Source organism: Manis javanica, chromosome 11, assembly GCF_040802235.1.
Source record: "Manis javanica isolate MJ-LG chromosome 11, MJ_LKY, whole genome shotgun sequence".
Classification (NCBI taxonomy): Eukaryota; Metazoa; Chordata; class Mammalia; order Pholidota; family Manidae; genus Manis; species Manis javanica.
The window spans coordinates 85,015,247-85,502,833 of record NC_133166.1 but is presented as its reverse complement, the minus strand read 5'-3'; the positions used below and the strand labels follow the sequence as shown (position 1 = coordinate 85,502,833).

At 40.8% G+C, this 487,587-nt stretch overlaps 1 protein-coding gene, 1 long non-coding RNA gene and 2 pseudogenes across 4 annotated transcripts; 3 read left to right on the top strand and 1 right to left on the bottom strand.

Moving 5' to 3' along the window:
• Nucleotides 1–2,368: 2,368 nt before the first annotated feature.
• Nucleotides 2,369–283,780, bottom strand: PAPPA2 (pappalysin 2). 2 transcript variants are annotated; one of them, XM_037022528.2, is made up of 23 exons: nt 283,559–283,780; nt 280,070–281,956; nt 252,441–253,512; nt 184,726–184,871; nt 168,022–168,315; nt 166,108–166,300; nt 162,519–162,640; nt 159,049–159,538; nt 155,955–156,083; nt 152,479–152,570; nt 147,371–147,564; nt 145,352–145,498; nt 106,246–106,381; nt 105,821–106,037; nt 86,559–86,730; nt 83,116–83,293; nt 81,731–81,944; nt 58,842–59,010; nt 57,266–57,401; nt 55,469–55,578; nt 40,185–40,256; nt 7,708–7,806; nt 2,369–5,552 (listed from the first exon to the last, which is right to left on the bottom strand). In XM_037022528.2, exons 2-23 carry the CDS (start codon nt 280,977–280,979, stop codon nt 5,478–5,480), a joined length of 5,367 nt encoding a protein of 1,788 aa, XP_036878423.2. In that variant the 5' UTR covers nt 280,980–281,956; nt 283,559–283,780; the 3' UTR covers nt 2,369–5,477. The 2 variants fall into 2 exon arrangements, with proteins under 2 accessions (XP_036878423.2, XP_073072898.1); XM_073216797.1 differs by lacking the exons at nt 2,369–5,552; nt 7,708–7,806; nt 40,185–40,256; ... (1 more) ...; nt 57,266–57,401; nt 58,842–59,010 and having other exon boundaries at nt 81,739–81,944; nt 83,088–83,293.
• On the top strand, nt 231,425–273,295 carry LOC140844458 (uncharacterized). 2 transcript variants are annotated; one of them, XR_012122799.1, is made up of 3 exons: nt 231,425–236,200; nt 269,208–269,454; nt 270,499–273,295. It is a non-coding gene; the product is annotated as an uncharacterized lncRNA (long non-coding RNA). The 2 variants fall into 2 exon arrangements; XR_012122800.1 differs by having other exon boundaries at nt 269,208–269,469.
• Nucleotides 283,781–307,918: 24,138 nt separating the features above from the next.
• Nucleotides 307,919–330,708, top strand: LOC118973164 (small nuclear ribonucleoprotein Sm D2 pseudogene; annotated as a pseudogene).
• Nucleotides 330,709–466,989: 136,281 nt separating this feature from the next.
• LOC108408805 (small ribosomal subunit protein eS4-like) lies at nt 466,990–467,755 on the top strand (annotated as a pseudogene).
• Nucleotides 467,756–487,587: the final 19,832 nt, after the last annotated feature.

The following is a 487,587-nucleotide window of genomic DNA, read 5'->3' as shown; positions in this document are numbered from 1 at the left end:
TTATCCTTAGAAGAAAATTTGATTCAAAAAGCATTAGCCGTTTGTAGTTACTTTGGACTTTCAGTGCTTAGAAATGTTTTTGTTATACTGATTTGGAATGTTAACTAGATTTGACTTGCAGATTCTTTTAAGAATGTATTCTGTCATTGTCACACCAATTTTTACTAACACTTAGCAGTGTAACCTGAAGATCTAGTGGCAAGATCAAGGAAGAATAAGGGGAGGGGCTTCTCAGCTAGGAGCTGAATGTAAGCAGCAGTTCACACACACTTCATAGTGCATTGACCACCAGTCTGGATTCTGATTGGAAAACTGGAAAATAAACATTCAAGCCCACGTAGGCTCAGACTATGGCAGACTTAAAAATAACTATTCTCTAAAATAGTCTTATATTGTTCCAGAGTCCAACACTCAGGGTACATGCAGTAGGTTTGATGGGTGTGAACCATTATGAAATATATGATTCTCACCACAACCCTCTTTGGAGCAAACCAAAGGGCAACCTGGAATGTTAGGGGTCCAGCATCAGGAGTCTTCCTGTGGTGACATAAAAGGATATGACCCAAAGCCAGCTCCAGAGATGCCCTGGAGTTATTTATAAATGGTGAACCTTTCTCTCCATCCTGAGCCCCTCATCTAGTTGGCCTGAATCTAAGTAGTGAGTCTCCCAGCTGATGTGTGACTCATGTCATTTCCATTTGTCAGTCAATGGAAACCAGAACCCCAATGTCTCTCTCTCCAGGACTCTCCCTGGGGAAGCTATTAGGGAGAAGGCAGCTTTGCCAGCTATGTCAGAGCAGCTGGTCTAACTGGCATGAGCCGGGGTATCTGCTTATACTCAGGGCTTGTCATGAAGAGAGGGCCCTGGAAAGGTGCTCAAGGTTTGCTCGTGTTCCTACAATTGGCTACTAAGAAAGCTGCAAGTAAACCAATGAACATGTTCAAACACAAACAGGTGAAAAGACATGGAACTTCCCCATTTTAATTGGGTCTGGGTTCACCCCCAGCCCATTGGGCTCAACATCATGTAGGGGAAAGCTCATCACATTTAGGGGCAGAAAAGTTGGAATCCTATCTCAACCTGATCTGAATTACATAAACTTCAAATTTTCAATACTGTCTCTGACACTATATTTCTTCATCTGTAAAATGGAAACCAACCCATGGGTTCTTGCTCTGCCTAACCCATGGGCAACAGAGGGTACTTTGTAGACAACAAAGAAAACATCAGGTAATATTCTTTTTACTCTCAAATGTTTGTTTCTAGTCACGGACCTCTTTCCCAAGTTCCAAGCTCACATGTCCAATTGTCAAGTCCATAGGTTTTACCAAATGGCTCACAGGTGTAGTGTGATAACCACTCAGCCCTCTGGGCAGCCAGGTGGTGCCTGGCATGGCCAGAGATATTGGCTAGCTGCACCCAGCAGCAGAAGCCGCCTACAGTGTGCTAAACACTACTTTATATGAAAGTTTCAACTAATTATCTACCTGGCCCTCAAACTGATTTTATCAAAGAGTACTAGATGCTCTTTCTTCAAAAGCTGGTTCCTCCGGGCATCCCTTTTCTGTCAGTGATGATATGGGTATGTAGGCTTAATGCACAGGCACCATCTTACACATTTCTCTCCACCTCTCCCCTTCCCCATTAAACATCCTCTTAACCACCATTTTTCTTTTCCTTTTTGCATCTTGACATCTCATAGAACCAGACTTCAACCTAAGACCACTTATGGGACCTTAAATAACTTTCTTCACTAGCTTGATGCTTGGTGTCCTATGAAATGAGAATATGGAAGTGGTAGGTCAGTTGTGAGGATTAACTAAGATGGTGTTTGCCAAATGCATGGCACACGCTGAGTTCTACCTTCCAGCTAAGCTGGATGCCTCAGTGATGTCTAATACTTCCTAGCCTTTTCCCAATCCTACATTCACATTTTCAACTCCTTTCTCCCCTTTGACTGACTCTCCTCTCCCTCCTTCCCCTACCTGCCTGTCTAGCTCATATGCCTCCTTCACGGACCATCCTTCACGTTCTACTTGGCTTTGGCATTCAGGAGTTAGGACTACTTTCTTTGAACTGTAAATGATGCTTGCACTTTATTTTTACAACCCATGAGGCTTTTCTTTGCAACTACTTTTTATTGCAACTACTGTGCACAATTTTTTCTGCTTATTTCTTCTCATATACTTCCATGTTTATCTTCCTTACACATACCATTTAATTAATAAATAGTTTTTAATTTACTGAAAGAAGTGACCCATCAATCAATTAATCAGTGACCGTGCCTGGATCTGTCAGAAGCCGATGCAAAGTGATTTGGAAGTGATGGAACAATTTAAACAGATGAGACACCAAAGACACTTCACATTTTGTGTGCTGATTTTTTAATGAACATCTTATAACCTTACAAAATAACTGGCTGTAGCTGTTTTAAGTTACAATACAGTAGATCAACTCCTTTCACTGTGTTCCAAAGCAAGCCATCCCCTTGGGGCGCTGACTGACGCACTCAATAGTGATCTCACATGATAGAGGGGGTGAGTGCCAAGCCTATGCCTCCTAACGGGTGGAAGGGAAGGAGAGAATCAAGAACAGCTCTCTACTTTCACGTACAAGTTCGCCTACTGTCCATGTTCCTCACTGTTCTCGTACCTCTTTGGTTGGGGGCTGTCACACTAATCATATTCAGCTAGCCCCGGGCAATCTGAGCACCAGCGCCCCTAGTTACTAGGAAAACAGGAAACAGAGAAGTTATTTCGAACAGACAGACAGAGGGGCCTTTCGGAGAGGCCCTCTGCAACCCCATGTGTAGGTAAGAGCAGCAAAATGCACGTAGAATGAGGGTGAGTTGGTTCCACTGGGGATCCGTGACCATGGTGTCTCAGGCCTTCAGCTTTAATAGTGATCTAGAAGCTTAAGACATTAGGCTCCAGGGGCAAGGGCTGGAAGAACCTGCCATCTGGGAATGCTCGGAGCTGACTGCTGCTTGGTAGCCTTCAGCCTGAGGGGTTTCCCACCTGCCACAGGAACTAGTCCCCTTGCCTTCCCCGGGCAGTGGTGGATTACACATGTTGCCACTGGAGAATACAATATTTTTAAATGAAGTTTGAAAAGAGAAATGTTCTGTTACTCCTGTGGAGGAGGTCCCACTGGCCTGAACCATAGGCTGCACATGCTTAACGTGGGGAGCTGTGGTCTTCCTGAGCTGGGCAATGCCCAGGATAACTATTCGGTTGCCTCAGCCTCAGAAAAAGCAGGAATGCCCTACACAGAACTGAACTACTTCCAAGAATTTGGACACTCTCCCCACAAAATAATTTACAATTTTCTTCAAAAAAATGGACAATCTGAATGTTTTCACTATCCCTTCCATATTGAGACCTATCAGAATCCCAGGTAGAAATACTCATTCATTTCTTGGGGCCACTCCATGTGAATTCAGGCAATGAACAGCATGGCTAGGAATAGAGAGGACAAGTGTTTTGTGGATGAGCAAATTCTGCTCTTCCCTTTCCCCAATGACTTTGCCACCCTCATTTCATATCTCCACAGATTAGCATGTCTATATCCCCTTCTTTTCATTCTATTCCAGAATATTGTTCTTTCCTACATGAAGTCTGTCTCATGATAATGGTGGGTAGTACTTCCTCTTCCTATTTGCAGAGCCATTGTTTCTGTGTTGATGGAAAGAGTAGAAAACTTGTGGTCAGGGCCAAAGAACAGATGGCCCAGAGAGACCAAGGCTGCACTCTAACGCCTGCCTGTTTTTTGTTTCCAATGGAGAAGAAGCTTTGAGGTAGGCCAGCCTCCCAGTCCTTCCCGAGATGATCAACCAGGGTGTTCTCTCTTTCCTCAAGGCCCAATTTTTTAACCAACAAACAGCTGTCATAGACCACGTGCAAAAAGAGCGAGCCTGGGACGTAACGACAGGCAGGTTAATGTGGTCATTTCACACACAGTCCATCTATTGAACAAGAAAGGAAGACAACAAAATGGACTGTAAATTGTTGAAATTCTTCTCTCTCCCCACAGAGTGTCACCCTTGCTCCACGTGTTTCCATAGCTTGCACAAATGGAAATCTCTGGGTCACAGATTTTATACATGACACTCAAGTAGAATTTGCTATAGATTCTGCATTGATCCGAAGATGATCCCCTCTGGCCGGCCTGAAACAAGGCTGAGACTCCTTGACTCCCTTCATCCTCATCCTTTTTCCCTGGGCTCTGATTGAGCCTTGACCTCTCCCATCTCTACGCTCTCCCTTGGTCCCTCCATCCCTGCCTGTCCTTCCATCTCCTCCCACCTTTCCCCTATGCCATTTTCCTTAACATTTTTCCCCCAGAAATTCAACAGTTGGTCACACGTGTGTGAATGATGGCTAAGCTATAGAACTCAGAATGAGTGAGACCACACAGGCCAAGTATGAGGCATGTGTGAGTTCCTACAATCCTGATGATCCGAGAATGGGCCCTCATACAAACTTGTTGACGGGCTGGTGAAAGCCACACTTGGAAAGGCATATATGGAGGTATGGAAAATCCTGGGTCTCACCAACTCAGCTAAGAGTTCTGACAATTGAAAATGAGTTAATGTATTTTATATATTTTTTTGGATGGATACTCAAGAGCCATAGTCTAGAACTCCTGGGCCCATCACCAATGGTTCCTTCCACCCAACTTCCCATGCTCCTCATCTCCTTTGCCTGGGTCCAGCTCCCGGCTCATAAAAACACGATTAGCTGACATGTTAGCATCAAGAACTCCATCTCATCTCTCTCTCCTCCGCTTCCCTCCCAACCTGCCGATCCCCATCATTAGAAAGATGGCAGAGTCTATATTTCTGTCCTCAAACTCTCAGCATTCATTTTGGATGTGAACTTCACAGCAGCATGTGTGGAACAATGTATAATTTTTAGCTTAGTAGACAGCAAAAAATATAATATATATAATATATTTATATAATTATGTTTAAATACTTATAAAGAATTAATAACTAACCTCATTATTATGAAGGGAGACTACACAAAAGAGAGGGAGAGAGCCAGTTTGGAGCAGGCGAGCCCTGAAAAATGGCAATCCATTAAAAATGGGTATTAACAAAGTGTCCCTGGCAACTTCTGCTCTAATATTTTGGTATTGGTTTACGAGTCAGGTGGGGCTGAACGACTGGCAGGTTGAAGAGTGGGGAGGCAAGAGTTGAGAATGGGGTTGGACAGGATATAAATGGGGTGAGGGTCCTGGTACAGCTGTCAAATTTCTCCTTCCACTTTTGGTCAACTGCCTCTGAAGAAACTTTTGCCTATGATTCTTTCCTATTTGGGCTACTTGATGCAATAGTTGGCACCTACAAGATTCTTCGTATTCTTCTTCCTTCCTTCATTATAGGACCTTCCTTCTTCATTCAACTTTTGCTTTTGTGGAGGCTTTTCTTTCTTACTGCCTCCATGGCAGTGGAAGGAGGGGCTTGAACCCACAGTTACTGATTTTCTTCAGCTTTGGGGTCTAGACAGGTGCATTCATCCAGATCACAGTCAGCAGCAAATGGAATGACCTAGGGCAGAAATAAAAAAGAAGTTGAAATAAACCATTTTTGTGCCAAGGTTCCTATTTTTCAACCAGCTTTTGCTTTTCTCATTTGGTCCCAGAGGAAGTGGGGGATTAAATGTTAATATGGCAGAATTGAAATTAACACTCAGTTCTTTTACTTACACACCATGTATCCTTAGACATGGTAATCCTTTCTTGCTTCACTTTCTTTTTATATCAAGTGGGGGGACCACAGTAACCACCACAGAGGGTGTTCTGTGGTTTAAATAAGAGAATGGATATAAAACACATTTCCTGGCACCTATAACACCTGTACTACTGCTTCTGATAGTATCACTAATTTCTAAATCTACTGCTAGTAATGTTTCTGTTGCTATTATCATCTTCACAAAATCCCTGTTAAGTAGGTAAGATGAATGTTAGCATTTTCTTCTTACAGGGAAGGCCAGGAGAGATTGGGTGACTTAACTCATGGTCATGACACTATCTGGGAAACCAAGGATCTAAACCTACCTCTATCATTCCTACTTCTTGGTGTTGGAGCCATAGGAGTATCTTGCCATTTTCATAAGCAGGAGGATTTTGGCTTTCTTGAACCCAGGATATACTTTGGTGAAACAGTGTATCCCTCTACTCATTGTCTGTGGCTAGATTGCCTTCCTACTATGTAATTACCCCTCCTCCATGTCACAATCGTCCAGCAAAAGTTGTTCTTTTCCTGCTCACACTGCTAGCTATGGATAAACATACTTTTTGAGTTCATAATCAGCTTCAGAGAGAACTGGACATTTGGGAGACATGATGTAAAAGTGGCAAAGATTGTACCCTTTGGGTACAGACAATCAAGTGAGATAAACATACAGAGGTAGATCATTTGATTGTCCAGGTACACTGAAGGGATGGGCTTGGTGGTTGAGCAAGTGATCTGTAGAATGGGTAGTGTTATTTGGCAAAATTTCCCAGCATATTTTTACACATAAAGTAAAATGCAATTTGAGGGTCAACAGGCAAAAAGGTGCCTTTTCAATCCTGATTCTTGTGCATGCTGGCCATGGGCTCTGAACTCCATGAAGGACAAACCCTAGATTTCTTAAGTGTGAGATGGAGATGGGAGAGAATTGCTTGTTTCCTTCTGAAGTGGTTATACCTTCCTGTATACAGATAGGATCCTTGATCAGTTACTTTCTGCAGGTGAGAACAGGAAGTAATTGGCATGGTTTCTGATCTATAATCCCAGCTCTTGATCCATTTCTCTTGGATTGGAATTCATTAGTTTTTAGAATGAGAGAGGGCCAAATTGAACAGTGATCCAAGGAGCCCCTGAGCACTCTGCATTACAAGCGTTAATTCACGTAAGTGGTAAGAACAGTGCCTGGAACGTAGTAAGTGATCAGTAAATATTAGTCGTTAGGAGATGTATTTGTATCTGTGTAGAGATGATCACATAAGTGTGACTTTGTTGTACAGACACACACAAGGAAAGAAATACTATCTCTTGCATATTTCTGATCATCAGTTTGGCCCACTAGCACCAAATACCTTTGGTGCACTTGGTTTTTTATCCGTATTATTGCAAAATTTCAGCTTATTCAATTTTACAGGCTGAGTTTCAGCATATCTGAACATATTTAATAGAGCCTAGAGCAATAGGGATAAAGACACTGAGCAAAGGACTACCGCTTAGGGTATATGGTCCAGGGGTGATTCAGGTAACTTGTGGTGGCCACTGAATGTACACCTGCAATATGCTTCAATACACTGTACAGGATTATTAATTTGACTATGAAGATTAGTAATCACTGGATATCACCTTATTGTTCATCTTGCCTCCCCAAGGAGTGGAGGCCAGAATTTCCTGCCTATAGAAATGTTTCCTGGTCAGCGACAAGCAGGTATGAGTTTCTGAGTAGCAAAAGCCATGGCTTCTCTGAAAGAGTTCCAGGTCTGACTATTAGAGAGCTAGTGTTTTCCTAAGAATTCATCCTAAAATTACTACCCTTAATCTTGGCACTGCAGAAGCATGTTTGTGCATTATAATTCCCTCTTCTTGACTGTAGAATAAAAGCCAGTTATGATACACATGAAGGAGAGCCAGGCAAAGCACCTGCCTTGGTTCCTGGAGCCGCTCCCTGCCTGCTGCTCCTGGGTGCCCCACTTACCTTCTTGGAGGACAGTGTGGAAGAGCAGCAGTCACCCCCATCGTAATGGCAGTAGGCCCGGTTGTTGATAGTATCACACCAACCATCTGCTTGGAAAGGCTGGTAAAGAGTAGGGGGTCAGTGTCCATGTACAGGTTCCCTAGGCTTCCGCCTGCTCACCCCCACCCCCAGCATAACACATGGAACTCAGCAGATATTATGGGGAGTTCCCAGGGACTGGACACAAAACTGACCTAACTCAAGTTAAATGTGTCAAGATAAGACCATCAGACCTAAGAAATAATCAGATTTCACCTGTAACACCTACTTGTGGCCTTCTCTAGGCTCCAGAATGGTTCCTTTAAACTCCTTAATCAACTATTTTGCTTTCTTATAATAGTAGGTCTTTATGTCATATAGGTTACAAAATATTTTCACACATTTACCTCTGATGATCATCAGAAAAAGCCTGTGCATCAGGCAAGAATGGCTTTAAAAGTCCTGTTTTACCAGTGGGGCAATGGAGATGCATGGAGATGACAAAAATTGCCCTGGGTCACACAGCAAAGGTCAAGCAGAACTCGGGATTAGAAGTCATATATCTTGACATTCTGTTGTTTCTCAGATATTAAGGATCGTGAGCTCCACCCCTTCTCCTCATACTTAGAGACGCTTGTAGTCCTGAGGCGCTATGAAGACTGACATAATGTCTGTCTAGAGTGCAGTGGTCCTAGGGTTTGAGACACCAGTGCTGAAGCAGAAATAGGCCCACACATATGGCTACTTCATGCCCAGCAGCTAGACACAGGGCTAGAGCAGAGAAAGCCAAACTGTTTCCATTCACTCCTGTTACTTTGCAAGTAATAAGAACCAAAATGGGAAAGGGGCCCAGGCCAAACCAGAGTTAATGGAATGTTTCACCCCATAAGAGAATGTATGATAAGAACAGCAACAGGCGGTTTAAAAACAGCTCAGCCCAATGAACTGTTTCTTTAGAACTGCTCTGGGAAGGAAACAGTGCTCCACAGCATCCTGGAGGGCACGCCAGCCAGCCCGCCTACTCAGTCGCACTGGCTGCTCCCGGTCCTATAACTGCGAAGCCTCAGGAACTGTCTTGTGGCCACAAGACAGTAGACTCCTGAGTTTGGAGGCCACCTTCCAGTTTACATGTTCGAATCTCTTTCTCTCTCCACCCACCCTCTTTAAATGTCAAATAGAAGGACTGTTCCCTATTTCATGGCGCTTTGATGAGATAGATCCCTAAACTAAAAAATGGCCATTAAGTCATTTTTAGTAATTAAGTTACATCAGAACGAGCTCATCCAAGTTATTACTTCAATGTTTTGATTTATTCTATGGGGTCCTGAGGTCATTTGAACATCATTGCAGATGTATACCAGTTTGCCAATCACTGAAAAGCTACTGCTTGTGGGGTGGAACTCAACAGCTGTCGCACAGCTGCACAGCGATGTCAGTTGAGAGCAGGAAGTGAAAATGAATTCTGTTTTCAACACGGCCTCACTAGGGTAAAAGACAAAGATTCCGAGATGAGCATTTGTCTTTAACACTGGAGCCAGTTACTCTGGCTCTGGAAAACTTGGAATAAGTATATAATCAGGACTTGGGTCCACCATTGCAGCCCAGCAATAGGAATCAAACTATAACTTGCTGTATCCTAACACCTGTAAATGCTCTTGGGTTCTTCTGGGAGGACTGATACATCTACTGAGATTCCCCAGGAATTTTGTTTCCTATTTGAGTGTTTGAAGTATATTTTCATCATCTAACACTACATCTGCTACTTTTCCTCCAACCCTGACTGACTCATTGGCAAAACTTAATGTGTTCCTTCTTTCTTTTTGATACAACTATCTGTAAAAATTCAAAGAGCACCCAAAATACTTTCCCTACATTTAAAAGTATGGTCTTCAGTATGGAGGATTAAAGGGAGATCTAAATAACTTCCTGTTCATAAGAACAACTTATCCATTTGAGTGGATTAATAAGGGATCCTGGGGAACCTTTCTTTTAAAAGTCTTCCCCAGGGATGTCCTCTCATCTCAAGAACATTAGGGAAGAAATGTTGAAAAGAACAGAAATGGCCTAGGTGACCTTCTCTAGGATAGGTCCCATTGGGCTTCTATGACAATAACCCAGACATGATTACTAGAAGCTGCTTCTTTTCTGCTCTTAAAAGGTCATCTAGGAAGAAAAGAGAACTTATAAAAAAGAAGCAGAAATACAGAGAAAAGGTTGGTTGGAAAGACCCAAGTATTTAATTTACTATATACCTATTAGAATTAATTGCTCCTCCCCCAACCTGCCAAAAACAACTGCTCCACCCTAAACAAACAGAGTCTCCTATGGCAACATGTGCCTGGGAAGCTTGACAGCTTGAGTCCAAAGCTACAATGGAAAAAAAGGAAGGGAAAAATGACTAATTGTCCAAAATTTTTAAAGCATCTGAAGACTGGATGTAGAGTAGAAAATCTAAATCTCAAACATGGAAAGGTGTCAGACTTGGGACATCGCTCCTGCCTGCCAGAAACTCCCCCAAGGGCGGGCGCAAGACTGGTTTCTCTGCAATGCATGTCCGTGGGTGAGCTTTCCACTACCGCTCCATACACTTCATTTATCCTGTAACATCAGAAAACAAAGTGTTCCATGTAAATGGATTTTTCAAATACTTCAAGCTTATCTCCTTAAGGACCATTTTCTTCATTTTCATTTTAACCATTTTGACAAAAGAAAAAACTTTTACAAAATTCTTGTTTCTTTGCCACTTAATAACTTTCCTGGAATACAAACTCATCAACGTGAACACTTTTCATTTTTACCTGCAGGGAAGCTCTCTGCATTGGCCTGTTTACCCCTTTGCTAAATGAGCCTCACACACACACACACATGTGTGCGCACACACACACACATACACACATGAGCCAGACTTCTTAGAAATATACCTAAAGTGATTAGGTGAGAGAGAAAGAGTCTGAGTTGTTCTTTTGATGATGTATGACCTTGACAACACCTGCTTTAGTTACTATAGGAAGGCTTTTGTTGCTAGCCAGCTGTATTCTAGGCAGATGAGGTGCCCAAATAAATGGCTGGGTGTAAGTGATGAAATACGAAGAGGAAGGGCCATCAGCCTATCCTACATATAAGACTTGGGGAACTTCTCAAAAGATAGTTTTGAAGATAAATTCTTCAAGATAATTGTAGATAATTTCTTCTTTACATTATATTATGTAGTAATTTCTTCTATACACCATATTTTCTGTTTAAGGTTGTTCTGGGGAGTTAAGCATGAGGATGGTGGCTCTGTGTGTTGTCTATTCATTCAACCACCCAACACTCTTCATTCCACATCTGTACCACCAGGTACGGCTATAGGGATGCAGAGATAAATAAAACATGTGAATCCACCATGAGCAATTGTATGATGAGGACTAGCGCAGAGAGGCAGAAGATCTGCATAGCTTTCAGGACTGGCTCTGCTACATCTACCCCTGTGGAAGAACTGAGGACTGGATGATGCAGAAGGAGAGAAAAGCCTGAGAAAAGTGTGTAAGGGGAAGAAGAGGGTGAAAATAGAGAGGAGGGCTGCCCCAAACTGCCTATCGCAGGGCCCACCCTTAGGGCGAATTCCATAAACTTTGATAGCCTCCTAACACCTCTCTTACTGGAATTAGATGAAGAACAGTTTTCTTCTACAGCTGGCAGCAGAACTGAGGACCACACTTGATGTTTTTGAAAGGTTAGCTTTGGACTTCAGACCTTCTTCTCTGCTAATCTACAGGTTGGGGTCTCAGCCAAAAGTGACTATATCCCTATTGGTGAGGCATGTGGCAAAATCCTGATTTATGATCTTGAAGAGTGTTTTAAACCAGGAAAAGATACTAATCCCATTTCTGTCTAATGCCTAAATCTGTTTTCTTTCTCCCATCCTATTTCTCATCAAAACCTTCTAGTTATGTGAATGACAAATCAGACCCACATCTGTTTCTGCATATCTTTTAGGCTGTATCAGGCCTCAGGGCAGCTGCCACACCATGCCCAGTGGTGTCCTTGCGGCACATGGAAGCTTTGTGTTAATGGATACACATATGTACATTAATTTTTTCTGGCTCTCCAATGAATGGTGATCTCTAGTCTGTTTCTCATTCTCCTTTCACCCCATGGGCTTCACTGCAAGTGTCTCAGAATCTCAGGGGCAAAGCTGGGGAGGTCTTTGAGGCCTCTTAGGGACCCTAGATGATCAGAATGCTACTTGTCTTAAAAAAAAAGGATCATAAACACATGAAATTCTAAGGCTGGATGGAGACTCGATGACAATTTAGTATAAAACTCTCATTTTACGAATGATGAAATGGAGCTTTTACACCGGTGAAATGTTTGGTCCACAGGCTAGTTAGTGGCAGTCCTGTTAACAGAGCCCACATCTCTTTATTTGAGATCTGATGTTCTTTCTATTACAGCATGCTACCACCACTTAATGATTCAATTAATTATTTAATTTACTGGGCAGGCAGACTAGCTTCAGTTCCCTTGACACTTCAGTAAAAAGGTGCAGGGACATTAAGAATGCAGTGAATCCAGTGGTCCTATACAGAAAGAGTAAAAGGGTTGTATATACAATCTCAATTCCCCTGAACCCTGACAACATTACTTTGGTTTTTCTCAGTTGCGGGTGAATGTTTAGCCCAAATTAACTGCTGGCTCTATAGAGCCTTCTGGTCTTGGGGTTTGGTTGGCCCACGTTTTTCTAGAAGGCTGATCTCCCAAGAGGAAGCAGCACTATGCTTTCAACCCATTGGCAGATGCCTGCAACCCAGAAATACTGATTTCTGGGTCCCTGAATGCTCACTGCAGTCATCCAGGAAAAGTAGGAACTGGAGCTGTTCTGCAGCTCCAGTGTTCACCCCTCGAGGTGGGAGGGTGCTAACAATCTCACATTTGTGGGTTGGTGATAATCTTGGAAATGTAAAATTAAAATAGACAGATACCTTGAGAAGGACCTTGCAGGAAGAGTTTCTTAGATACAACGTCCTCTGGAAAGTCTCATCTGGCTTTCTGGCTCAGGATTCTCCCTGGATCTGAGTAACTATGGCATATTTTATCATATATGCATTCTAGGACTTAATGCCCTGAAGGAACCTTCAAGAGCTCAGAGTCTAATCATCTTTGTAGTCCCGGTCAAGTTCAGTGCGTGATGCACAGTAGGTTCTCAACAAATAAATAAATAGATATGATGGTGGCTAACTATTTCCTTAGCACCCTTGGGGACCACCTCTTTCCTTTTCATTATCCCTCTCCCATTAGGTTCAGACCACTGGTATACATTCAATGCTGAGTGGGAAGAGATAATAGAATTCTCCTTCTTTAAACAATCTAAACATGCTGGATAACATTTAACGATATACTCTCAATTTCACAGCTGGGAGAATAAGACAAGAAGGGAAATTGCCAGGGGCCAGAAACAAAAAGAAGCTGAAAGTGAGAGCTGAAGGGCAGTGAAATCATGGCTGTCCTAGGAATGTTTACAAACATGTGTAATCAAGTGGCTGAGTTTTAACAGCTGATCAGGAATAAGGGCTTCGGTCAGAGCTTTGCAAGGTGGGGAACTTTGAAGTGACCTTTTGTATTTTAGTAGGACTATGTGGTGGGGACTGATACAGAATGACATAGTCTGGAGATGCTGCTCAGTAGCCTGGCTCACTTGAAACTACGAGATTTGTTTCTGTCTACCAGCCCTGAAGTCTACATAATTCAAATCTAGGCCTTGGCAAAGTCACTAACCACTAAGATATTAAGGGCCTACTGCATTACCAGCTAATAACTGGAACTGGGAAGAGGATTTCCTTGAAGGCCAAGGGTCTACCCTGCAAGCAATAAGCCAGATGTGATTGGAAGAAAGCAATGGATACACATCCTGTTGGAAGGGCAGAGGGAAGCAGCTCCATTTAGCAGCCTTGAGCGAGGGATCAGGACATGGGGTCTAGTCTTGTAGTCTGTTGGGTTTCACTGCTCCGTGTCAGGCCATATAGCTTCTGGTTAGGGCTTCAAACCTCTGTCTTGCAATATACCAGATCCTCAAAACAGGCAAAGCAAATGTATATGTTTCCAGGGTCTGAAAGGGAAGCCTCATTGTAACCAGCTCACCTATATCTGACTCTGAAACCAAACCACAGTCTTAGACTAGAAAGAATCAGTGCAAAAACCCAGTCTCTTCTGAGAGAAAGAGTTGGGATGAATTGGCATGGAAAAAGAAAAGCAAATGAAACAAGGTTGAATGAATTCGTTCACCTGTAATATATTTTTCTCTGCTTCTAGGTCCCCAGGGCTCGATAGCTCCTGCCCAGGAAAATGCTCAAGGCTGTGCAGTAGGGTGATTAGGAGTGTGGACGTGGGGTTTCATAAAGCTAAGCCCAGGTCCCGGCTCTGTCCCCTACCAACTATTAGAATCTATTGAAGTTACTGGACTCTTTAAGTTGTAGTATCCTCATTTGAGAACAAGAGCAATGCCCACCTCAAAGGGTGATTGGGTGATTGTCAGGAATAAATGAGCAAATGGCGGTAAAATATTGGCACAGTACCTAGCACATAGCTATGAATCTTAGTTTTACGAAGGCAGCAGGCACACTACTGTACCTTTTCCCACTGAGGGCTGCTGTCTGAGTTCCCTCCACAGAGACTGGTCAGGAAAACTTCATGATTCTGCCATTCAGAGTTTAGAGCCAAAGCCATAGGTGCTGCCATCCCCGAGAGCCTCCTGCCCTTTCACTTCCACCACAAGTGCACCGTCTGAGTCACAGAGTCAGTGACAAGGAAAAGGGTGTAGAACTTAGGAAAACAGAGTATCTGACTTCTGGAAACTAGGATCTCCTCAGAACCAAAGTGGTGACTGGGGAGTCTTAGCCTCAGAAAATCTCCAAACCGTCACAGACGTGCATCACAGGAAAACAGGAAGGTGAGAAGACTCTGTGACTTCCTCTGCAGCCAAAAATAACCTCCTCGCAAACCCTGTTCGTTTAGCGGCAAATACAGAGCTGGCGCTGCAGGCTCTCCACCGCCTCACAGATATACACAGGTGGCTTCCCCACTGGCCCCTCCTCTGGGCCCAACGTGGTGGGGTGCTTCTCACCCCCCCAAGGCAGGGATGGGGGCAGCTGGAGCCCTGAGTGGTGAAGGCAGGGCAGGGGCATGTTCGAGTGGAATCTGCATTTAGAGCCGGAAAACCATGGATGGAGACAGGAGAGAATGTCCCTCTATAGGACCTCGTCAGCTATCTTAGGCAGCTTAACCATAAAACCCGGCCCCCCACAAGTTCAAGGTCTGCCTCTCTGTTGAGAAATGCCTATGCAGTAAGTCACTGCCACTGACAGGATGTCACACCCCTCCTGTGACTCACCTGTGCCCTTGGTTCTCACCTCCCTCCATCTTTCGCCAAACTGCAGGAGACCGTGGTCCACCAGCGCTCCACTCCTGGCCACTTCCTCACACCTGCAGTCACTCCCAAAGTCGCTGCCTGGCCCCCGGCAGTGACCGCTGACTCCACGTCCTAAACAAACCCGCCAGCCTTTTTTCTCCTCCCTGGTGAGCCCCATCCTGTCCTCCATGCCTTTCCTTTCTTCTGGAAATCCTGATCCTGCACCGTCGGCTCCTCCAGATTTTCTGCCAGCGATTCCCAGTCCTCTGCTGTCAAACTATGATTTCCTGGCACTAGCAGCCCCCCTCCTTCATATGCCATACAGCCCCGCTTCCCCAGATGCTGTCTGGTGACCACAGCAGCAGCCCTCCCGGTGGCCTGATGGGTGGGCTGGAGTACTGATATTTATGATGTACAAAGTCTGTGTTTGGTTCCCGGCAGGAACTAATCAGGACGCCCCATCAGGCCTCATTCGCCTCTGCACTGTGAGGCTGGGGGGCCTATTAATTCTCAGGATTTTGGTTTCTTGTTTGCAGGCTGGGAGCGGCAGAGTTGGCCTGCAGCTCTCCTGACAGTCGTGCTGCATGGCATTCGGCTTCTTTTGAAAGAGGAATGAATTAACAAGTGTTTGTTCAGGGAATTTCCTGCCTCCTCTGCTGCTAATTGGAGCCAGCCTACTTACTGTGTTGCAAGGTCAGAGATAGAAACACAAGAGGTTTGAACCCTGCAAGGGCCATGGGGGCAGGGACACATCCGTTTTGTTCCCTATTTCCATTTGTTTCCTTCCATCAGCAATAAGGCTCCCCCATGCCACAGTAGGTACATAAAGAGTGTTTGCGAGTGAGACTCATGGATCCCCTCCACAACTGACTTTATAAATAACAAGGTGGAATATGTTTTGCCTTCCACTCCTCTTGCCTGTCCTCCAAGATAAGGTACCTTTTTCTCTGTCTTGTTCCCTAGCCTCTGTAAGATACCTGTTCTCACTATCAATTACTCACTCCAGAACATCACCTGGAAATCACTTAGCATGACCTTCCGGCTATAGGTTCATGAACAGGAGACACTTACAGAACCAGACTTAAGATTCAGAAAAATGACACTGAGAGCAGAATTTTAGGCCACTGCCAGTGCCTTTCTAAGCAGGTGGGACCTTCTACCTGGTCCCCAGTCACCTCTGCAGGCGGCCACTCACTTGTCTCCTCTTCTCTGGGCCCTCTGCCCACTGTTGAGCCAGGACCACACCCCACTTGATTGGCACAGTAAGCCTGCATGCTCTGGTCGAGAGCGCACATAGCTCGGGAAGGCGAAGGAGGTGGAAGGATGAGGAAGTGGGTGGAAGTCAGAGGCAGGTAACCTGCAGCTGGGAGAAAGGGACGGAAAAGCGCATGAATCCTAGAAGGCCCCGGGCAGGTTGTTGGAGCCTTGCTCTGATTCTGAGCCTTTCTCCCTCTGTCCCTGTGTCCTGGATCCTTGGCCATCCTACAGTTCATGGGAGGTTGAAGAAGGCCTGTGTGGGCAATGGGAATGTTCCCCCCCATCCCCTACAATGTGTGCTCTCCCCTGGTGCCCTCACCACATGCACAATCATGCCAGGAGGCTCAGCATTTCTTGGCCCCCAAGCCTGCTCATGGAAGATGACTGGGAATGCAGACTGTGGGAGGAAATGACAATATTCATTGTTTGGATTAAATATTTTTCTTGGCCCTCCTGCTATTTGGTGACTGTCTTATTATTTCCTCCTTTCCCATTCTCTCTCATTCCTTACCCCCTCTTTGCATCTCTCCTTCCCCCTCTCTTTCTCACCCTTCCTCAGCAATCAAGCACACAGAGAAATTCTGAAGAGAAAGAGACTCCTAGAATGGGAAGCGCTGTTCAAGGAAATTAAAGTAGTTGATGAAGCCTTTTGCCATTCTGATACCATACCCAGATCTTCACAAAGATGCTTCCCTTTGGGGTAGGTCTAAATCTACATTGCCTTGAATTTTCATAAGTGTTCCTGGGATATAACTCAAGCACTTGCTTCTCTCTCACTCTCTTTCTTTCATATATAGTAATGTGTGTGTACATAGATATGTATGTAATACATACATGTTATATACATATATACACAAATATGGTACCTAAGTGATACACATATATACTTTTTATATATAAGATATATGTATATAATAATCGATGATATATTATAATATTTATACTATAAATATATAACATTAAAACATGTTTTTATTTCACACACACATGTACCTATATAATTTCTCTGGAGCTCCAGGCAGAGGAATGACCCTAACGGTAAAAATAATTTTACAAAACGTAAACCATCATATAGAGGCAAGATACTATTTTTTTAATATATGTCATTTGCTGTGTGTAAGGCACTGTGCTACATGATCTGATTGAACCTTCACAATAACCCACGAGTTACGTACTTATTATTATAATTAAATAGCCTGTTTTATAGATGAAAAAAAATAAGGATTAAAGCAGATAAGGAACCTGTCTAAGAAAAGACATAGCATCACGGCCAGAAGCCCAGGCCTGTGCTATAACCAGCTTGACATGCTCATGCTGCCTCCAGCATTATTTCATATCATACAGATATGCCCCACTCAGTACTGAATACTTGGTCCACCATCTCACCAATATGGGCATGAAGTGGCCGCTGTTTGTTTGAGGAAAAGTCAGTGCCACAGGAATCCATGAGAAATTTAGCAGCTAGACTATTTAACTTCAGAATACATCCCATGAGCCAGGCATTAGGATGATTGCCAGAGTCCTGGGACAGTGAATCAGTATGTAGCATCTCTACGATGCATATATCACCACAGCAGGTCCTATGAATGATACAGTCTTTCCCTTAAAGACACTTTGGTGGCTTCAGCACAGAACAGGGCAGAATCAGAACAGCATCTGAGACAATGGGACAAAATCACAGACCGATGGAGTATTAATTCCCAAACTAATTAATGGCACTGATAAGAGCTCCACAAGTTCAGAATAAGAAGGGACCGGCATGCGTCAGAAAGGCTTTATGAAGTATATAGGACTAGGCTTAATCTTCGAGGATATATAGGATTTGGGCAGAGAAATGGGGAGAAAGAGCCAACAGGAGGACAAATATAAGCCAAGATTTCAGATGGAAAAAGAAAAGACATATCTGTGGTTTTCTGTCTCAAGTATTCATGACTCAATATGGAACTAGGTCAAAATATCCATCCAGAGGAATCTTGTTCTTATCCTGAAGACAATGGGAGCAATAGAATGGTATGTGTGTGTGTGTGTGTGTGTGTGTGTGTGCGTGCGCGTGCGCATGCACATGTGTACAGAAGAACACAAAAACTACTTCAAATGTTGGATCTGGGGACAGTGTGGGAAATATTCAAGAGCAAGAAGGGCTGCAGAGCAGGCAGAAGCTGATCTCAAGCGGAAGTGAACTGTGAAGGGCAGAACTGGCTGGTCATAATATGAAACAGCAAAAGCAACAGGAGGGTGTTGTGAAAGAGACTCATCAGGACTTTGGCAAACGGACCCGTTTAGGTAGAAGTCAAATGGAGATGCAGGTTTGTATATGACATTTTGACAATTCAGATCATGCAAAACTTTTCTCGAAATACTTTCTCATGAAAAAAATAGCCAGAAAGAATTCTTACTAAATCTAAGAACTCAGGATATAGAACTGGATCAGTCAGCAACCCCACTATGCTACCTCACAGTGAGAAGCTCTACTTATTTTCTTTGTCCATGTAAACACCGGCCTAGAGGGTTCCCAGCACATTTTCTCTCCTGCCAGGCTTTTCCCACAATGTAGATATGGCTATTATCATCCCCACTAATATCCAGGTCCAGCTGACTTGAGGAATGGCAGGAGGGAGGTATCATGTTTATTCTAGAGTATTTTCTTGCCAAGCCTTGTTTCTTTTAGCCCCAGTCTACTTTTTAGTTCCTGGGTCTATGAGCAGCTCAATTTGTGTGGCTGATTATTGTGGTTCTCATCCTCAACCTGTCACGCCATCCTGGGTTGTCAGCCCGGCTGTTCTGTTCTCCGCTAATTGGTCGATCCATTCAGTCTCACTTTCCCCCATATGGAACCTATTCTCTGTGCAAGTGTCTTGTTTACATTCCCTTTATCTACGGGATGCTTGTCTGTGTATCTTACTCACTCATCCACTGATCGGCTGCATCTGTTTCACAACATGTTCCCCGGTCTCATTTCGTTGGTCTCTGATCCTTGCTAAGCAGGGTTCATTGGCACACCTCTTCTTCATCCTCTTCCTCTGGCTTAAAGCTTGAAAAGCTCAGGGAGGTGTCCTAACAGGTGGCCAGCACCCCGTGTTCATTTCTTAGTTGGATTTTCTAAAAGCCCTGCATTCCTACTTTATGTGTTGTTTATCTGTTCATTTGTTTTTAATCTTCCTACCAGTCTAAGAACAGGGGCTCTGGAATCAGACTGCCTCGGTTCATCTGCTCATCCCACAATGGCAAGCTCTGGGACTTTGGAAAGGTAATTGAATTCTCAGGCCCTCAGTTTCTTCCTCAGTAAAACAGGGATGATAATAATGGTAATAATTCTGCAGAGTATGCACCTGGTATTCAAAAACAATAATGTTCTTAAGTATACATGCAACCAGCTGTTTGTCTGTTTGTCTCCTGAGTGTGGTGGGCCCGGCTCCCCTGACTGGCTGGATCCCTGTCTGTGAAGCTGGAGAGTAGCCATTCAGGGGTGGCTACTGGATGACCTGGGTCATTCTTCCTGAATTCACTATGCCCACTATTCCAGGGAATGTTACCATTTTCCTTGCCCAACTGTAGGGACAGAATGATTATGCATAACAGGCCCTTAAAGAAGGCAAATACATAAGCAAAGTTATCTGAAATACTAATCATCTCCCTTCCATTGTATTGTTGATCGTTGACATATAGCAGCCATGTTGCATCCAAGTTTGTGGTTAGTCCCCTTGTCTCCTTTTTATTCCGATCATCCCCACCTGCATGCTGGACTCTGCACCCTCTGACAGCTCACATAACTATTGTTTCCATACCATGGTGCCTGCATATTCTCCACCCTTCAGGAAAGCAGCTGGCATACTAAAGGGTCAATGGTGAATATGTATCTGCAACTAAATGAAAGATAAAACATTAAGGCAAAAAATGACTTTGTGGAAAGTTTGGGACTTTCCCAAGACAAGCATCTGGGAGAGAAACAGGAGCATGCATAACACCCCCCAAATTGTATAGCAGAGGTAGCCGCTCATTAAGCAAAATTGGGAAACCCAGTGGTATGTGTCAGGATAATTTCCTGCCTAGGTGAGGTGAGCATTATCAAACACTCACTGGTATGGGTCCCCCCAAATGCACATGTTGGAGCCCCAACTCCCAATGTGATGCTATTTAGAGGTGGGACCTGTGGGATGTGATTAAGTTTAGCTGATCTCTCATGAGGGTGGGGCCTTCATGGTGGGATTAGTGCCCTTATAAGAAGATCACTCTTTCCCTGCAATGTGAAGACACAGCAAGGAAGCCATCTTCACACCACGAAGAGTCCTCACCAGGCACTGAATCAGCCAGCACCTTGATCTGGGACATCCCAGCCTCCAGAACTGTGAGAAATAAATGTCACCCAGTCTGTAGTATTTTGTCACAGCAGCCCGAGCACACTACCACACATGCCTTATTGAGTGAATTTATTAAGTCAGTTATTTTTATCCATTTTTCAAATAAAGAATTCCCAGAAATCCTATGTAGAAAGAGGGAGCATGAAAAAAGAGGTAAGAGAAGGATAGGCAGGAAGCAGCTCTTAGAGCCCAAAAGAGTAAGAAGCAATTAGTAGGCGATTCTGGAAGGGACTGGCCTCAGGCTGGGCTTGCAGGGCCTGAAACCACACCAGGTGAGTGTGGCCACCAAGCTGGGCAGGCTGTAGGCACAACCAACTCAGCTACAGTGCCATTGGGTCAGAGTGGCCCCAAGGCCAGAGACCACGCCCACAAACCCCACAGTGCTGCAGATGCACATCATCAGGTTTAGATTTTCTCATATTAAAAAGACTTCAGTTGAATTTAATCTCATTTTTAATTAGTCTTCACATTGCCTGGTGATGCCATATCCCACTGATGGGGAAAATGAGACAAAGGGCCATGCCCCAAGGTCGCTTGGGAATGAGCAGTGGAGGGGAAAATTAAACTTAAGCATTTTAAACTTCCAAACCAGCACACAAGGGAGCAGACACCGAGGAGTAGATTTTGTCACCATTTGTTCAGAGTCTTTCACATCTAGATAATTCATATTCAATTTACTACTTGGTTTCTCCAATTAAAAAATAAGTTAAGTACTAACTGCAGTTCTGAACCCCAATATTCCATATTCAAGGCATAGAGAATTTGGCAAATAATACATGCCAAGAGTAGCCAAAGAGAATAACATGTGCATCATTAAGTCAAAAGTGAATATTTATTGATTATGGAATATTTAATATTAAACTACACACAAACACAGAATTAAACATGCTCCCCTCCCCCACCCTCTAGAAGCCAGTCTAACTGGACATTCAAAATAAATACACTACCAAATACCCTTACGAATAGCACACACCTCCAACCACATAGGCAGGAACCAGGTCTTGCCTTCTTTCCCCACAGTGTATGTTAAAGCATTATGTGTTGATAACTTGTTGGCTGAACTTATCTCAGAGCAAATTGAGAAAATACTGAGAGGGGCATCATCATTCACCCTCACTTCCCACCCAGTTAACTTGATCTTCAATTCCTGTCTTGTCCTTACACCCAACATCCTAGTGTTCACAGGTGTACTGGAAAAACAGTTTTCTTTTCAGCCTCTCTTCTCTCCTCTTTTTCCACTTCCTCTGTTCAGTGAGGTGGCTGTTACATTAGTTCAGGTAAGAGAAGACAAGTTTCTGACTTCCATGGTCCAAATCTGGCACCATGATTTTCTTCCTAAAATATACATCCCACCATCGTTTCTCTGTGACAGAGATATTTAATATGCACTTGACATCTGTCTGTTGCCCTGTGTTTCTCTGACCCACTTGCAGTGGGTGTGAGGCCATGTGACCACGTTGTGGTAAACAGATATGCAAGCAGAAAGGATGCATTCCTTCTGGTCCAAGGGACTCAAGAGTTACCGGTCTTTGTTTCTATTTCTTCTCTTCCTCTTTAGAGGCAACCATGGAGACCACATTTTGAGAGGACAGAGAAATAGATGGATTCTATGCGTGGGTATTTCAGAGTTATAACAGACTTTATGTGAATAAGAAATAAATCCTTTGTCGGCGTTAAATTGTGAGATTTCAGGCTTAGCTTCTGGCCACAGCCTTTCCTGATTAATTCATATTCTATTTGCAAGCCTCCAATGGATCAACTGTGGCTACAGAATAAAGTCTAAACTCTTTAGCTTGGCATACAGGAGTCTGATGTATGCCTTAGCTCAGCTCTTTAACTTCAAATCATGCTACATTTCACCACATTCTCCAAATCAGCTCCACTGAGCAAACTAATATTTTCTGTGATACGGCCCTGGCATGTTGAGCTTGCTTGTGGTACTATTTGAATAATACACAGATTGATACAAGGATGGGGATGTTGCCATACCAAAATTGTAAAATGCATGTCATTGGTTCTAGAATGGTTCATCAGGAAGCAAAGGGACTATTTTAGGAAGCTGGAGAAATGAATTACTTCCATTTATTGTGGCAAGATAACTGATTAAATGTTTCTTATAGTTGTGAGGGTTATAACTTACAGGTGAGAACATTTCCTTAACAGACTATTGGCTTTGAGTGAAGAGGACTTAGAGAAGAACATTACTAGGGTTAGTTAGTAGTTCCTCTCTTCATCTGATAAGGTACTGCAAGAAGAGATGGGCTTAGAAGAGGTGGCTGCTTTGCCTGCAGAATTGATAGGAATATAGAGCACTAGAGATTCCAGGACTTTTACTGAAAAACAAGGCTGTTTCTCACCTCCAACCATCAAAAGATAAAAATGAGTAATACTTTGTGATATAAAGGCAGGGGCTATAGAACTGAAGTTAAGACTTAATCTCAGGCAGAGATCAAATCAAGGGGTGGACCATTACATAGTCTGTTAAACCTTTTAATTGTATTAAAGTGGCACCTAGGAGATCCTTGAAGCTCAACAAAATGACTCGTAGAGCTAAGAACTTTGTCCCAGAGAAGTGCCATAAGCTTAGAATACCTATAATGAACTTTATAGAGAGAGGCACTTCCTGAAAAGATTTGTGAGGATAGTTCTTGGAATACAGATTTGACTGAAATAAAATATATACAAAACCAATAGTTTGTGAGAGTTCAATTGCCAAAAGGACCATCAGCTTGAATTAAGAGATTTATGGTCAAGAGAACATAAAGAGATTTTTGGGTCCCCTATATTCTTCCAGAAAAAATGAGGCTGAGAAAGCTACTTAGCTTCCCATAGGGGGATGGATGTTCTCCAAAGCTTGCTTTCTGTGACCCAAGAGAATAATGAAAGAAAGCAGAGTCAAGATCCACAAAGAACACTGGACTTTGGACCTGTACCCAGGGAGTAATCAAAGCCTCTGAAATAGAAGCACTCCCTATTCTTAGAGGAGGGGTTGCTGCAACTTTTCTCAGAGGGATTTCAGAATTGTTGTGGACCAGTGACTATTATGTGCCTCTCATTATCTTCCTTGAAGGGGGATATTTACCACAGTTGTCTTGTTTCTGCTTCACTTTGTCCATTGGGTGTGTGGAAGCTGGAGAACCTATGATTTTAGAACACCAGATTCCAGATTAAGAGAAGCTACTTTGTAACATGAGACGTAAACTATGCTATTCTAGATTTCAAGCCTGATACTGCGACTGGATAAGATTTGTGAAGTGTCTTAGGGTATATGGAGTAAATTTGAATATAATAAATGTTTGTGACTAAAAAGGCTGACTGGCAGGTATTATTATATATCCACAGCTCCTTTACTTATCTTCCTTTGCCACAACCTCACTTTTGGTAAAATCTTATTCCCCCTTTCTATTCATTTGGGACCTACCCACGTGGTTTGCCTTGACCAGTGGAACGTGAGTGTGTATAATAGACACTGCATTTGACCAGAGGATTTGGATGTACTGACATGCCCCTGTCGGCCCTTCCATATCCCTGCCATTCACCACAAGAACACAGCCGACACAGCTGCTGATCCTGGATCCCTGAAGCCTGGGTCTTTGAGTGAGCAATGTGGGGAGTATACCTGAGCCCAACCAACAACCTAAAGCACAACCACTCTAGTCACCCTGCAGTTAGTTACACGAGTAAGAAAGCAATTGCTATTGAAAGATATAGAAGTTTGGGGATTATGCAGCATTAGGACAGAAAACCTGATGGCTGCATCACGCCTTGTCCTTTTCCATCTTTGCCTTTCGATATGCTCCAATTTATCCTTCAAATTCCACTTCGGATGGTTACCCCTCTGTAAGATCTCTGTGTGACTGGGGAAAGTTATTTCCTTTATTCTCAGCTCCTGTGTGACTTGGTTCATATCTTTGTTTTGCTACTCATTGGGTAGCACTTTGATCTTTTACCTCAAATTTTTCCCAACATTGCATATGCTGTCTTGGAAATGCTTAATTTTTTGTAATCATTTTTGTCATTTTGACACCTAGTAGGCACTCAGAAAATATTATTTTAAGTGAAGAAATAAATAAATGGGCCTGCAGCAGCAGTTATGGGGGTAGTTGGGAAAGGAGGCTGTGGCTCTTCTGTAAATTCTAGCCATTGTGGGGAGCAGCAAGCTTTTAGATTGAGAAATGGTATGAGGCACATACAAAACACCTGGGTAAATTTTGTTTTTTCATGTGTTGGAATTTGGAGCCCTAGATTCTGTAGCTAACCTTGGAGAGGTGGGAAGATGCTTTCCATGCATGAAGAATTGTACATTCCTGGGTTAGAACATGTTTTCTTTGGGGGTTGCTGTAATTACTTTCTTTTTCTCTTTTCTTTTCTTTTTTTCTTCCAGCTTTGGAAGCATCTAACATTTGCAATAACAATAACAGCAACAAAAATATGAGGCTGGCCCAGTATGAATCAGGAGAGAATTTGTACATGCAGTGGGTGGAAGGGATGAGAAGAGAGGGTGGGAGACAGAGGGAGGGAGAAGAAAGGACAGAGTTGCTAGGAGCTTAACAGAAGAAAATGCCATGCATGACATGTGGCTGGCATAGTGGGCAGTAACATCTGTTCTGGGGTGAAGAGCTCTGGTGTGCTGTGTGTGTGCACGTGTGTGTACACGTGCGTGTGTAAGGAAACACCCAGGCTCTGTGCTTCAGGAAGCCTTCTTGTGGCTCCAGCCTCACTACTCTGAAATGCTGCCCTCAGTGGCGGCCTCTTACCATGGGTTAGATCTGCAGCCAACTTATTCTTACGAAGTATGTTGCAGGCTAGAATGGGCTGTGGGAAACAAGCCCAAGAAAAGCCACAAGGGCCTCCTGACCCATTTGAATCTTTCTCCTGCCAAGTTCTCATTACTGATCTTAAATAGGAAGGAAAACAATGTATAAGGCTGAGGAGGCTATGGAGAATTTGCTGGGACAGAGGAAGGCTTATTTAGGATTACTGGACTAGGGATTTTGAGACAAGGAAGAGATAATGAGTCTGTTTTCAAATAAATGTGTGGTCTTTTTTTTTTTTTTTTTTGTTAAGTATTGAAAGGCCCATTTTCTTTCTTTTTCTTGTTGCTCTGCTCAGTGAAATAGAGGAAAAGTAAGGTGGAGGGTTTGTGTCCTCTAAGGACACTCTTAAAGGGGATCTTCTCCGGTACGTTGTCCTAAGCAGTCTGGCTGGAGCTGCGATACTGCTGGCAAGCCTCCAGTCTGAGTTGTTAGCCCCTGAAGCAAGGCTCCGATGCCCGCTTTGGGTGCCTACACTTGGACAGGAGGATCCGAGAGTCCCACAGACTAGCTCTGAACTGCAGGCCCCAGAGGAATCAGACTGGGTTGAAAGGAGATAAACAGGCTACTTATGCTCTTTATGCTCACACCTCCCCGTCTGGGACCCCCAGAGGGCCACACGAAGGACGTGTCATAAAGGAAGTGCCTCAGCCTGGCCATGCTCCAGAAGCCTTCTCGCACAGGGATGATGATAATGACGCTATAATCCTGCAAACATGTGCAGCATTTTAGTGTCGACAAACTGCTTTCACAAACATTATCTTACTTGAGAGCCAGAAGAACTTTATAAGTCAACCAAGGAAGATATTATTTTCCCATAGGAGTTGAATGCCTTCGATTGAGGTCACACAACCAAAGAGAAGAAAGGCAAGATGTGGAACCACGCTTTCCATCTCCAGCACACAAATAGCCTTCAAAGAGCTGAAGGGCCCTGGGAATCCAAATTCCCTCTATCCCTAAAGTTCCAGGACAGGACCTTGCTAATGGCAGACAAACGAGGAAAAAAAAACTATGCAGGAGAAAAGACTCCTCAAGGAGTCATAAAACTCAGGGTCTCCTGGCAATCTCTTTACTCTTCACAAATTAGTAAAATTTTCCTTTTCCCCAAAGAAATCAGACTGCTTCTAAAGATCATTACCCTGCTGCCAATCCTCTCTCAAATCTGTGGGAGATTAGCTTCCTTAACTTCCTACCTCATTCTTCACTCGAAAAAATATTTATTGAGCATGTACCAGGTGCCAGTCGCTGCACCACCATACTAAGAAGGAACAGTGAATAAAATAAATAAAGACCTACCCTGGGGAGCTTGTATCCCAGTGGGGAAAACGATACTAAATATAACAAATATGTAATTACTTAGTGAATTAGGAAGGAATAGTCCTATAAAAATATAGAGCAGAGTAAGGGAATCAGGAGTGCTATGTGTCAGGGATAGGAAGAAAATGAGGGAGTAAGAATAGCTGTAAATTTCAATCAAATGGTCAGACAAGGAATGTTTGGAGGACTGTGTAAGCCCCTGGAAGACTCTGGCTTTTCCTCTGATTGAAATGAGGAATCATTGTAGGGCCTTTGCAGAGCAGTGCTTGGTTTCATTCACATTTTACCAGGACCCTTTGGCTGCTCGGGGGAGGCGGAGCAGCAGTGAGGCCAGGCAGGAGGCCACTGGAGCAATCAGGGTGGCTGCCGTTGAGATGCGGAAAAGTGGCTGGATTGTGGGCGTATTTTAAGGGTAGCGCTGGAGGATGACCTGATGAATTGTACATGGAGGGTGAGAGAAAGAGAGGAGTTAAGACGATACCAAGGATCTAGTCCTGAACAACTGGAAGGATGAAGCTGCCATCAAGCGAGATGGGAGAGTCGGCACAGTGAAATGGGAAATCACTGCCTGTGATATCCTTGAATTCTCGAATTCCACCTGCTGCTCTACCAGTTTTGTCTTTAGTCATTGTTCCTTCCTTCCCACCTGACTCAGAACTACGGTGTGAAGTTGTCCTCTCCTTACCTTGGGTCTCCAGTCTCCCGACCCGATCATTACCCACAGCCCATCAATATATCCAAGTCTCATCCATATCAAGTCTTTCCATGGATCCTGTGTTCCACTTGTGTATTGCCCATCCATCTCCTTCAACTGGACAACTTTTGAAAATTATATTTTTTGTGTGCTGTATCCACTTTCTCATCTTTCTCCACCTATTTATTGCCTTCCTTTCCATTCCCTTGTTACCACCACACCAGGGATTTAAGGGTTTAAATCATAAACCTAACTGTCCTTGTCAATACTCAACCTGTCTCCCCAGTAGCATTTGACACTGCTCCCCATCTGCTTCCCCACATGCCTCTTTCAGTTTCTCTAAGACCACCCTCTCCTTTATTTCCTTCTACCTTTCTCATCACTCTTTCTCTATCGCCTTGACTAGCTTCACTTCCTCCTGGCCTCCCTCGTGTGACCACCCACCTCCCAGGTCTTCTCCCCTCTCCTCTGCCCATCTGCCTCCCCTGCATGATCTCTCCCGCTGGCCTCCTGTCAATTCTCATTTGTATGCTCCCCGTCTCACAGCCTAAGTCGCCAACTGAGACTGCGTTCCTGAACTCCAGAACTTTCATTTCCGATTCCACAATGACATTCACTATGCATCCAAGCACCAGGGAGTTGGGTTCAGAGCCTCACCTTCCCCACTGGATGAGATTCTATAATGAATTTTATACCTTAAAAGAAAAGCCCCCAAAAGCTACCTCTTCCTGCCCCTTCATGCTGGGGCCAAGGCCGGGCTCCTCCCCCCTCTCTCTAACCATTCTACCTATCGCTTGTCTCTCCTCCATGGGTGTCTCCTCTAACAATGATTCACATCTGATCTTGTTGCTTCTGGTAAAAAAAAAAACATGGGTGAGGCTCATCAGTGCCTCCAGAATAAAGTTTATTTCCCAAGCACAGCAACATTTAAGCTTCTTCCTAAGCTAGCAGGAGCCTCTCTAGTCTCACTGTAGCCTCCACATGCCCATACTCTGTGGTTCTCCAAATATCTTGTATGTTTTCAAACCCCTGTGCCTGGTGCTCATACTATCCTTCCTGCCCGTAGGCCTTCCACTTCATCTTCAATGAGTGTTCTTATAGCCTTCAAGGCTCCACATGAGTGCCACTTTGCTATGAAATCTTCCCCCAATTTGTTGTCCCCTACCTGTCTCCTACACGGCTCCATAAGCAAACCAACAATCACTTTCTTTTCTCTGCCCCACAGTACTTTGAACATGCCTCTCTCCCAAGCCACAGTAGGCATTCCCAGGAGACTGGAGTCTTGTCTTGCTTCCCTTCACATCCTTACACTCTCATACTATGCATGAACAATGCATATATATCCTGTGAATGAGTGCTTCTTTATCTGAAACTTACACTTTCTGGAGTCAACCACCGTGAAGCGATGTCTGCTTGGCTCTAGGCTGAAATAAGTGCAAAGAGACAATAGAGGGAAAAAGAGCCCAAACGGGGAACATGGTCTCTGTGGAATGACTCTTTTTTCCCATGTAGGTATAAGCTCTACGGAAGGAAGTAGTACTACACTGTACAGATTACTGAGCAGCTACTATATCCCAGGCTCAGTGCTGGTAAAACAGGAACTGAATTGATTGTCATGTCTTCTGCCTCTAGAAGCCCCACTAAAATGATAGGAAAGGAGTACAAAAGGTGTGAAATCATGAGAAAAGAAAATTGGACAGACAATGATAGTCAATAGAGAATTCAACATTTAGGAAAATAGAAAATGGATAGATGAATAGTAGCTGACACAGCAGATTCTAGAAAACAGAAACTTAATTTCTGGAAATGCCACAGAACACCAGAGAATCTCAGGAATTTAAAATGCTGGTACCTCTAAAGGCAGCAGTACAGGTGCATGTGTGTGAGGGTGTGAGTGCTGATGTCAGAGGCTAAAACCCCATCTTCTGTATTAGCAAGCCAGCAAATACTGTCTTAACAAAAAAATCAAGATTAGCAATAGAAGCATTATTAATTAGATATGTGTGGATACAGATATGCACAGATGTAACGTCCAGAAGAAATAAAAGAAGTGAAATAGCAGGAGCAAAAAAAGAACTTCAATGGGTTACCACTGCCCAGAGAGGCTGAGGTCAGATAAAGAGGGGCAGGCACTTCTGGTTTGGGGAATAAACCTAGGGTTGCTAACTGGCTTTTAGAACTAGGAACATGTACTACTTCCATAAAATTAAAATTAAGCTTAAAAAATATTACACAAAAATATAGTTAATAAGGGGGGAGCTGAGAATTAGACCCATTAGTCAGGGGTTACAATGTGCATCCTTTGTCTTGCACATGCTATTTGCTGCAGTTTCCATATAAATGTAGTGGCTTTGGGAATGTCATTCTTTTCTTTGTCCTCACTTCACTGTTGGGTCAATCTGAGGAAGATACACAAACATGCACACCCACGTATACATGTGTATACAGTTACACATATATACTTCGTAGACTAAAAACAAATAAGGTGCAAAAGACTTAATAGAATGCTAGCACCCAGTCACTCTAATAAACAAGTATTTAATGAAATAATTCCACTACAAGGTGTATCTGTTTTAGTAGAATGAATTAGAAATGACTCAACTGACAAGAGAACTTTCTGGAAGAGCTTGTCTGTATAATAATTTTTAAAAGGCATTATGCATTACCCTGACGGTGAATTAACCAATGCTTTATAGAATTCATGAAGTGTCTCAGTGAATGTATTTAACTTGTGCTTAAAGTGTATTTAAAATACGTTTTAGAAGTACAGTTAGGCGAAGTTCCCATGAGAAGGTGAAACAGGTAGAGTTATTTACAAATATAACTCATTGGATTTGCTTCCTGCTAATTCTTATAACCTCAATATAAGAATTGGGAAGCGTCCTGAAGGTCGGACAGGTTGAAGAAAAGAAGGTAGAATTTCTGTGATGCCAATTGTGCAGGCGAGTAATATTTAAACTGTCTGCAAGCCTGGGCTAGAAATGAAAAAGAAAAATGAACAGAAAAACAAGGAAAAGCAAAGAGGAAACAGAGAAAGGATGCAGTGGGAGAGCAAAAAGGACAACCCTTGCCCTACAGGGAATTAACAGAGTGAGAAAGGGGCCACCCGGAAGGCTGAGGCAAGCAAAATGCAGTAAGTTAGGAAGCCCACCGGGGGGGTCATAGCATGGCTCCATGAGTTTCAGACCAGCTCACATTCTTAGGAATGTTGGTAATCCAGATGAGGTTTTACAATTTGCATGGTTGTGCTTTTAACATTTCACTTTTTTAAAAAAGCAGGGGAAAAGAAAACAATGGTTTTAGCTTTCAAAATGAAAACTTAGTCCTAATTAGCATTTCAAGTCTGATTTTCAGAGATTCCAGCTGGAGGATCTAAAGTAGAGCCCTGAACTGAATGGGCCTCTGGACAAGCCAAAGACATGCCCGGATTTTCAGCCTGGTGCAGAGACTGCGCAAAACTGGCAGCGAAATTCACAAACAAATCTCCAGGGTATTGGAATTTGGCAGCCAGAGGATCTGGAAGACAGCTCCAACTTAAGCTAATTTTCCATTTTTCTCTGGATTTTAACACGTCTAACACATATTCAGATTTAGATTTGCAAGGACCTGAACTATCCCTACTAGACGTAGGGCAACTGTCTCCATTGTCAGCTTCTAGACCATTATTATGCCCTCCAAAATTAGCATTTTCATAATGCCTTTCCACTCCTAGATCCTAAAGCACTTGGCAAGAACATAAAAGAGAACTAAGCCCCTCAGATCTGTCTTCTCAGAAGCAGGGAAGGAATGATGATATCTGATTTGCAAACGGCTAAAATGTGGCAAAGTGAAGTTAAATTGTTGTCTATTATTTAAATGAGAAAATATAAGTAAAAAGGAAATGAGATGTTCACTTCACAATCACCTGTGCCCAAGAGATAAAGTTGAACAGACCATAGAAAAGAGAACATTTTTTTCTCTTTTTAATAAGGAATTTATGAAGATATACTCAGGTGAGAGTGTTTTTTGAAAAGGTAGTAGCAGTTCCATCTGGCCTAGACCTTGGGCATTTATTGAAAGTAATTTGTGATGATCTATGATGGAAAAGCTACCATGGAAGCATGGTGAGAGCAATAAACCTCACAGACAGACATGCAAAGGAATGGCTGCTCAGGTTTCACTATGAAGCAGAGGGAAGAGAAAGGAGAAGCTTGGAATCAGAGGAGGAATCTTCACTCTGGTGTCTTCTTCATTCACTCACAGTTGTCACTACTCTGCTATTTTCCTCCAACTCTAGACCAATAGGCCTCCCACCTGACAGAACACCAGAAACCTCTGGATGGCCTGGTACAATTGAAGCCAGGTCCCAGCCCCAGAGCTTGAGACTCCGAGAGTGGGACATGAGATTCTGCATTTGTAGCAAGGGTCACCCAGGTGCATTCCTTCTGGTGCTTGGCTGGCCCAGGTTTCTCTGTTCTCTCTTGACTTGTGAGTCTCAGAGAGCTCTCAGGGTGAAATACAAAACTGTCTGACTCACTTAGGTCTTGAGATATTCCACCTTGGGGGAAAATGCTCCTTCCTGCTTTCCCAAAGGAGGTCGTGCATCCAGTTTAGCTGCCACTGGGAATGTGGGATTTGTGCACTGGAGTCTCCCAGGCAAACACATTTCATTTCAGATTTTAGAAAAAGAGCCCTCAACTTGATTATCAGGCTGATGATAGCTTTTGCCATGCTACAGTGGAGCTTCACATGGTCGGTATGAAGAACTCCAACACAGTTACTTAGTTATTATGTATAAAATTTGCCAGCCCTACCCACACCCTCATTCAGATCTGTATGCAGGCATTCTGCACCCCAGAATAAAGCACACTCATTAGAATGGGAATTTTTAGTCTGATTCTAGCTTCTCTAGACCTTTTCTTGGCTCAAACTCTGAGCAAAAAAAAATAAAAAGTATAATAAAACTCTGTTTTCATGCCATCATTTCCACCTCATGAATTACATATGAGCCCCTACATCCCATAGAGGTATGCCAGTAAACCCAGGCAGTGCCCATGAGTGATCAAGAAGCCTGTCCCAGACCCAGCTAACCAGGCTACCATCTGGAATATAAATAATAGAAGGGAGGAGAGAGAGGTCCAAGACAACATAGAAGAAAGAATCTGAGGAATAGTGCAGCAGATGGAGTGAATTCGTGATGGAAGATTGTTGGTATCAACTACGTAATGTGCAAAAACGATACAACTGCTCACCTACATTTAAGTTGCTTTAAGAGAACACAAATATATTTACATTTAAATTCATGGAATGTTAGATTTACAGGGGAAGAGAATGCCAATGCTCTGTGTTTGAGATGGCAGAAAATGTTTAACCATTTCAAGCAGGATAATCTATACCCCTTTAAAAGGCTCCAAAGAGCAACATACCTCCTAAACCCTTCTCTTTATAACCTGTATAAAATCTAACACTTTCAGGTATTTTCCCACAGATTTACTTTAAGTAGTTCATTCAGTCTTTTAAGCCCATTATTTCCTGTTCTGTTCTTATTGGGGGATGATGACTGTTAACTCTTCTCTATGTAAAATATTTACTACACTTACCATTGTCCTTCTCTTAGGCTTAAAAACCCCAGTTCCTTTGATTCTTCCCCAAAGGTATTATTATCAAGCTTTTGATACTATTCTTGTCACCTTCAACATGTTCTGTATTTTCAAGTGGCTATGGAAGCTAGACCTAAAGTAAAAATAGGATCAGATCAATGGTGAGAATAATAACATAATGGAATACTCAAATTTTCTGTTGGTGCCACATATACTTATTGGCATTAGCTTGTTTTAAGAACACAGTTATGTTGCCAGGTTGCTGTTTACCCACGATGAGCCATAATTATTTTTAAAATTTAACTATAATTTTAAAACAATCCAGTCTTTTCTGACTTAGAAGAATTTCAGTTTTACCACGGTATGCTAGATGTTTCTATCTATCTTTGACCTATTTTAACTTTCTTCTATTTCAGGTGATTTCTTCATTTATTCAAGAACTATTGGAAGATGGTTCCTTCCCTCCCAATGCATGAGCGGGATGCTGCTGTATACAATTATGTGTGAGTGTATTAATTCATCCCCGTGAAGTGTTTTTCAAAGTTCAGTTGAGGGCCACCTGCATTAGAAGCACCTGGGGTATTTTTAAAAAAATCATATTCTTGGACTTCACACCAGACTTGATATGTAAGAACTGGGAGGGCAGGTCAGAACCTAGGAATCTGCGTATTTAAAATAAACACCCCAGGTCATTCCTAAGCACAGAAAGCTACCAGTCGAGTGCTTTGCCTGCATGAAATGAACAAAGATGAGGGGTAGTCAGAACAGGCCGTGAGCGGGCCACTGAACGGGCCACCTCCGTTCAACACAATCTACAGTGAGCTCCATCACATGGTCAACACCTTAGCCGCCTTCTTAAGTCAGAAGTATATCATTTGGACCAGAATGACAGCTGCTTAATTTAAGAAGTGATTTCTCCTTTATCTTTTTGACCAGCCAATCTGTCACAAAACACGGCAAAGGAAAGCATGTTCCCTATAAATATAGGACTTGAACTTAGAGAAATTTATCCTAGAACTCTTTCTAGTAGAAAAACCAAACTTGCAGGTACGTAACCTTTATTGTTCAAACCCCCTTTCTTTTAAAATGGTATACACTCCATGGTTTTCTTCCCGTCTTCTGATGGCTCCTCATTCTTTGAAGAACATCAGTATGATTAGATTGGGGCTCCAAAGAGTCTTAGCAAGCAACCCTTTGCCCAATCTTCCTCCAGATAAGCTTGACCTCTCTGTCAACATATACACACTTACATATGCATTGCCTGTCATCGTCTTATGAGCATAAATAGTGGGAAAAAGCATTACTTTTGCTTTGAGTAACAGAAATCACTCAGATTTACTGATAAATGAAAATCAGTTAATGTTTATCACACGGTCAGGGAGCATTCATACAAGAGGCACTTGTACATGCTTTACATGTTCTGACTCTTGTATCTAGCCCCTTGTAGTCTGAGTTTTCTCTTGCCAGCTCATAACAGGACGGCAGTAGCAAAACCAAAAGCAGGACTGGCCCTGGACTGATGCCAAGAAAGGACAGTGACAACAGATTTCCAAAATGCACCCCATCCAGGTAATAAGAAATCAAAGCTAACCAGGAAGGCCACAAATCTCGACAATGGGCCCCTGAAGAGAAGGACCCATGAGTAGCGTCAAGATCTGGATCTATGTAAAAGGCAAAAGTCCCCAGAAACAAGGGAGGTTGGCAGTTATTCTAGAAAAATGAGCATGATCCACCCTTCATTGGGGTGTGGCCTCTCCAAAGCTCTCAAACGACAGCCCCAGATGTGTGTCTCCATACTTTTCGAACCTGGTATCTGACCAACAAGTTTAAGAGAGAAATTTTATCCATCTCATTTTAAAGCCAAGGAAACTTAAATTCAGAGGAAATGTGTAACAGGGAGGGGACTGAGGTGAGGTTGCCTCCAGACCCCAGACAGCCTCCTCTGCCACTCCACGCTGCCCCCACTGTGTCTGTTGCAAGACCTTCTGATTCTACGTATCACAGGGTTTTTATTCTCCACTAATCCATCTGGTCCTTCAACTTACATCTGCTGCGCTGCTTCTCAGAAGACTGATCCATTCTTTCCAATTTAAGACTCCCTTCGTGAAAGTTCTGTCTTCAACTCTCTATCCCTTCCTGCTTTTGGGAGTAGATGCAGGTATAACTAAAGAATTAGACCTGAGCTTTTTTAAAGGGATACAAAGTGGATGAAATGCACATCCTACCACTCTGGAGCTTACAGACTGTTGGAAGCATGAACCTATCAGATGATCTTGAAATACCTTTGTAAGTGGAACAGTAAGCATTTACTAGGGTATGTGTAAGACTTGACGGGAGAAATGGCCACTAATGCCCAGAAAGACTTACTTGAAATTCCAAAAAAATCTTAAAGACCTTTTTAAGTTTATTAGAAGCCTCAAGACCACAGCTACCTGCAGCGTATAATACTTACAAGGAAAAAATCTGGTGTACATGGATTGCTTTTTTGTTCTTAATATATTATTCAATAAGACCAGTCCCCACATAGTAATGTGTATCACTTCTTAGGCAATATCACTACTAATATTTATGTATTTGACAATTTATACGCCTTAACATCAGTTGTTTCACTTGATCATAAGAACTCGAGAGAAAGCCAGGCAGATACCACACATAGCTAACCAGTGTAGAGTCAGAATTAGAACCTAGGTCTTCATCCTGCCTCTGTCCTCCTTTGCAGCTGCCTCTTTTGAAAAAGATAGGGCACAACTCTGCAAGAACCAGCAAAGGGTTGAAGTGGGAATAAATATCAGAAGAAATCTGGGAAGCAAATGATGAACTTCCAAGACATATATGCTTGCAGAAAATCAGAGGCAAAACAGAGGTCAGTGAGCACTCCATTTTAATCATCCTGAAGGAAGGAAATTAATCATTTTTATCTAAAAGGACGCAGTAAGTGTAGTCTTTTTTTCCCAGCTGCATACCCCAGTGAACGAGATGTTCTTAGTCTGAGTTGAACCTAAGACGGTGGACTTTGGCAGAATTGGTGAATATGCCTTTATGGAAGAGGAAGGAAGGAAGGAAGGAAGGAAGGAAGGAAGGAAGGAAGGAAGGAAGGAAGGAAGGAAGGAAGGAAGGAAGGAAGGAAGGAAGGAAGGAAGGAAGGAAGGAAGGAAGAAAAGAGAAGAAAATACTCATATGATCTGAGAGTATCATAGTGCTCATAGATGGAGTGAACACTTAATTTCATTTATTACCCCATAAAATGAGGAAAACACACACCCCTTCCCTCTCTCCCTTTCTCTCTCCATGCTGGGAAAAGAGTATACTTTATTGGACAAGCATTTGGCAGAATAACTATTTGTTTTCTACACAGTTATCATAGACTATCTGCATGCTTGTCTGTAATTTTAATGAGCACAGGTCTGAGTAGGCAGGGCAATTAGAAAACCAGTGCAACAGCCCAGGTGAGAAATGCAGCCCCAAGTGGGGGCGCCACAGTAGGAAGGAGTAGAGCTCATGTGATGGTCTGGTGATGGACTGACCCGGTGGCCAAGTACATACAGCAGCTGTCTCCAAGTGATCTGTGAATTATGGATCTCAGTGGGTCTCCACGGGAACAGCCTGTTCTCCTTTCTTCTCTTGCTCTTTCCCTTTTCCCATCCTCAAAGTTCACACCTAATCATGCTGAGGCCGCACCAGCAGCTCCGTCCCCTCATTCTGCTTCTTACATTCAGAAAGCATTCACAGAGTGGCTACTGGTTCACAACAGATGCTGTCACTTCATAAGCATCTGTTAGGGCTCTCTGGCCTGGCCTGAGGCTTAAGCACATTATGTACATGATCACATTAGTCCCTCATCACAACTCATTAAAGAGCTTTGTTGCCCCCACTTCCCAATACAGATTAAGTCACTAAGGTTCACGACACTCAGCTCATCCAGGGTATGAATCTACACTTGTTTGACTCTAACACCTTCCCACCAACCACGTAGCCATTCCTTGCCCATTTGCAACTTACAAAAAAAAAAAAAATGGAAAATATAAGGAGTGCTCAGGTCAAGAAGACCAAATGCAAGACACAACTAGCAAAATAGAATGTAAGGTGTGAACAAGTGTCGACTGCAGCTATGCAGCATGTGTGTGTTCTTGCTGAGACAAGGGAACATAAATAACAATGAGAAGATGGTACCATTTACACAAGATTTTTCAGAGAAAACATTATAATTGCCTCTTAACATGAGAGGCATAGAAGAGTGCAGAATTGAGGGCTAGATCTCTGTGGCAATGGGGATATGGCACAAACAGAGGTGCAGAAGGGACATGAATGAACCATGGGCTAGAATCATGAGCTGATGGACTCACTGCCTTGGGTTGAGCAGCAGAAATTGAGAATGAGAACTCCCCTCTGCCAAGGCTGAATGCCTGAAGGAGACATCTTAGAATTATATTCACTGTGGGAAAGCAAAAAGAGAAAACCCTTTTTAGATACTGGGGAACTAAGTGATAGATTTGAAAGTGGTGGTAAATTTGAAGTCAGATTTCTGTGCTGCAGTTTTAAAAAATTTCCCTCACCCACCTAAGCATTCTTTGGTTTATCTTGCCTTCTTGGTCTTTTCCTGCTGTCTGCCTCAGACACCCTTCAGTTCACCCTAATGCATCCAACTGACTCCAGCAGAGAATTGACTGCCACACTGCCCCTAGAACACGCGGGTTCAGCCTCTCCTGCCCTCTTTCTCGTCCTCACCCTGCCTGTCTGCATTTCTTATTCTTCATCTCTTTGGAACTCCTCCTCCTCCATCTCCATCCAATTCCCTGTCCTTTCCTATGGGCATTGATTCTTCATTTTTCTTTGTCTCTTCCTTCCACTCCCTCCCCTAAGTGGTAGTTTTTCTGCTCCTAGCCTCTGTAAGCAGAGCAGAAGCAAAATCTCATCCTTTCAAATACTGTCCTACCCAGAGAGTCTCAGGAAGTAGAGCGATCAGCATGGAAATAATGCTGGCTAGAATTATTCCTGGACAAAGAAATCTTCAAATTAGGGTTCCACAGGCTAGGAACCTTCTTGTCTGCTCCCATAGTGGCCAGGGCAGGGGATCTCAGACTTCAGGGGTCTTCAGAATCCCCCAGAGGCCTTGTTAAAGCACAGATTGTTGGACTCCACACCCAGAGTCTGTGATTCGCAAGATCTGGGATGGGGCCTGAGTATGTGTATTTCTAATAGGGTCCCAGGTGATGCCAATTTTACTGGTCCAGGGGCCACACTTTGAGAACCACTGAAGTGGGGGTACCCACAGCCACCAGGTGGTCAAGGCTAAGCTGTGCATGGCAGAAGGTGGGCAGTGGAGTCATGAGAGAGAATAAGGTTTTGCTCTTTGTCACATCCCCAAGGGGATTGATGAAGTCCGGGAAGCTCTGGATAAGGGATCCAGAGGCTGTGCTGGGAACAGTGAGGAGGATAGGACGCTGGAGAAAGCTCTGCTGCAAGCTTCTGGGAAACACCAGAGCCAGCTCCAAGCCCCGCCATCCACCCTCCCTCGGGTGATCATGCATAGAGGCAGCAGAAGGGAATTCTCAGGGTCCCTTTGATCTCTTCCCAGTTCCCCAGTCTTCTGTCTGTTTATCTCCCTCCTCCCCTGGCCTCCTCTTCCCCTTTCTTTGCCCCCTGACCGGTGGATGAGTCACTCCCCCCACCCCCACCACTGCCATCTGTTTTTCTAATGATGGCAGAGGGTGAGCTGTTTAGTTGGCCCATGCGTAACAAAGCACACTCCATGCTAGCATTTCCCCGATGCACTCTCAGAAAGCTATTTTATGGTATTGTTTCCCCACCCAATTTTCCCTGTGTCTCACACCCCACCCATTCCCCCTCTTTGGCCTCACGTGGATCCCAGTTTCCCAGAATTAGATCAAGAGAAACAGAGACAGAGAGAATCGAGGGACTAACATGCACGTGGGCTGGGTGTGGGGCGTAGGCGGGCTGTTGGGGGAGGGGACGGCGCTCTGTCTCCAGCACACTCCAGCAAGTACTGCTGCTGAGTGGCCTAATTACTTCTAGTGAGAGAATTGGACGACAAACGCTACAGTGACTGAAACTAGAATATTTGCATTTGTCACCGGCTATTCCCAGGGTGAGAGGACTTAAATGGTGTGAGAGTGTGTGTGTGAAGCATCTCCCGCCCCCATGTCAGGATTCCTGGGTGATCTTCCCTCACCATGGCTCTGCCTCATTCTTGACTCTTCCTTGCAATAATGCCTGGGAAGCCGGCTAAGAGATTCACAGCACACTGAGTGCCTCTCTGGTGGGGACATCCCCTGCGTGAAGAAGTAGGCAGGATTCCTGGAAGCTAGTGAAGGTCTAGTTTGGATTAATCAACAGTGGAATCTACAGGTCTACCTCAGAAGTGGAAAAAATAGGCTGTTGTGACCCAGGCAGTTAATGGAGATGAGGGAAGCGTGCTCAGTAAGAAGGCACAGGAGATGCAGGACCAAGATGCCCTTCGGGGGGTGTAGCTGCTACTCAGATCCAGCTCATTGTTACAGCGGGTGCCAGAGAGTTCTGTTTTTCAAAAGCAAATCCCTTGCACAAAATGTTTTATATTTAGTTTCATTTGGAGTATGTGTGCCTGCGGGTGTAATGTTATATATATACCTAAGGACTTTATGTGAAAATCCCAATTTTTGAATATTGGCAACCCAAACGAAATTGTTTTTAGATGCTGTGCTGGCCAGATAAATCTGTCTGGCCACCAGTCTGCAAACCCTGATCTAACTAAGGTCACATAAGGCCCAGTCAGAGAATCCCAAAACCATAAATAATTCTGGTTTGCTTTTCATTTATTTTTCATTATGTCACTTAAAACGGAACCCTGGAGATTTTGCTAACAACAACAAAAAAAGCCAAAATCAGAAATCCTGATATCTGTAATTTTGGGATTGTGAAGCTGTACTGAAGCAATGAAGCATAAGGCGTAGGAGTGGGAAAGGGGCAGATCCTGAATTAGAAGGACGCAGGTCCCTGAGAGTGGAGCGGACCAGAGAGCTCCAGTCTAGGCTGGGGGAAGGAGAGGCAGTTTACCTCGCACGACTGGATGCAGTGGACCAGGAAGGGTTCGGGGTTCCAATGACGCCGCCCAGTGCACACGATGCTCTAAAGGGAAGAGGAAAGAACAGAAACAAAAGCAAAGACGCCTGTCAGTGAGAGATGGAGTGAACCGTGAGCCTACCCGGCCAGCCCAAGCCCATTCCCTGGGAGTGAGCCCCCGACTCTGCCCCTGGGAAGGCCCCGGCCGGCTGGTCTTTCCTGGGAAGCCAATCCTGCTGGATGGTGTCAAGGTAGAAATTCCCAGTGGAGGAGCTTTTACCTCCTCTTTGTCCTCTTTCATCCTCCTCAAGGTGTCAGATTTTCTAAAATGGTGTAGGTATAGGTGTAGGTGTCAAAAAGTATCATCAATACTATAACGCGTTACATTTGGTTCTAAGCATGCTACTGGTCACATTTGTTTTGAAATTTTAAACAACGTTACAAGAAATTGTGAGAGGCTGTGTTGATCAGGAAGCGCTGTGGGTTGCTAAAGGTTGAGAAATATGGCTTTGTAAGAAGAGTTTTAAACTAAAAATAACTTCAGGAATCCTATGTGACCCAGTATGAGTGCCCAAGCAAGGACTGGAGGCTCAATTGCACTCCCTGCAGCTCTTGGTCCCATTTCTCCTTTCCTTGTGGGAAATAAAAGAGGGTCTATGCATTGGACAGACAGGGTGAATGTGAAACCATCAGGACTCAAAATGGCACTAACAATAAGCTGGTGAGGGGGAAGTCACATCGGTGCTAAGACGTGATCATTGTATATTTCTAACGGCAGTTTCCAGCTGCGCATTTAAAGAAATAGTCATCTACTCTCTGTTGAATAACTCATTTTCACTGGGCTTTTTCCTTTTAATTTTTGTAATAGGAGGTTTCAAGGAGAAAATGAGAGTCTCTCCATAGCCTAATACTAACCCACCCATTTGCAGACTTTCATATTCACATTTTAATTCAGGGCAATTGGAGGAAAAATAATACTTTGTGAGATATGAGCTTTATACAAGATAGCTTCCCCAGTAATCAGAAAGTATACATTCTAGAATACTAAAACTGTGCAATAAGATTGGATACATTTGCATGTATTAATATGGAGGTAGGTATATTATATGAACATATACATCATAGTTAACTATGAGAATGGGAATCTGCAATATTTTCCTGGAGTTATACTCTTATAAACTAAAATTCGTCCTTCACAGCTTCCCTAAGGGGAAAATACGTACCATAAATTCTAATACCTTTTGATGTTCAAAATTCCACTTTGTAATAATGTAGAAGGCAACTTAAATTATCATTGCACTAAAAAAATAAGATTATCACATCTATGTAGGGTTAAACAAATATGAAAGGTAAACACAATAGGGGTGTTCAACTCACTGAGAAAGTGAGCATTTTAAAGCCACTTAGCAGATAATTTGCATATGAACAGTGGCTCTGCTACATCAAAATGATTCTTATTTCTTTTAAAGCAATTGCCAGTGGAACTCTATTTAACAATGGTCATGACCTCCATGGAAAATATCAATGAAATATTGTATTTAGTTGCTGCTACCAGGTAATTGTAATGAGAAAACACAATAGCTTGTACCCTTGAAATGGAAATACACCACAGCTTTATTCCTTTTCAGAGCACTGACCCCACCAATGACCTTCAGTCCCCACCCTAATCAGTCAGGCATCAGTTCAGACCAACCTTCTATATACCTCACTCACCATGAGCCAGAGTCCCCAGTGAGCAAGAGGGATCTAAACTTCCTGCCCTCAAAAGGCTCAAGATCTTGAAAGGGAGGTGGTTGGAAGAATGTCAATTCCTCTACATAAAGGGATGCTTAGCTTTGGCACCCGCCTATGGTGGACCTGGCAGAACTCTGCAGGACACCCTGAACTGATAGTATCAGCTTCTCTAATGCCCTCTAAGCCTTCTTTTATTTTTTTTATTTTTTATTTTGGTATCATTAATGTACAATCATAATGATCAACATTATGGTTACTAGACTCCCTCCATTATCAAGTCCCCACAACATACCCCATTACAATCACTATCCATCAGTGTAGTAAGATGCTATAGAATCACTACTTGTCTTCTCTGTGTTGTACTGCCTTCTCCGTGCCTAACCCCGCCCCCCCTACATTATGTGTGCTAAACTTAATGCCTCTTTTTCCCTCTTATCCCTCCTTTCCCACCCATCCTCCCGAGTCCCTTTCCCTTTGGTAACTGTTAGTCCATTCTTGGGTTCTGTGAGTCTGCTGCTGTTGTGCCCTTCAGTTTTTGCTTTGTTCTTAACTCCACAGATGAGTGAAATCATTTGATACTTGTCTTTCTCTGCTGGTTTATTTCACTGAGCATAAAACCCTCTAGCTCCATCCTTGTTGCAAAGGCTAGGATTTGTTTTCTTCTTATGGCTGAATAATATTCCATTGTGTATATGTACCACATCTTCTTTATCCACTCATCTACTGATGGACACTTAGGTTGCTTTCATATCTTGGCTATTGTAAATAGTGCTGTGATAAACATAGGGGTGCATATGTCTTTTTCAACCTGGGCTCCTGCATTCTTAGGGTAAATTCCTAGGAGTGGAATTCCTGGGTCAAACGGTATTTCTATTTTTATTTTTTGAGGAGCCTCCATACTACTTTCCACAATGGTTGAACCTATTTACATTCCCACCAGCAGTGTAGGAGGGTTCCCCTTTCTCCACAACCTCGCCAACATTTGTTGTCTGTCTTTTGGATGGTGGCTATCCTAACTGGTGTGAGGTGATACCTCATTGTGGTTTTAATTTGCATTTCTCTGATGATTAGCAATGTGGAGCATCTTTTCATGTGCCTGTTGGCCATCTGAATTTCTTCTTTGGAGAAGTGTCTGTTCAGATCCTGTGCCCATTTTTTAATTGGATTATTTGCTTTTTGTTTGTTGAGGTGCATGAGCTCTTTATATATTTTGGATATCAACCCTTTATCAGATCTGTCATTTATGAATATATTCTCCCATACTGTAGGATGCCTTTCTGTTCTATTGATGGTGTCCTTTGCTGTACAGAAGCTTTTTAGCTTGGTATAGTACCACTTGTTCATTTTTCCTTTTGTTTTCCTTGCCCAGGGAGATATGTTTGTGAAGAAGTTGCTAATGTTTATGTCCAAGAGATTTTTGCTTATGTTTTTTTCTAAGAGTTTTATGGTTTCATGACTTACATTCAAGTCTTTGATCCATTTTGAATTTACTTTTGTGTATGGGGTTAGACAGTGATTCAGTTTCATTCTCTTACATGTAGCTGTCCAGTTTTGCCAACACCAGCTGTTGAAGAAGCTGTCATTTCTCCATTGTATATCCATGTCTCCTTTATCATATATTAATTGACCATATATGTTTGGGTTAATATCTGGACTCTCTATTTTTGTTCCACTGGTCTGTGGGTCTGTTCTTGTGCCAGTACCAAATTGTCTTGATTACTGTGGCTTTTTAGTAGAGCTTGAAGTTGGTAAGCAAGATTCCCCCTGCTTTATTCTTCCTTCTCAGGATTGCTTTGGCTATTTGGGGTCTTTTGTGGTTCCATATGAATTTTAGAACTATTTTTTCCAGTTCATTGAAGAATGCTGTAGGTATTTTGATAGGGATTGCACTGAATCTGTAGATTGCTTTAGGCAGGATGGCCATTTTGACAGTATTAATTCTTCCTACCCAAGAGTATAGGATGAATTTCCATTTGTTAGTGTCCTCTTTAATTTCTCTTAAGAGTGTCTTGTAGTTTTCAGGGTATAGGTCTTTCACTTCTTTGGTTAGGTTTATTCCTAGGTATTTTATTCTTTTTGATGCAATTGTGAATGAAATTATTTTCCTGATTTCTCTTTCTGCTAGTTCATTGTTAGTGTATAGGAATGCAACAGATTTCTATGTATTAATTTTGTATCCTGCAAATTTGCTGAATTCAGATATTAGTTCTAGTAATTTTGGAGTGGAGTCTGTACGGTTTTTATGTATTATATCATGTCATCTGCAAACAGTGACAGTTTGACTTCTTCCTTACCAATCTGGATGCCTTTTATTTCTTTCCTTCGTCTGATTGCCATGGCTAGGACCTCCAGTACTGTGTTGAATAAAAGTGGGAAGAGTGGGCATCTCTGTCTTGTTCCCAATCTTACGTGAAAAGCTTTCAGCTTCTTGCTGTTAAGTATAATGTTGGCTGTAGGTTTGTCATATATGGCCTTTATTATGTTAAGATACTTGCTTTCTATTACCCATTTTGTTGAGAGACTTTGTCATGAATCGATGTTGAATTTTGTTGAATGCTTTTTTAGCATCTACAGAGATGATCATGTGGTTTTTGTCCCTCTTTTTGTTGCTGTGATGGATGACATTGATGGTTTTTCGAATGTTGTACCATCCTTGCATCCCTGAGAAGAATCCCACTTGATCATGTTGTATGATCTTCTTGACATATTTTTTAATTTGGTTTGCTAATATTTTTGTTGAGTATCTTTGCATCTATGTTCATCAGGGATATTGATATTTAATTTTCTTTTTTTGTGGTGTCTTTGCCTGGTTTTGGTATTAGAGTGATGCTGGCTTCATAGAATGAGTTTGTAAGTATTCCCTCCTCTTCTATTTTTTGGAAAACTTTAAGGAGAATTGGTATTATGTCTTCTCTAAATGTTCGATAAAATTCAGTGGTGAATCCATCTGGACCAGGAATTTTGTTCTTGGGTATTTTTTTGATGACCAATTCAATTTCATTGCTGGTAATTGGTCTATTTAGATTTTCTGTTTCTTCCTTGTTCAGTCTTTGAAGGTTGTGTTTTTCTAGAAACTTGTCCATTTCTTCTAGGTTATCCAGTTTGTTAGCATATATATTTTCATAGTATTCTCTAATAGTTCTTTGTATTTCTGTGGTGTCCACCATGATTTTTCCTTTCTCATTCCTGATTCTGTTTATGTGTATAGATTCTTTTTCTGTCAATAAATCTGGATAGGGGTTTATCTATTTTGTTTATTTTCTCAAAGAACCAGTCTTGTTTCATTGATTTTTTCTATTGTTTTATTCTTCTGCATTTTTATTTATTTCTTCTCTGATCTTTAATATGTCGCTTCTTCTGCTGACTTTGGGCTTCATTTGTTCTTCTTTTACCAGTTTCAATAATTGTGACTTTAGACTATTCATTTTGTATTGTTCTTCCTTCTTTAAATAGGCCTGGATTGCTATATATTTTCCTCTTAGAACTGCCTTTGCTGTGTCCCACAGAAGTTGAGGTGTTGTGCTATTGTTTTCATTTGTCTCCATATATCGCTTGATCTCTGTTTCAATTTGGTCATTGATCCATTGATTATTGAGATACATGTTGTTAAGCCTCCATGTGTTTGTGAGCCTTTTTGTTTTCTTTGTACAATTTATTTCCAGTTTTATACCTTTGTGATCTGAAATTTTGGTTGGTAGAATTTCAATCTTTTTGAATTTACTAAGGCTCTTTTTGTGGCCTAGTATGTGGTCTATTCTGGAAAATGTTCCATGTGCACTTGAGAAGAATGTATATCCTGCTGCTTTTGGGTGTAGGATTCTGTAGATGTCTGTTAGGTCCATCTGTTCTAGTGTATTGTTTAGTGCCTCTGTGTCCTTACTTATTTCCTGTCTGGTTGATCTCTCCTTTGGAGTGAGTGGTGTGATGAAGTCTCCTGAAATGAATGCATTGCATTCTATTTCCTCCTTTAATTCTGTTAGTATTTGTTTCACATATGTTGGTGCTCCTATGTTGGGTGCATAGATATTTATAATGGTTACATCCTCTTGTTGGACTGACCCCTTTATTATTATGTAATGTCCTTCTTTATCTCTTTTACTTTCTTTGTCTGATACAAGTACTGCAACACCTGCTTTTTTCTCCCTATTGTTTGCATGAAATACCTTTTTCCATCCCTTCACTTTTAGTCTCTGTATGTCTTTGGGTTTGAGGTGAGTCTCCTGTAAGCAGCATATAGCTGGATCTTGCTTTTTTATGCATTCCATTACTATGTGTCTTTTGATTGGTGCATTCACTCTATTTACATTTAGCGTGATTATCGATAGATATGTACTTATTACCACTGCAGGCTTTGGATTCGTGTTTACCAAAGGTTCAAGGGTAGCTCCTTCACTATCTAACCATCTAACTTTAACTCACTTATTATGCTATTATAAACACAGTCTGATTCTTTATTTCTTTCCCTTCTTATTCTTCCTCCTCCACTCTCTATATGTGATGTGTTTTATTCTGTAGTCTTTTGTGTTTCCCTTGACTGCTTTTGTGGATAGCTGATTTTATTTATTGCCTTTAATTAGTATTTGTTTGGCCTGCTTTCTTTGCTGTGACTTTATTTTCTCGGGTGACATCTATTTACCCTTAGGAGTACTTCCATCTTGAGCAGTCCCTTTAAAATATCCTGTAGAGGTGGTTTGTGGAAGGTAAATTCCCTCAACTTTTGCTTATCTGGAAATTATTTAATCTGTTCTTCAAATTTAAATGATAATCTTGCTGGATACAGTATTCTTGGTTCAAGGCCCTTCTGTTTCATTGCATGAAATATATCATACAATTCTCTTCTGGGCTGTAAGTTTTCTGTTGAGAAGTCTGATGATAGCCTGATGGGTTTTTCTTTGTAGGTGATCTTTTTTCTCTCTCTGGCTGCCTTTAATACCCTGTCCTTGTCTTTGATCTTTGCCATTTTAATTATTATATGTCTTGGTGTTGTCCTCCTTGGGTCCCTTGTTTTGGGAGATCTGTGGGCATCCATGTTCTGAGAGACCATTTTCTTCCCCAGCTTGAGGAAGTTTTCAGCAATTATTTTTTCAGACACATTCTATCCTTTTTTCTGTCTCTTCTTCTTCTGGTACCCCTATTGTGCAAATACTGTTCCGTTTGGATTAGTCACACAGTTCTCTTAATATTCTTTCATTCCTAGAGATCCTTTCATCTCTCTCTGCCTCAGCTTCTCTGTATTCCTGTTCTCTGATTTCTATTCCATTAACAGTCTCTTGCACCTCATCCAGTCTGCTCTTAAGTCCTTCCATTTTTTTTTTTCATTGCTGTTATCTCCCTCTGTACTTCATCCCTTGGCTCCTGCATATTTCTCTGCAGGACCATCAGCATGGTTATGACTTTTATTTTGAATTCTTTTTCAGAAAGATTGGTTATATTGATCTCACCAGGCTCTCTGGCGTTTGAGTGGTTTTGGACTCGACCAGGTTCTTTCTGCCTTTTCATAGCTATAGAAGTGATTGCCCGTGAGTGGCACGTGTGTCAGCTGGGAGAACAAAGTCCCTTCCTGCTTGCTGGTCTCTTAGCCCTTCTCCACTGCCCATGCCAGTTAACTGCACACAGGTAGAAGTCTTTGGGTTAATCCCCTGAGCTGCTGTGGGTGGGGTGGCCCTCAGGATAGCCTAGGGCACTGGCAGGGGTTGCAGACAAGTGGCATGTGTTCTCCTGTGAAAACAGTGCCCCTTTGTGCCTTCCTGACTTTGCGCTGGCTTCCTGTGCCTGTGCGGGCAGCTTCTCACAGGGCGAAGCCTCTGGGTCTGGCCCAGTTAGCTGTGTGCTGGGAGAAGACTCTGTGTCATTGCTGTGGGTGGGGCTGCTTCCCGGCTGGTCTGCAGCAATGGCAGGTCAGCCTGTTTGTTTGCAGTGCTTGTTGGGGAGAGTGAACAGCAGGTTGCTTATTGCCGTGAAGGGCTTCGGGTCACCTGAAGTTCCTTAAAATTCCCAGCCTACTGGGCTGAGTATGCCAGGATGACTTTGTCCACCTGTTAAACCCTTGTCCCTTTAAGACTTTTAAAAAGCACCCACTTTTCTTTTGTCTGGGGGGTGCTGGTTTTGGGGACCTGTTCACAGTCTCAGTTTTGGATTTTACTTTTCCGTTTCTCTAATAACCAGCACACCATGCAATGTATATCTGTGCTCCTGGTGCAGATTACTAGGGCTGATTATTTAGCAGTCCTGTGCTTCCACTCCCTCCTGGCTCTGACTCCTCTCCTCCCCCTGGTGAGCTGGGGTGGGGGGAGTGCTTGGGTCCCACTGGGTCATAGCTTTGTATCTTACCCTTTACGTGGGATGCTGAGTTCTCACAGATGTAGATGTAGTCTGGCTGTTGTACTGTATCTTCTGGTCCTTTAGGAATAGTTGTATTTGCTGTATTTTCAAAATATATATGGTTTTGGGAGGAGATTTCCACCACCCTACTCACATTGCCATCTTGAGAAATCCCCTTCTAAGCCTTATACCCCACCCACCCTGTTTACAAACGCAGGAGTATTGGTAGGTTAACACATTAGCAATTCTAAAAATATACCACAAGGGGGGAAAAAAGAAAGGGGAAAGGAATCTATCTTCACCAGTTCTTTTTCTCCATTACTCTTCTATTATTTCCAGTTTATGTTTTACATCTGCATATTTTATGTAATTTAATTATCACATTATATCTTCACAGAATAAAATATAAAAGGTATACAAGGGTATACAAACTCCTTCCTACTCCTGTTCTCCCTCTACCCAATTGCCTCCACTCTATTTTTAGGTCTGTTCTGTACCATTTCAGAGATATTCTATGAATAGCCATACACATATGCAAAATATTCTCTATTTCCTCATGTGAATTACAGAATACTATAATTTTGTTTTGTACCTCGAGTACAAAATTGTTGTTTGTTTGCTTGTCTCACTTTATTTCACTTTACAATGTGTCTTGGGGTTCTGTTCACTTTATGGTACCTGGGACATTGCATTCTACTGATTGCATGGTATTTCATTGCATGGATAACCCTAATTTACTTAACCACACACATATTGATGGATATTTAGGTTATTGACAATATTTTGCTCTAACAGACAAAGCTTATGCATTTAAATCATTTCACACATGGGCAGCTCTATCTGTTGAATAAATTCATGATAGTGGAATTGAGAATACCTATCACAATAATTTCTTAATGTTCTGTACTTCAATCTTGAGACTAATTCAAACTTCATACTTCCTTAATCTCTATAGAAATCACAGAAGTTTGTGGCACCTGTGGCATATGATTTCCTAGATTGCGAAATCCTGAGAATAGGGACTGTCTCCCACTCATATATCTTACCTCTGTGACTTAGAGAGACATGATATTTTACAAGTATTTTTCAACCACTAAGTATGTTGTTGGACCTCTAGGATTCTACTTTATCTTCTGGCCTATGAAAGTCACTCATTCCATAAGAAAATACATGAATATGCCATTAATTGAACAGCTATTTATTGGTTAAAATTAGAGGAAAACTTTAAATGTTTTTCAGGTCCTAAATTGTACGGGCTCATGTGTAGTGGGAGGAAAGAGGGAATTGAAATAGGAAGAAGACTAGAGAGGAGGAGGCAGAGAAGGGCTAGCTCCTGCTAAGATGTATTAAACTAAATACACAGGGAAGCCATTAAACCGAGGGGGCTCTAATAGTGAGGCAGTCTATGTAAAAACTCCAAAATCTAAGCCTGTAAATGCCTCCAGGTTATAAAATTGAAAACCAAAGGACAGTCAGAGACAGTCAACCAGTTTTTAAGCTAGAGCCAATCAATAATTTCCTTGTTTGGCTTCTGCTTTTCTCTATAATAAAGACTCTCCCAAGAGCCTTGGGACACTAATTATTTTCCTGTTTGGCGCTACCCAACTGGAATACAGATTTTTGCTCAGATTAACTCTTAAATTTTTTAATATGTCTCAGTCTATCTTTTAAAAGTTCAGTATGATCTTATTTTTGGGGATGCATTTTACAGATTATAATCGAACATTATATCCTGCACCCTACTTAACCAAATCTTCACATTTTGCTGTATCTGCTTCCAGAGTTTAAGATATAGAGATTCAATTACTGTGTGTCTCTTGAACATCATTCTCCTTCCTTCCTCCCAATTAGTAACAACTACTCTACATTTTTAAATGATTATTTCTATATATTTGTATGTGATTACAGCTATTGTCATCACACTGTTAGCAAATCACTTCTCAGATGAAATGACTATGAGCTACTAAATGCCAAATTTGCTCTGAAGTTTTCAAGAGCAAAAATATTAAGGAGAAAATCACTTTAGAGACTTTTCTCTGGGTTGGGCCACTTAAAAATTTTTAAAAAGCAATGGAAAAAAGGGAAGAAAGGAAGAACAAAGGAAGGGTAGAAGGGAGAGATAGGAGAGAGGCGGGGAGGCCAGGGAAGAAAGACCAGTGCAGGGTTATTAGGAGGGTCATAGGCTGTACGAAGGCTTTTGCCTGGTTATATGTCTCATTAAAGGTCACAAGACACATGGTTAGCCAACATTAAGATCTAATATAAAATTACTCAACTGTTATTTTATCAGGAATAATTATTTGACAGACTGGGATGCAAATCACAGCAGATCACAAAGTTTTGCTGCTGCCAGGTTTGTGACAATTTCCTTATTATTATTATATATGCATGCAACCCTAAATAAAATACAGCATGTTTATTTGGACCATAACCCAGGACCCTGCAATTTGCATTTTTTTTCCTCTTCTCCCATCCTCCAAGACCCTCTTATTTACTCTCCTTTCACAGTGAGTGACTTGATGCCTTGAGGCTGATTCACATAGAGAACAAACAATTCCATTCTTAAAACTCATGAAAAAGAAGAGCTTTGCATGACTCACGTCCAAGGGATTTGTTCTCCTGCTGATGCGTGGCGAGTGTCACCGGAGCTGTTAACACAGACTTGCACCCATCAAGAGGACACCCCAGGAGGCAAGGGTGAGAATAGGAGCCAGGGAGATGGACAAGAGGGTGAGACCAGTTGGTTGGAAACTTTGGCTTCTGGAAGGTACTCTCTCCTGTTTTCCTTCCTGCTTCTCTCTCCCTCTTAAGACATTTTGTTTTTATTTAAGGAATTATTAATCCTTAGGGAACCATTTTGGGAAAACAAAGTCAGAAATTAGAAGATTTGTTTTGATTGAGCAATTCTGTTGAAGAGCTGGCTAGTTGAGAAAGGGATCCCATGCAGGGTTGAGAATCTTTGCAAACCTAATGTGTGTGGGCACAAGAAAATCTCATTGATGTGGACCTCACTCATTCCTAATCATGATATACTAAAATAAGAAAAGAAAAGCATTGTTCCATCTTTGAAAAATGAATTTACGAAACAAACTAATAGGGGAAACACTTTAGTACGTCAGAAGGAAACATTTTCAAATACAATTTAGAAACACTCATTTCCATGCAAACAACTGCTACATTATGCATAAAAAAGTCATCTACATGAAGTAAGGTTCCTGAAGGACCACTTCTTCACAACGTAAGTCATGCATTAATTTTCCTATTTTAAATAAGAAATTCATGAGGTATAATAACATATTCTCTCAACACAGTGGTTAAGGACAAGCACAAAATTCGACCTTATGTAGGCTTTTGGGAAAACTTAAAAGGTTTGCCTTGAGAAATGGCTCTGGGGACGTGGGAACCGTTCTCTTCTATGGGATTTTTGGCTTCATACAGTGATCTTGATCTGAGCAGTATGTGCAAGGACTCATGCACTGAGGAGATTTGGGGATGACAAGTAATTCATTATTCCTACTCTCAAGAATCCTACAGTTCAGTGGTAGAGTGACAGAAAAGAAGAAGAAGAAAAAAAAAGAACAAAGGAAGAAAAAGCAAGGATAAGTAGAGCACATAGTGCTTCCAGCAAAGTCTAAGGAGAGGTCCCCCTACACCCTCAGTGCAGGCTCCCTAAATCATCAAGCATCCAGGCACTGTCTGAGCGTGCAGGAGGCAGTCAGCAGAAGGCCCTTGTTTCTGCACAAGTGCAATGGTACTGGCTGGGTATTCGGCTGTCTCCTGCCTGTCCCAACTGCCTCATTGCACTGCTCAGTCACTGGTCACGTTGAATGGCAGGGGTTTATTTGACCCCCAAGAAGACTTTTTGTTTGATGCCCTCTCTTTCTAGAAAGGGAATGGTCCATAGTCCTGTGTGTAGCATGGAGGAAGATACCATTACAGCAACAAAGGCCCAGAAAGTCCATTTGGGAATTTCACATTCTTATAGCCAGCATGATCTTGAAACATTAAGAAATAACAGTATATTTTCATCCTTACTCTCTTCTCAATCTCACAACCAAACTGTTAAAAATGGCTTCTCTGTCAGAGGTGTTCTAGTGGGAAACACTGAATGGCCATAAATTCTCTTCCCAGCCCTATTTGTAAATGGGACAAAGGACTGACACATTTCTGTCTACACACCTACAGACAGACAGACAGACAGACAGACAGACAGACACACACACACACACACACACACACACACACACCAGCAAAGTATAGAAATTTTAGAATGATATTTCTCTTCCTCGTAGGGATAGCTGATGATATCATTTCACAGGTGAAGGGAATTTCCAAAGATAAGATCTGCACTAAGTGAGCTGAGATTCCATCTTGACTTAATTGAGAACTATGTGCTAGAAATGATGAAAGACATTTCAAAAGTGTTATTTTGAATTTTTCTACCAACCCTGCAAGATCTATTGCATTATCCTCACCCTTGCTGCAAAGTAGACAGAGGCTCCAAGGGGTGAGTCCCACACAACTCGAACCCAGGAGAGCCTTACTCTTCTTTTATGCCAGTTGCTACTTTAGTTTTTCATCAAAACTCCAGGCTCCCTAAGCCTTCAGAAATTCTTCCTTTAATGAAAAGTATATTGTTCTCAGAGTCAGGTATCATTTGCAGGAATAAAACCCAGTAGAACCTCCAGAGAAAGGCAAATAAACTTTGGAAAATATACTTGCTTGTTCCTTAAAAATGAACTCTTTCAAAACACGGAAAAGCAGTATTATCAGGGAATATCTCTCAAAATTATTTTTGTTAGACTTCAAGGGGAGCAAGGGAAAGTGGGGGAAGGACGCGATTCTCATGGTTGAGAGGCATGACTTCTTTACTATTTCATAAACAAACCCAACCATATATTAGGAAGAAAAAGAGACTTCAGGAAACAAGGTGATTCAGGAAAAATCACACTGAACTTGGAGGCAGAAAAGTTGTTTGCACTTTTTTCTCCATGTCCTATTAACAGGGCAACCTTGGACAGGCTATCTAAGAGCATCCAATTTATTGGATTAAAAAAAAAGGGTAATAAAATCTTCCTTCTCTTGTTTATTGGTTTGTAATCAGATTCAAATAAACGTATAAATACATAAAATGTGTGTGTGTGTGTGTGTATCATCCAAATGTAAGATATCATTTTTATTACAAAGAATGAAGTCATTGGCAGCAGACTAGAGAAAATGATGCAATTTAACCCATTTGCTCAGTAGTCTTGCCAGATACAAAGGTATTTGAAGTATGGGAGATAGCAGAAATCTGCATGAAAATAGGTCACACATTACTAAACCTGCTTTGGAGCCAGGTTCCAAATAGGTGCGCTTGCACTTAAAATATTTACATGGCCAGCATTTTGTTTTGTGATAACAGTGTTTCTCAACGCATGACAGTGGGATTGTTAAAGATGCACAGCCAAGGCACACCAGCCTGTCTGAAGGGTGGGGCCTGCGTCTGTTCCTCTCATAAGCTGCCCAAGGGATTGTCAAAGACATCAAATTTTAAGATTGAGTGTAATGTGGAAAACCACTCTAAGATAAAACAACATCAACTGTTAAGGATGTTACTTGGTGAAGAGTTTCATTTAATACAACTGCTTTTGTTTATATGGCATCTCTTCTTATTGATGAAGACACTCCCCATTCCCTACTTCTGAATCATATTCGGAGTATTTTTTCTTGATATTCTTGCTTTGACACAAATCCCTGCTGATAATACAACACATTTAGCCTGTTAGGAAAAAGGAGCAAACTGAGAATGATCTTCAAGTGAAACGTGGCACCTACGTAGAGTCCATCTCTTGGTGACTCTATAATAACAGACTACCAAGGATTGTACCTGCTGGACAGTCTAATAAAGCAACCAAGCTCCCAGGCTTTCTGATATCCCCGCTGTCCCCATCCTAAGAGATAACTAGTCACAAGATCATCTCCAAAGAGACACTAAGGTGAAGAAGCAAAATATATAATATGCCTGGTAATGGTAAGTCCTAAGGAGAAAAAATAAAGTGAGGAAGGGACACAGGAAGTTTCAGGGGAGTTGAGGTCTTAGATAGAGTGGTCAACTTGAGCAGTATTGTGAGGGAGCAAAGGAACAAGGCATGTGGACAGCAGGGAGAAGAGCACCGGAGGCACAGCTGACCAGAGGGCAAGGGTGTGGAGGCGGGAGGGCGCTGGCACACGCCAGAATTGGCCAAGAGGCAGCTGTAGCCAGATCTGGGTGAGCAAGGAGGGTGGATGGGAGCTAAAGCCATCAAGGTGAAGGCTGTCTCTGGAGAAGAGGAGGCCAGGGAACTGAGAGCCTGAGTTTGGGAAGGTTCCAGGATGTGGGTGCTGAGACCAGTGGGTCAGACCAGAGGCTTAGCTGAAGAGACTGCGACTGGGAGCTGACGTGTGCAAAGAAGAAGGGGAGGGGGCTCCCGAGTGAGGTCAGAAGATGGCAGCAGCAATGGTGGTTTATTCTGCTGGCATTAGATTCTAATGTGGGGCCTTTAGGGAGGAAGCAGGGAGAAGGGTTGGCAGGGGGACAAGAGGACATCAGGCCCCTCCCAGGCCAGGGTAGGGCGGGGGTGGCAGGAAGCAGAGACCAGGGCACCCTGCAAGGAGACAAAATTCTCAGAGTTTCAAATGAGAATGGAAACAAACTGGAAGCCTAGAGAAGAGGTTGTGGTTGTAGAGGATCTGACATTAAATACCAGAGACCCTGGGTAGAGTTTCAGGGTTCAGAAAGTGGGTGTGTGGGGGGCGTGGAGACAGGATTCTTCCCACTCAGTTCCTCTCATTATTCTCTCCCTGGTGTCAGCTGTACCTTCATCTTTTCTAATTCATCTTTCCCTTCCCATCCTTCTTTCATCTTTATTCATTTATTTGGCTTATCCTACATTTTCCTGTCCTGTATTTCATTTGTAGTAACTCTCTCTTTCAGTTTTCTTCTCGTATCATTGTTCTTTATGCCTCTGAGTCCTCCTCTATGTTGTCTTTTAAACTTCCCTTTGATGTGGGCCACCTCTTTTCTCAAGTTTTCCTCTTTCTTTGTCTTGACTTTTAATCCTTCTCTCTAGGAATGATCCGTGTGGTTGTTTGCTTTAAGGATGCTTTGCAAACCTCTAAAATCACTCCAGGGAATATGCTGTCAGTTATGAATTGCTCTGCAGTCTTACATCTTTGGCCCAGAAAATCATCCCTTTCCTCACCTGGACTTTGATTGGTTCCATCCAGTGCTCCAAAGCGTCAGCAGTGATGTTCTCAGGCAGAATAACAGGATCACTGGGGGGGATTATACACAATGGGGAGCACACTGCACCTGAAGGAACAGAAATTTACAGCAAAAACTTGACCTTTCCAGATCTCAGTCTTTTTCATCCTGGAATCAATGGCCTTTATTTTTTCAGGAGCCATTGCTTTCTACCTTATGGGTCACTGCATTATCATGGTTATAGGGCGGACTGATGTGCATTTACTGTGCCCCTGCAGGGTTGTTTCTACAGGAACTGGGAAAGCCCCAATGTCCCAAGTTAACTAACTCCCCTTATCCAAGCGTCCCCTCCTCTTTCTGGTCCAGTATAGCCCCTTCCCTGGAATCCCTGAATCTCTGCATGACTCAGCAATTAAAAGTGTGTCTCCTGGTCCAACAGACTTTCAGGATTCTACTCCAGGACTCTGGTCAACCAAAGTCTATCCTGATTAGCTGGTGATTTAATCACTCCTCCTTACATGGTCTCCTGGAAGCTTATAATTGTAGCATCTATTACCTAAGAACTTTACTAGCTGGGGAAAAATGCCCAGAAATTATAAAGGCAGATTTATAGTATCTGTTATGCCCTGAAGATCATTACACTGGCAACCAAGAAACTTATCTCATTTAAAGAGGAAGCAACTGGAAATCAGAAGCAAAGATTTTGGTCACGTGTTGGCCTTTTCAAGGACAATCTTGCTCTATTCCCTTGTATGTGGAGTCCAAGCATTTTCTAAAATTCTCTTGAAAGAAGTCACCCTCAGGATTCTCTATTTCCTCAGCTACAGATTTGATGATCTCCAAGTTTCTTTTCTCATTACCTCTATTTCTGTGTTTTTTTGCTAACTTGTATAAAAACTCAAAGAGCTACATGACTCTTAAGGATTCTATACATGTAGTGTGTGATATTTTCACACAGAAATTTGAAGGTGAGTAGATGAAAATTGACTCTGAAATACCACTCAGGAGGCATAGTCTAAACGTGCTGCAATGCATGCCTTACTACAAGAGATCTCAGTGCAAAGAGCAACTGGAAGATGGTAAAGAACCATCTCAGAAACTAACAAGACTTTCTCTCATGAACTCAAATTACACCTGCTGGTATTGGACAAGTTAAAATGACATAAAATTCCTCCTTGTTTGTGCAGTTCAGAACTTGGGGTTCATCTTACAAAGGTTTTCTCACAAGCAGCATCTCTTTTCTATGATGCTTAGATCCAGCCAGGACAAAGTTGAATCAGTATCACTACAAAACAGCTCTGGCCACAGAGACATTAATTGCAATTACTTGATGAAGAAGCTGCCCACAGGCTCTGGAGCCTGGTCCCCTGCAACAAATGGATAAAGAGCAAGGCAAGCAAATGCAGTCTCAAATTGTCCCTTTCTGGAACTCTCTGCTCCAGTAACCACCCCAGAGAGAATGGCAGAGGACCCAGCCCAGGTATGGTGGGTGGCTGCATATTCCCACCTTTCCTCTTAGAATGACAACTCCTGCCACAAAACAACTCACTTACAGCTTTCGGCAAAGTGGGTGCCATGACCAGATGCTATGCAAATGGCCCAGCAGCTGCACCAACATTATACACACGTGGAAGAGTAAAAAGAAGTTTGTCATAAATGCTAATTTTCTTGAAGCAGCTAAAAGTAAGCTTGCATTTCCATCCACTCCTCAAACAATGAATCTGATGCAAGATCCAGCAAGGCTTGATGAAAGGATTGCTTGGGAGCAGAATTCAGCTTCCCTTCCCAAACTTACCAATCCCGTATCCCTGTTCACACTTGTACTCCACAAAATTCAGCTCCGAGGGGGGTGGTGGGCATTCGCCTTGGAGGTTCTCACACAACTTAAACTCCTCAGTCCACAGCCCCTCCTTAGTGCAAAGGATGGGACGCTAGAATATCAAAAGTAAAGAACATTTCCATTTTGTTGACTTGATTAGAATGGGGAAAAACATGGTCTAATTGAATAGTGTTCTCCAATTTTTAGAATGTAGAATAAGAGATACTATTGAAATAAATAATAAATGAATGCTATTACAGACAAAAAAAAGTCAAGACAATTTTTGTTGTTTTGTTGTGAAGGTGTCATGAACAATTCTGTCCCGAGTGAAATGTATTAACAATATGTTTTCCTTTGGATGCAAGGATGCCATGAGCTACCAACTGTAGCCCATGTGTTCTGAGTTATTTTTGGAATTTCTTTTCCACAGATGGTGGTGTTTTGCATTGATTCACCCATCCTTTCACACAAATGCTGCTTGGGGCAAGTGTCAGATTTTTTTTCAAGATGAGTTTGATTCAGTGAAACCAATTTATCATTTTTCTGTGGGTGTTTTTAGCCTCTCTGCTTAAACAGACACATCAGAGTTGCTTTTTTTTTTTGAATGGAATAAAGTGGATGTGGTAACATACTTGCATTTGATCTGGCCAAAGTTTTGTTCCCTTTTTCCACATTTGTGCTGGTTTGTGTAACTCTTGGCTTCCCACCCCCAATAATATCACTTAGTGTACTGTACGGAGAACACAGGGACGAGCACTCTCTCACAAAATCCCAGAAAGAAAGATTTTTAGAATTAGTGATAACTCGCCCTTCACGTGACCAACTCCTTGAGACCTTCACCAGTGCACACAGACATGTTAGTTTTCTCAGGAGTCTCATTTTGTGGCATATTCCTTTCATGTCTGTCGTGTTGTGCTTACCCTGGATCTCTGGACCCTGAGTTAAAGACATGTGCCAGGACAGGCCTTGAGGTCATTGATCTTTGACTAGAAAATCTGCTTAATTTCTTATCTCATGGATGTGTGAGGTACTTGAAAAGATTCTAAAATAAAACTGATTTTAGTCACATAACCACGATAAGCCTGTGGTTTTTATTTCAGACCTCCTATGCCAACATTCTAGGAAGAATAATAGTCAAACAGAACTTTAAGCTTTGCTGTGCTGAGGAATTCGTGTTTCTGTTCTGGACTCTGTTCTATTGAAAAGTACAGGACCAGCATTTCTAGCCAAGTTAGGTCAGTGGCCATAACTTTGGAAATCACATCACCAAATCAGAGACCCAACATTTTTTTTAAAATGTACCCAGGTGTTTTTTAACTCATCAAAGTTTTCTTCTTATTCAAGAGGAAGTTCTGAGCTCAAAAGAGAATATTCCAAATGCATGGCCTCTTCTGACTTCCCTATCAAATAATATCAATACCTCTGGTTAGAATCCCAACTTAGTAAGCCTGCCAATTGGGATTTCTTTAGATCATTTCTACTCAACATTTTGGGATTGGTCATCAAGATTCGAGCACAGCTTGATCCAAAACAAAGTTCAAATCTTCCTTACCCTTTCAGTTTCCTGGTTACATGTGAGCACACACTGGCTGTCAAGCTCAAAGCCATTGGTACATTCATACATGCCTTCAAAGACCGGAGAAGGGGGCTTACACACCACTGGAGCGCAGCTGCCTGGCTCCCAGGCTCCACTTTCCAGGCACTGTATCTTCAGGAACTTACTGAGAAGACATAAAACAAGATAGCCTATCAGAGTCACACTTAAGTGCACTGGGAGATGCCAGGTAGGATGAAGGACAGAAAAGGTTATCCCACACTCAGGTGGCTACACAGAAGTTTTTAGTTCACTGTAGTCCCATTTGCTTATTTGTGCTTCTGTTGTCTTTCCTTTTGGAGTCAGATCCAAAAATTCAATGCCAAGACCAATACCAAGGAGCTTACTGCCTGTGTTTTCTTCTATGCATTTTATGGTTTCGGGTCTTATGTTCAAGTCTTTAATCCACTTTGAATTAATTTTTGTGTATGGCATAAGAAGACGGTCTAGTTTCATTCATTTGTGTGTGGCTGGCCAGTTTTCCCATTAATATTTATTGAAGAGGCTGTCCATTCCCCATTGTACATTCTTGGCACCTTTGTCATAAGTTAATTGACCACTGGACACAATATGTATGGACTTATTGCTGGGCTTTCTATTCTGTTTCACTGATCTTTGTGTCTATTTGGTGGCAATATCATATTTTTTTTATTACTATAGTTTTGTGGTACAGTTAAAAATCTCTAGCTCTTCTTTCTCAGGAGTGCTTTGGCTATTTGGGGTCTTTTGTGGTTCCATATGAATTTTAGAATTTTTTGGTTGGAATTTTGATAGAGATTGCATTGAACCTGTAGATTGTTTTGGGTAGTATGGATATTTTAACAATATTAATTCTTCTAATCCATGATCTTAGAATATCCATTTATTTGTTCCTTTTTTAATATGTTTCATCAATGTCTTATAGTTTTCAGTGTGCAGGTACTAAAATATAGTTTTCAGTGTACAAGTAATGAAATTTCTAGGTATTTTATTCTTTTGGATGTAATTGTAAATGGGATTGTTTTCTTCATTCCTCTTTATGATAGTTCATTATGGATATACAGAAATGTAACAGTTTCTGTATATTGATTTTGTGCTTGCAACCTTACAGAATCCATTTATTATTTCTAAAGTTTTTTATGGATTCTTTAGTTTACTTCTTCCTTTGCAATTTGGATGCCTTTTATTTCTTTTTCTTGCCTAATTGCTGTGGCAAGGACTGTCAGTACTATGTTGAATACAAGTAGTAAGAGTGAAGATCCTTGTGTTATTACCAATTTTAGAGGAAAAGTTTTCAACTTTTCACCATTGAGTATGTTAAAGTTATTAAAAGTCATACCTTTGTTTTCAGAAATACTTTAGGGTATAAATCTGATTTATGTCCAGAATTTTTCAGCATCATTGTTTATGAGGACATATATCTACTATCTGTTAGTAATAAATACTATTTTTGAGCTGTATTTTAGGTGTTTGGTGAGACATCTACATTCATTATTTCATTGAATCCCTCCAACTGCAGTTAAAGTAAATATCAGTATCCACATTTCAGAGAAGGAAACAGAACCTGAGAGAGATGTAAAGATAGCTCAAAGAGCCACAGTAGAGGCTGCAGACAGGACTTGGACCTAGGTTAGCCTTCTGCCAAAGCTTTGGTCCCCCACTCCTATGTTCTACCATCTACGTTGAATATTAATAGCATCTCCATCCTACTGGACATCTGAGACACCCTTTATCCTGATACCACATTTATAATAAGTGGGAAAAAAAAAGAAAATTCGTTTTAAATTTTGTATTGAGTAAAAAAAAATACATACAAAAATCACACAAATCTTAGTTTATAGTTCAGGAATTTTTGCATGTGAACACACCTGAGTAATCATCACTCAGATCAAGATACAGAGCATTTTAAGTCCCCATCAATCTCTCTGGTGTTTGTTCCTAGTTAAACCTCCCCACACACCTGCAAACCAATTTTCCAACTTCTATCAGCATAGATTAGTTTTGCCTGTTCTTGAACTTTATAGAAAAGGAATACATTCCTTTTTAAAAATTTTTTATTAAGGTATTATTGATATACACTCTTATGAAGTTTTCACATGATAAAACAATGTGGTTACTACATTTGCCCATATTACCAAGTCCCCACCCATACCCCAGTGCAGTCAGTGTTCATCAGTATAGAAACATGCAACAGATTCACTGTTTGCCTTCTCTGTGCTATACTTTTTTCCCAGTGACTCCCCACACCATGTGTACTAAACATAATACCCTTCACTACCTTTCTCCCTCCCTCCCACACTCTTCTCCTTTGGTAACCCCTAGTCACTTCTTGGAGCCTGTGAGTCTGTTGCTGTTTTGTTCCTTCAGTTTTGCTTCATTGTTATACTCCACAAATGAGGGAAATGATTTGGTGCTTGTCTTTCTCTGCCTGGCTTATTTCACTGAACATATTATCCTCCAGCTCCATCCATGTTGTTGCAAATGGTAGGATTTGTTTCTTTCTTATGGCTGAATAGTATTCCATTGTGTATATGTACCACCTCTTCTTTATCTGTCCATCTACCGATGGACACTTAGGTTGCTTCCATATCTTCACTACTGTAAAGAGTGCTGCAGTAAACATAGGTGTGCATATGTCTTCTTGAATCTGAGAAGTTGTATTCTTTGGGTAAATTCCAAGGAGTGGGATTCCCAGGTCGAATGGTATTTCTATTTTTAGTTTTTTGAGGAACTTCCATATTGCTTTCCACAATGGTTGGACTAGCTTACATTCCCACCAGTAGTGTAGGAGGGTTCCCCTCTCTCCGCATCCTCACCAGCATGTGTTGTTCTTAGTCTTTTTGATGCTGGTCATCCTTACTGGTGTGAGGTGATATCTCATTGTGGTTTTAATTTGCATTTCCCTGATGATTAGTGATGTGGAGCATCTTTTCATGTGTCTGTTGGCCATGTGAAATTCTTCTTTGGAGAATTGTTTTTTCATATCCTCTGCCCATTTTGTAATTGGGTTATTTGCTTTTTTGGGTGTTGAGGCATATAAATTCTTTATATATTTTAGATGTTAACCCTTGTCGAATATGTCATTTACGAATATATTCTCCCATACTGTAGGATGCCTTTTTGTTCTGTTGATGGTGTCCTTTGCCATACAGAAGCTTTTTAGTTTGACGTAGTCCCATGTGTTCATTTTTGCTTTTGATTCCCTTGCTCGAGAAGACACATTCAGGCAGAAGTTGCTCATGTTTATATTCAGGATATTTTTGCCTATGTTGTCTTCTTAGAGTTTTATGGTTTCAAGACTTACATTAAGGTCTTTGATCCATTTAAAGTTTACTTTGTGTATGGGGTTAAACAATAATCCAGTTTCATTCTTTTGCATATAGCTGTCCAGTTTTGCCAACACCAGTTATTGAAGAGGCTGTGAATTCCCCATTGTATGTCCATGGCTCCTTTATCATATAGTTGATTAATTGACTATATATGGTTGGGTTTATATCAGAGCCCTCTAGTCTGTTCCATTGGTCTATGGATCTGTTCTTGTGCCAGTACCAAATTGTCTTGATTACTGTGGCTTTGTAGTAGAGCTTGAAGTTGGGGAGCATAATTCCCCCAGCTTTATTTTTCCTTCTCAGGATTGCTTTGGCTATTCAGGGTCTTTTGTGTTTCCATATGAATTTTAGAACGATTTGCTCTAGTTCATTGAAGAATGCTGTTGGTATTTTGATGGGAATTGCATTGAATCTGTAGATTGCTTTAGGCAGGATGGCCATTTTGACAATACTAATTCTTCCTATCCATGAGCATGGAATGTGTTTCCATTTATTGGTATATCCTTTAATTTCTCTCACGAGTGTCTTGTAGTTTTCAGGGTATATTATAGGTCTTTCACTTCCTTGGTTAGATTTATTCCAAGGTATTTTATTCTTTCTGAAGTAACTGTGAGTGGAATTGTTTTCCTGATTTCTCTTTCTGCTAGTTCATCATTAGTGTATCAGAATGCACCAGATTTCTGTGTATTAGTTTGGTATCCCACAACTTTGCCGAATTCAGATATCAGATCTAGTAGTTTTGGAGTGGATTCTTTAGGGTTTTTTATGTACAATATCATGTCATCTGCAAACAGGGACAGTTTAACTTCTTCCTTACCAAACTGGATGCCTTTTATTTCTTTGTTTTATCTGATTGCTGTGGCTAAGACCTCCAGTACTATGTTGAATAGAAGTGGGAAGAGTGGGCATCCTTGTTTTCTTTCCGATCATAAAGGAAAAGCTTTCATCTTCTTGCTGTTAAGTATAATGTTGGCTGTGGGTTTGTCATATATGGCCTTTATTATGTTGAGATACTTGCCCTCTGTACCGATTTTGTTGAGAATTTTTATTATGAAAGGATGTTGGGTTTTGTCAAATGCTTTATCAGCATCTATGAGATGATCATGTGGTTTTTGTCCTTTTTGTTGATGTGGTGGATGATGTTGATGAATTTTTGAATGTCATACCATCCCTGCATCCCTGGAATAAATCATACTTGATCATCATGGATGATCTTTTTGATGTATTTTTCAATTCAGTTTGCTAATATTTTGTTGAGTATTTCTGGATCTATGTTCGTCGGGGATATTGGTCTGTAATTTTCTTTTCTTCTGGTGTCTTTGCCTGGTTTTGGTATTAGAGTGATGCTGGCCTCATAGAATGATTTTGGAAGTATTCCCTCTTCTTCTACTCTTTGGAAAACTTTAAGGAGGATGGGTCTTAGGTCTTCACTAAATGTTTGATAAAGTTCAGCGGTGAAGCCATGTGGTCCAGGACTCTTGTTCTTAGGTAGTTTTTTTTACTACCAATTCAATTTCATTGCTAGGTACTGGTCTGTTCAGATTTTCTGTTTCTTTCTGGGTCAGCCTTGGAAAGTTGTATTTTTCTAGAAAGTTGTCCATTTCTTCTAGGTTATCCAGTTTGTTAGCATATAATTTTGCATAATATTCTCTAATAATTCTTTGTATTCCTGTGGTGTCCATAGTGATTTTTCCTTTCTGATTTCTGATTCTGTTTATGTGTGTGGATTCTCTTTTTTTCTTGATAAGTCTGGCTAGGGGTTTATCTATTTTGTTTATTTTCTCAAAGAACTAGCTCTTGCTTTCATTGATTCTTTTTATCATTTTATTTTTCTCGATTTTATTGATTTCTGCTCTAATCTTTATTATGTCCCTCATTCTACTGACTTTGGGCCTCATTTTTTCTTCTTTTGCTAGATTCATTAATTGTGAGTTTAGACTGTTCATATGGGATTGTTCTTCTTTCCTAAGGTAGGCCTGTATTGCAATATACTTTCCTCTTAGTATGGCCTTCACTGCGTCCCACAGATTTTTGTGGTGTTGAATTATTGTTGTCATTTGTCTCCATATATTACTTGATCTCTGTTTTTATTTGGTCATTGATCCATGCTTACTTAGAAGCATGTTGTGAAGCCTCCATGTGTTTGTGGGATTTTTCATTTTCTTTGTGTAATTTATTTCTAGTTTCATACCTTTGTGGTCTGAGAAACTGGTTGGTACAATTTCAATCATTTTTAATTTACAGAGGCTCTTTTTATGGCCTAGTATATGATCTATTCTTGAAAACGTTCCATGTGCTCCTGAGAAGAATGTGTATTCTGCTGCGTTTGGGTGTAGAGTTCTGTAGATGCCTGCTAGGTCCATCTGTTCTAATGTGTTGTTCAGTGCCTCTGTCTCCTTACTTATTTTCTGTCTGGTTGATGTGTTCTTCAGAGTGAGTGGACTGTTGAAGTCTCCTAGTATGAATGCATTGCATGCTATTTCCCATTTTAATTCTGTTAGTATCTGTTTCACATATGTAGGTGCTCCTGTGTTGGGCACATAGATATTTATAATGGTTATATCTTCTTGTTGGATTGATCCCTTAATCATTATATAATGTCCTTCTTTGTCTCTTGTGACTTTCTTTGTTTTGAAGTCTATTTTGTCTGATACAAGAACTGCAACTCCTGCTCTTTTCTCCCTATTAGTTGCATAAATATCTTTTTCCATCCCTTCACTTCTAGTCTGTGTATATCTTTGGGTTAAAGTGAGTCTCTTATAGGCAGCATATAGATGGGTCCAGTTTTTTTTATCCATTCAATGACTCTCTATCTTTTGATTGGTGCATTAAGTCCATTTACATTTAGGGTGATCATTGATAGGTATGTACTTATTGCCATTGCAGGCTTTAGATTTGTGGTTACCAAAGATTCAAGGTTAATTTCCTTACTTTCTAACAGTCTAACTTAACTCACTTAATATGCTATTAAAAACAGAATATAAAGGTTCTTTTTTTCTCATCATTTTTAATCCTCCTCCTTTCTTTATTTATTAGGTATCATATTCTGTACTCTTTGTCTATCCCTTGATTGACTTTGGGGATAGCTGATTTAATTTTACATTTGCTTAATAATTAATGGTTCTACTTGCTTTATTGTGGTTTTATTACCTCTAGTGACAGCTATTAAACCTAAGAACACGTCCATCTATAGCAGTCCCTCCAAAATACACTGTAGAGATGGTTTGTGGGGGAAAAATTCTCTCAGCTTTTGCTTATATGGAAATTGTTTAATCCCTCCTTTAAATTTAAATCATAATGTTGCCAGATAAAGTATTCTTGGCTCAAGGCCCTTCTGCTTCATTGCATTAAATACATCATGCCACTCCCTTCTGGACAGTAAGGTTTCTGCTGAGAAGTCTGATGATAGCCTGATGGGCTTTCCTTTGTATGTGTGATCTTATTTCTCTCTCTGGCTGCTTTTAATAGTCTCTCCTTATCCTTGATCTTTGCCATTTTAATTATTATATGTCTTGGTGTTGTCTTCCTTGGATCCCTTGTGTTGGGAGATCTGTGCACCTCCGTGGCTTCAGAGACTATCTCCTTCCCCATATTGGGGAAGTTTTCAGCAATTACCTTCCTAAGACACTTTCTATCCCTTTTTCTCTCTCTTCTTCTTCTGGTACCCCTTTAGTGCAAATTTTGTTCTGTTTGGATTGGTCACACAATTCAATCAATATTCTTTCATTATTAGAGATCCTTTTTTTCTCTCTTTGCCACAGCTTCTTTGTATTCCTCTTCTCTAATTTCTATTTCATTTATCATCTCCCCCACCATATCTAATATCTAATCTGCTTTTAATACACTCCATTGTGCTCTTCAATGATTGGATCTCTGAACAGAATTCATTCCTGAGTTCTTGAATATCTTCCTGTACCTCCAAGGGCATGTTAATGATTTTTATTTTGAAATCTCTTTCAGGAAGATTCATGAGGTTGATGTCATTTGAATCATTCTCAGGTGTTGTATTCATAATTTTAGTTTGAACCAGGTTTCTTTGGTGTTTCATATTTGTATATGGTGCCCTCTAGTGCCCAGAAGCTGTACTCTTTGGAGCTTCTCAGCCTGTGAAGGAATGTTGGGGGTTGCAGAGAAGTGGGATTGCTGCCTGGGGGGAGGAAAGAGCTGTTTCTTGCTTCCCAGCTGCTATGCCTGCCTCCACTGCCAAACCAGTGGACTAAGCACACAGATATAAGCCTCTATGCTTTGTGTTTGTAGCTGCTGTAGATGGAGCTTCCCTCTGGCTGGCCTAATGGCAGGCAGGGTTTGTGAGCCAGGTGGGGCTGGCTGGGAGAAAGGCACTGTAGGCTGCGTATCATGGAGGGTGTCCTTCAAGCTGTAGAGCCAGCCAGGGACCTCTAGCACCTGAAGATTGAGAAAGTTCTCAACCTGCTGGGTAGCATGCACCCAGACAATTTTGTCTACCTGTCCTTTCTCCTGAGCAGTAAGCTCTGTGCAATCCTTGCCCATTTAGCAGCCCTCTTGCTGTTAGGAAGTCTCAGATGCCTGCCTTTCTTTTCTCCCAGAGCAGCCAGATTTGGATCCCTGCTTTCTACCAGAAGCTGGAATCTCAGTGTCCCCAGATTTTCTGCCTGTCTTAGCTTTCCAATCCCCTTATCATGAGAGTACCATGAAAGCACCATGAAATGTAGGTTTGTGCTCCCAGAGCAGATCTCCAGAGTTAGGTATTCAGCAGTCCCAGTTCTCCACTCCCTCCCCACTCTGTTTCTCTTCTTCCCACTGGTGAGCTGGGTTGGGGGTAGGTCTTGGGTCCCGCTGGGCCATGGCTTTGGTACTTTACCGTGTTCTGTGAGGTTTATTCTTTTCTCTAGGTGTATGCAGTTTGGCGCAGCCCTCTTTCCTGTTGCTCTTTCAGGATTAGTCATATTATTTATATTTTCATATTATATGTGGTTTTAGGAGGAAACTTCTATCTCACCTCTCACACTGCCATCTTTAAGCCAATCACTGGAATACATTCTTTAGTATATATTCTTTAGTATATGGCTTTCTTCCCTAAAATAAGATACCATTTAAAAATGTCTCCCCAAATCTGTTTTCAGTAAAGGATTTGCAGCTCTTTTTACTATAATGAAGCTTGTTTTTATCCCTCTTCTACACTGGATATTTCACTTTTATTTTGCACTACAGAGTTTGTATCCTCCCAGGGACTCTCTTCTTTCTCCCTCCTCACACAGATTAAATCCTTCCCCTACCTCTGCTGAACTGACAGCCTCCAGCTGGAGAGGGCATGCAATACTACTGACACCAGGGATGGAGCAAGGCTGTAAAACCTTGCATGTCAGCATGGTTGTAAAGGAAAACCCTTGCTTGGCCAAGACGATAATATTTTGACTTCATGTGGTATTTTTCTCTGAATTGGTTGGAACTCTTCAACCATGGAAATAGTCCTCTCTTTCCTTGCCCAGCATGAAGAGCCATTCAAGAATGCCGATTTCATAGATTTTCTTGCCAGCTTCATAACCCCAGAAATGAGGGTAGACAGATGAAACTTGCACAGGGAAGAGGAGTTGTGGGTTGTGGGTAGGACTTAGATAACATTACAGGCCCTGCTCTGCAAACCATTAGTAATATCACTAAAATGTCAGGAGGTACAATGCTGGAAGGTAGGAGTGGAAGAAGCTTTCTGGTTCAGAGTGGTACCCCCAGACTTCGCAGGAAGCACTGCAGGCCAAAGTGAGGAGATTTGGGAAAAAATCCCCTAGGAAATCCAGTTTCCTTTCTACAGGAGTTCTTATGCCCCCCTGATCCTCACGGATTCTCCTCCTCATATTTTCTTCTCCCTCAAATGGGATGGTCTCTATATCCACGTCCCTGTATGTGTCTCACAACTTCAGCACATCACTCCACCAAATGACACACTTCAAGTCCCACCCTTAGATTTTTCACAAAGCATTTAATTGGTCAGTTCCCCAAGGCTCAAGAGCAAAGGCTCTCTCACTGGCTCCATGCTGATGCCTGGCCATTGCTGTCTATGGCACTCATCTTGAGATCCCAAGGTACGGAGCTTGGCATGTGAGTGCCATAGGCTGGTTCCATCTATTCTTCTCCAAAAGGGACTGTGATTGTGGCAGGAAACCAGAGTGTCCTGGAGTCCTCCCAGCTCCAGGAAATTTGGTTTCCATGTGGGCCCCTTGAAGGGGACTGAAGTCTATAGCAATGGCAAGACTCTGACCTCCAGTGGTACCATAGCTCCTTCTTCTGCTTTCATGATGCTGAGGAGTGACCTCTGACTCTTTTAAAATCATGCATAAAAAAAATTGTTTATTCACAATGGTCCAACTCATTCATATAAAGTATATGAATGAAGAACCAAGGGACCCTTGGAAGTTCTGGAGTGAATAAGTTTGTGTTTCAAAGAATGATGACCCTGGACACTAGACCAATGCACAATGGCAGGCTAGATTCCATGACTTCTCTGATAGTCCAGTCCAAGTGCCTTTCACATGAAACATTCCACGAACTGACTATCAGCTCCCTATATTTTCTTTATACAGTTGAGTAAGGGAAGCTAAACAATCTCATTTTATAGGCAGGAAACTGCACATTCATAGCCATGGACTTCACAGGAAGTCCAATCCCCCAATGCTTCACAACAAGCAATTCACTGGCCAAAGCAAAAATAGAATTTAGTTTTTAAGTTATAATATAACATCCCAAGCATTAGAGCAATGGTTTCCAAATGACATTTGTAGACTAATCATATAGAAGTCATTTAAAAAACCTAGATTGGCAGGCTTACAAAATCAAATCTTCTGGGACTGGCCTAGTATTTCCTATTTTTTAACTTACCAGTAGGTTTTATGTGCAAACGACTACAATCTATGTCATTTTCCTACACTAGTACACAAAAACCACAGGTGTAGAAATCAGAGAGTAAAATCACCTATCTAATAACCCTGGCCAAAAAGGCTAGATTCTTAACAAAGACCAAACAGGGCAGCGATAGCCAGACAACTTTCCCTGTAAATGGTTTCATGAGTGATTGGGGGTAGGGGAAGATTTGTATTTATTTTCCTTCTAACTACTCCAGACAAATCACCACAATTTCCAAGTTAAAAGATGCTTTTTCCAATTTCCAGAACTTGTGGTATCCACCTAGTGCTGAAAATCCAGCTGTCCTCTTTCTGCTTCTTACATCATTGCCAGAAATAAAGATCTTGTAATCAAAACTTGGCTGAAAGTTTGATTGATGTTGCTTGAGGCACTCATAAGTCTACCCCAGTCTTCTATCACCACTGCAGGGTTTTCAAGAGTTGTATTTATTTTCCACTGGAGCAAATAAAAGCATGATGGTTGAGTCCAAGAGAATTATCATGTCTTTACCGGTCAAGGGCATCTGGTGTCTCCAATGCGTAGTCCCTCATGAATAATAACAATAACAGAAAAACAATAAACTACCGAGCACTAAAGGGTTAGACATTGCACAGAAGAATATATCTACATCATTTAACCTCAAACCCACCCTGTGGGACACAGACTGTTACATCAGTTCTTGATTCCCTTATCTCCACACTCTATTGTCAATCATCCCAGCTCAGTAAATGAGTCCACCTTCCATCGTGCCACTCAAACTTGAAACTTAGGAGACATCCTTGACTCTCTCAATCTTTCCTTTTTCCCCAGTCCCCACCTGATTTTATCCAGTCCAACAGCAAGTCCTCTCAGTTTTACCTTCCAAATATTTCTGGAATTTGTCCCCATGCCTCTTGCATCTCTACTGCCACGGACTCTAGCCCACATCCTCACCTCTCACCTCCTAATTGGGCACCCCACTTCTCTTCTGGATCCCATCTTACCTAATCAGCAAACAACAGTCAGAGGAATATTTTACAAAATACAAATATGTAAATTAGATTATGTCATTTTCCTGCTTAGGATATTTCAACGTCTCCTGTTGCATGGAAAGTAAAATCCAAACTTCTCACTGACAAAGTTCTGCATGATCTGGCCCTACTTTCTCTGATCTCATCCTGAGCTCCATTCACCTTCTTTAACACATTTCATGCACACTGGCTTTAGAATCCCCAGGACAACCAAGCTCTTTCCCACCAAAGGATAGTGCTATTCTCTCTGCTTGTCATGTTCTTCTCTTGACTGGCTCTTCTTGCTATCTAAGAATGCTCACCACCACCCCAGAGCATCCTCATTTTTCACCTCTAAAATAGTTTTGGTTTTTAATCACAGCACCTTTATATCTTTTACAGAATGAATACTCTGTAAATAATTCATGGTTTGGTTTTAGTCATTTATTGCCTGTCTCCCCAATGGAATGGAAGTTTGTTGAGAGCAAAACCTTATTTACTATTGTATCTTCAGTGCTCAGGACAAAGATGCCCATAAACGTTGGTTCCGTGAATGTATAAATAATTATTTTGTAAAGGAGGTAAGTAAGTTTTAGAGAAGCAAAATAACTTGCCTGGGGTTATCTAATTGGTTAGCAGAGCAGAGACTGGTTTAATGAGCAGTCTGATGCCAATGCTTAGGCAATATATGGGAACATTAATATTTCTAGAAATGGAGCTGCAGATAAATTACCTCCCTTGACTTAATGCCTTTGCACTGAGTATCGCAAAGCCCTACTACACAGAATATCTCTAGAAAAGATGTAAGGTGAGGAGTAACTGCATTATTCCCATTATATAGATGAGAACACTGAAGCACTAATTGTTTAAGCATTTTGTGTGACACATGGTCAGTGTTTGAATTGAAATTATAAATATTTTTCCTTGGAATATAGTTCATCCCTGTCACTGCTTAGAGTGTGGTTCCCCTGCGCAGAAGCACTGGAATCACCGGGGATGGGAATCTGTTAGAAATGCAGAATCTCAGACTCCACCCCAGATGGAATGTGCAGGGTCACAAGATCCCCGAGTGATTCCTATACACAGTGAAGCTTGAGAAGTACTGATCTAGACCATTTCAAAGACACAGTCCTCTACTACACCCCAGGCAGGGCCATCAGCACTTCCAAACTCCACACCAGTTTTCCTCTTAACAAATTGCAGACCTCATTTCTCAAGCCAACATCTTAAATGGAGAGCAGGCGGACTTCAGGCTTGGCTAGCCTGATCGAAGTTGTTCTGCACTTTCTACAGCAGGCCTCTTGATGGCCAGCTCCTGTCCACTGTACTGGGCAAGAAAGAGTACCAGCAGGCCCATCCTACCAGACGCACGGCCTTTGGCTTCTCATTCTTCCCTGACAAAAAAAGATGCCCCTCATGAAGCTCTTCTTCTAGGCACAGTAGAGCCTCCCTGTCAGAATGAGCAGCCTATGAACTCCTAAAAGTGTGCGAACAGTTCTGTTTCAAAGCCCCGCCCCTCACTTCTATCTTTGGACTTTCTGCTGCTAAATCATAGGTCTCCAAACTGATAGATGCAATAATGGCCTGTCCCTAGGTATGAATACCTAACTCAACTTTGGGTCTCTTCTCCATCTCTCACTGCCCCTACACACCCCTCAGCCTGTCTCACTTCAAGTTCAACAGTCCCCACTTAATCTCTTTACAGAGTCCCTTGGCCCATCTCAAACATTTTTCATTAAGCTGGCAGGGTTATCTTCCTACTAAATCTGCTCAGGTTATCCACAGGTCTAAAAACATCCTGAGGTTTCTCCAATGTATGCAATTTAAACTCAGACCTACACAATAGCTGGTACCATTCTTTCTTCTACAGAATTCTAATATTAATTCCCTCCAGTGTGGGTTTGAGGACCTCGTGATTACACTGATAGGCAGGGGTAAAGTGGGTCCAAAACATGGAACCATTAAATAGGAATCTCTTGCCTTCACCATCTTTCATTTATTATAGTAAATACATTCAAAGTTTATCACTGTTTATTCACTGAGCACTGAATATGTGCCCATGCATTATATTAGGTCCTGCAGCTACAGAAATGAATACTAATATTATAATAATTCTAGAATGCTAACCTATGGTGCCCAAAGAGGAAGACACAAACACTGCCTGCAGACATGAAAGAGGCGTATCAGGAAAGGAACACACTGAGATGGGTTCTTTAGGTAAAGAAGTAGGGGAAGGACCTGCCAGGCAGAAGGAACTCAGAGGTGTGAAAGGCATATGTGTTTGAAGCCTTGGCCAAAAGCACAAATGGGGGAAAGCATGCATGTACATGAGTAAACTGATTTGCATTTGCCCACCCCAGTTTTGAAGTATGTCCAGCTCTATCTTGCTCTACCTTGTGATGGAGAAGAGATGGGGCAGAAGAGCTGGGGGGAAAGTCAAGTGGGACACAGTCTAGCAGAAAAGGGCCACAAATTGCATGAATTCAGTTTTAGAGGGTGGGTTCTCTCATTTAGGAATCCTTTAGCCATCTTCACAAAGTTTTCAGTTTAATAATTCTTCCAGGTATTGTTATGTTGTTATATTGCTGTTCCTGGTCAGCCCCACTCACAGTCAGAAGTGAGAGAAAGTGTCTACACTATATACACATACTGACACCTTTGCCTAACCAGTCACTGCAGGTCGTTGTCCCTTTTACAGAAAGCAAAGCTCTTTACATGGCTTCTTGTCTTGAAGCCACAGCAATGATAAAACCTGAACCCACTAACAAGTTACCAGAACTTCTGGAAAGTTGTAAATCCCTAAGGACTTTGGAATGTACACAGGGGAATCCTACATTTGCAGTCTCCTTGATAGCTCAATGCCTTGATTAGGCTAAAATGAAAAGGTGATTACCATTCCCCTTGCCAAATGCCCCTGACTGAAGATGAAGAGTCAGAGGTCACAGTGGCCTTCAGGAGGCTTTTAGTGGCTCTGTTGGGTGATTCCCCTCAGGAAGATGGTGCAGCAGAAGGGTAACAAGTAGATGATTTGAAATCAGGAAGCGAATACTCAAACTCCAGCTGTGGCTCTTAATAAATCTCCAACTTTTATGAATTACTTAACCTAGATTCTTCTCTCAGTTTTCCTATCTGAAAAAAGGGGACAATAATAGCTTCCTTACAAAGTCATTATAAGATTATATGTTACTGTATACAAAGCATATAGTACAATGGATGACACATACAATGCTGGACAAGCAGCTGAAATTATTACCTCTTATGACCAAATGATCTGCTCAATCACATTCCATTTTCATTCCCCTCCCCTCTGTGTGTGTGTGTGTGTCATTTGATTGTGGAGTGTTAATATTCTAGTCAGTCTTCCCACCCTACACCTAATTCTTCAGATTTTTGTCTCACCCAGAATCCTTCAGGAGATAGTTCATAAATCAGTTTGGCCTGACTTGACCCCTTCACCAGAGAGCAACAGCAAGGTCACCATCCAAAGGTTCACCTATAAGGCAATGAAGGGGTTAGCAGGAGCCTGAGACAGAAAATGGGGTCGGAAAAAGGAAGCGAAGAAAGGGCATCAAGGAGAGGAGTTAGGGGTTGAAGAAGTCCTACGGGCTTATATATAACAATCCAGAGCTTATTCATGTGAGATTTTTAAAAATTATATTTTCCAGTTTGTAGAGAAATCAGCCATCAATATACTATTAAAGGAGGGACAATTTTACAGTAAGATGCTCCCTAGTTTAGCAGGGAAACGGATGAATTCAACAAATGTTGTGTTTGAAGTGAAGGCTTGCGTGCCGTCTCTGCAGCCCTGAGAAGCCTTCTGCAGTCAGCTGGCCTGCACCCAGGTGTGTGTTTGAGGGGCCAAGCCTTGGAGCAGAAGTTCAGTTGCTTTGATTTCAAAAGAAGCTGTAACAAATTAGCCCAAAGCTCACATTTTCCTACCATGGCAAGAGAATTGAAGATGCCAAGGATAAACTTTGAATGTATCTACTATAAGTACCAAGTATAGAGTCAATGTCTTACTAGAAAAAAAACAAATTTCTATTTCTCACAGATGCATGAATGTATAGAGTACACTGTGTCTCTTAATCAGCAAATTATACACAGTACATGTGTCTCTTTCTCTCTATGTATAGGTTTAGCATTAGTTCATATGTGTGTGTACAATATTAAGACACAGAGCTTGACAGATTATTTTACTGATTTTTAAAAAATTACAAATCTAGGATATTTAAGGAGTTTTAGCATTAGCCTTAAATGCACATTTCCATTTCATTAGTGAAGTATTTCTTTCCTTTCCTATGCTGGGACAAAATCAATTGAACCTTAGAGATTCAAGCTATGGTTCAAAACCATCAAAAGAGCCTAAAAATCTAAGTACTGTCTCCAGGACAGGCCCCGCCCTTCTCCTCCCAGACCAGCCTGACCTTACTGGCTCACCCTGATTTTGAAGTATGTCCAGCTCTTTCTTGCTCTTTCATTCCCATTTCTTTCTCCCCACATCCCTCTTTCTCCTTTTCATGGTCTACTTGAAGCCACTGTAGTGTTTGGACAGCTCACTGAGATGACAGCTGCATGAGATGAAGCATTCAGAGAGAGATCGGATTGGAACGGGGAAGTGCTTTTTTATTTTTTATTTTAATGTACTTTCTATTTTGATGTGTGCATGTGTGGGTGTTATAGGCAGGGGAACATATAGCCCACTGCCTCTGGTAACCAAAGACCTGCACCTTCCACTTGGAATGGCAACTCTGATCTTCCTGATCTCTGTGTTGTTTTTCTGGAGCATAAGAACCAATCAGGGATGGGAGACAATAGTCAATGATAAAGATGTAGCTGAGTGGATGGCTCATTAAAGAAGATTACCTGTTAAACATACCAAAAGCAACAGTCATTTTGCAATGGGAGGTGTATTAACCCGCTGGAAATGATGATGATGAAGATGATCAAAAAAAAAAAAGCAGCTACTGCTGACCTAAAGCTTAATATGATTAAAAGCTGTGCTCAGTTCGTCACATCTATTATCTCATTTAATCCTTGCAAAAACCTGTAACTACTTCTATTTCCATACAGATCAGTAGTTTGCTCAAGGTCATAGAGCTAGTAAATAGCACAGCTAGTAAATTCAGACTTAGATTTCACTAACCTATGTAACAACTATGCCAAGACATAAATCTTGGAATAAGGAAAGCCTTCCTAGCAGTTTGATAAAATTGTCTTCTTTAGAAGTTTTAGGGAAGTGCTTAATCTTTAAGCTCAATTCTAGAAATCTTAAAAATGCACCCAATATTCTGTCTTCAAGAAAGACCTAGATCCAGTCCTCTTGGGTGTGAATGTAGAACAATGCACCAAAACTCAGTGAGAGAAAGAAAATAAAATGCTGGCTGATCATTCAGACCAGAGGTTCTCCAAGAATTGCTCACCAAGATTGGATAGTATTTGCATTTAAAGTATGTTGCAGCTTCTCTTTTTTGTCTGGTGTACTAAGTTGCTATATATCAGTTCTCTCAGTGGTGCAATGTGTTAGCTTTTCTAATTGATTCTGTTGAGAGAGAAAATAAAATATAGACTTGTAGAGCTGGAAGTCACTCGAGATTTTCCTTATTTTACAGATGTGGGAAAAGAGGCCTAGAGAAATGCAGTAATTTGCTCGAGACTGAAAGTCTTGTTAGCCAAGAGCACAGATTTCAGCGTTGGAATGGTTTTAATAGGATGTATTAGCTGAGTGATTATGAGGATTCTAATAATACTCTAGTAATAATACTTCTGAGTCTCAGTTTCCTCATGTGTAGTAGGGAATAATAATGCAATGTGCAATAATAATGAAATGTGTAATTATTATTATTATTATTATTATTATATTGCATCAAGTTGCATATCACTATATCATAATATACTGTTACCACATAAAAACATTTATTGGTGTCATAAGAAATAGTGTAACGCATGTAAAATGCTTAGCACACATAGCCCATAGTGATGAGTCATCATTATCACCATCATTGTCATAAACATTAACCCAAAGGAACGGCCTTATGCGTTTTAACTCCCTGCCGCACCAAATGATCTTTCCATGTGTGTAGAGATGGGTCAGCTACACGTGACCAGCTCCAGGGCCAGCCCAGCCCACCCCCAAGTCACATCAGACAAACTCCATGGAAGAGGTCTACCAACCAAACGTTTGTTAAACAGTAAAGACTCATAATGTGAGACCTGCTTATTGCAGTCTGGACCTACATTTGTGTTTGTAAAACTTAGATTGATGTTTTTTGGAAAAGCTGATACAATGGGTGACCCTCAAAAAGGATGGGTATTTACAATTACTCTTAAGAAGATCTGACTACTAAAGCACCTTTCACATGGCATTTGATGAATAACTCATAGAGGGAGAGGCTGTTTAAGTAAAGTTAGAAAGTTGGAATAATTTAGAAGCTAAATTGATTATGGGCCCTAATGAGGTTGACCTAACCTTCACACATAAAGATAACACCCAATGAGAAAAGTTAACCATGGGAGTTGAAGATAAGGGAGAATATAATATGGTCTTTTTGATAAAATGCAAGTCAAACACATTTATTTTAGCTTCCTAGGAAGTCAGGTTAATAAAACAATGGAGTGATTAATGATAACGTGTATGTAGAAGCAAATTGCATGGGAAAGAAAGAAAACGGCTTAAAGGAGAGAGTGTGTATATTATAAAATGTGAATAAGAAGAACTTCTGAAACTACTTAAACTTTACAGTTTCTTTGGAATAAAAATTGTTTGTATTTTCTCTATTAACTCCAAAAAGAAACATAAGCCTCAAAGAGAATGTAAAACCTGGCATTCAAAAACGTTGTTTTACTAATTTTGAATAAAGAAACATTACTCTGAATATTTTTAGGAAAGGCAAAATCCCATGACTGGTATTGTTCTTATAGGAACAAAGGTTCCACTAGATTTATGCTTCTGGATTTTGGCTGTGAGTTGGGATGACCTGGGGAGCTTTGGAAATAGTAATGCCAGGTACCACTTCCAGAGATTCTGATATAATTGGACTGGGGCGTGAGCTGGACATTCAGGTTTTTTAAATCTTCCTATGTAATGCTAATGTGCAGCCAGGTATGAGAACAATTGTTCTGGTAAGTTTGGTTGAGCGTCTGATCCTTTTTCTGTTACTGTTAACTCGTACAGAGTCATGCTAATCAAGCAAACATCTCTATTGAATAAGAGAAACTAAACTATCTTTGGAGAAGACCATTCCTTCTATGTTGCTGAGACAACTGCTAGAAAAAAAAAAATACATGTATATTTTTAAAGTTTTCCTCCACTCTAAAGCACTTGAAATAGAAATCTCCATCCTCTCCTACGGAAAACCCCTTTTCAGTTTTTTTTAGCACTCAGCTTTATCGTCAAAATCCTATCATGAGTTTTCTAGAAAATTTAATCTTTTCATCCATTTGGATGGTATTTATTGAGTACCTACCAATAAATGTAGTAGCCATTGGGCACATGATGCTAAATATTCATGGTCTATTGGACAATAGAGACAGGTAACCAGACCATTTCTGCTCAGTGAGATAAATGATACTGTCAGAAAGTTCTGTAGGCAGTGGGAACCCATGGAGGGTACAATCTACAGACTTGGGAGATCTGGTGGGCTTCCTAGATAAAATCACACCTATGCTAAAAATAGGAGAGTAAGAGTTAGCCAAGCAAGAGGCTACTGTCAAGAGCTCTGGCCAGAAGCAGTAGCATGCTTGAAGGTCCAGAGGCATACGAGATGTGGTGGATATGAAGTAAAAGAAATCCAGTAGCATTAGACCCTAATGCTAAAGAGGGTGTTGTGTGTAAGTTAGGGGAAATGGTCTCCCAAGGACGATAGTGGGTGATGAGGCTGGAGAAGTAAGCAAGACCTCGAAACTATATTGAGTTTAAGTAGTATTATTTTCCTAAATGAAATGGCAGAAAAGCTGACCATTCAGTTTTATGTGGGAGAATCCTATTATTGGATTTGAGCTTTTTGAAGATCATTTTTTGCTGCAAAGGGGTCAATGATTGAAGGCAGAAAGACTGGAGTCAGAAAGATAGGTTTACAAGTGAATGAGGACAGTGACCTGTTACAGAGAAGTGGATAGAGTAGAAGGGGATCTGGGATCAAGAAAAGGCTGCAATCAAAGGGAAGTAACCAAGTGAGAAAAAGAAAAGGAGATCTTCAGATATAGGAGAGGAAGGTAAATGGACTGAGAGACATTCCCAAGAAGGGAGATGGGATCCAGAAATGGGGTCCAATATATATAAAATGGATGGCATCCAGTATATATTAAAATATACTTTCAATGTGGAAAATAGAGATTATGTCATTGATAACACTTTCCTGCTTTAGCCACTAAACATTGTATTGTGAATGTTTTCCCATGTCCTTAATATTCTTCCAAACATATTTAATGTGGCCAGATATTTCATGATACGGCTGTACCATTGTATGGCTGTACTATACAATGGGCATTTATTTTTGCTCTATTGATTTTTGCCCCCCAACCCCAACATCCATTTACCCTCCTTCTCAATCCCCCCTGAGGAATTCATAGGATTTGGGTGGTGCTGATTCCAGCCTTGACTTTGAGGTCAGATTCCTCGACCCAGCCCCGAATTGTTGCATTTCCCTGTCCTCGGGGACTAGAGAGAGTGAAATCCCAGGATGAAGGGGAAAGGCATCTAGGGCCCAGGAGAAAGTCCCTACCTGTAGTCCATGTCCCCTTTAGTGCTACGTGTCATGGAGAGATAATGCCCGTGAAAAAAAGACATAGAGCCTGGGTGCTCCTGGAAGCCAGAGCCGAGACCTTATTCATGCATGTTTCCTCATTTCTGACTGGAGGCTGGCACAGAGTGTGCCCCTGAGGGGTGTGTCAGCTGCAGCTGTGCCATCATCCCTGTCACCCCCAGGTTGAATGGGACAAAGCTTAAATAGGTTGGATCAAAGAGAAAAGTCAGATCTAGTACTTATCTTTCTCTTCTCTCAAAACAATGTTCAATCAACTTGAGATAAGCAGGAAGGGAATGTACTTGGCTGATATTTTGGTGGTTGTCTCCTTTTTTTAAAAAGAAATGAACAAAAGAAATATCTAGCACATGTATCAAACTTTATAATTTAGAAAATGCTTACAATACAGTACCTACTTTCAGCTTCAAAACAAGACTGTTGGATAGAGGTAACTGCCACCCTTCACATTATGGATGCAAAAATTGAGACACCTGGATACTGAATACATTTTTCAGGTTCATACAAACAACAAATTGTGAATCCGACCATTGAGTGGTTTTTTCCACTACTCACAGAAGTGCATAAAATTAGCATGTGCCCACTCTCTCTTCATTGATCTCACTGCCTGCTTTTCTCAGTTTCTTCTTCTCTGCTGGCACGTCCTAGAAAGAACTTTAGGACCCCATTTGTACACCTCTGGGCTTTTTCCACCAAGCGAGGAACAAGGCTGACATAGTTTGTTGGGTAAACACAGGCAGCAAGGGACCATGATTTACGCCCGACTTGCAAACTTCTGATTACCAATCGGCTGCCTGCTATGTAAACTAAGATTTAAATCAGTTTACACAGTGTGGTAAATAATTTAATCTCTCCTCAGCATGGTGTTTGTGAATGCAAATGCTTAAGCCTAAACTGATGCTGACGTTGTGATGCAAGCTTACAGTTTCTCAACCAGAAAACATGTGCCAACAAACGGCCCTTGTGTGTCCCTGCCCGCGGTGGAGAAGCCAGCAGCATCAGAGATGCAGGGTAAGGCAGAAAGCCCGTAGTTCTGGGGAGAAGCCTCATTCCCTAGACAAAGCTCAGCCACAGCTGAAGGAGCTGGAAATAATCCCTGTCTTTAATTGCTCTGGGTCCTGAGACTTTTCTCTTTCTTTCCGTTATTCGTCAGTGCGCTGCTCTGCAGACATGGGTTGGCTACAGGTGTGTGAAATCGGAGGCAAGCAAATAGAGGGGAATGAGCAAGGAAACAGCAGTCCGCAGGCTAGTTGTAGGACCGTTCTCACTGGAAGATGAGCTGGGCACTCACTACCTGTCTCTGCATGCCTATGCCAATGACCTGGATGCTGAGAAAATCACATGCAAATGTGTTTCCCATTGTCAAAAACCACTGACTATCCCTGCTGGTGTCCACTGAACCAGAGTGATTCAGAAATTCTTAGGAATTTCTCATCAGCATTGTTCATGTTCTAATCAGCCTGGTTCTTGCCTGTGGCTGAGTAAGTGAGAAGGGGGCTCGCTTCTCCTCCTCCCACGTGTGAGCCTGAGCTTCCTCTGGCGTAGAGGACCCTGGGCAAAGCTAGACTGGGACTGCCCCAGATTAAGATGACTAGGTGTGTTGACTAGAGTAGGGTCAATGCAAGCCAGAGAGTAAGTTTCTTGATTTTCTTCTGCCCCCTTCGAGAATGTTACCTGACGAGCAAAGTGTGTGTCTCCTTGCATCATGGGCAAAATCATGGCAGGGATTTTGTGAGTTCAGAAAAAAACAAAGAAAAACAAAAACAAAAATCTTCAAAAGGAAGACCTGCTACGGTCAGACTTAATTAATCAAGTCCTTGTTAAGACATGAATTTGATTTTCTCCTACAATGACACAATTTATGGTAGGGAAAGAGTAGCTACTATTTCCTAAGTATAAGGAGTTTCTTTTTCTGAAAGATTTCTGTTTTGTCTGCTCAGAAAAGATTCCTTTTTCTGAGACCATTTATTGAGTATTTGGAACAACATGAGCACTGGATTAGATATACAGTATCTTCATCCCCAGCTCAACACTCTAATGTGGGCATTGTCCTTCATTTACAAAGGAGACCAAGACCCAGAAAGTTAAGAAACTTGGCAGAGGTTACTCAGCTGATCTGGGATTTGAACCCCAAAATAACTCTTCAAAGCCCTTCTGCTTAAATTGTGCTGCACAGCCTTTGTTCTTGCTGACCGGCCACGCCTTCAGACGAAATAGCACCCCCGGCTTCTGGGTGTAGGATTATGTTCCCAGGAAGTCCAGGAAGGAGAAAGCAGAGAGACTATAATCATATTACTAGCTACTATGTATTGGGTTTTATATTTTAAAAATAAATTTATGAATCTTATGTTTTATACATATTAATTTATTTAGACCCCACATCAGCCTTATCAGGTAGCTATTATTATTATTATTATGCTCATTGTACAGGTGAGAAAGACTGGAGCAGACAAGGAAACCTTCCCAGTGTCACACAGCTATTAAGTGTCGGAACTGGGGACCAGCCCAAGCAGTTTCTCCCAGAGCCATGATCATAAACCCCCGATTATCCCGAGGAGGACGTTCCTATACACAGTTGGATGTGGGTGGTGTGCATAACACTTGGGAGGCTCTTAACACTTCCTTTCAAGGAAAACATTAATCAGGGCAGAGATTCTTTTAAAAAGCACTGAGGTGAAACTGTGGGCTCTCCTATGGGAAAGAGTATCTTGACAGAAAGCACACCTGGTCAACCTACTTGTCGTGACTGGGAATACACCTGTGCAGGTGAAGAGAGATTATATAGAAAAACAAAGACACAACAGGCAATGGACAACCCAGATCTTAGTATTATTTCCAAAACAATGGTCTGGGATTTAAATGAGGGAATAGAAGCAAGGTCTCAGGGTAGAGAGAACTGTGAAGATCCAACTTACTTCCTGACTTTAGTCTCTGCGCTTTCCACGGCGTAGTAGCCAGGTTTGCATTCATATCTGCAGATGGAGCCCACGTCATGGTTGCCCTGGAGGCAGTGAGGCAGGAGCAAGTCGGCATTCGGGATCACAGGGGGAACATCACACTCCAACTTGCAGTAGGCTTCGGGCAGAGACCAGAGCCCATCTTCCAGACAGGTCAGCCACCGGCTCAGTCCTGACTCCAGGAAGGAAGCACAGCATGCTCAGAAGAGACAGTCCAGAAAGAAAATACTAGCAGCAAGAATGAAAACCTGTCAACATTCCTAGAAAGTCACATTATTCTTTGTTGAGTAGCTAGCTCTAAAATCTCAGGTCTTATGTTTATTCCATATCTTTTTACCCACAGAGCATCTACTGTGAACTATTTCTTGACCTGAATGAGGAAGGACTGCCAACCAAATCATTACCTAATTTGCTAACTCCTAATAATAAAAATAGAGTAGTGACAGTATCACGGAAATCATTATAAAAATAACAGACAGCACTTTTATAGTGTGTATTATATACCAGGTACTGTTCTAAGCATTTTATGTGCATTCACATGTGTAAAACCCAAAACTCAAACAATCCTATGAAATCCCCTCTTTTGCAGATGAGGAAATTGGGTTTAGGAACTTGCCCGAGATAGTAAGGAGTAGAGGCAGGGTCTGAATTCTGGCACTTTTGATGCAGAGCTCTGTACTTAAACACCAGCCTCCATGCCTTGGTATAATTCATGCTTTCTCCAGGTGCCATCCATGGACTTCCCACAGTTGCACCACCAATTCACCTCAGACCTACTCAGTCAGAATCTGTCAGTGTGAAGCTCAGGGAGTTGCATTTGTAAAAAGTCTCCTGGGTCATTTTTAGGTGCACCAAAGTCTGAGAAGAGGGGAACAGCAAGGTGTGGGGTCAGTGCAGGTTCCACCCTATCTTCATCTCTTACTCAACCAGGGACAACTCATGTAACTCTGCTATCATCTCTAAAACAGAATTAAAAGCACCTACCTCACAGGATAGCTGTAAATACTAAATTTTAAAAAGGTGCATGATAAAGTATATCTTGACTCTTAATAGTATCAGGAAATTGTTAGTTGGCATGACTCCAGAGGATGTAATATCAAATAAAAACAGAGGAAAGATTAAGTTCCCCAGACCCGGAGCTCGGGCATCCTTCTAAGTCATCAGGGTAAAGAATAGTTGGTGTTACCCTTTGGGGCTTTGCTGGTGTTACTAGAAGAGGCTGATATGGCAGAGCACATGGGTAGGGTATCTGGATGACGGAGAAAGACCCCCAAAGTACCCCCAAAGAGAGAGACTGTGAAGAGAACTTGCACACCTTTGCTGGCTGGCTGGCCAGACAATACCTTGAAGCTTGGCGGGCGCGACACAGGAGATGGAGCAGCGTTTTAGGAAGTCTGTTCCCTCTGAGCAGGAGAAGGTTGCGTAGTTCACCAAAGACCCGTCAGGAATGCCACAGTCAAGGGGCATACAGTTCACAGCCCGTTCCCAGTGCCCCGAGGAACACGTGAGCACAGTTTCCTTCTAGAAACAGAGAATTTTCCTTTGTTAAGATCATGCTTATCAAAATAGCCTCCAGGCTTTGGAAGGGTCCTATTGATTATTTGTGCAAATATTTAGATATATTTATATACATGTGTATACATATATATATAATGAATGTGCCGTTCTCCCTCTTTACGCCTTACTGTCTTACTATGTGGTCTCACAAAACCAGGTGTTTGCTTGGGTTCAGCATCCAAGACGCACTGGCAGGAGACTGGAGAGGGAGAGAAGGAAGGGAGGTGGAGTTAACTCCCTCGCCAATCTCCTGCCAGTGTGGCTGCCGGGGCTTCCCCCTTTGGCAGCCCTCTCCATGCAGCCCCTCTGCTCTCCTCCTGTGGGTTCTGCTAACTGCTCCCTGCAGCCAACTCTTCAGGCTTCGTGGTGGTATTGTCCCTTCACTGCGGGATTCTGTACTGTTTCCCTGAAATTTCCCTATATCCTGTCCCCACCTAATCCCTCTATTAAATTCTCGCAAATTGCCCACTTTTGAGTGCATCATCTGTTTCCTGCTGAGACCTTTTCTGATAATGCTACTGAAAGTAATTACCTGTACCGAGAATACTAGTACATGGTATCTACAGACAGCTGAGAGTGAATGCATATGAGCACTTTCCAAACCTGTGGCTGAATCTGACACATCCCTGCTGCTCCGTGGGCCTGTCGTTTCCGTAGAGTAGTTCCAGAGCCCATGCTCCCTAAAGGGGGAGGTATTTACTCAGCCCCTGGATGGCACAGGTTCCTGCTGGGTCTGGATAAGCAAGACCCTCAAGGAGCTACTAATCTACCAACAGAGAAAAGGATAGGTTGAAACAGCAGCTCAGAAAACATCTGGAGGGGGAAGAATTGGAAGAAGGATAAAGAGAGAGAAGAAAGGAGGAAGGAAGGAAATAAAGAAGGAAAATACAAAAGATATATTTTTATTTGATGTACCCTGGCCCCTTCTACAGTGATTTGGGAGAAAACAGTACAAAGACTATGCAAATGATAAGACAAAAAAAAGGACAACTCGAGGCCCAAAGGAAAGAAGCTACAGCTATGTAAGAAATACGGCAGGATCATATACGTGTGCTCGTGCGGTGGCAGGACACGCTCTGGGGCTCGGAGGAGTGACTGCCCATCCTTGGGCAAGAGGGACAGTGTTTGGGGGGGAGGTTCACAGAGTAGGTGACACAGAACCTGGCCTGTGAAAGACAAGTAGGACTTCCCGCCAGCAGGGGAAGGGGGAGAAGTTGGTGATCAGAGCGAGGGGAACAGAAGGAGCAGAGACTGAATGTCCTGGATGCTCAAGGCTTCTCGGGGAGAAAGCACAGCCTTCCTTCCAGCCAATGGGTGACCAAAGGTCAAAGAGACAGAGGGTGATCCTGTGGCTCAGCTGGCCGTCCACCAGGGGAGCCCAGGGGCACCAAAGCCAAAGGTGAAATGGTTGTGAAAGCACCTGTCCCCGAACACAAGTGCTGGCAAGCCTCTCCTCCTGCTCCCAGTGTTTCCCTGCTGCCTGCCAGAAGGGCCCAGTTCAAAGCAAGACACATTTTTCTGTTTAGTTTCAGTTCTTGTGTAAACAAAAAGCAAATATCCCCACCGTCTTGTGATCATGAGCTGGGACTGTGTGACTTCCTGAGTGGGGCCAGCTTCGGGTGACGGCAGCCGTCAGCTGGAGAGCTGTGTGTTGCTGGCTCCACTGTTTGGCTGGCAAAGGGTGAGCTCCCACCTGCCTCTTCCCAGCCCACACTCTGCCCCTTCCCCTTATCCCAGCCTGGAAGCCTGGCTCACGCCACACTGGTCACTTAAAGGATGTGTCCCAAACTCTGCATAGATTGCCTGATGGCTTTCCCTGGCTTTGTTTTGTCCTTTTGTCTTGAATTTTCTCCTAATTGCAACACATTGCAAACACTGTCTTTTTCTTCTCTCCCTTTCTTTACCTAGCACACAAATACATTCAGTCCCTACATTGTTTTTTCATTCTTTTTCAGTCTTTCAATCTCTTTGCTAGTGTGAGTTAAGCTGGTGTAACAACAGGTGATAAAGGCATTGCCTTCTGACCAAACCATCGTATTCCAAGGAGCTGGTGCTTCAACTTTCTCTCTACACAGAACCTGAGCCATCTGCAACCACAGATTGCGTCTTTAAAATCTGACCATCTGTCAGCAAGTGAAATTCTCCCACAGATGCACAACCTGCTAAGCATTCAAACGGTACAAAATGAAAAAAGTTCCAGTCTTCCAAACCATTGATATCAGTCAACCAATCATTTTTTTTGCTTTTTCCTCATCATACCACACTTTTCTGGTTCCCTTCCATTATCCTTGCCCAGTACATCCTTTCTCTATCTCATGTTATGATCAATGGTTGACTTCAAGTCTAAAATTCCCCTGCAGAGTATTGAAAGCTTTCTAAAGGCAAGAGGGAAAAACAAAATTCTTAGATAAGAATATATTTTCATGCTCATGATAATGCAACTTACCAGGGTGCTGCGTGCCTATCATTTCATTAAACTATTTATCCAATCAGTCATCATGATAACTCAAGAATATAAATAGTTCTGTTTTAATCATTTTACAAATACAGAAACAAACATAAAGGAGTTACTTTCTTTCATTTGTTTTTCCCTAAAATTACACACCTAATAAATAGTAGAGCCAAAATATAATTCTGGGTCTGTCTCCCGAGCCACGCTCTTTTAACTAATATTTTCTGTAAGTTCTAAATCACCTTGAAATCCTGGAAATGGTGTTATAGTAGCTTGTAGAAATTTGGAAAATGCAGTCAAAGATAGAATCACAATATAATCACCACCTCAGTAAAAGAGGGAAAAAAATCACAGTTTCTCTCCCGCCTTCGTAAGGCGGTTCTGGGGAGTAAGATAATGAACCACAGACAAACGGATTGCAACCATCTTGCCTGCAAGATGTGGACGCATCTCAACTGTGGCATTCTCATCTTGAAGGCAAAAGTGGGGACCATAATTTCTGACATGAAAACAAAAACAAGGAAGAAGAATGGAATAAGCATTCCTATCTACTGCTCGCTTGGAGAGAAACTGACACCCTAGTTAATGGGAACTGCATCTACTCTGATACACTTTGCACGTCTATGGAGCCAGGCATTTCCGTGCTTATTAGAGTCCTCATTTTTCCTTTCAAGTCATTGAGAAGCACCTGTCCTTCCCTGATCCAGCCAGGGTGACGAAGATAAGTGCCTCCCCTCCCCAGGAGCTTGGTCCTAATGACCACGGTTTCCAACTCACCTGCAAGGGCCTGAGGTACTGCCCACTGCTGGCCTGCAGGGCAAAGCCCCTTTGGCAGGTGACAGCACACTTCATGTGACCCGAGCCACCAGAGGTACAGTTCACCTTATCTGCATGGTCCAGCAGCAACGGAGCACAGCTGCCCTGCTCCCCACAGGGCGGGTAGACGCAGCTGGGAATGAAACAGAAGCATCTCAGACACACTCGGAACCAACAGGCAGCAGCAAAGACTTCGCAGCTCCCGCTCGGAAGTGCCTCTAAACCAGAGAACAGTTTCTTTCTAAAAACCTATATTAAACACATTGCCTCCTTCTGTATGACCTGGAGATTGAATACGAGATAAACAAGAACAGTATCAGCTAACAAGTAAGGATTAACTGGCTTGCTGATTCTTACAGGAGTCAAAACACTGATGGGACAAGGTGTCCCTGGGGCTCCGGATGGCACCAGAAATGAGTAGATGGGAGGGCAATCCTTGAAATATGTAATATCTCATGCTGCTGGGTCTCAAAGAGTCAGAACAAACCCAAGACTCAGGTCAGAAGTGAATCCTGGGGTTCCCTAATTGTGTCAGACATTAATTGTTCAGTTGTTTGATCACAGATTAGTCCCAGGATCCCTGAATAAGGATTATCTGTGATGGAAGAAAAGGCAACACTTACCGGCTGATTAGTACGGAGACAGTCTTGACAATTGGCATAGCCATGTGCACCCCGCTGAACATCAGCACTGGCTCATCAGAAATCGAGCTCATGACAGGAAGAAGAAACTCACACACACTAAATCCATGCCACCTGCCTGACTTTGTGCTAGGTGCTTCCAGGACATGGGCTCAGCATAGGAGGGCTGCTGCCTGGATCCCTAGGGCCAATCACGGAGCAACAGGAGAGAAAGTTAAGCTCCCCAAGGTTCAGGGAGACTCAGGCCAGACCATAACAGCAGCATGGATGACAAAGTGAAAAAAGCATTACCCTCTTACCAAGGCAGAACTACAGAGATGAAAAATTCAGGTGTTGGCCCCACACTGCCTGAGTCTGAATTTACCACCTGTATGATTTGGTCGAGTTATTCGATACCCAGTGTCTCAGCTCCTTCTCCCCTAGGATGGGGATTTAATGGTACATATTCTACAGGGTTGTTCTTGTTTCGGGGTTAATTCCCTCTACTGCTCCGCTGCAAATGGCCCAAGTCCCACACCTGGGGTCTATTTTCTGCTAGCCACCCATACCTTTTGGTTTTCCCACTTCTGTACCTTTGCTCAATTTGCTGAGATTTCCAAAAGGCATTCCTTTTCTAAGATACTTTCCTGTCTTGACCCTCCCATGGAAATTGAAAAAATAACTCCCTTTTAACACTTCTTTTACTTTATCTTGTGTTATAGTCATGTATGCATTCACTTGTTCTTCAGTTCATCAATTTATTCATCCTTCGAACCACATGTTCATTAGGATCTGAGTGTCTCCTAAACGTTGAACTTCTTGAAGACAAATACTGAGTCTTACCCACTTTTACATTCACCATACACTTTGCTGGAGTAGCTACAGAGAAAGTTTGCTGAATGAAGTTTGTTCATATTATAGACAGCAAAGTAATGGCTATCAGGATGGAAATATGCTTAATTTTATAGTGACTAATAGGGATCTGAAATACAAAAATATCATCATCAAGCCACCTTGCCCTACTCATGCATTCATTAATAGATATTTTCTGAGCACTTACTCTTGGCAAGATATTGGTCTGAGTGCTGAGACATAACAAGCATCATGCCATTAAGGAGCTCATAGTCTAGGGGACATCAACACAATATTGTCTTATGTTTTCTTGCTGATGATGTTGTCAATGGTGCTCAATAGTAGCCAGAATGACTACTGTGAATCTCTTCAATATTAATTTGCCTATTTGCCCTTGAATTGTGTTAGTGATCAATGACTTTATCAAAAAACTGGGCAACAGTGTAAGCAAGTGGAAAATAAAATGTGATTGACTATGTACATACTGCCTTGAGATAATTGAAAACTGATTTAAAAAGCACTAGCTCAAAAGAGATGGAGTTGATCTGATGATGCTAAGGTTGCCACATCTGATCTTGTACCCATGGGATTTAAATCATATGCCAGTGACATTCTCATTTCTTTCACCTCTGCTAATTAGGTATAGGATGGAGGGATTGGAGTGAATGGTACACAGGGAACTATTTTACTTTTTTAAGCTCTGATTATTCCCTGCCATGGTGTATCCCCTCGTATTCACTCCATGGAGCCTGGTAGAGAGGGGAATAGATGAGCTGGGCAGGGAGGGATTGTTACTTGTCAGCACAAATGCCCCAAATTCAAGGCTGATTACTGGGTATGTAGTACAGGAAATAAATCTTTGCCTCTGAGTCTTTATTCAACCTCTCTGGATAAAATATCTGAAACCTGACCATCCCACATGGGAATGAGATAGGAACACCTCATTAGCAATGCTAAAGAACTCCAAGTTCCATTGATGTTACATGCCCTTGATGTCCACAAAATGTAATATTTCTTCTGTGTATTAAGTAGAGGGTTCTGGAAAACAGAGAGTCATTAACAGTTCTGGGTCATGTCAGCCTATTGCCAAGAAGTTAATGTGAAATAGCACAATGATGTTTTCCAGTGACTCCATACAGTTAACCATGTCATCATTGAGGAAAAATACATACTGAGATAAAACACAAAGGAAATGCTCAGAAGGAGCGTCCTTCCATCAAGATGGGGTTCCACTAACCACTGTTGCTATGACAACTGGTGTGAGAAGTTGTGGCAGTAGGTAGAGTGAGACAGGGGAGGGGAGAAGAGGGGAAGAGTGGCATGAAATAAAAGCAAGACCAAAAAAAAAAAAGGCACCAAGCCCAGACCTGTTTATGAAGTGAGAAATGGTTTTAGGACAGCTGCTACAAATTCTTTCACTAGCTTATATTTCCACGTGCTTCCTTTTTAAAGAATTTGTTTTATGAGGACGGTGTTTGTCAGGTCGTTAGCTTCTGATGGCATCTGGTACCAATTGTAGACCTCTCTCCCTTGCACCTCAAACCCCCCACCCCCCTCTGGCGTTTCTCTTCCACTGCAAACACTGCTTTTCTGAGGGAAGTTGTGTTCTCCATGTCCCCACCCTCCTGACGCATTCTCGTGTGTGACCTACGTGTGACCTAAGCTCCCATATCAGAATGATAAGGTAATAGAAAAATAATTAGTCTTAAAACTTCTCAAAAATCTTTCTTCTTATGGTCTTTGGACAAATGTTAATGAAAGAGGCAGGAGTGAAGCCTCCTGGTGCCCCAGAGAGGTGGGAAGTTAGGTATTTATCTTGGTTTGACATACAAGGAAACTAAAGCTGTTTGGAGACTGGCTGGAGGCCACACAGCAAGTCAGAGGAAAATCCTCAGGCTGGAGCGCTCACTTTGGGGGCCAGCCTAGGCCATGAGGCCATCTCCCTGGGGATGAGGTCGCCCTCTTCTTGCTTTCTTCTCGGTTCAGGAGCTGGCAGCCTAGGTCAGGACAAGCCGACAAGCTCACCCAACGAGGTGGTGAAGGGGAAATACAGAATATTTCATCGGCCGTCCTAGTTTTAAGCAGTTTTCTTTTAAATGATCACACATCAAATTGGCAACATTTATCCAGCTGCCACTGTCTGCAAAATGCCCTGCTCAATGTGTTTCCTCCTTTGGCAAGACCTCTTACTCTTCCACCTTTCTCCACATCCCATCGAAATGCGTGCTCATGTGAGCATATGATGAACCCAGGCAGAAGCAATTCACAGGTGCTCCCATTTTAACAGGAGACAACGTTTCAAGCCAAATGAAGGAGTTTTTCATGATGGAATTTTAAGTCAAATAGGCCCTTAGAAATCACACTCTGTGGATGGCCACCTACTCATAATTCCAGCTTTGTCCTTTGTCTCCCCACTTCTTGCATAATCCCCTACTGTCTCTCTTCTGGCCCTCACTCCCCAGAGTCATGATGTCTGAGGGTTTTAAAAATGCTTTCAACTGAGGAATCCCTGTTCAAAGTGTATGTTAACCGAGGCTACCCTTCCCTGGTACCTGGCATGCTCACGGACACCCAGGCACTGTCCTAGCCATGCCCTGCCATAATGACGTGTGGGTTTCCTTTGCTGGGTGGGTCTGTGAGTGATGCCTGTCCTTGGAACCCTCTGTGGACACAGTTCCATGAAAGAGTGGCCCTCGGATTCTATGAAGCAGGCTTTGTCAACCAGAGTTATGCATTGGGCTCACTTAGGCAGCTTTTAAAAACTATAAATACCCAGGATTTGTCCCTTGGGGATTTAGATTCTATAGGCTTAGGGTAGGATTCTAGCATCAGTGATTTTTTTTTTAAGTTTCAACATTTTTGATGACTATGAAGAGTGAAACCCATCTCCATACAGATCTGGCTATGTTGTAACCTGAAAGAAAGGTCAATAAACACCACAGGCCAAAGCTATAAAATAACAAGGCTGACTCCACAGGGAGACACTGGTCCCACTGCTTCATTATTATGCTTTAAAGTATTAAGCACAAATTATTACACAGAAGCCATAAGATAGATCAAAAATATAAAACATGTCCCCTGTTTTGAAGAAGGTTTCAATAGAGCGGAAGAGAGAAAATAATTATGTGTTACTAATGACAAATTCATGGCTGCTTCAGAGAAACCTTTATCACTGGATATGATTGGACCCCAGGGAATGACCCCTAGGAAAGGCAAAAGAGATACACTGACTCTTTTAAAGAGATTTAAGACTAAAAATAGAGCTTCAAGATAATTCAACACAAATCTTCCATTTAGAGGTGAGGAAACTGAGTCCAAAAGAAATGATGGGGTTTTCTGGAACTTCCTGTCACACTGATGACAATATACTAACAAAGAAACATTTAATTAAGCTTTGGTTCAGACTCAAAGTCAGGTTGACATCACCTTGGGGACTTACTTGGTCAACGTCCCACCCTGCCTTAGGCCCCCAGAAAAAGCTGACCACAGCTTGATGTCTGGATTCTAGGTTAGTTTAGGAGAAATTATCTGGCATCTGTACCACACTTTCTGAGAAAGAGCATGCATGGTGTGATGGAGAAAGAAGTACGTCAAGGGCAATGTGACCCGGGTTCAGGTCTTGGCTTGACCCTGCTTACCTCTATGACTTCGGGTAAATCTCTTAACCACTCTGGCCTTCTTTCTGCGAATCTGTAAAATGATGGGGTTGAACTAGATTCTCTCAAAGGTCCCTGCCAGCTGTAACATGGTATTTAATTTCCTAGATGAGGTGATGGTGGTATCGGGTGGGAGTACAAAAAACCCATGAAGGGCAGGATGTGGGAAAGAGCCTAAGAGAGAATTTCTCACAATCTTTCTTGCCCCGTGTAAGTTTTTGCTTAATGCCCCAACTTTTCAGTTGTTTAATTGAACAAAATATTGCAATTCATTTATCCAAGAAGTACCACCATTGACCACATAGCAACCCGAGTGGTTTTTGCAGAAACAGCTCTTCTAAGGTTAAATAGTAAAAGAGGATCAGATTTCTCCCATTCCCCCCCACTGTGTTTTATTGATTCCTATTGAAATAAGAGGGTGTGGGCTGAAAAGGAATGTATGCTCTGGATTTGGCGGCAGATGGAAGTAGGATGCACAGATTGTAGAGTGGACTAGAAGAGATGGCGTTCTCATTAATCTTCCCACCACCAACAGCAAAACCAAATAATAATAATAGCATCCATCCTTAGAGAGCTTGGCTGTTTCTCCAAACCAATATAAAAAAGCCATGGTTCTCCACTGTGGCTCCCAGGTCTTCCTCCTCCTCACTTCTGGCTCCATCTTTGCTTTGCAGGACAGGAACCAGATTAAATGTCAAGTACATTTCCACCAGCCTTCTTAAACAGAACAACGCTGGTACTTGGAGGAGTATTACTGAAGAATCACACCAACTGGGAAGGGAAAATTAATTCAAGTTCTTCTCTGAAGAGTCTCATCTGACAGTAATAAAGGAATCTCATAGTAATTCTGATTCTCCCCTCATGACAGAGAAATGATGAGAAATTCACTAGGCAGACTTCTCTTTCCATTCCTGCATCCTGAGAAAGTGGAGGCTCCCCCTGTACCTCTGTTGAAGACTTTTCTCTGAAGTTGGCCCCTCAAAATATTCCTGTTGGGAAATGTCTGTCTCTTCCTAGAATGTGACCTGTTTGTAAGTTCAGGGCCAGACACTGGTGGACCCAGTAATGGGTGACTCGCTTCACTGATTTCTAGTTCTGGGCACAGATTTCCCACACCTGCCTGTAACACTAGAAGTCCCATCCAAGTGTCCCCTGTCCTTCTGAAGAGAAACAGATTCACATCACACAGCCAAAAGGTCTCCCTTCAACAGCCCTGTCTCACCAAGTTTCAGGATCCATGACTTTAATGTAGATTATAAAATAACAGAACTACCAAAGGAAGAGTCAAAACAATTGATAGCTAACCAGTGAAGATGTGCTTCCTCACACTGTGCTAGTGAAGTAGAGTCACCCGTCAGAAACAGCAACAAGAAGTGTGTGTGTGTGTATTTATGACATATATACTAAATATATATATATATATTACCATATATACTTTTTTTTCCAATTTGCAAAAGCAGTAACTATCTCCACATGGGACATTTCCTCATGAGGAGTGATTACTGGAGCCCCCAAATGACTACACTGCTGACACCCCCACTACCTACTATTCACTCCTAGGCATCAATTAAACTATTAATATGGGAGCAATACTTCCCAGCCACATTTGTAGGCCAAGACTGGGGAAATGTGAAACGTGGAATCAAGTGAGGCAACAGCAGTCCTCTGAATGGAGTTCAGTGGACCTGAGTCCCCATCTGCGTCATTTCCTGTTTCTGCCTCTGCGAGGCAGGAAGCTAGAATGGCTTCTCTGTGGCTATGCAGAAGCTGTGGGTATATTGAGATCTTGAGGATTTGAAAGCCAGAACCTTGAATGAGTACCAAATTCATACCCTGAAGTTAAATTAGTGTTCGGAGACTGATTCCAATGTGTGCGTCTGGGGCACCGGGGAGAGGTTTCCCCCACATACAACCAAGCAATTCTCAGACATCAGGGTGCCCAAGAATTCAACTCGATTAAATGTAATTCTGATACTATTTACTGGGAGATGGGATCAAATTCCACAGGTTACTGGTTTAGTCCTACAAGACTTCCTCTCCCCCACCAACTTCGGATGCCAGTTGCAAGTCCAAGATCAGCCAGCTATAGACTGGTGGTTCTGATGAACCAGCTATAAACTGGAGGGTCCTACAACCTCCTCTTTGGACTTCAGACACCAGTCACAAGTCCAGACTTTTAACTATTATTCTCATCAACTAGCTATAAATCAGAGGTTCCCAGGACCTCTTCCTTTTGACTCATTTGCTAGAGCAGCAATCAGAACTCAGAGAAGCATTTTACTTACTAGATTACCAGTTTATTATAAAAGGATATAATTCAAAAACAGCCAGATGGATGAGATGCACAGGCCAAGATATGGAGAGAGGTGGTGGAGTTTCCATGCTCTCTCCAAGCACACCCCTCACCCCAGTTTCCATGTATTCACCAACCTGGAAGCTCTCTGAACCTCATGCTTTTGATTTTTTATGGAGACTTCATTGCATAGGCATAGGCATGACTGATGGATTCAGCCACCAGACCCCTCCCATCCCCAGAGGTTGGGGGATGGGATCAAAAGTTCCAACACTCTGATCACAGAGTTGACCCCACTGGCAACCAGCCCCATTCTTGAGGTGCTTTCCCAAGGTTACCACACTGACATAACAAGACACCTTTATCACTCTCCACACTTAGGACATTCCAAGGGTTTGGAGAGCAGTGAGGCAGGGACGGTGGGCTAAGATCAAATGTCAAAATACTGCAGAACATAAAACACGTGCTGGGCCTCCTGGGCTTCTCCCTCTGCTTGACTTCCTTTCCCTGTGAGGTTTCTGGATTCCCCAACAGCAGCTTCACATTGTCCCCATGATCCTGTCACCCCAGAATCTGTCAGTCCTCAGTTGACATCCCAAGCCTTGCAGCATCAATGACTCATCTGCTTATGGAGAAATGAAAGCCCAAAAAAGGGAAGAGACTGTCCCAAGATCATCTGGTGAGACGAGATGACTCAGCCAAAAGCAGGAGGCAGGGGTCTGGACATCGGCCTTGCAGCCATTCCAATCACCAGACTTCCTCTGCCTCCACAGTGAGGGCTCCACAGAACCAGACATGGCCTGACAGTCATCCAACCAGAACTTATGAGCAAACCCATCAGCAGTGTCTGTCTACCTGGAAGGCTGGAAAAATGATAGAACCCTGGAAATATTAGGGTTGTTTTTTTTGATACTCTCTCCACCAGTTGCCGTGAAGACAGCCCAGAAAGACAAGGCCAGCACCAAGCAAAACTGGGAAGCAGGTGACATTTTAAACTCATCTCTGTCTTTTTAGCACCATTTATTCTGCTTCTCATACTGACCCAAACTTCCAGATGCTTATACACTAGGTTGCATTTCATCAGGGACCTGGCCTATCTTCGAATTGCCAAGGTCCATAAGAGAACCCTTCCGCTATAAAGAGTTGATAACAACTTAAAACATTTCCACTTCTAATAAATAGGTATTTTCTACTTTAAAGAGACCTCTAGAAATTTTCAAGACTTCCAATCCCAAGTCTTCCTAAACTATTTGTGGTTCTTCCTGGCTTTTGAATGAAAGCTGCCACCCAGCTATTTTCCAGAATGTATCTCACTAAAAAACATCTCAGACAAGGTAATATTTTAATAAAGGCTATTTCTAGAAGAGTCTAGCCATGCTCCAATAAACTCCTAAATGAGACCATGCCATGACCTTTTCATTTTTCCTCTATAACCCCATGAGAGCAAACAGTTAAAAAGACTCAAACAGCTCCCTATGCATCCCAAGGCAGACCTGTTGCCCGCCATGCCATCTACCATCAGCCAGGAGAAACAGAATCTTCTCCCGTGGATTCTCCTCTTTCCCTCTTATTTTAAGGACAAATCATTCTGGGAAAAGGAAGTTGGGCAAGAAAACTAGGCAACAATTAATGAACTGTAATTCTTTCCTTGCTTAAGAAACAAAACCAGATTCAATGTTAATTTGCTGAACTGCTTTGGGGAAGAAGATAATCAAATGAGTAGAATTGCAATATATATTTTATTACTATAGTGCCTTTCCCAGCAGCAAGAAAGAATACTTCCCATCATCTTAGGGCATTAAAAGGAAACCCTCTACTAAAAATAAGGGATGGGGAGACAAAGAATAAACAAATGCTTTGACCCGTAGTCCCCTAGCAAAAGAAAGCAAGGAGCCCTTCACTTTGTGAAGCTAACAAAAATGAGGTGGTCTGAGTGATTTACCTAGAATCGAGCAGGGGAAGGGGAGGCCTGGCAGAATATAGGGACCCAATTAAGGCAGAGGAGGAAGAGGAAGGGTTGGCATTTCAAATCTAACTCCAAGTATCTGGAGCACAATAAGAACTGGTGAAGCAGCAGCAATGAGGGTTCCAGGGAATAATGAGGCATGAAGCCGAGTGACGGATAATAGAGATGGAATGATCTTATTACCGAGCCCGGGCTCACAAACTGATTACAGTGGGGACTGAATACAGCAGGGACTGAATACAGCAGGCACTGAGCTGTACGCTGGCTCCATGTTCCTGGGCTGAGGCTCAGAGGCCTCATAATCGAGCCCCAGCTCTCCCCGTCATCTACAATGTGGCCAAGGAAAAACATTTTCATACCTGAGTCCCAACGTCTCCCAAATGGAAAATACAGCCCCTTCCTCCCAGAAATTCTCTGGGGATTATTAAAGTCATAGAAGCGAAGTTCTGTGGAAAAGGTAGGTGCTTTCCTTTCTACCACATCCCTCCACCCCAGTCAAAGTCCCACGTGCATGGTGAATTCTCCACACACCATGGAGGGTGACCCGGAAATCCTCCATACTTGAGGTAGGCTCTGTCTTCTCATTGAGTGCATCTGCCTTTTCAAGAATAGCCTTCTAAGGCTAAAGATATCATTACTGCCACAGCACAGGGGTGTCCCTGCAAGGGGGATCTGAGGATGTAAGGCAGCTGGGGTAAGTCAGCCTGAGAGTGCCTTAACACTGCATGGCACCACAATTCACAAATTGCAAACAGAAAATTAGGAGTTATCTGGTGCTAGTTAATTGTTGATTTTTCTCCCTGTGTTATTTATTTTTGCAGTTCCTGCTTCAGGAAGCAACCTGAAGAGCAGAAGCTACACAGAGACAACAGTGGTGACAGACTCGGTGAACATGTACATGAGCATGCAGGTCTCTGTGCATCCTGAGGCATTCTGGACCTAACTGATGTACAGCATTCTCTGGTGACTCATTTTTTAACTTATCTGATTGACTTCTTTACACAAGCATGGCTAACAAATGACAGGTATGTTAATTATGTACATGAGCATTTTATGTTACTTACATAAGAGTAGAGGCTGAACTCCCACTGATGCCCACATAACAGCCTAGTCGTAAATATTGTTAATGCCAAAGGTAAATTCTGTTTATGAGTTATTGCCTTGAATAGAGAATCATATAATAGCACAATGCGTGTGTTCATTACTTTTTCTTTACTCAGACTTTATGTGTTCACACTTAGTTTGCTTTAAGTAAACAGGAAAATGCAGATTTATGCAGAAAAAAAGGGAAAGAGAGAAAAGGGGAAAATCTGGGGCTGACATTGCTCTTTATGAAAATATTTGTTTTACTTCAAAAACAAAATCTGTGCCTTTTGAATGGCACAGTCATTTAAAAAATTGAATCATTTAATGCACATTAACCTTTTCCAAAAGGTTGCCTTGCATAAAGTGAAATACATGCATACACATTAAATGTTTATCTACACACACACATATACTAAATGTATCTATAAAATCACATTTTACTAGACCAAAATTGCTAAAACATTAACTCTATTACCCAACTGATTTATACAAAGAATCAGAACAAAGATCTTTAAACAATAACCACGGTTTTTTATTTTTAGATTTTTATGTAATTTCATGATTTTCTAGGAAACAAACTTATATTACTGATTAAATTTCACTTTAATGAATACTATAATAATTCCCGCTGAATCACAGAGAAAGTGGTTCTGAAGGTGGCTCAGGCTTAGGAATAAGGGCAAATGAACTGGAGAATAAAATGTGGATATGCATCATTCAGAAATGGAAGTGCTATATCCAGACAACGGAGAGTTAAAAGGACATTTCTCTGGTAGAAAGCTGCTTAGATAACCCATCTACCAACAACTGGAGAATTACTATGGAAAGACCTCATTCTTGGAATCATTGTTCTCCCCTCATGCTTTTATCTTGCATACAAATTCCTTGTACATCCCTGTGGTCCAAGCTGGCCAGTAAGTTGAAACTACATATATGAGATGTGTGGCTCTGATAAGATAAGAGGCACGTGTGGTTAGATACTTATACATCCAAGGTCTATGCACATTCAACTAATAGAGGCTAATGTATCATGATGGACATGATCTCTGCCTCTTAGAATCCACACCCCTGTGTAATTCTCTCAAGTAGAGTGTGGGTGGAACCAGTGATTCACATCTAACCAACCAAATGTGGCAAACATGACAAAAAAATGTCACCTGCTCATGTACCTAAGATTGAAAATTATTCTCACTAAGAGACTCTTTCTTTGGCTAGCTTTAAAGAAACAAGCTGCCATGTGTGAGCTGCCCAGTGGAGAGGGCTATGTGGCAATGAACTGAGGGAAGCTTCTATGCAGAATCCAGCAGGAAACAGACCCTCAGTCTGGTAGCCTTTTGGAACTATGTGAACCTTGTGAACTTGGAAAAGGATCTTTTCCCCACTCAAGCCTTCAGATGAGAACCCATTCCTGGCTGACACCTCATTATAGCTTTACAGAGGACCCAGTTAATCTTGGCCTAGAATCTTGACCTCAGAAACTGTGAGATTATAGATGTATATTGGTTTAAGTTGCTAAGTATATAGCAATACTGTTACACAGCAACAGAAAACTAAGGCACATAATAAAGTAGGTTTTCAAAATTGTACCTCTTTCTGGTTTACCTGCACTTCTAACTTCCAAGGAAGTGGAATATTTTTTCTCAGATTTTCTTTCTATGAGGAGCAAGATTCTTTTTGTTTGCGCTAGGACCTCATAGAAGCTGAAGCAAAACATCCTTTCCTAATGAACCCAAATACCCTGGATTCTACCCATATAATTTCCCTAATATTGTAATCCATTTCCTGAACTTGGCCAAAGTTCAAAGATTCATTGCAATCCCACCCTTTATCACCTACTCCATCAAATATCACCAGATGACCCACATTACTTGGAACCTACATCTATATTTCTTGGTTTCATGGTTTCCCCAAAATAAATATGCCATTTAAATAAACATATCTAAAATATAGGTGCTTTTTAGTTAGTCTAGGGTCAATTAAACTCTTATTACCACAATCCAAATACAGTTTGAAGAGGGTGGCAGAATTCCTCAGACAGTAGTAGGTATGGGTATTTTTCTGAAACAGTTTTTCATTCATGTGACAGAAACTTTCTTTATTAAAAACAAATTACTTGGATTCCAGCATTAGTTTTGCTAATCTTGAATAATGTGAATTTGTACAGTCTGAGTCTTGGTTTCCCTAATTGAAAAATAATTACTAGCATATTTTTTTAATGATCAATAATCTATCTCTTTGTATACACACACACACATATATATACACACACACACCACAGTTTTACAAATCAATTAACATTGAACATAAATTTATCAAAAACCTTTCTTCTACTTGAAGTAAAAATACAGCAATGTACATACAATGTGTACCCTCACATACATACACACACACATACACACACACTGTATGAGACCTAAATTGTTACATAAATCAACTCTTAATTATCCACAATGACTAAAAGGATCAAATCATTACTATATATAGTTAATGAGAAAGAATGACAGAAAGCAAGATAGAGAAGAAAGACAGCAGGTTTCTACATAGGTATTCATTTAAAAATATTAATATCCCATTCATTTTTAGCTTAACATGCTTTGCTTTATAAACTGTAGTTTAAGGTAAACCTCAGAACTTACTATAATTCTGTATTTCTGAGTATCTATTACTTGTTTTCTATCTCAATCACAATGCATATTAATACTGAATACGATAATGAGGTATTTATAATTTATGCTTGCCTTGGACTTAAAATAAGTTCAAGACATTAAAAAAAGGAACTGCACATTTCCAAATAGGTCAATCTATGTAGCAGTTATAGAGAAAAGTGGTCTATATATCACAGCCAGGAACTTAAAGGAAATCTTATCTGAAACATAAAAGGCAAAGAGACAAGAGGTTTCTTCTTGGTTATTTGACAAGACCTTTTCTGCCAGTTATCAACTTACTGTCTGTCAGTTCTAAATCCGTCCTTCATTGCCCTGCTTTGTGATAGTAGAGATGGACGGTGTAAACATTGCTCTTTTGCCAGTTAGCGTGATGTCATGTTTTCCTAGTAAGTGCAATTAAGAGAGACATCACAGGAGGAAGAGGCATCTCCTTTGAGTCCTACATGCTTTCTTCTCCTTGCTTCTGTGACGCTTCATGCCCCCACCCTCACCAGAGCTTCATCCAGTGGGGCTCACCCTCTAACGAGTTGCAGTGACACCCTGCACATCCCAGCAAGTTCTACCGGCACCCTGGCTGGCTTCCCAGTGCGTCTCATGGGTACCCCTGTGAATGACTTCCCAGAGAGTCTCACTGGCACCTTATGGGTTGCCTCCCATTAAGTTTCATCAGTGCCCAGCAGCCAACCTCCAAAAATTTCCAGCAATACCCCAAATGCAGTGACTCAGCAAGTCTCAAGGGTGCCCCAGGCAGCTTCCTAATGGGATTTGGGGTCAGCACCCTAGGGGCAGTTTCCTGACAGCCAGCTACAGCATGTGAAACCTCAGCAAACTTCTCACTATCCAGGGTGCCACTGCCCCACCCTCTCCGATGACATCTGTGATAGCGTCCAACTTAGGTAAGGGGCGTTTTCTGTATTTCTTCCTTCGATACTCTTCCCTCACTCTTAGAAGTAATGATCACTCCCTTTATCCACTCTCTTTCCAGTAGGTTTCTCTTTAGCCCTTAGTAACCTTCCATTACCAATTACTAGTTATTTACATTAAACTTTCCCTATTCTAATTACTGTATCCTGACTGGACCCCAAATGATAGAGAACGGCACTGGAAATGGTACAAAGAGACAGATTCACAGATAGGATGTAGGGCCCAGTTTGACTGTGCCTTGGGGCTTGGGTGTAGTGCTGATATCCTTGTCAATAGGGAATGGGATGCCAGTAATCCATGACATGCAGAGATCCCAGTTAACAAAGCCTTTGGCTGATGGTGATGAACAGCCATTGGAAACAAGTACTGTGGGAATTCAAGTGGTCTCTGTACCTGAAGGTGTTCTGCACCTTAGTGCTGAGCATGTGGCAGCAGCTGAAGAGATGCCCCTCCTCCTAGCAGTGTCCCTCCAGCGTCCTTTACTGACATAACGTAATATTGTATCAGCCAGCAAGGGATAAATAGCAATAAAATCCTGTCGTGGTATTACAAATCATGGTGATGACAGTGGATTTAGAGCTGAAAAGCAGCAAATTGATTGATCACTGGCATACCTTGTAAAAGAATGGTCAAAAATAAGGACAGGCAATGGGGTGGAAACTTCCTTGGGCTAGGGTCCCACCTGGTGCTAGAATGTGCTACACACTCCACATCTATCATTCTGTTATTTTCACAAGAAGACTATGAGGTAATTTCTCTGTTTTCCACTCAAATACCAACAATACAGAAAAATAAGAAAACTCTTATGAATACCAAAAACTAAGACTGACAGCCTGTGAGGATTTCCTCCTGATTTCAAAATGTATTGGAATTGAACTGAAAAACATCATTGAAAGCCAAAGCATGCATTTTTTTTGTTGTTGTTTAAAAAAAAAAATCAGCAAATAAGGAATGGAGCCATACCAAAAGAAGAGAAGGAAACAGGTCATACTTTATTCCCTGGCCCCTGTAAAAACCAGAAAACTGGGCACTACTTTTCAGGGGTCAAAGATTTATTCTCTGTGAATCAGTGTGTATCAGCACCACCCGTTCTTTACTCATTTCAGGGTCTTGGCGGAGCCGTGGGGGAGTGGGGAGAGGCATTGGCAAAGGCCACTGGCTCCTGGAAGATAAGGGTCCCAAAGGTAAAAAGATATGCTGCAGAGTCCTACAGGATACTAGAGGCTTGAGAACCATGAAATAAAATTTCAGAATAAAAGCTTGGAGGAGTTTTACACAGAGAAATCCTACTGTCTTTGAAAACAATGCAGTGAAGCAATGTGCCCTGGGCTCATTGGCAGTGAAGACAGACAAAGGTTAAAAATTAAAGAGAGGCAAATATTTATCAAACAAATACAAACAAAAAGAAAGCAAGGCCGGAGATTTTAATTCCAGACAAAGTAGAATACAAAGTGAAAGCATTTAAAGGGGCAAAGGATTGGCAAGGGTTATGATCCTAATAAAGATAAAACAGCTACAAACAATTATATACTTAATTATGTAACATTAAATAAAAAAATCCAGAACTGCTGGAAATACAAGGGAAAACTGAAAGAAACACAATTGTTTGGAGGGATATAGTGCATTCTCAAACTTTTGTAGAGCAGGTAAATAGAAAATCAAAAGGAGAGAAAGTGCAAATGCTGAAAAAAAATGAGTACTCCGAAGTTTCAACTATTGCCATCAGTCCATGCCCTGAAAAAGATAATGTTCTTCATCTTCAGAAGACCCAATACTGAGTGACCTGATGGACACACCATCAGGTAAGGTCAGAGAAATTAAAATCAATGTTTCCACTGTGTTCATGTGGAAGGACAAAATTCTGTGAAGGAGAAACCACATGTCCATCGGCAATTCTTGCCTAGTAATAAATTCTTCTAGACATGACTCTGAATTTCCAAAATTGGTAATAAAGGTCCTGTTATCTGCAAGCCAATCTACTTATATAAGCAAATTAACCTACAGGTGCCTGAATTATATCTGGGACACACTCTAAATCCCATTGCATTAATCAAAAAGATGGTTCCCACTTCCCAAACCCATCAACACAATCTTGGGATGACTGGGTTCTGCGTGATACACTAGCTCATGGGATGCTGTTACACAGGACCTTACTCTAAAGTGGCTACGGCTGGAATAGCAAGAGAGTAAGAATTAATTGAGCTTTTATTGAGCACTGGTAGCCAAAACCAGGAACACGGAGCTGGGTTTTCAAAACCAAAGGATTTATTATTAGTAGATAAACTGGGTATCCATCATAGCAGACTGGAAAAAAGGATGAAGAAAGGGCTTAACGCCAAAGGGCCTTAGGTGAGGGTCATGAACATCATTACAGAGCCAGACTTAGGCTTACTGACCTTCAGCTAAGATCCCATGAGCCAGTCAGGCTGATTTAAAGATGCAGTATTGTAGAAGCGGTAGGCCATTGGTCATTAATGGTTAAATACAAAAATGGATAACACATCTTCTATGGCCAGGCATCTGTCAGCTCTCCCTTGTCCATTTTCATATTAATGGAATTTAGGTCATAAGGGGTAAGAAGGAGGTAGCCCAGAATCCCTCTTACTATGCCCGGAATTTGAGGGTTTCATATTATGGTCTATCTACATCTACAACAATGATTGAAACAAAGACGCTAAAAAGACTTCTGTTCTTTGAGAGTACACAGAGATTCAGATTTTAAGTCTGCTCACAAAAAAAGTATATGAGATAAATAGGTTCTGGATATATCAGAATTTACTATATTGCACTGATTTGCTTGCTGAGAAGGAAAAGCCAATTTGCATGGCTCCTGACAGTCACATGTGGTTTGGAAATGCTTCTGCATTCCAGATAACTCGGTGTAAACTGGAGGATCAGATCTTATTTCTACTGCTTTGCATGCATGTATAGAAAACTTGTTTTTCCCACAGTGACAAATGAAAATATGTGAAGAACCAACAGGGGTGATCACAATGAATAAAATTTTTTGTCAGAACGTCACCGCTGTGATGGTGAGAAGAATTCTTGTCCCTCAGGTCTACACAGGCTGTGACTTCTCCTTTTTTGGTTTGGTTATTCAGTTCTATTCCATGGAGCATTTAGAGATATAGTCTGTAACTGTCGTTCAACACAGAATTTCTGACACCTACTGTGTGTCAGGTCTTCTGAGAGAAGCTGAGCAGAATTCCCACTGTAGGGAGCTCACAATTTGGTGGGAAAGAAAAGCAAGTAAATAGTTACTCCCCAATGTGATAGTTGCTTCTGTCAAGAATGGGTTGTATTCAAGTCCTATGGAAACAGGGAAGGAGTTTGCCAAAGCTTCATAGAAGGTGAATCCTGAAGGTGAAATATGAATTGAAGTAAAAAAGGACTGGAAAGCATTCAAGAAAGTAGGAACATAATGTGCAAAGAAGATCATGAAGAACACATGCTTCAGGGACCTGCAAGAAATTCTCTATGGCTTGAGGCCAGAGGTAGAGCCAGTAGAGAAAATAATGTGAAAGTACACAACAGGCAATAATTCCAGTAAACAATGTTACTTTAGTAATCTACATTCTTGAGTTAAAATGTGAAGATGTTTGCTCACTGAGAAGACTTAAAAGTTGCAGATGAACTTGCGAAGGTTACAGTGTCATTATCCAGGTTCTCTGCCTTGCTCTGTCTCCCTTCCTAGCACTTACAATACTGGACACACAGTTAGTACTCAATTAACATAAACTATTACCACATGTGGTAGATGGCCTCTGAGATGGCACCCAGTGATTCATGCCCTGATGCAATCCTATCTCTGTGAGTATGAGTTGGACTTACTCATTTCTAATGAATAGAAAATACCAGAAGTAATGGGTTATCACTTCCAGCATTGTTATAAAAAGACTAGGGCTTCCCCTTTGAGTAGCCTCTCATGTACCCCCCTCTCTGGCTTTCTATCTCTCTTGAACCATTAGCTTCCATGTTAGAAGGATACTCAGGAAGCTTATGGAGAAACCCAAGTGGCAAGGAATCAGCTACACTGTGTGAGCATGCCTGCTGCCAGCACCTATGTGAGTGAGCTTGGATGCAGACCTTCCGAGGCCTGCCTATGGCCACATGAGTGAACCTGGAACTGAACTCTCCTTCAGGTTGCTGTGGCCTTGGCCAATGGCTTGATGGCAACTTCATAAGAGGCTTTAAGCCAGAGGCACCCAGCTGAGTTGGTCCGAGTTCCTCATCCACAGAAACTGTGACAAGCCATTAAATATTGGGCCGATTTGTTACACAGCAAATGATAACTAATACGTTCCACTTGTACTGTCTGCTCCTATTCCCTAATCAAGGCTGGGTTTCTAGTATACCTGGCTGGGCGTGATGATATCAGAGCTCCTCTTTAGTCATGAAGCACTGTCTGGAACCCCAGTTTTGTGACGAGGATCCCAGCTGCCTGATACCTCCTCCTGGAGGGAGTGAACCCTGTTACCTATGGTTCTACTCAGTTGGTTAGACCATTCATAGCACAAGTCCAGCCCCAGGGCAGCACAAATTACTGTGTTTGGCATGCTACCTCCCCACCTGGGGCCAGCCTTGGGCACACAAATGCTGTGAAGCAGTCCTTCTGTAAGCTGCAGCTGAGAGTCTAGGAAACCTCTGTCTGGATGATGACAGTCACAGATGTCTACACAAAGACATGTGTAACTAATATATTCCTGATTTCCATATGCAACTTCAGTTGATTATCTGACGTGCCTTAAAAGCTAATTGTTAAACTTGCTATTACACTGTCCATGTGGGAACAAGTGGAAAACAGTACATTGCTTAGGGAACATTGAGTTTTTGGCTGAGAATTTTTGGCAGTTTATATAACAATGTTGATTTGAAGGCAGTGGTTTTATATGTAAAAAAGATTTTAAGACCTTGTAAAGATGTTAAATATTTACATAAAAAATTATGCTCACCTAAGGGAAGAAGAGCAAAATATAAAACCCAAGTATGCCTTCTACAAATTGCTGGCTTGCTTCTTATGTCTTTTTAGAAGTACTTTGATCCCTTTTCAGTCAGTGACTAAGCACCCACTGTATACACAATGCGCACATATGGACATGATAGCAGGACACGGCAGCCTCAAGGAAAATAAAGAAGAAAGTAAGAAAGGGGATTTCTTACCTCTGTCCCTGATGATTTTGCCCCTTGTGCTCTGGGATGCAGTTACTGGGAGTCGGAGGACTTATGCAGGAAGATGTCCTTAGAGCCACTGCTGAGATGCCCACCAGTGCGGATGAGAAATTCAGCAGCACAGAGGTGGTAGGGCAGGAAAGGACATTCAGGTGATGCGTCACATTGATAACCAGTGGGTTATGCTGGCATGACAGTTCATAGGTCCCTGAAGAGAAATAAGTAGAGATAAACAACTCTTTAAGACAGTCATGCAGCTTCCACAGCATGTTTCCCTATCAGTGCCAATTTTATCCTCTCGGTAGCTGTGCAGTGTAGGTGAGGTACCACACGTTGTAAGACAGAGACCTCAAGAGGCCTTCTGGTCCTGTGGGACTGTTCTCTAGTGGCCCCAGAGGGACAACTGTCAGACTCACCAAGAAAGTGGTTGTTTCCACTGACATCAGTCAGATGCAGGGTCACCGTTGGCCGCTGATGCTCCCCAGGTGCCAGGCCATCAGACATCAAGAAAATGAAAATTGCCACAGCCACTCCTGGTCTATTGAAACATACCTAGACATAAGCACACATATGTATGAGCCATTATTCCCACTGGGCTACTAAGGTATGTTACACCATTTTTATACTTCTCAGATGGCTCCCCATTTATAATGGAAGAGCCCCCTTCTCCTTCACCCATGAGAAAAAGGACAGACAAAGCACAGGAAGCTATCTAAGGCCACACCAAAAGTCAAAATTAAATAGAAAGATAACTTTCTGCTACTGGGCTTTTCAACACTTCCTGGGACTTTTATCTGAATGGTTTCTGTTTTACTTACCCCTGTCTTTCTTTAGATCTCTCATGAAGATCAGCCAAACAGACCTTTGCTGGAAAAAATAAACTACTGCATAACCAGCCAGTCCTTCCTTATCTTCAAAGTGGAAGAAATGAACAAGGTCTCTGCCAAGCTAACATTTTGCTCTGAACTGGCATAGCTGATTCTCCTTGCCCATCTCCCTGTCCTTCCCCTGAAATGTTTATCAGAACCTCAGAGGGGCTACTGCAGAGCCTTTGGCTTCTGAGGTTAGAAGCTGCCAAATGGTTTATTCGTAGGCAGGCCCCCTGGTGCTCCATGCATATGCACCCTGTTTGTGGCTGGAAAATAAGCCAACACTGAGGCACAGGAAAATTCAGTTATTTGTAAGGAATATTCCTAGATGGTTAGGCTGATTAATAAAAAAACAGTCTTTCAAAGTAAATATGAACATTTGGTCCCTGGAAATCCTTTACTATTAAAGAAAGCATCTAAGGGATTGGGGAGTAACCCGGTGAGCTTATTCACCACACTGAAATTAGTTGAAGCAGGAATTCTAGTTTTGTTTTGTTTCCTATGGCTCAACAGTACCCTTTACTTCGGTTGAGAAGAAATCCCAACCTCCCCTGATGTTTCAGGAGTGTTACATTATTAGAGTCTGGTACTAGACCTTATGAAGTTTTGTGTGCATTTCTCTAGCTCTTCATCGGGTTCTGAGATCGAGGAAGGCCCAGGAAAATTGTCCTTAATGTAAAATCAGGGTACAATGTCTAATGGCAGGAACTTCCTCTAAAACTGGGGAGCAGGAGAATTAAACATATTTTGCATTTTCACAGTAATTTTCCTTGTCTGCAGACTGATTTTTCCTCAGTCTTGGTGGTGTGTTTATGGAATGTCCATTTGCACTGCTGACTTAATCAGGGTGATTTTATGATTTGCAGTGGTCAGTGCTGCCCAGCTCCCTTCTGCCTCTACTCCTTTGAGGGAAAAACCAGCCACATACTCTTTTTTCAGTGTCTTTTTTTCAACTTTTCATTTCCACTCTTTGAAGTAATAAATATTCTTTTACAACTTAAAAACCCTCCAGACCATAGGTTATGGCTTGCAATATGGGGTCCTTTGTTCTTGGGGGGATGAGAGCTAGACATGAAACATACCATACGGCCACGGAGAGTCTAGTGCAAAGCCCTCAACTCCAGCAGCAAACAACATCAAAGTCCCCTGGGAACTCCCACAACCTCTTCCTTTTCCTATACCACAAAAGAGACCTGAGTACTGGAAGAAAGTTCTGGGCTGTTCCTGAGCCAGGAACAGACAGAGTCCAAACAAGTATCTGGTGTCTTTATACCAGCAGGCCTCAGAATTGAAGAGTGGGGTGGCTTCAGTGAGGAACAGGAAAGCTCAGTCTTCCCACCTCGTGTTGGGTCCCAAAAAAGACACCGCCCACCCAAAACTCATTCATGGGGGTAGGTCTTAGGGTGTGGATCTCTCTATGGGAAGGACTGGTGCCCACAGCCTGCAACTCGTTTTGCATCTCCCAGCAATGGGCCTTCTTGCTTTCAGGGTCTTTGAATACCAAATCGCTGTGAAGTCTGCTCCTTGCGGCAAGGTCTCAATTTGTGCCTGGGTTCGTGGGAATCAGCTATGCCAGGATTTTCAGGCCACAACTTTAGGAAAACCAAGTCTCTTTAGATGAGACTTACAGAAGAGATGCAGGCAAGGGTATGCTGAGATACACAAAGCAAAGGGAGACAAGGGTTCGCTCAAGGTACAGAATGTGGAGTCTCAGGCACTTCCTTTTACAGTGACAGAACAGAAGTAACTGACACTTCATCTCATCTGAGTACTAAATATGCCCCACAACAGCAACAAGATGCAAGGAAAGTAGAAACTCTCTCGTACAGCCATAGGAGCCTCAAAAGCAGACACTAGTTTAAATCTGTGTATATGTGCAACATCCATCTGAGACTGGGTAAAAGGAACCAAGTGAATTCACTATTCTGGAGAGAGGGTGGGCCAGGCAGAGCCCTGAGTATGAAGTTTAGTTCCATCTTTACTAATTGGGCAAATCTGAATAATCCATCTTTCCTCTCTGAGCCTAGGGTTCTTCCTCTTCCACATCTGAGAAACAGACATGCTCCGTATCTCATGAGGCTACTCTCAGGATTAAATGAAATCATGTGAAAGCCCATCAGGCAGCATCTGTAGTCTAGTAACACTCAATGTTCAATCACCTTTATTTCCAAAAAGAATCTTTTTCATTCTCCTTACATTTCAGGAAGACAAAGGTGAAGAATAAAAATTTCAAATGAAACATACACCTGCATATTTTGGTTTATAGGGAATTGTGCTTTTATGAAATTTATGAACTAAAAGATTTCATATGCGCTATGTTCAATTGGCACTTGTAGAAATGTGAATTGCTACTCCAAGTTCTACTTCCACAGCAACTGGCAGTAATTGAGACTTTTGGAATAGAATGCACCTCCACTTTATAAATGGCATTTATGAAAAATACATTTTATAAGCAGAACTCTTTGAACAGACTTTGCAGAAAATTCAGTTCAATATGTATTTATAAAAATCCCACCTTTGCTATACATTTAGACAGAGAAACTTCCAGTATTGATAGTATAATTGGAATACTAGAGGTGTATTCCTTATTCAAGCAAAGATGTCTTAGAAAGTTGCTCTTTCCACAGTTGAATCACAGTTATTTTAATGTACATAAAATAGTCAAGACAACTTTTACTGTATACAAAATAAATAATGATTTTTATGTTCCTTGATGTGAAAGATAGTGGCTAGAGCAGTCAATTTAGCAATATGAATCTCCACTTATTCTACCCCTAGGCCACCTTTGCCGCTAGGCATGCAACAGGTCTCTCATCACCACCCCAAATGCATGATGTAAACAGCTGCCACTTCAGGACAATGTGTACCTCCTGGGGACTACTCATCTGAAATAAACACCAGGCATTCCCCAAGGGAAGAAAATCTAAGATGCTAAGAGATCAAGGGGATTGTCACCTTTATCTGCAGTGTTTTATTATTTAACAAGGAGATTGTATTCATGTATGACATGGGTAATATAAAAGTAATTTCAACATGGCTTTTATGAAGAAGAAAAAACATAGCTAGATATCAGAGAAGAGGCAAGATATTTTAAAAATGCAAATGACTCTCAGGATTGAGGAATGGTCTCTGGTTGAGGGGTTGCCAGTGAAATTAGCTCAATGAATCCATTGCAAAATATTTTGAAACAGAGAAAACATAGATTGGAGAAATAGATGATGATAGACAGACAGACAGATAGATAGGTGCACTGACTGACATATAGCAGCAGAAGCCAGTCCCACTCACTCAGTTGCATTTCCATCCAAATCCTGCACATTAACTATCAGACAGAACTTCTGGCTACTGGCAAGGGGTAAGAGTAAAAGAATGTTTCTGGAGCGCAGGACTGTTTGGATGTAAGCAAACCCTCTTTAATCGGCCTGCTGGGTACAGACACACTTAATATACTCCCAAGACAAGCATTTCAACTTCCAGGTCATCCTTTGTGGTGGTCACTGGATAGTAGATTCTGAAACTTTACCACAAACTTGACAAGAATCTTCTCTGAGGTTTTAAAATGCTTTTGGTTAGTTACTGGGTTGTTATTTTTTTCTGTGCCTTTCTATTTTCACTCATCTATGGCCCTTCCTGACTCCAGAGAGAAAGGGAAGGCCTTGAAGAGGAGAAACATTCTGTTTCTAGAGCACTTTACAGTTTGCTAAGCATGATATGCACAAGCTTGCTGAAGCCTCTACCAAGCTCACAGGGTTCTTATTACCATTTGAGATTTTTGTACTATAATATCCCCAAAACACAAAGATTATATGACAGAAGTGGAAAGTAAGATTCAGAGAGCTTAAGAGACTTCCTCTAGTTAAGTGCTGGAGAAGTAGGAATTTGGGTTTTCCAACTTTAAGTTCTGCGTTCTTTTGACTGCCCAGTGGTTCTTAATTTGGGGTGAGCAGGAAATCACGATTTCCTTATAAAATTTGTTGATAGCTATGCCCTATTTTCCCCCACCCCCAAAATAAGGCCACATAAACACTTAGACACAAAAGCTTCATATTATTTCAGGGAGTTAAGAAAACCCTTTAAAAATGATTCATAGTCCAATTAGGGGTCAACAGAAATCAGGTAAAGAATGCTTATACTATTGGCTGAGCCATTTGCCTTTTTGGTAGGTTAAAAATGATCAAATATTGAGAATTTCATAGAGTTCACCTTAATAATAGTGCTGTCTGTGTAGACTTCAAAATTTGACAAGGGAGAGATGACCTCTCAGAGTTTTAGGGGATCTTACCTGAAGTTCAAATCTAACAGATGAAGGGAGGGTATGAGACAACTAGCTTCTTGCTATGGAGATGTCTTGGTGGTCTCCATACTTGAGGATCTAACTCAAAATGAGGAAAGAATTTTGAACCTGGCTTGACTTCTTTCCTGTGTCCAAGCCCTGTGTCTTTGATGTTGTTCAAAACCTAGCTGATTTCCTGTGTTATTCTTTCATAATACAAGTAAGGCTATAAACACTATGAGCCTATGTGGATCTTTCTTTGAAAGAGTAAGGTCAACTTGTCATTTTGTAAAAATGAAGAGAGAACCACCATTATAACCCCTACAACCCAAGGGGAGACATTTGAAAACCTATGATTTGAAAAGGCAGTAGAAGGACTTGGATCAGAATTAGCTCCCTAGTTCCTTCTAAGAACATTTCCTCATCTGTGATTTTATACACTAGAGCTAAGTCAACAGAGACTTTACAACAGTAGAGCTTGTGCGATGTAGACAGAGGATCAGAAACAGGCAAAACCAAATCTGTAGTGTGCTACCCAGATTTCCTTGTTCACAACTGAGTACACAGCTCACAGCAAAGACTCTTTCCGAAAATTGGCTTCAGAGGTAGGACACCTCCACAAAGTTATGCCAATTCCTTGAAGTCAGGGAGAAGGGATAAACCATGTCCAATGGCCTTTTGATAAGACTAAATGGGACAACTCTGAAGGTCCATCCCAGCGTCCTGTGGGATGCTGACACTTTCATGGGGCTGCCTCACAGTTCTCTTCCCTCTTCCCACTCCTTGTTCTTTCACTGACAGGTGTGGATCCCAAGGAAAATTCTCCATAAACTTTCTGCATAAAAATTTTCATCTCAGAGTCTGAATCCTGGGGAAACTCCACTAAAGACAGTCTGGGAATGAGAAAATGTACTATGCAATATAGATGGAGAAGATTCTCTTGGGAACAAGAAAGCATAAATGAAGTGATGAAGGAATGCAGTGTAGAACCAGGCAGCTTCCCTCCTGGTTGAAAAAAAAATTGCTGTCCCAGTTACTTATGAAACATAGAGTCTGCTAAGTTGCCATATCTAGTACTTGCAAAAGCTTCCATGTAAAATCAGTACTAAGGGAGAGGATTAAAGACAGCGGCATGAGAGGTGAGACAGAGGCTTCCTCCTAAAACTGCATATAATATGAAAATATAATTAATACAATTAATCCTGAAAGAGCAACAGGAAAGAAGGTTGCACCAGACTGCATACACCTGGAGAAAAGAATAAACTTCATGGAACAGGGTAATGTCCCAAAGCTGTGGTCCAGTGGGACCCAAGCCCTTCCCCCAACACAGTGCACTGGCAGGAGGAAGGGAAACGGAGCCAGGGGGAATGAAAGCCTGGGACTGCTGAACAACCTAGCTCTGGAGATCTGCTCAGGGAGCACAAACCTACATTTCACAGTGCTCTCATGATTAGGACTGTTGGGAAGCTAAGACAGGTGGAATACCTGGAGAGACTGAGATTCCAGCTGCTTGTGGAAAACAGGGATTCACAGGCTGCTTGGGGACAAAAGAAAGGCGGGTAGTCTAAGAGACTTCCAGTGAGAGGGCTGCTAAAGGGGCAAGGATTGCACAGAGCTTACTGCTCAGGAAAAAGAACAGGTAGACAAAATTGTCCAGGTGCACACTGCCCAGCAGGTAGGGAACTTTCATGATCTTCAGGTACTCTAGCCCCCTGGCTGGCTATGCAGCTCCAAGGCCGCCCTCCATAATACGCAGGCTGCTGTGCCTTCTTCCCAGCCAGCCCCACCTGGCTCACAAACTGGCAAAACCTACCCTAGCATTAGGCCAGCCAGATGGAGCCCCGACTAGAGCAGCTACAAACGCAAAGCATAAAGGCTTATACCTCTGTGCTCGGCCCACTGGTTCTGGCAGTAGAGACAGGCATAGCAGCTGGGAAGCATGAAACAGCTCTTTCCTACTCCCAGGCACCAACACTGCTCTCCTGCGACCCCCCAACATTGCTCCAGGGGCTGAGCAGCTCCAGAAAGTAGAGCTTCTGGGAATTAGAGGGTGCCACATAAAATATGAAACCTCAAAGGAACCTAGTTCAAAGCAAAATTATGAATACACAAGAGAAAGATTCAAATGAAATTGACCTAATGAATCTTCCTGAAAGAGATTTCAAAATAAAAATCATTAATATGGTCATGGAGGTACAGAAAAATATTCAAGAACTCAGGAATGAATTCCAGTTGGAGATCCAATCATTACAGAACACAGTATCAGAAATGAAACATACAATGGAAGGTTTTAAAAGCAGATTAGCTACAGTGGACGAAATGAAAAATAAAATAGAAATTAGAGAAGAGGAATACAAAGAAGCTGAGGTACAGAGAGGAAAAGGATCCCTAAGAAGTAAAGAATATTGACAACTGCGTGACCAATCCAAACAGAATAATATTCGCATTACAGGGGTAACAGAAGAAGAAGAAGAGAGAAAAAGGGATAGAAAGTGTCTTTGAGGAGATAATTGCTGAAAACTTCCCCAAGATGGGGAAGGAGATAGTCTCTCAGGCCATGGAGGTACACAGATCTCCCAACACAAGGGACCCAAGTAAGACAACACCAAGACATATAATAATTAAAATGGCAAAGATCAAGGATAAGGACAGACTACTAAAAGCAGCCAGAGAGAGAAATAAGATCACATACAAAGGAAAGCCCATCAGGCTATGATCAGACTTCTCAGTAGAAACCATACAGACCAGAAGGAAGTGGCATGATGTATTTAATGCAATGAAGCAGAAGGGCCTTGAACCAAGAATACTCTACCTGGCAAGATTACCATTTAAATTTGAAGGAGGGATTAAGCAATTTTCATATAAGCAAAAGCTGAGAGAATTTACCTCCCACAAAATGTCTCTACAGTGTATTTTTGAGGGACTGCTATATACAGAAGTGTTCCTAAAGTTTAATAGATATCACCAGATGAAAAAATACCACAGTGAAGAAAGTAGAACAATTAATTACTAAGCAAATGCAAAATTAAATCAACTACCCCAAAGTCAATCAAAGAATAGACAAAGAGTACAGAATATGATACCTAATATATATATAAAGAATGGTGGATGAAGAAAAAGGAAGAGAAAAAAAAACCTTTAGATTGTGTTTCTAATAGTATACTAAGTGAGTTAAATTAGACTATTTGATAGTAAGGAAGTTAACCTGGAACCTTTGGTAACCACGAATCTAAAGCCTGCAATGGCAATAAGTACATACCTATTGATAATAATCCTAAATGTAAATGGTCTGAATGCACCAATCAAAAGATATAGAGGCATTGAATGGATAAAAAAAACAAGACCCATCTATATTCTGCCTACAAGAGACTCACTTTAAACCCAAAGACATAAACTGACTAAAAATGAAGGATGGAAAAAGATATTTCATACAACTAATAGGGTGAAAAAAGCAGGAGTTGCAGTACTTGTATCAGACAAAATAGACTTCAAAACAAAGAAAGTCACAAGAGACAAATAAGGACATTACATAATGATAAAGCAGTCAATCCAACAAGAAGATATAACCATTATAAATATCTTTGCACCCAACACAGGAGCACCTACATATGTGAAACAAATACTAACAGAATTAAAACGGGAAATAGAATGCAATGCATTCATACTAGGAGACTTCAACAGTCCACTCACTCTGAAGAACACATCAACCAGACAGAAAATAAGTAAGGAGACAGAGGCACTGAACAACACATTAGAACAGATGGACCTAGCAGGCATCTACAGAACTCTACACCCAAACGCAGCAGAATACACATTCTTCTCAGGAGCACATGGAACGTTTTCAAGAATAGATCATATACTAGGCCATAAAAAGAGCCTCTGTAAATTAAAAATGATTGAAATTGTACCAACCAGTTTCTCAGACCACAAAGGTATGAAACTAGAAATAAATTACACAAAGAAAATGAAAAATCCCACAAACACATGCTGGCTTCACAACATGCTTCTAAGTAAGCATGGATCAATGACCAAATAAAAACAGAGATCAAGCAATATATGGAGACAAATGGCAACAATAAATCAACACCACAAAATCTGTGGGACCCAGCCAAGGCCATGCTAACAGGAATGTATATTGCAACACAGGCCTACCTCAGGAAATAAGAACAATCCCATATGAACAGTCTAAACTCACAATTAATGAAACAAGAAAAAGAAGAACAAATGAGGCCCAAAGTCAATAGAAGGAGGAACATAATAATGATTAGAGCAGAAATAAATAAAATCGAGAATAAAACAATAGAAAGAATCAATGAAAGCAGGAGCTGTTTCTTCAAGAAAATAAAGAAAATAGATAAACCCCTAGCCAGACTTTTCAAGAAAAAAAGAAAGCCTACACACATAAACAGAATTAGAAATCAGAAAGGAAAAATCACGATGGACACCACAGAAATGCAAAGAATTATTAGAGAGTACTATGAAAAATTATATGCCAACAAACTGGGTAAACTAGAAGAAATGGAAAACTTTCTAGAAAAATACAACCTTCCAAGGCTGACCCAGAAAGAAACAGAAAATCTGAACAGACTAATTACCAACAATGAAATTGAATTGGTAATCAAAAACTACCGAAGAATAGAACCCATGGACCAGATGGTTTCACTCCTGAATTTTTATCAAACATTTAGTGAAGACCTAATACCCATCCTCCTTAAAGTTTTCTAAAAAGTAGAAGAGGAGGGAATACTCCCAAAATCATTCTATGAGGCCAGCATCACTCTAAGACCAAAACTAGCCAAAGACACCACAAAAAAAGAAAATTACAGACCAATATCTCTGATGAACATAGATGCAAAAATACTCAAAAAATATTAGCAAACTGAATTAAAAAATACATCAAAAAGATCATCCATCATGATCATGTAGGATTTATTCCAGGGATGCAAGGATGGTACAACATTAAAAAATCCATCAACATCATCCACCACATCAACATAAAGATGGACAAAAACCACTTGATCATCTCCATAGATGCTGAAAAAGTATTTGACAAAATTCAACCCATTCATAATAAAAACTCTCAACAAAACGGGTATAGAGGGAAAGTACCTCAACATAATAAAGGCCATATATAACAATCCCACAGCCAACATTCTACTAAACATTGAGAAACTGACAGCTTTTCCTTTAAGATCAGGAACAAGACAGGGATGCCCACTCTCCCCACTGTTAGTCAACATAGTTCTGGAGGTCCTAGCCACAGCAATCAGACAACACAAAGAAATAAAAGGCATCCAGATTGGCAAGGAAGAAGTTAAACTCTCCCTGTTTGCAGACGACATGATATTGTGCATAAAAAACAATAAAAAATCCACTCTAAAACTACTAAATTTAATACCTGAATTCAGCAAAGTTGTGGGATACAAAATTAATACACAGAAATCTGTTGCATTCCTATACACTAATGATGAACTAGCAGAAAGAGAAATCAGGAAAAAAATTCAATTCACAATTGCATCAAAAAGAATAAAATATTTAGGAATAAACATAACCAAGAAATGAAAAACCCATACCCTGAAAACTACAAGACTACTCTTAAGAGAAATTAAAGAGGACACTAATTAATGGAAATTCATCCCATGATCTTTGGTAGGAAGAGTTAATATTGTCAAAATGGCCATCTGCCTAGAGCAATCTACAGATTCAATGTAATCTCTATCAAAATACCAACAGCATTCTTCAATGAACTGGATAAATATTTCTAAAATTCATATGGAACCACAAAAGACCCCGAATAGCCAAAGCCATCTTGAAAAGGAGGAATAAGGCAGGGGGGATGTTGCTTCCCAACTTTGAGCTCTACTACAAAGGCACAGTAATCAAGACAATTTGGTACTGGCAAAAGAACAGACCCATAGACCAGTGGAACAGACTAGAGAGCCCTGATATAAACCCAAGCATATATGGGCAATTAATATATGATAAAGGAGCCATGAACATACAATGGGGAAATGAGAGCCTCTTCATCAACTGGTGTTGGCAAAACTGGACAGTTACATGCAAGAGAATGAAACTGGATTATTGTCTAACCACATACACAAAAGTAAACTTTAAATGGGTCAAAGACCTAAATGTAAGTCACGAAACCATAAAACTCTAAGAAGATAACATAGGCAAAAATCTCCTGAATATAACATGAGCAACTTCTTCCTGAATGCATCTCCTCGAGCAAGGGAAACAAATGCAAAAATGAACACATGGGACTATGTCAAACTAAAAAGCCTCTGTATGGCAAAGGAGACCATCAACAGAACAAAAAAGCATCCTACAGTATGGGAGAATATATTTGTGAACAACATATCTGAGAAGAGGTTATCATCTAAAATATGTAAAGAACTCATACACTTCAACACCCAAAAAGCAAATAACCCAATTAAAAAGTGGACAGAGGATATGGAGAGACAATTCTCCAAAGAAGAAATTCAGATGGCCAATGGACAGATGAAAAGATGTTCCACATCACTAATTATCAGGGAAATGCAAATTACAACCACAATGAGACGCCACCTCACCCCAGTAAGGGGGGCCAGCTTCAAAAATACTAAGAACGACAAATGCTGGTGAGTATGCAGAGAAAGGGGAACCCTCCTAAACTGCTGGTGGGAACGTAAGCTAATTCAACTATTGTGGAAAGCAGTATGGAGGTTCCTCAAAAAACTAAACTTAGAAATACCTCTTGACCCAAGAAACTCACTCCTTGGAATTTACCCAAAGAATAAACGTTCTCAGATTCAAAAAGACATATGCACCCCTATGTTTATCACAGCACTTTTTACAGTAGCCAAGATATGGAAGCAACCAAGTGTCCATCAGTAGATGAATGGATAAAGAAGATGAGGTACATATACACAATGGAATACTATTCAGCCATAAGGAAGAAACAAATCCTACCATTTCCAACAACACAGATGGAGCTGGAGGATATTATGTTTACTGAAATACATCAGCAGAGAAAGACAAGTGCCAAATGATTTCCCTCATTTGTGGAGTATAACAACGAAGCAAAACTGAAGGAACAAAACTGAAGGCAGCAGACTCACAGACTCCAAGAAGGGACTAGTGGTTACCAAAGGGGAGGGTTACTAGTGGGCAAGGTGGGTCAGGAGAGAGGGAGAAGGGGATTGAGGGGTATTATGTTTAGCACATATGGTGTGAGGGGTCATTGGGAAAACAGTGTAGCACAAAGAAGGCAAATAGGGACTCTGTGGCATCTTACTATACTGATGATCAGTAACTGCATTTGGGAATGGGTGGGGACTTGATAATATGGGTAAATGTAGTAACCATATAGTTTTTTCATGTGAAACCTTCATAAGAATATATATAAAAAATAAATAAAAAATTTTTAAAAATCAATACTATGTCAGATTAGTAGCAATCAGAAAAGAAAGTGGAAACTGAGTGCTTTACCTTCTGGGATAAATTCTTAGGCCCTGGGAGATAGAGTTCCTCTTTCAGTGCACTGGACTAGTTTTTGATGAAAATGGAAATCATATGTATATAGTCACCCTTCCTTTCCCCAGGGAATTCATTTGCAGGATTCCCAGGGAATGCAGGGATCCATATAGGCTGACTGTCCAAACAGAAGATTTTCCTTTAAAAGGCAAGAACACTTTAGAAATTTACATCATGTATACAGAAATAATTCCTATACAGGAGGTGGAGCAAAGATGGTGGCATGAGTAGAGCAGTGGAAATCTCCCAAAACCACATATATTTTTGAAAATAAAACAAAGACAACACTTCCTAAAAGAGAAACCGGAAGACACAGGACAACAGCCAGACCACATCCACACATGCGAGAACCCAGTGCCTTGCAAAGGGGGCAATATACAAGCTGCAGCCCAGTGGGACCCGAGCACCCCTCACCCCAGCTCCTGGTGGAAGGAGAGGAGTTGGAGCGGGGAGGGAGAGGGAGCCCAGGACTACTAAACAGCCAGCCCTAGCCATTTGCACCAGAGAGCAGACACAGTGCATGTGTGGGGTGCTGGAAACTAGGGAAACAGAACAATAAGACCTGTGAGCGGGTCCCTGCAGCCAAAGAACCGGGACAAAGAAAAGCGAGTGCTTTTTGGAAGCCTTAAATGGACAGGGACCCCACAGTCAGACGGAGGCATCCTGGGACACTTAGTCCAGCAGCAGGGAATCTGGGGAACTCTGGGCACTCTAACCCCCTGGGCACCAGGGAGCACAGAGCCCACTCACAGAGATAAAGAGCCTCTCAGCTGTTCCCCCTCCAACGCAGCTCCACCATATCGGAGCAGCAGCCCGAGGAAGACTACACCCACAGCTACAGCGGAGATAAACTCCATAGCAGCCCGGTAAGAATCAGAAGACCTTTCTGCATGCAGCTGCCCAGCACAAGCCACAAGAGGTCGCTGTTCTCCCAGGAGAGGAAGGCCACAAACCAACAAGAAGGGAAGTTCTTCCAGACTTCACTTGTGCCAGCTCTGCAAACTATCTCTATCACCATGAAAAGGCAAAATTACAGGCAGACCAAGATAACAGAGACAACACCTGAGAAGGAGACAGACCTAACCAGTCTTCCTGAAGAGGAATTCAAAATAAAAATCATAAACATGCTGATGGACATGCAGAGAAATATACAAGAGCTAAGGGATGAAGTCCAGAGGGAGATTACAGACGTCCAGAGGGAGATTACAGATGCCAGGAAAGAGATCACAGAAGACAAACAAACTCTGGAAGGATTTATAAGCAGAATGCATAAGATGTAAGAGGTCATTGATGGAATAGAAACCAGAGAACAGGAACACATAGAAGCTGACACAGAGAGAGATAAAAGGATCTCCAGGAATGAAACAATACTAAAAGCACTGTGTGACCAATCCAAAAGGAACAATATACGTATTACAGGGGTATCAGAGGAGGAAGAGAGAGAAACAGGGATAGAAAGTGTCTTTGAAGAAATAATTGCTGAAAACTTCCCCAAACTGGGGGAAATCGAACAGACCACGGAAATACACAGAACTCCCAACAGAAAGGATCCAAGGAGGACAACACCAAGACACATAATAATTAAAATGGCAAAGATTAAGGACAAGGAAAGAGTTTTAAAGGAAGCTAGAGAGAAAAAGGTCACCTATAAAGGAAAACCAATCAGGCTAACATCAGACTTCTCAACAGAAACCCTACAGGCCAGAAGAGAATGGCATGATATATTTAATGCAATGAAACAGAAGGGCCTTGAACCAAGGATACTGTATCCATCACGATTATCATTTAAATATGAAGGAGGAATTAAACAATTCCCAGACAAGCAAAAATTGAGGGAATTTGCTTCCCACAAACCACCTCTACAGGGTATTTTAGAGGGACTGTTCTAGATGGGAGCACTCCTAAGACTAAACAGATGTTACCAGAGACAATAAAATCACAGCAAAGAAAGCAGACCAACAAAATACTAATTAAAGGCAAAAAAAAACATCAACTACCCACTAAAAGCAGTTAAAGGAAACACGAAACAGCACAGAATAAAACAACCAACATATAAAGAATGGAGGAGGAGAAATAGGAAGGGAGAGAAGAAAAGAATCTCCAGACAGTGTATATAACAGCTCAATAAGTGAGCTAAGTTAGGCAGTAAGATACTAAAGAAGCTAACCTTGAACCTTTGGTAACCACGAATCTAAAGCCTGCAATGGCAATAAGTACATATCTTTCAATAGTCACCCTAAATGTAAATGGAATGAGTGCACCAATCAAAAGACACAGAGTAACAGAATGGATAAAAAAGCAAGACCCATCTATATGCTGCTTACAAGTAACTCACCTCAAACCCAAAGACATGCACAGACTAAAGGTCAAAGGATGGAAAAACATATTTCAGGCAAACAACAGAGAGAAGAAAGCAGGGGTTGCAGTACTATTATCAGACAAAATGGACTTCAAAACAAAGAAAGTAACAAGAAATACAGAAGGATACTACATAATGATAAAGGGCTCAGTCCAACAAGAGGATATAACCATTCTAAATATACATGCACCCAACACAGGAGCACCAGCATATGTGAAACAAATACTAACAGAACTAAAGGGGGAAATAGACTGCAATGCATTCATTTCAGGAGACTTCAACATGCCACTTAACCCAAAGGATAGATCCAGTGGGCAGAAAATAAGTAAGGACACTGAGGCACTGAACAACACACTAGAACAGATGGACCTAATAGACATCTATAGAACTCTACATCCAAAAGAAACAGGACATATATTCTTCTCAAGTGCACATGGAACATTCTCCAGAATAGACCACATACTAGGCCACATAAGGAGCCTTAATAAATTCCAAAATATTGAAATTCTACCAACCAATTTTTCAGACCACAAAGGTATAAAACTAGAAATAAATTCTATGAAGAAAACCAAAAGGCTCACAAACACATGGAGGCTTAACAATATGCTTCTAAATAATCAATGGATCAATGAACAAATCAAAATAGAGATCAAGGAATATATAGAAACAAATGACAGCAACAACACAAAGCCCCAACTTTTGTGGGATGCAGCAAAAGCAGTCTTAAGAGGAAAGTATATAGCCATCCAGGCGCACTTAAAGAAGGAAGAAAAATTCCAAATGAATAGTCTAACATCACAATTATTGAAATGGAAAAAGAAGAACAAATGAGGCCTAAAGTCATCAGAAGGAGGGACATAATAAAGATCAGAGAAGAAATAAAGAAAATTGAGAAGAATAAAACAATAGAAAAAATCAGCGAAATCAAGAGCTAGTTCTTTGAGGAAATAAACAAAATACATAAGCTTCTAGCCAAACTTATTAAGAGAAAAAGAGAATCAACACACATCAACAGAATCAGAAACGAGAACGGAAATACCATGACAGACTCCACAGAAATACAAAGAATTCTTAAAGACTACTATGAAAACCTATATGCTAAGATGCTAGAAAACCTAGAAGAAATGGACAACTTCCTAGAAAAATACAACCTTCCAAGACTGACCAAGGAAGAAACACAAAAGTTAAACAAACCAATTATGAGCAAAGAAATTGAAGCGGTAATCAAAAAACTACCCAAGAACAAAACCCCCGGGCCAGATGGATTTACCTCGGAATTTTATCAGACATACAGAGAAGACATAATACCTATTCTCCTTAAAGTTTTCCAAAAAATAGAAGAGCAGGGAATACTCCCAAACTCATTCTATGAAGCCAACATCACCCTAATATCAAAACCAGACAAAGATCCCACCAAAAAAGAAAATTAAAGACCAATACCCATGATGAATGTAGCTGCAAAAATACTCAATAAAATATTAGCAAACCAAATTCAAAAATATATCAAAAGGATCATACACCACGACCAAGTGGGATTCATCCCAGGGATGCAAGGATGGTACAACATTTGAAAATCCATCAACATCATCCACCACATCAACAAAAAGAAGGACAAAAACCACATGATCATCTCCATAGATGCTGAAAAAACATTTGACAAAATTCAACATCCGATCATGATAAAAACTCTCAGCAAAATGGGTATAGAGGGCAAGTACCTCAACATAATAAAGGCCATATATGATAAACCCACAGCCAACATCATACTGAACAGCGTATGAAAGTCTTTATGTACAACATCATATTGTACATAAAGAACCCTAAGACTCCACTCCAAAAGTACTAGAACTGGTATCAGAATTCAGCAAAGTTGTAGGATACAAAATTAACACACAGAAATCTGTGGCTTTCCTATACACTAACAATGAACCAATAGAAAGAGAAATCAGGAAAACAACTCCATTCACAATTGCATCAAAAAGAATAAAATACCTAGGAATAAACCTAACCAAGGAAGTGAAAGACCTATACCCTGAAAACTACAAGACACTCTTAAGAGAAATTAAAGTGGACACTAACAAATGGAAACTCATCCCATGCTCTTGGCTAGGAAGAATTAATATCATCAAAATGGCCATCCTGTCCAAAGGAATATACAGATTTGATGCAATCCCTATCAATTTACCAGCAACATTCTTCAACGAACTGGAACAAATAGTTCAAAAATTCATATGGAAACACCAAAGACCCCAAATAGCCAAAGCAATCCTGAGTAAGAAGAAAGTGGGGGGCATCTCACTCCCCAACTTCAAGCTCTACTACAAAGCCATAGTAATCAAGATAATTTGGTACTGGCACAAGAACAGAGCCACAGATCAGTGGAACAGATTAGAGACTCCAAACATTAACCGAAACATATATGGTCGATTAATATTTGATAAAGGAGCCATGGACATACAATGGGGAAATGACAGTCTCTTCAACAGATGGTGCTGGCAGAACTGGACAGCTACATGTAAGAGAATGAAACTGGACCACTGTCTAACCCCATAAACAAAAGTAAATTCGAAATGGATCAAAGACCTGAATGTAAGTCATGAAACCATAAAACTCTTAGAAAAAAACATAGGCAAAAATCTCTTAGACATAAACGTAAGTGACCTCTTCTTGAACATATCTCCCCTGGCAAGGAAAACAAAAGCAAAAATGAACAAGTGGGACTATATTAAGCTGAAAGGCTTCTGTACAGCAAAAGACACCATCAATAGAACAAAAAGGTACCCTACAGTATGGGAGAATATATTTGTAAATGACATATCCGATAAAGGCTTGACATCCAAAATATATAAAGAGCTCACCCACCTCAACAAACAGAAAACAAATAATCCAATTAAAAATTGGGCAGAGGAACTGAACAGACAGTTCTCCAAAAAAGAAGTTCAGATGGCCAACAGACAGATGAAAAGGTGCTCCACATCGCTAATTATCAGAGAAATGCAAATCAAAACCACAATGAAATATCACCTCACACCAGTAAAGATGGCTACCATCCAAAAGACAAACAACAACAAATGTTGGTGAGGTTGTGGAGAAAGGGGAACCCTCCTACACTGCTGGTTGGAATGTAAATTAGTTCAACCATTGTTGAAAGCAGTATGGAGGTTCCTCAAAATGTTCAAAATAGATTTACCATTTGACCCAGGAATTCTACTCCTAGGAATTTACCCTAAGAACGCAGCAATCAAGTTTGAGAAAGACAGATGCACCCCTATGTTTATCGCAGCACTATTTACAATAATCAAGAATTGGAAGCAACCTAAGTGTCCATCAGTAGATGAATGGATAAAGAAGATGTGGTACATATACACAATGGAATATTATTCAGCCATAAGAAGAAAACAAATCCCACCATTTGCAACAACATGGATGGAGCTAGAGGGTATTATGCTCAGTGAAATAAGCCAAGTGGAGAAAGAGAAATACCAAATGATTTCACTCATCTGTGGAGTATAAGAACAAAGGAAAAACTGAAGGAACAAAACAGCAGCAGAATCACAGAACCCAAGAATGGACTAACAGTTACCAAAGGGAAAGGGACTGGGGAGGATGGGTAGGTAGGGAGGGATAAGGGGGGTGAGAAGAAATGGGGTATTATGATTAGCATGCATAATGTGGGGGGTGGTAGAAAGGGGAGGTCTGTGCAACACAGAGAAGACAAGTAGTGAGTCTACAACATTTTGCTATGCTGATGGACAGTGACCGTTAATGGGGTTTGTGGGGGGGGGCTTTGTTTTGGGAAGAGCCTAGTAAACATAATATTCTTCATGTAATTGTAGATTAATGATCACAAAAAAAAACAGGAAGAAAAGGGGGATTGCTCCCTGATAGGATAAAACTAACTGCAAATCAATGAGTAATGCATGCTTTACATATCCTTAATTTTGATCTTTTAAAGGGTGTCAGATGATCAGCTAAGGAAGTACATTTTTCTGATAATATTCCTTTCTGTTAAAAAAAAAAAGCAGGTTCCTGTGTGGTGGTCTCCAGTAGGTTCTTCACAATGGTATAAAGGTTATATCAAAGTGTGGGCAAAGGGTTTGTTTGTGTCTATACAGAGGATCAAAGCCTACTTTGGCTACACAGAAAACGAATTAAGATACAATATGAAGAACTTCCAACATCAACATCTTCTGGAAGAGTCATTCCAGAAGATGATCATCAAAAAACTTCAACAAAGATCCTGGCGCTGCTTCAGTTGTAGCGGCATTCATCCCACCGGTTCCTGGACTTGCCATTGGAATGAAGAAGGAGATATCTAAGCTGGCCTGTGCATACAGTAAAACAACAAATTTGACTGGATCTATACTGTCGGAACTCAACCAAGAATTAGGAGAAGTGCAAGTTGGAGAGCTCCAAAATTATGCGACTATAGACTATCTACTGTTAAAAGAACATATGGGATGTGAACAGTTCCCAGGAATGTGTTGTTTTAATTTGTCTGATTTTTCTCAAACTATTCAAATTCAGTTAGACAATATCTATCATATCACTGATAAGTTTTCACAAATGCCTAGGGTACCTAACTGGTTCTCAGTTTCACTGGATATGGCTGGTAATTGTAGGTCTGCTTTGGTTATTTAGCTGTATTCCTATTATGTTAATGTCTGTGTGCAATTTAATTAGTAGTTTAAAACCTATACATGCTTATGTTACTCTACAAGAAATATGTCAAAGAAATAATCTTCCCATGTTTTCTTCTGTCTGCTACATCTATAGCTTTTCTTCTTCCTTCCTAATTACAACCCTTTAGTAGAATTTGTGCCTCATATGGAAAATTACTGAGTATCATAATTCTTCCAAGTGGTAAAGATACCTCAAGACAAATGCTGGGCATAGAATCTGCAGGGCATAAATCTGCAAGGAAGTAAAAAGCTAACCTTTTCAAACAATATTGCTTATCTCTCACTTACGAACTTTACATTTCCCTGTATGGCCCCGTAAGATGACTGTTAGCCAGAGACGGTTAAGATTCCTCAAGGGAGGAACAACCTAAGACAGGCACAGTCTCAGGGGGGCCATCAGGAGAGAAATTGGGGATCAACAGAGGGGAGGCTTAGAACCTCACCCCCTCTGTTTTGAGAGAAATCTTCTGCATCCGTGGATGTTTTGTTGCCCTTGTCTAGCTTGGATTAATACTTAGTCTATAGGCACAGACCTGATCATCTACATTTGCCCTCTTACAGCACTAAATTATGTTTTCTACCTTTATCTTGCATCTACCTACCACTTCAGCATTTTATTAAAAAATAATAATAATAAAATAAGGGAGAAATGTGGGATTCACATATAAATCAAGTATAAAAATCAAACGAATAATCATATCTGACTTGATTGTTTATAGTTCATGATGCGTGATCAAAACCAAAAATTTCTGTGATATGACTGCCCTTGCACTGTTCACCATGTAAGAACTTATTCACCATGTAAGAACTTGTTCGTTATGCTTCAGAAGATTGGAGACTGTTGAGAAATAAGCTTGGGGTTGATTAATGACTGTGCATAGAGTCCCCTATACAGAATTTTATTGTTGTTAACAACCATTTGATCAATAAATATGAGAGATGCCCTCTCAAAAAAAAAAGAAATAATTCCTATATATATTAGATATTTTTCTGCCCTCTTGAACAGAGGACCCAGCACCTAACTTAACTTTTGATAAATTGGAGGCATCATTTTGAATATTAATTATTTTACTGAACGCTGAGATAACAATCCTCTGAAGTAGCGCTACACAACTTTCAATGTACATGAAAATTGCCTGATGATCTTGTAAAATGCAGATTCTGATTTAATAAAGCTGCAGTTTTGCATCTCTACGTAGCTGTCAGGTGACATTAATGTTTTTGGATGCCAACCATATTTTGAGTAATAAGACGCCAAAGGTAACAGTAGATATGATTATCTTTGCCCATAGTATCCGATAGCTCCAGAGACAATTTGACTAGCCACATTTGTTTATCTCATTCTTTTTTAAATTCACCATCAAGCTTCATATAAAATGCAGAGCTGGAAGAAATTATCTAGTCCAAACACCTCACTTTACAGCTAAGAAAACTGATGGTTAAACGATTTAAGCCAAGAAGGTTAAATGATTTATATAAGGCCGTTTGAGTAGTTAATGGTAAAAACAGGGCCTTCAATACTGTTCCTCTGAATATATATTTTCTCCCAGTTTCTGAATCCCCTACTAATTGTTGGTTATTTTCTACAACAGATTGAAAATTTAGATAAATAACGTAGTCAGAATTTTATGCAAAGTAAATAGTCTCTAACAAAGTTCACCTATAAACAAAGTCAAAGTAGTTCTTGGGCTTGGTGCCTTCCACACATGAGCTTGTTCTTTTTCACTGAATTATGAACTCTGACAGTTTTCTGGATAGCTGAAGCCATCTCTGAATAGAGGCCTAAGCATCTGTCTGGTTAAATAAAAAAAAGTAGAAGGGTTGTCAGAGTTAGCAAAAAAAACAAACAGGATGCCCACTTGAATTTGAATATGAGAGAAACAGCAAAATATTTTTTTAGTGTAAGTGTGTCTCAAATATAGCATAAGACTTATACTAAAAAATTATGCACTGTTTATCTAAAATACCTTTTTTTTCCTGCAACCCAAAGTTTGAAAGATATGAGAATGCGCAATAAGAAAAACAAAAAAAATGAAGAACTTAAAGAATGAACAGAGAACACAAATAAAAATAAAAGAAAATAGGAATGGAGGAAAGGATTTTGTAGATGTGTGTGTATATAAATGAAAAGCACGCTAGATACCTTTTGACCAGTTATTGGAGAGTACAAATTTGTAATATGGACTGGTCCTTAATTTCTGAATGAAGAAAGGCTCACTATTTAAGTGTTTGCTAACAAAATATAGGGCCAGAGGAGGAGAGGAAAGAAAAAGAAAGATGTTTAATAAGGACACAATAAAAAGTTGTTATGGGCTGAAAAGCTAGTGTTATTAAAAATTCATGATTTTAAAAAGAAATTATGAATTAGCACAAAATACTTAGGGCTAATTGACAACAAAAGCACTATATGCCAACATTTAAGGGCTACAATTAAAGTAGTACTTAGAGGGAAAAATTATGGAACAGTGAAACAAATTATCCAGACATTCAACACAGGAGTTAAAAAAGAACATCACTGTAAATCCAGAGAAACAGGAAGAGAGGCAGTAATAAAGATAAGGAGAGGAACCAGTGGATTAGAGAACCAACTAGAACAAAAAGAAATGAACAAAACAAGAAGTTGTTCTTTGAAAAAGTCCTGGATGATCAAGAAGAAGAGGAAAATACAGGTTCAAAAACATTCAGAATAAAGTTAGTGATAACTATAACTAAAAAAGAAATGAGACACAATAAAAATACATTATGAACTATCAGCACTAAATTTGAATATGTGGAAGAAATTAATAAATTCTTGGAAATATCCACTAGTCCAAAATTGCAAAAGAAAGATTAAACATATTAATAAATATCAGGAAATTTAAATGACTATCATAAATCTTTCCTCAACAACAAGCCCCAGATCCAACTGGTTTTACAGGTGGGTTCTGCCAAATTCTGAAGGAACAGATAATCCTTATTTTATAGAAGTGGTTTCAGAAAATAAAAAAGCGGGGAAACTGCCCAAACAATTTCATAAGCTGAATATTCAAAAAAGGAATATGAATATTCAAAAAAGGAATATACAAACTAATTCCACATATAAATATAAATTTAGAAGTCCAAACTAATAAATAAACCATTGAAATCCAAGAGTATATTTAAAATGTAATATATAATAAACAGAGATTTATTCCACAAAGGTAAAATGACATGATATCTAAAAAATAAATGTCTATCAATGTGATTCAACATAATGTTGGATCAAAGAGAAAAGCCACATGGTCATGTCAACTGATACAAATCAAATTTTGGTTAAGTTCAGCTGATATACACCAGTATGTTTTTCAAGAGGCAGAAGGAAAAATCTAAGGCTTATCCTAAAACTTGGATGGAAAATAGTATTCATGAACAATGAATAGCTAATTCAGTTTTGAAAAAGATGTGCAAAAAAGTGGAGGGAGGGGACATGCTCTACCAGATATGTTTACACAGTAAAAGTTATGGCAATAAAAAAAGTGAATTGCTGGTGTAAGGAACAGGAACATAGATGAATGGAATACAATAGACTGTTAAAAAAAACAGACTCATGTATATTCCAGAAACTAATATGTAATCAATGTGACACCACAAATCATCAAGGCAAGCATGTACATTTTAATGGCTGGGCTAGAGAAACTGGCTCATCATAAAAAAAAGAAAAGTGGAGCCCTACCTTATTCTATATACAAAAACAAATTCCAAATATGTTAGAGACTAAGCTTTAAAAGGCAAAAGTATAAAACTAATATAAGAAAATGAAAAAATATCTGCATTCTAGAAAATAATATTTTTCCACATTGGGACTAAACAGAAAAATACTAAATGCCTGATCATTATTTTTGTAAAGATATGATCTACCTCACTAATAATCAGAAAAAAAGTGCAAAACGGCGGAGCCAAGATGGTGGCGTGAGTAGAGCAGCAGAAATCACCTCCCAAAACCATATATATTTTTGAAAATACAATAAATACAACTATCCCTAAAAGAGAGACCAGAAGATACAAGACAACAGCCAGGCTACACCTACACCTGTGAGAACCCAGCACCTCCCGAAGGGGGTAAGATACAAGCCCCGGCCGGGCAGGACCCAAGCAACCCTCACCCCAGCTCCTGGCGGGAGGAGAGGAGTCAGAGTGGGAAAGGAGAGGGAGCCCAGGACTGCTAAACACCCAGCCCTAGCCATCTGCACCAGAGCAGAGACACACAGTGTGTGGGGTGCTGGATCCTAAGGGAACAGGACAGTAAGACCTGTGAAAGGGTCCCCGCAGCCAGCGCCCCTGGGACAAAGAAAAGCGAGTGCTTTTTGAAAGTCTTAAAGGGACAGGGACCCCACAGCTCGACGGAAGTGTCCCGGGACACTTAGTGAAATAGCTGAGAATCCCAGGGATTTCTGGGCACCCTAACCCCCTGGGCAGCAGCATAACTTGGAGGCCCCTCACAGAGATAAACAGCCTCCCGGCCATTTCTCCTCCAACACGGCTCCACCATATTGGAACAGTAGCCCGAGGCAGTCCACGCCAACAGCAACCATGGAGTTTAACTCCATAGCCTCCAGGAAAGAATCAGAAGCCTGGTCTGTACACAGCTGCCCAGCACAAGCTGCTAGAGGTCACTCTTCTTCCAGGAGAGGAAGGCCACAAACCAGCAAGAAGGGACGTTCTCCCAGCCATCACACATGCCAGTTCCACGAATTATCTTTATCTCCATGAAAAGGCAAAAGAATTTGAGACAGACCAAGATCACAGAGTCAACCCCTGAGAAGGAGATAGACCTAACTAGTCTTCCTGATAAAGAATTCAAAATAAAGGTCATAAACATGCTGACGGACATGCAGAGAAATATACAAGAGCTAAGGGATGAAGTCTGAGGGAGATTGTAGAAATGAAACAATTCCTGGAAGGATTTATAAGCAGATGGATAAGATGCAAGAGGCCACTGATGGAATAGAAACCAGAGAACAGGAACGCATAGAAGCTGACGCAGAGAGAGAGAGATACAAGGATCTCAGGGAATGAAACAATATTAACAGAGCTGTGTGACCAATCCAAAAGGAACAATATATGTATTACAGGGGTATCAGAAGAGGAAGAGAGAGAAAAAGGGAAGGAAAGTGTCTTTGAAGAAATAATTGCTGAAAACTTCCCCGAACTGGGGGAGGAAATAATCGAACAGACCACGGAAATACACAGAACTCCCAACAGAAAGGATCCAAGGAGGACAACACCAAGACACATAATAATTAAAATGGCAAACATTAAGGACAAGGAAAGAGTTTTAAAGGAAGCTAGAGAGAAAAAGGTCACCTATAAAGAAAAACCAATCAGGCTAACATCAGACTTCTCAACAGAAACCCTACAGGCCAGAAGAGAATGGCATGATATATTTAATGCAATGAAACAGAAGGGCCTTGAACCAAGGATACTGTATCCATCACGATTATCATTTAAATATGAAGGAGGAATTAAACAATTCCCAGACAAGCAAAAATTGAGGGAATTTGCTTCCCACAAACCACCTCTATAGGGTATTTTAGAGGGATTGTTCTAGATGGGAGCACTCCTAAGACTAAACAGATGTTACCAGAGACAATAAAATCACAGCAAAGAAAGCAGACCAACCAAATACTAACTAAAGGCAAAAAAAAAAAAATCAACTACCCACCAAAAGCAGTTAAAGGAAACACGAAACAGCACAGAATAAAACAACCAACATATAAAGAATGGAGGAGGAGAAATAGGAAGGGAGAGAAGAAAAGAATCTCCAGACAGTGTATATAACAGCTCAATAAGTGAGCTAAGTTAGGCAGTAAGATACTAAAGAAGCTAACCTTGAACCTTTGGTAACCACGAATCTAAAGTGTGTAATGGCAATAAGTACATATCTTTCAATAGTCACCCTAAATGTAAATGGACTGAATGCACCAATCAAAAGACACGGAGTAATAGAATGGATAAAAAAGCAAGACCCATCTATATGCTGCTTACAAGAGACTCACTTCAAACCCAAAGACATGCACAGACTAAAAGTCAAGGGATGGAAAAACATATTTCATGCAAACAACAGGGAGAAAAAAGCAGATCTTGCAATACTAGTATCAGACAAAATAGACTTCAAAACAAAGAAAGTAACAAGAGATAAAGAAGGACATTGCATAATGATAAAGGGCTCAGTCCAACAAGAGGATATAACCATTCCAAATATACATGCACCCAACACAGGAGCACCAGCATATGTGAAACAAATACTAACAGAACTAAAGGGGGAAATAGACTGCAATGCATTCATTTTAGGAGACTTCAACATGCCACTTAACCCAAAGGATAGATCCAGTGGGCAGAAAATAAGTAAGGACACTGAGGCACTGAACAACACATAGAACAGATGGACCTAATAGACATCTCTAGAATTCTACATCCAAAAGCAACAGGATAAACATTCTTCTCAAGTGCACATGGAACATTCTCCAGAATAGACCACATACTAGGCCACATAAAGAGCCTCAGTAAATTGCAAAAGATTGAAATTCCAACCAACTTTTCAGACCACAAAGGTATAGAACTAGAAATAAATTGTACAAAGAAAGAAAAAAGGCTCACAAACACATGGAGGCTTAACAACATGCTCCTAAATAATCAATGGATCAATGAACAAATTAAAATAGAGATCAAGGAATATATGGAAACAAATGACAACAACAACACTAAGCCCCAACTTTAGTGGGACGCAGTGAAAGCAGTCTTAAGAGGAAAGTATATAGCAATCCAGGCACACTTGAAGAAGGAAGAACAATCCCAAATGAATAGTCTAACATCACAATTATTGAAATGGAAAAAGAAGAACAAATGAGGCCTAAAGTCAGCAGAAGGAGGGACATAATAAAGATCAGAGAAGAAATAAACAAAATTGAGAAGAATAAAACAATAGAAAAAAATCAATGAAACCAAGAGCTGGTTCTTTGAGGAAATAAACAAAATAGATAAACCTCTAGCCAAACTTATTAAGAGAAAAAAAGAGTAAACACACCTCAACAGAATCAGAAATGAGAAAGGAAACATCACGAGGGACCCAACAGAAATACAAAGAATTATTAGAGACTACTATGAAAACCTATATGCTAAGAAGCTGGAAAACCTAGAAGAAATGGACAACTTCCTAGAAAAATACAACCTTCCAAGACTGACCAAGGAAGAAACACAAAATCTAAACAAATCAATTACCAGCAAAGAAACTGAAGCCGTAATCAAAAAACTACCCAAGAACAAAACCCCTGGGCCAGATGGATTTACCTTGGAATTTTATCAGACATACAGAGAAGATATAATACCCATTCTCCTTAAAGTTTTCCAAAAAATAGAAGAGCAGGGAATACTCCCAAACTCATTCTATGAAGCCAACATCACCCTAATACCAAAACCAGGCAAAGACCCCACAAAAAAAGAAAATTACAGACCAATATCCCTGATGAATGTAGATGCAAAAATACTCAATAAAATATCAGCAAACCGAATTCAAAAATATATCAAAAGGATCATACACCATGACCAAGTGGGATTCATCCCAGGGATGCAAGGATGGTACAACATTTGAAAATCCATCAACGTCATCCACCACATCAACAAAAAGAAGGACAAAAACCACATGATCATCTCCATAGATGCTGAAAAATCATTTGACAAAATTCAACATCCATTCATGATAAAAACTCTCAGCAAAATGGGTATAGAGGGCAAGTACCTCAACATAATAAAGGCCATATATGATAAACCCACAGCCAACATCATACTGAACAGCGAGAAGCTGAAAGCTTTTCCTCTGAGATCGGGAACAAGACAGGGATGCCCACTCTCCCCACTGTTATTTAACATAGTACTGGAGGTCCTAGCTACAGCAATTAGACAAAACAAAGAAATACAAGGAATCCAGATTGGTAAAGAAGAAGTTAAACTGTCACTATTTGCAGATGACATCATATTGTACTTAAAAAAACCCTAAAGACTTCACTCCAAAACTACTAGAACTGATATTGTAATTCAGCAAAGTTGCAGGATACAAAATTAACACACAGAAATCTGTGGCTTTCCTATACACTAACAATGAACCAATAGAAAGAGAAATCAGGAAAACAACTCCATTCACAATTGCATCAAAAAGAATAAAATACCTAGGAATAAACCTAACCAAGGAAGTGAAAGACCTATACCCTGAAAACTACAAGACACTCTTAAGAGAAATTAAAGTGGACACTAACAAATGGAAACTCATCCCATGCTCTTGGCTAGGAAGAATTAATATCATCAAAATGGCCATCCTGCCCAAATCAATATACAGATTTGATGCAATCCCTATCAAATTACCAGCAACATTCTTCAATGAACTGGAACAGATAGTTCAAAAATTCATATGGAAACACCAAAGACCCCGAATAGCCAAAGCAATCCTGAGAAGGAAGAATAAAGTGGGCGGGGGGGAATCTCACTACCTAACTTCAAGTTCTATTACAAAGCCATAGTAATCAAGACAATTTGGTACTGGCACAAGAACAGAGCTACAGACCAGTGGAAAAGATTAGAGACTCCAGACATTAACCCAAACATATATAGCCAATTAATATTCGATAAAGGAGCCATGGACCTACAATGGGGAAATGACAGTCTCTTCAACAGATGGTGCTGGCAAAACTGGACAGCTACCTGTGAGAGAATGAAACTGGATCACTAACCCCATACACAGAAATAAATTCGAAATGGATCAAAGACCTCAGTGTAAGTCATGAAACCATAAAACTCTCTGAAGAAAACATAGGCAAAAATCTCTTGGACATAAACATTAGCAACTTCTTCATGAACATATCTCCCCGGGCAAGGAAAACAAAAGAAAAAATGAACAAGTGGGACTACATCAAACTGAAAAGCTTCTGTACATCAAAGGACACCATTAATACAACAAAAAGGTACCCTACAGTATGGGAGAATATATTCATACATGACAGATCTGATAAAGGCTTGATATCCAAAATATATAAAGAGCTCACGCACCTCAACAAACAAAAAGCAAATAATCCAATTCAAAAATGGGCAGAGGAGCTGAACAGACAGTTCTCCAAAGATGAAATTCAGATGGCCAACAGATACATGAAAGGATGCTTCACATCGCTAGTCATCAGAGAAATGCAAATTAAAACTACAATGAGATATCACCTCACACCAGTAAGGATGGCTGCCATCCAAAAGACAAACAACAACAAATGTTGGCAAGGTTTTGGAGAAAGGGGAACCCTCCTACACTGCTGGTGGGAATGTAAATTAGTTCAACCATTGTAGAAAGCAGTATGGAGGTTCCTCAAAATGCTCAAAATAGACTTACCATTTGACCCAGGAATTCCACTTCTAGGAATTTACCCTAAGAATGCAGCAGCCCAGTTTGAAAAAGACAGATGCACCCCTATGTTTATCGCAGCACTATTTACAATAGCCAAGAAATGGAAGCAACCTAAGTGTCCATCAGTAGATGAATGGATAAAGAAGATGTGGTACATATACACAATGGAATATTATTCAGCCTTAAGAAGAAAACAAATCCTACAATTTGCAACAACATGGATGGAGCTAGAGGGTATTATGCTCAGTGAAATAAGCCAGGCAGAGAAAGACAAGTATCAAATGATTTCACTCATATGTGGAGTATCAGAACAAAGAAAAACTGAAGGAACAAAACAGCAGCAGAATCACAGGACCCAAGAAGGGACTAACAGTTACCAAAGGGAATGGGACTGGGGAGAATTGGAGGGTAGGGAGGGATAAGGGCGGGGAAGAAGAAAGGAGTATAATGATTGGCATGTATAATGTAGGGGGTGGGGGAAAGGGGAGGGCTGTGCAACACATAGAAGACAAGTAGTGATTCTATGACATCTTACTATGCTGATGGACAGTGACTATAATGGGGTATGTGAGGGGGACTTGGTGAAGGGGAGAGCCTACTAAATATAATGTTCTTCATGTAATTGTAGATTAATGATAACAAAAAAAAGTGCAAAATAAAACGAGATATCACTTTGTTCCATCAGACTGATAATATTAGTTCAAGCATGGATATGTGGAAATGCACACACTATCCTTATTGTCTTGAATTTATGAAGTTTAAGTCCTTGCCATATGTCGACATGTATGTCTGTATCTTTGGGGATACTTGGACCAAGTTGTTGCACTGAACCTGCCTGTTGTTTCACCTTCTAGCTTCTTGATATTTTGTCAGATATTAACACAATACAGCGATTTCTTATGATTAGAGTTTACATGGTATACAATTTCCGACTCTTTTATTTCACTCTGTATGTCTATATTTAAAATGTGTCTTTTATAAACAGTATATAATCAGTTCTTTCTATCTTATATAAACTGACAATCTCTGCCTTTTACATGGCATTTTTAGACAATTTGTACTTAATGTGATAAATAATACAAGTGGTTTAAATCTTCCATCTTGGTATCTATTTTTCCTTAATTTTTTGTTTCTTAGTTCCTCTTTTCCTGACTCCTTTTGGATCTGTCAAATTATTTTATTATTTTGTTAATCTTCTCTTTTGACTTTTTACCTATCACTATTTGTGTATACATGTTTTTTTATGATTCGAGATTATAACATGTATATACAACTTATTACAAGCTACATTCAAATAATATTACTACCTCAGGAAATAGTATATTATTATTATTATCATGCCACTTAGCACTTGTTGTTTGTGGTGATGTGTATTATTTCCCCATAGATGGGTCAGCCAAGCATGTCATTGAGGTTGCTGAGCTTCTGTTTTCACCCAATCATGACTTTTCTCCTTTCTTTCTACAGATTTGATCCTAGGCCAGTCCTTAATAAGCATCTACAGACTAAGTTCTGTCTCAGAATCCAGATTCCTAGAGAATCCAACCTGCCACAACCAAAGAAAATGACCAATCCTCCCCTCTCTTTGAAAAACTTCTGATGTGGTTTCCAATCAAACTTCAGTCCATCTTTCAAAAACTTTTGCAAGAAGAGGTGGTTCGCTTCTGTTTCTGGTCTCTGTCACCTCCCCTTTTCAATCTAGCTCAGCCCCAAGTCCTACTTAGTCACCTCTGTTCTGTCATAAGCAGCATTATCAATATGCTCTCAGCTGCCAAGTAAACGGCCTGACATCCCATCATTTATTCACGCCATCACTAAACATTTCAAATTACAATACACAGGCTCTGTGCTCAATGCTTGACATAAAGCCATCACTACATGGGACCTCTGTCTGCGGGTCCTTACAGTTCGTAGGATGGAGAGACAGACAGAAACAAGAACAGTGAAAATACAAAGGCACTGATATAGATGTGTCTATTGAGGAGGCATGTGGGAGGAACTGATCAGTTTACTAGGTGGGGTTTGGGAGAGAAGTGCAGGCAAGGCTGGGCCTTATGAAGAAATAAACCCTGAGTTAAACCTTAGAAGATGAATGTATGTTTCTTGGGGAGACAAAATGGAGAAAGGATTTACAGAGAAGGAAAACTGTGAGTTCCCTACCTGGAAGGTTAGAGAAATAGCTATGAAAACCTTGGAGATTCCCAGAACTGAAAGCAATCAATCTATTACGACTGAAATGACCTTAGCTTACAGAGTGTGTGTGTGTGTGTGTGTGTGTGTGTGTGTGTGTGTGTGTGTGTGTGTGAAGGCTTATATCTAGATAGAAATATGTCTAATCAGTCACCAGGTCTGAAATGACCTTAGCCTACAGAGTGTGTGTGTGTGTGTGTGTGTGTGTGTGTGTGTGTGTGTGTGTGTGTGTGTGAAGGCTTATATCTAGATAGAAATATGTCTAATCAGTCACCAGGTCTTTCTGAGTCTACTTTGCACTGTGCCTGTAGCATATAACTTAAGACATTCTGCCTTCTACAATATTTATGTAAACATGCCAACTGTGGTGTATGTAACTGAAAGGTGAAGGCAGCAATTCATTAATCTTTTAATCCCTCTACAGTACAATAGATTGCTCACTTTAGGTAATGTCTACCAAGTAGAATTAAAAGTGGATGTTGTCATGGTGTGGAAGTATGGCAAATGTCCCTAAATATCTTTAACATTAACTGGAAACATGGTATAGAGCAGAGGTCAGCACACTAGAGCCCTTGAGCCAAATCTGACCCATGGCCTGTTTTATAGTTTGTCAGTGAAGAATGGTTTTTGCATTTTCAAATGTTTGAAAAAAGAAAAAGAAAAATGATGTGAATAATGTGAAAATTATGAGAAATTGAAATTTCAGTGTTAGTAAATATAACTTTATTAAAACATAGCTACACTCCTTTACATATTACCAGTGTCTGCTGTCATTCTACAACAGTGTTGAATAGTTGTGACAGAGACTATATGGCCCACAATCCCTAAAATACTTATTATCTGAATCTTTACGGACATTGTTTCCCAATTCCCGGGTATGGAAGAAAGACCATGGGTTTTGGAATATGCTGGATTTGAATTCGAATCCTACATATTTCTTTGCTAGCTATGTTACCTAAAATGCTTAGTGTATCTGAGTTTTCAGGTAATTATTTTTAGAATGAAAGAAATAATATCTTTGATATTTTCTATGAAAATAGAGAGTTTGTGTGAGAATTAATAATAAGATTTTTGGAACACAGTAAATCTCAATAAATATGGTTCTTTCTCTCCCTGGTGTTACAGACACTTACTTTGAAATCTAATCAATGAAATATGCAATGCATTTGCTGTTGAAGATTCATATGCAGCGTTTGGCGAGTTGAACCCAATCAAAGGAAGGGAGGAAATGATGGTTAACAGGCTTTAGGCTTTATGTAGCAAAGGTTTCCAGGCAGTGGTCTGTAATTTATAACTGATGTGAAGGACCCTGATATTTAAAATACTACGAGCATGTGGTGGTTTGTTAGGATTGCTAACCAGTCCAGCCTGAGTGAGACCGTTCCAAATTGGAGACATTTTAGAACAAGCCATGAAAATAAACATGAACATATGATCTTGCATATGTGCACAGGCTCCCTGCGAAACCAAACAACAAGTTCTTATTGAATGTCTGCTTCTCAAATTGCTTCCTTTGTTGTCTACATTGCTTAGATCCAAAGCACTTTCTGGGAGCCATCATGCCTCTGTTTCTTTCTCTATCCCCCAGTGGCACCTAGAGTTACAATATGCACTTAATAAATACTGTGAACGAGATCCATAGATACATCGCCTTGGAAGAATTTAGAAGAAATCCAATGAAACAAGACAGAAAGCCTTTCCTTCCAATTTCACATATGTTTTAATTTGTTTTCTTGTTCATGTCATGGTCTCGTGTTTATCCCAGTGCTTAGTTCCGGGTTTGGCAGAGCACAGGTGCCTGATGAATACCGATTGAATAAGGCCACATAGTGTGGAGGAATAAACATGGGATTAGAGTTCAGAGGCATGAGTTTGATCTTCAGGTTTACCATTTGATTCCTGAGTGGTGTAGAGAAAGCTCTTTGAGCCTTTGATTCTTATTTTCTTCATCTGTAAAATAGGGAAAACACCTACTTTGCGAAATTCACAGGACTATCAGAGGGATCAGCTTTACAAAATGCAGGAGAATACACTTTGTAAACTATACATCACTTTAAATTGTGCTTATTATCGTAAGTAATAAAAAGTATCTACATTTTATGCTATGTAAGAGAAAATTTCTATGTCTTGGTCTATTGGCTCAAGATTAGGAAAAAACAAGGAGAGACAAGTTTACCTCAGTAAATGTGGACTAAAATGATAGAAATTTTGTTGGGCAAATAGCATTTTACTAAATGAAGGATTTTGGAAAGATATTTTCAAGGCTAATGTTTTCCAGTATAGTTGTTTCTCACTTGTGCAATAAATTAGTCTCTGATCCACTGCATACAAATCATATTTGTGCATCAAATCAAGATTAAAGTGAACTAAAAGGAATAATAAAGAGTCAGAAATCCTGCAGTCCTCAGAAAACTTGGGAAAAAACCCAACCAACTTATTTTTAAAAACCACTTCCTCATTTATTCAGTATTATGTGGATTTATGAAAACTAAATTTTCTTAATAGAGTTTACATGTTAACTTTCAATGGTATTACTGGGTTTTTTTTTCTTTTACAAGGACTACTCCTCCTAGATCATTTGCAGTAAAACAGGATAGAAACCTAAGATACACATGGCAACTAACTAATTAACATACATGAAAAGAATTCCAGTTGGAGATTTCTTATTAGAGCTGTGATGAAATAGCTTACAGTAGAACAAACACTTTTGACAAGAATAATTATAAAATATGAATAAAGCTAAAAACATTTTTTTGAAAGCATTTGAGAGCAAACAAAGCAATCAGGGCAGAAGAGACTCAAAGAGAAAGAAATCGCATTGGAGAGAACATGACATTCTGTGACACATTTGACATTTAAGGGGCTTTTCAGATTCTAAGCTCTGCAGAACAGGAATATCAGAGGCTAGGCAAAAATTGGCAGGCAAGAGGCCAAAAAGCTAAGCACACCTTTGGCAAACATATACCACTGAGGAAATACAAATTGTACTTTAGAGACTATCAAGGAGGAGAGCCCAGTCCACACTTTCAGCTGAAACCCTGAAGGGCAAAGGGGAAAAATTAAATATATCAGAACTCACTGAGATAGAAATACAAGTTTGAGCCTTCTTAATTACTGACTGGATTAAGGTGCTCTTTCCCAAATCTTTTTACATGTTTAAAAACAGTAAATAAATAATCTTGAAAGGAAGATACATTAGCCAGAGCTCTACAATTTATTTAGTACCTGATATTCAGTTAAAATGTTTTTCAGTAAGATAGTAGATAAGCCTAAACGAATGCCTGTAAAGACAAATAGTCAATAGAAACCAGACCTCAGGTCACCAAGATATTAGTATTGTCAGACACAGACTTTAAAATAATTGTGATTTATATATATTTTTAAATAAACTGTAGGAGAGAGAATTTTTTAATGAGAATTTAATTAGACTATAGGATGGAGAATTTAAAAAATAGATATTCTAGAATTAAAAATGCAATAACTGAAATTAATAATTTAATAAACAGTTTAACAGGCAACTATATATAGTAAAAGTTGGGTAGTGAAACAGAAGATAGGTCAGTATGAAATAACCATACTGTGGCATGGAAAAAAATGGGGATAAAAAACAGAAGAGAGAGAAAAGGGACAAAAGATATACAACAAAAAGGTATAATGTATGTGTACTTGGTGTCCAAGACAAAGTATAAATGGGCAAGTAAAGACATTAAGCCACAGAAATATTCTTAGAACTAAAGAGAGACATTTCCTAATGTTAATAGAGATAATCCAACAGGACGATGCACAAATTCCAAAATTATATACTGACAGTCCTCATTTTACATAGTTCCCATACACACAAATATCAATAACGATAATTTAGTTATATAACATGAGTCCCAACAATATGATTCACATTTCAGTTAGCACAATATATTAACTGTAACTGCAGAAAGCACAAACTTCAAGAGTAGTTCTTCAACCCACAAACCACCATGTAAATCACAAAAGCAAATCTTAATCAGTGACCAATTGCATCACTTTTTTCAAAGTATTATCACTGTGTTACTCAGTTCATGCAGAGACCAGAAGGTGTGTAGTTGTACTGCCTCCTCATCTCTCAGCGATAAACCCACGTGACATTTGACAAAAATGGATAATCAAAAGAGGGAATTGGCCAAAAAGGATGAAAGTGCAGCAAAGAAACAAAACTGATAATGCTGGAGAAGTTTGAATTAAAGGCAGAGTTGCAGGAGAAATATCTGCCTGTTGGGAACGGATGGTGCTGCTATTTACAAGACTATAGCTCTGAAGCCAGAGGACTTAGTGAAAGTGGAATTATCAACAAATATGAGAGAAGCGGTTGTGACAGAAAGGATGATGTCTCAGAGGAACTGAGATCAAGGAAAAATTCATATTAAAAGAAATCTCAGAGATAGTTCATAACTTTCAAAGTACAAGGGATGGAATGTTAGAAGCTGACCTAAACGAGAAAGGAATAGGACAATTCACAGAGGCATAGGAAAACTGGCCGCTTTGTAAATGTAGGTCATATGATGAAAATAAAAAAGGCAAGTACTGTTCAAACCACTCTTGGCAACTTTTTTACAATGAAATGAAACACCTTAATTCTCTATGTTTCTAAGGTTTTATATTATAGTAAACTAAATAAATATCAGTTTTATTACTTTAAAAGTTTCCCTTCACATGTATTGCTAAAAATGGGTTTTTAATATTGTGACAAAAACTTTAACAGGTCATGCAACAATTGTAATTTTTCCCATTGGATATTAAGTTTGCTTTGCACAGGTTCAGTCTTCATGAGCATTTTGTGGTTCTACACTATCATACGAAATGAGAATTGACAGTGTATTTAGTAATATAGCTTCAGAATATATAAATAAAAACTGACAAAAACAAAGAAGAAACAGACAAATCCAAGATTATAGGGGGAGAGTCTAACACTTATGCTTGGTAACTGATGGAAATATTACACAAAATACTGAGAAAAAATATGTATATATCCAATGTGTATATATGTTATATGGGAAATTTCAACAATAGGATAGATGAATTTGATCTATCTTAAACATACAGAATGTTCTATCCAACAATTTCAGACTACGTATTCCTTTCAGAGTACATGTAACATTTACCAATATTGACCATATGCTGGTCCCTAACTCAAGGTCAACAAGGATTAAAACCAGACAGAATGTACTCTTTGATCACAGAAGACTCTGGCTATGAATTAAAAAACAAAAGGTAATCCAGAAAATCCACAAATATTTGGAAATTAAACAGGACACTTATATATTACTTAGGGGTCAAAAAAAGAAATCAGATGAAAATTTAAAAATACATTTGAACAAATGATGGTGGAATCAAGACATGTGAAACTTGCAGGATGTTTGCTGAAATCATAGTTACAAGGAAACTTATGGCCTTAGTGCATATATTTTAAGAAAAAAGAGAAGCTAAAAATGGTCTTAGTGTCATCTCAAGTTAATAGAAAAAAAGAACAAATAAAATGCAAAATAAAATGTATGTTCTTATTTTCATTATTTCCTTTCTTTTATGTGTGTGTGTATATAATATTATATACTCCTTATAAATGTGTGCAAATATATATATATGTACACACACACAAATATATGCACATACATTTTTTGGTTGGTTCTACAAAAAGATTAATAAAATTGTTAAGTCTTTAGCAAGTCAGGACAAAAAAAGTAAAAGGAAAATAACAATATCAAGAGTAAAAAAAATCCTAGAGGTCATGGAAATATTACAAAGAAAATAGAACATTATGAAAAACTTTATGCCAATAAATTCAAAATTTTAAGAAAAAAATGTATAAATTGCTTGAAAACGCAAGTTACCAAAATTGATCTAATAAGAAATAGAAAGCCCAAATTCTTCTTTGTTTTAAAATTTTAACTCAAAGAAACATTTTTTCTCAAAGAAAACATCAGCCTCAGATAGCTTCACTGATGAATAACCCCCAAATTAGCACAACCTTACACAAAATAATTCTGGAGAACTGGGGGAAAATAAAGAAACTTATTTTAGGAGTCAAGTTAACCTTCATCATAAAATATGACAAGAGAGTAAAGAAAAGAAAATTAGGAGTCAAGCTTTTATGAACTTAAATGAGAAAACACTTAAAATATTCACAGACAGGACCTAAAACTATTGATGAAGGATTATATATCACCTCCAAGGCATAATTATTTTTTGGGGTATGTAAAGTTGATTTAACATTTAAATGTTTTTTAATGTAAGTTAAGACTGAACAAAGGGGAAAATAATATGATCATCTCAATGGATGCTGAGAAAGCGTTTGATTAAAGTGAACTCCTTTTCTCAGAGAACTATAAAATATTGAGAGAAAAGGAAGCTATAAGTATCTGAAAGAATATATTAAAAGATTTGGTATCTTAAAGAGAAAACTCTCCTAAAATTGTCTTATAGATTCATGGAAATCCCAATCAAAATTGCATCTGGCTGTTTAGTCGTTTGTTTGTATTTTCCATGTGTAGAAATGGAAGTTGATCCTAAATTTGTATAGAAATTCAAAGGGCCAAGAATAGCTAAAACAATCTGGAAAGGGAGAAACAGAGTTTTAGGACTTACACTATCTGATTTTAAGACTCATCAAAAATGTACAGTAATTAAGAGCATAATATCAATTCAAGAATATACAGAGCAGTAGAACAAACTCAATAAACAGACCTCCACATAGCTTTGCCAGTTGCTTTTTGACAAAGGTGACAGTGCAACACAGAAGGGAAAAGAACATTTTAGTTTGAATAGGATGGTTCTAGATCTATTCCGTATCCATAGGAAAACACATTCTTGATTCCTACCTCACAGGATATACAAAAACTTCAAATGGACTGTAGTCCTACCTATGAAAGGCAAACAACAGCATTTCTAGAAGATCACAGAGGAAAGTGTATCTTTGTAAGAGGCAAAGGTTTCTTAATACAGTACATGAAAGGCACTAACCATGAAAGATAAACTGGACTTCAGTAAAATTTAGAGATTCTGTTCATCTAAAGATACTTTAAAGAGCAAAAAAAAAAATGTAAGCCATGTAGCACTGGAAAATATTAAATAATATAGATCTGAAAAAGGATTATATTCAGAAAAATGTGAAAAAATCATATAAATTAAGAAGAAAATGAGAAACAATCCAATATAGAACTGGGCAAAAGACTTGAATATGTCCTTCAGAAAAAAAAAAGAAAAAGCATGTACAAATGGCCAATATACCTATAAAAGACTGCCAATTTCATTAGTCAACATGTAAATGCAAATTGAAACCACAGGGGTGATATCGGTACATAACCAACAGAATAGCTAAAATAAAGACTTAAAAACACTAAGTGGAGGCAAAAATGTGAAGCAACTGGAATATTCATAAGCCTCTGGTGGGAGTACAAATTAGTACAACCACTATGGAAAATATTTTGGGATTGCCTACTAAAGCTGGTTATCTGCCTGCCTATAATCTGGCAATTCCAAATATACCCAACTGTTTACATACATTTGCCAAAAGAAAGGTACAGAAATGTTTATAGCAGAACTATGTGTAATACCATAATAGAGAAAAAACTGGGAATAATCCAAATTCTCATCAATATGAACATTGGATAAATAAATTGGTATATATTCACATACTGGAATGCTACATAGCAATGGAAATGAGCACTGCTCCTAAGTGAAGCGGTGTGGATGAATCTCACAAATAGGATGTTGAGTAAGAACCAGACATGAAAAGTATATGCCCTAAAGTTTTTCACATAAAATTCAAAAACAGGCAAAACTAATCTATGATGATGAAAGTAAAAATAGTAGATACCTCTGTGGCATCTTAACTGAGAATGGGAATGAGAGAGGCCTTTGGGGGCTGATGTCAATGCTCTTTCTTGATCTGTGAGGTAGTTAGAGAGGATGTTCACTTTGTGAAAATTCATTAACCTGTGCATTTCTCAGTTTTGCACTTTTCTGTGTGTCTGTTATACTTTGATAAAATGATTACTTCTAAGAATGTCCAAAATTCAAAAAGAGGTGAAAATAAATGCAAAAATACAAAAACTTTGAGATAACTAAAGGAAGTTTCCTGATAAGCCATTCCAAAGCATCATTTTACACACACACACACACACACACACACACACACACACACACACACACACACACACTTTGTCCATGGCCTTTGAAAAAAAAAAAACAGCATTTGGACCACTTACTTTGAGCCAAATCTCATCCTCTCTCTGCAGGCTACCTTCTGGCTGCTCACTCCCTTCATCCGGAGGTCTCTTTCCACTGGTGACACAGGGAAACCAGCCAGTAAGAGGATGGTGCTCTGGCAAATCCGGATGGTATGATGTGCAAATCTGAAATGGCAATTTCAACCAACAGCTAAATGCGGAGTAAAGACAATGAAACTCCCCAGCTCAAAACCAGGTCTCCTTCTTGCTCAGTGCCTAATGATGGAGTTACTGGCATAAAACTTTCCTCACTGTGGAATGTTTTGGTGCTCTCTGCTAGCCTCAACATAAAACATACATGACGACTCTTTGTCCACTGTCAACCCAGGGATCTTGCCCGGAGAATAGTCCTGACACATTTCAGGCAACTGTTCCCAGGATTAGCCATGGAAGTCTGTCCAGGGTGATAGTGAGATCTTTACCATGCAGGATTCACTGGTCCCAGGGGTGGGACTAGTGAGTGAGGGAACCATGGAACATTCAGCTGGGTAAAGGAGGCAGGGAACAGAAACTCCAGGAAATCTCCAGAAACTTCACTTAGGGAAGACAGACAGGCTAGACCAAAAGCCGTTCAGAGAGTTGCCACTAACTCGAATCACCCAACTTTCCTGGCTTCCTGTCATTGGGCACCAGAACTTTTGCGAAAGATGCCAGACCTAGCTGAAGGAGTGTGGCAGACATAGCTAGTTGCCTATCCATATCCATTTCCTCTTAATTTTTATTAACAAACTCCAATTTTGCTAAAGGTGACAGTGTGCCCAGTTATAAATGCTCATTTCCACAGGATCCCTTGTAACTAATGATGATGAAATTACCTGGATCTGACCAATGAGTTGTTGGTACAAGTCTACAGTGTTGAACTTCCAGAAAAACTGATTTTCCCAGTAAAAAAGATAAGACTCAGCTAGCATCTACCTATTTCCCTTTGACCTTCTCCTTTTCTCCTGCTTCAAATACTGACTTCAGTATAGTTGAAGTCAGAGGGGTAGCGGTTACTTTATGAGCACAAGGAAAACTTCAAGCCAAGGACAGAAAGAGCTGGAATCCAGAAGATATCTAGGTTCTTGAGTTCCCTGAGTTGGAGCACCAACCTTGACTGGTTCCTCCACTTCTTGGGGATGTTTCCTCAAGACTAAAATTTAATTATTTCATCCTGTCCTAAAACACCTAGAAAGCGAAATCACACTTGTTTTGAAAGGATTATATTGCTTAATGTTATGATGAATAGAAGAGTTTATCTGGCAATGGAAGCCTCTGGAATACTACCCAAAAACCAAAGTCCTTAATATTCTTTCTGGTATTCAACTATAATTTGTAGATGTCAGTCCTCAGAGCCTCCGAGGCTCTCCTATTAACTTAGGTAGATATCACAGAATATTGTATACCTGAGGATTTGTTTTTAGTACAAACTCTAGATTTTGTTGAATAATAATTCTTTAAGTCAGATTATACTTGGATCTTTAATGTGCATTTTAAACTTCATTTAAGCCATGTAATAAACCTCTGAGTTAAACACAAAAGGTACTGCTATACCCATTTTACATATGAGAAAATTGGTGTCCCAGAGATGTTAAGTGACTTGTCAAGCGTCACTTAGTCATAATACTAGTAATACTGGTGGAACCAGTAGTGTAATCCAGGCATTCTGACTCCTCACTGCTGTTCCTTCTTCTTTTAAAATAAATTATCCTGAATGTAAAGCCCAAGTATGATTTCTGATATATGTATTTATAAGATTCACTCTGAGATGCTGTTGTACACCTTAAAATTAGCTATTGCATAGTCAAAGGCTCCTAGCCAAAGCTAGCGAGGGTAACTTGGGTGAAAGTAGGGGACCACATTTAGTTTAGGAATTTTTCATTCAACTTTATCTTACGCTGCGTTCAGTAAGGACTAAATTTGATGTCAAAGTCAGGAGAAAAACATAAGCTTCCATTAAGTATCTTGGGGAGTCACTTCAAAATTTTGTTCAGACTTTATTCCGCTGTCTTAACTTACCATGGAATGAGGTTCTCCAATGACCGAGGAAACAGGACACTTCTTCTGGTCTTCATGAGAGGAGTATGCTTGGGTGGCCCACTGATCCATGTACCCTTTGGGAGTGTAGAGGCCACAGTCTATAATGCTGGTTTCCTTCTCAAAAGGCTCACATACCCCATCTCCCTCATAGATGTAGCACAAGCTTGGCTCCCCTGCCAAGAAACATATTGTATGACATTTGAAAAAGTGTTTTTATACATGTCATGCAAAAATAATCACATTTTTTTTCTCCAGCCTGCTGAAGAGAATCCTGTAATTGCCAGCCAGTCTCATGCCTACCCCAAATGTGCAGACCACACACACACACACACCACTAAAGAAGGATTCTTTTTCATGAGGAGAGTGGTAAAATTCATTTATATGATAAAAAGTATAGAAAAGGGTGGGACTGGGGGGAGAAAGAAGAGGGAGAAAATAAGCAGCTGCAGGCTGGATGCATAAAGTTTAAGAAATCATTAAGCAAGATACTTAAGAGAAGCTGGGGATATAAGAGAAGTAGGTAAATAAAATGAATTTAAATAAATTGTATGATGCATTATATACTTGGATCTCCTTCATCATTTTTGAAATATTAAAGTATTTGAGGGATTTGTTTTCAATTACTTTTTGCTGATGAATTGTATTTCTTCAGTTAACTGCTTTAAATGGACAATATGGGCTCCAGATTTATAAGGGTTAGATACGTATTATTCCTTTCAGTTGAACAACAAAAGTGAGGTATGTATTTTTCATTTGTTTCATAAATAGGAAACCTGAGTCTCAGTGATTTTAAGTGACTTGCCAAAGGTCCCTCGATACATAAGCTATAATAGAGCTTGGATTTCAGCCAAGCTTACAGAAAGCAGGTTTGGTGGCTGTCATTCCACAGTGCCTCAGGCTGAGACAGAGGGACTGTCTTTAACAGCAAACAAATGAGAAATGAATGTGAAAGAAAAACCTGTTGAAGTTGTAAAGCAGGTTTCTGTTCTCTGGACCAGTTCCATACTTGCTCATAGGATAACTCCTACTAAATGAATAATACTAACTAGAAATATGTAAACTAGCTTTCTTCAAATGTGGAAAGCTGAGATACAGTTACAAAGACATTTCTAAAGTACTATTGAATGTTCTTCCAAAATGTCAGGAAAATTAATATAAGTAGTACAATTCTAATATCCCAGTTCTACTTAAAATAATAAGACTTGTTTTTACACAATATACAAAAATAAACTCAAAATGGGCTTAAGACCTAAATGTAAGACTGGAAACCATAAAAATCCTAGAAGAGAACATAGGCAGTAAGGTTTTAGACATTGGTGTGAGCAATGAATTTTTGAATCTGTCTCCTCAGGCAAGGGGAAAAATAAAAAACAAAAGCAAAAATAAATGGGACCACATCAAAATAAAAAGCTTTTACATAATGAAGGCAATCATCAACAAAAAGGTAGCCTACTGGGAGAAGGTGTTTGCAAATTATATATCTGGCAAGGAGTTAATATACAAAATATATGAAGGACTCACACAAGTCAATATTAAAAAACAAACAGTCCAATTAAAAAACAGGCAGAGGATCTAAATAGACATTTCTTCAAAGAAAACGTACAAATGGCCAAGAGACACATGAAAAGATGCTCATCACTAATCATCAGGAAAATGCAAATCAAAATAACCATGAGGTATCACCTCACACCAGTCAGAATGGCTATTATCAAAAAGACAAGAAATAACAAGTGTTGGTGACGATGTTGAGAAAAGGAAACTCTCATGCGTTATTGGAGGGAATGCAATAGAGTGCAGCTACTATGGAAAACACTATGGAGGTTCCTCAAAAAATTAAAAGTAGAACTGGATGTGAACCAGCAGTTCTGCTTCTGCTTATTTATCTGAAGAAAACTAAATCACCAATTTGAAGAGCTATACATGCCCCTATGCTTATTGCAGCATTATTTATAATAGCCAAGATATGGAAGCTACCTGTCAACTGATGGATGAACAGATAAGGAAGGTGTGGCATATAATATATATATATATATATATATATATATATATAGAAGTATTATTCACCCATAAAAAAGAATGAAATCTTGCCATTTGTGACAGCAAGAATGGACTTAGAGGATATTATGCTCAGTGAAATAAGTCAGGCAGAGACAAATACTGTATGATTTTATTTATATGTGGAGTCTAAAAAACAAAAACAAAAACAAAACCTAAACAAAGAAATTCATAAATACCAAGAATAATCTGGTAGTTGCCAAAGGGCAGAAGGTAGGGGATTGGGTAAAGTAGGGGAAAGGGATTAAAAAGTATAAGCTTCCTTATAAGGGGATAAGGGGATGCAAAAAACAGCTTAAATAGCATAATATTATAACAACTTCTTATGGTGATAGATAGTGGCTAAATTTATGGTGGTAATCACTTCATAGTATATATGAAGTTGAAATACTGTATTGTACACCTGAAACTAATATAATATTGTACAACTACACATCAATAAAAAATAAAAATAGGGCATGAAAATAAGACCAAGATTTCAAAATAATTTAACACATAGGTATACATTCAGTAACATCATTACTAAAACTTACTGTTGGTATACCATTCTTTTTATTTTTAATTCTTCACAGCAATACCACTAGCTGTTGCAGTAACTTTTCAGCTTCTTATCAACATGTAGTTACTAATTATTTTCCTTAATAATTTCTGCAAGTCTAAGACCCTTTTGTGGTAAATCTATCTGTGCTTGCCAGGAATGAGCCACTGTTCTTAGGACTGGGTTCTAATCCTTTTTTGGGTTTTAAATGTCTGCATTCTATCAAACCCATGGCCTTCCCAAATCAGCTCCCCCAAGCCAATATATGTATATTTTGAATGACTCCCCACGATAATTTCCTCTTTCTGTCTCTCTCTCTAATAAATATGTATATAAATATACATATGTGTTTATGTACATAAATATGTATATTTGTATGTATATTATATATATATATTTTATAACATGTATTTTATAATGTGTATATTGTTTGTAACATATAAATGTTTTGTTTTTCTATTTATAATCCACTGATTGCTTCCTGCTTCATCTCTATTTTTTGTTTTACCACAGACTTAAAATTTTTACCTCTGTTTTTTCAACTCCATCTACAAATAATAAACCACTTTTGAAACACATTTCATAATGGCTCCTTCAAACCCAGTCTTTTGAGAAGTAATGAAATTGAACTATATGCTTAGCATACTATGAATTTATTATTCATTGAAACAGATGTGTAACTGTGGAATAGATCATTTTAACTTTACCCTGTACATTTAAAATAATTTAGATATAGTCTTACTCAGCTGGAGGCTAAGGAAATATAAGCTGAATGTAATGGGATCAAATGGGATAGAAACAAAGCAAGGTTTGCTCTTGTTAAATAAGACTTGAACTCCACTGGAGAAAGCACCATGTTTGGAGAATATTTGTAATTGTGTGTGTGTGTGTGTGTGTGTGTGTGTGTGTGTGTGTGTGTTTTCAATATGAGCTCACTGTGTGCTACTAAAAAGAAATGATGCAAACAGAGGTGGTATTAACAAATACTTGTGTATAGAAGAGGGAAGGTAATTGGTTCAGTGTATTCTGCATGGCCAGACCACAACTAGGGTATTGAATTCCTTTCTGGGCATTGAACACATAAAGCATGCCAGGTTAGGGTAAATAGGAAAGAGTCTGGAAACCTAATCACATGAGGGGATGTTTGGATTGGAAAGGGGAATAATAGGGAGGCATTTCAAATATCTGAATGGTAGTCAAATAAAACAACAGAAAAAAATCACCTGTAGTTTCACAGCAAGGAAAAAGCACTTGATTAAGTATTAAGAAAGCTCAGTTCCAGTGCTGGCTTTGCAAAGACCTCATTGTATGCCCATGGATGAGTCAGTAAAACGTTCTGAGCCTCAGTTTCCAACAGAAAAGGAGAGAAGAATTTTATAACAGATGAAGTCATTTTTAAACAGAATGGTCTGTTTCAAGGTACATTCTTCACTGCTAGAACTGTGTAAGCAGAAGCCAGAGGCCTATCTTTCAAGAACTGGTAGAAGAGATTCCTGTAAGAAAGGAAGTTGGATTCTAAGTCACTGCTAGACTATATACATGAATAATAGGGTCCCTAATAGACTCATGGTATATGGTGGGCACTGCATACATTTATTAGATGGATGGATGAATGGTTGGAAGACTACTAAGATTCTATAATTTTGTGATTCTGCTCTAGAGAGCAGGGGCATTTGTGTGTTCTGTACAGTATACAGCACCTTAATAAATTCTATATAATTATAATCATATTCTATTCTACCTTGAAATTTAGACACAATAAAATAATTTTAAATGTACTGCTTTTTAAAATAACTTTGATGAGTGGTTATGTTCCACAGAATCATTGCAATGTATACAGATGAGAATGTAGAAACAATCTATATCTAAGAAGCCTATTGATAATGCTTTATTCAGAATTGGGAGAAGTGTTCTGGATGGCCTTTTTGTGTGGCAAAAGGTTAGATTCAAAATCACCTAGTAATAATTTTTTACCAGTGATTCTCTCCAGGATTAAGAAATATATGACCTTCTGTCATCCTTCATGATCTTATCTGTTAAATATCTTGCACTCCTTTTTTCTTAGAATGTTTCCTTCCCTAATTTTTTAAGTAGCATCTGTATGATTGTACTACTTAGCTGACAGTTTTATGTTAGACATGAGGACCCAAGAGTAATCTGCGGTAACATTGATCAAGGAGGCAGTATAATCTAGTGGTTTAACAACTAGACGCTGGAGCCTTACTTCCTAGCTAAAATCCTGACATCACCACCTCTAGCTGTGTAAGAGAAAAACAAGTTATTTAAGCCCTCTGTGCTTCAGTTCATTGTAGGGATTAAATGAGATGAAATACAAGAAAGGATTAGTGCCTGGCACATAATAGACACATCAAATGTTACTGCTATTATTATCACTAAGCTGTATGTATACAGGATATCAAAACCTCACAAAAACAAGATGCGGAGACACCTTCAAAAATAGGACATAACCCTAGTTGGTTGCTCCTAAACTCACCTACACAGTTGAAGCCTTCCTCCAGCTCACATGCCCTTGAGCAGCCATCTCCACTCAAAAGGTCTCCATCATCACACTCTTCTCCCAGGCTCCTAGAAGGTAAAAGTACACATACATACATACATACATATATACATACATATGGTTTTTCTTGTTTAGTTACTATCATTTTAAATCCTTAATACTCCTTATTATATATTGAAAAATGCAGGCTGGAGAAAAGTAGAAGCTAAGTGAATGCTTTAACAGAAAAAGTAGTTTATGGCTCAGAAACATCTAGAAGGGCCCTGAGGACCCTAGCATTGTTTCTGGTAATGGTTTTATGCTAGAAAAGGCCTACTCGCTCTTAGAAATAGCTGATTTGGTAAGGAGGAAACTTGCCTGTCTGTGTGTTTTTTTCTATTCATTTTTATCTGATACTGCTTTATATTGTCATTGTTTTGCTCTATGTCAATGCAGTGGTTGTTAAAGTTAGCATTTTGTGGCACTGAAATTGCCTGTTTATATACCAAGAGACTCAGCAGCAGATCGCTGCCTTCTCTCAGGCCCAGGGGCAACCTAAAGCTCAGGCAGGTCTTTGTCCTTACTACCTACTACCACCTGGTGGCAGCTGGCATATATTGCAGGGGAGAAATAAACACTGGGAGAAGAAAAACCCCATTTTTGTTTTGAACCTCAAATGCTGATTGATGACAACTTGGATTGAGGTGAGGGAATTAACTTTAGAGTGAGGAGTACACGAAGCATATGTTATGGGAACAAAACGAATAAACCTGAGTTGAAGCCCCTTTGAAAGAAATACAATTTGGCTATTATAAAATAGATTGGGAGTTATCATTTTTTTCTCCTTGACTTTTTCACTCACGAGGTAGATAAAGGGTTTGGGGAATGCTAAAGTGTTATGAGACCCAGGACGTCACTAACAGCTCTAACCATTGTTTAAAGTATACCCCAATACAGGGATAGAATAAAGATTGAATCATTAGATATAAAAATTGTTTTAAGCAGAATTAAAAGTATGCTATAAATGCAATTATATGATAATTATGTTTTAAATGGTAAGCTGTAATTGGAGAAGGGATAAGAGACAGGGAAAACAACCTAACTGAAGAAATTAAGGAAACCACAAATTCACTTTCATTTTGAAGATAATCTACACAATATAAGCTGATTGTGTGTCATCTCATGCATTGCTACCCAGTAGAAATACAATGAAAGTCATTCATATAATCTTCAATTTTCTAGTAGAGACCACATTTAAAAAGTAAAAAGAAACAGGTGAATTTAGTTTTAATAATATATTTCATCTAACCTAATACATCTAAAATGTTATAATTTCATTAAGTAATCAGTATTAAAGTTACTAGTGAGGTATGCTACATTTTTTCTTTGCATACTCGGGCTTTGAAATCTTATATGTATATGCTCCACTTACACCACATCTCAATTCAAACACTTGATCTGTACTTAGATTTCATAAACTGAAGGGTGAGAAAGTAGATCCACCTACACAAGTTGTTCCAAATATACTGAAATGTTTTCTGAGAACTGAATCATTTCAGCTTTTAAGTTAAATTTAAATTATTTAGATAAAATTCCATTTCTTAGTTGCACATTTCAAAGGCTCAAACCGTCCCATGGGGCTGGTGGTTCCCACACTGAGCAGCAAAGATTGAGATGATCGACTTCTAAATGAATACTGCTCTAACTTCAGGGCCTCCACTGGGCTTGTGCTGGTAGTCGTATTGACAAGTTTTGACCAAAGTGACAACTTCAGCTTTTAATAAAAATGTTAAAACTAGAGTCTGAGGATGACTCCTTGGGGATCTGAGATTCCCTTAGAATGAATCTACACATCACTGAAGTGTTAAACAGTGGGTTAGATCATTTATATTCTTGTTTCATGTGTAACAGAGTGCCTCCTCCTGAGATGAAACAGCATTTCAGAGATATCTTCCCACTGGATGGTAGAACAAAGTATGACTCTTTACAGAGAGAGAATACAGGCAAAAGTTTAAAGGACCATTTTGATAAGAAACCTCATGAGTCCCAGGAACCCAGCAGGTACTGCCTCAGGTGGAGATGCCTCAAGGCAAAACCAAGTTAGGAGGCGGGTCTGTCACCTCTTTCTGCCCCTGACTCCAGGCAGATGTGGCATCCTGCAACCTCAATGGTGGCTATCATTATAGAACTGCTATAGGAGACGCTCTGGCATTTGTTTTGTTCAAGGAGGGCTCTGCCTGGGTAACGGTGGTAACCAAGTTCCTCGAACATCTCATGTGGTGGGCAGCAGACTTCAAAAGAGGCAGCCAGAACAAGAAACACAATGACAGCAGCCATATTTATTCTGTGCACATGTGAGGGATCCCCGCTGGATGGGGGGAATCTAAGCTGGAGCAGGGGAGGCGGCAAGCTGAGAATGAGTTAGGCGGGTGGCAGAAAACTAGCAGAGCTGGGTAAGGTGACCTCAGGCACCTCCGTGGAGGTTTGGAAACATGTGTTTATGCTTCCATGTAAAGGAAGAGGCTAACACTGAAGCTGAAGGATCTGGGAAGGTTGAGAGGATAAGCAATGTTTAGTGACTCCAAAATGGTGGGATGGGATCCCAAGAAAGGCTATAGAATTACTTTCTGTTAGAGCTTCAAGACACAATATATTTTTACCTGCTCTGGGGAATTAAAGATAGGCTGACTTATTAGGATGCAGAATGTAAGACAAATCACAATGCCTGGTCTTTCAGCCCTGTACCTCTGGCAGTTTTATGTATGTCACATGTTAGGTTAGAGGAGCTTTGAGGATAGGTTAATATAGGGTGACTACTGAGACACAGGAGTTTTCAATGCTAAATTTGGGAAGTCCCAGACAAACCAAAATGAATGAGTCCTCTAGGCTGATATCACAAAGGGCAATAGAAAACATGACACAGCATGTTAGGAAACCAAAGGAGACTAATTCCATCTTTACCTAAGTGAAAATTACACTAAAGAATAGCTGAAAATTACACTGTAGTCAAGTCTTCCAGGGGTCAAATGCACAACTAAAGCTCAGAAAGCTACACTGATTTTCCACAGGTCACACAGCTAGTTAGTACAGGACAGGCCACTGATGCAAAAGAAATGCTGACATCCTCTTGTGGCATCATTTGACATTTGACCTTTGCCCCATGAATTCCCTCCCTGAATCACAGTCCAGCAGCTGTTCTCTGAAACCTTAAGGAAGTGCCCCACACTCAGCTCTGATATCTGAGTATTCTGGGGCGAGCTCTAAATAAAAGCAGGCCCCTCCTTAACAAAGCAAAGATGTGAGTGACCTCTCAAGATCACTGTTGGTTGTAGAGTTTGTTTCAGTACAAGAATCACACAGTGCCCTACCCCTTCATTTCCAGAACAAATCAGACTGAAACTGTAGGCCGATGCTCCTGGTCAGAGCAGGGCAAGGTGTCCCTATTTGCACATCCCCAAGCACACGCCACTCACCTTGCCACCTTCCCATCTCCACAATAAGGAGCTCCGTGGATGTGGCTCAGAGGAGGCGAAGCTTCTCCAAGTTCTGCTCCAGCTCCAGCTTGAACTTGGTACCGATATATCTGCCCAGGTGTGACCTCCCTGTGGAAATCAATGGGCTGTGACCACAACATCCAGAAGGTGAGACACACCCTGGGGCCTTTGCAGATGATTTGCGGAGTTGAAAATAAATATGGGGATGTCAATCTTAAATACATGCTACATTATTTGACACCAAGGCATATGGTCTTACCCAGCAGCAGAATGTCTGAAATCGTGTTCATTTCTGTATTTCCAGTACTCTGCATAGGGCATGTGCAATAACTGCTTATTCAATCAACCAACAGTCCTATACACTCTAGCAAGAAGGCATTTTAAGTGTATGTTTACCATATTATAAACAAAACAAAAAAATCCCCAACTATTGGAAAACTAGACTTCTGTATGTCAAAGCAATCAAGGAAAGGAAAGCTTCAGGGTTTGAGCTCAACAACGGTCTATGACTGACAGTTTTCTTGTTTCTCAAGAGAATTCTTTTTCTGAGGAGGCTGAATCCTTGGGAGGAGAGGCAACTCCCTCTTCTCTCCCTTCATCACCATTTTGGAGATACAAGAAATTCCACAATTAGAAGTGCATTAGATTACTCCCCACCTCCAAACCTGTCAAAATGCACATATACCAGGAATGGACTTTATTAGTCGACACCAGAGATGAAAGGAGTTTATCACTCTCTCCAGGGCCCCAGCACACTGATGAGGTAGAGAACATGAGAGACTGAACATTTGGAAGGGCTAAGGGCCTAAGAGCAGAGCTTCTGATTCCAACACAAATTCTGCCCTCGTATTAATTTTGTCCAGCATCTGTCCCAATTGGGAAACTACCGCCAAAGCCAATCTAGGACGGGAATGCCCTAGAGGATGGATCTCATGGGATTGTCAGGAGTGTCCACCATATACCTTCTACCAAGACCCTCTTCAACTCAACCACAAAGCTCTATTCTCTCACTTGATGTTTCATCTAGCAAACAGGAAACATCAGAGTTTCAAAATCAACTTTAAAAACCTCTGAACAGGCTTTTAGTTATTTTTAATGGGAAAGACACCTAAATATTAAAGACTTTAAATTTCCAAATTAGCTCTCTTTAAGGAAGCAATCTTCTCATGAATGTGACAGTTATTTTAAAAGCAAAACAACTTTATATCCTCATCCATTCTGATGGCTTTACAGGGTGGTTTCTGTCAGACTTCTCATCCAGCCATGACTAAGTCTTGCTGTTCTGGGGCTGGGTAAGGATAGGCAGAAAGCATCAAAATATGTTACATTCTGGGGGGGAAAATTCAGCAGCAGGTAGTCCCAACCTTTAATGGGCTGAATTTGTAAAGGCAGTAAGTCACTCCAGGTGACTACAGGAAACTAAAGGTGACTCAGTCAGAAAATTCAATTTTAATCTTGAGTCTACCACCTACTAGCTCTGTTCAACCAAATTAAAGTCAAACCTTAGTTTTCTCATCTAGAAAATGGGTTTTGTGTATAAATGTGTGTGTGTGTGTGCATGCACATGCGCATGTGCGTGTGCACATCTAGAGAACAATGTCATTTTGACTACCTAGAGAAGCTTGAAAGTGATTCTTTTTCTTTCTGAATCTACCCCATGATCTGTCCTACTATTTACATTAGTGTTTTGACCATTTCCCTGACCATTTCCCGGTCTCCAAGTTCTAATTCACAGAGAAAACATGGGAAGAGGAAATGTAGGAAAGCTCAAGGCACACATTTTTCTCCACTTTTTGTAGCTGCTGTAGACCACAAAATGGGCAGAAATCCCTCCCACCCCACTGCACACCCCTTGAGATGCGACTTTGCTATTCTTCTCACCAAAAGAGAGAGAGTCTATTTTGCCACCCCCTAAACCTGGAATTGGCCGTGTGAAGTCACACACTCTGGCCAGTGGAATGTTATCATGAGCAATATGAGCACAGACTTGGAAAGTGGAAATGTCTGGGGGCTTGCCCTCCTGCTACTGAAAACCCACACCATGAGAACAAGCCCAGGTGAAGCCTGCTAGACAATGAGAGCTCATGTGGGAAGAGGATTTCGTCTCGGAGGCCACGCCAGCCATCTTGGCTGGGCCTCCACAGTGTGCAGGGGGTTGTTCCCAGCTGCGGAGCTCACGCCCAGCCAGTCCAGATGAGAACACCCAGCCAACCCACAGGATCATGAGAAACAGTGTTTGTTGTTTTAAAGCACTGTGTTTTATGATGATGTCTAACACAGCAAAAGCTAACCAACATAGCACCTCTGACAAAACATTCTTTTCACCCTGAGTTCTGCCCTCAGGGCAATCTCCAAGGAAAATTATGAGGTAGGGAGAATTTTCCTTTGGAGACACCAACCTTCTACTCTAGACACTGCATATGTTTAAGCCAGTGATTTTATCCTAGTCTGTATCCCCCAGCACTGAGCACACAGTTCCTGGACCACAGCAGAGCTCACTAAATGTAGAAAGAACAGAAGAGAGAGAAAGAGGAGAGTTGAAAGAAAAGCAAAGAAAGAGGGAGCGAGGAGAGAAAGAGACAAAGAGGGAACCATGAAATACACATGAAAATGAGTCACAAAACTAACCACAGTGTCGGCAGGACCCTTGGCTTCTTTGCTTAGCTATGGAAGACTTGATTATAACCTTTAAATGTTATAAGCAGGTTATCCAAAAGTCACAGCAAGGAATCAGAAATTAAATTATGTCACCAGATAGGAGCATCTGACTCTGATCAACTTGTCTGCGACAATTACTTTTGGTCCAACTGAAACACCTTCTATACTAACCCCTTGTATCCATAATCATAATGATGGACCATCAGTCAGAACACCTGCTTGCTCCCTTCTGGGAAATATTTTTCATCAGCTTAGATATGCCATGTTCAAATAAAATCCCCTCTGAGATTTTGGATATCTCTCCAACTAAGGTCATGTCAGAATATAAAAATAAAACGTGGGAGAAAGGAAACAAAACCCACGCCCAAAGCCCCAGAAAGCCCCATGGTGTAGAAAGCCCTACTGCCCAACTCACACGTCAGTGAACTTCCTGTGAGGATGTGTCACCACCACGGGCAAGCCACTGGCAAATGGGGGCTCCCGGAGCACCTGGTACCGCACAGGTCTGCAGCCGGAGCACAGAGAGCTGTGGGGCTGAGACGTCAGGAGAGCCGCATCAATCTCCATCCGCTCATCCAAGGTGTAGACTTTCACCCCCAGGACCTTCCCGTCCACGTGAAGTTTGATAGTGAGCGGAGTGTCACAGAAAGTGTGCAAGGGGCCCAGGTGCACAGACTCCTGGTGTTCCAGCAAGATCTCAGTGTCAAAGAGTGCCTGGGAAGAGTCCATGGAGAGGTAGGTGACCCATAGGGTGAGGGTGTCAGCTTGGACCGGGTGCTGGAAGAACAGCTCCAGGCTGCAGCCTTCCACGGGACAGGGGACTGTCATGTTCATGTGGTACAGATGGAGTTCGGGACTCCAGGCCTGTAAGCTCGGCTCACAGGGCTGATCCACATCTGGAGGCCCTGAGGGAGATGAACAGAAAGAAAGATGCATCAGGAACCAACCATTACAAGTGTGAAAATGAGTAGCCACATGAGCAGCCAGAAAAAAGAATGAAGAAGAACTCTGAATTCTCACAGAAGTGGGTCAGGTCTTAAGTCCTACTGAGGACAAAGGTGTAAGAATTCCAAAGTCTTATGTCTTGCTCCTTATCACCTCTACATGATGCCCTTGAACAAGAGAAGCCCATCAGGACATTGGACTGGAGCAACCTGATCGTAGGTGGAAACATAGGACTCATGCAGAGAGGGTAAGTCATGTCCTTAAAGAATCCTTGAGCGGAGGGGAATTATTTGTACTTAGTTTATTCATAATCGATGATAAATTAATGCATCTGAAGTCCTGTATTATTTATTAATAAGGCCAACGCATGGTTCAGACTGTCACTATATTCTAACTAGGCTCTTCACAAAACTCTTTGATCCCCTAAGATCATACCTCAGCAGTCCTTCCGATTGACGGTCAGCCAAACTTTAAAACGACAAACTGAAATTTCCGTGTCAGTTCAGCTCATGTACCCCATACACATGAGGAGGTATATGTCCTCAGTGCATGGAGGACACTGCCAGCAGGAACTAGAAGCACAGACACTTCAGTTGGAAAAAGAATGGAGATTCGGTAGCCAAGTAAAAATATAATGGAGAAAATAAATAGCACAAATATCTTAAGGCCAGCTCTGTGGAAATACCTGTGTGAGGTGATTTTCTTTTGTCTCACATGAGGGGGATTGAAGGAAAAGTGTTAAATGAGCAATTAGCAGAGCTAGGCTCTAATTGGCATGGGGCTGTTAGCTGTGACAGCAGCAGGTCTTTCCAAGCCTCAAATTCCTCATTTATAAAGTAAGTACCATTTAACCCCCGCCCTACTAGGTTAGTGAAGGAGATCTCTGTGTTCCACAGAAACATCTGGAAAACTACATTTACAAAAATTGGATTATTTAGCCCTTCAGAATTTGGAAAATAAAAAAAAAATCCAAGCCCACACCACAGGAAAGTAGTTTGAATGCGCATGTGTCTTACATCTTATTGTCCTTCCTGTTTTTTGCCTATGTTGCGAATCCATCTATCCATTCATTCATTCAACAAAAACTTGACTATGTACCTCTTTTACACCTCACACTAGTCTAGGTATTGGAGACAGAGTAGCACACACAAGTGATAAGGTTTGGCCCTCATATACCTTACAATAGGGTGATAGGTACAACAGTAAATAGATAATGAGGTAGAAACAAAATTCCAAGTGTTAATGGCATCTTTGAAGAAAAATGAAGGCAGATTAGCGGTTAGAGAAGGATGAGATGGGACAGGGGACTATTTTAGATTACGGAGCCAGGGCAATTCTCTCCAGGAAGATGATATTTAAATAAAGGATATATCTGGTTCAATTTTCCTGTTTCCCAGGGCAGTTGGTGGTCAATAAGTGTTCATGAAGTGTCATTAAATACACTGTGACCAGAACTGTAAGTAAGTGTGTCTGTGCATGCTTTACCGGGGACCCAATGCCTTTCATTGTGTGGATTTGAATTCTGACTTTTCAAAGCATAGTTCACATGCTTTGAAATTTAGTTTCCACCTTTTTAAAGCAAGCAGAATTTTCCAGCAGTCATCCCCAAATACTAACATGGTGAAGGCCCTCAGAAGGCAGCCTAACAGCAGCAATGCCTGTCAGAAAGTTTTAATTATGATCTCATGTTAAAACATGAAGTGGAGACCCTGGCTTGGTTTTGCCTCAAGACACAATATGAGAATTAGAACCCAGAACTTTCAATTTTCAAAAAATCAAAAAGAAAGCAGTGCAGGGTCAGGGAGTCCAATGGGCATTAAAACATGAGTGCAGAACAAAACATTTTGCCACAGAAATGGCCTTTTATGAAATGCCAATTTCTAAATGAGTCCAAAGCAGTGCCAATAGAAATCTTATAGTTACTTCCCATTTTGCCCTGAACACTTTCATTTGCAAAAAGCCCTATAGAATCAAAAGTAAATTGTCTCTCGCCAGATTTCTCCCTGAGGCTCCTGTCATTTCAGTAACTGGGAGACCAAGGGGACATTTAACAGACACTGTAGACTCTTAGACCAATGTTCTCTTTCTTTTCTTGTCAGAGTTAAGGCTGCAAAATAACTCAAATAGAACCATATCCAACAAATCCTACCGAATAGTTTTTGGGATCTTAATAAATGTAAGAGAAAGATGATGATTAAGTAAACATTGAAGATGGTGATGATGGGAGAAGTCAAGCCATTCATCAGAAGGTGCTAAAACTCATGTCAACAGCATTTTCTGGACCCAGATTGGGGTAAATGCTGTAATTTGTCTTAAAGGCACTGATATACATATGTGAGTGAATTGGTAACTAAGACGTAGGGAGAGGGACAAGAAAAAGGACAACGAAAGCATTTACCCCCTCCTAGAGCCTTGCTGAGATCATATCCAAAGCACAACCAGTACCAGTGATTAACAGACTCATAAAATAGCAGGGACGAACAGCATCGGTTTGGAACACCTAGTCCACCCCACCCCCGCAGACAGGCTCAGCCAGAGTGGGAGTGTTCCCTGCTGTGTGTTCTCCACTGCTCGCCCGACGGACGAGGTCAGCTTACACAGTCATGAGGCAAGGCCACGCCGTGGGCCAGTAGCACATGTTCCACAGGCCTGAGCTGTCTAACCCGGACGTGAGCCCCTGAGTGCAGATGATTTCTCCATCCCTCTGACCCCTGTGCTGACATATGCTTCACCACAGCCATTGGGCCTCCACACTAAGCACTCATGGAGCATTTGACACACAGACCCCTGGGAAATCACACACACACACACACACACACACACACACACACACACACACACACACACACACCTTTTTCTCACTGTGTCCGAGTCCACCCTCTACCTCCATGTCCCCATTCTCAGCCACCAAAGTACAAATGAGAAAACATGCTCCTTTACCCACAGCCTCCTCTGGAGTCCAGTAACCTGAGGAGTCACACACACGCCGGGAGGAAGCTGTGTGCACATACTGACGGAACGTTCCATCTTCAGTGCAGGCACCGCATACACTGCCAGGGGCCCTGGGGACATGGGGAGAAGCCATCAGTTGAGCTGGGGCAGCCACTCAGGAGACCTTTGGGGATGTGGGAGTGAAGATGGGTACTGAGGCCCGAGGGGGCAACAGGGGGCACAGCTGTTTCTCCACTCATTTCTTTCTCGTGTAGACCTCATCTTTGCAAGTTCACAGTGACATGAACATCTCAAAGCCATGAAGCAGAAGAATGTAAGTAAGACACAAAGGAGCCCTGCAGAGATGAAAGTGGGCAGCTCCTATCTTAGGACGTTCAACACAAAATAATCATAATCTGAGTTTCAATAATAAACTCCTTCCTACGCTGATTCTCACCAAGTCATCCAAACACCACTTGTATTTCTCCACCTAAAACAGACATGCATCATCAGAGTAAACTGATTAGCTGTGTGTGATCTTACATTTTAAACTCCCTACCTTTAATCATGTACATAAAATGAAAGTCATATGAAATGTAATGCCCCTTGGCTCTCTGTCACCTAAGGGGATACATCTGCACTCCTCCCTCTGGTCCAGGGTCCTTCACCAGGTGGCTCCAGCCTTACCCACCTCTGTTCCTGCACCACATGCATGGTCCCATCACAATAAACCAATCGCCACTCCACAAATGCATCACACCCTCCACTTAGCTTCGTGAACTGTGATGAGTTCTCTTGTCAAACAGCTTTTCCATGCCTCCCTGATTAGCAAACTCCGACTCACCTTTCAAGACCCATTCAAATGTAACCTTAACAGTGGCACTTAGCCTGACTCTTCTGAGTGGCTGGCAAATCTCTCCTCTGTATATCCACTGCACTTTCTGGCTCCTGTCTTAGGGTACTGCTCTGTGGTGTTGGGAATTCCCACTCCCCTTCCTTCTTCTTTGCTTGTGAGCAGGTCCAGACTGAACTCTACTCTTTCTAAGCCCAGCAGTCAGCACGGGGACTGCCCTCAGCCATCCCTCTGTGAGAGTTCATTTTATAAGCATACCTGAGACTATACTATGAAGAGTTCTTCAAGCACTGTATCTGGGGTGATTGGAAAGGGTAGATAACAGTGACTAGATATCATGGGGAAATCACTTGATGAGTCTCATCTCAGATACTTAGAATCTTTTTTGAAGTCCAATTGTGAATGGACACATCTGAAAATCGAGGTCTGTCAACAGTCAGAGGGAGAAAAATAGCATACTAGTAAATACACTAGGAAAATACTAGTATATACTGTGTATATATATATACTAGAAAAATAATATTGTTAAATAAGAGTAATAATTATGCTATCAGCTTCAGGTTTTTTTCAGCTTCCATTTATTCAGCATCTTATACACCTGGCATTGTGCCACTAGGTGCTTTTCATAAATTATTCATAATCCCTGTAAGAATCCTATGTTTACAAATGTGGACACTAAGGCGCAGAAGGACTAAGTACATATCTGAGGTCACAACAAGTTCCTTAATTCCTTTGAGCACGTTCCCAAATACCATCAAGTGTCCAGTACTTTGGCAACAAAAAGAGGTCATTAACTCCAACCTCCGACTCCAGTCAGTGCTCACTTCTGGTGCGGACACAACTCCAAACCACATCTTCCTGATGCACTTGGCCCCCTCCGGGCTGCAGCACAGTGCGCAGCTGGGCTCCTCTCTGACATAAAGATTCCAAAGACCTACTGAGAAGCCGTAAACATAACTCCAAGTGTGACACAAATCGCTGGGTACGTGACGTGAGTCTCCCCGGCACACGTGCTGGGAGGCCTCAACACTGTGGCCCACCTCGCTGAGGAAAGGAAGCACATTGCAGCAAACCAGTACTAATGTGTGCTTTATCATAACGTTTGTACCAGAGAGAGAATCGGAAGATTAAATTGTTTACATGTGTTGCACAAACTGATGTAAAACTCCTATGAGGACTTACTGTTCAGCTGGCCCCACCGAAGCTGTGTAAGGTCACCCTTGCAGGAAGAGGATTCTTACACACAGCACGTGGAGAAGAGTTGTCCCACAAATGGAGCCCATGAGAGCTTGGGTGCTGGCAGCAATCGACACTGCTTGATAGGAGTGGGGGTCCAAGGGATGTCATGCGTTAAGCATACATCACGGTATCGAGGACAGGTACCAGGAGGCTGGGAACAACATTCTGAAAAATGACTCACTGGCTTCCTTCCATCCCTGTCCCTCTCTGTCCTCTCTCCCAGGCCTTCTGTAAAGCTTGGAGTATGTGGAAACAAGCTCCAAGCTCCAGACACAGCCAGCTCCTTAGCTGGGGCTGGATGCCCAGAGGGGAAGGTTGTCGCACAGAAGAGGGGCTATCTACCTACTAGGTGGGAAAACTCTGAATTCAAAGACATAAACTATGTCATGTTCGCCATTTCTGAAATCCCAGTGGATGCCCCCAATTTACCTCTATTTGGTTGCTGGGTCTTGGGCTAGCCATTGTATACTTCCCTATGCCTCGGATTAGTCACTTAGATAGTAGGACTTGGGCTTGATACCAGGACTGAATGAGACAATGCGGGTAAAATATGCAGGACAAAGCTTCACACAGAAGCACCCAACAGACAACAACTACTTTTACTCAGAACAACAGGGCAGGTTTTGGAAGGGGGGAGCCTGCAAGTGCAGATGGAGTTCTGGTCCCCCTCAGTTAAACCACGCCTGCCCCCTCATCCTCCCACCAAGTGTCAGATGTCACCCTTTTCCCACTTTCTCTCCTTACAAAAAAATCCCCTGGTGTTCATTTACATCAGTATGCAAAGGATGAATAAAAATTAACTTTAGGTATAATGATTCTCTTCAATAAATATGTATTAGATGTCAATTGTGGCAGGCCCAGAGCCAAAGATACAAAAGTAGCCCTGTCCTGAAGGAGTTGCCAAGTGAATAGGGCAGATAGGAAAATGAGCGGATAATGGCAGTTCTATTAGGAGTAGCCACAAGTGGGCTGGGCACGAGTCCAACAGGAGGTAGAGGAGATGTTAGAAATGCTCACATGGGCTAGGTAAGCCTCTGATGCACAGCTGGTGTCAGTGGGTAGCCTGCCACCCACCCAGCTCCAGACCTGCCTAGAGGAACACACCTCACCTCCCTTGCTCCCAGCACCACTGGGCAAGCAGCAGGCCTCTGCCCCACCCTTGCACCAAGGACGCGTGGCTGCCCTGAACAGGAGGCAAAGACCATGTGAGTTTTTTCAGTTCATCTTCACCACATTCGTCCACCTCTTCAAGGCTCCTGGAAGCCCACCAGAGGAGATATTCCACAGAAAACACATGATGGGCCCCTTGCTGAGGAGTGAGCATGTATCATAAGACATTGGCTCACCCGGGAGCCCCATGTGCTCTGCTTAGGAGGAGAGAACAGAGCAGGGAGCAGCCCTGAGCAGTGGCATATGGTTACAGTTCCAAACTGGGGCTCCCCTAACTTCACTTCCTCCCCGCTACATGAAAGGTGCCACCAAGGAAACGCACCAGCTCTCTCTCACCTGTCATATACAACTCCACTAATTGGAGGCAGCCAGTGGATAGTGAGGGACTTGTGGGTCTGCCCGATGACCATGGGTGGGATGGGAATGGGGGTGGGCTTTCGGCTTTGACTCCATTGCTGATACACCAGGTCCAAATAGCAATGCATCCGGGCCACCTGGTTAGGGGTGAAGCTGTCAGTGCAGTCATCATCTGTGGAGACGAAAAAGGGACAGGAGAGATGGGAGTCGTAACCTGCAAAGTCCACCCAGGTAGGAATAAGTCTGCCTTGTTCACGCCTGAGTCACCAGCACCTCACACAATGCTTCACCTTTACTAGGCTCCATAAACACTTGTCAAATAAGTAAATGTGTTTTGTTCCAGAATGTGTCTAAGCTGAAGTAGGAACGAGAAGGCAGAGCATAGTCCTTGTTTACTTCTGACACAGGGCTATTACCTTAATATTGGGCTGGGCCAGACCAAGACACCTGCCCTGGGGCACAGGGCTGCTCTGAGCTCACAGTGGATCATTCAGGAGACCACCCGATGGCAGTGTCTCAGCACATGGCCTTTTTATTCGCACACACTTGTGGAGCTGCCGGCGCCTGCTTTACCGGGGACTTTGGCCAGGGTTAGTGAGTATTCGGTGGGCATGCTCAAGGGCAGAGAGAGCCAGGATGTCAAGGAGGCAGCAGGGCTGGGAAGGGCGGTCCCCACTGTACTTTTGGAGCTGGCAAAAATCTCCCTATTACTGACATTTTCCAATGCATGAGAAAGGAAGTTATCTGAGTTGCAGGGCCTTTTTCAACAAAAGCGCACCAGTCAAACATTCCCCACTGTTTCTTGGCTGTTTCCTCTGCCCAAGGCAAAGGTGGTGCCTAAATAACCAGCTCTGCCCTCTGCACCCCACTGTCTGGTCACTCCACCCTGGCAAAGGCTACTGTGTCCTTGCTGGGGGGAAACAGGGATACAGGTCCCTGGGAATTTGATGCACCTGAATTATACACCAAAATGAAACTTGGGTAGGAATATATTGGTAGGTCACGGAGCATACCAGCTCACTCCTTCTTCCCTTTCAAGGCATGACTAGGGTCTTGTGGTTTATTCGTTTTGGATAGTTCTAGAATTTATCACCAAATAAGCCCCTGGACTTTAGAGAAAACTTACCTCCTTCCTTCCTCATTGGAATAAGTCACTGAGTCAAATCAATCCTTCATTTTAGGGATAAATTTCAGGAGACTACGATAGTATTACTTTTTACTAGAAACAAGGAAGGTGTGAGAGGACCAGGGAGAAGCATAATGCGGGACAAGACCAGATACTACAGCTGTTCCCAGGGCCAGGGAAGTACCACGTTTTAAAATGAGATGGTGTTGGGTTTCTTCCTATTGTTGTTTCGCTTTGTTTTATTTTGGTACGCAAGCTAAGCATCAGCTCTTGACTAGTGTTGGAAGTAGAAAACCTGAAACTTAAAAAAATAACATAAAATTGAAAGGAATCCTGAGCTTAAAATTAACAAGGGCCATCCACTTGACCAGCTTCAAAAATAGTACCAAGAGCCACTTGACCCAGAAACCTCTTTCCCCATCACTACTGGACTCTCAGAGTAAATGCCTCAGAAGGTGGGCAGGCACAAGAACTACCAAATTCTAGAGGTCAAGGGATATTGAGAGTGTTTAGCTTTGTCCCCTTTTTTAAGTATCCAAGATAGAAGTATGTTTTTCTTTTCATCAAGACCCCTTAATATCTCAGTATTTCTTTAAGTTCTTTGAAGACATTAAAAAAAGAACATGTCATGGTAAATGTACCTCAACCCTCTGGCATGAATGACTGCTTCATAGTCCTCTCTACCTCCCACACCTCTATCCTCCCAGCCCCCAAAGGCTGCCATATAATCTTAATAGAAAAAAAATGCATCAAGACTATTGTGGTACCTGTATAGCTCATGTAGTTGTTGAATGGAGCCCCTGGGAAGTGGGTGAAGCCACAGGTGTCATTGGTAGGCTCTGGGTCCTGGCACAGCTTACTCTTGGGAGTAGGGGCAGTGTCGGCACAGAGGTCTCCCGTATCCATTGATGGCACCGTCTCCCTGCAGGGGTCATCGCAGGATTCTCTTTCACTGACCCCTTTGAAGACATGGTAGAGTCCCAAGACATGCCCCACCTCATGGATCATGATGTTGGTATGGCCAGGCATGCCATAATAGGCTGGGTTGAGAACAACACCACCTGCAAGGGAAAGTTTGGAAAACATTTCTCAGCAGGTAATGAATAGCAGCCCTCTCTGATTCTTAATTATGTCTTCTGATAAACATTAAATGTTCACTTTTAGCTTCTTAAGGAATAATTTATAATTTCTAGTGGCATTTAGTCCCTACCCTTCCCTCTGGTTACAAATACCCTCAAAACTAATCAGTAAGTATGTCTTTAACCCCTATCACGGCTGAGTGCTTTACTAGATGTCAGGGATAATGATACAGACAAGATGACATGGTGGAGGGCCAGGATTCTCAGCCCTGGCTGCACATTTAAATTACCTAGGGGAGTTGAAAATGCAGATGTCCAAATGCCAAGCCAGATGAAGTTAATCCAAGTATCTGAGGATGGACTACATGCCTCTGTATTTTTTAAAGCTTCCCATGTTGAGAGCCCCGGGTCCAGGTGAAAACACATAGGATCTGGAGCTGACAAAATCCGAGTCTGACTCCTGGCCCCTCCACATGCCAGCTCTGAGGACTTGAACAGCTACCTGACCTTCTGAAATCTAGTTTTTGCTATCCGTAGAGTGGAGATAATAACACCTACTTCTTGGTGGCTTTTTTAAGCATTCAGCACATTAAGAAGGAGTTTAGTAAATGATGTGTGTGCTGCTTCTCATCTCATGACTCCCATTCTCAAGAGGTCTAACAGCCAGTGAGACAAAAGACAAGTTCCACTGAACTCTCATGAAATCCAGCATGCTCCCCAGACATCTCCCTGAGAGCTCCAAGGGAGTAGTTTCAGGGAAAAGCTCCTTGCACCCAATCTGAGCTTCGATAAAAGACCTCGTGGTTTCATGGTAACCTTACAAAGGCAAAGGCTGAAGAGCCCTGAGTATCCAAGTTCTACTGTCTAGCTTCCTCACCCTTCCTCCCCATGGCTGGAACTACTTGACTTTCCTTCTCCAAAAATTGTCAGGATTAGACCCATCATTATCTATGGGACCTGAAACTGGGAATGTCAACAGCTCTGGACCAAACCTCTGGGATCCATAGTCCAGTCCCCTTGGCTGTGTTTGCCCTCTGTCCCAGATCTGATTCCAGGTCCCAGAACTTGTCTCATTCATCCTATCTCAGCCTCCCACCCCCTATATCGATGGTCTATTGACTATAGCAGGCCCTCCAGAAGAATAGCCCTGTCTTTCTTTTTCCAGATCATATTGCAGGGATTACATCTCGTTCCTGAATTCTATGCAGTGCCCTATAGACAACTACAAGCATTGTTTTATGGGCAGGACACAATCACAGGGTGTCTGGTGCCATACCCATCCAGTGGTTTCTGTAATGTGCAGCTCGATCTACCCTTTCAGTGACTATCTAAATGCAAATGACAGTTTCTAAATCTAAGTTGTAGTTGCTCCCAGTCTACTCAAACATGATGACATCAACCAACCTGAGATATATTGTCTACTTTCACATCTAAAACAGACCTCATCTCCCTTGTTTGTCATTTCTATCACTTTCAGTAAAATTTTTTATTCTCCAACGTTAACCTTTTTTCTCTCTATGAAATTATTTTCTATATATTTCATTCATTTGTGTATTTTTGTATCATTATTATGTCAACATAAAGTAATCTGAAAATAGATAAATTTCAGTAACATCCAGAGTGCCCAGTATTTGATTAAACCTGGTGAAATGCAGCATTTGTACTTTTTAATTCACCTTACATATCCAATTACAATAGTAACTACCATCAAAGTTTATACGCCACTACGCCCCTAGATCTCCAACAGCAATATCAACCTTCACAACAATGAAGATACCCTAAGAGCACACTTTCTGTTCTCTTCCAATTGCCTTTTAAATGCTGTCTCTCTCATCAGCCTTCTTCCTCTGCCACAGTCCTTCCCTGTACATATACTCAATCCCTTTCCCTGCTCTTTCTTTTCCTTCACCCCAGATTTAAGTAACCTTGGGATTAAAAAAACATCTGCAGCAAATAGGTCTTTGAAAGCCTACAATTCACCTGTTAAGTATTACACTGAGTGGTTTTCCCAAATTCTTCTAAACACTAGTCCTCAGGGACACTTTGAAAAAAAAAAGGGGGAGGGAGGGTGTCTCAGTGGTTAAATATGCTTTAAAAAATGCAGCATTCTATACTCTCTTTCTGAAGATTCACTTTATACATGAGAACTGTGTACTAAAGGCCCTGAGAAGTCCTACAGCAATTCTCCTAACCCCTTGCCTCCCATACTTATTTGAACTCAGAGCCCGTTTGTGGTGGAATACCTTTTGACATCTGGACAGTTGCATTCCTTGGAGCACACTTCATACAACACTACCAGAGACAAAGAAAACTCCCAAATCAATAGTTCTTTTCTATCCATATGTCTTACCTCTGAGCAGACATCAAATTCCCCTCATTCTATTGCCAGTCCAGCCTAAGTCCTCTTGGGTTCTCCTCCAGTGGTACAAGAAGGGACTTACAACTGATCAGAGATAGGATTCCAGGATGAAGGAATGGCAAAAATAGCCTGTGTCAAAGGAGGGGGGATGACTGGGAGTGTGGCCCTGCAGCCAATCAAGGAGAATATGAGGGTAATCCATCAAAATAGTGAGCATCTTATCAACCTCTATAAGTTTCTGCCCCAACCCAAAATGAGATATTTCAAAATCTAAGAATATTCTTCAACAGATTCATAGTCACCTTTCAATAAGCCAGCTTATTTTTAAGTGAAGGAGGAAGCATAAAAATGCAAGTCCTGGACACTCCCAGCAGGTCTCCCCCTCACCAATGATGCCGGCAGGGTTCTCCTCCATGGTACTCTCAAAGCACATTAAGGAAAATAAATAGGGAAATATAGATTTAACCAGACATCTATTTAAATTAAAAACACAGGTCTTCTAACACACTTAGTGACAGTTAAATTTTTTATTCTGGACAAATAGGACTTCTGCCCCAAATCATCTCTGTGGAACACAAAGTAACAGGCTTAATAAGTATATGTGTGTTAGATTGCATATCATGTGTTCTAATTTAGGGGGAGGTGCTGTGTACACCAGTACATGATAAAGAAAAAGCCCAAGGTCTCAGATCTCTTATTGTCATTCTGCCTGCCAGAGCCTAAGGTTATGGAATCACAATGGACTAGAATTTAAGGAACTTGGAATGTGAACCTGGATCCTAACTAGCTGTATGACCTTGGCTCTGCTCGTTAACCTTTCCCTAGCCCTCGTCATCTGTAAAATGAGGGGGCTAGCCAGGCTTCTCACTAAGATTCCTTCCTATTCTCATCCCATGACTCTATGAGCTAACATGTAGGACTGTGTGAGACAATTGTAAATACCACATGAAGAAATCTGTGTTATCATGGACTGTCACCACTTCAGTGTAAGTCCAGGGAAAGGAAATCCCAGGGCAAAAAAAACCTCTAAAACTGAAATCAGTCAATGGGAGAAATAAAGTTTAAAATCTATTTATTGCTTACAAACTGCAGTCAGGGCCTTCTCTCTTTCCTGCTCCAGCAGAAGCAAAACCAGCCCTCCCCCCCACCTCTCAGTTTCAGATAAGCCCTTGTTTGCTCAGGTAATTACCCACTGATATGGAGATGAACCTTTCTCCACCCCTGAGGAACACCTATTGATATGCTGATGTACTAAAGCCATACTTCTCTCCACCCCTGAGGATGTAGATGCACTAAAGCCAGGCGAGATATTCTGGAACTAGTACAATTTTACCCACACTCAGACTTGTAATTTGTGTTCCAAGCCTCACGTCTCTCATAGCCTGAGGGAAAGGGGAAAAGCTGGAGAAAGAGCAGCCACTGACATTCTACTCTCAGATTGGCTACAGATTGTCATGTGATCCAGGCTCACTGCCTACAAACCCTCACAGCCTGTCCACCACTGTGCACTCTCCTTTCTTTCTCCCATAATAGGGGTTCCATGCTGGCCTCTCAGTCACTATTCCAACTAAAAGCAAACTTGTTAAATTGTTAGGGGCATGAGTTTAATCACTCACAGACACACACATACACAAATGTCCATGTGGGTAAAAGAGGAAAGACATTGATTTATTGCATGGTTTAGTTTATGAAAGTTCTTTCATGTTTTGATAAAAACTATATACCCACCACACACATATACACACACACATACTCATGTCAAAACTTGAGTGAGGCTTAAAGACTTGCTGCCCAAAAGCGAAAAAGAGAAATGCAAGAAGTTGTTTTTGTTAAGAAGGAATGAGATGTGGTAAAAAGTAAATCAAAACCAAATCCCCAAAATGTCAATGCCTTCCTGCCCTCAACACCACTTGGGTCTGACCAGAGAGGGTCTGAGAAGCTGTGAATTCCCACCTTCTTGTGGAAACGTGTAGTCCTTTTCCAGGAATAACTCCATAGGAATAATGAAGAAAGAGTATAGAAGACTACTTCCCAGTACTATTTTACATGAATGTTCAAAGCAAGCAGGGACAGCTTCTGATGGTGATACCTACACCCGCACTTCCCTCCCTTGTGATCACTAGCAGCAGGGGCCAGACTCTGAGTGGCGGCAGGTGGGTCCCTACACCGCTGTCCTGCAGGCTCTTCTGCACAAGGACGGCCTTTAGAGTGAGCAGGCCTCCTTCTTTGGCGGCGGACACTCACTGGAGATAGACTGATCCTTACCTCTGGAAAGACTCTTCAAAAGCTTTCAAGGCTATTTCCTGATCTATTCAGTGGTAATAACACGAGTTTCCCTTTCAAAGAGCTGTTACAAAATTGAAGTAGCAATGTAGATAGATAAGCATGTAGCTTATTTTCTAGAACTAACCCAAAATGTGTGTTAGAGCATTTGTCAATAGTACTGTAATCATACAGTGCAGCCTGGCTGCACACGCTCACCTGCCTTACCCCTTAATGGCTCCCTCCTAACCAGCTTCATTCATCAAGGCGGTAGAAGCTAGGGTCCGACCACAAACAGGGCAGACCTTCCAGAGTGAAACTAGATATTGCCAGGCAAGGGAGACAAATGCCCTCACACGAGGAGCTCTGACTTGCCCCCAAGGTGCTCACACTTTGTTCCCATGTTGTTCTGATCCTAAGACCCATGGGCGCCCGGCAGACAGCCAGGACTGGGACACAGCTGCAGACAGACAAGTGTCCGTTCTCTTCACAGACAAAATACTGGCATTCAAAAATTATTTGCAGTAGCCTAAAATCAGTAATTGTGGGAGAAAAAGACCGTAACTTATGGGATTGGGACTGTTAGCTTAATTCTTCATAGACCCTGCTGGTAGGTCAGTTTTTGGACCGGCACTTTATTTCCTGCAGTGTTAATCATCTTTTTCTTGCTCCTTCTCTAGTTGTAGAGAACGTAAGTATCATTTCTTATCCTCAAAGTCACTGTTCATTTTTGTTCCTCTTCATCTTGGAGGATAAAATTAAAACAGATGAGGAATGAAATATGGTGGTAAAATGAAGAGGAGGGATTCCCATCCCTGCAATTGAATCCATTCCTTTGTGCTCTCTGCTCTCACCTACTTCCCTGAAACAGGAAGTAGAAAGATGTTTTCGACCAGACCCTGGCCCCTCCATCTTTACTCTGAGATGCTATCTGAGTCTCTGTCTTCACTCAGCTGCCTAACACCTGTCCTGAAAGGCCACACAGGGCCTGGTGACAAGCCCAGGACTGTCTTCTGCTCAGGGGAAACTTTGAGGCAATAGTGTAAAATGGAAGGGCAGCATTTTGGAAACAAAAACTCTTTATTTTTACCCCTGTGGGTCCTTGCTTCCTTCCCCATTCCCACCAACTCAGGAAGGCCCAGACTCTCCTGCATTCTTTCATTGCCTCCCTGGGAGGTATACGGTGGAGTGAAGAGCAAGGACAGAAGTCCTTTGCTGACTGTAGGTGTCCAAAACATAGGCCATTTGGGTCTGGAGAGGACCTCATGGTTTAGCTCGCATGGTGACGAATAGAGGATGGTGCTCTCACCTCTTATGAGCAACACAACCACTCCATCGTAGCCTAAAAAAGTTCCATTAAGGAGGAAGAAGTTCCTCCTCTCTTCCGGAGGAAGGAAAAAGAGATAAAGGGGAAATAATGGGAATGTATAGAGAAAAGATGGTGGTAGGTCTAGAAAAGTAGACTGTACTTTTCAAGACCCAGGTCAAAGGATAAGATTCAAAATGGGTGCGTGTGATCTAACAGTAGGGAGATCTTGCCTCATTCCAGTGATGGATTCCTGAGTGAGTGGCCTTGTTCTTGAGAAGAATGGCTGACCAGTGAGGCTGAGAGGAAAGGGTGACAGAGAGCTTCCCAGACACTCCCTGAAAGTGGGACCCGGTGATGGGAACAAGGATCATCACAGGTTACCGGCACCACCTGATGACTGAGGACAAAATGGGTCCTTCCCCTATGGCCTTGGCATTTACAAGCCACTCGCTAGTTAGGAACAGTCCCAGGCAAAAGAAGCTTGACTGACTAAGTAAATTTCTACTACCCAGCAACATAGGGGCTCAAAATAGAAATGAAATTCAATTATAGAAGAATAAATAAAAGTTACATTTCTTGCATACTGGGACTTGAACTCAATACATTCTAGTACCATTAACTTGTACATGGAACATAATAAGAATGGGACTCCCTGGATTTAGCACCTGGTGGCCATGGGTGGCACAGCTGTTGCTCGATGGACTGGCAGTGAGAACACAAATGCCTTCTCAGAAGACGTTTCAGCCTTGATTAAAAGGGACAAGCTAAAGCAATAAGACAGGGCTGTTGTGTGGTCTAGGGCATGGTGCAGGGGAAGAAAAGAAAGAGAAATTACTGATTAAAAGATGAAATCTCAGTGGCAGCAGCCAAACTCCCAAAGTGACACTGTATTCCCAAGTTCCAACTGGCTTTTCCCAGCTTTAGTGCAAGACCGCCAGAGTGGCACGTGGTAAAGAGAATAATTCCCAAAGCCACTTCTCTTGGAGAAAACAAAACAAAACACTAAACTCAGGCATTTTGAGAAAAGGACACAAGCTGAAATGACTTTGAAACAGCTCTGTAAACTTTTAGGGCTGAATGTTATATGCCCATAAAACAAGTAGATTGAGGGCTGGTCTGCAGGTGCCTACATAATTACTTCCAGCTACTAACACACACTCCCCAAAACACACTCTCCACGATGAAGAGGCACAGCGGTTAGAGTGTGCCTGGGCGGTCCAAGCAAGGAGCAGCTGCAGGGCAGGACAAGGGTACAGGTGGCCAAGGTGGACTGACAGATGAGGGGAGAGGAAGAAATGGACAGGTTTTTGCACAAAAAGTCAAAGGAGCTAGAAAGAGAAGCAAATTTTTAACAGAACCAGCCCAGGAACTATTCACCTCCGCATCTCCTATTGGCTTCTCAGTTTTACAGTCTGTGGTCTCATTACGAGGTCCTCGTTCTGGGCAAGACAAGAATGTGTAAAGGGTGAAGATTTTGGCGAAGTCTGATGTCACTTTTTTTTTTGCCTCCTTTTATACCCTTTCAGCCACTCCTCCCTCCAGCTGTCAAGCACTTCAGGCCCTCTCGCCACTCCCACACCATGGGGAGAAAAGTAATCTGATTAATAAAAAATGGAAGATATTATTACTAAGGCATTGAGATTCCCATGTAATCCTCTCCTTGGTTTTGGAATGAGGGCAGTACTTCAAACACACACACACACGCACACACACACTCTCTCTCTCTCATGCCAAAATTTTAGGCATCACAAAGTATGAATGGGAAAGATATTTTCTATAAGGAACTTATGTGCATCTATTCTGTGTCAGGCACTGTTCTTGGCACCAAGGATTCAATGATTAGCAGGGCATATTTTAAAAGAGGACATCTCTCAAGCCACACATATGAAAGTGATTATTTACTCCTCCTACTTAACAATGCATGAACCTCTCTTGGGAGCACTCCAGTTTCAGGACACACAGTTCACATCCTACGGAAATGTGTTCAGAATTTTCAAGAGAAAGGTGCTATGTTCAAAACTCCAAGGCACCCAGAATAAAGCCATTTGCTGAATGCCATCTTCTGACTAATAGTCTACAATAGCAGCCAGGGGGTAATTGGCAGGAACAGTCCCTGTCTTGTTCATGTCATGTAGCCTGTCTCATTAATGATTCTATAACCCTTCATATTCACATGGTGCGCTCTGGTACTTGTTGATTCCCTATCTCAAGGGAGAATCATCTGCTTTGACACAGTAAGAGAACAGTGGATAGGAGACAAATGTGTTTTGCTGTACTCTGACCATCTAGTGGCTATTTACACCAGAGCGCGGCTCTTTCCCTCCTGTAGAGTCTCAGACCTATCCCACTGTGGCGTCCGCTCTGCACCCCACAGGGACTATCTGGCTGAGACTACCAGAGGATTCCCACACTCATCTCATTAAATACAGACTTCCTATTTGGTTTACTAGTCATCAATTAACATTTAAAATATAGTTTTTATCAATTTTGGACAAGTAGTCATTTCAAAAGAGAACATAATTGATAAGAAAGTTTTAAAGCTTTGTAACTTATGATCAGTATCAATGTTAATATCCTATTTATTACTGTATTACCAATTTGCAAAATGTTACCATTGGAGGAAAATGGGCAAAGGGTTTGTGGACTATCTCTGTACTGTTTCTTCCAACAAATATGAATATACAAGAATATACAATTATCTCAAGAGAAAAAATTTAATAAAAAAATTATCAAAGAAGAGTTGTTCTATTCAAAATATGTTTTAGAAAATAGGTTAACAATTAGAGACTGAAAAAAATATATATGTATATGTTACATTAGCATAAAGTTCTATAGAAATGGAATGGAAACACAAATTCAAAGAGAATAAAAGAGCAATGAATTATTTCCTAATGTAAAAAAATGTTCATGGCCATGCATTTGAAAATGAATCATGGTGATAATCAAATTGTGCTACTAAGGATACATTTAGAAATTTCCATTTAAAATTTATTTTCAAATGTTAATAATTTAAAATAGTATGCCAGGAATTTTACTCTTTGCTATTATTTAAATTTATGATTACATTTTTAGATATCACTCTTAGAATGTATGAAAGTGCAAAGTTTTTAAAGTCTTTTAGGAGGCACAAGAGAGCAAAAATAAGTTTGAAGAGCATTGCTCTAGCCATTCCAAGTACATTCCACTTCTAAGTATGTCCAGGTTTTTAACAGTCCGAACCTTGGCATCTACTAGTTCTTTCTGGAATGGCCTCTCACTGCCAAACAAAGTCTTGCTTATCATTCAACTCTCTTCTCAAGCCTCAGCCCCTCTGGGAACTCTTCTCTGATGCTTCCAGAACAATTGGGAAGTTTTTCTTCACGTTTGACCTGACCTCATGCATGTTACCATCACATAGTATTATAAGGATGTATTTGCATGTCTCCCAATTATGCTGTACAAACCTTTAGGGTAAATTCCTTTTGTTATTCCATCTCTGGTATTGCCACAAAACAGATTAAACAGTTTTTCTTTGAATGAATGAATATGAGTATGGTACTAATAGCTTATAAAAGAGTTTATTATTAATTTATCACAATTTAAGGCTTCTGCCTTTGAAGATATATTTTCAGTTGAAGTGCTGTATATTAAAGCTAAAGATCTTCAAACCACTGAACATTAGAATTCAGGGGAACCTCATTCATTCATTTACTTATAAAAAGACTCTTCCTGTGTGATCACAGCATTAAAAGTATGGAATCATGCTCAAAGTCAGAAGTGGTGTTGATGGCAAAGCAGGACCTCAAATTACCTTGGTCTTTTTATAAAAAGCTGACAAAATACCCTGGTCTTTTCACATAGTGACTTAAGCCATTGGGAGTCAGAAATTGGATTCAATTTTCAAACTTTAAAGCTAGTGTACTCATTTGCTAGGTCACTCAGCTGACCCTCAACATGCAGGGATCTTGATTATTGCCACAAACAGATAACTCTGAGTCTCAAAAAGACTGTATTTAGAAAATTCTAAATATCTTCCTTTGTCAGGGAATGCCAGCTGTCTGTACTATGCTACACGTGATTTAGGTCAATACAGTTCCTTTGTTTGATCACAGTTATGATTGAACATGAAGAAAAAATGAGAACATGAACAATTTCATAGAGTTAGATTTTTCGGTTGTGCAGTCTAGTCTTCTGCTTCTGAATAGCACACTAAGGAACATGTTGTAGGAGAACACAGTCATTCCCAAAAGATTTAAGAATAAGATACAAATATCCTTAGCTTCTTTTGCAATTCATTATGACTCAATGACTCATGAGACTATTTAAATGTTTCTTGAAACCATTAAATGCAATACCATCACTCATTCATTCATTGATTCCTACATACAGTGAGCATTCATAGAGAACCTGCTGTATGCGAAGAACACACATACACTGTGTGTGTGTGTCACTCCATGTGATTTTATCACATTTGTGTAACTACCACAATTAAGATACTGAACTGCTCCATCACCACCAAGATCACTCTCCTGTTATTCTTTATGTCACATCCACACTCTGACACCTCTTTCCTCAACCCACACCTAATTCCTAATGCCTCGCAAACATCAGCTTGTTCTTTAGCTCTGTCATTTTCTCATTTTGATAATACTACATAGAATTCTGAGAATACTACACAAATCATACAGCATGTAATTTGCAAAATTGTTGCTCTTTTCTTTTTTTTTTCATTCCATATTATCCTTGAGATCCACCTAAGTTATTTCATGTAATAATACCTTGTTCCTTTTTACTGCTGGGTCGTACCTAATTATGTGGCTACACCACAGTTTTTGTTTAAACAGCACTGAAGGACACTGTTGTCATTTCCAGTTTGGGGCTATTTTTACAAATAAAGCTGCTATGAAGATTGATGTACACATTTTGAGTAGACATCTGTTTTCATTTCTCTGGATAAATGTCCAGGAGTCCAATTGCTGAAATTGTATGGTAAGTACAAGTTTAATTTTATAAGAAACTGACAAAATGTTCTCCAGAGTGGTTGTGCCACTTTAATTTCCCACCAGCAATGTATGAGAGATCCCATGTCTCTGAATCCTCACCAGCTTCTAGTATTGTCACTACATTAAAAAAAACTTAGCTCTTCTAATAAATGTGTAGCAATGCTTTGTTATGGTTTTAATTTGTATTTCCCTAATGGCTAACAATATTGAAAATCTTTACATTGGCTTATTTTCTATTTGTAACTCCTCTTTGGTAAAATATCTGTTCATGTCTTTGCCCATTTTCTAATAGAAATATTTGTTTGTGTTACTGAGTTTTGAAATTTCTTTATATATTCTACTTGCAAATCCTTTGCAAGCTGGGTGGTTTGCAGATATTTCCTCCAGGTCTGCCATTTCCTTGTTCTTTTAACAGTGTATTTCAGAGAAAAAGTTTTTTTTTCTCTGAGTTTATTCAATTTTAATCCAATTTTTGTTTCTATGTACTATGCTTTGGTGTCATATATAAGCACTCCTCACCTCGCCCTGTCTTGAAGATTTTCTCTTGTTTTTTCTTTTAAAAGTTCTACAGTTTTACTTTTAATATTTAAATCTTCATCTATTTTGAGTTAATGTTTGCATAAGGTACGAGATTCATGTCAAGATTCACTTTCTTTTGTCTACAGATATGCAATTGCTACAACACCATTTGCTGAAAATACTTGCATATTAATGGCTGTAGTATACATAAGAATTTACCCCTGTTTTTGCTCATAGTGGTAATATATTCTTTCTCTCTCATTTTTATTTTTTCTTGATTAGTCTTTTGGAGGGTTTATCAATCATTTGCCCCTCCCCAAAAAAACTTTTGGCTCTGTTGTTTTTTTCTAGTGAATGTTATTTTATACTTTATGTATTTCTTCTCTTACTTTTATAACTTCCTTCTGTCTTCACTCTTTTGGTTCAATATGTTGTCCTTTCCTGACTTCTTGAGATGGATATTTAGCTTGGATTTTCTTCTTTTCTAATGTACAAAGCTGTAGGTTTTCCCTTGCTTAAGGCTTCTTGTGTACACCACAAGTTTGTTGATATGCCATAATGCCGTTAATCATTCCATTTAAAATATGTTCCTATGTCCATTGCAATTCCTCCCTTGAGCCAGAATAATTAGAAGTATATTGCTTAATTTCCACATATTTTGGGATTTCCCAGTTTTTTTGTTTTTGTCATTACTGATTTCTAGCTTATTTCCAATGAGATGAAAGAATAAAGTCTCTGTGGTTTCAGTCCTCTGAAGTTTACTTTTGGGTCCAGAACTCTTGGTAAATTTTCCATGTCACATGAGAAGAATGTATACTGCTTGCTCTTTAAGTACACTGTTCTACATTTGTGTAGTCAAGTTTATGAATCATGTTTTTCAAATCTTCTATAGCTCCACTAAATATTTGTCATGTTATTATTTTCTGAGAAAACTGTATTTTTAAAGCACTAACTATGATTGTGGATTGGTCTATTTTAATTTTTGTCAAATTCTGCTTTACTTATAAAATATTCTGATTTATCTCTGGTAATATGTATTACCTTAAAATATACTTTATCTGACATAAGAGCAACTGACTTTGGATTAGTATTTGCAGTATATGTATATATATTCCCCCCATTCTTACACTTTTAATCGTTTTATGTGCTCGTATCTAAGATGTTTCTTACAAGCTCCATATAGTTGGGCTTTGTTTTCAGCCTGGCAATTTTTGGCTTTAAATTGGTATGTTTAACCCACTTGTATTTAATGTAATCACTAATGCATTAGGTCTGAATCAGTATTTTACTTTTTGTTTCTATTTGTTCTGCTACTTATTCCTATTTCCCCTTCCTTTGCTGCCTTCTCTAGATCATTTGCATTTCCTGTTCTATTAGTGTGAGAGTTCATTTGTCTTTTAATGATCACCCTAAAAATTGTGATACCCATTTTTAATTTATTACTATCTAAAATTACTAAAATCAGTACTTTTTCTGGATACAGGTAAAGAAAGAGTCTTAAATTCTTTCATTTCTTTTACTTTCTTCCTGTCTTTTGTACTATTATTGTCATATTTTAACTGTAAATATATTTTAAATGAAAAAGATGCTATTACTTTTAATATTTTTATCCTTTTTTGCATGTCTCTGCTTCCATCTGGAGTTATTTTCTTTTTGCTTGCATAACATTCTTCAGTACTTATTTTATCACTGGTATTCAATGATCTCAGTTTTTATTTGTCTGAAAATATTTTTAATTTGTCTTCATTTAGAAGATATTTTTGCTGAATGTAATATTCCAAGTTGGCAATTCCTTTCTTTTGGCATTTAAAAAATGACATCAATCTGTTGTCTTATGACTTCTACAGTTTCTGTTGAAAAGTCAGCATGAAGTCTTATTGTTGCTCCCTTTAAAGTAATGTAACTTTTTTCTCTGGCTACTTTTGAGGTTTTCCTCTTTGTCTTTGGTTTTCAATATTTTTTCTACAATGGACCTAGTTATTGATTTTCTTTCTATTTATCATTCTTGGGGTTTATAAAACATATTGAATCTGTGGCTCAATATCTTTTATCACTTTGCAAAATTTTCAGGCATTATCTCTGATGTTGTTTCTGCCCTGATATCTTTCTCCTCTTCTTCTAGAACTCCAATTTATATTAGGAAATTTTCATCAGGTCTCAAATGTCTTGTATGTTATTTTCTATACTTTCCTATCATTTTTTTTCCTCTAAACTTCAATATGTATATTTTCTATAATCTTCTAGTTATTTCTCCTGCTCATAAGCCCATCTATTTCCTACTTTGTTATTGGATTTTTTGTTCTAAAATTTCCATTTGTTCATTTTTATAGATTCTAGTTCTCTGAAGACACTCTCTTTTTATCAATTTTGAACACATTATTCATAATTACCTTAAAGCCAATATCTAATAACTCCCATTTCTAGATAATCTGGGGTCTGTATTTGTTCAACTACTTGTTTCTTTGTTAAATTTAGTTTACCATCATTTAGTCTTGTCTCTCAGCATAACTGGTAATTTTTTACTTATTGCTGAAGATAGTGCATGAAAACTTATAGAGGCTCTTGATAATGTTGTCTTCCTCTAGAGCATATTCAATTTTCTTTTGTTAGGCAGTTAAATATAGGCAGATGACCTTCCTCTAAACAGGAATTGAAGAGTGTTTGAGGCTGGATTTTAGGTTTTATATAAACTAGGATATTTCTGTTTGCCTTTATATGCAGGGCATCTCAGAACCCCTCCTCTTCAACAGAGCCCCAACTCCAGTTTTTTCTCCCATCTACTATAAGACTTCTGAAATCACTGTTTAGGTTTTTAATCTCTGTAAGTTATCACTGTTTAGGTTTTTAATCTCTGTAAGTTATTTTATACTTGTTTTCTTGGTCACTGGCCCTGAGAATGCATGGGTTAGTAATTAGCAAACATCTTAAAAGAAAATTGTAGCAGAATACCAGACTCATTCTTTTGCGTGTGATTTCTATTTCTCTGAGAGCTTGGTCCTTCAAGTCTTGGACGCCTTGGAAGGCCTGACCTCTAATTTTTGTCTCCCCAGTGGTAAGACTGAGAAAGATCTAGGCTGCTGCTGTCTGCGCTGCCCCTATTCCTTTCACTGAGAATTTGGCAATTTCCCTGAAACGAAAAAAGACTGAGTTATATATAGAGCTCATTTCAATGCCTTTTTTTTCCACTGGGTTTGGGCCCTTCAAATCCTTGTTGTCTTGGCTGCTGTCTGATATCTTCAAATAGCTACATTTTTTTGTATTTAATCCATTTTTATAACAGTTAAATGAATCCTGTAGATGGCACAGCTCCAATAATGTCAGAAAACATTCAGTGGTCTGCTCCCAGCCCAATGATTCATATCAAGAAGCCAATATTTGTCTTCATAATGACCAGGAAGATTTTTTTTTAAAACCTTTTCTTAAGGTTTTTCAAACAAGTAGGTTGAGTTCCCAATGGTAGACCTTGGACTCATGGAAACCACTGCTGGGTAAATCTTGCTGTCAGGATCCCCTCACACAGACACCAAAATGTTACTGTTGTTAAGTCAGGTGTGCACCCCATCTGGAGGTACCTTCTTACAGTGTTATATGCTCCTCTGTCACTGTTGTTTTGATGAGAATAACTCAAGACACTCAAATGCACTGTTGAGTAGATTATTGGAGGATGACCTTCTAGCCCACCCACTGTACCATGAAGGCTCAAATGACCCACACTAGCTTTTATCTGGAAAGCACCACTAACCTCACAAATTTCTGACTTCTCATGTACTGAGAATTGGAAGTACCAAGTTTAGTGATAAAAGGACTACAGAGCCCTAAAACTGTGTCAGATACTAAGGAGCCAAAGAAACCCAGCCTACTACCAAAGCATTCAGTTTGCATCACCACATGTTTAATTTCTCATTGTCTCCTCCTCTGCTTGAGATAAATACCCCCTCCTGGATATTAACCTGATTCACTCCAATAATTTCCATGGTCTGGTTTCCTCTTGAACAGCAATGATATTTTTTTTTCTTTTACTGCTAACTTACTACTTATCTTCCTCCTCCCCTAATCCAGAATGCTAGGTGTCCTTTGGACATGTGCTCATATTTTCTTTGATTATTAATTGAACATGTTCTGGACTCTACTTCATAATGATCCCATCACATGTGGGTTTGACATATACAGCATCATGTGATCAATTTATTCCTCTCTACTTCATATTTGATTACTAAGAAATTGGTTTTGCATAACTAATTTTAAATCATTTATGAAATGGTTTCTGGTCTCTATAATCATCCAACACTTAAGAGTCCTCCCAGTTATGATTATTCAGTTTTAAAATAAGTTCTGGTTGAATCCTACCAGAAATAGATACAAATTATATTGAATAATTATTCTTTATCCATATAAGTTGACTTAATGACTCCTATTGATTGGTCAGTAAGATTTCCTTTATAATAATGATAAGACATTGTAAAAGGAATTACCTTTCTTAGGTGTGCAGTAGTTCCACTCATTATTAAGGTGTCCCCCTTCTCCTCGGTAAACAGGCAAGCCCCAGATTGCCTGAGGATCCTGAATTTCCCAGGATCACCTCAGGAGCCCAATGCAAGAAACCCAAGAGCCTTCTGGCACAGTGATTATTGCAACTCTGGTTTCACAGTCTAGCCACCTTGTGTAGTTTCCTCCTTGAGGCTCTCCAGGACTAAGCGGATCTCATTCCATGCCAGCAATTGATTCACATATAGAGTACAAATCTGGTCTAAAAACATCCTGAGTATTGGCCACTGTTTGCTCTAATAAGTCATATGTGTCTACCTAACGACATTTTGGAAAAGTCTCCCAAAAGCCAAAAGCAGCTACTTCATCGAATAAATTTATTTTTCTCTTTCTTCCTCTTTTCCCAGATTTATTTTCACAGACTCCCTTTGGACCTCCTTGTTTTTTCTACCACATTTGGCCTTCACCTCACTTACCCAGGTGGCTGGTGGCCTCTTTGTCCCAAGGCCAGGTGGCGGCACCTGCGAGGTCTTCCCGCACGGAGCTGGCAAAGTAGACATTGAGGAAGTGAGTGCTGTTGGGCTGCAGGGCCTCCTTCAGCTCCTTCACGCTCAGGTATGCCCTGGAGAGCACGCAGAGATGTCACACCGAAGGGTGGGCACACAGAACACAGAGAAATCGCCCTACTCAGAGTCTGACGCTCCCAGCCAGCATCATGCTTTGGAGAGGCAGACAGGCAGAGACCAGGCTGTCATGGAGGTAACAGTAAAAGGCACTATACACATTTGGGATGTTCATGCCAAGATAAATAATATTCTACCTTTTTACCACTGTAATATTTATATGAGTACTCAGCATGTGACATCATAGTCAATTCCCCACTTCTCTTCAAAACAAATCCAATGATACTCCTAATTCTTTGCCCTGAGAATTAACCGCAGGCCATGGTGAGGAAGGCTTTCAAACTATCAGGCCCTGCTTCTTTTCATTACACTGCATGATCACTGTTGTGGTAAGAAGGCCAGTTGAACTTCTATGTCAATAATGCTTGCTTCAGGCATTATTTTTACAAAGGAGGGAGGAATAGTTGCTAGGAAACTAAGTAAAACAAGAAAAGAAGAGACACGTTATATGTAGCTACTGCAATGAATGTTAATTGCATATACATATTTCTCTTTCTACTCCCTTAATACACAGAAGCTCTATCCCCACTCCAACTTCTTTATGATACTTACCAAATACCTTTATTGGTGGTCTTCAAAGCACTAGGCAAGATTACTTTTGCACTTATGCACAGAATTAAAGGTCTATTAAAAACACATGCTCCAAACCATGGCCCATAAAAAAGGAAACAAGCATTTGATCTCTTTGCATGTATAGTCAAAGGCCTTCATCTCTCTGGCATCAGGGAAACTTTAAACTTGACCACGAGCAGACAGAGCCTCAGTGGCTCACTGAAGAGCAATTTTAAGAGGGAACAACTAAACCTGAGCACAGTGGCCCCCTGGATTCACTGGATGCTCCCCATAGTGGCCATGGTCTACACTCTAAAGAGGAGAATGTTCCTATCACAGCCCCCTCAACATAAGTTGGAAATTTCCTTTATAGATCATGCTTCACTGTTGTTGTTCTAGCAGACAAGCAGCAGACTGAAATCTCCCAAACCAGAAGCACAAGCCAGGACAGCAGGGCCCCTCCGCTCTTGCTTGCTCAGCCTCCCAGCCACACTGTTGACGCCATCTATTTAATTCACGTGTAGGATCCACTGGCAAGGAGAACTCGGGAAACAGATCCCAAGAAGATTGTTTTTGTGTCCTTTGGTGTGGAACAAAAAGGGGGAATAAAAGTAAAGAAAAAAAAAAAGACTTTGCTTCAGAACCAAAGATTCTTGGGAGAAAGGATTTCAAAAATACTCTTTCTTATTGACTTATAAAATCTTGGAAAAATAGTTCTCAGCCCCAAGAAATCATCCAAATTCCATGAGGTGATGTCAGATGTGAACAGAGGGATATTCCTTCTGCTCCTTTCTTGGAGACACAGTGTTTTTTGGACCGTTGCCTGGTTTTCCCTGGATATTAGTCACATTCCCTTTCCCTTTCTCCTTTATTAAAAGTAATTACAATTTCCTGTATTGAAAAATTGGTGGTTTGGAGCTGTGATGACATCAAGTAACTTTAACATGGAGATATTTCATTAGGCCAGAAGGAAGTAGCAGGAGGGGAGAACGGGAGGAGAGAGAAGAGAGGGAAGGGATGGGCAGGAAAACGGAGTAAGGGCAGAGAGAGCCAGAGACTGAGCCTACACACAGCTCAGGGCACCAAAGAAGAAAAGCGGCACCCTTTCTCGGTCCCCAGTCTAGCACTCCCATTAAGATGAGGAGTCGGTAACTCAACAGTTTTCTCTCTTTTCTCCTCCCTCACTTTGCCCAAATCCCCCTGTTCCTGGGATGGTGTACTTGCGCTATCTGTGTGTTGCCGGCTTCTCCGGCTGCCATTTACCAGTCTGGGCTGCCATCCCTCTGCCCTCCCTCCCTCCACAGGTCTGCTCATTTCCCTTGAGCTCTCCAAGAAGCTTCCTCCCCCACCATCAGCCTCATTAGCTGCTTCTGCTCATCTGGCTTTTCTTCCTTGCCCAACCCTCTCTCCAGCCATAAATCACCTTCCAGATGAGAGTGTTTATGTCACGCTGGTGGCACACTGGGTGTGGTGGCTCTGACTCTTGTGCTCCACAGAGATACAGATAGAAGTCAACAAGTATAAGGAGAGAATCTGTATTAAAAAGCTAGAGACAGCTGGAAACAGTCATTAAGTGAATTGATAGAGAAAAACCTTATTTTGTTGGAGATGAAGGTTTTTGTCCAGATTATTCCCTAAATCAAAAAGGGTAAGAGTGTAGATGTCAGTGGGTCTGCCTTGTATGTCCATTGCCCTGCCTATGGTAACACACGTACACCATTTCAGAAGTTAATCAGAATTAGTGAAGATAAATGTCTCATTAATGTGATGAGAGCCTGGCTCAGACCTAGGGGGAAAAATGGATATGATTCTTAAATTCGAGCTTAATATTGTGCTTTGGAAATGATTTATTAAGAGATAGACTTGCCATCCAAAAGAAGTTAATATTCAAAGAAAAGTAAAATGACATACATAAAAGTTGTAGAAAGTGTAAAGGTCATTAACTGACCAGAACAGGGTATAAAAAGGGAGAGGAACTCCATCAGTCTCCTTTCATTTTTAGCAGGCTCTCCTTTGCTAATACTGGCCACCCTCTATAGTGAGGTACTCAATGCGCGTCTCCCTGAGGACTCGGGTGGACCACAGGGAAGTTGCATCTCGATTTGCATAAACACTGTCTCAGAAACAAGCTCTCCTGGAGGCTGACATAGAATGCTCTTCTGCCCACTGCCTGAGCCTCTTCCTTCCGACAGAACCGCTGGAAGAATGCACACCTCTCGTCATTTTATGACTGTCACCTACTGGTTTGTGGTTAACCATTGCCTGGTGTCCAGCCCACCATGCTTCGTCCCCCAGACTTTGTGCATTCACTTTGATTTCCGCCATGCTCACTGACCGCCGATCCCCAGCCACCCTCCAGTCTCTGAGGTACATGCAGGTCCCAACTCTTGCTCAGTTTCTAAGTAAAAGTGAAAGTGTATTTTTAGAAATGCCTCTTTGTGTTGCGGTTTAATAGTCAGTTGCATAACTCCTTTGCAGACTGATAGAAATAATTCAAGGATGAAACAGAAAGAAGAAAAAGATCCTGAGGTGTCTGAAGGAAGTTGAACTAGTATCAAAAATTAGTATGTGGCAAAATAAGACAAAAGATGCATGCATGACCTGAGACTGACCCACAGCTCTGCTTCCCCCAGTCAGAGCAAGCCCCCTCTAGAGGAAGATCATGACTGCATCCCACAGTGGGGAATTTGCAGGTGGAAAGGCAACCTCCATGAGAATAAAACCAGGTGCCCACAAGGACGTCCGGCCAACTCTCCTCACAGAAACAACTGTGTCAAAATCGGGATTCTTTGACACAGTTAAATCTAAACCTTCCCATCACTACTGTACACCATGGTTCTCTACCCAAAAATAGAGAAGTATTCCCTCTACCACCCCACCACAACCCACTTGGCCAACTCACCTTCCTCCTCCTGGTGAATATCACTTTTGCCCTGCTCCCCGAACCCTTCTGCTGGGCCCACACCATGGGACTTTGTCAGTCCCCAGAGGACCAACTTGTGTCCTTCCAACTGCCCTAGGCAACTCGAGAAACTTAGTTCTTTTCTCCTTCTGTCCATTTTTTCCAGCTCGTAGGCACAGGGCATTCTGTTGCATCCCACATACTTGATGCTTCTTTTTATCCTCCCATCTCCTGGCTACTCCACATGCATCAAGGCTTCAGTGCCTGGCTCCAGTCCTCTCCTTCCCCAGCTCCTATCATCACTTGAGGAAATTCCAGCATTTATGTGAAACTCCCCCTGAAAACAGTCTGATTTTTGACATCCTTACCTCCCATCACCTTCACACCTCACCCCCATTGCCACCCTTACTTAGAGCCATTTTTTATTTCTGATCTCATGTAGATCTTTACTTCTACTGATCTATATTTTTACTTGTTTATCATCCTCTCCTGTCCTGGAATTATTTGAAATCTTCACCATTCTTCTCTTTCCCCTCCTCCCCCACCAACCTTGACCTCTGAATTCCCCGACTCTTGGTAAATGATCATGCCCCCGTCTTTGATGATGAAACCAAGGCCATTCATCATGAGTTTTATCACTCCCTCCTACACCCACACCCACACATTTACTTCCTTACCTATTTTTATTCCCTTTCCTCCAGTTTCACAAGATGAGTTTTCTAAGCAACTGTAGTTAAAATCCTCTTTTTTTTCCTTCTTCCTTTCCAGTTCAGACTTCTTGAAAGAATAATTTCCCCATCTTCTTTATTTTTTCCATGTACCCCTGAATCCCACTCTAACCTAGTTTTCATCAGCACCATTCTATTGAAACTGCTTTTGTTAAAGTTGTCAGTGAAGTCCTCATTTTTTCTCCCCACAAAATGAAAAAAATCCAATCACCTTCTTACTGAAATGCTTTGCTGCAGTTCCACATTGTCTTGTTACTTCCTGCTTCTTCAAGTTCTCTGCTCCCTTTGCTTTTACTGCAGTGCTCTTTGCTGGTTCTAGGCTTCCTTCGGAGGCCCCTGAACTGCAGTCTCCATTGTGAGTTCCTCGCTCCGTGATTCTCCAGGGTCCGTTCTTTAGTCATTCTCTTGGTTCGCCATTGGGAGCTCTTCTACTCTTCAACTCTGAGACACCATCAATATTACGATAATTCTCTATCCCCATGTATAAATATATATATGATATATACATATGTTATATATGTATATTTAGGGATTAGATTCTTGTTTCTCTCTTGCAACCGGACATCTCTACCTAGATCACCCACATACATCATGAAACCAAGATGTCAACGTGATGGGTAGTTCTGCTTGAGTGCTAAAGAAAGCAGACGCAGTGCATTTCAATGCATGTGAAATAGTGGTCCAACGGATGCATCTGTGGATATATTTTCCATAGACAGATTCACAAGAAGGGTTGAGTTCTGGTTAAACAAAAAGGAAGTATGTGCCTGTGTCTGTGGAAAGATAAAAAGGCAAAGGCAACAGAAGGACCACAGGGGCATTTTGTCCCCTACCTAGTTTTGCAGACTGGATTTTTAAGCTCCTCAGGAAGAAACAATATAAACAATTTCCTAAGAAAATTGGTGCAACTCAGGATACACAAGCAATGCTTTAAGGCCTAATAACAAAATGAAGCACCAACTGAGGACAAGGGACACTCTCTCCATTTCTGGAAAGAATTAAGGGATGTCAGCACCATTCTAGCACTTGAGAGTTTTACAGCTTTGAGTTGCATTAGAAGCCAGCTCTCTCAGGAGTCCAGCTGCTCCCCCAGAGGAACAGTGAGGGCAGAGCTTCAGCTGGAAATGCTGAATGTCAGCAGACAAGGTAAATAGCATTGTCAGTGCTCAAAGGCAAACAGCAGAACCACAGAAACTGGTAGGTTTGACTTTTTAAGGCACACCTTTCTCACACACCTCCCAGAAATACTAGAGAAAGGGGATGTTGCATGAAGATAAGATTTCATAGTTATACATTGAGCTAACGTAATGTGATTGTTAGTGGTAGTAAGACCTCATTCATGCCCACAGGCCAGGCATTCAGTTTATCTGACACTGACTCAGTCTTCTTCCCCATGCCTACATCCCTCCAGTGTTCTGCTCTGGATGGGGGCCACCCTATTACTCTCTCCATGACACAAGCAGAAAACCCAGGATTAATCCTCCCTCTCGTTCTCCTCCACATGACTCCCCTCAAAACCATCAACCACCTGCCAATGACCCCAGGAAGGAAAGACGTTGTGGTCAGGATTGTTTCTCTTGCGAATGTCACAAAAGAGGCTAGATATCATCATCATTAGGAAATCATCAACTGAGAACATATTTTCCCTTATATTCAAATATGGAGAACCCGACAAGACTTACTACACCCAAAATATGAACTGACCCTTTTGCTAATTCATATGAGAATGAGTAATACTACTAGAAGTGAAATGGAAGTATTCTCTAGAAAGGATTAAGTGTTGTGAGAATGGAGGCTAAAATAAAAGATGTAAGTGGAGATCGAAAGAAGTTGAAGTCTAATGTCATAATATCTTTTGTGGCAGGCAGAATAATGTTCCCAAAGATGTCCAGGTCCTAATTCCTGGAACCTGGGAATATGTTATTTTAGATGGTAAAAGGGACTTTGGAGATGTGAGTAAGAGTACAGACCTTGAGATGGGGAGATTTTCTGGATTATGTGAGTGGGCCTAATCTAATAACACAATCCTACACAAACAGAGAACATTTCACACCTGTGATCAGAGAAAGAGATGCAGCAATGGAAGCAGAGTCAGGGAGATGCCACAGTGCTGGCTTTGAAGAGGAAGGAGGGGGGCTGCAAGCCAAAGAATCCGGATGCCATTTAGAAGCTAGAAAAGGCAAATAAATGGTTTCTCCTCTAGAGCTTCCAGAAAGATATGCAGCCCTAAGGATGCCTTGATATCAGCCCAGTAAGATCCATGTCAAACTGCTGACCTACAGACTGACTGTAAGATAATGAATCAGTGTTGTTTTTAGCCACTAAGCTTGTGGTAACATCACAGCAGGAATAGAAAATGAATACATCTTCTTTTGCTTAAATATGATGTCTTTGGAAGAGAAGAGAAGAAAGCATACAGGGAGTAAACATCTGGCTTTAAAAGATGGTGTCAAAAGAAAGGATTTGTTTTAAAAGACCTGCCCTATGATAACAGAAATATGGGCTTGGGTGAGGGAAAGAGTGTAACCCCCCACTCAGTTCTCGGCAGTAATCTCCTTACCTTATCAGGGGAGCCACACCCTGAAATTTATTTGGAAGAGGAACATGAAGATACCCAGATAACTTATTAGGTACAGGTAAGAAAGGAGAAAAGAAAGTGGAAGGGGTACCTCTGGTAGAACTTATGAGAAAGTGATCAAAGCAAAAGCCAGTGTTAGCCAGTGTGTCAGTCTTGAGGAGCACAGACTCTCAAGCCAGAATGATTTGCTCTCAAGGCCCACCTTTTCCACTCACTGGCCATGTGGCTTTGCTTCACTACCCCTCAGTTTCCTCATCTGCAAATTGGGACTAATGCAGTATCTCCTGCATACAAATATTGGAAGGAAAAGTGATAAAACATTTATAACAATACCCATGTTATAATATGACATAATATTACAAGACATTATAATAAAAAATAATAGTTTTGATAACAATACCTATGTTAAAATACAACAATGTATTATAATAAAAAAATGACATACCTTTGGTAACAATACCTAGGGCCTCAGATGCCTACCTAGCCAGCAACAAAGTTCAAAAACTATAATACAGGAAAGCAAATGTCGTCTCAGACTTGATGGGGAGCTGATCATGGAATGTGTTTAAGGTGGGGTCCTACCTTGCTTAAAAGAAAAAAAGTAAAATGAAATGGGGATAGTACCATAGTGCAAAAGAAAGCAAGCACAACTTAAATCTGAAACATGCAGTAAACCCACAATGGGAACTTTTTGGTGAAAACAAAATAGCAATGAAACTTTTCTAGGCACAAACTATTGTTAGGCCTTGTTAGGCCTTGTTAGGCAAGGGATAGTTTCAATACCTCCCAAAAACAGGTTCCAAAAATGACACAGAATAAAAATATAGTAATGATCCAGAACTGGAGATGGTGGTATCTCTGCCAGAAGTCTGATTTTGCCAATAGTAATAGCAGCATTTTTGATAAATACTTTTTCTGACTTCTCGATAATATCTCTCAAAAACTTCAGAAAACAAAGAGATACAATTGTTTCGTTTTAATTCTTACTAATAAGGAAAAATGGCTGGTGACAGGGAGCAGATAAATCTCTTTAATGAAAGAAACTTCATTTTAGTTTTTGTAATAGAAGGCTGGTGTTAGCAAAGACTTGAGCTTTAGTAAAACAGATTTCCAAAAAGGAGGAATGATTCCATGGCCTAGTATTCTCAAGGGGAAAATAGTCCTTTGGAGGTGGAAGGATATAAATCTTAAAATCAATTTAATTTTAGATTGCCCCAATAAAGGAGATAAAGTATCAAAAAGAAGTAAGTTCTGTAAGGGAAATATCCACTGGGTTAGAATTTTGAAAGAACGCATGTAGATTTTGGAAAATGCACAGCATAAAACTGTAAAAACTGGGGTCAAAAAAGATACTGCTCATAACCAGTATAAATATGAAAAGAATACAAAGAATGATAAAAGTTGCATTTTTCAGAATAGTAAGCGAAATAGAACGAGTATAATAACACAGAAGGGGAAAGAAGCTAAACTCCTCAAAGTCTGTCTTGCTGCCAAGACAAATGATCACTCAAGTGGAAATCTGTTCAATAAATCATTAACTTGCAATTACTTATTTGCTCCTAATATTAATAATGATCACAATAAAATGAGGCCCAACTGCATGCCAGATACTTCATATGTATTTTCTCATGTAAAGCTCACAACAATCCTATGAATGTAGCATACTTACTTAATTTTATGGATAAGAAATTAAAGTTTACAGAGATAAAGTCACTTGTGTGGCTTGTTTTGGAGGGGAGTTTAAAACCTTACTCTCACTGCAAAGCTATTCTATTCTCACTTTCTTCTATTCCTAAATCGGTTTCCCTAGTATCTGTGAATCATTGCGTTGGGCCTTGGCAATGAAAAATACCTAAGATACGACTCTTGTTTTAAAGAAGCTCAATCTAGTGAGGAAGACAGCCATGGAAACACACAATTATAATGCAAGGTGACAGACACTATAAAGGATTACAGACAGACACAAGGAGGGAGAACAGAGTGGAAAATAAGCAAAGAGAACCAGATGTTAATAAGGCATCACAGAAGTTTTCAGTCGATACTGTGAATTGGTTGGATACAACTATTCTACCCTGCTAAATGTGTCTTCCTGTTCTGGAGGGCAGAAAGGTTAAATTCTACATGTCTCCAACTCCCTTGTACTAGGGTTCTGGAAGTGACTTAGAATTGATCAATCAGTTAGGCTCTAGTCAGAAAGTGACACAAATGAAAACCTCACGCTGACTGCTTGTTCTGTCTCTTCCTGCAAGCATGGTTGGGCGACGCTGCTGTAGGGCTCAGTCACCCACAGCGAGGGCGTGGAGAAGCAGGCAGCAGGACCAAACGCCCTATGCTGGTGCTGATCTAGCAGGCACAGAGTGACTTAGTGAGGACAGCAGTATGTCATGCTGATTTTTGGACAGCAGTTACACAGTGTGTTCTTGAAACCAATAGCTCGGGGTGGGAGTGGAGGTGGGAGATGGGGGTCAGGGAGACCTCGGGAATCCCCACCTTCCTGTCTGCAGCAGGGGCAGCTGCTCCCCTTGCAGGCCAGTTCTTCAATGTTGTTCTAGGACATATTCCTGAGGGCCAACCTAAATCCTACTACAGCCCTTACAAAAACTGCCAGCAACTAAATTCCTGTACTTAGTTCTTTTTTGGTTAAAACATCTACAATGCTTTCTGTTTCTTGCAACTAAATCTTGACTCATTCAGAGATGATATTCCCGCTGTGTTTGGATTTTAGTTCTCTAAGTAGAAAAGTCAAGGAAGATACATTCAAGGAAAAAAACCCACAACAACAAAAGAAACCAGAAGTCCTAGCTGATGCAAGAAGTACTTCAAGGATTGTTTTTGAATGAATTAGATGCCAGAATGATAATTACACCGTAAGATCCATAAAAGACCTGTTTGGGTGCTTACATAACAATTCACAATTAGCTTTGTGGAGAATGAGGAGATGCAAGAAGGTTAAAAACTGAAGGATATTTCAAGTTTCATTAGAGGACCTCGAGGGTATTATGTTCAGTGAAATAAGCCAGGCAGAGGAAGACAAATACCATATGATTTCACTTATATGTGGGATCTAAAAACAAAACAAAATGACAAAACAACAGTAGATTCATAGACACTGAGAACTGACTGGTGGTTACCAATTGGCAGGGGGAGGGGTTGGGGGTGTGGAATACTTGAAGGGGATAAAGAGGCACAAAATCTCAATCATAATATAAATTAGTCACAGGGATGAAAATACACCATAGAGAATAAAGTCAATAGTTTGGTAACATCTTTCTATGTTGACAGATATGTAATTATACTAGTTGGAGTGAGGATTCAATAATGTATTAAATTGAATCACTCTGCTGTAAACTTGAAACCAATGTAATATTGTTTATCAACTATACTTCAATTTTTAAAAAGTTCCATTAGAGGGAAAAATAGAGATTTGGAAGTTATAGATTAGTGAGTACAATATCAATTTCCAGAAATACTTTCAATGCACTATTAAATAGAGAAATTTCTACTACTTAGCTAAGAAAGAAGTGATAACAAGAACTACCAGGGGCTTACTTGGGGGGGGGGAAAATCACACAAAACTATTTACATTCCTTTTGTTCTTGCTTTGGGTGTTTTGTTGGACTTACTGATGTAGGATGATTTGGAGAAAATATATTTTGAGTCAAGAGGATATTTGATAAATCTCTCATGAGGTCTTTGTAGGGAGGGTGGAGAGGTTTGTACAATTAATAGTTTCATAACAATTTGCACCAAAATCCTAGGACTGCCTGAAGGAAGGTTTTTAATATCTTGGCCCAGATCTCTCTGTATTTGCCCCTATTTCATTGAATTGTTTATCAATGTCTTGCAAGAATTCATACAATATAAGTTTTTCAAATTTACAAGTGTTATAAAATGCAGAGAGATAATATGTTGGATGGCAGAATAAATATTCAAATAAGCCTCAGAAAGCTGTAATTATGCGGGTAAACTCAGCAGTTAAAATTCAAAGGTTTCAAGCATAAAATTCAAATTTAAGCCCCAAAAGTAACACAAATGCTAAAATGCAGAAATAAGGACTCTGGGTTTAGTACCAATTAATAAGAAAAAACTGCTTATGGATTTCAGTTGCAAACAGTTTTCTGTGACTCCCCGGGGGAAAATGTCTGGACCCCTAGGACTCCATCCTAGGCACAAAGACATTCACTGCCATGAACAGACCTGTACTTGGGTAGTACACCTGCTCTAGGTTCGCTGAACCTTAGACATGTCCAGAAGAGAAAGACTAAAAGGGAGGGAGGCCTGGCAACAATGCCTTCTGATTTTTCTTCCTCTACTAACATCCACTTTAATCTTACTGATACAACAACAAACCTGGTGTTCCCTGTTCACCCTTGGCTCCCTGTGGCCTGCACAATAGTCCTTTAGTTTTCCTTTAAACTGCCACTCAAAGCCCTTTAATCTGACCCCCAGCCTCCCTCCAGGCTTAGTTTAGCACCAATGTGCCATCAATGGAACTAAACTGATTTACTCACAGATGTCAAACATGCCTCTGATTTGTTTTGTTTTGATTTGTTTTGTTTGTGCCTCCCTGCTTTGTTCATTTCACTGCTTCCAGGAAGCCCACCCTGATCATTACAGCCTGAAATGAGCTCCTAACTATGAATCTACATCATTTAGTCTAATCTATAATATACAATAGCAATTTTAATATGTCAGCCTGCTCTGGCAATATTTGCAAACAGCAGAAATCTTACCTCTAGATATTTAACATAAGAAGGCATTTGTATGAGTTTCACATATGCACCAACAAGAATAGTATAATAGCAAAAATATATGGTATAATAACATATAGCATAATAACATAGTATACTATGCTAATAATAGTACAGTAGTGAAAAAAGTATAAGAGCAAAAAATAGTTAATGTAAATTTCCATTAACATGTACCTGGCAAGCAAGATATATTGAAAGTATATGATAGTCATACCATGAAGCCAGTGATCCAATGATCTAGATCTGTTCTTATTAAAATGAAAATTGCCCCCAACATATTATCAAGTGAAAAAGCAGGCTGTGTAAAGGTTAAGTGTAATATAATTCTATAATATAATACTGATAGTATATATATTTTCTTTATAATATATAATATATATTCATATAATATATAAAATAATATGTAATAGAATAAAATACATATACTAATATAATTCTCTAATATAATACAAAACTATATACATTGGTCAAACCAACATATATGAAGGGATTAAACAGGTTGTGGGATTGGAAGTAATCTCATCTTTTGTATTAGTCTTTATATATATATATATATATATATATATATATATATAAAGAGAATTCCTTATTTCAATATATTATATGCACATATATATATACATAAAAGAAATTGCTATATAATGTGTATATATAGATATTAATATCAGTCTGTATTAGCCTATATATATGTGTGTGTATATATATATATATAAAACATTCTTTCAATATTTCATATACAATATACATAAAAGAAATTTCTGTATGTACAGGGAGAGAGAGAATTCCTTATTTCAATATTCTAGAGATTTCCTTATTTCATTAGCGGCACAAAATTCCCAGAAGTCAAGTACCATGCCTTTCTCAGTATGAGAGCAACCTGATACACATCATCTTGCATGTTATCAAGTGCTCATAACTGACTGTCAGTGGTGGAGATGGGCTGTAATTGGAAGATGAGGCAGGAACACTCCACCCCTCCACCTTCCCAAGGTTGCCAATACCACCCTGCAGCTGAAACCCCTTGCATGACAGGGCTCCGAAAGAGTCAAGCTTCAAGGAGTAGCACTTAGGACCTGCTTTATCTGTTCCTGAGCAAGGGACAAAAACATACCGAAAGACAAAGCCCAAAGCCCAGGGATAAAAACATGCTCTTTGACGACTCTTCACTGGTGACTAAAGACAGAGTGGATTCTTGGCAAAAACACTGGATAACAATCAACTCTCTGGACCTGGGTAGGAATGGCAATGTAATTTCACAGGCATTTCACTGGGTTTAAAAATAGGAGGCTTTTCCCAGGAGGAGTAGTCCTTGTGGGTAACTGGAGCGGACTCAATGTGTTTGAACTAATGGTAAAAACCTGTGAAGTCATCCAGCATTTTAGGCATTCTTTGTGCCTCTTTTCTTGTTTCCTAAAGCTCTTTCTTCCATTGAATTAGAACATTTTAAAAGCTTTTCTTCAAATCCTGTTTTCAAGCAAAGCATTCCTTCTGTAATATGCCACATGCATGCACACGCACACACACAAACACACACACACCACAGAAGTGAAATCTCTTTGACGATGCATACGCACCAAACTGAACTCTCAATTTTCTATTCTGTTGGCATGGGTAAGATAATGATTCCTAGAAGAACACTAGTGGTTAGAAATCCTTTGCACTTTAACTTTAGAAGGCAGGATGACATACTCATTAATTCAAAAAGTATTAACTGAGAACCTACTAAAATAAATTTCAGGTCCGGAGCTGAGTAACAGGGATGTATGCTGAATGAGCCCAGGAAGGACACGTGCTGCGTGGAGTTTGTGGCCTGATAGGTAGATGACAAGGAAATGGGCAGTTGCATTGTGACTCAGGAGCTAGTCTTGTAGAGAAGGTAAAGGGTGCAGTGAGAACCCACAGACAGGAGCATCTGACCAGGATTTGAGGAGCTGGGTAAGTCTTCTCAAAATTGACATCTGTACCAAAATGTGGCAGTTGAAGAGGAGTTACCCCAGAGAGGGGCATGGCATGGCAGAAAGAAGCAGCCATTGGTACAAAGGCCCAGAGGCCTGGGTGGGAAGGAAAACGGTTCATGAGAACTGGCAGGAAGTAGAAATGACAGCGGCCAGATCCTGAAAGTCCTGCAAGCCATGATAAGAGGCTTCGAGTTCTTCAAAACAAGGAAGGATTTGCGTTTTCACAGGACTGGTCCTGAGAAAGTGTGAAGAACGGATGTGCAAAGCTGGAGGCAGAGAAGCTTGGTAGAAGGCAGTGGCTAGATTTGAGAGACATTGAGGAATAGAAACAATATAAATTGGTGATTAGTTGGGTGAAGTGGGGTGAGGAAGAGGAGGAGTCCAAAATGATTGCTAGGATTTTTAATTGAGTGAATGAGTAGCACAATTCACTGAAGAGAACCGGGGAACAGGAAGACGAACAGGTGCAGTGGTATTTCAAGTCATCTGTGATCATCAATTTAGAGATGTTTATGAGACAGGTGTATATGTGGTTCTTTAGATCTGAAGAGTATATAAATTCAGAAAGCATTAGCATATAGATCATAATGACAACTGTGGAATGAATGAGGCTTATTTTCAAATTTATATATTATATATATTATATAAACATATATATTTCAAGTTTGTTTTCAAAAATATATCCAATATTATGCAATCTGAAAATCTAGAGAAAGACAGTATTCAATTTGCTTTATTTAAATATATAAATGTTCATTTTTACATATCATGGGACAGTAAGGGGTGAACTTCTCTGAGGATCTCAGTAACCTCAGTGTGGCCCCAGAAAAGGTGTATGGAGTGAGAGGAGTAGCCCTAGGGTCAGATCCTGAGGAAGAGTAACTTCAAGGAATAGGCAGAGGAAAAGAAATTGGGAAAGAGGTCTGAGAAACAGTGATAAATAAGTAGGGAGAAATCCAAGAGAGCCTGCACCTCTAAAGCCGAGGAAGAAGTTGACTCAAATGTTTCTGGCAATTGAAGAAAGGGAAGAACAGAAAAGTCCCCATCAGATGCAGAAACAAGGAGATTGGTAACTTTGACAAAAGCAATTTCAGTAAAACAGCAGAAGCAGAAAACAGGCTGCAGCAAGTTGGACAGAGTGGGTCTTAAGGAAGGGAAGACAGTGGGCATTAACAAGAATCTCTGCAGTGAAGGAAGAAGGTGAGAATGGAGAGGAATGTGTAAAGTTTCCATAATAGGAGATTTAAGCATTATTAAATTGGTTTAGTAGGAAGATGTCAATAAGGAGCAAGAAAATGAAGAGGAAAGAGAAAGAAAGAATTAAGAGACTTAAATGCAGAAAGCAATGGGAGAGATCCACCTTATCGAGCATGGTGGATACTGTTAGCACCTCACCTAGTCAGGTGCCCCCAACCCTCAGCTGCTGTGAATATTGGCTGTCAACAGCTCACTGCGGGCCACTTCGGAGAGTTTCCCTTAGCCAAGTAAGATCTGCCTCATGGGAGATTCTTCTTGCCTCGTTCCAGGGGCAGCTCCTAGACAATGACTGACAAAGAAGTTGAGAAAGCCGTCCCTTTGCCTCAAGAGGGGGTCAATCCACAGTGCAGTTCACGCTCCAAGAGCCCCCTGGGAGATTGAGCTGAGGTCAGACACCAGCTGAGACCCCATGCTGGCTTAGCTGTTTGCCCTACCTTATCCTGTTTCCTTCACCCCTTTTTGCTGAAAGAAATGCTCAGTTTATCACAAATACCAAAATTCCTGTCTCAGGCACCACTTCTTGGGAATATGCTCAAAGACAAACAGGAACACATACTCGTGCAATAGAAGGGGAGGAGGGTAAGGAAGAAAGAATGCAAATGGTTTTGAGGGTTGATAGTATTACACTGAGAGAATGCTTCTCTAATTTGTGCTGTTTTCCTAATAAAGTGGAAGGTTAGGGGATGCCCCAAGAATGGGAAGTGAAGTGATGGATACAGAAAGTTGAGAAGACTTAGAAGGTATGAAAAACTTCCTGCGGGAGAAAAGGGACAGGAAACCACTTACTGGGGAGATTAGTTCAATAGGGTTCATGAACAAACACTGCCATGCTCACCTTCTGCCAGATCCAGTCAGTTATAACTCCTACTTAGAACTGACTAAGGAGATGGAAAAAAAGAGTAACTTCAGTTGTTACCAATGATTTCAAAGTAGATGATTCTTTCCTAGATGTGGAATCTATAAATATTATAAATAAATGCTGTTAATTATAAATTGGACTTAAAGATGTCCTGCTTTAATACTCAGTGTTCTCTGTAAAACTCTGTAAAATTATCCAGAAGGTCACCAATAATGTCCTGTTGTTCTATCCAGTGGACATCTTTCTGTCCTTACCTTCTTGACCTTCCTGAGGCATTGGACATTTTTGCCCTCTTTCTTCTTGCAATCTCCTCCTCACTTGGCTTCAGGAAGTCAGCACTCTCCTAACTGATGTCCTGTCTGTACGGGCAGTCCTTCACATGCTTCCTCTCTCACGGTCCCCTCTTCCTCTCCCCCTCTCTGATCACTGCTTTCCCTGGGCCCATCCTCTGCTTCCTTACTTACCATTCTCTATACTCTTCTAGGATGAACACATTCATGCCTGCAGCTTGGTCTGCAAAGATGACTCCAAAATGTGTGTCTCTAGCTTAGACTTATTTCCTGGGCTCCAGGGAAATACATCTATGTAATGAATATCAGCCCTTAGATGTCTCTCAGAGACCTCCGACTCAACCATCTAAAACTCAAGTCCTCCTTCTTTTAATTTCTACTTCTTGCATTTCCTTATTATGGAAACAAGCCTCATCATTGCTCTATATCTAACTCAGAACCCTAGAACAGACTTATTTTAAACTCCTCTCTCTTTCTCAATTCTACATCCAATCAATCACCAAGTCTAATACTTAAAGTTCTATATTGAATATTGCAGAAATCTTTCCCTCGCACTGTCTCCTCTGCCATTGCTTTAAGCCAAGATACTTCTCTCATGGTTTATGGAGCAAAATTTTTACTGGCTGGCCTACCTCCAGTTTTCCCTCGTCTTGCATCTTCCTTATAGATTCCCCTTCTTTAAATACTCTGACAATGTCAGTGCATTTGGGACAAAATCCAATGTCTTAACAAATTTTCAAAGCCTTTCATGATCTGGCCCCTTGCTACCTGTTGGCTTCATAACTAGCCATTTCTTCTCTTACAGCACTTTTTTTTTTCCTAAAATCACCCTCATTTTTATTAGAAGTAGCCAGATTAAGAAAATAATTAACAGTTGGCTTGATTATTTGCATAAGTACAGCTAGAAGAGCAATTGATTACATAGGCTCTTTTAAATATGCTTTGCTGGAACTTTTTTTTTTTTTTTTGAGAGGGCATCTCTCATATTTATTGATCACATGGTTGTTAACAACAATAAAATTCTGTATAGGGGGGTCAATGCTCAATGTATAATCATTAATCCATCTCAAGCCTAATTCTCGTCAGTCTCCAATCTTCTGAAGCATAATGGACAAGTTCTTACATGGTGAACGAATTCTTACATAGTGAATAAGTTCTTACATGGTGAACAGTACAAGGGCAGTCATCACAGAAACTTTCGGTTTTGATCACGCATTATGACCTATAAACAATCAGGTCAAATATGAATATTCATTTTATTTTTATACTTAATTTATATGTTGATCCCACATTTCTCCCTTTATTATTATTATTATTTTTATTTTTAATAAAATGCTGAAGTGGTAGGTAGATGCAAGATAAAGGTAGAAAACATAGTTTAGTGCTGTAAGAGGGCAAATGTAGATGATCAGGTGTGTGCCTATGGACTAAGTATTAATCCAGGCTAGACAAGGGCAGCAAAACATCCACGGATGCAGAAGATTTCTCTCAAAGCAGGGGGGATGAGGTTCTGAGCCTCACCTCTGTTGATCCCCAATTTCTCACCTGATGGCCCCCCTGCGACTGTGCCTGTCTTAGGTTGTTCCTCCCTTGAGGAGTCTTACCCGTCTCTGGCTAACCAGTCATCTTCCGGGGCCATACAGGGAAATGTAAAGTTGGTAAGTGAGAGAGAAGCCATATTGTTTGCAAAGGTTAGCTTTTTACTTCTTTGCAGATTTATGCCCTGTGGCTTCTATGCCCAGCACTTGTCTCGAGGTATCTTTACCACCTGGAGGAATTATGATACTCGGTAAATTCGATATGGGGCACGAATTCTATTTAAGGGTTGTAATTAGGAAGGAAGAAGAAAAGCTATAGAGGTAGCATATGGAAAAAAACATGGGAGGATTGATTATTTCTTTGACATATCTTCTTGTAGAGTACCTTAAGCATGTATAGGTTTTAAACTACTAACTAATTTGCACACACATATTAACATAATAGGAATACGGTGACATAAACAAAGCAAATCTATAATTACCATCCATCTCCAGTGAAGCCAAGAAAACCATTTAGGCACCCTAGGCATTTGTGAAAATTTGTCTATGATATGATGGATATTGTCCTACTGTACTTGAACAGTCTGAGAAAAATCAGACAAATTAAAGCAGCCCATTTCTGGGATCTGTTCACATCCCATATGTTCTTTTAACCGTAGATAGTCTATAGTCATAAGATTTTGGAGTGCTACAACTTGCACCCCTCCCAACTCCTGGTTGAGTTCTAACAGTACAGATCTGGTCAAATTCGTTGTCTCACTGTATGCACATGCCAGCCTAGACATCTCCCTCCTCATTCCAATGGCAAGTCCAGGAAACGGTGGGGTGGACGCAGCCACAACCGCAGCATCGTCCGGATCCCTGTGGAGGCTTTTTGATGATCATCCCCCAGCACAAGTCCTCCAGCGAGTGCTGATGCTGGAAGCTCCTCCTCATATCGTATCTTAGTTCATTTTCTGGGTATCCAAGCTGGGCCTTGATCTTTTGCATAGAAACAAACAGACCCTTTGCCTGCAGAACTCATTGGAGGTCAGCACACAGGGACTGCCTTTTTTTTTTTTTTATTAAGAGAAAGGAATATTATCAGAAAAGAGTACCTCCATAGCTGATCATCTGACACCCTTTAAGTGATCAACATTAAGGATATTTAAAGCATGCGTTGATCTTTGATTTACCAATAGTTTTTATCCTATCAAGGAGTAATCCCCCTTTTCTTTCTTTCTTTCTTTCTTTTTTTTTTTTAATCTTTAATCTACACTTACATGAAGAGTACTATGTTTACTATGCTCTACCCTATATCAGGTCCCCCCTAACAACCACATTACGGTTACTGTCCATCAGCTTAGCAAAATGTTGTAGAATCCCTATTTGTCCTCTCTGTGTTGTGCAGCCCACCCTCCCCTTTCTCCCTCCCCCCCCATGCATGCTAATCTTAATACCCCCCTTCTTCTTCCCCCCCTTATCCCTCCCTGCCCACCCATCCTCCCCAGTTCCTTTCCCTTTGGTACCTGTTAGTCCATTTTTGGGTTCTGTAATTCTGCTGCTGTTTTGTTCCTTCAGTTTTTCCTTTGTTCTTATACTCCTCAGATGAGTGAAATCATTTGGTATTTCTCTTTCTCCGCTTGGCTTATTTCACTGAGCATAATACTCTCCAGCTCCATCCATGTTGCTGCAAATGGTTGGATTTGCGCTCTTCTTATGGTTGCATAGTATTCCATTGGGTATATGTACCACACCTTCTTTATCCATTCATCTACCGATGGACATTTAGGTTGCTTCCAATTCTTGGCTATTGTAAATAGTGCTGCGATTAACATAGGGGTGCATCTGCCTTTCTCAAACTTGATTGCTGCATTCTTAGGGTAAATTCCTAGGAGTGGAATTCCTGGGTCAAATGGTAGGTCTGTTTTGAGCATTTTGATGAACCTCCAAACTGCTTTCCACAATGGTTGAACTAATTTACATTCCCACCAGCAGTGTAGGAGGCTTCCCCTTTCTCCACAGCCTCGCCAACCTTTGTTGTTGTTTGTCTTTTGGATGGCAGCTATCCTTACTGGTGTGAGGTGATACCTCATTGTAGTTTTAATTTGCATTTCTCTGATAATTAGCGATGTGGAGCATCTTTTCATGTGTCTGTTGGCCATCTGTATTTCTTTTTTAGAGAACTGTCTGTTCAGTTCCTCTGCCCATTTTTTAATTGGGTTATTTGTTTTTTGTTTGTTGAGGCGTGTGAGCTCTTTATATATTCTGGACGTCAAGCCTTTATCGGATGTGTCATTTTCAAATATATTCTCCCATACTGTAGGGTTCCTTTTTGTTCTATTGATGGTGTCTTTCGCTGTACAGAAGCTTTTCAGCTTAATGTAGTCCCACTTGCTCATTTTTGCTGTTGTTTTCCTTGCCCAGGGAGATATGTTCAAGAAGAGGTCACTCATGTTTATGTCTAAGAGGTTTTTGCCTATGTTTTTTCCCAAGAGTTTAATGGTTTCATGACTTACATTCAGGTCTTTGATCCATTTTGAGTTTACCTTTGTATATGGGGTTAGACAATGGTCCAGTTTCATTCTCCTACATGTAGCTGTCCAGTTTTGCCAACACCATCTGTTGAAGAGACTGTCATTTTGCCATTGTATGTCCATGGCTCCTTCATCAAATATTAATTGACCATATTTGTTTGGGTTAATTTCTGGAGTCTCTAATCTGTTCCACTGGTCTGTGGTTCTTTTCTTGTGCCAGTACCAAATTGTCTTGATTACTATGGCTTTGTAGTAGAGCTTGAAGTTGGGGAGTGAGATCCCCCCTACTTTATTCTTCTTTTTCAGGATTGTTTTGGCTATTCGGGGTCTTTGGTGTTTCCATACGAATTTTTGAATTATTCGTTCCAATTCATTGAAGAATGTTGCTGGTAATTTGAGAGGGATTGCATCAAATCTGTATATTGCTTTGGGCAGGATGGCCATTTTGACGATATTAATTCTTCCTAGCCAAGAGCATGGGATGAGTTTCCATTTATTAGTGTCCCCTTTAATTTCTCTTAAGAGTGACTTGTAGTTTTCAGAGTATAAGTCTTTCACTTCCTTGGTTAGGTTTATTCCTAGGTATTTTATTCTTTTTGATGCAATGGTGAATGGAATTGTTTTCCTGATTTCTCTTTCTATTGATTCATTGTTAGTGTATAGGAAAGCTACAGATTTCTGTGTGTTAATTTTGTATCCTGCAACTTTGCTGTATTCCAATATCAGTTCTAGTAGTTTTGGAGTGGAGTCTTTAGGGTTTTTTATGTACAGTATCATATCATCTGCAAATAGTGACAGTTTAACTTCTTCTTTACCAATCTGGATTCCTTGTATTTCTTTGTTTTGTCTGATTGCCGTGGCTAGGACCTCCAGTACTATGTTAGATAACAGTGGGGAGAGGGGGCATCCCTGTCTGGTTCCCCATCTCAGAGGAAATGCTTTCAGCTTCTCGCTGTTCAGTATAATGCTGGCTGTGGGTTTATCATATATGGCCTTTATTATGTTGAGGTACTTGCCCTCTATTCCCATTTTGCTGAGAGTTTTTATCATGATCGGATGTTGAATTTTGTCAAATGCTTTTTCAGCATCTATGGAGATGATCATGTGGTTTTTGTCCTTCTTTTTGTTGATGTGGTGGATGACGTTGATGGATTTTCGAATGTTGTAGCATCCTTGCATCCCTCGGATGAACCCCACTTGGTCATGGTGTATGATCCTTTTGATATACTGTTGAATTCTGTTTGCTGATATTTTATTGAGTATTTTTGCATCTACATTCATCAGGGATATTGGTCTGTAATTTTCTTTTTTGGTGGGGTCTTTGCCTGGTTTTGGTATTAGGGTGATGTTGGCTTCATAGAATGAGTTTGGGAGTATTCCCTCTTCTTCTATTTTTTGGAACACTTTAAGGAGAATGGGTATTATGTCTCCTCTGTGTGTCTGATAAAATTCCGAGGTAAATCCGTCCAGCCCCAGGGTTTTGTTCTTGGGTAGTTTTTTGATTACCGTTTCAATTCTTTGCTCGTAGTTGGTTTGTTTAACTTTTGTGTTTCTTCCTTGGTCAGTCTTGGGAGGTTGCATTTTTCTAGGAAGTTGTCCATTTCTTCTAGGTTTTCCAGCTTGTTGGCATATAGGTTTTCATAGTAGTCTTTAATAATTCTTTGTATTTCTGTGGAGTCTGTCGTGATTTTTCCATTCTCATTTCTGATTATGATGATTTGTGTTGATTCTCTTTTTCTCTTAATAAGTTTGGCTAGAGGCTTATCTATTTTGTTTATTTTCTCAAAGAACCAGCTCTTTGTTTTGTTGATTTTTGCTATTGTTTTATTCTTCTCAATTTTGTTTATTTCTTCTCTGATCTTTATTATGTCCCTCCTTCTGTTGACTTTAGGCCTCATTTGTTCTTCTTTCTCCAGTTTTGATAATTGTGATGTTAGACTATTCATTTGGGATTGTTCTTCCTTCTTCAAGTGTGCCTGGATTGCTATATACTTTCCTCTTAAGACTGCTTTTGCTGCGTCCTACAAAAGTTGGGGCTTAGTGTTGTTGTTGTCATTTGTTTCTATATATTCCTTGATCTCTATTTTGATTTGTTCATTGATCCATTGATTATTTAGTAACATGTTGTTAAGCCTCCATGTGTTTGTGAGCCTTTTTGTTTTCTTTGTAGAATTTATTTCTACTTTTATACCTTTGTGGTCTGAAAAATTGGTTGGTAGAATTTCAATATTTTGGAATTTACTGAGGCTCTTTTTGTGAGCTAGTACGTTGTCTATTCTGGAGAATGTTCCATGTGCACTTGAGAAGAATGTATATCCTGTTGCTTTTGGATGTAGAGTTCTATAGATGTCTATTAGGTCCATCTGTTCTAGTGTGTTGTTCAGTGCCTCCGTGTCCTTACTTATTTTCTGCCCAGTGGATCTATCCTTTGGGGTAAGTGGCGTGTTGAAGTCTCCTACAATGAATGCATTGCAGTCTATTTCCTTCTTTAGTTCTGTTAGTATTTGCTTCACATATGCTGGTGCTCCTGTATTGGGTGCATATATATTTAGAATGGTTATATCCTCTTGTTGGACTGAGCCCTTTATCATTATGTAGTATCCTTCTTTATCTCTTGTTACTTTCTTTGTTTTGAAGTCTATTTTGTCTGATATTAGTACTGCAACCCCTGCTTTCTTCTCACTGTTGTTTGCCTGAAATATGTTTTTCCATCCCTTGACTGTTAGTCTATGCTTATCTTTGGGTTTAAGGTGAGTTTCTTGTAAGCAGCATATAGATGGGTCTTGCTTTTTTATCCATTCTATTACTCTGTGTCTTTTGATTGGTGCATTAAGTCCATTTACATTTAGGGTGACTATTGAGAGATATGTACTTATTGCCATTTCAGGCTTTAGATTCGTGGTTACCAAAGGTTCAAGGTTAGCTTCTTTAGTATCTTACTGCCTAAGTTAGCTCGCTTATTGAGCTGTTATATACACTGTCTGGAGATTCTTTTCTTCTCTCCCTTCTTATTCCTCCTCCTCCCTTCTTCATAGGTTGTGTGTTTTGTTCTGTGCTCTTTTTAGGAGTGCTCCCATCTAGAGCAGTCCCTGTAGGATGCCCTCTAGAGGTGGTTTGTGGGAAGCAAATTCCCTCAGTTTTTGCTTGTCTGGGAATTGTTTAATCCCTCCATCATATTTAAATGATAGTCGTGCTGGATACAGTATCCTTGGTTCAAGGCCCTTCTGTTTCATTGCATTAAGTATATCATGCCATTCTCTTCTGGCCTGTAGGGTTTCTGTCAAGAAGTCTGATGTTAGCCTGATGGGTTTTCCTTTATAGGTGACCTTTTTCTCTCTAGCTGCCTTTAAAACTCTTTCCTTGTCCTTGATCCTTGCCATTTTAATTACTATGTGTCTTGGTGTTGTCCTCCTTGGATCCTTTCTCTTGGGGGTTCTGTGTAATTCCATGGTCTGTTTGATTATTTCCTCCCCCAGTTTGGGGAAGTTTTCAGCAATTATTTCTTCAAAGAGACTTTCTATCCCTTTTCCTCTTTCTTCTTCTTCTGGTACCCCTATAATACGAATATTATTCCTTTTGGCTTGGTCACATAGTTCTCTTAGTGTTGTTTCATTCCTGGAGATCCTTTTATCTCTCTCTATGTCAGCTTCTATACATTCCTGTTCTCTGGCTTCTATTCCTTCAATGGCCTCTTGCATCTTATCCATTCTGCTTATAAATCCTTCCAGGGATTGTTTCACTTCTGTGATCTCCTTCCTGACATCTGTGATCTCCCTCCGGACTTCATCCCATTGCTCTTGCATTTTTCTCTGCATCTCTGTCAGCATGTTCATGATTTTTATTTTGAATTCTTTTTCAGGAGGACTGGTTAGGTCTGTCTCCTTCTCAGGTGTTGTCTCTGTGATCTTTGTCTACCTGTAGTTTTGCCTTTTCATGGTGATAGAGATAGTTTGCAGAGCTGGTACAAGTGACCGCTGGAAGAGCTTCCCTTCTTGTTGGTTTGTGGCCTTCCTCTCCCCTTTCGCAAGGCGCTGGGTTCTTGCAGGTGTGGATGTGGTCTGGATGTTGTCCTGTGTCCTCTGGTCTCTATTTTAGGAAGATTTTCTTTGTTATATTTTCATAGCTCTATGTGTTTTTGGGAGGAGATTTCCACTGCTCTACTCATGCCGCCATCCTGGCTCCGCCTCCTCTTACAGCACTTTTTTAAATCCCTGAAGTCATCATGGACCTGTACTTATTTCCATTAAAGTGAACAAATATTTCTTCTGCCTAGAATGCTCTTTTTCTGTGCACTTTTCTGCTATTAGCTACCCATTATCAAAAATCTGTGCATTTGGAACAGAATAGAGACCCCTGATATAAACTCAAACATATATAGCCAATTTATATATGATAAAGGAGCCATGGATATACAATGGGGAAATGACAGCCTCTTCAACAACTGGTGTTGGCAAAACTGGACAGCTACATGTAAGAGAATGAAACTGGATTTATGTCTAACTTGATACACAAAAGTAAATGTAAAATGGATCAAAGACCTGAATATAAGTCATGAAACCATGAAACTCTTAGAAGAAAACATAGGTGAAAATCTCTTGAATATAAATATGAGCAATTTTTTCCTCAACACCTCTCCTAGGGCAAGGGAAACAAAAGCAAAAATGAACTAATGGGACTACATCAAGCTAAAATGCTTCTGTATAGCAAAGGGCAGCATCAGTAGAAAAGGCATCCTACACTATCAGAGAATGTATTTGTAAATGACAGATCCAATAAGGGGTTAACATTCAAAATACATAAAGAACTCACATGCCTCAACACCCAAAAAGCAAATAACCTGATTAAAAAAATGGGCAGAGGATCTGAACAGACACTTTTCCAAAGAAGAAATTCAGATGGCGAACAGGCACATGAAAAGATGCTCCATATCACTAATCATCAGGGAAATGCAAATTAAAAGCACAATGAAATATCACCTCACACAAGTTAGGATGGCCAATATCCAAAAGACAGACAACAACAAATGCTGGCGAGGATGCAGAGAAAGGGGTACTCTCCTACACTATTGGTGGGAATGTAAATTAGTCCAACCATTATGGAAAGCAATATGGAGGTTCCTCAAAAAACTAAAAATAGAAATACCATTTGACCCGGGAATTCCACTCCTAGGAATTTACCCAATGATAACAAGATCCCAGTTTCAAAAAACATATGCACCCCTATGCTTATCGCAGCACTATTTACCATAGCCAAGATCTGGAAGCAACCTAAGTGTCCATCAGTAGATGAATGGATAAAGAAGAGGTGGTACAGATACACAATGGAATATAATTCAACCGTAAGAAGAAAACAAATCCTACCATTTGCGACAACATGGATGGAGCTTGAGCGTATTATGCTCAGTGAAATGAGTGAGGAGGAGAAAGACGGGTACCAAATCATTTCCCTCATCTGTGGAGTATAAGAACAAAGCAAAACTGAAAGAACAAAACAGCAGCAGACTCAGAGTCCAAGAAGGGACTAGTGGTTACCAAAGGGAAGTGGGTGGGGATGGTGGGTGGGAGGGAGGGAGAAGGGGATGAAGGGGCCTTATGATTAGCACACATAATGTACGGGGGTCATGGGGAAGGCCGTATAGCACAGAGAAGATAAGTAGTGACTCTGTAGCATCTTACTATGTTGATGGACAGTGACTACAGCGGGATGTGCGGGGGAGTGACTCGATAATATGGGTGAATGTAATGACCACAATGTTGCTCATGTGAAACCCTTTATAAGATTGTATATAAATGATACCTTAATTTAAAAAAGTTAATTAAAACTAATCTGTGCATTTATTGCCTCTTTAGGAATGTTTCCCTGTCATCCATCCCCACATCTCAGTCCGGATTTGCTTCCCAGCTGGTGACTGATGGGAAGCTGAAACTTGAACTGAGACCTTTGTGATTCCAGAGCCCTAGTTTTGCCTCTAAACATAGACTATTTCTTAATATTGTGTCCATGAAGGAAGGAAAATAAATTCCACTGTCGGATACACACATTGTCATGCAGAAAACATTTCTGTACCCACATTTGACTCCTTTTAATGAAACAACTAAGGACAGCTTGGGTAATAAAATAGGCATTGAGAAAACATCCTGTCACTCACAGGTTAAGTCTTATTGGTTGTAAAGAGATACAGGATAGAAGATTCAGACCTTCCAAAGCTTTCTGGGCCAATCTGTTGGTGCTCACAACTTCCCCAGAAATTGCCTGAACCTGCAGCCAAGGCTCACTTGTTCTGTCACCACAAGAGACAGAGGGCTCCTAATTGCACCCAGTAAGTTCTCATATACCCACAGACTCCAGATTGATATTCAGTACCTCTGCCTCCTGATAAAGAGACTTCTGATGTAGAATTTTTCTTTGCTTTTTGCATTATTATTTGTAGACTTTGATTTCAGAAAGTTGGCAGACTATTCCTTTCCACTGGAAGTTGCAAATATTGTGCTGTCTAAGAAAAGAGAATTCCAGGTACATTCATAGAGGTACCTCCTCACCTTCCCTTCTCTACTCCCACCTCCTGACTGGTCCCTCCGTCTCTCTTCCTTGAGATTTGGAGCCCAGAAAGGCATACCTTTCCAGTCACTCTATTGTGCTTCCTTTTTCAGGAAGACTGGCCCAGTGCTATTCTCTTTAGAGAACACATTTCCTCCCCTCACTCTCTTCCTCTCACGCCCCTGATATTAATGCTTTGAAGCCATCTGAAGATCATTTGTTGGCTGAATGATCGCATTCAGACTATGGCCTAGTGATGGCTCATATTCTTGTAGTCTCCGTGTTTACCATGGATATTCTATTCCAGCTGGATTTCCCTTTCCCCAGCAACCATAGAGCTGAGCGATTTCTCTGTTTTTCTCCTTCCACCCAGCATTCTCCAAAGTCCTCTAAAAGGTGTGTGTGTCACTGTTTTTCCATAAGATTGTCTATCAATGATACCTTAATAAAATAAAAAAATAAATTAAATAAAGGTGTGTGTGTATAGTTTAACCTCAAATCTGCAACTAAGGGCTGCAGGCCAAATCCAGTTTGTGCCTAGTTTTTGAATGGCCTGTGAACTAAGGATGGTTTTTACATTTTCAAAGAGAAGAAGAGAAGGAAGAGGGGCAGGGACAAGGGAAGGAGAAGGAGGAGGAGGAGCAAGAAAGAAAGACCATATGTGGCCTGGAAGCTTAAAATGTGCGCTACCTGGTCATTTACAGAAAAGTTGGCAAACTCCTATTCTCTACTACAGTAAGTTTCTAAAGCATGCATCTGAATTCAGACAGACATGGGCCTACAGTCCAGCTGTGACACTACCTAGCTATGTGACCCAGACACATTATTTAACCTCTCTGAGGATCAGTTTTCTTATTATAGCATAAAGTAATAATTAGTACTAATGACTGCTGTGAAAATAAAAGGCATGCTACATGAAGCAGCTACTCATAAGAAGAGCAGAATAAATAACAGCTATTTTTGGTTGCTGTTAGTTTTGGATTCAGTGATATCTAACACACTTTTTATGCTTACATAGGAAAAACTGACATGGAAGGAAAGGCAGCGCATTTCCAGACCGTGAACCAGATCTCTTAATTATCACGTGGTCTCTTCACTCTCAGAAAGAAGGAAGGGTCATAGCCATTGGAGGTGGGTAAGACAGATGCCTCCATGTATGGCTACAGAGGGTCCTAATGGGAGATCTCAGAGCGCATTTTCTCTTCCTCTTCACCCTGCACAGAAATCTGAGAGTCATCCTTTCTCTTCCTTATTCATTTCTACTCCTCACATCCTCAGTCCCTGAGACTAGCCTAACTTAGTTACTAATGAATTTCAACCCCATCCCATTCACTCCAACGTTACAGCCATGGGCCTTCATCATCTCTCACACAAACCACAGCAGCAGTCTGCTGTCTCTGTGCATACAGTACCACTTTCCCATTATGTTATGCACATTGTGGCTGGAGCCATGTGCAAAGCCAGAAATCTGACCAAACCCTGACCTTGCTTAGAGCCACGTCATCTCTTGTCACTATCTGGCCCATGCTTCACATTCCAGCAACATAGAACCCCTTAGAGTTCCCCACCCATGCCCAGCTCTGTGGTTTAGCATCTCTAACCTTTTGCTTGTGTTATTCCTTCTATCTAACCCCTTCTGGTTTAATTTTACATGCATGTTATTGATAATGTAGGGCACAAAAAAGAATTAAAAGAAAATTATATAGTATCCAAATTCTAATTCCTCAGAGATAACTACTATTGATGTGTTGTCATATTTGTTTCTATTGTTTTTCTATGTATACACATGCACAGTACTTTATAGAACTGGGGGCATATTATCTCTTTGAATCTTGAGCTTCTAGTATTTCACCATTATTTTTTTTATCTAAGTTTGTTTTTAGAGACAAGTTACAATTTCGTTACAGTGGCAAGTCTGTGGGAAGTGTGGATATTTGAGCTGACTTTGATGCAAAATTGTATACACCAACTTAGACCTCCTTGACTTACCTCAGCACTTACGCAAACCCTTGCATTAATCTCAGCAACATGCCATCACCAAGAAGCCTTTAAGACCAGTGTGATGATGAGGCTGACTCAGACTAGATTGAGTTTTATGAGAAACAATAATGGCTTCTTAAATACTTTTCACAAAAAGGATTCAGGGTGAAAAAAAAAAGGCAGGGATAGGAATCTATTCCCCTCTGTATTCTGAATGCAGATTATTAAATGTTCTGAGACTTCCTGTACTAAATAAACTAAAATCTGTTTAAATTCCTAGGGAATGGCATAAGTAGTAATAAAGATTGTACCTCTGAATTAAGATGACCCAGATTAATTTGGGCTTTGCCATTTTCTTGTTGTATGACTTAAAGTATTATATAATATCTCTAAGCCTCAGTTACATGATTTGAAAAATTATTGTGATCATCTTAAAAATAAACTTAAAAATAATCTGAAAAGTGAGCTTACCATGAGCACTTACCTCCTAACATTGCTATGCAGGTTAAAAGAAATAACATAGGGAAAGCGCACGGCAAACCGACAAGTATATGGAAGGAAATTGCTATTTAACTCAGCATTCCCAGATGTATTTGGACAAGGCACACTTTTCCTTTTTTTTCAAAATAATGCCTATTTGAAACCCATTGGAACATATTATCACAAACTGATCTAAATTTATCAGGCTTGTTTTCAAAGTTGTGAAAAGATGGGAAGTAGTAAATAGAAAAATGGAACAAAGACAGAGCCTATAACTGTATCTTTACTGTTTGAAAATATGTAAGGAGAATGTGTTATTTTAGAGAAGAAACTCAATTTTTAAGGAATCAAAAGGAAAGGGCAGATTAGACCTTGCTTAGAATAGTCAGCCTATACCATGCAGCCTTTTAAGATTACATAACAAAAGCAGCTTCACCATTAAAAGGCCAGTTTATAGACTAATGCATTCAGCCCTGCAAATGGAGGCAGGTGGGGAAACGCTTCCTGAAGTAAGAACTTTCCCAGGTAGAGTATGGGCTACTCAGTCTCTATTATTCGGACTCTACTCCAGTATTTGAAACCAAAGAGGGGTAACCAATAATAACTAACAGGAAATAGAGACGTGAGAGAGAGGACCAAGTGAGTTCATCCTTATTTTATTCACCTGGCATTTCTCCTAAAGGCACTCTTGCCAAGCCGAAAAGAAGGATGGATGGTTCATCTGTCTCACCTCATCCTTTATTTAAAAAGAAAAAAAAGTCATCCTTTCCAACTCCAGGATCTATTAACAAAGTATTTTCTACGTTCAACATTCAGCATTCACCTCCCCTACACAACGCACGCGCGGGCACATGCACAGACACACATGCGCACGGGCGCGCACACACACATACACAATTTCTTAAAACCCAAGTTTATTTTTAGGCCAGAGAGATTGGATGTTGTTGATCAGGGCCCTCTGCTCCTGAGCAGACATTCTAAAAAGGCTTCATTGCCAGATATAAAAAGGCCGCTGTATAATTTATTAGAGGAACTTTCACAAAGCTCTGATTACTTTTTAACCAAAAAGTGAAAAAATATCCAAGAATCCTGATCAGATCCAGTACTGCACTTGGCACATGAATATCTGTAGGGCCTAGGAATTCTTAGCAATCCCCAGCTCTCAGGTCTGATGGTCCACAGCACGGCATGAAGGAGGGTTCGGGTTAGCTGGCATTCAGTCTTCTCTCTTCCCTGCAAATGTACAATTCTGTTTCCCTAAATAATATGGGTGATTAGGCCAAAGAAAACTCAAAACAATACATTTGTTTAATAGCTCTAATGGCCCTGCTGAGGCCTGCCAATGAAAAGACCAGCTCAATTGTTCCAGAGAGCCTTCTACCCAAGCTAAATGAAATCCGCCAGATCTCTACCCACTACCCTCTCCTTCCTGCCACTCAGTTATTTTTCTTTCTTTTCTTTTCTTTTTTTTTTCATTTTGTCCTGTTCCAAGAGGGGTATGTAAAATACCCAAAGAATGTTCTCTTTTCAATATCTATTATGTTTGGGGTACAGATTCATGTTTACTTTTCAGGGATATGGTGAATATATTTTCAAACCAAAAATCAACATGTGGTTTTAGAGTAAAAGGGTACTTTATAAAACAAGAGAATAGAGTATTTGAAATCAAGATTTCAGATACACTGTCATTTATGTGGCACAGAAAAAACTACGGGGCCATTTTCCATGATTTCAGTAACACCTTGATCACAAGTATTTAGACAGGAATCTGTCCCACTGACTCTGTGATTCAGAAAGCAGGGAAGAAGCATCTGAAAAGTGCTGCCGTGTACATTGTTACAAAGGAGAGACTTAGAGCGAGCAACGGGGAGGTGCCGACCTGAAGCAATGTAGTGAGGCTTGTAACCCATCCATTCACATCAGGGTTGTCTCTCTCCCACTCCTTCCTGCACCTGCTGCAGATTAATCGTCCAAGGAACAGGTACTATTCACGTCAGTCTGGTTCAAAATCAACTGTAGCTCTTCATTGGCTAATAATTACTTTCAAAATCCTTAATTTGGGATTGGAGATCTTTTACTCTCTTGCTCTTTGGCCCTTTCCTTTCCTATCCTTCAGTAACCACCCTGATCTAGTTGAACGGCATTGCTTTCTATTCCCTAATGTATACCTAGAAATTTTCTCCAAATTTCCACTCCTGCTCTCCCCATCATCTGAAATCCCAAATCTCCACCTGCCAAGTTTTATCAATCTATCAATGTTTCAGATGAAGTTTTATCTCCTTTACAAGTAGGACCTAACTCTTAACTCCTCACTTTTGTAATATATCTACAATGAAATCCAATACATTATTTTAACATGCAACCATATTTTACCTTGTTTCATGTTAATACTTGTATTTACTCCCACATCACAAGTTTATAGAATACATGTCTTCTTTTGTCTCCCATGGATAACCTAGATTCTTATGGAACACACACAATTCCATAACATTTTATACATGAATGAACCTAGGTTTTTATGTGCCAACACTGTGTCACTCGTTAGACTGAGAATTTCCAAACTTTCTGAGCAGCACAACACCCTCCAAGACTTATTAAAAAGTATTTTTGACTATAGTCCAGGTATCAGAACTTTTAAAAAGTTGATGTACAACAAAAGTTTTGAAGCCATAATCAACAAAATTTTATTGATGAGAAACATTTTGAGCCAGTGATCCTAAATATTTAAGTTCCACTTAGAAATTGAAATCTGCCCACAGTTCTACCAACCTTCCCATCTGTAAGCCATGTTCAAATCAGTTTGCCCAATGTTCTCCTTCTGACCTTTAGTCCAACTGGTTACTCTAAGTGACTACCAGGTCTGGCCAGCCTTTCGGAGAAAGCATTTGTTCAGAGAGATTTGCTAGGTATTTAAATGTAGAGCATACTCAAGTCTCAATACAGAATTCTATTCCTGGCTGTCTAAGTCACTAGCTGGCAATCTTTCTTTAAGCCACTTCAGCTCCTCAAGCCTCATTCTCCCTGATCAAAATATGGCAACAAAGTAATAGGCAAAGTCAATAATTCTTAGAATTCTATTATTATCTCTGCAGAATGAGGAAGCTCCAAAGTTCTCCATTGATTTATATGACCGTCACTTTACCATTGTGTCCGCTGACAGCGTCCCTTTCACATTCTCAATAGCAGGACACATTTTATCGGGTGTCACAGAGAAAGGGAGGAGCATTGAGGCAAAGCTGTTTCATGTTATTTACTCTGATTTCCTGGTTTCAGAACTGATGACAAACTTCATTTGGCATCCCTGGATCTGTGGGCTCTGGGTCTCCAAGATTCATTCCTGGTAATGTCAGGTTAACTCAGGGCATTTGGCAGCACTGCACGAGGTGCTGTGAGTAACATCAGTTTTGCAACCTCATTTGTCACTTAATTAAATTATTACATAATGAAAACTATGTACCACACAATAAAATGTTCATTCTCCTACTGTGGTACAGTATCCTTAAGCATAAAACAGCCACAAGGGAAGATTGGAAATGACATGGAAAGGTCAGCCTTAAAATTATTTTAATTCATTTAGAAAAAAAAACAATAAAAAGAAGAACTAACCCAGGAAGAATTAATTTCCAAGCCAAAGGGACCAAGGAAAGTTAAGTGGAAAACAGGAAATTAAGGGAGGAGAAAACAAATACTGCAACAAGGGAACAGAAAATGGGCCTTAGAGAAGGGGCTACTGTCACACTTCCTCCTGGTAAATAACAGAAAGCCATCATTGAGTTATTAATATTTGCTATTATTCTAAGATGCCTGGCCAAACTTGAGAAAGGATAGTATCAGCGGGTCAGCAGGGCACCCTGACTGTTTGAGAGTAGCTACAGAGCAATGTGTTCAAATACTGGATTGTGACCCATTATTAAGTTAGGAAATAAATTTAGTGGGTTGCCAACCAACATGTATTTAAAGAAAGAAGAGAAAATGATATGTATCACACTGTTGACAGTAAGTATTGTATTTGGAAACTTTGGGTTTACACATATACCTGCATATATACATATTCACATTCTGGGTTGCTTTGAAAAACATTTTTCTAACTGGGGGGTGAGGGTTAAAAATGTGAAAGCTTCTGCTATAGGAGTTGATTGTTCTGCTCCCTAAATTATATTCTCTCTTTCTAGGGAGCTCCTCTTTTGCCTCCTGTCTTCTGAAATGTGAGGATCCCCCTGAAATTTAGTCCTCAGTCCATTGCTTTGCTCTTTGTGTACATGCTGCTTCTTGGGAACTGTAACTATACCGATCAATGCTGAGAGGATCTAATGAAACTTTTCTCTCTCAAGTGTATCTCTTCCCAGACTACAGATAACTAGTTTCAGTTATCTACCTGATAGTGCCTCACTGTAACTCCCAAAATCAGTGTCTCAAAAAGTAAAAACACCTGGGTCCAAGTCCTATACAATGATCTATGGATTGTATCACTTTGGACAAATTCTATAATCTCTGAAAACTTCAATTTCTTCATCTGTCAAATGTGGGTAATAGAGTTTTCTTATATTTAATAGAATAAATAATGTGTATTATACAATAATGTGTATTAAGTATAGATGTTTTATAACACCTAATATTTCCCTATATCTCAAACCAAATGTCTTATCAGGTTTCCAAACTTTTACAAATGCAACAGCTCCCCAGGACTTGAATTATTGGAATAACTATTGACTCCTTACCCTCCCTTCACCCTGTGTCACTCAGTAAGTCCTGTTGGTCCTATTAGGTCCAACTTGTTCCCAAATTTTTATATCCCTTCTCCTCTCCAGAGCTGGTGCCACTTGCTTCCCAGACTGAGCCCTATGTATAGTTCCCACCCTTGTCCCAAAGCAGGAGAATTTACCAGCAAATCATGCATCTCAGAGATGAGCATGAAGTTACTCTCATGAAGTTCCCTGGCCGCTGCTCCCCACACTAGCAGGTACCTTCAGCAAGCCGTCTACCTCTCCACGTGTCTGTATCTCATAGGTAGAAATAGAGATGACAGGCTTTCTCAATTCATTTAGTGATTGTGAAGATTAGGGAGAAAGCACTACGTCAGAGCCTGGTAAAAAGTACGGGCTCACTGCCCGTTTCTCCTCCTTGACCTTGTCCTTCTTCCAACTCTTTCTCCTCCTCCCCGCTTTTGCCTTGTTCCCATCCTCTTCTTGCGGCTGCTTCTTCTGCTCAGGCTTCACCTTGCTCCTGGTTACTGTTGTTATTGTTAATATTATTATTCTCCTATATCTTGTTTTTACTAATCCACTTCATTAAGTCCTTCACTTCATTAAGTCATGTTCTCAGAGCTGTAGGACCCTGGGAGGCCGCTTGGGAAGAGGGAAGCAGTAGCTGAGAGGTGTGCCTCCAGCGCTCCAACAGACACACTCTGCTTGTTCCCTTTACGGTCTATTTATTAAGTTGACTTCATTAAGCAAAATAGTCCCATTGCTAAAATAAGGTTTGAACCACCCTTTATCAGACCACTGGACTATTATCAGCACCCTCTGACTTCACACTCTTACCCATCACCCACCCATCATGTAAATCATGTAAGTCAGTCATTCATCCTGGCATTTGACTGTGATTTTCTTTACAATGCAGTGTCCTGCAAAATTCCAAAGTTCAGTCAATCCCAGCATTTGTTCTCCTGCCCAGGTTCCTGAAAACTGATACAAATAAACAGACATGCAACTACCCAGACTGGTATCACTACCAATTCTTGGTCTTCGACCTCAGTTGAATGCTCATTGCTGCCTGGCAACCCAATGTCTCTCTGGGTAAACTCACTTAGTAGGCTCCTCCCTCCATTTCCTTTACCAGTGAAACCCTTACTCCTTCCCTAAACCATCTCCTAAGCCAAATCCCACTTAACCTTCAAAGATTTACTTCCCAACTTAATCTCATCGGCAGCACCTCATTTCATCTGCTCCTTTCCCAGCCACAAACATTGCCATCATCACCCATCCTTTCTCCTTTTGCTTGTTCCCCACGCCTGTCCTCAACCTGGGAACTTTTCCACCTATTTAGTGTCCTTTGCTAGTCACCCCTCCTCATCCTGTGTCTCGAGCTGTTCATGTTCTCCTGGTTCTACTCCATTTTTAGAGAAACACTGCTTTAGTCCTAGCATTTAGTGTGCTTTCTCAGCCAAGGTTCTTCAAAGAGTTCATCATTTTCATTTTCTCTTTACTCTTCAACCATTGTCATCTGTATTTCCCTCCCCTATACCCTAAATCTGCTCGGGATCACTCTACATTCTCCATCCAAGTGAGATTTTTCAGTCTTTATTTCACTAGACCTCTATATACTGCACTTGACAATTTTGCTCCAGATTGTTTTTCTTTTAAACAGGTTTATTGAGGTAGAATTCATATAATATACAACTTCACCAATTTAAAGCAACAGTTCAGTGTTTTAGTATATTCACAGATATGTGCAACCATCACCAAAGTCAAATGTATTCTCATCACCATGAAAAGACCCTGTATCCTTTAGCTGTCATCTCCCTGTGCCCCCATCCTCTCCAGTTCTAATCAACCACTAATCTGTTTTCTGTCTCTATAGACTTACCCAAAGCATGTATAGTCCTGAATGGCCCTCATATACCCAATTTCTCTCCACTTTAACTGTCCCTGCCCTCTTTTCATTTGAGATTTGTCATTTCTCCTAAGAATTACCCAAATAACCTCTACAATGTCTCCCTCCAAGCCATCCTCTGTATTTCTACAAACTGTCAATCTTGTCTCATCATCTATTTAAATAAGCTTCAGTGGTTCCCCAAAGCTGAGCACACAAAGTCCTTCATAATCTGCCCCTTGCCTAATTATATGGCATCAAAAACCTTTCCCCCAATACATTCTTTGCTCCAGCTTCACACTCCTTGATTGCCATCTCACATCTGTGTGCTTTTGTACAAACTTCTTATTTTGCCTTGAATATATTTGTTTATAAAATAAATACTTATTTTATATAAATATATAAAATATATTTAGTTAGGTAAAGGTAGAAATGTATTATTACTTAATAACCTTTACTTAAATAACCTTTATCTAAACAACTCTTCCTTATCGCTCAAAGTTTCCCACTTAGGGATGCTTCCTCTAACCTTCCTGGCTGGTCTAGTTAACTCTCATTGGTACTGAGTAAGCACTGATCACATTATACTGCAAGCTTTTAAAGGTAGTACCTACCTCCCATTTAACTTTGCATTCTGTGAATGCTTAGCATATTGTCTGGCATAAACTTGGTCTTTAATAATGTTTTAAGAAACTTACATCTTACATTTTCCAGAAAGTTCTCTCTTTCTCCCCAGCCTTTTCTGGATGATCCAGCCAGGTACTTCTAGAATATAACTCTTTCATAATACTTATCACATTACATGATAATATAATTATTGCATTTGCCTGTATAACCCAATGCCCTCACCAATGACTGGCACATTGTAGATGTTTAATAAACATTTGCTTAATTAAAGAACATGTTAATGAGAAGGAATCTAAGTCTTCATCATAAAATCCAATCTCTGCCATATATCCCAGTCCTAATCATTGAATTTGTACCTGTATCTTTGTCCCCAGGTTCATCTCCTTATTACTTGTGCAGATCCCTAAGCCCACACAGAACTGAACCCCAGCCTAACTCATACACAGACCCCTTTCCGGATCTGAAATTCTAAATTCCATCTTGGTATCTTGAGGCACTGACAGTCTCATTTGATAACAGTTACCTACCTGCCTACCTGCATGTCTGTAGTTCCAAGGACCCATATATATATAGTGAATTTTTTATTGTTCCTGTGATCACCCTCTTAGACACCCATTATTTAATATTTTGATCTATCATTAAATGGTAAATAAGGTTACATTTCCTTTTAACAGGGGACAAATTCTTAGTTGGCTGAAATTATGAAGGTAGTGCTCTGTTTATAGAATTTCAGGCATCATCAGCCAGTGGGAAGAACAGCTTTCAGATGGACTAAGTTCCTCCTAGAGACTAAATTCATACCTCTTGTGTGTCCATCTGTATCCACCTACTCAAAAGGAGGCTGGCTTTGATACTGTGTATAACCTTCTGCTGATATCAGAGGGAGTTATTGATGTAAATGTCTCTCTGTGGTAATATACTATAAGCCACAACAGATAGGGGTCAGGTTGTTCTGTTTACAGCAGTTTTTGGTTGTGTTTCCATTGCTAGTGAAAACCTTAACTTTTATGGGCAGCATAAATTGCAACTACAGCATAGTATTCCATATTCAGCTCTTAACATAAAAGACCTGTCAAATGTAATAGATCTGTGAAGCACAGAACCAAAAAGAAAAACTGGATTTTATCTGTAAGGATGCTCTTTAAAAATAGGAGACTGCAAATCTTTATTTGACACTCGGAGTTTCAATTCCAGATGATAAGCCAAATGAAAAAGCATATACAAGATTATCATTTTTAAAGAAACTTTAAAAACCAACCCATACAGGCTCATTGTAGCTACTCTGCTTGTGTTTATCGACCAGAGATCAATTTGTACTTGTACATGTTCAAGAGATAGCATTCATTCAAAGAAAACGTCCAATTGTAATTATATAATGGCATTATGCAACATACAAACACTCACAAAGGGCTTTTGTTCCCTACTTTATTATATTTTTCACATCATGTTCTATTTATGAATTAGATTATAATGCCCTTTAGGGTGGAAATCATGACACCTCTCTTTATATATCCCCACAGCACCTAGCATAGTGGTGCAAACATATGATTAATAATTATTTCATTAATGGAAAGTCATACATTCAAAAATATGCATTGAGAGTTTACTATGCCCCGGTTCTGAATTTGGCAAATGGGTCTATAGGAGACAAAGATTTCTGAGACACAGACATCATAATTTTTCATTAGATTGCTCTCTTGCATACATTCTCAACTCCTTTGCCTTGACTTTCTCTTACTTCTTTTACTCTCTTGGCAAAACTCCAAACCTAGTTCAATCAACCTTACAGCAGATGCTGTCTGCATCCACATAGCGCAAGATGACAATAGAAAAACACACAAATATGCTTCTAGACTCAGTTTAAATGCATGGCCTTTAACCTTGATGAGGCCCTGGTGCTGTCCAAGTCTTAATACAGTTCTCTGGTCTGTCCTGTTCACCTGATAACTATTTCACAGATCTTTTCTTTTCTCATACCTCCATATCTGCCTCCACACATCTTCACTCTCAGTTAATTAGCTAAATGCCTGTTTCACAAGGAAACAGAACTGAGAAGAACACTCAGCCAGGCTCCCACCATCACATCCAGCCCACCTCCCCTCCGGATCCGGTGCTCTGCTTCTCCTGTTAGGTGAGGGAACGGGGCAGCTCAGACCTCAACCCAGCCCTACTGTGCCCTGAATTCTATCCCTCCCACCTGCTTTGGGATCTCTCTCTCAGCAGTTCTCCCCAACACAGATTCCACTTTAAGATGGCATGCCTCACCTTCCAAGAGTATCTTCCTTATAAGCTTTACTTATAAGGAAGGATAAATTACATTATGAAAATGGGTATTTAAAATAATGTAGGTAACACCTATGTCTAGATTCTTTTTAAAAGAATAACATGAAAATAAAATTCAGTTTACACATGTGAACCAAATTAAATCAAAACCTGACAGAGAGGAACACAGGTCTGCATGTACAGGAAAGAAACAGGAAGAAATAAAGGAAGCTCTTTAGGTACAAGAGGAAAAACAGATGTGATCTGTAGGCTACCCACACATCCAATCTTCTTGCAACAAAGGCAAGTATCCCCTTCTCTGAGCACCTGTCCCAGATTTCTCATCACCCTCTACTGTCTGGATGTGAAGCTTCCAGTGGGCCCCCAAAAATCCTCACTGTAATACACACTCTCTTGTTTTCTCCATTCTTCAAATTTGACCTACGTGTGAAATTAATTCAGGTATAAATTCTCTTGATAGGAATTTCCAAAATATTGTCTAAGTTTTACTTTTTTAATCCAATCACTTTTATTTTTTCACTTATTTTCTTTTCTTAATTGGTATAAAGTTGATACACAATATGATATGGGTTTCAGATGTACAACATAGAGACTCAATAGTTATATACATTACTATATGCTTGCCACTATAAGTATAGTAATCTCATTACCAGACCAAGATATTACATTGTCATTAGTTATATTCTCTATGTTGTACTTCCCTTCCTATAACTAATTTATTTTACAATTTGCAGTATGTACCACTTTATCCCTTTTGCCTATTTCACCCAACCCCAACCACCCTCTATGGTAACCAATAGTCTATTGTCTATAGTTGTGGGTCTATTTCTTTTTTTGTTTGTTTCATTTCTTAGATTCCACATATAAGTGAAATCATGCGATATTTGTCTTTCTCTTCTTGGCTTGTTTCACTTAGCATACTACCCTCTAGCTCCATCTGTGTTGTTGCAAGTGGCAAGATTTCCTTCTTTTTTATGGCTGAGTAATATTCCATTGTGTATATGTATCACATCTTTATCCATTCATCTATCTATAAGCACTTGGGTTGCTTCCATATCTTTGTTATTGTAAATAATGCTGCAATGATCATAGGTGTGCATATACCTTTTTGAATTAGTGGTTTTTTTCTTTTGTGTAAATTCCCAGAAAAGGAATTACAGGGTCTTACATTATTTCTGTTTAGTTTTTTGAGGAACCTGTATATTGTTTTCCACAATGACTGAACCAGTTTATATTCATCCCAACAGTGTAGGAGGGTTCCCTTTTCTCCATCCTCACCAACACTTGTTATTTCTTGTCTTTTGGATAGTGGCCATTCTGACTGGTGTGAGGTAATATCTCATTGTGGTTTTGATTTGCATTTCCTTGATGATTAGTGATACTGAACATCTTTTCATGTGTCCATTGCCCACTTGTATATCTTTGGAAAAATGTCTATTCAGGTCCTCTGCCCATTTTTTAATTGGACTTATTTTAGGTGTTGAGTTGTGTGAGTTCTTTATATATTTTGAATATTTGCCTCTTATCAACTATATCATTTGCAAATACATTCTCTCATACAAAACAAACAAAAAAGGTAGGTTGCCTTTTTGTTTTGTTGATAGTTTCCTTTGCTGTGCATAAGCTTTTTAGTTTGATGTAGTCCCATTTGCTTATTTTTGCTTTTGTTTCCCTTGCCCAGGGAGACAGATCCAGAAAGAAATTTATCATGCTGATGTTCATGAGATTCTTGCCTATGCTTTCTTCCAGGAGGAGAAAATGGTTTATGGTTTCATGTCTTATATTTAGGTCTTTAATTCATTTTGAGTTTATTTTGGCATATGTTGTAAGATATGATCTAGTTTCATTCTTTTACATGTAGCTGTCCAGTTTTCCCAACACAATTTATGAAAAGACTGTCTTTTCCCTATCATGGCTCCTTTGTCATATACTAATTGACCATAAATGCATGGGTTTATTTCTAGGCTCTCTATTCTGTTCTGTTGATCTACAGGTCTGTTCTTGTGCCAGTACCATACTGTTATAATCACTTTGTAGTATAGCTTGAACTCAGGGAGCATGATACCCTGTTTTGTTCTTCTTTTTCAAAATTGCTTTGACTACTTAGGATCTTTTATGGTTCCATATAAATTTTAGGATTCTTTGCTCTGGTTCATTGGTATTTTGATAGGGATTGCATTGCATCTGTAAACTGCTTTGAGCAAGATGTCTATTTTGACAATATTAATTCTTTCTATCCATGACCATGGGGTAGATTTCCATTTATTTATATCTTTTTCAATTTCTTTCATCAATGTCTCTATCTGGAAAACTCTAAAATCCCCATCAAGAAAACATTAGAACTAATAAATGGATTCAGCAGGATACAAAATCAATATACAGAAATCTGTTGCATTCCTATCTATATTAACAACAAACTAGCAGAAAGAGAAATAAAAAAAACAATCCCATACACAATGGCATCAAAAAGAATAAAATACCTATGAATAAACCTAACCAAGGAGATGAAAGACCTGTACTCTGAAAACTATAAGACACTGATGAAAGAAATCCAGTAATATTTTATATGGCCACTATCACAGCAAAGGAAACCATCAACAAAACAATAAGGACCCTACTATATGGAAGAATATATTTGCAAATGAGATATCTGATAAGTGACTAATAATCAAAAATATATAAAGAACTCACACAACTCAACACCAAAAAAACAATCTGATTAAAAATGGGCAAAGGTCCTGAATAGATATTTTTCCAAAGAAGACATACAGATGGCCAACAGGTTAGTGAAAAGATGCTCAACATCATTAATCATCAGGGAAATGCAAATCAAAACCACAAATGAGATATCACCTCACCCAAGTCAGAATGGCCACTATCCAAAAGACAAGAAATAACAAGTGCTGGTGAGGATGTGGAGAGCAAACCATTGTATATTGCCTGTGGGACTGCAAATTGGCACAGCCATTATGGAAAGCAGTATGAAGGTTTCTCAAGAAAATAAAAATAAAAATACCCTGTGACACAGCAATTTCACTTCTGGAATTTACCTGAAAAAACCAAAATCACTAATCATAAAAGATAGATCAACTCCTATATTTATTACAGCATTATTTACAATAGCCAAAATAGGGAAACAACCTAAATGTTCAATGACAGATGAATGGATAAAAAAGATCTAGTATATATATACAATGGAATATTACTCAACCATAAAAATGAACAAAATCTTGCCATTTGCAACAACATCGATGGAACTAGAAGGCATTATGCTAAGTGAAATAGGCCAGACACAGAAAGACAATTACCACATGATTTCACTTACATGTGAAATCTAAAAAACAAAACAAATGAAAAAAAAACTGAAATAGATGCATAAACACAGAAAACAGACTAGGGAGGGCTGTAGGGAGATGGGTAAAGTAGGTAAAGGGTTAAAAATTAGAATGTTTAATATCTTTATCTGGGTGATAGTTGCCTGAGTGTATACACATGTCATAATTCATCAAGTTGTACACTAAGATCTGTGCATTTTATAGTAGGTATCTCAAGATGCATTTTTTAATTAAAAATTAAATTACCACTATGGTAAATCCTTTTGTAAAATAAATAACCACCCTTAGTATTTGTCAGTTTGGTTTTTCCGAAAGTGGGATATGGGTGCACATTATAGCTCATTCAGACATTTCCACCCAGGGTGTAGAAAGCAGGCATATTTTCCAGTCATTTCAGCAACAGAAATGTAAAGAAATTCTCAAAGTAAATTAACATAATATTACAATATAATGTTTAGCAGAAAAAACAAGTGACACACACATACATATACGAAGATTCTACTTAAAGTTCAAAACTAGACAAACTAAATATATCTTTTAGGAATACATGCAGAGATGATAAAACTATAAAGAAAAATGAAATTACTATCAGAAAAATAAGAAATGCAAGAAAGGGCAGAGTGAAATCAGGGATGGAAGGGTGAGCACAGGACTTTTCTAAGGCACTACTGATGATAAATGTTAGATGCTAATTTTGTAATTGTTAAAATCATATATGTATGTTTTATATAGTCACTTTCTCTTTGTATAACATTTTTATAATAAAGGATAAATTAATAAAATTAACAACAAGTGAATATTTTGAAACAAACTTGATTTTTTATACTTTTCAGTTTTGGAAAACAGTGGAATAGCAAGGGAAGGGGACTCCTACTCAAACAATTATGGGTTGTATCATTAATATACTGGTTTAGAATTCATATACAACTGACAGTAGGTCATGCGTATGAGTGTGAATTTTATAAAGGTTGGGGACTTTTCATTTGCCCATCATTTCATTGCCTCAATCAACATTTACTGAAAGCCTATTACATGTAGACACAGTATTAAGCATTAGGGATACAAAGATGAACAAGACGTGGGCTCTCTTCTGGAAGAGTATACCATCTAGTACTAGAAGAAGAGAACCTTTCCAATTTGTCAAAAATGACGGTCCTTCTCTGCCTCCCACGCTCCTCCTAGCTGGAGGTTCCGTGCTCTCCTGATGTTTCCTCACTCTTCTTTCCAAGCCAACTATCTGGACAGGAGATCTATCAGCAGACTTGGAACCCATCACTTAGTGCACTAGGGAATTGACTGAGGTGTCAGACTCAGTGTCCATCAGGGTTGAGCGAGCCCTGGGCTTTCTTTTTAAGAACAAAAGTGAAGGAAGTTGCACAAGAGAATCTCAGCAAACTATTAGTGAATATATTTAAATTGAATCAAATAAAAACCTGATCCTTTAGAAAATATCCCAGAGTTCTGTACACTCAATTCTATTTCTTTGAGTGCCAGGAGAGCTCTCTTTCCTGTCCCTTATAGAAAAGGCAGTTGTTCAAGGAGGGAGGTCTTCAACAGGGACAGTCCCCAGTGAAATGAGGATTGGATGTTTTTCTGGCTGAACCATAATGAAGGTTGGCTCTAAGTCTTCCTAGCATGGCTGCAGTTTACACTGTTCATTTCAATGACCTTCAGGCTGTCAGAACCTCTTTCCTGCCCAGTGATCTACACGGCCAATAGTGAATCATCAGAGACACACATAGTAGACCTGTTCACCTCTCTGAATTAGAGCTGTACTGACTCAACTGGCCAAGACGACTTGGTTCAGAAAATGATGACAAAGGGAAAACATCAGGCCAGAGAGTAGGAATCAAAATGGAAGTTGAGACAGATGTAAAATGGTTATAATGGTAGTAAAGGGAACAAAATATCTCAAGCTATTCATTTGGTCAATGACTTTACTTATCATTTTATTCATTTACTTATCATTTCTCTCAGACTTAGGCAAGCATCACTGGGGTTGATGAGAACAGACGATTTTGGAAGTTCCATTAAATATACAGAGCATATCACCATGTTTTACTAACTCTCTGTAGCTCAACTGTGCTCAGTCCTCAACTTCGGAAGAAACTTTGCACTCTTACGGTTTACCATCACCAAGTTTGTTAATAATAGCACTTACTTTAAGACACCTCAATATCAAACAAAAGAAAAACTGGTTAATAAGTGACCTCTGAAGGTTCTTGGCTTAAGTTTATCATTCTAGGGCCCATTAGATCTTCAGAAGTCACCCTTGGCCTCCTTAGATCACAGTTTGTATATTTATATCGTTAACAAATTTATTTAACACATTTACTGAGCACCTACCATATAGTCTACGCAAGATCATACAAGTCAGCGTGTGAGCAATTCTGGTTGTTCTGTCAAATGAGGATAATGCTCATCTTTCAGAATGCTAATTAAATGATGCAATAAATGTTAAACATCTCAGCACCTGACACAAAATCAGGGCTTAATAGCCATCTTTTAAAAACTATGGCAGCACAAAGATAAATTGGTACACTTCTTTTCCCTCAAAGTACTCATGGTGTAGACTGTGCTTGAAATTAACCCCCAGAGTCCAGGGTGTACTATACACTGCAATGAACTACAGCTACACAACCCTCTGTGGGCTCTGTGAGCAGCCGTGTTGATTCAGGTCTAAGCATCTGGGCGGAGAACACATGGAGCTTTCTCCTGCATGCATTTTAGATCCTAACTCTATCATCCCCTTTAGATGTTAAAAAAAACTGTGAAATAGTTTAAAATTTAAATATAATTGATTAATGACGTCACCATGAAGGTGCTGTCAAGTGACAATGGACATGAGTAATAGCTCCGGCCCAGGAAAGTTTGTAATTTGGAGAAAGTATCCTTAATTACTATTTTCAAACAGAGAACGAGGGAAAAGCAGAAAGAGCGATGTTTTCTGGCATGAGGTGGTGGTGTGTCCACCAACGGCAGTTATTACAACAGACAGGTCCTTGATCCCAGTACTGCATCCTCATGGAGAGAGCAGGGGCCTCCTGGGAGTGGCCTGTGCCGGAGCTAAATTGCTGCCATCAACAGGCCCTTCCTGGAGTTTTGAATAGGATTTTCATCTTTACCCCTAGGAAACTGGTGTTGCCAAAAACAACTGCCAGGGCTTTTCTTTCTCTTTTTTAATTTTTCAGGTTGTTTTTTAACAGAAGACCTGGTGTGGGATATTACTTGGAAAAGTAAAGTGTGATTGAAAAGTATAGATTAAAACGAATTAGGGCATCAGCTATTCCAGACATTAGGTTAGAAGCCAGGGTGCCAAGGTGATGACTATGACAAGAACCACTTGGCCACCAGGCGGCATGCCTCCACTTTGTCCCCTCCTGCACTCAAGAAGACCTCATTTGGGTTTCTAAGTGAACCCACTCTATGCTTCCTAATATTAGGCTTGTCGTCTTCCATTACAATGGATGCCTGTTGAGTTTAAAACCCAAAACAGCTACTCAATCTGGGGACAACTGTGAAGACCCTAATTGTTTCCATTAGTAACTTAACTAGATGTCCTCAACCCCAGAAGAATATGTTGAATTATTATCATATTCCTGAAGCAACTTTTTCCCCTCTTATGAATATATTACGCCTTCTTCTAGGCTTTCAGCAGCTCCTTGTGGCCTGGAGTTTTCTGTTGCTGTGGTCATCCCTCAAATAAAAGCCTTTTTGCCCCCCTACTATTCTCCCTCCTGCTCCCCCTCTATGGAATCTTTCATCTCTTTGTTGGTATCTCTAAACCTGAAAGTAGAGTGTGCCTTTAGCGCAGAGCTTAAGTATATGATTATGCCTTTATTAGGTAAATATGGAAAAGGAGAAATTAAGTAATGTCTATCTTGAGACAATGTACATGAATCTTAAATGCAAATGAAAGTTTATTTTACTTTGTGTATTCAATCATGTGTGAGAGTATTTGCTTATAGAGTAAATTTTTATAAATTGAGTCCCCCTTGCAATGTTTTCCCACTGACTTCCATCATCTAAAGAAATTTAATAGTGTCTGGCAGTAACTTGACATCTTGAGAATTAATTGGGTAAATAGGTTCTCTAGAACCACCTCTTAACCAAAAGAGGTATTAACAGAAATAGGGCAGCAAAAGTCTTCCAGGAATGTATGCTTAGCATGTGCTTTTGCAATACCTGTCAGGAAGTATTTTCATTGAGTCAGTGGGTGCTCGGTATATATCGCTGTATATACAGAGCTCCTTCTTGGAATTACCATGAAGTTGCAAAGTGCCTACAAGTTACTATCTCTCTCTTCTGAGAGAAGCAATGCCACACCACTTTTTTCGTACTTTGCAAAACCATCTGCTTAGCCCCAATTAACTATTTCATTTGCATAACTGACTGGATTGTGGATCAGTGTGTAAATTGAAAGCTACCCAATAAAAATGTTCCATACTGGATTGTGACCCACTGACCCAATTAGCTCTTCTCTGCTTGGGCAAGGTGAATATATGGAGATGAGTACTGGAAAGAATTTCTAGAGGTACGCCTTTTAACAGTAGAGCAACAGTTACATCCTTACACTAAATCCCCATTATTAGAGGTCACCAGGACACCTGATAGAACTCAAATAGACCTTATGATTACTTCATTTTTTCACAAAGTTCTAAAAATTACCCAGTTAGAGTCACAGAGTATGGCAGACATCATCACTGACAGTTTCCAGTTATCCCTGACTCCTGATATTCACGAACTCTGGTGTAAGCCCCTCCCCTTGAGTGTGGACTAGGCTTCTTCATACCTCACTCCTAATGGATAGAATAGAGGCAGAATAGGCTATAGGGCCAAGGCAGGCTATAGAAAGACTGTAGCTTCCCCTTTGGGTTTTCTTCCAGCTCACATGCTCTGAGGAAAGCCAAGTGGTGAAGCAGTCATATGGAGAGGCTCCACAAGATGAGGAACTGACATCCTTGCCAACAACCACATGAGTAAATTTGGAAGTACACTCAGTCAGGCATCAGATGACCACAGCTCAGCCTGGTATCTTGCTTGTAGCCTCCTGAGAGACTCTGAGCAAAAACTACCCACTAAACCACTCCCGGATTCCTGACCTTCAGAAACTGTGAGACAGCAAAGGTTTGTCATTCTAAGCTACTATGCTTTGGAGTAATTTGTTATTCAACAGTAGATAATTATCTTAGAGGTATAGATTTATATAAAGGTTGGCAAACTAGAGCCCACAGGCCAGTGCCTGTTGTTGTAAATGAAGTTTTATTGGACCACAGTCAAACCCATTCATTTACATATTGACTGTGACTGCTTTCACAATTGTGTTAAGTAGTTGAGACAGAGACTGCATGGTCTGCGAAGACTAAACTATTTACTATCTGTCCTTGAAAGAAAAATGTTTGCTAACCCCTGGACTTATAGAATGGATTTTATTTGAAATGACACTAATAATACTGATATGGAAGTGGAATCCTAAATAGTGATCTGAGTTCTTCTTTTTGAAGCCTGCATAACTATGGCTGTAAGATGTAGGTAGCCTTTCTAGCATCATATAACAAATAGCAAAGGTGAACAAGAAATCCAAGTCTCCTAGCTCCTACTCTAGTAGTCTGTTCAATACACGGTACTACCCTCCCTAAGATTAGCCACCAAAATAACATGTTTTATTGTGAGTTTCCTGTGTTACTCTAAGGGAGTCACCATAGGTACATAATTTCCTTTGCCTAATACCCTTGGCATAATTTCCTTTAACAGCACAGTAGGATACATTAATGTGTTTCCAAGTCTTAGCAGATGACCTTGTTATTTGACCCATTTAGGCTGATTCAAAGGTACATGAAAAAGGAAAATGACAAATTATACAAAGAGCCACAGAAAAGGCCACCTAGCATGGAGAGCAGTTATAATTTAATATCATTATTTTTACAGAGGGATTATTTCATTTACATATGTAGGAACTTACATTTTTTAAAGTTATTTATTTTGTTGAAGGATTGCATGGTTGAAAGTGGTAAGCTGAATGATGTATATGCATTTCCAAAAATTACCTGCTGAATTTATGTATAAATCCTTTCATGAGAGAAAGCCAATGAGCAGCACCAATTTGACTTCCTGTGTCCATGTGAGGCACTGCTAACCGAATACTGTCCTGCTGAACCTTGAAGCACTCTCAGAATCCTTCTCAACACCATGCTTCAGAAACCTACTATTGCTCAGTTAAAGCTGCCCCTTGGGGTGAAACTCATGTACCTTCTCTGACATAGACAACCATATAGTCATCTCTATACAGAAAATCTTGATATGTTAGTTTCACACCACTTTTTAAGAGAATTGGCTACTGAAAGAACTTCACTTTCATCTATTCAACTCCAAGACAGCCATAAAGCACACATTTGAAGGAAAGAGCTAATGGGTACAGCAAATTTGAGAGAAGATTTGTGTTTATAGTTTAAATATACATCAGGCCCTAGCTAAAATGCAACTTTCTCTGTGAATCTTTCCCTGATATGTGGCCATGTCCTGGTTTACCTTGGAAGTTCCAGGTTGATCTTCTTAGCTTGCTGTAATTAATAATCATACCCTCTTTCACTCTAAGTGGTGTTATAATCTGTATAAGAATTATACAATTATTCTATTGATGACCCAATTGGAGAAGGCCCTCCTTCCTCTAAAACTCCTGTATTACTTAATAGCTCATATGATAAATTATTTAACTTATATAATAGCTATTTTTTAGTTTTAGTTTATGCCTCCACAGCCCACTTCCTAGCTGGATTGCAAACTCTGTGAGGGTGGCTGTGTTTCATTACACATGATTACTAAAATGGACATGCAATGAATAAAATTCCAATTGTTAATCCTTGGTGCCTCATATGTACTAGATACAAAGAAGATACTTGTGGAATGAATGATTCTTGAGATTGTAAGGCTAAAACTATGCCTTATTCACTTCAGTAAACCTCACAGAGAAAGAGCACTTTGGACATCATATGGCTTTACAAATGTTATTTGAATAAACAAATGAATGAATAAATGCTCATGGTAAAGTTTCTTGACCTCATTATTCAATTTTTCCCATTATGTTCTTTATAACACTATAGAAAGGGATACTGACAAACATTCATTTCTTGAAATATCAATTGATATGTATCAAACAAGCACAGCATATGCAAAAGGGAAGAATTCTTTACTTCCTAAAGTAGTTGAGTATTTGACTAAAATATGGTGAAATCTCCTTGTTTAGGTATTTTGGTACGGTTAATAATAAACATTAGTTCAATAGTAGCCCATCTATAAAGATAAGGCATGGATCGGATGACCTCTGAAGGTCCAGGTAATCTTTCTGGAAAAGCTGTTCTGATAAAATGAGTCTCAGAATATGAACCATGAACAGTTTACCAAAATTAGTCTATAGAGGCCAAGGAGTTCAAGGTTTAGCTTAATATTAAGATATCTCAAGTTCCCAAATGGAGGAACTGAAGCTAAAAGGCTACGTAAATCAGTACTTAATAGAATCAGAAACATCTTGGGGATTGTCTCTCATGACACAACTTAGCTACATTTCTTAAATTCAGCTTATGATCAGGCCACTCCAAACATCATTCTCACTGCTCCAAAACCATTACGTACAGCGCTCAACCTCCTACCCAAAGGAAGAGCTGTGATAGCACTTTTTGTCAGCTCAAATTTTCAGAGGAGCCAGTATGAGCAGTAAGATGTGCTGATTCCAAGAGAAGGAGCACCTCTCTGGTCTCCTGTGGAATTTACTTTGACTTGGGGGCTTCTCCACTTGCCAAAGCTTACTCAGAAGTGGACCTAATCATTGCCCTAAAACCCCAGTTAGACACAATGTGAGGTTCAAGATAACTGAGGAGGTCATTGCATGAAACTTGACATGAAGGAAATGAAAAAGAAATAGAATCTCAAAGGGTTTATTTAGTTTCTAGCCAACCTTCCAAGTTTTCATATGTAATAACAGAGGTTCTTCAACAGACTTCAGGCAAGACTGACCTAACACCAGATCCTGTATCTGGCCCACTTAATAGGGTTTCCAGACCTCTAGGGAAATGGCTAAGGTGGACCCTTCATGTGGCAATGGATGGACTATCAGCTTTCACTTGACTCTCCTTAAAGCATGGCCAATTAATAGGCAACTTCACAACTGAAGAAAAGAAAGTCAGTGTGCCTCTATACTCCAGGTCTTTCCTACCTCCATTCATTTCCTTCTTTTCCTTCCCCACCTAACGTCTTTATCCCCTTTCTACCTGCTTCCCACCTGGGTGGGGTTAATAATTTACTCATTCAGAGCAGAAGAATATAGCCTGCTCTGGAAGAATGAAATGGTTTTCTCAGCCCACTCACCATCAGAATTTTTCTTTATTTCCTAATCTCTCCAGTGGCAACTGCAATGAAGCATGGGCACATGGCTCTTTGTTCTTTTTAAATTGGAACTTGCATGCTGCTTTCCATGCCAACTGCAGAGAGAGCTGCTTGGTCACTGAGCCAGCAGCCTCCCAGGGTGCCCAGATATTGACACCACAGAGTCAGCCCATTGTAACTATTGGGAGTCACATTACCCATAATGATGGGCAGCTATGGGCTTTACTCTCATTCTGAACTTCAATACACATCAGTTTTTTATCATCGTTATTTTTCTCTCTTCAGCATCATCTACTCATCAGTGATTATATTATGTGAAATGGGTAGACCAGATGAGCACATGGCCACACAGGCAAGGGAGTCTACTAAGGAATCTGTGATTTCAAACTTCTTCTGAGCCTCAAAAGATAGTTTTGAGGCTATGGAGTAAAGCAGAGGCATGGAATGAAATGGAGAGACTGAGGCAGAGAAGCAGAGACTTAGACACAGCATCCCCTGACTCCTGCTTAGCAGCCTGGGGAGTAGGTGCAGCTGGAGAAACAACTTGGAGTCAGACAACCTTCCCTTGGCTTATCCAATCAGACAATCAACTAGCTTTGTAACTTGAGACAAACTTCTTCAACAGTAAAATAAAAAAAATGAATAAAATGTTTGAACTAAATGATCATCAAGATCCAGTCATGACATTCCATGACCTGAATCCAAGTAGGTTCATATGTCTTTCAGAATTTTACTGGCTTATACATCCTTAGCAGCAACTGTTTTCAGAATCACTTCGATTCCTTCCCATTTCAGCACAATGAAAACACTGACTGAAAAGAGGCTATTACGAACAATCTCCACTTTCCTCAAGACCCTATACTGTCAGCAGTTTGTTTCCTCTCAAGGAACAACTGCTTCCTACTTCACCAACAAGGTGAAGACTACCAGAGGAACCTTCTCAAAACCCTGCTTGCATCCAACAATCATCTGAACCCAACCTGGATGTCTTCCCTCCAGTCTCAGAGAAGGATGGGTCCTTTCTGCAGTCTACATCTGCCACTACTGCCTGGCTTTTGAATCCCTTCCTGCCCTGCCTCCACAGAACTACTCTCTTGATTATTCTTCTTCTTCAAAATTGTTCCAAGGTAAAATTATTCCAACTATTCTTCAAAAGGTGGAAATTGAGCTCATAAAATGACCTTTTGTTTGTGCTTTGAAGCAAACCCAAGACTCACTCTTCAAGAGAGTATTAGGTTTTTGCGTAAGGGTATCGTTGAGGACGTTGTTCACTGCCGTAGACAGTTTTCTCTGCGTGTTATCCCCAGGAGAAATGCTGCCCGGTATGATTACCTACCTATGCCATTTGTTCTCTTGAGCAGTTGTTTTCATCTTCTAAACAGAGTAAGCCATGTAACTTATCCTGTCTCCCTCTTTTTACTGATTCTGGGAAGTTCAGAACTGTATCTGTGGTCTCACTCCTGAACGCTAATATGTATGTACTCATTCTGCACACTGAATTCACCCCTCACTTAACCTTTTCTTATCTGTCCTCATTTTCTCTTTTTTCATCTTTCTTATTTGTATGTTTCTTAATTCAAATTGTTGTATCATATGAAAGTATAAATTACACCTGAAGTTCTATCTGCAATAAGGCATGGTACAACTAACCCCTAACAAATGAATAAACATTTCTTCCAGGGATCTCTTATTTAGAAATAGGTGTGCAAAATGTACAATGATTTCACTTGCCATAGAAATAAAATCCAAATATACAAGAAAATAAAACTAAGAAAAGCACTGGAATAAACCTTAGAAAAGGATTCCTTATGTTCGAATTTTAGTATTGGCCACAATAAATTCTTGAAAGTAGGTGAGGCACTCCAGTTAATTGCATAAAGATGCTATGACATCTCCTCAAAAACTCTAAAGATGGGACAGACTCTTACTTCCTAGGCCATCTTCACTATTATCCTTTTGAAAATTACCTGTGATGGATTATGCTACTAGGAAAAGAAAAATTGTGATTTTATCTATTTGCTGATCAAGGATCTATGATCATGCAGGAAGGTCATAAAATAACAGAATTAGAGATAATGATTTTTTCCATTATATTAAAATCTGTAGAAAAGGCATAGACCAAACTATTTAACAGAAGAGTTATATATAATTATAAAATGTATTTTCTGAAAGTATTATGCTCTATATGAAATTAGGGTGAAAAATTGTTCTTCTAATACAGGACTGAATGCCCCATAATGCTGCTCTAATTTTTACAGTTAATGGTCAGATCATTGGCTAAATGGACATTATTACTACAGTTATTATCCTAAATCTTCTTATACTCTATGACAGGTGCCAATTCTCTGTTAGCTTTACTCCATCACCTAATATACTCTCCCTGCTGGTCTCTACTACCCATCTTTCAAGAATACCTTCAAAACCCTACCCCTTGTCCAATTGAGTCCTTCCATTAGGATGAGCTTAAACATATATTCTTAGAAAGATGATTATCTCGATAATAGTGTATAGAGTTAATTTTTGGATTAGGGTGATAAAAGACTCGAAGTGGAAAGACAAGTTGGTTAATTACTGTGGAAATTCAGACTTGGGGGATCAAAGATGATGAAAGATGGCCTTCGGCTTTATTGTAATCAGTATTGCAATTATATTCATATGTCTGCCTCTCCCACCTGAACTCTTTGAAGACAAGGATTATTTTCTTGTCTTCTATGTGCCTGCTTACTATATCTAAATCACAGTAGGTATTTGTTACAAACTGAATGAACTAATGAATGAGAGGATGAATGATTAGAACGAAGGAGATACAAAAGACACCACTGTGACTTTTTGAAAAATCCCTTTACACTGGCTGCTCAGTCAAGCAGGGAGAAGTTAAAAATCCATACTTGAAGGGGAACAGGCCATTTTACTGTCTTGCTCATCATCCATCTCCTCCCCAAACTTTGAATGTGCTCCAGGTTGCTGATGGTCCTCATAAAACCTGTTGCCCAGAACTGAGCACAGGCTCCAGACAGACCCTGATCAGAACTGTGCCTAGAGGGAGCCTCTCTTCCAGCATCTGAACACTCTATCCCTTTTTAACAGAGCCCAAAATTGTTGGCATATTTTTAATGGCCACATCACACTTTTGCTTCATAAGAAGCTTATGCTCATGATTATTTTCACATTGATTGCCACAAACATGAGTATCCACCAGCCTGGTTTATACATTTTTTATATCCTGAAATCCAAGTTCATCCTTGTAAATTTTCATGGTGTTGTATTGAGCCCAGCATTCAACCATTTAAATTTCTACTTGAAATAATTTTCAGTCCCTAGGCCCATCAAAGTCCTGGGTGCTATGACTTCCCCACCTCCCAGCAACTTTGCAGCATTCAATGAGCAGACAATTCTAAGTAGCTACTGGGGACTGAATACAGATGGTTGACATAGCCTTCCAGAACAATCAATCTCTTTGAAGGCATTGTAGAGAGGAGATGCTCATTGTACTCGGCTTTGCATTTTTATACTCATGAAAAATGCCTAGGAATGGAGATAGGGCATGGATTCCCTGTGGGTCAGAATGATTAATGTCTCATGCTTTCTTTTTATGTGACTCTTTATTTCTATATAAGTCATGATTTTGCCCCTGTAAACTCCATACTGAGATGAAAAGCTTGTTCACATCTCTTTTTCAACCATCTGCTCAACATCCCCTTGAGGACTTCCACTGTCTCTTCAAACTCACTGCTGACACCAATGCAGAGCACTTTGAAACATATTATCTCACTTGAACTACACAATATCCCTTTCAGGTACACGCTTCTCTATACCTTCTCTGTTAGTATCATTCTCCTGTTTAGTCACTCATCTCTGTTAATATCATTCCACTGCTCAAGCCTTCTGTAGCTTCCCAACTTATCCACAGCAAAAGCTAAAACCACACAATGGCCTGATGGGCTGTGTGATCTGCCCTCACCAACTGCTTCCTCTGCTAGAAATAATCTCACAGATATGCCATGGTGCTCCCTCCTGTACTTGCTTCAGGTATCTGCCCAAATGTCATCTTTTCAGTGAGATAGTCCCTGGACACCCTTTATTCTGCTTCCACAGCAAGCATTCTCTGTCTCCCTTATTCAGCTGAATTCCTTTCTACAGCACTTTTTGCCATCTGGCATATCATGAATCCAATTGTTATATGTTGATTATCTCTTTCCTCACACTCAACTACAAACTCCATGAGGGAAGGCATATTTTTTCTTCACTGCAGTATCGGCAGTACTCAATAAAGATTTGTTGACTATCGATGAAGATAAATACAAACGAACAAATGATTAAATTTTGTGACTCTATGGGAGCTAGGACTAGAATCCAGTTTGGGGATTACTTTTCTAGGTCTTTCTGCTATGCCACAATAATTTCCCTCATCATCTTCAACCTGCTACCCTTTCCTGCCTAGACTACAACAGGAGCTTAGGACATCTTCCTGCCTCCACTCTCCTTGGTTCATAATGTTGATTCTGCAGCCTACTTCCAGATTAGTTTTCTGGAGAATTACTCCCATTTCCGGTGAAAAATCCAGAAGCACTTGTCATCTCTCCACCAAAAAGAACTAAAATCTCTTAATAAAATACAAAACTAAATTTTAAATGAATTACAAAACCAAAAGGAAATGAAAAGGTATCTTCAGAGACCATATACAAAGCAAAATTAGGAATCTAGAAGAGTAAATGTTCTCTGAAGCCACTGACTTCCCTGAGGGCTTTGTCTATTCCTAGCGCCCTTGGACTTCAGTTAGGCAGCCTTGTAAGAATCTTGGATAGGAAACAAAATTTGGGAAATTGTCAGGATGGGAATTTATGGGAGAGCCCCACAAAAAGCCAGGACTCTCAAAGACTAGACCAATGTAATAAATCAATAGAAACAGAAACCAATACCAAATCAATTAAACAGAACCCAAAAATGTTTTAAAGCCCATGTCATCAAGAGGGCAGTGAGGACACTTACATTCCCCAATCTTGACCCAATATGTACGATAAAAATCTCTCCTGGGAAGTAACCATGTCAGCTCTCACAGGTTTGAACCCCCAATTCATAATATCCTATAGTCTGAAAAAACCTCATGTCAATTATATATATTTAAAGTAATCTCATATTAGTAGTGCCCCCAGGCAATTGACAGAAGTAAAAGAGTGTATCTTCAATTCACGCTTGAGAGCAATTTGACATGTAAAGTGTCAAGGAATATGGGCTTACAATTAAAACATAGAACATACATGAGGAAACCAGGCACCATGAACAAGAGCCAGCAGAAATAAATAATAGAGTTAGACTGGCTGATATAAAATATAAAAGAAGTATGCCTAATATGTTTTTATTTTAATTTTTTATTTTGAGATAATTGCAGATTCAGATTCAGTTATAAGAAATATCACAAAGTAATACTGAATATCCTTTACTTAGTTGCTCCCAATGATAACATCTTGCAAAACTATAACACAATAATACAATCAGGATCTGAACAAGATTTACCCAGTTTTACTCATACTGATTTATGTGTGTGCTTCGTCCCATGCAATTTAATCACCTGGGTATAAATTCATGTATCCATAACCTTAATGTGTTTTTTAGCTAAGAAAAGAATATCCAAAGTATGAATAAATAACAGAAATTGATTTTTAAAATGAAAAAGAACTACATAGGACTTCTGGAGATGAAAAGTGTACTAATAAAATTTAAAAATTTATTGGTGGGTTGTAAGAGCAAGTTGGCCAAATCTGAACAGTCATCTGGGCAATAAATCCAAAAATAGTTTCTCAAAATCAACACAAGAGAGGCAAAGATCGAAAAGTCAATGAGATGTTAAGAGACATGGAGTACAGAGTGAGAAAGTATAATATATATTTAATAGGAAATCCAGAAAGAGACAATAAAAAATATCGAAAAGGGTATATTTGAAGAGATACAACTGATCATTTCCCATAACTGATGATGGCATCAGTGCTCAAGTTCTGGAATGACAGTAAATCTCAAGTACAATAATAAAGAAAAATGTACATTGCAGTGAAACTGAAGAACACGGAAGACAGAAGATATTTCAAAAACAGCTGAGGAGAAAAGGCAGAGTAAATACAATGACAGCTGACAATGCATCAGTATTAATGGTAACCAGGAGACTGTGGTATATCTTGATAAGAGAAAGCAAACGACCAGTCTAAAACAGTATACCTAGCGAAGTTATCTTTTAAGAAGTTTTGTAAAAAGGACATTTTCATAGAAATGGAAATTAAGAAAGCATATGAATAGTAGATATTTAGTAAAGGACAGTTTTAAAAAATGTCTTCCAGTGATAAGCAAACCGATCCCAGAAGGAAGATCTAAATTTCAAGAGAAAAGGTAGCTATTAAAACAGTTGTCCATCAATCATTCAGTTGATCAATCAATAGGTAGATATGCTTATATTTATACCCCATGGCCCCCAATTTCTTCCTGCTCAAATCCATTAGTCCAGAATCTAAGGCCTTCCCAAAATAACTTTTTGAGTTTTCTTTTTTTCTTAACTCTTCCCTAGGAAATTTCCCCTCCTTTCAAGTTGTTCTTTTTGCACCTGACTTTGGTTCCTATCTTTGCCCTTACCTAGTAAACTCTTTCTCCTACTCTTCACTATTCATATTTTAAGGACTCCACCTCTTATATAATGTCATTCCTAAGTACTAAGCCCCTTTCCTTTCCTTTTCCTCATCTCTTCAAGTATATATTCTCTGAAACAATCATTATATAATTAAAATAAACAAATATTTATTATACACCCACTATAGCAACATATTTTGCTAAGCAGTCAAGACTTATATGTGACATATAAAGTAGAATGGTGCCTAATAACACAGGCTCTGAAGTCAGAGTTTAATCCCTGTTCCATCACTGAATAACGATAGTTATTTAACTATCTAAATCTCAGTTTTCTTACATATATATATATAAAATAGAGATAATCAAAACACCTGCTTTTTGGAGCTCTTAATAAGCATTAAGTAAGATAGTCCATGCTAAGTGCTTTGTTTCATTGGTAATACAGATGATAGGTAGACAGTCATAGCAAGATATGCTCTCTTACTATGAACTAGGTAGCTTACTTAGATTATCCTGACATATTTGGGTTTTAAATTCTAAATCATGTAATCCTAGGAATAAAACTGGCATTAAGATTCTGTGGAAGTTATATTACTAGGAATACCAAGATCTAAGGTACAAGGGAAAGGACAGTACCAGAAATTATGCCCATCAGGAGTTTCAGCTCCAAGAAGTAAACATGAACACCCAGCTCATTATATCCAGAGTGTTGGCACCAATTGAAAGAAGATTGTTACCTTGGAACTCCAAGAAGCCCTTCCTGCCATTCTTCTCTTTTGGCCCAGTTGCTTGAACTCAAGGCTAGCCAGAATCCTATGACTTCTGGCCTGACATGCAAAGATGAGTTGGGCTAATTCACATTGATTGTCTCCAGAATTTGAACCACGATACTGCAAGACACTAAGGCAATGGGCGATGGGAATTTGAAAAGACTTGGTGAGATAAAGGAGAAACCGCCACCAGCAAGTTTACTTTTAAACTACAACTATAAGGGAATAGGAGCTATGAGTAATCTAGCAAAAATGGTAACCAGATATGAATGGTGGAGATGCGCTAAGATGTTGAGAACCTGTGGTCTTTGGGAGAAATGGAGTACTTGAACCTGCCTCAGCCCCTGGAGCCTTCTAGCTTCCCTTTCAACCCATCTATAATTGTACAGTAAACCCATTTTCTTTAGTTAATTTGGGAGAGTCGTTTTTCCTTACAACCACAAAAGCCTAACTACAATGTTTCACAAGAATCTTGACACCATTTCAAAGAGGCTGTACCTGATTGGTTGGCTCTGTATACTTGTCCCCCGCTTATCCACAAGGGATACATTCTAAGAGCCCCAGTGATGACTGAACCCCTATACATGCTGTTTTTTCTACACATACAAACCTACGATAAAAATTAATTTATAAATTAGACATGGTACAAAATTAACAACAATAATAATAAAATAGAACAGTTGTAACAATATACTGTAACAAAAGTTATGTGAATGTGGTATTTATCTCTCTCTGATATCTTATTGTACTATATTCACCCTTCCTCTGTGATGATGTGGATGATAAAATGACTACAGGATGAGAAGTGAGGTGAATGGCACTGCCATTGCAACATAATGTCGGGCTGCTCTTGGCCTTCTGACAATATGTTAGAAGGTTCATGGGTTTCCAGATCGTGGTTGGCCATAGGTAACTGAAACCCAGGGAAGTGAAACCGCAAATAAGGGTTAAATACTGTATCCCTTTTTAGGGTCTGCTCTTTCTCTCAATCACTGTCTTCCGAACTAACAGGGAGTTCTGGCTATTGTAATTGATCTGGCTCTGATCACCAAAATTTACTCTGTGTTTCATACTTTCAGAGCCATCTGGGAGGTCAGCTACTCAAACAATAAGATAATGAATAAAACAGCTTACAGTCTTTCCTTCCTCAGCTCACACATTCACACTTTCAAGGGTATCTAGTTATTTTTACTTACTTCTGAATATGACAGTTTTACCACAGTAATGAGACCAGTAGAAGGGATTACTAGAGTGTATATTTGGAAACCCTTCTTTCAGCACAGACTAGCACACTCTGCCTTACCCAAACCCTTGCCCAACAGAGTCATATCCCGCGTGATTTATTTTTCATTTACATATATGTTAATTCATTTAAAAATGTCAATTGAGCACTTCCAGTGTTATAAGAACTATGTATGAATAAATAGCCTAAAGTCTTGTGCAAGAAATAGACAAAAATGGGTAATTACAATATAGTCTGATAAATATGTATTTGGGCAGAGGATGGCAAATTTTCCCTGTAAAGGCCCAAGCTGTAACTATCTTAGGTTTTGTGGGCCTCATGATGTCTGTTATAACTACACAACTCCACCACATGAAACACACACATATAAAACAGCATGCAATCAAATGAATGTAGATGCATTCCAATAAAATTTTATTTATAAAAACAGGTGATAGGCTAAGTTTGGTTCACAGGCCATAGTTTGCCAACCACCATACAAAGGTAAGAACATTCCTTTATTCAACAATTATTTATTGAACATTTCTTAGTCTATTCTTTATGTTGTTCTAAGTGCTAGGGTAAAATAGAAACCCAGACATACAAAAACCCTTCTCTAATGGAACTTACATTCTAGTGGAAAAGACGGACATTGATCAAAACTTTAAAAATCTACAGCATACTAGTGAAGAGTCAAAGGACTATGTGAATTTTAGATGAGGTTATCAGGAAAGGCCTCCCCTAGAAGGTGACTTTGAAAAAAGACTGGAAAGAAGTAGGAAAACTAGCCATGTAAAAATCTGAAGAATATTCCAGCAGAGTGAAAAGTTCATGTGGTAAGACTATGTCAAGTCAGGGGACAGTGAGCAGGCCAGGTGGCTGGAATGGAAGAGACAAGGGGGAACGTGGTGGGAGATGAGGCCACAGATGTAACTGGCGCCAGATCACCTTGGGTCACATTAGTCACTGCTATTAGCTTTGACTCTGAATGAAATGGGAAGCTGCTAGAGAATTCTGGCATGTGAATGAGGTGATCATTGGGCCAGAGCAGAGTGGTGGCGATAGGGGGGTGAGAAGTGATAAGAATGATATAGCTAATTCTTATTCAAAGACAAAGGAATGTCCCCAGGAAGGAGGAAATGACATCCTAACTGAGACCTGACAGATAACTAGGAATCATCCAAATTCCAAACTGGGGGCATCTGGGGCATAGTCATAGACAGAGCTCCTGTTGGGAAGTGAGAGACCTGTGGAGGTCCATGTCAAATTATGAGTCAGCAGCTTCCTCTAGGGGGTGACGCTCTGATAAAACAAAATCCTCAGAAATCCCCACATGCCCAGACTAATCACGTGCTCCACCCACTCTGCAGCCTACTTCTCTGGGTTGGGAGTAGACCCAGACTTAACTTTCATTAAGTCACCAAAGTAATATACAGAGAGGGTTTCTAGAGGAAAAAAAAGAAAACATTTGTAAGTATGCAGCTGTCTTTCAGATTCGTAGGTTTAAATTCTAGGAAGGAATCCCTAAGTGAAATCATCTCAGATAGACTGGCATCTAGCCAGGATACCAGGGCCAGCACTCCAACTCCTAGGAAAAGACCCAGACATCTTGAACAACTAAATGTAGTCAGAGACAAGGGTCTCTCTTAAAAATTTTCTAAGAGGAAATATTTGTAACCCAGACATACCATAAATCTATTTGGCTAAGGAATAAAACTACAAAAAGGAGCAAAACAGCCTCTCCCCACCCACCTAGGGGAAATGTTCACTGAGCAGGTGAACAGGAAATTTGTGCACTTCACTTATTTGTAATATGGTACCTATGGGGACTGTGGCGAAATTTCCTGTAGGAAAACAAACTTTTATTTGCACTGCTTGTACATTTCCAAGTGAAGAGGTTGAGAGGTTCTCTGGCTATTCAGTTTTGAAGTTTCTCCATTTCTTTTCTTTCGGCCCTCTTCTACCTCTTACACTTATTTTCCCCGCTCATGGCTTTTTTTTTGGCTGCAGGGAACTCTGAATCCCAACTTCAAAAGAAACCTAAAATGAAGCCTGGCTGATGTTGAACAGACCCACCACTGCAGGGGCCCAGCCCAGCCATTCCTTTGGCTCAAGAGCCGCAGAGGGGGTCGGTGAGCAAAACACAGCTAATCCAAGCATCTAGGTCTGATTTCTCTACCTGCTCCCTTTGCTATCACACGCATCTGCCTTCCTAACTGTGGACACGCACCACTGCAGTCACCAGTCTCTGCCATGCCCCTGCAGGGACCTCCCAGCCCACATTTGGAGGACCTTCTTAGAGGGAAGTGGGCCTCTCCTTTGTATAGCGGTCCTGCTGCTCTCAAACTTCCAGCAGCAAAACTCAGGGAGTGAGGCAGAGAAGAGGCAGTGAGTTACCAACACTAAGAGACCTTAGACCACCACAGGCTTCAGAAAGCACACGCACGCATCCCACTATCTGCGCCACAGCTTGGTCTAACACCAGGTGATTGATGCCTCGCTTAAACCGTGCTCAGATGTTTGTTTTCATTTGGTGATTTTTCTCTGCATGTTAACAATATTATGAGATCTGACACAATGAAACCAAGACAGAGAGGCAGGCACACTGCTCCAGATGTAGTTGGGTATTAAGCTTAACACTGATGTGAGAAGAGAAGGAGCAAGGGATGGAATGTAGGGTCAGCAGCAAAGAACTGTTCATCTTTGAGACATAATTTTAAAGAGAAAAATAATAGAAACGGGGCATGACCAAAAGCTGAAGCCTGCAAAGTTCAGGGAAACTGAGTCTCCCTTAGGACCAAGAGATTCCCTTGGCTTGGCTTCCTATGACCATAGGGAGCAGTCAGTGACCTCCACGATTTTACTGAGATGGAATCTCAACCCCCTTCCTCTCTCAGCTCTTGTAGACCTTCTCTCAGGGCAGCTACTTTGTAGAAAGAGACATCTGGCCTATGTAGCCTTCCTTATCCACAAGCCAAGGTCCTCTATCTTGGTAATTCTGTTCAATTGGCCGGGTAATATATCCATAATTCATATCTCCTCCTGACCAGCCCAAGTCTGATAAATACTCTCCCTTTGATAGGCCCATCTGGGTTACAGATGTTTGATGCTGGATTCTGCATGCACTCCCCTCCTCTCAGAGACTTTGGGAGAAGAATTCTTTGGGCTAGATTTCTGGTTGCTCTCTGAGGAGGGGGAGAGGGGCAATGCTGAGTAGGTTTTGAAAAATACAGAGGATTGCTTATATGTCCAGCATTGTAGTGGCATGTTAGTAATCTATCTACAGGTGTGTCCCCTTTTTCCCACCCAACCACCACTAAACCATGAGCTCCTGAGTACAAGGGCTCTGTGCCTAGCACACTCTGTTTGCTCAAAAAATGTCTGGCAAAACATTTGTTGAAGTTGGATCCCTTCAGAGTCACAGTTTAATGGAATTGTGAGCTTGAGTTCTGTGATTTGATTGTAATAATAGGGACACTATATATGGGTAATTTAGTTCAGAGACAACCACTAACACCACCAAGTCATAGGCTCTCATAGAAATCCAGAGATCTATGTCTCTAGGAATCCAAAGACCTTTCAAACAAGCTAAACTGTGGCACAGTAAAGCAGTTTAAACTCCATGTTCTGCTTTTAGTACCTCAGCTTGGATTTAAACCCAGGGCATTTTGAGAAAATTACTATACCCCTCCACTAAGTTGTTAGCACTTACTCTTTATGCATTCATTGTATTTGTCCATCTTTTTAACTTACTATGTCTGGCACATCCTAAGAACTTGATTATAATTGTTTTTCAAAATATGGTCCTTGCCAATGAAAGTGAGGAAAATGCTAAACATTTTTAATAATAGTATAACGAATACAAGGCCGAGGATGGAGGATGGAAAAAATCCTATATATGAAATAAATAATAGGGAATTGGGAAAGAGAAAACCTCTCCTCTCCACTCTTTCCATTTCAAATATCTTCCTCCAAAAGAAGAAATTCAAATAATTATCCTTCTTTAGATCATGATAAAGATCTAAAATGTGGTTCCCACTGTAAATAGACATGAGGCACTTGAGGAAACCCATTAGCATGAAAGACAGGAATTAAGAAACAAAAAGGAAAAATTAAAGATGACTACAGATGAATCATATAATACACAGGAAAGTAATTCAGAATGAATCTTATTTTTAGCCTCAAAAAGGGTTACATCCTTAAAAATAGATTGACATAGAAAGTCAGAGAATATGTGTCTTAAAAATACAATTACTAACTGTTGGTGGGAATGTGAATTGATTCAACTGTTGTGGAAAGCAATATGAAAATTCCTCAAAAAAACTAAAACTAGAAATACCATTTGACCCAGTAATTCCACTCCCAGGAATTTACCCAAAAAAACCCCAAGATCTCTGATTTGAAAAGACATATGCACCTGTATGTTTATTGCTGCACTATTTACAATAGCCAAGATATGGAAGCAACCTAGGTGCCCATCAATAGATAAATGTATAAAGAAAATGTGGTACATGTATACATTGGAATATTATTCAGCCATAAAAAGAAAAGAAATCCTACGATTTGTAAAAACATGGATGGAGCTAGAGGGCATTATGCTCAGTGAAATAAGCCAGGTGGAGAAAGACAAATGCCAAATGACTTCACTCATTTGTGGAGTATAACAACAAAGCAAAACTGAAGGAACAAAATAGCAGATTCACAGACACCGAGAAAGGACTAGCAGTTACCAGAGGGAAGGGGATGGGGAAGCTGAGTTGGGAGGGAGAAGAGGATTGAAGAGCACTATAATTCATAACCACGATATAGGTAGGTCACAGGGAAGGCAGTACAACATGGAGAAGACAAGGAATGACTCTGTAACATCGTACTTCGCTGACAGACAGGGACCGCAATAGAGGGGGTGAGGCCTTGATAATATTGGTGACTGGTGAAACCACAGTGTTGTTTATGTGAAACCATCATAAGATTGTATATCAATGATACTTTAATAAAAAATAAATAAATAATTTAAAAAATATGATCACTAAAATAAAAGATTCAATAGAAGAGCTGGAAGCTAAACTCGAGGAAATCTAAAAAAAAAAAAAGAACAAAATAGCAAAGAGATAGAAAATGTGAGAGAAAAAATTGAATAAATTCAAGAGATCCATTCTCAGGAGTTCCAGTGTGAAAGAAAAAGAAAAAGAAAAAAAAGAACAGAGAGAACTGAATAAAGAAATATCAAACAAATATTTTAAGAATATATGCCAGGGGAAAGGGAAAGGGAAATAACTATCCAAACTGAAAGGACCACAGAATTCTCCACAAAAGAATAAAAGGCCAACTAAAAAAAAAAGGAAAAACTGTCAAAATCTCTAAGTTAACAAGGCTAAGGATAAGATTCTACATGATTTTAAAGAGGAAAAAAAAATCCACCATAAAAAGATACATAGTTGTCAGAACAGGAGCTACAGGCAATTCATGTATTTCTTCAAAATTTGAGAGAAAGTGTTTTCCAGCCTAAATGCCCCACCAAACAATCAGTTTTCTGTTAAAGGCAAAAATAAAAACATTTTGAGAGATGCTTTTCAGAAAAAAGTTACCTAAAACATCCTTTCTCAGACAAGTTACTTAAGGATGTTTTCCAGTAAAATAAAGTAGTAAATTAAAAGAAAATTGTGAAATTCAGGACCCTGTGGCTCCACTACAAAAAAAGCAGTGAAAAGAAGTTTCAGGATGAGAACTGTGCAGCAGACCCAAAGATTAACTAAGTCAAGATTGAAAGAGGAGAAAAATATAAAATGAACTAGAAGGGAGTGCTCCAGAGGATTGTGTGTATATATCTATAAAAGACACATTTTATAGATTAGCTGATGTGATAAAGCGCTTGAAAACAGTCGAGGATATCCAATGAGAAGGAAGGAAACAAGGAAGGAAGGGAGGAGGGATGGGGTAAGAAACAGAGTCAAGGCAGGGAGGGCATGGGTTGGAGGGGAGTTGGTAGGGATGGAGAAGCTATGCCAGAAAGGAAATATAATACAGAGTAATACTTTGTTCTGCAAAAACAACAAAATATCATAGTCCCAATGTTGTAAATATATATAACTGACTCAACTGAAAAGAGCAAAATAACTATATTGGAAAAATAGAGGGAAGCAGGAGGAGACAGTGTAAGTGTGAAGGTCTCATCTTTATAGTAAGAGCAAGTCAATGCATAATGTTTAAAATTGATGAGTCAAGTAATAGGAATATAATATTTGGAGATATGCAGGTAATTACCAGAAGAGACAGGTTAAGATAACTAAATACGGGAGGAAGGCTAGAGGGTATAGAAGGAGAAGGCAGAGTTAGGCAGGAAACTGCCATTCTTCCTTAAGTCTTTAGTACAGTTTGATATTTTTAACTGTGATCTTTTATTACTTTGACTTAAATATTTTTAACTATCAAAAAAGTATAAATAGCTCCTTTTAGTCCACAAAATGAGTTTTGTGTGTAGGGGTAAGAAGGTTTGACATAGGACATAGGTCTGGTTCTACCCATACAAAGGGATGAGTTGCCATGGTAACTGCAGCTGTCAAGAGAGTAAGTCATAAACACCCACACAGGGTCAGTAGCAGCAGGGATTTAGAGAGATGAGATAAAGGGCCCCTCTAAGGAGAACGATTCCTGAGTACCTTGAAAAATAGCTCTCTCAGCCAGGAGAGTGGGCTGTTGTAATAAGCTAGTAGAAAAATTCAAATAAGCCAGATTTCCCCATTTCTCCAGAGATCCTAAATGTTGGCAACCACTGATGTTAGTGAGGTTTAGCTTGTGCTCAAGGTTATCAAAATCTAAAACCCAAACCCAAACAGAATCTTTCTTATGTGACTATTTCTGGTAATGTGATCAGTTCCCTGTGATTTATTATGTAAACAAAGGCTTCCCATCTGTCAACTTTAATAATGATAATAATAACTAATGTTCATTTAGAGCTATTTTTGTACATTGAAAATTAGATTTACCAGATGCTTTTCCTGTACCTACTTTCATTTGATTCATAAAACAACCCTAGGATATAAGTGATGCAAATTACTACTACAATTACCCCCATTTTACAAATAAGATACCTGAGTTTCAGAAAATGACTTGCACAATTTATATAGCTAGTTAGGCAGAAAGGAATCTAGAATTCAACTGTGTCCTTTGATTTCAAATTTTCCACTCCATCCTTGACATCACATGCTTGAACTACAGGCAAGCCTATTAAATGGTGTTAACACACAGGGATGCCATGAATTACTATACAAATTGTGCCTGACAAACACGTAGGCAGCCATCCACGTATTGTGTGGGAGCTGAGTTCCAGTGTTCCACCTCCCACCAACACTACACCCTAGCTCAGATACAAGCCTTTTTATAATTTTTACAAATGTACCAATTATATAATGCGGAAGCCTTGCTCACACATACAAATTAACATTTACCACCCAACTCTCTCTTCTCTTACCTCCCTCTAACTCTCCCTAACACCTGCATTGACCATCAAATGAAAATCCTTTTACTGACTTCTTTCTTACAAGGGAAGACACATCAGATCCATTCATTCATTAAAATACACATGAGATAAACAGCTATGTGTCAGCACTGGGAATGTAGTGGCTAACAAGGGCCCTGATCTCACAGAGCTGATATTCCAGGCAGGGGAAAGACAAATGAATGTGCAAGAAAAACATTAGAAGTGATAAGCATTATACAGAGAATTAAAAAATTAGTTGATGCAATAGTGATGGAGGAACTGATGTAAACTGGGGAATCAGGAAAGGCCACTCCAGGAAGAGACATTTAAGTAGATATTGGAATGACAAGAGAAAACCCAACAAGGGAAATTAAAGTAGAAGAGGACTCCAAGAACATGAAACAGCTAATGCAAGGCCCTGAGGAAGACACAAGCTTGATCTGCTCAATGGAGCAGAACAGAGTCAGGGAGGCCGCACAGCTGGGGTAGGCACAGTGTATGGTGCGTGGAGGCATGGGGTGTAACTGGAGAGTTAGGCAGGGGCCAGGTTACAAGCAGAGCCTGTGAGCCAGGCAGAGAGTCTGGATTTTATTTAAGGACAGTGGGGGGAAAATGTAAGAAGAGAAGCAACAGGATCACATTTATCATTTACAAAGGATCTTCTGCTGTGTGGAGAATGGAATTTAATGGTGCAAAAGAGGAAGACTGCAATTGCCTAAAGGAGATGTGTGGTTAGATGTGGATGCCTTGTGTGCATGAAGCTGCTAGCCTGCTCAAACTGCACCAGAGACTAAGCACACGTGAGGCCTCTTCATGGATTTGTGTTGATTTGCAGGCAGCCTAAGACTCTAATGGGAATACTCATGTATAATTGGTGCTGATTGGTTTCTATCAATGTATACCTCATTTGCTCTCTGGGAAGATGCCCTAGCTGCCTCTGGTAGAATAATCAGTTCAGCTTTCCCATGCCTCAGGCACCCGGTGCATATGTCTTCAGGTGCACTTCACACCAAGAACACGGTTGTCTGCTCCATAGAGAGTGAGTTCTGTGAGAGTTGTCCCTTGTCTTCATCATTTCTGAGCCCCTATTACCTAACACAATACCTAGTACTTCACACAAGCTCAATAACATCTGGTAGTGTGTGGCTCCATGATGTGTGGTGGGATGGATGCATGTTTCATTTAGGGGCTGCGGTGAGCCCTTGTTTGTATCCAGAATCACAAAAGAAAAAATGCTGTTAGAAATGCACGCTACAAGCAGGAATCCCCAAGCCCCAGTCCCTTACCTCCTGGGTGAGTCAGGGTCGAAGCAGGTCTTGTGCACATCAGCCACCTCTGGGTCACAGCAGTCCCCATCATCAAAGTCATTCAGCATGTTGTTGCACTCCACATGGCAGAGCCCATCCCTGCGGTTCCAGGAGTAGCACCGGCCTTGCAGGCGACAGTCACCCCCATCGTAGCCCGTGAGTGGGTGCTCACACTCAGGGTCACAGTGGTCATTGCCAATCTTGCTGGGCTCACAGTTTACAAGCACAACCCGGTGGCGCAGGGTGGAGTTGTGGACCTCGTGAACACTTAGCTGCCAGCTGATGTTGTAGCGGCTGAAGGCTTTGTTCAGCACCTCGTGCTGCCGATGGATCTGCTCCTCGCTCACGGTGGGGTTCCGGCCCTCATCATCACAGATATTCACCACCTGGTAGCGTATCACCTTCTCTCCCTGAAGGGGCCGGTGCCTGTTGTATTGGGAGATCAGTTCCACATTGTCACAAGCTGTTCGTCCGCAGAGTGGGGGCTGCAGAGGTGACAGAATCTCAGGCTCTTGCTCAAAGCCCTGGAGAACTTCAAGCCGCGGGTACTTCCCATCTCTAAACGGGGTCCACTGTTCTTCTAGGGGCTCAAAACTGGCTGTCAGGAGCAGGCTGGTCAACTCCTCCACTCCGCTCGGATACTGAGCACTATGCTGCAGGTGGGACTGTGAGAGGGCCTTTGACCAGAAGACCAATGTGCCCACGTGTCCACGAAAATAGTGCCCGTTCTCAGAGCTATCCCCGCCCAGGAGCAAAGAGCGACAGGATGCCATGAAGGGGCTATTCAGGGGACCAGACTGGTCTGGACTACTAGCCACCTGAGTGCCATCTATATACAGGGCCATACGCTGTCCATCATACGTGGCTGCCACGTGTGTCCACATGCCTAGTTGGTAGCGACGATGGCCAATCACAGTGGTGGCTTTCTTCAGGCGGTCAGTGCGAAGGGAGAAGAAGAAGCGGGCATCTCGCCTTCCAATGTCCTTCCCTGAGCGGATCCCTAGGGCCCAGCCCTTGTCACTGACAGTGTGGGAGCAGTTATCAAACACACCTGGGAAAGAAGGAGGAATCAGGGGAAAAGTACCAGATACAAAGGAGATGGAGAAAGGGAGAAGAAAACCCATGTAAATAGCAAGAATGTAGGTTCTTAATGGGAAAAAACAAGCGATACAGATTTCCCACCTGAGATACCTGTCCAGTAGTACCCCATATCAAGCCATTCTGGCAGCACCAGTCCCCAAAAGGAATCTGATTTGGGACACTATACCATTTAACTCATTCTGGTGTTTCAAATAACCCAAATGGAAGCCGGAAAGGAGATGTCTAGTGCAAGTGACAGCCATCCTCTAGCAGTCTGTCACAAACGTTCCTCACGCTGACTCTGGGTCTACACCTTCCCTCCCTTTCTGTTTCCTCAGGAGCCTGAGCACAGTTGCCATTTTTACAAAAGCCAGGCATCTCCTATCCCCCTCAAAAGGTCATTTTTCTCCATTGGATATAGAAATGACGATTCTCCTGGAGAAAGCAAGGAAATAATCAACGAGGGAATCCCTCGGAGAAGACCGTAACCTCCCAGACATCATTCCCAGCCTGCCTCTCCCGCTGATGCCTCTCTAAGGGCGAGGACACGCTTAGCGGACAGTTGCTCCCCAGCGTCAGCTGTATGGCATTGCCTCAGGTTCCTAGTCGAGTCAGTTGTAAGAATGATTGTTCTGTAACCCCTGATGCCCACCACAGTTCAGAAGCGGAACTGTGAAACCCCTCACCCAACGCTACCTGACCACCTTGCTTATAACAGGCACAGGACTGTTTACTCTGAGTAAACACAGGAGGGAAGACCTGTAGATAGCTGGATCATTAATAAGTTGGCAGCAGGAAGAGTAGTCAGATGTGACACGACCACAGATAAAAGGAGAATCCTGAAGACAGTATGGAGACCTTGAATTTCCCCACAACCCATCTGCAGCTATGGACCCCACCCCCGATCACCTCCCAGCACCTCTTCTGGTATATAGGTGGAGTCGTAGGAGCATATTTCACTTATAAGTTACACAGCAGAGGCAATGCCTTCACCTGGGAAATGCTTAACAAATACTGCTTTAACTGATGAATGAATGATGAAGTCTGCTCGCCTTTGGATCAGACACCTGAGGGTAACACCAAGAGCTGTTCTCCCCCAGCCTGCTATATAAGAATTTTATTTATTCCCTTGAACTCCTATATAATCTACTAACATTAATTCTTTATGGAGAGTCTGGATTCACAAGCCATGAGGCCTCCCATTCTGATTGCAGGAAAGTATTTTAAAAGTAGCTATGTTTTCATAAATGATAGAATACCTTCTCTTCCATCTTTAGCATAAATCAATAACTTGTAATTAAAAAAATAAAATGTTCTTTTTAACAAAAGCAATTCTTCCTCAACCTAGTTATTCTAACAATCAGATTTTGAAGTGCTGGTGATAATGTACCAGTACTAGGTACAATGCACTGGCAATGTTCCAGTTTTGTTTTTTGGGTCAGGGAGGTATTTGTTTTTATGCTGATGTGTGTCTGGTAAAGGAGCATAAGAACTATTGCTTTTCAAATTCTAGTATTGGGTGGATTGTCAAGAGAGCAGACAAATTTAGTGAGATCAATAGTAAATTCCCCACTTCATAGTCTCTCCTTGGTTCACTTGTTTTGATAAGAACATTTAGCCTTACTGATGTCTGTCTGCTGACCTATGAATAAATGTGCTACAATATTTAACAGCATGACCATGGAGCTGCAACTCTCTCAACTAGTATATATATGCTGGTTTTTAACAATAATTGGGGAAACTCTTACATTTGTTGCATATACATAGGCATGTGTACAGATCTTCCTCAGCTTACAATGGGGTTATGTCCCAATAAACCTTTCATTAACTTGAAAATACCACAAATCAAAGTGCATTTAGTACACCTGACCTACCGAATGAACCTCAAGGTGTAACCTAATCCACCTAAAACATGCTCAGAGCACTTACATTAGCCTACAACTGGGCAAAATCATCTAACCCAAAGCCTATTTTATAATGAAGTGTTGAATATCTCATGTAATTAATTGAATTATGTACTGAAAGTGAAAAATGGTTGTATAGGAACAGAATAATTATCAGTGTATCAGTTGTTCACCCTCCTGGTCTGACTGGGAGCTGCTGCTCGGTTTTTCCCATCACTGCCAAGCATTACGAGAGATGATCAGACTGCATATCACCAGCCCGGGAAAAGATCAAAATTCAAAATTGGAAGTACAATTTCCATCGAATGCTTATCACTTGTGCACCATCATAAAGTTGAAAAGTCTTAAGTCAAACCGTTATAAGACAGGGTCTGTCTATACATGAGTTGATGCATAAATTATTAGGCCTGACACACAAATTATTAAATAACTAACTTGTTACTTGGCAGGCATCTAGTTGCAATTTTGAACACTTGTACTGACTATCCTTAGAACTTCTATCCTATCAATAAAATTATTTATTTATTTATATCCTAGCAAACTATAAAAGTATTGATAGTGTATCTAAAATGATATTTCTAACTTCCTGAGACATTACATAGGACATGGAATCTTCATCTGCTAGTCTAGTCTTGATTCATCTGAATTTAGTAATTATGTTAGAAAGGACTTATTCACCAAGAGAATTAAAATAGTCTATTTCAGTGAGAGTTGCAGCAAGTATTAAAGAAGTATTATTACTTTTTGAATGAACTAGCAAAGTAATGATTCTTCGCTCTCTGATGTAATGAGACATGCAAGCAGCATATGAGAAACCTCAGCAGGTGCTTAGATAACTGCCTTTTATTTGCTGTATCACCATTGTTTATACTTCATCTATAGGAAGAGAAGAAATGGTTTTCGAAGCACTGCTGTGCACTCATTCCAGGAAAAAAAAAATGTGTATTTAGCAAATAGAATTTTCTAATTCAGTGACTGTAGACTGAATGAGTCCCCACCCCTAGATTGATATGTTGAACCACTAATCCCTAATGTTATGGTGTAAAGGTGGAGCCTTTAGGAGATAATCAGGTCATGAGGGTAGAACCTCCGTAATGGGATTAGTGACTTTTTAAAAAGAGAAACAGAGGTAGCCCCCCATCTGCTCTCCACCAGGTGAGCATACAAGAAGTTGGCCGTCTGCAAATCAGAAAGAGGGTTCTTACTACACATAGGATCTGGCAGCACCTCGATCTTGGACTTCCCAGACTCCAGAACTATAAGAAATAAGTTTCTTTTGTTTAAGCCATCCAGTCTATGGTATATCTATTACAGCAGCCCATACTAAGACACCAAAAATCATTGACCATAGCTACAGATCAGAATCACATGTGGAATTTCCACAAACACAGATTCCTGTGAAACCATATTGAGAGGTGCTGACACTCCATATTTACAAAAGAAATCAAGTTTCTCACTGCTGCTCAGAAGATGGAAATGCAGAAGACAGAAGTTGGGAAGTATTTTCAAACCAGGGAAAGAGAATTAGAAAGATTATTATCCATGGTAAGTTAAATCAGACATGAAAATGGAAAGCTCATCTGAAATTCTATTAAGCCATTTGTTTAAAAATCACATTGGATCAGGCATTTTAGGTTTATCTTAGATCTCTGTGCAACATACTTTCTTGTTAATTCAGCAAACTAATGGAATGAGAGGTAGTTAAAAGAAATAAGAGCTGTTATGAATAAGTACACAGGTATGTTGTTGTTAGGGAACATGGCTAAATGATTGTCTAGGATTGATAATTAATTGGGACTTTTTATTATCTGTAATAAAACTCATATTTAAGACTACTGAAATGAAAGTGAATATCCCCTGTTCCCATTGACATATCTATTATTCCAGGGGAGGAACTGACAGTGAAACATGGTTTGGCTTATATCTCCCCGAACACTGCTATCAGCCCCAACCTTTTTCATGAAATCACAAGTGTGTCCTTGTGAGCATTTTCAAAATTTCCAAGGACAGAGTACATAAATATTTATACCCTGCCTCTTCTATATTTTGTACTGATAATGGTCCATTGCTCCAAACTGAGGGATGTGAATGGAAAATTATCTGATTCTCTTCTCCCTTGAAACAAAATAAACCAGTCCTCAGGCTGGAACTGCAACCTGTGCTCAAAAAACACAGATTTATCCACAACATTGAACCTGTAACTGGACACACCACACTTCACCCCTGGCTGGTGGGAAGAAGATCATGCTTGGTCACTTGAAGAGCGGTCACCCTTCTAAACCACAAAAGGTTACTTTTCATTTCACTGTCTTGCTCCTGGAAAAAGGAACTCTACTTAGAATTAGTCATGTCAGTTCATCAGACTTTCTTTACTGAACATCCCATTCATATCAGACCTAGACAGTCTTCAGCTTTGGGAGAAAAGGTAGTCTTTGCCCTTGAGGAGTTACAGTCTGGTGGGCAAGTGAGAAACATAGGAGATAGTTTTAATATAATACCAGAACTAAGATCAAAGAATTGAGTCTAATCTCAATCCAAAATTCAGAGGGGATTTCCTGAAGGGATGAGACCCAAACCTACTCATAAAGAATGTTAACAAGGCAAGAGAATTAGAGATCATTCCACTCAACGGGGACAGCAGGATGGAAAGCACCAGGGGTAGAAACAAGTCAAAATAGGTCTTATAAAACAGAGTAGGGGGCTTGGACTGTGTATGTTAGGGAACAACCTGGAGGTTTTTCACTGCCACCAACTGCCTCTGCTATCCTGAGAGCCACAGAGGATGTCCTGCATGAAATATTTCGTGGTTGGCCCTGTCCTGCACACTAGGTCCAACTGCAACTAAGGAACTTTCCAAAGCTTGCAGATAAACAAGAAACACATGAATACAAGAGTTCTGTGTAGGTAGTTCACCCATGCACTTGTTCAATAGATATTTATGAAGCAATACTAGCTGTCAATCTCAGTATTTGGAGCTGGGGATTGGTAGCATGATCAAATGATTATTTGACATCCTGGAGAGTTCAGTGTAATATGGAAGACAAAGCTTAAATAAATAACTACAGTGAAATATGCTGAAAGTTGGAAGTATAAATAGCTATGCGAACTGCAAAAGGACATTAAAGGATAAAACATGAACATAATATGGCAGAAATTCTCCCTTATGTTACTGTCAATTTTCCAGCACTGGCCCATGTGGTTAATAATTTGGTTTCATCTAAATCTTCTCATGATATTAGGGCTTCCTTGACTACCTGTCAGCCTCTCTGGGAAGGTTAGGGAGACCCAAAGTCAAAGAATTCTAAGAGAAAATTTCAAACATTCCCAGATCAAAAGTCCTTCCAGTTCACCCAGAAACATTCACTCCAAGATTCCTTAGAACCTGCATTTATATCAAATGCCCCCTTCAGCTGAATTTTCCAAAGTGGGATATGATGTTCTTTCTTTGAATGTACTTAGCATGTAATTTTGTCTCCCATTTATATATTACCAGAGCTTTCCAAAGCAACCTTGTATAACTATCATTTAAATTGGAAAGTCTTCTGTGAGCTAGGCAGGATTATTATTACCAGCCTCATTATACAGATGAGTACACTAAGGCTCTGAGAAGTTAAATGCAGAGAAGATATAGAATCAGAATGTCATGATTCTGAGCCCAGTACAGTTTTCCTTGCTTGGTAAGACCATAGTACATGGCTATTACAAGCATAAGTCAGCCAGAAGTTTCAGCCCCCAATCTACTAAAAATGCTTTATAACCTCAGAAAAATTGTATCACCTTGCTGAGCAACAGGGTACTCATTTGCAAATTGTATCTATGAAATAAAATCTATCCATCACTGGTATCCCTTCAGCCACAAGCTGAGATCACAGACCTACCTCATGAGGCTGTTGTAAGAATTAAGTAAAAGAACACATGTGAAAGATCTTAGCACAGTGTCTAACTCAAGGTGATTAATAAACATTAGCTATGATGCTGAGAAGTTTGATGATGAGACAGATAATCCAGCAATAACACTCCTTGATATTTACCCAAAGGAGGTGAAAACTCTGTCCACCCAAAAACCTGCACACAGATGTTTGTAGTAACTTTATTCAAAATCACCAAATCTTAAAATCAGGCAAGATGTCTTTCAGTAGGCAAATGGATGAATAAATTGTGGTATATCTATATACACAATGGAATATTATACAATGCTAAAAAGAAATGAGTACCAGGCCTCATTTTATTCTGCAAATGAAAAGACATGGAGGCAATATAAATGCATATTACTAAAAAGCCAATCTAAAAAGGCTACATACTATATGATTCCAACTGTATGGCATTCTGGAAAGGAACAAAACTATGGAAACAATCAAAAGATCAGCGGTTGTGGATGAGGGGAGAGAGAAGAACAGGTAAAGCAAAAAGGATTTTTGGCCAGTGAAAATAATCTGTGTGATATTATAATACTGCATATAGGTCATTATACTTTTCTCCAAACACACAGAAGTTACACAACCAGGGGTGAATGCTAAGGTAGACTATGGACTTTGAGTGACCCTGATGGTCAATGTACAATCCTCCTTGGCTAAAAAAAAACAAAAAACAGTACCATTCTGGTCAGGGATACTGATAATGGCTAGGAAATCTATATACCTTCCTCTCAATTTTGTTGTAAGACCATAGTGCTTAAAACCTAAAACTGTTCTAAGAAACAAAGTCTTTTTTAAAAGGGGGTGGGTTGCCTCCTTTCTGGGTTTTGAGCCTTAAGATAGCTATCTGAGGACCTAGCACCAGCTGTACCTATGGGATAAAAATCTGCCCATCCCAAATCTGCTCTTCAGCACCCTTCAGCCACAAACTGAGGTCACAGAGCCTCCTCCTCAGCTCATCCACACACTGTCAGGAGGGACACCCCACTCTGCCCTGCTTCCTTAACTTTATCAAGCAGGAGCAAGATGGACTTTGTTTCTAAAGAAAATTACCAAATCCCCACATTTAGGAGACTTTTCTTTCTTTTCAGTCTAGCTGAGCAAAGGCTAACAAACCCAACGCAATTTAAGCCAATGTACTACACGTGCTCAAACTCTGAGCTTGTGCAACGCTGAGGTCTCACGACTTTGGATGTATATGTGATAGAGGCAGACTTGTTATAATTGTTTTTGATTCATCAAAACCACATTCTTGCAAGCAACAGAGGGACCAATCATCAATATGACTTATGAAATCACTCAACACCAGACCGAAACTATGATAGCCCATGGGTTAGAAAAATCAGATTGAATGATCTAACTTGAAAAATGGGGGTAGTATGGAAGCCAAACATTTGGGCCATGTCATCTTAAAACTTTAAGAACAATCCTTTCGGCTCTTGCTTGGAACTGGCTTCCATTATGCATTAATGTTTACTAAATTTAAAATTGTTCCAACAGTTTACCCTGTATTTAAGTTTTGAGAGAAAGCAAAGTAAAATTGAGGGAGTAAATTGTTCATGGTATTCCTGCTTTCAACTCCAAAACTCATGGGTATGTTAACAGAGTGATAAACTCATGTGGGTCTTCAGGAAGAATCATTTGCATGCAGTTATCTACTCTTATTAGTTTCCAACATTTGGAATTAAAAGAGTAAATTACTCTTTTAATAAAGGGAATGTAATAAAAAAGGGCAGTGGATGGTGCAGACAGAAGGTGCTCCCCACTCTCAACCAATCCAGTCAGACGGCTCTGATCACTCACCTTCTCCACTGAAAATCTCCCCTCTCCCTTACCGGTGTCTTCTGTCAGTTGGTTTTAATGGAATGGAGTCCCCTGAGCACAGATCCGGCTAGACAGAGCTGTACTTCAACAGTCCTCCTGGCATCGTAATGAGGAGGAAAGTATCTTCCACCCCAGAAGTAATAAAATTCAATATAAAGTGAGAAAAAAGGAAACTTTTCAGAACTGTCAGGAATCAACCTGTCCTTGGCATTGTTATTTTAAGGTAATGACAAAAGAGGAAAAGGAGCCTCTCATACCCCTTTCTTCCTCAGAGCAGGGAATATCTGTGTTTCAGGAACATTATATGAACTTATTTCAGAGTGTTGAAATAAATGGAAGGGCCAAAAAATGTCCCTGCCTGAAAGGCTCTGTAGGGTCAAGGCTGAGAAAGATGCACTCAGGCATCACTCTCTCATACCTTCCCGTCTAAATCCTGCTCTCCTGTCAACATGCCACGTTGCTAACGCTAACCTTCCAAATGCAGTCTCAGCTCTTTAAATAATGTCATATAGCTCCCTTTGTCTGAAAAGCCTGCTATCAGAAGTCAGCCTAAGTTTCCCCTTGTCCATGAAGCCTTCCTGGACTGCCCTAGTCCAAGCAGTTTTCTGCTTGCTGAGCCTCATGGAACCACTGGCTTTTCCTTTGTTCAACCAAGCAATTTGAGATTTCCTAGACAAAAGCCTGGTTTAGACATCTGTGTATTTCCTACAAGGTCAAGGGAGGAAGTGGATTTAGTTCCTGCATTGCACTGACTCTGCTCCAGAAGTTAAATTGAGTCATGAGAGTCTTGACTCAGAGAAGGAACATTCCCCAGCAGTCTAGGCCAGGACTGGGGAGGGGGATGCTCAATAATCTTGCAGCTGCATCTGACCTAGAGGAATGATGAAAGGGGGACCAGCATCCTCTTCTTGCAACTACATGTGCTTAGACTTTCCTATGATACGCTTTTGCCCAGCCGTCCCATAATAAGCTACTTCCTTCTGGGTCCTGCACTGATGGATTACAGCACGTGTGTTATGAGTGCTTTTGTTGGGCAAAGCCCCATCCTGGAGGGAACACCTATCCCTGACAGTCTCATAGTGATCATTTAACTACAGGCCAAGGTGGCAGAAGACAAAGATAAGGCCATGGCAGAAATACTGCTCTTGGCACAGAGATGGCCATGGACTTTCACTTCCAGGAAAGCCCCCTGGCGGAGTTCTTCTCTGCACTTCTGGGAGGAATAAAGTTGGAGCAAGAGCCCTGTTTCTCTAAGAAGGCCCATCAGCTTCCAGGAAGGTGAAGTTCCACTCAACAAAACAGAGCAGTCATGCACAGTGTCATCAGCTCTGGTAACTAAAAAAACATGCGGTATGGTGCAAGTTTGTTTTTATGAGGAAAATGAGCAAAAAGCAGGGCCAGGTTAGGTCATGACCATAAATCAACCTGATACAAGGCAAGGTCCTTTCTCAGGACATTGTGTTGGTGGCCTCCACATCTATCTGCTGCCTTCTGCAAAACTACTTACTAAAACCCTGCACCCCAGAGAGACCACAAGGGGAACAAAAAGGAATAAGGAGGAGGAGGGGACAGGCCATCCATCAAAGACCATACAACCTGCCAGAGAGCAGGGCTGTGTCAGCAAGAAAAGTGGGAGAAAGTGAAAAAAAGAAGTCAGGGAGGTGTTTTTTAGCTGTTCTAGATAATTTTCCTTCAAGGCAGAATTAGGCTCACCTTTTCATCTATAAGTCTAAGCTTTTACAAAGTAGGGCACAGACTGGGAAAAACCTCCTGGGAATGTTTCACTAGAATCTTCGCAGAAAAATTTTCAACCTTTCCTCACAATCTACTTTCCATTTTAGTAATGCTCTCTTCATGCACAAAAATGATAGCAGCCAGGCTGGGGGCTTAATCCAGCTCTGCCTCGGCCTCCCACGCCTAGGGCCAGAGCCAATGGTGCAGATTTGCAGGAAGAGGGGAGGGCTTGCTTTGTGATTGCCTGAGAGAGCAGGGAAACAGAATGGTGAAGAGGGGAACAAGGATCCCAAGGCGCGTAAAACTTTAGAAGAGGTGGGTAACACATGACAACCACAGAAAGTAGTTAGCGAAGTTCCTGACACAAAGCCTCAATACATGTTAGCTACCTCAGAGTTAGTATTGTTACTGGTTAGGGCGGGGGGATGTGGGGAGCTACATCAAAAGCACCACCAGCTTCTACCTTTAATCAGTAGCACCTCCATGGAGGTCAGGTTGAATGAACAGACCTCCTGAAAGGCCAACTCTAGATCAGAGCTGCTCAGGTTTTACTGTGTGTAGGAATAGCCCAGGGATCGGAATGAATGCAGACTCTGGTGCAGAGGGATTCAGGTGGCACCTGAAATTCTGCATTTCTAACAAGTTTCCAGGTGAAGCCAGTGTTGCTGGCCCTCAAACCACCCTGTGAGTAGCAGGCCTCCCAATCAGAACAGATTAAGATCTGCCTTTGAGGAGGGCCTTTGTCAGCAGTGGGTGAGGGACAGAGGTTCATCTAGTGACTTAAATATATGTGTCCTTCACTCCCACCATCACTCATGTACTATAGACACACACACATGCTCACACATAGACACAAATATTCACCCTAGACATATTTGGCAGTGACCACTTATGTCACTTCTCTCTGCTCACATATATCACCTGCACAATAATATAAAGTGACACCAATAGAAAATAGGGGCATAGGGAATATAAAGGCATAAATGGAGAAACTCAAAAAAGAAGAAATAAGAATTTTAGAAATTCAACCTCAAAGAAATACAATTTAAGACTAAATAAAAATTCTTGTCTCTCAGGTTGACAAAGATAAAGAACAATAATAGTCTCTAGATTTGGTGGCATCGTAGAAAAACAGGCACACTTACGCACTGCTGGGGAGAGAGGAAATTAATAAATGATTCCAGAGAACAATTTGGCAACCTTTTGCCAGAAACATTCACATCCTGCAACCCTGTAATTTCATTTCTGGGAATCATAATAAGGAAACAATCTAAGAGGTATGTTCCCAGGGATGAATAAGGATGTTCACAGCAGCGTTATTTACAACAGAAAAACAGTGCAGCTCATACGAACAATAGAAAACTACTCAGCCTTTAAAAATCACATTTGATTGGGGAATTGGATGAAGGTAGTAAAAAGGTACAAACTTCAAGTTACAAGATAAAATAACTTTTGAGGACATAATGTACAATATGGTGACTATAGTTTACCCTACTGTATGATGTTAGAAAATTGCTAAGAGAGTAGATCCTAAAAGTTCTCATTACAAGGGGAAAAAATGCATTTTTTCCCATTTTCTATCTATATAAAATGATGACTGTTGATCAAACTCATTATGGTAATCAGTTCTCGCTGTACATAAGTCAACTCATATGTATACCTCAAACTTACACAGTTCTGTATGTCAATTATACCTCAACAGAACTGAAAGATGAATGAATGAATAAATAAAATTTTAGAAAATAAAATAACTAGAGTAAAAATTAGGAAAAACTCAACAAAAGTTCAAGATAGTGACATAGGAAGATCCTGAATCACCCCCTCTCATGGACACACATGGAACAATTTTTTCTTTACAAAATCTGGAGGCTGGCTGAGTGATGACTACATGTCTGGCAAATGGGAAGAAACCACATCGAAGTGAGTAGGAGAAGCTGGGACATAATCCTCCCATAACTCTCACCCCCTGGTGCAGCATCCCATAACCAGGAGAAAACACAAAACCAGGAGCTTCTTCCTGGACATGAAGGGCTCCAACTCCAGATGAGGCACCCCACCTTCTAAGACACTTGAAAGATGAACCCTCAAAACATCTAACTGGACACCAACTGGGCTTATATCTGGAGACCCGCAAGCCTCTAGCAATCTGAGAAATTCACCTTAAAAGGCTCATACATTCAGACTCACATATCTCAGGGCCCAGCTCAGAGGCAGCTGATCAAACCCAGACTTAAAGTGAAAGAGGCTCACCTGCGTATAATAAAGCCTCACCTGAGGGGCAGGCACCTCATTTAACACAGTCTAGGAGCCTGCTGAAGACTCTCTGGGGATGGAGACTGGTGGGTGCCATCTTTGTGCTCTCCCTTTGCCATGCTCCAGAGCACCACTGTCTCCTGGAAGGGAGCTTTTACACACATGTTGTGTCCTGGTTTTTATGCTTGGTGCCCTCTTTTTTGTGGCTGCTGCCCAGAGGATGTGCCTCAATACCTGGCTCTGGAGTGGCTAGAGAAGCTTGCATACCCTGGGTCTCATGGGACTGTGGCAACTGGAGAGGTGGTTCCTGGAAGGTTACCACCCTCAAGACACTGTATGAACAGCAGACTGAGGTGCGCTCCCCAGGATTTCTGGGAAAGAGGCTACTTTGCTTGTCCTGAAGCTTTGAACTGGGGGGTAGACTTCAGGCTTGACATACATTTAGTGGCCTATATGGATCTGCTCTCAAGGAACATAGGCTGTGGATGTCATCTGGCATTCTCCCTCTTCCGTGTGCCAGCTCATCAATATCACCCAAAAAAGAGCTTATACACTCATCTGGCATCCTAATTCTATTATTGCCACCCAGTGAACACCTCTGGGCCACCTGGCTCTGGTGGCCAGTGGGCTTATGCTTGTGATCTAATAGGGCTGCATATATTTCCATACTTTTCAAAGCTGATGCCTGAGGGTCAGGTCTAGCTTCCAGTCAGCCAGAATCTAGGTGCTGAAATTCCTTTGAGACATTGACAGGCCTTGGCACATCCTCAATTCCTAGGAGCCATTAAAAAAAATAGGCCACTTAGACAAGTATGGGGGTTTAAGAGACAACCAAGACCTGAGGCAGTTGGAATAAGATTCATCTGCTAAATGAGGCTACTCCTTCAAGACTAAGAGAGGTTGTTTCACCTATTATATAAAAACCAACACAGAGAGTCAAGCAAGATGAATAAACAGAGGACTATGTACCAAATGAAAGAACAAGATAAAACCTGGAAAGAAAACTAAATGAAATAGAGATAAGTAATTTATCTGATGACTTCAAAATAATTATCATAAAGATGCACAGTGAACTGGGGAGAAGAGTGAATAAACATAATGAGAACTTCAACAAAGAAATGCTAAGTATAAGAATGCACCAAACTGAAGTCATGGAGCTGAAGAATACAATAATTGAACTGAAAATATATTACAGGAGCTCAAGAACAAACTAGATGAAGCAGAAGAAAGGATCAGTCAACTCAAAGACAAGTGACTTCCTTAAACTGAAAAGAAAGGGTACTAATTAGTAACAAGAACACATATAAAAGAATAAATCTCACTGGAAAGGTAAATATACAACAAAGGTAGTGATTAATCATTCATAAAGCTAGTATGGAGGTTAAAAACATAGAAATAGTACAAATAACTATGATTACGATAATTAGTTAAGTGATACACAATATATAAAGATATGAAATATGCCACCAAAAAAATAAAACACTGGAGTGGAGAGAGTAATAATGTCAAAGTTTACAATGGGATCCAACTAAAGTTGTTATCAATAACAACAGTCTTAAAATAGACTATTATAATAAAGTTGAATGAAAACATCTTAAAAAAATAGACTGTTAAAGATGTAAGTTTTTATATGGAAGCCTTATGATAACCACAGAGCCAAAACCTCTGGTAAGTACACAAAAGACAAAGAGAAAGGAATATGTACATCAAACCACAAAGGAAGAAAGTAAGAGAATAATAAAGGAACAGAGAGGAACTACAAAAACAGCCAGAAAACAATTACCAAAATGGCAATAAACACATACCTACCAATAATTACATTAAAGGTAAATGGACTAAATTCTCTAATCAGATACAGAGTTGTGGAATGGATGGGGAAAAAAAGACCCATCTGTATGCTGCCCACTAGAGACTCTCCTTAGATGTCAGGACACATACAGACTGAAAATGAAGAGATGGAAAAAGATACTCCAAGCAAATGAAAACCAAAAGAAAGCTGGAGTGGCTAAATTTGTGCCAGAGAAAATCAACATGCATAGGAATACACAAGGAAGGGTGTTACAAAATATTAAAGGGGTCAACCCAACAAGAAGATGGAACATTTGCAAATGTTTATGCATAATGTATTTTGTGATCATTTGAAGATCAACTACATTAATATAGGTAAAGCCTGATTATAATAAACACTAATAAATGTGAGCTGTTATTAATCGCAGCTATTTTTATTTTGTTTGCTGCTACATCTCTAGTGCCTAGAATGGAATCTAGCACATTTTAGACACTCCATAACTATTTGTTGAATAAACTAATTAATTAAGAAATATACTTAATTGATTTGTTTACTAATTACCTAGGACTGCAGGTAGGACATTGGTAAAATGTAAATCAGATATGTTGGTTGTAATAGGTCACAAAGGACATTGAATAAGAGTTAACCAGTTTGGACTTCACACTCTGGATGACAAATCAGGAGCCACTGAAGGGTTTTAAATAGAGAAAGACAGGACAGAGCAGGTGGTGACATACTCAGATTTGTTTGTTAGAAAACTATAATGATGCTAGAAAATTTAAAGAACAATGATAATATAAGGACAAAAATAAATTAGCTAGGAAATACTAAGTTGATGATTTCCATTTCTATGTGGTCTGAGGTCATCTAAAAGAATTGTGCACTGCTTAGGAAAGTTTAAAAAGCAAAGGACTTGGGCCACTGTGAAGCCCAGAACTGTGAAGAAATAGGCCCATCATTGCCACTGACCTGAAATAAATCCGGGGCAGCAGTTCCTTCCTTCCTAAGGAAGCTTCCTTGATCATTGTAGAAAAGAGCAACATGGCTTTAGGCACTTATTACCCACTACCTGGGTTGTTAGCTCTGTTCTTGCTGAAAAAGCAATGTGCAAGGTCCAGAGAAAACTACCTAGAGGGCCAACCTGGAGTTCTAGTGTGCCTTCCAGAGAGTGGCCAATGACTTCAGAGACTCAGGAGGATCTCCAGGACAACCTTGCATCAGTCTCAACTTCTCAGCCTCTCCAAGGCTTACGAGTCTGCACAAATGGCCATGGAGAGCCAGTGCAGCAGCCACCGGAGAATCAAACAGGTAGTTAATACTATTCTAGTTAATAGAGCAGACTGTGGAGTGAGGCACACACATCAGCCAAACTTAACAACTTCACAAACTTGAGCAACATTGAGCAATTCTCTGTATCTCATTTTCCCACACACAAAATGAAGATAATAATAATAATATCTAATATACAGGGTTTGGGGAAGATTAAACTAACAAGTAAAACAATAGAAACAGTGTTTAGCAGGTACTAAGCACTCAATATTGTTATTCATTGCTAATACTATTAGCATCATTTAAACATATTTAGCCTTATCTCTTCAACTAAACACTTTGAGAGCAAGTAATCCTGCCTTACACTTCCCCACACTCTCACTGTAGCAAAGCCAATGTTTTGCCCATAGTAGGAATGGTAATTTTCTAGTGGATTAAATTCACAAGAGCTAGTTAGCAGAACTGCCAAGAGTATTCTCCCAATTGACAATGACCTTCTAAAAACTCCATTCCTCTAACAAACAAAGAAAAACCCCTTATCTAATAAAGAGCAATTCCTTCCTCGCCATGCTACTTCCCACAACAGGAACAGTTACTGCCCACAATGCCCTTATAGAAATGTGCTGGCTTTTCACATCTTCCCACATTATCTACTATAGATCCAGAAGAATCTAGAACAACCATCAGACTCTCCCCCGATTCCCAGGCAATTTCCGCTACTTTGTACCAACATCGTCCATTATCTCAGTATATGCAAGCAACTTTAAATTGTTTTCCCCACATAAGGAAATAAATAACTGAAGTTTAATAAGTACTAAGATGTTCCTTATGTCTAGTCAATTCCACCAAAAAGAAAGAAACAAAAGAAAGAAGGTAATCTAGCAATTTTAAACACGTGGATTTTTTAAAATATCATTTCAACCATTGTTAATAACCTTTCAGAACAAGCAGTATGAAATTTCCTGATCATTCAACCCAGTCTGCAGGTCCTGGGAGTAAGCGTAAGCAGCCCATCAATGTGCAGTGGACAAAGGACCGTGGTTTGCATAACACGCATCTGAAATGTGAGAGGTGTGGGATGGCTGCTTTTCCTCAGCCGAAGTGGAGAGCTGTGTGCCAGCTTCTCTTTCTATCAATCTGATCTCCCACCTTAACAAAAATGGGAAAGCATGTCCTTGGAATTCTAGCAACGCAACAGAAAGGAAATAAACCCCCAAATGCAGAAGGTAGGTTGTGCAAAGGTAAGAGAACCATATGACATTCCACCTCTTAGAAAGCCTGGAGTATTTTGAATGCAAGTACTTTGAATCTTGATAAAGATACCTCAGCAGCCAGCACAGGCTAGTCCTGGGAGAGACAAGCCGGGGGACCCTCAGAAGGATGCCTCCGCCCTTCTCCTGCGACCTCACCCCAGCTCCATCCAAGTCCCTGTGAAAAGTCTTTTATAAATCCAGATAAACAGCACCAAGGGCAATTTCCTGTTTTTCCCTTTCCCCCGCCAAATAAATAATTCTGAGATCCCTCTCAGAAATTTGCTTTGGCATTCCTTTTAGTAAGTGCAGTTTATGGAGTCAATGCTGCCCTAAGAAAGTGTTTAAATTGTGCAAAATATATACTTGATGATTCAGAGGCTTTGCAGGAGGCTTTACTTAGAGGCAGCTTGAAGAAGATCCTCTTGCAATGAAAATAACCTCCCATCTTATCAATCAGCTCAGGGCAGATGTTTGCATTTCAGGTTTTCTTAAAGTGAGACTTCATTGTACTTTCACAGCGTTAGTATTTGTCCGATGTGTCTTATATTCACCCAGTGGACATGTACAGCCCATGTTTACTTAATAATACTGAAACCTTTTTACCTCTGCCATGTGGTCACGAATAATCCCAGGGAGACTGACTGCTTTCTAGGAAGAAGTTATACCCAGGAACCACACAAAACCAAATACTGTGCCAGTCAGAACCTAAAGGCTCAGAGGCCTTTTTCCCACCAATTCGAAAGCCCAAGAAGAAACCAGAGGATACAGGGTGTGTGTTCTCAAACTGAATTCTGGAGATCTTCAGAGCTCAGTGCTCAAAGAGCACACTTAAAGCTGGCCTCTGAGTAAACCACTGCTATGAAACAGCTTTGGCCCCTTGGTCTCTAAGTGAGACAAAGAAAGTAGAAGAAAACAGGAGATCTAATTAACTGACATTTCAGGTTAAATGAGGACTAAAGTCATCTTTACCTTTTCTTATAGAAAAATCTTTCTAACATGTTTTCTTCTGCTTTCCAGTAAAAAGATTTAAATTAACCTAGAGGTAACCTGAAGAGTCAAGATAACACCAAATCAGGAACCAAGAAACATGAAATGTGGTCCCAACATGCTGCTGTGTGATGTCTGGAAAAGGCCTTTCCTTCTCTGGGTCTCGCAGGACCATCAGTGAAGGAGAGGCTGGGCTGCATTGTTGCTAGGCTGGTGCTATTCTATCTGTGCCTAGGATCTCTGGGCTCATTCTGCAGGCTCCAAGGTCTTCATTCGTCTCACCACTTCTCATTGTTTATATATCCTGTGACCGCAGCCACAGAAGGTGGAAAGAATTGACCTGAACTCATATCTCAATGGGCAGATTTTGTTTCTACTAGATTCATCTTTTGAATTCATCTTGTAATCATGTGCCTCTGGCTCCTAAAAAATGGAATAATGAGTACATTATGGTCAGTTGAGGATACTGGTTATTTGGAATCTATAAATAATTCCACACTAAATCGTGTCACAGATTCACATGCATATCTAGGCTAAGAGCTCAGAAAAAAAGGAGAATTTGCATGGACTGCAATGGATGTGGAGACCTTGGGGAAGAGGGGCACAAACCAGCCCTGACCCGCTCAGCTGGCAGTGCCTTTGGGTCTTTCTTGTGCCACCACATCTCCATGGGAGGATGAAAACAGCCACTAGCATTCAATAAGCATGTATCACTCACCAGGCACAGCTCTAAGCACGTGCTCTGTGTTAATTTATTCAACCATTGCAGCAATTCCATGAAACATCAATGATCTTTACTCCAGTTTTACAGATGAGGGGACTTCAACGTGCCAAGTTTGCACAGCTAGTACAGGGCTGAAGCCCAGAATTTGTCAGCTCCAGGTCCTGAATTCCTGAACACTACATTAAAAGAATTTAGATGGTTAAAGAGATTGAAGTAGGACATTTAAGGTGAGGAGACAGCTTACACAGAGGCTGGGAGCTGGTAACAGATGGATCATGGGGAGAGGACAAAAAGACTGCCCTCCCTTGGGAACATGGTCGACTCTGGGCCATGAGGAGACATCAGGTTCTATATGGCAAAAGGGGCCTGATTATTCTCCATCCACTTACTCAACCCAAAGTGCCCCCTCCACTCCAGGGCCCACCCTGAGCACTGGGGTTACACATAGATCATGCAGATCCCACAAAGGCCCCAGAGGCCTGCAGGCAATCAGAAGTCTCCAACTGCTGAGCTGAACAGCATGAACTTGAACAGGAAGTGGGCACCATCAAGTTCTGGACTGGAGGAAAGGAAAGCTTCAGTTGCAAGGCCAGGAGAAAAGAGAGCTACAGAAGCCCCAGGAACTGTTGCCGTCCTCTTTCCTGCCCCTCTTTCTGCAGCCCAACATATGGCACATCTCTCCTAAGGCCCCAGACCTGCACCTCCTACGCTGCCGTGGCTGGTCCTGGCGAAGGTCAGGCCAGTGGCACCCTGTACTCTGTCCGGGGGCCACACCAAGGGAGGAGAGCCTGCCTGAGCTTACCTCCATCTTCAGGATGCATGCCCCAGGCCAGATTATAAGGATATTCTATTGTGCAATTATTTCAAATTATTAATTTACCTTGAAACAAACAGTGTCTAAAATAGACCTCGGCTACGGTTAGTGTTTATTACTGTCCTGCATAAAGTTGCAGTTTATTTCAAAAATAGTTCATATCTACTTTGTGCTCAATAAGAAACTGTTGGATAAATGAATTAGTGAGCACATGGATTAAAAATCAAAGAGGCTAGGTACTGCCTGTGTTTTATGTTAAAGGTGTTCCATTCCCCAAAAAAGAACTTTGTGATAACTGCAGAATTTTGAGAAGACTGGAGAAGGAGTAAAGGCTGGAAAGGCTCGGGACCCAGAGTAGGTTCCCAGGTCCCCTGATGGCCTCTTCGTAGAACCAGTGAGACGAGCTTTCTCTAGGTACACTCTGTCCTCCTCTCCGTTCCACCCACAGGAAAAATGTGAACACATGGCTGCATGTAAGTATTTGTTAAATTAAATGTCTTCAACATTTTCTTGGAACAATTGAGCTTGTATTTGCATATTGTGCCTTTCTGTCCCTTCATCTTCCACTCTTCTCCTTTGATATTTATGCTATCTGCCACTTCAGATGGCCTTGAGACTTGAATCACTCTCCCCTTGAAAGCAAATCTCTCTGAAGCTGCATGTACTTCTGGCGTCCCTCTCTCCCTCAGAGCCGAGGGTCTGCACAGAGCGCACTGCCTCAGCTCGGTCTTCACTCCCACCGCTCGTTCATATCTCCGCTTACTGTCATGTGGCACTCCCTCCCACACCTCTAGCTCTTCCCTCTGAAATCACAAATGGTTTCCTCATTTCAGGATCCAAGGAGCACACTTCAAACCCGCGGGCTTGTTGGGTGCCACTGCAGGACACCCTGTGCTTTTCGCTTGTCCCAGCCCTGCTGCCAGCTCTCCTTCCCTAGCCCGCAGGAGTCCTCACGCTCATGTAGGCAGTGCTGCTCCCTCCCAGTGGCCAGGCTGCAATAACTTAGTTTCAGGCCTGTTCCCACGAGGCTGTGAGCACCTTCCCAGTTCAGCCCCTGTCTGCTCATTTTTTCTTTTCCCAACACTTGGTTAAATGCCTGCTATTTCACCTCATAGCAGCTCAACAATGGATGAGTGAATACATTAATGGACGTATGAACAAACAGAACCAAACCACTTTACTTCTTTCCTAACCTTTCCAGCATGTACAATGATTGGTACAAAAGTTAATAGATACTGAGTCACAGCTTCAAAGATGACTCACTTGCTGATTGATTAATGAGTAAGCTCCAAGACTCCCCCTCTGATTAGTCACTGGACTTCCAATCCAGAAATGAGCTATAATAATTAGTCTTGATAACCCAACAGGTTGCATGGCAACACTTCAACTTCAAAATGTTCTGAGACTTTGGGTTCCAGTGACCATACTGTGTATGTGGTCACTTTTCTTCACCACGCACTTCTGACTCATAAAGAAAATTGAGATGTTTTTGTTTGACCACTGCCCTTTCTTTCCTGGATGTTCTCTTTTTGAAAAATTCCAAAGAGTAGGATTGTTTCAAGGCAGATAATGAACATGAGAATGCTGTTATTTTTTGGACACAAATTGAACATAGAAATATGCTTTCTGGAAGGTGCTAGGGGCATACTGGCAACAGAGGCTGTATGGCCTGCAAAGCCTAAACCGTCTACCATTATCGCTTTACGGAAAAAGTTTGCAGACCCCTGCTCTAGACTCACGCGTCTGGAGTCTTGCTTACTTCAATCCTGGCCCACACGCTAGCTGCAGCACCTCGGAGTCTGTTTAAAATGCAGAATCTCAGGCTGCCCCTGACCTACTGAATCCGAATTTGCATTTGTCTGAGTAGCTATATTAGGGCAAGAAGCAGATGCCAAGATGGGATTAAATATACAAGGATTTTATTAGGGGAGATAGCTATGACGGAAGATAGAAAGGGAGCCCAGAAAGGCTGGGAGAGCCTCCAATCCACGGTGCAAGTCTCACCTCAAGGGAAGCAAAGAGGGAAGGAAGGCTAGCAGGAGCTCCATAGATGACCATGCAGTCTGAGGAGGGTTCTGCAAGGCCTTCAAGGATCCTCAAGCCAGAGTTGGCTAAATCTTTCAGGGACTGGCTCACCTTTATCCCTGTCACACCAAGATATATGTGGCCTCAGTGCAGATGCGGTGAGGAATTCAGAGCTCAGCACCTGGGGTCTTTGGTCCATGAAACAGTCCATAGTTCAAGGTCTCATTGCATCCACTGCTTGTTGTAACCTCATGGTAGCCACGACATTTTAAGAAGAATCCCAGGTTATCTCTGTGTATATTTACGTTTAAGAAGCAGTGCTCTAGAGCATGAACTGGCAAACGTTTTCTACAAAGGGCCCAACCGCAAATATTTCAGGCTTTGCAGGCCATGCAGTCTCTGTTGGCCTCACAGTCTCAACTCTGCCATTCAGCATGGAAGCAGCCATAGAGATCACATGGGTGTGGCAGAATTCCAATAAAATTTTATTTGTGAAAACAGTCCTCAGCTTTGGAATTTGAAAACCACTTGACTGCCATGGTTCCCAGTAAAGAAACTCCATTTACAGAAAGTTCCTCTTGCCATTTTTTCTCATCCCTAGTAGGCACCCAGAAATCCAAATTTCTGCTTTATCTGTACTACAAACATGCCTGAGAGTCGCACACTGCCACACTGCTAGAAATGTACAGATGACAAAAGTGAATCAGAAGTGCACTTGGCCACTGAGAAACTTTCTGTGGGTAGAAATGAGACAGGTACAGAACTCATCAGGCAGGAAGCAATGTGCACCGCCGGGAAACCACAAATGAAGGGCAGTGGAAGCAGGGAAGTAAAGACCACTTTCACACAGGGAATCAGGAAGGCTCCATGGACGAGGAGCAGGGCAGTGAGTGGAGAAAGAAGCGCCAGAGGGGGCAGGTTTTTTACTTCTACAACTACACATTCTTCTGGAGGGTCATATAGTCATATGAGAAAAACTCTCCTACAGACAGAACTGACTTCCAACCATCAAGGCCCATGCCTTGTCCACACAAGCAAACTCGTACATCTCAGCCTCGTCACACTGTGCAAACCCACCCCCAAAGACCTCCAGCAGCCCTTGCTCATATCCATGGTTCCTCCACGCCAAGGGCAAGGTTGCTATGACTTCACTGTACATCTGGGCCCCCATCAGGGAGCAGAGCTATAAAAAGGAGGGAAATGGGCAATTCCTTAGGATCCCTTGAGGGCAAACACTAGCTTTGACCATTGCTGCAATTTAGGAAGAGGTAGCTGAGGAGGACAGTCCTGGAATCCTCCTCTTCTGTCGAGCTCTGGGAAAGGCATGGACATGGCCCTTTAGCTATCACTGAGTCCTACTGGGCAAAGGGCAGAAAGCATGCATGGCCCTCCCTTTAAATTCCCTTTATATCAGCGTCGATACTCCATAGAGGTAAGTATGACTGTCTCCTACGAAGCTCCATATGCCATGTGAATGAAAGTGAATGAAACACACATACATACATGTGAATGAAACTCCTCACCTGACCACGCAGCCCCCTGATTGAGAGAAGGGGATGCCACAGCATCCTGTGAAATCTCATTTATCAGATGTCATTCAGGACAAAAAGCCATCACTGTGCACTAATAGGCTTTGAACTTTAGGTCAGAGATGCTGGCTATGAGGTAATCCAGAAAGTTCCAAAGTTATGTAAACCATATGAACAGGTACATTTTTCTGGGGAGTAAGCATAGCTTTCATCACATTGTCAAAAGAGTTTGTTGACCCAAAAAGGGTTTTAGTGCCATTGCCTAATTCATTTAAAATAGGGCTGCCAAGCTAAAAAGAAAAAATGAATTAAAAAGTAGAGTCCTTTCAGGTCTCTGGTTCTACAGTGTTCTCAAGCATCTCAAAACTATCTTGTGAAAAGTCCTATTTACCCCCATTCCTATTTTTATAGCTTAGCACACTAAGTTCCTAAGAAATTAAAGTTAGTGTTCCACCTAAGAAACAATTAAAGGTTAGTGAGTTAGAACCAAAGATGAGTAGGTCAACACACTTTTCTTAATAATGATTGCCTTCCTGTTAATACCATGTGATAAATAAACACTGCAGGTCAAGCCCTGTGTTGGACACTTTATATACACGACTTATTTAAACAGCACAACAATTCTTCAGGACACTATCTCACTTCTCGATCTGAGGACACCAAGGCTCTGAACAGTTCCACGGATTGCCAAAGATCGCAGAACTGGTAAGTGTCCGGGAAAGGGTCTGATTCCTGGTCTGCGCAGCTCCCGAGTTCTTCACTGGCATGTGCTCTGACACTTGGATCCTCAGAGGAGGAAAACTCATCTTCAAGTCAGGGACAGTTTCTTAGACATCTTTGTATCCCCCACAGTGCCTCGCTTTGCATGGCAAGGCACTCAATAAATATTTGTTGGATGAAGAAATGCAGGCTGAGGCTTCAGTTCTGCCCTGGACTTACTGACTCAGTCCCCTGCAACCTCTGCAGGTGGTTGCTCAGCTGGGCAACTTCAGGGAACATTTGAAATCAATTATGGGTGAGGAGGAACCTCTTAAAAGTTTCTCTTCTGTGTATGTTGGGGTTGAAGGAAAGGAAAGGAAGTCGAAAAGGAGGAAAAGGAACAGGGCGGTTTCAGGCTTGGATGCTAGAGCTTAGAGGTTTCACACCAGGATGGGACAGAATTTGACTGAGGGCCACTGCTGAGTTCCAACAGCCCATCCCAATGCGCTCCTGACCTCAGTTCCTCCTAGGTGACCACACAGTTCTAAGTTGCCAGGCCCCTGAGTACTTGCTTTTATGGAGGCCCCCACACTGGGACACCTGTACACAGTCCTTTCTTGGGCCTCATTTGCCCTGCCTCAGAGCTACAGGAAACAGGCAACTTCAGAAGGCCCAGTGCTGTCACCTCCTCTAGGATCCAGAGAGACACTCAGCACCTCAAGTTTATGAGGTCTACATTGTCCTTGGCCCTAAATAAAAGTAACCTGGCAATCCATTCTGGAGTCCAACATCCTATTTGGAAGAATGTGGGAATCTGGGGAGGGAGGTAACTCTGGTTGATTTTGTTTTCTCTTCTAGTTGCTACAAGTGCGAGTTAGTCATAGCCCAAAAAATGCCACTTTAGCCCTTTCACATGGGCCCTAAAGAAAGACTTGTGTGAAGCGAACCCTAAGTGATGCCTACCAACAGCACTCTGGGAGGGGATGATTAAATGCAGCCTTGAGGCCAGGGCAGGGACAGCCCTCCTGGAAACCAGACACATTCCCCATTACACGGCTTGCAGAGCCTCCTACTGCCCTGTTCACGAGGCAACACTGCCACCTAGTGCCCTGTATGGGAGGCAGTCCCTGAAGCTTCACACCTCAGGGGCTTTTTCTACAGACTGGTGTGGCCAAGTTGCTTGACATCTGCTGAAGAGAAAATGCCCAAGCTTGGTAGACTCAGAAGCGGGGAAATGGGTCTAAGTTAAGTACTGGAAGCTGAGGTTTGGGAGCTGTTGGAGTGCCTTGCATTACCCTCAGCGGAGGAGCAGAACATCAACAGTTGAATTGTTTTTAGCTCCCAGAAAAACAATGCAATTGTTATTCTGCATAGGTGAGGGCCAATCATCCTAGAATAGGCAGTGACCAGCTATAGACCAGTGCCAGAGTTAAGAGAGGAAGATGGGCTGACCCACTGATAAGAATGAGTAAATTAGCGCAAGCTGGGGACCTTCACTCCTGAGGTACTACCTTTGGCCACCTCGTGGTCCTCAGCCATGGGCCCACAGGTGACATGTAAGCAGTTAGCACAGTGAGTAGACAAGGATGCCTACGCTCCTGGGAACCTGGTTGCTAGAATCCTACAGAATGAAGGCCTTGTTCCCAGCCCCATCTTTCCCAGACTTTTACCCTAAATCCTTCCTGAATATTTTCTGATGTGCACAAATCTGAAGAAAGATACATGGTTGAAGGTGGAGCAGAGGCAGACCTGGGTAATCCCTGCCCTCAACCTTCCCGGTGTGGACTAAAAGGGAAATAACATTACACCACGGGGCCACTTTGATTTCAAGAGAAAGAAACCTCAGAAGCTAGACTGTCTGCAAAAGATTTCCTGCCTAATTTTACATGCTTAGGGAGGTTAAGAGAATTCAGATGGGCGTCCTGGAGGAGGATCTGAGGGTGTGAGCTGTGTCGAGATGGGAGGTCCAGGGGGTGGGGTGAACAGGTAGCAAGGGAGGGAGGTATCCTGGGGGCGGCGTGGGGGAGGTGCCTTAACTGGAAGTCAGTAGGGAAGCCGCTCTCCTCTCTGCAGAGAGTGAGGCAGAAAGACACAGAAGGGACAGAACGGGGTCAGGTACCCACTGTTCTGAATCTGTTCCCTCAGGTTTGGGTTTAAAAATTTAAAGCAATCGTCCCTTAGAGCCTCCCTCATATGTTCCTGCTGGATCCCGCTCTCATTCTTCACAGCCAAGGAACTGATTCCACGTCCCTATGTTGCTACTGCAAGGGGAGGGGTGAGCAAAGTCGCGGGTCTCGGTCTAGATTGCAAGCACTTAGTTTCCCTGGCAGATGGGTACTAGGAAGTGAGATTAGGCAGCAAGAAGATGTCATCTGGGAAAACTGTGGATCTGCCAGCTCTGATCAGATAATCGTCTCATTATTTCTTCCATTTGGCTGGCCCCAGAATAAGGATTTCCTTCTACTCTTTCTCTGCCCCCACCTATCTTACAGCCCAGCCTCTCCCTCCTCATCTTACCCCCTCTCCCACCCCAAAATAAAATAAAACAAAACCACAAGACTCTACAGTGCTCAGTGTCTGGGAATCCCAGCTTCCAAAGGAGAAATCACAGCCAAAGAGGGGGAGACAGCGTGTCCGGAAGGGATGTTCCAGCAACACCCCACTGAGAGAGGCTCCCTCCTTCCAGATTTCTTTCTCTGATCTGAAACTTATTTGCAGGCGTCCTGCAACCTGAGGAGTTTTTCATCTGGGGAGCTGTTGAGCACATCAGGGGCTCTGGAGACCCGCGGCAAGCGTGCCTCTGGCATGCACCTCATAGCTTTGGCTTCCCCGTGAATGTAATGGGACTGGCAAACGTCGAAGGGTGTTGTGGGTAATCCAGATCAATAAGATGAGAATCATTCTCCAGCGTGTGCCTAGCCTTGTGTGGGGTTCTGTCACGGGGAATCCAAAAGGGTAACAAGAGAGTAAATGATGAAACAGCACTTCTAATCCCCCACCCCTTGCTTGAAACCCATCCCCCTTGGGTAAGGCAAGGAGTCAGTTACTCCTAACCCCATTTTTTTCTGTGTCCAAGATCAGGGTATAGTGGAAAATGAATGTGGGTAATACTCCCAGACTCTGCCTCTGACTAAAACCACAGATTTATACAAGGTTCATTTTTAGGTCCCTCTTACAACACCCAGGGCTAGAGTCCTGGGTCCTAGCTTCTGAGTGCCCACCTTTTTCAGCACAGTCTCCCATTCCTTGGCTGGACACATGATTGTTAGACCAAGTGAAGGGAACCCCAGGACCTGACCCAGGCAACAGCTTTCTGGCAAGTTCCAGGGCTGCTCAAAGACAAGAGAAGCAGTCAGGACCCAGTGGCCGTGTACCTGGCAGCCTTGCTGCCCACTGCCTGGCCCAGCCCCGGCATGACTCACAGCCCAGGTCCTTGCACTCCCGTGAAGCATCTCCTCCTGGACTATGAGAAATGGAATGAGACACCTCTTCCCCATTGACAAGGAAGCCCTTTAAAGAGGGTTAAGTGAGTGAGCTGAAGGTCTCCTAAGTGCAAGCACAATGTACAGAGCCACATGAGATCAATACTCACAGGGACAAATGCTCCTGTGGTCATAGAGGCATTACTGCAGACGATGACTGGAGTCCTGCTCTGCTGATGAATCAAGCCCCTCTCCCCCTCCCTGCCCAGCCCTTCCTGGCTCTCAAACTCTGGCCCCCTTCCTCTCCTTGCCCCCTATGCTTAACCCAACCAAAAGTGAAGCCACCCGCACCCCGAGGACCACAGAAAGCCCAGGAGTCGGGTATTACCTGCGATGACGGCTGGGTTGTTCTGTCCTCCCTCCGGCTTCACCCAGGCTTCCACTGTGAACGCCTCCCGGGGAATCTCAGCCAGCACTTCTGGACGCAGCATCAGCCGCTCCCGCCTCCCGGAGAAGTACAGGACAGGCAGTCCTCCGTGGGGGCTCAAGGTCTCGGCCTCCCAGTAGGGGTCCTCCCCGTTCGGGGTGCTGTCCTCCAATGGACTGGTTCTGACCCCGTGCACAAGGGGGTGCTTGGGCCAAGGTTGGAAATGCCGGGGAGAGACATCGGGGTCTCCCCGGATGCCCTCTGCCTGCGCCTTCGCCACCTGGCGCCGCCGCCTGGTCTTCATCCAGCCCTTCCTTCGGTTCTCTAGTTTGGGCTCCTTCGGGTATGTGAAGGTGGTAATGGTGGCAGCCGTGGCTGAGTTTTCCTGAGTCCCAGCCTTACCTAGAGACTCCTTGGATCCTCGTTCACCAAGATAAGTGTCACTGTCTCCCAGCAGCTCAGCTTGCCCAGTAGGACCACCCCCGACCCGCCGGGCGGCCGGCCGTTCGGCCTCACTCCTCACTCCCGCACTTGCATCTGGGTCTGGGGGACCGTGGTGCGCAGTCATCGCCTCAGCGTCTGGCTTACTGCGTCCTGCATGGCGGGTTCCCTGATCCCCCACAGGGTAGGGCCTCAGGTAGCTCCCAGGCCTGCTGGGGTAGACCCCAAAGAGGTGATGCTGGGGAGCAGCTCTGGGTCTTTGAAGTTGGGCCCCCAGCCAGCAGCGTTCTCCTCCCGACAGCGCCTGGTTCAGGGGACCGCTCTGAGCCAGTGACTGCTTGCATGACACGCCAAGCTCAGAGCCGGCAGTACTGAGTGTCCCCCCAGCGAGAATCACCAGGCTTAGTGTCAGGATCTTTAAGCACATCATACCTCCCCCCAGAAATTTATGAAGAACCAGAAGTCAACTTCTGGGTACCACACTGGAATGATGGGGAGAAGAGAAAGAGAAGGCTGGCTGTGGACTTGCAGTCGCCGGGGAAACTGTGTTGTTCACGGACCAAACTTTTCCAAGCAGCCCCAGAAGAGTGTCTTTTGTTTTGCAACCTGCTCTGGGGGCCGTGCCAGTGTGGCCTCTGTGTCTCCCCGTGCGTGTGCTTCCTCGTCCTTCCACCCTTCCTCTCTCTCCTAAACTAAGCTCTAGTTTAGTCTTTGCAGAATGAAGTTCCTTTCTCTGGGTTCCCTTGAATTTCCTCCCAGACAGCTCAGGTTTCTCCTTCCTTCCTCCCTCTCTTCCTTCCTTCCTTCCTTTTTCCCTTCCTTCCTTTCTTTCTTGTCCTTTCCTCAATAGCTCCTCCCCCTGCTGATACTAGGAGAGGGACATGGACATGAGCCAAACCCTCCCAAACACACACTCATTCACAGACACAGCCCTCACCACCTTAAGTCATTCAAAAGAAGGTTATCCTCTCATTTGCATTTCTTTCACCTTTCTCCTTCTTTAAGAGTTACTTTTTCTTTGTAGTCCTTACTCTAAAATGCATTTACCTTCCAACAAATCCCAGGAGAACTTGTAAACAGAGACACAGAATTTGATGCTTACCATCTAAAAATGCAAAAAGAATCTGGGGGCACAAGAAATCCAAAGTGGTACTTAACTTTCAGTCTCCAGATATCCTTCTCAGCCAGGTCCCCATCCAGCTCCCAGCCTGACCTGCGCAGGTCAGAAGGTCTCCCTCAGCTCCCTTGGGTGGCAGGTGTTGAAGGTTTTTTGTGTCAGTCCCCTTCCAACTTGTTGGTAGGTTGCAAGTCTCCAAAAAGTTCTCCTTCGGGGTGCCCGTCTGATGTCCTGATAACCTTACGAGTCTGAGAGACCTTGACTTCACCTCCTGGGAGTCTTGCAGGTCCCTGGGAAGATGGGAAATAGAGCGAGAAGAGCATACCCTTCAGAGGACCTGTTCTCTCCAGTCCCTCTTGCTCCCCTTCTCTCCTTTTCTTTCTGCCTGTAATTATCTTCTTGTTTGTTTCATTTAAAGACAATGATGATGTCAAAGCTAGTAAGTTCCGCGCATCACTCCACCTACTCCCTGTCCCCTCCTTCCTCCTGAACACCTCCCCACCTCACTGAGGCGCAGGGGTAGCTGCTACTCTTGGTTCCCCCAGTAAACATCTCAGGCTTTCTCTTTCAGCAGCCGCAGCCTACACAATCAATAGCAATCAATGCTGTTTGGAGCACTCTTTTCTGTATGTATCCTAGCTCTCAGACACACACACACACACACACACACATACACATGCACACGCACACGTGCTATGAACAGACCTGCTTACTGCCTAATCAATCCATACCAGCCTCGTAGGGACTATTTGCATCTCTTTTGTTTGGCCACAAACCTCCTGTATTTTTTCTTATTTCAATCATTTGGGATTTAAAAGAACAATACCCCCCAAATTCACTTTATATTGGACATTTGGGGCAAGGGGAAATCAATTATCCTGCTATAAGAAGCATTTAAGTGGATATGCCATAAATTCGTATACCACATAGATCTTATTTTCTCGGAAGTTTCTCATTCTGAAGTTACTAAAAGTTACCATATGCTGAGTGAGCCAATAAACAAATGAGGTGCTCAAAATAAGTAATTTACAGCAATCAACATCTAGATCCAAGCAACTATCTTTTTTCAATTGATTTGCAATGAATGGATAGCATGGGGAAGCACAAAATGTGATTCTAGTGTCTATAATAATGTTTGCCTAGATGCAGGCTATGTCCAAGAGTCCCACCCCCTAAACACATGTGCATGTACACTCAAACACAGAGCACGGTTCTTAATTCTCAGCACAGAGAAGAATGGTTGTTCACAGGTGGGTACAAAACAGGTAGAGAAATACTTGGGGGTCCTTCATTCAAAAATAAGAAAAATCACTTGTGGTTCTAAAATTACTGCATGTGTTGCCCCCATTTAAAATGTGCAGCCCACATACTCTAGAGTAAGATCACAGTGCCTTTACTCGTGGGTCACCTCATTGTCTTCTAACCCCCTCTCCCCCAGCTAATAGCTGACTTACTTGCTTTAAGAATGTTGTGTTTTAAACACCCCATCCCTGGCATGCCCTGTTTCCCTAGCAGCATCCCCTAGAGCCCCAAACAAGTTCCCAAAGAAGATCTCAATTTGGGCACGTGGCTATAACAACACAGAAATCTCTGATCCTAAACTGTCCTTTTCCCTTTTATCACCTCCCTGTCCCCCTTCACTTTCCCAACTTAGTCCTTTTATTTTCCCCCCAAGGCAGATCAAGAGAGTCTGGGATTTGTAAGGGGGTAGGGGGAGATGTAGAGAAAGACAGAAAAGCAGAGGAGAGAGACAGACAGACACCAGAAAAGAAAGGAGGGTAAGAAGGAGAGGATCCTTAGCTTAAATGAAGAGAAGACACTCAGGTAAGAAAAAGAGAAGACTTCCCCCTCCCTCATGCCACCCCCACGACCCTCAGAAAAAGGTTCCATACCATGCAGTTCAGGAAGGAGGGATAACACAGCAAGGAGGAATTCCACCGTGCTTTTCTCCCCCTGTTACTGTGTGGATGATCTTGCATCCCCTATAGATCTCTCCTGGCTCCCAGCTGCTAGTAATCCATTCATAAGGTTTCAAGAAGCTACACAAAACTCAAGCTTCCAGTTTAGTTTCTCTCTCTCTCCCCTTCATTCCTTTGCTCACCACTCTCCTTCAGCTCTTGGCAGTCCAAAGTTTAAAAAAAAAATGTTGAACCATTTCTGTGTTTTCCTCCTGTTGTAACTTTTGCTGTGACATCATAACCCTGCCCACCAACACCCCACCTCTCTCTCTCCTTTCCATCCCACCCCTCATCATACCCCCCAAAACACCCACCACAGGGAGGCAGGGCTCCTGTAGTTCCAACGTGTGAAAACACAAAGCTACTAGAAGGTGCCCCTCTCCCCTAACCCTCTCCCCTCCCCCCCTCTCCGCCTTACCCACCGCTCAGCCACGGCTCTCTCAAGGCTTTTAACAATGATCCCATCTGTTTGACATGTGCGGAAAGGTGGGCTGGATTCAAATAATCTGTCAAGTGGATGAGATCAAAAACACAGCAGCCCCCTCCTCAGTGCCACCACGCACGCACACACACCATACCCCAGCAAAAGTGTGAGAGAAGTCAGACTTGCACAGCTCCCACCCTGGATGCCAGGGAGAAAGACACCACACATGCCAAAGGAAACGCACATTTATATATACATAAATTTTGTGGCTTATTTGTTTATGACAAACACCGCACCCCTGTCTCCTTCTGCTCTTCCCCAAGCCCTGCCACTCCGCAAGTGCACAGATTTGAAAGCTGGTAGAATCTGTTTTGAAATCTCCAACGCGAGGGTTTTTCCCCCTTTTTCACTCCAAAGCACTATCTGTGGCGATCAGACTCTAGCAGGGCTGCCAGCAAATGCAGGAGGCCCCTTCTAGGGTACAGGCTTTCAAACCAGCGAAGCTAGAGGGAATGGATTTAAGGACACACAGCAGGAGCTGGCTGAATTTATTTTATTTTGACGGGGGTAGTTGGGGGAGGAATATCATTTCTGAAATGCCCAAGGAATGAAGGGAGAGAATATGGATTTCTTAAACAGTTTTTGCAAGAGGAGCGGTGTCTTGTTCTGCAGGTAAATCTATAAGGCAAGAAATTGGAGCTGACAGATAAACAAGGAGCGAGAGGGAGAGGGGGGAAGGGGGAGGGGAGAGGGAGAGGGTTTGGGGACATGGGGAAGTGGAGAGGGGAAAAGAAGGGGAGAGGGACTGAGGGGCCGAGGGGCAAAGAGGGAGGAGGGAGAGGCGAAAGGGGGAGGGGGACGAAGGGAAAAGAGAAGAGTCTGGGAGGAGAAGGACTGAGGAAGAAAAGCAGGGGAGAGAGGAGGGAGGACTGGGACAGAGCAAGAGCCAAGGCGAAAGAGGTGGGGAGACACGGGACATGCGGAGACCAGGAAGGCAGTTAGAGCCATGGTAGTTAGACATAAGGAAACCACAGAGGCAGGTGAAGAGACACTCTAAAATGGGACAGAGGTGAGGTTTTAGACACAGAAAACAAAGGACACACAGTGAGAGGACTAACTCTTAGTGATCGGACACATTTTACAAAATCAGATTGCCGGGGTTCAACATTGTTTCTTTAAGTAAACCGCTATTCTGTCTTCCTTCCCTGCCTACATCTGTTCCTCCAGTGCCCACATCCATCCTCCTTCATTCACCTGTTTGTTCCCTGCGTTATCTTCCTCTGGAGAACTCACTAGTCAAATTCAGGAGCACCTCCTCTCCCCCCCAAAAAAATCCTCCACCGGTAGCAGCCCTTTTCTTTGCTTCTATCCACAAAGGGCCCTGGATCCTTTTATCTAAAGATTGAGCTGTTTGTAACAACCTGCACTTCACTGCAACCCAGATTATATTATGTTTCCTTTAAGCCCAGGAAGTCAGGGCTGTTTTGCTTGTGTCTGCTGCCATAGTGGGGCTGGTCAGTTTCCATTAGCATTGTCATCATTATTATTAAGAATCTTTGAGCAAAGGGAGGAGCCGGTCCACGTTGGCATCCACCTGCAATATAGAGCATTAGTGGGGAGAGAGAGAGGTCGGTGGGGAGAGACCCCTTAATGTGGTCACTGATCCCCTCTGATCTTCTGATTCCAAAATCGGATCCTTTGAGGGAAAAGCTCAGCTGGGAGCTGGCCGGGAGCGTAGTAATAAAAGCCTCCAGAATACAACCAAATGCAGTATCTATATATAGGCGCCGGATCTGTTGTAACTACTTGCAGTCTAAAATGACACCCGGAAACAAACATTTCAGCAATATGTTTACTGGAATCTTATTCTGCGAAGCTGGAAAGAGTGAGCTACTCTGAAAGATTTCACTTGAAGGCTCAGGGTTGGTGCTCGCCCCTCTCCGCACTGCTCCAGTGCTCAGAGCTGAGAGTCAGTTGCTCTGTCATTCATGGGGGTCACTTGAGATTCCTTTGGCGTGACCTCCCACAGCCCCCCTTTTTCTGGGTGAGTTAATGAGGGTGGAGTCACACAGTAAGTGGCAGGGCCAGATACGGCATCCAGGTCTCCCCTGGTATGCACCTGTCTTGCTGTCTGAGATCCACATGCCCATGGGGTGGGAGAAGGGCGTAATCAAACACTGGCCTCTCATGTTCTGCATCCAGGCAAAACTGCCCAGGGAATATATATTGGTGGTATTTGTCCTGTAACTCAGAATCACGCAGCACTCAGAAGGAGATGCAAATCTGGATTTCATGTTCCACCCTGTGCATTTGGAGCCAAGAGAGGCCGTATCTTTTTGTCAAACTGTTTGGTACTCCGTATGTTAGATAATCGTATCTTTTTCCACAACGCTGTTACTATTTAAATTATTTTCAGTGTCAGTGGTAGTGTTTTGCAAAGTGCTCTTCATCCAAGTAGATCAAAGTATTTCATCCACAGGTCAGGCTTCCCAAACTTTCAGACATTGCATAGCAGAGGCAACATGCCAGAGATCTACTTCCCCCCATGACAGCCCTTCTTGGGTATTTCCTGTAACATTTTGAGTCATGGAACCGGCTTGTAGAGGCCTTTGCTGGGGAGGAGTGTAACAGTGGTGCAGGGTCATGCCCTGCTCATCAGAGGAACAAAGGCTCAGCAGGGTTGCTACTTAAATTAGGATTGCATTTACACAGAGAGCCCCTTCAGAAGGCAGCCTCATAACTAGAATAACAGGCAGACTTATCTACTTGCTTTTCCTTTGACCTAATGCACATTTATGCACATTCTTTCTTCCTAACCACAATGACACAGATGCAAGGCAAATTGTGTGCCCGTTTTACAGATAAGGATACTGAGGCTCAAAGCTGAGCAGTTTATACAAGGCCCTGCTGACACTGAGAATACAGCCAGGACAAATCTCAAATGCATTATGCTAAGTGGAAGAAGGCAGACGGAAAGGCCACATGTGTATGATTTCATTTATATGACATTCTGGAAAAGGCAAAACTATACAGAAGGAATAGATCCATGGTTGTCAGAAGCTGAGGGTCAGGGAAAAAGCACAAAGGGATTCTGGGGTTATAGGACTGTTCTCTATTTTGAGTGTGGTGATGATGGATGACTGCCTGCATTTGTCAAAACTCAAAAAAACTGTGGACTAAAAAGGTTATATATGCAAATTGTGCCTCCATAAATTTGGGGTAGGGAATGAGGAGGAAAATGTGCCAGGGTCTTTTGATTCTGTCTACATTTACATATATTACCAAAGACTGAAGGAAAGCGTGGCACTACTTGGTCATGGGTTGGGGCCACTCTGAAGCTAAATTCTCCACTGACCCTCTCACCTAATCCTGAGGAGACCCTGTGGAACCAGACTGAAATGAAGCACAGCTGGTTTCTAGCCCCAGCTTCATCAACCCGGAGGACCCTCACAAATCAAATAACCATTCATGAACATTGGTCAATGAGCAGGCCCTTGCTCTGCCATTCAACATCACCTGACCTTGGGCACGTAATGAAATTCTCTGAACAGTTTTCAAAATGAGATTGGAATAGAAGACCTCTCAGTTGCCTTCCAGGTCACACTTTTGCGATTCCCTAATTTTCCAACCTACCACTTTTCTAAGATTCTGTTTTCTTATTTATACCGTGCCCACTTGCTATAAATATCACAGAGACTCGTGTCACAAGGAATGGAACCCATGACACTTATTTTAGTCCTTAAAGAAAGCCATATATTCAAATGTAACTTCACTGTAACACTGACATACAGAAACAGAGGTAGCATGGGAGGAGATTTCAAGCTCAGTTATACTGAGAAAGATGTCCCATATGTATGTGCCACTGTCATATATGTAGCAAGTCAAATATCAGGACACATGGTATTCATATGAAAATACATGGGAGCAGTTTTTAAATTCAAAACTCTGCTAGAATCTTAAAATCTGGTAATTCTTCCAAGATAGTGATATTAACAATATTAATAATAATAATAATTAACATGTATTACAACATAGCAGGTACTGTTCTGGTCACGTTATATGTATTAATTGGTTAAATCCCCACAATGGTTCTATGAGGTGGATACTTTTATTATATCCATTTTAAAATGAAGAAAAATAGCAGCAGTTAATGTTTATTGAGCACATAGTCTTCCCTGGCTGAGGGGCCAATGACTCCAAGAAATGTGGTGCCAGCTGATGGCAGCAGCTAGGTTCAGACTCCCCTTCCACCAGTGTTCAGCTACCATCTGCATATCCCCGAGGATGCCTGGTCTCACACTCCTTGCCCCGGATCCATCACATTCCCACTGAAGTCTAAGGGACATACAACCAACCAGTTACAAATGGAAAACGAGTCATCTCCTCAACGCAACTCCATCTGGGAGGTATCATGCAAGATGGATGAACGTTGGGTTATTTATTATAACTTATACAAGCTTTTAGTACCACTAACAGCTATTCATTGAAGGTCTATGAACCTTCACAAAATATATACTTCCTGTGTTAAGGTCAGCTATGATACAGAATGTGGGTTTTAGTCCACATTCTAAATACTGATCAGGACTCATGTCATTTAATTGCCGAAATGTGGTCCATATGTAAATATTTCAGAGTGGATATGCCCCCCAGATGTCTTAGGAAAGGGAGCAGGCCTGTGGAAATTTTTTCAAAAAGCAGGAAATTTACCCTTTTTAAACCCTAGCCAGCCCAGCCTTTTCATAGATCACAGCCACAGTGAGAGGCAGGTCTTGCCTCGTGCAGACCAAGGTGGTCTGAGCCCCTAAGCTTGTCAGCTATCCTAACTCATTTGACAGAGACCCTGTCCAGTAGGTACCAGGAAAAGTTCAAGTTCTTTTCTGCAGACTACACTCTACCTAATGTGGTATGGTTAAGAGGGTAGAATCTGGGGATGATAATCATGAAATCCAATCCGGAACCCTCCCCAGTGGTCTGTGTGGTCTGGGGCAGGTTTCAGAGACATCATTGAAGATAAGAGCATGCGAGAGGGGCGAGGCCCTAATGAACATTTCTCAGTAATGTATTGGGACAGAGTAAGTACTTAATAAACATTAGTATGACTGAAGAAGTCAAGTCCTTCAAATTTTCTACCTTACAGTTTTAAACTTCCAGTCACTCCCATGATCCATGTAGATGTCAGTTCTCATTGTACTCACAAGACAAGCCTTTCCTGTGTCCCAATTGCTCTTATTTATCCAAATCTGTCATTCTTAATCCTGTCAGTCCCATGAGTCCCATTTTTATAGCAAACATTTTGTATTGAAAATCCAAACATAGTATGACCTACCTTCCATAATTTCAAACAAGTTAATGCTCTGTAATATTTAAAAAGAAAATCATCTACAATGAAATAAAATGAATTCCAATACATCAATATTTCTGACAACTGCATTAAAAGACAAATGAAGTAATCAAATGCCTGAAACTACTTCTCATGAGTTAAGTTTGGATTTAAGAGAAATAAGAAAATACTCAACAAACATTATACTGACTTCTCTATACTGTTCTTCTTTATACTAACATTCTGAAATCAGGGCTAGTAAGGTACATCAGTATATACTTGCGGAGTCAGCATGACTCAGTTGTTCCCAATGCAGACCGATTGCTGTGCAGGTAGGACAGGGTTTCCCATTCTGGGCAAGTTCACTATGAATTCACTAAGACCAAATAACAACAATGGAACATTGTGTTAAAAGGGGGTCACACCAAACTTTATTCTCCTGGTGATCACCTGGCTGTCAGGCGCTGTCCAATCTCTGCCCCAGGTGCTACTTCCACCTGGGGCTCTGTCCCCACCTCCCTAGCACAGGGCTCCACGGCTTCCCTCTGCCAGCCTCCACTCTGCTCTTTCCTCTTGTCTAGACTCTCTTCTTTCTTCTTAGCATAGGGCTCTCCCAGCTTCTCTCTCCGCTGCTTCCCTCTGCCCTACTCTGTAGGCTCTCTCCCTGGACCAGTACTTCCATGAATATAGGTGGTAAACAATTTACCGCCAAGAGGTATGCAAACATGTGCCTCTGCAGTAAATGATTTACTGCCAACTGGTATGCAAACATGCACCTCCACTGTGGGCTAAGCACTACCTCATCAGCTGTACACAATGGGTATCAGGTGAGGATCCTGGCCATATAATTTCCATTTTCCCTGCACCAATAGAGATGTGTATATGGGTAACTCAAATACTAAAACAGCATTGTCATCAGTTTTCTAAAATGGGAAACAACCCTTGGTAAAATTTACAAACGAATCAAAAGGCAATCTTCCTTCAATAACATGATAGTTGCATTCCTGGGAAAGTATATTTAAAGTGCACAAAAAATACTTTTGGAATTAAACCTTTGAATTTAAAAGAGAGTTAGCTCCTAGATTTGGATCATCTTAAATGGGCTTTTCATCTCTATGAATATCTGGCCAGACATTCAAAAGTCAAGCAGAGTGCAGGAGGATTTATTCTTTGGGACTATCCATGTACTAAAGTCCCTTTTACCCGCCATTAAATGCCAGGAGTAACCTCCAATCACTGTGACACCAAACTACCCTCACTATCTTCTAAAGTGTCTCTAAGCGGCAGCACATCCCCCATTTAGAACCACCTAACTAAACCAAGGCCAAAATACTACATAGACATCCTGACTGAATCTTATATATGTACTTGCTCTTGACACTGCCAAGATCCATACAGGAGAAAGCCATGTGGAGGCTCCTAACTGCATTTTTTATGGTATTTGGTGATAAATCTGAAGTGTATCCTCCTCAATGGAGGTTTAAACTGTGTGTTCCTTATATACATACAAAGATGTATGGAACCCATTCTATCAAATAATCACCTTTCTAAATATCATCCAGTGAGCTTCTCCCTGGTCAAGTAGCAATTTTTTCAATCCCATTAAGCTCTCTCTACTTAAAAATAAATAAATAGTAAACAATTCCCAGGATTATGAATCTGAAAACTAAAATCATGGATTCTGGTCCTTGGCCCCAGATGACATACAATGTGCCTCAAATTGTCATTGAAAAAGGTTAGTTACAGAGGCTATGAACACCCTGACTCTGAGCAGTTCTTGGGCTAAAACAGTAAGATCTCAGAAGCCAAATTAGAGATGCTAGTTGTTTCTGAAGAAGAATTTTCCACCTAAAGGTACACATATATTCTACCAGTGGTGTGTTTTGAGTTCTCATTTTTCTTGGTCTGAATTGAGATATTCAGTGTACCTGGCCATGAGGTTAAGAGCCGCATTTTAACTCAACATGTTGGCCTCATCTTGCCATCTGAACTAGATCTTCAGTGAAGAAGCAGTTAAGTCATAAGGCCTTACCTGATCTCCCAGGAAGCCTTCTGGGAGCACCCATCACACTAGATTCTGGGATACAGTGACTACATAACACAAGCACTGCTTTAGATGGCCTCACTGACTTGTTAGAGAGAAAGGCCCAAGCATGAGTGAATCGTAACACACGCTGTAAGTGCTATCTCAACTCTTCCTGCAGTAATCAAGGGGATTTCACAGCGGGGGGGTTTTTGAACAGTCTTAAAGGAAGACTAGGAGATTTCCAAGGGAAGGGTATTTCTAGAAAGAACGGTATCCTATCGGCACTTTATTCAAGCCTCCAAGACAGCATTTTTTGCTAAATCTTACAGTTTATCCATGTTTTGTCTTTCTTCCCAACAACCGTGTAAGGCAATCTAGGGCGGTGCCTGTGTCTTATAATCTCTGTATCCCTGGGTCTCTGAAAATAAAGGTTCAACTGAGGAACCATGAGAAATTTTGGTTGCTGGAGAGAAGAAATTCCTAGAGAGAAGTAAAGTGTCCCTCCCTTTCTTCATCTGCCTGTTGAAGTGCCTAGAGTGATTCCTGGCAGGCTAAAACCAGAAAGGACATAGAGAGCTTGAAACGGTATCCGCAGCTCTCAAAGATACAATGAAAAAAAAATTCCTATTTGAATAGCAAAAGGTAAACTGTTCTTCATTTCTCCTTCCAGTATCAGGCTTAGCCAAGTTTAGACCTGAAAGAAAAGCATGGCCATATTACAGGAAAGGAAATATTCAACAAAATGAAAAGACAACCTACAGAATGGTAGGAAATATTTGAAAACTTTGTATCTGATTATCTGACAAGGGATTATTATATAAACTATGTAAGGAACACCTACAACTCAATAGTAAAAAAGAAAAAAACTCAAAAAAAGAGCAAAGGACCTGAATAGACATGTGTTTTCCATATACATGATGCTCAACATCACAGATCATCAGGGAAATGCAAATCAAAACCACAATGAGATGCTGTACCTTTCATACCTGTTAGGATCACTATTATCAAAAAAGACGAGAGATAACAAGTGTTGGTAAGGATGTGGAGAAAGGGAACCCTTGTGCACTGTTGGTAGGAGTGTAAATTCTTAAGCATTAAGGAAAACAGTATAGAGTTTTCTCAAGATATTAAAAACAGAACTGTCATGTGATCCAATCATCCCACTTCTAGGTACATACCCCAAAGAAATGAAAACAGGATCTCAAAGAGGTACCTGCACTCCCATGTTCTTCGCAGCATTATTCACAATAGCCAAGATACCAAAACAACCTCAGAGTCCACCAATGGATGGATGGATAAAGACAATATGATGCAATGGAATAATTCAGCCATGACAAAGAATATTATTCGGCTATTTGTAACAACATGTGTGGACCTGGAGGGCATTACGCCAAGTGAAATAAGCCAAACACAGAAAGCCAAATACTATATGTTCTCAACTTACATGTGATAGTTAAAAAAGTTGAACTCATAGAACCATATCATAGAATGGTTGCCAGGAGCTGGAAGTAGAGAAATGGCAGGTGCTGGGTCAAAGGGTACAAACTTCCACATATAAGATGAATAAGTTCTAGGGATCTGATGTACAGTATGGTGACTATAGCTCATAACACTGTATTGTAGACTTGAAATTTACTAAGAGAGTAGATCATGAGTGTGTCTTATCACAGAAAACAAAATGGTACAGATGTGTTACTAAACTTGGTTGTGAATCATTTCACAACATGTGTATGTTGAATCATCACGTACACCCTAAATATATACAATTTTTATTTGTCAATTACACTTCACTAAAGCTGGAAAACAGTTTTTAAAGAATGTGCACAACCAAACGTTTGATGACTACCTGCCCTGCAGGAATGCCTCCATTCCTTAGATCTCCTAGGCATGGAGAAGGACCCAAGTGGAATCACAGCAAAGTGAAGGGCAGAAGATCAGGTAGGCAAAGAAATCTCTCCAGACCCACAGGGAAGAGTACATTATTGTAGTGGCAGTACTCATTTCTAAGTGCACAAATCTCCTGACCACATGCCCAGTGTATCCCGTAGCTTGTTAGGAAAAACCCACACAATACTTAGCTAGAGTCATACCAGCACACTGGACATTCCTCTCTCTTCCTATGTGTCATTTCTCCACCCCAGGCTATGAGCTGCTTAAGCTCTTAGACTTTTCTTATCCAGCCCTGTGTCCCTTACAGCCTAGTACAGAGCCTAAACAACAAATTGGAGCCACAGTAAATGTTTGCAGAACTGAAAAGAAATAGAGGCCACGTGTGAAGGATCTGCTGGATAGCAGCACGTGGTCTCTTGCAAGTCAGGCCACCGTGACCTGAATGTGTGCTTCCCTCCATTTGCCTTCCACCTGCCCCTGGTAACCTCCCCCTCGGCTGAGCCCCATGCAGCTCAGCCCATGTCAGCTCATGCCCCGTGCTCCATACCAACTCAGGCAGCCAGATGAAACTGGTGCAGCTCTTGGGCCTGCTAAGCTCTGCTGTCTGAACATCTCTTGTCTGCCTGGTCAAACCAGCACACAGGCATTTAACGGAAGGGGTTGGTGAGGGGCTTAACCAGCAGAGGGCCTTTCCTTAACACTCACTAAATGCAAAGCCCAGTTCCATTCATTACGATGGGAGCCTTAGGACCTGCCAAGATCTTCGGATGTAGGTGACAGGAAGGAGGTTAGGATATGACTGAAGAATCTGAGGGATAACCCTTAAAGGTTATATAAACAGCCATAACTTTAACCAAAAACTTTCTGAACCTGTGAGGCCCAAGCAAGAACAGACTGGAAGACTTATGGAACCAGAATCCTCTTGTCTGCCTTTCAAAGATCCGTGAGTGAAGAGCTGGCAGCAGGATCTATAGGGGGCTTGAATTTGTGAAGTGTTGTCAAGGCCAAGGGATTGTGAAAAGAGATTGCTTGAGTGTGATTTCTGCTCAGGGAAGGTGGGCCAGTGTGGGCTGGGGAGGGACGGGGAGATGGGAAAGGACTAAAGAAAGTGAGACCCATCCAAAAGGATGTGGGCAGGCGAAGGTTGTACACTTAATTTCTTCCCTCACCTCTAAAAGCAGTCATGAGCACCTGTGCCGAGGAAATCCAGCTTGGTTTGGCTTCAGGAAGGAATCTGGATGAGAACGTAGTGGATCAAGGCGTAGGCTCTGGCGCCCATCAGATGTGGTTTGGAGCCTGGCATTTCATTCACTGTGTGACCTGGGACAAATGACATCCTCACCTCCCTGTCTTGATTTTCATTTCTGTGAAACAGGAAACATAATGGTACTCACCTCACAGGCAGTGTTGTGAAGATGAAATGAAAGGGCGGCTATCGAGTGCCTGGTTCACTCCAGTACGGAGCACGTGCTCCAGACGAGGGAGGACTGAAGGCCTGGGCTTTGCCCTGGCTCTGACAGGGAGCGAGTGGAAAGGAGAAAGGGGAGATTTGGAAAAGGCAGTGCTGTCACTTGGGCACGTACAGGAGTAGAATGAGACGTTAGGATGGGTGGGGAAGAAACAATGAGATCAAAACAAGGTCCACAGCACTTTGAGTCACTACATTGAGATAATGAATAAACTGAGGTAAGCAAGAACATCCCCAAAGCATCAGGGTCCCAAAGACAAGAAAGGGATACAGCAGACCTGGGCTCCATGGTTGGTTCTGGGATGTAAAACTCAATTAGGAAGAAGGATACATGAATCATGAAGTTAAATTATGTAGGTCAGGGGTGGGCAGAGGTGAAAGAATCAGCAGAGATTAACCAAGAGGTTAAAAGGCAGGAAGATCAAAGTCACACTACAGGTCTAGGCAGAAGAGCCAGAATCCCAGAGGTCACAGCATTAACGACTGAAGAAGACTGGTCCTAGGGCAAGGCTGCATATTCTGGGTTTGTGTGGGCCAGGCGCTCGGATGCACAGGGTGAACCGAGCCAAGAGAAAGCCCCTGGTGAAGGCATCCCAGGAGGTTACTTCCACAGAGAAACTGGAGGGTTGTTCCTTTCACACTTGGAGGAGTGCCAGACAAATTAAGTTTATTCATTGGTTTATCTGTGTCAAGGCAAGAATCTGCATGCATCACATGTGCACATGCACACACACACCCCATACCTCTCTGCCTTTAAATGACCATCTTCTCTCTTTTTTCAGCAAAAAACAGAAAGACTTGGCTCCTTAAGCACTGCACAAAAATGGAACATAAGTCAGAGAACACAGAACTTGGCGCATGGACAAGATGCAAGGTGTGTTCCAGTTGTGTACAATATCTGATCCACCAGGCAGACATGTAGGAATTTAAAATAAGTCAGAGAATGGAAATAATTGATCACCTCCTACATTCAGAGACCTACTTAAAGTATATGTGAGATGAAATGGCATGAATATAACTCAAGTCCCAAGAGAATAATGACAAAACAGTGAATACAGAGATATAGGATGGTACAACACAGATTATAATATGCAGATCCCTTCCATTTCTAACACCTGAGCCTTGGAAGAAGGGGGCAGTGGGCACCCACTGAGTCAGCATTTTGGAGCAGAGTTGAATCTGAACCAAGTGCACTCAGAGCAAAGGAACAATCAGAGTACAAAACTATTTCTACAACATGCTTTCCCCTCATTATTAATCAGGTCTAGAAGTTTATTAAGAAGGGTCCCTTGAGAAAAATATCTCCTAGGAAAGTTAATCTGCTCTACTTCTTGGAGCCATGAATGGAAGCAGGGTGGCATAGAAGCTAAATGCCTGAGCCCTGGAGTTAGGAAAATGAGGTTCAAGCCTAGCTCTACTACATACTACAGATATGCCTTTTCTAATTGTACCTCCTCCTAGGGTTGCAGGGAGATTAAATGATAATAATATATGAATAGAGCTTAGCAGGATCAACGCAGACTGTGCATACCAATATCTGTTAGCATCAATACCACTTGTTGTATACTGGTTAATGCCCCCAATTCCTTACTCCTTTTCATATTTGCCTTTGCAAATTCCCTGGAGGGTGAGAAGTATGAAACAGGGATGCGTGGCCCCAGTGGTCCTGGCTGAGGTCATGGTAGATCAGACAACACTGGCCAACCCTCACACAGGTAAGCATCTAACCTAGATCAGCAGAGCATTCAGCCAGCCTGCAGCTAACCTCAGAAGCATGAACTAATCTAGCAGGTCAGTCAAATCACATCAACTAAACCCCACATGCTCATGAGCTTAATAAATTTTAAGTTTCGTTCATTATGAAACTGTTTGTTATATAGCATTATGGTGGTAAGACATAACCAATATGCCATTATTATTAATGTTATTGTCATCATTTTTATAATCATTACTTTTCAGAGCACAAAAAGCTTTCTTCATCTACCTAGCTGTCTCAGACAAAGCATCTTCTCACAACCTGTTAGTCTTTCCAGAGGGAGAGAAGAAAATACTAGACAAAATGAGCAGGTGGCTGCTGCTTCAGAACTTTTTGCCTCGTTTTCCTGACAGGTTGTTGCTAATGATTCTATTATTTTTCCTATGAGCAGAGATACCAGTGACAGTGTAACCTCACAGGCTGCTATGATGAATTGTTAATTAGTTTAATTAGTGAAGAACCCTTCTTCCATCAGCTTAGATTCTAGCCTTACATATTCCTACAGGGACTTGCCAATATGAGGTCCTAAGAAAGCACTTGTCAGGACCTTTAAAATCAAAGGCACTGGATGAAATGTGTCATTGGAGCTCCTTCCGTCACTTCACTTTCTGCCACAGGCAGCTCTGCTCTGTGCCAGGAACTACCCAGACACACTGTGTTCTTACAGAAGCCCCAACACTAGCCCCTGGATCTCTCATGTGCCTTCAGGCCACTGTGCTTCCTTCCTTCAGTTATTTACATGTTATGCCTCTGTTATCAGTAGAATTAGTTTAACTGCAAAACCAAAGAGTACTAGATTAAGCCAGATGGAAGAATTTTAATTGAGCTCTCATGAAAATGAAATCTGGAGGTTAGCAAAATAGAGTAAGTATGGGCTTCTCAGTCATCAAGAATCTGAGTTCCTTCTCTTCTTCCTCTACAAGATCAACATGTACTTCTGCCTCATAGTCCAATGTGGCTACTTGAGCTCCAGCTATCACATCTACCTTCCAGCCAGCAATGTGGAGGAAAGGGAAAGAGGGTATGCTCCTTTCTTCTAAGAACATGTTTTCTCATACTTTATTCTTTCTCCTTTACCTCATTTCCTCATTTTCACTTCCTTCTCCCTATTTTTTCCTGCCCTATGGCAAGCTGGCCCATTCCTCTCCACTCTTCATTTCTTATCACTATCTCTTACAGTGTTGTCTAATTTTGAGAATGAAAATAGGATTTTGCTCCAGGAGGAGGGCATTCCCCACTCTGCACAAGTTCACTATGAATTCATGGAGACTAAATAATGACAATGGAACATTGTGGGTAAAAAGGGGCACATACCAAGCTTTATTCTCAGGGTGGCCACCGATCTGTCAGTCTCTGGCCTGGCTCCAGTCTCTGCCCCAGGCACCGCCTCTGCCTGTGGCACAGTCCCCACCTCCCCAGCACAGGACTCTGAGGCTCCCCTCTGCCAGCCTCTGCCCTCACCTGGTCTCCTCTTGTCTAGACTCTCTTCCTTCTCAGCATGGGGCTCTCCTGGATTTTCTCTCTGTTGCTTCCCTCTGCTCTCTGAAGGCTCTCCCCCTGACCAATGTTTCTGTGAATACCAGCCATAAACAATTCACTGCTAGCAGGTATGCAAACAGGCACCTCCACGGTAGGCTAAACACCACCTCATCGCCTGTACATAATGAGATCAGGTGAGGATCCTGGCCATATAATTTCCATTTTCTCTAACCAAGAGCATGAGTAACATGGTAAACAGCAATTTGGAATCCTTTTGCACCCCAATAAGCAAGACATTTAGCAATTTGCAAAAGATTTCATTGTAGTGTGAGCAGGATTCCAAGAACAAATAATTTCCACTCCAACTGTTTGCTAACCCTCTCTTCTTCTTTCTTCTTTCCAAGTCCCCCCAAAGCCACATCTCTACATGTTTGAAGTAGAATCTCATACAACAGAATTTCAAGAGTCTCAGTTTATCACTTTGAGATGATTACCCATGAGAAATCAGCTCTGAAGCTGGGAGTTGTTGCTACTCCCAGAGATAAGCTACCAGTGCGCAAGTTGACTCTTTTAAGATGGAAGAATCCTAAGTGAAATAATCTCCTTCCAACTGTGAATCTATTGTGTCTGTTGAAGTCTGTTTAAATGTGTTCATTTCATTTTGTATTTTTCTTACGTGAAGGCAGCCTGATACCTACAATGTTCTTCCCCCATTCTAAACAGCCAGAATGGTCCTTCCACTCTGGGCAGGTTTGAGGCACCGTCTCGCAGGGGCTATGGGAAGCTAAGAATCATGAAGATTTGGAGAGAGGTCAGGGCTGGGAGGGAAGTGAATGAGTAGAAATCAGCAGTCAACCCAGACCCTAACACTAGAAGCCAGGCAAAACAGACAGGGAACTAATGGCACTCAAATACCCTGGGACAACAGCGCAGGAATGCAAAGAGGTGCCAGAGCTCAAATCGGCAATTCATCTCTCCTCAGCTGCTTCGCATGGGCTCAGTCCTCTAGACAAATGCTCTCCAATAGAAATGTAATTCAAGCCTTATGTATAATTTAAGGTTTTCTAGGAACCACATTTTTTTTAAAAAAAAGCAAATCAATATTTTTCAAAAAAATGACTCATGAGACTTTTTACATTCTCTTTTACATAGTAAGTCTTCAAAATCTGGTGTGTATTTTATACTGATGGCAGGTGTCTATTCGGAGCAGCCACACTATGAGAGCTTGATAGCCATATATGGCCAATGACCGTTATGACGGCCAATGACTGTTATGAGAGCCAATGCAGGTCTAGACCCTCTCTGCTCCGAATGGGGCCCAGGAACCAGCACCATCAGCGTCCCCTGGGAGCTTGTGAGAACTGCTGATTCTTGGGCAATTCCAGTGTATCAGAACCTGTATCTTAACCAGATCTTTGGGTGAAAGGTACATTCAAGTTTGAGAAATTCTTCCATAGACAAAGGCAGAAGTCCTTTATGTATTTTTATTTTTATCTTAGTCATACAATAATTTCCTTCCTACTTCGTTTCTTTTTACTGAAGTAGAATTGGTATACAATATTATATTGGTTTCAGGTGTGCAACATAGCTATTCAACAATGGTATACATTACAGTGGGACTCCTTTAGAAGAAGTTTTTATGCGACAAATGTTTACTAAGGTATTAGCTTCACTAGAGAAGTGGCAGGGAAGGGGTGCAAATTAAACCCACTGCTCTGGGTGGTGGCTCAGAAAAAAAAAAAAAAGCATTACAGTTGAATAACAAATAGCTCCATGTGGAGTGGTCTAAAGAAACAAAAGACTCATTATCTCTTCAGCAGCTGAAGACCTCTTGTGATCTAGTTCCCTGGACTTGGCTTTAGTAAAATGGCTTAAGGTGACCACAATCTAGAGCTTTCCTAAAGCAGAACCCTTGGACAGAGTCACAGGGAATATTTAAAGCAGAATCACTACCTCCTCTGAAATAACTCCCAGCAGCCTGCTAAGGTGGCTAAAATCTTTACCATTTGACCTAACCTTTGGATTGGCGTGCTCTTTTCCAAAGGCCCTTGGCAACATGCAAAGCTCATGCCTAGAAACGAGTACCCCATGCAGGTTACATATGCCATACTAAGAATTTGTAGCACGCACACAGGAGGGAAGTAGCAGAAAGCCAATGCTTGGACAGGAATGGGAAGTTCAGAGGCAAGAAGCAAGCAAAAAGTGGCCCCGAGGGAGGACAGAGGGCATATAAGGGGACAGCAGTGAGGAATCAAGTGCAAACTTCACAAGCCTGAGTTTGCCCCGTCATGAACCACCCACATGATTGCCATGAACAAATCTGTGTTAATCCCATCAGCACAGAGGACACTGGGGTGAGCAGGGAAGCTTCTAGTCTAGTTGGGGGTGGTCTCAAGGGTGTTTAATACACATGTGTGGAATCAAATGATGATGCCAAGGCTGGGCAGCAGAGGTGGAGGCAGAAACAGAGGCTGAAGTGGATGTAGGGAGTATAGTGCAGGAAGAGTCAGGCAAGGCCACAGAGAAGACATGACAGGGATGTGTGAGTCTCCTGCAGGCACGGCAGCAACCAGAATTACACTCCTGCTGCATCCGGAGTGAGTGGGTAATGCTGTGTTGACCCTCAGCCAGGTGAGCACAGGAGGCCAGGTTGCCCTTCAGGCCCTTGATCATCATTAAAGGTGAGTACGTAGGTAGGGTACGAACGTAAAACTTCCCCTAGTACACAGTCATCACCGGGGCCAGAGGAGAATCAAACAAATACCACCTCAAGTAAATCAGTCACTGTTTGAGCAGGTGCTCTTTTCCGAGTGAAATTGCGTGTGTTATTTTTAATATCTCTTGTCCATCTGCTCTGGTTGTTTCCTCTGGCCCCATCTGGAAGGCTCTGTCGCATTACCTGGACGGAGATTTGACCATGCAGTCACCTTCGTGGAGCTGCTGGGATGTGCTTGGCTTCCCTAATACACAAACCCCAGGAAATATAAATAGAAATGTTGCTTTTATTTGTAGACTTACTGCTTATGGGGAAACTGGCTCAGAGGCATAAAAGCTTACCTCTTCCAATTCACTGAACTTTGGGCCCATAATTCTTGCAGTTCAGAAAATTAAATAGAGGTCAGCAATTTATGCCTAAGGTACCGGAGGTGGAGAGCCAGAGCAGGGCTATTAAACTGGGCAAATCGCTTATGTTATGTTTTCAGTTTACTCACATTGTTTCTGCCGGGGTCTTCCACGACCAAGTTGCTGATGGTTTATGGATTAAAGAACCTCAGAGGGAGAGGCAGCTTTTCTTCAGCACCTCTGCCAAAATGTCAGGGTGTTTTGAGCTCAGGCAGCCCTTTCTCAGGAGCCCAATTCCCAAGATACAGATGTGCAACCATGAACATAACCTCAGCCCAGACATACCAGAGGGCTGGCTCATGTTCAATATGAGTTCCATAAAATACTGAGAACTACTCACTTGATTTTATATTGTAGATTCTTTCTTTGACAGTTGTATTGTCCTAAGTTCCATTGGACAGGAAGTCCTGGGAATTAGTTTAAAGAGAAACATTGACCCCTAGCATCCCTAATCAAAGACAGATATCAGTTGGTTGTTGCATAGTGACCTTAGCACATCCCTTTAAGGAGTTCCTGGAATTGCCAGAAAGGAAAGCTCCTCAGTTATTCTCCTTTATGATGTAGAACAGTGACCAGTGTGCTTGAGAAAATTAATTGAAAATTTAGACTCTGTGGGAGAACTTGAAAAGGGCACATACCACTTCAAGAAACGTCATTAGTGCTATACCCCCAGCACCTAGGATAGGTTCTCAATAAATGTAATAGCAGTTTTGTGGCTGCCTGTATACTGTGCTTATAAACATACCCAGACAGAACCTTTTGCAGATTCCATCCTTGTTCAGAAAGTCCTGCACCTGGCAGCATTGGCCTTTGACACAATACACTGAAAACCAATGATGGTGAACCCTGAACATTCCAAAGAGTCGAGTTGGACCAACTTATATCAACAGTAATCCAGAGCTACTGGAAGCAGGCAGGCTCCAAGTTGGATTGGATCTGCCTGCCTGCTGCTAAGAACCATGTCACTGTGGACACTCATATTTACATCAAAAGAGCTCCGTATTTGCTTGGCAAATAATTCAATCCAAATGAGAACATTCAGTTCCAGGTTAGCCTGGTAGCCTCATGCAGATGCAGCTACAACTTTGGTTGCCTTTTATGAACTACCAAAGTGGCCTAAGGTATTGGGCTTAATAAGACTTTCATGTGGTCATATAATTGACTGTCGTAGTTAGAAGCAAGAAGTAGAAATGTATGAAACTGGGGAGAAAAAGAAAAAGAAAAGAAGTGCACAAAATTCCTTAGCCCTCTAAAATTCTGGATTCCAGTTCTTTGAGCCTGTTCTTCATACCAATCCAACCCCCAAATCTAAGACAACTCCATAAAATATGCACCCCAAATGTAGAATCATGCATTTTCTAACTCTTACAATTTACAAAGAAATCAAGATACAGAGATTTTAAGTGACTTGTCCAAGACCACAGAGCTATTTGGTGGAAGTCTCTGCAGCTGTCTCAGCCTCTTACTATCACAAGATAATTTAGGAGGAAGAGGAGAATTTTTTACAGCTCTTATTAAGATGTTGATGGGTCATAAGCTTCACAGATTTCACAGCTCCTGAACTGAGATAGAATTTGATACCTGAGAAAGAGTGATGTTTTACTTCTCTTAATTGAAGTCTGGCCATCCCAAATCACTGGGGCATCTTTTCTCCAGAACTGTGGGCAGCCTACTGATCTACAGTCTAAAAGCAGGTAGCTCTCTGGCCTTTGAGTAGGACTGAGTTGTGAGCCTCCTCTTATTTTGCAGCCTATGTTACATGCTCACTTGCAAAAACTGAAAGGAAGAAATCTCCAGAATGTGGGCGAAGTAACGTGATTTTTAGCCAGTTCCTGTGCATCAAGCATTGGAATCTCTCCAGTCCATGGGTATTACTTCTCCTGGTGTTAAAGAAAGGATGAGAGAGGGAAAACTCTGAAGAAATATGATAAGGACAGCAAAAATCAGGAAGAAAAGAAAACTTGGCTTTGAGAGAAAGTAAGTAGCACAGGGATACAAACATGCAATAAAAAAAGACAAGTGGCTATCTTTCAGGTTAAAATAAAAAAGTCTGGTGATGGATCACCAGGCCGGCAAATGTTCCACGGTACTGAAAACAGAGCGAGCCACAAAATTATTTTTCCTCCAGGTTTTTCGTTTGGGTTGGAGAATGCAACATCAAGGGCACATTCGGAGAAGATGTGTGTGGCGAAGGAAGGCAGAGCACCAGCTCCTACTGCAGTTCTCGCGGGCCAGTAGCTGCTCTCCTTCCCCCTACTTCTGCCATTACCCTCTCCTCACCCTGGGAGAGAAGAAAACGCTGTCCAACTTATGTAACTGACATCCCCACACTTTGCAGTACAGACCTCCGCGGATTCAGCAGCCAGGAGATCAGATCCAGAGCGTTCTGTTTGTCCCCCTCCCGTGGTTAACTGCAGTGCAGGCTGGAGGAAGGGCCTCAGAGTGGGCTTTCCCGCACAGGAAGCGGTGTTCTGACGCTTGGATGGAGGTCGGCGAGATCAGCCGCTGGCTCTTTCTAAGTCTTTCAGGGACTCTCTAAAAATGAAACAGGCTGCTGGCCTCACTTTCTCCCTCTTCTATTTCTATCATCAGTTTTTTCCCACCTGATTTTCCTCAAACGCACACCATCAAATTAGCTTGTGTCCCAACTCCAATTCATACTCCAGAGAAAATCTGAAGATTTCCCTGCTTCTTTAAGTCTCTGGAGTGCATTTCAACCATTATGTATAGAGGGTCTACTATGTGCAGATTGCTGTGCTAGGTTATCCTGGAGGTTACAAAAATAAATGCATGGCCCATGTCCTGCCCTCAAGGAACTCTCCAGGAAGCAGAATGCATTATTGTAGCACTGAATGAATACAGAGCATACTTAACTGCAGGATCAGAAAGGAAGGATGAAGAAAGGCTTCATGAAGACTTGTAGGGTGGCAGGGTCCCCCTTAACAAGGGACATTGGAGAAAAGATCATTCCAGGGAGAAGACTCAACGGTAGGTGATCAGAGATGGAAAGCACAGAGAAGCCCTGATTGGCTAAAGCATGGGGGATGTGGCAGAAATGGGCAGGAAGCCTAAAAAGATAGATTAGGGCTAAAACCAGGAGACCTGAATGTCAGACTGAGAAACCTGCATAGGAGAGAAAGGATACTGGTGCTGCGAGCTGAATCAAATTAACCAGATGAAAGAAAGAAAGAGACAGTTGTGATCAGAGCATATCTAAAAATCCATTTGAGTGGACAAATTGCTCTTTTCCTCTTTACTCAGTGTTTGGGGTCACTATGGCCCCTAAGGTACTGTAGAATGGAAAAAGAACCAACACTTGAGCCACATTTTTATTCAAGTAGCAGTTCCACCATTATTTAACTCTGGGATTCGGGGCAAGTCTTTGTAGCCGATGTGAATTTGCCCATCTCATTAGGCATAAGCAATATCACACTGCCCTCTTTATCCAAGTCAAATTAAATCTGCCTCTGGATTTAAAGTATTTAATCAAGCAAGAAATGTATCTCTGTGATGACTAGAGGTTCAGGAAGGTCCAGGGCCAAGCTGCTCCTCCATAAGAATGCACATGACTCTTTGAAGACTTGTGCATCTGGAGAATGTGGGGAATGGCCTCTGTCCTTTAGTCCATCTCAGACAACGTGGGTTCTTACTCTCTGAGCCCTCATGTTCCATTCAAAGGTGGAAGTCTCCACTTCCTCCAGTCAAGCTAGGTATGATGATCTTTCACTATAGATCCTCAGACATGGCAGTAGAGAGTGACCAACTCTCCTGGTTTATGGAGGAATGGATGGGTTTCCAGGATGCAAGACTTTCAGTTTTAAAACCAGAACTGTCCAGGGAAAATTAGTATGCATCTGGCATCCTGCCTGGCCCTCAATGTCCAAGCCCATGGTATTCAAATGCCATGCCATCAGAGGCCCTGGTCTACCCAGAGCTCTGTCAGGGAGTGTGACAGGACTTGCTACTACCCTACTATCCATCTTGCAAAGTTCTACTTCTGTAAATCAAAGCAGCAAACTGGGGAGGGCTTACTTCTGAAACCCTGGCATCTTCTTTTTTTTTTTTGGCTTTGAAACACACAGTCATCAAACATCTCTAGAGACAAGGGGATCCAGAAGTCTGAACATACAGGCTTGATCATTTTATCTGTAGGTGGGAGGAAGAAGGTGTGGGGGCAAAACCAAAGGAACAACGTGCTCATTTATTCTTCTGAGAGATTAGTCCATCATTCAGCCAAAAAACACACTGAGCATACAGTCTGTGTCAGGCATTGTGCTAGGTGCTTGGCATGCAGTGGGCAAAGACAGACAGCAGCCCTCTCCTCTTCAGACTTACATTGTGTCCTCATTCTGAAACAGTAGAAAGTAGCAGAAAGAAATGCCTTAAAAAAAATTATCCAGGGGCAAACTTGAGCTTCAATTTCCTCATGTCCAAAGTGGGGAAGCACAGACCTGCATCTCAGAGTCATTGTCAGGTCAAGTGTCATGATGCATTTTAAGTACTCATAAGGGGGCCCCTGTGGCTCTCTGGACTTGCTAGTTGAAGCTACCAACTCTTCCTCTTTGATACTTCCTTCAGTTTTGGCTACATTCTTGCTGCTTTTCTGAAGTCTTTAGATTTATTTATTAAGTACCATTGCCAGATTCTTCCACATATGATATTGCATGTTATTCCCATTTCATAGGGGAAGAAGAATCTCTGGCAGGATAAACAACTGGATTAGGACACACGATTAAGCAAAGAGTTAAGAATTTGAAGCCATTTCTTCCAGCTCCAAACCTGTGCTTTTCCACCATGGCACATCACCCTCCTGGCAACTCCTTGGAAAGACCCCTTCCCTTTGCGCACTCATCTGGAGCTCTCGGGTCAGAGGTGGGCGTGGCAGCCGCAGAAGCTCTGGTCAAAGGCAGGACGTCTGGATGAGTCAGGGGAGGCTCATGTCTATAACAAATCACCTGAAAACCTCAGCGTCTTAACTCAGTCAAAGTTTATTTCTCCCCGCAGGACTGTCTTATGAGGATTCCCACAAGCATTTGGGGCTTTTTCTGAATATTCTAGGGCTTTTTTGTCTGCTGCATTCAACCTGCAGATGCGAAAAGAGAAAAAGCCCATAGGAGTATAGTGGGATTTTGTAATGGGCTAAGCTCAGAAGTGGGATGACAGGTTTTGCCCATATTCTAATAGCCAGAAATCATTTGCATGGTCATACCTAACTGCAAGGGATTCTGGGAAAGGTAGCTGTTCATCCATGAGGAAAAGGCCATGGGTTTCAGTGAACACAGTCTTTGCCACAGTGGGCAATGGCATTGAACAGCAGCAATGGAGATGATCAACTCTTAGAACACTCCATCCACAAAACGGAGGACTGCAGACACTGATTTCTGTGCAGGGTTGTAGCAAGGACTCAGGGATGCATACAGAGCTCCAGGGATGCATACATAGTCACTGAGGAGAGGCAGCAGACTGCGGTCAAACAAATAGGACCTTGAGTTTTCCTCACCAGCTTTAGGTTACTGGGCAGGTTTTATAAGCTCTGCGAGCATGGAATGGATGCTAGTGGCCCATCTCTACTCATGAGAATAACAGGGAAGATTATTTGAAATGAGAACTCAAAATTTATCTCTTAATCCCAAGATAAATGGTACCAAATTGTGTATTGTGACCACACAGTAAATACATGTTGGTGGAAGACCAGGGATGCATGAAGTGGACGCCTTCATTAAGAAGTATAATTTTCAGAGCGGTTATGCCTCCCTCCCAAAAGCTGCCTGGGTGGACTCTCAAAGGGCCTCTGCCATGTGATCTGTTTCTACAACATTTTCTGATAGCTAGGATGTTTGAAAACTTAACTTTATCTTAAAGATTAAGTCAGGAGTTCTCAAGCCTGGTTGTGTATCAGACTAATGTGAGGATATTTTCAAAAGACAGAAGAAAGGACCAGAAATATGAATTGTTTTAAGTTTCCCAGATAATTCTGAGGTAGTCTAACTGGTACTGTTCCACTAGCCTCATTAAAAACCACTATTCAAATACATTAAAAGAAATCCTGAACATCTTTTTGACATACCTGTTTATCTACTTTATAATGTATTAACACCACCCTAATGTATTGTACCTTTCAGAACGACACAAGCAAATGCACCATAATGTGAATAGAGTCACTTTAACCTTGACGAATAAATGCTTCAGTAAAGACATGGGTCTGGTTAGAAACCAGAAGTGTTTTACTAGATTGAGTGATTCATTCATTCACTCATTCAGCCAGTCAGTTGACGAATTATTATTGAGCCATTTGCTAGATACTGTGCTAGGCTCTGAGACTATAAAGATGAATGAGAAATAGTTTCTACATTTCAACACAAAGAAAAAAATCTACAGCCAAGCTTACATCCTGAAGATACCCACCACAAGCTCCTGAAATTTAAGCCTATAACAATTTATTAGGAGCAAATGCAGCTTCATAAGAAGGGATCAGACCTCTACTCTTTTAATCATACTTCATCTACATGGGGGTACCTAGTTTACCTCACAGTGAATAGTCTCCTTATTCATTGCAAAGAAGATAATGCCATTATCAAAGACTACTTCCTTCAGGAAGCCTTTGCTGATCACCAGAGCCAGAATAATAGCTCCCTATAATATGTGTTTTATTTATTTCAGGTCAGTACCCTATCCTTGTGTATTTATTAATTTATTACAACATTATCTCCCCTCTCTTCTAGTGTTGAGGTGTTAAAATGCTGCTTTCTTGGAAATACTTTCAGGGAAAAAATGAGCCATTAAAATGTCTTAGATAGATTTCTTTACCATGACCTACATGCCAGTCAATGACAGCCAGCATGGCAGCCTGATGCCTGTACTCCTGGCCATTGAGTGCGTTTTGGCACCATACTGCTCACGGGTGCTGCCGTGCTCCCTTGAGGTGAGTGTGTACCACAGTGGCTTATCCATCCTGTCCTCTATCTCTGCCATTTGCTTTGTGTCTTAGACCAACAATGTGGACTCAAAATGATGAGAAAATGTCTATAAACTATATAGTACTGGGGAAAAAATGCACAAAGAATAACATGATAGCTGTTAAAAGGTAATCTCTTCAGGGACATTGCCATGGAGAGAAAACAGGATAAAAGTCAGCAGGCAAGTAGACACTAGTAGGAATCCTTTGACATATGGAGCGGCTGCCAGACAATTCTATGTGTGGGGCTGAAGGAAAACTGCACGTCACCCTTCAGAGGATTTGAAGAGAAGAGAAGAACCATTTGTCAATATACAGAGGAAGGAACATAATTCCCCATGGACTGTCCCATACATGACCCTTATAACTCTTATTCAGGTAGAACTTCCATTTCTTCAAGAGAGCACCAGCCTGCCAACTGGATAGGTATGATTATTTTATTTCTTCTACTGAACCATAAGCTCTTTTAACAAGAGAGTTTGTGTCTCATTCATTTTTCAATTCCTTGGGAGTCTACTACAGAGTCCTACCAAAAATTTTAAATGAATGAATCAATTTCCAAATGAAAGATACAATTCACCATCTAAGACAATGTCACTTCAAAAAATTTTTTAAACTCAGAAGTTCTGAGCACAGATTATTTTTTGTCAGAAATGTTCCAGGTGTCAGGGCCTCCCCAAAGGAGACCAGCAAGACAGTTAATGTTGAGCCGGTGGTGAGTCAGGCTCAAGTGGCAGATGGAGGCTCAGGCTTGTTGCTGTCCGCCTTGTCAGGATCAGAGATAATCTGACAGTCTCTTGGTTTCCAGATGGGCCACATATTCAGTTTAGTTAGAATCAGAGAAGAATTAGGAGAAATGGAGGCCTCATCCAAGGGAGTAGTGCTGTCCAGGCCAGAGAACGGACTTCTCCAGAAGTTCTGCAGGGAAAGCGGGGGTGGGACAAGTGGAAGGCATTGATTGGCACCAGTTAAGAAATAGCAGCAGTTATACCTCAGATGTGTTTAGACTTCACAAAATGACACTAGGTCTCACCAGACTGCTCTGAAGCTCCCTAAGAACAAAATTGTTTGTATTCAAATTGAATAAGGTGTCCTGGAGAACCAGCTGGAGATTCAGCCCCCCTGCCCTCAGAGAAGTAAACACACACAGAGACAGGGACCCAAGTCGTGCATCCCAGACATCAGGAGAAACCTTGCCTAATGGATTCAGCACAAGGGCAGGGGGATACTTTGTGTCAAGCCAACAGGTTCCTGTATTTACTCTTTAAGGGCTGCCTTCCCACACCCCCAGTTTGCCAAAGCCTGCAGGGCTGCTCTGCCTGCCTGCCCCCAAGTCCAGGGGACAAGGCTGATGTGGGATGGGAGAGAATCCATACCAAGAAATCCAGAGAGGAGATTCAGAAATGCCGCCCTCCTTACCGAGGTGATGTAGAAGTGTTACACAGAAAGCAACATCTTATGTCCACCTCTAAGGGGAAGAAAGAGGCATGAAAATGGGTGGGATCTGGCCCAGGTTTATTGTGTTTTATTTTCCTCTCATTCAACACTCAGAGAAAGAGGGATGCCAGCACTGTGCACCTTTGCCAAAAACTGTCATGAATGCAGCAGGGCAGAAAACAAGACCGGAATGTTATTACCAGAACAACTGACACCCTAACTGTGTCTTGGGGGACAACCATCTTTGCTGAGTGGATTCTCTGATAAGCATCTGAGGATAGAGAGCAAGACATCGGGTATAATAGATGGACAGTTGTTCTGTATGAGGAGATGAGAAGAATTTGTTTTGCTACTGGAAGAGAAAAGGGAGAGGGGAACCATGACATAGAATTACTGCTGGGGCAGGTCGTGGAGTGACAGTGTTTGTGAAGCCTCTTCAGTGGCAGGGCTCCCAAAGATGCTTCAAGAATGAGGATGGTCTCAGGTTCAAACTGAAGTTTATATTGCTATAATTTAAAATCCTCTTCTTATACTTTCAAAATTCCTTACTAATTCTACAAATCACAAACATTGTTTTTATGAGTAGAAACTGGAAATTAAGAGAAGGTTTTAGTTTTTGTGTTTAGGTTGATATTAAGTGAATTGAATTTTGTGTTTAACTTGGTATTGTATGAAACAGAAACAACACAAAATGAATGGTGAGACACCCCACAAATGGAGAAAGCAAGAGTTTAGAATCAAGTCTAATAAGGAGGAAATAGTTCCCTTAGAAATTCATAGTAATTCTGGGGAAGGATGTGAAATTGGAGGTTTAACCCAGTCTTATCTAGATCTTAAAGAGAAGACCAGTTAATCTCAAGGTCTGCGTAGGTGGGAGTTCTCTGGTTCATGCTCACTCATTATTGTGGAATCTCCAAATCTCACTTTCACTCCCATCAAGTCTCCCCAGTTTTTCAAGGCGATTCTCAGCTGCATTGGCCATGTGTGCCAGAATAAGGACTACCTGTCATCCCTTGGTGGCCATCACTTTTCCTGCTTCCCTGCTGGTCCTGTGGAGTGCCTGATCACTGGCAGCCAGCTAACCTCTCACTCCATGTTGGTTTCCACTGTCTGTCTTCTCCTCCCCTGACCAAAGCTGCTCCCCAATTAAGTCAATATTTCCAGAGTGTGCATATTCCACATGTTTTGGTTATCTTAGACTGTATAAACACCCCAAAACTTAGTGGCTTCACACTACAACTTATCATTTCTCATTATCCTATGGATTGACTGAGCGTTTATTCTGCTTCGTGCGGTGTCAGGTAGAGCACTAGGATGACTGGAAGATCAGAAAAGGCCTTGTTCAAATGGCTGGCAGTTAGTGCTGGCTCTAGGTTAGAAGCTCAGTTAGGGCTACTGGCTGGGGGCTTTGGTTTCCCTCCAATGGGTCGCACCATGTCGCTTCTTGGGCTTCCTCACATCATGGTGGCTAGGATCCAAGGAAGATGGAAGGAAAAGCTGTGGATCTCCCAAGGCCTGGCCTCATAGCACCACCTCTGCCACACTCTTTTTTTTAAAAATTTTTTTATCATTAATCTACAATTACATGAAGAACATTATGTTTACTTACGCCACATTCTTTTGGTAAAATCCAAGAGGAGAGAAAATTTGCTTTACTTTTTTTTGGGAAAAATAGAATGGCAAAAAGAAGGAAAGAAGGAAAAAAGAAAAGGAAGGAAGGGAAGGAGGGAGAAAAGGAGGAAGGAAGGAAGGAGGCAAACAGAGAAAGAAAAGCTGTAGTCATCTCTAATCTACCACACCACCCTACTCTTACTTACACACGTGTGCATGCACACACACACATGCATGCACATGCACACACACTCCAGTTCTGTGCTTTCTTACATTGATCCCAGGCACCCCTCTACTTCCGACCTCTTGCAGAGAATCTATGCAAGAACCACTTGGTCTCTTTCTCTTGGCAGCTCCCTAAGCCTTAGAAACAAGTCCAGATAGTCTGGTAGCAGAACCAGTCTACTGAGTTAATCTTTCCCTGCCAAGCAGTTTCCTTCAGCCCAAACTCCCTTGCTTTTCAGTCACCCTCACTTCCTCCTGTGATCAACCCATTTATCACAGGGTTCTTGTGTCCTTTTGAAGCTTTTATTTCATTGGCTTACTCTAAAGAGCATGAGTTTATCTTAATTAGAAAGATATGCATGTGCCATCTTTGATAAGGAGCTAACTGTGACATATCTCTGCTACTTATCCAGTCCTGGCACAGAGATGACAAGATCTTCAAAGTGTCCAAGATAGCCATATATCACTGAAAGTTCCCCAACCTAACTCAGCACAGCAGTTCTACCTTCTGAAAATGTGGCTCAACAGCCTGAACCTGAACTATTTCAGCAAAATGAGTTCCTAAATTTAACTGAATTGGTGTACTTCCAGAATTTTCTGGTAGTTCTGGGAAGCTAACAGGGTGAAAAGTTCCCCTTGAGACAAACCACCAACATGGTACAGTCTCTGACCAGCTCTGTGTCTAGATCCAAGACCAACAAGAGGCCTAGGGGAACAATAAAGAGAGACAGAATTGGGTGAGGAGGAAGGACGGGAGTGTGACATTTCTAATTCCTACCTTATCCCTGGTCTACAGGAAGTCTGACACTGCTAATCCTATAAAGGGATGACTTTCTTTCTGTCCCCTCCCCAGGCAACTAAGATTCTGACCTGGGCCAACTGCAGAGACCTTGCCCTAATGACAGTTACTGCTTAAACAAATTAAGCCAGAGGTAAGGTCTGTCCCCAGTCACTCTGTCCTCAGTCTGAGCTTCTCCATTCAACCTGCTGTACTCTTCCCTCATCTTGCAGAAGAAATTCAGCCAAGTTAGGAAGAGAACTTGATACAACCAAAAGGACAATGAGTTTCTTCCCATTGTAGCTTCTAGCCAACTACTCCAGACTTTCAGCTTCACTGCCTGGTTATGAATATTAAAAAGAAAAAGGTGCTATCAGCAGTTGCAGGGAGTTTGTGACAATAAATCACTATGCTTTCCCTCTTATTAACTGCAATTCATTATCCAGACAGGGGATGGACATTCACCTTGTTTCCATTATTACATTCCATTCCCAGAGATGACCAGCCAATCTTCCAACCATCCAGGTGGAAAAACCGGGTCAACTCAGGATAGTGGATAGTAGATTGCTAAATGCTCTTTTTTTATGAGTTCTTCTTATCATTATCCCATGGAGAGGGAAATTTCTAATTCTGATGAACCCGGGCCTTCATCTGGAGGCAGGCACTACAAAATAGGTTTCCCTCTAATGAGAAAAATTGTGCAAAGTGGAGGAAGCACACAGTGTTCTATACTGTGCACCTCTGCTACTGCTATTAGGTCTGAGGGTCATTTCCTTTCCACTACCTGCGTCCCGCTCTCCCCCACCATCCTCTTTGCCCATGCAACTCATTCTCAGGCTCCGTCTTCTCCAAGGGCCTCCCCTATCCACAGGGGAGGCCAGGCCAGCACTGTTCTGTGCTGTTTGCTGGGCACTCCCAGTACTGCACTTACCCCAGTATATTAAAATTACTTATTCACAGTCTCTTGAGAAGAGTAAACTGATAAAGTACCATGTCTTACTCTGCTTTGCACCATTAGATCCTAATTCCCTGTCACATAGAAAGTATTGAGTCCACACTGAACTGAGCTGCAAGGACATCTAATACACAGCTGTGTGACTTTCAGCATCCTCTGCCTTCTCCATAGTGTTAACAAACAAATTATGTTAATATGTCTCAGTCATGAAACTAAATTGAATGCATCTCAAAGAAGTTTTGAGCCTTCTGCTCTCATCTCTCCAGAACAATGCATGTGAACATGTACGTCATGGTGACAGAGCAGGCTGTGCTTTCCTATTACTTTCTTGACTTACCCTTTTAGCTGCTTTCCAATCAGAAATATCCCCTAGTAAGTCATCCACATTCTCTCCTGACTTCTTATTGAGTTTAAGGCAGACGTTTGCTAATGCGTCTCCGTTCTGGGAATACTGTCCCACTGGCTAATAGGACCAACTGAGGACTCGCCCTCACCAGGCCTTTATACTCACCCCCCCACACACACACGTGGGCTTGTGTACAGGAGTGTGTCCGTTTAGACAGTTTCTCTCTTAATCCTGGAAAAGCCCACATAAAACTTTTCAAAATCGTCAAGACCCTTGATTGAATTTCAAATGGATAGTCCAATTTCTTTAAATCGCACTCAAAAGAATTATTTTCTACTTACCTTCCTATCAAAGTCACCAATGCCAGACTTCAAGGCCCAAGTGTCTTCTGGTTAGCTGCTTTTTTTTTTTAACCTATCAAGCTTCCCAAATTCCAGGGTAGCTCCATGAAGGCATTGTGGTCTTTCACTGGACAATTTCAGTTCATTGGGGTGGACCTTATAGAGTCTTTGCATTTGGGCTGAATCATTATGGCCATGCAGATGGTTATGCTCAGATTAGTATGTGGCACTCTTAATTTTTTCACATGTGTTATTTAAAGTTAGGAAGCCAGCAATAAGTCTTAGAAAATCCTCCAGACTAGGAGTCAGGAGAACTGAGAGGCTTCAAATATTTTCTAGGAGAGGGCACATGAATAGATAAATAGGCAAGGAGGTAAGTGGGTAGATAGGTAAGTAAATAAACAGGATTTCTTTATTAACTAGCACTCTGAGATTGAGCCACGCATTCCTCCCCTCTGGGCCTCAGTTTTTAGTTCTCTAAAATGAGTGGTTGGCCTAATTGCTCACTAAGCTCTGTTCAAGCCCTTTGAGTCTATGAAGTAGTCTGTAGCCAACTTTCCTTCCCATGCTGCTTTCCCATTCTCACCAGTGGCGGCTCAATATTTCCCACTGTATCTTCTCGAGGTGACTCGAGAGCTACTGAAACCTGCTTTCTTTAATTTCATTTCGTTATTGCCCTGGAATTGTAGCACTTCTCAGTTTATGGCCCCCGTCAATCTTAAAAATGTTTTCTTCATGTTAACACGTACCAAAGAAAGGGCCTGACTTCCTCATTTCTTGGGACAAATGGTTCTGAAGTCACTTGAAAAGTTAATGTTACTTCCTTAAATACCTCCTTCCTTCCCCAACCTACCTAGAAGCTGAGCACCTGTTTTGAATTGCATCCGGCCGGTCCCCATATTAGCCACAGGCTTCGGTTCCACAACCTAGGATGAACCATCCAGGGGGACTGCTTTCCCCATCTTTCCCGAACACCTCCAGCCTGAAAGGAGCTGTCCTGGGTAGCTCCTCACATTGCTAGTTTTTCTTTTAATATTTATCAACAGGAAAGTGTTTTTTTCTCCCCCACTTGAAATGTATGTATTCATTCATTAAGAGGCATTGACATTGCTGAGGTAATGGTCTGTCGACAGATTTACAGCAGGAACTATCTCACTGCCTGCAGGCTTGTGCATTTTAATATAATTAAAAGGCTTCTGTTTGGAATCCTAGCTAATTAATATTCATGCTTTCCTCCTTCCACCTGCCATTCCCAATTTGCTGTCTTTTAGGAGATTGATCATGGCCCAATTAATCCCACCACCAGTCAAAGCAAGGCAGGGAGGGGAAGGAAGGGGGAAATGCCATTGTAGTGTTGGCTTCTTAATGAGGAAATGGCATTTGAACTAAGTGAAATCTTCTGATGTATGAGGAAAGGTGAGGAAGAATCTCTATAAATATGGGAATTTGGTAGGAATGGAACAGTTGGCCAGGGATTGTGGATTAATTGCTCACACTGAAATGAGTTCACTTCATTAATGTTTAAAAGTTTTCACAAGTTTTCATTCATGCCAGTAATCACAGAAAAGAAAAAGAGACAGGTAATAGATTTTTTTTAAAAATTGTTAAGCAAAATAAATGTGAAAATGACAGCAACAGTGTCATTATTCAGTAGCTGAGAAAACTGCACACAGATGAAAGTGATTCACCTACCTGGGACCTTTGCAAGCCAGACCCCAGGGATGGTCACATGTTATTTACTTTGCTCTGCCATCCTTCAACACCAAGGCTTACAAATGGAAATAATTTTGCCTTAATAAAAAACAAAAAAAGACTGAAGGAGAGAAGTGCTGAGGACAAGAGTATTTATAGTTAAGCTTTCCTCAGATATGGGAAAGTCAGCCACAAAGGAGAGAAAGAAGCTTTCTCTATTTGACTTCAAAGAATAGAAATGGGCATCTTGGCAGCATCTGTGATGAGAACTCAATTGCCGTGGACCTGAGCAAAAACGTAAGTGAGAGAAGGAAGAAATGGCTTTAGGACTTTGCCTTCCCCACAAAGCTGCTCTTTCCAATCGTGGGTGTCTCGAGAACATGCTGTCTAGTAAAGACAGCAAAAGCCACAAAAGAAAGTCACCAAATAAAGCACCTTATGCTCAGGCTAGCAAACGCTGGCCAAGTTACTTCACCATTTTGAGTCTCATCCATAAAATGGGAAAACAATACCTTCTCCAGAGGATTGTCATTGATGGCAGGGTTCTTGTTCGAGGAGTTGAAAAATGAACTTCACAAACACTCAAGGTAGGAGAGCAAGTAAGAGGCTTTCATTTAGAGAGAAAATGAGAGGACAGAGCTCCTGGACAAGAGAGCCGGGGTGGTATGTTGTCTAGGAGATTTATAGGCAGTTGAGAGCCAAAGGGCTAGGGATGGACACCTGCTAAATGGTCCCAAAATGTTTATCTTTGAAAAGACATTAAAATGTCTTATTCTTTCTTATTATTCTTCGGAGTTATTTACAAGAAATTTACTGCTCTGATTTCCTTCCAAAATAGCAGCTTCCTGGTCTGGGAGCATATCAAGACTGCCTGATTTGCTCCCAAGGTGGCCTGATTGTCTGTTTGTTAAAGAGTATGTTAAGAAACTTACTTTTTTTAAACTAATTGGGTTTTAAAATACAATCCTATCTTCAAGATGGAATCCTTCCTGTTTTTACTACCTTGTTTTGGGCTTGCTTGATAAATCAATTGCCCAGATGGCAAATCACTTGATTAGGGCTGGAGGAGGAAAAGCGGCACCTGGGTAAAGTGAAAAAAAATTAGCTGGGCCCCCCAGCAGGCCAAAGAAAATCCCAGAATGGATTATCTTGCTTTGATGTTTTTTCCAGGGGCCCTCACCCTACTCTAAGCCCACAGTCCCTGTCTTATCATGAGGACTGAATGACAAAAGCCTTCTAAGTGCCTAGAGTAGCGCTCAGTAAATATTAATTCCAGTTCACCCTCAGCAAGCACACTATGAAACCAAGTACAGAAGGAACAGCTACTCCTTATCAGAGGGAAGAACATTTTTCCAGAAGGAAGAAATAAAGATGGGGTGGAGAGGAACACACTCACTCTCTTGGCCCCAAAGATGCATAACAAGTGAAAAAGGCCAAAATGGGCTTCTCATACTTAAGCCAGTCTCATCCAGCACACTGAGTATTAATAATGGAACAAAGAGGGGCTATAGCAGCGAGATAAAAATAAACTGAAAGCACTGGTTTTATGCAACAGGTACGCATAGTTTGTCCTATTGATGAGTCACTGGTCTGAGAAATCTGTTTAGGTTTAGCAGGAAGTCCATGACAGGCTGAAGCTTAATTGTCCTTACACCATGATGGCTCCCATTGTGAGCTTGGGGCTCTTAATTTTTTTAAATCTAAGCAATCACATTCTCCTGAATGAGATCATGTAGGGACTGTATGGTTAATCCATCCAATCAGAATACTCTTTAATGGTTTCCAGCTTTCAAACTCCCACTCATCCTTCAGAGCAGGTCAAGTGTCCCCTCCTCTGGGAAGCCACCCCCATTAACCTGGTCAGAACTAATCACTCCTTCCTCTGGATCCCCAAAGAATACTCCTCCTCTATTAACCTTTATGAGTTTCTCTCCCTCAAGAATGATGATGGTGGTATTTGCTAAGAGCTATTGAAGACTTTTCAAGTACCAAATCCTGTGCTTAATGTTTTATGGACACTATCTCAGTTAATCCTAGGAGGTATGTATTTTGATTCTCTCCATTTTATTGATGATGAAGCTAAAGTTCAGTGAATATCATGAATATTTTGCCTGTGGTAACACACATGCACATAAGATTAGGACCAAGGTAGTCAGGCTCCAGAAACACCAGCCCACCCACTGCTGCACCACCATTCTTATTCATTACTGTATCTTCAACAGTACTTAGTCCACGTTAAGAACTCAATAAAGATTTATACACTGAATAAGGATCATTATGATGGATGAAGGAACATAGTTGACCAGTGGGGCCATTCTGGAATAAGGAAACCCTACTACAGCTAGGCATCACAGATACTCTCCACAGTCCATGATCCTTGTTACCAAATTCCCACTGAGCCTCCTTTTTGGTCCTAGTCATGCCCAAGATTTGATGCAAATCCAAAAATTTCCTTGAAGAGATTCAACCCATGAGGAAGGCCATGGAGAAACAAATTTACACCTTTTTTTTAAGTCTATGCTTTGTCAAAATGTTATTACTGGTGATGAGCTTAGTTGCAGTGAAACAAAGATTAAGTACAAATGATTGGAAGCCTGAGGGGATTTCTCTACTGGGGTTTTGGTTTGTTATGCCAAACCCATATGGTGAAGTGAGAGACTCCAGAGGCTGGGCCTAGGAAATTGAGGCACATCTTGTGGTCTGAGACAGTCATCCGTAAAATTGTGGTCATAAACCTTCCCCACCCACTCAGGTTGAGAACATATGTGCATGAGAGTGTGAGTGTGGCTCTTTGGAGAAATCTGTTAGCAGCTGTGCCTCCTCTAAGATGGGCTTGCTTAAGTTGGCCTGTCTTCAAACTGAACCCTAGGAAAATGCTTAAAATTCTCTTCTTTTTCCTGAGCTGTCAGCAAGACAATGGGAACTGCTATCTAACAGACTATGCAGTATGTAACTGAGACAGGAGTAATTGTGAGGCTTCCATAGGTCTTTTAGGAGGAGGCAGAAAAGATCAGAGTTCAGCTCTCTCCTTTTACAGATGAAGAAGTTGAGGCCAGAGTAAGGGAGTTTGTGGAATGAGATACTGGCCAGTTGGACCAAGATAACATGGCTGGTTCACAGAAGAACTAGGATGGGAGCTCAGATCTTCCAGTTTCTACTGAAATTCTATTGTACTGTGATTTCTCTTCTCAGAACTTAAAGTTGTGTTTTCCATTTCAATAAATATTTCTCTAAGTGATAAGTGGAATGGAAGACCCAGTGGGGGTAAAAGAGAAGAGGTAGATCTTACCTCTGAAACAGGTGAAAAGAGAACCAGGAAAACATTGTTGCTGGTATTAAAAAAAAGGAAAAAGACAAAATAAGAAAAATTTTTACGTGAAAACTTAGAAAAATATAAGCAAATAACAGGAGTTGATCCAAAAACTACACAATATAAGTAAGTAGGCCATAATCAATCATAGATGGATCAAGTCATCTTAAATTTTGAAATTGTCAAGATTCTTCAGCCTCCTGAAAAACATTTGATGAGACTAATGTTCAATCTAATACCCAGGAGAACTGTTCTTATGACCCAGGATTTGCACCTCTTAAATTGCTTTTGTTCATCTGATCAGCAGCTGAAATGTCAAAGTTCCATCATGTTTCATTAGAATTTTGAAGAATTATTTTGATCGACTTTATAGAAGAATAATTTCCGTAAACTAAAATGCCCATTTTAAATATATAGTTTAACAAGTGCTGACAAATACATGTGTGTACGTAAATGTAATCAGTACTATAATAAAATATAGAATATTTCCATCTCCCTGAAAAGCTCCCTCATGTCCCTTTGGAGCCAATTCCTCTTCCCCTTGTTCCATGCAATCAATGACCTATTTTCTATTCCTTTAGATTAGTTTTATCTGTTCTTGAACTTTTTATGATGGATAGATAGCAGTTTTGTATCTGGCTTCTTTTCTACCATAATGCTTTTGAGATCCATCCATATTATCTCATGAATTAGTAGTAGTCCATGCCTTTTTATTGTGGAGTGGTGTTCCATTGTATGGACATACCACATTTTGCCACCTAATGATGGATATCTGGATTATTCCTAGTTTGGGACTATTATGATTTAAGTTGCTATGAACATTAGTGTACCAGTCTTCTTGTGGGCATGTTTCCATTTCTCTTGAAATGGGATTATTGAGTCATATGATAAGTATGTTAAACTTTGTAAGAAACTGCCAAACTGTATCCCAGATTGGTTGTACCAGTTTGCATTCCTACCAATAGTATGAAAGCCCCAGTTGCTCCACACACATTCTCATCAACACTTAATGTGGTCATTTTTAAAAAATTTTAATCCTAGAAGAGATGCAGCGGTATTTCATTGTGATTATTATTGCTTTTCTTTATTAATAACGATACCGAACACATTTTCATGTGCTCATTCGCCATTTATATACCTTCTTTTGTGAAGTGATATGAAATACTTTGCAATTTTTTACTGGGCCATTTGTTTTATTATTATCAAGTTTTAAGTGTTCTTTGTATATTCTCGATACAGGTCTTTTGTCTGACACAAATATTGTGAGTTATCTTCTCCCAATTGCAGCTTGAATTTTAATATTCTTAACCTTTTAAATAAAGATTTTAATTTTGATTATAGTGTAATTCATAATTTCCTTTTTATGTTTTTTCTTATATGTCAAGAAACATCTTTATCTCAAGACTGCAAAAATTTTTCTCCTGTTTTTCTCTAGAAGAGAAAAATCTCTTCTAAATCTACATTTAGATTTTATGTGAAGTTCTTGATCCATTTCAAGTAAATTAGTATTTATGATATAAAGGGTAAATGCTGATTTTTTGCCATATGAATATTCATTAGTTTCAACACCATTTGTTTAAAATATAATCCTTTCCTCCACTGAATTTCCCTGGTTCCTTTGTCAAAATTAATTGACCATGTATGTGGGGATCTTTATTTAGACTCTATTTTGTTTCATGAACTGTAGTTAACACTTTAAATCAGGTAGTAAGTCTTCCTGCTTTTTCAAAATTGTTTTGGCTATTCTGGGTCCTTTACATTTCCATATAAATTTTAGGAGGACTATGTCAATTTATGGAGAAGAACCTCTAGAACCATGATTAAGATTGCATTGAGTGTATAGATGGACTTAAGGGAGATTTGATTTACAATATTGGGTCTTTTGATTCATGAACATGATACATCTCTGTTTACTTAAGCATCCTTTCATTTCTCTCATCAATGCCTTGTAGTTTTCATTGCACAAGTATTGGAAATACCTTGCTAAATTATCCCTAAGTATTTTGTGATTCCACGTTTTGGTCGCTGTGATAGTGGTATTGCATTTTGATTTCCCTTTCCCAATTTTTTGTAGCTAGTATGTATAAACATAGCTAATTTTTGTATAATCATGTTATATCCTGTGACCTTGCTAAATTTACTTATTAGTTCTAACACCTTCATTTTAGTTTTTAAGATTAATTCAGGCTTTCTCTAATACCACTGTATTAGTTTGCTGGGTCTCCCATAACAAAAAAAAAATCCATGGATTAGGTTGCATAAACAACAGAAATTTATTTCTCACTGGTCTGGAGCCTGGAAGTCCAAGATCAAGATGTTAGCAAATTTGTTTTCTTCAAACCACTCTCCTTGACTTGCAGAGGGCAGCTTCTTGCTGTGGCCTCACATGGTATCTACGCACATGAGCCCCAGGGCTCTCTCTGTGCATCCAAATTGCCTCTTATAAAGAAACCAATCCAATTGAATTAGGACCACCTTAATGGCCTGATTTCAATTTCATTACCTCTTTAAAGGCCCTTTCCCCAAATAGAGTCACATTCTGAGGGTGAAGACTTTGACATATGAATTTGGAGGGACACAATTCAGCCCGTAACAACTGTCATGTTGTCCACAAATAAAAACATTTTCTTCCTCCTCTCCAGCTGTATGCCTTTTATTTCTTTTTCTTGCCTATTGTACCAGCTAGAAACACCAGTTGTTGAATAGAAATGTTGAATTAGAACAAACATACCTGACTTGTTCACAATCTCAAATGGAAACTCTCCAGTTGTTCCCCCATTAAGTATGTCCACTCTAGTTTTTATAGATGTCCTGTAAGTCCAGTTAGGAAAATCGTAGTTGGATATCTTGTAGGAAAATGTCATAGGACACTTGAGAGTTTTGGTCATGAATAGAGGTTGCGTTTTTTAACTGTTTTTCTGTGTCATATTCCCTGTTAACATACCTTGTTCTGAAATCTTACTTTTCTGATATTAATACAGAAATTCCAGTTTCATTCGGTTAATGTTTTCTGGTATATCTTTTCCTGTCCTTTTGTTTGCCTATATATTTGTGGCTTGATATTTAATGGAGACTTTTTGTAGACAGCATATAACAGGAACAATTCTCACGTTTTTATTCATTCTAACAATGCCAGCCCTTTAATTAAAGAACTTAGTGTTCACATTTAATATGATTACTGATATAGGTAAGCTTGCATTGAATATCCTGGTAGTGTTTTCTAATTGACCTATAGATTCTTTTCTCCCTCTTGTTCTGCCTTATTTTGGATTAAATAAATATCTTTTATAATTGTATTTTATCTTTACTATTGGCTTATTAGTTCTTGCTGTATGTTTTTTTAGTTTTTGGTTTGTGTGTGTGTGGTGTGTGTGTGTGCGTGTGTGTGTGTGTGATGCCTTAGGGTTAAAAACATACATTTTTAACTTACCATAGTCTAGCTTCAAAATTTTGTACCATTTACATCAACATGCTTCCATTTCCTCCTTCCCATCCTTTGAGCTATTAATGTATTTTACTTCTGCATATAAATAGCAAAATGTATTATTATTTTTGTTTCAAACAGTTGATTATCTTTTGAAGAATTTTTAAATGAAAAAAAGTCTGTTAAACTTACCCACATTTTTGTAGTTCATAGGTTTTTTCTTTCATTATGTGGCTCTACATTTCTGCCTCAAGAATGTCTTTTAACATTCCTTACAGTTCAGATCTCCTGGATACAAATTCATTCAGCTTTTGTTTATCTGAAGAGTCGATATCTCACCTCCATTTTTGTGAAAGATGCATTCATTTGACGTAGAATCCTACTTTGACAAGACACTTTTCTTGTTCTGTTTTTGTTTTTCATTTCAGCACTTTAAAGATGCTGTTCCATTGTCTTCTGGTGTGCATAGTTTCAGATGAGAAAACTATGGGTATTCTTATCTTCATTCCTCTATAACATGTTATTGTCTCCCTTTTGACTGCTTTTTAAGATTTTTCTTTTTATCACTGGTTTTCACCAATTTGGTTATGATGTGTCACAATGTGGTTTTCTTGTGTTCATCTTACTTGAAATTCTTTGAACTTCTCAGATCTGTGGGCTTACAACCTTTTTCAAATTTAGAACATGGCAGCCACTATCTCTTAAAATATTTTTTCTATCTTCCCCATCCTTCTAGAACACCAGTTACATATATGCTAGACTGCTTGAAATTTTTCCCAAATTCCTGAGACTCTGTTCATGTTTCTTTTTGTTTTTTTCTTTATTTGTTTCATTTTGGATAGTTTTCATGGTTATGTGTTCAAATTCATTGATTTTTTTTTCTTCTGAACTGTTGAATCTGCCATGACTTCCACAGAGTGATTTTTCATTTCAGATGCTTTATTTTTCAAAACTAGTTTCTGTTTCTCCCTACATTTCATTTTGCTCAACTTGTGTTTATATTTTTCTTTACATATGCAAATTTATCTATCTATATATATAATATATAGATATTATCTCTACCTATATATATCTGTTTTAAAATTCTTGTTTTTTAATTCTGTCATATCTGTCATTACTGAATGCTTCTTTTGACTTATCTTCCTACTGAATATGGATCATGTTTTCCTGCTTTCACATGATTCTTAGTCTTTTTATTAGATGAACTCTGTCATTTTTATGTTGTCGCTTGCTGGACGTTGTGGTCTCATTTAGAGTGTTGTTCTTTGTTTTGACAGAGAGTTACATTACTTAAAGATCAAACTTGGTCTCTTTGAAGATTGTTTTAAGCTTTACAAAGTGGGTCTTGAGTAGCCTTTGCTCTGTAGCCAGTATGGCCCCACCATTAAGGCATGGCCTCGCCAAGGCCTCCACCAAAAGCCCTGAGTTTTCAACAAGGACTCTCTATTCTGGCTGCTCAGACCATGAATATTTTCCAGTCCTGTGCAAAGCTATAGCAACTACTTCATTCTTTTCCCAGACTCAGGACATTTCTCTCTATACATGTACATTAAGTATTCAACAACAGATTTGGGGGGATCTCTCTGAAATTTTTGAACCTCTTTTCCTGTGCAGTTCTCTCCTCTTTAACACTCTATCCTATACTCCAGTCACCCCAGCCTTCCTGAATTCTAATACCTATTTCTGCAACTCAGTAATTTCTGCAATGCTCTGTTTGCGATCCCCCTCTTTGAACCAGGGTGAGGAAAGTACTTCCAGGTATAAAGTGGTCAACAGATCCACCTCACTTGTTTCTCTACTTTCAGAAGTCAGTCTTGGGCTGCCTGTTTTCCAATATCCAAGACAGTTGCCTCATCTATTTTGTCCACTTTTTTAGTTATTTATGATAGGAAGGAGAGTCTGGACCCAGTATGGCCAAAAGCATACATTTGTCCCTGATAAGTTTTCACTTGTTTTTAAAGTACAAAAATATTGATTCCTTAGATCTGGGGCAGAAGAGCCTGGGAAAAGCTGGAGTAAAATAAAAATAAAATAAAAAGAATAAATAGAATGAGATGTTAAATGTGTCGATGAGTATTGTGTTGTGTCATTTTTTTGTTATTTGATTTAATGATTTGGGGGACAGAAAAACTAGGGAAAACAGGGTCACTGAAAACCCATTGCACAGAGAGATTATTTTATTAAATATTTTTACATTCTTTGACTGTTCCTTAGGTTGCCCCCTATTTCAGGGAGGAAAGTCCAGATCATTCTGTGATTGCAAGTGGCCTCCCAATAGCAGTTACTTAAGATAACAAAGTTTTATTTCTCACTCGTGTTATTTATCCATCATGGGTGGGTTATAGATTAAAGCTGTGTTTATTCCATAACCCAGCAGAAGTGGGACTCACTGGGGACCTAAATGGTTCTTATGGCAGAGGGAAAAAAATATATGGCAAACTGTGAGATGCCCCTTACAACTTCAGCCTTGCAAATGACACATTTGCAAAATTTCCTTGGCCAAAGCAAGTCATATGGCCATGTACTACTCAATAAACCAAGAACATAAAATCCTTCCACAGGGTGAGCATTATAGGAATGAGAGGAAATGTTTCATGAGTATTAATACAACCTACCATGCCCCTACATAGCATCTTCTGTTCTGTCTTGGATTAGCTCCTAGAAAAAAGCTAGACAGCATCAGGAAATATAGCCAAGTATTTGAATGTGGCTTCCATCCTGTAACTGCTAGTCTGTGCTTAGATGACTACTATGAGCCATTAAAAGGACTAAAGGAATCTATATCTGATTCCTGGAGACTTCCAAACATACTAAGTGAACAAAACTAAGACACAGACTAGTGTTTATGATATACTTTCATTTGTGTAAAGAGAAGACTATATTTATATATCTGCATGTGTATGTGTAGAAATATTCCAAAAGCATGGGGAATGGATGCTCCTAAAATAATATTCAGGGAAGTATTTCTCTGAAACAAAATATAGGGTTTAGACTGGGAGAGAGATTCTTACTGTACACCCTTTTGTACTGTTTAAATTCTTTCAAGGTTATTTATTATTTTCCTAATGACTCCTTAAAAACTACCTCCTTTGTGTACACTGGAGAGTTTGATATTAGTCAACCAATTACCCCAGCAATGTTGCAGAGTATGATAAAGGGTAAAGACATGGTAGCATGCTGCAGAATGACCATAATAGAGATCAGAGAATCGATCCACAATGAACTCTCAGACCCACTTCAGGAAACTTTCACAATTTCCAGGCATCAACCTAATGAAAAAGAGGAAAATATGAAATGAAACTTTCAAGTAATGTCCCTAGGTTCTCACAGTGATGCTACGTTTTTCATCCCACAGAGATGAGAGATATTTAGCTCATGATACACATTTTCCAGAAGCCAGAATTTAATGTTTACATGTACAGTTCCTTTCCTGCCTTATTTTTTTCCCCTTCAAAAATTGCAGTTGATGAACTACTCCAGCTCCTAACCTGAAAAGGCGTTTCGCAGCATCTGCCTCCCGTGCGTAGAGGTAGCTTTCCAGAATGCCTGTGCCTAACCTTACAGTGAACAGACATGATGGTCCCAAGAATTCCTCACTTCACTGTACTGGAATAGTGGTTCCTTTACTCAAGAATAAGGTCAGTTTTACACTGGAATAATGAACATATTTGCTAGGAAGCTTTTCTTTTTATTGTAAGAGGAAGTTTCACAGTTAACTCCTTTGGCTAAGTTTCAAACTTTTTACGAGACTAAATTTTTTTGTGATCCTAACTAAGCATCTCTTGAAATTCTTCTCTCTATATTCAAGTGAGAGACAGAAGAATGGCCACCCAAAGATGCCTATGTCCTAGTTCTTGGATGTGTGAATATGTTATATTACATGAAAAATCTAGAAACAAATTATATTCAGGCAGCAAATGAATTTAAGGTCATTGATTAGCTGGCCTTAAAATAGGGAGATTATCTTGGATTATTCAGGTGAGCCCAGTGTAACCAGAGATCTCAAAAGTGGAAGTAGGAGGCAGAAGACAAGTTAATATTGGAGTGACGTGATGCAAGGAAGACCCAAATAGCCACTGTTGGCTGTGAAGATGGAGGAGGATCACAAGTCAAGGTTATGCGCAACTTCTAGAAGCCAGCAAGACAAGGGAATGGACTCTCCCTGATTCCTTGAGAGCCTCCAGAAAATGTAGCCCATTAACACCCTGATCATTGTAACTCTGTGAGACCCGTGTTAGACTTCTGACCCACAGAACTCTAAGGTAACCAAGTTATGTTGTTTTAAGCCACTAAATTTGTGATAATTTGTTACAGCAGCAACAGTAAACTAATACAATATATTTATTCCCAAATGTTTAACTATATAGAGCTCCAGGGTCTCACATTCAGGACATAAACCAGTTTTGTTGATGAGTTGGGAGAGAAACCTGTGACACAGACTCTAGGCCCAGGATCATGTGGTTCTTTCCTTAAAGCAATTGAGTGTTGAAATTCCTCTTGATAATGAAGTCATACAATTAATTTTGGAAGATCCAAGAATGGGTCCTGCTTCATTTGGCTGTGAAATATCGTTTGGAAGAAAAGCAACTTAGTCAGTCATGCCATGCACAAGACTTCTATAGGACTTGTCTACCATTTGCTTTGAGACTGCACTGCTTTCCTAGTACCTTACCCACCCCTGCTGAAACATACCTAGGTTTTTCGATTTTTGTTTTTACTTGGGAACTTTCCCAGATGCAATATCTATTTCATTAAGGGTGGAGTAGGGCAGAGGTAAGGATCTTATAGAGAATAATACACACAAGATTATGTAGCGTAAGTTAACAAAAGAATTTTTCCAAGAAAAAATTGATCAAAAATTGATAATATCAGTTGTATGAACCATGTCAGCGAAACAGTAAGTACATAAGTACATAGTATGACTGAGAATACAACCAAATCCAACTCTATCCTCACAGCTATGTGATAGTTGCTCATTCCACGTCAGATGTCAGCCATGGACTTTCAGTAAAGTCATTTAAATTGAAAGAAATATGGGCAACCTCGTCTGAGGCATGACCACTTTGTTCTAATGCTCTCAAACAAATGGTTAGGCTTCTGTAAGAATGGTACAGAGAGATGGCATGTCTTGAATCAGATATTTGGAGGAAAGTGAACAATAAAATGTATGCTTTTTTTGTTGCTTTTGCTTAATTGGTCATTCCTACATTCAACAACAAGGGTTAGTACTACTTGTTTTTAAAAATAGCTACATCCAGACTTAAGAGACCTTACGCAGCAGCTATTCTTTATGCTAGTCTATGTTCATCACTTTTTCACTTATTTATTCCACAAAAGATTGCCTTTTATCAGCAACTGCGATCCTGAACCACACAGCATTAATTTTATAAATGAGATGCTGGCGTCACTATGACAAAAGTTTCAGAGGGAAGCTGTAAAGTGCGGCATCTCCATGGTGACCTGCTGTGGTGGTGAGCTCCTCAGGGGCAACAGACCACAGAAAAACCATTAGGAAGCTCTCCTCCAGGGACACGTTGATGTTTTTGACTCGACCACTTAAGGAATTATTAGGGCCACAAAGTCAAGGAAATGATCGCTCTTTTCGGACTATCACAAAGGATGAAATGGAGTCTCTCGGCTTTTCTAAAACCGTTTGTGCAGACAAAACCTTGAGAAAGTCTTCCGCATCTCTGACTGGAAAATTACATTTAGCAAGAGAGGGAAGGTTTTACGAATGCCAAGGGGTACAGTTATTCATTCTTAGTTGGTTTGCTTCCATTTTAAGCTTCTGTCATTTTGTGTTTCATCTATTTGGACAGAGGTGAGGACACAATTTGGGGGTTTGGGGAAGAGGTTGTTGATTAGGTGAGGGATGGAGATGAGGATAAAGGGGGCAGGGCAGTTTGACACAGAAGAATTTTGCAGCAATAATAGACTTTCTTGCACAGGCCTGTCATTCCTTGTTTGTTTGTAATTACCATTCAAAATAATAGAAACAGATTGTTAAAGGAGACAACTAAAAAAAAGGAAGATATTTATTAAAAACCACATTAAAACTAACTTGTAAGAGGTAATAAAACCATGGGAAAAGACTTTTCCATCGACTAAGAATTTGCTTTGCTACTACTTCTGTACTTTTAACTTTTAGATTCAATCTATGAGTGGGTAGCTATTTTTGTCTCCTTTATATTTATAACATATATATATATGCACATGTATGTATGCATATGTGTGTGTTATGAAATATGCCATTTATGATTAACATTTAGAAATATAAAGTTGACAATAGCCAGTTAATGCTAACCCAGCAGCCTTCTAAGTACTAAAATACTATAAAAGAAAACCAATTTGTTCAGCCTATTAGCAAAGTAAAGCACATATTAGTCAATATTTTAAGTGAGCTGCCTCAGGATGACTTTTCAAGGACAACGATGTTAGGCATTAGCCAACTAATGCTGCTGACATCAACAGTAACCATGGTTTAGATTTATGCTATCATATATATAGGCTAGGGGAAATTGGTATTGAGTCATTACCAAAGGTTAATTCCAGTAAGAACTTGTTATATTTGATTTATTGCATGGCTACAGAATGTACCTCTAATCCAAGCTAGAAGCTATCTAAATTCATGTTACTAGTTGAAAGTGATTTGAGATAAATAGGCATAAATCACAATACTATTGTAAGATAGTATAAAGCTTATAAACCAGGTGTGAACTAAGTCAATCAGTTATGTATATATGGACACATATTTAGGGGTATAAATTTTCTTTAAAAATGAATTTATGGTGAAAAAGATTTTGGAAATAAAATATATCAAGAAATAAAATTATTTTTCTTTTTGTGCCCTTTCAGATCTAAAGTCACTCTTTTCTTTTGTTTAGGAATATGAAAATATGCTATGTTTAATTTGGTTTGTCCCTAAATCATTGTTTTCTTATTTTTGAAGTTTAAATACCTGGAAGTGAAAAAATACACAGGAAATGTTTCCAATTTCGGAGAGTTGGAGGAAAAACAAATATGTGGAAAATCATCCTATTTTTACTGAGTTAATGAAAGCTCACATTTAATTACATATACATATTTCTAAACATGAAAATTTTCAAAGTGTCACCTTTCCCTTGACTTGAGTACATTTATCCATGTGCATCTAAATACACAAACTTGTTTTATCTTAGGATTCTTGTTTCTAATTAAATTGCAAAGGGGTATAAACATTTCAAACCTAGAGCAGGGTGTTCTCATTTATTATTGAAAGAACATGGTGATCTCTAAATATATCCATACATACACACAGAGAGACACATCATGGACTCAGACCCAGGGAAATATTGCAAGCATTTGTTCAGTTACCATTAGCTGGAGAGTGACAGTACTCACAGACTCAAAAGGTTATTATCCACAAAATAAATTAAAGCATGGGTTGTCCAACTGTCCAGAAAGGATGCATTATAATAAGGCCAACCTTAGGCAGTTTCTTCTCTTTGCAGTGGGTCTTTTCAGCCTCTGGACCCCTTCCTGTGAACTACAGAGGGAAGCAGTATGAAAGAGTAGTGGTAGAGGGCGCCATCCAACGTTGTTTCTCCTCCCCAGCTGGAAGCCAGATCTGGGCTAGAAGTCAAGTTTGGGGGTTCTCAAATATTCCCCAGAAGTAAAGACCAGAGCAAGCAAACAACTCTTTCCTTCACTGAGATCTATTTAAATGTACATCTCCTGAACCAAGGACAAGCTCAACACCACCAACCCAAAATCTGTGTGATAAACTGCCTTGCAAAGTTTTGTAGTCTTAGATTAAGTTTGGGGCAGAATTCTGTATATGCAAAGATTAAGTTGTTATCTATTCTGGGGCCCACACGACTAGCCATATACCTTGAAATTTTAAGCAATTAAATTGAGCCTTTATTTATTATTAATTTACATTTCTTGAATACAAGGATTTTAAGACATAGTTGAAATCAATTTAGTACATAATTATTTCCCTAAAAGGCATGGTCCCAAATTGATTGCTGTGAATGAGAAATCATAGGAAATACGTGGTCTATCCTAGTGAGAAACTAGCTTCTCATTTAGCTAAGTAGTCATTTGTTCTTCCAGGCAGTCACATCACCTGTAAGTCACCCAGTATGTCAGGTAAGGTTTTCCTGGAACCTGGAAGAGACAGAAGTGGCTTGAGAGCACAGCCAACTTCACCGTGAGCCTCCTGAGCAAGCCAAGAGTGAGGCAACCCCAGGGGAACCACAGAAGCAGGCAGAGGAGGAGGAGTTCAGCTCGGGTCCTCTCTCCTCTCAAGCAGGGAGTCAAGAACAACCCCCCACTCCTGTACTCATAAACTCCGCAATAAGAAAGGCCTTGACAGGCATTGCAACATTGTGTTGGAGAATGTGAAGGAGATGGGACCAGGGTTCCAAGAATGGCAAGCACAGAAGTCTGAGCCAGTGAACAAGGACCACCACATCTCCAAGATGTTCCTGTGTGGGAACTAGTCACCCTAGTCCTGTGGAGCCCACTCATCACCGGCAAGTAGGGGCCTCCCCCCGACCCGTAGAAATCACTCCCCTGTCCTGCATTGACCTGTCCTTAGTGATGGGAATGAAGTCCTGTGTTTTCCATACAGGTCTAGAAATACATACATAGTACATACGTTTTTTTAAAAGAAAGAAAAAGGAAGAAAGGATGGATGGAGAGAAGAATGGAAGGGAAGGAGGACAAAGAATACATTGGCTAAAAAAAACAAAATGTGGGAAAGGCAGCCACAGAGATGACTGGTACCAGGGACTTCAGTGATGTCACTGGATTTGTTTCCTTGTGGTCTCTCTGCTCTCTGTGCGATGGTTTCTTTCTGACCAGTGTGTCTAGTAGGCCTGCAGGCCGGCCACCTGAAGCTTCACATGAATCTCAGGAATGAACATTTCAGGCTCCGATTAGAAAATCCCAGAATAAACCTCTTACCTTCCTGGCATGTGATGGGTGATTATGCTGGGATGAATCTCTGTGACCAAGGACTTAAAAGTGCTTATCAACTCCCTGAGGACAGCATGGCAAGGGGCAGGTCCCAGAGGAGAGGACAGTGCTCTGTCCAGAAGAAAAGAAAGATGCTGTGCAAATAAAATAGAGGATGTCCACCTTTCCCACTCAACCTAGAATGCCTTCCAGAATCTGAAAAACCCCTTAATTTAAGAATTGAAAAGGATAATAGAAGTCCATGGTTCCAGGCTTTCCACCACTGTGTTCTGGGGACCATGTTTTAAAAGGACCTAGACAAATTAAAAGAGTGTCCAGAGGAGAGATGGTGTTAGAAGCTATACCATACATGCTGTGGTAAAAGGAACCGAAAATTATTACCTTACGAAAAGGAAGGCTAAGCGCATGTAGAGGAAAAGGGACATCTCTTTCATGTAGAAGAGGGAGCATCTTTACTCTGTGCTGCCTAACTCTAAGGGTCACAAATATGCCTACAGGATTCAGAAAGGCAACATAAGGAATGAAGTTAACCAGATGTTAGAGAAACAATAGTATATGCATAATAATTAATGTAAAGTGATGTTGAGCCACAGGATATAGAAATTCACAAGGAGTGGGGAGCTCTTGAGAACTGGAGATTTATGCCCCACTAAAGAAGGCATCCCACTCATGTCCAGATAGTGTTGCCCTGTAGGAATGTGGGTGCAATAATAATGCAAGGTTTGCCTTTTTTTCAAGAAGAGCCAGAAAGCCTTATTTTTTTGTGAAATCTCTCACTTTCTTTAATGTTGGCTCATTATTTTTAAAAACACCATGTGGGCCAAACAAAATACAATTTTGAAAGGGATCCCCATGGGGACCCTGGCTTGAAATATCTCCTCTAGAAGGTAAAGTTAGACCTAATGGCTCAAAGTTCTTAAGGGTCAAGTCTTCAGTCTTTAAAATTTATGTATAGTTTAATAACTAGAACTCTTCAATGATATAGTACATGATTTTTGAGGTAGTAAGTATGCCTGAATGTAGTAAGTAGAAGCTAATAATGACTATTATTAAGGAACATTGTGAAGCTGAATCCTGCATTAGGTGGTCTGATAGTCCAATAATAAAGTCTACAGATTGACTCTGAAATTTTTGAAATGAAATCAGAAAACGTTCTCTGAGAGATTTTAAATAAATAGAAAATAACATTCAAGGGCTATAAAATCTATTTGGATTTAAACAAGTTGTTGAAAGAGACAATGGATAAAGCCAACATAACACAATATTTCAGAGTGTAGGCAAGACCACAGGTTCATGAAGATTGATATATATATATATATCACATGTTGTGACAAAGGGATAGGATTTTAATAGGCATAAATTCAAATCTTTTTCTGTCTAGGTACAAAAAAAAGCTTCCTGTCCCTATGACATGTTTTAGGATGTTTGGAATGAGGGGAGTGTGGTTTTGGGGGTTAAGGGTTCTGGATTCTTGCCCCCAGTCTGTTGCCCATGAGTCATGTGACCATGGACAAGTCACGTTCCTCACTCTCTAACCAGCTGGAATGGGTTACCATAGTACCGAATTCAATGTTGCTAAAATAGCGTGCCCATTTCCCTGTCTTCTTCTCATGCCCCCTTTCTTGATTTTCTCATGTCAAAGGAAGCAAAATCTGACCACTTCCTAGACTCCAGTGACCTAGTATTTACCCACTATCATGAAGGGAGATCTCTGAGATGACATTTCCTAAAGAGGAAATTTGGCTTCCTGGTGCAGGGGGACAAAATAAGGAATTTTCACTTGAAACCCAAAGACAAGAAGGTGCCCAGAATAAGAAAGCAGGTCTGCTTCTGAGCCACAGGCCTTGTAAAAGGTAGGCTCTAGGTTATGAAAACCAAACCAAAGCTCAGAAATCACCTCTACAGAGGCCTGAGAAGTTCTTAAACTGGGCCAACTTCTTCCCATTTTTGCCTGTGGGATTTGGGGCAAGGGAGAAGCTTCCACCTTCTGATGGCAGCTGGGTCCCTCAAACCTCCATGAAAAGGGAATATTCTATGTCAAATCACATGTAACTATCAAATGCAGTTATAACTTTAGATCTAGTCACACAAGGGAAACATATTAAAAAGCAGTTATTAAATGTTATATTTAATATAGAAAGCAGTTATGAGAATCCTAACATTGTCCATGCATAGCCCAGATACATTTAATTCTTTTTTAAAGTGACTTCAGAAAAATTAGCTGAAGGCAATATTGGTCAAGGCATCCTCAAGATTTGCTTAAATGTGGTGCATGTAAAATTTGTCTTCAAAATTCACAGCAAGTCATTTCCCTTTCTACTGAACAGTATCAGAGATGCCATGAGACAAAATGCTTAGTCTGGGAAGTGACACTATTACTCCTAGTATTCAGAAAAACTGCCTACTTGAAAAAAAAAAGTTTTCCAGACAATCAAGATCACACAAATAATTCGGGAGAAGCTCTTACCAGTAAAATGTTTCTGTCTTTCTCAGTAGGATTGCCCAGTGATCCAAAAGCATAATTTGACTAATAACTAATTAATAATAAACAATTCCTGCATTCTAACCAAGAGGTAGTTTCACAGAGTAAATAATAGTCTGACCTGTGGAGCCCGCTTCACCACCTACTAGCTGTAAAGTTTCTTAACTGCTACATCGTTTTCTCATTTATAAAGGAGTAAACCCACATGATAGGGTGTGGTGAGGATTAAATAACTTACTGTGTATAGACAAAACAGCCTGACACGGTTGGTGCTGTTTAACCGTGAGCTCTGACTACTGTCTCTCGCCCTACAAAATCCCTTTGTCGCAGATATTCACTAGGCTGCCTCCTCTGTCAGGCACAGCACCCGGCACGGGGATATTTGCAACGGTTCCTAAACCAGTGGCAGGAGTCTGATTGGAATAGACAGTGCATTCTCGAGTACAAAAACTAAATAGTAAGGTGGAAGCCGGTGCAAGCCTCCTCCTCTTGTCTAATTAAATATGCAAATTAGAAACTACACTGAGTCTGCTGCAACGGGAGGTCAGTCCTAATGTGCTCGTGAAATTTGCAGTTGCTAGTTACTCACTCAGGTGGCTTCTGCCACAGCTACATAAATTTGCATCTGGCTTAGATTTCTGTATTAGATGATGCTTCTAATTTGTGTTTTGGGTTACGGCCCAGCTCCCAGTGTGTGGACAGAGAGTTATAAATGAGGAGGCCGCGTTATCAGAAGGCCGGGTGGGACAGTTTTGATGTGAGCACGGTGTGCCAGTTCTCATATGTCTATAGCCCAGGCCAAAATCTGCCCTCAGTTATGCACGCACAGCTCTCATTGACGTCAGTAAGAACTGTGCTCATGTAACAGGAGGCAGAAATTTGGCTCTTTGATTTTAATAGAATTAAATGCCAAAAGTTTTGCTGATGCAGGTTACAAATCTAAACCCCAAAGGGTCAGGAAAATGCAACAGAATATTGTTCTGTTGGCAATATCATCTTTTGCACAGGCCATGTAATTAAGCAAGACCCGAATTTCTCAAGCCTAACTTGGAAGCCCCTAATGCTATTGTGCCTATGACTTGTGTGTGGCCTCCCCTTGCAGTAAGACCTTTAAGTATGATTCCAAGATTTTGTCTGTGGCTTCAGATAAAACCCTAACACATAGCCCTAATTCATTGTCAGTTGCCCGATTTCATTTCTGGTCTGGCCTTTAACAACAATGCTGAAATCTGTTGGTGGTGCCGAATAGACTCCACTCCCCACCTTAGATGACTGGGGAATTATGTAATGTAATTTAGGGCCTTAGCATTCTTCTAGCATTCAGTTTAAGTTTCAGGCCAATGCACGTTCAGACATATCTATAGCTTTGTCTTAATATTTGTGTGGTTTTTAAATTTTAATTCGATTTTATACAATGATGTTAACAATTGGATCTCCCAGACCTGAGCATCTGGTAGTAAGTTTCTGAGTGGTAAAACACAATTCAACAGAAATATTAAGCTAGGCTAATGACCAAAAAATTCCTCAACTAAATGTAGAGATATTTCTCATTCCTTCAGCCAGCTATTCAGAGTTCTATTTCCTGCTTTGGATACAGAGAAGTAGGCCTTCTATTGAATGGTTATTTAGAACTTAGATGGATGTATGCCTAAGTGTGTCTCCTGTGCTGTGACTTTCCTTGTGGATGACATGACCGAGTGGAGCACTCTTGGCCACTTGTCACTTCTCATTCCCTCCTCTTCAGGGGAAGAATAGATTATTTGGATGATAAATTTGGGAGGGAGAACAGAACATATCTAAGCTATGTGGATCTTCCTGCCTGCAGAGATTATGTATCCTGCTCTGCACCCCGTGCTGTAGGTTTTGCCCCTGAGAAGGGAGGCCCCTACCGCCTGTGTTTGAGGATGAAGTCTGTATTATTCAGGAGCTCGCTATTCCCAAACCCACATGCCTAACTCACCTCACATCCTCTGACAGCTTCAGGAGCAATAGGGCTGCCATCTTGGTATCAAGAAGAAACCAAGCAGAAAATCAAGAGGTCCAAGTGCATTGAGTGAAAATTTGGGAATATTTGCATTTCCCCAAGCAGAGTGATGTTCTTGGGAATAAAACTGATAACCATGACATATTATATTTTAGAAATATTCTTAAGTAAATTAAAATAATATCATTCTTTTCTATGTTGATCTTTACTATTTATATAAAGAGTAACATCCTTGATTTTTCAAGTATACCTCTTATCCATTCAAATACCTTCCTTTGACATCTGTCACCTATCACAATCTGGTTCTACCTACATTTTTTACTTCGTTTTTGGTTATTCCCCCTACTCTGCTCATCCTAAGCGGGACCATACAGAGCCTCGATATTTCTCAAGCAAGTCAGGTGTGTTCATAACTCATATGTTTGTCTGTGAAAATGCCTTCCTTCCTCCCCTAACTCCACACTTGCATTCCAGCCCCATCTGTGAGGGCATCTCCCTACTCCTCCCCAATAAAGACTAATTTCTTCCACTTCAGGACTCCCACAGCACCTAATCCACATGATAATTTGGGCATACTGCAGGGCATCTTTACAATTCCATCTTTCCCTGCTAAGTCGCCAGCCTGTTCAGAGTGGGGGCCACCTCTCCAGGTTCAAATCTCCAGCCTTTCCACAGTGCCCGGCCCTTCGCCAATAGGCAGTAAATGTCTGATCAAAAAACAAAGTTATCTCAACTCCTCAAGACTTTGACATGGTTATAGAATACATTCTCATTCTTGCTCCTTCAGGCAGCAAGGCCAGTTAGGGGCCCAACCCTTGAGAGTCACAGGCAGAGCCCACACTTGTGATCACGTTGTGAATCAAGTTTCAGGGTAGGGAGTCCAGTCCGTGGTCACCAGATATTTTGTGTTAAGTAGGATAGTCTGTAGTTTGGACTAAGATGCATGTAGGTAACTTGGAAAAAAAAAGAAGCCTTATTTTGGAGATGTTGGGAATCTCAGGGCCCACACAGACTGTGGAGCTCTTGCCACAGCCATAGAGTGCCTGTAAGGAGGGCAATTACCTGGCCTGGGTCCTGGGAACCTTGCCACCCTCCGTCATATGCAGTGTCCTCACTGCGGAGTACCGAGCCATGAAGGAGCCAGCTGACTCCTCCTGCCTGTACTGGCCCTTTGAGCTCTGGTTACTTCAAACAAACATGAACCTGGAGCAATCGGCACAGGCTGAGGGAGGCTTTCTGGATTCCTGCAGGGAGAAAATGAACACACATGAAATATTTGGAAGAAAATGCATAGCAGTATATAACCAAGGACCAAAGTATGCCAGACAGACAATAGGTCTACCGGCTTATGACTCTATATCTGTATCACACAAATACAACCTGAGATGCTTTGACAGGCTAGTAGAAATGATGACCACTTTTGTAATAGAGTTTGAGCATGAGAGACCCTTTCCTCTACCCCAGCCTGTCCCCAAATGCCTCCCTTATCAGGCTGCCTGATAACTGAAGATCCAGCATGAAAGTCTACACTTCCTTTGAATTGTCACTTCTTGTTTTTATTAAATGCCCCTGCAAGCATAATAGGGTGAATTATTTTGTGAAATCCCTTGAGATTTAGAAAACAGACTGGAGGAGGCTTGGGGTCTCAGTAGAAGGAAGGCTTATCATAAATGGAAGAAGAAACTCAAAGGAAAAGGACACATAGAAGAAAGTTGGCCTCTTTCCCAAACTCCCCCAGGACTTGCCCTAAATACAGCTCAAGGCATACTTGTTCTGCTGTTGGGAACCTTCTTCTCCTGGAGTCTGTCTTTCTGGCATAGAAGAATGTCAAGAAGAAGGTGCTCCTGTCTGAAATAGTTACACAAATTCAGTTAAGCCAGTTTGTCAAATATTTATTGAATAGCTATTATACGCTAAGCCTTTCAATAAGATTTGGAGATAAAAAAATAAAAATAGTCCCAGCTTTTAAGGAATGAATAGTTTCATAGGGGACAAATATTTAAACTACTAAGTATTTTTTAGTGTCATTATGATCAGTAAATATAAAGTTCCAATTATAGGGGAGGCCCAAATGGGCCTGAGGCTTGGCCAATTTTTCAAACTTTTAACTTTTTAGCACTAAAAATCATCATTGAAAGGAGACCCAGAATACCTAGACTACAAGGGAAATAAGACAGACATGATCCTGGCCTTCTATAGGGAAAAGTACACACAAAGGATTATAGGGTCAGAGAGCTCTCCCAAATCTATATTGTAGCTTCCATGGGATCCCTAAAGATGTACAACCACCACGGGTGTCAGGAATTTATCTGCCAGCTACAACATGTCACCAGCTTCTCCAGAAAGCTGCAAGAACCAGTATATGATAATGGCTCAACCATGTTAATTCTGGACAAAAGCTACTTCCTATAAAATATTCAGAAAGGAACTCTGACTCAAGGCCCTGGAGACTGCAACCCTTGGGGAAGCATCTATATGCACTAGAATCCCATATATTAGAAAGAGGAGGGTGCTAAGACCAATGTTGCACAAACTCCAATCCCAACCACTGTCTTGACATCAATTAGCTTGCAATTAATAATGTTGAATAGAACTGAACTGAATAGAATAGAAAATACTGAGTATATCACACACAATAATAGTAACTCTTGTTTTGTAAAACCAGTATGTTTCGGTTACATTCATGTGTGTGGAGATTTGTGTTTGTGTACATGTGTGTGTACACAGTGGACACATACTGCGCCACTGTGTAAAATGTGGGTGGTGATCCATAGTGAGAATCACTGCCTTAGACAACATGTGGTCTGACATCATTATACAGGTGAGGGTACTGAGATCCAGAGAAGTTATAATACCTGCCCCGAGTCTCACAGGTTGTTACTGACAGTGTGAAAACTAGAACCCCATGTCCTGATTCCTACCTCCTATCACAAAGCATATGTGATCTTCATGGGGAGGGCAGGGGTGGTAGAAACAGGGGAAGGACAGGGAGGCAGAATGAGGATGGAGGAGCTCAGCCTTTGAGCTGCACTGGACTTCCTTCCCACCGTGTAAAGTAGAGGTAATTGGTAGTATTTCCTAAGTCCTCACTATGGGCCTTGTGCCATGCTAGGTATTTTGCATCTCAACCATATATAAAGAATGTAGGATTATTGTCCAAGTTATTCACGTGAGGAGACTGAGTCTCAAATAATTAGGTTCTGGTGAGGCGGCACAGCTACTTAGTGGCGGAGTCAAGACTCAAGCCCAAATCTCATTTCAAAGTCACTGCTTTAAACCCGCTACACCACAACCCTGTTTCCAGGTATTTTAACCCTATGTCCGTATATGAACCACCTTTTTCCTTTATATGTACTCCTAACTTAATTTTACATATATAAACAAATATATATCTATGTGCATATCTATATTTATCCATATAAGTATAACCACAAATCTGTAATATCTATATGCACATATAGATATGTGGATATAAAATCCACAGCCCTCATTGTATCCTCATTTCAATTCATATTTTATAGGATAAAGCTAATCCATCCCCAAGCAGCAACAGCCTGTGGCCCAACTAATCCTATCTGCTTGCAGGTAAGATGCCTACAGCAGTTTAGTTACTCTGGGAAAGGAGGATGACTTGGGCCTCTTTTCTATCCACACAGGATATCTGGAGAAGGAACAGTATCATACAGAATAGAAGAGTACTGAGAGTTTCATAACTCCACAGCTAACTTTCGCTGCTCATCCTTCAAACAGGATTTAAAAGCAGCCTCTCCATTTTTACTGTTCACCTGCCCAAAATCCCAGATAGGATTCCTCCATCAGCCTCATTGCTTGAATTGTCTTTAAAAGTGGCCTCTTAACATCAGTATTTCAGTTTGGAATTTGGAGCCTAGATACCACCATTCTTGACCCAACTTTTTTTTTTTTACCCCCTTCTGTCCCCTTTATTGTCTCTCATGTAATTTACACACATATCTGACCCCTACTTGACTCTGAACCTCTTTGGGAACAGGAAGTACATATTACTTATCTGTGGCCCCACCAAATCCCCACACAGGCCTTTGTACATGCTCACACGCTATAAATGCTTATTAGACTCAGAGCAATGAGCTCCTGGGGAACCGCCCCAGCCTGACCGCTTGACTGGCAGTTTCTTCTGTGAATACTGGCCCAGCCCTGACTCCACGGTAATGACATAACCTCAGGGGCAGGTATGGAGATTCAGCAGCTGCAGCTTTCTGAATGCTGCTGGAGCTGGAGCATGTTTTCTAAGGAATGCATGCTAGATAATCGCCAAAGGGTGGACTTCAGTCAAGACGGCCTTGACCAGAAACCCAGCCACTGTTAACATCATGGGCCATGTTTTTAGAATTGCTCGTTTTGGTGATTCTTCATGATTACCTAGAATCCACATTTCCTGAGGCATGTTTTAAATGGTTGATATCGAATTATCTGGGGGAGGAGGTGTCGATTTATCAGATCTCTCCTTAGGATCTCTGGAGGCTCTTTCGGCCATTTCCTCCTGGTCTTCGATCTCATCCCCTCACCTTCTCCAGACTTGGTTCTACTTCAAGTATTTCTTCCTTTTCTATCTCCCATCCCCTCCCAGTTGTCCCTTTCCCTCTACCCATAAACATGTTCAAACAGGCCAGAGCTCTTTCTTCAAAACTCTTCAACGGCTCTCCAGATACATTTTCCTTATGCTGATATGCAGGTCCAAGTATAATCCCGTCCCAGTGTGCTTTCCCTACCTATAGAAATACCCAAAACGCATTGTCCCCTGGGGTCAAGACATACTCTGTGCCCTCCCACTTCTAAGCCTTTGCTTCTGATGGTCCTTCCATTTGAAAGCCTTTCATTTGCTTTCATCTAGGAGAATTAAGATCCTGCTCAAATGCCACTTCTTTGTAAAGTGTTTACTGATTCTCTAAATTAAATATGATCAAAGTTCCAAATCCTAATCGCACCTGATGTAAGAAATTCTCTTATAGTATATGTCACAGTCTACTTTGTACTGTGGATATGTTTGTACCTGCCTAAGTATCCCTACTAGGACATATATTCCTTGAGGGCAAGTTTTATATGTTATTATATCTCTGTGATATTCCAGGCCCAAATACAGGCTCTCACACATATAACCAGAGTACACATGCATTGTTTTACAAGAAATAATTGTAAACAAGTATTTCTTGAATGTTTACTATGTGCCAGGCATTAAGATTACATCGATGAGCAAGCTAGACAAAAATCTCTGCTGTCATGGAGCTTGTATTTATGTATTACAATGGGGAGAGACAGACAATAAAACATATCTATAGTTATCTAACTGTCAGGGGCAGTAAGTATTATGAAGTATAAAATTATGGTACGTATACACAATGGAATATTATCCAACCATAAAAAGAAAAGAAATCGTGCCATTTATGACAACATGGATGAATCTAGAGGGTATTTCACTCAGTGAAATAAGCCAGGTGAAGGAAGACAAATACCATATGATTTCACTTATTTGTGGAATATAAAAACAAAGCAAAACACAAGGAAGAAAACAGCATTAGACTCATAGGCATGGAGAAGTAACTAGTGGTTACCAAGGGGGAGGGGAGTAAGTGGGGAGGGGGAGAGGGGATGGAGACTGTTGAACCACTACAATGTGCATTTGATAGTAAAAACTGTAATAATAATAATGTTATTGAAAACTTCGTGGTCATGCAGCAGGCTCACTATGATACTGTGATATAATAAATACATATTTGGTCTTCAAAGGAAATTATTTTAAAATATTTCAAATAGATTTATAAGAAAATACTTCCCTGAGAAGGTGGCCTATAAGCAAAGAACTGAAGGAGGTAGGAGAGTGGCTTCCTGACACAAGGAAAAGGTGCAAAGATCTGAAAAATATGTGCCTGGAGAGTTTGAGGAAAAGCAAGGAGGCCAGCATGGCTGGAATGCAAAGACAGGAGGTCAGCAAGGTAATGGGAGACACATCATTCAGGGCCCTTTAAGCCATTCTGGGGCTTTGGGCTCTTACCCTGTGTGTGACAAAAGCCATGGAAGGGTTGTAAGCAGAGGACTGATGTAATCTATCTTACGTTCTTACAAGGTCCTTCTAGCTGCTCTGCTGAACTGAGAGTGCGGGGGGAAAAGGCCCAAGCGAGGAATCAGTTAGGAGGTAATGCAATTGTCCAGCTGAGATAACAGTGATGTCAACCAGGAGTCAGCAGTGAAAATGGTCCAGTTCTAGATTCATGCTGAATGTAGAACCAGTAGGACTTGCCAAGACATTGAACACATTGTGCGAAAGAAAGAGAAGTTAATCCCCATGTTTTAGCTGGAGCCACTGCAAGGCTGGAGCTGTCACATACCAAGAGTTGGTTTGGATTTTGTGCCATTACCGAGCACTGTGCTGGGAGGTCAAAGCCCTTGCCTCAGCAGTGATCATGGACCAGCTGCAGCCACCAGCCTCGGGCTTCTGCCCGTGCCCCTTGGCAAGGGTCTTCACCGCTGCCAGGCTTGTGTGCCCCTAGCAACCACAGCTTCTGATGTTAGTTGGGTGTGGTTTCTGCATTTGTGAGTTCTTTGTCCCTAGAGTCCACTTTCAGTCCTTCTCTAGCCACCTTTTACTAGTGTATACAACACAGTAGACTAAAACAATCCTTTGCACGATATTTTTTCTGTTCAAACAGAAAACTGCTATGGTTTCTGCTTGGGTCGTGACTGACACGGTGAGGGAGAGAAAAAAGGGCCAGCCAAGGAGCAGTCAGTGAAGGACACAGACAGGTGGAGGTGGGCAGGGCCTGGAATCCAAGGAAAAACACTGCAAGAAATCAGAAGTGGCCAGTGTGTCAAACAGTGCTGAGTATCATGAAAGAGGAGGGCGGAGAACTGACAGTGGAGTTCAGCAATGTGCAGGACACTTGGTAACCTTGAAAAGAGCATTTATCAGTTTAACCTTCCCAGCATCTTCACCTTCCCCACCAATTCATGATACCAGTGTCCTGAATTTCCTTGGGAAGCCATCCTTCTTCGCCTCTCATCACATATGGTTTGAGTAGGCTTAACCCCAAAGCTGGGCATGTGACAGAGGCCTAGCCAGAGTCACCAGGTCCAGTCACCTGGCTGCACCTCACCCTCTTGGTTACTGTGATTGGTTCAGGGATGAGAAGATATCTCAAGGTGATCCAAGAGATTCACTCCCAAAACACACCAAGATCTGAGCATCCAGGAAATAGAAATCCTTTTCCCACTAGACATAAAGCTTGAGAAGGCAGGTGATAAGCCCAGAGATGCTGGTAGTCATCATGCCACCCAAAACAGACAGCTAGCCTGGAAATGGAGCCAACACAGAGAAAACAGAGCCAAGAAAAAACAAATGCCAAAGAGCATTATGTCACCCCTTGGAACTAGTTAGCCTGAAGCCACCTCTGGACTTTTTAGTTGCATGTGACAATAAACTTTTCTTCTGGCCATGACAATTGGATTTTAATTTTCTTCACTTGCAACCAAAAGGGTCATGAGCAAAATAATATTTCATTAGTGATTGTAGAATAGAAAACAATTGATGAGTTAGGTGATTTGTCCAAAGTCGCTGTGGCCAAGTTGAATCTGGATACCAGGTCTTCTAGCTCTAAATAACAGTTTTTTCCACTCTACCAAACTCTCCCCTGATGAGTGTGGCAGCATGCATTATGATTGCCATTATCTGGGTTAGGGAAGAAAAGGATTTGGACTGATAAATTTCAGTATGACTGAAAATTTTTTTCTGGATTGGCTTGAATGGCTGTTCTCTTTCCCCTATGGCATGAGAATTTTTTATAATGGAGAAAAAAGAATTTTAAAGTATCAGAGTGGTGAGGCATTGTGACCAAGAGAACAAGTAAAAAACTCTTCATTTGTAAATTAATTGGAAGTATGTAGAGATTTACCTTTAAAGGACACCCATTCTTGTCCAGGGTTAGAATGATGTAAACCACAGCCTCAAGTTTTCATTTACCCTCAAATGCTATAATTAAAACTTATTTGCCCCTTCACTAACTCAGATGCAGACAATAAGCTAATTTGACAACTGGTCCCCTCAGCAACGGGTGGCGGGGAAAGCCGGCTTCCTCAGTGAGTCACAAATGTGTGTTAAACCACTGTCATCTTCTGGAAAACTTGTCCTGGCCACACTAGGAGTCCTTAGTTAGATATAAATGTAGATAGATCCCTGTGAGGTTACCAGCCAACACTCTCAAAGTCGCCACATGGCATTAGCCCAGAGCTGTCTGAGCCCCAGACACAGGAAGAGGGCGCGATGGCTCTACTGCCGAGAAGGTGCTTTGTGTCTGTGTCTGGGTGTTTTAAAATCTCAATGCTTAAATCAACCAATGAAATATTCATGGGGATCTAAAGTAGTGGGCAAGCTAAAGGCTTTCTTACGGGAATATCAATATTCTTGGAGCCAGTCTTAATCCAATATTCAGAAAGCTGCTCTTCCCCCTTTGTCACTTTGGTTCAGACTTATTTCCAGAAACCCTCTCCCCTTTCACAATTCTGCTGCATTGACAGGATGGATGGTGACAGGTGGGCCAAGAGCAGAGCAAGATGACAAGGAGCCGGCACTGTGGGGCGTGGGTGTGTAGGGCGGGCTGGGTCGGGTGCTCTCACACACGAGGCCGCAGGTACATCCAGGAGAGACTTTTGGAGCGGCTGCTCTGGGAAGCTGGAGAATGTGTGCAGTCGGGTAACTGGCTTTAGTGTTTTTGTCTGGTCTGTGATTCCAGGTGTATACGTAGGATTTTCCTTCCTGGCAAGATCCAGAGGGAAGGGTGGAGGCAGGGAGAGGGGTTGGTCCTAACCAGTGTCATGGAAGGAAATTACTGCCGGAGAAAGAAAATATTTTCCTTCATCTGTTCTATTGCATGTGGGTGTCCCTCGTGAGTGTAGAAAGAAGTACAAAGTGCGTGTGCAAAGACAGACGTTCCTTGCAGACAGCTCGCGTGCTACGCAAGGAGCCTTGCTTGTCCCCTTCCCCACCTGGCCCTCAGGTCCGCCCATGTCCCTCCCTGCCAGCCACGTGCCTGCCTGTAAGGTGGGCTGGAATGCTGTGCTCTCCTCCCTTCTCAGCCTCTCAGTTCACACTGCCAAAACAGGGGCCGGTCAGGGCGGTGGTTTCCTGATGTGGGTACCTGTCCCTCAGGACTGGAATAAGGCCTGCCAGCTCATGCCAGGTCTGCCTGCCCAAAGTGCAGGGAGCAGCCTTCTCCCCAGGGCTGCTCTGTGTTTCTGAGCCTTACCCAGCACTGCCCTTTCGGGTGCCCCAGGAGCTGGGGCGGCAGAAAGACTTCGTGGAGACTGATGTCCAGAGGAGTCCTGCCAAGCCAAGCTGGGAACTGAGGAGGCCCAGTTACAGGCGTGGCTGGGAGAGGTAGATGTGGGTAGCAGGGATGGGGGGGAGAAGGCCACCCCCCACACACACCCTGACTCCCACCAGCTGGCTCCTCTCCAGCAAGAATCAGTGAGCTACAGTGTTCAATGCTAGGCCTCAGCAGTTGTTGGTCAGCTGGAAACCCTAGCCTGTGGCCAGGAGGAGGGGGACGGGGGCCCCTAGCCACGGGCACGTCCCTGTGTGTTTCTCTTCCAAAGGCTAAATCTTCAAATCTAAGCTTGAGAAAATAATTTTTTTTTTAACTTTCTGTGCTTTAAGGTTGACGTGCTATAAAGTTTGGAGAAAAAGCAATGGCAGTCCATTTCACAAACCAAGTCACTGTATTTTTTTTCTTGCATGCTGAGACTTCTTGACTGCAGCACTTAGAAAAGAGAAGCTCCTAGATTCAGTGTAGGGAGCAAGGTGTTTGGAGTCTCTCTAGAGAAGTTTGAGTCTTACTAGATTCTGAATAACACAAGTTGGCCAACAATCAAAAGAAAAGGGCAAGAATAAAGAGGCCATGAGAGAGGTTTTCTCATTCATGATGTTTCTCTGAGTCGGCCTACTCCACAAACACTCAGCAAACATCTACAGGAATCCCCAAGGTGCCTCACAGCCCGCTGACCTTGGACTACATCATGTCCTCTCTAACACTTTCCCCTCTCTGGCAATATCTAAGTCAGGGGCTGCTATTTCTTAGGGACACCTGCTTGTTAGTCTGGTGTGCACAGAGTCAGGTTTACAGTTGTCTCTCATTGCAAAGGTAAAGAGTCAGCACTTCCTTTCTTCAGTATGACTCCACTGAGTACTTCAGAGATATTATTCCCCACCATGTACTCACCATAACCTTCACAAAAAAACAAAACAAAAAGCGCAAACCAGGTGGGTCCAAAAAGGATGGATCTGATGCTCCTGCCTTAAGCTCTCACAGAATCTGGCTCTGTCCTTTACGTTCTGTGTGACCTTGGAAGAATTACTTCACCTCTCTATGCCTTAGTTTCCTCCTCTTGAAAAGGAGAACATAATGGGTTGCTGTGTTAATTAAATGACATAATATATTTAATGATTCCTAGAACACATAGTAAGTGCTATAGATGTGTTAGCTAATATTATTGCTATAATTATTATTGGTGGCCCCCATGTATTTACTGAATAGAATTCTTGTCAAGTTCCCATGGAGAAAACGTCCTCTTAGGTTGATGAAAGTGAATACATTGAAGCAGCAAGTCTGCCCTTAAGGTCCTGTATGTTAGATCTCATCTCAATCCAGTTTGATTCAGCTCCACTATTCAGCAAAGTCTAACTCCTCTGATATAACGAGGTGACCGTGATATACCTAAAGGGTAGGAGAGAGATTTCATCAGGGGCTCAGCCAGACTGCCCTGTCTTTGAACTCAGGACCGACAGACTGAGCATGGAGAAGCCTGGCCGGTTTTGCTGTCCATTTTCTGTTCTGCCTAACCAACTGCTCAAGAATATTCCAGCAGAATACTGATAGCTTAGGTGAGATCCCTGTCAACACACTCTCCGACTGAGGTCCACACGTTCAGACTGAAGTAAAAACAAATCCACCGTCTGAACCCACCTCTGGCATGGATGTGATGCAGATAACAACCACTGGGCGGTGACCATTGGTACACAAAGCACCCTGCCTAAAGTTTTATGTTCTTTCATTTGCTCCTCACGGTGCCCTTGTTAGTAGGTAGATTCTACTTTTCTCCGATTTTACTGATGAGGCAACTGAAACTCAGAGAGGTTAAAGGTTAAGTAGCTTGCCCAAGTTTATGCAGCAAGTGGAAGTGGCAGAGCCAGGAAACAAATTCCTGAGACCTGATCTGAACCATTAGATTTTACTCCCAGTTATATTCAAACTATTTTTAGAAGGAATCTACCATGTTAGAATATAGCCCATTGGGATGGCTTTTGAAATCAATATAGATTTTTAATGAAGATTCTCAGTTTCTTCTTGTTGAAAATGAAAGGCCTTTAATGGCCTGTTTCCCACAATTGGGCATGTGTTTAATCATTTATAGACTTTTCAGTAGCAGGACTCAGAATATTCAGCTAAAGATCCTAGCCAAGGCTATCACTCCAGCAGTTTCCAGATGTGTTGCCTTAGGCCTTGGCTATCCACTGTAACAACTACATATTGAATTAGCATAATTGTCCCATGTCTTTAAGAGAAGATAACTAGGCTGACAATCTGTTAATAGCTTGAATTCTCTGTTATTCATTCTCTCCACGCACATATTTAAGACAGGTCAGTCTGGGAATGTTGTAGCAGTGTCTTTCAAAAATGCATTGTGCCTCCTTAGTGGAACATAAAAATAATTTTGCAGATCTAAGTGAAACAGAATAGTATAGATTAGAGAATCGAGTGTATCACATGTAGAAAGAGTTACATGTTAATTTTTTTTAGGTATGTCTGTTTGTAATGAATCACAATATAAAATGCATTTTTTATTGTGGATCACAAATAAAAATGCTTGAAAACTATGATTTAAAAATTTTAGACTCATATTCCTGAACTCTTTGCCCCTCAGTGGGAAATACTAGTATGTACCAAGGTCATGGGAAGGAAGTGTCATGGAGCCATGATCCTGAAAGGAAGTGGTAGGAAGGGAGGTAGATTTTGATGGTAGAAATAATGGAATCAAAACTGTCTTTCGTGTATAGAATTTATTTCTCTTCTTGCGAGCATTTAGATGGGATTGAGAGGGTTTGTCCTGAGAGCTGCCCTTGAAAGGCTAAACAGAATAAAGTGTCCAGGGGAAAGGAAACACAAAGATTGCTTAAGAATGACTATGGCTCATGAAAAAGTTCTTGTCAAGCCATTTGGATGCTTTTGAGGACTCTGGTGCCTAACCAACATGGCGACAGGGCTGAGAGCACATGACTCCAGCTTTCTCCAGTCAAATATCCAAATGCCAATGGAGGGGCAATAGATCGTTGGCTCCAGACTGGTTTTATATCAGAATCTTTCCTAAAAATACAAATTCCAGGACATTCACCTACATACAGAATTATAACCTCCAAGAAAGGACCCAGGAATCTGTAATTGTTAAAATCTTCCCAGATGGTACTGATACAGTCAGCCCAGCCATGGTTCCCAAAGTGACAACTAGGCCAAGAGACCAACTAAAATAAAAAGTCCCCTTGAAATGAGGGTTCAGGCCCTTGTTGGCTTTGCAGTGTACCCATAGGGACAAATCTCAAGCAATCATACTGGTGGATGGGAGTTCTGCAGTCTAGGTAGGAGTCAGGGACAGGTCAGTCTTCACGTGGGGCCATGCATGTGGGAGCACTAGCCTACTGGCTTTGAGGATTTAAGAGTAGCACCCTCCCAATAGCACTGTTTCCAGGGGGTAGTAGTACCTAACGTTCCAGGCACCTGTTTTGACCACTCCAGAGCCCCTGATTCCCACATACTAGTGTTGGCAAACTTTAAGGATGCTTTGATTTCTAGGAGTTATTTGTGCCAGATACCATATCTAACAAGAGTTACTGAAAGAAGTCAGTGCAAGAATACAGCTAAGGATTAAGCCTTCACAGCAAGGGAAGACTTCCCTGTCTTTCTTCTAAACAAGATCTCTAAAGGTCCTTGTTACCAAAGTCAGATTAGGGCGAATTCCTTCCAAAGGCTAGTGTTGAGGTAACTCTGAAATACCTTCAGCTCAGGCTTGGATGAGGAGTAGAATTTCCTAATGGGAATCTGTTCTTCCCAGGACAGAGAAATATTCCTTTTCCCATGTGTTAAGTGCTATCTGCCTGGAAAGTCTGAAAATGGAGGGAGCAGGAAACAGACCTCCTTCCTAAATAGTAACACAGATGCCCATTCTAGTCCTCCTGGGTACCAAAGCAACATGGTGCCAACAAAGTGTCCCCAGATTGGCATCTGGAACACACAGGGCTATTCCACTAAAAATAATTATTGAAATTCATCTGAACCACCATACTTCTGGTTTCAAGTTTTCGTCTTCCATACCTAACTGGCTGCTCTCATTTCTAACTTGTTACCTTTGGAATGAGAATGCCTGAGACTTCCCTGCCACAAATATAAGTGATTACTCATGACTACCTTGATATCTACCCCAAATGCCACGTTTTGGACTCCCTCAGACAACTCCAGTGGCATCTACACTCTTTGCTACTGACCTGGCCCACCTAGATCCATCTCTGCCATGTCCCATCACAATAAAGCATGTCACCTGGAATCAAGGTTACAGACTTTAGGAGACAATGACAGTCACCATCTGTTTTCCTTTTCATGGTAGAGACTTGAGCTTCAGCTCTTGGATTCTCAGAACAACAGGTATGGGAGAGAACAAATGATATTCAGTCAACAAATAAACATTGGGACTCCCCTATGTTCTGGATACTGTTCTAGGTGCTCTGATATAGAGATTAAGACAGGCAAGGTCCTTGCTCTCAAGGAACATACAACTTAGACATGAAACACAAGTGCTGTGAATATTTTCTGAACCACATTTTATATCTGTAGAGGACTTAGATGCTGGCAAGACTGAGACGGAAGCCTTGTTCAGAATTTCTTGTCAATATTTTCCTTTTAACTCTTTATAAGGATGCTGGCCTGGTTATCAGAAAAGATATTATGGGCAATGGGAAATGATCAAAGCTTTATAAAATAATCTTTGCTCCAAAACTTACAAAAGACTTAAAGTCACAGCACCAAATAACTATAGTAACTCAGAAAATCCAATACCCTACTAATATTGAACAATTATACTCTCTGGAAGCCCAGTAATTGCTCTTGGTTTCTTTTTCCCATTTCCATTATAGGTACCAGTTAGATGTCTCAACAGAGATAATTCAACTGCTTCTCTTTTAATATTTTACCACCTCAATTTTTCAGACTTTCCAAATCAAGTACAAATAGCCATGACTCTTTCCCTTCACCTTAAACCACTTCCCTCTCATATCCTCTGAAAAACTAAGTGAAGAGCATACTAAAATTGCTAATCTCCATGAAAAAGAATATAAGATGTTGGGTTATTTTCTTGGCCCAGCCAAAATATTGTTGGGTGACCTTTTTCAATCATTTAATTTGTCTGGTGAAATTTTTAGAAAGTAAATATATCTGGCAATTTTTTCCCCAGTTCCCATTCTGGAGGGTCCATAATGACAGGAACTTCTCTAGCTAGGGCTATTTCTAGGTATCAGGAGGGCAAAGTGACAGCACACAGGGCTCTTGCTGCTTTCTAAAAGAGGTAACCATTGCTCCCCTTTGCAGACCTTTCTCCTATAAGGATGCACTGAGGCCAGTAACAACTGATGCTGGGCCAAGAGCAGAGAATCTGGACTTTTCATTCTCAGTGACACTCCACTAAAAACTACTCACCTATACTAAGCTTTTGGTTATTTTTCAGCCAAGTCATACCCCCTGACAACACACACACACACACACACACACACACACACACACACACGTAATCATTCCTTTAGTCAACAAATATTTATTGAGCACCTACTCTGTGCCAGCCCGGAGTTAATGACAGTGTGGTTTTATCAGCATGGGAAGTCTATTGCACATATCTTAGATGAGCCACATGCCCCAGAAACAGCTTTAGAGCATAGCATCCATGTAATGTGTTTACTGTGTAAATTCATTCTGTTTTAATTTTTAACATAGAAAATGTGGAAAGTGCTGAAAAGTAGGAGAAAAAGATATTTCTCTTAAGATTATCAACTGAACATGAATGCCACATTTACATTTATTTTCTTCCCATTTCTTCTGTATTTAGTTTGTGCTGTAGTTGTTTTATGTGTTCATATATATTAGATGTGTTCATAGTGCACATTTAATTTTCTGTCTTCTCATTTTTCCACTTACCAATACAATATATGATTTTTTCCAAGTGCAAAATCTTGGGGCTTAGAAGAAAATTCTGAGAAGATGGTGGAGTTGGAAGCACCAGGAATCTGTTTCATGACCTAGACAATAATTGCACTGGCAGAATCTGTCTGACATAACTATTTGGAACGTTGGAATATATTCGAGGCTTGCAGCTTCCAGGGGAAGGCTTGGACAGTATACTGTGGTTATTTTGGTCAACTTCATTTCTTAGCACAGTTGCAGCTATCCATTTCTCACTCTTAGCTCCTTGCCAGGCAACTGTGCGTGTGTTCTTGAAGCAATCTGCATACAGCTTGCAGAAGCCAGGGTGGACAATAACTGTCTTCCAAATATTGGAGATCTGTGTTCTAATCACTGATTCCTATTCAGTGAGATACAGATGAAGAGGCAGGTAGTCATTGCTGCAGCACTTCCCTCTATTGTGGCAAGCCAAACCCCACTGGCTCAAGTGACTGCCAAGGGATTTAAAGAGCTGTTGTTCTCCCCCCACCCACATTTATTTCTCTCTTCTTCCCCTTTTGGAAGGCAGACATTAAAAACTAGGGTATTTAAAAACAATTGCACATATGGGGAAAATTAGAAAGTGACCATGCACACCCAGGGAAAGCTACAGGCTCAGAAAAAAACTGAGAAGATCCTAAGTTTACCCAGCAAGATTATTCTTGACACAGAGACAGTGTACAACAATTAAAAAAACAAAAACAAATAAAAACAATAGCAAAAAACAACAAACCCTGAGGAAGGAGGAGAATCTGATCTCCAGAGTTACCACATTATTAGATTCAAATGTCCAGTTTTCAACAACAATAACAAAAATTGCCAGGCATACAAAGAAATAAGAAAGTGTGACCCATTCAAAGAAAAAAACAAATCAACAGAAATTGTCCCTAAAAAAGTCTTGATCTAAATCTACTAGACAAAGACTTTAGGAAGCCCAAATGAACTAAAGAAGCTGAATGAAATAGAGGAAGATGTGTAGGAACTCAAAAAATTATGTATGAACAAAATAGAAATACCAATAAAGAGATAGAAAACTTAAAAAGAAACCAAAAAGTAATTCTGGAGCTAAATATTCCAACAACTAAAATTAAAAATTCACTAGAGAGAGTCTAAGGCAGATTTGAGCATGTAGAAAAAAGAATCATCAAACTAGAAGATAGAAAAATGGAAATTATTTAGTGAAGAACAGAAAGAAAAAATACCAAATGAAGATGAGCAGAGCCTAAGGAGCCTGTGGGACACAATCAAGTGGATCAACATATGTATTTAGGAGACCCAGAAGGAGAAGAGAAAAAGAAAGAGGCAGAGAGAATGTTTGAAGAAATAATGCTGAAAATTTAGAAAATATGATGAAAAACATGAATGTAAACATCCAAGAAGTTTAACCAACTCCAAGAAAGATGAACTCAATGAGACCCATACAAAGACACTTTATAATAAAACTTTCAAAAGATGAAGAGAGAATCTTGAAATCAGCAAAACAGAAGTGACATAACACATACTCAATAAGATTATCAGCAGATTTCTCAGAAATTTGAGAGGTCAGAAGGCTCCAAAAAGTTTTTTCTAAAAAAAACCTGCCAGTCAAGAATCTTGTGTCCAGCAAAACTATCCTTCAAAAGTGAAGGAGAAAGCAATACATTCCCAGATAAACAGAGGTTTGTAACTACTAAACTTGAGCATGAGAAATGCTCAAGGGGCACTGTAGGGTGAAATGAAAGAACACTAGACAATAACTCAAATTCCAATGAAGAAATAAAGATCTTAATAAAGGTAAACACATGAGCAAGTATGAAACTATTATTATAACAATCATTTGTGACTTTTTGATTTATACATGATTTAAGGCACTAATATATTTAGAAAAAAATTATAAGTCTAAATACTAGTATTACTGTAAACATTGATTTGTAATTCGAATGTCTTTTCTACATATTCTAAGAGTCCAGTGCGTTTAAAAGAATTATTAGTTTATATTTTAGAGAAATATATGAAGATGTAATTTTGTGACTTCAACAACTGAAAGAGATAGGAACAAAGATTTTAAAGGAGCAGAGTTTGTGTTAAGCTAGTATAAATTCAGCTTGGAGTGTTATCATTTTAGGATATTAAGTGTGATCCCCATAATAATCAAAAAGAAAATAGCTATAGTATAGGCACAAAATGAAATGAGGAAAGAGTATAAATGTTCCACTATAAAAAAAATCAGCTAAGCATAAAAGAAGATAGTAATGCAGGAAATGAGGGACAAAAAAGCTATAAGCATATATAAAACAAATACCGAAATGACAGAACCAAGTTGTGCCATATGAGTAATTATTTTTAATATAAATAGATTAAACTCTCCAAACAAGATAGAGATTGTAGAATGGATTAAAAAACATGATCCAACTAAATGCTGTCTAAAAGAGATTCATTTTAGATCCAAGGACACAAAAAGATTGAGAGTAAAAGGATGGAAAAAGATATTTCATGCAAATAGTAACCAAAGAGAGCAGGGGTGGCTATACTAATATCAGACAAAGTAGACTTTAAATCAAAAAAAGTTACTAGAGACAAACTATCATGTTGTATGTTAACAAAAGGTTCAACATAGCAAGAAGATAAAACAACTATAAACACTTATGTACTTAATGATAGACCATGAAAACATGGAAAGCAAAAACTGACAGAATTGAAGGGAGAAATAAACAGTCTATAATAGTAGTTGAAAAATTCAATATTCCACCCTCAGTAATGGATAAAAAAACCAGATAAAAGGTAAAGAAGAAAATAGAGGACTTTAAACAACACAATAAACCAGCTAGATCTAACTGTTACATACAGAAATAGCATACACATTCTTTTCAAATGCTCATGGGGCATTTTCCAGGATATACCATATGTTGGGCCACAAATGAAGTCTCAATAGATTTTTAAAAGATAGATATCATATAAAGTATCTTCTCTGATCACAAAAGGATAAAGTTAGAAATCAATAACTGAAGTAAAACTGGAAAACTCATAAATCGGTGGGAATTAAGCAGCACACTCTTAAACAACCAATGAATCAAAGAAAAAAAATCACAATGGAAATTACAAAATACTTAGAGATGAATGCAAATTAAAATACAATATACCAAAACTTATGTGACACAGGAAAAGTTTTACTAAGGAGGAAATTTATAGCTATAGCTATAAATGCTTACATCAAAGAAACAGCAAACACCTTGGATCAACAACTGAATTTATAACTTAGGGGGGAAAAAACATCTCATGATCATCTCAATTGATAAAGAAAAAGGATTTGACAAAATTCAACACCCTTTCATGAAAAAAAAACTTCAGCAAAATAGGAAGAGAAGGAAACTACTCAACATAATTAAAGCCATATATGAAATATCTACAGCAAATGTCATACTCAATCATGAAACACTGAAAGCATTTTCTTTAAGATTAAGACAAGGCAAAGATGCCCACGTTTGCCACTTCTATTCAAGCTAGTACTGGAAGTTCTAGCCAGAGCAATAGGCAATATAAAGAAATAAAAGACATCCCAATCAGAAAGGAAGAAGTAAAATTGTTTTGCAGACAACATGATCTTATATTTAGAAAACTAAAGGTCCCACACAAAAAAAGCCCCTGCTAAAACTAATTAATGAATTCCATAAAGTAGCAAGAACAAATTCTACACACAAAAATCAGTTGAATTTCTATACATGAAGAATAAACAATTTGAAAAGGAAATTACAAAAACAATCCCATTCACAATAACATCAAAAAGAATAAAATGCTTCGGAATTGCTTTAACCAAGAAGGTAAATATTTGTGCAATGAAAACTACAAAATATTACTGAAAGAATTAAAGAAGACAGAAACATCACATGTTCATGGATTAGAGGACTTACTATGTTCAAGTGTCAACACTAACCAAGCAATCTACAGATTCAATGCAATCCTTCTCAACATCCCAATGACATTTTTTGTAAAAATAGAAACAGTCATCCTAAAATTCATATGGGAGCTCAAGGGACCCTAAATAGCCGAAACAAAATTGAAGAAGAAAAGAGCTGGAGAACTTATACTTCCTGATTTCAAAACTTACCACAAAGCTACAGTAATTAAAACAGCATAGTACTGGCATAAAAACAGACACTTAGACCAATGGATGGAAGAGAGAGCCCAGAAATAAACCCATGAATATAAGGTCAAATGATTTTTGACAAGGGTACTAACACCATTCAATGGGAAAGGACAGTCTTTTCAACAAATGGTGCTGGGAAGATTAGATATCCACATGTAAAAGAATGAAATTAGACCCTTACATAATACCATACACAAAAACTAACTCAAAATAGATCAAAAACAAATGTAAGAGCCAGAACTATAAAACTCTTGGGAGAAAACATAGGGCAAAAACTTTACAATGCTAGATTTGACAATGATTTCTTGTCTATGACACAAAAGGCACAAGCAACAAAGGAAAAAATAGACAAACTAGACTTCATGAAAAATTAAAATTTGTGTGCCTCAGTAGACATTATCAACAGAGTAAAAAGGCAACTCATTAAATGAGAGAAAACATTCACACATCATATATTTGATAAGGGGTTAATATTCAGAATACACAGAGAATTCCAAAAATTAACATCATAAAAACAAACCTGATTTTAAAAGAAGCAAAGGACTTGAATAGGCATTTCTCCAGAGAAGATAAAGAAATGGCCAATAACCATACGAAAAGATGTTCAACATCACTAAGCCTTAGAGGAATACAAGTCAAAACTGCAATGAGATCCCACCTCACATCCATTAGGATGCCTACTACCCAAAACACATAGAAAACAACAAGTGTGGACAAGGATGTGAAACAGTTGGAAAACTCTTGTGCCCTAATGGTAAGAAGGTGAAATGGTACATCCTCTGTGGGAAACAGGATGGTAGCTCCTTAAAAAAGTTAAAAATAGAATTACTATATGATCCAGAAACTTCATTTCTGGGTATATACCCAAAAGTATTGAAAACAGGGTCTCAAAAAGATATGTGAAAACCCATACTCATAACAGTATTATTCACAATAGCTAAAACATGGAAGCAACCCAAGTGCCCCTTGATAGATGGACAGAGAAGCAAAATGTGGTATACACATGTAACAAATATTGTTCAGCCTTAAAAAGAAAGGAAATTCTAGTGTATGCTACAGCGTGGATCAATCTTGAAGATATTTTGCAAAGTGAAGTAAACCAGTAACAAAAAAGACAAATACTGTATGATCCCATTTATCTGAGGCATTTAGCCTGGTCAAAAACAGTAACCAGGAAGTAAAATAGTGATGACCAGGGACTTGGTGGGAGAGAGGAAGGAAAAGGTATTGTTAATGGATGTAGAGTTTCAATTTTACAAGATGAGTTACAGAGGTAGATGGTGGTTATAGTCGCACAAAATTATGAATGTATTTAATGCCACTTAATTATACACCTAAAAATAGTTGAGATAAATTTTATGTTATGTTTATTTTACCACAATTTTAAAAAATGGGAAAAATTCCTGATGCTTGAAAGCACAGGTACTTCCAGAAACACAGTGGGTCACAGAGTAGTTCCTATTCCTATGGCTTCTTCTTTCACAGTTCAGGTTTGGAAATGATCACATTTTCTGGTAGCAGCCCTCTCCCATTTTTATACTATAAAAATTTAAAAGATTGGCAATTTTAGCTTTTATATGAAGGAACATAACAATTATGGAGCTTCTAAAAAGTATGTGAGCCTCAGGTTGGAACTAGAGGTCCTCATTTCCCTCTATTCCCTAAAGTTTGCTGCTGGTCATCCCTTATAATTCCCCGGAGTACCACCATTTCCTCCCCAACTCTGTACTCTCCAAGGGGCACTGCCATCACCACCGCTGAGCCCTCATTGAGAGATGGCAGAGACAGAGGTATTCACCAAACATTCCAGTTAATTTCCCACATTTTCCAGCTCTTTTACAGTTAGGCAGCTATATGACCACTTGTGGGTAAATTTGTAATATTTCCAGAATATCTCGCCTGGCTTTGGTGCATTTGCGTATCCTCAGGGGTTGAGGGAAGTTCATCTCCATGTCAGTGGGTAATTACCTGGGCAGCCAAGGGCATATCTGAACCTGACAGGTTAAGGGGAGTGGCTGGCTGGCTGGCTTGCTTGCTTCTTCAGGAGCAGAGGAGAGAGATGGCCCTGGACTGCAGTTTGTAAGCAATAAACGGGTTTTAAACTTTATTTCTCCCTTTGACTGATTTTGGTTTTTAGAGGTATTTGGCCTCAGGATTTCCTCTCCCCGGACTTATACCACTGCTGGTTAATCAGCTGAGGATAGAAAGGACTTCTAGGTCAGAAGATAGAAAAGCCATGAAACCCTCCATGAGCCTCTTCTTCAGTCAAGAAATTTATGTTCTAGATAGTACAACTACAAAATGGCAGCATTTTCATCAGGCTGCGTTCCCAGTGACTGAGGTCATTAAGTCCCCTCTGATCTGCACTGAACATGTAAGATGAGCAAGAAATAAACTACTGTGTTATCAAGCCACTGGGATTCCATTATTACTGCATCATATCCTGGCCTATGCTACTGGACACAGTTTTTAGTGAAATCTTTATTTTAGTTCCTAATCTATAGCCAACCACTTCTATAGAAATCAGACATGCACTAAATAGACGTAATATACATATTACTGTTTTCAGAATTGTCCCCAGTGGATTCACCTCCAGGAAACACTGCATGAAAGCAACATTTTAGCTATCTGTTCTCCCAATTCATCAAACATCAGAAGGCCACTATGCATACAGTGTAGGCTCATGTTGAATGATTCACTTGCCTATCACCCTAATCCTAAGCATGGCACACATTCAGAAGTGGGTAAAAGTACAATGGGATTAGAAAATGGGACAAAGACCTCAACAAACACTTCACTAAGGGACAATATGTAAGTAGTAAATAAGCATATGAAGAGATGCTCAACATCATTTGTCATAGGGAACTGCAAATCAAAACGTTGGTGAGACACTGTTACACACTTACTAGAATGGCCAAAATCCAAAACACTAACATTATCAAATGCTGACAAGGATGTGGAGCAACAAGAACTCTTATTCATTGCTAAGAGGAATGCAAAATGGTACAGCCACTTTGGAAGTCAGTTTGAGAGTTCCTTACAAAACTGAACATACTCTTACCATATGATCCAGCAATCATGTTCCTTGGTATTTATCAAAAGGAGTTGAAAACATGTTCATGCAAAAACCCGCACACAGATGTTCAAAGCAGCTTTATTCGTATTTGCCAACACTCGGAAGTAAATAAGATGTCCTTCAGTAAATGAATGGATAAATAAACTGTGGTACATCCAAACAATGGGACATTATTCAGTGCTATAAAGAAATGAGCTATCAATCCATGAAAAGCCAAGAAGGAATGGTAAATGCACATTACTAAGTGAAAGAAGCCAATCTGAAAAGCCTACATACTATATGATTCCAATTACATAAATTCTAGAAAAGACAAAACTACGGAGGTCATAAAGAGATTGCGGAGTAGGCATGAGGGAACAATGATGACTAGGCAGAACACAGAAGATTTTTAGGGCAATGAAACTGTTCTGTATGATATTATAATGATGGTTCCATGTTATAATGCATTTGTCAACACCCATACACTATATAACCATAATGTTAACCATGGATTTTGAGTGATAATGATGTGTCAAAGTAGGTTCATCAGTTGTAACAAATGCACCCACTCTGGCAGGTGTTGGTGGTAGTGGGAAAGGCTGTGCATGTGTGGAGATGGGGGATCTAATGGGAAATCTCTGTACTGTCTGCTCAATTTTGCTGTGAACCTAAAACTACTCTAGAAAATAAAGTCTGTTAAAAAATTAAAAACACACAAAATATAGAGGCAGATGCAGAGAACAAATGAAAAAAATATAACCCTTATTAATATATTGGTGTTAGCAGTGCTAGTATTGCTTGTTCTGAGCCTTAGTGCTTGTAACAAGCCTACAGGACCAAATTTGAATCAGAAGTATCACAATGAACTCCTGAGGTATTTTTTTCTTTAAAAATGCATGCATTTCCTAGTTCTGTGCTCAGAAAAGACTTAGAAACAGTGACCAGCACAGTAGTAATGAACATTCTTTATGCCTAGATGGTGATTTTGAAATACCATTTCCTTCTAAGAGAAACCAAGGATTCTTGAAGAAATGGCAAATTCCAGGTCTGGGACAGGATATGTACAAAATGAGCCTGGAATATCTTGTGATATCAGCAAGGAAGCCATCAAAGATCACCAGGGTCATGTCAAATGATTCAAGTGCCTGCCATTGGAAGAGGGTCTCTTTAGCAGAAGACGGGATGAATCGAGGTGCAACAAAGATAATTATTACAGTTGCTTGAAACCCTCCTAGTATGGTGAATACACATATGGATATATGGATACATGAGTTCATGACAATTAAAATAAAAAGGCATCTTTGGAGGATAAGAACCATTCATTATCTTGGCAACTGGTACATAAAAGAAAGGAATGAAGCATTTGCTTTACCTTTCCTATCTGAACTGTACCATTGATTAAATACATAATAGATGAGGAAAAGTGTCTTTTTATAGAAGTATTTTAACTAACAAGTGAAAAAAATATTCTACAGCTAACAATAAATTGATGGATCTAGGCATTGATCATCAATATCTGCTAAAGAAACAAAGATGTTATATACCTCCCAATTCATTATCTATTATCTTGCTCAAGGGATTGAAACTGAGTTTCAAGCCTTCAAATCCAGCGTCCATTTTTCAGGGACTATGGAGAACAGAGGACCTTGTTGAACTGCATCAGAACTTAATGCCATCTGCAGGAACTTAATGCCAACAGCCAGACTGCAGGAAACCCTACAGATCAAATGCCCTGGGTTCTGCAACAGTAAATTGCATGAAAGAGAGAAGTTTGGAGGGGAAAACCGTAGGTTTAAAAAGATTTAAAAGACCTTATCAAAGTTTTAAAAGATGGACAAAACTGAACTATGGTGTTCAGAGAGGCCACTTTGGTAGTAAACTCCCCACCCCAAAATAAAATAAAGGATCTCTGTGGAATTCAGTACAGTGGTCACTTTCACAGGCATGGGAGCAGTTGTGTTCAAGACAATGTTCTCTTTCTTTATCAGGCTGATAGTTAAATGAGTGCTTGCCTTAGAACAATCCATTAAGCTCTCCTTTGGTTTGGTTTGATTTTCTGTATTTGTGTTTATTTTATAATCTTTAAATGGCTATAATTTTCTTTGTTTAAGCCAAATGAGCTTAGGTATATGGAGAAGGCTTTCCAGAGGCAGGATATCGTGAACTGGTTCTTAAAAGGCTGAGCAACAGAAAGTTGGAGTGAAAATCTAACTGGCTTGGAGGTCAATAAATCTCTCGGAAACTGTTTGAGCCCCTCAGTTTTGGAGTAACACCTCACATCCCTCAGGCCCAATTAAGGAAGCTCAGAACTATCCATAAATCTCCTCTCCTAAGCTTTGCCCTGTCCCCCACAAGGTTCTCACTGAGTCAAGTAAGAAACACTTCCTTTCCCATTGTCTTGGCTTAAGCGTGAATCTCACCCAAAGAGGTGCATTCACCAGCTATCCGTAAAAGCTAAAGAAGACAAACTTGAGATCCTAGATTCAGTCATTCCTTCACATTCTGAGAGTGTGTTTTTGACCCAAGAAGCCACTGGGAACTTAGAGCTGAACCATGGGGCCAGCTCATGCTCTCTTTCAACCCGAAATTAAAAAAAAAAAAAGTGACCCAAAGAAGTGGTCTCCAGATTAGAAACTAGATCCAGCCTCGATAAGAGGAGACGCCCTTGGAGGAAGGCTAGGGCAAAACTGATAAGCACAAAGTATTCTTGGAATTGTTTTCTTGTTTTAAAAATGATTGTGTTTTTATTTCACATTTTTTGTTGCTTCTGGTCCATTTTCCTTGTGTGTTGAATATTTCTCTAGATTTTCAGGGACATGAGGTTTTTCTTTAGGACAGCATTCTTTTCTCCATTCAGTTCCATTTTCCTTCTCTTGGAGTGTCCCATGGAGCCTCAGTTCTCTTGACTGGTATCTCCTGGCCTGATCAGATACATCTGATCCAGATGTATTTGGATCAGAACATCCCTAGCCTGGATCCAGAACATCCCTTTGGTTTGCCTTCCCAGATTTCGGGTCTAGAAAGGCCAGGTAAAAGCACGGATGGGTGTTGAGACATCTTCATTAGGAAACCAAAGAGAGGACATTGTTTTACATAGCTGTCCAATAAAGAGAGGACAGACATAATAATTCTTATCCTTTATTCAGTGGGGCCTCTGCAAAGCAGAGAAAATAGAGGGAAACAGATGCACACGTGGAGTAAAAAGAGAAGTCAGCAAAAGTTGTTAATTCTCAGTGCCCCGGGTCTTACCCTCAATGCAGTGATGGGATGAGCTCCATCCAGCATCCTCCCTCACCTCCCCCTCAGAAATCCAGAAACTTCCTGCTTGGTGGTTCACATTGAGTGTGAATTTCAGTTATCATTTGCATTTTAGGATTTAACTAAATGTGTTTCCTGTGAGAGAAAGTCCATCATGTTTTCTGGACAGTATTTTGCAGGGCAAAGTCCCTTCCTCAAGCCCCTGAAAAACTCTCAGTAGCTGGCAGCTTCCCCTGCAGTAGGATGCAAAGAGCCTCTGCGCCGACCGGCATTCAGAGCCCCAGCGGCCGGCGCATGCGCGTGCGCGCTGGGTCCAGGGCCGCGCGCAGAGGCTGGTGACGCAGCCGCGAATACGCTCGGGGACGTCTGGCGAGGCGTGCGGTGTCTGGGGCCCTCCCGCGCCTGGGACGTGCGAGCAGTCTCGCCTAGGAACAGCCCGCGACCTTTGGCCCAATGAATGTTCCCAGTCGCAGTCAGACTCCGGCCGGCTCCCAGGAAATACCACAGCCCGCCTTGCTTCCCCCTTTAGTGGGAGCTGTTCCGCTGGGCTGGGCCAAAAGCACGCAACTGCTAACGTAATCCTTCAAGACGGCGCTCCCCCAGGTGCCGCCCACAGGAACGGCCCAGGCAAAAGCTGCTGTCCCCAGGCCTCCTCTCGTGCAATTAGTCCTGGACCATCCAACGTTTAGCTTCACCAGTGCGGTCTTGTGGTGTCAGATGGATGTGAGGCAGAGAGCCTGGGGCCTCACAGAAATAAAAGACGAGAGGGAGAGGGAGGGAGAGGAGAAGGGAGGTCACAAAAGACATGTTCTGATAGAAAAGTACGTCTAGGACCAATTGGCTTTTAAAAAGCCACCTGGAGTTGGGCAAAAAGAAGTGTTTGCTGGTCCAAAAGACCCGGGCAGGCTTATTAAGGAAACTGCAGCAGAAACACTCACCTTTGAAACCAACACTACCCCTTTCGTGTTGGGCTGCCCAGCAAGCTGCTGAGTGTATATAATCTTTGAAAGTATTTGGAGTGGGATTATAGAGTGGTTAGAAACAGAATTTAAAGGTAGAAGCTGGACATGAATCTTGTGTTACATCTACCAGCTACTAAACATTAGTAACTTCTCTTGACATCATTTTACTCTTCCCTGATACGGCATACAACTGTTCCTGCCTTGTGGGTCTGGTGGGACTGTTTCATGAGTTAATGCATTTAGACTGCCAAGCAAAGTACCAATAGTTAGCATATGTTTCATAAATAGAGTATTGTTATTATTATTAAGGTAAAGTTTTTTAAAGGATGTATTCCCATGGTACGCATGAGGGATAGAGACATGCCAGCAGGGGGACAGCATTCTTCATATATCCCTCCATCAGGGAAATTTTCACACTCAGAAGAAGGAGAGAAGGAAGCATCTAAGTAGCCATCTCAATCCTTGTGATCAGCGCTCTAAAAGAATTTAAAATCGTTTTGCCCTTTCATGTGAAAAATGAAGGATGGAAAAGAGCAACAGAACACAGGAAGGACCCCATGCAGAAGACTTTGCTTCTAGAACTCCTAATTCTTCCCAAGCCCAGTTACCTGCAAGAGGGGGCTGGAGCTGAACTAAGTGAGTTAAAGCTGTGTGACTGCACTCCCCAGGCTTAGCTAGGAGGGCAGAAGATGAGATGGATCATACACCTGGAAGGATGCCCTCTGTAAGTTCGCAGTGAGACTTTGCTCAGCTGATTGGAGTGGTTCTCTTCCAAACTGATGCCCTCCCTAGGTGTGGGTAGCACCTAAAAGCCACAGGGGCTCACAAGGAGATTTGCTTTTCCTGGTGCTGGTCAAATACCTAACTGCTTTTCCCACATCAACGAATGCCCTGGGTGCAATGGAAAATCTCAGCCTAAAGCTCTCCTTTGCGAATTTTGAGAGAGGAATGTGATAGCCCAGAGATACGCAGGATGAGAGAATCCCAGAGACTTGTGTTAAACATCCCTCTCTTCCTGGTGCTTCCTCAGATATTCCAAAACTGAACTCAGCAAAACTAATTTGGAAACTACCTGAAGCTACAGACTTGGAGCCAAATGGAGTTTTTAGTGACCTTTTGGATTGTCCCGTCTGTGGCGTTTTGTCCGCGTTTTCATGGACAGCCACAAACTCATGCCCTTCCTGCCACTTATCCAACCCAGCACATCCCCTCTTGGGTCTTTGCATAATGCTGACTTTCACATGTTTATCAAGTCCACTGGACAGAATGTCTTCACTAAATTTGTATTTTCAGCGCTAGTGTAGTTCCTGGTACACTGTTGTGCTTCATGAATATTCATCAAGTGGGTTCATGGAATACCAGCTATGTGTCTGGCACCTCAGTTGCAAGGCACAAATGAAAAGGCAGTTTGTGCTGAAGCACCTACCCTTTCCACCCATCCCCCCTATGCTAGTGACTTTGCAAACTGACAGATCAGATTAGGGAGTGTAACGTAGGACCATTTGTAGAACAGTAGTCATGCTCAACTGAGAACTGAACCCAGCACCTTAGCCTCACCAGCACCTTGCTCCATTAACTAAGTAAACAGGTGCAGGCTGCCCGTGACTCACCAGGCAGCCCAGGGGCCAAGGCTTCCTCCCTTGCAACAGGATGTATCTTTGCGACAAAGAGGGGGCTTCCCAACTGTGAAGGCTGCTTCTCAAAGTTCAGAGGTTGACGTTGGCATTCACCTTCTGCAAAGCAGAGGCTACTCTGTTTGCAACTGACCAGACCTGTCAACACTTTGAACGGTGTTAACAAAAGCTCAGGAGAAAACAGCTGAGAAAGGAAAGGAAGAGAAAAACCCTCAGCTCTTGGATTTATTCCAGAATGACTGGGCCTCCAACAAGGTCTCAGAGATAAAAAATATATATATAATCTAGGATTTCCAAACAAAACAGATGTCTAACACCAGAACTTCACTGTGGAGTCCCCAGCTGAAGCTGCCCTTGGCTCTGGAAACAACCTTTCCCATTTTGTGTTGCAAAGAATTTTTGGCTTCCCAAGATGATCAATCCCCTTTTGCCCTGCTTGGACCAGTGACAAACATACAGGGCCACCCCTAGGCTGGGTTCATAGCCCAGGACAAGTCACATTGTTGTTTTCTGTCCCTGGAGAGCCTTAGCACTCCCCTCTGCTGCACACACACTGATTCATCCAAGGCTGGCTTCCTCCACAAAGACTTCCCTGATTTCTACAGCCTTTAAAAGAGTCCTTCTTTTAGACCCCCTGTAATACTCCAGCATGGTCCTCTTGATTGTATCATTTGGGAATTAACCTCATTTTACCTCAGATAATATACTGTTATTTAAGGGGATAACTGACCCAGGAAGGCCTGGACATACCTGGAGTTAACTACTTAAGATTAGAATTGGGAGGGCCTTAGCCAGACAGACAATGGTCCTTAAAATTTGACCATTAAAATTAGAGAGAGTCAGAAATGACTGATCATCACCCAACCTCTGGCCTCCTGCAAGAATCTCCTCCTCTTCACTCTTGGCAGATGTTCATTCAGCCCTTGCGGGAATTCTGACAATTACAGGAATTTCACTTCCTTTGCAGTAATTCATTTCCATATTGAACACTAAAAAAGTTTTGATATAGAAAATAATCCTTCGAGTTCAAGGCATTATGAAAGTAATCTTCACCAGAGATAACATGTCAATATACATTTGTTATTAACCACTCATACCTAATTCTGCATGTTCCCTAGTACATTATTTAAAAATGAGGTAATTAATAGATAACTTATAAATACCAAGGAAGTGGAATATTCTGATAGGACAATGAATAAAAGGTGTGATTAGATAATTTATAAAAGTGGCAATATTGTGCCCAATACATATATGAAAAATATATTCAATCTAATAATTAATCAAAGAAATGCTATTTCCTGCTCATTTGGACAACCATTTTAGAAAATAAGTAGCCACTATTGGAGATTTGTGAACTAAGTCCTCTTTTTCACTTATTGGTGAGAGAAAAAATTGTCTGAAAGATAATTTACATATGTGTAGTGACTCTCCATACCTTTTAACCAGTAATTTTGCTTTTTGAAATTTATACCAAGAAAATAACCAAAGAAGCAAAGATTTATTTATATACAAGGATATTCATGCAAGTGACATTTATCTCAGTAAAAAATTAGAAACAACCAAGATGTCCCCCAAAAAGAAGAAAATATCTCATGGCACATCCACATGACAGAATGCTACCAGCAAAAAACACCATGTTTTGGAAATTATTTAATGACATGGGAAATGGCAAAAACACAATTTTAAATGAAAAGGCAGGATTATAAAATTACAAGCCCAGTAGGATCTTACTTTTGTTTAAATATATAAATAGAAATAATAAAAACTGAAATCCTTTAATATCCTACCACCCAGGAAACTACCACATATGGGTGATGAGATTATGGATCACTTTATATTTTCTTCCTTATATCTTTCTTCACAGTCCTAATTTTCTACCACTTTTGACCGCTTTCATGACAAGAAAAATATTCATGGTATTTGTAATGTTTTCTAGTGAGTTCATGAAGAGGGAATTGTACAAACTCCCAGTTAGCTAAGATGGTATTGGGCAGATGACTGTGGAAAGCCAGGTCCTGCACCTGGGGTATTGCCTGGGCAGCAAGCTGATGGCAGCAAGGAAGACATTTCTTTCATCTTTGTACCCTCAACACCTAATATGGTACTTACATCACAGCTATATAATTTAAGGGGCCCTGTGCAATATGAAAATTAGGGGTTGTTTGCTCAAGAAATATTACAAATTTCAAGACAACAGCAGTAGTACATATAACGAAGCCCAGAGCCTTCCTCAGCACAGGGTCCTGTGCAGCTGCACAGAAGCTGCCGCAGCCCCACACACTGAGGGTGCTCGCTGGGAGGGATAGGTCCTCCTAACCAGAATTCCCCGTGGTGCCTCCTAGCAAAACTATACTCAACAAGGTTTGAAATGATGGGAAGGGAAAGGTCATACACAGAAGAGTGTACTGTTGCAGAATTTTCTCCAGTAGTCTATATTTGAACTATACTGTTTTCATCATAAATAGACCTGTTTGATCACAGTTTACAGTCACAATTTTTGATCTGGACAACATGATCACTGTATTTATAGAAGAAATAAATATTACCTCTTCTGTCTCTTCCAATAAGGCATTTGGCTCTATTACATCCTCCCTCTCTGCTTTCCCCCTCAACCCACTTTTCCTCTTCTAACCCTCTAAGCTTGGCAACAGAACTCTCCCTACCCACCTTTTCCTTCCTGCTCCCCCTACACACCCCTCCTCAGTGCTGCCTCTGCCTTTAATGCCAGCCAAGCAGACACTGAGCATGAGGAGGTGTCTGCACAGGGTGTGAATAACCCTCATCCTAATCTCCTCCGCGGTCTTCCTGTGCAGGCCTGGCTGAAGCCCAGGGGAACTGGGAAGTGCCAGCTCATATGAGTCTGGTTGCAGCCTAAAAAGAGACAGAGTAGCCAGGGGTTGTCACTTATCAAGGAAAAATGAGACAATTTATTATAATGCGTTAGACTGGGGAAGCTGAGCCTTTAAGTGGGACCCTGAAGCTTGTACGGGATGCTTGCCCTCAGTTGTCAGGGCCACAGCCCAACCCACTGACACTAGAGGAAGGTGAAAAGTCTCATATGCCTTTGCACACCTCAGAACCCAAGCCAAGTGAGCAAATGTATAGCATCTTCCTCAATTAGCAGGCATGCTCTAGAAAGAGCAATGACTCCCCCTAAGAAGTTTGTACTGAGTGTTTTGCTCTTTCTTAATCTCTACCGCACATTGTATCCCATTTTGATTCTCAAAAGGACTCATAGGACCAGGTAGGACAGGTATTATGACTCCATTTATAATTTAAGAAACTGAGACACCAAGAAATAAGTAATCTACCTAAGATCGAAATTTTAGCTTACCGTGGGCCCAAGATGCAAACTCAGGTTTCCCAGTTTTGCTCTCCTGGCCCGTGCTACACCGCTATGGTTGAGGTTGAGTAGAAGTACTTTGTAGTTAAGAACAGTCTAATAGAGGCAGGGTAGGTTTACAGGAAGGATGAGGGGGGATGCAGCAGACTCTCACAGAAATTTATGAACATTTTACATTAATAAATAAGATATAAATAATTTGCCATTTCTCTTCCAGTTTAGCAGCTACTCCATTTTTAATTAATTACACAAAAGCAAGAAAACTAACAAAAAGTGGAACAACAAATTTCTATTTCAGTTTGGAATGAGAAGAGATTTTCTTGCTTAATTTAAATGTAGGATTTCTGATGGCCTAGTGACCCTTTCAAACCAGACAGTGAGGCCAGACCTTGAGCCAGGTCAACTCAATCCAACAAGCATTGTTGAGCACATTTCTCTGTGCTACCAGGAGGTTGCTGAGTCTAGTGTCTGAGCCTTGCTCTTTCTCTTGCTTCCCTGAGCTCTTCAGGCAGGCCTGACTCCACTTGGCAAGCCCAGGGTCCAGCATAGAAATGATCAGATTAGAATGTGTTTCTGTGGCTTTTTTCCCATTAGACTGTGATCCCATACCTTAATGATCTTCACATCTCAAAAGCCTAGAGGATGATCTGAAACATAGCAGATCTTCAGTAAATCTATTTGCCAGATGAGCAAATGAATACATAAAACAGTTCACCTGTAATAGGTCACTAGATCCTGTGGAGGGCTTGGGTCTCCCATCCATGGAATGGGTATAGATAATTGAGTCACAGTGTTGTAAAAACAGTCAATGTTTATTGGCTTATTGTCAGGCCGTGTCACATGCACATCCAAACACACACTAAAACACAGAAAACCTGAAGACAGGAGCCCTGTCGCTCTTGTTCATGGTTGTGTCCCTGCTAGGTACACGAGTGGCCTAGTAAGTAAGTGCTCAGTTAATGTTGGTAGAAGGGAGAGGTTGGGGCAGAAAGGTCCAGAATACTTTATAAACACTGTGGCCTCTATTTGAAAAGATATGCTTTTCTCCCCAGAGTATGTAAGTCCTGACCATCAGAAAGCGTGTGCTGCTGAGCTACTGTCTCCTTTCCAGTTCTGCCCACTTCACCAACCAGGCTCCTCTCCTCTGTTCACCCGCTATGAGAAGAGGATCACACACACCCTCCTCTTTCTCAGAAGAGGGTTATTTTGTCTTTTTCAAACTTTCTGTGATGTAGGAGGGTGGTGAGACCAGCACCGAGTCATACATCAACAAAGCCAATATCTTAAGAAGAATGTCTACCATTGGTCCCTGAACTAATCTAGAACCCTTATTGCGATCAGGGAGTCATAACCCAGGCTTGCATAGACAAGGTGGTGCAAAGAGCCCAGATGGGGGCTGAGAGCAGGCCAGCCAGGCCTCTGCTGCCACCTGGGAGCTGGAATAAGTACACGGGTGCTTCTGTGGTCTACCTAAGCCATACACCCACCTCAACACAGGCGCTTCCTGGGGATTAATGAGGCACAGAAAGGAATAACACCTCAAACTATTAACCTCAACCAGCCATAAATCCTCAGGAACTGCAAAGTGGAGTTGCTGTTCCTGCTATATTAAGGTGAAAATGCATTTTTAAAAAGCCTATGGATTTTTTTTTTTATTGGACAACAAAATCGTGGGTACACAACAGGCCTTTCCACAGACAATACCTCAGCCTGGAGGCCTGGTCCTTTATTCAATTTGGAATGTTCTTGCTCCCTCTTCCTGCTACCTGCTTTTTCTTGTGTCCTTTGCTCCTGGAATATTGAAAAACACTACAGAAACTGAAAACACTGGGATGAGAGAGAAGCCCAACCAGCTTGCAGAAGTTGCAACCTGAGAACAGGTACTAGCTCTGAAGTTAGGCTCAGGAGGCAGCCAGAGGAGAGAAAAATCAAGAGTGAAGACTGCCAAAATGCAGGAATCCAAAATCAACTTTAACATTGAAATCCCCAATGAATATGTAAATGTTATCAGGTGAAGGAAGGCTCTGCATCGTTTTTAGGCCATAACAGCTTTACTTCAAATAAATGGTCTAAAATAGCCAATTACCTATCAGAGCCCTGGGCAGTGAAACTCTATGCAGGTATTATCATAGAGTTAAGGGAGGTCAGGAATGATGGGGGCAGGAAGGTGCTGGAAGTGGAGGAAGATGAGAGAACTGGGTTTAATGGAGTCACCAGGTCTTCGCTGAATGAATACGAAGGGCACTCGTTGGAAGTAAATACTGGATCAGCAGACTAATTTTTTCTAGAAGAGGCTCAGCTAGGGGATACTAAAGGTAAACACTAGCCAGAAGAGACGGCTAAGCAGAGAGAAAATGAATGAAGACCAAGGGGTTTAGCAAGAGGAACAGAAGCATTCCTTTAGGCAGTCACGTAGCTGAAGGTCCTGGGAGCCTCACCAACTATTAGGTTACCCTTTGGAAAAGTTCGTATCTCCTCCATGACTCAATTTCCCGATTAAAAGCATCTCTTTCAAGTAATTTCCCTCCAAAAGTCACTGGGGGGTAAAGAGTTAATATTTGAAAATCTCAAGGAGACTTTGTAGGACAAGGTTCTATTTTAAGTGTGAGGGATTCCTATTAAAAGAAATTCTGTAGATTGACAAAACTAAATGGCCTCTACATCATAGAACCATAATCCTCCTCTGCGCATAAAAGTTCAAAAATAAAGACCAGATGTCTTCAAATTGCTGACGTTGGTTGAGCTGGTTCCACTCGCTAACAGTGATTGCTAAACCAACCCTTCCCTGGACGCAAAGCTGAGGATATCCATCATTGTATTACTGGCTTTTCTTGCCACAATTTTCCCATTCACGTATATGAGCACCCTTCTGGCCTCCTCGGGTCTGGAATGGAGTTTTCCGTTCCTTAGAGATGCGTCTGCAGAAGCTAGTAGAAATCGTTAAGTACTTGTGCCCTCTCTGCAGCCTCTTCTGGCATCACAGAACCAGTTTCTCATTAGCAGCTGGTTAGAACAGCGAGGCCTCCACCAGCGCCTTGCTCAAATTCTGTTCCCCAAGAAAACCTCTGTGAAGATTCTGCCCCAGGCCAGCTCTCCCAACAGCCCTCTCCACCCCCTACAGCCCCAGACTGTGCTGGGGGGCCATGCTTGTGTAGGCCAGTTGGGGGGGGGGGTAGTTGCCCCATTTCCTAGCCATGCACTTACTCTGTCTCTTTCTCATAAATTTCCAAACAGTCTTCTGTAGTGCTAAAAAGCCTCCTGGCTCTTACTCTCATGCCTTTCTCACATATATACATATATTTGCTCTTTTAGATCATAAGCTTCTCAGCCAGAAGAACTGTGTTTTACAATTCCTTCCTATTCACCTCTTCAACTCTCACAAATGTCTGCACATCAAGAGGTTTTAGTGAAGAGTGTGTTGACTGAGTAATTTGAAAAAAGAAGACACAAAAGGAAAGCAGAGGCGAATTGTGACAACTGGCTGCAGACCAAAGACAGATATGTGCTCATGTGTCTGTGTGTGTGTTCATTTGTATATTCACCTATTCCATAAATATGCATTGAGCACCTACTGCGTCCAGGTATTATGGTAGGCAGAGGGATACAGCAAAGAAGAAGAAAAATAAGGCCCTGGTGCTCCCAGAACAAGACTTCCTCGAGACTTCTTTTCAAACAGTTTTCTAGATGCTTGAGCTTCACCTTGCTTGTGTTTTTGTCTGTAGAGTTTATCTCATGGCTGAAAAACGATGATGCATTTGGATATGTCTCATGTAAAGAAAAGGTATATGGGCCTTATAAGAACATGTTTCATTTAGGTTCAGAGTATGAAAACTGGAAAGTGTGTTAGATATAATTTAAAAACCAATAGTTTTCTTTGTGATGTGTGACTCTTATCTCAAACCTGGAGGAAAACACAGTATAAATTACACATGCTAATAAGGACAGCCAAAACGTGCACACCACTGAATATTTTTGCAGACCCCAAACTGCAGGTTACCACTGAGTCAGAAACATGAATTTCAGGCCAAATATTTTAGACAACAAACACATTGATTTCCAACAAGTTGTTTGCTTTTTTAAGACAAGAAATTGCTCTCTATCTAATGTTCCTAAATCCTAACTTCGTATTGCTTTACTTATCAAAGCATCGAAAATGACTACTGCTCCAGGAGGAGGGTGTTCTCTGCTGTAGGCAAGTTCACTGTGAATTGGGTGAGACCAAATTAAGACAAGGGCAAGTTGGGGGTGTCATACCACGTTTATCCTCACAGTGGTCACCCAGTTGTGTACAAGCAGCAAGGACACTCGGTCTCTCCTGGCTCCTGTGCTGCTCCCCGGCACAGGCTTAATCCTCTCCTAGTACTGGGGCTCCGCAGCTTCCCTCCACCAGCCTCCTTCTCTCCTAGATCTCCCTCTAGGCTTCCCTGCTCTGCTCTTTCCCATTCTCTCCATTCTCTCCCATGGTGCCAGCTTCTCTGCCCCTCACAATGGGAGGAACTCTGCAGGCAGGTCTTTATGGTGACTGGCAGAAGCCCAACCATTCACATACCAGGAACTGAGAGGGGAGAATCGGTGTTTCCTCTCCACCCCTCTCCTGGGCTGGTACTCGGGTTACTGACCAGCTGTTCTGTCCCTGGTAAACATCCCATAGATATGAAAACAGGCTCTTTCAGGTCTACAGTGGGTGATGTTAAAATGAGGCAAGTATTCTGGTCAGAAATTTCCATTTTCTCTACAGTGATTTATAGATAGGATCTAATTTCACTCTCACTACAACAGAGAGGTAGTTGGGACAATGCAATATCTTCTTCAAGTCACCTTAGGGACAGTTAAGATCATCACATGCTACTCTCAGGTAGGGTGAGATTAGTGCTCATAGGAAATATTCCTGACCCCTTCCTCTCATAAGCACTTTAAAAATTTTAGTTTTAATTGTAATTTTATTTTGATCATGAAGTACGTACAGAGTTGAGTTGATTATACTCTTAAATTCACAGCACCAAATGATCAAAACAGCCGGGGCTGTTCTCATTTTAGTTTCTCATTCTCCTTTTCTAGCTGATCTCATTCCCTTTGCTTTCATGTTCTCTCCCTTTATATTTCCTCCCCACCCTACAGGTACCCACACGAATGTGTTTGATATAGATAGGTAGATACACAAATATATGTGTATATTATATATGCATAGGTGCTTTTATATGTCTGTATTTTGCATGTATGGGGGTGTGGAGAGGTTATTTTTGAAAAATATGTAGTGTGTAGTGTATGTATGTGTTTCTAATTTAGATGGCATTATGCTGGAAATTCCATTCTGTTCCTTACATCGATCCATTCTCTACTTTCATGCCTCTAGACATCTTCCTCCACAAATTCTCGAATGAATATATCCCTGTATAAGCCCCCTTCTGGGGTTCTTGGGTCATAAGGTACACCTGGAAACATAACTGTAGCTAAGTACTGCTAGATTTCTCTCCACAATGACCGCACCAATGCACACTTCACCAACAGTGCATAGGAGTTCTAGTGTCCCCAGGTCTTCACCAATATTTCTGATTTTTGCCATTCTATTGAGTATAAAAAAGCATTTCATTATTTCAATTTGCCTGTCAATCATTTCTGAGTTTGAATAAATTTTCACATACTTGTTGACCATTCAGATCTCCCCTTGTGTGAATTGCCTATTCCTGTTTTTGAACATTTTCCCTTGAGTTCCCCATTCTGTCTTGTGGAATTGTAAGAATTCCTTTTCTAATCTAGAGAGCAATCCCTTATTGTTATTTTGGTTAATGCAGGTATCTTCTCCCAGTCTATCACCGGTCTGTCAATCTGATCTACAGTGATTTCCTTGATGAGAAATCTTCTAATTTGGTTGTCGTCAAATATGTGAACTGTTTGCCTTCTGAACTGTGCTTTGGTGGTCTTGTTTGAAAAGGTGCCTGTCACTCCAAACTCACAAAGGTATTCTTTTCCAATAGCTTTATAGTTCCATTCACATGTAAGTCTTTAATCCTTCTGGAAGATTAATTTTTTAGTGTCATGTAGGAATCTGTGTTAATTTTTCTCCATATAGTGGGCTTATTTCCTTAACACCATATATTAAACAATCCAATGACATTTACATTTGTGGTACCACATTTATCATATGCCAGGTTTCCATATAATGTGGGTCTACCTTTAACTCTTTGTTCTATCACAGGGCTTTATTTTCCTATTCTTTTCTCATACATGTTTTTACTACTATGACTTAATAGGCTTCCATAACTGGTAGAGTGAACCCTCCTCTCTTTGCTCTTTTTTTTCAAATTTGAATTAGCAGTTTATGCACATATGTCTATCCATACAAATTGTAGAATAAGCTCAAAGTCATTTCTCTTATTTTCCTTCCTCCTCTGGGCCCCTGTCTCTGCCTTGGCCCTGTAGCCATATCTCTTAATTAAAATTAATGAAAATCCAACTGAAAGCAATTTAAGTCAAACGGTAACGTAGCAAGTGTTCAAACGACATCGTCAGGACTTTTGAATGATACCTACATGTCTTGACTCTGCTTTCCTCTGATTTGGCTTCCATCTCAGACAAAATTTCTCTGCATCTTACAATCCCGGCAACCCAAGCTGAAAGAAGATGCTTCCTCCCTGAGAGTTCTGAGTGGGGCTCTCCTGCCCCGTCCTGCCCTGTCCTGACTGACGCATGCCTCATTCTCAAGCAACTCATATGACCAGAGCTTACAAAGTTCTGCTTGGCTAGCCCACCACTGGATAAGCCCCATCTGCTGTGCATGAACGAATGGGGAAGGAGTAGTTCTGTAAAGAAATACTCTCACCAGAAGGGAGAACAGATGCAGGATGCTAAAACCTACAAAATTTAACTATCCGTTGGTGACGATCCATTGCAATTATGTTTTTCTACCTGGCTCCTCCAGAACATAAGCTTAAGGGCAGGTCTTGTGGCTCTTCATCCTTGGATCCTGGTACCTAGTAAGGTGCCTTGACATGGTGGGTGCCCAGCCCTATGCAATCAAACCTACTGAATTGGAGTCTTTATTGAGGAGGTCTTGGTTCCCCCACCACACTTTCTTCTCTGACTTGTCTTCCTGTACTCTTCCTCTGATCACTTCACTCCAACCAAAGTGACCTCCTTGCTGTTCTATTAGTTATCTATCACTGTGAAACAAATTATCCCAGAAGTTAGTGTCAAAACTAAAAAATGTTATTATTTCACAGTTTCTGTGAGTCAGGGACCCAGGTACAGTTTATATAGTTTGTACAGCATCTGACACATGATAAGAACTTAATCATTTTTTGAATAGAATGATTTGTGGCACTATCAGAATTTTTGTGTGTGAAATCTTGAGCTCATTTGGGAACTGCTTTATATAAAAACAAGCAATCATTCCCAGTTATATATACCTCTCCATCTTTCAGCCATGTCTGTTCTCATTCCAAGTACAGCTACTGTGCAGGGAAACTTTTACTTTAGTTTGCATGTGACAATAAAGCCCATTTTAGGTCAGGCTCTCAGAAGCAGATCCTTAAATGATGATTCATATGTAAGTAATTTATTAAAGAAGAGATCCCAAGAGAAACTGGTAAGGATGTGGGATAAGTTATTTACAAGACACTAAGTCATTAGTAATCAAGCAAGGGTGTGACCATGCGAAGCCCCACCTTCAAAATAAGCCCATGGGGAGATCAGGAGCATAATTTACAACCTCAGAGCTTGTCCCTCCTCCAGACCAGAAATCTAGGTTCTCATACTCCACGGAGTCAGCCATTGGCTCGGTGATATATAGGCTAAAGCAGATCTAGAAAGCCAAGGACAGTCATCAGGAAGAGGTGGAGGTGTGAGTCTTTAGAAGCAAGGCACATAGGCCATAAAGAACCAGTAGGAGGGACCTGAGATCTTGAAGGAAAGCTGTCTGTGCACACAGTGTAACAAAGAGCCCCTGGTTCCTTCATACCCAGCTATGAGTCTATAAGAAAAGATGGCATTGTCATCTAATCACATTTAATCCTTACCAAAAACTATGAAAGGTAGTTACAACTATTATTTCTGTCCTACCGAAACTTAAAGAAATTAAGGAACTTACCCAAGATCATATTAAATGTCTGAGTCGAGATTCAAACTCTGGTTTATCAGTCTCAGAGTCCATGCTTCTAACTGCTATTTTATAATTAAAAATCTATTTATTCTTCTATTTCACTAAAATGATGGAGATACAAAGCTAAATAGGTATCTACTGATAGAAAAGGGAATTGTTGCCTAAATGTGCTGATAGGCTGTGTGCTGGTAGCATTGTAGATACTCAGTAAATATCCCTTTAGTAAATGTAGAACTAATTACAACAAGGGACCTGTTCCATACAGCTGTCTAATTATAGTTTGGGCACACACAAATCTAAGTCCTGGTGAAAAGGTAGATACAATAATAGAGACTTTATGTGCTCTGGATATTTGCCGTGTTGGAAGAACTCCTTGTTCAGTGAGAGCATGGTTAAAACAACACCAAAAGCTTTTTAGTCTTACTTCTCCTTTCAGGTGAACTCGAGTGTGTTTGCAGTAGCAGTTCCATGGAAATTATTTTGGGTTTCAAGAGAGGATGAATTTGGTTTTACCAGGGGTGATGATAGAGATGATATATGGAGATCACCAAATTAAGCCAAAAAGCCTCTTGCTGCAAAGCACAGATGCTGTCATCTTTTTTCATTGATGTACTTGTGATGCCGTATTGAGAAAACACTTGCCTTTGACACATGGCCTCGCCTGTTGGTTCACTAGGTCACTGGAGCACACCTAGAACCCTATGGTTACACATAGATAAAAGATCTGGAGACCAGGTGGGTGGGGTGACATGGTGATACCAGTCAGTAGGGATTTTAAAACATTTAGTTTTTGGTTGGTTTGTTTTGAATTGTGCTGATAGATTTGCTGTGAGCTAGGTGCCCAATGCCATTCTTTCTTGCAACCAGCAACAATACCTTTCCTAGGTGACTTTTAAGGCTGGAGTTTATGTGATCACATAACAGAATGAAACTAACCAGCCCTGTTATTCTTTTTACCTTATATCAAATTGTAATACATACGCAGAAAAGTGTACAGCTCAGTGAATTTTCACTAACTGACCACATTGTTTAGTCACAACCCCAGAAAGCCCTCTTATGTTCCTTTCTGGCCACCACACATCCCCCAAGAGTAAAAATTGTCCCAACTTCTAACCATAGATTAGTTTAGCATGTTTTTTACTTTATATAACTGGAATCATACAGTATATATTCTTTTCTGTTTGGCTTCTTCTTTTACTCAACATTATTTTGTTGAGATTCACCCATGGTATTACATTTAGTTGTAGCTCATTTATTCTAATTGCTGTATATCATTCCATTGTGTAAAAATGCCATAATTCTTTTATCCTTTCTACTGTCAATGGGCATTTGTGTAGCTTCCAGGATATAGATATTATGAATAATGTTGTTATGAACATTCTTGTACAAGTCTTTCAGTGTATTTCTGTTGGGTACACTATGACTGTTGGGTCATAGTGTAGACATGTATTCAGCTTCAGTAGAATACTACCAAACACTTCTCCAAGAATGTATAATCACCTGTGATTTTCTCCTCTGTATTTTTCACCTGTGATTTTCAACCTTTAATTTTGGCCACATTAACCAGAACTTGAATAGAACTAACCAGTGGGAACTACACAACAGCAGCCCCCGTTCTCCTGAGGACGCAAGGACATGAAGGGCATGAATTCCCTGACATTCTCAAAAGTACTTTAACCCTGTAGATGCTCTGAACATGTGATCTTCCCCTAGCAATTTGGAAAAAGGTAATTTTGGGGCAATTCCCTGATGTAGGTGATACAGAATCCCATGATAGAAGAGTTGCAGCCCTTGAAACTCGTTTGTTTTTGTTGGGAGGAGAGCGTCATTAAAGTCCAAAGCAATTATAAAGAAGCCTTTACAAAAGAGATGGAGGTTGTATCCGAGCGTTTCTGCTTTCCACACACACCACAGCAAAAGTCCCAGGAGGTCCATTGGAACAGAGATTGGTTGCAACTCTTTACAATCCCAATGAGAAGCTATCCTAATGATTTCCAAAATGGAGTGTAAATCACAGCTGTGTGGAGCTTTGAATATCTTTTGTTGCTGATTTCTCTGTTCTGAAAGGGTGGGTGGGGAATGTATTGAAGGCATGCAACACCCTTCTAATGGACAAACAAGTTCCAGACAATGGTTCCTGCCCTTGCCAAGATTGTGGTTCAGTTTTTTAATAAGCTCATTCAGATTTATTCTTGTTACTGTACTTTACTTATTAGCTCCTTGAAGTTACTGTTGGGTATCTCAGGGTGGAGGCCCCAAGCCTCATTCTTCTAAAGGTCTCACCACTGCAGGAGGGAGGAGCAGGGATGAAGGGGGCCTGCTCATGAACTCAGCAGGATGCTCCCTGCCTGGATCCCCTTCCCGGGAAGGAGAAGCAAAGCACTGAGGTGGGTGCCTGCTTGTACACACGAGACCTAACAAGAAAGACTTCCTCAATACAGGGAGCGCTGGCACTGCAGGAAGTCCTAAGCTATGGGTCAATCCCCCCCCAAACATCCATTACAGCTTTGACTGGTTTTCCTAGAGACCAAGGGTAAAAGAGCATTGGGAAAAAATACCCTTTGACTGATGAAAGTTGCAAAGTTTTAAGAATATCATTGTTGTCTTCGACATTAATTTGATGAACAGCCCACCTACTACAGGACGTAAAATCTAGTTCAAAGTTTCCAGTTTTTCTAAGGTCTATCACGGTGATATATTTGTGAGTCTTGTTCTTCAGGAAGGTTTATTCAAAGAGAGAAGGAAGAAGAGGAATAACAAGTTCTTTATAAAACAATGACACCAAACTGAAGCTTTATAAGAATATGCTGCACAAACACTTGCTGTTCCCCACCCTTTACCATAGGGACATTTTATTATGCTTATTATTATATTACGTTAATTGAATCAGCCCCTTCCCTGGCTGTTCAGTGCTTCCAAAAACAATTTAAACTACTTGCCCTGCCTCCTACGGCCCTTCACCATTCAGTTTCTGGCTACATTTTCTCTCTTGTGCTACCCTCTTCTCCTATATCATTTCTACACTTGAACTAAATATATTTTTGTTCTGCCTCTTCTGCTTTATTCATTGTATTCCACCATCTGCCCTGTAGGAAGACCAGATTGTTCTCTAGCAGCTACCTCCCTATGTCCATGTACTTTCCATCCCTCCTTATGACTCTTATCTTCCAGAATATCTATCCTATGTCCCTTCCTGGTCCCCAGAAGAAACGGGACTGAACTCATTGCCCCTCATCATGGAAAGAAAACTCTAATGTTGCAGAAAAATATGTCGTATACACTAAAAAGAACCTGGGAAGATTAGTCATAATTCTATAGCACCATCTTCCTCAAAGCCTTTCCAACTTGTTTTCCCATTTGTCCAAACACTGCCTGAGAGTTATGGGGATCATTTATCATTAACCATGTGTGTGAACAGAGAGATAACAGTTTAAGCAATTTGACTGGCTAACAAACAGGGAAATTGAGACTATGTATTTGATATTTCTGAATTGAACTCTTTATTTTCAAAGTATGTTATTTAAGTAAGTTGACACGTTTTTATGCATATTTACATTGAGAAAGCTATAAGGTACAGTATCATACATTATAATATGCGGTTTACAAAGTACTTTAAAAAAAAATGTTGTGTAAGCCCCCGATCTCCACAACAACCCTGTGATGAGATGGAACAACAGCAGGTCTATTTTATGGAGGAAGAGACTGAATCCAAGTTAAATGGATTGCCCTGGGTTTCTGGCTCCTAGCTGGGAGTTTTCAATTGTCTTAAATTCTCAAAAATTTGAGGAACATGAGAATGCCATCTTACACAAGTAGTATGTTTCTTTAATAAGTCTACAATAATACCTAAAATTATGCCTTTGTAGATCTAAATGTTATATCTTCAAATATAAAACCAAAAGTCATAATCATGCAAAATTAGTTCAAGCATAGCTGGCTTGATAGATTCAAACAAGGAAACTAAAGGATTCAAGTATAAGTTTGCCTGAAGTCCCAAATTAGATGTTTGTTGAAACTCTAGTGGGAAAAAAATGTCCTGGAAGTAAAAGGTGTTTTTCTGTCTTTATGATGCACTTGCATGTGATTTGGGGCAGATTACCCTTGAACATCAGTTCCCCCATCAGTACAAGAGAGCTGGAAATGATAACAAAATAATTAAGTGCTGAAACTAAGCTGGTGTACTGAACACTGCTACTACGAAACGCTCCCACCACCATAATGAGTAAAACTATCCTGGTCTCCTCGAAAGACTTGATAATCTAAGAGGGGATTAAAAAGTTCACCCTTAAATGAAATTTAGAAGTTACAAGGCATAAGTTACTGTGGCAAACTACTTTTTCTCTATCACATTCAATCCCTAAACCACTAAGTTTTTTGCTATCCTGTGATTGGACATCTGCACACATAGTGTGTTCCAAGGACTCAGGTCAGGATGGAGACAGACCTGGGATATTCAAAGCTGCCCTATGAGATTTAGAACCAAGAACAGCAGAGCAGGGGTACTTACAGAGCTTCTAAAGGTCTCCAAGCAACCCTGGGGGAAGAGCAAAGCAAATCCAGCCACAGGCACAACCAAGATAAGTTTTCAGATAATCATTCATCCTCTTATTAATTCATTTGTACATTTAACAAATATCTGTTGAAAGCCAGCTATGAGCAAGGTATTTTGTAAGTCTGGGGGCTTCTTGAGTGGGCAAAAGACCTGGTTCTTCCCTCAGAGAGTTTACTGTCTGGTTTCCATGAATATGGGAAATACCTACCCAATCACACAGTCCCCAGAGTACTTCCTCAGGGCTTCCCAAAACACTGTCCTGATAGCTTTGAACAATGAAAATGCTCATTGAAATCTTCCTACTATATGATTCCATTCCTCTCCATCAGTTGCCCCTGTGCTGCCCACCCTGCTCATGACTCCCTTGACCTTGCTCTGAGGTATAAGATTCCTTTCATGTCACATTTGAGAACAATTTTTTAGTTGGTCTTCCTCCATCTTCATTCCTCTCCATCTTCAAAGGAATATTCTCCATCATTCAACCTATCTATCCTCACACCCTGGGCTCCAGCTAGACTGCACATTTTTTTTTTTGAGAGGGCATCTCTCATATTTATTGATGAAATGGTTGTTAACTGTTAACAACAATAAAATTCTGTACAGGGAACTCAATGCACAATCATTAATCCACCCCAAGTCTAATTCTCATCAGTCTCAGATCTTCTGAAGCACAATGAACAAGTTCTTACATGGTGAACAAATTCTTACATAGTGAATAAGTTCTTACATGGTCAACAGTACAAGGGCAGTCGTCACAGAAACTTTCGGTTTTGATCATTCATTATGAACTATAAACAATCAGGTCAAATATGAATATTTGTTTGATTTTTATACTTGATTTATATGTGAATCCCACAGTTCTCCCTTATTATTATTATTATTTTTTTTTAATAAAATGCTGAAGTGGTAGGCAGATGCAAGATAAAGGTAGAAAACATTGTTTAGTGCTGTAAGAAAGCAAATGTAGATGATCAGGTGTGTGCCTAGAAGCTAAGTATTAATCCAAGCTAGACAAGGGCAACAAAACATCCACGGATGCAAAAGATTTCTCTCAAAATGGTGGGTGAGGTTCTAAGCCTCACCTCTGTTGATCCCCAGTTTCTCACCTGATAGCCCCCCTGCGACTGTGCCTGTCTTAGGTTGTTCCTCCCTTGAGGAATCTTACCCTAGACTGGACTTTTTAATTCCTTGAATATGCCCATCCCATTCTTGCTTCAAGTCATTTGCACTCTAAACCTACTGCCGAAAAAGCCCTTTCCAGGACCACTCCCCTGCATTACCGAGCGCTCACACACACACACACACACACACACACACACACACACACACACCCTGCCCCCAAGCATTGGATTAAGTCCTGCTCACCCTTCAGGCTTCTGTTTAAATATCACTTCCACAAAGGTCATCCTGATCCCATGGCTGAGGTGAGCTCTTCCTGTTCTATGGTCATGTATCTCCCACGTGCTCCCTGTGTATCATGCACCATGTAACTCTTTACACTCTGTCTTTTGTTCAATATTTTTCTTAGGCTCCATAAGGGCATAGAATTTATTCCCCAGCACCTAGCACTGTGCCCAAAAAGGTAAACAGTTAATAGATATTTTTGGCATGTTTAAATGAATCTCAAGTACCCAGCCCCCACACTAAGGTGAAATTTGAATATATCATCTCACTCTTCTAAACTGATCTCATATTTTTTTCCTGCTTGAGAGAGTTTATCCCCTCATGCTATAGTCTCCTAAGAGCATAACCTTATTTTTCTCTTCATGTGATTTCTCCATTATGTACATCTCCACCATGTACATGCACCATATAAATATTAAAAGCATAATCACACATTTCACAGTCGGAATATGGTGAATGAATGACTCAGTGAGAAGTATCTTTCAATTGTGTGATTAAACAAGACAGAATATTACATGTTGTCAGAACAGGATGAAGTCAACGTAATCTAGATTAATGTAGATACTACTGCCTTATATGTGTCCAGAATGAATGGGAATCTGGCACTGTCCCTGGCTGATAAAATAAAAAAATTATACATGTTCTGAAGTTAATGTTTTTTTATCTTTCCATACCCTCAGCAGCATTTCTTCACTACTGTGGACTGGGGAGAAGATAGAATTATTCAGAACACATGGAACATTTGAGGAAAGAGAACACAAAACACTAAAACTCAACTCTCGTACACATAAAACCTATGTCCTGCCAACATCAAATGCAGTTTTTCCAAGATACAAATTTCATGGACAAGTTCAGGGAACCAAAGGACATTTGATCAGTTGGCAGCTGAGCTAAAGCTGATTCTGGATCCAAGTTCTTTCCTCAGTTCTTCACATCCAACCCTTCCCCAACCCACTACCACATGGGTAGCCCTTGGTGTCAGATTCAGCCTTCAGATTCTTGCACACAGGGTGTCTTTGAAGGCCTTAATGAGAAAAGAAAAAAATAACAGAAATCAAAGAAACATGTGAGCTCTTCTCTTACCTCTATGCAACCTGATTGGATCCAGTGTCCTTCTTCTTCTTAAAATTCTGCCCCAAAATGGTGCTGCATCATACATATGCAAGCATAAAGAAGCATGGCAGGGAGATAGGGAGGGAAGTTGGAGGGGGTGGCTCAGGTCCTGGGGACAATGGGTTCTTTCAAAAGAGAAAAAGATGCCCTTAGAAAATAAGCCAGATCTGAGAGTCTGAAATGACACTCAACTGGAGTCCCTTTGTTTAAACATAAACAGATGTATGATGTTCACCAGTCTTCCAATGGAACAATGCTAAGTACCAAAAGGCAGAATGTGGCTGGAAATCCGGTGAGAAATTATGACTTTAAAAAATCATATAGACTAAAGAGCTATAGTTAAGATAATCAAAATCATTCTTTCATTCAATAATATGCATTGAATATCTACTCTATGCTCAGAGACTATGCTAAGTGCCAGGGTATTCACACAGGTAAGAGGCCTGGGCCCTGGAAGAGCTTTATGAAAGAAACAAGATAACAAATAATTGTAATAACACTGTCAGGAAAGAAGGAAGGAGGGGATGAAGGGAGAGAAAGGTAGATAATGAGATGGTGGTCTGGAAGACAAAGTACCTAAATCTACCTGGGGAATTCTTGAATGACTTTAGTGGATGAAACTAACATGAATAATTAAGAGTGGCATTAGCAATAATCATTATTGTTATTTTTATTGTTATCCCCTGGTGACTCTGGGGTGACACATAATGCTATGAATACTATGGATCAAGTACACTGAAATAACCCCTTTTGAGGTTAGAAAATCCCTTTCATTATGTGAAGTGCCTAAAACAGGCAGTGAAGAATTGTAGAAGATGATTTTCAGTGGTGAACAGGAAGGTCACTAGACAAAAGAACCCTGACAAAATTACAAGGAAGTAAAATTATGCCAATAATTGTTAAAAATTAACTCTTCCCAGGAGTATGTGGTATTTTGTGAGATGTTTAAAATAATAAAATATTAGAATTTGAAGGGACCTAGACAGACATCTAGCTTAATGCTAGCATTCACTTATTACATATATTTGTCTACCCTCTCTCTGCACTATTGGTCTGTAATCTCTTTGAGGACTACAGTCTCTTGTAATCTCTCTGTGTCTTATTTATTTTGTATCAAAGTTCCAAGCAAGAATCAGGAACTCACTAATATTTTCTGGAGGAAGAAACTAAGGGGCTATTTATCCAACCCCTTTACTTTAAAGATATAGAAACAGAGCACCAGAATTATGAAGGACTAGAAGACAAAATAAAATTTGCTAATGGTAGTGACATGTACCCACCTATGATCAATTCCTAGTCAAAAGAATGTGTAAAAAAGGATATTTTGATCACAGGGTTTCTAAGACCTATTATCTTCTCATAGACGTCCCCTGCATACCTTCACCTCTTCCATGTAGATGTCAAAAATACACAGAGGAGAAATTTGGAACCCCATTTTCAAAAGGTTGCTAATCACTGAAACCCTAAGTCTCACCTCTGACATTGTCCCCAGATTCCATAGACCCCTGAATCTGTTGGAAGTCTGCCAGAGTATGTGAAACTAGCCCAATTTTCCATGTTTTTCTTTTCCCACTTCCTACAGAAGGACATTAGAAGGATTCTAGTTTAGAACAGAAATCATAGCAAAGGGGCTACTTTCCTACTGAATCGATTCTGCATAATGAAAAGCACCCCTGGTTTATTTGTTCTGTCAAGCAGAAGAGGGTCTTCCTCTTGGTGTGATCTTGTTTTTATCTCTGTTTCCTTTGTATAATGATGAGGCTAGTGGTGATGGTGATGGTGATTATTTTTATTTTCCATTTGTTTTTGGTTGCCATGGAATTTTACCTTAAGGATTACAGGTAAAAAGAAGACAATAGAGGAACTAAGTTTCCAAAAGTTTTCATTTTTAAAGAAATAAAGCAAAAATGTAGGTAATGATAATAGTGTTCTCAAAACATCTTGACATACAGTCTTTCTTCTAATCACCCAGAGCAGATGCTTTTATTCTTATTTTATAAGGAAGAAAATTAAGCCTCTGGCAATTACCCACACTCACATAGCTAATGAATGGTGGAACTGAGACTCCAATCAAAGACTTTAGATTCTAAATCCACTTGGAATTTTGCCTAAAACAGACAGGGCAAAGGGCGATCAGCAAAATCCAGCAGGTGAAAATTAGATTTCCTTTATGGTTAACTAAACAGCTAGAATCAAGTAGACTAAATTAAGCCATTTTGGTGTGATGCTCATAGAACTAAAACTGAATTCTTAACCTCAAACTTACTCTCCATTTGGGGCCACCATCTTGACCCTAGAAAGCTGTAGAGTTGGATAATTGTTACTGATTAGCAGTAAAATTTTGCTTAGCAGCAAAAACGATGAGGAGGGCCAAGCAAGTAGAAGGAAGCTTTGACATCAGTTGGTATAGAAATACAGGTACAGAAAAAAAAAAATCAGAAAATGTGAGCCATCCCTTGTGAGGCTCCAGTATTCATTTGTCAGGGTTACATTTGATATTGAGTCACACTGCATATTACATAAGATGCTGTTAACTTATTTCCCATATTGCTGTACCTTCTAGAGTATTCTCCAGCTGCAGAGCTATACAGTTCTGAAGGCAGAAATATACTTTATCAAGAAAGCAGGAACTGATTTGCCATATTGAATTTCTGAACTTTTACAGTTTTGAATCCTCAGTTCTTCTTTAGTTATGAGACATTGAGTTGTATTTGAATCTTAAACTTATGCCATTGGTGTCTGCTGTTGATCCATTTATGAACAATCTTATATTCTCACTCAGTAGACAGACACTCTGACAGGCATCTTGTCCTGAGAAACTTTACTTTTTCTTTGACTTATTAGAGATCCCAACGCATCTCCTCAGAGCATTACTTATTTTCCAGGATCACTCAGACCTCAAATATTCAATTACCCAGAACAGTGGCTGGCATTTTAAAATGACTGAATCCAAAGATGGCTTAAATGAACATTCTGGGAGTCACTAGAACCACTCAGTCTCCAGGGAGTATTAAAAACATAACCCCTAACTGTGGTAATTTAACTCAGTATATATTACTGAGCACCAGATAAATGTAAACCATTACAGTAAGTGTAATAGAGTCTGAGGATAGAAAACCATGGTTCCTGCTCTCAAGGGGTACACTGTGTAACAGCAGACATTAGATATGCTTTTAAGAGACTTAAAAACAACTAAAAGGACTGTATGAAATGTCACAGTACCCCAGGAGTCAATATCTGCTCCTATTTGCTACCCTCACATTGCTTCCAGACAAGTGCAAATACCATCCTACAGATCTAGACTGAATAAGTGCTGATGTTATGATCTGCTATAGCAAAGATCATCAAGAATCTTCCAGATTCCACATTTTAACTTGGAATCAATGTACTCTTCTATGAATCTGTTCTCCCTTCTGCTGAGTCCTGCCTTTTTGACCCTGATCCTTTCCCAGATCCTTCCCTTTCTCTACCTGCCAAGCCTTTAGGCTATCAGTCTTGCCTTGCCCCACCCTCGGGTAGCTGTTCTCTCGATCTCTGACCCTGTCCACAGTGATCCCACTGCCAGGTTGTGACATACGACGTACATGTCCAAGACACTGCCAGGCTCTTCATCTCTTAGATCTGGTTCCCTCTTGGGATTAGCTCTGCCTAAATCTTCTTAACCCACACCTAATCCCTGTTCCATATCAAACACTACAGGTACATCAATAGGATCTTAGAGATGCAGAATGAAATCACTGAGTAATAAATCTCATCCAGTTGTTTGAACAGAGGTTATGGAACTTATTTCTGTCAGTACACTAATTGAATTAGAGGAACCTTTTGAAAAGAGAATTCGTGCTCTAAATCAAACCATGCAAAAGATTAAAATCACCAGATTTAATACCCAAACAAGAAAAATATGTGTAATTATATAGAAGAAGCTACTTCTGAGAATTTTGTCTCAAGGTCCTAATATATCATAAAACCATGTATCTATGAGCTAGGGAAGACTTTAGAGGTTGTCTAGTTAAACCTCATGCTCAGTAAATAAATCTGTATTTCATACTTGTTAGGGAGTTCTGCAACCTTGTTTGTCCAACCCACACTTACTGACCATTTCCTATGGGCCTTTCAGTGCTAGAGCAGGAAATATAAAAAAATGCAAGAAAGATCTAGGCCTCAAGAAGCTTCCAACCAGGGATAGACATGAAGCAAGTAATTGTAGTATAGTGTGAAGACTATTGTAATAGAAACAAGTACAGGATATTAGGGGCATTCACAGGAGTGAAGGATGAAACCTCACTGAGATCAGGATGATTAAGGAGGAAGGAGGATTAGATCTCCTGTCCAATACAGAGACCCTTGGGATAAGCAGTAATGAGCCATATCACATGAGGTCAGCAGGTATCTGATGCTGAAATGATAGCATGAACAAAGGCAAGAAGGTAGTCTTGGAAGAAAAAGCAGGAGAGGTAAGCAAGATCTGGATAATAAAAGCCCTTGACTATTCCAAGAAAGAAATTGGATGGTGCCCTGAGGGCAATGGGGAGCCACTGAAGGATACTGAGTGGGGGAGTATGTGATACTATTTGCATTTTTGAAAAAATCACGTCAGCAGAAATGGAAAAGGGACTAAAGGAGCATGAGACTGTAATAGAAAAACTAAACTAATGCATCTGACGTAGAGGCCTGCAGGACTGTGGGAGCTCAGTTCCAGGGCCAGGCACAATACTGAGAAATAGTTAGGAAAAGGAAGCTATAGCACCTGGCTAGGGCAGGAGCAAACAGGATGATCACAGCCTCTAATCAGACCCCAGTTAACTTCATACCCTCCTTTCAAGTCTATAGAAGTTCCCAGGAATAGAGGAAATATACTATGCATGTTACCAAGGTATCTCCAAGTCTTTGGTAGTCATGCCCAACATTGTATGACTCTTCCCTTCCCTCTCCAATTCCCCTAATATGCCTGCCAGACCATTGCTATTCAATCTTACTTCCCATGCTTGCAAGAGAATGAGAAATTTTGCAGTGTGCTGGTGGACCTGGGACTATTGGATCTTGTGCTGGGTCCCATTTTTCTCCTTGCACCATTGAACTGGAGTTTACTGAATGAAGTGACAGTTACAGTAACCCAGATAGAAATGATGAGGGCCCAAAGCAAAGAAGAGGAAGTGTGGCAAGAACAGGGAACAAATTACAGTGACATTTTAAAGTAGAATCAGCAAGACCCATGGATAACAGAGACTGAATTAAGAAGGCTGCCTCCCCTGAATATGGAGAGTGGTGACAGGATGTCTTTCCAGGCAATGAGTTATTATAAAGAAAAGAAAGTCCTTCGTCTAAGGGTTATAGATTCTATTGGTTTTTAAAAAGGTGATGTTGACCATCTTCTACTTGAGATCGTTTAATTAAGGTTTATTTACCCTTAAGAAAAAGAAACGTAGATATCTTTACAGAGTTCTTTCTAGGCTTGTGATCCTGTTTTTGAGCTTTACAACTACATTAAAACACTCATTTTCTGTACAGACAGCATCTGATCCTGTAAAACCAGTTTATAGGCATTCTAATAATTGAATTTCTTGTTATATGAGTATATAATCCACTCATTATTACTCTGTTTTATGTTGTATGCTGAATTCAGGGATTAAGTATTAGGGAAGTAAGTGCATAAAAAAAAAATCTCCGACCAACTGATCTCCTTCTGGCCTTCAGTATCATCTGGGCATGAGGTGAACCTAGTGATTTCTGCCCAAGAATCTGTTACAAAGGAGCTATTCTGGGTGGGTCTCTCCTGAAGTACTTGATCTATCTCAGGCAGACTGTGATGGAAAATTCTGTGGGTTCCAGAGGTCACCCAAAGAAATGCATATGTGTCAACCCTGGAGAAGTGTCATCTACATTCCAGCAGCAAACTGTTTTGGAAATGTCATCCCTCAGAGGATTTCATGCCAGACCCAATTAAAGTCAGGGTAATAAAAACTGGGAAGATGACACAAATAGCTAGGAAGAACCATAAAGTGTTAGAGCTTAAAGAGCTATTAGACATGATCTAGTCTAACTTCTTCATTTGTAATTGAGGAAACTGAGGTTCAAAGAGTTAAAGCAACAGATTAGTGGCATTAACAGGACTCTCCCTAGATCTCCCCATTCCAGGTTCAGTTCTCTTCCTGTCACACATTCTCACTTCATGGAATCCCAAAGTTGTGTATAGCAATGCATCCTGGCTGAGGTTCAGATATGATAGCATGTAGAACTAGGCGCCCTCCTGTCCAGAGGTCATCTATGTGCACCAGGCTATTAATGGTAACTGTCATGGAATGTTTGTGGACACTTAGATAAGAATCTAGCTTCATCCTTTTACTGGTATGGGACCCAGGAGCCCCATGGGAAAGAAGTTGAACTGTGTCCATAATTGAGATCTAGACAAATACAGACATTTCTGATAGATTGGGGAGGTCCCGAGGGAAGCCCAGCTCTGAAGGAAAAGTCACCACAGTGGGGAGGAGTCTGGGGAGCCATAGACTTAGTATCAGGGCCTGAGTGCAGAAAAGGGAGCAGTTATTCTGGGTATAATATTAGACGGTCCTTAAAACATTCCATCTAGCCCCCACCAGCCCCCTGGGATGTCTATATAGCCAAGGCAGAGGGAACTACATGAAAATAGTTTATGAAAGAAATCAATCACTCAAAGGCATCCACATCTCTGACAAGAAAACGACCTCCATGGAGGCTGGATGATGGAAATGGAAGATTTTACCCCCAGGGAGCCAAGCAGCTGCGTCAAGGGACTCCTAGAAAGAAGCTAAACACAAGAAGGGGAAGAGTTTCCTCACCAGCAAAAGACTCAGAAAATAAAAATGGGCGGAGATGGAGAGAGGCTCCAATCAGATAGCAGCCGAAAGAAGAGATAGAGCAAGGGAAGCAGGGGTTGAGAACAAGTCATTCACTGTGCCAGGGCATCAGGTCTAGCCTAGCTGCATGACAGAACAGTGCCAACAGCACCAAGGTAACCAGTGGTACAGCTACAGGCAGAAATGAGATACTCCCAGAATACAGGGGGTAAGAGGAGTATGGCACCAGCACCCTGTGAATATCACCAGCGAGGCGGATCTATGAAGTCAGCAACACAGTTTAACCAAGTCGTAGCCAAGAGCAGAGCAGGAGGACAGTAGCTGGGACAGGCACACTACAGAACTGTAGGCTCTTCTCACTGCTGTATTCCATGCACTTAGCACTGGCTTGATACCTAAAATAAGACAGCAAGTATTTATGTTGCAGGTTGGGTTCCCTAAGAGAAAAACTTCTGAGACAGCAATTTGTATGCAGGAAGTTTGTCGTGGAGTCCTCTTGGGATCATACCTATGGGAACGGAAAAGGTGACATGGAACAGAGGGAAACTGATCTGTGATAAGTCACAACAAACCCCTCAGCCGATCCCATGGGGAGCTGGGGAGCTGGAATGGCCCTACAGAGTTGTTCCAAACTGGAGCCTGAGGGTGGGCCTTTATTCTCTTGTACCAACAATATGGGTTGTCACAAGTGGAGGAAGTGTCACCTTGAGTGAGGTGACATTCAGCGGAGGGCAGTCTCTGGTTAAAGATGCCACTGCAGGCCATCAGTTGCCAACTCCCAACAACCTGGGGAGTGAGTGTTTTGGTCCTTGAGGAAGAATCTGGACAGCATACCACAGAATGTACCACAGTTTGTTACATAAACAAAGGGCACACACTAAATTATATGGGAGGTACCACCATTTTTTGGAGGCTCCATAAAACCATAGGAAATAAGGTAAATTCGAGAGCTAACCATTTGACCAGATGGGTATTATTAGTCAGTGGATTTAAAGACAAATTATTCAGGTAATATCCAGTGTCTACAATCAAGTGGAGCTTTGGAGCATGAGGCCCCATTAAGACTCTGAAAGGTTAACAGAGTCATTTAGCCCAAATTCTACCTCTAGAGACTAGTTTTCTTGAGTTTCAGGAGAGCATGCATACTAGTTTCCTCACACCACTGAATTTAAACAAATGTGTTATGGATTCATGGGCCTCTGACTCATCTGTTCTCGACCTCAGAACTTTACTCAAGAATGGAACATCTAACCAATAGAGATCCAAATATCCAACTTCTTCACGGCCTGGTAAGCACTCAAGGATCCTCCAAGCAGGGATCACAGTAAATGTGCTGGAGAATCAGCTTATACCCAATGCAAGCTGGGGTCCCCATCTTTCACCTTTAATATGTACTTTGGAACCTACACACTCAGATGTGCTACGGGGTCCTGCAGAGCAGACCCTGGGGGCACAGATCCATCTGAACGAAGGGCCTGAATGTCTGACTCATACAGGAATAACCAGACTGATAGAGGAAGAGCTTTACACGATGGCCTGCTACTAGGGAAATATGGCCTAAAAAATGGCTCAGATTCTAATAGATCAAACTGGTTTCTCCCAAAAGGAGGAGTGAGCAGGTCTAGAGAAGAAGGTGGGCAGAGTGTTGGTAAAAATGTCCCTCTTTGTGTTAAGGTGGGTCATAGGATAAGAGGCATAGTGGCTTGGTGTTCTCCAAACCATGACAGTAGTTTATCAAGTCTCTTTTTGATCATATCCAAGATGAGAGGTGCACTGTTCAGTAGGAAGCCTATTCCACTTTGACACCCCTCATTGTTAAAAAGTTCTTTGTTATTCTGAGCTGAAAACTGATGGCATTTAATTTCCACTCACTGGTTCTATTTCTGCCTCTAGGAAACCCCGGATTCTTTGTGTTCCCCATACTACATGGCAGATTCTATCGACCAGACTTGAACTCTCAATCCCATCCGCTACCTAGGCACATGGGACAGATCCCCATGACAATACTTACCAATCGTGTTGCTAATATGCATGGTCCTAAAAATGCAGTTTTCTAGACCTCACCCCATGGGCTGATTTAGTAGATCCATGGAAGAACCTAGTACTCCACACTGCTTAGCAGGTACTCAGGTTGTCCAAAGATCCTACTTTTAGAAACACAGTATTAAACTATGAGGTTCTTAAGAGAGAAGATCAATCATATTTACCTCTGAATACTTGGCATTTGGTAGAGAGTTCTAAATAAAACTTTCTTGAATGAATTTTTTAAGATGAACATGAAATAAGTGTAGAGTTTTAAAGATAGCTATCATTAATAAATTATCTACAAGTCTTTTCAGAAAAAATCTATCTAGTTTTCTTCACATCAGACCCTTCATAATCCTGTCACTCTCCTCTGACTCACTACAGTTGTCAATGTTCTTGTTAAAATGTGGTGTCTAAAGTACAGTTCATCCTCCACATGCAGTTGGTACAGGGAACAATTACTTCCCTTGATCAAAACACAAGACTGTTTCTAGGACAGGGAGAGAATGCCATTATTCCTTCTGACAGTCAAATGATAACTATTGGCCGACCTTGCACTTACATTGAACTGAAACTTCCACAAACTACCCCATCTTGAAGAGAAGCAGTTGGTTTTTTAAAATTAATTGTAGTACTCTTCTCCTACCCCTATTAAATTTCTTCTTACTCCTTTCAGCACATTGTTCCAGTCTATCAAAAGCCTTCTGAATTTTGATTCTATCATATGATGTATTAGTGTTCCTCCCAGTATTGGGTGAAAATTTAGTAAGATGTTTTCTGTGTCTTCATTTCCAATTTTATAATTAAAATATTAAACATGACTGTGGCAGGGCCAGAGCCAAAGACCTGAAGTATACCATTATAGATCACTGTTCAAATGGCCCAAACCTCTTAAACATTTTTGGAGTTAGGATATTGCACCAACTATAAATCCACCCAACTGGGCTTCATTCAGTCCGTACTTGCTCTTGTCAGCAAAGATATCAGGAGAAGAATCTGATGTGCTAGAAAGAACTCAGACTAGGAGGCCTGGGTTTATTCCAAGCTCTACCTGTGATAAATTTACTGTGTGACATTAAGCAATGTAGTCAATCTTTCTGGTCTTCTCTTTTCACTTAAACGGAGGAATTTGAACTAGATGATCTCTAAGGCCCTTACTGGCTCTACAATTCCACAATTTCTGGTATTTTAGTCAAATACAATCCTTTTAATACTAGTAAACCCTTCAAAGAGTGAAAAAAGTTTCTTTGGCATTACTTGATCCCAGGGAACTTCTACTGGTTCCCACTGAAAATGGCATACTTTTCTAAGTTCCTAAAGCTTTTTGTGTACTAATCCATTCTGAAATGTTGCAGGGCTATCTCCCCTCACAGGCAAATGGAAATCAAGAAACACTGATATTAGACTAAAGTACAGAATTCTGGGAGGTAGCATGGAGTTAAGGCACCACTTACCTGCTGACCTTGAATCTGCACATGGACAGATCCAGCCTGGACAGTTGTATGAATCAACATCAAAATCTCTCAATTGTAATTAATGAACTTTATTTCCCATTATAAAAGTTCAGATGCTTGCCTCCCTCAGGATTTTGGTAAGTCTGTGCTTTGCCATTATTTCTCAAGATATTAGTAGCAATTAAAAGAACGCATTTCCAAGTTCATGGCTTACTTCCTCTTGAATATATTTGACCTGAATATATTTAAAACAGCTGGATGTCCTCTTGTTTCACTCAGTCATCTCATCTTTAATTCTTTATTCCACATTTCAGCTTTTTAATTCCTTTATCTTCAGTAGATGTGAATGAGGAAAATATAGTTAGGTAGGCCTGTATTATCCTCAACATGCTTAATACTGCCTCAGTTCCCTTTAAAGAATGGAACAATCTTTCAGTGTTTTTCTTGCTCCCAAATTCCATTTTTTCAGTCCTCATTTTACCCTTTTTTATTCTTTCATTATATGATAATCTTTTGTTTGGTGACTTTAAAATGTGCATAAGAAAAAAGACTGTACTTTTGTAAAAGCCAAGTTGAAAGCAGAAAAGCCATTAGGTAGAAAGGAGGAATTTTGAGTTAGTAAGTTAGGATCAAGCAGCTGTTTGAGAAGGCCACTTCCAAGTTCTCAGAGAAGCACTCAGGAGATTAAACAACAGAGGTTCTGAGCTTCAGAGGGCAGACCAATAAAGAAATGTGGCTACCAGAAATAAATTGATTTAGTGTTCAGAGAATAATAGGCATTTAAAAAGCAATTAAGGCCTTTCTTTTGAAAAACAACCAGTTTAATATTTCATTTTGTTTTCACTGTTTTTCTTTATTTGTGGGGACAAAAAAAACAGTAATCAAATTATGGGTTGTTTTCCAATAAAGATACCTTAATATAAAATAAGAACCACAGGATATTATATCCCTAACTCTCTATTACTCATATTTAAAGAAGGCCTACACACTGAGTCTAGCCTACTTTCAACAAGTTCCATTAATGATCTATTGTAACTGCAAAAAACAAGCATAATTTCTAGGACAAGCTCATTTTCTAAAGAGTTATTCCAGACCCCTTTAAGTTATTCTAGTAGTGAAACTATCACAAAGTAAACTATATACACTATATGATTCAAATGTGGTAACTAAAATATTAAATAGCAATGAAACTAAAAGAAGACACCAAAACTTAGATTTTGGGTTTTTTTTTTCTTCCTTTCTTCTTCTTCTTGAAGTACCATGATTGCAGTCTTCTTTTTTTTTTTTATTGCAGTCTTCTAAGGGAAATTCTAGGTCATATATTTTCCCATTCCAATCTTAGACACCAAAAATTAGGGAGCTTCAGCATGACACCAGATTTTTTAACTTTTAAAGTGACTCCAAATTATTTTTCAGGAGGACATAGCTGTACAGAAAGTAGAGAGCTATATTTTATTCTAAAACCTCCAGATGTCAAATCTTTCCCCCTCCAATCCAAGAGGAACAGTGTTAAGGACAGCTTGAGAAATGCCTTAGGGACTAGCTAGTTTACACTGACTCTTTTTCATTTTTTTCTTAAAATATAGCTGAGAGTATTATATTGGTTTCAGGTGTATACCACAATGATTCAACAATTGTTTTGATGAATATTTTGATATTCATCAAAATAAGTATAATTAACATCTGTCACCACACAAAGTTATTACAATATTATTGACTATATTCTCTATGCTGTACTTTTGTCCCCATGATAATTATAATTGAAAGTTTGTACCTCTATATCCCTTCATTTATTTTAGCCATCCTCCAACCCCCTCCTCCTATGGCAACTGATGGCAACCTCCCCTATGGCAAAAATTATAAACACAGAGAACAGGCTAGTATAGAATGTTTTCTTTTATACCTCTTTATTTAGTGATTCTTTCAATTAATTTTTAGATGTAATTGATTTTACTACTTTTGTCTTTAAATCTTTCGTACTTATTTTTAAGTATTTGAGCTATTTCCTTTGCCGTATGTTTGCTTTTACCACTGAAATTTGTCTGTTCATTATTTTCTTCCTTCTAGTTATGGCCTTTTCTTTTCCTCTTAAAGAAGTCCCTTAAGGTTTCTTATAAGGCTGATTTAGTGGTGGTAAATTCCTTTAACATATTTATCTGAGAAACTATCTCTCCTTCAATTCTGAATACTCTACCTTGCCAGGTAGAGTATTCTTGGTTGTAGGTTTTTTTTTTTTCCCCTTTCAGCACTTTGAATATATCATGCCAGTCCCTTCTGGTCTGTAGAGTTACTGCTGAAAAATCAGCTTATATCTTTATGAGGTTTCCCCTGTGTGTAACTCATTGCTCTTTTCTTGCTACTTTTAAGACTTTCTCTTTATCTTTAATCTTTGACCTTTCAATTATTATGTGTCTTAGTGTGGACTTCCTTGGGTTCATCTTGTTTGGGGTTCTCTGTGCTTCCTGTACCTGGATGTCTCTTTCCTTCCCAGATTAGGGAAGTTTTCAGCTAATATATCTTCAAATAAATGTCCCTCTCCTGTCTCTCTCTCTTCTCCTTCTGGGACTTCTATACTTTGAATGTTAGGATGTCTGATGTTGTCTGAGAGGTCCCTTAACCTCTCCCCATTTCTTTTTATTCTTTTTTTCTTTCTGCTGCTTGGGTGCATTCCATTACTCTATCTTCCAATTCACTGATTCATTCTTCTGCACCTTCTAGTCTGCTGTTGATTCCTGTTAGTGTATTTTTAATTTAATGTATTCTCCATCTCTCATTTTTTAAAATATTTTCTATCTCTTTGCTGAAGTCCTCTCTGAGTTTATCCATTCTTCTCTCAAATCCAGTGGACATCTTTTTAACCACTACTTTGAACTCTTTATCAGGAAGATTGCTTAACTCTGTTTCATTTAGTTCTTTTTCTGAAGTTCTGTCTTGTTCTTTCATTGGGAGCATATACCTTTGTTTCATCATTTTGTTTGACTTTCTATGTTTGCTTTTATGAATAAGGCAAAAGGACCGCCTCTTCCAGTCTTGAAGAAGTGGCTAAATGTAGGAATGTCCCTTGGGGAGACAGAATGTACCTGGTGATTTTGACTGGCTGGCTGGAGGCCAGGGTGAGCATGGGCTGGAGGTGTCCCAGTGGCAGGTCCCCTGGAGCACAGTCTGTGGGACTCCAGGTTGAATGCCAGACCAGATGCCAGGGGATGTGGTGATCCAGGGATCTCCCAGGTGGGTGCTGGTCAGAGAAAAATCAAGCAAACTGATCCAGCAATAATATAGATTGAATTAACATATAAAGATATGAGAAGACCATACCAGCTCAGGAGAGCCAATTTTCAATTATTCTCAATTACTGGTAATTTTATAAACTAATTATTTAACATAGTTATCATTTAAAATTGAATTATATAGACTTACAATTAAATAATTCATATTTAAAGCAAAGGTTACAAGTAATAAAGCTTATCACTTACTATTACTTTACTAAAGCTTAGTATAATCTATATTTCTGAGGTTATTTAAAGTTATTCTATTCGTACAATGAAGATACTATAAAATAGTGTGCTGCTATTGTGCATCTCTTCCCAATTCTACATTCAGTGATGACATGTTGGTAGCCTGAAATCATCCACAGTGGAATCATTTAAAGTCCAGTAATTTACAAATGTGGCAAATCAGGACTGTGTTATTTTCTTTTTCCAAAGAACCAATTGTAAAATATTTGCTGTAACACCATAAATTTTAGTTGTATTCCTTATATTCAAGTAACTAGAGGAAATATGAAACATGTTGAGTAGAGACATAGAGAATATTTTAAAAAACAAATATAACTTCTAGAGATGAAAATACCAGGTGAATATAAAAAGTAGATAAGACTTTGAAAAAGAAAAAATTAGTAACCTGGAAAACGAAACAATAGAAACTACCCAAAATAAGACACATAGAGAAGAGATTTTTGAAATAAATAAAATATCAGTGAGATCTAGGACAATTTTAAGTGACCTAATATGTATGTAATTCAAGTCCCAAAATAACATAAAGGGAACAAACATTTTTTTGAAGAAATAGTGGCCAAAGTTTTTACCACATTTGCTAAAACCTGAAACTCTCAGGTCAGAGACACTCAAAGAAACCCAAGTACATGAAACATTAAGAACACTACAGTAGGGGCGGAGCCAGGATGGCGGCGTGAGAAGAGCAGTGGAAATCTCCTCCCAAAAACACATAGAGCTATGAAAATATAACAAAGAAAAATCTTCCTAAAATAGAGACCACAGGACACAGGACAACATCCAGACCACATCCACACCTGCAAGAACCCAGCACCTTGCAAAGGGGGTAAGATACAAGCCCCAGCTCTGCGGGACCCGAGTGCCCCTCCCCCCGGCTCCCGGCGGGTGGAAAGAAACCGGTGCGGTTTTTTTTGGCGAGTGCTTTTTGGAAGCCTTAAAGGGACGGGCCCCCGTTGCTAGAGAGGCAGGGTGGCGGGACCGGTGAGCAGGTGCCTGGGACCAGCGCCTGAGGACAAAGAATATCCCGCGTTTCTCCCTGCGGGACCGGCGGGAAGGTGCCTGAGACCGGCGCCTGAGGACGGAGGAAATCGCGTGTTTTTCCCCTTTTTTTTTCTCTTTTTGGCGAGCACTTTTTGGAAGCCTTAAAGGGACAGGGACCCCGGTGCTAGGGAGGCAGGGTGGCGGGACTGGTGAGCGGGTGCCTGGGACCGGCGCCTGAGGACAAAGAATATCCCACGTTTTTCCCTGCGGGACCGGGGGGCGGGTGCCTGAGACCGGCACTTGAGGACAGAGGAAATCGCGCGTTTTTCCCCTTTTTTTTTTCTCTTTTTGGCGAGTGCTTTTTGGAAGCCTAAAAGGGACAGGGACCCTGGTGCTAGGGAGGCAGGGCGGCAGGACTGGTGAGCGGGTGCCTGGGACCAGAGCCTGAGGACAAAGAATATCCCACATTTTTCCCTGTGGGACCGGGGGGCGGGTGCCTGAGACCGGCACTTGAGGACAGAGGAAATCACGCGTTTTTCCCCTTTTTTTTTCTCTTTTTGGCGAGTGCTTTTTGGAAGCCTAAAAGGGACAGGGACCCTGGTGCTAGGGAGGCAGGGCGGCAGGACTGGTGAGCGGGTGCCTGGGACCGGCGCCTGAGGACAAAGAATATTGCACGTTTTTCCCTGTGGGACCAGTGGGCGGGTGCCTGAGACCGGCACCTGAGGACGGAAGAAATCGCGCGTTTTCCCCCTTTTTTTCTCTCTTTTTGGAGAGTGCTTTTTGGAGCCTTAAAGAGACAGGGACCCCAGTGCTAGGGAGGCAGGGCGGCGGGACTGGTGAGCAGGTGCCTGGCACCAGTGCCTGAGGACAAAGAATATCGAGCGTTCCTTCCCTGCGGGACCGGTGGGTGGGTGCTTTTTGGAAGCCTTGAAAGGACAGGGACCCTGGTGCTAGGGAGACAGGGCAGCAGGACCAGTGAGCGGGTGCCTGGGACCGGCACCTGAGGACCAAAAAAAAAAAAATCGCGTGTTTTTTCCTTTTTTTTCCCTTTCTGTTCCCTCTCTCATTGTTGCTGTTGTTGTTTTGGTTTGGAGAGTGCTTTTTGGAAGTCTTAAAGGGGCAGGACAGGTCACTTAGACCAGAGGCAGGGAATCTGGGGATCTCTGGGCACTCTAACCCCCTGGGCAGCAGGGAGCACAGAGGCCCCTTACGGAGATAAATAGCCTCCTGGCCGCTCCCCCTCCAACGGGGCTCCACCATTTTGGAGGAACAGCCCCAGCCAGGCCAAGCCCACAGCAACAGCGGAGATAAACCCCAAAGCAACTGGGCAGGAAGCAGAAGCCCTGTCTGCGCACAGCTGCCCAGCACAAGCCACTAGAGGTCGCTATTCTCCCAGGAAAAGGCCACAAACCAACAAGAAGGGAAGCTCTTCCAGCGGTCACTTGTACCAGCTCTGCAAACTTTCTCTATCACCATGAAAAGGCAAAACTACAGGCAGACAAAGATCACAGAGACAACACCTGAGAGGGAGACAGACCTAAGTAGTCCTCCTGAAAAAGAATTCAAAATAAAAATCATGAACATGCTGACAGAGATGCAGAGAAAAATGCAAGAGCAATGGGATGAGATGCAGAGAAAAATGCAAGAGCAGAGGGATGAGATGCAGAGAAAAATGCAAGAGCAGTGGGATGAAGTCCGGAAGGAGATCACAGATGTCAGGAAGGAGATCACAGAAGTGAAACAATCCCTGGAAGGATTTATAAGCAGAATGGATAAGATGCAAGAGGCCATTGAAGGAATAGAAGCCAGAGAACAGGAACGTATAGAAGCTGACATAGAGAGAGATAAAAGGATCTCCAGGAATGAAACAACACTAAGAGAAATATGTGACCAATAAAAAAGGAATAATATTCGTATTATAGGGATACCAGAAGAGGAAGAAAGAGGAAAAGGGATAGAAAGTCTCTTTGAAGAAATAATTGCTGAAAACTTCCCCAAACTGGGGGAGGAAATAATCAAACAGACCATGGAATTACACAGAACTCCCAACAGAAAGGATCCAAGGAGGACAACACCAAGACAAATAGTAATTAAAATGGCAAGGATCAAGGACAAGGAAAGAGTTTTAAAGGCAGCTAGAGAGAAAAAGGTCACCTATAAAGGAAAACCCATCAGGCTAACATCAGACTTCTCAACAGAAACCCTACAGGCCAGAAGAGAATGGCATGATATACTTAATGCAATGAAACAGAGGGGCCTTGAACCAAGGATACTGTATCCAGCATGACTATCATTTAAATATGATGGCGGGATTAAACAATTCCCAGACAAGCAAAAGCTGAGGGAATTTGCTTCCCACAAACCACCTCTACAGGGCATCCTACAGGGACTGCTCTAGATGGGAGCAACCCTAAAAAGAGCACAGAACAAAACACAGAACATATGAAGAATGGAGGAGGAGGAATAAGAAGGGAGAGAAGAAAAGAATCTCCAGACAGTGTATATAACAGCTCAATAAGCGAGCTAAGTCAGGCAGTAAGATACTAAAGAAGCTAACCTTGAACCTTTGGTAACCACGAATCTAAAGCCTGCAATGGCAATAAGTACATATCTCTCAATAGTCACCCTACATGTAAATGGACTTAATGCACCAATCAAAAGACATAGAGTAATAGAATGGATAAAAAAGCAAGACCCATCTATATGCTGCTTACAAGAAACTCACCTTAAACCCAAAGATAAGCATAGACTAAAAGTCAAGGGATGGAAAAACATATTTCAGACAAACAACAGTGAGAAGAAAGCAGGGGTTGCAGTACTAATATCAGACAAAATAGACTTCAAAACAAAGAAAGTAACAAGAGATACAGAAGGATACTACATAATGATAAAGGGCTCAGTCCAACAAGAGGATATAACCACTCTAAATATATATGCACCCAATACAGGAGCACCAGCATATGTGAAGCAAATACTAACAGAACTAAAGAGGGAAATAGACTGCAATGCATTCATTGTAGGAGACTTCAACACACCACTCACACCAAAGGATAGATCCACCGGGCAGAAAATAAGTAAAGACACACAGGCACTGAACAACACACTAGAACAGATGGACCTAATAGACATCTATAGAACTCTACATCCAAAAGCAACAGGATATACATTCTTCTCAAGTGCACATGGAACATTCTCCAGAATAGACCACATACTAGCTCACAAAAAGAGCCTCAGTAAATTCCAAAATATTGAAATTCTACCAACCAATTTTTCAGACCACAAAGGTATGAAAGTAGAAATAAATTCTACAAAGAAAACAAAAAGGCTCACAAACACATGGAGGCTTAACAACATGCTACTAAATAATCAATGGATCAATGAACAAATCAAAATAGAGATCAAGGAATATATAGAAACAAATGACAACAACAACACTAAGCCCCAACTTCTCTGGGATGCAGCGAAAGCAGTCTTAAGAGGAAAGTATATAGCAATCCAGGCACACTTGAAGAAGGAAGAACAATCCCAAATGAATAGTCTAACATCACAATTATTAAAACTGGAAAAAGAAGAACAAATGAGGCCTAAAGTCAGCAGAAGGAGGGACATAATAAAGATCAGAGAAGAAATAAACAAAATTGAGAAGAATAAAACAATAGCAAAAATCAACAAAACCAAGAGCTGGTTCTTTGAGAAAATAAACAAAACAGATAAGCCTCTAGCCCAACTTATTAAGAGAAAAAGAGAGTCAACACAAATCAACATAATCAGAAATGAGAATGGAAAAATCACGACAGACTCCACAGAAATACAAAGAATTATTAAAGACTACTATGAAAACCTATATGCCAACAAGCTGGAAAACCTAGAAGAAATGGACAACTTCCTAGAAAAATACAACCTCCCAAGACTGACCAAGGAAGAAACACAAAAGTTAAACAAACCAATTACAAGCAAAGAAATTGAAACAGTAATCAAAAAACTACCCAAGAACAAAACCCCGGGGCCGGACGGATTTACCTCGGAATTTTATCAGACACACAGAGAAGACATAATACCCATTCTCCTTAAAGTATTCCACAAAATAGAAGAAGAGGGAATACTCCCAAACTCATTCTATGAGGCCAACATCACCCTAATACCAAAACCAGGCAAAGACCCCACCAAAAAAGAAAATTACAGACCAATATCCCTGATGAATGTAGATGCAAAAATACTCAATAAAATATTAGCAAACAGAATTCAACAGTATATCAAAAGGATCATACACCGTGACCAAGTGGGGTTCATCCCAGGGATGCAAGGATGGTACAACATTCGAAAATCCATCAACATCATCCACCACATCAACAAAAAGAAAGACAAAAACCACATGATCATCTCCATAGATGCTGAAAAAGCATTTGACAAAATTCAACATCCATTCATGATAAAAACTCTCAGCAAAATGGGAATAGAGGGCAAGTACCTCAACATAATAAAGGCCATATATGATAAACCCACAGCCAGCATTATACTGAACAGCGAGAAGCTGAAAGCATTTCCACTGAGATCGGGAACCAGACAGGGATGCCCACTCTCCCCACTGTTATGTAACATAGTACTGGAGGTCCTAGCCACGGCAATCAGACAAAACAAAGAAATACAAGGAATCCAGATTGGTAAAGAAGAAGTTAAACTGTCACTATTTGCAGATGATATGATACTGTACATAAAAAACCCTAAAGACTCCACTCCAAAACTACTAGAACTGATATCGGAATACAGCAAAGTTGCAGGATACAAAATTAACACACAGAAATCTGTAGCTTTCCTATACACTAACAACGAATCAATAGAAAGAGAAATCAGGAAAACAATTCCATTCACCATTGCATCAAAAAGAATAAAATACCTAGGAATAAACCTAACCAAAGAAGTGAAAGACTTATACTCTGAAAACTACAAGTCACTCTTAAGAGAAATTAAAGGGGACACTAATAAATGGAAACTCATCCCATGCTCATGGCTAGGAAGAATTAATATCGTCAAAATGGCCATCCTGTCCAAAGCAATATACAGATTTGATGCAACCCCTCTCAAATTACCAGCAACATTCTTCAATAAATTGGAACAAATAATTAAAAAATTCATATGGAAATACCAAAGACCCCGAATAGCCAGAGCAATCCTGAAAAAGAAGAATAAAGTAGGGGGGATCTCACTCCCCAACTTCAAGCTCTACTACAAAGCCATAGTAATCAAGACAATTTGGTACTGGCACAAGAACAGAGCCACAGACCATTGGAACAGATTAGAGACCCCAGAAATTAACCCAAACATATATGGTCAATTAATATTTGATAAAGGAGCCATGGACATACAATGGCAAAATGACAGTCTCTTCAACAGATGGTGCTGGCAAAACTGGACAGCTACATGTAGGAGAATGAAACTGGACCATTGTCTAACCCCATATACAAAGGTAAACTCAAAATGGATCAAAGACCTGAATGTAAGTCATGAAACCATTAAACTATTGGAAAAAAACATAGGCAAATACCTCTTAGACATAAACATGAGTGATCTCTTCTTGAACATATCTCCCCGGGCAAGGAAAACAACAGCAAAAATGAGCAAGTGGGACTACATTAAGCTGAAAAGCTTCTGTACAGCGAAAGACACCATCAATAGAACAAAAAGGAACCCTACAGTATGGGAGAATATATTTGAAAATGACACATCCGATAAAGGCTTGACGTCCAGAATATATAAAGAGCTCACACGCCTCAACAAACAAAAAACAAATAACCCAATTAAAAAATGGGCAGAGGAACTGAACAGACAGTTCTCCAAAAAAGAAACACAGATGGCCAAGAGACACATGAAAAGATGCTCCACATCGCTAATTATCAGAGAAATGCAAATTAAAACTACAATGAGGTATCACCTCATACCAGTAAGGATGGCTGCCATCCAAAAGACAAACAACAACAAATGTTGGCGAGGCTGTGGAGAAAGGGGAACCATCCTACACTGCTGGTGGGAATGTAAATTCGTTCAACCATTGTGGAAAGCAGTATGGAGGTGCATCAAAATGCTCAAAACAGACCTACCATTTGACCCAGGAATTCCACTCCTAGGAATTTACCCTAAGAACGCAGCAATCAAGTTTGAGAAAGACAGATGCACTCCTATGTTTATCGCAGCACTATTTACAATAGCCAAGAATTGGAAGCAACCTAAATGTCCATCTGTAGATGAATGGATAAAGAAGATGTGGTACATATACACAATGGAATACTACTCAGCCATAAGAAGTGGAAAAATCCAACCATTTGCAGCAACATGGATGGAGCTGGAGAGTATTATGCTCAGTGAAATAAGCCAAGCGGAGAAAGAGAAATACCAAATGATTTCACTCATCTGAGGAGTATAGGAACAAAGGAAAAACTGAAGGAACAAACAGCAGTGGAATTACAGAACCCAAAAATGGACTAACAGGTACCAAAGGGAAAGGAACTGGGGAGGATGGGTGGGCAGGGAGGGATAAGGCAGGGGGGGAAGAAGAAGGGGGGTATTAAGATTAGCATGCATGGGGGGGAGGGAGAAAGGGGAGGGTGGGCTGCACAACACAGAGAGGACAAGTAGTGACTCTACAACATTTTGCTAAGCTGATGGACAGTAACCATAATGTGGTTGTTAGGGGGGACCTGATATAGGGGAGAGCATAGTAAACATAGTATTCTTCATGTAAGTGTAGATTAAAAATTATAAAAAAAAAAAAGAAAGAAAGAAAGAAAGAAAGAAAGAAAGAAAGAAAGAAAGAAAGAAAGAAAGAAAGAAAGAAAGAAAGAAAGAAAAGGGGGATTACTCCTTAACAGGATAAAACTATTGGTAAATCAAAGATCAACGCATGCTTTAAATATTCTTAATGTTGATCACTTAAAGGGTGTCAGATGATCAGCTATGGAGGTACTCTTTTCTGATAATATTCCTTTCTCTTAATTAAAAAAAAAAAGCAGTTACTGTGTGCTGACCTCCAATGAGTTCTGCACAGTGGTATAGAGGGCATGTCAAAGTGTGGGCAAAGGGTCTGTTTGTTTCTATGCAGAAGATCAAGGCCTAGCTTGGATACCCAGAAAATGAACTAAAATAAGATATGAGGAGGAGCTTCCGGCATCAGCACTCTCTGGAGGACTTGTGCAGGGGGATGATCATCAAAAAGCCTCCACAGGGATCCGGACGATGCTGCGGTTGTGGCTGCATCCAGCCCACCGTCTCCTGGACTTGCCATAGGAATGAGGAGGGAGATGTCTAGGCTGGCATGTGCATACAGTGAGACAACGAATTTGACCGGATCTGTACTGTTGGAACTCAACCAGGAGTTGGGAGGGGTGCAAGGTGTAGCACTCCAAAATCTCATGACTATAGACTGTCTATGGTTAAAAGAACATATGGGATGTGAACAGATCCCAGAAATGGGCTGCTTTAATTTGTCTGATGGTTCAAGTACAGTTGGACAATATCCATCATATCATAGATAAATTTTCACAAATGCCTAGGGTGCCTAAATGGTTTTCTTGGCTTCACTGGAGATGGATGGTAATTATAGATTTGCTTTGTTTATGTCACCGTATTCCTATTATATTAATATGTGTGTGCATATTAGTTAGTAGTTTAAAACCTATACATACTTAAGGTACTCTACAAGAAGATATGTCAAAGAAATAATCAATCCTCCCATGTTTCCTTCATATGCTACATCTATAGCTTTTCTTCTTCCTTCCTAATTACAACCCTTAAATAGAATTCGTGCCTCATATTGAATTTACCGATTATCATAATTCCTCCAGGTGGTAAAGATACCTCGAGACAAGTGCTGGGCATAGAAGCCACAGGGCATAAATCTGCAAAGAAGTAAAAAGCTAACCTTTGCAAACAATATGGCTTCTCTCTCACTTACCAACTTTACATTTCCCTGTATGGCCCCGGAAGATGACCGGTTAGCCAGAGACGGGTAAGATTCCTCAAGGGAGGAACAACCTAAGACAGGCACAGTCGCAGGGGGGCCATCAGGTGAGAATTTGGGGATCAACAGAGGTGTGGCTCAGAACCTCACTCCCCCTGCTTTGAGAGAAATCTTCTGCATCCGTGGATGTCTTGCTGCCCTTGTCTAGCCTGGATTAATACTTAGTCCATAGGCACACACCTGATCATCTGATCATCTACATTTGCCTTCTTAGAGCACTAAACTATGTTTTCTACCTTTATCTTGCATCTACCTACCACTTCAGCATTTTATTAAAAATAAAAATAATAATAATAATAGGAGAAATGTGGGATCAACATATAAATCAAGTACAAAAATCAAACGAATATTCATATTTGACCTGATTGTTTATAGGTCATAATGCGTGATCAAAACCGAAAGTTTCTGTGATGAATGCCCTTGTACTGTTCACCATGTAAGAATTTATTCACTATGTAAGAATTCGTTCACATGTAAGAACTTGTTTGTTATGCTTCAGAAGATTGGAGACTGACGAGAATTAGGCATGAGATGGATTAGTGATTGTACATTGAGCGTTGACCCCCCTATACTGAATTTTATTGTTGTTAACAACCATTTGATCAATAAATATGAGAGATGCCCTCTCAAAAAAAAAAAAAAATACCCGTGGCTATGTAGAAATAAAGATTGTTATTATCTCTCAAAACTAAAAAAAAAAAAAAAAAAAAAAAAAGAACACTACAGTAAAGGACATCTGATCATTTGCTTTAATCTGGTAATGAAGATAAATCTTAAAATTAGTCAAATAAAAATTGTACCTTATATACAGAGGAACAAAGTCTCACCAGAAATACTGCAAGTCAGATGACAATGGAGCAATACCTTTAAAGAACTGAGAAAAGACATCATTCAACCTAAAATTCTATACTCAGTAAAAATATCTTTCAAAATAAAAAGTGAAACATAGGGATTGACATCAGTTAAATGGCAACATAGGCATTTCTTGTACTACCTCCCCCCAAAACACACACACACACACACACACACACACACAATTTAAACAACTACCCATACATGAAAACACCCTCACAAGAGCTAAAGATTTTCCAGGTGAGGGATGATTTCAGGTGAAGGATTACAGCACCAGGGTAAAGCACAAAAATAAGAAAAGATGCACTGAGGAGCACAGGAAAGATAGATTCCCATCCCCCATCCCCTAAATGCAGGCATCCCAGTGCAAAGAGAGACACCCTCCTTGTCCTACAAGGGAGAAAAAGAGTGAAGTGAGGACACAACTTCACTATGGATGCTGGAGGCACTCCTCCCCAGTGCCAGACTTACTCCTGCAGCCTTAGGTGGCTTCCAATAGATTCCCATGAACAGGCCCACAGTCCACCCTTGTGCCAGACCAGCCCCTGCAGACTGAACCTCTAGGCTGACACCCCCCATCTCCAGGACCCAGGTTACAGGCTGACTCCAAGGGCCCAGGATCCGGGCTTGCGCTAATGCCAGGCTTAGCCCCTGTGGCCCAGCTCATACGAAACCAGGCTCCCAGACTGTCCTAGTACAAGACAGATTTGTGGATCAAGATACTGGGCCCATCCCAGTGGTTAGCACTATCTGGTTGCCCCCTGTGGAATCAAGGCCCAGATGCAGCCTAGCAGACGAAGGTCCCAGACCCATAATCTCAGATTCAAGTGCCAGGCCCACTCTAGTGAACTCAGTCTCCAGGTCTGCCCTTGTGGACCCTGAGCACCAGGCCTCCTCACCTTCTGACCCAGGCACCAGACCTGCTCTCCCAAAGACTCCAGCAGCTTGAGACACCACCAGAAGCCCACCCAGAAATTCTTGAGGGACTGACTGGGGAAGGACTTTCCTGGAAAAGCCAGTCTGAAAAATTAGAATAGGTACCCAATTCCTCAAAATTACAGATACCAATTCAAGTCCATAACAATCATGAAAAGTCAAGAAAATATGAACTACCAAAGGAAATTAATGAAATCCCAATGACTGACTCTGACGAAATGGAGATTTATGAACTATTGTAAGGTTTTTTTCTATTTAAAGTATGTAAAATCACTAAAGGTAAACAGTTATACTTTAAAGATGTATACTACAAACTCTAAATCAATCTCCAAAGTAAAAAGAACAAAAGGAAATGAAGAATTATGGATAAGAAAGCAACAAAGAAGATTACATAGAATTATTTTTTTACATCTATCCAAAAGATGGCAGAAAAAGAGAACAAAAACAAGATTGCACAGATTGAAAATAAGAAGCGAGATGGTAAATTAAACCAGGGCGCTGCAATTATCACAATAATTGTAAGCGGTAAAAACACCCCAATGTAAAGGCAGATATTATTAAAGATAAAAAAGCATGACCCAAATATTTTCTATCTACAAGAAATCAATTTTAAATACAAAAATATCAACAAGTTAAATGGAAAAGAATGAGAAGGAAAGATAATATACCATGCTAATACTAATCCAAAGAAAGTTGGAGTGGATATCATCAATATCAAAGTTGATTTCAGAGCTGTAAATATTACAGTAAAAAATAAAAAAGATCATTTCATTAAAAAAAGAGATCTATTACTGCTCAAGAGTCCATAAAAATACTAAAAGTGTGTATGTCTAATAACAGAGTTTCAAAATAAATGTAGTGAAATCAATGGAAATGTAAGGAAAAAGATAATTATACTTAGCAATTTCAATACCTCTCTTAATAATTAGCCAGACACGTAGACATAAAATCATATATATATAAAAAACTGAGATGACGTTTAAACCAAGCTGACCTAATTGACCTTTAGAAAATACTACAACCAACAACATAATATACAATCTGTTTTGCACATGAAACATTTACCTATATAAAACAGTTTGAGTTATGTAACTAGTCTAAATAAATTTTAAGGGTTTCAAAATATCTTTTCAAACAACAATGGAACTAAATTAGAAATAAAACACAGAAACTATATTACAAAAGCTATCTAAATAAAATGTACATAAAAGAGGAAATCAAAAGGGGAGTTAAATATTTTAAACTCTATGACAATGAGAAAACATCTCAAAATTGATGAGTTGCAGCCAACCAGGGCTTAGAGGGAAATTTATAGCAATATATTCCTTTATTAGAAAGTAATAAAGGTTTTGAATAAGTGACAGCTTGCAAGTCAAGGAACTGGAAAAAGGAGAGTAAGTTAAACCCATTGTTTAAATAATTAAATGAAAAGCAGTGGGTTTTTAAATAAATAAATTGAACTTCTACCCAGAATGATTTTTTTTAAATGGAGAAGGAAAAAAATTGTCAATATCAGGAATGAGAGGGGTGACATCATTACAAAATCATTATAGACATTAAAAGAAATAATCAGGAAATATTACAAACAACTTTATGCCAATAAACTTGACAAATTATATGAAATAGACTAATTTCTTGAAAGACACAGACCCAAATCTCATTAGAGAAGATAAACTGAATAGTCCTATAGCTAGTTTAAAACAGTTTTATAGTTTAAAACCTTTCCAGAAAGAAACCACAGCACACATGGCTCCATTGGTGAATTCTACCAAACATTTAAGGAAGAAATAATAACAGCTTTATACAAACTCTTTCAGAAAATTAAAGAGGAGAGAATACTTTCTGACTTATTCTATAAGACCCATATTAACCTGATTGCAAACCTAGACAGAGACATTACCAAAAAACATTAATTGTAGGCAAATATCTACCATGGTCAAAGATACACCAATTCTAAAAAAAATCTTAGGAAATTTGAATTTTACAGTATGTAAAAAGGATATTATAGCAGGACCCAGAATGTAAGGTTTATTTAACATGTGAAAATCAATCAGGATAACTTATATTAACACTTTAAATTAGAAAAATCTTATGTTGTCTTAGAAGCACAAAAACTAACAACAACCAAAGCCAATCCCAATAAAACTTTTAGCAAACTGGGAATAGAAGGGAATTTCCTCAATATGATAAAGAGCATTTATGAAAAACCTAAAGCTAACATAATAATAATGAAAAACTAAATGGGCTCTCCTATATATATGGTCTTTTACAAAACATCTTTCTTAAAAGACCACTTAGTGAAAAACTATTTATATAAAAGATTTGTAGAACAAACAGAAAATGGGAAAATACATCATAATTTTTAAAAACAGATAGCTACCTATAAGTAAAGAATATTGTGCAGTGGACAGGGAAGTTCAGGATTTCTTTGAGTATATCTTTATATACTTAATTTTGGACTCATATACATATTTTACATGACTTTAAACAACTAGATTTAAAAAGTCATTCCAAAATAAAATAAAATGGAACTGAAGAATGTAAATGTGTTCCAACTAATCACATAACCACATAGAGAGGAAGACCAAAGGAACTTTAAAAATAGACTCCAAATCATATTGTTGGCAGTAAAACTGGTATTATTCTGAGACTACTGTTTGTCTATTGTGGGATAAAGAAAATGAGTAACTATGTGATATTCTATCATTCCTGTTACAAACCAAGAATTCTCAGAATACTTAGAGAACTGGACTTACTGTAGCCACACAACTTGGACTATCCAGTTATTGTCATTTAATGTCAAAAGAAATCCAAAGATTGGAAAGTCTAGAAAATGAGAACATTAAATTACATTTGGCCTCTAGGTAAATGTTAATGTACTATCTTTGGAAGTTTTCTAAGATAGAATAATAGTAGAAATAAGGAGATGACATAAAATGTTCATTGAAAAGTTAAGATCCATTTCACTTGGCTTTTTAAAACATGTTTAACCATAAGAGTCTTAATCAAGTTACAAATAGCATTATAAAGGGAAAGAGTCAAGAACCCTGGGTTCAAGCCTTGGATCATTTAAGGCTGACTCTGAACTGCATTGTGAACTGAATAATCTCCATGGTGTCAATGTTTGCAGATTCTATCATGGTCCCCGTAAGCATGTGAAATGCCATTCAGCAGCCTACTTTTTAAATTTGATAGTTTCATTAGTAAATAGGCTGTTTCATCAGCAAATGTCCAATCTCACTTGAAAGGTGTATAGTACATACCTATAAAAAATTAATGATATCCCAGCCTCCACAACTGGACCACAGCAGAACATGGGCACCAACATGTTTATCTGGAAGAAAAAGTAACAGACACTGTGTCATTAGAGAGGATAACTACGGTACGGTAGAAATCTAAGGATTGGAAAGCCTGAGCAATACCAATCTACCACAGGAGCCCACAAATTGAAGGCCACATTTGCCAGACATGGAATTCCTGAAAGGATTATCTCTGATGATGAGCCACAGTCGTCCTCAAAGGAATTTCCACATTTTGCCAAAACATGAGATTTTGAACACTTCACAGGCAGTCTATATTGCCACAGAGCCAAGCCCTTTGCAAGGGGTTAGTGGTGAAAGGTTGAAAGCATTAAATTTTAAAATACATTGGACCAGGCTGAGACTAATAATAAAAGCCCCTGCCTCAGATTATTTGGAGGAAGAAATGCATTGTGGGCAACTTTCAGTTCCTTTCCTTGTTATTACAGTTTCTGCATCCCTCCTCCACACTTGTCTATGCACAGAATGTGAGAGCCCATGGCAGTGAGTTTACTCCTCACACAAATATTGTAAAATTGAATAAAAACAGATACAATAAATAACTCATAGCACCAGACCCTGGTCTAACTCCTTAGTCTATGTGAAATCCTATCCCTTGGAAGACATGGTTGACACTGTTGGATTCTCCCAGAGGAGGACGCTGCCCCAAATCACTCACGAAAGGCGTCTCTTGATGCAACAAGCAAGAGGAATTTATTCAGGAACCAGCTAGCTGGGGTCCAAGTGTTAGCCCGACGCAGCGGGTCTCAACAAGGACCCCGAGCAGTCAAAGCCGGAGGTTTTTATAGCATTTTCTAAAAAGACAGTATTGTTCTGCAAGCAAGTAACAGGGTTTTTTTTCCAAGGACGCATAAATCTTCGGTTGGCGCCACATCCCGGGGGTTTCATGAGATAAGAACACCCTCAGCCATACAGTGTTTCAGCAAGATAAGCTTGGTATGTATGACTAACTGACCAAGGTTAGCTGTCTGAAGGCCGCAGCTGCCCACCACCTGGTGTTCATGATTAACTTGTTTTTCACCTTGTTTTTCAAGGGCTTTCTGAACATATTCAGAAAATGGCCTCTGGGTTTCTTAAGATGGCTGTGCTCAGTCTAACCTGCTGTCTTCACTGAATGTTTAGGTCCTACATTTCCCCACTTTCTCTTTGATCATTCCAATCATGGAATGTTCTTTTCTTCTTGCTGCGTAAGAGGGTGATACTGCTGCCTCAGCATTAGTACCTGAACGGCACTCACTCTTTCTCTAACAAAGGATATTAGCCGGTTTAAAACACAGGGACCAAAAGTGAGAAGCAATACAAGAATAAGCAGGGGTCCCGTTAGGGTGGATATCAGGGTTGTAAGCCATGGGGATCGAGTAAACCAAGATTCAAATAGACTTTGGCTAGCCTCCCGTTCTCTCTTCCTTTGATCTAGTCTTTCTCTGAGTTTAGACATCGAGTCTCTTACTATTCTGGAATGGTCTGCATAGAAGCAGCATTCTTCTTTTAGGGCTGCACACAATCCTCCCTCTTTTAAGAACAGTAGATCTAGTCCTCGCCTATTCTGCAGCACTACTTCAGAAAGAGAGGTTAGGGACTCTTCAAGTTTAGTAATGGATTGTTCTATAGTTTTCAAATCTTCATCAATAGCTGCCCTTAGTCCCTCATAGTGTTGGTTTCCTTGAATAATGGCGGCTGTCCCTGTTCCTACTCCAGCTGCAACTTCTACTCCCAGCAACACGGCCAGGGTTAGCGAGACTGGCTCTCTTCTAAACCTCTGGTTGGACTCAAATTCTGTTATGAATGATGAATCATCATGGTACATCAGTCTAGGTACTAGTTGGACCATAATGCAGAAGTCACGGGAGGAGTTGAAGGCGGAAGTGGAGACACATGGGGTTAGTCCAGTATTACAAGCCCACCATCCCTCGGGAGGAGGGATTAAATACCTGTTTTTACCAGGGAAGGCTATGGGTATGGTCTCATTACATAAATGTTCATGGGTGGGGGGAACTGTACCTAGACATTTCCCTCTTCCCGTTATTTCAGTCAGAGTCAGCTTCTTATGGCTGCCCCAGCTACAGATTTCATGGCTGGTTGTATTGTCAACACTTCCTGTCAAACCCAATCCTTCATAGTATGGGGGCCCAGAGGAAAAGCATAGCCAACAGGATTCAGTGGTTTTAGGACTGGTAGTGTTTAAAACCCGGAAAGCCCCGTCAAGAAGGTTGAGGAGGCGTTGTCCGGTGCCAGGAAAGGGGGGCGGCCTTAGAAATAGACCACACTGCCTCTCCTGACTGGGAGTAGACCTGCCATGTCAGTAACCTAGGCTCATGAGGGTTAGTGTTCTGGTGGGTTGGGGTTAGTAGGAGCATTAGAGTCACTAATAACATAATTCTTCCTACACAAGCGAAGCTTAAGAGGGTTATCAGTCTGAGTTACTCGCCAATCCGAGTCCGACTGGGGCACTTTCTTCAGATGTGAAGCGTGTACCCAGGAGTGTTGGGAGCCGGGGCTATGTCCCTTCACCCACGTCTGAACACAGCATGGGAAAGCACAAGCTTGAGAGCAACCGGTGCAGTCCTTGGAAGTTATCTGCTCACAAAAACATATCTTGTCCTTGAAGATGGGCCAAGACTCCTCACTCTGAAAATAGGGAGACCTTGAGAATGTGTGAAAACACCTTCCCTGCCCCCAAAATGGCGAACTCCCCGCTTCTCTTCCGGGTCCTCCGTTCCCGTCAGCGCCAACCAAGACCCAATCACCCTTCTACACCTCCCCGCCGGCGCCACCTAAGGTTCAATTATCTCCTGACCCACCCCTTACTTGCTACTTGTATAAATTGAGCCTGTAAACAATAAACTGTGCCAGCTTGATCAGACATCCTGTCTTGCTGGTCATTCTTTGTGTCTCTTGCTTGTCTCATTTCTGCAGGCATCTCCGGCACACTCCACGTTCGTCCTGCAGGCCGGGACACAGAAGGAGATGCCATCTACTTTCACGGCTGTGGGAGTGGTCAAGAGGACGATGAAGGGTCCTTTCCACCGAGGCTCAAGGTTTCCTGTTCGGTGTCGTCTTATGTAAACGGGGTCTCCCACCTGGAACTGATGAGGCACCGACAGGTCTTCCAGCCAATAGGCTTCCCAGATGGTGGCCCACACTTCTCTCTGTACAACTTCTAGGGCCCGTAACCTTTCAAGCAGAAACTTATTAGTTACACATTCGGGGGATGCGTGGAGGTGAGCCGACTCAAGCGGAGCCGGGGCTCCAAACATTATCTCAAAGGGTGTTAGCCCAAAGCGGCCGGGAGTGTTTCGGACTCGAAATAAAGCGAAGGGAAGGAGGACCAACCAATCACACAAACCAGTCTCTATGGACAATTTAGTCAAGGTCTCTTTTAGAGTTCTATTCATCCATTCTACCTGTCCTGAGCTCTGGGGCCTGTATGCACAATGCAATTTCCAATCTGTCCCCAGGATCTTGGCCAATCCCTGACTTACCTGGGCAACGAAAGCAGGTCCATTATCGGAACCGATTTCCTTGGGGATTCCGAACTTCGGAAAAATTTCTTCAAGTATCTTTTTGGATACTGTCTGGGCTGTCTCGGTCTTGGTGGGGAAAGCCTCTGTCCATCCTGGAAAAGTATCTAAAAAAACTAAAAGGTACTTATGTCCATATTTAGCAGGCTTAATTTCAGTGAAGTCAACTTCCCAGTAAGCTCCCAGCCGATCTCCGCGAAGCCTTTTTCCACATATCATCTGATGTCTATTCATATTTACTAGTTGGCAAGGAACACAGTTCTTCACCACCTCGTCTGCCATTTTTTCTAAACCAATGATATGATAAGGGGAGTGTCGAACCAGGGCTTTTAGGTTCTTGGCTCCTAAATGTGTCAATTGATGTAATTGCCTCAAATATTCTCCTGCCTCTTTCTGGGGCAGAATGATTTTCCCATTTCCTGACTTATATGTTCCGAGGGGTGAAGATTTTTGGAACCCCAGTTTGTCCATCCGAGCGAGATCCTCAGGTGTATACTGGAAGCTCTTGATACATATTGCTTCTGGGTGCACGTGGAGGGGTAAAATGTTCATTCCCTGAGCTGCTTGTTTTGTGGCTTGGTCTGCCCTCCGGTTTCCTTGAGCTATTGGAGAGTCATCTTTCTGATGTCCAGGACAATGTATTATCGCTACTTCCTTAGGCCTATGGATGGCGTCTAACAAATCTAAAATTTTCTGTTTGTTTTTAACATCTTTCCCGGCAGAAGTTAACAGCCCTCTCTGTCTATAAATAGCCCCGTGTATATGAGCGGTGGCAAAAGTGTATCAGCTGTCAGTGTAGACGTTAAGTCTCTTACCTTCTGCCATCCTTAGAGCCTGAGTCAAGGCAACAAGTTCCGCTCGCTGTGCAGAAGTGCCCATTGGGAGTCCGCTGGCCCACACGATCCGGTCATCATCCACTACTGCAGCTCCCGCCATCCTCTTACCTTCCATGATGTAGCTGCTCCCATCTGTGTACCAAGTCAGGAGTCCTGGTCCTTCCAGGGGCTGATCTCGTAAGTCCCGGCGGGTCCCTGTCTCCTCAGCCAGGATTTCCTGGCAGGTATGGAGTACTTCTTTCCCCGGATCGGGGAGTAGAGTAGCCGGGTTTAGGATGGCGGGCAGGGCAAATTCCACACGATCGCGATTTAGGAGCAAGGTTTGGTAGTGAGTCATTCTGGCATTTGACATCCATCTTTCAGGTGGTTGCCGAATTACACTTTCCAGCGCATGTGGAGCAACTACAACAAGCTTCTGTCCCAGAGTTAGTTTATCAGAATCTTTAACTAAGAGGGCCACAGCCGCCACTACTCTCAAGCAGGCAGGCCATCCACTACTCACTGGGTCTAATTTCTTTGACACGTAAGCGACTGGTCTCTTCCAAGGTCCCCATTGCTGGGTCAACACTCCCTGAGCCACTCCGCTCCGTTCATCCACAAAGAGGAAAAATGGCTTAGTCACATCTGGCAATGCCAGAGCAGGTGCCGACAAGAGGGCTTTCTTAATATCATCAAAGGCCTGTTGTTGTTCAGGTCCCCATACAAACGGGACCGCCCCTTTGGTTAGGGGATACAGAGGGGCGGCTAAGGTGGCATATCCAGGTATCCACAATCTACAAAACCCTGCCATCCCCAGAAACTCACGAACCTGGCGTGGAATAGTGGGAACCGGGATCTGCATCACAGTCTGCTTTCAGGCTTCAGTTAGCCACCTTTTCCCCTCTCTCAGGGAATATCCCAAATAAGTCACTTGTTGTTGACAAATCTGTGCCTTCTTGGCAGATGCCCTATACCCCAATTTAGCAAGTTCAGTCAAAAGGGCTCCAGTGGTCTCTTGGCAGGCTTCCTGAGTAGGGGCTGCTATCAGTAAGTCATCAACATATTGTAACAAAGTTACCTGTGGGTTGGAGGCTCGGTAAAAGGCCAAGTCCTGATGTAAAGCCTCGTCAAAGAGGGTGGGTGAATTCTTGAATCCTTGTGGCAAGCAAGTCCAGGTCAATTGTCCAGTAGTTCCTGTGGAGGGGTCTTTCCATTCAAAAGCAAACAGCGGTTGGCTACTCTGGTGCAGGCACAAACAAAAGAAGGTGTCTTTTAAATCTAAGACTGTATACCAGGTGTTTTCCGGGGCCAGGGAGCTTAGCAGGTTATAAGGGTTCGGCACAGTGGGATGAATGTCCTGTACCCTTTTATTAACTTCTCTTAAATCTTGCACTGGTGGATAATCTCCTGTTCCCGCTTTCTTTACAGGCAGTAAGGGAGTGTTCCATGGGGATTTACATTTTACTAATATCCCCTGCTCTATGAGCCGCTGGATATGGGGTCTAATTCCATCTTTGGCTTCTTTACTCATTGGATATTGTCTCACAGTCACTGGTAGGGCTGAGGCTTTTAATTCTATGACCACCGGGGGCTGGGGTTCACAGCAAGCCCCATACCCGCTGTCTCTGCCCAGGCCCTTGGAAACTGGTTGAGCCACCCCTGACTAATTCGGGAGGGTTCTGGTTCCTTAAAAAGACGGTACTCATCTTCTAATCTAATGGTCAGGATACTTAGGCCCAAAGGTTTTTTCTCCCGATTAGTCACTCGAGTGTCTTCAGCCTGAAAGGATATTTGGGCCCCGACTTTGGTCAAGATGTCTCTTCCTAATAGGGGTGTGGGGCATTCCGGTATGACAAGGAATGAGTGGTTTACTCGTCCCACTCCTAAGTCTACCGTTCTTTGGGTAGTCCATGCATATTGTTTCTGACCTGTAGCCCCGAGCACCCAAGACTTTTTGCCAGAGAGGGGGCCCCTAGCTTGAGTCAGTACAGAATGTTGAGCACCGGTGTCCACCAGAAACTCAACGGGTTGCCCCTCCACCTTCAGGGTTACCCTAGGCTCGGGGAGGGGCTCCGAGCCCCGTCCTCCCTAATCTTCTTCCTCCAGCAGAGACAACACCTTCTTTGGAGGTCCCTGCGGTGGCTTCTTAGGGCACTCTTTCACCCAATGCCCCTTTTCTTTGCAGTATGCACATTGGTCCTTCTCTAAAGGGGTCCGGTTGCCCAGGTGCCCTGCCTTGCTAGTTCTGCCACTGGAGGGCGACTGTCCCTTACCTTCTACTACTGCGGCCAAGATCCTTGCTAAATTCTTCTCATGCCTTCTATCTCTTTTTTCTTCTTTACTTTCTCTTTCCTTCTCTTTCCTTAACTCTTTCTCTTCCTCAGTCTCCCTCTTGTGATAAACTTTCTCAGCCTCTTTTATCAAATCTTTCAACGACAAATCTTGTAAACCTTCTAGCCTCTGAAGCTTCTTTCTAATGTCGGGTGCTGACTGCCCAATAAAAGCAAGGGCCACTGAAGCACTATGCTCCTCAGAAGTGGGATCAAAAGGAGTGTACCGCCTGAAGGCTTCCATCAGATGTTCTAAGAACACTGCGGGTGCCTCGGTGGCTCCGACTGACCTCTCTTACCTTGGCCAAATTGGTGGGGCGTCTGGCGGCCCCACGGAGACCCGCCACCAAAGCCTGGCGATAGATGGTTAGTCGCTCCCTACCTTCTGGAGAATTAAAGTCCCAGTTGGGTCTGGTCAATGGAAAACCCCTCTCTATGTCATGAGGGAGTTGCGATGGTCATCCATCGGTCCCAGGCATGTTCTTTCATGCCTCCAGGAGGATCCTCTCTCTTTCTTCCATGGTGAATAGCACCTGCAAAAGCTGCTGACAATCATCCCAAGTGGGCTGGTGAGAAAACATTAAGGACTCTATTAGCCCAGTTAGTCTTTGTGGTTCCTCTGAAAAGGGAGGGTGATTAGCTTGCCAATTATATAAGTCAGCAGAGGAAAATGGCCAATATTGCAGAGGTTGGAAAGGGGGTTCTCCCTTTTCCCCAACGATGGGAACTCCATAGGACCAGAGAGGAAAAATACCCGATGGGTCCAAGGTGGCCCCTCAGTGGCGCCGAGTTCCCTGGGCAGGCCCCGGAGCCACCCCCACTGCCTCGGCATCAGGGACTGAGGGTGCCGGGGGTGGCGGCGCCGGCAGTGCTGGGGGAGCCGGGGGTGGCGGCGCCGGGGCCGGGGGTGCCGTAGGAGCAGGGGGATAAGGAGGGGGATCATCAACCATAAGCAAATATTGAGTGTCAGGGTGAACTCTGGTAGTAGTTTCTTTTTCCTTGCCCTGAAGTTTGGTCTGGGCAGCTAGAACTCGAGGGCCCTTTTTCTTTTGCACCCAGGGCTTTACCCAGGGCGGTGGGTTTTCTACCAACTCTTGCCAGACTACAATGTAGGGTTGCTGATCCGGATGTCCTTGAGGCAAATCCTGGAAGACAACGGCTTTTACTGCTAATAAAGTGGGGAAATCAAAAGTCCCCTCCGAGGGCCACCCAACATTGAAGGTGGGCCATTCGGAGGTACAGAAAGTCTGCCATGGTCCCTTTTTTACTTCTACTGACAAGTTATGCGCCCTCGCTCTGACTTCCGTCCAATGATCTAACGTCAGGCTAAGGGGGGTCGTCATTGTCTGTTCCATTGTCAGTACAACAATAATTAGGCACGTAAAAGACACAAAAAACAAAGACACACACAGATTAGACACACAGCAGCCGCTTTTCATTTTTCTCAGATTTTCAATCAGAAACGGAAATGAATCGGAGGGTTGATACTCCTGGTGCCCAAAAATCAACCCTATCTCATCAGGTTCACTTTGCCGGAAAAACAGATGAGAGGCTACCAGGCGTCCCTGGCCCTCCAATCTCCCCGAGGCGTCCCCCAGGGTTGCAGCCTGCGGCACTCCAAGTACGTCTACCGACCGCAGTCTCGACCCCTTTATGGGATCGGGACGACTGCAGACAGAGGGTACCCTTTCAGAATTCCGAACGGTCTCACTGAAAAACAGAAAACAGAACACAGACAACTCAAGGCACCACTAACCTTACCTTTTCCTCCAAGAGCAACTTCGGGAGTGAAGCGGGGTGAGCGCACGATCCCGGATGAGCCCCCAAATGTTGGATTCTCCCAGAGGAGGACGCCGCCCCAAATCACTCACGAAAGGCGTCTCTTGATGCAACAAGCAAGAGGAATTTATTCAGGAACCAGCTAGCTGGGGTCCAAGTGTTAGCCTGACGCAGCGGGTCTCAACAAGGACCCCGAGCAGTCAAAGCCGGAGGTTTTTATAGCATTTTCTAAAAAGACAGTATTGTTCTACAAGCATGTAACAGGGGTTTTTTTCCAAGGACGCATAAATCTTCGGTTGGCGCCACATCCCGGGGGTTTCACGAGATAAGAACACCCTCAGCCATACAGTGTTTCAGCAAGATAAGCTTGGTATGTATGACTAACTGACCAAGGTTAGCTGTCTGAAGGCCGCAGCTGCCCACCACCTGGTGTTCATGATTAACTTGTTTTTCACCTTGTTTTTCAAGGGCTTTCTGAACATATTCAGAAAATGGCCTCTGGGTTTCTTAAGATGGTTGTGCTCAGTCTAACCTGCTGTCTTCACTGAATGTTTAGGTCCTACAACAGCAGACATATGAAATAGGAGGTATTCTTGCTAGTAATGTTTTTTTTAAGATGACACCATAGTTCCACAGGAAGCATTCTAGAAAAGATCAATATTTTGTTTAATTAGCTCAACACGTATGGTTTGAGAATCTACTATGGATCTGGACCTGGGATGATAAATACAACCCTGTCTTAGTCAAGGTCTTTTCAGGAGCAAGTCACAGAAGTCACTCAAGCTATCTTAAAAAATATCATAACATATTTCATAGATTAAAGGGGTATATCATAGATGCTAAGAGCAAGTTATACAGTTGGTCCTCATGAGAGCTACAGTTAGAAACTGGAAATTAGGAGTAAAGGCAGAATGTGGTCCTCATCTCTACCTTTCTTACAAATCTTGCTTCTTCTCCTTGCTTATAGCATAAGATAGCTTCCTGTGGAAGGTAGCCTCAAAAATGACCCTCAATGACCCCACATCTTCATATTTACACCCTGGTATAATCCCCTATACCTGTGAGGTAGGAGTGTAGACTGGACTCCATAATTCTCTTTTGATATAAAATACAAGGGAAATAATGGTATGTCACTTCCAAGATTATGTTAAAAAGAATGTGGCTTCTATCCTGCACTCTTTCACTTTTTGTTCATGATGACTGGAGCCAGATGCTATGCTATTATCTCATCTATGAAGATATCCAGATGTAAGGGAACTGAGGGAAGCCTCAAACAATGGTCAGTGAGAAACTGAGACCCTCTATCCAACATCCTATGAGGAAATGCATCCTGTAAATAACCACATAGATGACAGTGAGCTTGGAAATGGGTTCTACCTAGGTGAGCTTTCAGATGGAATTGCAGCCCCAAGCAAAACCCTGATGAACCTCTTGTGAGAGATCTTGAGGCAGAGGCATCTGGCAAACCCACACCCAGATTCCTGACCCATAATAATCGAGGCAATTAATGTTTATTGTTAAAAAGTCATAAAATTATATGTAGATAACTAATACAGATTTTGATACTATAGCCAATACCCAAAAATATGAGTAGCTTTAGAACCAGGCAGCAGATGGAGTGCTTCACACTGAACCTTGGCCGAAATTGATGAGGGGCAATATACGTAAGCTACTTAGAAGACCTGTCATCTAAGAGACTGTGATGCATGACTTAACCTCTTTAAAAGAACTTCTGTGTGACTGAATAGTACTTTTAGCCACCACCTTTGTTTTCTCTGAGATCTGAACAAACAGTTTTACAGTCACACTCTCAGCTTGTGTATTATGTATACTGCAGATTGAGAGAAACTGTGCTTAAGGAGTTATACTTAAAAAGTTATTCATAAAGTGCCTCATCCAAATCTGGATCTGATTTAGAGAATGTTATTCTAGACTTTGAACTGATGCTGTAATGTCATACTCCTCTATAGGGCTAAGTGTATTTTCCATGTAGGAGGGACATGAACAACTGGGGGTCAGAGGCAGACTTCATTAGGCAACCTTGAAGACAACCTGTAATACCTGCCTCCCAATGTCTGATTTCCAAATTCCCAAGAGAAAGATTTTGATTGTCCCAGATTGGCTTGAATGTCTACCACTGTTCCAAACAGCTGTGGCCACGGAGGGAACAAAGTTGGTTAGTACAATTATAGCCTCAGGGTTCCAGTTCCTATAAGTAGAAATCGGTTCTTAGAGAAAAGGAAGGAGGCCAGAAAAATGTCTCTGTTTAAAGGAGGTCCACATCTAGTTGGAAAGGTGAAAAACCTGGAGTAAACAAAGCCTATACAGGGCAATAAATAATTAATTATGAGTCCCATGTTCCTCTCACCTCAAATACAAAGTCTAGGGCTATGTCTGCTGTGACTAAGACAACAAGGAAATTCTGTTTTTAGAATTACCCTGTATGCTAGTTTCTCTTTTTTAATCCATTTAAGCTATTTGTCTGGAAAAGTGCTGAGAAAACAATTGATTGAAATTCATTTGTTTATACAAGAAAAGGAGGTAAGCAGGTGTCACACTAGCAAACAAATGCTCCTCTTTGATGGAAGAGAAAATGTTAGTCCTCTGCACAGCATGACTGCTCCAATGAATCCTCTTAAAAACAAGCATCTTGTTATGACTGAGCAAAGGAAAGAATGTTGGAGGGAGATTATTAAGGATATAAGATCACTCTCGGAGACCAGGAACATCACAGTTGCATGGTGCCAGATCTTCTCATTCCTCTCCCTTGCAGTACATTTTCTGACTCCTAAAGGGTACATATTACTAGATTGCTGGTCCCAGAGAGTAAAAAGATAAGAAGGGAAATAGGAAAGGTAAGGAATGACAGTACAAAGAGGTAGGAGAAGAAAACCTAGAAAGAGATCAGCAATGGGCTTTTTAAGTTTGGAAGCATTAGAGGATATAATCAGATGATTTACAGCACTAATTTATACCTAGGGTTTTGAAAGTGAAATTTAATAACGAGAAATTAAAAGTTCAAAAAGGCGTGCTTCTAATCTGTCACCAAAGTAAACTGGGAATCCATTGGAGATTCCTTGGCTTTGTAACACCAGTACATACTGAAGTTGTCAGACAAAAACTACAATAATTAGCTGCATATTTGCACCCCATCTTCCCTGACAACTACCAAAATTTTTTTCTCTCCAAGTCTTTGCTGCAACCCTGTTCTGTCAAATCACTAGGCAAGTCACAGTGATAATACCACCATTACTCTTAATATCAGCAGTTGCTACTGTTAAGTCTTTGTCAATTCATCAAACTGTAGTAAGCACCTCTATGAAGGTACATAACATCACTTAATTCTCACAACAAACCTATAATGTGAGTATTGTTAAACTCTCCATTCAGTCGATGAGGAAACTCATCTAAGACTGAGAGAGATTTACAAAATTTGCCCAATGATGCACAGCCAGAAAATGAAGAGGCTGGAAATGGAACTAACTTCAAAGTTCATGGTCTCTATGTTAGATAACCTCACATGAAATTTCATTTGTGAAACACTTACTATCACTATGCTAAGAGTTTGCTTAAATTATCTCATCAGATTATCACAACAGCCTATAAAGTAGGCTTGACTATTCTATTCTATAAAACAATCTGTGTAAATGTCCTAATCACCAGGCTATTGTCAACTGACCCTCCAGCTAAAATCAACCACGGTTTAAGTCACTAATATGGGCAAAGTGAATACCACGGTTTAAGTCACTAATATGGGCAAAGTGAATACTCAATAAGAACAAACTTTGTAGACAATGTGTTTTATGATGACCAAAACTGGTATACAATGTGCAAATAATCATACATAGGACCCCTAAATTCATGGGATACTCAACTCATGGTAAACTATTTCTCTTTTCCTCATTTTAGAGGTCTAAGAGGGCCCCTTCCCCCTGTGTACCCACTTACGTAGCCCCGACACATAAGTCAATGGGTATTTCAGGCATAAGACAGATGTGACTGCTGGGTTGGGGGTGGAAGACTAGCATACAGATCACTGTGCTTACGTTGTTTTGTGTTGACATCTGATATGGCTATTCTTGTCTGTGTTTACATGTCCCATTCATCTGGTTCAACCAGACAGAGTTTTATTAATATTATTAATGGTTGCCATAACAACAAGCATGTGAATATACTTTAGCTATGAAACTGTGACAAGTATTTGGTTGATCACAGTCCGTAAATCACAACAGGGGGACGATCTCCAGGGGTGAAGGGAGATGGAACAGGACATCACTGGATGGACACTTGCTTTGATCTGTTTGAGGAAATTTACATGGTGATTTCTCCTGAAGAAGCTGCTTTCCAGGGGCTTCCTCTGGAAATTTGGAGTTGTTTGACCCTTGGAGGAAAGCCAGTAACTCAACCAAAAACTCTTCATAGACCATAAATGGCATTCTGAGTTTGCATCTTCCATTTCTGTTACTTCCCCTCTCCTGACCTTCTCAGTCACTTCAGTATTCAGGAAATTAATAGAGCAAAGTCAAATAGTGGACATTGTGTGATCTTTCTTTGTTTCTTTTAGGTCTACTTTCTTAGATGATATTCCTTTGGAATTCAGACACTTGCTAAAATGTGTCCTGAATAATGTGACAGGGGAGAAGAAGTGGCAAAATGGTACATGTGGAAGATATGCAATACAATCTCTGCCATTGAGGATTTTGTGGTCTTGTTTAAGGGGTAGAGTAACTAAAGGGGTTCCCAAGGTGTGAGACTTTTAGTTTTATAACCAGGAAAGTTCAAAGCAAACCAGGACAAGTTAGCCATTCTATGAAGTTAGCAAGGGAAATTCACTTTACCTACATAAACATCATTTCTCCCAACTCTAAAAATGAGTTAAAACTTTTAAATCCTTTGCTTTAATTCACAGTCATCCATGTTCAACAGAAGAAAAAATCATGAAAAAGGAATACAGAGATGCCACTCTTATCTGATCCTAGACCACTGGGTCCAGAGAAACAAGGAACTGGGTCCACCTGGTGAAATACTCCATGTCCATGACCTCAAAAGCTTAGCTTCTCCCAGTGGTGCACCTGGTGTCTTTGAGACAATGGGGTGCCATTTAACAAAGTTAAACAAACTTGATTGACTCCCTGGAGGTGTCTAAGTGATTCCCAGGATATAGCTTACACCTTGGTTCAACCAATATTGAAAAATACGTCAAAACTCCCAATACATGGCTACATGTTTAGGATAAATGAGACATGATCAGTAAAATATTGTGATTACAAGGGGTTACAACTTAAAGACAGCAAAGAAGACATTAGATTGAGATGATCCATTTAATGTGTTGGTTGAAGGGGATAAGAGAGGGTAAGAGGACAGACAGTAAAGTCATCTCGTGGTGATTTCATATCACCATCTCTCTTGCAGTGAGAGAAGAGCAGTCACTGGGGTTTAGGATTATCCTACAAGAATTACAGGTTGTGCAGAGCAAGAGTGTATACTCAAGGAAGGAGCAGACTCTTCTTCTCCAGGATAGTAGCAAGAACAACACCATCCACCCAACTTGGCTCAGATCAGCCAATAAAGGAAAAGATACTCCACCCAAAAGTGCTGCCGAACACATGAGCATTGTGTGAATGAGGCTGAGGAGAGTTATGACACTGTGAGGCTATACAGATGACTCATCACTTTCTTTTGCATGCCCAAGAAGTCTTGGGGCATGTTATGCCATGTTGGGGCATGTTGAATTGTGACCCCCCAAAAAAGACATGTTTAAGTCTAAACCCTTGGTACCTGTGAATTAGATCTTATTTGGAAATAAGGTTTTTTTCAGATATAATCAAGTTAAAATGAGATCATATTGAAATAGGGTGGGCCCTAATTTAATGACTGGTGTCCTTATAAGAAGATGAAATTTGGACACAGAGACACACAAGAACAGCATGCGATGACAAACACAGAGATGAGAGTTATGCATCTGCAAATGGAAGAGTGCCAAGAATTACTGGAAACCACCAGAAATTAAGTGAAAGGCATGGAAGAGACTCCTTCAGACAGAACATCTCTAACACCTTGATTTTGGAATTTTGGCATCCAAAAAATTTCAGTCATATTAAGACACCCAGTTTGTGGCACTTTGTTACTGCAACCCTATAATACTAATATAAAGGTTAAGAGTCTATCCTAGGAAAATAGTGAAATAGGTACCTTTGGAAAATGAAATTCTTGCCTTATTTACTGCACTCATCTCATCCCATTTTGCTTCCCTTCACTCCACCCTCCATACCTATGCTAGAGACGTAATACTAAAATTCAAATCCTCAGTGGCTCCCCACAGTTTGCACAAGATAAAAGCAGACCTACAAAGCACTGCTAGGTGTCCATCTTTACAGCCCTCTCTTTTGCCTCACTCACTGTACTTACATTCCAGTCCCTTAAAACTACCCTTCTTTTTCATGCCTTGGTGATTTCACACAGATGTATTTTTGCCCATATGAAGGCTCAACTCAAATATCACCTCCCTCCCTCAGAAGCCTTCCTTCACTTCTATAGATGAAGAATTTGTCTGATCTTTGGGCTCTGGCACAGAGTTTCAAAAACCCTTGAAAAATCCAGAGCGATAGAAGTGTCTTTGTTCTCTTTGTGCTGTAACTCATAGTAAGCCCCTAGATAGCTTTAGGATGAGGGCAGGACCAGAATAGGGTTGGCACCTTCAGTTGCCAGACCTCCAGAGAGGGGAACAGACTGGAAATTGAGTTCAATCATGTGGCCAATGATTTAATCCATCATGCTTATGCAATGAAACCCAATAAAAACTCTGGACACTCAAGCTCATAGGATTTCCTTGGTGAATACATTGAGGTCCTGGAAGAGTGATGCACCCTGACTTCACCAGAATAGGGTGTGGAGGCTCTGTGCTCCCTTCTAGAACTCATCTAATGAGCACCCTTTATAACAAAACTGTAATCATAACTACATACCTCCAGGAGCTCCGTAAGTTATTCTAACAAATTAACAAGGCTGAGCAGGTTGTGGAAACCCCAAAATTTCTAGCCAGTCAGTCAGAAGAGTAGATGACCTAGGAACCTCCAAAGGGCAGCTAGCATCTTAAGAAAGGGTAGTCTTGTGGTGGACTGACCCTTTAACTTACAGTTTCTTGCTAATTCCAAGTGGTTAGCATCAGAATTGTGTTGTAGTACACCCAGTCAGGTTTTGAAACAGAACACCCCTTATTCCTCCCTTATACCTTTCTCCAGCTGGTGTTAAAGTCTATGTTATTTTCACATGTCCCCAAAGAATCTTCCTCCACAATTCCACAATAAATCCAAATTGTTGAGTGTGGCTAATTTCATTTCTGTAACTCCAGAGCAAGCATTTGACCAAGACCTGGCCAACAGCTGATTCCATTTTTCCTGGTTGCTTTAGAGTTGGACAAGTCAGCATGATGAGATTGCCTTAACAGAAAAGCACCATCTTTCCTTTAGGGTTACTAAGTAGATAATATGCATGACCACATAAAGCAAGATTAATGCCTGATCCATTGTTAGAGACATTTGAGGAGCATTTGCCTGAGAATGATGTCAACACAAAGAGCTGGAAGACATTGTCCTGAAAGGGTTTTTGAGACCCTGAATGTAGTTGTGTCTGAAACCAGAAATACCTCCTGAATCTCCTAGTAATGTTAATCAGTGACGTCTCTCATTAATTCAAGCAGGTTTGAGCAACGTTTTCTGTCACTTGCAACCAAAAGAAACCTGACAACAGACCATCCTACTCTACACTGCACTCATCTCATCCCATGATGAGAACAGTGACTGAACTCAGGAGAACAGTGAGTGTGTCTTATTCTTCTTTAATGTCTGCAATCCCTCCCTCAGTGCTTGGAACAGTAGTGTTCAATATGTTCAATGCATGTTTTTTGAAAAAATGTTGAGTAACTAACCACTTCTGCAGAGTTTATTTCCTCGCTCCTGGCATCCCTTTCTTCCTCTTACCTTCACCTCCAGCACTGCCTCATTCACAGGGTAACAGAGGGTAAAGAGGTATCAGCCTAGAAATTGAAAAATTGAATTGTACCCCTGGTTCTGCTTTTTTCCAGATGTGTAACCTTAGATGATTCTCTTACCTTTCTCTGGCCTCAGTTTCCTTTTACTCACTTCCTTTGTAAAGCAAATAATACCTGAAGATCCTCTGAGGGAAAATCTTCTATGACTCTAATACCTGCTAAATTTTTAATAAAACACTAAGGCAGTGCCTGTTAAGGGCTGAGCTATGAATTTTTCCTGGATAGCTGCATTTAGTTAGTTCTTGAAGACTGAAAAATCTTACAGGATTATACAGGTGAAACTACAAAGATGGAATGATAAGTTATAAGGAAAAATGCATGGTAAGTGTGCCCACACATCACATCTTTTCTTTAGAATTTGCTATTGAAACCACTATTCGAAATATTGAGGATAAGACTAACTGCAGAAGATGGAATCTGATCAAGTGCATCAATATGTGCACTATTCCACTTCCAACTCAAATCACCAGAACTCAACCATAAACCAGAACCTGCCTAAAAACCATGGTTGGATAAGTAGCTGATTCCACAGTATTGACACCGTGGCCCCAAGCCCTAAAGGAAAGCATCAGTTATAGAAAAAGATGGAGGAACCCAATAAAGATACAGGATGAGCTATATCTCTCAACTGTCACTAAACAGGAATAAATCTTAGACCTACGATCCACTGGGAGATTTTCATAGTCCTCTTGTTTCTTATGGACAATGCCTCTTTTTCCTGAGAGTATGAACAGGCCAAATTTCCATCAAGGGTGAAGCTATAGAATTTTAAAAGAATGACTAAAAAGGACAAATGTAATGAATCTGTTGTCCCCCAGCCCATGTTTCCCTTTGGAACAACAAATAACAACGCTAAGAGATTCCAGGGAAAGCTATAAAGTGTAGGCCAATACAGAACCCTCATGAGAAAATGGCTTCTTAAAACTCCAGAGAGAAACTACTGTCCTCCCCACTAGCCAGAAAAATCTCCCCAACCCAGACTCATTGGATACGATCCATGTATCTTTAAAATTTCAATTACTTGTTGTAAAATCTTTATTTCTGTTACAATGCATGTACGCCTAGGAAGGTAGCATTCAAAGGCAGTATCAACTACTGGAAGGTGAATGAGTTCCTATTTTTAACTACAGTAGCTTGGATGAGTAGGGAAGCCAGGAATGAAAAAACCAGGAGGGAAAGAAGTGAAAGAGAAAGTGATTGTGAATGAGAGAAAGGAAAGGCTGAGATTACTGCCTCCTAACTGCAAAGAAAATTTGTCCTGTTAAGGCCAAATCAAAGTTCTTAATCAGTATGACCCTTGAGTAGATTGACAATGAGCACCTATGAATTAACTAAGAATCATCCCTGGGGAGAAACCTAGGATCCTGGGGAGAAATCCTGCATCAGAATAGCAAGAAGTACTCCTTATCTTCAAACATCCCCAGACAACTGCATTTCTGAACTGTCTGCCCCTCGCTTCTACTCAGGCATACCCTGGGATTATTTCAGAGAGAATTAAGCATCTTTCTATAAATCGTGCCTCTTTGACACAAGACAGGGAAGCCTCCAGGTCATCATTCCATGCTCTGTAGCTCTTGCGTTACTCCCAGCAGGTTCCTGTACTGCCTTCCTAAAGAAAGAGCCCCAGAGAAACCCATTAGCAGAATGCTTCGCTGCCAACTGTCTCTTGGGTAAGAGCACCCTCTGGTGGCAAATGTTTATTTTCTGGCCTCTTAGCTCCATCTCTGGAGGTATGCTGCCTCCTCACTGGGTTCAACCACAAATCCTTCCAGATGGAAACATATTGCAGGATCTTTCTTGGTAGTATAACCATCCACCAAGACTGAAATGACAAGATCTTGGTTCAAGACCTTGCTCTGTTATTCCCTGTTTGTGAGTTTGGCCTAATCACTTCTCTCAGTCTTACTTTCACTATTAAAAGTAGGAAAACAATGCTGACATTAGGATCAAATGAAAATACCTGCAACTCAGTGAAGGGCTATATTCATTCAAATAAGAGGTAGCATCATAGTTTGCCAGAAATACACAGATCCATTATATTCTTATCCTCATGATCCCTTCATGCTTTGTACATGCTACCCCTTACAAATCACTTACACCAATGCTTTCTTCCAGATGCCTGCCTTTGACCCTCATCTAGTCCCTTGTTACCTCATACCTGTGTTTCTGTTAGAGCCTGGTGCTCCTGCTTCCCTTTTCTCCTCCAAACCACCCGGCCAACTGCTGCTCTATCAAAACTAACAGCTATGGTTGTTAGGAAGGGACTCAAAGAGTTAACCAGTTAAAACTAGAAAGCCAGAAAAGACTCACAGAGTTAATGAGTTAATCAGTTAAAGCTCAAAAAAAGCCAGGAACAACTTGGCCTGGAATATTTGAATATTCCCCAGATAAAGGAGGGTATCTCAGCACAGCCCATGTCTTTATTGTGTCAATTAGATCATGCCATTGTAAGATTTACTCTAGCCTGCTAAAAGGCCCAGCTTATTCTTTAACTTATGTGCTGTTTTTTCCTCCCCCAGCCCCTAATCAAGTAATTTCCAACCTGGGCAAGCAATAGGCATCATGATTAATTTAGCAAACAAGCCCAGCTGTAAACAGCATAGTAAAAAACAGAAAGGATTCCATCTTAAAGCTAAGATTGCATTTTAAAACCCAGGAAGATAAGAAGTAAGATTTTTAACTTACTCTTTAGCAAACAGACAACAACTCAGCCCACCTTGGGGGCCTGGCAGGAGGTTTTGATTGATATGCTCCTGGACCAAGATGCCGGTATCTCAGGGGGAAACCAGAGCAGTAAATTTCTTGTGTTAAGTTAACTTTAAATATTCAGAGACCACTTAACAAGTCTGTTCCCCCAGCCCTTTGTCACATCCTTAAAAGGGGGTACCCTCAACCTTTCAGGGTGCACATCTCTCTGAGGTCACCTGCATTTTCTAAGTGCATAGACTTGCTCTCTTTCAATAAAACTTAAACCTTTCAGGGTGTTCCTCTTTCTGAGGTCATCCATACTTCTTAAGTGCATAGCTTTAACTTTTTCCCAGTCTTTTAGGGGCACCTCTTCTCTGGGGCAGCCCACACTCCCCCTTTCTCCAAGTGTGCTCCTTTTTGCCTTAAATAAACTTCTCACTGTTCAATTTAAAAGTTTTGTCTCTGCACTTTGCCAGTGGTAAGTGTACTTGTTAATTTGCTTTTTCGTTCTAATCCTCCAGATTTCAGCTCAAACCTTCACTCTCTCTGTCCTATCTCAGACAAGTAGGGAGGGGCCGCTGAGAGCTCCAATGTGGGCTTGCAAATTACCATCGCCTAGGTGACCAGGAACTGCCACTTACAGTCATGCTCCTTAGTAGCCTTCCTGAAAGTCTTCTTTCTTTACTGTCTTGCCAATGGGTTTCAGCTCCGGGCAAGTTCGCTATGGATTCAGTGTGACCAAAGAAATTAACAGCAAAGTGTTCTTGGGGTATAAGGGTTATACCCAACTTTATTTCCAGGTGGCAGGTCAGTCACTAAAATCCCGTTCACTCAGAGTGAGTCTGTATACAGCAAGCCGGTCTCTGCCTCTGGGCCCCTCTGTCCTCACAGTCATCCTCTGGGCCTCTCTGCTTGCACAGCCATCCCACACAGCTGTCCTCTGGGCCTCTCTGCACAGTCAGCCCACACAGCCGTCCTCTGGGCCTCTCTGCACAGTCATCCCACACAGTAGCCCTCTGGGCCTCTGTCCTTGGCACTGCCACCACTCCAACTTCTGCTCTGCTCTCCTGCAGTCTTGCAGCCCTGCCACCATGTCATGCCCAGAGCACTGGGTAGAGCTCTTTATATAGAGTCAACAGCCATTGCCCACAGGTGTGCAGTGAGCTAGTCAACCAGGGCCAGGTGAGAACCTGGCCACAGGAACTCTCATTTTATCCACATTTACCTATGGAAAGTTTGCAGAACTTAATCTCACTCCATCCAGTGCTCTGTGGCTCCCCCAAATTCTGGGGTGGTAGGGACTCAGTTCTCACGCCGTGCAGATCCAAGTGGACACTGGATGCCAGGTGACACTGGCTTACAGAGTTAGCAGGGGTTGTGCCTCATGCTGAGAAGCAGTTCAGTGAACTTCCTTTATTATTCTATTCTGTCATTCCCTAACACTCGCTTTAATGAATTCCTTTCTCAACTTGTATTCTAACTTCCCTGCATCTCTGAACCAACCTTCCCTCAACATGGCCATCGAGCCACTTCCCAGCTTTGGAACCATGGACAACTGGCTGTGGCCTTAAGCAGGGATCTGCAAAGTCCAAAGCGGGCATGGACAAGCAGACCTTGCACAGCATGGCCAGAGTCAGCCTGGTGTCCCTCCACATTCTTCTACACTGGCACACTTGACATGATTGGCATTGGGTCATCTCCTCCTCCCTAGACTAGTGGGTAAGCCCTGTTAAGGGGCACAGAGCTTTCATCGTTTGGTCCCTGGTACCTCTATTTCCTCACTCTACTTTGCTTATTCACAGATATACACTGCAGTCCACGCAAACCAATCTATGCATAGTTCTCCAAACACAGTGCTTTATCAGACCTCCATGACTCTGTGGGTCTCCACTGCCTGAAGCAAATTCACCACACTTCTGGTAAGTCCTTACTCACCCTTCAGCCCTCAATGCCAGCATGAACTCTGGAGGCCTCCACTCACTCATCTGCAAAGCCAGGTTAGTCATATCTCCCCTGTGCTTGCCACCATCATAGCACTCATCACACTGTACTCCAATTGTCTTTTATTTGTCTCTCTTCCCTATTGCCTAGCATAAAGCTTGGTATTCAATAGGCACTCAGTGTAGTTTGGTGAATAGTGTAGTCTGTGTTACCAAATTCAAAGGCCACTTTTTTGTAATAATCTCACTTGATCTCTCAACAGCACTGGCTGACTGCGCTTTCATCCCTTGGTTTTCATGGCACCAAACCTCCTGGTTTTCTCCCAGCTCAGGTTCCTTTGCTGGAATCCTACATGTTGGAGTGCCCAGGGCTCTGACTTGAGTCCCCATTCTTCTCTGGGTTCATGCTCTTCCTAGTGACCTCTTCTAGTCTTATGGACTTAAATGTCACTGCATGTCGATGACCACTAGCCTGTGTGTCTCTAGCTCTTACGCTTCTCAGCAACTCTAGAATCATATATTCAACTGCCTGTTAGACAGCTTTGATAAATCCATTTTACATATAGATCTTAAAGTCAACATGGTCAAAAGAAAACTCTCAATTCCCAGTCCCCCACTCCCACTTTACTCTTATTTTAGATGTCACAGCTCCAGCATCCACCCAGATGTTCAAGTCAAAACTCAAAAAATTATTTTTAATCTTCTTCCCAATCCATCACCAAACCCTGTCAATTCTACCTCCAGAAGTCCCAAATCCTGTCACTCTTCTCTAACTCCACTACTTTGGTCTCCTGCTAAACCACTACCGTCTCTGTTATGGCCATTTGACAGGCCTCCTTGAATCCATTCTGTCCCACCTCCTATAATCTTCCTGCATCACACTCAGTAGTAGATTTCAGAAGGCTGGTTAGAAGCTACCACAGAGATGGTGCTAATTTTGATCGCCTAAGATGGTGGCTTCCAGATTTCTCTATAGCGAAGTTTTTATCTTTGAAATGTGAGTAGTAAATTGAGACTATATAAATTCCCATTTCTCACCCCACTTTTACCCACTAGTTTCAGCATTCATTAATGTCTCTTATTTAAATTAATTATTCTGTGATGGTTGCATTGTAACTGTCTAATACCATCACTCCTTCTACATTTATTAGTTGACTTTCTATTATAAGGAAGAGCTTTCTCTTCTCTTCTCCCCATTTATTTATTTGTTCACTAATTCATGTACAGTTGACATTTGAGCATCACAGGTTTGAACTGAACAGGTATACTGTGTGGAGATTTTCTTTTTTCAATAGGTTAGAAAAGTTTTTGGAGATTTGTGACAACTTGAAAAAACATTTTCCTTTCTCTAGCTTACTTTATTGTCATAATACAGTATATAATACAGATAACATAACAAATATGTATTAATCAACTGTATATGTTATTAGTAAGGCTTCCAGTCAACAGTAAGTTATTAGTAGTTAAGTATTTGAGAAGTCAAAGTTATACATGGATTTTCAATAGCGCGAGGAGTTGGTGCCCCTAAGACCCACATTCCAGGGTCAACTGTATGTCATGAGTTCCTGTTTGATTCAGTAGGTTATAATCTGTAACTATCATAGTTTATTTTGATGTTTAACTTGGTTCTAGATTTGGCCCATAGGAATCCTGCAAACTGGTTTCTGAGGCCTTGCTATGTCCTCATCATTTTTCCAGCATTTGTTTTCCTTTGTAACATAGTAAGATAATCTAGGCTCATCTTATACTTTGCCCCAACCCCAAATCCACCATTTCTTCAAGCAGAGAGTGGAATTTGGAAACCAAGATCTGGGCTATAGGTATATTCAGTACTACAGGAGTATTGCTGTTACCAGTTCCTTTCAGTGGACAAGACTAGAAAATACATACACATGTATATACCCAAATACAGGTATGTGTATACATACACAGGTCTGTATCTGGGTATATGTATACAAACATGTATATGTACACAGAAATGTATACACAGACATACACACACATTAAGACTTATTTTATATGTATCCATAAGTCCACACCAATACCTTCAACTTTAACCCAATACCACATTTCATTCTAGCTTTGCCCCTATACATATTTGTTTCTTCCTTCTCTGACAGTGAGAAATCCATTTTCTCCAACTGTCACTTTGTAGCATATATCCTGACACTGGTTGTGCTCTGACCCCTAGTTGTGCCTTCCTGTCAGTCCTGTTCTGTGCTGTCCTCACACATATTACCACATTTTAGTTCTCTGAAAATGGCTATTTTTTGTCTACCCTTACTAGAGTGGAAAATATAATCAGCACCTAATACAGTGTTTGGTGCATGGTGTGTCCTCAGTAAACACTTATTGAGTGAATGAATGAACTCATGTCTGCATGCATGCTTGATATGCACAATGCTAAATAAAATAAATATTACTTGCAGACTCATGGGTTTAAAAAAAGCTGGAGAAAATTAAAAAATAAGAAAAAAAAATGAGAGTAAAATGAAGAAGAACAGATACAAAACTCCTGAAAATGGAGTTAGTAGCCAAATCACTGAGATCTCTCAGCCACCTCAGTAGATACGAGCACAAGTGGATCCGATCACAGAAAGCAGAGAAACATTCATGGACAGAGGTGAAGTTAAAACTTCCTGAATAACCAAAACCATGACGTATTGATGACAGGAACTTGGTTACCAGGCAAATCTCCTTTTATCTTCTTACCAAAAAGGAATGTGGAGTCATTATTGAGGATTATGCAAATTACTGGAAATCTCAAGGAAATATAGACAGTAAAAAGTATGTTGTAGTGAAATTATGGCATGTATAAATGCATACTCAATATGATGTTGATGCTTAGCCACTCTGAGACCACAGAATATTCTGGAATCCTTGCAGATCACTGTGATACACCCACATTCCAGGTTCATGGAACACTGCATCTACTGAGATTATTTATATGCATCCAAACAGTATTGGCCTCTGCACCTGGGGATCAGAGGAACTTTGCTTTAAAAGTAAACTACCAACACAGTTTCCAAAGTACCTGGCAGAGCATTCTGAAACTTGCCACAGCGACAGCAGTTACAAGGTACCATCATAATGTGATCTATTGACACTCGCTTACATTTGGATCTCCGTGGTATGCTAGAAAATGTTTAACAACCAGCTGGGTCTTCTTTTGGCTGGGGTTGTTGGGGGTGGGGGAGTAGGAAGGAGTACTGATTTGTAGCACTTGCCAATTTGGAGGATATTAATACTCCCACCATAATCAGTTTCTGATATAATGTCAATGTCACTGAACCCGAAGTTGGGAGGAAATGTGTACAGTCAGCTCTCATGGCTTGGTGCAAGCCTGCCCCAGCCACCTCCAGCCCACCGGTGCCTATAAATGTATTTCCGTTCTTGGTCCTCTTTTGTACAAACTGTACTTCAGAATCATTAATGTATATATAACAGGAGTGATACCTAAGCTTGTTTTCTGTTTGGTTTTAAACATAAAATAGAGGGGGTACAGTTCCTTTTCACATTTCCTAATTGCTACCCATGTATGAAATGATGAGCAAAGAGGGCTTCATTATCTAGTTGACAAAGTTGCTTTTGAAATGCTTGAGGGTCTATCCCTTATACACTAAGCATTTTATTAAATGTTTCAATGCTTGTGACAAAATATTTTGATTCCTTGTGTCTAAGGCTCTATTCAATGTATATAACCAAAAACATCCATTTGTGTTCATCTTTTAGTGCTTCTTAAAGCAAATGGCCCTTCTTTTGTAAGTCATGTAGATTGCCAAGGTATTGAATAATAATGGTTTATGTCATGTTTTTTTTTATTAAAGTAATATTAATATATACTCTCATGAAGGTTTCACATGAAAAAACAAAGTGGTTACTACATTCACCCATATTCTTGAGTTCCCCCACCCATATCCCATTGATATCACTGTCCATCAGTGTAGGAAGATGCCACAGATTCACTATTTGCCTTCTCTGAGCTACACTGACTTCCCTATTACCCCCCACAAGATGTGTACTAAATATAATACTCCTCAGTCCCCTTCTCCCTCCCTCCTGACCCGCCCTCCCACACTCCTCCCCTTTGGTAACTGCAAGTCCCTTCTTGGAGTCTGTGAGTCTGTTGCTGTTTTGTTCCTTCAGTTTTGCTTTGTTGTTATACTCCACAAATGAGGGAAATCATTTGGCACTTGTCTTTCTCTGCCTGGCTTATTTCGCTGAGCATAATATCCTCCAGCTCCATCCATGTTGCTGCAAATGGTAGGATTTGTTTCTTTCTTATAGCTGAATAGTATTCCATTATGTATGTGTACCACCTCTTCTTTACTCATTCATCTACTAACGGACACTTAGGTTGCTTCCACTTCTTGGCTATTGTAAATAGTGCTGCAATAAACATAGGGGTGCATATGTCTTTTTGAATCTGAGAACTTATAATCTTTGGAAAAACTCTTAGGAGTGGAGTTTGCGGGTCAAATGGTATTTCTACTTTTAGTTTTTTGAGGAACCTCCATATTGCTTTCCACAATGGGTGAATGAACTTACATTCCCACCAGCAGTGTAGGAGGGTTCCCCTTTCTCCGCATCCTTGCCAGCATTTGTTGTTCTTAGTCTTTTCGATGCTGGCCATCTTAACTGGTGTGAGGTAATCTCATTGTGGTTTTAATTTGCATTTCCATGATGATTACTGATGTGGAGCATCTTTTCATGTGCCTGTTGGCCATCTGAATTTCTTCTTTGGAGGATTGTCTTTTCATATCCTCCACCCATTTTTTAATTGGATTATTTGCTTTTTGAGTGTTGAGGCATGTGAGTTCTTTATATATTTTGGATGTGAACCCCTTGTTGGATATGGCATTTACAAATATATTCTCCCATGCTGTAGAATGCTTTTTTGTTCTGTTGATGGTGTCCTTTGCCATACAGAAGCTTTTTAGTTTGATGTAGTCCCATATGTTCATTTTTGCTTTTGTTTCCCTTGCTCAAGGAGATGCATTCAGGAAAAGGTTTCTCATGTTTATATTCAGGAGATTTTCCCCTATGTTGTCTTCTAAGAGTTTTATGGTTTCATGACTTACATTCAAGTCTTTGATCCATTTTTAGTTTACTTTTGTGTCTGGGGTTAAACAATAATTCAGTTTTATTCTCTTGCATGTAGCTGTCCAGTTTTGCCAAAAGCAGTTGTTGAAGAGGCTATCATTTCCCCATTGTATGTCCATAGCTCCTTTATTGTATATTAATTGACCATATATACTTGGGTTTATATCTGGGCTCTCTAGTCTGTTCCATTGGTCTATGGATCTGTTCTTATGCCAGTATCAAATTGTCTTGATTACTGTAGCTTTGTAGTAGAGTTTAAAGTTGGGGAGTGTAATCCTTCTCAGGATTTTATTTCTTTCTCAGCTTTATTCCTTTATTCCTTTATTCCTTCTCAGGATTCCTTTGGATATTCAGGGTCTTTTGTGGTTCCATATAAATTTTAGAATGATTTTCTCTAGTTCATTGAAGAATGCTGTTGGTATTTTGATAGGAATTGCATTGAATCTGTAGATTGCTTTAGGCAGGATAGCCATTTTGACAATATTAATTCTTCTTATCCATGAGCACAGGATGTGTTTCCATTTATTGGTATCTTCTTTAATTTCTCTCATGAGTGTCTTGTAGTTTTCTGTGTATAGGTCTTTCACTTCCTTGGTTAGTTTTATTCTGAGGTATTTTATTCTTTTTGATGCAATTGTGAATGGAATTGTTTTCCTGATTTCTCTTTCTGTTAGTTCATCATTAGTGTATAGGAATGCAACAGGTTTTTGTGTATTAATTTTGTATCCTGTAACTTAGCTGAATTCAGATATTAGATCTAATAGTTTTGGAGTGGATTCGTTAGGGTTTTTATGTACTATATCATGTCATCTGCAAACAGTGATAGTTTAACTTCTTCTTTTCAATCTGGATGCCTATTATTTTTTTGTGTTGTCTGATTGGCATGGCTAGGACCTCCAGTACTATGTTGAAGAAAAGTGGAGAGAGTGGACATCCTTATCTTGTACCTGATCTTAAGTGAAAGGCTTTCAACTTCTGACTGTTAAGTATGATGTTGGCTGTGGGTTTGTCATATATGGCCTTTATTATGTTGAGGTAATTGCCCTCTATATCCATTTTTTTGAGAGTTTTTATCATAAATGGATGTTGAATTTTGTCAAATGCTTTTTCAGCACATATGGAGATGATCATGTGGTTTTTGTCCTTCTTTTTGTTGATGTAGTGGATGATGTTGATGGATTTTCTAATATTGTACCAGCTTTGCATCCATGGAATAAATCCTACTTGATCATGGTGGATGATGTTTTTGACATATTTTTTAATTCAGTTTGCTAATATTTTGTTGAGTTTTTTTCCATCTATGTTCATCAGGGATATTGGTCAATACTTTTCTTTTTTTGTGGTGTCTTTATCTGGTTTTGGTAGTAGAGTGATGCTGGCCTCATAGAATGAGTTTGGAAGTATTCCCCCTTCTTCTACTTTCTGGAAAACTTTAAGAAAGATGGGATTTAGGTCTTCACTAAGTTTGATAAAATTCAGTGGTGAAGCCATTTGGTCCAGGAGTTTTGTTCTTAGGTAGTATTTGATTACCAATTCAATTTCATTGATGGTAATTGGTCTGTTCAGATTTTCTGTTTCTTTCTGGGTCAGCCTTGGAAGATTGTATTTTTCTAGAAAGTTGTCTATTTCTTCTAGGTTATGCAATTTGTTAGCATATAATTTTTCATAGTATTCTCTAGTAATTATTAGTATTTCTGTTCAGTCCATTGCAATTTTTCCTTTCTCATTTTTTATTCTGTTTATGTGTACAGACTCTATGTTTTTCTTGATAAGTCTGGCTAGGGGTTTATCTATTTTGTTTATTTTCTCAAAGAACCAGCTCCTGCTTTCATTGATTTTTTCTATTGTTTTATTCTTCTCAATTTTATTTATTTATGCTCTAATCTTTATTATGTCCCTCCTTCTGCTGACTTTGGGCCTCATTTGTTCTTCTTTTTCTAGTTTTGTGTATTGTGAATTTAGACTGCTCATATGGGGTTGTTCTTCTTTCCTTAGGTAGGCCTGTATTGCAATATACTTCCCTCTTAGCATGGCCTTTGCTGCATCCCACCGATTTTGCAGTGTTGAATTATTGTTGTCATTTTTCTCCATGTATTGCTTGATCTCTGTTTTTATTTGGTCATTGATCCATTGGTTATTTAGGAGCACACTGTGAAGCCTCCATGTGTTTGTGGGCTTTTTCATTTTCTTTGTGTAATTTATTTCTAGTTTCATACCTTTGTGATTGGAGAAGCTGGTTGGTACAATTTTTGAATTTACTGAGGCTCTTGTTGTGGCCTAGTATATGATCTATTCTTGAAAATGTTCCATATGCAATTGAGAAGAATGTGTATCCTGCTGCTTTTGGGTGTAGAGTTCTGTAGGTGTCAGGTCCATCTGTTCTAATCTGTTATTCAGTGCCTCTGACTCCTTACTTATTTTCTGTCTGGATGATCTGTCCTTTGGAGTGAGTGGAGTGTTGAAGTCTCCTAGAATGAATGCATTGCATTCTATTTCCCCTTTTAATTCTGTTAGTATTTGTTTCACATATGTAGGTGATCCTGTATTGAGTGCATAGATATTTATAATGGTTATGTATTCTTGTTGGATTAACCCCTTTATCATTATGTAATGTTCTTCTTTGTCTCTTGTAATGTTTTTGGTTTTCAAGTGTATTTTGTCTGATACAAGTACTGCAACTCCTATTTTTTTTCCCCTATTAGTTGCATGAAATATCTTTTTCCATCCCTTCACTTTTAGTCAGTGTATGTCTTTGGGTTTGAAGTAAGTCTCTTGTAGGCAGCATATAGATGGGTCTTGTTTTTTTATCCATTCAGTGACTCTATGTCTTTTGATTGGTGCATTCAGACCATTTACATTTAGTGTGATTATTGATAGGTATGTACTTATTGCCATTGCAGGCTTTAGATTCATGATTACTAAAGGTTCAAGGTTAACTTCTTTACTATCTAAGAGTCTAACTTAACTCACTTAGTATGCTATCACAACACACAATCTGAAGGCTCTTTTTTCTTTTCTTCTCTTTTTTCTTCCTCCTTCTTTCTCTGTATATTAGGAATCATATTCTGTACTCTTTGTGTATCCTTTGACTGACTTTGGAGCTAATTGATTTAATTTTGCATTTGCTTAGTAATTAATTATTCTACTTTCTTTACCGTGGTTTTATTACCCCTGGTGACAGCTGTTTAGCGTTAGGAACACTCTTTCTACAGCAGTCCCTCCAAATTGCACTGTTGATACAGTTTGTGGTAGGAAATTCTCTCTGATTTTGCTTATCTGGTAATTGTTTAATCCCCCCTTCAAATTTAAATGCTAATCTTGCCAGATTGAGTATTCTTTGTTCAAGGCCCTTCTGCTTCAATGCATTAAAGACATCATCCCACTCCCTTCTGGCCTGTAAAGTTTCTGCTGAGAGATCTGATGATAGCCTTATGGGTTTTCCTTTGCATGTGATCTTGTTTCTTTCTTTGGCTGCTTTTAATAGTCTGTCCTTATCCTTGATCTTTGCCATTTTAATTATTGTATGTCTTGGTCTTGTCCTCCTTGGGTCCCTTCTGTTGCGAGATCTGTGCACTTCCACAGCCTGAGAGACTATCTCCTTCCCCAGATTGGGTAAGTTTTCAGCAATTACCTCCTCAAAGACACTTTCTATCCCCTTTTCTCTCTTCTTCTTCTTCTGGTACCCCTATAATACAAATATTTTTCCGTTTGGATTGGTCACACAGTTCTCTCAATATTCTTTCATTGTTAGAGGTCCTTTTTTCTCTCTGTGCCTCAGCTTCTTTGTATTCCTCTTCTCTAGTTTCTATTTCATTTATCATCTCCTCCACCATATCTAACCTGCTTTTAAAACCCTCCATTGTATTCCTTAATGATTGAATCTCCAAGTTAAAATCATTTCTGAGTTCTTAAATATTTTTCTGTACCTCCATGGGCATGTCCATGATTTTTATTTTGAAATCTCTTTCAGGAAGATTGATGTGACTGGTTACATTTGACTCTTTTTTCTGGTGTTTGTATTATTTTGGTTTGAACCAGGTTCTTTTGAAATTTCATATTTGTATGTGGAGCCCTCTAATGCCAAGAAGCTCTACTCTCTGGAGCTGCTCAGGCCCTGGAGCATTGCCAGGGGTTCCAGGGGAGCTCTGTTGGTGCCTGGAGGGAGAAAAGAGCTGTTTTCTGCTCCCGGTGGTTATGCCTGTCTCCACTGTCAGAACCAGTGGGCTAAACACACAGGTATAAGCCTCTATGCTTTGCAATTATAGTTGCTGTAGGCAGGGCTTCCCTCTGGGTGGCCTGATGCCAGGGCAGAGTTTACAAGCCAGTGCAGGCTGGCCAGGCAGAAAGCACAACAGGCTTCATATCATGGTGGGGGTCTTTGAAGCTGCATATCCAGCCAGGGTGATGGAGTACCTGAAGCTCCTGAAAGTTCTCAACCTGCTGGGCAGAGTACACCCAGACAATTTTGCCTACCTGTCCTTTTTCCTGAGCAGTAAACTCTGTGCAATCCTTTCCCCTTTAGCAGCCCTCTTGCTGTTAGAAAGTCTCTCAGACTGCCCACCTTTCTTTTGTCCTGGAGCAGTTGGATGTGGATCCCTGTTTTCCACAAGTGGCTGGAATCTCAGTCTCTCCAGGTATTCTGCCTGTCTTAGCTTTCCAACCCCACTAATCACAGAGCACCATGCAATGTAGGTTTGTGCTCCCAGAGCAGATCTCCAGAGCTAGGTGTTCAGCAGTCCCAGGCCTCTACTCCCTCCCTGCTCCATTTTCCTTCCCACTGCTGATGAGTTGGTTCCCACTGGATCATGGCTTTGGTACATTACCATATTCCATGAGGTCTGTTCTTTTCTCCAGGTGTATGCAGTCTGGCGCAGTCTTCTTCTCTATTGCTCTTTCAGGATTAGTTGTATTAATTATATTTGCACACTAAATGTGGTTTTAGAATGAAGCCTCTGTCTCCTCTCACACTGCCATCTTTAATCCACCAAAATCTTATGTCATGGTTTTTTATGTAATGCAGCAATATGTAATTAGTAGTCTGTTTAAGTAGCAATTTTTCTTCAGAGATTCAATGTATTTCCTTAAATCATACACAGTGGTGTGTGTGTATTGGGGGGGGTGTTCTCTTCTTTATGGAATCAGGAAAGAAATCAGACCTAAATGTGCAATAAACCTACCTCCACATTGGCATGCTGGGATGCTGTCACCAAACCTGAAGAAATATAACCCCTCATGTAGCTCACAGAATCAACAAACCTTCTAATATACTATAACCCTCACTTTCACAGTGCTTTACAGTTTTCAAAGGGCTGTAAAATGCATTATGCCTTTTAGTGGGCCTTGGCCAGAGAATGCTCTTGAATCTAAGGTGTAACATCCTTTACTTGTGTGGCCCAGAATCTTGGCAGAAAAGCTGCCAAAAGAATACTAAAAGTCCAAAACTGGAGGAAAAAACAAAACACATAATTGCTCACTTCAGCTGTGGCTTTAATGCAGTGAGTAGCATTATATTTGGGGAGTAAAGCCCCCAACTAATCATCATTTACATTAGTCTAAAGCACTAGGAGTCATCACCCATCGCCTCATCACACACAGGAAGGGTGACCTCACTGAATAGTGCACAACAGCTGATCTTTATTTAAAAAAAGAAAGAGGCCAAGAGAAAGCAATTTTTGGAAGTTGACATGGACTCCTAGAATATGACCAGATTCTGGTATGACTAATGAAATCTCATACTCAATAGAGCTTAAATTTCCATGCCAATGTCCAAGGCAAAGTTGTGGCAGAAGAGATTATGGGACGACCTCAAACTGCAAAGGCAGTGAGAACAAGTACCCAGGATTCCCTGCAGTGGAACTATGGCTTACAGAAACCCCTCTGAGGTTTTTGGAACTTGGCTCACTATATGGCATATAAACCAACCAATGGTAATTCCTCATCTGCTCCTGATAATTCCCTGATTTGAACTGTACTCTTTGGACTATTACTTATAGAGAATTTGGTATGTGCAAGAGTGTTTAGAGAAATACACAGATTTCCCATGACTTAAATGAAAATACGGTCATGTTGAGGAGACGAGGCATTCACACATTTAAGAGTAACAAGCCAAAAAAAGACCTTAAAAATTTCAGGAAAGGGGAGTCAACTCAGATATAATGTTCAAGAAAAGTTCCTGGGAGAACATGGGACTTGATCCGGGTCTTGAAGAGCAGCTGGAGTTATATGGACAAAGAAGAGGGGTGGAAGAATCTTAAGGTAAATCTGGGGCAAAAGTGTGAATGTGGAACCATGCAGCAGGCATGTGGAGAACATTTGGTAAACCTCAGAGTGCAGGTTTATTTTTCAACTAAGAGTAAAAATATAAAGAACAGATGCCTATTCCTCTGCCTGTTATAGCATGAAAATCTGAAAATCAAAGGCTCAAAAGTTTAAAACATCCTGTTTCGTTCATGGAACTTTGAGCAGAAGCTAGCAAAATATAAATAAACTATTGAAAATATCAGTAAGTTCTGAGATCTTTCTAATAAACAATACAGAAGGGAGAGAATATTGTAACTGCATCCTGTTCTATAGTCCACTTAAGAAGAGAGCCTAAAAAGAAGCATGAGTGATGGTTGCCAAGGACAACATTGTAATAGTGAGGGTGATGATGACGACAGCCAGCATTTATGGTTTATAATATCCCCAGGAGCTGTGCTTTACCTACATTATTTCATTTTATTCTCACAGAAACTTCATGACATTTATTACTAGACAGGACTTTTGGTCACGAATAATGCAAAACAGACTCAAAATAGGTTAGCATCATAGGGAATTAACTGTCTGGCATAACTGGACCTCTCTAGGGGGAGATATTCCTGGTTTCAGAAATGGCTGCATCCAGGGGACCAAATGATGCTGTCAGGATTCTGCCACTATATTCATGTCTCAGCTCTGTTTTACTCTGACTGTTGGCTTCACTTGCAGCAAGTCACTCTTGGCATATCTGGAGAAATTGCTGGAAGCTCCAAGCCTACATGTTTATCCTTAGAGGTCAAAAGGAAAAGAAATTTTCTCTTTTCACTCTCTCTCTCTTGCTTTCCCTGCCCTCTCCCTGTCTTTCTCTCCTTCATGGAAGGCTTTGGATGGCTCTGCTCAGTCACGTGTACAACACTCAGACCAAAAGTTCCAAGAGCCAGGCTTGAGTCCTGTGGCCACCCCTGTCCCCCAGAGAAAGGCAGGTCCTGGGATTGGCAGACCCCTGCACCATGAGACAGGAAGGCAGCTCCCAGTGGAAAGTAAGCTGCCAGGCAAACGTCCACAACAGGTAAATAAACTCTAGCATTATCCCTATTTGACAATGACAAAATTGAGGTCTTGGATGGTAGAGTTTGAAACAAGTCTTTGGAATAAGACTGCAGATTGTTAAGCCAATGGCTGTTAGGCTGAGAAGCTTTTGAAAAGGGCTTGGCTTGAGCCCCACCCAAATACCAAATAACCCAAAACCTAGGTGGTAAGAGCTGGGGAATATATATTTGTTTAAACTCCTCGTTTAATATGATTCCAATATGCAGCCAGCACTGAGAAGCCCCAACTTAAGCACAAGGCCCTGTTTTCAATAATAATAATGTTATCATTATTACTAAATCTCAGGCTGCACACAGTGCTCTCTTCGGCCACCTTCATCATCCAGCTCATAAGATGGAACTGACCGCTTTACCTGCCTGCCTTCCTCACCTGCCTATCATTCTATCCTTACAGCTGCAGTCCCTGGTTCCTCACGTGACATAGCAGACATTCAATAAATATTTGTTAAACTGAATTGATGTAGTCCCTGGATTTTCATACAAACACTCTTGCTGGAATAAAGCCTTTAGAGGGGAAAGACAATAAAATGATCGTCATGATGTAGCAGTGTTAACAAGGACAGAAAGAAGGAAAAAGATAGAATAATAATAATCCATTGTCCATATTTTGAGCCAACAAACACACAGAAGAATATAAGGAGCTCTGGTAGGTAAGATTATCGTGTGGCATAAATTATTTTTCAAATTAACATAACCCTTCAAGCCAGCTAGCTCCTCAGCTCTCATTCTAGCAGCTTCTTAATTTTAGCATCCTTATTCCCCACTTAAAAGCTAATTAAGCTTGTCAGTACTTTTCTAGAATATTAATTATTTTATTCCTTAAAGAGTTAGGTTTTATTAAATCTAAATCCTTTATGAAAAAACATTATTTTCCAGTGACTTCTTGAACTCTTTTCATTTGACTACACCATACTGAACAATAGCTTTAATTTGGTCAAAAGTTTAAGATTTATTTTACTTAATTCAAGAAACTGTACTACTTTGGTTAAAAGCTTCTATTAGAAATATAGTTTGTATATGTTTCAGCCCAGGGCAATTTCACTATGGATTCAGTGAGACCAAGAAATGACAATGGAATGTTTTGGGGATAAAAGGGTTTATACCTGTATTTATTCTTATGGTGGTAGGTTGAGCACTAGAAAACATCTGATTCCAGCAGTCTACTGGTCCATAATCCACCTCTATCTCTGCCTCTGCCTAGAGCACTGGGCAGAGCTCTTTATATAGTGACTCAGTCAATAATAGTTTATTACCAGTGGATGTGGGGATATTAGCCTAGCAGTAGGCCAATCATGTCATCAAGTAGTTTAGGGTCAGGTGAAGATCCTGGTAGTAGGAACTTCCATTTTCTCCACAATATATAATATTGTACTGGTTTCAGATGAACAACTAGTGATTCATTTGTTATATACATTAATAAATGCTCACCATGGTAAGTGTAGTTAGCATCTGTCACCATACAAAGGTATTATAATATTATGAACTAGATTCCCTATACTATGTCTCTATCCCTGTGACTAAATTATTTCATAATTTGAAGTTTGTATATCTTTATCTTCTTCACTCATTTCACCCATGCTTCCCACCATGGTAACCAACAGTCTGTTTCTGTGTTCATGAGTCTGTTTCTGTTTTGTTTGTTCCTTTTGTCTTTCAGATTCCACATGTGAGGGAAACTGTATGGTATTCATCTTTCACCGGCTGACTTATTTCACTTAGCATAGCACCCTCTAAATCCATCCATGTTGTCACAAATAGCAAGATTTCTCTTTTTTATGGCTGAATAATACACATAGTAAAAAAAGCTCCTGGGGGGGGGGCGGAGCCAGGATGGCGGCGTGAGTAGAGCAGTGGAAATCTCCTCCCAAAAACACATAGAGCTATGAAAATATAACAAAGAAAAATCTTCCTAAAATAGAGACCACAGGACACAGGACAACATCCAGACCACATCCACACCTGCAAGAACCCAGCGCCTTGTGAAGGGGGTAAGATACAAGCCCCAGCCCGGCGGGACCCGAGCGCCCCTCCCCCCGGCTCCTGGCGGGTGGAGAGAAACCGGAGCGGTTTTTTTTTTTTTTTTGGCGAGCACTTTTTGGAAGCCTTAGAGGGACGGGCCCCCATTGCTGGGGAGGCAGGGTGGCGGGACCGGTGAGGAGGTGCCTGGGAACGGAGCCGGAGGACAAAGAATATCCCGCGTTTCTCCCTGCAAGACCAGCGGGTGGGTGCCTGAGACCGGTGCCTGAGGACAGAGGAGGTCGCGCGTTTTTCCCCTTTTTTTTTTTCTCTTTTTGGCGAGCGCTTTTTGGAAGCCTTGAAGGGACGGGGACCCCAGTGCTAGGGAGGCAGGGTGGTGGGACTCGTGAGCGGGTGGCTGGGACCGGCGCCTGAGGACAAAGAATATCCCCCGTTTTTCCCTGCGGGACCGGTGGGTGGGTGCCTGAGACCGGCACTTGAGGACAGAGGAAATCACGCGTTTTTCCCCCTTTTTTTTTCTCTTTTCTGCGAGTGCTTTTTGGAAGCCTAAAAGGGACAGGGACCCCGGTGCTAGGGAGGCAGGGCGGCGGGACTGGTGAGCGGGTGCCTGGGACCGGCACCTGAGGACAAAGAATATCCCGCATTTTTCCCTGTGGGACCGGTGGGTGGGTGCCTGAGACCAGCACCTGAGGACAGAAGAAATCGCGCATTTTTCCCCTTTTTTTCTCTCTTTTTGGCGAGTGCTTTTTGGAAGCCTTGAAGGGACAGGGACCCCGGTGCTAGGGAAGCAGGGCGGCGGGACTGGTGAGCGGGTGCCTGGGACCAGTGCCTGAGGACAAAGAATATTGAGCGTTCCTTCCCTGCGGGACCGGTGGGTGGGTGCTTTTAGGAAGCCTTGAAAGGACAGGGACCCTGGTGCTAGGGAGACAGGGCAGCAGGACCAGTGAGCGGGTGCCTGGGACCGGCACCTGAGGACAAAAAAAAAAAAAAAATCGCTTGTTTTTTCCTTTTTTTTTTTCTCTTTCTTTCTGTTCCATCTCTCATTGTTGCTGTTGTTGTTTTGGTTTAGAGAGTGCTTTTTGGAAATCTTAAAGGGGCAGGACAGGTCACTTAGACCAGAGGCAGGGAATCTGGGGATCTCTGGGCACTCTAACCCCCTGGGCAACAGGGAGCACAGAGGCCCCTTACGGAGATAAATAGCCTCCTGGCCGCTCCCCCTCCAACGGGGCTCCACCATTTTGGAGGAACAACCCCAGCCAGGCCAAGCCCACAGCAACAGTGGAGATAAACCCCAAAGCAACTGGGCAGGAAGCAGAAGCCCTGTCTGCGCACAGCTGCCCAGCACAAGCAACTAGAGGTCGCTATTCTCCCAGGAAAAGGCTACAAACCAACAAGAAGGGAAGCTCCTCCAGCGGTCACTTGTACCAGCTCTGCAAACTATCTCTATCACCATGAAAAGGCAAAACTACAGGCAGACAAAGATCACAGAGACAACACCTGAGAAGGAGACGGACCTAACTAGTCCTCCTGAAAAAGAATTCAAAATAAAAATCATGAACATGCTGACAGAGATGCAGAGAAAAATGCAAGAGCAATGGGATGAGATGCAGAGAAAAATGCAAGAGCAGTGGGATGAGATGCAGAGAAAAATGCAAGAGCAGTGGGATGAAGTCCGGAAGGAGATCACAGATGTCAGGAAAGAGATCACAGAAGTGAAACAATCCCTGGAAGGATTTATAAGCAGAATGGATAAGATGCAAGAGGCCATTGAAGGAATAGAAGCCAGAGAACAGGAACGTATAGAAGCTGACATAGAGAGAGATAAAAGGATCTCCAGGAATGAAACAACACTAAGAGAAATATGTGACCAATACAAAAGGAATAACATTCGTATTATAGGGATACCAGAAGAGGAAAAAAGAGGAAAAGGGGTAGAAAGTGTCTTTGAAGAAATAATTGCTGAAAACTTCCCCAAACTGGGGGAGGAAATAATCGAACAGACCATGGAATTACACAGAACCCCCAACAGAAAGGATCCAAGGAGGACAACACCAAGACACATAGTAATTAAAATGGCAAGGATCAAGGACAAGGAAAGAGTTTTAAAGGCAGCTAGAGAGAAAAAGGTCACCTATAAAGGAAAACCAATCAGGCTAACATCAGACTTCTCAACAGAAACCCTACAGGCCAGAAGAGAATGGCATGATATACTTAATGCAATGAAACAGAAGGGCCTTGAACCAAGGATACTATATCCAGCACGACTATCATTTAAATATGATGGTGGGATCAAACAATTCCCAGACAAGCAAAAGCTGAGGGAATTTGCTTCCCACAAACCACCTCTACAGGGCATCCTACAGGGACTGCTCTAGATGGGAGCACCCCTAAAAAGAGCACAGAACAAAACACACAACATATGAAGAATGGAGGAGGAGGAATAAGAAGGGAGAGAAGAAAAGAATCTCCAGACAGTGTATATAACAGCTCAATAAGCGAGCTAAGTTAGGCAGTAAGATACTAAAGAAGCTAACCTTGAACCTTTGGTAACCACGAATCTAAAGCCTGCAATGGCAATAAGTACATATCTCTCAATAGTCACCCTAAATGTAAATGGACTTAATGCACCAATCAAAAGACATAGAGTAATAGAATGGATAAAAAAGCAAGACCCATCTATATGCTGCTTACAAGAAACTCACCTTAAACCCAAAGATAAGCATAGACTAAAAGTCAAGGGATGGAAAAACATATTTCAGGCAAACAACAGTGAGAAGAAAGCAGGAGTTGTAGTACTAATATCAGACAAAATAGACTTCAAAACAAATAAAGTAACAAGAGATAAAGAAGGCCACTACATAATGATAAAGGGCTCAGTCCAACAAGAGGATATAACCATTCTAAATATATATGCACCCAACACAGGAGCACCAGCATATGTGAAGCAAATACTAACAGAACTAAAGAGGGAAATAGACTGCAATGCATTCATTGTAGGAGACTTCAACACACCACTCACCCCAAAGGATAGATCCACCGGGCAGAAAATAAGTAAAGACACACAGGCACTGAACAACACACTAGAACAGATGGACCTAATAGACATCTATAGAACTCTACATCCAAAAGCAACAGGATATACATTCTTCTCAAGTGCACATGGAACATTCTCCAGAATAGACCACATACTAGCTCACAAAAAGAGCCTCAGTAAATTCCAAAATATTGAAATTCTACCAACCAATTTTTCAGGCCACAAAGGTATGAAAGTAGAAATAAATTCTACAAAGAAAACAAAAAGGCTCACAAACACATGGAGGCTTAACAACATGCTACTAAATAATCAATGGATCAATGAACAAATCAAAATAGAGATCAAGGAATATATAGAAACAAATGACAACAACAACACTAAGCCCCAACTTCTGTGGGATGCAGCGAAAGCAGTCTTAAGAGGAAAGTATATAGCAATCCAGGCACACTTGAAGAAGGAAGAACAATCCCAAATGAATAGTCTAACATCACAATTATTAAAACTGGAAAAAGAAGAACAAATGAGGCCTAAAGTCAGCAGAAGGAGGGACATAATAAAGATCAGAGAAGAAATAAACAAAATTGAGAAGAATAAAACAATAGCAAAAATCAACGAAACCAAGAGCTGGTTCTTTGAGAAAATAAACAAAATAGATAAGCCTCTAGCCCAACTTATTAAGAGAAAAAGAGAGTCAACACAAATCAACATAATCAGAAATGAGAATGGAAAAATCACGACAGACTCCACAGAAATACAAAGAACTATTAAAGACTACTATGAAAACCTATATGCCAACACGCTGGAAAACCTAGAAGAAATGGACAACTTCCTAGAAAAATACAACCTCCCAAGACTGACCAAGGAAGAAACACAAAAGTTAAACAAACCAATTACAAGCAAAGAAATTGAAACAGTAATCAAAAAACTACCCAAGAACAAAACCCCGGGGCCGGACGGATTTACCTCGGAATTTTATCAGACACACAGAGAAGACATAATACCCATTCTCCTTAAAGTGTTCCACAAAATAGAAGAAGAGGGAATACTCCCATACTCATTCTATGAAGCCAACATCACCCTAATACCAAAACCAGGAAAAGACCCCACCAAAAAAGAAAATTACAGACCAATATCCCTGATGAATGTAGATGCAAAAATACTCAATAAAATATTAGCAAACAGAATTCAACAGTATATCAAAAGGATCATACACCATGACCAAGTGGGGTTCATCCCAGGGATGCAAGGATGGTACAACATTCGAAAATCCATCAACATCATCCACCACATCAAGAAAAAGAAAGACAAAAACCACATGATCATCTCCATAGATGCTGAAAAAGCATTTGACAAAATTCAACATCCATTCATGATAAAAACTCTCAGCAAAATGGGAATAGAGGGCAAGTACCTCAACATAATAAAGGCCATATATGATAAACCCACAGCCAGCATTATACTGAACAGCGAGAAGCTGAAAGCATTTCCACTGAGATCGGGAACCAGACAGGGATGCCCACTCTCCCCACTGTTATTTAACATAGTACTGGAGGTCCTAGCCACGGCAATCAGACAAAACAAAGAAATACAAGGAATCCAGATTGGTAAAGAAGAAGTTAAACTGTCACTATTTGCAGATGATATGATACTGTACATAAAAAACCCTAAAGACTCCACTCCAAAACTACTAGAACTGATATCGGAATACAGCAAAGTTGCAGGACACAAAATTAACACACAGAAATCTGTAGCTTTCCTATACACTAACAACGAATCAATAGAAAGAGAAATCAGGAAAACAATTCCATTCACCATTGCATCAAAAAGAATAAAATACCTAGGAATAAACCTAACCAAAGAAGTGAAAGACTTATACTCTGAAAACTACAAGTCACTCTTAAGAGAAATTAAAGGGGACACTAATAAATCGAAACTCATCCCATGCTCATGGCTAGGAAGAATTAATATCGTCAAAATGGCCATCCTGCCGAAAGCAATATACAAATTTGATGCAGTCCCTCTAAAATTACCAGCAACATTCTTCAATGAATTGGAACAAATAATTCAAAAATTCATATGGAAACACCAAAGACCCCGAATAGCCAAAGCAATCCTGAAAAAGAAGAATAAAGTAGGGGGGGATCTCACTCCCCAACTTCAAGCTCTACTACAAAGCCATAGTAATCAAGACAATTTGGTACTGGCACAAGAACAGAGCCACAGACCAGTGGAACAGATTAGAGACCCCAGAAATTAACCCAAACATATATGGTCAATTAATATTTGATAAAGGAGCCATGGACATACAATGGCAAAATGACAGTCTCTTCAACAGATGGTGCTGGCAAAACTGGACAGCTACATGTAGGAGAATGAAACTGGACCATTGTCTAACCCCATATACAAAGGTAAACTCAAAATGGATCAAAGACCTGAATGTAAGTCACCATTAAACTCTTGGAAAAAAACATAGGCAAAAACCTCTTAGACATAAACATGAGTGATCTCTTCTTGAACATATCTCCCCGGGCAAGGAAAACAACAGCAAAAATGAGCAAGTGGGACTACATTAAGCTGAAAAGCTTCTGTACAGCGAAAGACACCATCAATAGAACACAAAGGAACCCTACAGTATGGGAGAATATATTTGAAAATGACAGATCCGATAAAGGCTTGACGTCCAGAATATATAAAGAGCTCACACGCCTCAACAAACAAAAAACAAATAACCCAATTAAAAAATGGGCAGAGGAACTGAACAGACAGTTCTCCAAAAAAGAAATACAGATGGCCAAGAGACACATGAAAAGATGCTCCACATCGCTAATTATCAGAGAAATGCAAATTAAAACTACAATGAGGTATCACCTCACACCAGTAAGGTTAGCTGCCATCCAAAAGACAAACAACAACAAATGTTGGCGAGGCTTTGGAGAACGGGGAACCCTCCTACACTGCTGGTGGGAATGTAAATTAGTTCAACCATTGTGGAAAGCAGTATGGAGGTGCATCAAAATGCTCAAAACAGACCTACCATTTGACCCAGGAATTCCACTCCTAGGAATTTACCCTAAGAACGCAGCAATCAAGTTTGAGAAAGACAGATGCACTCCTATGTTTATCGCAGCACTATTTACAATAGCCAAGAATTGGAAGCAACCTAAATGTCCATCTGTAGATGAATGGATAAAGAAGATGTGGTACATATACACAATGGAATACTACTCAGCCATAAGAAGTGGAAAAATCCAACCATTTGCAGCAACATGGATGGAGCTGGAGAGTATTATGCTCAGTGAAATAAGCCAAGCGGAGAAAGAGAAATACCAAATGATTTCACTCATCTGAGGAGTATAGGAACAAAGGAAAAACTGAAGGAACAAAACAGCAGCAGAATTACAGAACCCAAAAATGGACTAACAGGTACCAAAGGGAAAGGAACTGGGGAGGATGGGTGGGCAGGGAGGGATAAGGGGGGGGAAGAAGAAGGGGGGTATTAAGATTAGCATGCATGGGGGGGAGGGAGAAAGGGGAGGGTGGTCTGCACAACACAGAGAGGACAAGTAGTGACTCTACCACATTTTGCTAAGCTGATGGACAGTAACCGTAATGTGGTTGTTAGGGGGGACCTGATATAGGGGAGAGCATAGTAAACATAGTATTCTTCAGGTAAGTGTAGATTAAAAATTTCAAAAAAAAAAGAAAGAAAGAAAGAAAAGGGGGATTACTCCTTAACAGGATAAAACTATTGGTAAATCAAAGATCAACGCATGCTTTAAATATCCTTAATGTTGATCACTTAAAGGGTGTCAGATGATCAGCTATGGAGGTACTCTTTTCTGATAATATTCCTTTCTCTTAATTAAAAAAAAAAAAAAAAGCAGTTACTGTGTGCTGACCTCCAATGAGTTCTGCACAGTGGTATAGAGGGCATGTCAAAGTGTGGGCAAAGGGTCTGTTTGTTTCTACGCAGAAGATCAAGGCCTAGCTTGGATACCCAGAAAATGAACTAAGATACGATATGAGGAGGAGCTTCCGGCATCAGCACTCTCTGGAGGACTTGTGCCGGGGGATGATCATCAAAAAGCCTCCACAGGGATCTGGACGATGCTGCGGTTGTGGCTGCATCCAGCCCACCGTCTCCTGGACTTGCCATAAGAAGGAGGAGGGAGATGTCTAGGCTGGCATGTGCATACAGTGAGACAATGAATTTGACCGGATCTGTACTGTTGGAACTCAACCAGGAGTTGGGAGGGGTGCAAGTTGTAGCACCCCAAAATCTCATGACTATAGACTATCTATGGTTAAAAGAACATATGGGATGTGAACAGATCCCAGAAATGGGCTGCTTTAATTTGTCTGATGGTTCAAGTACAGTTGGACAATATCCATCATATCATAGATAAATTTTCACAAATGCCTAGGGTGCCTAAATGGTTTTCTTGGCTTCACTGGAGATGGCTGGTAATTATAGATTTGCTTTGTTTATGTCACCGTATTCCTATTATGTTAATATGTGTGTGCAAATTAGTTAGTAGTTTAAAACCTATACATACTTAAGGTACTATACAAGAAGATATGTCAAAGAAATAATCAATCCTCCCAAGTTTCCTTCATATGCTACATCTATAGCTTTTCTTCTTCCTTCCTAATTACAACCCTTAAATGGAATTCGTGCCTTATATCGAATTTACCGAGTATCATAATTCCTCCAGGGGTAAAGATACCTCGAGACAAGTGCTGGGCATAGAAGCCACAGGGCATAAATCTGCAAAGAAGTAAAAAGCTAACCTTTGCAAACAATATGGCTTCTCTCTCACTTACCAACTTTACATTTCCCTGTATGGCCCCGGAAGATGACTGGTTAGCCAGAGACGGGTAAGATTCCTCAAGGGAGGAACAACCTAAGACAGGCACAGTCGCAGGGGGGCCATCAGGTGAGAATTTGGGGATCAACAGAGGTGAGGCTCAGAACCTCACCCCCCCTGCTTTGAGAGAAATCTTCTGCATCCGTGGATGTCTTGCTGCCCTTGTCTAGCCTGGATTAATACTTAGTCCATAGGCACACACCTGATCATCTGATCATCTACATTTGCCTTCTTACAGCACTAAACTATGTTTTCTACCTTTATCTTGCATCTACCTACCACTTCAGCATTTTATTAAAAATAAAAATAATAATAATAATAGGAGAAATGTGGGATCAACATATAAATCAAGTACAAAAATCAAACGAATATTCATATTTGACCTGATGGTTTATAGGTCATATTGCATGATCAAAACCGAAAGTTTCTGTGATGACTGCCCTTGTACTGTTCACCATGTAAGAATTTATTCACTCTGTAAGAATTCGTTCACCATGTAAGAACTTGTTCGTTATGCTTCAGAAGATTGGAGACTGACGAGAATTAGGCTTGAGATGGATTAATGACTGTACATTGAGCGTTGACCCCCCCTATACTGAATTTTATTGTTGTTAACAACCATTTGATCAATAAATATGAGAGATGCCCTCTCAAAAAAAAAAATTATACCTGGAAAAAAACAAAAAACAAACAAACAAACAAACAAACAAAAAAAACTCCCATTAGAACTCCACTAATACAACAGCTATGTGTTAGTTTTGATAATTTATTTCTTTTCCACAAAATAACTTAACTTGGTGCTCAGACTTCTTTTCCCCTATACTCTTCCTAAATCCATGTGTTTCATCTCTGGGTGTGGAGGTGGGTGTGGGGTAACTTTAATTTTCCCTCCTTGGCTTTTTCCTAATATCTCTCCATTTTCATCTGCTCAGGGATTTCCCTTTCCTCTGCACCTGCCCTGGCTCGGGATATTAGCCAGTGTGGGCCAACCTCATAAATGTCTACAGGACTATCTATAGCAGACCCCTGGCACCAGCCACGCCTGTTGCTTCCTCGCCCTTCACCTGCCCTTCAGTGCTGAATCCTTCCTGGGCTCAGCCATTCCTTCTACTCAAAGGATTTCAGGTTTGCATATCTACATAATCATCTAAGTGTCTATCTGTCAGTGAGTTTGTTTCCAGGAAAAAGATTGGGCACTATCGTGTGTTTCAGGCAACGCAGCTGGGCCCTTTGGCTAAAGAAGCATTTGCCTAAAGGGCCCTTTCTGTGAAATCCAAAGCCCTGTTGGCAATCATATTCCCTTTGGTCAGATTTTTTCCAAGGTACTTGTTCTTCCATTTTTTATTGTCAGTAACCAGTAAAGAAGAAGCAAAATCTAATTAGAATCTAAGGGAAGAATGGCATTGTTCTTCAGAGGAAGAATCTAGAATTTCCTTTAGGGACTTAAAGTTCATGGACTCACTGCTACTCCCAGACTTTAGACTTGATTGTTTAGCTATCTCTGTATCTCTTTGCTGAATTCCTTCTGGACTCAAGAATTTCTTTAATCAGACAGTTTTTATGTTAGCAACATGTTAGTTCAATATGTTTTGATGGGTCATCATGGGAACCAATCACTACTGCAATACTGCCCCTATGGGAAAATGTGTTATACATACACAGAAATAAATATGCAGCAATAGCCATGTGCCTCCTTACCTCACCTCCACCAGGCCTCACATGTCATCTATGGAAGGCGCTGGACATTGGCGGCAGTAAGAGGAAACAGCAGCTCAGCTGCTCTTTGATCCTTACACTTTCCTTTTTCTATTTTCGTCTTCCTGAAATGCATCCTTCAGTAGTTCCTTCATGAGGCTTTTATGCTAAATTCTTTGCTCTTAATTTGCCTAAATTTCTTGCCTGAGGGTTTCAGCCTCTGGCAAATTCACCCTTGATTCGATGAGACCGAAAAATGACAATGGAATGTTTTTGGGTGAAAAGGTTTATACCCAACTTTATTCCCATGGTGGCAGGTCAATCATTAATATCCTGTGCACTCAGAGCAAATCTGCACGCAGCAAGTTGGTCTCTGCCTCTGGGCCTCTCTGCCCCCGCAGCCATCTCAGTCTCTGTCCTTGGCACTGCCACCACTCCAGCCTCTGCTCTCCTGCAGCCGTACAACCCCAAGCACTGGGTGGAGCTCTTTATATAGTCAGTAAGAACATATTGCCCACACGTGTGCAGTGGGCAAGCCAACCAGGGCCAGGTGAGAATCCTGTTCACAGGAACTTCCATGTTCTCTACACTGAAAAATGATGTTGGAGGGGAGAAGACACTTTATTGCTAAAGTTTAGCTAATTATAGAGTTTAAAGTTAATATTTATTTTCTCAACAACTTGAAGGTATTTTCCACCTTTCTTCTGACATATTATTGCCTGTTAAGAAGACCTCAGTGGACTGTGAGTGTAGTCAGAGTAGGGGGAGGGCCTCTGGAAAAAGCAAGGCAGGATATTTTCAGTCAGAGCAATGTAACTACACGCAAGGAAACCCCCTTCTAAAACTCTTGTGTTAAACATTCAGCTCTAGAGTCATTCTTCAGTGAGATCAGTTAATATACCCCAGATAAAGAAGAGTAGCACATGTTTATTTTATGCTAATCATTTATAATCATGTGTAAGATTCACTTTAACATGCTAAAAGGCCCAGGTCTATGTGCTGTCTTTCCTCCTTCAGATCTGATGAAATGATTTTGCAAACTGGGCAAACTAATTTAGCATGAAAGCCCAGGCATAACACAGTAAAAGGCAGGATCATGCCATTGGTAAGATTTTCTCTGGCTCTCTCAGTCTCTCCATTCTGTCATCTTCATTATGTGGCCTGTGTTTGGTTTTCTTCCTTCATGCTTGCTTGATATTTTCAAGTGTCACACCACAGCCTCACACCAGAGCATCCAGAGGCAGGGAAAGGGAAAAATGTCTTTTTAAGAACAAGGAGAAGCTTGCCAGAAGCCCCACAGTGGATTTCCTGTCATGTCTCAGTGGCCAAATCGTGTGACATTCTCATGCCTGAACTGATTACTTGGCAAAGAGAAGGACATCACTATGATAGAATTTGAACAACTAAAAATTACCTGTTGGGCTGAAGAGGGACCCTGCCCTCTCAATGGTGAAAAATATTGGGCTTCTCTTTTCAAAATAAAGGAGGAAATAGCTTTTGGGCAGGTGGCCAATAGTATCAACCCTTTAGGCAGGAAAATAGATATGAGCAGGGTGGAGAAATAATTAAGGCCAGTAAAGCCCACTACAAGGGATTCAAAAAGTTAACCAGTTAAAACTAGAGACCCAGAAGAGACCCAGAATTAATAAATTAATCAGTTAAAGCTCAAAAGGCCAGGAGCAACTTGGCCTAGAAATGTTTGAATACTCCCCAGATAAAGGAGGGTATCTCAGCACAGTTCATGTCTTTATTGTGTTAATCATACAGGCCCAGCTTATTATTTTTAACTTTACCTATATGCTGTTTTTCCTCCTTCAGCCCTAATCAAGTAATTTTCAACCTGAGCAACCAATTTAGCAAGCAGGCCCAGCAGTAAACAATATAGTAAAAGTCAGGAAGGATTCCATCTTAAAGATAAGATTGCATTATAAAATCCAGGAAGTTAAGAAGTAAGATTCTTAACTTACTTTTTAGCAAACAGACAATAAATAACTCAGCCCACCTTGGGGGCCAGGCAGGCACTCTTGTTTGATATGTTCCCAGACCAAGAAGCCACTATCTCAGGGAGAAACCAGAGCACCAAATTTCTTGTGTTAATTCTAAATATTTGGGGACCACTTAACAAGTCTGCACCCAGCCCTTTGTCACAGTCCTGAAAAATCCTTAAAAGGGGAAATCCTCAACTTTTAGGATGTACCTCTCTCTGGAGTCACCCGCACTTTATAAGTGCAAAGGCTTTCTCTCCAGCCTTTCAGGGCACCTTTTCTCCCTGAGGTCACCTGTATTTTTTCTCTCTTTAAGTAACTTTAAATAAAATTTTTACTTTGCTTCACTACTATGTCTCTGCCCTTCAATTATTCGTCGCAGCGGGGACAAGAACTGAGGAAAATACACAACATCCTGCCAACATTCCCATCTTCTTTCTAGCTGTGTTATCATGGAGTGGTTACTAAACATCTCAGTCTGAGTTTCCTTATCTACTAAATGCCAGTACTAACAGTGCCTACTATCTAGGTTTTTATGAAGATTAAATAGGATTTTTCATGAACAGCATTTAGCACAGTGCCTGATACATAGTAACTATCCAGTGACTCTTAGGTATTAATTTGTCATTTAATTCTCAATGAATCTTTAGGTGTTCTTTCTGATATTTCACCTGACTGTCCCTTCTCTCACAGCTAATAACATCTTTTACAATAATTTGAAACATGATTGAAAAGTTTTCTCCTTTATGTTTTAATCATTGAGCTTATTCTTTTCTATTGTCCATTTGCCATTTATCTAATTTACTTGAAGAGAAGAACAAAAGCAGACTCAGTGTTAAATCAAAGGACTGACAAACACTGAGTATAATAGGAAAATTACTATAATTCTGGCTGTAATACAGTTTAACGCCATGTGAAATGTTCAAGTATAATATTAGCTTTTACAATCACCTATTGTAGATTCATATTTGGCTAATAGTCTTACTCTCAGTTCTTACTTTGTCTAAGCATGCCATTCCTCTTGCAATTGTTTTTTTGTCACTATGTATTTCCTCCCAGTTACGTATTTACATTACACGCCACACAAAATGAAAGACTTCTTTCTGAGAACTGCCTCAGATGCTTATGGAACAGAACATCAAAAAGAGAAATCTTTCAAATATAGTTTCATCAGTTTGATGTGGCAATATTATCCTTGCAGTTATATGTAGCTCTCAGAATTGAGTCAGGAATACTACTGAATTATGTATGCATGTTATATGTTGGGTAAAAAAAGGTATTGCTAAAATACCTGCATGTCTCGTATGAGATGAGTGAAATACACATAAATCCTGTGAGCCTTCCAGAGATTTTGTGTTCTTTAGGTGTTTTGTGATCATTTATTTGAGCAATTCTTCAGGATAATTTTAATAATGTCATCTCTGTAAACAAGACTCCATGGGACAAGAAAAAGAGGCCTGGCCTGGGAGGTAGGTGTGCCCAGTCACAGCCCTGCTTAGTGCTAATTATCTGTGCTGCCTCAACCTATCTCTGTGTCCTTTCTGAACCTCAGTTTCCCCATTCCTCACATGGAACTTTGTAGCTCACGCATCCTAAGCAGCGCTGGTACTGCTAATCTTAGTCGCTTCCTGGGGTTTGAAATGGACACTGTGCTCATGCTGTGTCCACTCCAGTGAGGTACCTGGGCTGCTCTCCAAACAAGCGCACAAACCCCCCTCCTTGGCAGACAGCAGGTGAGCTGTGTCCCTGTGACGCTCTTTAGATCCGTGGCTGTGTAATCTGCTTTTGTGTGTCAAAAGGCAGTTTCTGCTGTTATTAGGAGATGTGCTTCAGCTATGTGGAAGAACAATCTGTTAATAAATACCTGAAGAAAATAACTCAGTGTTTTTGGTGATCCAACAGCACAGGGTCCCAGATGTCATTTGGAAACCCTCCCTCCACACGTTCCTCACCTTTCATTTAAGAAAACATCACTGCAGCAGGCTGGAGATGGGGTAAGACTGAACCCCAGATCATTTATCTTAGAGACAGTGGAATTTTCACTAAAACATGCTGCTTCTTCCAAATATATCACAGTGTCAATATCAGGAATTAGGCACCAATACAAATATAAAATACAAAAATTATGTTCTCAAAACTTTACAACCTATAAGCAACTTACAACCTCTATTATTTCATTTGAGCCTCACTGCTTAGAAAGCTGACAATTGGAAGGCTTAAGTGACTTTCCCAATGTCATTAAGCCAAGTGGTGAAAGAGCCAGCCCTGGAGGTCAGCTCTTCTGATCCTACTCTTGACTGTTTCCTGGACTTAGCTCTGTCTTCCATCAAACTGCTGATTACCGAAGAATGAGGTAAATCTTTCCACTGCCTCTGTCTTCTGAATGATCAACCTGGAGAGGGTTGGTCCAATGGTCAGTGTACTACAAGCCATTCATATGTTCTAATCTACTAATATTAACACTATAATTAAGTTTACTTTTAGAAAACTCCTGAGCAGGAAATCAACCAGAAGCCAGATGTTCTGGCTGATTCTTGTGTGTGTGTGTGTGTGTGTTCTGAAGTGGCTCATTGCTACACATTTAATCATGTTAATACACAACTATATGAATGGGTGGTTCACACAGACAAAATCACTAGATAACTATTTATAACTTTTTTGATCCAAAGTTTTTCATCACTTAATATTATTTCTTACATTTATAATAAGGCGCTACAGCATAGTGGTCAAGCAGGAGGGCTCTGGTGGTCATATCAGGGTCCAAATCATGGCTCTTTTCCTAGCTGTTAACCTTGTCAATGATCCTCATTCACATACAGAGACAAAATTATAGCCCACATATCATGAAATTGTGCTAATTCCTAGGAAGGGCTTAAAATTGTACCAAGCACACAGTAAGTACACAATAAATGCTAGGTATTATTGTTATTTATATAATGAGATGTCACACTATCCTAATTTTACAAATAAGGGAACAGACTCAGAGAGGTTAGTGAGTTTTCCTAAGCCCACAGTGTTAAGTGGTGTTATGGGAGCTTATTTGCTAAAACCTCATTCAAGATTAATTGGTGTTGGGCTGAGAGCAAAAACAAGAACAGGAGAGAGAAGAGGAGCAATATCAGGCTGGCTGTGTGGGAGGGGGTCTCTGAAGGACCACGTGAGATGCACCGAGCCAAATGCTGCCAGCATCACACCTCTGTCCTATTTCATAAGCGACTGACCGGTGTGTGCCACCCTGCTCACCTTGAGTGGTTTGGCTTTTCCGGTAAAACTACAGAATTGGATCAAATAGAAAGATGCATTTTAAGTAGCTTAGTAAGACAGCCTCTAAGCAGAAGGCCTGTTGTATCTAGGGCTCTGCCATGTGACATAATAAATCTGTTTATATTTGGCTGCATGTCAGTCATGTGGACACAACCTTCTTTTCTTAAGAGGTCTATGTTAGGAATACACAGGTACTAGTAAGAAAAAATCAACTATGTTACCGACTAACTCATCTATGGCAATGCTGATGTTTTTTAATTTCCAGTCCCTCTTGGACTGGTCAATGTCTTGTTCAGTGAGACAAGTCTACTGTCACTGATTTACAAACCATGTCAAAGTACTATAGAATTATCCAAATTCTTATTCTCAATTTCCATTCTTATCTTTTTGCAGAGCAACAGCAGTCTGTGGACTGGCACATACTTTTCACCTTTGGAGCGGTGTTGGCACAAATACAGGGGCATTTGTTATCCGCTTCATGAGGAATTCAGAAGGGACGCAGAATTAATTTGGAGGCTCTGTGTCATTGAAATAACCCAGACCTTTATTATTGTTGTTATTGTTATTATTATTATTATTATTATTATTATTATTATCCCATTTTGCCATTCACGGGATACTGGTTTCTGTCCTCAAAGCAGTAATCTCATGGCCACAAGTTCCCAGAGCCCCAGATGTCACCTCCTCGTTCAACATTATCCAAAGCAGGAAGGGAAAAATGAGGCCAAAAAGGCTTTCTGCCATGTGTTTTATCTAGAAGCTCCCCAAAGATTCCCCTGAGTCATCCAAAATGGCCTCTATGGCAAACATGCAAAGGAGGGTGAAACCAACATGGATTTGGTCCCTTGGGGCTGAATAGTACAGTGCCACCTGAACAAAGTCAGGGACTTTGGCTAGGAAGAACAAGGAATGGTTACCAGGTGAGACCGGAAGCGTCTGCCACAGAAGTCTTAGCCCTGCCCAGACCACAAGAGGCTTAAAGAAGTCTGCTGTCAGGGAAAATGTAGCATTCTACAAGGAGGATAATGACTGCACTCAAATTTTAGAATGTGATACAGACTGCTTATCTACTAGAAACTTCCAAAATTCAGAAAGAATCATAGGGCTATCTCCCATACCAGCTGGGGCTGCTGGCATCCCTCACTGAGGGCCAAGATCCTCAAAAGCTGGTACCATTCATTACCTCCTGAGCAGTTTTTTATTTAACTTTGTAAGCCTCTACTCCTTGTTTGTAAAAGGAGCTTATAACAGGACTTTCCTCAGGGGTCTGTTATGAGGACTTTAAAAGCTACTAGAAATCATTTAGAACAGGTCTTGGCATGTAGCAAGCCCTAAATAAATCTTATGTTACCATTATTATTGCTAAGTGGTTACAGGGACTGATTTTGAGTCTCCACATAGCCCAGGGTCAATGCTAGAAAATCAGGAAAGCTTGAGAATTTGGGCAGTGTCTGGAGCTTGTTTCACATAAAGGCGCAATAGGGAAAGAGTGAGCCTGCAGAGAGAAAGTTTATGAGCTACACATGCGACTTCTGAGAGACTGTCAGGACATTCACACTGAACCAATGGAGATTCACTGGACTCACATCTGTCTCGGAGTCCACAAACCCCAAGAAGCGAGCAGTGTGAGTTTAAGGGCCTTTACACAGTCTTGCTTCCCTTCAGTTACGCTGGGAGACAATTTGAAGATGTTCTGGTAAGAGCTGCGGAGCACCAGAGCTGTGATCTGCCCTTAGAGGTGGTGTGGGGGGCATGGTGCCACCTGCCCGCCTCCCGAGGAGCTAGTGCAGGGAGCTAGAGACTCTGTGGCGACCCAGAGAACCTTCCAAAAGGAGCAACTGAGGTTACCACGGCCAGCAGAAAATGCTGCTGGGAGTCAGTGCATGTGACAAGGTCGAGAAGAATGGTCACCAGAGCTGGGCTGCTGGCATCCCTCACTGAGAGCCAAGATCCTCAAAAGCTGGTACCAATAATAGGAACTTTAAAAAGACAGCGCTGGAAGCTGCCGGCGGAACTGATGCTCCCTGCTCAAAGCAGCAGACCCTAGGTCGGGACTGGGAGATCTCGCTGCTCAGTCTCAGCGTCAGTTCCGGGATCAAAGCCTGGCCTTCAAACAGCAAAGTATAGAGGGCACAGCATGGGCTTGGGGTTGAAAGACCTGGACTTTAGCTCTGGTTTTCCATTCTGTGACCCTGAATAAGTCCTTTAATCCTCTGACCTTCAGAGGATTTAATGAACTAATATACACAAAAATGCTTTACAACACCTAAAGTACCAGGAAAATGGAAAACACTGTCATCATTATTTTTTCAGTATATTCCTCAATGATGAGTAAACTTAACAATTTTGCACAAGGGAGCCTATAGGGAATATAGCCCCAGAAAATCTGACGGGGCCAAGCCAGTTTTAAGAAACCCTTAACAGGAACCGAGCTGAAAGGATGGGGTTCTGAGAGACTCTCGCTGATGAATCGGATCAGACTCGAATTGATGCTTGCAAGTACTTGGGCCCAAGGTAGACAGGCTGCCAGTTTTCAGCTGGTTACTATGCTTGAAATCCCATTTTATTTCCAATGAAAAGCCAACGGAAAAGTTTCCTAAAGAGGGCTTTTTAGGGAAATTTTAAGCAAAACGTATCTGTGGTTGACCTTCTGTCTGTATAGTCCTTTCCAAAGTTCCTTGAGAAAAGCAGAAGGCAGCAAAATTTCAGCAGTTGGGAGAGAGAAACGCGTTACAAGATGCAATGACAGCAACTCTGTTGTTAAGACCCCTTTACTACACGCGCGCTGGTGCTCTGCGAGGGCGGCCACACGCTCTGCCCTCCGCCAGCCGTCTGGAGGATTTCCTGCGCACGTCAGAGCAGTGGCACCCCCTCCTGCCTCCCTTACCGTGGGCACCGTCTTCTGTTTTGGCAACGAGCGGGGCTTCTGACAGACTCCATCTGCCTATCCACTTTGAGTTTCCACTGCACTGACATCTGGGATTCAAAACTACTCAATCTACTGTCAACAGAGACTTCCTTTAAAAATAGGAAAACAGTCAAGAAGCGGAGGAATCCAAACAGTCCAGCCCCTCTAAAATGAACCAGGCACGACATTCTCTTTGTCTTGTTTTTTAAATAGAGCTTTTCCATCCCCCACATGTTTATTCTATAATTAGAAAGTATGTTGTAGAAAGGGTGTTATGATCACCCTCTGAAATCTTGTTTTTGTAATACTGAATTTACCATATGATATTAATTTGGGGAAATGAAAAACAGGAAAGCAGCTACAGCACAAAGAGTCCTGCAAGGCTGCACTATGGAGTTTCAGAGGCAAGAGGAATCCCTGAAAAAAATTAATAATGGCTATTGATGCTTTCAGGCTTGAAAGGGATGAAATTGTTTAGGTTGAGACCACATGGACCCTTGCCTAGACTATTCCAATAGCTGAAATTGATGAAATGGCTTCCCAGGTGTACCCTCCTCTGATTCAATCTCCAGGAACCACAGTATGAATCCCAGGACTGACCATGCCCTGGCTCTGGTCACACCCATTGGGTGACCCTCATCGCCCACTGGACTAAGAACTGCCCCAAAATTGGTAACCAAGATTCCCTCCTTCCTTCTATACTGCCTCCCCTGGGGGACATTTGAAAATGGTTGGGGGATCCTGTCCAGTGGTCAAATGACATGGAGCACTACTGGCTTTTAGGAGGTTGATGCTGGGAATACATACCCCACGAGAAGACAAGGAACCATCCACCCCAAAACACCGAAAGCAGGTTCACTAGGAAAATCTGAGCCTAACTTTATTGTTCACTCTTCTGTCATATCCCACACTCCAGCCACCTTGACTAGTTCCATTTCTAGTCTCAGTGGCTATGCTCATACTACTCTCTAGTCTGAAAGTCCTTCCCAAATCACTAATCTTTGTCACCCTTCAAAACTCATAATAAGTATTCCTATCCCTCAATCAACATTAATTTCTCCCACTTCTGGCATCCCTACATCACTTTGCTGAAACCTCTGCTCCAATACTTATTACATTCTGTCTTATATTATTGCCATTGTTATTATTCTTACCTCCACTACCCAATAATACATTCCTGGAGGAGAGGAACTGCCTTATTCAGCTTTATACACCTCAAACACTAAGCACTTACTTAGTGCCCAGACTTAGTAGATTTGTCAAATTTAATTGAATTAGACTCATTATTTAAAAATATTTTTCTATGAATTATATCTGAGGACATTCTATAATTCTTTTTTAAACTACTAATGGATTTAATATGTAAAGTCTTATTTCATTAGTTCTTCATGGGCAAAAATCTGTTTGAGCAAATTGAAAAAAATGGTTGGTTTTCTGCCCTTATAACTTAGGGTTAAATCCTTTCAAAAGAAACAGCCGAGAGGAGTCAGTCTTCCAAAAGTCACAAGGAAAAGGAAAATGTAATTTTTTGGTGTTACCCAGCAAGATCTTTGTGTACACATAGCTCCCCAAATGACTAAACTTTACAAATTTCACTTGACTTTAATTCAATTTTCCAAAAAAAAAAATCTAAGTCACCTTTGGACTGGGATAAATCGTGGAAAGTTTCAACTCAGAGTAAGACTTTTTTTTCTAGGAAGCTGTGAGCAAATGAAAACAAGGTTTGCAGGAGCATTTTACTCCCTCCACCATAGGACAGGTCACAGCTAGTGCCATACTTGTTGATGAGACTTTTGGCAAAAGGCCCACTGTGACTTTATTTTGCTGGAGATTTCATCCGTGAAGATTTTCTTTTCCAGTTTCGAAGTTCTCCCAACGGGGACATAGCTGCTTTTTGGAAACCTGTGAAGTGTTGGCAAGTCTTGCTCTGTTTACCATGGAAACTTGGACAGAACTACAGCATATGACCTGGTACAAGCATAGATGGATGTTTGATGCCTGCTATTTTCTCTTCATGTTGATTTGGAAATTATAAATCATGGAACCAGATCAAATAACTTTGATCTTTCCAGTTCATTCGTTCATTATGGCATATGGTCATATGGACCTGCATGGGCTTGAAAATACGTTGGCAGATGACAGAACATATGTTACGATTAAAATTCATGAGTGTGGTTCTGATTAATCTGCATAGGGTTGCCTGAAAAAGGAGTAGACTATTTGTAAGCAGGTATGATTTAACGTCTGCTTATCTGTTGTTTTTCTCAAGGAGTTCTAAAATATCATATGGCATTGACATTGCATTGATGGATTTTTTTTTTTTTAATGAGAAACAAAGAAATTAACTAGCCCTGTGTGCAAGCAGATATTGTCTGCTTTCCTCTGAAAAACTATTTAAAGCATCTGGCCCCGGATTGTTTAAGAGATTTGTTTTTATGTCTTTGGGAAATAGTTAACTGTCTAGTTCAGGACCTCATCAATTCTTGTCTAGATTACTGGAATAGTTTCTAACTGGAACCCAGAACACAGTTCTCACACCCCACCCTCAAGGCATTTGCCACAGTCCTACTGGGACTGTCATTCAAAAACCCAGGTCTGATCACACCAATCCGATGGTTAAAATCCTTCAAAGGCTTCAGGGAGAGCTTTTAGAAGAAAGTGGCAAATTAGCAGCGCGTGCAAAATTCTAGCCTAAACCTCCCTCTTGCCTCAGCCTACTCTCACGCTATATTTCACTGTGCCAAGTATCACTAAGTTATCATTCAATTCTGCCTCTCTGTCTCTCAAACAGCTACTCTCATGCATATAATGTCACCTCTGGAACTCCCTTCCCTTTCCATGGCTGGTTCCTATTCCTTTTTCAGCTTATGTGCCACTTTCTCCAGAAACCAACCCAGATGTCTCATCTAAGAAAGGTGACACTCACAGGTGTTCCACTAACACGTGCATATCTCTAGGATGGCAGCTATCATACAATACTGCATTTTAATAGCATGAAAATTTAAGAGACCACATTTTTTCCAGAGCCTAACAAATATCCTGGCATGTAGAAAGTCCTGGAGAAAAGTTGGTCAAGTTATGAATGAACAAAAGGATAAATGAAGGAATAACATTTTTGCATTTCCATTATACTTGTTTTTCTGGGTATGATTTTAGACACTGATATTCTTGAATTTGCCCTTTTTAAAGGGTATGAATCATCAGGAATTCTTTCTTTCCTTTTTTACCATTTTGACAAAACAAAGTAGACTTAAGAACCAAGCTGAATGCAAGCAAAATTTAGGCAAGCTAAAAGGAACTGTTGAATGCTCTTTCCGTGACTGGCACAGCCATGGCTCGTGGTCCCAAGAAGGATGGGAAGCATGCAGCTACTCCAGAGGACAGATGTGATGCCAATAAACTGGCCAGGTGTTTGCTACCATCTGCCAGTCCCCACAAGCCAAGAGAATATCTCCCCCTCATCGTGTTCAAGGAACAAAGTTAAGTATGCTCTGACGGGAGATGAATGAAAGATGATCTGCAAGAGCAGTCATTAATATTGATGACAAGGTATGAATGGATATAACCTACCCTGCTGGTTTAACAGATGTCATCCATGTTGACAAGAACAGAGAGAATTTCCACCTCACCTATGACTCCAAGACTCAGTTTGTTGCTCATCATAGTGCACCTGAGGAAGCCAGGTACAAGCCATGCAAAGTGAGAAAGACCTCGGCGGGTACAAGAGGAACCCCTCACCTGGTGGCCCATGATGCTCACACCAAGTACTACGCGGATCCCTTCACCAAGGAGAATGCCACCATTCAGACTGGTCTGGAGACTAACAAGATGACCAGTGTCATCAAGTTTGACACTGGTAACCAGAGGTGTTAACTTGGGAAGAACTGGTGTGATCACCAGCCAAGAGACACGTCCTAGTTTTTTTGATGTGGTTCATGTGGAAATGACAAATACAACAGCTTTGCCACACAGCTTTCTAGCATATTCATCATAAACACAGGCAACAAACCATGGATTTCTCTTCCCCAAGGAAAAGGAATCTACCTCACCCCCTCACCACTGCTGAAGAGAGAAACAAGAGACTGACCGCTGAATAGAGCACTAGGTGAAATGAGCTCTAGGGGGCGTGACTGGGGAAAGGTCTTTGTATTTAGTCAAATATAGTATGGCATGATTTTTTAAAAAATTCAGCTAGCACAAACTATTTAAGAACTAAATATTATTTAATGCAGTCATCATTCAAATGATTTTGTGACCCTTTGCACCGTGTACATTATATTGACCATCTAAAATAAGAATACCAACTTTATTTTGTGACCAATAAGCCACCTCCAGTTATCCCATAGGTACTGGTAATTTCAGGATAAAATCACTCTAAATTCACTTGAATGCATAAGAATTACATAAGTGATCTTCTTTAGCACTTTTGGTAAAAAAAATATGTTCTTAACTTGAGCCAGCAATGGGGTTTACAGATCACCCTCAGATTTGAAACAATCTGTCTGCAGGATCTGTGGCTTTTCCACTTGTTTTCTTTTATTCCTGCATATGCCATTGGCAGCTCAAAGAGCCCAATCTTTAATTCTCGTGGAAATAAACCCAGCCCCAGTCCAGAACTTGTACTTTCCAACACCTTTCATCCAGGCTCCAGGGCATAGAAACAACATTTAAAATCAGCCTTCTATACAGGAAAAAAAGCCTACAGTGTGTGATATGAAGTGCAGCAGACATTCTAGCCCCCAAAATACATCCCTCTCCATCTTCTGCCCTTACTGGCCCATATCTGAAAATGCTTAACAAACAAAATCACACAGTAAGAGAAAATGAAGCTTAAGATGTTGAAGAGATTACCACTGACTTAAATTCACACTGCCTATTATGTTTCCCTTTTGCCTTCTTTGCCAGGGAACTCTGAGGCCAGTTTATTGTTCAGTTGTAGTAAAACTTCTCTATTTTCTTAATCGGTTAGAAGCCTCATCCCCTTTTCTATACTTTATGGACTAAATGTTTGTGCCTCTCCCCCAAATTCATTTGTTGAAGCCGTAACCACCAGGGAAGCTGTATTTGGAGATGGGGACCTCTAAAGAAGTAATTAAGGTAAAATGAGGTAATCAGGGTGGGGCCCTGATCTAATAAGATTAGTGTCCTTACAAGAACAGACACCAGAGAAATGGCAGGCTCTCTTCTTCTCACCTTCCTTCGTACCCTCCTTCCTGCACCAAGGGCGGGCTATGTGAGGACAGAGCAGGAAGGCAGCCAGGAAGACGGTTCTCAGCAGAAACCAAACAAGCTAGAACCATGATCTTAATCTAGACTTCTAGCCTCCAGAACTGTGAACAAAGTAAAATCTGTTGCTTAAGCTACCAAGCTGTAGCATTTTGTTGTGGTGGCCCAAGTTGAGTACTACACATACAATTCCTATCTTCCCTTTTTATCTGACTCTTTACTGCTTACCTGGCAACCAGCCCCTAAGCCCTGGTCACCATAAATGCTGCTGTGCTATATCTCCCACCATCCAGCAACCAGTCACAAAAATCTTGAAAAAACATTCTGTAAATTAAATGAAATTAAGAAGGATAATAACTCAGCACAATAACTTGGGGGCTAGGCTCAATCTATGCTTGCAACCTTAAAATTAACCTAACCTATTGCTTTTTAAGAGTGTCCTATATAATTTTATAAAAGACAATGATAACTTTTTTCTTTCTTATACTTTAATGTCCAGTTTAATAAGCGATTTTCTGTAAAACTGGCAAAATTAGCATATGTGCCACTGAGGCTTGATTTCATTAATGGAGTGCCCTGTTTGACATTGAAACAACCCCGTCCCATCCCATTTCCCTTATCTTCATGTCTTCCCCTTTTTTCTAATCCTTAATATGATCCACAACCATTCCCACATTCCATTCTCAGGCTTTTGGTTCCTAACACATTGTCAGCAAATGATTTAGAAATCGCCTATTTCTGTGTTGTCAATCAGCTTAGTTTGTGAAAATTATTTTCTTCTCCTAGTCATATTCCTGATAATTATCTTATAAACCATATGAACTGTATGATATTCTAAGGGAAGTTCAGATGTTTAAAAGTATAGCAAGGCTAATAATGTTCAATTAATACTGTTTGCATGAAGAAAAAATAATCATTGATTAAGGTAACAAGTTCCCACCACAGCTCACATGCCAAAACTATCTCTAAAAATTCTCCTTGCAGTGACATCACCAAGATGGTGACATCACCAAAGACTGATCCTGACTTCACTCTTCCTCACAAAAGGAACAATAATAATTCAAGAACATGACATCGCTGAAAAGGTACTTGAATGTGGGTGAGACACCGAAGAGACCAAGACAGACTGCACTGGAAGGGTGAAAGCCACAGCTGCAGGTGGTTGCATTGGCCTCCCCAGGCCCGTGCAGCAGCACTGAGGTCTCCCCTGAGTCTCCAGCTCCTCCAGAGGGAAAGGGCGTGAGCAGCTTCCCCCCACCACTGTGGTCTGCTTTGTGGGACCTCCTACTCTGGTCTCGCACCACGAGTGTCGCAGGGAAACCTGCGGGGCTCAAGCCCCAGGAATCTGACTGTGATGGAGAAGGGGCAGCACTGCAGCACCCAGCATGTGGACCTTGTTGAAATGAGTTCAGACCCGCTGTGCCCAAGCAGTAATCCCAACTGAGCAGCTTTGATCATCTGCAAAACCAAGTCAGGGGCACATTCTGACCAGGGAATTTGCTGGGGTGCACAATGGCCTGATTTGGAGCCTCAAATGAATTATGCCAGCCTTCAAGCCCAGGTTGCCCACAACCGGGTGAGGAGCTGAATCATAACCCCACCCTCTGGGAAGAGTGTCTTCTGGCCCATCTAACCAGAAGGGCTGGCAGCAACTCCTAGGAGCAGTGAGGTCCAGTAGCACCTAAGCCAAGAGGCAGGCAGGCAGAGCCAATCACCCTCAGGGTAGAGTCAATACCAGGCATGAAGCATTCCCATGTTACACACAAACAGAGGGATTAATGCATGCTGAGGCAGAGGGTAGCTCCTGGCCCCTGCCAACCTAAAAGCTTGTTTGGGAAACTGAGAATAGCCTGGAGTGATGCCTCCCCCTCTGCCTAGGCCAGGAGCTGAATCACAGCCCCACCCACTGTGGAGAGTATCTTCTGGCCTCATCTGACCAGAAGGGCTGGCAGTGACTCCTGGAGGTTATGTGGCTCAGCTGTACTCCAGCCAAGAGGCACAGGCAGGCCAATAGTTAGCAGAGCAAAGCCAGAGGCCCTGTTCAGTCAGGGGATGTGGGGTGCAGTCAGTCTGAGCTAAGCCAGCAAACCAAGATGTATTGGCTTTAGAGCTGCTTCTCCCACTTCTCCCAGGCAGGGAATCTAGTTTTAGGCCCACTTATCATTGAATAAAGTTTTGGCCTGTATGTCCAGGGAACCTAACCAGAGCACAGGAGAAGCTGCACAGCCCATTCAATAGCCCTGTGCACAGTGGCACTTTAAACAGCACTTCCTTCATCTGCAGAGCAAAACAAGTGGCTTCACCTGACCAGGGAATTCAGTGCACACCCTGGCCTGATTTATATCTCCAGACAATGAGCTGGAATCTCCAAGGGTCTATGAAAGTGTTTTTTACATAGTGGTACTTTGTAAATATTTGTGGAATGAATAAATGAGTGAATTATTTCCAATAAACAACAGGCTTGAATCCCATCCTGCTGCCCTGCCAGGGCAGAGGAGATCATTCATAGCCCATTGACTACTTAGTGTCGTACCCAGTCCTGAGCATCTAGTAAGCCTGACCAGAAAATCCGGCCATGTGTGTGGAACCCATCCTACAACCTCATGTGGGTAGGGCACCAAGCCAGCAGTCCTGGCCAGCTGTTCTCAGCCAGTGGCACATCCTCCAACTGCCATCCTCAGAGCTTGAACAGTTGCCTTACCCAAAATTAGACCATAGGAGTAGGCCCCATTTGTCCGGCAGACACACCCAGGAGCCCAAACTAAGTTGACTGGTTAAAAACTGTCTCTGCCAAGCAAACCTGAAAAATCTGGAAGAGGAGCCTGATTCTCAAATGTGTCAGATACCAACATTAGGAAGTAAGAATCAGGAAAAATCAGGTAACTAGGATAACACCAAAGGAAACCAATGAAGGTCCAAAAACCAGCCCTATAGAAATGGAGATCTGTGAACTGTGAGATGAAGAATTCAGGAAAATCCTCTTAAGGAAAATGAATGAACTACAAGAAAACACAGATCTCCTATATGGAATCTGGAAAAAGAAAAAAGTAAAACATTTTAAATTCATAGAAAAAGAGATCAGACTTGTGGTTACTAGAGGCAGAAGGTGGGCGGAGGGGAAATTGGAGGAAGGTGATCAAAAGGTAACAAGTTTCCTGTTATAAAAAGTACTAGTGGTATAAGGTACAACATGATGACTACAGCTAAGAAAGCATTCTGGTATATATGGAAGTGTTAAAAGTAAATCCTAGGAGTCCTCATCACAAGGAGAAATTTTCCTTTTTTCTTCTTTTCTTTCTTTTTATTGTATCTATATGAGAAGTTGAATGTTAGCTGAACCTGTTGCACTTAGCATTTCACAATACACGTTAATCAAACCATCATGCTGTGTGTCTTACGCATATACAGTGATTTCTCAATAAAACTGGAAAAAAATTTTCCTTTGAGCTAAAATATTCTGTATTTGCATTGAAGGAAAAATCATATACTGGAATGTGTGAAATAAATCCGTTTTAACGGAGCTTTTTTTTTAGGTATAGAAATAAAGAAATGACACATTTATTTCTCAATATTGTATTTGGTCTTTTTTACAAAAACAACTAAAGAGTGGTTGAACCTTGTAGATTTCTGTGTAGATAGACTTACGTGAGAGGTAATTTTGAAGAAACTCAGGAAAACAATAAGCTGAAGTTAAATGCGATTTTAAAATATGAGCTCAGAAAAATTCTTAAAGATCCCTGGATGAACTTGTCAACATTAGCCTCTTGTGCATTTAGAAATTGAATAAAGTTAAATAACTCAAGCTGTAACAGTGCTCAAATATAGAATGACCATTTCCACTTAGCTGTAAAGTATCGCTACAAGTGTGCCTCTATTCGTGGTTCTGGAAACAACCATTGGTCAGGTAAGTGAGCACCAGATCTCACTTCCTTGAGAATTAAAGCAGTTAGCGTTTCTACAAACACCCAGAGCTCACCTGGTCTGACATTCAAGGTGTTTCATAGATTCCCCAATACAGACCTTCTAATTTTCTATTTCACAGTCCCACCACAAGCTCTACTCTCCAATCAAACTGAACTCCTCCTTGATTATGCAATCTAATGTTTTCTACTGCACTCGTGCTCTCTATTGCTTTGCTTTGTTCTCTTCATAATATTTACCACTACCTGAAAGCACCTAATTGATTTGTTTACTGTCTGTCCCTTGCCCCAGAATGTTAATTGTCATAAGGGCATGGATATTTCCTTTTTAGTGCTGAATCTCCAAGGATCTATGAAAGTGTTTTTTACATAGTGGTACTTTGTAAATATTTGTGGAATGAATAAATGAGTGAATTATTTCCAATAAACATCCAAACCTCATTGCCTCTACACCTTGGCATATACTTTCCTTGATCTAGACCACCTTAAGTCTCCTTCCACTATACATCTTCATGGCCCAGTTAAGATTTTATAGCATCGAGGCCTGTGTTAGAGAGACAAGGTGCAAGGCTCAGCTCCCTTAATAGAGTGTAAAATATTTACGGGATCAACCTCTTATGGTTTCTTTTCACATACACAAAGACAAAAGCAGATACACACGCGCAAGAGCACAGTATCATTCAGTAAACATTTATTAATTATAAGTGAGACTGATTTCAACTTAGCTAGAAATTTAAGAAAAGTAGACCTGTTATTTGCTTAGTGCAGTGGAATGACGGGAGAAATACATCGATTATATGTGCTCAATCCACACAAGAACAGCCAGAGTGGCAAAATTCTGATGTAAATTCTGATCATTAGTTAATAGACCTGGACTTGATTTTGTCATATTAAGCTTAGAAGTTGCCTGCCTCACTCCTGGGACAGACCCAGAAATCCCTATGGCATTCCAATGAAAGTTTGGAGAAAAAGAAGGAAAGATAGAGAAAACAGAGTATTCTCAAACCTACATAAATCTGCAGGGGCCTCCTGTCTGTGGGTTTATGTCAGGCTGACCTCTTCTCTGCCCTAGTTAGAGAATCTGGCTTGAAGAGCTCAGGCACGATTTATGAAGGCAGAAAAAAAATACTTTTGTTTATCCTTTAAACTGAAGGGCCTTAGTACCAGGTCAGTCATTCTAGTCCCACTGATTCTTCCAGTGACCAAATTCCCTTTCGTCATCCTTCTCCCTCCATGTTATCAGTCTCAGCCTATTCAGGAATACGTTCTTTTAACTACAGTCTGAACAAGCATTTTTGTGACTTGTAATGACAACGAGTCTTGACTATAGAAAGTATCAGTGTTTAATCTCATGCTTTTTCTCTGAATTACTTCTGTGCTGATTCTTTGCCTTACAACAACAAAAAAAAGTCTTTTTGTATTTCAAGTTGCTGTTTGATATCTCTGGCTGAATCTAGAGATGAATGAAATCTATGGATGATAGCATAGATGATGCATTTATTTCCGTTTTTGACAACAAGTGTGAATGGTGATCAATAAACTGGTTAGTGATTCCCAAGGTTCATTTTGATATGTAGGTTGTGAACCCCAAGAGCTACCATAGAATTCTTGAAACTAAATTAATTTAGATTTATCACTAAATTTCTGAAATAAACATACAGCAATAGCATTCCATGACATAAAAATATAACAAAAGTTGTATCTCAAAACAGATTAGAAACTTTTGTTCCCAGAAATAGACCTAGATCATTTCATGAATATTGTTTGGTTACTACGAAGTTAAAATGTTTTGTGATGATGATAAATAAATTCATAGTTGCTGCATTCAACATCTTTATATTTTAAAATATTCACTCTTCTTTAAGCCCTTGGAATTGGAAACCTGATTTATGTGAGAGGGTTACACAGACAACTATTAGGAGTTGCACCAAGCATTATTTCCAGGCTTTAGGTTGGCTTGCTAACATTAGAAGATAGTATAAGACTTAACCCTCTGGTCAAGATAAAGAGATCCATCAAAATACAAGTCGGTCATGGGGAATACAGTAAATGATTCTGTAACATCTTACTATGATGACAGATAGTAAACACACTAGAGGGGATGAGGATTTAATAATATGGGTCACTGTTGAATCACTGTGTTGTATATCTGAAATCAGCATAAGACTATATATCAATGATACTTTAATAAAAAAAAAAGATAGAGAGATGGAGATGCATGTTCATTGGCATGAATCCATTCCAGTAATGCTGGTGAGTCAGATATGAGTATGGCATACTCACAAGACTGCCTTTAAACAAGGTTTAAAACACCCTATGAAAATTGGGACATGAATTAGAAACAAGAGGAAGAGATAGGGAAAGATTAATGCACAGCTTCTATGCCAACATCATGAGCACAGATCTAGAAAGCATTTTGTTTGGTACCAGTGCACTCAACACAAATAACATTCAGTATTTACTGACTTTATACTATTTAGAACTTATTGTAGGATATAACATACAGTATAAAATAATACAGTTAGTATTTATTTAGTAGTTACTCTGTGCCAGGAATTGTTCAAAATCCTTTAAACCTCATAGCAGGTGGTAGGGTACTATTATTGTTTTCAACGTTTTACAAGAAAGAAACTGAGACCCAAAGAGAATATACAACTTGCCCCAAATCAGTTGTTAAGTGGTTAAGTGGTTGAGCTAGGGTTCAAAGCCAGGGACTTATGACTCCAGAGTCCTTACTATTAACTACTATGATACCTGCCTAAGGGGTACAAGCCATTTCTATACAACTCTAGTGCAAGATATCTTGAAGTCACAGAATATTCAAGAAGCATTGCACAAGAATAAGGAAAATAATGCCAGTCCTGTTGCATTGCCCCCAAACAACCCCTAAGAGGCAGCAGACTAATGTGATCAGTACAGACTGGTTACCAAGAAGGGTTCAGTACCTGCGTCATCACTAGAGGAAGACACTCCTATTTTATTCCACAAAATAGGAAGTCATTAAAAACCATCCAGAAAAAGTTCATGTATTTTTTGCAGACAAATCAAATACCTAAGAAACACGGCAAATACTGTAATGATGGAATTTCTTCAGTTATATTTAAGGAGGAGTTAGATGTACTCTTCTTATCAGAGATTTGCAAGAAAGATGAACAAGTATCAGGTATCATAGTGAGGCATCATTGAACTAAATTACACTCATCATGTAGGCAACTGGAGGTATTTTGAAGAAACATCATCACTCCTTCAAAGTCACTCATCTCTTAAGAATAATTGCCTACACTGACGGACAGTGACTTCAATGGGGTATGGTGGGGGAAACTTGATAATACGGGTGAATGTAGTAACCACAATGTTTTTCATGTGAAACCCTCATAAGAGTGTATATCAATGATACCTTAATAAAAAAGAGAAGGATTGCCTATATTCACGGCCAGCACAAAGACTCATCAGACGGTGTAAGGAGCTATAATCAGTGAAAATCAGACAAGAGAACCATTACTAATAAATTATTTTCTTGGTTTTTTGCCTTGTATTATCATGTCCTATTTGTTCATTTTTCCTTCTTTCTTCTCCTGGCATCAACATATGTGGTAATAACACACGGTTTTATGAAAGAGGCACCCTATCTAACCCAGTCATGCCCAGATGGAGTACTCGGACATGCCTAGCTTGTGAATCCTACCATGTATTGGTATCACTTGGTAGAAACAACCAAAACTGTGGAGATTACTTCAAGGAGCCAGCTCTAGGGAATCATGACCTAAAAATGAATGCTTTGAGCCTAAATGACTCAAGATTGTGGATATTATTAGATAAATTAAATACAACTATTTCAGCAACAGGAAATGTCACAGCTATCATTACAGATCTCACTGAGAATAATGTCTGAATGCCCGTGTCAGCAACCAAGACGATGGAGAAACTGCTTCTCTTATGAGATAGAGGTTTGATATTACAATGAGATGCTCACATGAAATGCATTATTTCTAATTTATTTAACTAGGAGTAGGTTACTTGGACAATTACATAGCCAGTTTTGCATATAAGAGCTACCTATATTTCATTAATGCTGATTCATTTTTGTAAAAGAAAACACAAAATTAAAAATTGAATTAAACCTGCATGTGGAAAATAAATAATATAAACACATTTAATCATCTAGGAGCAATATTAAGACACTTGTAGATATGCAGAACATTGAACCCTATCTTCAAACAATACTTTGTAAATGACTTATGAGTTGCTAATAAAATTATGTTTTTTTAAGTCTTTCTTACTTTTAATAAATTCTTAGACAAAGCTTCAGCAACACAGTTTTAGCATTTACTATCTTGCTCATACCAGTGATTATGTAAACTAATAAAATAATAAAAACAGCAAATGTTTTATTATTAAAATCCACTAAGACAATACAGCATCACTCTGAGATACAGTCTTTATGAAAACAATTTAAAAGTAATAATAAGGCTGAATTATGTGATATTACAATTAGAACATCAGGGACATTGCACTCACATTCAACTGCTTTAACTAAAAGTATGGTATAAAATCTTTCTGAGGAAAGAAGTGTATTTAATTTGTTCATTCATTCATTCAACAGTATAATGTAAGTTGTGCTACCAAGTTTTGATAAATATTAATGTTAATATATTGTATTTTTTATTCACACAGTCCCTTGTAAGTACAGAACATTGCTCCTTTTAGATACCTTTAATGAATTCAGATATGAAACTTGTGAGAAAATCCCATATAGTCTTCTCAAAATGTTGTCCCTGGGACCAATTTTTATTTGTGGAAAATATACACATTAAAAGACTGGAGACCACGTCAACAATTTACTTACTCCCAAATATTTCAAAGGGAAATAAACTTCTGTACTGTATTTGAACCTTTTCAGTGTGAAATTTCTTTTTCAAAATAAATTTTTTTAATATTGAAAAAGGCTAAAACGACAGAATAGAAGTGACATCTTTTGAGACTTCTGAGCAGTTCCGCTGTAGAATTAAGCCTTAAGGCTATAAGCCTTCTTGCTTTGTCTTCCACTCGATAAATGCGTTTCCATTTTAGGGCCTTTGTACTCAAATTCTCTCTGCCAGAAGTGCCTGACTCTGAATATGCCCACGGCTTAGCCCCTCACGCAGGCAGGTCTCCGCTCACGTGCCATCTCTTCTGGCAGTATACTCACTCCTTCAGCACTCTCTGTCCTTTTCCCTGCTGCGATAGACCGTTATGTGAATCTGGTGTGGACTCTTGTGCTTGAAATAACGAAAAGAAGTTTGTGTGCAGTAGACTCAGAGTTAAGATGGCTCTATGGTATGGATCCTGAGGCAAAGAGTAGCATTATTCATCTTAAACATCAGTAAAGATTCTATTTCCAGACCTAATGATATTTACTGGTTTGGAAACTATTTTCATCTTAATATTAAAGAATATTACTTTTATCAGAAATCTCTTGGAGGTCTGATGACATTTGCTGATGGATTTTGAAAGTCTATGCAATGAGATGTTCCCTCTCAGACACTGTGTATGTGGGTTTTGAAGTTAGAGAAACCTGGCTTCAAATCTCAGGTCTGCACTAGCTCTGTGAACACACCCCTGAAACTACTCTCATTAAAGCACCAAAAACCTCCTTTTGTTTTAATTTAATGGACATTTTCCAGTTCTTAGTTATTGGACTACCAGGAATCATTTGTTGCAGATCACAGTTTATTTTTTCCCAGAAATTTTGTTCCCTTTGTACGTTTTTGGCTGCTCCTTATCAGGGGAGCCTTATTTGCGGATTCTACCTTTTGTGTTTCCAATGTTGACGTTCCTAGAGTTCTGAGCTAGGCACCTTTTCTGCTCACTGTATATTCTTCTGGGTGCTGTCAACCCTCTCAGGCTCAGACTTGCAAGGCAGCTTCAGCATCTCTTCAGGTCCAGGTCCAGGTACACAACTATCTACTCAATAGCGCCATATAAATTCCCCAGAGACACTTCAAATGCATCACGTCAGGGCAGGAACTTGGCTGGCACTTCCTTAGCATCCTCCTGTGTCCCGACCTGCAGGACTATCAACAGGGGTCGATGACCTGGAGGAGAGAATTGAAAAAAAAAAAAAAGAATGGGGCAAGGGACACAAAGAACGACCAGCAAGACAGGATGTCTGATCAAGCTGCCACAGTTTATTGGTTGCAGGCTCAATTTATACAGGTAGCAAGTAAGGGGTGGGTCAGGAGATAATTGGACCTTAGGTGGCGCCGGCGGGAAGGTGTAGAGAGGTGATTGGGTCTTGGTTGGCGCTGGCGGGAACGGAGGACCCGGAAGAGAAGCGGGGAGTTCGCCATTTTGGGGGTGGGGGCCCTTGGGAGGGAGGTTTTAAGGGAGGGGCTTTCCCCTGGGGCAGAGGTTGTTTCTTGATTAACAAAGGACAGGAAAAGCACATGCTGCGAGGTAGCCTAACCACTAGCTCCAACTTAGAAATGCACATGTTGCTAGGCAACCCAACCACCAGCTCCAACCCAGGAGTTCACTAAATGCGCTTCTTGGTAATAGGGGAAAACTTGTTTCTAACGCGTGGATGGATTCATTGTTGCTGACTTTACAGGAAAGACTTTACTCAAATGTTGCTGTTGTCCTAAGGCTTTTGTGACCGAGTCTGCCTAAAGGCCCACAGGTTTGCTCCCAACACTCCTGACATCCTCTTGTTTCCTGCACTAATGAAGGCACCAGAGTCCACTCGGTCGCCCATTTCATAAACCTGCGTCATCCTTTACTCCACTCGCAACTGCACTTTCCCTTCTCTGATCATCACCAAATCTAGGCACAGCGGTTGTGTCTCTCCCATCTGTCCCTGGCCCTTCCTCTCCACTGTCATTACCTTAGTTCAGGGGAAAAGATCAACTCTGTCGTGGATCAGTTCTAGAGAAGGGAAGCATAAAGCTGTAGCACTGCTGTGCGAAATGGTTAATGAGCAACTTCAAGTAGGTGGAGTAAATTAAGGTTTTACTCTATTGATTTCTGACCCTCAAGGAATGTGAAGGTCATACCTAAAGGCCTTTCTTGGGAGCCAGAGGCTACAGGCCTTGACTGATAAGGAGGTTTCATTAATTAATGCTAAAGCAGAAAATAAAGACATTTAACATTTAGGGGCACTGACTGTGACAGTCGAGTGACGCTCTACATGACCAGAAAACATCTAGCCAATCTGATTCTACTTGGTCTAAAGTTGGTCAGACTATGTTAGCAGTTAAGATTCAGTAAGAGATTTAGGATTGGACATATTTATAATGAAATGTTAATACTAGTTGATGTGCCTTGGTTGGACCATGATGGAAACAAATCACCCCTCCTTTCAGCTTTCCTGGCCCCCTTCTCAGCCACTGGAATGGCTGTCTTGCCATTGCAGCCACCTTCTGGATGCTTTGCTTCCTTGTCTCCAAAAATTCCCAGATGGTTTGAAAGTATGTTGACTAAAGAAGAAACACAAACAAAACAATATCCTGACCACATACAAAATGAATTCTGATTTTATAAGGAGGAAGGGAACTTGATTTCTCATTCCTTAATCTGCTTGCTTTGCACCCTGCAACCTCTCCCCACTACTCGCGCACACGTGGGTACATATACACAGACGTGCACAAAATCCCTTTTATTTTTCTCTGTAGAGAGTCATCTTCAGTTTCTCTTAAGGCTGCTCTCTTTGCCTGCCCCTCTGGTGGTTTTCTCCTGAAACCTTCCCATATTCTAGGTCTTTTGCTTATAGAAAAAGCAAACTGTGCTAGGATCATAGGCTATTTTCAGTTACACAGGTAGCAAGGTCTCTCAGAAACCATTCTGTTCCAGACCTTCCTGTGGGCCTGACAGCTTCCACCACCCCATTTGGAAATTTACCTTTCATTGAGGAAATTTCCTGTACCAGACACCATGATAAATGCTCAGGACACCTTATTGTTTGCTCACATTATCCTTTGAAGTTATATGCTAGACCTCAAATAATTAAGTAACTTTCCCAAACTCACACTAGTTAATTGCAGATCTGAGATTTGAAGGCAGGTCTGCCTAACTTTAAAGCCCGCAGACATAGTGCCTAAGGGAGTATCTCACTGTATTTGACTCTCAGCAATCAGCGAATGTCATCAAATCTCCAAGAGATTTTTAATAAAAGTAGTATTCTTTAATATTAAGGTCAAAATATTTTCCAAACTAGCAAATGTCATTAGGTCTGGAAATAGAATCTTTACTGACGTATAAGAATGAATAATGCTACCATTTGCCTCAGGATCCATATCATGGAACTACCTTAATGCTGAGTCTACCACACATGAATTTCTTTTTGTTATTTCAAATACAAGGGCCCAAAGTAGATTCACATAAAATTATCTTTCCTAAAAATGAAACATCAAATGTATTTACAACATAGTTTTTAATAAAAATTATCCATTTGATCATTTGAGTAAGTGTATAATAATTACACCAATTGAGTAATTTTTTAAACCTACTCTATTTCTAAATATAAATTCACTGTATTTCCATAACCCTTAAATTATAGTGATTTCAAGCAGAAGTATTTGAAGGTTATATAGCCTGCCTTGTCTGATCTATTTATTTTTAAAAAATCATTCAATGGCTAGAGATTTAGGTAGATAACATATTGCATAAATTCACAAAGCACAATGCTATTGACTCCTTTAATCACTAAGATAGACAGGTGTACAGCTCATTTATTCTTAGAACAAAGCCTGTCTTTGCCATCTCTTATTATGTCACATTTCATTATATTATAGGAACCAACTCAAAGATAGAAAAGTAAAACAATTCCAAGACTTCCTAATAACCTTAAAAAAGAAAGCATGGCTAAGTCAGTATTTGGGAACTTGAATACTCTTTTACAAGACAATTTGATCCTAACAAGAGAGGCCAGGTCAGCCTACACATGCCATCTAAGATGCATAACATTACTGAAGCCAAGACCAAATGCTTCTAGTACATCCAGTGTCTATATACAATAATGTTTTAACAGTAAAATACATTCAGTGTGGTCATTTAAGACCACATTAAGGATATTAAGGTCATCTGTTTGTTCGTTATATCTCTCAAATAAGATCTGTGTCACTCTTTCAGTGTACTTAACTTCAAGTAATATTTCTTGACCATCTGTACACCTGTACCCCCTTTCTTCACCTCTTAACTAATGAACAAAGACAGAGAGAAGTCGCTTAACACCAAACCACAGCTTAAGGCTGAAATTCTGCAATTTAACGTTGAAAGCACAAGAGAGCATATTCTTGAGAGAGTATTAGTCGTTTCTTTTCATTGCAAATATCAGACAACCAACTCAAATTAATCAAAATAAAAAAAATTTTTTAATCTATTGGCTTGTTTATCAGAATGTCAGACACCCAACTCACATCAACTTAAAATAAAATATTTAAAAAGAACCTATTGGCTTGTATATCAGTAGAGTCTATAAATAGAACCAATTTTAGGCATGATTTGACCTGGAGGTCAATCAGATTTTTTTCCCTTTCATCTTTCAACTCTACTTTCCTCCCTGAATTGGTCTTCTCTTCTAACCACAGATAGTCTGTCTCCCTGTGATTGAGGAAAATAGCCACTGGCAGCCCCAAACACAGTATCATAGCACCATTACAGTAAAGAAACAGTCTTCCTCCACTTGTTCTAGGAGAAAAATCCCAAGGTGGTATGTCAGTTTGGCTAATATACCAACCACTCTAAGTAGATTGGTGTATAAAATGGAGTGATTGACAGTTCTGATAGAACCACATAGAATAATAAAGAATGGCACCCCCCAAAAGTAGATGCTATTTGAAACAAATCCAATTCATTCATTACAGAGAGTAAGAATGGAAGCAGAACTCTATTTAAGAAATCAAATAAATAATTTAAAACTGTCCCACACACACCCACAAAAGAAACACTCCAGATTCAGATGGCTTCACTGAAGAATTCTACCAAATATTCAAGGAAGAAAAAATGCCAGTCTTACACAACCCCTTTCATAAAGAGGTGGTAAAACTTAACAGTTTGTTTAATGAAACCAGCATAACTGTGATACCAAACCCTGAGAGCACATTTTACAAAAAAGAAAACTCCAGACCAATGTTTATCATGAACAGATTTAAAACTCCTCACAATATATTAGCCAATAGAATCCAACAACATAGAACAAGGATAGCATGGCATAACCAGGTAGGGTTTGTCTTAGGAATGCAAAGTTGGGTGAACATGAGAAAAATCAATCAATGTAATTCATCACATTTACAGAATAAGATAGGAAAAAGCATAATTATCTCAACAGAGTGCAGAAAAATCATTTAACAAAGTTCAGTACTCATTCCTGCTAAATACTGCAGAAACTAAGAACAAAAAGTAATTGCCTCAATTTGATAAGGGACAATGGCTAAAATCCAAGAAGGAAATATCAAATGCTTTCCTCATTGTACTGGAAGTCCTAGATGGTGTAACAAAATGTCCTCATTTTAAGAAAGGAGTTGTGGGTTTTGCGCTGATGTGCTGTTTCCCTGTTTTTTGATATTATACAGTCTCAAATCTGTCAACTTGTCCATCTGACCACAAAATTATGGATTAAGAAAGGTATTTCATTAAAACAGCTGTCAGTGACATGAGATGGGACTAGTTTGTAAGCACATATGATTCTGTATGTTTATTAGTAGGAGGGGGAAAAATAATGGCTCCAAGAATAGCTGACTTGATTGCACTGGTGTAATTTGCTTGCAGTTATCCCTTTGTCACCAAGCACATTCACATCTTCACCTTCTGTGACCAGGGATAAATAATTACTGTATTGACTCTCCTTCCATCTCTCCTTCTCCACTTTTTTCAAGCTTCAAATTTCCACCTTACTCGGAAAACAACAGTTCATTATCAAAAACTGTCTTGTTCTTTACTGTAAAATATTGTCTGCCCTTTATAATAAATTTATTTGTTGCTGTGTGCTATTTGTTGCATATAAAGTTAATGGTACAGCATGTAAACCTTATGTTACTGCATTGAAAGCCATTGTTTGTTAATAGTTATTTGGTGATCAGGAAGATATTCTAAGTATTTTTTATATCCTAATATAATGTAACAAACCATCATAACAAAGTGTCATATTACTTTGTGTGAACAATGGCCCAAAATATGGCACACACACATGGATGGATGGATGGATGGATGGATGGATGGATGGATGGATGGGTGGAGAGACAGACAGAGACATCCTGGCCACATGGTGGGCACCACTGCTGGACTGGTGAACCCTTGAACCTTGAGCAAACACTCAGGGAATCCTGCAAGCACTAGGTGAATTCCAAGAGCCTTTGCACCAACTTCTCATGCACCCAAAAAGGAACTCTCTATTTTGCTGAAATTATATTGTGCCTGGGGATTCTCATCCACTTCATGCTCAGGCACAGCAGCGAGGGCACTCCTCCCTGTTGGTGACTGAATGGTCCTTGCTGCTTCCTTCTTTTGTCATCTACATGTGTGACCTGCACACCAAGATGTAGTTTATCAGCTAGCCCTGGAATTCATTCTCCTGAATCCTTACAGTTGTCAACCTCTACCTGATCGTATCTATTGTTGTCCTTGGTAAAAAAGGAAAGCTGTCTAAAATGGGAACCTAATAGCAGTGAGCTTCTCTAGCCATGATGCCTACTCCACATTTGCCTTGTGGCAGCAAAGACATACATACAGTGGCCACCACTGACTGCACAGACAGAGCGCAGGCTAGTGTCCCTCATCGCTCTGCAACTGCAAATAACTCCTCCATTTGCAGGAATTCCTCCCTGCCCCAAAATCTCCCTGACAACTGTCGGCCCCCTAGGAGGTAAAAGTGCCTTAGTTAGGATGATTTGGCTTCTTGTCTGCTGATCAACCCTACCTTCCTAGGTTCACACCTCGGTCACCCACCTTTAGGCCACCTTCTGCAGAACCCAAAGGGAGATATTGGTTCTACCTGGCTCGGGCCCCACCTAAGCCACAAAGTGAAAGAAAAGGTTGCTTTGGATTTTAGACTCTGAATTCCAGGCTGAATTCCCACTCTACCCTCCTCTGTGTAGGGAGTGGATAATAAAGGATAAGTAAAGAATAATTGGTTAGGAAACAAGTTAATGAATAAACTAATCATTTGATGTAAAGAAGAGAGAAAGAGAAGGAAGGAAGGAAGGAAGGAAGGAAGGAAGGAAGGAAGGAAGGAAGGAAGGAAGGAAGGAAGGAAGGAGGGAAGGAAGGAGGGAAGGAGGGAAGGAGGGAAGGAGGGAAGGAAGGAGGGAAGGAAGAAAGGAGGGAGGGAAGGAGGGAGGGAGGGAAGGAAGGAAGAAAGGAGGGAAGGAGGGAAGGAAGGAGGGAAGGAAGGAAGGGAAGAAAGGAGGGAAGGAGGGAAGGAAGGAGGGAAGGAGGGAAGGAAGGAGGGAAGGAAGGAGGGAAGGAAGGAGGGAGGGAGGGAGGGAGGGAGGGAGGGAAGAGGTATTCTACTAGAAGAAAACTTAACCAGGAAGATATCCATTTGGAGTGCTGGTACTGCTTGCACTTGGGGGAAGATTAGGGAGAAAAAAGAAGCAAAAATAATGCATAATCTAAACTGAAAGATAAATGGGTCTTTGTTTCATATGCCTATGTAAAAAAAAAAAGGTTTCAATGTCAAAGTCCTTGCCGACCAAAAAAATGGTTTAAAATGCATTCCATTTTTTAGAAGCTGAATTCAGTCAAAGCCAATTGTTTCTCTCCCCTTTCCAGCCTTTGTTTCTCACTGAAAGAGATGCTATTCCACTGAGCACACACATCCCTACAAGGACACACATTGCCTCCCCCATCATCACAATTTCAACTTTAATTTCAAGTCTCCCAAAGCCCTAAGCCAGTAGCTCTGCAAGCAGCCTTGTTTTTGACTTCACAGAATTCCATAAAAATAATTTCATTTTTTCTGTTTATCAAAACACGATGAAGGTTGGGAAGCTTAGTGCTTATAACTATAGGGTTAAGTGGCATCTGCATGAAAGTCTGTCTAGGTTCATATCCAGTTTCCTTCGTTACTGCTTGTGTGACCTTGAGTGAGTTACTGATTTACCTTGTTTAAAAGGGAATTACAACAATTTGCTAATAGTATTGTTTGTTTTTGTTTTCTTGGGCATGGATGTTGAATTTTATGAAATGTATTTTCAGTATCAATGAAGATACCCTGTTTTTCACTCCTTTGAATAAAGGAAATCAAGCAAAACTCTAGGATTTTCCATGTATCCCCTTTTATTATTCAGGGTTTGATATTTTTCATAATCAAACAAATTAATTGAGTATCTACCAAATATTATTGCAGGCAGTAATAATAAAGAAGAGAATGTGGTTTAAATACCCAAATATAATGGGAATTTTGCCCATAGCATTCTAATAATTGGATTCACATGTATCAGTTTACTGAGAGATATTCAAATTCAAAGTTTTAAAATAGGGCAAACAAAGATGTTCAAGAACTGGATTTAGCTTGGTGCAGACACCTTCCTGTCCCTTCTTTCCCCAAAAGCATACTACTGGCAGAGACTCCAATATCGGCAACTTACTTAAGGCAAGACGTAAAATCTAAAGACCTACTTACCGATTTTCTCAAACACTCACTCTTTCTCCTTCCTTGCACATAAAGTAGAACAAGAACTTTTCTTAAATAACATGTTCAATTGCATAGAATTCTTCTATATATGAAAAATTAAATTCATAGAATACACATGTAAATAATATATAACTTGGAGATGCCCTTGAATGCCTGTTCCTGTAGGGTTCATAGTCTGGGCATCCCCAGATATCATCTGTTCCATTTATGGCCACTTCTCAGTGACACCAACGGTAAATACATTGGACCCCTTCTGCCTGTTGTGCCAGATATTAATTTATTGCCTTTCCTCTCCAAATCCACCCTTCACTGCTTGTTGTGTTATAATCAAGATGGACCCTATAAATATCTCAACTCCACAATGTTAGAAGAAGGCATTGGAGGGACGCCAGAGGAGAAGTGGTTTCTCTTCCTGGTTCCAGTGTGCCTTGCTAGGCTGGCCCCCGCACCACCCACAGCTTTGCCAGCCCTGACCCAGCAGCACACGTGGGTTCTGCAGCACCAACAGCCATCAGTGACTGAAAGCACATGGCATCTACCCCTGGGAATCCTCCCCTAGAATGCTCTCTGACAGCCCAACACCTGGCAAAGAGCTTCACTGCCTCTGTGAATGCCATCTGTGAGCCACAGTTCAGCCTCACCTCAAGACCTGAATCTCAGACCTGCAGGGAAAGGAAGGAGCTCTTCCAGAGCTTGGGTGACCTATCATCCTTGACTAATAGACCTCATTTCTAAGGGTAGAAGCTGCTAACTTATATCCACTATTTATGTGTTTAGAGTTCTTTTGACCCCTTACTAGCTGCTGTGGGCTTAATTGCAACTCCAAAATTCATATTTTGAAGTCTTAACTTCCAGTACCTCAGAATTTGATTATGTTCAAAGATGGGGTCTTTAGAAAGGTAAGCAAGTAAAATGAGGTCATTAGGGTGGGCCCTGATTGAATGTGAGGAGGAATCACAGAGGGAAGACCATGTGAAGACAGAGGGAGAAGATGGCATCTACAGACCAAGGACTTCATTTCAGAAGAAAGCAACCCTGCCACCATCTTGATTTCTGACTTCTAGTCTCCAGAACTGTGAGAAAATAAATTTCTGTCATGTAAGCCACCCAGTTTTACTGGTTATGGTGGTATTTATTATGTGGTAGCCCCAGCAAACTAATACTCTAGCCAATC

Bases quoted from the DNA above. Each gene is read 5' to 3' on its own strand.
- PAPPA2 (XM_037022528.2), bottom strand. From the start codon at position 280,979: ATGATGTGCTTAAAGATCCTGACACTAAGCCTGGTGATTCTCGCTGGG. The intron at 166,301-168,021 runs GTACCACAATAG...TCGTCTCCACAG, and splicing joins CAACTACATGAGCTATACAG to ATGATGACTGCACTGACAGC. The intron at 81,945-83,115 runs GTATTGTCTGGC...TCCTGGAGTCAG, and splicing joins CGCGCCCGCCAAGCTTCAAG to GACTGAGCCGGTGGCTGACC.